This window comes from Pongo abelii, chromosome 3 (genome assembly GCF_028885655.2).
Source record: "Pongo abelii isolate AG06213 chromosome 3, NHGRI_mPonAbe1-v2.0_pri, whole genome shotgun sequence".
Lineage (NCBI taxonomy): Eukaryota > Metazoa > Chordata > Mammalia > Primates > Hominidae > Pongo > Pongo abelii.
This window is the reverse complement of record NC_071988.2, coordinates 29,876,336-30,377,500: the sequence shown is the minus strand read 5'-3', so window position 1 is coordinate 30,377,500 and position 501,165 is coordinate 29,876,336. Positions and strand designations below refer to the sequence as shown.

The following is a 501,165-nucleotide window of genomic DNA, read 5'->3' as shown; positions in this document are numbered from 1 at the left end:
GAAAAAACTAGGCTCTAATTCAGAGCACCAGCAGTAACGTAGAAGTTTTCTTCCTTGGTCATATTGGAGTACTGCAGCACACTTAACAAGTTGTGGTTTAATTTTATTACTTTCATATACTTCATTAGCTTAGACAAATTTAAGAGGAAATAATCTGTGCATATATTATATCAAAAAGATTCCAATCTCTTGAGCTGAAAATCTATTCATAAGATTTTACTACCCCTATATTTAACAAAGAAGGAATGAAATTCTTTTATTTTCTGAGGGGATAATTTTTAGTTGATGTGTTTAGATATCTAATTAAAATGCTTATGTACCTTGCCTAATTAAAAATAGACACATTCAAAATAAAAGGACATCTAATGTGTGTATGTATAAATAACTCAGCTAAAATGCCTGGAAACAAGGAAAAGCATGGTAACTGAACTCTGTTCGTGCATTAACCTTCGAATCCCTCCACCCACTGCATATTCACAAGAAAACCTTGTGTAAAACAAGTCCTGTCCTCATTAGCCTTTAGAAAAATCTCCAATGGTGGCACAGCATAAAGCAAAAACATCTAAAGCTAAGAATTTGATTTTTTTTTTTTTTTTTTTTTTGCCCCTAGTGTTGTAACCACAACCCAGAATAAATTAGTCATGCTAGGATTACAAGATGACTTTTTCTCAACGGGCTTGAAGGGGTTCATGAATGCAAAATGGACCCAAAGAGCCCGTTTAGTCTCTAGTTGCTGACATGTCTTCAATCATAGAAAAGAGCCTCTATCTTAGAAGACAAAAACTATTTGTGTAAAAACCCCAAACAAACCTTGGATGAGGATCTGGGACATGCGGTAACATTTTTAAATAGTTGAATGAATGGGATAGGAAAGAGAATGTTGACTGGAATATGGAATAACTCGAACTTGCTTTTGAGACTCTTAACCAGAATTTTCTTAGAGCCTAGATCCAAATTTAATTAGGTGGAATCTATTGTATTCATTGTCTTAGAACCTTTAAATATGATTCATATTTATCTCTGTTTTATAATAGTAGAAGTTAAATTTTCACAATCAAAAAAGACAGAAAGCTTGTGTTTAACTAAAATAGTTTTATACATTGTCCCTATGGAAATTTTAGATGCATACAGATGCTTGTGACAAAGTGCTTTTTTATACAATATAACAGGTGAAAGTTTAGAATGAAGAAGTAATTTTGGGAATAAATCCTTTCTAAAACAGGCTGAAATTTCTGAACATATTCACAATAAAATTGGGGGGCCATTCATTTAGAGGATAATTACATTATAGAACCGACAGTTAAGAACACATTTTCAATGATGCTTTCTCTAAATTAGTTAAAAGGCTATCTTCCTTCCTGCCTTCTTCTCTTCTTTCTTTCATGTTTCACATCATACTGGGCTTCAACTATGTGTCATAAACTGGGTTAGTTTATTGTGATATAATATTGAATAATGTAGACAGGTTGTCTTAAGTCCTCTTGGAACTCAGATCTAGCTGGAAAGCCTGTCTATTTGTTGATCCTACAATATAAAGGCCATCAGAATTCATACTTAGGATTACAAAAATAAAAATTATACCTTCCCTCGTCAAATTAGTGAGTATTCAGTTACTAGATTAATATTATCCACAATCAAGTTCAACTTCAACTTGACCATATGACACACATTTCTAGGACTTGAATACTCATATTGACTGACTTGAGTTTGTTTTTTTTGCAAACCTGGTATCTTGAATTTTTATCAATCACAGCTTTAAAGTTTGCAACATATCGATTATAAACAAACAGACATAGAAGCTATAATTCACAGAAACACAGTGGTATTAAATAGGCCACAAAACTGTTCTCACAGAATCTCCAGAATTATTTAAGACTCCTTGCAAAGATGCAGTTCCACAAAGCTCTGTACCCTATTCACCTGGGACCACTCCTGAAGTCAGCTTCTCCCCAGCCTCTGAAGCGGCAGTAGATTATGCAAGATAATGAAATGTGTTTGTTTTACGGAAAATATTTTTTGAAAGATACATTCACTCAGAGATTTAGAAAGTCTGTCTTTAGCTTCTGAGAGGTTGTGTGTAAACAATCCCCTACCCTTATACATCTGAAGAGCTGGAGCAAATGAGACTTCACTTTTATTAGTAAATGAAGGGTAAATCATAGTGGCAAGGGGCACAGACTCTGGAGGCCAAAATCTTGGGTTTGAATTTGCAATCCACTGTTGGTGACCTTGAACAATTTGCTGAACTTTTCTGTGTCTCAGTTTACTCACTTTAAAAGTAAGATGATAAGATTCATTCTCATAAGATTGTTTCGAAGGTTAAATAAGTTAATAAACGTAAAACTCTTAGAATAGTTCCATACATATAGAAAATCATATACATGTATATACATGTGTGTGTTTATAAATATATATACTAAATTAATTTATTTTAATGTGAAAATTAACTGTAATTTAATTGCACAGAGTGATCCAAGAGTAATCAAATAATCGCATGTTTAAACTTTACCTTTCTTTTACTGTAGACATACATACATGTTGAATGAATTAAAACATGAAGAGAAGAAAAAAGGATCTGAAGAAGAAAGTCTAGTGTTAAAATTAAATATCCAGAACAACAGAGAAGGCATAGGGGAATTAGAGTAGAAATGCCATTTAAAACTTTCTCTTGTAGATCATTTATTGTGCTGGCTGTAAAAGACAGTGCTGACTGTACATCATTCCTTGAAAGAGTATCCTGAAAGTCATGATTGCTTCTGTTGCATTAGTAGAGTTCTGTTTTTGCCAAATGCAAATCAGAGACCTTATTCTCTTAGTTAGCCTACTTAAGTCTAGATGGAAGAAGTTTTGACATATATGATACCCTTGCTGACTAATTTTACAACACAGGAGTGGCTAAGCAAAATTCACACAAAATTTCAAGAAGGAGCTCAACAGTCTTTTTTTTTTCCCTTTGGCAGAATAAAACAGCCACCTCTTCTCTCCCAGCTTAGAGATGTAAGTGGAATTACTTCTTTATATAAATTCAATAAAAGATGTAAGATAAGATAAGTAATGATTCTAAAGACATTTAAAACAAATACAATTTTGGCATATATTAATTTATATTATTCTCAAAGAAACACTATGGGTATTAATTCTTAAGTATTACAGATTCTGAAACACATATTCAAAGCTATGTCAAATGATATCATAAAGAGTGAAACAGTCTCAAAAAAGAGTATTATGATCTATTTTTTTTTGACTCTTGGCATTACTATAAATCATAGTACCTTTTTGTGAGTAGTGAATAAAAACACCTATTAATCTGCAACCAGTCACTCAACATTAGTGCATTAGTGAATACTGAAATTGTTGAAATACTGAATGATTTAGCAGAAAGTGTGTTCAATTAGTTCCAAGAATTATTCTATAACTACATGTAGTGTCACTCTAGAAATCCTTTAGTTCTGGAACATAGTTTCTCTTAAGATGGAGACCTCAAAAACAAAGACAAGATATTATGGTAAGGATTTTATCAATCAGAGTCTTGGGTGCCAATATTTTCTCATTAGCATTTGCATAATAAGAGATATGGAAAAGATACTGAGAAACCTTTTAATTTTCTGTCTACAAGTTCTATAGGATGGGACATAAACGCAAGAAGCAAATATTTCACTAAGGAAGGTGAAAGATCGAATTATTCCACTGTGGTCAATACTTTTGATTTTTGTCATTGTTTTTGTTGTATTTTTTTGTTTTGTTGTTTTTATTTAATACTTTTGATTTTAAAAGGTGTGGATTCAACAAATAAAATGGGCTAATGTCTGTTTCTCATCCATAAATTAAGTCATTCTGCTGTGAGGGGGAGTGGAATATGAGGCAGGAAACTAAGAGTGTTTTGTAAAACTCTCTCTCACATAGGAAAGGATAAATGAAAAAATGATATTCCTCTCCTCAATCAGAGTTTCGAGGAATAGAGAGATGATTTTTGAGTTGAAACAATCAAAGTAGGTACTAGGGAATCTGAGATTGATATAAGCCTTGTACCATGGGCAGGATTTGAGTAGGTTTTCAGGAAGCACATGTTTTGTGATGAGGGAATAATGTGAAAAAATGGCTTAGTGAAATATAAAAGGCAAGTTCAGAAACAACAAACATGAGTAACTAGAGCAGAGTAGCCATGGGAAAAATTGGGGCAGATACAACTGGAGAGGTCATATGATACAAAAATATGAAAAGAATGCTAGGAATATGCATTTGTTTTCTGCATTTTCATGCTTTTGATCCTATAGTCAATACCATTAAGCAAGTATTGCAAGTTTAGGATTAAAATGCTCACTGAAAGGCAGATGCTAGGTGAACTCTTTCAGGGCTCCTTGGAAACAGCTCTGGGACTCAAGGCTGCTGAGATAAGGAATAATGGTTAGAGCTTCACAATTAGAATCAATCAGCTCAAACAATTTTCTGCCTCTGGGTTCTCCTCCAAATTAGAGAGAGGATCAAATTGGCCCAACTTGAATTCCCTACCCAATATGTGACCAGGGGAAAATAGAGATACTTAACCATAGACAGCTGGCAAAGAAAAACCGAGGTGATTTTGCCAAAAGATGGCAGAAGAAAGGCTTGGTTGATGAAATGAACAAATATCCACCATTAGTGATGTGTCGAAACAGTAGGGAAGGGAGTTTTAATCATATACAACGCGGATGTGAAAAATGGGGCTAAGAAGCAGAGCACTTACAAAACTGCTGTATTATAGGATGACAGGGACCCTGCCCCTCTTGTCATTGTGCTCTAGGAATTCTGAATACGTGCAGGCACTACCTCTGATTTTTCTGTTTACATATCTTTAACCTTTAGCATTACTGTTCCCTGTGCTTGAGATACTTATCTTCCACTTATTGGTTTTCTTACCTCCTCTTAATCTTTCCATGCTGACTTTTAAAGAACCTTCTTTATCAGCTTCCCCAGCTGCTTCAGACAGACCAGCCACTATGATTTTATTTATAACCGTATCTTTCTATGTCACTTTTACTAGATATAATGCCTGTCATCTCTTTCTATGGCCGAAAGCAGCAGATTTAAGAATTTACTGTGGTTGTATCATCATACTTTGTTTCACCTTATCCTGGACCCAACCGATGGCAGCAGGATGACCTGAAAGCAGCCAGTAGGATGACCAGCAGTCTATGTGCTCAATCATTCTGTCTACTGTCAGAACATAATAAGCCTGTCCAATGGAACAAATGCTGGAGAAGGTTAATTGAATTAAATTCAGATTTAAATAGCTACATGTGGCTAGTGGGTACCCTGTTGGAGGAAGCATGTCTAAAAAGAACAACTAAGGCCACGATAGGAATTATGGAAGCAGAGACAAAGATGAGCCAAGTCACAGCTGTGGCCAAGAAGACATCAAGGAATCCATGGCGTAAGGGGATTATTAAGGACTAAATGTCTGTGTGCCTCCCTCCAAATTCATATGTTAAAATCCCAATCCCCAATATGAAGGTATTAAGGATTGGGAGGTAATTAGGTCATGAAAGTAGAGCCACCATAAATGGGATTAATGCCCTTATAAAAGAAACCCCAGAGAGTTCTCTCATTTTCCTTCAGTTATCTGAGAATACAATAAAACAAAAGAAATGCAACCTAGAAGAAAGCTCTCGCCAGAACCTGACCATGCTGGTACCCTGGTCTCAGACTTCCAACTTTTAGAACTGTGAGGAATGCATTTATGTTGTCTATAAGTCTCTCAGTCTATGACACCTTGCGATAGTAGCCTGAACAGACTAAGCTAGTTTGTTAGTCAGGGTTCTCTAGAGGGCGAGAACTAATAGACCATATATATATGTGTGTGTGTGTATGTATATGTGTATATATATGTATACGTATATATGTGTATATATGTATATGTGTATATATGTATATATGTATAAGTGTATATGTATATATGTATACGTATATATGTATATATACATATACGTATATATGTGTGTGTGTATATATATATGAGTTTATTAAGTAATATTAACTCACACGATCACAAGGGTCCCACAATAGGCCATCTGCAAGCTAAGAAGCAAGGAAGTCCATCTGAGTCTCAAAGCTGAAGAATGTAGAGTCTGATGTTCAAAGGCAGGAAGCATCCAGCACAGGAGAAAGATGTAGGCTGGGAGGCTAAGACCATCTAGACTTTTCACGTTTTTCTGCCTGCTTTATATTCTGGCCACGCTGACAGCTGATTAGATGGTGCCCACCCAGATTAAGGGTGAGTCTGCATTTCCCAAGCCACTGATTCAAATGTTAATCTCCTTTGGCAACACCCTTACAGACACACCCAGGATCAATACTTTGCATTCCTCAATCCAATCAAGTTGACACTCAGTATTAACCATCACAGCTACGAATGAATAGAAGTGTTAAACCTGGATGGTATAATGAATAACCACTCAGTTCCCTGAGGGAAGGCTTTTCAGCTGCTGAGATAGACCCTGAACTTTCATACTTCTCACAACTATAGAGACAACCTTAGAATGTCTCAATTCTTTGAGAGGGCACCAAATAATGCAATTCTATAATCATTAAATACTCAGATTTTTTTCCAGGAAGAGAGACAGAGAGCAACCACTTGGGGGTTCATCTTCTTACCACTATCCCTGATACATTTAATTTCCTACACCCTCATCCTTCGTTCCCCAAACTCCTCCTTCATGTTCATTCCTTCTCTATCATTTCCCCATCAAAAACCACTTTCAATTCTTCACTTCTTCATATTCTCTCAGATCATCCAGCCTACGTATGCTGCTATCTTTGCCTGAAAATCTCTTCATCCTTCTACTCCCAACTGTGCATTATCATTCCTGATCGTGGATGCCTTTCTCTCAGTGGCTATTCTTGCTGCAGAAATTCAAGATAGATGTCCCACACATTAGTCCAAAGAACCTTTATTTTCTTTGAACATACCAAGTACCAAGTGTTATGTGGTTCTTGTTAATTTTGATAATTTTTCCTCTGGATTACCTCCCACCTAGATTATAACTCTTTAAGAGAAGGAGCAAGCCATATCTTGCTCACCACTGTACCCAAACATCCAACATTGTATATATATCATTTATTTTTGTTAAGCTAATAGATTGCATCCACATTTCATGGAAGAAATACACAAAGTCAAAAAAAATTCAGGAAAAAGATATGAGCAACTTTTCTGCAAGGTTATGATACATTTTTAGAAAGTGTTTTCTTAATTACATTATTCTTATGTATTTGATCATGAGGATAAACATCTTTAAAAGCTAGAATGACGGTGACCATTTTCCTAGATGACTTTTCCAATTGGTCGTCAGAGAAGACTGAGAGATAGTATCACACCTGGAGAAGATTAAGAGATGGTATCACATCCTTGAGAAGATGTTGCTTATTGCAATATGCTTTCTGATTTGAATCTTAGCCTAGAAATTTTTCTCTGCCTCACACAGTTATAAGCAGGACTTCATATTGGTTAAAACAGAATCAAATTACAGATAAAAATACATTTTGAGTTAATAGGAACATCTAGACTTTCTTAGGTAGATGTTGTCCAAGGTACGAGTGAAATATATCTGTTCCACCTAATTCCTCCATGCTGGAGATTGTAAATCTGTGTGAGAAGAATGATACCTCCAGGAATTCTTTCCCATCATGGTGTGCATGAACAAGTATGCCAGAGAACAAGTCCTTTTTTTTTTTTTTTGTAATGAGTCCAGTGAAAACAAGCAATGCAAATGCTGATTCCAAATTAACTTCCGGTAATTCAGCTTTGATTCACTATCCTGAATAATCAGGATTTTATATTTGCAACTCAGGTTGAAATTAACCCTGAAGATATTCTTCTGTATACATTTCTTCTTGCCCTTCTTGAAGAGTTAACGTATAAATTGGTACCTTCATCTTAATTGAAACACCAAAGCAATATATGATTCTTTGTCAGTGTTGGACTTGATTACAATAGAATGAAGATTATTTTTCCACCTGTGATACTGTCATTATAATCATCTGACTTATATTTATAGTCAAGTGGGAGTGATTCTCTGATGACTTAGAGCCTTTAAAGCTGAGGATAACAAAATGCTGGCTGAGAAGCACATATAAATCCCAAGCAGAGAGAAAAATCAAACCACCTCTTACACTATTTGTTTTCATCTAATAAAATATAGAGAAAAATAGAAATAATGAGTTTGGAGTATTCTAGGCAATTTAAGGAAAGAAGTCAACGGGCAGTATACTAAACATCTCTCTCTGAGCCCCAGTAATTGACATAGCAGGGGCATACAAAAAAAGATTGTTTGAGTATTACAAAAAAAGATGGTTCACTGGAGGCTGACTTTCTCTAGATAAGAGCTGGATTGCTCATCCATTTCATCCTCTTTTTGCCAATAACATCTGTAGCCTTGAAGCAAATTTTCCAACATGGTAGCATTATTCTCAATTGCCATTTTTCATTTCTTAATCATCTATGGACTGACAGTATCTCAGTACCTGTCCCATTCAACTGATAATTTATCCTTTTTGCCTTCAACTATATTTCCAGATTATTTTAGTCAATGAAAATATTGTTTCTTAGACTAGATATAGATTTATATAGTAGTTTTTTCAACAGCTTCACTTTTGGAGGTTCAACAAAATCAACTCACCCCATTACAACAAAGTTGAAATCTATAATAATTCCCAGATTGAGACTTTAGAGATAGTCAGACTGGTGAATCCAAATAGAAATTTCCAGGGAATATGCTGAAGCACCTATTCATAGTTTCTATGTTGATCACCTAATTAATAGGTTTGTGGTAGTAGTTGATTTTTTTTTGGTATGTTGTGTGCTATATAATACTTCCCTCAAAACATAAGCTTCACATTTAGTTTACCAAGTTAAAAGTGTTCACATTTAACCTTCATATGAATATTATTTCCTTTGCATTAGTTTAAAAACAATCTCTGAAATTATTTAGCATATCATTCACTTTGCTGGGATAGAAAATAGCTAATGTGAAATGTCACAAGAGAATGATAATTTAACATTTTTGAAATACAGTTTTCTTTGGGGGCATGATCAGATAAAGAATGTCCAATGCTTTAACATTAAGTGGTGTCTTTTACTATTTTTAAGTTTATTCACTGAACTACCCATAATTTTAAAATATTATCAAAATGCCCACTTTTTCATATTGTTAATATAAAATATATTCATTGTGTACAATTTGGAAAACACAAACAATAGTTATAAATAAGCTCCAAGAATGCGGTTATGTTCATCACAGTATTTCTTCTTTTCATTTTGTGCATATCATGCTCTAAATATGAAACTTTGTACCATTTTCTTATTTAACACGATATAATGAGAACTTATCCACGACATTTAAATACAAGTATGTTAAAGTTTTTGGTCCAATAGAAAATAACAAATCTCCCACCTCTCATCCCAAGTGGGCACTTCTAGAATAAGACACTCTTTTTTTGTTTTTTTAACTTTTTAAGTGGAGGATGATTACCGCATTAAGATATGAGCTTTTCTTCCAGTGGCCTGAGGACTTTGTGCACATTGACCTGCTTCTCTTACAGAGTCAAACTTTTGTGATCTAGGGGTGAGATTTTTTTACATAACTAGTCAATGGGAAGCTGGTCAATGAGAAGGAAAGACTCTGATAACTAGGGTGACCTCATAATTTAACTTTTAAGCATGAATAATAATGAACGTGTTGGAAAAGCCATAAACCAGCACTGTTCTAGGCAAACAGGAAGATATTTACAGAAGGCATAAAAAAGGAAATTTTAGTAATAAATTCTAAAATTTATATCAGTTGAAATCATTTTGGGTATACCATGGTCAGTAAACTAAAACCCATTGGCCAAATCCAGCCCCACTGCCTATTTTGTATGTCTTCTCAATGAAGAATGGTATTTATGCATCTAAGTGATTGAAAAAAAAATCTTAAGATGTGATTCTTTCCTGTCATATAATACCTACACAATATCCTTCATTTTGCATCTTGAATTACAAAGCCTAAAATATTTATAATCTGGCCCTTTATAGAAAAAGTTTGTCACTCTCTGTATATGCTAATATATTCTACTTTAATCATTCATATTGTTTAATACTTTGCTACTTATCCATTTCTCTGATTTGGTGGTTCTCACAACTGAGTAAAATATGGACTCTTGTAAAGAAAAAAAAATCTTTTCAAACTCCAGAGAATACAGTTTTTCACACAGTAGATGAGTAAATATTGAGTTACAAAGCAAACTTTCAGTCTATGAAACTCAGTTTCAGCTGGGCACAGTGGCTCATGCCTGTAATCTCAGCACTTTGGGAGGTCAAGGTGGGTGGATCACGAGGTCAGGAGATCGAGATCATCCTGGCCAACATGGTGAAACCCCATCTCTACTAAAAATACAAAAATTAGCTGGGTGTGGTGGCGCGCACCCGTAGTCCTGGCTACTCGGGAGGCTGAGGCAGAAGAATCACTTGAACCTGGGAGGTGGAGGTTGCAGTGAGCCAAGATCGCACCACTGCACTCCAGCCTGGTGACAGAGTGAGACTCTGTCTCAAAAAAAAAAAAAATGCTGAAATATTACTTTGATTATTATATTAATAAAACTAAAAAAATTCTTATAGAATACCTAGACACCTAAAAATCTGTCTTCTCTCAGGGGACCTCAAATGCCAGTTTAAGAAATAGCTATTCTAGCATATTCCAGCTGTATTGTAGGGTCTGGAAAAGCATTCAAATAATTATTTTCCTTCTAAAAGCCAGGTGATAAAACTATAAATAAATAATCTATGCAATTACTTACTTTATTTCTTTCTACTCTTTTGCTCTCACTTCCTCTACATAAATGTATTATAAAATGGTTTAAATATGCAGTCAAGTTTTTATAACTATCCATAAAATTGCAATAAATATATTTTGTGTAATATTATATAAAGCACACAGAAAAAAATGACATGATCCTATTAAGTTACAACAATTTTACTAAGTCTGGGATATGGTAATGCACTTTTAGTTAAATTGACAAAATTTAAAAATCTTGTTTTTATTTTTTTTTTTAAGTTATCAAGTGTTTCTTTAACAATGCACTTTAAAAAAAAAGTAGGCACACTCATTAACACTTTTGTCTTTCAAAACTCATTCTACTCTTTAAGATGATATCTGAAATTACTTTGTCGATCTCATGCATCTTTCTCATGACCTTTTTGGTAGTGGATCATTTGAATCATGATAACGTAATGGAAAAAACAAAACTGAACATCATGAATAAACTATAAATCTTTTGGCATCATCTGGTAGTGTTGGGGACAATTTTACATTTATAAACTATTAAGCATCTTCCCACAGGAGGTTCAATAAATAAACAAAATTATTTCTGTGTGGGTCACACATATTAAAATCAACGAACGAATAAAATTTACATTTAAACAGAAACACAACAGGAAAAAATAAAATTTGGGTTAAAGGAAAGCATAAATAGCTTTCCACATTTTACATTCATACCCATTCTTCACTCCCTGCAGCTTAGAAAATTTATATTATCTTGGCTAATCACCTTCCTTCATGCAGTTTATAAACAAGTATTAGAGTAAAGGATAAAGATAAGAGAAAATAAACAAACGTAAGTTCAGTCCCTATTCACTCTGTTTCCTAAGAGCTCAAGTTAGCTGATATTGTAAATTTCCATTAAAATAAAGCTGCTCGGGTTGCAAATCCTCTAGACCTTGGTTAGCTATTTAACATCCCCTTGTCTGCTGGGAAAGTGAGGTTTGCTTTTGAAAGGGTAAAGGCACAGAGTGAATAACTTCTCAAAGTGTGGCAAAGGCTTTGGAATGAAGACACAAAAAGGTTAAAAATACAAAAAGAAAATAAAAAAGACAAAAGCTCAATAGACAATTTCTCTGTGAAATCAGCCGAATGAAAACTAAAGTCAATTTGGGAATTCTACAATCATCTGATCAATTTTGATAATGCTGACTGTTGGTCACGATCATTTGAGTTCCTAAAGCTAGACTGACTTTTTATCAAGCCAAGGTCCAGCAAAATCTCATTGCCTGATAGACTAGGTCAGGGGTATTAAGTAGGATGAAATGTGGCTATGGGGTTTTCAAGATTTACAATTTGCTGTCTGAAATACTATACAAGTTACAATTACTGCCAGAGTATGCTGTGCAAAGTCAAGTGAAGATAATTAGATGTCTATGTGCATAATTAGTGTCCTCCTCCTGAAATTCCCACTTTAACAAATCATTATTTTATTCAGGTAAATGTGGAAAGTTTTTTCTTTTTTTTTCTTGTCACCATGGTAAATCATGTAAAATGTTTGGATTGGTACATAAGCCAGAAGAGGGAAAAATGTTAATATTGGTAGAACTTTGTGTTCAAATTTTTATTAACCTGAGAATTATTAAAAGTAAAATCTGCCAGACACAGTGGCTGTAATCCCAGCAACAGAGAAGGCTGAGGCAGGAGGATCACTCGAGGCAAGGAGTTCAAGACCAGCCTGAGCAACATAGCAAGACCCTGCCTCTCCAAAAAAAAAAAAAAAAAAAATTACCTGGGCAGGGTGGTGGCACGCATCTGTAGTCCTAGCTACTTGGGAGAGAGGCTGAGGTGGGAGGATCCTTTGAGCCCAGGAGTTCCAGGTGATGGTGAACTATGAACGAACAACTGCACCCCAGCCTGGAGATGGAATAAAGCCCTGTCTCTAAAAATTAATTAATTAAAATAAATTAAAAATAAGTAAAAATAAATAAAAGTAAAATCATCCTTGATAAATGGCTTATCTAACTACAGCTTACATTGCAGATATGAGACTTTTGAGATAAATCTTATAGTAAATGTAAAGTATTGCTGTAAACAGGTAGAGTCAAGCTTCTGAGTTATGAGATGAAATTCTTCCACTGAATCGGAGATGGTAGAATAATCAAGTCTACGCCTTGGAAGCAGTTCCATGCAGGTTTTTTTAGCCACGTTTTCTCCCCTCTCTTATGTGAAAATTTAAAGTCTACTTCATAGTGATCTTATTTTATGTACTGTTCCATTAAAATATGTACTCATGTTTAGCTCTCACCACTAGAAAAGCAGAAAGCCAAAATGAATGGACATATCATTTCTTCACCCCGTTCCAATTTGAAGTAGACTTTCTCACCATAATTCACCCTAATTCCTTCTTTAAAGAAGAAAGGCTGCCAGTCAAACTCAATTTACAGAGATATCTTTGATTCAAGAAAGGATACGTCATCTAATATGAATAAAATATATTACATTTTCACATAAGAGAGGGGAAGAAACTGGTAGAGAAGCCTCAGGTAAAGATCTTCAGAATATTTTTTTACATTGGTAGATTTTAGCATTGCTATTGTGAGATGGGACAGAAATTCCAAGCAATCTGTTAGTATATGTAGAAAGTATTTTCCTTCTCTTTTAAGTCTCTGAGTGGGAAAAAAGGCCATAATTGAGAGACTGGAGAAGAGAAGGTGCTTACTCGAGTAGATACCAATTTAATAAATAAAGAAGATAACTATAATAGTTAGGGACATAATTTTATAACAAATAGTAAGTGGAATGATTAAAAATAGATAATAAAATATTGAAAAAATGTAAAAAGTAGAGAAAGTCCATTAAAGAAAAAGTAAGTTATCAAAGTAAAAATTATATTTTTCCTTTATTTTCTCTACACTTTGCATGATTTTTTAAAGCCTATAACCTTTTTGTATTTGTTGTTAAGTTAGATTAAAAACAAATATTTCCAAAACAAAGATACATTTTGACTTGGGATTACTTTTACCTTAAATGTGAAATTCCTGTAGATGCCTCTGAAAATAAATCAGTCTTCATATTAATGATGGTAAGTTCCTTTTTCTGCCATACACTTTAAGATAATAAGCTAGCTAGGTAAATGTCTCAGGAATTATTTTGATGAAACTTAAGGATCCGAGTTCTATTCCATTATGAGGCAAAGTAACGTGACAGTTATGAATGGTCCCTCCTAAATCAACAATTGCTGCCACATTAGCCTCCTTGTTGTGTCTCAAGTTACAAGGAATCAAACCATCTTAAATCAAACTGGTACATGCAGCCATTCACTTTTCGTCCAATCAAAACTGAATTACCTGTCAACAGAGAAGTACACTTACAAGTGTGAAACCATTTGACCATGTTATATTTTAATTTGCAGAGACAAAAATGACAAGCAATTTATTTACATAAAACTGTACAAAAGCAAATTAAATTATGTAAAGTATTTCATAAATAGTTGGACGAGTGTTTAATACATTTCGCCATGTTAAGCATAGTTGCGTGCATAGTGACTCATAATAAACGATGATAAATTGTTCTCTGCTTCACTATCAACATCCAAGTAGCAGAACAATAGTCAATGATTAACATTACAAACAGATCGTACCACACTGAATGCAAGTGCTTTAAAATGTAGGAAAAGTCTGAAAGTAAACCCTAGGTAGCTGAGCAAATGATGCTTCCTCCAGATGTTATCATTATACCTTCACCTAGGTCACAACTAACAAGCTTTACTATATTCATGATCATCCTCACTTTTTATTATTTATTTATTTTTGCTTAAGGACACATTTTCTTATTTATCACTGAGAGCATATACCTAAGATTATTTAGGTCTTCAGATTTCTCATGACTGTTTTTGGATGGCTGTTTGGTTCTTGACAATTTCTTCTGGTCTGTGTGTTTTATTCTATTTTCCTACAAGACAGCTTCCTAGGGTAATGTTTCAGTCAGACATCCTCAGTACCATCTTAGTTCCTCCTCCCATAAAAATAATGCCTCCCTTGTTTTCTGAAACTCAGGCAGCAGGCCAGTCAGAAACCATACAGAAATGATATCTGGAGATTCAGAAAGAGCAGTAGATTTTAGATTGAAGCTACAGACGTTTTAATACACACAAATTTATATAGTTACTCATTAATTTATAAATGTGTCCTAATGTATAATGCATGCAAAATTCACTTGAGAGTCTTGTGTACAGAAAACAAATGTGGTTTATATACTGTACAACCAAAATGAAACCATAGCTGAAAGAAACACAACAAAAAAGAAATAAAGAATAAAACTCTAAATCAGTATTTTACCTTGCCAAATGGACTGATTTCACTCCTGATAGTATCTCTGTGTTACATTTACAATAAACGCTTTCATCTTCTAGTCAGATTTAAGCAGCCCATATTAATGCCTTAACTTTGCTTTACGACATAACAATATTTAAGACTGGTCCATTATCTGAGTTTGTCAGAAGGCAAATTTTTAATATATTATTTATTATTTTCAGAAAATAAACATAGACAAATATACAGGATCAAAAAAGTTGGGAATAGCCCATTTTCCCTCATTGTCCAAACCCAACAACCGTTTTTTTTTTTTTTTTTTTTTACCATAACAACAGGTATAAAAGGCACAGTTGCTTATTTTGCATTCACTCATTTATTTATTTTTTTTGTTTCTTTTTATTGATTTTTTTTTCAAAAGCACTCTATATATGGAGTGGCACCAGATTTAACCTATTTAAAATAAAAGTCATACAAACACAAAATATATTTCTGTGTCATGCCAGCTCATTATATAATAAACATGTTATGATAGCTAATTCTACTAGAATTACTGTGAATACTTACAGTACACTGAATTTTATTTTTTCACACCCATTTTAGTTCTAAAGAGAGGTTCATGAGTTAAATGACAATGGCATGGCTATCTTGAATGGGGTGCAAACATCATTGGGGAATGTGGATCCAATTAATCCGAAGGTCCAGTGTGACCCGTATTAGTTTTATAGACAAGAGAAGGGTTTAAGATAGAGTGAAATGAGCTATCAGTGGTTTCAATGTCTCATGAAAGAAAGAAATGCATTTAAAAAAAAAGTTTGTCAAACATCTGTGTTATGCAATTGAGTATTTTCTTTGTAACGTGCAAGAAAAAATATGTATACATTTCATAAGTATCTTTAGAAGTATTTTGTCTTAATAGGTACTTACAGATTATACAAGGCAGAACTGCTTTAATGCAGTTTCCTAACAAAGTACTAGAATTGCATCTTTCCATAGTGTAAATAATAATCAAACATAAACATGTTCAATTACTGATATTTTAGTCCAATGTTTTTTGTTTCAATTACATATCTTTTTGCATCCTACCTATTATACATAAACTAACATCAAAATGAAAACTCCATTTAAGAAAGAGCATAAGGAAATGACCCCCAAATTGTACCCCACCAAACAGAGAAGTGGTTTTCAAAGATAAGTATTTTGAGGACCTATAGTGAATTATCAACCTATATTCCAGGCTGTGTCACTTTATACTCTAAGAAATTCTGCAAAGCATGAAACTACCCAAAGCTACATTGTTTCTACAGTTTGCTAGAGAGCCATCAAGGCTATGCCTTAACCAGCTTACAAACATTCAGTGATGAGTTTGTTCTCTTCACACCTGTTATTCCCTATTCTGTCCATGGATTGTCACTTTCGTCTGAATGTCCCAGCTCAATTTTCAGCCGTGTTAGGTTATCCTCTATAGAGCGAGTAGCTCAAAATCTGCATATTCTGTTTCTTTTTATTGCACTGGAAAAACTCTGCTTTCACCTTTGAGATATACATCCTGTGAAAAATGTCACTGCCCAAAACTCCTTTCTTTCATTTCAGTCTAGATTTGTTTAAATAATGTTCAAATCACATTAGTGATAAAGTCAACTAGGGTGTCACCTTGTTTCAATGTTGTGAGTCTCAAAATATTTCTATATTGCACACGATTCAAAATTAATGCACTTGTGGTGCATCAAAGTGTGCACTGAACAAGTAAAAAAATGCAATTATAATTTAAAATGTGGATAAAAAGAGCAGCAAGCATAGCCTGGATTCTAAAATGATAATCGTGGACTTAACTAACAGGACTATATGCCAATGCATCTTTCTTAACCTACCCATGATCCATAAATACTATTTTAAAACATGGAATCTTCCCTGATATTACCTGAAACTAAACTTGAACCTCAACCAATTGCCTATTATAATACCAAAAATATATCTCACTAGTTTTCATTCTCTGAGCTTTCAAATAAAATCCATTTTAAAAGAAAGAACATTTTCCTGGGCACTATAAAATGAACTAGTGTTTGATTGTTTCTGTGTGTACATGGGTTCAGTTGCTTTTGTTGCTTAATGGTTTTCCACATCAAGACCAAATCAACTTCAAGATTTCCCTGATCTGCCATATGATCTTTGGCCTTTGGATGATACAATTGTTCAAGTTAGTTAATAATAGTGGTCTTGTTCTGAAAAAATATATATAATTTTTAGAAGTCATAATTAGCGAAATTGATACATGTAATCAAGACTGTGTGTATACTGAGAATATTTGGTAAATGTATGGAATTGAAGTTGATGCTCTTGACCTGAAAATAACAACATATGCAAAATTTAGGACTGCAATCATCCACTGAGTATTGTTTTGCTCTTAGTCTTTGTTGGAATATTAAAGCTTTGATCTTCCCAAAATGCTTTTTAATACAGTCCCTCTTTCTAAGGACTGTACCTTTAGAGGGACTCTATCACTTTCAAAGGATTGCCTTTGATGGTGATAAACCATATTCTGATGGTATGTCTGAAATACATTTTATCTGTCCTGCTTATTTTTGACCAGCCGGATGACACTCGAACAAAATCAAAGTGACTAAAATCATGCTTCAGCTTAGGGATAATGAGAGTGTGTTGTGTTCTGCTAATCAGGCTTCGTACAGTTACTGTGAAAGAAACTTGCAACTATCCCCCTATTTTTTTCTTTTTTTCTTTTTTTTTTTTTTTTTTGAGAGGGGTGGGGAAGAGAAAGTGAGTGTTGGGAATCAGTGAAGGGGTTAGACATGCAAGTAACAAGGATGGTTTCTACATTGTACAGTAGAATCAGGCTAACAGTATCACTAAAGGCCTGATCTGGAGGCAGAAGTGGCAGGCAAAGCTTTGTCTCTTTGGTAGCCCCCTCTTTGTGATTAAACGTTTTGCTTTGTAAGGTTTTTTTTGCCCCTTATTCTCCTTTTCATACATGTAAAGAACTTTGCTGTTGCTCCTTTATAGCCTACAGGTAAACTTCTCTTCTAGTGAGAGTATTGACAGGAGATGGCTTATATTCCCCTGTTTTTGTAAGGGGAATATCCTCAGGGTTGGCTTCCTCATTTTTGCTGAAACTAGCTGCACTGAAGGTCTCATAGGATGAGGTCAACTTTTTGTTCAGGAGGTTTCTGTTGCGGTCACCCATGATGGCGGCCTCCCCATTGGCCAGCTTTTCCTGGCTTCCTCGTTCATCAACAGGCATGAAAGTGGAGAGTTTAGGCTGGCTCTTCTTCCTCTCCGGAGAAGTGCGGACCGGCATCCAGCAGGAGTCTGAGTGGCCATACTCATCACACTCACGAGTGCACTTCCCAGTCAGGGCTACATCTGGAAGAGGCCTTGAATCTGAAATCCAAGGAGAATAAGCCATTAGTATTTGACACTCTTCAACAGGCTCCCCTGATCTATATGAAATTGGAGGAAATATATAAATATATTCCTTACCATCTTATTTCTCATTTCCCAACACCCTCTAGCTCATCATTCCATGGGACAGTTTTTAATCCCATGTGCATCAAAGATAAGGTTTTGCAAAGACATCCAATATTATAGAACAGGAAAGTAGACAAAATGATACATTTAAGTGTGTAGTTGAAACAGATATGTGTTTGTTACATGACAGGGACATGAGGATAGTCTCAGTTAGAAGCTCTAAATACATAGGTAAATTTGTATAGGTGCTAATATTTTCCACATCCATAAGAAAAATTATTAAATCCAAATAGACAATTTTCTGGATTTATAAATTATCCCAGAAGTGGTGTGCTTTTGCCAATTGGATTTCTTCCTGCTTATACATTATTCATAGAATGCAAATATGCAAAACCTTATATTTAAAATACATTCTAAGACATGGGGTGACTCATAAGTAGAACCTAAATTGACAGCACATTATGTGGTAAAAAGTAAAAAGCAAGGAACCAGTAGTTATAGGTATAAGCATACTAGCAATATCACGCACCTGCCCACCCTAGCCCACATCCCCTCACCCCCCTTACCATGCCAAATGACCTAATATGTGCTGATGTGTTCACATCAAAATACATAGGCCATCTTATCTGAAATGTAATGTACTGGGTGAATATGGGTAAGTTACTAAACTTTGGATGAACTAGCATGTACTCTAATTAATGGTGCTGGCCAATGGAATGGGAAATGACTTTCACTTCTAAAAGGCTAAATCATGTACAAAGAATTCTTAGGAAACAAGATTAAAGATGACAGTTAATAATTACCTATATGTATAATTGAAAGCATGTGTCTGTCTTTGGAGAATGGTTATGTATTTTCTAAATATTAAAAATGTTTTTATAGACTTTGTTTGAGAAAGAGAGAATGGGAGAGAGAAAAACCTGCTCTACTTCCACAGATTCTGAGGCAATAACCTGAAGGGTTTTATTTAAAATGTTTTATTGTTTTTTATTGCCAAACAGAAGAACATAATATGACTGCATTCCAGTTGTTATCACGTGTTATCATTTTATTACAAAGCTTGGGACTTAAAGACTGACAAATTTGACCTCTGAAAATGTATTTGCAACCAGTGGAATCAGTGAGATGTGCATGTGCACAATCCTAGTACATTTGTTTAAAATAGAAGAGGAAGTTATTTAAATTATTCCCAAGATATGTACACTTTCTGCTTTTGCTTCCACACACCATCCCCTGTAGTTTAACATTTGTATAGGATATTTTAGACGTTTTACTCAGCTAAATCTCCTAAATGAAGGCTCTCCACTAATGTTTGTCATTTTTTCCTTCAATGATGGGTAACTGAAGTATTGACATTTGTCGGCCCATCGATTATTGAAACAGTGTCCTGGGATTTTTATGCCCTTGACTAAGCGTTCACAAGGAAATTCTAGTGTTCTACACTGGAAATCTAGAATTATCTGACCCTTTCTTGTAGGTAAAATGTAAGGTTAATTATTTATTACAGTTGCCCATGCTGTCATTTGACTTACAAGTGAGCAGATTCTCTTTTTTCGTCAAAAGAAAAAAGTACTTTCCCACTCATTTTTTTACCCTAAATTGTCTGTTTCTCAAATATGTATTTTAGATGCATTATAATAATCAAATTCTTGACAAATTTTATTAATGGTTTTTGTAATCTAGTTGGTTTAAATGAACAAACTGCAAGTTCTTTGAGAATATTTCCTATTTTGGGATCCTTTTTTCTTTTTTTTTTTTTTAACCTGACATAAATGCTTTGAACAGGGGGAAAAAAGGATAGAAATGCAAAGTGTAAGATCAGGTCTGCATTTTACTCAAAATATTTCCTTTTTTTTTTCACTGCTTCAACAAATTCAAATTGTTCCTCTTTTCTTATGATAGTGAATAGCAAGGACATGGGAAAATAATCAGGAATTTAGTTTCTAAAATATAAAAAAACTTTATGAATGTGGTTGTTATTCCCTGCAGAAATGACCCAGAATTGTCTCCAATCATCTCTCCACATTTATGTCTCACACAATATGTCAGCTCACTTACATAATGACTTATACAGGTGGCTACTTTTCAGGAATTAATTTGTGCTTTTAGTTTGAAATTCATTGCACTTGTTTTCCTATTGTTTGAGATGCATTTATAAACAGCTTGTAATTCTATATTCATGCTCAAACGAGTCTTCTTATTTTTAACTTGTGTACCTAAACTACCTACAGCTCATAAGAGATTATACTCATTTATTAAATAGATTGACTGAATCTCCCATCAGCTATAAGTGAGATGCTCCAGTTCTTTCCTTCAGTCTTTTCTTCACAGTCTGGAGTATTTTCTGCCAAAATTGATTTCCTCTATTGCTTTTAACGAAAGGCAGCTTGTCTTCTGTGCCATCATATACATGCAAGCTGCCACATCTCTATCCAAGAAGCATGACTTTTAATAAGGATCTCCTGTCATTTCCAAAGTAAAACACTTGATTGGGGACCACAGTGGAAGTTGACAAGCCTAATTGGCTGAGACATGTTGCAATGTTTGTCATCAGATTTAGAAAAATAATCAAGAAGGGCTATAAGAGATTCTTCACAAGCAATCAAAACTTCCAATTTGGTTGACTAAAGTGAATCTTCAAAAGAAATACCAATGATTAGCAAATGCAATCTGTATTACGATGCAACTTATTAAAGAAGGGCATGAGTGGAAAAGTATTTTTCTTTGTTTACATATTTTCTTATTTTAATTATGCATGCATATATTATGAATTTTTTCAACATAAAATTTATGCAGGATCTTAGAGAAACATCACATGCAATTATTTCTTCTTTCCATAAAAGACATACTTTTAAACTGTCCTATTTTTTTGTGGCATTATAGAGGAAAACCTTTCACAATTAGTAACTCTTCTTAGTCTTTCGTTGAAGGATGTGTTTTCTAACATCTAAGAATATTATTTTATGCTTTAGTACTGTTCTTTTAAATTTTGATCTCAGTGAAGATGGAAGACACCTGATCACAAATCTTAGCTGGCATTGAGTAAATCAATACAAATGAACAACAGGAAAATAAAATAGTATTCTCTGTAAGCATTTTCCACAATAAAGCCAGTTCCTTAGATTTTTTTGTTGTTGTTGTTTCTGTGTTTCTCAACGCCCCCATACCCCATCAATCATATCAAACCTTGAGAAGACTGGAAGTAAAAAAATGGTATCCATCAAATCCTGTTCTTGCTTAGCATTACTTGTAGAGGTTTCCATTTTAACCAAGTTATGCTATTTACTAGAATCATTGCATCTTATTAGAAAGTTAAGATCCTTTCCTAGACATAAGGTTAATATCTCTCTTGAAAGTAGACAGTTTTTTTTTTCTTTTCTTTTTCTTTTTTTTTTGAGACAGGATCTCACTCTGTTGCCCAGACTGGAGTGCAGTGGCACAATCTTGCCTCACCGCAACCTCTGCCTCTCAGGCTCAAGCGATTCTCCTGCCTCAGCCTCCTGAGTAGCTACAGTTACAGGCGCGCACCACTACCACCTGGCTAATTTTTGTATTGTTTCAAAATACAATGGGGTTTCGCCATGTTGGCCACGCTGGTCTTGAACTTCTGACCTCAAATGATCCACCTGCCTTGGCCTCCCAAAGTGCTGGGAGAAAGTAGACAGTTTTTAAGCCATCAAACTAGCAAACAATCTTAGAACAATTCATAACACATGAAGTACTTCCCACATGAAGTTCATCTCTTTAATTTAGCACTTCAATCATATAGCAAGGAGGATGGAACAGCGAAGGGGTCCAAGCTACGGGAGAGCTGAAGCCGAAGAATAAGTGTTTTGACTTTCAATTTACTGTTTTCCCACTACAACACATTGCTTCTTCTTAAAATATAACAGCTGAGTTATTTAGAGGTCAATGACTGCTACTCATAACCATCTGAACAAGCTACAGTCTGCAGAGAAAGAGAAAAAAAATCTGAGTAGCACAGGAAATAGATGTCACAGAGTCACAAATTTTACTACTTAGTGAAAAGAATGACACAGCCTCCCTAAAACTATACATTTTGGAAAGTGGGGAAAATTATATGTTTTCTTAAGAAGTCAGATTACCTCTCAAAAACATAGTATTTTTGTTTTTACTAGGCAGGGTAGATGGATGGGTGGTGGGCAGATGCTGCTAGATGCTGTTACAATGACCTCAACAAGAAGTGACAGATAGATAATAGATAGAATTATTAGAAATAACAAGGAAAGCCCAGGTTTAGAGAGGAATTTCATGTTTCCAGAAGCTGCCTTACATAATTCAGAACCCATTAGAGACAAAATTATTATAGGAGAGCACAGTAGACTCATTAAGACTTGAAGACAGTTCTGCACCAGGACGGATTTTAAGTATGCTGAGTTTTGCATTCTGTCAGAATCCCAGACACTCACTCTACTCCAGGTCCTCGGCTTGAGGCTAGAGATACATGAATCTTTGTATTTACTGAGAGAAGGTATGAAAATGTTATATTTAGTTTTAAAATATTTCCAATGAGTTTTCTTAAAGATCAGATATGTAAAACTGTATGTATCATTTATTTGTTTAACTCACACATTATTTGATTTGCTAGCCATGTGAGATAAATGGATTGTTAAGTCAACGTACGGACTTCCCAGATGTCCACATCATTCCTCCAATTTGTTCATTAACATCAAACTCTAGCATATGACTAACATTACTTGACAAAATCTGCAAAAAAATAAGAAGCATTTTCTTCTTTTTATTTATTTTGTTTTATTTTATTTTATTTTTCGAGAAGGGTCTCGCTCTGTCATCCAGGCTGGAGTGCAGTGGCACGATCTCGGCTCATTGCAACCTCTGCCTCCTGGGTTCAAGCGATTCTCATGCCTCAGCCTCCTGAGTAGCTGACACTACAGGCGTGCACCACCAAACCAGGCTAATTTTTGTATTTTTAGTAGAGATGAGGTTTGGCCATGTTGGCCAGGCTGGTCTCGAACTCCTGATCTCAAGGGATCTGCCCTCCTCAGCCTGCCAAAGTGCTAGGATTACAGGCATGAGCCTCTGCTCCCGGCCTGGTATTTCTTTCCTTTAGAGACAAAATAACAAAACAACACAAAACAAAACCACATGCAGGAATTTTTTCGTTTTTCCTTTTTAAAGTGTATGGTTTTCTTTCTATGTTTCTTGACTTCCCTCTACACAAAGACTTATTTTTTCTAGAAGCACACTTAAATGCTAGTGAAATTTGGTGGACTTACAAAAGGTTTTACAAAAGGGTAAACAAGAAAAACAAAAGATCAGTGAAAAATGTTTTACTATAAATGTTTTAACATTCCCTTCACTGTCATTAGTCTAAATGAAAATATCTCTTTTACTCAAATGATTAAATAAATGCTTTATTTTAAAATAGCTGTTAGAAAATTGTTTACTTTCATTTTATATGACAGGGCTGAGAAAAAAATAATTAAATAAATGTTGGTTAACCAAAACTTTTTTTTGGATAATTATTATCATAGTTAATAAAGATTGGAGGTGAGGAGACAAGATCCAAAAGATGCACAAGTGAGTTGGACTTGGCTTTTTCATATAAATAACTAAAATATCCCTGCCTTTTGCCTGTTTGGGGAATTTAGGAAGACTAGACAGGCAAACACATCACAGTTCACGGTCAGGGTGGGAATCACTGACTCAGACCAGCAGTTTGTGATCCTCTAAATGTAGGAACACTTTCTGGAAGAGGAGAAATTTATAGTTATGTAAGTAAGTGTCACTCTGGCCACAAAAAGGCCATTAAGATTTCCAAAGAGTGATTTAATTTATTACAGAATCACTTGATTTAACCAAAATAGAAGAGTATAGGAAGACTGGCTAATCAATCAATCCTTGCTGTGGCATCATCTGTACCATTTCTGGGCCCTTCCTGCAAAGAGCAATGAACTTTTAAAAAGAGCAGGAGATTTAGAGTCCCAGTAGTGCTCAATGTGATTCCAGGCTCAACCACGTAGAAGCTGTGTGACTTCTGACATAATTTTTCTGAGCTTCAATTTCCTTATATGTGAGATAATAATACCTACTCCCACATTTATTGTGGGATAAAAGAGTTAATGTCTATACAGCTCGTAATATGGTCCTGGCTGCCGTGTAGGTGTTCAGTAAATAGTAGGTCATAGCCCCTGGAGAGATTTAAGGAGGTAGAGATTTTTTCCTCTATGAAGTCTTCCAGGAATAAAAAGGATATTGTTTAAGAGAACAGGCTCAGTAGCCAGGTGATCTAGATTAACATTCTAACTTTGTCACTTCACAGCTGTATGAATGTGGACAAGTTCCTTGATTTTAGTTTCCTCATCTTTGTAATAAATGTTTAAGAATGTATTAATTTCTTAGAATTACTGTGAGAATTGAATGTGTTAATATATGTAAAGTACCTATAATAATTTTTGACACGCTGTAAGCCCTCAATAAATATTACTTGCTTCAGGTGCACAATCCCTAATCCAAATTCAGTCTTCAAAAAATCTTAGGAAAACAAAAGGATCTTTTTCCCCCTTCATAAGTTTACAACAAACCTGATATGAATTAATGCAAGGCTAGTTTCATCTTTTTTGTCTCACATAGTGTGAATATTCATATGTTTTACTATATAAATAATGTGTTTAATTAAAAGCATGGCCTTAGACTCTTTTAGATTTTTAAAATAATATATGACACATGCATAACATATAACATCTTATAACATATGAAGGATTCCAAATTTTGAAATGTATCTGGCCCCAAGGGTTTCAGATAATTCATTATGGAATAAATACCAATTGTCAAGCAAATGGGTACCTATTTTCAGTTACTTTTCTAGTAGTGCTAATGGATTTATGCTGATAGAGTCTGTGATCCACAGAGCTACTATCTATCTAGAGAAATACGCTGGCCACTGGATCCTGGTTACTCCACATTAGGCATCCTCCTACTACTTTTCTATTAGGAGCTTGCCAAAGAAGGTTTATTCAGCACGTGTCGTGGTTGCTCAAAATTCAAGGGCAAATGATGTATTATTTGGAGTTATCTTTACAACCTCACAGATCAACCTCACGATCAATCATTTCACTTGAAACTTGCCCCTAAGATACTAGGTTGCCAACGTGCTGTCTTGCTTTGCTTGCATGGGTAGTACAAGGAGCAGCTCCATTAAAAGTTGGGTCAAAATCAGCAATACATTATTTTAAGAATGAGAAATTGAAAATCAGGACAAGACAACCTAAACACAGGGTAAATACCTAAAATGCACCATATATCAAAAATCAAAACAAAACAGCCATTCAGCATGAGCTATGAAGATTTCATGATGTATGGACATGAAATTCTTCCAGTCTCCCTACACATACCCACTTTGGAATGTGACATTACTACTCTTACTGTCGATTTTGCACCCCTTGAAACTGGACTAGTGTTGACAACCAGAATGTGGCAGAAGTGATACTGTGCTATTTTCAGCCCAGCTATTAAGAGGTCACAACTTTGCATTCACCTTTAGAACTCTGGGATCACCGTCCTGAGAGAAAGCATGGTCTAGCCTCTTTGCAGATGGAACCCCACTTAAGAGAGAGACCCAGCTGACCCAGCAAAGTCTATCCTAGTCAGTTCACCAGGTGAATGCAGTCATATGAGTGAGCCAGGCAGAACATGAAAAACCACGTAGTCAATCCACAGAAATGTGAGAAGTAATTGATCTTTGTTGTCTGAAGCCACTAAGTTATGTTTGTGTGTTTGTTTGTTTGTTTCGAGGAAATAGTTCATTGACAAAGCAATAGGCCCCTGAAATAATTATCATAGATATATTATGCTATGTGCAATAAATTAACTGTTCCAGCAATAACCCAGGATCTGACAACAATACATTCTACTTCTTTTTTGTTTGTTTTTTTGTTTTTTGAGATGGAGTCTAGCTCTGTCACCAGGCTGGAGTGCAGTGGCACAATCTCGGCTCACTGCAACCTCCGCCTCCCGGGTACTAGCAGTTCTCCTGCCTCAGCCTCCGGAGTAGCTGGGATTACAGGGATGCACCCCCAAGCCCAGCTAATTTCTGTGTTTTTAGTAGAGATGGGGTTTCATCATGTTGGCCAAGATGGTCTCGATCTCCTGACTTCATGATCTCCCCACCTCGGCCTTCCAAAGTGCTGGGATTACAGGCGTGAGCCACCATGCCTGGCCCATTCTACTTCTTTTATATCTCCTTATCATAGATAATAGACTGACCAATATCACTGCAAGTACAATGCTTATAACAGAACATTTTCAGAGACATAAGCACATTTAATTAAGAAGTTCAAGTAGAGGGCTACTATCTAAACCTTTAGAAATTCTGGTCCTTTAATTACAGGATTTCACTGTGTTATACCTAGGAGTGCTCTAGTTCAAGCTGACATGCCAAGACAATATTAAAATGTTTAAACATGTTTGAAAGCATCAGCAACTTTTCTCTGTACCTTAGGCTAAACTCAAATAGCAATTGAATGTATCTCAAGAAGCATTTACTGCCTTTAGGCTTAGACCACTGTCATTCTGAATGTGGCATTATTATATAGAGTGGAGATTCTGTACGCCACATCTCAAGCAGTCTTGCTGAATCAACTCAAACATGAATCTGCTGGTTGGCATATGAAAACTGCACTACAGCAGAAAAATGTGTGAGGACTGCTTAGGAGCAATCAATTTATGCACATCAGAGATGTGGTTTCACTTTGGTTCTCCTCTTTACCCATGCCGAGTTAGAAACAGCAGAGGTTCTCATGTGAAGGAGCAACGTGGAAAGAGAGGAAATAACTGCTGCAAATGAGAAGATTCTCTGATATAGATAAAGAGAATTTATAAAACCCAGGAACAGACAGGGGCATATATTCCACAATAACCAATTGATTATCCCACTAAGAATAGACCCAATTCTTGGTCATTCATGTTTATTTTTTCACTGAAATAATCATAGCTTTCATAATTTTCCCTCTAGTCTCTTGGATTTTCTTATATTCAAAATTACTTGCTCAGGAATTATATACTTTAATAATTTGTCAAAAACTAAAAGTACTCTCTCCTCACATAAATGCAAATATGTATCCACAAAATTTTGCATGCAGTTTCTGTGGGGTTCAAGATACCTGAATTAGAGTCTCAGAATAGTTCCAACATCCAGGTGAATGGGAAAAAGACAGTGTATTTTTACACCTAGACCTTTTTTTCCCTATTGAGTTAGAATCAAAGTAAAAAATGTTTAAAAATTCAGCACCTATCCTCAAGAAGCAGAAATTACATGTGGTAAATAAACTGCCATTCAGTGACACAAAGATTTAAAACAAACAAATTATAAAACTCATATTTAGAAGAAAAGAAAACAGGTATGATTATGTTAATATTTTAGGTGAGTTATTTGGAGGCCCAAATCCAAAAATCCTAATAATTTGCAAGATTCTGTTTAAATAGAAAATTGATTCTTGGGAATGGATTTAACTGATTGCTGATCACCAACCTGAAAAAACTTGTCTTCTTTCCTGAAATCCATGTTCAACATTTGCTTCAAACCAGTGTCTTGAATTGCTAGCAACTGAATCTTTATTTGACATAAGAAGGAAAATCAGTTCTTGTTATCATAGAAGTCCAAATAAGAACAATAATGATGCAAATGGGGCGCTTTTTATAAGTTAATAGAATTTGTTAGCTACTTTACAGTGATTTTACTAGAAAGTGTATTGGTGTGGTACTAAAACAGTTGTAAGTATCAATTTAGGGCCACTTCATTTTAATGGTCTCAAATTGTCAAAATTTACATCATAACTAGGTAATTATCATATAGCAGTATGATCTTTTTACTCATTAGTTCTGTAACTGGATTATTAACTAAATATTTATTATTGATGATAAAGTTGTAGAATGTATATTCTATGATAAATATTAATATTGCCTTCAGGAATGGATGTTTACTTTAAAAAAAGTACATAAAGTCTCCATTAACTGTAAGAATATCACCTTTGGGTTGTAATGTTGAAGGAAGCGCTCATTTTATCTTTGCTATCCCCCATGACATATACTTTTACACAAATAAAAAGATGGGGGAAATATGAGAATTGAAAAAATGTAATAGATATTTTCTTAAACTCTCTTTTCTTCCATATAAACCATGATAAAGCATTTCTAAAAGTAAATGAAAAGAAATAGCCTCTGCAATAAGCAATTCTTATTAAAATACTTAATGAGTACAAATATGTTAAATCAAATTAGTTCAGTAGTAGGGGATGTCCTAAGAAAGAAAGTATCACTACAGTAGACATCATGTGATATGAGGTATTTCTATGTGTTATTTTCTATTTATTATTTTATGTGAAAATCTAAAAAGAACCACATTGAAGCTCAAATCGTATTTGCAGTAGAATTGAAAGGTGATTACTTTTTGCATGGGGGCAAATCACAGCAATTTAGATTTACTGAAGTAATCCTAATTTTTTTAATGTAACAAATATGACACCCATGCATTTTTCTTTCCTGTAGTCATCATGAGAAACTATACAGTTATTCTAATAACATGGCTATTTTCAAACCATATTCAAATATAACATATTCAAATCATATTCTCAAACTCTTTGCTTGGGATTGCCTATTGAAACATTTCAGAAATCACACAGAAAAGCTTGTTGGATTGGAACTACTCTTTTAATAACAAGCTGTGTTGTAATGGAATTTCATTAGTGATTGTGATTTGAGAGAAAGACAAAAATTTCAACCTCTGAGGAAGGTTTCAAGCAAACATTGAGTTCTGAAATACTGTTAAGAGATGAAGCTCTGAGAGCTTTTGGTAGGAGCTGAAAAACCATTCATGGGAAGACTTGTAAACATTTGAAATGCTGGCTCTTTACTCTGATCAATAAGCTGATCAGTTGAAAGTAAAATTGGCAATCACAATTAGGAGCAAAAGAGTGTTGAAGAGCTCAGGAGTGCAGAGCAGGTAAATAAAAGGAAGAGGAAGAAAATGATCTCTGGCGACCAGCAAACAAAACTCAATGATCAGATAAAAAGGGGAGAAATCAATGAAGCAACACTGGATCAGTTTGCTTCATTGATTTTCCCAGCTCATTGAAATGTTTTCCTTTATTTACTCCCTATTACTTTGGAGAGTGGCAAAATCTCACTGTTAAACCTCCCTGGGAGCCTGTGATGCATGGAGAAGCAAGCTCTGGAGATCCCCTCATGCCAACATTATGCCTTCTCAGGCTGCATGGATTCAGAGGCAGTCTCAGTGCTCCCTGTGATGGGGCAGGAGCTGCTCTGCACATTCACTCTTACAACCTCTCTTGGTAGGCAGAATAATGGTCCCCTCCAAAAATGTATGCATCCTAATCTGTGGAACAGTGCATATGTTAGGTAACATGGTAAAGGGGAATGAAAGTTTCAGGTGACATTGCTATCTGAAAGCTTCATTCCCCTTTGCCATGGTTGCTAATAAACTAAACTTAACATAGGGAGATTATACTGGATGACCCGACTCAGCCATTTTGTAATCACAGGGCTTCTTAGAAGTGGAAGTGGGAGGCAGAAGAAAAGTCCATGTAAGAATAAAGTGATGTGACAAAGACTGCACTTGTCATTGCCAGCTTTGAAGGTGGAAGAGGAATGTAGGCATGCTCCAGAAACTGGAAGAGGCAAGGAAGCCGATTCTCCCCTTGAGCCTCTAGAAAGGGAATGCAGCCTTGCTGAGATTTTTATTTTAGCTCTGGCAGATTTATGTCAGACTTCTGGCCTATAGGATTTAAATAAATTTTCATTGTCTTAAGACTTCAAGTTTGTAGTTATTGTTTACAGCTACAATGGGAACCTTAAACACATTCCCGCTTCTCTGGTTGCAGTAGGGTTAGTATAGACCTGCTGCATTTGGTCCTTTGTACCCATATTTCATCCATTAAAGGATATGGAGTGGAAAAACTGATTTTTATTTCCCATTGAGTCATGTGTACCTAATTTTTTAGAATACACTAAAGAATTTTCATTTTGCACTTTTGAAAATTCTACTTCACTCTAGTATCCAACTGTACATGTTATTTGTATATGATCAATCAACACAGCTCAAATTATTTTTGTTCAGTAAAGTACAAACAGCTTACCTTTCTGGGTGATCATGTTTTCCTTTCTCTATCCCTTAGTGATAGCTGCCTCTGGCATTATAATCAAAGGAATCACTTTAAGTCATTCTAAATTTGGGTAATGTACTTTCCAAGAAGAGAAGAGAATTTGACGTAACATCTAAGAAGCAGTGTCAGGTACCAGGGCACAACTTTAATGAATACTTTACAGGATTTATGGCATTTTTGTGACTTCTGATGTTTATTATTTGTTCATCACTTATTTTTTTTGTTGTCGTTTTCTTTAACCTGTTTCCCTCCTTGTGATTAGCAGAAAACTGTACCTACTAAAAAAAAATTATGGCCTGTTATGGTGGCTCGTGACTGTAATCCCAGAACTTTGGGAGGCCGAGGTGGGTGGATCACCTGAGGTCAGGAGGTTGAGACCAGCCTGGCCAACATAGTGAAACCCCGTCTCTACTAAAAATACAAAATTTATCTGGGCGTGGTGGCATCCGTAATCCCAGCTACTCAGGAGACTGAGGCAGGAGAATCACTTGAACCCAGGAAGTGGAGATTGCAGTGAGCCACAATTGCACCATTACACTCCAATCCAGCCTGGGAGACAGAGCCAGACTCCTTCTTCAGAGTAATAATAATAATAATAATTATAATAATAAAATTTTAAAAAGTTTCATGATTATTTTAGGAATTGTAAGTAGAATAACAAGTCTGTTCCTAGTTTAAAACTCTCCTCCATAAACTTCAGTATAAATCACAAACCCCTTATTTTAGCACAGAAGAGCCTTCTGGATCTGAACTCTTACCTCTTCCCATTCTCACATGTTCCCATTTGCCACTTCCATAGACCTAAGGTAGGTATAATTTCTGGAAAGCCTCATGTTGTTCAATGTATTCATGATATTAATGTGTTTCTTCTGCTCTTCCTTGACTTGTTATCTATCTCTCATGAGTCCTTCAAAACAGAGTTCCAAGACATGTCCTTCAAGATTTCTTCTGGATAGCCTGTGGAATTTTGATTCCTCATTGCCTCTTTGGTCTTCATCCTATGCCTACCTCTTCTTAGCACTTGATGTCTGGCATTGAAGTCTGCTACCTAGTCATATGACCTTTTCTGTAAAGTATAACTCTCTATGGGCAGGGTAAGGATAAGCTGTTCAAGTACGTACTTTGAATCCTAGGACCATTCCAGTCCCATGCTCACTAAGGGCCTGTTGAATGGTTGAATGAAGGATATAGCAGGGAGACAGATTACCTGTCACCCCTGAGGATTATATCTACCTTCACAATGGCCACAGGTAGAATTATTAGCAAGACATTTGTTAATCCTAAATGCAATGTCACTGGCCAAGCTGAGAAAGCAATGTGGCTTTGCTTTTTTGTTTGGTATTTGCTGATCTGAATCTTCACCACTCACTCTCCTCATCCCCTTTTAGGACCTGTCCTATAACCTTTTTAGTTGAGATCTTCTTTCTAACAGAACAATGTAGTCAATTGGAATAATCCATGGAAGTGTTTTATAACACAAAATGCAGTCCTCAAACCCAGCCTAGGGAGCAGGATGCTGTCAGTAGAGTCAGTAGAGGCTGCTAAGAAAAAGTCCAGTGGGAAAATTCTATACTTAGTGGTCACAAGGAAATACACATGAACTAATCTGTTAAGCTTCTTTGCTTATGGATAATAGCTATTTTATAGTTATTTTAGTGTCGTCACGACTTCTAGTTGGCAGTTATACATGTCTTTTAAGAATAAACTTGGGAGATAATATTTATTATTGTCTCAGGCATAGCTCATTCCATAGATGAAAATTTTCAAAACACAGAGGAAATGTTTCTGATAGAAGAGATGAACAGCAGAAGGCTCTCTTCTCCCATCCTTGTAACTGAGGGCATTGTGATAAGAACTACTGTAGGCAATATACCAACCTAATACAGTTTGACAAATTTTATTTGCCTCATGGTAGTAACCTGATGAATACATTTAAAATGCGTATAATCATGGACAGTTTAGATCAGTGCTTTTCAACTGAGCGCCATGACCCATGAGATGGTGACTGAATCCATTTAAGGAGCTCTAACCAGCTTTACATGAAGTTCAGGTTGCTTAAAGAAGATTTTGTTTTAGACTTTTATATGTGTGTCCGTGTGTGTGTGTGTGTGTGTGTATATGTATATATGTATATGTGCATACATATATGTGTATATATATACACACATATATACATATATATGCATATGTGCATACATATATATGTATATATATACACACACACGGACACACATATATATGCACACACATATAGGTACTTGATCCCTGTGAAAAATGAATTTCTTATTTTGAGTCACACTAAAAAAGCTTGAAAGCCTCTACAATTTAAACCACATTATATGGAAATTGGTATATTTTGGCTATTTCTGTGTAAACTGTATGTTATCCTATGACATTTAATATAGCATAATATAATTTTAATATGCACACAATGTCATCTGAATTTTAAATTTTACTTTTAGCTGTCATTTCAAATTACTTCAGAGACCAAAGTTTTATTCTTATTAAAAATAATTCAGATAACTCAAAGAATAAGAGTTAGTTACATCCTCAATAACCACTTCAGGAAATCTAATGTAAATATAGTTTCTTACCTTGAGATATTCTGAATTTAACTTAATTCCCTAGATTTCAATTTTCTAGAATTAGGAGTAATTGTGATGAACCTACTCATAATTCACTTAAATCCTCTGGTAGACTTTCATTTATTTCAATCAACAAAATGGCAACAGACCCTTTAAAAAAGGAGGATTTAATGTGACTTCTTAAAGTCATATAGACATTAAGATGTAGGACACATTTAAGCTATCTAATTGTACTGCTGGTCTAATGCCTAAGTATTAATCTGTCACAATGTCAAATTACATACATTTAGGCTTTTTCTTTAGTTAAACGTGTCTGCGCTTAACAAACTCATAGTGTAAAAAAATCAGGAGTGCAATTAGAATGTCATCTTTCCCATAGATGACTTAAGAAAAGCATGAATCAGAGCTTAACAGTCAATATAGTTTCATAGATAATCATGGCAAAATTATGGTACTGCAACAATTTGAAGGGAGTACAGTGAGTGAGACTAGCAGACAGTGATGATCAACTATTCATCTCCACCATCTGTCACACATGCTCTTTATTTAAGTCTCTCTTTTTTGTTTTTGTTTTTGCCAATATTTTTGGGTTTGATTTTGCCAGCAGCGGGTATCACATAGGAGAGCAGGTTTCACGGTGTAAACAGATTTTCCCATGTGAGCAATGAATTCACTTCACGGCTATTCTGCAGTTCTTAGGCAAAGAAGACTGGCTGCAGGGAATTAATGTCTGCAAGTCTTTGTATATTGGCCAGTGTCTTGTACAATTCAAATAAATCAATCCTATCAGAAACAAATAGATAAAACTACAGGCATTGTTAGCAATAGAAATCATCACTAAAGAGAGTCTTCCTTTAAATGACACTCTTAAAATTTATGTGAACTATATTAACCATTTGGTGGTACTTTGTGAATACTAAAGTGAATCATCAGATGGACAAAACTGGCAATCTCTGCTTTCTCATTTGTCATCTTTCCCTGTTCTGCAAATAAGCCAAGGACTAGTGGAATTGAGATTTGCTACGGCAGGACATAAAATCTCGGGGGAAATTCCAAGATGAAGAAGAAATAAGAAGAAATGGACTTAACTGCACAAAACTGGCATGAAGTTTCCAGGCTTAAGGAAGATGGGTCCCACTATTGTAGTACTATAACCTCCAAAACTATATTTATTCATACATTCAATAAATTGCCTGCGTGAGGTGGCTCAGGCCTGTAATCCCAGCACCTTGAGAGGCTGAGGTGAGCAGATTGCTTGAGGCCAGGAGTTCGAGACCAGCCTGGCCAACATGGCAAACCCCCTATCTACTAAAAAATAAATTAAAAAAATATCTGGGTATAATGGTGTGCACCTGTAATCCTAGCTACACAGGAGGCTGAGGCATGAGAATCTCTTGAACCCAGGTGGCAGAGGCATGAGAATCTCTTGAACCCAGTGAGCCAAGATCACACCACTGCACTCCAGCCTGGATGGCAGAGATTCTTTATCAAAAAAAAAAAAAAGAAAGGATATGTCAAGCATTGTTCTAAGAAATAGACTAGCTGTATATTACCCCACTTTACAGATGAGGAAGCTATGGCACAAAGAAGTTAAGTGAGTTACCCAAGAGCTTGCATCTGCTGAGTGGCAGAATTAGGTTACACACTCAAGTAGTCTGATGTCAGACCTGTGCTCTTAACCGTGATATTATACAACATCTTGATCTACAAGACATAAATGTACAGATAATTCTTGACTTACAATGAGGTTATGGCTCAATAAATCCACTGTAAATTGAAAATATCACTAAGTTAAAAATGTATGTAATACTAGTAACCTACTGAATATCATTGCTTAGCCAGCCTAGGCTGAAGGTGCTCAGAACATTAGCCTGCAGTTGAGCAAACTCATCTGACAACACAGTGCACTGTGAGTATCAGTTGTTCACCCTTGAGATCCTCTGGATGACCAGGAAGTTTGGCTCACTGCCACTTCCTAGCATCATGAGAGATTATTGTACTGAATGTCATTAGCCTGGGAAAAGATAAAACATAAAAATTCAAAAATTGAACTGTGTTTTCTACAGAATGCATATCACTTGCACACTATCATAAAGTCCAAAAATCATATGCCAAACCATTATATGCCAGGGGCAGTCTGTACTATAAACTCAGAAAGAAGAAAATCTTCTTTATCTAAGCTGAATCAAAGCAGAAAAATACTCCTCTATATGTAGAAGAAGAAAGCTGTGAAAAGTAGCATCTCTGGATGTCAGATATAGTGGTAACTACAAAAGTCTTAGCTTTAAATAAGAGGGACATTTTTAGCTTGGACAGATAGAAAGGTGAAAACTTGAGAGTGTGTGTTGGGAAGATTCCAGGGCCAAACCACACTCAGATGTGACTGTTGGTGTTCAACCTGTTTTTCCTGGAGGTTTTCTCCCACAGCTGTCCCTCAGTTGGTCCTTAAATGAGATGGAAAATTTTGTATCCAAGTCAAAATAAAGAGACAAAATTACTGTGTTAGTAAAAAGCCTCAAACTTCCACTATCATTAAAGCCATATTCAGCTAAAAAAAAAGGTTTATTATCTTCACGGGATAGGTCTATTTTAAATTCTACATGGCAAGAAGACCACTCATTTATGAGGTTTTGGATTATTGTCATTTCACAGAAAGAAAAGCCATGTTTGGAAACCACAGCATGCTGGGCCGAACTAAGAATGGGAGATGCTGAACCACTCCTTGGTGAATTAGATGTGAGAAGCAGAAATAAATGCTTAACAACAGAAAAAAGGAGTATGATTTGGACAGTTATTTCTGGCAAACAAAGCATCAAAGACATTATGTGGGACATATTAATCACAATTGGGTTGCTTCTATTGGAAAAGAACGTACAGATTTCTTAAGAGAAAATGAACACAAAGCACTGTTTCAGCTGTGCTTCACCAACTTGACTTACTACATTAATCAAGTAATCGGATAATATCTGAAATTTTAGTTTATTTTGGTTGTATGGTCACAATCCATGAATCTAATAAATAATCTGTAGGAATGGGGAAAAGCTATGTATATGAAAAGACAGTGAGGTAAGAAGGTAGTAGAGCACTCAAGTACATTCCTATACCTAGTAATTTCAATAATTGTATCTTGGAGCACAAAGACCAAGGAACCATGCATGATGTAATCTTTTACTTTCACTTGTGATTTAGAGAAATCAATGAATCGGGGTGGTTAACACTCAGGTATCTGAACAAAAGAAGTCTGCTTTGAGTCCACATTCTGCCACTTATCAACTATGTTCTTTAGCAAGTTATTTAAATCTGAGTCTATCTCACTGGGTTGCTCTGAGAATTAAATGAGAAAATGCACATTGAGTGCTCAGCATTATGGTGTACACGTAGAAGCACCTAACATATTTTCTGCTGTTATCACTACTGATATAGACAGGAGGCAGGCAAATACTGCGTAAAAGAGTGCAAGGTCCCTGGTGAAGGCTCCACTCTCGAGGCTGGACTCACAGCCCTAATGAGAACCTGTATTCCTATTCTCCCACTCGAATGTTGCCTTTTCCAAAACCACCCTGGCCCGTCACACCGCCTCACTCTGTACCCATAAAAACCCCAAGCTCCACTGGCAGAAAAGCAGAGTGGCATGGCAGAGAAGGAAAGAAGAGAAGAAGCATCCAGACATTGAGAGGAGAAGAGGCAGCTGGACATTGGAGACTAAGGTTGGAGAGAAGTTCTGGGGATGGATGAAGAGGAGTTTGGCTGGGGATGGTTGGAGAGGAGTTTGGCCTCCTCTCCGAACTCTTCTCCCTCCATCCTCTTTCCAGCTCCCCATCCCACTGAGAACCACTTCCATTGCTCCATCAAATCCTCTGCATACACCACCCTTCAATCTGTTCATGGGACCTGATTCTTCCTGGACGCTGGACAAGAATTATGGGTGCACTGGGTGTGGGAACCCATAAAGGCTGTCACACTGATTCTTCACTGAGCTGTTTAACACTTAAGCCATCCGTGAACAGCAAAGCTAAAAGAGCATTGTTTGTAACACACAACCTCTGGGGCTCCAGAGGTCACGGGCAACCTCTAGATGCTGCCATGGGCCAGTATGGGGTTCATTCCTGTTGGCGCCCAAAGGCACCTGCCCTGGCTCCTGCACCCAGTTACCTGCATGCTTTTCCTCCTGCAAGGGGTTTGAGCACAGTGGCAGCTGAGTAAACAAGCCACCCCTTTCAGAAGTCCCACAAGAGGGTCAAGGGAACTCTCCCGTCTCACTACTATTGCTTTAACTACTATTCTATGTATTCTTTCCCCCACACATATTTGATAGATAGAATATTGATTCTTAATTATTGAATATTGTTTCTTAATTATATATTTTTACTTAATACCCTCTTTCCTGGCATAAATTAAAGGTGTCAAAATCTTAAATTTGTTATGTTTACCAATAAGAAAATGAAAGATTACAGATTCATTTTTTTGTTATAAATTTATAGTACGAAATACATTTCTTTTAAATAAACCCCCAGAAAAGTAGCTTAAAAAGATACCTTTTAGTGTTGCTTATTTTAAAAGTATTAAAATTAACAAATATTAAAATGCACATCGTAAGAAGCTTAGAAAAAGAATTATAAAATAATTTAATTTCAAAGATTAGGTGAACAAAAGTTAATGATTTTCTGACAGTTGGCATTGTATTTTATAATTACCAGCTGTTCAAAGTTAACTGAAACTTAATCTTTTGTGACTTGTAGATATATAATAATAAAGGTTATAAATAATAATTAGTACTCTGTCATCTACTTAATTAGGTATAATCTCTCATTTCCCCCAAAGAAACAATTTTTATATAATTACTATTTTATATATTTTAGAATCACATTTTTTACTGCTTAAATCCCAATTTACTTAAAAAAAATGGACATGAAAAGAAGGTAAAATTGAGAAAATTAAAGAGAATGTGTGTCTTCAACACACTATCATCTCTACCCTACACTTAGATGGACTTTACAAGTATATCAGCATTTGAAAAAAAATAATCTAAAGAATCTTTAAACAGATTAGAAAGTATAAAAGGTACAGGATTTCAGTGAATGTGCATTAAATAACCTTCAAAAAGAGGGGGAAAAGTTAGAAAACAGCTTCCTGCTCTGCATGTTAAGTAGGCTAAACAATGCACAGCTTAAGTGCAAAAGGAAGAGAATTAAAAGGGAAAACAAATATCTTGAGAAGACTTGTCTTTTAAAGTAACTGCCAAGGAAAACTTGCTTCTCTGAAAAAAAAGCTAGCAATGACTTATGGGATCTATTTATCCTTTAGGCTGGATTAAGTAGTGTCATTTAACTATTAAAAATGTCCAGTCAAAGTGAGCACTAATTATCAGCCCATGATGTACCCATATGGCTTCTAAAGAGCATGTGGGGATTTGGTGAGATTAAATATATTTAGAATTGCAGTCAGATTCAGAATTCAGAATAAGATGATCTAAGAAGTATCTGATGAGTTATATATTATTCATGAAATTTGGAAAACAGTACAATATGCTGCTTACGGTGTGTCCAGATAGTTATGACTAAATATTCCAAAATAGTCATCATCAGACTTGCTTTTGCTTCTTTTGGAAAAAAAAAAAAGAAAAACTCAGAAAACTTCTGGCTACATTGTGATTCAGATGTAATAATGATTCTGTTGAATACTTAACCCCAGCTCTACTAACCAACAAGGAGAAGAACCATGAAGTTTTTCCTCCTGAGCAAGATATAATAAAATCTGCTACCTTATAGATAACTAAAGAGATCCACATTTTTTTTTCTTCCTACAAAATGGAACTCCTTACAGATGAATCACCAAGTTACTACCATTATGCTAAATTAGGTTATTTTGAACTAAGTTGGAGTAACTTAAAACAAATAAATTTTTATGAGAGACGTGTTTTCTTCTACCACTGAGTTGTTTTTAAATGTTCAAAGTTGTTCTTATTTGGACATTGGGAGTGCTTATCTATACATACGGAAAGCTAACAACAACTACAAATTCTCAACTAGTAATCATATTTTCCTGACTGTATATAAAAAGAGACAGGAACATAAAAAGTCCACAAAGATAAAATGTCTCTGATGTCCAAGCATCCACAGATTATTATACTGCTGCTTGCAGCAAGGCACAGGATATCAGACTTAAATAAATAAGTTATTCTTAAATTAATTATTCTTAAATTTATAAGCAAACATTTACAGATGAAACTCCTCTAATTTGTATCTCTACAGTTAAGGAAGCAAATTATAGCCACTGATATTTTTCTTACACTTCCTTCCTTCCTAATGATGTTCTGTTATTAAAAAGATAGATAATTTAGATATGCTGCCTCCTCTCCTCAAAATTTGTCTTAAATGAATATTGTATTCAACCTAAATTGAGTTTGGTTAAAAATGACTTTTTTCCTCTTGCAGCACCGGGACATAAAAATGAAGACAATGTGCAAAGTACATACCAGCCCCAAAACATCTCTTTATCTTTACAGACCTGTGAATAATGAACATGTACTGATTACATCCAGCACACCAGCATTAATTAAGATAAATGGCTAAGTTATCATTATGAGTGGCATGCATTTATCCACATAAAGGTAAGGATAGCTTTGGACACACAAAAGGCTATGTAAGTATAAGCTATCATCATTACCATAATCATCATCATGGGAATTGATTATTCCACACCTGGCACAACTGAGGGCATCTTCTTTATTGAATGAAGAAGAGAAACAGGCAAGTGTTGTATTCATTTCCCAGAGGGTTAAAAATAAGAAACAGATACCAAAAGATTTGTTCAACTAGCTAATCTAGACAGTGAAAGAGATAAAAAGGATTTGGCTAAACTAGGGCCCCCGGAATAACCACACCTGCTTTCTAATCCTGACATTCACCTATGGGTTTATGCAAGTTAATTACCCTTGCTTAGCCACTGCGTCTTTATTTGCTTGGATGGACATTGCAGAGAACAAATGAGATTCTGCACCTCAAATTTCTAGATATATTTACGTAAGTGGTTTTCAATAAGTATGAATTTAAGAAAGGGAAGAAGGAGGAAATAAAATAAGGAAAGCTGGATCCTGATTTTATCATCTTTTCTTTCCATTATACCTACTTTTCAGTGAACATACAGGAGATGTAACATACAGATTGACCAAAAAAAAAAAAAAAAAGAAAAACAATGAAAGACAAGACTGAAAGGAAAAAAAATGGAGGACGCTTGGGGAAGAAAATAAAAAGAGGAAAGGAATGGAAAAAAGAATTTTAAAAAACCAAGAAGGAAGGGAGGAAAAAATATAAGAAATAGAGATGAACAGGAAAGGAAGAAAGAATGGAAAGATGTATAAGGGAAGTAAGAAGAGGGAAATGGGAGAAAAAACAGGAAGGAAAAAATAAAATAGAGAAAGGTAATGAGTTTCTTAATTCTATATGTGACTTGTAGAATAATTTATATTTGCCACTGACTTTGTTACAGCGGGTAGCTAGTCAGACACGAACAGGGCAGGAGACAGCCCTCACACCCCACCAGGAAAGTCAGGTGACCATCAGGTGATGGTCAGGTAGTTGTCACACTGTCTCTCTAAAATAATAATTGGTCGCAGCCAGCACCAGGAAAAGGCAGTTTACCTATAGATAGAAAAAAACCCTGAAACTGGTGACCAGTAGCTTTCTGATAAGATCTGTGGACTTAGGCGAGTGGGCTCACACACGCGCACTAAGAGGGAAAATGGCAGAATTTAACTGGCATAAGACCTTCTGGCACAGTCCACCGGAAAAGGGAAGAATGCCTCAGGTTCTTCTGGAGCATGTGTATAACTCCAGTACACACACTGCACAAGCTCGCCTCCCAAGCACTAGCAAACCATTGCACATGTGGATAACCCACGCCGAAAGAATCCAGGGGTAAGGGACACAAGACCCCATAAGAATGCCGACATATAAAACTTCATGTCAAAAGGTCGAACTCCAGCACTTGTCCTTCAAGTCGCCTGCTTGGGCCTCTTTCAAGTATACTTTTTTTCCTTTCGTTCCTGCTCTAAAGCTTTTTAATAAAGTTTCACTCCTGCTCTAAAACTTGTCTTAGTCTCTTCTTCTGCCTTATGCCCCTCAGTCAAATTCTTTCTTCTGAGGAAGCAAGAATTGAGGTTGCTGCAGACCCATATGGATTTGCAGTTGGTAAAAACTTTATATAGATTTTCAGCTCTGCCTTAAGGTAAAGGGTGTGGATTAATTATAACCCTTGACTCTCAATGGTTACGGACCTATGACAGATTGATCTGGGCTCAATTAATTAAATGCTGTGTTAGAGCTAGGAGTCTTCTTTTTTACAGGTATGGGCAGGTTGTAATGTAAGACCAAAACATAATTTAAAAAATGACTCTATAGGATATTACTCCATTGGCATGAAAAATAACAGAGAATGTGTGAGTTGATCAGTCATTTCCCATCATGAAGAAAGAAAATATATAAAAGCCTTATGAAATGAATCTAAAACTAGGACATGGTAGGCAAGTTAATGAAAAACTATGTAACTAGGACATGGTAGGCAAGTTAATGAAAAACTATGGTCTTAGCAAGAAACAAAAACTGCATTAGGAAAAAAAAAAAGGTAGTTTGATGACACCGAAGACTTGCACATTTTATATTATCTACCTTTAATCTCAAAAAGTTTTTAGTAGCACCCTAGAGGTTAAAAAAGAGGAGTGAGCCAACAGGAGCTGTTACATATATATTGAGGTTTACGATGTTCTCTTTTTTCCTTTCTTTTCCTTTTTAAAATTTTGATCCTTGGGGATCCAAATCTAACCATCAAGTTTTCTGGATGTTTTAACTAGTCTTTTCATTGTGTTAAAGAACATATACTTTAAGCTCTTTCTATGTTAGTGTTTTAGGTATCTTAAATAAGTATCACTATTGGTTAGAAGGTCTTCATCTGTTCCTTCTTACTTTATCCTTAGCTCTTGTTCATTTGTACCGTCAGTACCAAAATTATGGCTTTAAATTGAGGTCAGACTATCCCAAAACAGATTTGAAATTAGATACTACTCAGGTTGACATCCTGTTTTTCTTTTTGTTCTTCTTTTTTTTCTTTTTTAGGAGTTACTGACACTAAACATGTTTTCAGCTAAAATGTTTCTTAAACTGGAAAGATGATGGATCAGCTTTGCAGGACGGAAAGACCTCCAAATGACTTGGTTAGGCAGAGGCATATATTTTAGAACAACATTAAAAAAAATGTTAGTTGGGAAATGTTTAATATTCCACAAGAAGAACAACTAATGACCTAAAATTAGTAGATAATTTACAGTTCCCAGTCGCTGATATCAATTTCCTTTCAAAGTAAATCTGAGTGCTATAAGGACAGCAGAGCTTTCATCATAATTTACCCAAGCTTAGCTACTTTCTTACAATGCTGGACATGGATTTTTAAAAGAATCATGGGTTTTTATAAGTCACTGAGGGAACATCTTACTTAAATGCAGAATTTTGCACTCAGATATTTATTCAACAAATAGTTACTGTGTATCTCCTTCCCAGAGATTGTGGAGGAAACACAATTTAAATGTGAATCCTATCTTCAAGGTGGGAGAATCTAGGAAAGGCAATAAGTATAGAAGTAACTTTAATCCATGTTAAAAAGCACTGACTTTCATAAGAGAATTGCAATAAATTATGTGAAATGTTCCAGGAGTAATAAAAACAAATAAAACGTAACTTTTCTGATTGAGCCTGTCAGTAGAAATGAAATGTTGGTCCCTAACACTTCTGACCCACCTTCACGACAGAATTCCTTAACAACCCCTCTACCCATCCTTTCTATTACAGACTGACCTCTACATCACAGTCCTACCATGTGTCATTACTTAGTATTGGATGACAGATAAAAATATTTTTCATCCCTAAATATGGAAAATGGTTTTTTCCTTGTAAATTTCAATTATCTCCATCATTATATTCTATCAAGGAACAAATATAGTCTTATTCAAACTGGAAAATTCATGGTTTTAGCAATAGCAATATTATAATTTTGCTAACATCCCAGGAGGAAAAAACATACTGGATTGATAAAATATTTTGCCTAGAAAACTGCTTGGCACATTTTGTAATACATGATAAAAAATTGGGGGATAAATGAATTAATGAATTCTAAAATATTAACTATGTCTCTGAATTCTAATATTTATTATTCTGTCAAATGCTTCAAATATATGTGGGAGTCTTGAACGTGTTACTCAATGTAAAGCTCAGTGCCCTCAATGGAACTAGAGAAAATAAAAAAGCTCTAGGGTACAGCACCCATTTGCTGAATTGACTTGGAATCAGGTGAGAGTTTAGCCCAGGTAATTAGGTTTACTGACATTTTGCTCAAGACAGATTCCAGAGCAAACTTTAACTTCCCTAGTTGCTAAAAATTTTAAAACACAATCTGGCATATATTACATAAAACCTAGGCTGGGAGCGGTGGCTCATGCCTGTAATGCCAGCACTTTGGGAGGTCGGGGCAGGTGGATCACTTGAGGTCAGGAGTTCAGCCTGACCAACATGGTAAAACCCTGTCTCTACTAAAATACAAAATTAGCTGGACAAAATACAAAATACTAAAAATACAAAATTAGCCAGATGTGGTGGCACACGCCTGTAATCCCAGCTACTCGGGAGTCTGAGGCAGGAGAATCACTTGAACCCAGGAGGCAGAGGTTGCAGTGAGCCGAGATCGCGCCATTGCTCTCCAGCCTGGGCAAGAAGAGCGAAACTCCGTCTCCAAAAAAAAAAAACAAAAACAACAACAAAAAAACCCACAAATATTCAGTCTGAATGTTAGATAATATACAATATGTTATTTATGGTATAGTGCTACATACACACTTACTGTTGACACTCATACTCACCTTGGTTTGTGTATTTTACAGTTGTATTAATTCTTTCTTTTCCTTTTTATTTTATCCTACTCAACTTCTGTATTCAACTTGCATTTGAGACCATATTGAGAGAAAAGCCTGAGTTAAGATTTTTTTCCAAGGATAACAAAGTCACTATGAGCTGCATAGGGTTTTTCAAGCAGCCCCATCAACTACTTCTGCAAACAATGGTGCCAATGCCACCGAAAATGCCACCTCAGTGGTCAAGACAAAGTTTGTCTACTTCAGTTCCCTCACAGGAAAAGTGATATCAATAGAGTGCCACTAAAGCTTTGATGTGTTGGTAGGCTTTCATAGTGTTATGTTACACGTTTCTATGAAACACATGCTCATTTTGGTTACTGCCTATAACAACCAGAAAAGTATGGAAACAGTGTTTATGGACCCTTTTTATAACCAAATCCACTTTTGGTAAACTAAAGATGCCTCATGCTTTTCCAGAGAATTACAGCTGTAAGGGTGCTCAGGTGTCATGATGCGTGCAGGAACTCAACAAAGACTGAGAGATGCTTCAAGGTATTTTGAGCATAAAACAGACTCTTGTAGTGTCAGAGGCACTTATTTTAGAGGGCTTGGATTTTTTAGGATCATTTCTCTCCCCTCCATTGACCAGGCGGAGTCTTGTAGAAATCTAATTAACCTGCATATAGAGAGGGATTTTAATATATTCCATAGCTCCCAGGAATAAGACAATGAAGAGTTATTACATCATTACATTTTTCTAAATTCTTTGCAAATAATATTATTTTGGTGGGCTGGAGGAAGAAGAATTAAGCCAAACTTAAGGCCTCTGGATACAATGGAGGTTTTTCTTATCCGTTTTGCAAGAAAAAGAATAAATGTGAATTCAGTAGTGATAATGGACTGAATTTTCTGAGCTGGCAAAATGTATATTTTAAACTGATTTTCTGTTGTGTGGGATCCAATTACTTCTGTTAAACTATTTTAAAATTCAATATAGCTTCCTCCTATCCATGACTATTAGAAAGAGGGAAAGCACAGAATACATATTTTTTAAGAATTCTTTTCCTAGTTATGTGAATCATAATAAAGAATTCATCACATTACATTGATAATTATTACTGATAGTAAAATTTAAGAGAAAACAAGAATCTTACTGTTTTCCATACTGGTGAATACAGCTTATACAATATATACATGAGAAACTTGAAAAATAAATTACATGATCATACTATCCACAGAAAAATAAAGAATAAGCTGAAAATAAAGAATTCTTATTAAATAGCTACACATATTTCAAAACAAATATGTAAAGATGCCATGTCAATTATTTAAGAAAACTACTTTTTCTTTCTCAGTTGAATATCTTAGAGGGAATAAGAATTATCCATAATATAATAATATAATAAAAAGTCAGAGGATTGATAATATCAGTTAACACACTTTTAAAAATCATTTTATACAGAAAAATCTTCCGAATATACTGCTTGTTCTTAAGCCTCTTTGCAATTATCATTCAATACATGCATTTCTATTAAATTCAAGCTAAACATGACAACTTAATTTGTATGTGCTGTTTATTTTGTACTGTATTATACTGTGTATGTTTTTCCTTCTATTTGTAGATTTTCAGTAAGTGAAAGTGGAGGAGGGAGGGAAACGGGTCAGAAGTGACAGCAAAACTGAATCAGTGCGTCCCATGCCAATGAAGTAATGAAAACCCGCACTGTTCTTACAGCGGCAATAATGAATATAAATAGACAAAGGGCGTTGAATAGCTACTGGGAGAAAAAGAATGAAGCATCCATTTCAAGAAAGAACCCTTTTCTGCCATCACAGATAGCTTTGTGGACTGGCTAAATTAGAATGCCATATAACAATTTCATGCTTTAAGAGAAGTCTTTGAAAGATAGCTCTCATATGTTTTTATTTAAGGAGTCTGATTAAATAATAGGAATTTTGCTTGTTGTATTAGCTGTATATGCTCACCTCTCTCTCCCTTTCTCTCTCCTCTATCCCTGCCACTTTCCTTTGCTTCCTCTCTCTTCCTCCTCCCTCCCCATCTCCCCGTGTGAGTGTGTGTGTGTGTGTGTGTTTGTATGTGTGTGTGTGTGTATGGTGAGTGACTTTGGAATAAACACTGATAAAATAGATCCAATAAACTTCATTTTTAATGATGCAATTTCATGGAGGGCCTAAAAACAAGCCCAATTTTGTATTACCAAAAGAGTATTTTGAATGCAGATCTGGGGTAATTTATAGGTCAATATCTGAATTGTGATCATTTTACATAGGAAACAGTATTTATACCTCATAACCATATGTCAGTTTATTTCAAGGTAATATACTAGGTTACCATAGTGTCAAAATACTTGCATTATAATGGATTCTGGATATTTTAAAGAATACCAATATGCTGATTTATTATTTACCCAAAGATGCCATGCAGATATGTAATTACTCATCAACTAGTTGTCTAAAGCAGTGTATGTGTAATTACATTAGGCAATTTCTACTGATTAGAAAATTTTTTAATTGAAAAATGAGGATAGAATAATACAAAACATTTTGATGATAGATTAAAAATGCTTAAATTTTAGGCCGGCTGCAGTGGCTCACGCGTGTAATTCTAGCAAACTGGGAGGACAAGGCGGGTGGATCACCTGAGGTCAGGATTTCAAGACCAGCCTGGCCAACATGGTGAAACCCAGTCTCTACTAAAAATATTAAAAATTAGCCAAGCCCGGTGTTGGGTGCCTATAATCCCAGCTACCAGGGAGACTGCAGCAAGAGAGTGGCTTGAACCTGGGAGGTGGAGGTTGCAGTGAGCTGAGATTGTGCCACTGTACTCCAGCCAGGCGACAGAGTGACTCTCCATCTCAAAAAAAAAAAAAAAAAAAGAAAGGTTAACTTTTCAATTTCTAAAACTATAACTAAATTAAATGTTAACATTAAAAGTATGGCAGATGGTACCTAAGAGTTATTTTGTGATACTGCAAAAATTTTTTGTGCCTATCTGCTCAAAACTCAATAGGTAAAATGTCTTGTTCTATTTCTGAAAATGTATAAAGATAATTCTTGAAACTACACAAATTAAAATAAAGTATTTTATTTAAGTGAGCTTTGGATTTGTTTATGCAGCGTGAGACTATACATGGATAATTTATAGGACAAGCCATATAAAATACCTCAGTTTTAGCTCCTGTATGTCACAGAAATTAAAAATGATAATATATTTATATGGAAAAGGAGGAAATATTACCAACATGTCCTACATGAGGATCTTTTATATTCTGGTTAAGTATAGCTTTTAAGATGTAATACTTAAGTATCACCACAATTAAAATACAGCAAAATATGCTTAACTTTAATAATGCAATTATTCTATGGTTTTCTTTTGATAAGCAAAGTCAAATGTAAAATTCTTTCAGCTTACCACTTGACCTTGTTGATGTTGGTGGGTGCTAAACAGTCTAAAAAATGGAATTTATGGAGTTCATTTATTTGTAAATATTATGGGCAATGACAGGTATGCTAATGAAACATTGGAATAAAAGGCAGTTATCATTTGAACAAAATTTTGATCTATGACAACTCAAAAATTTTCCAATAAGCAATCTCCAAATACAGACAAAAGAAGGTCAATTTTAGTATTAAATAGTATTTTTGCTTGCAATGGTTAGACCTGCTTGCTTAAAAAAAAAAATACCAATAAGAATAAAAAGGGAGCACAAAGAAGACCTGAAAAAAATCAATCAGCTTTCATCTAAACAGGATCTGAGCAATTATACTGAAATTCATGTAGTGTTCAGAATAGCAGTCCTAGACAGTAAATCTGACTATTATCCCAAATAACATAATTACCTCCTCTCTACTAAATACTCTATGCTCTTTTCAAAAGGATAGGCAGAGGGAATAATTCTCTGTGGTTATGCAAATCCCGCCTAGAAAGAACACTATCAGTAATAACTATAGGTCAGTTTATTTCAAGATAATATACCAGGTGCCCACATTGTAAAAATACCTGCATTATAATTCTATTCCAGTTGCTGTTTTTAATTATGAGCTTCTTCTCAATAGGAAACAATCCCACAGAGAACTGAAACAATTTATTTTAAATACTGTAAACAACAGAGAGGCTTTGCTTCTTGGATTTGAGATTCCTGTTCATCCTGAGAGCTCACAGCATGTTACGCCAACTGAACATACAGTATTGATAGATTCTTATTTCAAAATGTTTTGCCTCATGAAAGATGTTAAGTAGAGATTAAAATAGCTTTGGTGTTTAGTAGTAATTATTAAATATTAGAAATTTGCTGTCCTAATAGTAGATTTTATGGAAATGTAAATCATTACATAAATTAAATATGCCAGTCCTACCTCCCTTGAACATGAATTGCAAGGAAAACATTTTAAGACACAGCTCTGGACATATTCATTCAAAACTATGGATAACTATAAGAATAAAATGTCTGCAAGATTTCTGCACCACATATTAATACCTGAATCTTGTTTGCTTAAGGAAAGACAGAAAGTTAGCAAAACTAATCAGTAATCAACTGAAAGAAGTTTCTATCACTAGAAACTAAGTGGCAAGTTAGTATATAAAAAGGGAGTCAAATGGGATTGAAAGAAATTTCAAGAAAAATAAATATCTCCACTAACAAGCATCTGTGCCCATACTTAACTTCTAGATTTTACAATAACACATTTATAGAATGCTTATTATTTGCCAATCATGGTTTAAATGCTGACTCATTAATTCATTCAATTTTTTGATTCCCATTTTAGAGATGGATCACAAAATCGTTAAGTAGCTTGCTCAAATCATTATGCTTTTAAATGCTCCAGGCTGGATTTGAACTCTTGTCTATCTTCAGAGACTATGACATACTAATAGAAAAGTAAAGCTGATGCCAATAGTTACAGCATAAGAGAAAAGAATGTAAAAACTATAATTCTTTGCAGGAATGATTTGGCACTGCAGAGGTTTCGAGTTAGTTACATGTTAGGGTTGAGAAGTGCCTTTTCTTCTAACTACTTGTTCTTAGAGTGTCTACAACATGGTATTGCTTATTGTTCTTAGAACATACCCTGTTTCACACTTCTGTACCTCTAAGTGTTGTTGTTATATTTGTTTGTTTTATCATGATGGAGATTATATCCACACATGAAAATTTGTGGGAGGCCGAGATGGGCGGATCACCTGAAGTCAGGAATTTGAGACCAGCCTGGCCAACACAGCAAAACCCCGTCTCTACTAAAAATACAAAAAATCATCTGGTCGTGGTTGCGGGCGCTTGTAATCCCTGCTACTTGGGAGGCTGAGGCAGGGAGAATCGCTCGAACCTGGGAGGCTGAGGTTGCACTGAGCCGAGGTGGCACCATTGCACTCCAGCCCGAGCAACAGAGCGAGACTCCGTCTCAGAAAAAAAAAAAAAAATTGTAACAAATATCTATAGTTTTTAAGATAGTAAATTACTGAAAAGGTTTGAGTTTCTTTTTAAATCTTATTTTTAACTGCCAATTACAAAATACGCTTTGGGCTACATACAGGGTACATCAAGGATATTTGTTTGCAGTTTGTAATAATAATTTAATTACCTAGAATAAATATGAACCATATATTATACATTATGAATTCACAAATATACTAATAATTACCCTCAATCACAGTATTCTTCATGGTGACACTATGATAGCTGTAATTCCTGTCAGTCAATATGGAATTCTGTTAAATTTAATAATAACTTGCAACATGTCCTAGCAAAATGTCCTACATTAATATAAACTTGACTTTTACATGATGTAAGTTAGCGTTTGGTGTTCAATGTTTCTTTTTTTTTTAGACGTAGTCTCGCTCTGTCATCCAGACGGGAGTGCAGTGACATAATCTCGGCTCACTGCAAGCTCCGCCTCCAGGGTTCACGCCATTCTCCTGCCTCAACCTCCCAAGTAGCTGGGACTACAGGTGCCTGCCACCACGCCCGGCTAATTTTTTGTATTTTTAGTAGAGATGGAGTTTCACCGTGTTAGCCAGGATGGTCTCAATCTCCTGACCTCATGATCCACCCGACTCGGCCTCCTAAAGTGCTGGGATTACAGGCGTGAGCCACCGCGCCCGGCCTGGTGTTCAATGTTTTAAGATTTGTTCTCTGATATCCAAAGCCATGAACTGCTTGGTCAAAATAATGAGTTTCCTTAAACAAAATATGTTTTTGTATATATAGAGATGAACAACTAGTTTTAAAGTTTTCAGTTTTATTAGTAAAATTCCTTATTTTATATCTAATGGAACTTCACAACCCCTAGTTTCCATAAGTGAACAAATAAAATCTTTGCATTGTTTTTAGGAAAAGATTACTAAAAATGAAGGTTGGTAGCAAATCACGAACACAATTTAAAACTTGTACGAAGTTATGAGATATTTTATTAGCTATTTCTTCTCTTTCCACTAAGCAGCTTTGCTGAAAATAAAAACTGTGGGTTTTAAGGGTGTCACTTTGGAATTAGAGTGTCTGTGTTTGAATGATAGATTCACTAATAAGACACATGGCCTTAAATATGCTCCAAGAATACTCTTCAATTTCCTCAGCGGAAAACTGGGCTAAAAATAGTATTTACCATTCATGGTTGGTGTAAGAATTAAGTGAAATAAACAATTCAGAGAAAGTACTCAGAACAAGGCTAGGTAGCCATAAATGCTTTGAATTTTTAGTAAATGCTATTCTTATGGTGTTCTAGGTATACTTTCCATTGCTGATTAATAATATTGAGCCTTCATGAACAACAAACCTTCTTGCACACCAGTTTATGCTGAAATTAAAAAATTTAGGAGGGCCTCCAATGAAGTCAAGGTTAGATTGTAATGGCGTCTGCCTATTTATAGAGATATGGAAGCCAATTTATCAATCCATTGCTTAGATTATCAGCATCAGGTGAAGTACTGAATGTACCAATGGCATTGTCTGTGGGACATGGCAGAGTACTCATATTTGGTATTTAGGAATACATATTTTGGAAAGCAAACCTTGTCTTCAATAGTTTCAACTAAAGGAATATTGATTTGGTGAAGGCTGCCAGAGATAAACCCATGAAATGGTTATACTTGTGAGAAGTACATGACAACGAGCATATATTAGTCTGATTCTCTGTATATTATAAAATAAATAAGCACATTCAAACCTAGAGGTAGCAGTCATGAACACCTAGCTAAAGACTATTCATTACAGTAATTTTACCTTTGAATAAATAAATCTCTATCATGTAACATTCTAACAACAAACTTGACTTTATCCTCTTACAATCTTATAATTTGACTATTTCATGGCTTGATTTTTTTGCACTGTTTTGTTTTATATGGGAAAAGGTTGAAGCTAACAACCTTACTTTAATAAATATGCTTAAAGATATTTCAAAAGCAGCCTTGTGAATTATTCTTTTAGCACAGTCATCATGGTAGATTGCTAAAATGGTCATAATTCTCCATCCTTTCCCATATCAATGCATATTTTGCAAAGTGATTTTGCAGTTTTTCCCCTCACATGGTAGAGTCTGTTTTCCTGCCTTTTAAACTAGGCCTAGCCTTGAGACTTGCTTTGATTAATGGAATGGGGTGGGATCAACATTGTTACACTCCCAGCCTTTGCATGTTCCTACGCTTGTGTCATTTCTGTCATGGCATGGGAATAAGCCTGAGCCAGCCTGATGGGGCAAAGGTGGGCTGTTGTCCCAGGAGAGGACAAATGGAAGAGTTCAGCCAACATTAGCAAAGCAACCCAACAAAACCCCTAGTGGACCACACAAGCAGAATGTGTCCCACCAAGAACAGCTCACTATGGCTCAGGTGAGAAGAAATACCCAACTGGTAATAAATGTTTATTGTCTTAAGCCAGTGAGTCTTCAGGTCTTCAGGTAGTTTGTTGCACAGCAATGGCTGATAGTATTCTCTGCACAGTTTATCCTTTCTTCTTATATGACTAATGCATATAATGCTCAATGTGTAATTGAGAAAAAAAAGAATTGATATTTGCTAATACATTATACATCTACAATGTATTGCACGGTTGCTTTCCACCAGCCATCTTCTAAACATTTTGCACTTACAATTAATTTTCTCCCCCATAAAAATAGCAGCTGTGAGCCTTACTTTTCCAGCTGTGAGATAGGTGCCTATGCAATCACAAAAACAAGGTTTGTCTTTTCTGAAATTTTTGCTGAGGATAGTAGAAAACCATGTGGCACAAACACTGATTCATTGAATTAGCAGTTAACTTAGTTAAAAAGATTATTCAATCTTTTGACACTCGTTTCCCCCGTCTCTTTTTCCTGTGTAATTAGAAAGTGATTTTTTTTTTTTTTTTTTTTTTTTTACTGTTTGCTGTATGTTACAGTCTACTATAGTCATTGCTCTATTTTTAGAATACATCAGTACACACTGGCTGAATTCCACATTTTCTCATTAGTAACTTTTTCAGTGGTCTTTATTACACTACATTTTATTTTTGAAAAGAGAAACTCACCTTTTACTAGGGTAGGACAGAGGAATAGGATGAATATTTACTGATTTCATACCAAAAACATGAGCATGGTCTATTTTGGCCTTGGAAATTAAGATAATTTTAATTAAGTTTTGCCTTTGGCTAGCATCGGTGACATAGAAATGTCCTTTTCTGTAGTTTTTTTTCGGAAATACAACAAACTAAAAAATGCAGAAGTACGATACTTTGTATGTTAAGGCATTACCTTAAGTGTTGGTTCATTTTGTTACTATAAAAAAGGTTGATATTTTTGATTGCCCCTTAAGTAAATTTAATAACGACTACTAATAAAAATATTTGCAAAAGTATTTTACATATACCTAATCATAAATATCCACAAAATTCTGGTGAGAAAGGTAATTTCATACTCATTTTAAGGAAGATAAATTACTTATTCACGTTAACATAGAAAAAATGAAAGTCTAGTCTGACTGACTTCAAAGACTATATTTTTCCCACTAGATTATAAACTACATTTATTTCTCCCAACTAAGAACTGTGGACATTTTTTAGATATATATTGATATGAAATCTATTACCCCAAAGCCCAAAGTGAAACTGAAGCAAAGAAAAAGATTAGAAACTCTCATCCCAGATGACTAACTCAGTGGTACCTGACTCAGAGGAATATTATACTGACATCTCTTATCATTTTGACTGATGTCCTGTTTCTGTCTCGAAAGAAAAGAACATTTTCCTTCCTCTGTCATCTGTGCGAGCTAAGCAAGCAGGAGATTGCTTTTGACTCATTCTAATTATCAAAACTGCTTTCTCACTCTCATTACATGTCTTTGGTCTCTCTGCTGAACCACATTGCTTCAGCGATTTTGTATGCCAGTTAATGGGCCTTCTAGCACATATATTTGTATCATCCTTCTTTGCTTTATTGTGAGATAGAAAGAAAAAAGAATCGAAATGCAAAATGCATTTCTATCACCATTTAGCCTTCAATTTGCATTATTTCACCCATGTATTCCTGTCATTACTTGTATATTATAGTACTTAGTTATAAAAAAATTTCGTGGGTAATTTTATCAGATATATACCCTGCTTTGAGTGCCTATGAAGATTGTAGAAAGGTTAAACTGTTGAACAAGAACTATTATTAAAAAACAGTTGGAAAACTAAAAAAAGGGAAAGGTAGAAAATAAATAACGATATTAGATTCCTCTACTGTGAGTAGCTACCTTAAGTAAATAATCATTCAAGAAGTAAAAGTTATTAGTATGAGTAGGATAGAGAAGTTAAGAGTGTAATGCTTAGAAAACCATAATGGATTATTAGGAAAGGATAAGATGCTCATCTTTTATTAAACATCCAAATCTATGGACTAATGTCAAAGATAAAATGTGTGTATTTTCATCAATCACACCACATGCTACTTCCAGAAATAGAATACTATCCTAAATAGACCACACTTCAGAACCAGTATGATATGTCTAAATAAGATTCCTTCAACATAAGTGTGGCCAAGTCACCCAGTATTGTTTTCCTGTTATGAATAACTTCATGATAACTGATGTGAAATAAACAGTCAAACTCTGGCCTTCTGGGGCCAGGAAGTATGGTTAATAATGTTAAATAGGAAGTAACATGACATTCATACTTCTGCCTAAAGGCAGATCCACTTTTAGCCCAGAACCCAATCAGGAAGTGGCTCTTCCATCCAAAGGAGCAGAGTATAAAACCTCTTTTCCATCAACAAAGAACACAGGGAAACCTCACTTCATCGCACTCAGAAAGCCATGCAAATAGCAAGAACAGCTATATTCTATAGTTAACACTTACCTGGTGACCAGCGTACCACAGAAACTAAAGAAAGAAAAGTAGATCCTCCCTAGCAGCACATCTAAAAATTTTGTATTGTCAGGAAATTTTTGCACAATTGCTTATATAAAGGCTGACCATTTCTGCAATTAATATTAAGGTTTCACCTCAAGAAAGCCTCTTCCTAGCACAGACGCAAGATCAATAAGAAAGTGGGACAAGAAAGTCAATGGCAGAGCTTTGAAAAGGAATCAGAACTGGACTGGAAGAGGGATGACTGCCTTAAACATAGTTGGAATTTTTGTTTTGTCTTGTTTTATTTCTGTTTCAAAACCATAAAATTAATACAATACTCCCGTTACATACCATACTTTGAAGTTTAAAAAAAATATATATATATATATATATTTTTTTTTTTTTTTTTGAGAAATAATCTTGCTCTGTCACCTAGGCTGGAGTGCAGTGGCATGATCATGGCTCACCGCAAGCTCCGCCTCCCGGGTTCACGCCATTCTCCTGCCTCAGCCTCCCGAGCAGCTGGGACTACAGGCGCCCGCCACCATGCCCAGCTAATTTTTGGTATTTTTAGTAAAGACGGGGTTTCACCATATTAGCCAGGATGGTCTCGATCTCCTGACCTCATGATCCGCCCACTTTGGCCTCCTAAAGTGCTGGGATTACAGGTGTGAGCCACTGCGCCCAGCCAAAAATACTTATTCTGTGCTGTGCTTACATTCATAGAATGAGCTCCATTATTTTCTAACAATACTTATTATAGCTCCAGGTTTAACACACACACAAACACACACACACCTACACTAGTGTCATGAAAAGAATTCTGGACTTGAGAACATTGCTTCTTCATTTCAGTGATATTGCTGATCCCCAGAGTGAGCAAAGTGACTCTTTAGAGCAAGCACCTCCAGAGTATAGAGTCCTAATAATGGTATCCCATTCAGGGAGTTTCTCAATCTTCCACCCAACCGTTCTTATACATATGTACGTGGTTTCTAGAAGGTACTCCTGATATTTCCCTGACTGATACCCTGGCAGAATTTAGCATCAAAAAACGTTGATTTTTGTGATTCATTCAAACACATTATATTAAAAAGAATATCGCTATTCTCATCATTCATATAAGTTAGATTTAGGATATAAATTTATTGTCACAAAACTCATAATGTTATTTTATATAATTGACTTAATAGCTTTATATATTTAAAGTGTCCTTTACTTTTACACAAATAAGTAAATGAAGTATGACAATTATTCAGTGAGAATGAACGCATCAGTTCAAAGCTAGGTTTAGGATTGAATATTTTCAACAATGAACTTTAGTCCCCTTTCTACTTTATATATGAAGGTAGGCGCCATCCTTTGGGTCAAAATGAAACCGTTTTCCATTTTATTAAGTTCAAATGAAGCCTTTGAAATATCACATACCAATTGTCATGTGTTCCTTAAGGTACACTGGTGCTTTCATATTAAATAGCTTGTCCAATCCTTTTACCACCTATACCAGCCAAATTTTACCAACGCAGCTTTGCATACAAATCTGACTTCCCTTTCAGTTGGCATACTTCTTGTTTGAGCTGGCACTAATTGATCAATACGCTCATACTTCAGCTGTTCAAGCAGCAGCTAACCAGGCAGCCACAACAAACACAATTCTGGCAGCTCCTAATGTGTGTCTCTGCCTGTAATTCAGATGCTGTTTGTAAAGAGTTTACATGTAGACCACGTCGCTCTTAGAAAGCTCAGTGTTAGGATTTTAAACAGAAAGCTTATTAGGCACACAGTCCTGCAAATTAAATCATTTTAAGTAGTTGCTGAAAATAGTTTGGGAAGACAGAGTGCATGGTAATGTATTTTTATACACAAAAACTAACATTTTCTTGGACAAGTGTACTGCTATAGAAAATGATAACATTCTGGCAAGAAGCACTAAGCATTGATTCAATTAAGTACTATATCATTTACCTAAAAGAACAAACTGATTTCTTCCCAATGTAAATCATAGAGATTGTGGAGAGAAGGGGTGTGTATGAGAAAACTAGATTTTTTTTCCACTTGCTTTAAGTATATTTGGCAGGAAATATAATTTAGTACAATTAGGGATGAATGCATTTACTCAAAACCTCACACAGTTCATTTCACTGAACACTCTGAGCAGATTCAATGTTAGTCACCACTCTGGGTGCTATGGTGGTAGAAAAATAAACAGAACTAAGTGCTTGCACTACAAGAGCTCACAGTATACTGAAAAAGGCAAATATTGAGAAACTCTAACCGCAGTGCACTTTCTGTAGCATTGTGCTATAGGAGCCCTTGTTTAGGTGAAGAATTCTCCCTTAGGAGTGCATTTAATCTGGATATTGAAATGGTTGGCTTTTGACCACCAAGAAAATGGAGTGGGGGTAGAGCAAGCATTCCAATCAAGGGAACAGCATAAGTAATTGCATGGAGGCATGAAACCATATCATGTATTTGGGGTCTTAAACTGATCCAGAATGAATAGACCAGATTATATGGGGGAAATAAGGTTAAAAAAGAAAAGAAAGCAGTTGGTGGTGTTCAGTGCTATGCTTAGAAATCTCAGACCCTTTAAGTGAAATGGTAGACAATTAATGTTTCTAAATAGGTATGTGGGTATATGAGATCCATTATTGGAGGAACCTGTCATATTCATAGAGGGGAATGGAATAGATAAAAGGATACTCTAGTAATCCAGGGAAGACAGTGGTGACGGTCAGCTAGAGAGAATCAGGAAGATCAGAGTGACATTTTTAAAGACAGAAATTGGGAGGCTCATGTTTGTAATCCCAGCACTTTGGGAGCTAAGGCAGGTGAATCACTTGAGGTCAGGAGGTTGAGATCAGCCTGGCCAACATGGTGAAACCCCGTCTCTAATAAAAATACAAAAAATTGGCTAGACTTGGTGGCATGCACCTGTAATCCCAGCTACTTGGGAGGCTGAGGCACGAGAATTGAACCGGGAGGAGGAGGTTGCAGTGAGCCGAGATCACGCCTCTGCACAGCAGCCTTGGTGACAGAGCAAGACACTGTCTCAAAAACAAAAACAAAAAAAGAAAAGAAAAGAAATTGGGAAAGTTTTCCAACAAATTATATGCATTGTAAATAAATAAATAAATAAAATATCCCTACAACTCTAAACTTTCTAATTATAGAAACACTGCAAGGAAGCATAAGAAAACAAATGTATAAAATTATTTGACGTTTCTCAAGCAATATAGTTACTAAAATGTGAAAGACACTGATCTGGCAGTTAGTCATACGTCTTGTAAGGAGACCTGTATTATAGCTAATATTAAATATTTGACCAGAAAATGGTTATTACAAATATTATATTTTTTCTATATGCCACATGTAAATACTAATGTAAACATCAGTTAAAAAACAAAACTTATCTGCAAACATGAAAAATTATTCAGTGATTATACATTGTTCAAATTAAATTATATATTTATCATAGAGTTCTATGACACATAATGAACAAAAGTTATGTATTACTGAATGTGAATAATTTAGATCTCACAATGAATCTAAATTACATCTCTAAAAGGTAGGTTGTTATTATTACGTCTCATAGACAGTCCAAAGATGGCACAGGAAATAAAAATTCCACGTTCAAATTATGTGTACAGATACAGATACGTGTATTTTGTACATGATATTTGACTATAATCCTGATACACCTTTCTACACCTTTCATAAGCCTTTCTTTTTTTTTTTGAGATGGAGTTTTGCCCTTGTCACCCAGGCTGGAATGCAGTGGCGTGATCTTGGCTCACTTCAGCCTTCATCTCTCCGGTTCAAGCGATTCTCCAGCCTCAGCCTCCCGACTAGCTGGGATTACAGGCTTCCACCACCACACCGGCTAATTTTTGTGTTTTAGTAGAGACAGAGTTTCGCCATGTTGGCCAGGCTGGTCTCGAACTCCTGACTTCAAGTGAAATGCCCACCTCGGCCTCCCAAAGTGCTGGAATTACAGGCATGAGCCACCATGCCCAGCCCATAAGACTTTTTATTTACAAATGCTTTTCCTCATTTCATTTTCACGTTAAATCTACAATATTATAAACACCCATGCTTTTATGAATACTGCCTCTTCCTGTTCATATCACCAGCCCCAGAGTGGCTAGCAAAATGAAGTATTTCAATTTCCAATGTTTGTACTTGACTTGGTTTAGATAGATACCAGGTGACATTATTACTTTGGATTTAGGCTATCATTTGGGGTACACAACAGTAAAAAAAAAAAGGATCATAATATTGTTTTGAAAGTGGCTACATTTGGGGGAACTACCAGATACACCAGTTTTCATTTACAGTAACAATTCTAAGAATGATGCCTATTGCTGGAATTCTGCATATCTTATTCCATTTTAAATTACTCTCTGTTACTGGAAGATATGAAAACATTAATAAGGCTTGAGAAATACTCCACATGGGTAATATTTAAGTCATTAGGGTCAGAGCCATGTGAAATTTTTCATGCATAAAAAGATGAGTTTGTTAAGGCAAAATATTCCTACCATGTCCTTTCATTTGTAATATAGAATTATGCTTGGTTCATCCATATTTTACCACGAGAGTGTACAGATGCAACAAGCACACATGGGGACCATCTCATATATCTCGGAATCACTCAATATGCTTTGCAGTGCCTTGCATTTATAAAAACTATATTCAATGCATTTATATAATATGCTTGGTTTTGAAACATTTCAGTTGAAAGGAAAATCTAAAGGTCAATGCTTACTCTGTTAAGATAAGACTTTTCATATTTAGAAATAACAGCCTAATATGCAGGAATTCAACAGTCACATATTGTTAAGAATCTAAGTGACAACAGAGAGTAGTAGGTTTTCCACAACACCTGAATATATAAGGTTTAAGGCACTTGCACGCAGATAGATATGGCAATTGTTCGTTGCTTTTTCCCTAAGTATGCTTACTGCAAAGAGGAAAGAAAACTATTCCATTGTGTCACATGCATACACATGTCCTCCAAATTGTCTCACTAAAATGTATTACTATCTGAATTATACTTACAGGTATAATTTAAAGTGATGCCTACAATAAGTTCACTGAAAAAAATCTTTTTTTATAAAAATACCACTTTAGATACAGAAGTTCAAAACCCAGCACATAATTAAATACTTATGATGGATTTTACTGAGTGCTTAATGCATGTAAAATTTCCTTTGACAATTCAAATTTAAACTCACTTTAGTTCTTATAAATCTTGCAAGAGTATAATTGACTTAACATTTTTTCAACCAAATGGCTAATACATTACTTTCATTTCTATCTGGATTTTTATACAAATGAGAATAAGAAATGAAAAAAAAATGCTACCTGGTAATAATCAACAGAGAAGCAGCTTGGGAAAACCAAATACATTTTTTTCTCCTCTCCTGTGCAGTCTTTTGTGTAAGTTTTTGGTGATTTTGAATATGATTCATTACAACCAACACAGCAAATAGGGTAAAATTAATTTTAGAGTTGCAAATATTCTGATAGGAATCAGCGGAGAGAATGATCTAGGCAGAAATTAACAATTTTTCTCCAGAGATTATGAAACCAATTTTCCACATGCCAAAGATAAATGCATGTGCAGAATGATCTAGATAAAACAGTATTTTTCTATAACTTCAAGTACAAACAGTTTATATCAGGCCACAGTTCTCTTTAACTGACTCATCCACTTATGACTTCTCCAGAAAGTTGAACTCGAAAGGAAAATATCCTAAAGAGGGAGCCAGGAGATCTGGGATCCAGTGTTGTTGCCAATCCATACATTTGGATTACTTCTGTTAATTTCTGTACAAGTTAGTTTTCTCTAGAATTGAGAGGTAAAACCAGCTTTTTCCTAAGATACTGGGAACTCTAAAATTCTGCTTCTGGTTTCTGATGCTTACCACGCAAGAAAAGCTGAGTGCCTCACCTAATAACTTCCTGTGTTTTATCAGGATTTTCCTCATCCTTAAACTTTAGAAACGATGGGACTTATCATATCCCAAGTAATATGAATCTGTATTTCCACTAGGATTGATTATCTCATCTGTATCTTACTAAAAGTTCTTTGCAAACAGAAATATGTAGTCATTCTTTTACATTTTTGTTTGATGCTGACTTAAATAATCTCTGACTGTTTTTCTCCAAACCTGGTTCAGCCATGCTGATCCCCCGATATCTCCATTAAACTGCTCTTCTTTAACAAATCTACCTATCGAGCTTTACTTCTTTTTTATCCTTCAACTACAGCTTTTTATCTGCTTTTTGAGACCTTTCTCCAGCTAAAGAAATTGGAGCTATCACTTTCTTTAGGTTAGAGTTACATTTTGCATGTATTTAGCTGTGGAGGTTTTTATGTAACACATCCATGGCAAAGTAGAAAGAGTGAGAGCCATACTCAGCCAAGTTTCCTCCCTCCCTCCCTTCCTCCTTCTTTCCTTCTGTTCAGCATTTATTGAGCCTCATAATGTTATAGGCACAAAGTTAAACACTTTTAATGTAAAGATCGCATTACCCTCCTACGAGAAGGGGCAGGTATATGCAAATATAACCACAATACATTCCTACAAAGGCCAATGAAGACACGTGTCAAATCTTTTACATATATATATATATGTGTGTGTATATATATATGTGTGTATATATATATATATATATGTATATTTCCGGTTGTCAGCTGGTTTGAGGAAAGAGCTCAGGTTTAGGAATGAAAGAAGCCTATCCACTCCACTTACTAAACTGGTTTGCCTTGAAAAAGTTCCTTAGCTTCTCAGGGGCTCAATTTCACCGTATGTGAAATAGGGAAAATAGTATTCTCCTTCTCAACTTTTAGTAAGAATCAAACAGATAATGTATCACAGTGCCTGACACAGTTAGCAATAAATAAATTACATATGCCATATTTTTGTAGATATCTGCAAGCATATGTATACATTTGTGTGTGTTGAAGGCAAAGCCTGTTATTCCACATCACTTTCCCTAACATGAATCTTGCATGCAGTATTTAATAAGTATTTCTAAATTTACTGCTTCTGATAAATGTATCTGTCCAGGTTTTCCTGGGATTTTCCTGAATATATGATCTGCCTATAGCTAGAGCAAACACCTTTAGGCAGATCCCCCTGCAGCCTGTATATGCTGCTTGTATAAAGGTAACCCACTTTACTCAGAGAGCAGATTGAGTAAACCTCAAGACCTACAACACAGGGCACAGTGGCTTTCTTTTGCCCCTTTTCAGGCTGTATAACTAAGGCACCAGTTGCACCTTTTAGCTGTGTGCACCAGTGTTAGCCAGATTGTATTCATGGCAAATGAAATGTTCTCTCCCTCAATTCCCAATTTGAGGTGAATTGTGTCACCTCAAAATTCCTATGTTGAAGCCTTCACCACCAACATGACTGTATTGGAGATAAGGCCTTTAAGGAGGTGATTAAGGTAAAATGGGATCTTAAGGGTGGGGCTCTAATCCAATAAGACTGGTGTCCTTGTGAGAGAGGAGTGTGCACAGAATAAAGACCACCTGAGGAAACAGCAAAAAAGTGACCATCGGCAAGCCAAGAAGAGAGGCCTTGCATGAAACCAAACCTGCTCAACCTTAACCTTTGACTTTCAGCCTCCAGAACTGTCAGACAACAGATTTCTGTTTAAGTCTCCCAGTCTGTGGTATTGTGTTACGGCAGCCCTAGTAAATTAATATACTCCATATTAAAATGCTGGCCATGTACTGTACATATCTAGTTAATCTATTCCATGTCAGAAGCAGAAGGGATTCTTGGTAATAAGGCTCACTTTCTTGAAAACTACCATTTATATTGTGTGTTTATAATACAATCAGACACTTACATAACTTTGCAATAATCATAAAGTTGTAGTGACCAGACAGATGTGAACCCAAGTAGTCTGGTACCAGAGTCCACGCTATAATCATAAGATTGTTCTCCCCACCATTTGTAGCAACGATCAACTTTTGGCTTTGCAAAAATTGGTCCACATCTTGAAATTCTTGCAAATCGAGCATAAGAACATTACATGGCAGGGTGGTTAGGAATATTAGAAATAATGTGTATAAACTAATTGATATACAATAGGTGCTTACTATATAATCCTTTTTATTATTATGTGATGTTTTCTAAACACTGACTCCAATTGTGCTAGAAATACATTTCACAAAAATAGCTTATGACTTTTTCCACTCGTCAGTCATGAGACCAGAAGCAAAAATACCCCCGAAGATGATAATATGCTTTAACAATGGGAACATTTTAACTAGTGGCCCTGGCCTGCCCATGTGGGCAGTGACATCCCTGGGTGGGGGAAGCAGTAGCTACTGGAACATATATCCAAGATTCTGATTCCATTTGTCTTTTCTCTGAGTGAAGAAACAAGCAACGTGTTTCCTAAACGGAAGTATATGAAGGACTTTGGGTTATGGTGCTGCACCCAAATACTTTCCATTAGGATAATCCATGGCCTGAAAAATCTTTCCTAAAAAATCATTCATTTAGATTAAGAATCACCTTATCTTGATGCATGTAAATTTCCTTAGAAAGGATACAATAACAGTGACCTACATCTTTAGTATGTAAGGTCTTATTTAACTGCCTTATTTTAAAAGAGTCTCATAATTAAGATACAAGCAGATCCTAATTAATGTCTGAAAAAAGAAAAACACACATATAAAAAGGCAGAGCTAGCCTGACTTTCAAATAAGCTAGCTGTTTTTTAAATTATACTTTATCCATACTTGCTTATCAGGTAGACAACAACTTAACATAAAATTAATAAGCCTCATAAAGGAAATTATAGAAAAAGGATTGATTATATGCATATATATTTGAAGGAAAAACAGCCACATTCACATAGTTTCTTTTCTTTCTTTCTTTCTTTCTTTCTTTCTTTCTTTCTTTCTTTCTTTCTTTCTTTCTTTCTTTCTTTCTTTCTTTCTTTCTTTCTTTCTCTCTCTCTCTCTGTCTCTCTCTCTCTGTCTCTCTCTCTCTCTCTCTCTCAGACAAAGTCTTACTCTGCAACGCAGGCAGGAGTGGAGTGGCGTGATCTCAGCTCACTGCAACCTCCGCCTCCCGGGTTCAAGAGATTCTCCTGCCTCATCCTCCCAAGTAGCTGGGACTACAGGTGTGCGCCACGCCTGGCTAATTTTTGTATTTTTACTACAGACAGGGTTTCACCATGTTGGCCAGGCTGGTCTCGAACTCCTGACCTCAGGTGATTCACCCATTTCGGCCCCACAAAGTGCTGGGATTACAGGTCTGAGCAACTGCGCCTGGACACTTAAAGATAGAAGTATGTCATGGTCTAAAAAATGGCAAGCAGGCACATATTTTCTATTTGTCATTGTTTAATGGATGTCAGGATGCCACAACTAGGGGCAAATTACCTTTATCTAAAACAAAATTACATAATAGTGATATAAAAGTCTCTCTTTTTCTCTCTGTGTATAGACATACACCCAGATGAACAACCTCATGAAAAGCACATACACAAATGCACACACACTGACAGAAAATCTTATTCACACACACGCACACAAACAAGGAATTTATTAATATTTTCACAATGATCAATTATGAACTTTTACAGAAAGTATAATCTTTCTTTTTTTGGCTTGTTTTTCTGTCCAAGAGCACAATGAACTCAATAATAAATGTTATTAACCAACCGAAAGCAAGGATCCCAGAATCTGCCCATCTGGATTGTCTAAGGTTGGAAGCACACAAGGTGTTCCCAGTTATGTTGTATTTTGGGAACAGATTTCCCTTGTCCATATGTCAATTTATTCTTGAAAGCATGAGATGTGATTATTTCTATAACATCATCAAAACTCTTATAGGCACAAAATTATTTATTTGTTTTTAAACTCTAGACATAGATTTAACTCAACCTTCTGAGGCTGTGGCTCCCACAGGTTGATTACATGCTACAAAAAGAAACTCTAAATTTGCTACCCTTTAATTTAATTGAGAGTGTCTACTCTACTTTTACCCTGAATTTTGGGACAAGGTGAAAAGAAGGTTCTTCTTTAGATCCTTTTTATATCCTTTAATTGCTTCCTAATTATTTTCCCCTCCAGAGCCAGTGACCCAACTTTCTATTTTCATGCATATTTGACCACATCCTTTTCTATATTAAAGAGGTGACTCAAAACTTGGTAAAAGGTAAACATAAATAGGTTTTATTGAATATCTAAGCTGAATCTATTCTAAAGACCAGAAATCGTTCCGTCTAACTTCCCCCAAATTTCTCATAACAGGAGAACAACTTTATATAATGCAAATCATTGGCAATAACTTGGGGCCTACAGGGCATCTTTTGCACATATGATATGCCTGTGTTGCATGATGAGCTACATCTTATCAGTGAAATTAGGTTATTGTAACACTTAAACACTTACCAGGGGTCTGAAATGTTAATACAGCAGCTATTTGCCTAGATTACCAACACCAAGAGAGATGCAGTGTCTGATGATTGTGAGCATCAAGGCAAGAATATTTCAGGTTTACATAGGTAACAATTTATAATATCCTGCTTAAACTTTTTGTAAGACCTTATTTGTATAACAAAGCAACAATATAATGATAAACAGTCAAGTATGAAACAACAATTCTGTAATAATTATGAGAAGAAACACTATAGAGAGAAAGCCCATAAATTAACAGAAAGTGTCCTAAACACCATAGTAGTGAATAGAACTTAATTTTTTCACTGTTTTAAAGGGATGTTATTTCCCTTGCTGACAATCTCAGTTAAATACTCCACTCCCAGGCCTCATCCATCCAGTCCTTGGCCCTCTGACAGGACCTAGCTCTTATTCACCAGGAGAAGAGTCTTCTTTTAAATTTTTGAATAAATATCTATACTGAAATTATTTTTTTAAATAAAAATGAATTTTTTATACTGCTCTGTCACAAAAAAGAGACCCAGACAAACGACCCTGACAGAAGTTATTTTGAAAGACAGAACAAGTACAGATGTCTGATAAGAAACTAGGTTTCCTCTAAGGGCCTGAAGAGAACAGTTCTGGGGTCAGTAAGTCGATTCTCAGTAGGAATAGAAAAGCTATAAAAACCCTTGCAGGTACCCCTATTGAGCTACTCCCATTCGTTTTGGTTCCTACCCTTAATCAGACTCAGATTCAGTACTCCAGGGTTAAAAGTGAGGGTGGCAGGGAGGGACTCACTAGACCAAAGAAATATAATTTAAGCTAGTTACAAAATCTACCATAGAACCAATTCCTATAACCACCATTAACAACCTAAAATAAAAGGAAATAAAATGGTGCCAGAGATATTTAAAGCTAAGGTTTTAGCCATTAAAAAAAAAAAAAAAATACCCTGTCTGGTAGATCTATAATTCAGTTCTCTGATGTATCTTTGGCTTTCATACAGGTAAAGGGCTTTTTGTTTCTGAAAATATAAACCCGAGTACTCTATTTGATTTTTTCACCTTATAGCTACACCTTTACTAAAAAGATTACATGTTGGGCCATCAATATTTAAACCTGAGAACCTTGTCTTTTCAAATAGCAGAAGAATTATACGGTAAATTGGTATTTGATGCTAGCTTCCAAACTCTAGGTAACATATCCCTAAGGCATCCTGTTGTTGGTAATATGAATCATGAAACTTAACTGGAATGTTTTGAAGGATTTAAAAGGAAATGCGCATTGGCTGCAGGAAATGTATGGGAAGAGCAGCCTTCAGCTAAACTGTACAATTTTTTTTGTTTGTTTATGTGTTTCCTATCAGTGGTATCTGGACGAAGGGCAGGATTTTTGCTAATGCTCTCCCCAGTTCCATTTGCCTCTAACAGATGCTATGAAACTGCTCCCAGTCCCACTGCTGGATGTGCCTTGCTGATTTGCTTCTGTTGATCACAAATGCTTTCTGTTATCTCAGTGTGACCGTCTGTGACTCTGCAGTATAAACTAAAACATTCCTTACTATGAAAACAACACATTTCTCCTTACAATCCATTGTGAAGTTTTTTTTTTTTAGTCTTTAAGATATGCTTTGTCCATTTGCAGCCTTTCACAGATTTGTTATAAGATGTCCTTATGTAATAGCCAGTAAGTAATAGTCATAGAGCAATCTGTCATTTTAATGCAAAATCTAAATGGATGCAGGGTTCAGCTTTCTACTAGGATGTCTGGAATGTTTCTGTTCTAGAGATTGTTGCAGAGATCCGCACAAATACAAATATTTGGTCCTGCAGATGTTATTGGTTTTCACAACTTCATTTACTGAGAGATTTCAAGAGGGTGGAGTCATCACCATGTTTTCTCTTGAGTAATGGTAATTTACAAATGGTTTTCACGTATGTTATTTCACTCAATTATTCTTAGGATATCAAAGAGGCAAGTATTATGATCAGTATTTTGCGGATGTGGAAATTGTACAGATGGAAGTTATAGCAGGTCCCCAAAGACAGTGATAGAGCCTTGAATGCATGTCTTCCAAAAACATGTCCACCATAAAGTTGAGTAAAATGGAAGGTAAAGATCGCTTAAAAATTCCAGTTATTAAGTGATGAAACACTCACACTACACTAATAAAAATTTATAATCAACTTCTATATTATATTGTGATCTTTTATTTTATTTACAATAGGCCTTCCCATATTTAATTTCACTTAATCCTCAAAAAAAGATAGAGGAAAGAAGTGACTCTTTGGGTCATGTGGTTGCCTTTAAACGTATAACTTCTCCAAGATCCATGAATTATTAAATTGATTATAGGAGAAACCAAAGATGACTTGCAATATAGTGGATATACTTGCACTGATGCTTTCAAGAAAAGCTTATGTTTAAGTTTTAAGTTAACAAATGTCTTTTTCAAGTAATGTGTGTGTGTGTGTGTGTGTGGAAAATTCACTACACCTTGCATTTTATTTCTATAAATTCAAAATAAGGCTGTAGAAAACAAATATGGGCCTTATGTTGTTCAAGAAAATCCTAGCTCTATACGGTATTCTACTGCCTCAAGAAATGGACTCAGAGATGTATATTTTTAAAGAGCACACAAAAGTAGAAAGAAGCCTGTAAGTCATTTTCTCCCTACCAAATTTCATTATGCTTCTTTTTAAACAGGAGTAATGCAAACAATAGAATTTACCTTTTGACTACTGCTTACAGCAAGAGGGAAGCAAACAGTGCTGTTATTGATACCCCTTAAACTATAATAAAATAAATGTAATGAAAATGGATGTTCTTGCTATTTTTTAGTTGTCATACTGCTCTTATTTTAGGAGATTCAAAATAATCCCTTGTAGTTTACAATAAACACCATTCTACCTTGTTTAAAAATCAGGCAATATCTGAGGGAAATAAGGATACATCATCCATGTGCCCGTCACTGGACCACAGATTCCCTACTGCACATTATCTGTGCACATTATTCATTGGTAGATAGATGCAGACGCACACTCTTAATACAGAAGTGGGACAGCCTGGTTCAAACAAAGCTTTAAAATGGTCATTCACACATACAAGACAAATGACAGAACGCAATATTTTTGTCTATATAAAGACAAAATTCTGTACTAGAACTGGACCAATATCTGGTAGAAAGTGGAAATTGCTCCCACACATTTCCATCCAGTCATAGAAATGAGAACAAACTAAGCATAAAGTGGCGATTGCTTTGAAACATTATCAGTGCAAATGGCCAAACAACTTGGAGAGATAGGAAAGGTCAATGTAATTAGATTTAGAGAGGCTGTTCTCTCTCTAGGTCTCTAGTTTATTTAACCCATTTATAAAATGAACTTTGAATAATTAGAGGCTCTTAAATTGCATCTATAGGTTGCCTGTATTAAACTGGAATTCCTGGAAATGTATGCAGAATTGTGTGCAAAATCGTGATTCTGGGCAAATGTGTAATTTTCCAGCAAAAAGATCTTTAACCCCCATCATATTCACAAAGCATCTCATAACCTCACATCAGTTAAGAACCATTGGTCTAGATGATCTCTAGGAGCCCTTTCAATGGTAATATTCTGAGATTTTAATACAACAAATAGTTTCAGAGAAATGTAACCCATTCTCCCTGGAGAATAAAAATGTTATCACTGCTGATAGGTTAGAATCTGATCTTATGTTTGTAGCTTTTTCTAATTCCTCAGTTTTTCCTTCCCCAATGTCTATCCCTAGCAGGTTCTTTGAATTTCATTTATTATTTCAACTTCATAGCTAACAAAGATAAAGATTTTGACATTTACCTTTTATATTTATACGGAAGAGAGTAATCTCATTTCTTAGAGATAGAAATACATACATTTTAGACTATGTATACATAGAAAATATTTGTTGATTACTTTTCTTATTCATAAGAAAATCTTATTGCACATCAACATTGTACCAGGCACTTCTTCAAACAGGAAATTAGGCAATTTCTGAAAATGTAAAATACATGGAAAATCTAAACACGTGCGTGGGGGAAGAATAGCTACTCCATCAGACAAGAAATTACTCAGACAACCACCGGAATGGAAATCATCGTACTTCAGATTGAGCTTGATTATGATTTCACAATTCAACTATTAAAAAGACTCCTAATTTTTCATTTTCTTTAATCATGCAAGCATTTAGCTCTACTCTTTAATTATATACATCCAGAATCTCACTCCCTATGTTTCTAAGTTGTAAAATTCTTGAGTTAAGTGGAAACTTTACTCACAAATGTCGAAGTGGAGTGAGAATTATATATTTTTATGTATAATTACATATTATGCTTTGGTTCAGTAAATGTTCCTCACAATAACTGACAGAAGATTAATGGGAATTAAACTAGGATATAAAATTCTTTTTCATCAAATTCATTTTTATGCTATCCTTTTCATCTTAGCAATACATAATAGTATGGTTCATTCAAAATATAGACCTTAAACCAATTATTGATTAATAAAAGTTTGAAAAAGCACTGTAAATCCAGGTGATATTTAGGATAACTTAAGTAATTAAATTTTCCACATTAATCTGTTTTCATTTTATTAATATTACAGCAAGGAATTCAAGTTCCTTTTCAAATTAAAAAGTATATTTTCTCATTTTTTATGTTTAAATATATTTCTATAAAAGTTCACAAACAAATCAAATCAATAAGCATATATACATATATATGTCATGTAGCTATTTTAATATCTTTTACAGGTAAGAAGTATATGAATGCTAAAAATGCGCACTTTAAAGCTACTTTAAGTTATGCATTTGATATCTTCCATTGATATTCTTAATATGTTTGGATGCATCTACCAGTCAGTGAAGGCATTTCGTTATTTCCCATGATGGGTCATAACCCCTCAGCAAGCTCTGAAACTTACCTTTGGGTTTTGGTGACAGGATATAACAAAGACATGTCCAGAAAAGTTTTTGGAGAAGGAAAGTCTAAAAAATGGACTGGGCTAGAAATGAATGTTGAAAATGACTAATTATTATTTCACTCAAAATACTCATTATATTAATAGATAAATTATTAATGTATTTCATCAAGTGTATTTCATAAAGTTGTTTTTAACTACAACAGTTTTGTATCTTTAAAAAGTGTGGATACATCATGAGCTTTGAGGAGGCATAAAAATGCATCTAAATAACACTTTTCATAGGTGTTCTGTAATGGAGACATGGAGTTAAACTATTGACTTAAGCATTAGTCAATACATTTTAGAACAGAAAAAAAAGTCAAGAAATATCTTTAAAAAATACTATGCTTCTCATCAATTTGTGAACTTCAAAGATTACAAAACAATGATCAAAATATATGAAAGTTGATGTTGAGTTATAGAGGAAGAAAAATATTTTTGGCATCCTTAGATTATATATCCAAATTAGTGAAACTGCAAATATTCTTAGTGATTGAATTACCTTTTTACAAATATTTGTTTACATGTATATTAAAGACAGCTTACAAGGTTTTTGTGGAGAAAGAATTCCTTTTTCGATGGTTAGAAAGAATGAGTGAGGCCTAGTATTTGCTAGCACAACAGGGTGACTACAGTCAAACATAATTTAATTGAACATTTTAAAATAACTAAGAGCATAATTGGATTGTTTGTAACACAAAGGATAAATGCTGTAGGTGATGAATAATCCATTTACCCAGATGTGAGTATTATGCACTGCATGCCTGTATCAAAATATCTCACGTACCTCATAAATGTATACATCTACTATGTACCCACAAAAATTAAAAATAAACATTTTCTAAAGAAAGAATTCCTTTTTTTTCATAAAGTCTTTCAGAACCATGTATACATTTAATGCTTGCACACATCCAAGGATCCTCTCTCATTAGGCCTACTTGGCATAGGTACAATGACCTGAATAAGCTATGAACTGGCAGGTTATTCCTGAAAGCCAGTTCTCATAGCCTGCTGACTTGGCATTTGGCCACCGAAATCAAAGGAGAGAAAGGGGTGATGACTCGCGGTTTGCCTATGTACACGACATCTGAGTCAGGTGTTCCTTAATCACATCTTTAAGGGTAATTATTAGGTCAAATTACATCTGACAAGCCACTCTAAAAATCTTACTAAGTTATCTGGGGCCTGTAAAAGAAAATTAGCAAATATACTCGACGGAAATGTTTGAAAGCTAAAATGCTGAGCTCATTAACATAGCTGATTTTACGGATTTTTCCTTGTCGTAATACTTCGAGAGTTAGTTGACGGTTCTCTGAATATAATGTTACTTCTCCATTACCTAAAGTTACTATTCAAAGAGCATCATTAAGTAAAATTATGAGGAAAAAATGAAAATTGTTACAGGGAGCTTTTATAAATGGCTTTAGAAATTCTCAAGTAAGAAAACATATCTAAATATGTCACTATTCTGAATTTAGCCTTAATATTTCAATACTGGGAATTTAATATTAAAACACGGTTGTGATTTAAACTCTTTCTGATGTTTTATACACAGCATCTAATATAGCACTTTTCAGTACAGAGATTAATTTACAATCTTACCCAGCTTCACACAAAAGTAATGCCAAGAAAAATTAAAAAAATAAGAAAAAAATTTTCTTGGCATTTTATATTTTGGTAAAGTATCCAAAAATCCTTAAACTGTTAAAATAGCAGGGTGGCCTTTAAAAGGCATATGTGTTTTTTCTGTATTTATTACAAATTCTTTTTCTATTCCTAAAATATATTATATTATGTTCATTGTAAACTGTAACATTTTTATGGTTTATAATATAAACATAATGTTTTGAAGACATAGTCCAATTATACCTACTGGTATATAACTTGGCCAACTTTTGCCAATAACACAATGTCCCTGCAGTGTGGTCATTTTCAGTATGAGAGGTGATGAATGACCAGAAACTCACTTATCTAAAGCAAACAAGTGCTGCTCTTAGCTATTTTCTGACTGAGTCAGAATTAGAAGATAGCATGCCTGAAACAGTCAAAAAATGTACTGCAAACATACCATATTAGGAAGTAAAGATAGAATACCTAAAGTGTAAGATATTTTTAGGTGTTACGCATGATATACTGCAACACGTAATTAAAATAATTGAAGCATAAAAACATATTTTAACATTATCATTGAAAACACTTAAGATTCTTGGAGCTTTTATCACACTCTACTACGTAGGTGAAAAGAATTATGGTTACTTATTTTTAAAAGATGACTCATAATTTGATTACATTAAAAAATGGCAGAAATAGATACAGAAATTCTAAGAGAGCAGATGCACTTGTTTGACATTTTTAAAAAAACAAATACACTCTTAAAAGACTCAGCAATAAAGTTTTTAGGCAAAATCACAATATGAGATGTTCTCTTCATTGCTAATTTTGGTAATTATTACTGATATGTTTGACTTATGTATGTTTTACCAGTGGTAGTTGAAATTATAAAGGCCGTTAAATAATAACTGTTGCCTTCAGGAGGCCTAGGAGAGAGAAGGTATATACAAATACAACACAAAGCAAAATTTATGACATGTATGAGATATAAAGAAAGGCTCAGGGAAAGCCAAGGGAAAGTGACTCAACTTTCTCTAAGTAGTTGTTTTATAAATTCAAGTTCACCCAAATAACTATGCTGCTCTTCACGTAGCTTGTAATCTGTTGATAGAAGTATTAACAGGACACCTAAAGTTATATACATCTCCCAAAATTAACAGAAAATTAACAGAAGCAAACAGAAGCAATTCTATTATCCTCTAAATAGATAATAACAATGTTCCCAATGGATGCTCTGTGTAAACATGTGAGACAAATAATCTCATTATGAATGTCTACTATGGGCCTAAAAACACACATTCAAAGGGTACCATGGCTCTTTGAATAAACAATATAGCAAAGTAGATAGAACCAGAATCTGGAGAAAGGGTTCCGATTTCAAATCAATTTACTAACTGAGTGATCTTTGGCATTATACCTAAAATATCTGCCTTAGTTTCCTTACAAAAACAATTAGAGATCCTAATTGCATCTACTCCTTAGAATTGTTATAAGAATTAAGTGAGTTAATAAATACAAAGCATTTAAAGGAGTGCTTTTATTGTATGATCATCATACTTCTTCCCTTAACTACTTATTGAGCACCTACTACATGTTAATAATCATTATATCCCACTATTAATATGTGACGCTCCAGAAAACTGAACAGAAGTATAGAACTTTCCAGAGTAAAAATAAAATGTTTTAATGTAATTCGTCTGAATGCAAAAACTATGACAAGATGAAATTCTGAATTAATCGACATTTTAGTTCCTTTCATATTGGTTTCCATCTTTTCTCAATGTGTGCAATTAAAGGAATCGAGGTCCTTTCATTAACAGCTGTGTATTCACTATTATTTCTCCTACTGTGTCATTGTTCCTGTCCACCATGCTATGTCTCTTCTCATTAACACAGATTCTTTCCATGTCAACAACTATCTATCTCTAGATACCAGACTGGTTCCCTAAAAAAGATGCAGGTCCATTCTAGTAAAGGTATTATTTTAATGTACAGAAAAACATGGTTTTTCTGAGAATACCAGATCCAAATATAAATGCATAGCATTGTATTTGAGTTCTTCCTTAAGAATAGTATCATTCATCAACCTTTTCATATAAATCTTCCTACTGAATATCACAGAGCCATCATTCTATTATCTTTATAAAACATAATGAATGACAGGGAACACAATGAATTCCAAGTGTGAAAAAAAGGTGCAGACACCACACTGAGTAAAAAGATTTTGATCTACCCATAGCTAGCAGTTGACATACTGATGTAGAAATTATTCGAACGGGGTGACTACCTGCTGTATGTTTATTTACTACCACCGCCGTGAACCACGCTATGTAATTAATCACAGTCCACACCAGCAGTAAGAGAATTTGCTCCCCACAATGCAGAGAACAGTTATTTGCCTCTCTGTCACTTCACCTTTCTGCAACTCCATTGTGATTTTGTTTCCAGAAAGACTTCTGTCCCTGCTGTTTGGGGAAATGTATCTGTAATGTCTTGATCCAAGAATTTCATATTCAACAGATGGTATTCTTGGCTATGTATTCACTGTGGTTTCTCTGAGCAGAGCTGAGTGCTTAATATTGCTTGTTCTCTGCCAATCATCTCTTAGTCTACAAGTGAATTTTGATCAAATATGTATTATTCCTTGTGCTTTCGCTCTGACCCTTTGGAATTCTGATTTTTATATGGCATAAGCTGTTAATATGCCAGGTATGTTATTGTGTGGTCCTGTTTTAAGATAGATGCCAAGAATACATATTTATATTCACAGATAAATAAGAAATGTATCTATACCTACAGAGACAGAAACATAAACATATAAATATCCCCACAGAAGTTGATTCTTTCTGAAAGTGGAATTTTCTCTATATTACTTTTCTCTATACATACCATATAATATACCTCTGTCCTCAAATCTTCTATAAGGCAAAACAAAATACTTATTATGTATGATAATACATTTAAGGTCAAGGATTTTTTAGCCTACAAATCTCTGGGTGTATAGATAATACATCTGTATATATAATGAGATGAGGTAATGGTGTGCATGTGTGCAGATATGCACACACAGACACACAGCATGCAAAAACAGACTTAAAATAACTGGGACATCATCGACTGAAAAGTTTTCTGAAATGCTGTAGGTCAAGAATTAGGCTTTTTGCAGCTATTTTAATTTCTTTATTTAAAACAAATAAAAGGAACTCTGCTCTTTTTCTAAACAGGTCTGGATGTTAAAAAACAGGAGAAAGTGGTGAGACAGTATAGGCTTCGCATAAAGGAAGAACTCAAATCTTATTTGTTTTTCTTCCTCACCTAACAAGCCTTTACAAAGATTTAATGAAAAGATTCTATTTTTCCAAACAAAGCAAAACCAGGAATAAAATGGATAACTGATTCAAGCCCTCAGTTTCCTGATCCTTTCCTAGAAGCTGACAAAATCCAGAATTTTGCTTTTTCAACTTATTTTGTTACTTCCTGGCATTCTTTAAAGAGTATCTTCCTGTTAGGCACTAAATCTGTCATCAACAGATTTGACATGGTCATTTGTAAATGAAAGCCTGAGATTTCCTGGTGAAGAGGAAGAGATGAAAAAAAAAAAAGAGAGAGAGAGAAAAGAGTCTGATGTGTAGGATGTCACAATATATTTTTGACTTTATAATGAATTTTAGCAGTTGCTAAGTCAAGATGCTAGTTTAACACTTGTTAATCAATTGCCATATTAGGAAAGTTGATGAAAACACCCTACATGAGATGGTTTAGATATTTGTCCCCTCCAAATCTCATGTTGAGATGTAATATCTAGTGTTGGAAGTGAAACTGCCTTTGGAAAATTATGACTGAGACAGTGAAAGAGAACTAACTTAACTGACTCCATCTTGCTTCTAACCTCCAAGCTGTCCTTGTTCATTCCTGGGAGTAGGCTGAAGTAACTTTGGGAGAAACTTAGTTTGTAATTTATAGTTTAAACAAAGACAGTAACAGCCCTTTCCCAAAGCAGACCTCCTTCTTGCCTGGGGACTAGATTGCCTTTGTAAGACTAACATTAGCCACAAGATGAGGTATTATGGTTTAGGAGTCATATAGCTGTAGGCTACAAGATTCTGACTCTCCCTAAACTCCTCCTAGGATCAGTGCTTGAGATATTTTGCAGACCCTGCAACTTGATGGATCAGCTGGCCCCACCCAAATCAATAAACTTGCCATCTGATCTTGTGGCCCCACCCAGAAACTGACTGAGCACAAAAAGACAGCTCCGACTCCCTATGATTTCATCTCTGACCAATCAGCACTCCTGGCTCACTGGCTTTCCCCTACCCACCAAGTTATCCTTAAAAATTCTGCTCCCCAAATGCTCAGGGAGACTGATTTGAGTTATAATAAAACTCCAGTCTCCGGCACAGCTGGCTCTGCGTGAATTACTCTCTCTATTGGAATTCCCCTGTCTTGATGAATCAGCTCTGTCTAGGCAGCGGGCAAGGTGAACTCCTTGGGCGGCTACAGAGGTAGGGCCTGGTGTAAGGTGTTTGGACCACGGGGGCAGATCCTTCATGAACGGCTTAGTGACATCCCCTTGGTGATGAGTGAGTTCTTGCTTTGAGTTCATGCAAGATCTGGTTGTTTAAAAGTATGTGGTGCCTCTCCTCCAGTCTCCTCCCCTCCCCCTCCACCCCTCCCCTCTCTTTCCCTCCCCTCTCCCCTCCCGTCCCCTCCCCTCCCCGCTTCTCCCCCATACCCTCCCCTCCCCGCTTCTCCCCTCCCCTCCTCCCTTTTCCCCTCCCCTCCCCCTTTCTCTCTCTCTCTCTCTCTCTTTCTTGCTCCTGCTCTCCTTATGTGACACTGCCTCTCTTTGCCTGCCACCATGAGCTATAGTTCCCTATAAGCTCCCTGAGCCCCTCACTAGAAGCAGATGCGGGAACCGTGCTTCCGGTATAGCCTGCAGCACCATGAGCCAATTAAACCTCTTTTGAATACAAATTGCCCAGTCCAGATACTCCTTTATAGGAATGTAAGAACAGACTAACGCACTACACTCGTATTCAACTACAATTTTAACTTTTCTATAATAAAGCTCAATAGCCATACTTTTAACTAATTTCAAATTTCACATCTTAGTCTATAATGCAGAAAAATTAAATTCCTGTCCCTACAAATGAACCTATAATATATTTTCCAACCTTTACATATTTCTCTGCAATCTGTCTGTATATTCATTACTGGCAATCAAATGCAGCCTTCCTTTTCAGTTAGTATTTTATATGTCCATAAAATAGTCAGCTCAGATTTATTCTAAATATAGTCAGCTCAGATTTATTCTAAATATAGTTACATCTGAAAGAGTAGTGGTACTTTTTAATAATCTGCATCAAATTTATAAGTTTAATTACTGAATAATAGGTATTCTTTGCATATAATAAACATAACAAATAGGCTAAATGGCAAAAGTATTGACCCAGAACACATGATATTTAATAAATGATTATGAATTTCTCACATTTACTATTACTTAATTTCTACTTAAAAGTTTTAAAGAAAATTTACTTATGATATTAAGCATTTCCTATTTATTTACACATGATATTTAATAAATGATTATGGATTTCTCACATTTACTATTACTTAATTTCTACTTAAAAGTTTTAAAGAAAATTTACTTATGATATTAAGCATTTCCTATTTATTATTCCAGCATCACTGAATGGACTGGGGAGGAATGTGGTACAAGTAAAATATGCTGCAGTAATTCCCTCTACATTACTTAATACATTGAGGGTAGTCACACTTTGACACATCGGACTTCTTTGATGAGGTCAAGGGCTCAGATATTCTGTCCCACTCCGCCCCATCATTTTTGAGAAACGAGCATATTGAAGACAGGCTAGAGAGCTCTTAGAGACACTGCAGTCTCTCTTCTTAATCCTGCTGGAACATTTACAAAATCCTGGGATGTCTCCTTTGAATGTCAAGATTAAGAACGTAATCCTTTAAAATTTGGCTCAGACGCAAAGAAAAATGAGCTTAGTTTTTTTTACTTTTTAAGAGTATGGCAAAAAAGATGCTCTCTATTACCTGTAAGTCTCAAGGAAGACATGATTTTGAAAACAAAATAATTTAAGTTGTCTGTGATAAAGACAGAAAGAGCATGATGTTAAATAAAAATCTCTTTCTTAAAATTGGTAATAATTATAGTTCATACCTATATTTTGAAAAAGATATCACAAGAGTAATAATAATTTCTCAATATCTATAATTTATTCTTATTATGATGTTTTATTGAAAACTAAAGTAAAACCAATTTTTTTCTTTAAAAAATTTTTATTTCAATAGCTTTTGGGGTACAAGTGGTTTTGTGATGTGGATGAATTAAATAGCGGTGAATTTTCAGATTTTAGTGCACCTGCCCCCTGAGTAGTGTATATTGCACTTAATGTGTAGTTTTTTTTTTTTTTTTTGAGATGGAGTCTTGCTCTGTCGCCCAGGCTGGAGTGCAGTGGCGCGATCTCTGCTCACTGCAAGCTCCACCTTCTAGGTTCACGCCATTCTCCTGCCTCAACCTTCCGAGTAGCTGGGACTACAGGCGCCCGCCACCACGCCCGGCTAAGTTTTTGTATTTTTAGTAGAGACGGGGTTTCACCGTGTTAGTCAGGATGGTCTCGATCTCCTGACCTCGTGATCCGCCGGCCTCGGCCTCCCAAAGTTCTGGGATTACAGGCCTGAGCCACCGGGCCCGGCCCTTAATGTGCAGTTTTTTATCCTTAGCCCCTCCCACCCTCCCTCTTCTGAGTTTCTGAAGTCCATTATATCACTCTGTATGCCTTTGCGAACTCATAGCTTAGTTCCTACTTTTAAGTGAGAACATACAGGTTTTGGTTTTTCACTTTTGTGTTACTTCACTTAGAATAATGGCCTCCAGCTCCATCCAAGTTGCTGCAAAAGATATTATTTCATTCTTGTAAAATCACCTTCTGATAATGTCATGATTTGTTGTGACTTTCTTGCTTTTTAAAGGCTCTTTCTCACCAGTATTTCCAACTGTCCTGACATCCAAACTTCTGGCTCATTTTAATTGCGTCTAAAATTTGATAAGTACCTGAATTATATTAAATATAGTTGGCCAAAACTTTATTTTACCATATTTCACTATATATCTCAGAATAAAATTCACATTTTATGTTGGGGAAAAAACAATGTAATCTACAGACTTTTTATATGCATGTTGAGTATATGGTTCTCACCTTACACTAGTCTTAAGGTTGTTGTATCCCAGTGAATTTTGGCTGTATTGATTTGTTAGAACAGGAAATAGCTGTAAGACTGGACACTGTCTAGAAAGCATGTGGATTCACTTAGCACTTGTATCTATAGTCTAGGCTTTACAAAGGCAGTCCAGTACATTTTACCTAATACTTGGTGCCTGTTTTCCCAGCTTCCATAAGTGTACTTTCAGTTAGAAATTTTTTAAAAAGGCCAGGCGTGGTGACTCACGCCTGTAATCCCAGCACTTTGGGAGGCCAAGGTGAGCAGATCATGAGGTCAGGAGTTCGAGACCAGCCAGTTCAAGACCAGCTAGGCCAACATGGTGAAATCCTGTCTCTACTAAAATTACAAAAATTAGCCGGCCGTGGTGATGCATGCCTGTAATCCCAGCTATTCAGTAGGCTGAGGCAGCAGAATTGCTTGAACCCAGGAGGCAGAGGTTGCAGTGAGCCAAGATAGTGCCACTCCACTCCAGCATGGGTGACAGAGTGAGACTCCATCTCAGAAAAAAAAAAAGAAATTAAAAGATTCTCCTTAAAGAGGTTCGTATTATATCTAAGAGTTTTCTTATTAGGCTATCTGGCTTTAGACTTTCTTAAAAAATAAGCTGGGGAATGCAAAAAAATGGACCTTGGTAACTTTCTTGAGATAAGCTCACATAATCTCAGCTATCTTGGCCAAAACTCATGTAAAAGGAACCAAAACTAATAATGTTGCAATATTGAAAGAGACAGAAATATGAATCATTGTAGAGGCATCTCATTGGGACTTTTGGCAAAGTTGTAAGCAAATAAATTTAACGGCCGTATTAAGAAGATATTATGTAATGTTACTAAATCTATCACATTTCCATTTATAAAATGTCATATAAGAATGATCAAAATGTGCATATAATATATGGTTATTCATAATTAATTGAATAGAAAAACTAAGAAGTATAAAATATGGTCCTCTTTAGAAATAAATGCTTAACAGTTTCACTGATATGTTATTTCCTTATTCAAAAGGTTAAATGTTAGAAAGCCTGCTTACTATTTAGAAAACATAACCAAATAAAATTTGAAAGCAACTCTTTTCTCTAAAAAACTATAAACTATGAATGGATGTTTTAAATACCAGAAATTCCATTTAGAGTTTTTCTTCTTTATTCCAAAATACTGCATGTTTTTCATACATTATATATTAGTCTGTTCTCACACTGCTAATAAAGACACACCCAGGACTGGGTAGGTTATAAAGAAAAAGAGGTTTAAAGGACTCACATTTCCACAGGCTGGGGAGGACTCATGATCCATGGCAGAAAGTGAAAGGCATATCTTACATGGTGGCAGACGAGAGAATGAAAGCCAAGCGAAAGGGGAAACCCCTTATAAAATCATCATATCTCATGAGACTTATTCACTACCTCAAGAACAGTATGGGGAAAACTGCCCCCATGATTCCATTATCTCTCATTGGCCCCTCCCACAACACATGGGAATTATGGGAGCTACTATTCAAGATGAGATTTGGCTTGGGACACAGCCAAACCATATCACATATAATATTTAGCTTGGTACTAGTGCTGAGACTTGTGGCAAGTTTACTCTTCATTTTATAGCTTTCTCTGGCTTCACCTCTACAAACAAACTGTGCTATAGATGTTTCCATAGGGCATGAATAAATGCAATATGAAAAGAATTACACTTTTTTTCTAAAGAATGATCTTATTGTAATTAATAATAGGTAATCATTTATTTTATAGTAAGTCTCAGTAGTTCCTAAAACATCAAATGATTAAATGTTAGAGGTTTTAATAATACCTTGTCAACTCACTAATGACTTTTTACACTGATTTTTTTTTTGTTCTGTAATCACAGGTACAAATACAATGGCTGTTATCATTTTTTAGGTAATCAAGAAATTCTGATATTTTTATCATATGAATTATACATGCTATTATTTTTAAAAATCAATTTGATTAATCAAGGTTGATCCAAGGAATAGATATGCTAGTTAAAAAAAAACTTTCTAAACAAGATAAAGAATATCTACAGATTTGTGGGGGGAAAGAAGCAAAATCAGGTGACATTTTACAACTCAAACATTTTATTCGCATTTTAAAAAGTGGTAGAAGAGACTTATCTAGTTATATTTAAATATTTCCAACTAATTTTAAGATTTAAAGAAGGCATTAGAAAGGATTTAATAGCTAAGTTAAATATGTTGAAGGACCCTGCTTTTATCTTATTGCAAGAAGGTATTAGGTGGTAACAGGCAGTCAGAAGGTTAATTATGTGAAGTAGAAGTGAGGTTGCGGTACTTCTTACTGAGTGTTTACTCTTATCACTGCTGCTTTATTTGTATTATATTCTTTCTCTCATCATTTTGTGTTCCTTTTTTATTCCTTTTTCTTCCACTGGGTTCCTTATTATCCTCTATTTCTAGTTTGCTCATTTTGACTTATCTGCAGAATTCTACATTGTATGGATCCACCCAAATGTGTTGATCTAGACTTCTGGTAATGGACATTTGGGCTGTTTCTAAAGCTGCAGTTAACACTGTTGAACATGTTTCAATGTGCTCATGCATGAGAGCTTTCCTAAGGTCTATATAAGAGAAGAATTAATGTGTTATGGGATGTGATTATCTAGAACTTTACCAGCTATTGCAAAATTTCTTCCTAATGCAATTCTATAAACCTGTACTCTCAAAAAAAATAAAACAGTATATGAAAATTTCTCCCTCTCCACATCTTAAACATATACTTGGTATTACTTGCTGTTGGACTTCTTTGGAATCTGGTGGTTGTCAAATAGTATTTAAATGCAGCTCCAATCAACCTTTCTTGGTTACTAGAGATATTGAGCAACTTTTCATGTGTTTACCAGCCACTTGGATAACTTTTCACATCCGCTGCTATTCTGTCTATTTTGAAAATGTGGTATATATGTATCTCCCAGTATTGTAAATATCTTTTACACACTGTGGCATTTTTTTTTCACATGGTTTATGGAGTCTTCTGTTGCATTGATGTTTCTAATGTTAACGAGGTCAAATTTAATAAATATATATTCTTTGTAATTTTCACTTTTAGTGTCTTGTTTGGCAAAAGAAAACATCCTCATTCTTGAGGTGATAATGTTTTCCTATGTGGTCTTCTAAATGTTTTACATTTCTATCTTTAAATGTTAAATGTTTAATACCCCTGGAATTTATTTTGTGCATTTTGTGAAGTAAATTTCCACTCTTCCTACACCCAATTATCACAGGTTCATTTATTGACTGGAGTCAACAGACCACTGTTTTCCACAGATACAGCATCTATAAATTAATTATCCATACATATGTGGACCTATTTTGTAACTTCTTATTCTGTTGCATTTGTTTGTTTTGTCTAACATTGTGCAATCTGCAATATCATCTTCTTAACCACTCTGGCTTTAAAATAAATTTTGACATCAGGTATGGAAAGCTCTTCCTATCACCAAATCTGTTCTTAAGATTTATATTGCCAACTTTTGGACTTGCAATATTCCAAACAAATTTTGGGATTGACTTACTAAATTACTTGAAAATTACATTTAGGATGTTTGATTGCAAAAAAAAAAAAAAAAAAAAAATATTGGGCATGGTTCATGGTTCTATGGTTTTTGCCTATGATCCCAGCCCTTTGGGAGCCAAAGCAGGAGAATTGCTTGACAGCTTGAGGCTCAGAGTTCAAGACCAGCCTGGGCAGCATATCAAGACCTAGTCTCTGGAAACCAAAAAAAAAAAAAAAAAAAAGAAAAGAAAGAAAGGAAGAAAAAAAAATTAGCCGAGCATATTGACATGTGCATATAGCCCTGGCTACTTGGGAGGCTGAAGTGGGAAGATCACTGGAGCCCAGGAGTTTGAGGTTATGATGAGCTATTATTGAACCACTGCACTCCAGCCTGGCTGCAGAGCGACACCCTGTCTCTACAAAGAGAGAGAGAGAGAGAGAGAATTGGTTTTTTGTACTTTGAGTCTGGCAGATGTTTAAAGCTGACTCGATTCTGGGATCTTTTGAAAGTTCCACACAAGCTTCCTTGCTGAGTCCCTCCCAATGCATCCACCATGATATGGATGTTACATTAATTCCTTCCACTTTCTGAAGATGGGCTTAGTCTCTAATTGTTCAGTGTGGCATAGATTCTTACTGTTAGATCACACCAATTGACCCTTGTTAGATAGGAGTAAAAACAGCTATAAGCCAGCTTTTTTCTCCACATGACTCACATCGAATCCTTAGAAAGTATTCCTGTTTCCTTTAACCTAGTAAATTCTGGGATCAGAATTCTGATCCTAAATCAGCCACCTCATTTTAATTCCTCCTTCAAAACAGCTTGTTATATCTCCTCTTTGATTCTCTAGATTTGTATTTAAGAGTCAGTCAGTGGACCTCGTGCCTTCTAAATTTCAGAGTCATATATCAAATTCTCCAAGTAGCAATACTTGAAAGTATTGCTGAAGGTCTTCTTTTAAGTCATCTTGTCATATAAAATGTGCTTTCCTTATCAATTCCATTGTAGAAGGTGGGTAAAATGCACCTATCCTATCAGCTCTCACCAAAGCAAGCTCTTAGCAAGTATCTACCTCCCATAATTCCCTTTCCATCCTATCTCATAAACATGAAGTGGGGAGACATATTAAGAAATAGGAGCTAAACATTTAAAACATTTCCTTTGAAAATTTTCAATTGATTTGTCTACTACTGTCTTCAGTATCTGATATCCGTCATCTCCATTAACTCATCCTGTTTCTAATTTAATGTCCTTTTGGAAAAGACTTGCATATTTTTATTCATTTCTTTCTTTTTCTTTTTCTTTTTTTTTTTTGAGATGGAGTTTCACTCTTGTTGCCCAGGCTGGAGTGCAATGGCACGATCTCAGCTCACCGCAACCTCTGCCTCCTGGGCTCAAGTGATTCTCTTGCCTCAGCCTCTTGAGTAGCTGGGATTACAGGCATGTACCACATGCCCAGCTAGTTTTGTATTTTTAGTAGAAATGGGGTTTCTCCATGTTGGTCAGGCTGGTCTCGAACTCCTGACCTCAGGTGATCTGCTCGCCTTGGCCTCCCAAAGTGCTGGGGTTACCGGCGTGAACCACTGCGCCCAGCCCGATTTTTTTATATCCATAATACCATCAGATTTATGTGTGTATGTATATACATACCTGTATATATAATAACATTTCCAATCATTACAATTTTTCTTTTTTTTTCTTTTTGCCTTTTTGTATTGAAGATCTCATAGGATATACCAAAGCAGTGATAATGAGCATTCCTGCCCAGTCTCAAATTTTAAAGTCTTCCAGTGTTTCATCACTAAATATAAGATTGCATGAGGATTACAAAATCCCCTTTTATTCTAAGTGTGCAAAGATTTTGTTTGACGTGAATAAGAATTGTTTCATCATCTGTTGATGTGATCATTATTTTTCCCTTCTTTAATCTGTTAATGTGGTGTATTACACCAATAGATAATCTGTGTAATAATGTTGCATGCCAGATCTCCCTGTATGTTTTAGATCTTCATAAAATAATTGCTATAATAATACTAGCTATGTTGAGATGCTGAAAAAGTGCAATTTGGCTGTTTCATTTGGCATATGGGGAGTTCGAGAAATAAGAATAAAATGTAGCTTTCTTAGAATTGGTTTGTTTGAATAAACTGTATGGAAACTTTGTAAGTATAAAGATATATACACCAAATTAGATGAGAAAGCTTCAACACCAGTGGTATATTTTAAATAGTACTACTGCTTTACACTAATGTCTTATTTATGTTTTAGGAAAGGAGAAAAAGGAAGTTTCCTTCTAGATTTTCTCTTGGAATATTTCTGTATGAAACAAATGCATTTTTAAATGTGTTTCTTTTTTTATACTGACAGGCCACAAAAGGAATTTAAATAAAGCATGAATTAAAATAATCTCTTTGGATAAAGGATGGTATCACAAAAGGTTAACATGTTATATCCTGGATGCAGAATTAGTTAGCACAATCTAATACATATTAAGAGCACTGGCAGCATAAACTTGATGAGTATGCAAGAGCTGATCCTTCAGACATTACTATGTCAGAACAGACATAATTCATTCCTCTGCACTCTAAGAGCTTCAAAAACAGCCTGGCTTTCAAACTTCAGACTACATAGGGACAAGGAAAATAACTGTCTCACTAGAATGAAATATATATGCCACATAATATTTGCATATCACTTAACCCCAAGGATATTTTAGAGATACAAATATTTCCATGAGGTCATAACCTACACTGGGAAATTTAAAACTAGTCTTATACCTACATGAACACTGCCAGGGCTTGCTGGAGTACTTTACATCCTTTCTGGTTTAAAGTCATTTGAATTTTGCTTCTGGGATATATGGAGATACATTGAAGAAATTTTCCATGGAAAAGGTGACATAGTGAAGTTGATTCAAAAAATAATAAAAGGAAGGAAGGAATAAGTTCTGGATTGAAAAAGCTATTGACAAATCACATTCCTCGTTGAATTTAAGGTGGTTATAGATGTCATCCCCCATGAGATACAATAGGGCCCATATCAGATAGTCAGACACTGACTTTGCGTGCTGTGATGACAGAGTTAGCATCATCAGAGGAGTAATAAAGCTAGGCCCATGTCTTGAGGGTCCCAAGTCATAATCCACACCTTTGTTTCTCACTCCTAGTGCATATCTAAATTACTTGTGCACCTTTTAACAAGTATACATATCTCAGACATAGAGAATCAGATTCTTCATGTACATTATACATTATTTCTTTAATTTGTGAGAGAAGATACTACAGAGGTAGAAATTAAGGCTCTAGGAGACTAAGAGACATATCCATTGGCCAAGGTCTAAGCTGATCAGGTAGCAAAACCAGCTCCGTGATCTCAGTTATTTTTTCTTTTTATTTACTCTTAATCTCTGGTTGTTTCTCCCATGGTACATTGCTAATCTCTAAACAGCACTATGTCATCCCCAAAATTAGTATTGTACCATGCAAAAGAACCACTTTCAGGCAAATGCAAAGGTCATATTCATGATTATAGAACAGAGATAAGTAAATCAAAATAAGGCAACAAGAACAAACAAAGAGGCTTTCTGAAGGCAACATGTTACAAAGGGGTGCACATAATAAATATAATTCCATCACTTTTATCTACATCTGTCTCTGTTTGTAAAAAAAGGGTGAGGTCCAGACAATCATGTAATGTCTTTTTTGCAGGCTCCCTTTCAAAGTCTTTTTCAGCAGAGCCTTAATAAGTACTTTGTAGATGAGAAGGACATGGTTGATTATATACTAGAGTAGGAGGAGAAGAAGAAAGGACACTAACATTTCCTCCTAATTCCTGTTAATTTTCCTGATACAAATGATGAGCAATGTATCAGTGGGCATGAATCTCATATGCAGGATGGTAGGGCTAGGTCTGTCAAATAAATAGAGCTTTTTTTTTTTTTTTTTGAGATGGAATCTCCCTCTGTAGCCCAGGCTGGAGTGCAGTGGTGTGATCTTGGCTCCCTGCAACCTCCACCTCCCCGGGTTCAAGCAATTCTCTTGCCTCAGCCTCCTGAGTAGCTGGGAATACAGGCATGTGCCATCATGCCTGGCTATTTTTTGTATTTTTAGTAGAGACAGGGTTTCACCATGTTAGCCAAGTTGGTCTGGAACTCCTGACCTCAGGTTATCCACCCTCCTTGGCCTCTGAGAGTGCTGGGAGTGAGCCACTGCGTCTGGCCAATAAATGAAACTTTTAACCAAACAAATGTCTTTGCATAATGTAGAGGGGACTAAGACACATTTATCTTTCCAGTCACACCCAAATATAGTTTGTACTCATTGTTATTAGCATCGTTTTTAAAGCCATGATCTAAGTATATAATAATGCTGTATCTTCATCTATTCAACTAAACACCTACTGCCCTAGGTCTTCAGAAAACAGTAATGTGCTAAATGAACAAATTGTTCTCCTATTTTGCAATCTAGTATGTTTATGTAGTGGGAATGTGAGATAGAAGGAGATAGAATAAACATATAAGTAAGAAGATAAATGGGATGATTTCAGATAAGAGGAGTGATATGGTTGAATGTGACAGGGGTTTTGGGGTTGCAGAGTACAGCTAATTTAGAACAGATAGTGTGGTGACACTGGGCAAGGATCTGAAAGGCAAAACAACCATGTGAATCTTAGGGAAGACGAGCATGGATAGTAGGAAGAGCAAGTGCAAAAGTCCTGGGGTGTTGATCTTGCTGTGTTTGAAAAATAGCTAGAAAAGCAGTTTGGCTGGAATGTACAAAGCCCAGGAAAGAATAATAGGTGACAAAGTTAGGAGTATGCACTGTTGAGATACTGGAAATATTTGTAAGGCATGGCAAGAAATTTAGGTTTCATCCTCAGAGAGATGGATTGGAGGATTTTAAGTGAAGGATTTAATGCATATCTTGAAAATGTTTATGATTTACATATTTAACTAAAATAAATACTAAGTTTGGTGTTATAAAATTGTGTAAGCAAACAGTGAAATAATCCCACCATATAATGATTATACATCATTGATTAGTATTCAGTCTTGATCCGTGGTGGGGCAGAGGCCAGAGGAACTACTATTATATATGACATATATGCTTCTTTTGATATTATCATATTCAGTGGACTTAGGTAGATGCCATAGCCTTGTTCAGAAGTCTTTCATTTAGTCACTAAACGTCACATAACCTGCTATGAGTTATTATCCCTTTAATTTCTCTGTTTTCCTTAAAATTAAGAGGTTTATATTAGACTAAGTAATGATGAGTCAGTTGAGCTAATAGTATAGCAGATGGATTCTTCTGTTCTTTGTAATGATTGACATATTATAATCTCTACTTGGTCTAAGATATCATCATAACTTAGAAGATATTAGATATCAGTGGGTTGAGTATACAGCAATCTATTTTGTTTATTTATGTGTGCTACAAATCAATGGTTCTAACATTCAAATAAGATCTTTTTGCTTCTCTGCTCAGATACTTTCAATGATGTAATGCTACGTAGCAAATCTAATCCCCTAAGCACAGTACTCAAGGCCTTCTACCCCGAAAAACTATGCCCTTTTATACCTGTTTGCACTTACAAATACTTATTTCACTTGCTTTGACTGTTCATCTCACACTCTCCATCTACTATAATATTTAGATACTCTTCACGATCTAGGCCACATTCAGCTTCTCTGTTAATTTTTTCCTGATTCTCTCAAGTAGATTTAACGGGGACATGTGTTTTACTTCCATGATATTCTGTGAAAGCTCCAACTTAAGAATTTATTATATTGCCTTGTGATTATCTGTTTTTCCTTCCATACTCCGCACTAAAGAATGACCCCTACACAGCTGCTATATTTTATTCATTTCTGAATGTTTTGCTAGTGTTACACTCACCCATTGATTTCATTGAGTTCTTACAACCCATTGCAGGAACTCCATGAACTCAATGAATGAGTGAATTAATGGGTGAATGTGTCAGCCATCACTCCATTCTTATATTTGACACATTCCAATAATGCGATGTGAGTAATGTGATTGAGATAACACAACTCTGTGAAATGTTCTCGGACTTCTGCCTTCACATCTTCTTACATGGTGTTCCCCACTCTTAAAGTTGCCCCCTTCCCCCAGCAACTCTACACGATCTTACACATCTTCCAATTTCTAAAATGGTCACTCCTCCAAGAAGCTTTTATTGGCACCTAGTTCAAGAGCCTCCTTCTTTCCTCTGTATTTATGCTCACATTGTCAATGCCTCCTTTTTTTTAAAAAAAATTATCTCTTTCTACATTGTGTTTGCTTATATTAAAGCACAATTATTCATGCATGAGTCTTTACACATCTATACAATTACAGGCTCTTTAAGTGAGACGTATATGATCTTCTTTGTACCACTCTCCTCTAGATATATGCATGGCTGCATATCTCAAGGTGATGCAACTGCAGTGCTCAATAGAATGACTGATATAATTTTTTTCCTGTATGCATTTAAAAAAGATTTAACATATTATTTCTGCCAAATATGATGAAACCCAGAAAAGCCCTTCATTGAATTGGGCATTTTTATTTGCCAAAATGATTGCCTTAGGGTTTCAATCAGTTCTATTTTTTTCTTAGAGGTGTGCTAGTGTGCATCCATGTAAGTGTTGTAGATCACTCCAACACTGTCTTCCAAAGAAAATTAACTTCATTACTTGTCCAAGCTTAGAAAAGCAAAGACAGTAAACATGACTCATAGCTCTGATACTGGTTTAGTATAAGAGTAGTTATTTATATGAGCTAATGTAAAAGTAATAGCAACTAAATAGTGTTCTCACCCTCTTCAGAATAACCAGAAAAGCGTATATCCTGTATTTGTATCTACCATTAATTAGAGAATTTCCTTAACACTGCAGGAAAAGCTTTCTCAATGCTGTATTCCTGAGTCTTTTTTGAAAAGAACAAAAGGAATAAACCTAAATGAAATGTGAGGGATCTCTGCCTGGGAGGATGATGGGAATATGATCTAACATAATCAGAGCAACCACTCTGCAGATGAACTATGGTGGGTGGGATAAATGCAATGAATTGAGCTCTCTCTGCTGACTTACCCCATTATTTTATCACTAATGAATTGATTTGTCAAACATCAAAAGCAAAGAGAATAGAACTAAAATTTGCCTGCATTTACTAAAACCTTCAACTCTTTTCTGTAATTCCAAAGCATCATTATGATAGGGTGAGCTTGTCAAATATATGTTCAACGTTATTCAGTTTATGAAAGGCTGCCCTCTCTCCTGCAAAAAAAGCACACCACGTCTCAACCAAAGATTTTTTCTTAATTAAACACTGATTTTCTTTCATATGGATACAAAATAAATAAGCTTGTTTGTAAATAACAGACACACATGTACACAGTAAACATGATAGAATGACAAAAATATAGCTGTACAGAGACTATGGGTTTTTGGGTTTTGGGAGAATAACAGCCTCATAGTGAGTTAATACTAGGCATTCTCTCTATATATTTTTTCTCCACCAGAGAGTTTTAAAAAAGAATCTATTAAAGACTATTCTACCTGTGAATGAGCTTTGAATTACCTTTGCTTCTGTCAAAGACCATTTATCAACTTGACAGTGTGAGTCTCTAAAAGCAAATAAGGGCAAGAAGGGGCCCTGCACTCTTGCCTTGGCAGAATTAAGCTTTTTTCCACAAGGGAAAGGCATCCTAGAGACAGCTGTAGTATTTTATACAAACTCAGCTAAACACTGCATAATGTCTTTTTTGGATGGCCCTGTATAAATTGTGTTTGATATAATTCTGAATGCCACTACTTTGCAGCACTGCATTAACAAATACCTATATTTGTTCATCTTCATGAATCTAACATAGTAAGTTGTAGAATATAAAAGTCTGGGACAAAAACTAATAAAACTTCCTCTATTTTCTACAAAGTGACTTCTGATAATGTATTCTTTTGATTGTTTTTATGAATGTTGTTATAGTCTTTGCAGAGTAACCTAAATATATAAAACAATTCTATATTTGGGAAGAAATATTTCTATAGGCTACAGTAATTTAAAAAATCTGATTAGGTCTAAGCAAGTCTAAGTTTAATACAGTAATCATTTTGTTAACACAACTTATATATTTAGAGAATGGTTTGCTTGAGCAAATGTCTGCATATAAACATTCAGCATCTAGACACAAATGCCTGTGTTTTATTAGCCAATGTCCTTGAGAACATATCTATGTAACTTGAGCAACTCCCTTTAACTAATGGAGTACAACATTCTAGAGGGAATTCTATTAAACAAAAAGTCAGTCGTATTATTGGATCTTGCTGGATCAGTGATGCTAAAAACATTACCCAGCCAAGTCTGAAAAGTATTCATTGTCAGATGTCCGTCAAATAATTATGCCCATTTTGTGTCAGTGAAATAACTCAAAAATTACACTGTTGAATAAGCCTGTGTATTGGTCAATCGATAAATCCTACTACAGGTAAAGTGAACATTTGAGAATATCTAAGGTGGAAATATGAAGGATTTATTCTCATACATACATGCATATTTCATATTTTTCTAGAGTTCACTTTGTATCAATTCAGCATTCAATGGAAAGGAAAATTCACTTTAGGCACAGAATACCTTTACTGTTTAAAATTAAGTGTGAGTAGATCAGTCATTCACAGATTGAATACAAGACCAGTTATCTTCTCAGTTAATCTAAAGATCTCAATAATGCACTCAAAGTATTTGGGCTGTGAAAGATTGTTGCACAATATTTCAGCTTTTTAAAGGGTCAAACTTCAGGAATTCAACTTAGAGCTGATCTGTTGAGAGAACCATCAAATGAATCAAGTGGAGAAAATTTGAGATTAATTTATATATAAAATATATATTAGAAAATAGCCAAGAAGTAGCTAATACTATCTTATGGATTAACACTTAAAATTAACATAAGTACAACCATGACAAAAGTGTTAAGGAAAAAATATGCCAGATGAACAGGTGGTCTAGTAAGAAAAATTTCATATTTCATTCATAGATAGGTTTCAACTTTTAAGGAAAATCTGGTATAATTCCATCAAACTTTTATCATCATTTAATCCATAAACATGCAAAAACTAAATATTTTTCTAAAACAATTCTAGGCATTAAAATATCATTTTGGAGGAATGTATTGCAATATTATTTTTACTTTCTTTAAGCATTTTTCATGATGTGTAAAATGATGCCCATTACTTCTCTCCGGGCTTTCTCTGCTAATTTTTTGGTTTAAAAAAATCCTTCAAATTGTCACTGAGAAAGCCCCAAATTCTGTGAGAAGAACAGGTGTTTTCAAGAAGGAATTTGAGGCATGAGGCACCAGGGAGACTTGGCTTATTTCAGCAAACCAAATGAAGTGGATGAGTTTTTGAACCCTGGTTTCACCAGAATAAAGCAAGTTTCTCCATGCATTAGTGTTTCTGAGTCAGAAGGGCCTTTTCTGCAACAGTTGGCATAGGGCTGCTTTATGGTTGCAGTAAACTCCCTTTTTAAAAACCTTCATTTATCCCTAAAAATAAAGGCACAGAAAAGGAAACTATAATGTGTTTTAAAGGTATTTTTAGTCTATCAGTTTAGCATTTAGCTCGAACATAACAGCTATTTCAATGGGTAAATACACACACACACAGATATTAAGAAGTTATAGGTACTTAACAAAGTCATCTTTTCTGTTACCCTCAACATTTCTAGGACAAAGCCAAAAAAGTATCTGGAGTCATATTTTAAAACAAATGTTATTCTCTGAATTACAGGCCTGAAGTCTGTTCTGGAAATAGTCTCATGGCCAGTGTAATTATGGCTTATATGAGTAACGGGGCCTACTCTAGGCACTGTTCGTCCTATTTATAATCTATCCCTGGAACAAAAATTCAGAAGCTAAGGAAACAATGATAAAGAACAATGTCAGGTGGAGTTCAACAGACACAGCCTCCTTTCTTATAACTCAATCTCAAGGATCCCAGCAGACAGGTTAGGGAGATGTCTTGCTTCCTTGGAATCCCTTGACAGTTATGAGGGGACATTCGGGTAGGACATTTGGGTAGGTCACTGCTTCATTTGAGGTGTGACCTTTCTGGGTTATTACAGAGAATTGGATCCTACTGAAAAATTTGGCCATAGCAATTTACTCTGCAGCAGAATAATGCACTTCACCAGAGAAGTGTCAGATTATTGAATTCTTCGTGCTGAAATGTGCTTTGTACAAGGGTGTATATATTGGAGTCTACAAGCCTAATACAGTTCCTACACATTCTGCCTGCCTTCAGTTTACAAGTCATCTTGCTGTGCGGGAATTTTTGTACAGCAACAATGTGTTAGCTGAATGCGATGGATTTTTTTTTCTATTTTCTCTCTTTTTTATTAAAGACTTTTTTTTTTAGAGCAGTTTTAGGTTCACCACAAAATTGAGAGGAAGGTACAGAGATTTCCCATCTACTCCATGCCTTCACACATTATCTACTCCTGTATTATCTACTTTCTCTTCAGTTAGCAGAATCAAAAGAAATAAAGATCAAGATGATGAGAATTATTGCTTTAAAGGTTGCAAAAAAATTTAGGTCCAACTTGCCCGTAAGAAAAAGCTAGAAATATGTTTGGAATGTCGTGTCTGCATTGTGTCTCTTTCTATAATTATGTATGGACTGCTTTAAACTATAAGCTCATGGAGAGATGGAACTATGCATATTAAAACTGTTGTGCACAATTAGGTCCTTAAATAGGAGATAGCAAGTATTAAAAAGTATCTTTTGGTATGAGTGAAATGTGAAGCTTAAGATATTCTTTCAGAATGCAAGGTATTGCGCTGCTCTCATTGTTTCACTGTATATATTATTTATCTCTAGCAACTTCACAGCACTTGCCATTGACAATTTTCTATGATATCTTAGAATGAACTTCTCAAAATTCCCCACAGATCTAAAAGGAAGAAGCTTGTTTGTTCTGCTGAATTTTTTAGAAAAGGGGCTATGCGCTCATAAATGAATGAACTAAGCTGGTAGTATAATGGAAGCATAGCAAACATTATTTTACTCCTTACTCATTTCATATATTTATATTCTTCCTGGTCCCTTGATAACACTTCATTTTGTGAACTGGCTGCTCTTTCTCTCTTTCTCCTTGTGTTCCTCCTGCTAATACCTACTGACACTATGCTAAGTACGATCACCTATTCAACAGCCCACGGAAATACCACTGGCACGATCCACATTTTTCAGAGAAAGAAACTGAATCTCAAAAGTGTAAAGTCTTGCAGATCCCAGACTAAAATACTGGTTCTTCTAATTCCAATTAGGCATTTTTTTTTTTTTAATCTCAGTGATGAAATTCCCCCGATGTAGACATTGAGCGTCATATCCATTCCGAACTGAAATAAAAATCCTAGACATCCTTGGAACAGTGGTTCCCAAAACTTGTTGTAGGTCCCATTCGCTATGGAGTTAGTAAAAAACACAGATTCGTGGGCACTGGCCCTAAGTTCAAATTCTTCCAAACTTAGATGGACCTAAGGTATCTGTATTTTTAACACGCTTCACAGCTGAATCTGATGCGTAGTACATTTGGAAAGCATGGATCTCCCCCAAGCCTTTTATTTTCTAGATGAAACAACTAAAACTTGTGCTTGTGACCATGAAAGGAATAAAGCCCAGGTCTCCTACTCCTCATGTCAGTCCTTGTTCTACTCTATTATGATCAGCAATTGGTTCTCAGGTACATCCACTATCCCCGGGGATGGCTTAATCATTATTTCCTTTATCTTGCATTGTCTTTAGACAATTTTCGTTAGGAAATTGTGAATTAAATTAATGGATTTATGGGAGAGATGTTTAAAAATGTTCATGCACCCCTTCTTTGTCTACTGTTTAGAGGTGGTGGGTTAAAGGAAATGGAGTAATTGAAACTTTATGAAATAATATTTAATACCACAGATGGTACTCTCCATATGTGAAAGCATATTTGGGATGTTAAGTATTGTGTCAATGGCATGATCAAAATATATTAAACCCTATTTAAAATCAAACATTATATCAAAGCACCTCAAAAGAGTAATACCAGAGTGAAATTCCAAAGGGGGAGGTGCAGAGAACAGATTAATAGAGCTCATTAGAAGGCGTCTGAGAGACGGGTAAGTTTGCGAATGTGGCTTTGGTCAGTGAGGTTGGCTAATTATAACACCCGAACTAAATTCCCACCTGAATTCTCATTTTGTTTGCATTAAGTGTGAAGAGAAAAATTAGAATTCTATGAATTTTCTGAAAGCTTCTTAGTGTTTGGGCAGAAAAAAGATAGATCTAAGTCTTTTTTTGAAGGAGGGGTGACTTAATATATTTATCCTTATTATGTCATTATTATTGCATTATAAGATTCCTCATATTAGACAATATCAAGCTGGATTAGCTCTATGTTCTTCATTTAACATGGAAGAAACAGAGCCTCCTTTCCTTATAATATATGCATATATTATCTCTTAAATTAGAGAATGAATCTTAAGAGTATAATAGCCTTGTCTCACATCGCATTGCCAATGCCACAGAGTCTCAAGTGGATCCTTAGTTGAACTAGATGTCCAGTGAATGTTTACTAAGTGAATGAGGAGGCTGATGTGAAACAGGATGGTGATCATTGGTTAGTGTGATAGAAGGAACACTTATATATGAGATGCTAGCTTTCAGGGAACATGTAAGGAAAACTGTGACACTATTAACTAGGTCTAACACTCAATTACCCAATATCATGCATCTCCCGATTTCACCTCCATTACCAATAGAACTCCATTTTTCGCAGTGAAATTATATTGCACAATTAAAATAATCCTGACATAAAGTAATTTTTTTTCCTGGTTCCAAAAGATTCCAGAGACACAAGAGATTTCTGTTAATATTATAGTGAAGCTAGTGGGTAATATCCCTGTCACTTCTACCTTGAGAGTAGTACATTTTAATTTCCTAAGAGTTAAAAAGCAGAATAAACTAAAGCACAAAAACATAAAGTGAATTGCTTACAGTCTCAGAGACAAGACGTTTAAGACTTACTACTCGGTACATGCTGATTGACTTAATACTCATTTGTTAGATGTCTATTATATGCACGATTTTCTCTCTAATGCCACTTATTTTTTTAAAGTTCTAACCAACAGACTGCATGTTACATTTCCTTTCCGTTGCTGACTACATGCTTTGTAATTGGAGAAGCATTAATTTTACCTTGAATGTGATCTCTTAGCAACAGGTAAGTGGAGGGAAAAGAAAGTTGAAAATTGCATCCCTGACTTCAAACTACAAAGTGAAGACAATTTTCAGTAAAGTCCATTTAATTTGAAATCTCTTTTCTGCCTCTCAGACAGCCTTACCGCTAAGCACTGCTATTAAAGTGCTGCTCATTCCACCTCACTGAAGAATTGCTCTTCTGGATGTTACGATGACTCAGAGCTAAGTACACTAGACTGAAGCTGCCACACAGATCTTATATTTATTGCCAATATGCAGGTGAAAGGATGGGAATAAGTCAAATTTCTGGTGTTCTTGCATTGCCAGAGGAAAATAATAACATGCCAGGTTTACACAGCATCCCTCAGAGCGGTGTCTTAGTTCCTCACAAAAGCACCATTGGGGTGATAAAATATATTCACATTTTTGAAAAGCAAAATTCTAAATTAAAACTCTTTAACTTCTTTATTGAAAATCTAAGCAAGTTAACTTGAGAACTTTAATCATTATTAATCTTAATTAGTGACCATGGAAGTTATTTACAATATGTTAGATGAAATAAGCTATGAAATAATATATGAACTAAAATTCTAGTTTTGCACAAGTAGAGTGTGTCTGTCTGTGTGTGTGTGTGTTATGAATTGAATTGACTTGTGTCCCCAAAAAGATAAGATAAAGTTCCAATTCCAAGTATCTCATAATTTGATGTTATTCAGAAATAGGGACTTTGCTGAGGTAATTAGCTAAATTAAGATGAGGTCATACTGGAGGATGGTGGGTCCAGTATGACTATTGCACTTACAAAACAGAAGACAGAAACACAGGGTGAACATCATGTGAGGACAGAAACAGAGATTGGAGCAATATAGCTTCAAGCCAGGAAGACCAAGGGTTGCTGCCACCCTCAGAAGCTGGGAAGAGGCAAGGAAGATTCTACTTTAGAGGCTCTGAAGGGATCATGGCCTTGCCAGCATCTTGGTTTTGGGCTTCTAACATCCAAAACTGTGAAAGAATAAATTTCTGTTGTTTTAAGCCACCTTATTCATGGTACTTTATTACAAAAGCCTTAGGACATTTTGTTGCCACATACAAAGACACACACACCCTACAAACACAGAGAGAACTTACTCCATGTATACACATAGAACACAATGACAACACATGGACATGGGCCAACATTTTAAAGGTTCCTATATCTGGATGATAGGAGTAAAGGTGACTTTTTTCTCCTGCATGTTGTTTCCAAATTTTTTATATTAAACATATAACTCTGTTGCAATGAAATAATAGAAAACAATAAGTAAAACTTCATCTGATTTTCTTCTGTTGGCAATCTAAATTTTTAAAAATAGCGTTCTAGCTTTCTGTTTTGAAAACAGTACTGATACTTATTATGCGGCTCAAAATATAATGTTGGGTCTTTTTACCTGCTTTTTCATTTTTGATGTACTGTAAACGTTTAAATCTTCTTGACTTTCAACACTTTATACAACTTTGTGCCAGTCCACTATCAAGCTTAAAAGTCATATAGTTTTCAGATCGAACTGGGTTGACTGTCTTCTCCAGTTACTACCCGCTATTTATTTTGAGCAAGTTTCTAAGCCTGTCTCAGTTTCTCCATCTATAAAATGGGTACATTTATAAAAACTGACCCTCATTGAGATGCCATAATACATACAAGAGATAACATCTAGAAATTGCTCATGTCAATATCTAACACCTGTTCATTCAATATTAGAGACCATTATACTCTATAGAATGAGGCAGACAATTTAAATACTGAATACATTAATTTGAATATCCATTCCCTTATTATAAAGAAGCTAAGACCATTATTTAAAATCAATTATCCCTTGCTTTGACTGACAGCATTGCTACTTAATAAGTGCAATCTCTTTTACAGGTTACTTAACTTGGGGGATGAGTTTTCTCAAATGTGAAATGGAGGAAAATAACACATTTCTCATTTGGATTGTTTTAGAATGATAATAATAATAATAATTACCATTATTTATTAAATCCTAATGATCTGTCAGGCCCTGGATTAAAAAAGCATGTATGATAGCATGCTCAACCCTTGCAAAATTTTTTGTAAAATATTTTGTGGATTCAGTCCCTAAGAATTAAATATAGGAGAACCACATAAATCTCATAGAAAAATTTGCTGGCATTAGAAACAAGATGTATTATATACCTGCATGTATTAAAGTTATGTTATCTTCTGACTATCTGAATAAGCTTTTTGAAGGAAAGGGCATTCACATATTTTCTCTGCCATTATAGTAATCCTCACGGTACATACACATAAATGAGTGAGTTAACTGATTAAATAATAATAGATCTATCTGGAGGTATCTCAACTTTCAGTTATGCTTGAGGTTCAGAGGCTTGACAAAGACTTTCTTGTTAAAACATCATTTTACACTTCATTCTCTCAAAGTCTTCTCAGATACCCAATAAAGATTAATTTAGCACATATACTATATTATACATGTATGTAATAAACACACATATTCTCTCTTTCTGTAGATATACTAGCTATACTGCATGTAATACATTATATACATTACACACAGCCTCAAAATTTATGCTAAAACAGCAGCAACAGCAACAAAACTTGGTGGTTCCTTCAATATTTTCAAGATTAAAAACACAAAGTTTTTGATTTTACTTAAAACCTCAAAGTTACGCTTTATACCAATCAAAAGTGTTCATGAAAAATCAAGTTTCATGGGACACACACACAGAAACACAAAATTACATTTTGTATGGCCCTGTGGCATTTTGACAAAATGACCCTGAAAAGAATATGAAGAAAGAGTGTGAGGAGAGGATCATGAATGCAGAAGGAAATTGTTTTTATTGATTTTTATTGGCAGTAGAGTTCATAACACGAAGACTAAGTTTATGAAATCAGTTGTTGATTTGGCAGTGAGAGGCAGGCACCTCTACAACTCAGAAGGGTTTGGCTCTCATATCCTTCTGATTATTAATTTCTGCATTTCAGGCCTGTTTTTGATGTCTAAATGATAAGAAGTATGCCAAAATAAAGGAAATTAGATATTTTAAATGAACAAGAAAACTATTATTTTTAGAAATATCCTGCACCCAAATCTTAGCATCTATATTGGTTCTTTTATGCATTACTTGATTTCTTTTCTACGCGTTATCCAGTTGCAACAATAAAAATTTGACTTGGAAACAGAGATAGAATGCAATATCCTTTGTGCATTCCGATTTATCCAAATGTTCTAGGATGTACTCCTAGAATATTCTTAGAGGTTGGAAATTATACAGTTGCAATAGATGGTTATCATATTGCCAATGGCTTTTGGTTTTCTGATAACTTCACAAAAGCCATATTTTAGATACCATCTTTAATATGACAAACCAATGTAACATACAAACTACATGAGTATCTGAAAGGATTCTTGGATGTTAAACAGTTGCAGAATCCACTGTTACTCTCCCTTGTGTATGGTTCTATTTCCATGTTCTTTCTGACACATTATTAAATGCAATCATAAAGTAGAGTGTTTCCTAGAGCAGAAGAGAAGCAGAGGAAAATTATGTTACTCAGAATATCCTAAATTCAATAAACAAAGTCTCTGTGTATATGCACAACCAATTTAACCATGTTGACTCAATTGGTCAATCAATTCTGATTTAAAGCAAAGGTCAGCTCAGTCAAACCAGCAATCATTTCAAAGAAAATCAGTAAAAATTTCACTTTCAATCTCCATACTTTGAATATTACAGGAGTTGCAGTTATTCCAGAAAAGAAGAAAATAAAATCTCTAATTCTGTTACACTGAATTTAAGATTACTGACTTTTAAGTCTCTTTTTTAAAAAATATTCTTTTAACTCTTTCTTGCCTCAGAATATATATTTTGTTTTGTTACTGCAAAAGACAGAAATCAATTTAAGTGGATGGAGACTCTTTTTTTTTTCTCCGAGTCCAGATAAGTTTTATAATGAAGGAAAATAAGTGTAATTTTATATTTTCTGATAGTAATAGTCTTAGGGACAAAACAAGGTAGGATCTGTTAAGAAACAAAGATTAACTCTCTAGAAGAAAATTAAAACTATAATCTTTAGATTTTGCCTCATCATATTATTGTCTAAACACCCTATGCATTATACAATTTAAAAGATAAAAAAGACTTCATGAGCCAAACACTGTTGGGAGACAAACCTAATACAACAATTATCACTAGACAGCTTCTGCTAAAATAGATTTTAAAATAAAATCACAAATATTCAATCCAGGGAACAGCGCAAATGATACAAACCACAGACTTGTAAGTAAAACACTGACAGTGTAATTTAAAACTTTCTTGTAAACTACACATGTTCTAGAATTTCATATCCCATAGAAATCAACATGACAACAAATGAAGTCAGTAAACAGGGAACAGGCATGCACTTTCTAAGAGAAGTTTGTATTGTGAAATTATTAAAACCTGTATTCCAAGAGATCTTGACAGAAACCAAGAGTCTCTCCTTATAACTGGCATAAATTTGAGCAAGTTACTTAACAACCCATCTTGTTTTACTGAGAATAATGAAAACTTTCCCTAAATTTGCAGTGAAACTTAATGAAAAAATAAATGCATGTTATGTGCTCACTACAGAGAATGTTGAAAAACATGAATATAATACTTATCATTATTGATGTATTATCTAAGTTAACTAAATCAACATTTTCATCCACATGGCTGACAGTCTGTGCTTCAAAGAAAAACATAATGAAAAATCACTAACTTGTAAGAATTATAAGCAGATTAGAAGAAGAAATTACACACTAACCTTCATATATGTTGAAATTGAATATGTTTAGGTTTTGGAGATGGTAAGAAATGATTGCTCTTGGGGAGTATTTAAAACTTAAGGCATATGGACAGTATTAAAAATATACATAGAAGTAACCTAAGTTGATGGCAAAAACTTGGTGAATTAAGCTTTGGCAGATGTTCAATAACAAATCATGAAAACTGTCCCCTCAAGGGACTTAAATTAAATATTTGGCCACCAAGGGGCATCAAACATTACGGCAATGAAGAAGACAAAAGCATTTAAGAACCTAGCTGGATACAGGGAGCTCTTCAGAAATGTAAGAAATAAAGTTTTCTTTATAAATGAATGATAGCAAAAGTATAATTAAGTGACCCCAAATGAATAAACAGTCAGTGAGTAGGGTCTTAGTCATTTAAATGCTAAGGGAAGTAATTTATTATCATAGAATTTATATCTACTTTCATAACCAAGATTGGGGACAATGTGTTCAGAAAATATCCGTCTCTTACCAGCTTACAAGAGCAAAGGAAAAATGAGCTTGCAACCAGATGCCACTGACGTATACTTTATGGGATTTAGCCACATTTGTATAAATTTCTACGTAAAGATAAAGGCTCCTCTTAATGGAAATCAGCACACTCTTTACATTTCTTTGGTCTTGTATCTCTGACTAACCAAAGAAAAGCTGGCATCAGAATGATTCTAGCCCTCATTATGCTTCAATAATTGTGTAATTTTATGAGTCATTTTGCCTTGATGTTGCTCAATCTCTTCAACTTGTAGAAGGAACATAGATTAGATGATCTCTAAGGTTACTTTCAGCCTAATATTTTATACAGGTAATGAAAGAATATTTTATATAGTAAATATGCATAATGCTTCAATTATACATATATATAAATCAATGGAGATAAGATTACATATAATTGTTGAAAAAATATTCTCTTGATTGTAATTTATTTGGGTTATTAGAAACACAGAATAGAATTCAGAGATATCTGACTCAACTGTCCTGCACGAAATATAAATTTTCGTTTTCCCAGATAATTGAACAAATGGAAATGTACATCTGTCTAGCTCAAGTTGAAAATCATATTCTTTTACTATGTGTTCAAACAGTTTAACTTGTTATCATTTTGAGGGCAAATAAAACAACACTGAAATGACATGGAGCTTATTAATCTTTAGAAGAAAATATTTACATATACTCTGGAGATTATGAATAAATATGACTGAGTAATCTGAATTGATACAGTTCTACTGTCACGCTTTCAATGAATGTTGAATAGGCCTGGATAACTATACCTAAATTAATTTTAAAAAATAATAATCATACATTGTTGCTAGAAATGTTATTAGGAACAAAAGAGTTTTGATTTCTATTATTTTAAGAACACAATTTTTAAGAAGTTATGCAAGTCATACAGATGCTAACTGTCATCAAGCATTCATAGAACATTTCTCCTCAGAATAAAGATTTGCTTCAAAATTGGTTGTCATTTCAAGTTAATTCAAATATAAATAACTATACACTTCAAAAACCATATGAAAGACAGCAAATACAAAAATGATCTTAAGACCTAATAGTATGAAGTCAAGACAAATATCACAATTTTAAGAAGTAAATTCTAAAGGAAAAAACTTGAAATGTTTTTTAAGCATCAGGTTTCTCCATATAAGGGAAAAGATTGCTTCAATTTCTGTTAGGTATTGAACTAGAGCCTATGACTTTTACCCAATAAAAATGGAACAATAGGTTTTAGATCTGCAGTCAGTTACATGTGGCAGTGAGTGTCAGCCTGTAAATAGCTTCACAATTCTGTGTATCATGGCTTTTGTTAATTCTTCTATTTGGCTCTATTCATTCTATTGTCCTCCTTTCGAATGACTGTCTCTGGAATCCCCCACTCAAAAACTCCATCATTATCTAAAGCGCATTTGTCTACATGAGAGAGTATTTATTAGGTTTGTCACTAGATTGCCAACACAGTTGGTGTGAATGGCTGCCAGGCAATTAACTTTCATTCATTAATTTCCAAAAATATTACCTACATTATAAGAAGGTCTTTTACCTCCATAATTAAATCAATGGTCAAATTATATTTATTGTCCTCAGGAAGCTCAATAAATAAAGTAATAAAAAATTAGAAAACCATCTTTGGAACAAAATGTCATATATATCATTTACTTCTTAAGTAAATACACTCTGCCTAACTAAAATGATCTTAAGGATCATACTCTTCGTCTGTTAAATTTATAAATTTTGGGATAAATTTTGCTTCAGTAGACTGGCATATATCAACAAGTCTTTAACAAATAAATTAATATTGCTTACCCAGGCATCAACATTATTTAAGATGAATTTCACAGAACCTCACCATTGTGAATACTCTATTAAACAGAATGGATTAAGACAAAGAATACAGTAAAAACTCTTTAAGTGAAAATGGGCATCACCCAATTCCTTGCACAGAATTAATTGATGAAATTTGTTCATTGGTATTTTTGTGTGTGTGTGTGTTGTTTGTTGAGGGATTTATTTTATTTCCCTTTAATTTTAATTTTTTGGTTGTGTCAGAGAAGCCAAATTTTTCTCTACTGCTTCTAAATAAAACTATTTCAAAGCTGCAAACTCTTATTTTATAGCAGATATTTCATTGGAATCTTATTGCTTTCAGTTGTCAAAGGTCATTTCAACTTAATTGGATATTTAAATCCTAAGACTCTCCTGTGAGCATCCACTAGAAGATTTATCTTTTCTTTGAACTCCTAATCATGCTTTCTATGATTCTAAAGGCAGTTAGAAAGAATATGTACATATTCCAGGTACATGTTTTGTCTCCGCTTTAAGAGAGTAACTATCTTACAAGGATATTTCATTGGTTTTGCATTCTGATTGTGCTATATGTATTTAGTAGGTGCTAAGTAAGCCTCTTCTAAAGAAATGGTTAGATGAGGAACTAGCTGGTTGTAGTGATGGAGATGTATAGTAATGAGTAATAAATTTTTCTAAACCAAGTAAGATTTTTAAACAATGTATTTAAATAATCACACTACTGTTGATTCCTAAAGGGATATACCTAAGCTTGATTTTCTTGTTCATTCTTACAGAATACATGGTGTTACTTTGGTAGTTGAATTCAGTGACAGAATCGGATTCCTATAGCTAACTGGCATGTGACCTTAATCATCAGGTGTATTATCACACACGGCCCAGTTCTCACAGACATATAGGAAAGTTTTAATCTCTTCTCTAATCTCCAGTACAGAAAAGTTCATATATGTTTATGCCAGGAGACTCATGCTGTGATCCACCTCTGCATCACTACTGTTGAAAGTGACAATGCTTGTTCTATTTCAGAGATTGTGCTTTAGGACCATGCCATCATTGTCCTATTTTTTATGATGACTTTATTTTGAAGAAAAATGGAGGAGAGATTACTATTTAAATGGAGTCAGAAAAATAAAGTCAATTTCTGCTAGGTGTAGAAAAAGACAGGAAAATATAATATGACTAAGCTTTTCTACTTATGAAAGTAAAACTATTTTTGAAAGTTGGCAAAAGAATAAGAAAAAAGGTCTCACAGGTTTAGAAATATTTCTAATAAAGTACATTTATGAATGTACTATTTATAAATGAATAGACTTAACCAAAGGCCAAACTTATTTAATAACGCATTTTTTCCTAAACACTGAAATTTTCTAAAAATAAATAAATCCTTAATATGTAACATAAATGAATTAAGATATTCATTGACAAACATACATATTTAAAGTTTGTCCCATTTGGGTATTTGACTAATGGATGACTAAGAAAATGTCTGCAGGGCGCGGTGGCTCATGCCTGTAATCCCAGCACTTTGGGAGACCTAAGCGGGCGGATCACCTGAAGTCAGGAGTTCAAGACCAGCCTGGCCAACATGGTGAAATCCCATCAGTGGGCTCTCTTTCTTTTCTTTGCTTTTGTTTCTCTTTCTTTTCCTTCCTTTTTCTCTTTCTCTCTTGCTCTCTCTCTCTCTCCTCTCTTTCTCTTTCTCTCTCTCCTCTCTCTCCCCTCTCCTCTCTCTTTCTTTCTCTCCTCTCTCTCTCTCCTCTCCTCTCTCTTTCTCTCTCTCTTTCACCCTCTCTCTCTGCTTTCCTTCCTTCCTCCCTTCCCTTCCTGTCTCTCTCTCCCTCCTTCCTTCCTTCCTTCCTCCCTCCCTCCCTCCCCCCCACCTCTTTCTTTCTTTCTTTCTTTCTTCTTTATTTCTTTCTTTCTTTCCTGTCAGGGTCTCTCTCTGTCACGTACGCTGGAGTGCAGTGTCACTATTACGGCTTACTACAGCTTCGACCTCCTCGGCTCAAATGATCCTACAACCTCAGCATCCCAAGTAGCTGGGGCCACAGGCATATGCCACCATACCAGGCTAATTTTTGTACTTTTTGTAAAGATGGGGTTTCCCCACATTGCCCAGGCTGGTCTAGAGCTCCTGGGCTTAAACGATCCTTCTGCCTCAGACTCCCAAAGTATTGAGATTGCATGCATGAGCCACCACGCCCGGCTCTCATTATTTTCTAAGTCCACTTCTGGGATACATTCTTAGTCTTAAAGGGAAAACATTACTAACTACAACTGATTTACTCAGTTCTAGAATTTGAGACCTACATTACAATGCCTGGGCAATAATTTATTTAGTATTTCCTCTTTGACAAAGATGAGGAAGAGTCTTCTGTGAGAATACTTAAAGAAGATTATGAAGCCTTTATATGGCTGGGTGCATGTGCCTTTATATGGCCTGTAATCCTAGCACTTTGGGAGGCCGAGGTGGGTGGATCATCTGAGGTCAGGAGTTCAAGGCCAGCTTGGCTAATATGGCAAAACCCCACCTCTACTAAAAATACAAAAATTAGCTGGGCGTGGTGGTGGGCACCTGTAGTCCCAGATACTCAGGAGGCTGAGGCAGGAGAATCACTTGAACCCGTGAGGTGGAGGTTGTAGTGAGCTGAGATCGTGCCCTTGCACTCCAGCGTGGGCAACAGAATGAGACTCTGTCAAAAAAAAAAAAAAAAGCCTTTATATTATAAGGCTCAACTCTAGGACCTAGTATATTGCTAGATGTTTACTAAGGTGAATGTCATTTGGAGTTTTAAAAAATCTACTACTGCCCAAAACCATTATGATACACAAGATTTTTTAAAAACCTATTATTGCCAAAGCTTTTGTACATGCCAAAATGCACAGCTACTATACTACTACCTAAGGGAATAGAAATTAGTTTTTTAAAAATTTTAACTCATCATGGCAATTAAAATACACTAACATTTTCTAAAAATCAATATTTTTAACAGAAAATGCTCTAAAAAACTGAAAATATAGTTTTTTTTTTAAACAAATCTAACATGTTTTTCTGTGCAGGGGGAAGTTATATAAATACATTTCACTTGAAGATGGATGACATAAATAAATAAAAAAAATCAGTTAAGGAGAAAAGGAGCAAAGCATTTGTGAAGCTAAAACTAGTGAGCTTCAATGTCAAATCCTTATTTGCTACGATGAAATATAAATGCTTTGTTATTCGTAAGTTACTAAAAACACCTAGGAGCAAAACCCTTAGAGGTAATGCTATAAAAAAGAAGAAGAAAGCAAGCCAACATAAGATCATGACAGCAGTTAGTAAATAACATGAAATGGGATGAAACTAAAATTATGGCAGGTTGATAGATTTCATAAACTCAACAATAAGAAATGTTCTTAAATAAAAGATGCTACGTGAAGAAAATATTCAATGAATTAAGTTCTAAAAATAAACCTGCAGTCAACTTAACCTGAACGATACCAACAAAAAAGAACTGAGGTCATACTAGACCAGATATTAATACACCTGTTTGGCATCTTTAATCACTCTGCCTTTATCATATAATGGCACCAAGGATAGAAATCTTTAGTTGATTTCATGGTATTCAGATTACTTCCTTGAATTTGATCAAGATAAATGTTTCAGTTACTTTCTCATCTTCTTACACAGGATGGAGGTACTAAAATAATTTTCCAATGTGTTAGAAAGCACCAGATCTAGATGTTCAAAAAGCAACATCTCTTCTGTGAAAGTTGATGTGGCTGAAACTAGTGGTATCTTCCACACTTTGATGTTCTTGCTCACTGTAAGAGGTTAGTTTGTATCTTTTTGCTTGTTGTGCAACTCCAGCTGCAAAATTAATAATCATCAACACTTTGGGGACGTATTAACTTGGACATGTTAATAATTTTCAGGCCTGGTGGTATATGTTAAATTTGTTGTGGCTGCTTAGATTTCACGTTATTCCCAAGAAGCTGATTGGATTGTGGCATCAAAAGTTGTTCTAAGGGCCGGACGTGGTGGCTTAAACCAGTAAGCCCAGCACTCTGGGATGCTGAGGCAGGTGGATTGCTTGAGCTCAGAAGTTTGAGACCAGCCTGGGCAACATGGTGAGACCCCCGTCTCTACAAAAACACAAAAATTGGCTGGGCATGGTGGTATGTGCCTGTAGTCCCAGCTACTGGAGAGGCTGAGGTGGGAGGATTGCTTGAGCTTAGGAGGTAGAGGTTGCAGTGAGCTCTGATTGTGACTTTGGCACAGTACTCCAGTCTGGATGACAGAGCAAGACCATGTCTCAAAAAACAACAAAAAAAGTTGTTCCAGGGTCCAGGTGTATGTATTATCATTGCTGCTGAAAATAATTTCAAATAACCAGAAAATTTTAGTTTAGTAACCTATTTTTTATATATAATATATTTTTATATATTATTTTATATACTTTGTTAAATGGTATGGGAAAATCAAAAGAATCATAATATGTAACTACCAACTCCAAGAAAGTAAAACTTAGCTTAGGGACAGAGCATGAATACATAAAAGGATGTGGGACAATAATATACGTGATGAACAGTGAGTGAGTGTACCATGCAGAGGATCATGAAGTCACAGTATAAAGGGAATACAGTGACCTCAGAGGAGCAGAGATGACTCAGCAGAAGATAAAGAAATCAAACTGAGTTTTTATTTTTTATTTTCATTTTTCGTAGGGACAGGATCTCACTGTGTTGGCCAGGCTGATTTCCCACTCCTAGCCTTAAGGGATCCTCCCAACTTGGCTTCCCAAAGTAGTGGGATTACAGGTGTGAGCCAGGACACCTTATTGAAACTGAGTTTTGATGGATGTAAAGAATCAAAGTTAGTGGCCTCGACAGAAGGATGATGTATCATAAGTTGAGGAAACAGCAGAAGCAAATGCATGGAAACAAGAAAAATAACTCAGTTATGTTTGGGGGACAGGATGTAAAGTTTAGAAAGATAGGTTGGGATAGTCTAAATGACTAGGGGTGAAGAAAGACTTTGGGTAGGGGGTAGTGTTTTGAAAATGATGTTTTCACAGGACTAGCCTGGTGATGGGTATGCAGAACTCTGGAAGTGAGGTGAGGTAGAGGCAAGAAGACAAGCTGGGGTGCTCTGAAAGAGCACGTGCGAACATTGATGGGTGTGAAAATAAAACGGAGTACGTGGCTTCCCATTTTGCTTTTATACATCATATTTAAGTTTTAGCATTTGCAAAGAAAAATCACAAATTTCCAACAAAAAAGGTATCCTAACTACTGCAAAGAGAGGAATCTGGCAACTGATTTCTCAAAAAAAGTCATTAAAGAAAGCTCTGGTAAAAAAAGTAATTTGACTCGTGACGAATAGATAGCAGTCACACCATAGCATTAAAATACTTAAAAGGGGGTAAAGAAAAGTTGAAGAGAAAAAGGAGAAAAAATTGTTACATAAATCAAAATACTTTATGAAAATCTCTATTCTGAAGGGACAAGGTTTGATTATATTATTTTCATTTACTCTTCTCCTTAGAATAGTTTGAAATTCAATCTCATACAAGTGATTCCTATGAACAGACAAACCAAATAGTCAGATGCTGGCATCAGCAGCAGCTCATCATATTAAACAAAGTTTGCTGTGTGTCAGAAACAAGGCTCCTTTTATAGTTGCATATGCAGATAGATTTTTCAGGATCACTTGTGCTTGGTATGATTTTTCTGACTTCCAGTCACTTACTATATTTTTATTTCTTAAAGAGCCATTTTTATTTGGGACAGTGGCTTGAGGGTAAAGACTAGGTAAATAGGACTTTATGTCCTTAAAGAAAAATACATATTTTAAATCTTTTCATTACAGAATGATCTTTGGATTGAATTCATTGCATTATTTAATGTACCACCTCTCAATAAAACTTTGAAAAAGCCTCAACTGAATTGTAAGCTCCAAGTCAAGAGTCTGGAAGTTCTTGTTCAATAGTATGGTGATAAATTCCTTTGTGTAGTTTCAAAATGTTCAGTGGTGTGGATGATATTACTACTTAAAATTTGATGTTGCTCAGACTAGACAGAATTCTGTATCAGTTTAGCAAGGACTCAAAACACTGGCACTAGGATTATTGTGTATAGAAGACACTTTAAACCAAAGTTGATAAGGAACAGGCATGATAAAACATTTCCTCCAACATCACTTCAAGTCAACACTTCTCTAATGCCTTAAACAAAATAAAACAGACAACAGAAAAGGGACATTATATATAGTAACAAACCACAGAGCACCATTAGCCTTTATTATTATATAAAGCTGTAATCTTAACACTTAGTTCAGATATTTGCAAAATTACCAATCAACTCTTTCAATGAAACCACAGAAAAATAGTTCATCAGAATACCACTGATAAGCAAATGAATGTCATAATATTCAAGGATAAATATCACAAAATTAGAGGACATCTATTATTTGCTGAAGCTATACTAAATAAATGAAATATGAGCAATTCCCCTACCCCCAAAGACACACACACACACACACACACACACACACACAACAATGCTTTGGTTTTGAGAAGATCAAGTCTGTTCCTACTTAAGACAATGTGTAATATTTTTCTACAGAAGATTGCATACCTGATGTGTTAGCAACTCAAGACTGCTATTTTTATGCCTTAAAGGTTTAAGGTCTGCTGCTACCCATTATAAACATGTGATTTACTGCTGTTTTATTTTACTTGTTAAGAATTAAATTTAAAACAAAGGGAATTATTTAAGGGTTTTAATATCTGAATAAAGAAATAGAATCAAGCTGTAATATAATTGTAGAATGGCAACTTCTAACTATGAGGAAACAATTTTTAAAAACGTACATATAAAATCCAGGAATTATTATTCTATGGCTGGAAGCTAGATTACTTATCTGTAGCTTCACTATGCCTCAGTAAGTCACTGTATCCTATAGTTCTGCTACTCTGTTTTTGGTGTGTATGATTCATTCATTAGTTAATCAAACACTGATTGGTTAACCTTCAGGTGCCACACTCCTGGAGCTCTAGTAACAAAAGATAAACAGATGCAGGGGATGTGGTCTCTGTCTTCAAGAAACTCACAGTTCAGTTGGAGAAACAGTCATGTAAACACATCATTATAATAGAGTGAGACATGCTAACAGATGCTTGTACAGTGGGGCTGTGATGATAGACAAGGCATATTTGCTTGGGGATTCAAGGAAGACCTTAAACAAAGAGTGTCTTATAGGCAATATTTTGAAGAAAGAATTGGAATTACCAAGGCAGGTCCAATAAAAATCAAATAAATAGTGAAATAGATTAGTCAGTTAAATAGATAAATAATTATGTGAACTAAGTGACTAAGATTCAGGTGCTATTCACAAATAACACCCTTTTTGAAATACACAAGCATAGCAGAGGAGAGACAATGTGAAACAGATAACCTAGCTATAAATGTGAAGCAGTGAAGTGACCCCTGGAAATATATTCAGTCCTATTATCAATCTTTAAAATACAGAATCAATATATGAATTCACAGGATTTTTGAGGAAAGTATTTGAACCTGTTCTGTAAATTCTAAAGTATCCTACAAATGTTATTTACTTAATTATACCAATTTTTGTCCAGTGAGTGTAGAAGGAGAGGTAACTTAATTATAAGGATGTGCTTCTTAGAAATGGCAAGACAAATTTTCACATCCCTCTTTAGTATAAACATCATTTCAGTAAATTATGAGAGGCTTACCATAAAATCTTTTTACATCACATTATTGTCATTAATGTCCACAGGCCTAATCAATACTTGAACAAGGGCATCCACAATAAAGTATGGATCATATTTAGAAGACATCTTTTACAACCAAAAAGTCTCTGAACAGAGGACTGTCCTTGCACTCTGAGTAGATATAATTTTATTTTCCCCCATTATTCTATTTTATTTCTGAGCTAATGTAACTATCAGTACAATTATTGTGTCATGTAAAATTTATTTTCCAGACTTGCCCCCACCTGCATATTGTCAGTATAACAAATAATAATATTGTAGTCTACTTAGCAGAGTATAATGGTAATAGAATCAACATCCAATTCCAAAATCAGGATATTTTTATAAGTTGTTTCTCGAAATTGATGTGCAACGAATCTGACACAAATCCAGTGTTTGGCAAAAGCCTGCCTGAGGGTACTCTTCTCTGTCTACCTCTTGCTGAAGCATATTCTTGAAGCCAAAGTATAGACTGAACACAGGGAACTTCAAAAGGAACTGCTGAGTCCTGCACCTCGCGTCACAGCCAGAGAGATATGCCCATATCTCTCTGTAATTATTGATTTATTGACCAATAAAGTAGACATTTGTGTTTTTGCTGCTCAGAATCCACTTCCCCTATTTTTAGTGTAAATACACTATTTTGCTTCAGAAAACTACCCCTTCCAGCTTTTAGGTTATGATGTGTCTGCAGAGATAATCCCATCCCTAAGCTGGGGGTAGACATTTGATTTGGGCCTAAGCCAATCAGAATATATCATCTTTCATCAAAATGATTGGTTCAGGTATGTCCATGTGATCTCACTGGAGACCATGTGACTATGCTGGAATGGCTATCAGGTCCAAATTTTAATCACAGAAAGATACGGTGTCTGAGGATGGAAAGAGAGACGGAGAGATGAAGAGAGTCAAACAGGGCCCTGATGACTGCATCTGACCCTGTAACCAGCCATGCCAGATCAAATTCCAAACTTTTCAGACACCTAATCTGATGAACTTCTCTTTACCTAAACCTAATTTGGGTCAAGTTTTCTGTCACTGACAGTGCAATTAACAGATACAATGAATATTAACAATTTAAGCCCTATCCCTGTTACTAGCAAGAGAAAGAAATGTAGCTTATTTCTTGCCTGTTGCTTCCCAGGCTGCCCCACATTGTCTGTGTCACTCTTGCATATCCATGCCTGGTTCCTCCTAACTAGGGCCTATACCTCCTATCACTGAACTGCTAAATCACACCCTAATAATGACTTGGAAGAAATGGGTTATACTTACCTATAACACTCACAGTTACTCTATTCTCACTTTTGCTTGCCTGCCTTGAAGCCCCTTTCAAGTAGCAATATAACCCAAACACCACATGTTCTCACTCATAGGTGGGAATTGAACAATGAGAAAACATGGACACAGGAAGGGGAACATCACACACCGGGGCCTGTTGTGGGGTAGGGGGAGGGGGAAGGGATAGCATTAGGAGATACACCTAACGTTAAATGACGAGTTAATGGGTGCAGCACACCAACATGGTACATGTATACATATGTAACAAACCTGCACGTTGTGCACATGTACCCTAAAACTTAAAGTATAATTTAAAAAATTACTTTTAAATGATATCCACAGCCTGTTTTTCTGTTTCTGGTTTACAGTTGAATTATACATATCATCATAGTTGTCTTTATCCTGACTATACTTTTATTCTCAAAGGGTAATTTGTCCTTTTACATTGTGGAGCTCTGCTAGGACAACATTTTGATACAATGTTCTTTCTAGATTGTTTGGAAGAAGAGCTTACACTGCAGTGGGTTAAGTGCGATTTCCTTTGTTGAGTGGCAATAGCAACATTACTTACAGAATTAAGCTTTGCCTTTTTTTTTCTCTCTCTCTCTTTTCAACAGTACTAGTGGGATGCTTTCTCCTGAAAAGCTGAGTATCTGGCATATGGAAAAATCAACTATTTGTAGTAAAAGCTTGAGGCTTCCAAGGACTTTTGTAGGCATCCCATATAAATTCAGTGAGTTGGAATTAACAGGTCTGTCCTTGCATAAATGAATAGAAAGCCTGCAAAGTAATTCTTTGCTAATCACAGCAAATTAGTCTTGAATTCTACTGACATGGAAAGATTCTAACTGGCATCAAATCTGAAGACTAAAAATAATTATATTGCCATGGATTAGAAAGTGTCAATATTTACATACCTTAGTGGGATGTAATGTTTATTGAAAACAGAATGACTAAATTTTACCCAAAATTGTGATACTATGATTGTTAACATATTTTTGGACTTGATAGATTTATACCTTCTTGTTTGAGGACTAAGTATAGCCATAAAGAAATCCAGAAACATCCCTCATTAATATTCTACCTTTCAAGACTCCTGAGATATTCTTTTTCTTGTCATTTAACAGCATTTACTAATTAATAATTTTATTTTACATATTTTCTGAAAAATATTTACTGTACCAATCTTTAACTAGATAGTAGAGATACAATTATATGAAAGGAGAAGAAAAAGTCCCTTTCTTTATGGAACTAATATTCTAACAAATACTCATATAGATAATTGCCTAATTAAAGTTTTGAGGAGTATAATTACTACGCAACCACAAGGTAAAATTTATTATGATTAAAAATGTATAAATAACCCAAAAGTCATCTATGCATGTGGACATTTAAACATGTTAATTTAAGAAGTCACTACAGACTAAACCAAACAGATTTCCTATCAAATGGGAACTTACCACTTTTTAAATCTTGTCTCTCAAGTCATTTATGACTGCAGAAATAAATAGCAGCCTCAAGGAAGAAAATGATCAAGATGAATAAAATATAGGTAAAGGCAGCAGCTATATTTATCTTCACAATTATGAGAGCGGTCTAATTAAATATGACAAACTTGACAAAGCAACATCAATTTCTAAATGTAAATATAAGAAACTCATAAAGAAAGCTCTGAAATCAGTCAGTCAACCAATCAATCAAAAAACTGAATAGTCTCTCTCTTTGCCCCTACTGTATTTCTCTTATGACACAAATGAGTGCATTTTGAGAAGCAAATTTTGAGAAGAGAGAAATGACAATTGTGTGACTCCTATGGAGTAAATAGAAGTTAGATAATCAGGGAAAGGCAGGGATGGTGGCTCCTATGAGAGTGAGCATTTGTCCAAAAGATGCAGCTGTACATGACCCAATGTTTATGATTCCTGAATTAAAAAAAAAAAAAGATGAAATGATAACCAAGTTTTGAGACCACTGGTTTGCACTTAGGAGCTTACAAATTGGCAATCATGCTATACGGTAGTGTACACATGCGGGGGAAATTTGTATTTGAACATTTGCCCACAACAGCAGCTGAGGAGAAATCCACATGGAGTTATTCATGAATTTAATCTTAGAGAAGATTTTGAGTCCATGTAATCTGATTTTAAAACTGCTGTTACGTGATATTTGTGTAATCAGAGAAAAAGGAAAGTTTCAACTACTTGGAAATTGAGTCTATTTAAAAAAAACAAACAAAAAATTTGTGTTTTAGTGAACTTGAGAACATTAAAACTTAACTACTCAAATCTATCAAAATTATATACAATTAAACACTATTATGTACAGAATGGTATAGTAGCAACTGTGTCCTTTCATTCTCATTTATCCCTTTATAACAATTATTAAATAAACTATCCCTCTTTGCACTTATAAATGCTTATGTTGGATTTATAATGTATATACAGCTATTTCTGTGCAAACTGAAAATTAGAACTAATTGATTTTTCCTTTCAAGTGGTATTTGCAAAAAATCTCCAAACCTTTAATATGATGGATGTAAGTAACATTTCCACAAAAATAATTTATTTCAAAATGTTTAATTTGTTATGCTTTGGAATATTTAACTCAATAGATTCGGCCTCTTTGAATAATTAAATCTAAGTCACTTAGAACAGAATTTCTGTAAAACTATAACTTGCATTTGTGTGTATACTTTTGGAAATGCTTTAAAAAACTGAGATTTTTAAACTTTATGTCTGAGAAATAAAAAGCACCCTTTACATTTTGAAAAAAATTAAACATTTTCAATCAGAGTTCAACTAAATTTCACAAACTGTAAGCCTAATTATTTGAGTCATGGCAAATGCAATAGAGAACTTTCAAAGTATATTATATTAGGGAGATTAGCTTAGTATTGTACATATATAACTCATATAATCTTCTTAATAACCCAAGAAGAGAAGTCATTGGTCCATATCACATAGTCTAACTGATGGAGCTGGTATTTTAAACCCAAGAAATCTGACTCCAGAGCCAAGCGTGGCATGCGTATAAATATGGTGAAAAGTAAGATAACTTACATAAAATATATTTTAATAAGAAAAGGGAAAAATTAATGTTAAGTGGGGGTGTTGTGAAAGATCCTTATTAAACAGGCCTAGACTGGACTATTTAGCCTAGGTGGATCAATCTACAAAATGCTACTGATATAAAACTTGTATACAGATATGCAAGTCAACCCATGGTCTGCAACAATGGACAGGGGAAGTTGCTGTAGATAGCAGGGTTGTGGATGATGCAAAGAATGCATGATTGCATTTCAGATAAAAATAGATTAAAATAACTCTTCAAGTATTGCATGGCATCTTAATAAAAGAATACAAATTATACAGTATATAAAACAGGTGACAGTGCCCTCTTGAGGATGCTACTGAAATTTGGCACCAGCTACCTATTCAAGAATGCTGCAGGTAAAATTGACATTCTTTCATGTATCAGAATCAGTGTGCTTCGAAAAATACAAGTGCAATGAAAGAACTGTTCACACTGGTTCTTCAAACTTGTCCTCAAAAGGCAGGCTTTGTAGTACTACCAGATTAATGCAAGGATACAGATGGGGTAGTATTGGTTTTTATAACTACAGGAGAGATAGTTTGCAGTGATCGAATTTATGAAGAGAGTTATCAATTGGTTACTAAGAATTTCAACCAAAAATATTCTATTAATATGTAGCCATCCCAAACTGTAGCAAATCAGGAATTGCATTTGACCAAAGATTTTAAATATGCTACCATCATTTGTATTAGCTACTGTTCTGCTTATCATGTTCTGACAGCAGGAACGGAATGCCCAGTGTAAGTGTTTTATGAATCTCTTAATTTAGTATTTGGTCTAGAACCTTTATGTTCACTACGGAAATGGCTCTCTGGCTCTTCATATTGTCCCTTTGACACACATACACAGACACAGAGAGAGATACTGTGTACAATTACTTCCTGAAACCTGATATCAAAGAAGGTTTGCAATTGAAATACAAATCCCTAGGGAAAAAAAAGTGCAAAAAGAAAAAAGAGAGAGAAGACACATCAGAAAGATCACAGCATCAGAGATTTCACTTCAGATAAAGTACCAGAAGTTAAGAAAGCAAGAAAACAGACTCTAAAGCTCAAATTAATTTTATTTTCTAAAGTCACAGTAATTTCTCTGTCATCACCGTGCTAGAATAAATTAATAAACTACCTTGAAATTACAAATCATTCATTAATATGCTGGCTTACTTCCTAAAAAATCTAACTGGTTATTCATACATCTGCTAGGCCATAATAGAAATATAAATAAAATGAATAAAAATAAAATACTTAGGGGACTCTCCAAAACTTGATAGCTTGAGATTAAACCTGAGGCAGACATGTCAGGGTCCAAAAGTCACTGCAGGTCCTATGTCACTTGTGTTTCAACTTGGGAAAATCAATAAAGACATAAAAGTAACTAACTTTATCTCCCTCCTCCTGAAAAGAAAAGACAGCTACAGTGAATCAAGATTCACTGTATTTATTTTCCCAAGAAATGACTCCAAACTTATAAAAATAACCAATTAATTAATTTAGAGATTCTTGTTATTGTTTGTTAAAACATCAAATTATATTACTAACAACACTCACATTTTTGTCTGTTTCACTGCTTAGTACTTTAGAATAACTCTAGTGCACAAACGTTGCAGTAATGTATTATCCCACATATATTAAATCATTATTGTATTTTAAAAATCTAGATAAAATACATAAAATTGAAAGTTGTTAGCCTCCTAGCGTAAGAAAGCACAGAAATGTCAATCAATGAAAAATGAAATCAATATTCTGTGTCTGTTGAATGCATTCTTCCTGCTGATAATTACATTTAAAAAAATGAAAAGGGAGAAAGCCATAATACCTTGTTGTCATAGGATATTTATGCTTAAAGAAATATGGGATATAAAATTTACAATATATAAATGCAAAAAAGCCACAGTTATAGTATTAAAATGTGTGCCCACAGACATGTGTATACCTTTTGACTTTTCTCTGCACAGCTTTGTATAAAAATCCCAGAGTCCACTTTGTTAATCCTGAGAATGCCTGGCTTTCTGCATAACCTACTAATTTCTTTCCAGCCCCCTTAAATGTGGCATCTGTTATACTGAATGAACCCTCTTCTCGTTGTGTCTTAATGGTAGGCACCACTATTATTTACTTACTTACTTACCTATTTATGTATTTAAATAAACAGAAGTTGTCCGTAAGAAATTGCCACTTTCAGGCATAAGTTACACCAGAAGCTGCCATCTTCTCTCCTTTCTCTCATCATTAGATATCCTTAGAGAAAGGTAAACTACATCCAGCCAGCTCCATTTTCTCAGCTCCCATTTAATTTTAAGTTCCTTACACTTTAGCCTATGCCTTTACCAGGACAAAGCAGTTGTCTTGAAGGCTTACAGTGATCTCCTTTGTAAACTTAGTAACTGCTCAGCCTCATCCTCTTTTAACCTCCTGAAAATATTAACTAAAGAACTTCTACACAGCAAAAGAAACTATTATCAGAGTGAAGAAACTATTATCAGAGTGAACAAATAACCTACGGAATGGGAGAAATTTTTGCAATCTATCCATCTGACAAATGTCTAACGTCCAGCATCTACAAGGTACTTAAACAAATTTACAAGAAACAAGCAAACAAACAACCCCATTAAAAAGTGAGCAAAGGGCAACATGAACAGAAGGTTCTCAAAAGAAGACATTCATGCAGCCAACAAACATATTTTAAAAAGCTCAACATCACTAATCATTAGAGAATACAAATCAAAAGCACAGTCAGATAGCATCTCACACCAGTCAGAAAGGCTATTACTAAAAAGTCAAAAAACAACAGATGCTGGTGAGGTTGTGGAGAAAAAGGAACGCTTTTCCACTGTTGGTGGGAGTGTAAATTAGTTCAACCATTGTGGAAGACAGTGTGGCAATTCCTCAAAGACCTAGAGGCAGAAATATCATCTGACCCAGCAATACTATTTCTAGGTATATACCCAAAGGAATATAAATCATTCCATTATAAAGATACAGGCACGCATATGTTCATTGAAGCACATTATTTTATGCCAGATGCTATGGTTTGAATAGTTGTCCCCTCCAGAACTCATGTTGAAACTTAATCCCTAGTGTAACAGTATTATGAGATGAGGTCTTTAAGAGGTGATTGGGTTATAAAAGCTCTGCTCCCATGAAAAAATCCGTTCACGGATTCATGAATTAATGGATTAATGCATTATCAAGAGAGTGAGTTGGTTATCAAAGGAATGGGCCATTATATAGGCTAGTTTGGCTGTCTCCTGTGAGCCCCTCAGAATGTGATACCCTGTGCTGCCTTGGGACTCTGCACCAGCAAGAAGGCCCCTCACCAGATGCAGCCCCTCAACCTCTGACTTCCCAGCCCCTAGAACGATAATAAATATGTTTCTTTTCTTTATAAATTACCCAGTCTCAAGTATTCTGTTAAAGGGACAAAAAATTGAACAAGACACCAACCTTTACAGTAATTTCTTTATGCACATTATTTTGCTGAAAACAATCTCTTTTTTATGTTATCCACCACTGATTATCTGCATTTTTCATATGGTAGTTTTTACACTTTACTATACATCACATTTATTTTTGTGCAATTGTCTCTCCCTAAAGAGTAAAATTTTTGAGTTTGACTTCGATATCTAATCCTTCCCCAATGCTTCGCACAGGACCCCAAAGAAACTAAGTTAGGAGTTAACTTACAAGACTCCCTTTTCTTGAAACGATCTGCATAAACGATTCATAAATATGAAACACACACACACACTTATACTCACATAGACACACACGTATGATAGTTTTGATAAATTATTGCAACACTGTTCATCAAAAAAATCAAATATTCTCTACATCAATGTAATTAACAGTCATTAATACAGCATGCAAAGATCAAAAAGATTGGAGAATTCTACTGGGAAAAAATATATGGTTGTTCTTTATAACAAGAGTATCTGACTCACTGCTGTTACTCTAATTTGATGACTAGAAGGAAAAGCATTGCTTGACTTTGCTATCCTCCTATCTTATTTAGAAAACAGGGATGAGAGAAAACGACAATCAATCAAACAAACATATGAATAAAAATCAAACCTTGAAACATGCTCATTCAAATGATACGAATGAGTGCTCTGCATTTCTACATTACTGAGGCTGCACACTCAGCCAATGAAAACCTCAGTGCCCTAACTCACTGCATACTTTGTCAATCAGAAACACTAGTATCTTGCTGCAGGGGGAATGCTGCCTGGATTCACATGATTACCTTTTTGATTAACTTTCCTACTCCCATTGCTACAATTTGTCCCCTGTTGCACACAACTCTCTTGAAGGAAAAAATATTTCATTTCTATGAACAGAAAACTTTTAAAAATTCTTGGTTTATTTTATGCTCCTTGGATGACATTTATTCATTAGAAATAGTAAAAGTTGCTTTTATAAAGCAGCATTATTTTTTTAAAAAAATAGCACAAGCCAGTTGGTGGCATTTCTACATCTTCATCATAAAGAAGCATACTGATTGGATGAAAACGCTACATAAACAAATTGCAACAGCCTGTTTGAGGGGAAATCGCCCTGCCCTAATGAAAATGTAAATAACTACCAAAGCAATGCCAGCTGAAACAATGGTTTAGTTGGGGACAATTCTTTTCTTTGTAGGACTGCTCAATGCAAGGGGGTGGGGGGCAACTTTAACTGGCCTTCTGTGTCGTGCTCCTTCAGGATTTTGCTTAGAATTCCATGGCTTCCAGCACTTAGGAGTCTGTGGTTTGATTTTCACTTGTGAAGTTGAAAATCACAGCCATGATAATTAGCAGTGACTGCATTTCACCATGCTAAGCAAGGAGCATGCTTTTTAAAGTACACCAAGTAGAAGAAAGCAAGGTGAATAAAAATAAAATACCAGTATTTGAAAATTAAGCCAATGTATTACTAAAATATTTTCATCACTCAAAAAATATCCCCAGAATAATAACCAAGCAAACAATTCTAAAAGCAGTTAGACAGTACCATACACTAGGTAACTCCCATGAGAAGAGACACTTCAGAAGAAAATGGATATTGCACCTTCTTTCAGGAAGACGTACTGGTAGAATTTCATCCTGAGACTCACATAAATGGATGAGCAGGCATAAAACTAAATCCCGTATAGAGGTGATGTTCCAAATTTGTGTAGTATTACAGAATTTTAATGATGGAGATTATAATGCAAGCCCCAGTAAACAGAAGTCAGCACTGTCAAAAAGCAATTGTACTTTTCCTTTCTCAGAAAGTGGACAAACATTTTTCAATGTTTTTTCACAACTCTGTATCCCCATGTGCTTTTCTGGTCTGTTTTTTTTTTTTTTTCTCAACACACACATCATTTGAACGGTGGCAGGCAGGAAAACACTTTTAGTAACTAACTGGCAGATGATTTAGCTTTTCTTAATTTGACTTTTAGTTCCTAAACCAACAAAATATGCCAGAGGGGATTTATCTGGGCAAATTGGGTCTTAAAAAAGAGGGGTTTTTTTTAACTCAAATTGTTCATATTTTTAGGACATCACTAAATTTTGAGGATGGTTTAACATGTGATGAGTAAAGGCCTACCTAATGAACTGCTGAATGAGTAAATTTTTGCTTCATTTTTACTTGGCCAACCTGGCCTAAACTCAAGAAATGTTTTTAGTTTCTGATTAATGGTGAATATGCCCTATATACTGAAGTGAAATCAATTATCCTTTATTTCAACTGATTCAACATATCGCTTTGAACTAAGGTTATTTAAATCATTGTACATGTACAAATTTTAAGTGAATATAATTTTATAGCAAAAATCAATTTAAAAACATCCTTTCCCTTTATGAGCACCATGCACATTTAGTTGAGCAAAAGGAGCCAGATAAAGTTTACATCAGCATGCTTCCATTTATATGAAGTTCAAGAAATGTCAATACTAAAAGATGGTAATAAACATCAGAGCAGTGATTCCCAGACGAGTCAGGAAGAGTGGGGAAGAATGGAAGAGAGGATTCAAAGGAGGCACAAAGAAATTTCCTAAAGTGATAGAAATATTCTATATCCTGATTGGAGTGGTGGTTACATGGGTATATAGAGTTGTCAAAACACACTGCAGTATACATCGAAAAACATACTGTGCATTTAATTGAATGTAAATTATGCACATTATTTCAATAAAGTTGATTTTATTAAACAAAGTAAAACAAATATTCAGCTCTGGGCATCTGCACTATTGATAAAGAAGGCAGCACTATATCATCTTAGAACCCCTTTCTGAAGCCCCCCGTTTGTATCTAAGCCCATAACCTTTAAACTGAGTGCAGATTCTACATGAGGGGAGAATAATCTTAGTTTGCAATGTCTAGAAGTTCTGTCTATTGGCTTGATATTAATTAAATTTACCTATTTTGTTTTGAAGATATAATCATCAGATTATTGCTTATAATTTACTCCGTGATCTTAAGAGGAAATGTGGCTGAGTTTTCATTCCGTTTTGAACGTTTTTAACTGTGCCTATACATACATACACCAGCAAAAACAGTTGGAAAAAACATAAGCCTTCCGGTTGCTCTTCTAGAAAAGTTAGAATGTGTAGAGTCAAGGAGTTCTCTTATATTGTTCCAGAGATCAGAATGGGGTGAATCAGCAGTGGCTATTGGGAGCTATGATTGGGCACTGTAGAGAAGAGGCAGCAAGACTATAAACTGTGGCTGGGCAAAGTCCCATTGTGTGCCTGTAGTCCCAGCTACTTGGGAGGCTGAGGAAGGAGGATAGTGTGAGCTCAGGAATTCAAGGCCGTAGAGCACCACAATCACGCCTGTGAACAGCCACTGCATTCCAGCCTGGGAAACATAGCAAGACGCCATCTCTAAAACAAAACAAAACAAAACAACAACACTATAAACTGTACCCAACAGACTATTTTACTTCAAGACATGTTCCTTCTTCTTAATGAGGAAGAACCTTCAATTGGCTTTCAGCCTTTAGAGAGGCTCTAATATTTGCATCTGATGGTAGAAGGAGTTGAGATGGACATTCAAATATCCTAACACTGTCAGAAAAGTATAGTGAACTCTAAAATACTAAAGGAGAATGCCAAATTGAATCTTTGATTTTGGTGCTTTAAACCACACTGAGCAGAAATGTGAGCTTTTTTTTTTTGATATTTAGAATTGATAATTCTTACAGAAATTATTTCATTGCTTTTGAGTAATACTATTAATAATAGATAATATTTGCTTTGCACTTATGGGCAGGTGTTGTATTAAGCACTTGGTATATGCTAACTTACTCTTTGAAGACACTATCTGGTAAGTTGCTGCCGTCATTCCTATGACACACACAAGGAGTCTTCGACTTAGAGTAACTTATCTCAGGTTTAATAGCAGATTTATGTGGACTGGAACTTTTAAATACAAAGATCATAGAATGCTGCAAGAAAGTGCAGGTAAGAGCATTGATAAATATAGCAAAGAACCAGAAAGGATTCTAATGTCCATCAACAGAAGAATTGATAAGTAAATTATCACAATGTTTTCCAATAACATACAACATAAATTGAAAATCAGGGAACTATAGCTACTCACATCAGCATGGACTAATCCCACAAACAGAATTTCTGATGAAGAAATCAAGTCACAGAATATATACAGTATAATTACATGTATATACAATTCACAAATGAAAATTATAAAATAATATCTTTTGAAGATATACAATTCATTAAAATTATAATGAAAAATAAGATAGCAGTAAACTCTATTTATTTTCTGCTTTATAATTTCTTATTCCATCTCAAATAGCCCTCTGGCTACCTTTGTATTTATTTTGCTTATATTTAAGTTTACCCTTCTAAGGAAGAAATATTTGATTTCATTACTTTAAGATTCTAATAGTGCATTTCAATAAATGTTTTGATTTATCATGGGTAATATAAATAATAATTATAATACAATTTTAACATAAACTGCAGGAACTAAGCATATAGAACAATATTTAAGAAAAACAAAGCATGTGCCACCTTCCTTTGGTACTGATAAATCTTAAAAACTGATCTAGAATACAAGATATCAAAAAATCTCCTCGGAACTCTTCCCCAGAACCAAGTAGTTTGGCTAAACCCTTGAGAATACCTGTCTTTTCCATATTGTGCAATTTATTTTCGACAACAAGATCTCTGCCTTAGCCATAATTCTAGAATTGCAGGTCAGGATTGCTCTCCAGAGTCTTGGTCTGGGCCCTGACCATCTGCTGCCAAACCTTATTGAATCCATCTACTTGCCTACCTGAATTCCAAGTATTGCTTGTTGCTGTCTTTCTGTGTCAGTGAACTCTGATCATCAGCCAGAAAACACCCATCATCTATCTGTCACTTGTCACATAGACCTGTCTACTTGAACTGCTGCCTCCTTCTTTCACCATACTATTATGATATTATAGTTCCTGTAGGTTTCCAGTATTTAAAGCAAAGTCCACACCACAAATGCTGGCCTCACAGCAGAGAAGGAGTGGGAGAAGTGAGAACTGGCTAAATATCTCTAGAGTGCACTCACTAGCATTTCTTTTAGAAAAGAGAGCAATGGATATGAAAGAATGATTGCTTTCAGCAGGAGAAGGTAAAATATTCCCAACTACTATCAGCCATGTGTCTATATTCTAGAGCATTTCTTCCAACACTTGAGACTTTTGAATACTTTAATCATTGAAGATACAGGAAGAAATAACACATGGCCCATATTCTCAAGGCACTCATCAATTATTAGGTTCACAGTAACATAGAACGTGGCTAGATTTGCAAATAGAAGTATGAACACAGTGTAGTGGGACCAGGGAGATCCCCTTCCAGGAGAGCTCATGATATCTAAGCTGAACTCTGAATATCAATAATGGAAATATTAGCAAGTAATCTCTGCTTAACTAGTATATGCTAATAATTAAGCAAAATGTTTCATGGATTTATTTAATTTAATTCACAATTTTTAGGTTACATCGTTATTCCCAATACACAGATGAACAAACTGAATTTCAGGGAGATCAGGCAAGAGTTTTCAAGGATAGAGAACAGGGCAGAGATGGGGTTAGAAAAATGCAGAAAATGACATGAGACAAATAACATTAACTCAAAATGCAGGAGATGATGTTGCAGAGGTAAAGATGGTAGTAAGGTATTGCCATGGTTTGGCTATGTCCCCACACAAATCTCATCTTGAATTGTAGCTCACACAATTCCCATGTGTTATGGGAGGGACACGGTGGGAGGTAACTGAATCAGGGGGATGGGTCTTTCCCACAGTATTCTTGTGATAGTGAATAAGTCTCATGAGATGTGATGGTTTTATAAAGGGGAGTTTCCCTGCACAAGTTCTCTTCTCTGGTCTGCCACCCTGTGAGACGTGCCTTTCACTTTTCACCATAATTGTGAGGCCTCCCCAGACATGTGGAACTGTGAATCCATTAAACCTCTTTCTTTAGTAAATTGCCCAGTCTCCGGTATGTCTTTATCAGCAACGTGAAAATGAACTAACACAGGTATGGAATTTTCAAAGTCGTACTGACTTTAGAGTTACAAGCACAACAGAGTATGCTATTAGTGCAGTATAGTGTTTTGCACACAATAAATAATCAAACATTTTTGATGAAAGAATGAACATTATATAGTTCACTCTCTAATTCAATTTTCTCTTTGTGATTTACCAAGTTGACCTCACATGTATGTAAAAATGTTAGTTTCAGAGTCTTTTGGAGATGGGATCTACCATTATCTTTATACTTCAAGAACTACAGGCTGGACACAGTGGCTTGCACCTATAATCCCAGCACTTTGGGAGGCCGAGTTTTGGGCAGAAAACTTGAGGTCAGGAGTTTGAGACCAGCCTGGCCAACATGGTGAAACTCTGTCTCTACTAAAAATACAGAAATTAGCCGGGTGTGGTGGTACACACCTGTAATCCCGGCTACTGAGGAGGCTGAGGCAGGAAAATAGCTTGAACCTAGGAAGCTGAGGTTGCAGTGAGCTGAGGTTGCAGTGAGCTGAGGTTGCACCACTGCACTCCAACCTGGGCGACAGAGTGAAACTCCATCTCAAAAATAAAAAAAAGAACTACAATTTCTCAGTTTCTATGTTCAGTGAAAAAGACCAAATGAGACTTAGCACAGTACAGATTAAGCTATTATAACAATAAACCCTTCACATTTTGTGTAAAACACATTTATAATACCTTATAAAGTTTCTATCTTAGCACTTCCTAAGATTTTGTTCAAGTTTAAGGAACAAAAAGCATATTAACCCAGACAACATGTGCTCTGGTAGGGAAAAATCAAAGGTGAAAGTCCACTTACAGGTCTTAGGAACATTTAATGACGTCAGCCAAGGAAACCCTTATCACTATCATAAATATATTTCTGAAACCTGCCAAAAAAAAATTACACACAAACGTTTTGAAATCATTTGAATGCCAAGAAAATTCTTCCATATCCTCAAGGAACTTTAAAGAAAACATGCTTTAAAATAATGAACTGCCTCCCATTTTCCTCTATTAAATGATTATCTGATGTCAGATACTTGTCATCAGTTGTAGCTTAATTACATGGTGGCACTACCATTTGGGGAATTATATTCTAATGTCATGCTCGCCTAAAAGTAATTTGCATGCAACCTGCTCTTTGGTTCTGAGGATGACATCAGCCACTACAGAAGCAGAGAGCAAAAGTGTTATTAAGAAACATAGATGTGGCTGACGCTGTGGCTCAAGCCTGTAATCCCAGCACTTTGGGAGGCTGAGGCGAGTGAATCACTTGAGGTCAGGAATTTGAGGCCAGCCTGGCCAACATGGTGAAACCTCGTCTCTACTAAAAATACAAAAATTAACTGGGCGTAGTGGCACACGCCTGTAATCCTGGCTACTCGGGAGGCTGAGGCACGAGAATCGCTTGAACCCGGGAGGCAGAGGTTGCAGTGAGCTGAGGTTGTGCCACTGCACTCCAGCCTGGGCAACAGAGTGAGACTCTGTCTCAAAAAAAAAAAAAAAAAAGGAAAAAAAACATACATGTTTGCTGAGGTCATATCGAATTGATGCTCCTGCATAAGCTAAGGACAAGTACATATCTTACTGGAAGAGATGCCATCACCATGTTTCTCCCATGAGAGCACAGATTCCTAAAGAACTTCATGGATCATTCAATGAAAAGTGACCTGAATTCTAATTTTCTTCTGCAAAACTCTTCTTTGAAATATTAGAAAAGCTGTTGATTCTCTATTCCCTAGTCTCCCCGTCTCAGAGCTGAGGATACAATCTCCCACATCACAAGGGTGCAATTAATTAAGGTGCAAGAATTTTCCAACCTGTGGATGCAGGTAATAGGTGTAAATTACCATTTGAAAGAGTGATTCATGTCACCAAGACTAACTGCTGACTAGGGAGACTTAAATCAATCCTATTTGAAGTTCTATTATTTTTTAAATGCTGACAGAGAATCCACACTTACATACAGCATTTCACAGATAAGATATGCTCCCTGCCCTCTGGGTCTGCCATGTCAGTGAAACAGATGGCGAGATTATAGGATAAATGTGGAAGCAATGGGCAGGGAAATGATGAAATGACGATAATTTTTACAATCCTAAAAAAATTCTGGAGTAGCATTACCAGTAGGTAAAATGAGACTTAGATAATATTAAAGTAGCAATTTCTAAATTCTGATGTTTATCTGAAATTTTGTAAAAAGTACTGAGCAGCTAGGCTTTAGTTGTCCTCATTGTAAAAGTGTGTTTTCAGAATAGGTAACATCTCCCCTGCTATATTTACAATGAAATTTGAAGATCAAAAACCATAATATTTAATGCACACAATTTCTGTTTATATCATAATTATTGTTAAAGTGTATTACTAATAATGAACAATCATTTCCTTTCAAAATTAGGTAACTTGGCTTAGATTTTTGAGGTGGTGTATGAGGGAAGGTAATTTTCTATAAAGAGAAGCATTTAATATGCCTCTGAAGCCAAGGTCCAACTTGATGTAGAGAATTAAAGTAAGGGATAGAAGATGAAGGGAAGATGATGGAGGCAGGAGGAATCTATTAGGGAGGACTATTGTGGCAAGATAGGATAAGTTGAGTTTTTGCTGAATGGGATAAATCTGGATAGTTTTTTTTTTTTTTTTTTGAGACAGAGTCTCACTCTGTCACCCAGGCTGGAGTGCAGTAGTGTGATTTCCACGCACTGCAACCTCTGCCTCCTGGACTCAAGCAATTCTCCTGCTTCAGCCTCCCGAGTAGCTGGGATTACAGGGGCGCACCACCACACCTGGCTAATTTTTGTATTTTTAGTAGAGATGGGGTTTCACCATGTTGGCTAGGCTGGTCTCGAACTCCTGATCTCAGGTGATCTGCCCACCTCAGCCTCTCAAAGTGCTAGGATTACAGGCTTGAGCCACCACACCTGGCCTAGATAGTTTCTAATACAAAAGAAAAAGAGCTACAGAAAAGTAGCAACTGAGTGTAAAAGTGAGTATGAAAGTGGAGGTGAGAAATTTAGGAAGCACTGGGAGTTAAAGGATTGGATGGAGAAATGATTTTAAAAGGGGGATGTCGGGTAATGCCTGTAATGATTAAACTGTTTATGCAAGTAAGGGGCCACGTTGAATAAAAAGCATTGCCAAAAGTTTGTTTTTATATCGTGAAGTGAGTTTTTGAATTGAAGTTTTGAAGCTCTGATGTAGATTCCAGTTGTATAACATGATGCAATTGGAGTTTGAAGCAAATTCTGCAGCAAAAATAGTCCTCTCGATATTTCTCTCCATCCTCTTACTCCATTTTGTTATATTTCTATTATTAATACAATGCATTGAAATTCTATCTTCTGTTATCTGAATAAAGATTCTCTAATTTTACTATTTTTTCCTGATGAAGCTTAAAAAGACATGTTATCATTTCAATCAATGTTTTACAATTTGTTAGCCTGCTGCACATAGTTTGATAGACCTATTGATGGAGCATGCTGTTAGCATGTTGCTGTAAGATACCATCCATGAGGTCCACTTTTAAGGACCTAACAAAAGTACATTTCTATTGGCCTTACATGAAGCTTTAACATTATTTTTATTTTGCATTTCATATTTTGTACTTTTGGGAAACTGCCTTATAAAAAAATCAGATAATATTACTTTAAAATTACTCATTCCATAAGTATTTTCTGAATGCTTACCAACACACTATGATTCCTGTTCAAAAGTAAACTTTAATAAAGGAGAGTCAAGAAGAATTACAAAAAAAAAGTCATAAACACTATTATGGGAATAATTACCAAAAAAGGCAGAGACTTGACGAAAGGAACAGTTACTGCACAAAATCTATTTCTTATTTCTTAACTGTTCATTAATAGATTCTAAGATAAAACATCATTTCATGACAAAATTCTTATCTTCTAATTTCATATAAAAATGCATTGTTTCAAGATTTGAATTTTGATTTTCAGATAACTCATTCTGATTATTTGTAAAAATCAAGTGCTCACAATGACATGTGTTCTTTCTCTCCCTGCCTCCCTCCCTCCCTTCCTTCCTCTCTCTCTGTCTCTTTCTTTCTCTCTTTTTTTTTGACAGAGTCTGACTCTATCACCCAGGCTGGAGTGCAGTGGCACATTCTCGGCTCACTGAAACCTCCACCTCCTGGATTCAAACAATTCTTGTGCCTCAGACTCCTGGGTAGCTGGGATTACAGTCATGCGCTACCATGCCAAGCTAATTTTTGTATTTTTAGTAGAGACGAGGTCTCGCCATGTTGGCCAGTTTGGTATCCAACATCTGGCTTCAAGTGATCCACCCGCCTTGGCCTCTCAAAGTGCTGGGATTACAGGCGTGAGCCACCTGGTCCAGCCATGTATTATTTCTTAAATGCAATAATCTTATACATTTTTAAAAGTTATTTTGGCATTGATAAAGAATATGAGCCACATGAGGATTCTCTAGATGTATGATCTTGCATATAATTTATATAAATATAATCCTATAATTAGAGGCCAAACTTTTTAAGAAGGGCGTATCATCTGATAAAAAGTTTCTCTGATCTTAAGAAGTTGTTTATCATAGCCTGACACATACAGATAATTATAAACAAATAATTTTACTAAGGCAGATATACTAAAGCTTTTTAACAAGTTAATTGAAAATAAAATAAGTAGCTCTATATTTTATGTTGCTGCTTTCGGAGATTGAGCAATAAAATGAGTTAGCCCCATACAGATATTACATACTACTTATGTGTAATTAAAATAATCATGAAATGCCTTGAAAATAATTAAATATTTAATGGAGGAAAGTCATGAAAGGCTTAAGTTAGAAGAATCCCAGCACTTATCTAAGGAAGTGATCTCTTATTCTTTGTAAGTAAATTTGAAGGAAACTGGCAGATAATAGGAATATTCTTCTAAAGAGTTAGTTGTATATATTTCCAAAGGCCCTTTTAATTCTTTACACTGAGATGAAAAGACATTTTTAAAAAGAACAAAATCTATTGAATATTTGAAATAACATTGAATAATAAAATTTTTTTCTTTTAATTTGCATTATATCCAGTGAAATATTTTATTAGTTGGTATTGGGAAGGCCAACAAATAAGAAAATACAATTCTTTAATCTGACATCAACATCTGTCCACATCCGTCCATAAACTATCCTTCCAGCCTTCACTTACCTTATGCTCTTTCACATAATCTATACCTCAGGCAAACTGGACCACACAGAATTTCCCAAAGGACACAAGCCTTGCTTTTGTGAATATTCTTCCTTCTACTTGAAATGATTCTTATTCCAGGATTGACAGTATTGACAATTTTGGTTGGACCATTCTTTGTTGCTGTACTGTGGATGGCAGGATGTCTAGTGGCATCCTTGACTTCTACTTACTAAATGCCAGTTGCATCCCCGTTGTTGTGACAAACAAAAATGTCTCCAGACATTGCCAATGTCCCTTGGGGGGTCAGGGAGGTGTCAAAAATTCTCCTGAGAATCACTGTTTAATCACTTTATATGTGCTTGATAAAATCTTAACCGTCTTTCCTCTTCCAGGCCTACATCAAATATGATCTTTCCATCCTCCTCATACTACCACCACTTGTAACTCTTCTTCAAATAACCAAATAACCCCATTTGTCTATTACATGTACTTTTGTGCAGATCTTACCTACATCACTAGAAAGGAAACTGGTTGAAATCTAGGATGATGCATTTTCTTCCTCAGTATCTTCAAGAGAGCTTTCTTGGGAAAACGCCCTACACCTCTTATTTGCTCAGAAACCATCAAATATTCATTCTGCAATAGTCAAAATTATGACCATCAACATGTTCTTTGCCCCTATACAACTGTCTTTTAGTTTTTTTAAAAAGTAAAACATGATTAATGTTCACCAATCTGAAGAATGGTATAGACAAGTTCTATTGTCTTTTTTGCTTGAAACTGGAGAGTAAGTCATTGCTGTTGAATTCAGTAGTGGTCTTGTCTTTTCTTTCTGCAGATAAAGTTCATTACTAAACAAATTAGCTTTTCAATTACTGCTGCTAAGTAATTGAAATTCACTAAAACTTTCAGTCTTTTTTTCTATTTGTTCTTTTCTAAACACCAATAATTTAAAATAAGATGAAATTATGCTGTTCATGATTAAAATTATATGTAAATAAAAGTGTAACTTGGCTCTTATCCTGAAGACACAATTTGGAGAACAAACTTCAACTTCTTTTTCTTTTTCTTTCTCTCTTTGTCTATAGCTAACCCTGGCTAGTCTTTGGATAGGATTCCTAAATGCAAAAGTTTGGGTTATTATTGGTAAGCAAATAACTACGTGTCTTTCTCCATTATTTGTGAGGAAGAATAACATCCTAGAACTAAATAGCTGGCCCTAAAGAAGACAAAGCAATTTGAGGATACAAGGAAGGATTGCTGAGATGATGTAGCAGGGGTAGGTCTTATAGGACAAGTGAATACAACTGGCAGTCTTGCTGCTGAACACCACTCCCATACACACATACACACACACATGCACACACACACACACATGCACACACACACACACACACGCAACCCACACGAGGGCTGTCTTCTCAGTCATAGTTAGAAGTACTAATGACTGCAGAGCTACAAATTCACAACTTGTAGCCGTGCATTGGGTCTTTTGAGTAGCTAATTCATTCATGACTAGGAAACTGAGCTTTTCTTCAAGACTTGTTAGAACCCAGCCTAGTCTAGTGGGTTTGTTTTGTTTTCTAAACTACTTCTACATTAGTCTTTCTTTCTCTGTCTTTATGCTCAGAACCCACAGAGTTGCCAAGGTCCATTCTAAGACTGAGGCCTAGACTAGTGTATGATCCTTAGGAACTTTATTATGCCTGAACCCCAGCCCAGAGCTAAGGGCTTCATATCAGATCTACAGTATCAGGCCTATCTGCCTACCTGGAGTTTCCAAATGTTGCCCGGATTCTTCATCTGGTATTCTACACACTTGTTAGAATTCTGGACCACTCCATCTAGGATATAATATGAATGGAGTGTGGCAGATTTAATGTGCAAACCCAAGTATATCTGACTTCAAAGTCCTGTATAAACTTCCTTGCTAGAGCTATGAGCCAAGACTTGTCAGTGCTAAACCATTATAATAGCACCGCTATTTCCCAGGAAAATGCTGGAGTAATGTGCCCTCAAAGCCTTCAGCTGTGCCGGCAAATATCTGGTTTTCATGCTCCACTCAGAACCCACTCTAATCCAAGACTTTGTTCTAGACTCCATTGACTCCCATCTGCTGAGCCCCCCTCTAGATGTCTGGGCACCTAGGACATTTCTGACTCTGTTTTGATGTTTGAGACCCACCATCTTCAGAAGCAAGCTACTATTTTTAGTTCATGGTTAGTTAAAAGTACATTAGGTGAAATAGGCACAGAATCTCCAACACCAAAAAAACGGACTTATCGGCCTTTAATTTGGTTACAGTTGCTTGTGATGCATTAATGTGCTATAGCTGTTTTATGCTGCTCAGAGAGCACAAATGATTAGCAGTAAAAAGAATTAACAAGGCATTTCAAAATCAAAGAAATGATTAACAAGGCCTTTCAAAATCGAAGAAATATTTAATATTTGCTACATTTCAGGTGGTAGAGATAAAATTTTGTAATTGTTTACGAAATTTCTTGCCATTTTGCCAAAACTACACTTCTTCTGCCCTGCTGAATCAGCTGTTCTGGGCATAGTCAATCATCAAAATATATCAAAGTCACACAACCAGTTTGGGGTTGCTCCTCATTACTGGGATAATCGCTTTTGTGACACAATAATTTGTTTTTCTATTTTTTTCACAAATATATTATCTCCCAAAGCCTCAAATTATTCTAGAATGAGCTTCTTTTTGGAAGATTAGCATGTTTTTCGATGTTTTTCATCTCATGTGTTATCCATCATGAAGAACTGTAGCTCATGTAAGGTTAAATTTAAAACATGTTACTTCAATACCTTTAATAGTAATCCTAAAGTTTGGATAATTTTTTTTTTTGAAGCAGGGTCTTGCTCTGGTGCTTAGGCTGGAGTGAATAGTGCGATAAGACCTCGCCGTAACTCCTGGTCTCAAGCGATCCTCTTACTTCAACCTGCCTCAACCTCTGGAGTAGCTAGGATTACAGGTGTACCACCATGACTGGCAAATTTTTTAATTTAATTTTATTTTTAGAGAAGGGTCTCACTATATTGCCCAGGCTGGTCTCAAACTTCTGTCCTTAAGAGGTCCTCCTACCTCGGCGGCCCAAAGTACTACAGTTTGGGTAATTTCGAAATAAAACACTTAACTTCTTCTATTCTGTTTTAAGGAGGATTTTCACATTTAAATAATTAAGCTTGAGTGTGGTGTACTGCATGAACTTCGAAACAAAAAACCCCAGGGATTTTAAATAAAAGAACATTCTTAAATCCTCTTATTCTAGGAATATTCCTGTGTATAACACTGCATATCATATAATTTTTTATATATCCTAATATCACTATAGCTATGTCAGTGGACATTATTTAAGGCTACTCAAAGTCAGTACCATACAAAATAAACAATTTGGCTTACCTAAGAATACTTTCTAGAGTATTTCTCTTGTATTAAAAAAATAAATTAAAAATAAAAGTTATAAAAGGTACAAAATGACCGTGGTCATTAATAAGTCATCTAAATACAAAAAGTTGCAGCAGCTAAAATTCAATTGGCTAATTTAATTTCCACAGGAAACTGAAGCATTTCTACAGTTAAATTAAATCAAGTTGATAAAATACCAATAAAGGATAAGCAGGATTGATACAAAGCAGGTTAGTTCACATGGAAATGTTACATACAGTAATTTCAAGGGAACCAACAATCAGAGAAATAATCAGTTTTAATAATCCATTTTAATGTCAAATATACTTGTATATAGGAAAGCATATATAAATATTATGCATATATAAATGAACGTACAGGCTGGGTGCAGTGGCTCACGCCTGTAATCCCAGCACTTTAGGAGGCCAAGGTGGGTGGAACACGAGGTCAGGAGATCGAAGCCATCCTGGCCAACATGGTGAAACCCCATCTCTACTAAAAATACAAAAATTAGCTGAGCATGGTGGCACATGCCTATAATCCCAGCTACTCAGGAGGCTGAGGCAGGAGAATTGCTTGAACCTGGGAGGCGGAGGTTGCAGTGAGCTGAGATTGCATCACTGCACCCCAGCCTGGTGACAGAGCTAGACTCCGTCTCAAATAAAACAAAATAAAATAAAATAAAATAAAATAAAATAAAATAATAAAATAAAATAAAATAAAATAAGAACATACATACACATACATAACATATAAATGTGAATATAGGAGTTTTAAACTGAATAATGTAGAATATTATAAAGAATAGTGAAGGGTTCTGTATCAAGCAAACAACTAAGGTGTTTGATCAAATGCAGAGCGAAATTTTTCTTACAAAGAACATAATGCCTATTTGTGACAAGGTTCCAAGAAAGCTTAGCTGGCAATTTAAAGAGTCCTTGGGGGGATTAATTTAGCTACTCCACCAAGACTTAGCAGAATGGCAGAAAGAGTTGGGTCTGGTAAAGATAAATTTATCTTACTAGTCAGCAAAGCTGGGGCTGGGTTTCCTTATGGCAAATCATGAACGAAAGTTTGTGGGACTTCAGCAGAGGATTCTAGTGTTATAATTGCATTAGATTAGTTTTTTAAAAAGTTAGAAATAGATGTTAGCATCTTACTCCCATTTTTACTTAAAATGCAATAATTTGAAGGCTTTGCGAGAATGCTACCAATAAGCTGACTTTTATTAATGAACCAAATTATAGATCAACTGAGGCAATCAGCTTTGTGACATCACGGAACGCATTTCTTTTAATGTGGTAGTCATGCACCATTAGGCTATGCTCTTAGAACTTGAGTCCACAGGTGTGTATGTGTGTCTATGAGTGTGTGCATGTTTTTCTTCCCCCCAAAGGAAAGCCAAATAGTGCAACATATTTTTATGGCAAAAATAAGAGGTGTTACAAATATCAGTAATGTGTAGAAACTTTTAATTATTTGGGAAGCCAAGGTGGCAGAATGTTGTGTCCCAAAGAAAGAAAACGAGGCAGGCAGGAAAGCATGTATGCTAATACATATTTGCTCGCAGACACATACACTTTCAGCTTTAAAGCGAATACATAAAAATTATGCTGCAGACAATATCTTTATACAAATTTATCATAGCATCTGTCAGCTCCATAATATGTTCATAAAACTACTAACACGTGTTGTAACAGTATGCTCATTTCGGTATGCCCACTGTTGTTATCGCAACTTCCCTTGCTGCTAGCCTGGCTGTTGCCGATCAGACATATCCTCGGGAATCCTTGCTACTTTCACATCAAAATGCAGAGTTTAAATTTAAATACATCAAAGGTACAACTTGTGGCACAAAAAATACAGGCAAATGACACTGTACTTAGAAAGATAATTCCAATAAAATGTCTAGAATTGGAAGGAACTCAGGAAAAATGTCATAGATTAGTGGGCATAAAGGGAGAAAATGTAAGAAGGTTAATGAGTTACTGATAAAAGTCTAATGCTGGCAAATATTTTGGTTGTACCAAAGTCAATGTGACCTCAATGTTATTTGGAACTTCTCAGTAATGGCAGTGTAAGACATGGCATATAACAGTGCGTGGTAAATTGTTTGACACATACTAGTAATTATAGCTATGTGAAATTCAAAAAACATGTATACCCACAAGTGGTTGTCTAAAAACGTTTGAGTCTTGTATGTTAAGCATTGTTACTTTTTTAGTCTATATGTCCTGGAAACTTCCAGCATTTTCCACAAAGATTTTAGTAGAGAAAGGGTTTTTGTTATATTCATACTTTCAGTGGGTGCCATAAAATATATTCTGTAAGTTTTACATTTACAAAGACTGGACTTGCAAAATGCAATCTTAATTAAAAATCACTAGGCTTGGAATCTCTGAAATAATGGAGAAACTGGTTCTTGATATATTTGTGAAAGAACAAGAAACACTTAAAATGCGTGATTGAGGATGAATGTTATAGTGTGAAAAGATAGGTTTCAGATTAATTTTCTAGTAAATAATAGGCAAATGGAAACATTTCTTTCTTCATGCATCTGTTAACTACCTATGATAATTAGAAAATAAATCATCTACTTCAAAACAATCTCATATATCTCCTTGGTACTTAAAGAACAACGCAAGACTGAATCCTTGTTGAGTGGGATCAAAACATTTCAGCTGAACAACAAGAAAAGAAAAAACGAGAATCCTCCAAATACTTCCACTCTGCCAGAGCTGGGATTTCTTCCAATTATTAGAAGAACTACATTAAGAAACTAGTCATTCTCCTAATGCTGTTTGTATATTAACAGCCATTTCATTTAGCTTTTCATAGCTGAAAAGGAAAGGGCAGATGCTATGCAAGATGTTAAATTCAACATGTCCTATATGTGAGACAATTTGTCTGAAAATACTGAAAAAATGTATGTTAACCTTTCCTTTTCTTTGATATCTCTTGAGAGAAAATGACACAGAATTGTGAATTTCATTACACCAGCTAAAAAAACAACAAATATTACCAGCACCATAAACAGGATCACGATTTCTCGATAAGGTTATTCATTGTATAACTTTTAAACATTTAAAAAGTCACACAGGCCGGGCGCAGTGGCTCATGCCTGAAACACCAGCACTTTGGGAGGCCGAGGCGGGTGGGTCACCTGAGGTCAGGAGTTCAAGACCACCCTAACCAACATGGTGAAACCCTGTCTCTACTAAAAATACAAAAATTAGTCGGGCACGGTGGTGCTCATCTGTAATCCCAGATACTCCAGAGGCTGAGGTAGGAGAATTGCTTAGAACTCAGGAGACAGAGGTTGCAGTGAGCGGAGACTGTATCACCATACTCCAGCCTAGGCAACAGAGTGAGACTCTGTCTCAAAAAATAAAAATAAAAAGTCACAGAAAGCCCAGGTTCCTATGAGAATTTCTTTAGTAATTATAAGTAAAATCACACATTGTTTCTCTGAATAATATTGCTATAGTATGTAGATTCAAAGAAAAAATGCTTTGAGAAAGTCTGGGAAGTGAAAAATAAATGTGATAAATTGGAAAGAATATATCCATCTTCAGTATTATACACAAACAGGTTTAAATTATGGTACTGATTCTAATATTTATTTATGTCATAATCTAGAATTATAAAATTTTCTTGAGCTTCAAGTTCTGTATTTCGTAAATAGAAATGACAAGAATAATTATAATAGCTACCATTTTTAAGGAGAGCCTAATATATTTCTGGCACTGAACCAGGTACATTGAATAGTAACCTGTAATTTTTTCAATTCTCCTATTAAACAGATATTAATATCTCAGTTTTTAACAGGAATAAAAACTGAACTGAGAAAAGGAAAGTAAAATATGAATTATATCTACCCTGAAGGTTTTTTCAAGTATTAAAGGAAATTATGTTTCATTCAATGATTAGTTGAGTGCTCTGAAAAAAGCGCATATTTTTCAAATATTATTCTCCACAGTTCTCTATCCCACTCCACTTTTCTGGAGTATATCTTTCTTCAAACACAGAACTCTCTTCAAACAAATCACTACCCATCCACATCACAGAAACTAGCATTTCAAAGTTTTAATGCTCTTCTTACTGACAAGCATCAATCCCTGATTCCACCCAAATGGACATCAAGGTCTCCAAAGCCTCTGACAGTGCTTCTTTTATGCTGTGCCTCATTACATTCCCTGACCTTGAGTTCTACTACTTTGTCCTTGCTGGGTTTAGAACGCTTTCTCTTTTACATGTCTCTGAACATTCCTTCTGTATTCAACTCCTCCTAAAACCTGAGTATGATTTCTAGGAGCTTTGTTTTGTATTCAGTCTTTCTTTGCTATAATAGAATGTAAGGTAGAGAAAGCCTGTAGCCTAGCTTTTATGTACAGTCATTCTTCTGTAATTCTAAAATAAAATTTTTAAAAAGGAAGGAGGACTAGAAAAAAGGAGGGAAAAATTGACCCTTACGTGAAAGTAGGTGAGCAACGAAATGAATAGTCATGCCAGATCATTATTGTACTTAGGTTGTTTTAGGTTCTTACCTGCACACACATATTATTTTGCTTACTCCTAACAATAGTTCTGCAAATGAGGAATTCTCCTCAGTTTTATTTCAGGTAATTTTAGGTTTAAAAAAAGAAATGTTGAAATTATACCGCTAAATTAGAGATAGAGCAGGAATTTGATTCAGGTCTGTCTGACAATAAAATTGTTGTTCTTCCCAGCAATTCTTTTAGAAGGGGAAGCTTTAGATGCCAGGAAAAGAATAGGGATAGTGAAATATAAAATACATGCAGGAGCCTCATCTGAGTGCCATAGTCTATTTTTACAACCTCCAGACCACTTTAAACCATAGCCAGCTTCCATGCAAACTGTGATTCTGGTGTTGCCAATAATCAGGTCTGAATGGGAGAGTCAAAGACTGTACTTTTTCATTCCACATATGTTTTGCCAATTAAATGCTCTGCTTTTAAACCTTGACCTCACTGCCTAGCCCACTATCTCCTTAAATTCAGAAGTGCCGTACTAACATGTCTTAAGCTTTGTTTCAATGTCCATTGCAAACATTTGACGGTTTCTCTCTCATTTCCTTTACCTATGAATGTAATCCCCTAGTTCTGAGAAAAGATAGTTGGCATAATTTACCTGATTATGTTATTTCCATTTCCTGTTTCTCCTTTGTCTTTCCCGTGCTTTTCCTTCATCTTAACTGTTGGTCTATTTTATTTTCATTTTCCTTATCACACTCAGCGTATTCTACCTTGCACAGCAGCTTATGACACTCAGTCATAATTTCTACCCCTATGTGTAAGCTTTTTGAAAGACAAGGGCCAAGTTTGACTCAACTCTGTATTTTTCTAACCAGGTAGCCTACGTATAATAGTTTTCAATCAACAGTTACCAAAATACAGACAAATTTGGTATTCATACTTTTTTCTATGGAAAAACTGAAAGTAGGAATGGAGGGAGGTTTAAATATTCTCCTCACCTCTCCTGATGATAAATATGATTTACACTTGCAATACCTGGGTTAAAATCTCTTTTTGACATTTATGTGCTCTATCTCTGATCCAAGAGTACGTTTCAATTAAATAAACATATAAGAAATGTACGAAATATTCAGTCATGCATTATTCTTAACGTATTTCTTTTACTTTCCCACCAAGCTTCAGAAAATGTTTTGCCTCATTACCTAAATAGATTTAATGATACAGTAAGCAAAATTATGTACAATAAAACTAAGCACTAGGAATTTTCAAGCTTATAGTGTGAATTTTTAAAGTCATTACTTACTCTACCATTAGAAATAATCATCCTCAACTGTGAAAAATCACAAAACCTCCATGGTGCTAAGAATACCTTTATCAGTAAACCTAGGAGTTGTTTTCCATGATAAACACATGAGATTTTAAAAAATTATTATTAATCCCCAAAGGGCACTCTCATACAATCTGTTGCAAACAGAGTCAACTGCTACAGAAAATCAACACTCACTACTATTAACTATTAAGAAGCCTTTGCAGTTTAAACACTGACTTCCTTAAAAGGTAATTCAAAGGAAGTGTTCTGTATTTCACATATTTAAATGACAATAATTATCCCTAGAACATCAATTAAGCAAAATAACCTGCGTTAAGTTTCCTAACCTAACCAAAGGTACATTCACCTTATAATTTCAAAACTAAAGATACATTTCACAAAGATGAACATTGCTGTTTTGTTTTTATCTTGTATCTCTTTATTACCAAAAGAAAATAACTTCCTCAGTGAATTTTCTTCTGTCATAGCAACTCACTAGATACTCATCTAACCATGTTTTTCCCCTTCCACGTCTCTAGATTAGACCATATTTACTCACCTTCCTTGAAATTAGAGATACTCATGTCTCTGGACCTGGAGAAGTGTGCCACTCCCAAGACTGACCCATTAAAAAAAGTATTGGTGCTGCACTTCCTTTTCCTTATCTCCTTGAGGAACAGAAAAGACTCCAAAGTCTTGAGAGAGGCTGGAATTACAAGAGGTAAGGAATCTGGGTCTTTGAGTCCCACAGAAAGCCACCCCCAGGACACCCACACTGAATTATATAAGCAAACAGTCAATGTATGTTGGGTTAAAGCACTAGAATTCTGGGGCTGTTGATTACAACAGTTAGCATATTTCTGACCATACAAAAGGTCAGAACTGCCTTTTTCAAAGAAATACAGTCCTTTCATTTGATTAGTTTCTTTCTAGCCCATGTTGGTCGAGGCAATTCCTCCATAGAAGGTCTGAAAGAGAAATAAGGAAATGAAGAATTTTTGTTTGTGTGGTGATGAATCTAGTTTCTGGTAGTTATAACCTGCATTTCCCTAGGGGCTATGTGAGACCACTTGAGATAACAACTGAAAGTGTCTTAATGAATTAGAGGTAATGGCATCTAATTCTCTGGGCCTAGTGCCATTGGAGACCCTTATCCCATGACTTAATCAACAAAACTGTCAAATGTAATCAAGACTTAAGTTTTCTTTTCCCATGCACAGTTTTATCTTATAAACTGATTAAACATGTATGAAACATTCGTTGGTCCATATATTTCTCAGAATAGTTTCATAATGTGTTATTTTTATTTTCGAATGTAAACATAGAAAATATTTTCTTCCAATACACACAAATATCTTCTTGAGTTCTGCCATTCAGAAGGCAAAATAAAGAAAAGGGAGGAGGAGAAAAAAAAATCAATTTGGATGGGAATCTTTACACACAATCAGTGGGTAGAAATCAATGTGAATCCTAATCAAACATGGATTTCACAGTGGGAATATACACAGCCCTGCATTACTCAAACAAATGGCTAGTGTTCTGTGAACAGTAGTAATTAGGCCTGGATTGCATTTGAATTAAAGCAGAGAGAATCCTACTGTTAATTTACTAAACTAAGATTGCTGGGGTGTTATGGCTTGTGCCACTTTATAGAAGACAAAGTGTTTAGTTTCTGAATCCACACCCTTCTGCAGACAGGTCCTGAAGTACTTTTTTTTTCTTGCTTTTTAATTGTTTTCTTTGTTCTGGAAGCCAGCACTGGATATCAAGGAAGAGCTTAAGAGGGCTTAACAACCACAGTGACTCCGAAGTTTACAGTGCAATTGTGAATTAGAACTTGATTCGCCTACACTTTAGAAGCTGTTTTAATATCCAGTGTCTCTTAAGTACTCATATCAGACACACACACACATACACACACATAGCAAGAGTGAAGGTGCATGCACACACGCGTGCGAGAGAGAGAGAGAGAGGAGAGAATCTCACACACCTTGAAATAAAATCCAAATAATAAAGGGAAAATGCTTTTTATTTCTAAAGAATTTATAGTCACTTCATGATAGAATTCTCACTAAGAGATTCCATTCATTCTGACCTGTGTTGGGATTTTCTGAGGAATGCCACTGTTTATGTTGATCCTCAGCTTTTACAACATTGAAATGGAAGCACAGATTAAAAATTAGGTTAGTTTTTGTTCGTTTCTATGGGGTGCCCAGGATCAATGGGACTAGGGGTCTGTATAGTTTTCACACATGGATATATTTACTTTTCTATTTTTTCCTTAATACCAGGCCACAGTTATTTCTGTTTCAATAAGAAGCCACTTACTTCATTTTGTTTGCAAAATTGTTTTCAAAATGAAACATTTTACTTCTGCTTGTAAAGACCTCTACCTTCTTTGTTTCTCTCATCAAAACAATATCCCCAGATCCCCACTCCTAGCATACCAGGTACTATTCTTCCAGGCAGCTAACAGAATTCTCCTCTTATGTTATTACATGCGTACCTGTGGATGTGTGTGCATGTGCGTGTCTGTGCATGTGTGTATATGTGTCTTTAATGAATGGTTCCTCTCCTGTAGTTAACTGTGGGCTCCACAAAGGCAGAAATCCTATTTCTTTTCTTTTTTTTTTTTTTTGACGGAGTCTCGCTCTGTCCCCAGGCTGGAGTTTAATGGCACAATCTGGGCTCACCGTAACCTCCACCTCCTGGGTTAAAGCCTGCCTCAGCCTCCCGAGTAGCTGGGATTACAGGCATCCACCACCACACCTGGATAATTTTTTGTATTTTTAGTAGAGACGGGTTTTTACCACGTTGGTCACAAACTCTTGACTTCAGATGACCCACCCTCCTTGGCCTCCCAAAGTGCTGAGATTATAGGCACGAGCCACTGTGCCCGGCCAGGAATCCTATTTCTGTAGGCTTATTATTTTCTCCCCTGGCCCAGACATGTGGCCTCACGCAAGGTAAAATTTAGTCAACATTTTTACTAAATAAATGAAATATGATCATGCTTTTTAATTTTTGAAAACCTCTTATGTTAATAAATACAACTCTAGCAAATCATTTTAAGACTATATATTTAATTTTATAAATATATCATAATTTGTTTAACTATGCCCATATATATAGACATTTATCTTTTTTTTTCTTTGCAGTTACCTACAATGGTGTAATGGACATTTATGTACATACATTTTGAGTACTAATTCCCTTCTTAGGATCAATCCTCAACATGGAATGTTGAGTCAATAGTTATATACAGTTTACCTGTGATACATATTTCTGAACTACTCCATTAAAAGTTGTGCAGATATATACACTCTCACCAAGTATAAATCAAAGTGCCTATTTATCTTAAGCTTTAATGACACTGTATACCATACCTATATTTTCACTTTTGCTAGTTATGTGGTGAAAAAACAAGGCTAGAGATATTTCGTTTCCCTATATCTCTTGGCCATTTTCTGATTTTTTAATATATAAGGATTTTATTTTCAAAAGTATATTCTGGTATTTTTATGAACTTGCTAGGAAATAGAAAATCATGGTTGGAGAAACAATTTGTAAAAACAAATACATAAGCAAACAGCTGCCTCAATTTCTGTCAGGTATTACAAATGAGATGATGCAAATTATCAGTGGATTTAGAGTGCCAGGTAGTTGCAGATTTTGGCTCAATTTCCTTATTCTACCAAAATATACATGACTTAGAAAAACTTTATCTCAAATCTTACAGGAATGCAGAATAAAATGGGAATAGCCTCAAGGCTTTGCTTTTATTTTGGGATTGAAAATGATCAAACCAAGGAAAGAGAAGGCTAGATATCATATATAGGTCCTGAATTGAAAGATGTTGATACAGAGACAGGTACATGCCAGGTAAGTTAAAGTTTAAGGATACTGGTAGTAAGTGAGGAAAAGGTTTAAAGGAATCAAGAATGTTGTCTTAGATAGATGTAGTTCACTTCTACTTAAAATTTGACTAGGTTCAAAGATCATGGTTTTCTGATCAGAATCTTTCTCCCCAAGTTACATTGGTGAATATTTCCTTTTAGTGATTCAGCCGAACTAAAAATAAAAATGAGATAAGTAGTGATATAGGGAGAAACTCAAGTCAGACTAAATATATCAGAATTTTGCAGAAGAAAATTTTCATTATCCTGTCAATCACCACATGCTGATAATCTTCTTTTTCAGCCTTTTCACCAAGTTAATTAAGGTTTCCAAATATTCATAAGATTGAAAAATGCCAAAGGTTTGAAAAATAAAGTTTCACACTTTGATGTTACAAATCTGGGGATTATTGAAACTGTCTAATTTATAATTAAAACAAGACTGAAATTGTCTTTGAGTTACTCAGGTAAGTGGAAAGTTTTATTGCTTTAACATTATTGAGTACACATATCATTATATTCATTTTCAGAAAAAAAAGGAGTCCTGTATTAGTAATGCCACTAGCATGCTGCCATGATTACAAGCCTCTTATCTTTTGGTCATCATTGTATCTATATTCAAAGATGAAATCAATGTACCCTCAACTCTAAAAAGAGTTCTTTATTTATCCCTGCCTTGAGTTAAGTATTAATTTAATTTTATTTTTTTCCTCTCTATATTGTTTTCACTACAACAGCCAATCAAATAGACGACACTGCTTTCATTATACAATCATTATTGTTGCTTTTGGGTGGTAGTGGTGGTGATAGTGTGTATGTAGGTGTGTGTGCATATGCATATATATACGCGTGTGTGTCAAATGAATCTTCGTATCAGAAACTTTATTAAATAAAGGATTGTTCTACTTAATTTCTTCTACTCTGGATATCTTCATTCAGTCAATAAGTGATTCTGAAAGTCTGTTAGGCATTATGTGCAGGGCACTGTTTAGATCCTCCTATCTCTATGGGACCAGTGTATATATGAACAAAAACAGCTAACAAAGTCCTTGTTGTATTGAGCTTACAGTATAGCCCTTATCACAATGCTGTGCATCAAATGGGTCTAAATTATTTTTTTAAAAAATAAGAATAACTATTACTTAATTCAATTTTGGATTAGTCCCACAAATTATGTCTTATGTTAACTCCAATCCAAAAGATAGAGTTAAAAGCAGACATTTGGAAGATAGTAAGATTCAGACTATGCCTAGAAGGTAAAGGTGCATAATAACTGCTTCTTTGGCAGCTTTTACAGTTGACTAACTGGGTGTGCTTCTCTGACGCCACTGGCAACATTGCTAACGCTTCTCTTAAATGGTTTTTCACATAAATTAAATAAATCTTCCTGTCACACATAGTCCAGAAGAGCTCAATGCTGTAAACAAGAAGAATACCCAACTCTCTCTCTCTCACACACACACAAACACATACACACACCCAGCATACATACACACACCCAGCACACACACACACACTCAGTGCACACACACACCCAGCACACACACATATGCACACACACCCAGCACACCAACACACACACACGCACACACATACACCCAGCACACACACACACACACACCCCACACACAATAGCCCTTATACTCAATTATTTGCTTTGAGACTCTGTATTGAGACAGCTCATGTAAGAGTCTTTTCAATGAAGTTATCCTACAAATGGATTCCAGGGTTATTTTGTTCATTTAATTTTATACAAACAGACCACGAAAGTATTATTTCCTTAACAAATACAACCCATCTTACTATAATATTGCTTGTGATAACCTCCTACTTCCTACTGATACCACTGCATTCCAGGGATCCAAGAGCACCAATCCCATTGTAGCCTTTGTAAGTGGTGCCCCCTGGAGTTGCTCAATGCACAATCTGTGGCTGAATCATTGGTTTAGATGATGGCCTTTCCCCCTCTCCTGTCTAATAAAAGCAATAGTGATGTTCTGCCAAAAAAAAAAAAAAATCTGTCTTTTTCAGTTACTTGTTTAGCAAGCTCATGTAGTAAATCATTTGCTTCTAAAATTATCAGGAGCCAAATTTTCTGAAGAAATTATTCAAAAACACCTAGAAGAATGTTCAAAACCTGTTTCTTAGTCAAAACAGTCCACCCAGAAAGTGGTTATGAAGATCCATATGGTCCTCGTAATCTAATAATTGTGAATGAAAAAGTAGAAAGAACCTGAACATTGGTCATTAATAGCTGTTACTTTAATGTCCTTGGACATTGAGAAACCACTTAATTACATTTTTGTAATAGTTGGTTGAATTTGGCAGGTGGAATGTTGGCCTGGAGTGATTTAGTTGCATAAAATAAAATGAATTATATTAAACTCATCCACCATTCCAGGCCCATCTTTTCTGTCACCAGAAGCTACGTATCTTGGTAACCATACCATAAAATTCATCTGTGAAACTGAAAGATGAAACACCTGAACATAACTAATATATTCAATTTCAAAATAAATTTAAATTAGATATTGATATTTTATGTGTTAACTAAAGTCTGTACTTACACAAGTGATCTATAATTAATATTTCTAAAGATTCGCCTATGAATAAGGCATTATGCTGGGTAGTTTGGAAAGTGCAAAGAAAACAAATATTGTCACTACCTTTAGAGACTTTATGATATAAAGTTAATAGTTTTACTCTTCTAGAAAAGAATGTGTTAAATGATATAATGCAGACATGGGTAAAGGCTTATGAGGGAGTTCAGAGACAGATTCTGGGTAGTGTGAGATTTTAGAAGAATTAATAAAGGAGTCAGAATTTCTACTGGGTCTTAATGGAGGTGCAAGGATTTGACGTGTCACACTTGTAAAATATGATTTTTATATATGTATTTTCATGACAATTCTTGATTGATAGGGACAAAGTGTTCCATGATTTGTGTTATATGTTTCCATTTGACAGACATATCTTACTTATTATGTCAATAAATCCTATAAAACACACTGGGAATCATCACGTGAGATTTCACAGTACACCTCTGTAAGGATGTATTATACAACTGTCATGGACTTGGCATTTCATCATAAAGTGCGATGTGGATTGGATTTATTTGCACAGTAAAGCAACTGTAGTTTGCTGAGTTTATGCATTCTGATTTTCTGGCAGAAAAAGACAAGGGCATGAAGTAGCACTGTTTCCATTATGAGAAAGAACAAGAATGAAACTTAAAGGAACTTTCTCATCGCCAAGTCTGGAGGGTCAGCCATTGACATATATTCAGGTCAACTTATGGTGACAAGGTATCATCATTGGTGATATGGAAAAACACAGTTTCATTGAAAAGGAACTTCATCACATTAAAATATATTTATTTATCCATTCTTCTAATAAATATTTATTGCCTTTGATGTGCATATAAGAGAATTTCTCTTCTCACATTAGCTTATATTCTAGAACTGAGACACATATAAGAAACAAACACATAAATAAACAAGTATTTGCCAGGTAGGGGTAAATCCTGTGCAGGAACTTAAAATCAAGTGAGAGAAAGTGAATGAGTGGGCTGGAGAGGCTTCTGTAAAGGGACATTTATCAGAAAACTAAATGATACTCCAATTCTAAGAGATCATTTTCCTGTGATATCATTTAAGAAAAGTACATTATTAATTTTATAGAATACATTATATATCTCAAGTTTTATAGCTTTCTCTACATCGTGGGTAAGTGACAGAAAAAAATGTATTCTCATTTAATATTTTAAACGTAACATTTTTTGTTAAGATAAAAATCGATGTGGAATTGCAAAATAAATATTTTGTGATTATCTAACTGGCTTACATGTAGTCGTGCTTTCCCTTCCCTTGCCTTCTGCTCAGTTCGGTCCTGTCCTGTCCCATCCTCCTCTCCACTTCTCTTCTTCTGTCATCTTGTACATTCCTGTCTTTCTTTCCTATCTAAAATCTCAATCGGTATCACGCAAACTGCTTATAATATAATAGCTATAGAAACAATTTCAAAATACATGGGTATAAGCCTTTTCAGGTGACTTTTTCAATAAGTCAAGTATATTTCATCATTAAATGTCTCATTTTTTATGATTATCACGTTAAATATATATAATTCATTCTTTAATGGCAGCATTCCAAGCATTTTTATAATTATGCTATTTCTTTTCTGTTTCCCTGACCCCTCTGGGTAGATTTTTGCTGTATAATTTAAATAGGCCACTTCCTTTTTTTCTATAGCAATGCAAACTTCTGTGTAAATCAGGTTTTTAAATGAGTTTACTCTACATTAGAACTTTAGTACTGAAAATAAATTTACTATCCCCCAAATCATAATTATTTGTCTATTTTATTCTAAAGTCTTCATAAAGTTTTCATTGCTGTATGATTTCTTTACAAATATTAGCTAAAATCCCTGAGACAATTAGCTGCAAATCATAGCCTAAGCTGGAAATCCCCAGGAAGAAAAAAAATATGTTCCACTTACAGGAAGCTATAAATAACATGAACGCCAATGTAACAGAATGGAATTCTATGTGACAGGAACATTTTTTAAATCTCATTTATTCTATATGTAAATTACAGAATGCTAGAATTATTCCATCCTTGTCTCCAGGATGGGTCCCTCCCTTGTCTTATATTATAGACAACTGTAAAATATACAATAAACATATAACATTTATGTGAAAAATAAGTCAAAAAAGCTCTTTATGTACATTCATTATAGTCTCCTCTCCCAGAGAAACAGTATGTGCAGATATGTGTGTGTGTGTGTGTGTGTGTGTGTGTATATATATATAAAAAATATATATATATAAAAAATATATATACTCTTTCTCTGGGAAAGGAGACTATAATGAAAGAGTATGTCTACATATATATGTATATATACATACATAAACACACACACATATTATATATCTGCACATATTTATTATATATGCACATATATAATATATGAAGATATATGATATGTGTGTATATATATAATACATGTATATAATATGTGTGTATGTCTATATATATATAGGCATACCCTTTCTCTGCAAAAATAATACATACATATGCAGATATATAGTATGTGTGTATGTGTGTGTGTATACATATATAGTCTTAGATATATATACACATAGTCTTCATTAAATACACAGAAATAGTTCCATGTGTGCATCCATAGTTGTTATTTCCTTTAATTTAATGTTTCCACTCTTTTTCTTTAGAGAACAGGGTCTCCCTCTGTTGCCCAGGCTGGAGCACAGTGGTGCGATCATATCATAGCTCACTGCAGCCTCAAACTCCTGAACTCAAAGTATCCTCCTGCCTCAGCCTCTAGAGTATTTGGGACTACAGCCATGTGCCACTGTGCCTGGCTAATTTATTTCATTTTATGTTTTGTAGAGACCATCTCTCACTTTGTTGCCCAGGCTGGAGCACAGTGGTACGATCATATCACAGCTCACCACAGCCTCAAACTCCTGAACTCAAAGGATCCTCCTGCCTCAGTCTCTAGAGTATCTGGGACTACAGCCATGTGCCACTATGCCTGGCTAATTTATTTCATTTTATTTTTTGTGGAGACCATCTCTCGCTTTGTTACCCAAGCTGGTCTTGAACTCCTGGCCTCAAGCAATTCTCCTGCCTAGGCTTCCTAAAGTGCTGGGATTACAGGTGTGAGCCTGGACATCTGCTTTAAATTGAATAAAAAAGTTGGAAAGAAATCTCTGTTTTCTAGTAAGATAATTTCTTATTTTTACTATTTTAGTAGAAATATCTTTTCTGGCAAGATTAATGCAAGCGTTAGTTTTTTTCTTCTATAGAGAGATCTTATCTGAAGTTATATATCAAATACATTTACCAAATAAAACGTAGATTTTTATGCCTCATTGGTACAAAATGTATTGAGTAAATTGTACCCAATGCCTAGTAAATAACAAGACTCTCTAAAAGCATCAAACCTTAAGTTTAGACACATATTCGTGAGTGCTGCTGGTTTGCTTTTCTAGAAGGGGGCAGTTTGTAATGAAAATTGAGACATCTTCTATATTTAGTAGCCAGAGGATAAATTTGGCAATAATAAACCAACATGACAAATAAATTAGAAAAATAAAATGAATATTACTTATATAACCTTGAAAGGGGGTTTGTCTTTTTGTTTTGTTGTTTGTTGGTTTGTTTCGGTGTACTGAGTGATGTTTATTTCTTTTGTATTTTCTACATGGCCAAAAGGAAATCAAACCTGAGAGATGGATGTAGCTTTTTTCTTGCAAAAGACTATGTTTGCCAGCTTTAAATCCACTTATTGTCAAAACTTTCAAAAGAAATTATTAAGGTTTTCAAACTATACTGTTTCTAATAAGAAGATTTGGTGCTGACTAAAAGTTTCTTACTTCATTTGATGCCTGAATAAAATACAGGGTATGTAATTTTTTAGCAAATGCTTATATAATTAAAATATTTAACTAAAAGGCAAGAATGTTACACTAAAAATAATCATTTGTTTTTGTTGATTTAAGTGACAGTATTATTAGAAAAGTAGACCTTAAAAAATAATTATGGTATAGGAATGCTGTATTAAAAAAAGAAAATATATTACAGTTTTTCCATATGTAATTTGTCAATTTCCTTTAGTATAGTCTCAAACATTAATTTTAAATAAACAAATGTGTTTACAGTTTTGAACTATGGTAGTGATTTGATAGGTAATTACCTTAAAGTTGAGAGCTGATGAAATTTTACTTTATTATTTATTAAAAACTATTCAGACAATTCATGTATACCCCAGCCTTTTCTGTTATTTTCATTCTATGGGTCCCACCTCAGCATGTTGTAAAGTTCCTCATTTTAAATGTATGCAAACATTAGAACATGTCTTATCTGCAAAGAAGAGAGAAGAATAGAAGAAGGACGGAAAGAAATGGTTCTAAAACCTAGAAATCTATTAAAAGTATCCATTATTAGCTTGTAATTCAAGATACGTCACTAGACACATGCCTGGAAAGGAGCCAAATATCAGGAATAAAAGATCCATGTTGAATTTTACAAAGAGAACAAGTTCCAAGAATAGTGACCGTATTTCAGCTTACATACTGAATAAAAAAAGCAATTTGATGTACTTTCTTACAGCAGCACAGTACTTTAATATCTTCTTATAAAATAGCTTAATGTATCTGTTATCTTCCAATTTAATTTCTTTTATGAATGATCTATCTATATATTCCACACCTGCTACAAAACTGTAACCTTGTGGTTGCCCTTGTCAATAGAACCTACTGTCTGCTATTTACCTTGACTTATTTTGATCACAATGGTTAATTGAGGGATATTATACATATTATAAAAACCCACAGAAAAATGATGGGCTTGATTTTTCATGTAGGTCCAAGAAAGAAGTCTGCTATTTTGCTACAGGGGAAAAAATATTTCAACAGATTTATCGGGGGAAAGAAGGAGACTGGCATTTATTTTCTATCCAGTACCTATAATATGTTGTTTACAAAATTGCTGTAAAGGCTGCAATTATCATGCTCATCTTTTTATTTTTTAAAATATGACTGAGAAAAAATGAGGCTTAAAATCATCGTATTATTTTTGCCACCTTTTTTCTTCTTATTCTTATTATTTCCTGTAGGTGGAGGTCTGGTTAAACATGCTCCTACCTGCCTTGTTTTTGAAACTATTACACCTATTTAAAGCATGTGACAAGAGTTGAAAATTAGACAAGTTATTAGATGGTCAAATTATCTTCCAAAGTGCTTAAGAATATTGCTTTAGTGTTAGGTGAAATGCAAATACATTTTTAATATACAAGCAGGAGCTCTGAGGTAGAGTACTTCTACAAATGTAATTTTGACTTCTACCTCATGGCATCAACTCAGTAGAGATATTCAAATCAAGTTAAAGTTGATTCTTATTGATATATCTCATATAATCTTACCTTTTCCAATTTTTTTAGACCCGTTACAATCCTTAAGTAAAATATTGCCTTAATTTACCTATTTTCTCTAAAACTAAGGAGGGAAAGGCAAAGATTTACAGAAAGCAAAAAACAAGCAAGTAAATTAATAACTGCCTCAGGCCTAGATAAATGAGGGTTTATTTAAAATATGTTACTTACATTTAAACCTTTGATTTTCATTAAGTTTCTAGCTCTTAATAAAGTTCCATAATAGAGTGGTTGGTTTGAGAAGCCAGGAAAAAATGCTTATATGGTGCTCATCCAGGCATGAATTGCAAAACCCTCCCAGCTTTATAAATGTGAATGTGGACTGCTTTTGCTCTCAATACATTTTTCTCAACACAATAAGAAGGACAGTATTCCAAGTTTGAGGTTTATACCCACAAGGCATTTTTGAATTTTGCAGGCATAAAAAACTGTTGAAATCTTATGATGCAGTAGGGAACACGTTTCCTCCCTCTTCCTTTCTAGCATATAATTCAAAAATGGCAAAGCCAGTTTTATCTAAGCTCCCCAGAATATTCACCTTTGGCCCTATGTCAATAAAAAGTTTTACCTCCTAAGAATTGCTTTCTGTAGTTTTACTAGAAAATTCATCTTTACCTCAGCAGTCAATGAATATCAACTATTGAGCTCCATCTTTATCACCCTCAACAGTATGCTTTGGGCCCAACTAAAGGTGGGGTTTGTTTTAGTAGAGAGAATATCTATGGCTAGTTATTGGGAGAAGTCAGCCCAAAATAAATTTCCTGAAAATATCCCATACATTCTTGCTGTGTAGACCAAGGATAGAGATGATGAATATATATAGATATATAAAAAATATATCTTGATAATAAAAAAAAGTTGCAAATTAATGACATATATCTAAGTCACATAATATATTCAATTTTAGTGACTGGAATTTTGCCCCATTAGAAGTCATCAGAACTTGCTACCACAGTGTTGGTGGTCTCTGCTATGACTCTTGGCAGGTACTGTGTAGATTTTGTGTTTTCTTTCACAAAAATATATAATGCGTCTCTGTGTGTATGTGAATGTATGCACACCTTCAATCTTAATATAAATGTTACTGCACTTGCCTTCAGTAAAAATAAAACACTCTACTGACATTCTAAACAGCTGTTTCCCTATTTCCACTAATACTAGTGAGATTTTTCCAATGCCAAAAAGTGGAAGCAAGTGGAAACAACCTAAAAGAAATACTGTCCTGCTAATCTCATATGTTTGACAATTTATCACATGAGTGAAGCTGATGTGCCATTTTACATATACAATAAATAAAACATTACAAAATATTTCCGTGTTAATATTATTTTATATTTTAATTACGCAGAACTAGTGTTACAGAAAATTGGATTCATTCTCAATGCTTTTCACTTATGTGTCAATAATTTTCCAATTTCTCTTTATCCTGATTATGAAAGCACCCTGAACTGGCTGAACTGTTTCACAAGAACAAAGTGACTTTGTATATTATGTGATGGGACATACAGTGTGGCAGTAGTAGGTAACAGCCAGGGGATTTATCTAAAATTACATAACTCTGCAAATTTGAGAACACAGTGGAAAAAAAGAACTGAAGTTGAAAATAGAAGAAATAAGAACTATGTTAGCTAAAGGGAAACTTTCTCCTTTAAATCACTTTTTGAAGGGATTTCTTTTAATACAAACTTTACTAAACTGTAGAAAATAAAGAGAAGAATGGACAAAAAAACATGGCAGGCAATCTGTGGGTACAGGAGTTAGAATAATACAATGCTGTCCATTTGGTTTTAGAAAATAGGACAAAGAGGTTGAATTAGATCTTCAAAGGATATTTTACAGCTGCTATTTGTTTTAAGAGGAAACCCTGTAAATTAACAAGAGAAATATAGGAAAAGAAAGAAACACTAATATTAATTTAAAATTTTTGTATTACTTATATTTTCACCATATTGCCCAGAAAATCTAACTTAACAAAGTAATAACATTCATCCTGAGGATTAATTCATGAATTGAAAAACAAACATTTTGGATATGATCTGTGAGAATGACTTTTAAAAGTAAGTTATTCAAGTTAACCAAGTTAAAATAAGTCTATTTTTACGAACCACCATATCATTCTTAAGTTAATCATTTGAACAGTATATTATTCCCCAAAAGCTATAATCCAAATTGTTTTTGACCAAGTAATAAACTGACCAAAAGTGCAACTAATGAATATATCTCAGAAAGTGAAAATACCCAATAGCATGAAGGAAATGTTGGCACCTCTCTGGAACTTGATTTCATTTTCTTTTCATAATTCATTTGACTAATGCACCTTTTCTCCTCTCCAGCTGCTGTGCAGAGTGTCTGCCTTCTGTCTTAATATCTCATCATCTGCCATCTCCCAGAAGTAATTTTCTGACTGTTTCTGTTTATTGTCAACTTTTCATGACACTCTCCCCTCCCTTCTTGCAACTCCTACCCCATGTCATGCTGCAGTGATTAAGTGGTGTGCAATAGTTGTAACAGGAAGGTTTATTTTACAATGAGATTTCAGGGTAAAGCATGCTCAGGCAGTGAAAGAAAAGAAAGCTGATTCTGTAATTCACTTTTCAATGAAGCTTCAAGGGTAATCACAACATGGTTGTCTTTGAATCCTGAGGTCATATACTAAAGCTACTACAAATGATTTAATAAATACATATTTAATTATTGAATCATTTTAAATGCACTATCTAATTTTCTTACCACATATGGCACACAATTACTAGATTTACTCAGGTTTCTCCAAGTAATTTCTATTAGCATATATTCTTGCTCCTTCTTTTCCAGAATTTGGAAAACTATTTAGATAATTGCCTTAGAGAGCATTCACATATTTAAAAAAAAAAACAGTAGAACCCCATAAAACCATATCTTCTAGAAACTATGTGAAAATATTGCATAGCACTTTCAGAAAAATTCAACAATTAAAACTGGACATAAGTTATTTTATGCTAAAATTGTATAATGTATTATTTTATGCTAGGACAGTCTTTGCAATGCAAACAATTGACAAGGTACTTTGACACTAAATTCACAGGAGGAAAACAGAGGAAGAAAGGAACTAGAAGAATTCTCCAAAGTCACAGTCAGCCACTTCAATACTCTTGTCTAATATTGATTACAGTATGTATTGCATACCCTAAGAATCAGGCACTATACTTTAAAAACACTAACTAAGTTATTCTTCTCAAATGCAAGTGAGTATTTACGATTATTATCTCCATGTTGCAGATGAGAAATTGAGGCAGAGAGAGATTAAATAATTCTCCAAGCCAGACAGCTTGTGATATAGGAGGGACATTTTGTCCAAACCATCAGACTCCATTTTCTGTGCTTGTAGCCACCAAGTTATACCAGTGCCTCACTCCAAGCAAGTATTTCAGGCTTCCCTAAACTTATTCCTGGTAATTTTTCCCTGGATGGTTAGCAGGGCCTGCTTTTTAATATATAAGCAATAGTAGGCTGTTAAAATAGCTATATGTAATAGATCGTTTTCTGCCAATTCTATAAGATATTGTTTCTTTTTCTTTTTTTTCTTTTCTTTTTTTTTTTTTTTGAGGCAAAGTTTCAGTCTTGTTGCCCAGGCTGGAGTACAGTAGCGTGATCTCAGCTCGCTGCAGTCTCTGCTTCCCAGGTTCAGGCTATTCTCCTGCCTCAGCTGCCCAAGTAGCTGGGATTACAGGCATGCACCACCACACCTGGCTAATTTTGTATTTTTAGTAGAGACAGGGTTTTTCCATGTTGGTCAGGCTGGTCTTGAACTCCTGACCTCAGGTAATCCGCCCACCTCAGCCTCCAAAACAGGCATGAGCCACCACACCCGGCCTAGTTCCTGTTTCTTATGAAGCATGAGTTAAACTCACATTATACATGACTGCAACCGTGAAACTTCCTACATCCATTTGAATCGCATCTAAATTAAACCATAAAATAAAATTAAGATTATGCCTAAATATATGTCTCCCTTTGGCCATAACTACTAGGCCTGTCAGCTAGATTTGTTATTGTGCAATTGAAATAGCATCCTTTAACTATGGTTTTCCATATGATCTCATTCTCATCCTTCATTTTTGCCTTATCTGCTTAAAATTAGGTTAATCATTTTCAATTCTGTGCATTTGTGCTTTAAAAAATGTTTAAGAGCCTAAAATCTCCTTTGAAAATGGAAAACATACATCTGAATATATGGAAGTGAAAATGTGTTACAATTAAACATTACAGGGGCCTACTATCATGTTGATTTTAATCCCAAAATGTACAATTGATCCTCTTATAACCAATCAATGACATTTGATTTAATGGCTCTAAAAACTTGACTAGTCCCTAACAACCGTAGCCAAAATTTATTTAGCCCTTTATTTGTATTGACCTAAGTACTTTACATATATTATTTCATTCTTCTGACTGCTGTATGAAATAGATATTATTATCATCTCCATTTTGCAGATGAAATAATCAGGCTCGAGATGAACTTGTCCAAGGTCACAGTGCTAGTAAGTGATGAAGTTGGGCTGCAACCCAGGAATTTATCTAACTTGACCTGTTAACCACTACTCTATATCAGTACCATCCAAATGAGCTTTCTGCGGTGATAGAAGTGTGCTATAAAACGGAACTGAATTTTTAATTTAAATTGACTTTAATTAGTTCATATGTAAATAGCTGTACATGGCTAATAGTGACCACACTGGACCTATACTGCCTCATGTTGCTATGTTTCACGTATTTTACAAAAACATATAAACTCAACCTGTTTCCACTTCTACTTGCAAAATGGTCAAAATCTTTCATCCGATTCTCAACAAAATAGTGTTAACAAGCACAGGGAGAAAAAGTGTTATACGGTTTTGAAATCATATCATGCCGATAAACCTAACAGAACAGAGGGAACACATTGGCAAATCATTACTTCCCAATTTTATCTTTTTTTTTCACACGTGAAACCTATTTCCAACCTGGTTTCTCCCTTTCCAGCTGATCTGTTGATCCCTTTTTGAAGAAGGGTTGATGACACAATAGTGAAGCAAGATTCCTTATGTGTTTATCGGCAGACAGCTACCACTGCCCCTGTGGCACCTCCACTCATGCCCATTTCCTTCCTTCCACATCACTTACAGTGTTAAACTCTGTGACAGGGGGAAGGCTCACAGCAAAAAAAAAAAAAAAAAGGATGAGAATGAGATCATATGGAAAACCATAGTTAAAGGATGCTATTTCAATTGCACAATAACAAATCTAGCTGACAGGCCTAGTAGTTATGGCCAAAGGGAGACATACATTTAGGCATAATCTTAATTTTATTTTATTGTTTAATTTAGATGCGATTCAAATGGATGTAGGAAGTTTCACGGTTGCAGTCATGTATAATGTGAGTTTAACTCATGCTTCATAAGAAACAGGAACTAGGCCAGGTGTGGTGGCTCATGCCTGTTTTGGAGGCTGAGGTGGGCGGATTACCTGAGGTCAGGAGTTCAAGACCAGCCTGACCAACATGGAAAAACCCTGTCTCTACTAAAAATACTCTACTAAAGCTGGAGTGTTGCTTCCAGCTTCCCAACCTTCCCATTATAAATAGCCCAAGCAACACTCAGTTCCTCATAACCTCAACAACAGATAAAACAACTAACATCTGCCGAGCAGTTTGTTTTCGTCCAGCACTTTTACAAGATAAACCATTTGAAATTCAAGAAATCCTGCAATCTGGAGGCCAAATACACTTAGCTTCACTTTATGAAAAGGAAGTTAAACTCGGAAATTTCACTTGCTCAATTTTACAGAAGTACTATTTCACATAGTAAATTCACCAATAAAGATTTGAGGGATTTTGGTTTTATTTTGTTTTGTTTTGTTTTTATGTGTTTCATTTTGACAGCTACTTATACTAAATTATCCTGTGTGCTCAGAGGTCAGACTGCTTGGGTTTGATTGTTGTTGTAGCTATTTAGCTGTGTGATCTAGGGCATATTAATTAATCACTCTGTGCTTCTGTTTTCTCATCTTTAAAAAGGAAATAATATTGTTCCTCCTTTTAGGATTGCTAAAAAAAAGACTACTTCAAACAGTATCTGGCATGGTAGCAAATGTTCAATAAATATTGGCTGTTATTACTGTCGTCATTCTTTTTGAGATGAGAGTCTCGCTCTGTTGCCCAGGCTGGAGTGCAGTGGTGGGATCCCGGCTCACTGCAACCTCCACTTCCCGGGTTCAAGCGATTCTTGTGCCTCAGCCTCCTGAGTAGCTGGGATTACAGGTATGCACCACCATGACCAGCTAATTTTTGTATTTTTTGTAGAGATGGGGTTTCACCATGTCGGCCAGGCTGGTCTTGAACTCCTGACCTGAAGTGATCTGCCAGCTTCGGCCTCCCAAAGTGCTGGGATTACAGGTGTAAGCCACCACACCCGGCCTTATGTTATTCTTATTGATCAGTCTCACTCCATATTTTAGTACTGCCTGTACTTCCTAGGTTAGTAAATAAAGCATATTGTGCCCTGCATTGTAAATGAGCTATCACGTGTGTACGGCTCCTTCCTGTGACTTTTCTTTAGGCCGGGGCTCGGCTTCGTATTTCTCTCTGTCTGTCTCTCGTCTGACCTACAAAACTTAGCAGAACGTGGCACGTGGGATATAACTATCGATTACATACAAACCAAAGTTAAATGTGTCTCTCCAATGTAACAGTTTTTTATCAATGGGAAAGACTTTCCTTAGCCACTGGATAACAGGAAATGTGGTCACAATAGTTGTGAAGTAAAACCTCTAAGGACCCCAAAGAAGCTCTTCTCCTTGGAGACTTTAGCAGGATTTGCACATTCACTCATCTGGGCCTCAAAAGATATGGGGAGAATGACATTCTTTTTCATAGACAACCCAAAATGCTGCTGCCAGGTCTGTACAAAAGAAAAGAAAACCTACTTCATTTTAGTGTTAGTTAAAATGAAGAAACTGGTACAGGTTGAGTTCCTAATCAGAAAATTTGAAATTCGAAATCCTCCAAAATCGGAACCTTTTTTTTTTCTCGGGTTCATGCCGTTCTCCTGCCTCAGCCTCCCGAATAGCTGGGACTACAGGCGCCCGCCACCACGCTTGGCTAATTTTTTTGTATTTTTAGTAGAGACACGGTGGTTTCACCGTGTTAGCCAAGATGGTCTGGATCTCCTGACCTCGTAATCCATACGCCTCTGCCTCCCAAAGTGCTGGGATTACAGGTGTGAGCCACTGCGCCTGGTCCCTAATCAGAACCTTTTTGAGCGCCTACATAGTGGTCAAATAAAATGCTCTTTGGAGCATTTCCGATTTGGGGTTTTCAGATAAGGGATACTGAGCTGGTAATCACAATGCAAATATTCCAAAATCCACAACAAAATCCCAAATCCGAAACATTTCTGGTTCCAGGAACTTCGGATAAGGAATAAGGGATTGAAAAAAACGAGGACTAGAAGGAGTACAGGGCAGTAGCAATTGGTAAAGAAGAAAAAAAAAGTAGTATTTTTGTGGTGAAATGCTTACAATGTGGAAGCTTCTTTTAGGTGTCACTGTCTCTCTAGACAGAAAATTTCTTGGTAAGATGCTACTACTTAAGATTCACTTTGTACATATTCATTGTCAAGATAAGAAAAATCTTTCAGTTGGAAAGTCTGCAAAGAAGAAAGAATCCAAAAGTTACATATTTAAATGAAAGCATGCTTCTGGGAGGGAAGTTACAGAGGTGATCAAGAGGCTTAAAACAAATAAGCATGCTAAGTATTTTTAAAGAAATTTTAAATAAGCATGATTTTATTTCTTCTAGACTAACTGTGCCTTTTCAGAATTCTGCTCATGAATGAATAATGTGAAAATAGTTATTACGTTTCAAAGGATGCATTTATCCATGAAAGTGTTAAGATAATGTCATCTACTCAGAGCTAAAGTTTAGGCTAATTAAAACATATAAATTACTTGTCTTCTGACCTAAAGGAGAGAGGCTCAGGCTGGTATCAGCACAAGCCATGATCTCAGCAGGGGAATTATGATTATAAATGGAATGGAGCCTCAGATATTACAGGAATGCACATGTCAAAATATTTGGGGCTATAACTATAGACAGAATCAATATAACAGACACATGCATCATTTTTCCCCTTAATTTTTCTATTAAGTTGAACTTAGAATACCTCAAGCAATAATTATTTCATGCCAAAATTACAGTAAAATTTGCATTAATTGCTAAAGCATAGTTTTATTTAAAGAAATATTCTACTTTACTGAAATTTTGTTATTTGTTCGCATAATGCATTTTCTAGTTTTCTGGGATTATATCTCCATTCCTATTCAAGTAATGCACCAGAAACTAATTTTGTTAGCATCATTGCAAAAAATCTTTCCCTCCATACTCAAAAGCAATCTAAGTAGAGCCTATAACTCTACCAAGCTTATTTATGCCAATTTAATTTAAAAACTGGTCTACATTAAATATACTGGAGCCTTGTGAATGGTGCAGTGAAACTGCTGGGTTATTAAATGCTATTAAATTGTGCACATTGCTGCAAATAGGAACAATGAGTCTGATGTAAAACTGTGTGAACACGCACTGCTGGTGAAACCATGGTCCCTGGTGCTTATCATTTTATCCCTTTGAAAGGCTAATATAACTCCAGAATTACATTTTTACTCAAATCAATATAAGGATCACTCGACATTTTTAGCTAATATTTTCCAAGTGTGTGCATTTATAAGCATGTTGAGGATTCTCAATTAGGTGAAAAAAGTCAGGTTGACAGAGTTTGTAGGGATGGGGGAGCAATTGTTGTCTATGGTTGTTTAAAATAGCAAAGCAGCTTGGTTTAAATATTAAAAGAAGCTATATTCTATCACATTGGCTCAGCGTATTTGATCATTATTACAAGGAGTTTATAATTAGTTTAAATAGTACAGTCCAAAAAACGCTTTTGTTGTTTTGTTCTTGTTTGCAGTTGGTTAATAGGACTTCAATATTATACCTGTTAAGAAAATAATTACAGTGTTGAACACAGAAGTAGGGGTAAATAATTTTGTTCCCAACAACAAATACGAACATATTGAACTTTTCCTTTAATTTATGTAAATATTCTCAACAATAAACATAACATCAAAAGGAACTGTTCCAAATAGCTTCTACATAATCAGAGTTTTGTTCATTCTTTCTTCACCACATGATTTAATGACTAGGTTAAAAAACTAGGTGTGTTTTTTAACTTCTTTTTAAGATATAAATCAATGCTTATAAATGAGTGTGTCAACTGTGTTTGAGTGAATACAAGTTAATGATCCCTTACATATTTGAATGTATGTATGTGTGTGTGTGGGTATGATGGTCATCAAACACATTAGATGTGTAGCTGTATATAGAAACACAAACATTTACTTTAAAAAAATTTTCACTCTGATTTAGTGAAAGCACTCCTCAGATACATGAGTGCAATTTTATGTTGATATGTGCTCTTGTTAATCTTATTTATGTATATATAAGCATGTGTTTAATGTTTTATTATGAAAAATTTTAACTAATATTTATTTAACCAGGTTTAAAATATATTCTGAAGATAACTTGCAGCACTCATACCTACAAAATGCACAAAATCTGTCTTATTATTTTATGTATTGGGAATCAAAATATACTACATGGCTTTACCTAATAATTTTTAATTAGAGTACATGAGTCAAGCCATGGACTATTTTATGAACTTTTCTTTGTCCACAGGTTTTTGTTACAAATGATTGCATATGTAGCCAAAATGTCCTTACTGTAATCATTGAAAAGAAGAGCTTATATTGGATTTAAATACATATTAGACATACATTTGTATTATCAACATTCTTTTGCCCACACTGCCACCGCTTATATTCCTAGTTTCCCCGTTTAATTAACATACTTTTGATGCTTCACCATCTATATAACAGTGTGTATTTGTGTGTACACATAGACTCTAAACTATATAAAATACGCCATCACAGCATAAAGAATAGTTCACATTAAAAACAATAGTAATAGCTCCTCCATTTTGTCACCATTTTATTAGCTTTAAGAACCACCATTTAGGTTATTTTCTGGTTTCAAACTCTGTTTTACTATGTTTTACATAGATGGAACTTGTGTTGTTTCTTTTTCTGTCCTTTTCTTCTCTTTTCTTTGTGTCACACGTTTTGTAGGAGAGAAGGAAAGAAGAGAGGCAAGGAGAATTGAGGAACAGAGGGAAAAAATAAGAGAGAAGATAATAAAGAAAGTGATGAATGAGTCCTACCATTTAATTGACCTCATACTTATTTTAACCTTTTTCTCTTTTCCCCATAAACAACAAATTTCCTAATTCTTACATAATGCTAGCTAAATGTTAAGGTCATAGAAAATAATTTTCCAGGATAGCAGATCTTTTAAACTGCCTATGTTGGTGAAATGTATCAATCTATTCAAAACTCAACTTATTTGTTGTGTTTAAGATACACCTTGTAATTGAAGGCCAATACATTCAGATATAAACTAGATGTCTGTGTGTGTATTTCAGACTTTCCTATAGTGAGAGTCACTTTGTTCTATATAGAAACTCTTTTTGAATATGAAAAAAATTCTTCTAGCTTTGACACCTACTGACCTTATTTTCTAAACGTTAAAATTGACAGCAAAACCCTACTACTGATTTCCATAATCCTGTAAAATATTTGCCCTCTTCAGCCTTCTCAATTGCAAAGCTATTCCAGATGGGACCATGAAATTTTTGCAGCAAGTTCTACAGCACATAATTTTGTTCAATATAGCTATTATGCCACACACAGCTGTATACTGCCACATAAATGAGCACATGTGCAATAGAATTCTTGCATTATAAGTTTTATAAAACTAAAATTGAGATTAAACAGCCATACACAATAATTTATTTGAAACATCAACATGTTTGTTGCTCTAGGGTTATACAAATGTTGCCATTCCTTATCCAAGATAAAACGTTTGTCATTTAATATTCAGTATTAACACAAATGTTTTCCTCAGAATTATAATCTAAATTAGGTGCTTTAAAATACATCAATATATCATTAACTTCTTACTTTAACACATTAGATCTATAGAAGAATCAATTCTCCCTAACAATGGTGAGAGAACCTAATCACTCTCTAAATTTACTTTTAATTAGCATCATCTGCATTAATTGGTGTAGCTGATAGCAAATCATTACAGTGCATTGCTATTTTAAATTTAAAATGTAATGTATCGTTTGGTCCCGTGTCTTTACAAAAGACCCTTGCTCGTTTTTCCGCAATCCCTTAGTAACTATTTTTAGATGTATTGCTGAATAATCTTCTCCAGGAAACTATATGAGGCTACATTAAGGACGCTCTATTCAAATTAATTTTCAAGTGACAATTTGGTCTTTATTTCCTCTGCATATTTGTGAATGTCCTGAGAAATATTTTTCTCTCTCCTTCATCCTCTTCTCCATCAAATTTTTGGATAAATCAAAGGAAATTTTGTGTAATCAACAAATAGCCAAGAAGGATGAGCCTACCATCTATTAAGTGTTTCCTGTTGACTATGCTATGTTTTCACGCACTTATTATTTTCTCACAATAATTATGTTCACAGGCAACATTTCCATTGTCCTGATAAGGAGGGGAAACAAAAAACAAAAGACTAACAAAACACCTGGGTCTCTAAGTAGTTAACTAGATCTCAAGAAGTGATTTTCCAAAGGTAACACAATTGGTATTCATAGCCAGGTAGGGTTATAGATGTTACAGGTCACAGCCAGAGTTCAGGTCCTCTGATCCCCAAGTCCAAGGCTCTTTCTGCTGCATCACATATTCTAATGGTGTCCCACCCTCTATCCAGGTACCTTCACTGTAAAGGAAAGCTACAAACACATTAATAACAGACTCTCCAGGGCAATGAAGACCAACAATTGGTTTAAGCAAGACCAATTCCTGACATTTAATTCTAGACTTATTATTTTGTTTCCAATGACAGCTTCCTTTCCAATTGCATATTTTCAAAAGTACCCTTTTGGCCTAACCTAACTCTTCTTTCATATGTCTTATCTCATTTAATGACATCCTTCTCCACTTTCTACAATAGAAATTCTAGCTGTTCCTGATTATTCTACCTTCCTTATCCCCAAATTCCATCAATTCTTCAATTCTGAGGGTTCTGCTCTGAGAATACATCTCTAAGACAATTGTCTTCAAATATTAGTATGCCTCAGATTCACCTGAGGACTTGTTAAAACATGGTTGCTGGACCACACCCTCAAAGTTTCTGATTCAATTGTTCTGGGATAGGCCCCAGATAACTGGCATTTTTGGCCAGGTGATGTCAATTCTTCCGATCTGAGAACCAGATTTTGAGAAAAACCATTCCAGGAGATCCTACCACTTTTTGCTCACAGGTACTGCATTATATTCTCATCCATATCTCAGTCAGACAACTAAAAAAAAACACCACCTGGGTATTTCAGTCACTACCCTTCCTCCCTCCATTCCTCAACTTATCCTGTACCATTTTAATAAGTACAAACAGAAATCTGAGAAAGTTATCGAATAACTCATGAATCTCTTCAATGGCATTCCACTGTCCAGAGATCAAGATGATCACCTTAACATTCTGGTTTTCATCTACCATGATCTGCTGTTGGTTCTGGCTGTTTCTCTTGCACAAAATTTCACCTTAATCTTAGTCTGGCCAACTCTTCTGTCTTATTTAATAAATGAGCAAATGGGCAATAGAATTCTTGTAATATAAGTTTTATAAAACTAAAAGTCTATTTCAAAAGTCATATTCTTTGTGAAATATGCCCAAGCTTCCCCTGGCAGAGTTTGTAACTTCTTACTTTGATTCCCTCTTTTGCTTAGTAATAGCTCAATTGAACTGCTCATTATATTTAATTCAATTATCACTTGGTTCCTTTAGAGGCTTATTTTTATTTGCCGAAGCCTCCACACACACAAACACACATACAAAATCAACAACTTTATATATAGGGTACTTTATGATTATTTCCTTCTCCCATTCCCCAATAAAAATAGAGAAAAAAAGATAATTTGTTTGGCCTGATGACTTCCCTTTATTAAGCGTTCTTTTAAAATGTCTTGATTACAAATATATCATTCAGCATATATTATCACCTCCAACACGCTATGCTAATGCCAAACTGTACTAAAGAAAGAGTTCAACATTATCTGCATGATTTTAGGAAAAAAAATTGTGTAGGCATGTGTCTCTGAGACACAAATGTCTAAATCAACACACATTTATTTCTGTGTCATTTAAATCACCATCTTTAAATATATACAGAAATTGCCTTGATCAACACCTCATGATATGGTCTGTCCTCATCCTCAGTTTTAAGGATTTTACTTGCTGCATGAAAATTCAAAATTTACTACCATCCACATTTATATTTTCTAAAGTATATAGTCATAGGGTAAATTCTAAAGCTATTAAAACACATCTTCAATCCTAAAAGCATTTTAAATTCTAACAAAAATATCATCCAACTAGGTTGAAATTACCATGGACTAATTTTTATAGCCTTTTCCTTTCCTGCCATATCACGTTATTATTAATATTTCTTCTATACTTTCTAAAATAACCATTTATAGAATTTAAAAGAATGTCATAAATTACAGAATTATAAATAAATTTATTTTGTTTTCCTCAACCACTTTATTATATCGCTCTGTAGCTGGTAAATTTTCCCATAAAAATCACCTGTGTGGAAATAATGCAAAGCTTTCAGAAATAGTACACTGATGTAAAACAAAAAAAAAAGAAAAGAAGGAAAACATTCAGCTTGTGTTTAAATCACCATGTTCAGGGTTCACTGATTTTACAGTTATACCTCTTGGCAATTAGTATCCAATTTAGCTTTGTCCAATAAATAAATAGGCAGTTTTCCTAAGTCTAGTTAAATCATTGTTATTACTGAAAGCAAGAAAACAATTTAATCATTGCAATGCAGAGTATAATATGTTAAAAGATGTATTTTACACCATGGATTATTACCTTTGAAAAAGTATTTGAGTCTTTTTTGTGTAAAAGAAAAAACCCAATGGCCAAATTCGGACTCCTAAGCACTGTTCTCATCAATTGTCTTATAATTAAATCTAGTTATTCCTCAGTATTATAAAAACAATGGTGAAATCTGTCTAATCAACTGTACTATAAAAATAAAACTAAGTTTTCCCAGTGTCTGACAGGGTAAAAAGATGTTAGCGAACGTCTGTCACATTTCTACAGTTTCTGAAGGAACCCACTTTTCAACTAACAGTAGAATGTCCCAAGATCATCTCGAAAGGTCTGAGCAGGTGTGCTAAACCAACAAAGTCTCTCGGAGGGGAAGAAAAGTCGTTTTCCTCTTTCCTTTATTTGGCTTTGTCTCAAAGCCCTTTATTCTTCATGAAAGGCGTACTGATTCTATCCATGCTGGAAAATGTGCTCGCCCACTGGAATCGCTATCCTTTCTTTATGGTATAGCCGCTGTGACAGTTATTAGTCTACCTAAGGAACATTGCAAACAATTCCAAACTCTGAGGGGTTTTGACCTAGTTAGAATGACCACATTAAAATGGATAACTTCATTTTTTCATTCAGCATGTGTTGGCCTTTGGCTATGACTATTTGGGTGAGATAGTCAGCATGTGTTAGACAATAAGGAAAACTAGTACCAAAAGGGAAACAAAGGAAAAAGTCTAAAGAAAGGTACTAAGGTTTTGTGAAAGGGTGAAGACAAGACAGAGAGACAGAAAGAAGATACATGGATTTTTATATATTTAATTCGATGTGAATATAAATATATGTATGAACATTGAAGAGGCACAATAATGGCCACCAAAGATGTACATGTCCTGACCCCAGGAACCTGTGAATACATTAGGTTACATGGCAAGGGGTGGAGGATCAAAGTGGTTGATCATCTGACTTTCAAATGGGGAGATTCTCCTGGATAATCCTGGTGGACTCAGTGTAATCAAAGGATCCTTGCACAAGACGATGGAGGCAGGGAGGGAGCCCTGGAGAGATTCAGTGTTAGAAGTATAAGGCTCAATACGGCTTTGAAGACAGAAAAATGGGGCCACTAGCAAAGGAATGTGGGAGGGCAGCCTTCAGAAGCTGAAAAAGGCAAGAAAAGGGATTCTCCACTAGAGTCTCCAAAAGGAATGCAGGCTTAAGGTATTTTAGTCCAGTGAGATACACTTTGGACTTCTCTACTCCAGAACTGTAAGATAATAAATGTGCTGTTTTAAGCCACTAAGTTTGTGGTAATGTGTACAGTGGAAATAGGAAATAAACACACCCTTCCTCGTTCATCTTTTTTTTTTTTCCCTTTGGGAGGGAGTCTCGCTCTGTCACCCAGGCTGGAGGGCAGTGGCGCAATCTCGACTCACTGCAAGCTCCACCCCCCGGGTTCACACCATTCTCCTGCCTCAGTCTTCCGAGTAGCTGGGACTACAGGCACCCGCCACCACGTCCGGCTAATTTTTTGTATTTTTAGTACAGACGGGATTTCACCGTGTTAGCCAGGATGGATCTCCTGACCTCATGATCCTCCCGCCTCTGCCTCCCAAAGTGCTGGGATTATAGGCGTGAGCCACTGTGCCCGGCTATCATTCATCTTTAAATTGCCGTTTTCCTTATGCGTATAAACTGTCTGCATCAGTGTCAACCAATAGAAGAAATATAATGTAAATCCCACATAAGAACCACAAACATAATTTAAAATGCCCTTTAAGCCATGTTTAAAAAATTTTAAATGATATTAATTCTAATAATGTCTTTTGTTCAACCTAATATATCCAAATATTTTGTCAATATGTGATCAATAAAAAATTATAAATGAGATATTTAATATTCCTTTTATTTCTACTAAATCTTCTAAATCTGGTGTGTTTGTAATACTGACCGCACATCTCAACTTTGACCAGCCACATTTCAACTGCTTAATTATCATGATTGGCTAACAATTGCTACATTAAACAGCCCAGATTTTCTATAGAGATATTTTAGCTATCACCCAAAAGCCAATTTGGGTATAGTTTTGAATATATCTATATTAGGAAACTATAATTTTAATATTGTATCTTTTTTAATAAAGGATAGTGATTTTTTACACATTTTCAAAGTTTATATATATGCTTTGACTTTTACCAAAACATTGAATAGTCTAAACCTGAACACATAAATTTAAATGTTAATAGGACCATCTCAACATATGAAGTAATTTCAAATGACTAAGTAGAAGTTTGAAGTATTTACATATCGACCATGCCTTCAGGAAGGCATATTAGAAAGCTGATTTTCAAATTCTATACAAACTTGGTTTTTATCACCTATCTTTTCAAATTTGAGTTTCTGCTTACTCTATTTGGACTCCAATTTTTGTGGTACAGAACGAAGATAAAATGAATTTGCTTTTTTTCATCTACTTCTGAATGGCTGCTTATTTTGATCAAAGCTCAGGTACAACAAAGCTGTCATGGGTCATCGTGTCAGTTCAGAGACACTGAACAGAAATAGCCAGAGTATTGGGGTGAGAACACAGGTATTTCAGGGCATCCTTTCCAATGGCTGGCTAAATTCTACAGCTTTCCATTTCTTATACTTTGAGATAATTTACATAAAGGTAAAAATGCATAACTTATTCTTAATGAAATTTTATAAAGACATTTAACAAAGATAAAATACATAATTGTAGATTATAAGAATCAATAATATTTCTGAAGATTTTTATTCCAGCCTAAGCAGTTAGTAGGATGCCCCCCACACCACCATTATACTTATTTTTCTAAACAAAATAACTGTATTGATATTTTAAAATGTTTACTGATAATACAATATTTTTCACTGCCTATGTTAATATTCTATTCAACTAGTTACTAACAGCATTTTTTTTCCCTTTCTGGTCTCCAGACTTACACATTTTGGGGATGCTATGAACTGTGAATTTATACCCACACAGACACAGTCTCTCTTCTAAACATTTAGTGGGCATTGCAGGTTTTAAATAAACTTTATTACGATCTTCATATAATTTACAGTTGAATAAATGCTCCAACTCAGACTTTTTTTTAGGATTATCACTATTTGGCCAGAAAAAAAAAAAATCTAAATTGAACATGGCCTTCAAATCTCTTAAAGTATTTTTTCCCATAAAAATAATAAAAAATAAAACTTCTACATTTTTTTTCTCATGTACTGGCTTTAGTTGACTTTTTCTTGTACAGCAGTATCAAAACCTAAAATGACAGTGTATCTAATGTCCTGATATGACAATGCTGTTTTTTGACAGTTACCTAATACTTACTTTAGGAACGGGTTTTCCCTACAATTAACGAAGTTTCACACTTTATGAACCATGTTATTTATCATTATTATCATTTTCATAGCATCTTGCTCCTTTGAACATTCCTTCTGTTTATGTTTTAACTCAGTCTCAATTATGGTTTCATTAGACGTATGGAGCACGGTGACACCTTGGAAAGGTAAAGTATCATGACCAGACTTGAATGTATCTTAACACCTTATTTCTTCAATTTACTTCAAAAAATTGTCAAGCACAGTATCTACCCATGTAGGATCACATACATGGGAAATGCAGAAACTAGCTTTGGAAGAGCCATAGGTAGGCATATACCTTGGCTCCCCCAACTTTACACACAGCACATGTGAGATGAAGGAAACATCTATAGAAGTTCTGAGTGGCAGTTTGATCTCTGAGGGTTGTCTATCAAAAATGAATGGGACAGGCCAGGCACGGTGGCTCACACCTGTAATCCTAGCACTTTGGGAGGCCGAGAAGGGCAGATTACCTGAGGTGAGGAGTTCAAGACGAGCCTGACCAACGATGAAACCCCATCTCTACTAAAAATACAAAAATTAGCCAGGCGTGGTGGCAGGCACCTGTAATCCCAGCTACTCAGGAGGCTGAGGCAGGAGAATCACTTGAACCCAGGAGGCGGAGGCTGCAGTGAGCCAAGATCATGCCATTGTACTCCAGCCTTGGCGACAGAGCAAGACTCCATCAAAAAAAAAAAAAAAAAGAAAAAAGAATGGGACAGTAGTCCTCCTTGGGCATTGACATTAGCAACAGTAGTTGGGAGCAAGGAGTGAAGAGCTTGTTATATGTATTTTATGTATTTTAGCATTCATCTTTTTATTTTTTCTATCTCTTCTGGTAACATCAGCTCCTTCTCCTATGGCTAACTCTTGTGATTTATAAGATGATTTACGAGGTCTATTCCCTAAATGTGGCTACAGCAAAGAAATTAGCCCCATCTGAAAGGCAATGGGGACATGGCTTGACAATAGCAAAAGTAAAAACTGGAAGCTCAAGGGGAAGCATCATTACATTACATTTATTTCTTCTTCCTTGGGACAATTCTTCAAACACTTGAAAATACTATCATTTCCCCCTAACGGTATAAGGTTGTTGTTATACTGAGGCACCCTGTAAGATCATCTCATATCTTTGTGTGGCCAGTGGAGGAAGAAGTGCTGAAACCCAGTGGCACTGTTGGTATTCAGCTGGATTGGGAATTATCCGTTGTGAGCCACCATAAAGAACAAAAGTTTCCTTAGAGGACATGTTGCATCATATGACCGTTAGGCAACATTAAAAATAAGACTGGCTGACATGCTGATATTTACTTAACAAACACTATGAGCCAAGCACAATGCTCCCTGCTTTATATTACTAGTTCATTTATCTTCAACACAATTCTACCATGTACAAAGCATTACGATCCCTGTTTTTTGATAAGGAAACTGAGGCCTCAGAAGACTTCGTTATTTGCCCAAAGTCATTCACCTAGTCACAGAACTAGGACCTGATCATTCATCTGTCTGATTTCAAAGACATGGCTCTACTCACCACACAAAATAAGTTTTAAGGGCTGTTCCATGCCAAATAATTGCATGAAGTCTTTTCAAATATTTAGTAAAATTCCTCTAATAAAGAAAAATTGTGTGTATATGTGTGTTTATATATATGTAAATACTGTCTTATATACATTTAATATATAAATATATATATTTTATATAAATCTTAATTTTAAGCAATATTTTAATTACTTTCTGTGAAGGAGGAGGCTAAAACCACAGGAAGCCAAGAGAAATAATCTAGAATTACCAAAAGAAACACTGACTCTCCAAAAGAACGATGGCCAGTTTTATTCTTTGGTGTCAATTTCAAATACTAAATTAAAAACATTTAACCTTTGCCTTTTAAAGTTAAATGAGAACCCGAGGAGCTAAATCTGCACTGTCCCATATGATAACTACTAGCCAAATGTGGCTATTTAAATGTAAATTAAGATTAAATAAAATATTTAAAAATCAGTTCCTCAGTCTCGAGAGTGCTGATCTAAATGAAACTAAGGGCTAAGTGCTGATTTTATCAGGGATATCCCTCCTTAACTCTTTTCTTCTTGTCTAGTCTCTGTCCTCTTTCCTCCCTCTCACAACAGTGTACTTTGGAGGAAGATGAACTGTTTGTCATTTTCACATTATCTTTCATAGGATCCAGAGGGAATGTTGTCCATTTAGGTAAAAACGATGGCTGGCAAAATACAAACTGACCTTCTGACTAGGGGGTGAGGAGTGAGGTTCAGCCAATGGCATAATTTAGCAGACATCATTTCAAAACTCACAAAATTTCCGTGGTGACTTGAGTCTTGAGTGCTTCCAGATTATATCGGAAGAGAACGAGTTTTAAAAATAGATGGCTTTTTGAAAAGCATAACATCTAGATGGAAAGAACCTGGTGTATCGTGAAAAACAGATGAAGAAATGAACAAAGCAGTAAGCATTTACATCTATAGAATCTCCTTTTCTAAAGTGAAGAAAACGGAATACCTCTCTTCCTTGCTATACCTGACCTCAATTTTCTTTCATTATATATGTAAAGAATTATAGAAAATTTTATATCTACTATAAAAAAGAGGATGGATTATTATTCTTAACAATATGCACAAATAACTTATAAAAAAGTTTGCATTTTAAAAATGGGAAGTTGAGCAAGATGGCAATTTGGATTGTGAGGCCATTGGCAGAAGTGGGATCATATAATGCTGTGCCCACTTTTAGCTCTTGAAAATGGTTTCAATGATGAAGGCTAATATCATTGACATCAATATTTTTAATAGCATTAATGATTTTCATAACCACAATAGTATTCCCTAACTCTAGCAAGTCTGTGGGATTATAGGAGTGGTTTGCCAAAGCCTATTTAGTAGCTACTTAATAAGTGTTTACCCAAGGTAGACTGATTTATATTCTTAAACATTGTACCGAATATAAAAGAAAACATCTGTAAACCAAAGTGACTATTTTGAAAAAGAAAACAAAAGCACTGGATAGAAAGGGTAAGAATTCTTTCTTTTTCTATCACACATGGAATTTACAGGTATTAATGCAAAATCATAGTAAGTAGCATTCTGGAAGAGAATTCTCTATCACTCAAGTTGCTATCATGCTGAAAACATTTCTATAGTGTATATATTCTATACATATTGTGTATATATAGTGTGTGTCTACATAGTCTGTGTACATACATATATAGATAGATACATAGACAGATATATGTACGTTGCTCAACTTCTTTGAGGCTATCATTGCATGTTTTTTTTCCTCTTTAGGCACAAAATTTTTTAATTTTATAAAGAAAAATGTAGAATAATGCTGAATGCTTGCTCTTATTTGACTACATTATATAAAAATTATACTATAATCATAAAGAGAATCTGCCAAATAGAACTCAATATTTATTAGTGTAATAAATTTTGTATATGGTCCTTCAGTCTATTAGTCTGTATTTGTCAACATTCCAATCTGATTAACTTTTGTATTCTATTTCCAGGTACCACATATATTATCAGGAACCCTTTGAAAAGTCAATAGCATGTGAATAAATTCTAATACATTTTTCTAGACATAGTTTGAGGCAAAACTTTTGACAATTTGATATATAAAGTAATGATTAATTGATATTTCTCAATCTCTCTCCCTCTCTCTTTTCACTGAAATTTATACATTTTTTGGTGGGGAAGGGTGTCAGATAATCAGTGATACGTTGGAAGTATACAACATAACCCCTATTCAATCATTAGCTACTCCTCTGTTTCACTTCCTTAGCTTGGTTATGAATCTCTAACTCATTGAGTGTTAGAGCGCAGCGACCTCCAAAACATTGCCTAAAGGTAGGCAAAAGGAGGGGTTAGAGCTCACAAGGGTTCTGTGCCTCTACTTTGTAAGTACTGCCCATTTTTTAGTACCTGCAGTTCCTTGGAATGGTGCGGCACCTGTAAAAGGTTAATGAGCATAGAGACTTTCAGGCATAATGCAAATTACAAACACTACACAGACATTTCATCAAGAAACAGACAAGCAACATGCACGCTGCAGGCATACTAGAGGTGGCCGATATTACTGCAGCTCCATCACTGGGATATCTTACAGATTATACATCTATATATATTAGTGAGATGTATATATTTGGAGAGATACCATTCATAAGTACTATTTAAAAAGAGAGAGAGAAAAAATTGTTTTTCAACAGGTTTTAGGAGTACCTATTTTAGCTTGTTTTGCAGTCAGATATTTACACCATTCTTGTGACAGATCATGAGAAATCTCTTCATCTTTATCAAATAAATCAAATAATCTAAGAAACAAGTTTCTGGAAAAAAAAAAACTGTGATTCACTTCTGTCCAAAAAGTTTCGCATTCACAATTCAGGCACCTTGTCTTCACATAAAACATTTTTAATGCTAAAAATAAATTGTGGTCTAAATCATCTACAAGAAATATTTTAAGTAGATTTGAGGTCTCTGACCTGTTAAAAGGTAAGGTGAGGACTTTTTGATGAACTTTCAATTAAAAAAGAGAAATCAAGCTGTCAGTTTTTCTAAAAATCTTGAATGATTCGCCTTCAAAATCACATTCATTGTTCTATGAGAATCATCAGGCATTAATGTACATGCATTAATACTACCATCATTGCAGAGGGCCTGCAGAGAAAGAGTTCTTCCATTCCCAGTTTCATTTAAAAAAAATCTCTTGTTATTTTTGTAACACTAAACACTAATACAAAAGTAATCAAGTTAGCATTAGCAGTTCATGTTGCAAACTTCAATTTATATTGCTACAACATCAAAGTAAAAATATTTGCATATCAAAAGTAAAAGAGGTGGGATTTAAATTGATTTAGTGTCTTATACAAAACTAACTAGGCCTTGTTGATAACTTAAATGATAAATAGTTCACAAATATAGAAATTTAATACAGTTATATTTCTTTTTCAACAATCCCAAGGCCTGTGTACTAAATGCTAATGAAATATGAATATTAGAAAAAAATGGAATATGACAGTGCATATGGAAAATGTTGGGCTTCTCATAAACTGAGAATTCTGTTTAATTCAGACTATAGTGTTTACAACTGTTTATAACTAACAGTATGTAGGTGACAATTCTGTCTACCCATCTATCTAACTAACATATTACAGTATTCTCAGTCTAATTATTCTCAGTAATTCATCATATAGAAAAATGTAATGGAGTTGATACACTTGTGGGCAGAAACATGTCAAAATAATGTGTTTTCTGCAGTATGCATCCCTCATTTTTTATCACATGGTACTATCATGTAGTTTCTATCTGCTTACCATGATGTCTAATGTTTTCATATTTCTTTCTCACGTGGTGATTCAGATGGCCAAACTGAATAAAACACACAATTTTTATAAATGAATATTTTTATGCAACTCATGTCTGTGTGCTTTCTAGGGAATAGCATGTTTTCGCAGATGCAAATCTGGCCTTTAAAATACTTTATATTCTTGCTTTAGCTCAGTCTCATCTTGACAGTGACCTGGTGAGTGACCGCCATTTGCAGTACAATACCCTCCCTAGAAATTAAATATCCCCTAATATACTTCTAGGGTTCTTTCCTCCTTGGCACACACTCCTAAATTGCCCTAATAAGAAAAGTATTTCTTAGGTTTCATTAGTATGACTATGCACCAATATTTTATTTTGTTGTTTCATATTCCAACTAATATTTAAAAATAAAAATATTCTTATGGTACTATTATGTCTCAAAATATTTCCAAAAATATATAAGAAATAAATGTATTCACATTTATTTTAATTCTATATATAGGTACCTAGAAAAAAGAAAACTGATTTTTTTTGGAGATAAGTTCTCACTATGTTCCCCAGGCTGGACTAGAACTTCTGGATTCAAGTGTTCCTCCTGCCTCAGCCACCTGAGCAGCTGAGAATACAGGGGAGAAAAATACTATTATACAAGTCATTTTCATGATTTAAAATTATGTAAAATAATTCAAGAATTACTAGTGGCAAAACTTCCCAGAGATACCATGAATAATATCCACCTCATTTTATAGCTATTAAATGAGGTTCATGGAGCCAACTTGATGTCTGTACTTAGAAGCTTTTGAGGCAGTAGCTGGGTGTCCTTACAAAAAAGACATACCAGTAATAGGTAAATAAGAAAAAAAAAAAAAAGATTTTCAAGTAAAAACCTGGTATAAAATAGATATGGATCATTACTTTTTCCTAACTTTCTTACTTAGGTGATCTGTAAATTAATTATATGATACACTTGGATTAAGTTTTGTTTTTGTTGTCGTTTGTTTGATTTTAAGAAGATTTTGGAGTACTGTAGAAGAATAATATGTATTAGCTTTCTCATCATAAAATCATAAAGGAATGGACTAGAAAAAGGACCAATTTCTCTAATTTATGATCTATGAATACTGTGATTTCCATGTAGGTGTAAAATGTCACAGTGTATTGTAGAATGTTATGTGCAAAGATAAAGATAGTATCTTTCTTTCCTTTTTTTTTTGAGACGGAATCTCACTCTGTCGTCAGGCTGGAGTGCAGTGGCGTGATCTCGGCTTACTGCAACCTTCGCCTCCCAGGTTCAAGCTATTCTCCTGCCTCAGCCTCCCGAGTAGCTGGGACTACAGGCGCCCACCACCACACTCAGCTAATTTTTGTACTTTTAGTAGAGACGGGATGTCACCATGTTGAACAGGTTCGTCTCAGTCTCTTGACTTCATGATCCGCCCACCTCGGCCTCCCAAAGTGCTGGGATTACAGGCATGAGCCACTGTGACTGGCCGATAAAGACATTTTCAAATGGATTCTGATTATATGAGAACAGTTTTAAATTTCAGATAAGAAAAATCAAATTGTGCAAAGATCATCTTTGTCATTGTTCAACCATTTCTTCATAATGATATTATAAGGTCATTAGACTTTTCTTGGTGGGAGGAGGTGAAACCAGGATTATCTACAAGTCTCTGACTGGTTTGGCTTTTCAGATTTGCTAAAATATCTATATAATAGTGAATCATTTTATGCTTATATAGAAATAGGTGGGTTTTTTCCTTGTTTGTTTGTTTTTTGCTTTTCTGTGTGCTTTTAAGAAAGGCACTTACAGCTACAAACCATCTTCATGGGAAATAATAATTCTATTCTCAGGAGAAAATAGGCTAATTTTTTAAAAAGACTAAAAATGACCTCTTGGGAAGAAAGGACAGACCTGAATATTAATGTAATCAGTAGTTGTCATTTAGCAGGCAAGGAGAATCAATTGCAGGCCAAAAGAAACTGTAAGTTAGATGTCTCAGACTCCATACTAGAAGGAAAATTTCAACTTTTAAAGAAGAATTCCATATGCGGATTAATTTTTCTTGGTTTTAGAAAGAATTGAAAATACACATCTCAAGTCTTTTAACTATTTCAGGTAAAAATTATCCTGCTTTTCAAGGTGATTCTTACAAAGACTAAGCTTTGAATTTAAAAAGTCACAATAATTATGATAGTCTTGGGATATAACATGTCGTAGTTGTTACAGGGTCAGAGGATGGTAGTGCATTTATTTTGTTGTTATTGTTCTTTTAAATCTAAATAAACCAAAAGATAAAATTTGATGAAAAGACCATGGAATATTTAAAATTATCTAGCTCAAACCCTTCTTTTTGCAGATTAACACTGCAGCCCCAAAAGACAATGGTTTACTCAGGGCCATACATCTTTGTGCAAAGCAAGGATTAAATCATAGGTTTAAAAGTTCAAAAATTGGAAAATGTGCTTATTTCAAAGGTAAGATGAGTTAGCTGAAAGTAGATCAACTATGTATTGACGGGCATCTACTTTATGATAAGTACTATACTACATGCTTTATACAAATTTTTTCATTTCACTCTGTCACAGTTCAGGAGGTAAGAAATTTTGCTGATTTTTCAAACTAGAAAATGTCAAAAAGGTTAAATAAATTGTCCAAGGTCACAAAATTAGTAAGCTGACTGCATAGTCACCACTAAAACCCAAGTCATTCTCTTTCTTAAGCCATCTTCTTTCCATTTTACTAGATGTTAAAATATCTGAACTCAAGGCCTGTTCTATAACCAACCTAGCCTGGAATAATATTTGTTGAAAAAAAATGAAGGTAATAATCTATAATGCTTCCCAAAAAGGAACCAAAATATAAATCTAATAAATAATTAGTAGATCTTCTGACTCAAAACAAAGACAAATGAAGTTTCTAAGCATGATGAAATACAAGGGCCGAGCATGGTGGCTCATGCCTGTAATCCCAGCACTTTGGGAGACCAAAGTGGGCAGATCACTTGAGGTCACAAGTTCGAGACCAGCCTGGCCAACATGGTGAAACTCCATCTCTACTAAAAATACAAAAATTAACTGTGTGTGGTGGCAGGCACCTGTAATCCCAGCTACTGGGCAGGAGAATCGTTTGAACCCGGGAGGCGGAGGTTGCAGTGAGCGGAGGTCACGTCACTGCACTCCAGTCTGGGCGACAGAGCAAGACTCTGTCCAAAACAACAATAACGACAACAAAAAGATGAAATATAAAACAGTGCACAAATGTCCCCTTCTTTTTTTTTAATGGTATTACTAATCTAGCCTTTTGCCCCAGAAAACAAATGTATCTAAAATTTCAGGGACATTTCTCTTTACACATATTTATGCTCATCTGTGGCTGGCTTTCTTTCTCTAAGATAAACATTTTATTTAACCTTCCTTTGCCACATTCTACTGGAATTATCTTTATTGCCCATGGTGGTCTCTTCTATATTTAACCTGGAAATTTCATTGTCATAGAAGTAGCAAACTGGCCACCTTTAGAGGTGACTCACAAGGACACACAATTTTTGGAATTACATATTGGCAGGCAATTTGCTCCTGCATACAATTCTAAACCTTAAGTTTTACCCTTTCTTTGGGGCACCAGTCATCTTACAGTAACGATCACAGAATCACAGTCTTTAGAGTTAATTGAAAAGAACTATACTATCAGTGAGTCCAACTTCCTTATGTTTATGTGTGAAGAAACTAAAGACCTGAGAAGTAAAATTGGCTGGGAGAAAACGTTCCCAAGGAACAGAAGATTCAAGACCAAATATAGGTTTCCTAATCCATTGCTCTTTCCATATGTTCTCACAATAAGCGTCGAACAAACACTCTGCTGACAAAGATTCCCAAATATTTAAGGATGAGAAATGAAGGCCAGGCCTTTATCCAAGAATATCACTTTGAAGTCTTTTCTGTTTCAGCAGTCTCTAGCTATGAGGCAAGATTTTATATAAAAACTAACCCTTGCATTTGAACCCCTCACTTTTACCTCCCTCAAAGAATAGCAAGGCAATTTTTTCTGTTTTACGTATTTTTATTAATTAGTATGTTTGAATTTGGAATGTGTTTTACTAATTTCCTTAATCCTGCAACTCTGTGAACATGAACACAGTTGTTTCTTGAAATCAGTCAATCTTAGTACTAGGGATACTAATGTCAGTAAAAAGGTCTCAGGATTTACTACAGAGAAGTATGGAATGCTTTTTGTGAAATTCACACAAAGCCTTTCTTCTACTCAGTGGTGTGGAGCACTATGACAGTACCCAGCGAGTATCAACAGACAAATGGAAATATACTGTTAACAATGCTATTATTAGTATTTATAACAGCTCTAGTGCTCTTGATAAATGAAGCCACATTAATTAGTTTCAGGATCTTATTCTGACTTTGGCATATCCACTAGCACTTCTGAACATGCAATTAAAATATTTCAAAATGTCACTTATGTTTCCATTCTGTAAGAAATGCATACTGATTATGGCCACTTGATTTGTACTAAGCAACATAGTTTTAGAAACAAAAATATGTTAACATTTTAGGGGTTAAGTAATCCCTCCAACAGTATTTGAAATAAAGTGTGATGAAAAATAAAGCTATGAATGATCATGCAAATGTATAAGTATGCTCTTTTTCTGAATTTGAAATAGCTTTTTCTTTGAAATTCCGTAAGTTAAAGTTAGCTTTTTATTAAACAAATGGCATAGTTGATTTGAAAGTTAGATGCTGACCCATGCAGTGACTTTAAAACAAACTAGTCCTCCACTCAAGTTTTTAGAGACTGATTTTCATCTTTGTCCAAATAATATCAGGAATCCTTTGGCTCATAGTAATTACAGTTTAAAACAAAATTGCTACTTTTTTCCCATTAAAAAGAAAACTAAATTTTTGATTAGATAGATGAAGATAAAAATACACTTACAGATGTAGACACAGATTTATATCTACTCGTAAATGTGTATGTATGATTACTTAGATAATATTCTTTTCAAATGATTTGGCCAATGTAACTCCAACATGGTCTTAGATGGAAGCAGTCAGAGACCAAAATTAAGCTATGAAAGATGCCCCCTGCAGCTACCTACTCCCTTGATCCTAACAAGAGGCAAGTGATGTCCAGATAAGAGTAGAGACATGTTATCAATTACTTACCTATATGACAAACTTGATTTTGCAGAAAGATTATATATCTGTCAGATCCCAACTGCAGTTAAGGTTTAATGCTTAAAACAATGAAATATTTTTCTTTAAATTTTTAATTCTCTCTAAAATCAATGTCACAGAAAATGTCTACATTCCTCCCCAGCTCTGCAGTACTCTCTCTAGGTACTATCAGAAGTAGACTCAAGTGTTCTTCCTGTTCTGGATATGTGAGGCACAGCAGAAGAGATCATACGATGGAAAGAGTGGATGCAGTTACTGTTAAATGTGGTGAGGTCAGTAAAGTAACTGGAAAAAAAATCAGTAAAAGTCTGACATCCTTCATAATAGCATTTTATATATAATGCAGCAGGTCATATGTATTACACAATGGGTTAAGAGTTGTTTTGTTAATTATTTTGAAAAGGAGGAAATATAAAAAAGGATTCTCAAATTAGGAGTCTGAGGGGAGATGAGAGCCCTGTTCGGAAGATCAAGCCAAACCTTGGTAACATGCTTGGATGGTACCACAATTCTACCTCCTATGAGAGAGAAGGTGGTGAAGGTTTTCTTGAGAGAATAAAAATAGGGCATAAATATACGAGCCAGGAAAAGTGGGATGAGGAAGAGAAGTAAGCAGAAACTGGGAGAGAAGTTGAAAGTGAGAACTGGCTGAAAATGCTTGTGAAGACTCCTCAAGGAGAAATTCACATGAAAAAGACAACAGGGCTGGAGAATGCCTCCTCCTAATTTCTCTTTTTCTCTTCACACTCCCCTTTGCACACTGCTCCTGTGTGACTCTCTCCTTTTTAAAATTAATTGAAATTTTAAATCCACAAAAATTATATATTTTTCATGTGCATGATGCTTTGAAATACGTACATATAGTAGAATGGTTCAATTAAGCTAACTAACATATACATTATCCCACATAATTACCGTTTTTTGTGTGGTAAGAACACTTTAAATCTACTTTCTTAGTGATTTTCAAGAACACAATACATTGTTATTAACTACAGTCATATCTATGGTACAACAGAACTCTTGAACTTATTCCTCCTATCTGTTTACTTGCAATTCTGTTCTAACAGAGTTCATGTACCAATAGAAATAGAACATAGGCTGCCAACAATGGTGAATGGCATTCTACAGTGTGAAATGTATGAACTCTGACTATCATTTTAGAGGGCAAAAATAAATGAGAGTAGCACTTTTTTAAAAAGAAAAATTCAGTGATATACAACACAAAGCATTTTCATATCAGATCGACACTGGCATGAGAAGACTTCACATTAAGGAGGAAGGTTAAGGAGAGTGAAAACTGAATCCTTTATTATTCTTGGAAGCTGTATTATAATACCTAAACTGATATATTCTATTAATTTAAAAAGGATTCTTTGAAGAGCTTGTATTTTATTCGCTGATAGAATATGAGCTTTTTATTGTCTAAAATTGATTTGATTTCTAATAAAATATTTGCTTCAACCTTGGGCTGCAAGATACCGGATAGTTCAATGTGAGACGGTAATATTATGAAAAATCATGATATTTTTTCATGCCGCTCAAAGTTTCATGTGCTACCCATCAAATCCATTTCCTTTGTAACTAAATCTGTCATAAATCTCGGCATCCAAATATGAAATATGGTTCCCAATAATAATCTACTGTCAATAAACTTAATAAAGCCTTCAAGTGATACAACACTTTCTGCTGGCTTTAAAATGCTTCACGCATAGATTACTGAGCTTCGTAGTTGATGATGGCATTAATAATAATATAAAAATAACAAGGAAACAGAGGAATGGGGGGAGTGTTAATTACTCCCAACCACTGGGGCTCTATTTTTCTTTTAAACGTTCATGATTAAAAATAAATAAATAGGCCAGGCGCGGTGCCTCACACCTGTAATCCCAGCACTTTGGGAGGCAAAGGCGGGTGGATCACAAGGTCAGGAGTTCGAGACCAGCCTGGCCAACATGGTGAAACTCCCATCTCTACTAAAAATACAAAAATTAGCTGAGCGTGGTGGCACATGTCTGTAGTCCCAGCTACTGGGGAGGCTGAGGCAGAAGAGTCACTTGAACCAAGGAGGCAGAGGTTGCAGTGGCTGAGGTCGCACCACTCTATTCCAGCCTGGGTGACAGAGCGAGATTCTGTCTCAAAAAAATAAAAAATACTAAATAAATAACTAAAGAGATTCATAGGTAAATTCAAATTGTGATAGAAATTTCTATTTAGTCCATAGAAATTAACAAAAATTGATTCCACTTTTAAAAATTTAACAATTGTTTAAAAATTGGATAATTTTTGGAAAGAAATTGTTTCAAATGTAGATATTAGAGGGCTTTGATTTTTTTTCTCACTCAACAATGAACGAATCATACATATTTAAGTGAGTATGATACTTGATGCTTCCTTGCAAGCCTTGTGTTTTCTTCTCTTGAGGATCAATTGGAGAAAACACAATATGAACACTGGAGTTAGAAATAATTCTTAATGCTCATGTTCAGCTTCATTTTATGTCTGTCAGTATCCATTGCCTAGATTAAATTTTGTTAATCAGGGAAGGAAATTCCATGTTTTTCCCCAATAGCTAAATATGTGCTTCACAAAAACAAAACCAAAAAAAACCCCCCAAAAACCAAGAAACAGACACACAAGAAAAACAATTTATATTAGTTGTACCATCTTAGTTTTGATAATGATGTAGCATGTTTCAGATTATTATGACTTTAAATTTAGTCTTATATTTAGAAAAATGTGTTTTGTTACCAGAAAGCTCCAGTGTAGTCATGTTGAATACTTTTATGCCTAATTGTTTTATGATGAGATTTGTAATATGTAAAGTAAATATTGACACTCTATCTTAAAGCAAGAAGCATCTTAATCTTATATATAAAGCAACAAAGAAATCAGAAGGCTCCTTATTCCCTAAAACTGTTAACGTTGCTAGTCTAACAGTATAACAAAGGGAAAGCACCTAGGGTACAGTTGTTGAAACTGTTAAAATCGCTGTGACAAAAATTCTTTTTTATTGCTATGTCCCACCATAGTGTCAGGGTGGGGAATGGGATGCCATATTAGTGAATAGGACAATAAACAATATCAGATAGCTGTGGACCAAAACTTGCTAGTTGGTAATATTAAGCAGTGTGTGGAATGTGCATTTACTATTGAAAAATTGGGCTCAATAAGAAATTAAGAATACAATTCATTTTACGCAGGCTTGTGACCAGGTGGGAGAGATACAAAACAGTAATGACAGAGTCCCTGACTTCAAGGCCTTTGAATTTAATTGGAAATCAAAAAACATCTAAGTGAAACAATAACTAACACTATCAAACAGTGAGAATAAAATAAAGACCGGCATTCAAGATCATACGATAGTGCATGTCATATTATGCATGTCAGTAGAGTGATGTTTGAGAGTGCAAAAATTTCTGGTATGACATGGAAGAAAATACATTTTCTATTATCAGATTATATTGCAAAAGTCAAACCACTTTTGGTCTATGGCTGAGATAGTCTATCAGAATTGATATTTGTAATATTGATCATCTCATTGTCTATTCTCATCTTTAATATTTCCTTATTTGGCAAAAGGATTAAACAAATTATCAATCAAAGCTTCAGCTTCAATTTCAGGTAGTGTCAAAATTTTTTTTTTTCTTTTTTCTTTTTTTTTTGAGACAGAGTCTTGCTCTCTCGCCCAGGCTGGAGTGCAGTGGCACCATCTCGGCTCACTGCAAGCTCCGCCTCCCGGGTTCACGCCATTCTCCTGCCTCAGCCTCCCAAGTAGCTGGGACTATGGGCGCCCGCCACCACGCCCGGATGATTTTTTATATTTTTCGTAGAGACAGGGTTTCACTGTGTTATCCAGGATGGTCTCGATCTCCTGACCTCGTGATCTGCCCACCTTGGCCCCCCAATTTTTTTTTAAAGATCACTCCTTCAGCCATCTGATGCCTCACTAATCTTTTCTCACCAATGAAAATTGTTATTAACTTGAAGAGTTCTAAATATTACACATGGTTTCTTTGTGGTTTTGTTTAAGAATAAAACTGTTTTTATTAATATCCAGAAATAATAATTAATTTATCTCGCCCTCTTCAAGATGGAATTTTCGTTATCATCCCCTTATTTTACATCAGTGAAAATTGTGTCTTTGTTATTTACCAAAGAGGAAAAATAAATATCTTGAATTTTCAACAGTCACTTACATGTAGTACATTAATTAATAATTGATGTATTTTATTACAGATATTACTAAAACAAAGGAAGCATATTGTATTAGGAAGAGAAAAACACTTACTGAATGCCAAATATTGCCACATAACGGTGTAGGTGTTTTAAAAGTCACAACAACTTTTAAAATACTATCATTCCAATATTTTTTCTTGCAAATTATAAAATCAAAGCTCAGAAAGTTTAAAACTTGCCTGAGATCACATAGCTAAGAAAAAAATTTAAACATATGCACATTTGAACCAAACCTAAACTTTCTCACCAAATCACAGCACTTCTCAATATAAAAATATTATCATAAAAAAAGCAGGTTTACTTTCTTCTGATACCAAGGCTGTATGGGCTATTAAACAGGATGCTAAGATTCTCCTGTTTGAGGGTTTAAATAATTCTTAAAGTGGAATTTCAGTGTGGAAATAGTATTTAGAAAATAATTAGTGACTGACATAATCATGATTTTTCAAATGAGGAAATTAAGGATCAGAAAGGGAAGATTTGTTCTCCAAGGTCACGCCCAGCATTCTGGAGGCAGAGGCAGGACTGAAAAATCATTTATCCTGGATATTAATCAGTACTGATTTGTTCATAAGATGTTTTCTTATGTAATCTTAGGATAAGGGAGTCAGGGTTCTATGAACTCAGATTTTTAACAGAATGTCTCCCTATTAATTGGGACATACATATAATATTTAGTTCACTGCAACATTTAAATGAACTTTTGAGTGAGACTCATGAAATATGGCCAAACATCAAAGAAAATTCAGAGTATGGAAGAAAAATAACCAGCTGAAAAGTTTTAGATTTATATGAAGCCAAGGAGAATGCATCTCTACGTCACTATATGCGCAACGCTCTCCACCATGTTATTTTAATACCAAATGATTTTCATTTCAAAATGGTCAACATGGGAAAATGCAATTGTTCAGAATTCTTGAAACAGCAAAATAACTTGATCAGATGACACTCCGGAGATCCTCAGAGGACTAGGGAAGGGGAAAAGTTGGGGTCTTAGGCTGCGTGATAAAGAGCCACAAGCCTACACAAAAACCTCCATGACTCGCACTATGAAGAGGAAATGACAAAATGAATAATATGAGCGCCAAAGTGAAATTCAAGTAGACAATTTCTGAGAACAGTCTAGTGCATGAAAATGTGCACTTGGTGAAAATTTTTAATGTACCACCATATTCCAAATTTGGCTGAAATACAAGTCATATTTCCTCCTAGAGATGGGAGGCAAGGAAGAAAAACAAAAGGAGAAAAGGGGAAGAAGGAAGAAGAAAAATCTTATTTTGCCTCCAGAAGAAACTCTTCCATTGATGACTGAGGCTGGTCCTGTTCTGACATCAAAAAGCCTGCTAATCAGTACCGATTCATTTAGAAGATGTTTTCTGGAGCACTCCACAGATAGCAATGGGACAAATTATCTGGGGGAATAGGTCAGGAAAAAGAAGAAACCAGGGATAAAGGCTTCTAAGTATAATTTTTATTAAAATGATAATTGTAATGGAGTGGCAAGACTCCACTCTATTGTAAAAGTGGCCCAGAGAATAGAACCTAGGGCTACCTATAGAGATACTAGTTCTAATTCTTGCAAATAAGAAAATTCAGCTAAGTATCATTTCTCATATCTATTGTATATAGAAGGCTTTTAAAGAACGATATGATAAATGCCTACTTATTTATCAATCTTTTTATAATGTGGATTAAAGTCTTCAAAATTAAAATACACCCATGTATTAAAATAACCATATATTTTCAATGGAAACAACTATTTTCAAACAAACACAGCATAGATTTAAATGACTTGCTATTACTTATGAGACTCAACTGGGTAAATGTTTAATAATTACCCAGTTTCCTGATAAGATGCTGATTATTTTTAATGAAATAAAACAATTTTTACTTATTAACCTGAAAAATCAGGTGGCATAATTGTTTACTCTTGTTTAACCATGAATTTTGTTCTAAATCCTGTCAAGAATGAGATAAAAATAGTCAACAAGACTTTGTCAATGGCAACCAAACATGTTTCCCATATTCCTGTGTATTTACTGGCTTTTCTTTAAGAATTTTATGGGCCGGGCGCAGTGGCTCACCCCTGTAATCCTAGCACTTTGGGAGGCTGAGGTGGGTGGATCACGAGGTCAGGAATTTGAGACCAGCCTGGTCAACATGGTGAAACCCCATCTCTACTAAAAATACAAAAATTAGCTGGGCTTGGTGGCAGGCACCTGTAATCCCAGCTACTTGGGAGGCTGAGGCAGGAGAATCATTTAAACCCGGGAGGTGGGGGTTTCAATGAGCCAAGATCAAGCCATTGCACTCCAGCCTGGGCCACAGGGCGAGATTCCGTCTCAAAAAAAAAAAAAATTATATATATATATATATATATATTTTATGGCCAGGCATGGTGGCTCACGCCTGTAATTCCCACACTTTGGGAGGCTGAGGTGGGCGGATCACCAGAGGCTGGGAGTCCAAGACCAGCCTGACCAACATGGAGAAACCCCATCTCTACTAAAAATACAAAATTAGCCAGGTGTGGTGGGTGGAGTTTGTGATGAGCCAAGATCGCGCCATTGCACTCCAGCCCCTGGGCAACAAGAGCGAAACTCTGTCTCAAATAAAAATAAAAATAAAAGAATTTTAAATTGAAAGTAGATATAAAACATCCTGGAGTTATTACAAACCAAGCCTGTATCAGATACTAAAGTCCACTGATGTTTTGATTTGCATTTTGTAACCAGGGAAATCCTCATTGTGAAGTGATGGCATTTATGAACAACCACATTGTGAGGGCTGCAGATTCTTTCAAAGTAAGACAAATGCTCACCTCAGCAGGCAGGGATTTACTAGAGCTGAAAGATATTGAAGGACATAATGGAAATGTTGTTAAGGGTTGTGGTTAGAGACCAAAGGCTGCTTAGGGAAGTTTGACATTCTTATTTGGTTTAATACACTCAAAGGGATATGGGAGTGAGACCAGGCCAGCTTTAAACATTGACAGAGAGTAAGCACTGATACATTTTAAAATAATTGAACTTTCAGGACCAAGGGCATTTTTTTTTACTATGCTTGTAATATACAAAGTAAACCAATTGAAGCTGCTGTCGGAGTATAGAATATGGTCAAGGGCTAAAAACGAAAGAATAGAAAAGTAAATACATGTAACAAGTAAAATTGGAAACACTAACATGTTGCTTTACAAAATAGAAGTACCTTAAAAACATAAAACAGGTGGGCCAGATAATATTATCTCTGGAATGTGTCTGCTGAAAATTGAAAATTTGGTAGTCTTTCTAGGATATAGAAAACACAGAGCATGTATGAGTAAAAGTATTCTTGTACAATAATGATTTTGCTGGTGTGAAAGAAGGGCCTGTATTATATTAGTCATGAAGGAGAAACATGATTCTGATGATTTTTGAGATACACTATTACTCATATTTAGAACTTTCCAGAGTGATGGGTCCTCTCTGAAAATATTTTTGATGGCTTTTCATAAAACAAACTATAGGTGGTTGGAGACAATTAACGTTCATTGAAACTTAAACCTTCCTGGGTTTAAGTTTTTGGTAGGAGATTCACCACAAATACACACACACACACACACACACACACACACACACACACAATGAAAGGGAAGGACTGGATGGATTTGATGGGTTTGTAACATATTGCTTTGTCAGTCTCCTCCTCAGGGGGACTGTCTCCTCCTGAAATCTCTGCTGGCAGCTCCACAGTCGGAAATAGTCACAAGCCGGAGAACTACAGTACAGTTTTCTCCTTGCTCTGATGGTTCTTTCCAGAGAGATGTAACCCTAGGTGCCTAGCTTAGGCTAAAAAGAGTGAGAAAGTCTATGAGAGAAATACAAGCCAACTAAATAAAAGGCCTTTCTCTTTTGTAGTTGTCATTAATTTCTCCTAGCTTGCCTTTAGTCTTATTCCCCTGCCTCCATCGCCCACCCTATGTCCTTTAAGACAGCCCTCTCAAAACCTCATTGAAAGGGTGAAACTTCAGCACTTTTGAATGCTTATTTAAAACTGCTGAATTGGGCCAGGTGATAGAGAATAGTGGGAAGGGATATCCTTTCCAAAGGAGGTTATAAAATACTACCTTACGTGCTTAATTCGTCTTGGCACTCCTGGATATTTTGGTTAATTATCAGAAATTAGCTTGAGGGGAAGATTAATCTTTTTACTTAGCCAACACACAACTGGTAGTTTCTAGTTAGTCAAGTCCATGACAGCTTCCACTATTTCTTATCATTATCTAGAAAAATGAGAGGCTTGTGTGGTGGAAGAAAGTCTCTATTATCCAATTTAGTTCATTAAATATCTGGCATTTGATTATGAAATGAAGCACACCTAAATTTAAAAAGAGAGAGAAAAAAAACCTTTCATGTTTAGTGGAAAGTATTGTCTTTGTGAGGAAGTTCTGCTTTGTTTTCCTCCCCAGGTCATGAGAAGAATTACATTTAGTAATCAAAGATAGAAATTTATGAAACAAAGAAAGAAGGAAGGAAAGAAAGAAAGAAAGAAAGAAAGAGAAAGAAAGAAAGAAAGAAAGAAAGAAAGAAAGAAAGAAAGAAAAAGAAAGATGGAAAGAAAGAAAGAAAGGAAGAAAGGGAGAGAGAAAGAAAGAGGGAGGGAGAGAAAGAGAGAGAGAAAGAAAAAGAAAGAGAAAGAAACAAAAAGAAAGAAGGAAAGGAAACTGCAACACTAAGATTTCATCTACTGACAACTGAATTCATAACTGGTATGAGAAATAAGAAAACATCTAGGAGGGTGTGTGTGTTTTTTTCCTAGAGAAGATCTGAGCTAGGAGACAAGAGTATCTGCCATGAATTTATACACTTCCCACCCTCGAGCATACTCCTTCTTGCTATTGCTGTTTTACTAGTGATTTTTTAAAGTTTGGTTTTTCTAAAAGAGAGAAAGTAAATTCACATAAATTCAAGCAGCACCATCTTCCACCAAATTTCAGGTTGTGTTTTTTTTTTTCTTTTTTGAAAGAAAGTAACTCAATCCATTTGGGTAATTTTTCTCAAGGCGAAATGGAGATAGGTTACAATAGAAACTAATACAATTTTCACTCTCAAGCACATATTGGATACAGTGGAATCTGAACTAATGTAAGAATAAAAAAAAATTGGAGACTGTGACATGTACTGCTCAGCACTCCAGGAATATTTGTCCCCAATGGAGTTTTATTCTGTATTTACCTCATTCCAGCCACTTCCCTGCTGCTATTACCATCATAATCCTCCCTGCTTTTAATGGATTCAGTAAACTTGATGCTTGGCTTTTGTCCCCTTCCTCACATCTCAATGATTACTTTTCTTCTTCCTCGAATGTTACTAAAACAATCTGCCTAAAATTCTAATATGGTAGTCTTTTATTCCAAAAATGCACCAATCACTCATCACACTCAGTTAAACATCTTGTATGTCAATCAAAGGGTGCTATGATTTGATTCTAAAACATCTATGTAAACTCATCTCCCCAGGTAATACTCTCTCCACTCTCACACCAATATCCCCTGTCTTCCCTAAACATGCAACAGCATTTCTCAATCTCTGCTCATTCTGTCTTCACTCTGTCTTGTAGTACCTTTCATTCTCCCTTTCATCCATCTAAAATCTGTTCAATCTAGAGGTCTTTTCATAATCTATCTCTATATCAGAAATCCTTTGTAAATGTGATTTTTGTCTCTATTACACACTTGGCCATTTAAAGGCAAACTTATTAAGAATTTAATCCTATTTCCACATTTTTTGGGGAATTTGTGACTGTATGTCTTATTTCCTCATCATGTTACCTTTTGAAAGGTTGGAAAAGGTATTTATCATTTCTTCACGCCTCTTAGTAACATGGAATATTTATTCCTCATCTAGGAAGTGTTCAAGAAACAGTCATAAGAATGGAACTGTTTAAACTAGAAAGAATCAAACACAATGGCAAGAAAGGTGGTGAGGGCTAAAGTTTTAAAATAGTTTATTTGCAAATGTGTGTGAGTTTATGCTGTCCAGTGAGTCTGACACTCTATGTGGTAGAGTGGGGTGGGGTACAGTTGAGATGAACTAGGCGTGATTGTGTCTAAATTATTATATGTCATGCTAGATGATATGAAGCTTAGGGTGTGGGCGATGTGGGTGAGGCCAATGTTTTATGAGCAAAATAAGATCTGTGAAGTGTAACTGAGTTTTAGAGATAATTTGTTTGTGTTGTAGTGGATAATTACATTAATATAGGTTGGCATTATAATGATCTTGATTACCTCACTCTTTGTAAGAGGCTTATGCTCACTGGAAGACCATTTAGTGTACCTGGACCAGAAATTGACTCTGAATTTTAGGGCTGGCTCACGTCATTCGACTATTTTTCGTAGATGACAGTGGCCCCTTCTAGATGACAGTGGTTCACCATTTATAATCTTTGTCTTAACTGTAGGGCAGACTTAGAATTGGAAAATCCTTTAGAGGAAATAAAAAAATCATGCACACAAAAACACAAAAATCAAAGTTTTAAAATAAATGTTAGAAGCCAGCTGAATGACTCATATAAAAAAAACACTATGTTAAATTTTTGTAACAGTCCACACATTTTAGCAATGGCAAATGAAATACTGGTGTTCAGATTAAGAAAAATTGGAGCACTCATCATTTCCATAATAATAATTCTGACAATTAAAGAGGGAATTATTTTAGTTATTAAAAAAATTCCTTTTCATCTTGAAGAAGTGATATGACTGCCATATAATATCACACAGCCTGAGGCTTCTTAGATGTTCCCTAAATGTTAAGTAAATTATAAATAAAGCCATCTCAATATTTTACTGCTCAGATGACCTTTGCAGTTCATCTTTTTAATCATGACTTTTTTTTTTTTTGAGACAGTCTCATTCTGTCGCCCAGGCTGGAGTGCAGTGATGTAATCACTGCTCATGCAGCCTCGACCTCCTGGGCTCAGGTGATCCTCACATCTCAGCCTTCTGAGTTGTTGCCCCCACAGGCATGTGCCACCATGCATGGCTAATTTTTGTATATTTTGTTGAGACTGTGTTTTGCCATGTTGCTCAGGCTGTTCTTGAACTCCTGGACTAGAATGATTTTTTAATGGTGTGTTCATGGTTGGTGTAGCTACTTCTAGTCCATCCTCAAAAGGAGACAATTTATCTACAATGTACCACTTACTGTGCATCCTTGTCAAAATGTTCTAAAACAACTGACAAGAATACTTGTTTAAACAGGGAGAGAGAGATTAATTCTGATTCAAAAGTTTTTGCAGCCCAGGGATCTGCAATTTTAATAGAGTGATTCTGATGCAGATGGCTTGAGGACTACATTTTAAAAAACACAGATCAAATTTATGCTAGTTATCAATAAAGCCAGAATTATTGAGCCACCATTACCTGGGACAGTTTAGCGAAATAATCCTTCCTAAACTTAATTTACATAAACACACAGCAGGTGTTTGGGTTTATTTTCCTACTGCTTTGCTGCCAGAATTCGCAGAGTAATTGGAGCCTTGGTTTCAGTCTACATGGAGATATTGTTTTGTTTTATTTTCCCCCTAGATTAAGAAATGTGAATATAACCTGTGCTAGTTCTTAAGATACTGCTTATTATATATGCATTTCGTTCATACAAGTTAGTTAAGAAACTCAGGGTAGTACAATTTCTTTAAGAGCTAGTGTTGTTCACCTTTCAACTTAACACAGTTGTAACTTCTAAGTGACCTCTGGCAAGGAAATTCTTTTGAATAGTTCTAGTGATGTGGATCTAATAACTTAAAAAAGTAGATGATTCTGTATTTGGCTAACCCGAATTATCCTACTGAGCTGCATGTAATATTCCTTCCTAAGACTTTACTTGCTAAACTGCAAAATCATTGAGCTGAGAGCTGAAAGTGTCATTTGTGTATGAACTCACTGTACACTTCGCACATGAGGAACATAAAACTTAGACAGATGAAGCAACTTTCACTACTTCACAGAACTGCATCTGAAAACCTGGACTCCTGACACTTTACACTACAATGATACATTTTATATATGCTCTGTAGCTACAGAAAATATACAAAATCCTTCATCTGCCTGATGAATCTAATTAACAATTAGTGACGTATTCTGTAAAAGAGTGTTGATTGCTTAGAAGTAGTAAAAAAAAAAAAAACAAAAAAACTTTTCCTTTTGGTTTTTCAAAAGTGTTAAGAGAAAAGAAAAAAGTGTCTGATACTTAACAGGTATCATTTGGCCGGGCGCGGTGGCTTATGCCTGTAATCCCAGCACTTTGGGAGGCCGAGGAGGGGGGATCACTAGGTCAGGAGATCGAGACCATCCTGGCTAACACGGCGAAACCCCTGTCTCTACTAAAAATACAAAAAATTAGCCAGGCGTGGTGGCGGGTGCCTGTAGTCCCAGCTACTGGGGAGGCTGAGGCAGGAGAATGGCGTGAACCCGGGAGACGGAGCTTGCAGTAAGCCAAGATTGCTCCACAGCACTGCAGCCTGGGCGACTGAGCGAGACTCCGTCTCAGGAAAAAAAAAAAAAAAGGTATCATTCAACACATGAAGTACTATTTGTGCCAGGAAGAAAGCAAAACTATCACTTTGTCACACTTTGTTGTGTAACTTACAATAAAATTCCTAGAGCGCAATAGGTCTATTTCAGAACTGTTATTAATAAAAACCCATTTATAATGCACACGAAGCAGCAGTATATACAGTACTTCGGGTTCAGGCTCTGTGTTCTGACCACCAGGATAACACATTGGGTGAGGCAAAATGAGTAACTCTAAGCCTCAGTTTCTCATGTGTAATCAGATTGTTGTGTGGTGATTACATTAATTAACACATAATTCAAGCAGCAATGTCTGGCACACAGGAAGTGGTAGACAAATGATACTTACCTCTTTAATTTAGGTAAAATCTATCTATGGAAAGAGAGGCTTAGTAAGATAATTTAAGGGCCTAATATCTCAGCTTCTAGATGCTGTAGATGAGCTCTGACTCCAGCATCTATAATTTTAACTACTATCATTATTTAAAACCAGAAAATAAAAACTGAATTTGATTCCATTTCCATAGATACAAGATACTTTAAAATTATATATTTAGATCAAATTTTAATGCATGCATTCTTTCTCTCTCTCTCTCTATCATTCTCTCTTACTCTCTCTCTCTTTTCCCAACTCTTTTCCAAGCATTCTTAGATCTCTGGGACTTAGAAGTTACATATACATTTAGAGATGAGGCGGAAGAGATGGCTTCTATATTTGGACAACCTCTTTCATTAATCCTTGTTTCATATTGCTAGTCTTCTCTGAATAGTTATAGGAAACAAACATTGCTTCATTTGGTTTAGCAATTTCCTATATTGCTTTCCCAGTGTGTCCTTTAGTTCCTAAAAGATTCACAAAACAGGAACTGACATTCCCCTGGAAAGCTTTGAGAAAAAAAAAAGAGACAAAATCAAGCTTCTTTCTTATCAAGAAATTTGCCACACAGGTGCAGCAGTGCAGCTTCAAGGACAGAAACAGGAATGGCATGTCTGAAAATGTCCAGGGACTCTTTATGCATTGTATAGGGGTGACATTCAAAATCTTTAACTAACTGGTACGGCAAGGGCATGGAACATTCAGGATGGACGTTGGCTGCAAATAACCAGTAAGTCTAGGCTCTGCATTCCGGCCTAAAACAGCCCTGTCTCTAGAGCTGAAATGGCTCTTTGTTCCTGGTGCAGTGCTTTAAACAAAACAGGCTCTCAGTAAATATTCTCTGACCGAGAGTACATACAAAATGTTATAAAGGGAAGAAAAGATTACAATTTTATGCAGGATCTTGAAGCTGTTACATAAGTTCATAGAAAGTGATAATGTTTGTGGAGGTTAATGCGAGAATGAGTTGTGCAGAAAGAGAAGACAGAAAAATTGTAACAGGGTAAAGAAACAAGATGTATACAGGCACATGTATGGTTCAGAACCTGGAGTTAACCTATGCCACTATAGAGCATCCTATGCCAGTTTCTGTTTTTCAATATTTAATGAGACTTGTGTTAACTTAGGTGACATTTTTGTTCACACAGAGACATGAAAACTACAAATTGTTAGGCAATTCTTTATTAAAGCTGGATTCAAAATAACTGGCAAGTGAACTGAATTAATCTTTCAAAATTCAATGATTAAAATATTAAAATGTTATTTGTGCAAAAGGGAAAGTATGCACAATAATGTGTTTAGAAGGTTAAGGGATGAGAAGCATGGAGTTTAGGGATGATTTTAGGAGATTAAAAAGAAGATTCTGATCATGTGCTCTGCTCAAGAAGTCTCCAACCTTGGTGTGAAGGCTGAGCTGTCTTGTCTTTTGTTTTTTAATTCTGCCATAATATCCTTTATATATATCTATAGTCATTTTTTTCTTTGATCAATTTTTATGTTCTTCTTCTCACTGCATCTTGAATTTGTGTAGGGCAAGGACTCCCTATGTTTAATTTTGTTTTTATTACTGGAAGCTAAACAGTACTTGGAACAGTGTCCACTCAATAAACATTTGCAAAATAAAGTCAAGGAGGAACAGTGGAGACGACATAGTGTCCTTGTGTTTATGACCTGGCTTTTAGGGACACATTTTTAATGAAATCAAGGAACTACATCTATTCTTTAAATATATATTGAGACACTTTTCAATAGATGACACTGAGTTGGGAATACTGGTTCCTCTACTCACAAGGCTTAGTCTCTTGGAAGAGTGAGGCACACAAACCAATTTTTGTCTGAGTTATGACATCAGCTATGCTAGAAGTATGCATGAAATACACCTCAGCCAGTTCCCATTACTCAATTCCAGGGCAAAAGTTGGCAATGATTTGTCTTAATCGGGGGGTGTACTATAGATTGGGTACTAAATGTTCAGACACAGAGACTATGGATACCTCATTTCTTAAATTCTTTGATTCCTGTATGAGGTTTGGAAAATGCTACTCAAAACATTTGGCTCAGAAGGCTTACATAGGTTAACATGCTCAGTTTGAATGTAACATAAATATGGGAGCGAGAGAAGAAAATGTAAGAATATTTCTAGGATCCCAAGAGCTTCTATAGGACCCAGTGCTTTTCCTAATAAGATCCAGTGATTTCTACTGTTGAAAGTGCACTTCAGTTTATACAATTGTCTATGTTTGCCACCAATCAGAGTCTATGTAGTTTTCATGCAAAAGTATAAACTATAATTTTAAATAAAGAGAGACAGCAGAGTAGGAAAGACATCGTATGCAGACTATCCATTGAAAAAGATAATATCAACCACGAGAATTCCTTGATTCTAAATGTGTAGGAAATTCTATTTGGCCCAATTTTAGAAGCTATCTATTGCTAGCTGTTAGGCTTTTTTATGATTAGTCTTGAAAATACAGTCTGGAATTACAATTCATACAAACCAAATAACTAAGAGGATAAAAATCAGTTGTGTTTATGACTGATTTTTTTTTTTCTTTTTGCAATGTCAATCATTGCTTTCCCTTCTTGCAATTCAACATTCTTCTTAGCCACAATTCTTATATGGATTTAAAACAACTTTTTAAGTTATAATTTTTGTGGTAAATTATTTTCACTTTAAATATCCACATTTTATTTACATTGGCTAATTTTAAATATCCAGCACACAGAAAGAAAACAAATTTAAAACTAGCTAAGATGTTAAAAGTCTTTAGCACAATTCCACAATTTTGCAATAAGGAAACTGAGGCATAGAGAAGTTGATGCATTGCTTAATTTATTTCCTAAGAAGAAATTAAAATGGAGACTCTCAGTTTCCATTTTGATGCTGTTCTTACTAAATTATGTTCTCTCACAAGAATAATAGGATTTTGTCCTTTAAAACAATTTTGATAACTTAGATTTTCATTTCAGCTTTAACAGTAATTTGATGCATGGTCTGAGGAGAGTTTTGTTCTCTATTTGCAACAAGGCCAAGTCTCAACAGAGAGTGCCTCCTGTTTTGTTTCAACAACTGACAATATAGAACCTTTGGGCTAAAGTTGGTGATTTCTTCTTTCCAGTTTTTCTTGAAACTAAACACATCCCTGCTTACTCAATTCATATCCCACTCCCCTCAAAAAAACAAATGACAGTCAAAACCCCAAAATAAAAATGTGTTTCTCTTCCTTTACTTTCATACCCAAAGGCCCCCACATTTTTCCTGCAATTTAAGTACTATTACTCTGTAATTTGGGGTTAACATATTAAAACTGACATGGAACACTTTATGGATAGTAAATCTTGTCACAAAACAATGACACCTATCCCTAATGAATAATTAGAAAAATCAAAAGAATATATTTTTGTCCTGAACACCATTATGGATAGGAAAAGAATGTAACATGCTTTTAATCCAGTTGAGACATTTAAGCATGTGTGACTCAAAGTTGAAATGACTGAGTTATAACTTAAATAGAAATTCTGACAGTGTCGTTCTTGCTTGCAATAATATATGCTGATTGGAGAACAGGGCTTTACAATTACTTGGAGAGTAACTTCCAAGCTCTGACATCTAACCAGCAGCAGTCAAAAATCCGCAATGAAAATCCTTTGATTTAAGCAGCTCTTGCTTTGGAAATCTGATGAGTTATAATGTTGATGGTCAGAAACAGCATAGCATGTTTAAAAAGGCCAGGTTATCTACCTAAATCATCTTATGTGCACTGAAGATTAATTATCCTGAAAATTCCAAGAGAAAAATGCATTTTCACTCTGCAGAAATACTTTCAGACGAAAATGGCCATCCTGTCCGGATATTGCTTGAAGATTATCCATAAGAACTTGGCTGGGGCTGCTTCTGCACATAGGAAAATACTACCTTTCTAAAAACATAATATTTTAAACCTTTTCTGCTTGAAATACTATAAAACCTCAGGTATTATTTTGTTTTTGATGGAAAGATACAGATGCAAGAACAGAGAAGGAAAAAATATTTAACATGACCATTTCCAGTTGACAAGTTTTGTACTCTTTTTTATTTATTTAAATGCTGGCATAGAATGAGAAAGAAACCTAATTTGCACTGGAAGATTCAACAGCATGAGATAACATCTCTCATGAGAGATAAATGCTTAGAATTGTTAAAATCTTTTGCTTTGCTTGATTGGTGTAAGGTGATTTGATATCTTATCATGTGATCTATAGAGGAAAAGCTTGAAGAAAAAATGGAGGCTTGATAAATACTCTAGTCAAACAAATTTAACATAAAATTGCTTTGATAACAGGTATTCATTGTACTTTATAAAAGGCTGGAAAAAATAAATTTCATGTTCTCTAAAATTAGCCATCAATTTTTAAAATGTCATCTTATGTAACTAGAATTATAAAACTACAGATTTTTTAACCAATTCATACGTCTGCATGCTTTGCTTGATCCAAATTGCTTTATCTCCCAGTTGTGAGTCAGGATGTAAACATAAATTTACATTGCAGAAAACATTTATCATATTTTATTATTCTATATAAATTAATGTATAATTAAAATATAAATTACTATACCTTAAAGACCATGTACTAAATATGCCACACTAGAATTGCAAATCGTATTAGAATATAAACCAACGGAAATAAAGAGTTGCTGAATGTAAAATAACTGAATGCAAGCTAATTAACATATATTCATTTCTTATGGATTCTAGAGCATGCCATAAGTGCTTTGTGTGAAAAAGCATGGCATAAAATATGAATTAAAACGTAAGCACTCAAGCAAAACTTACAGCAATAACTCTGAATATTGCTTACTTTCTCTAAAAGAAAATCTTAGTCAATGGAATAGAAAGCACCTCTCTATTCACCAAAATTAAGAACAGCATACCAAAAAAAAAAAAACCTCAGTAGTTCATCTGTAAAATGTGGAAAAGGGAAAGGACTTTTTAGTTTGTACATGAATTGCCTGAATGAGTGGAAATGGATGTAGAACAACTGCATTTCCATCTATTATGTGCCGGTACTTCTAGTACTTCTACTTCTGTTATCCAAAGCTCTGAAACTGCACATCTGCTGCTGCTATTTCTGCCCTCAGGGCGGTAAAAAAAAAAAAAAAAAAAAAAAAGTCCATTTGTGCTCCTCATATGCAAAGATATGAAAAATAAAATTCAGTAAGTCCCCAAATAAATAAAACTACTGGGCTGGGTGCGGTGGCTCAGGCCTGTAATCCCAGCACTTTGGGAGGCCGAGGCAGGCGAATCATGAGATCAGGAGATCGAGACCATCCTGGCTAACACGGTGAAACCCTGTCTATACTAAAAATACAAAAAATTAGCGGGACGAGGTGGCAGACGCCTGTAGTCCCAGCTACTTGGGAGGCTGAGGCAGGAGAATGTCGTGAACCCAAGAGACGGAGCTTGCAGTGAGCTGAAATCGGGCCACTGCACTCCAGCCTGGGTGACAGAGCCAGACTCCATCTCAAAAATAAATAAATAAATAAAACTACTACTGCTGAGGAAGCTTAATATACCCTGTCACTTCCCCTATGGTAAACTAAAGCTATGAATAAGACATTTCCCAAAGAAAATGAACTCTGAAGCACCGAGTAGTTTCTGCTGTATGCCATTATTGGAATAAGATAATGTAAAGACAATTCAATGCCAATAGAAAATGCAATATTTTTTACAAAGCCAAATTATATGTATTTACTGAAGATACATCAAAGGAGCAAGATAAGACATATGTTTGAAATAGAAAGATAATATGTTTGTGCTTAATATATTGTAGAAATTGTCCCAGAATGGTTCATCCATGTAAAAATATGGCCCCTCTGAGACTGCCAAGAGCCATCAGACTCAGAGTGATCTTCTGAATTCAGTCTTGTTCTTAGAGTTGAGGAAGGCTTTAACTCATGTCAAAATTTCCCTCGGCTTGAAAAGTTATTTTGGAAATGAGAAAAAGGGGTAGTTCACTTGGTTGTGCTGTTTCCTCTTTTACTCCCTTCTGGCATTCCACTCAGATTTGGCAGATATCATACATTCTAAAATGCACAGCCTATACCATCTTACTCTCTATTAGCTATGAAAAATTCAGGGATATGTAGCCACACCATTTGCATTGTAACAAGAAAAAAAAAAGAAAAAAATAACTAGCAGGTTAAGTTCTATAAATTCAATCTAACATTTAGCACAGGGTCAGGCACAAAGGAGGTATTCTGTAGTATTGAATATTCATTGTTAGATGAAATTAATTACCACTATTTTTATAAAAGTATACAATATTATAATGATGCAAATATATACTTTGTCTTAAATAATCATGGAGAGCTTGGAAAATTTCATAATTTAGGGCTCTCCAATAGCGAGAGGAAGCATGTATACAGACACTGACAAGATAGTATAATTCAGGAAGACAACTTACCAAAGGTAGAAAGAACTATAAAATCTCCAATGACTTTTAAGCCTCAAAACATATGCTTAGTCAACATATGGCATGTTATTTTATACTTAGAAGGCTTCTTTTTGATTGATTAGATTTAGGCCAAAAGCCAGAGGAATCTGTGAGTCAGCCCTTATCACATCTTCCTGATTACAGTTACCATTAGCCAAGGTTTGAGTTTCATATGATGGCTTCAATTGTCTACCAATGGCATACCTCTTCTGTGTTTCTCACTCTAACAGCAACTGTAATGAACTTTACCTCCCACACTTCCTGTGATTGGCAAATAACACTGATGACAGTGTGACTTAGTCCTCAGGCTTGTTACCTTCCTGGTGAAAGCCCAGTTGAGATGTTGCCACTTCAGCAGAAATAAAGAACAACAGGGACAGTTATCAAGATAAGTACTAATATGAAGTTAAGGCTCTTACTGTAGTCTCAAGTGTATCAACACTTCACTTATATAGAATTACCACTTTTTTTTTTTTAAGACTGAGTCTCATTCTGACCCCCAGGCTGCAGTGGTGTGATCATGGCTCACTGCAGCCTCAACCTCCCAGGCTCAAGTGATCTTCCTGCCTCAGCCTCCAGGATAGCTGCCACTACAGAGCACCACCATAGTTTGCTATTTTTAATTTTTTGTAGAGATGGTGTCTCCTTATGCTGCCCAGGATGGTCTTGAACTCCTGGGATCAAGTAATCCTCCCACTTCGGTTTTCCAAAATGCTGGGATTATAAGCACAAGCCACCGCGCCCATCCTAGAATTACGCTTTTAACTAACCATCTTTCCACTTCAATTGGAAACATACATACATACTTTAGTGCATGCATACACAGTACACATAGGCTTTAAATAATTTAAAGGTTAGAAATTTAGGAAAAGTATTACATAGGCTGTCCAACTTGAACAAGTCTAGCTGATACATCTTGGCATGTGCTTTGTAATAACTCCCCATTTACAATGGCAGGAGTTTTGCCATCATTTTGTCCTATTTCCTGAACTTCTATCAATTCGAGAGTCATTTGCTTACTAAGCATTTATTTAACTGCAGAAATCTACGTTTTAGGACCTTAATGGTCCTTCATAGATAAGAAAGAATTCAATTCAAACAGTGTGTTTCCTCCAAGAGCAATTCAAGTCATTCATAAATAAATGCACTTTTGTTCAACTGGAGTCTGTTGCTCTTGTTATTAAGCTCCAAATAGGTGCATTAAATAAATTTAAGTGTTGACTAAGGAAAGGGAAAGGTAGATTACCAACAATAAAAAAAAATTACTTTGTAATTAAGAAATGAGTGGGAGAGATTAGCATTAGTAAAATTAAATGCTTAGAAGTTACTGAGACAAAATTTCAAATACCACCCTATGGGCATATTCTGTTTGACCCAAACAACAGCAGACAATTTATCCATATTTGCTACAACAGGTGAGATGAATTGACTCTGTTTGCAGCTTGAAGATGGCAGTAAAAACGATGAGGTGGTACCAGTTCAGTAGACCCACAGAAAAGTTTTATGCAAATAAAGTCTGTATTAATTGGCAATAATCATATGTAGAAAGCAACCATCAACATTGCATTTTTAAATAATAAAAACAAGAAGTCAGGGAAAAGAGGGCTATACTTTTGATACATTTAGATATGTTTGGATTATATCAAACTATGACTAGGTGCCAAGGTTTTTTTTTTTTTTTTTTTTTTTTTTTTTTTTTTTGAGACAGAGTCTCACTCTGTCACACAGGCTGGAGTGCAGTGGCATGATCTCGGCTCACTGCAACCTCCACCTCCCAGGTTCATGCCATTCTCCTGCCTTAGCCTCCCCAGTAGCTGGGACTACAGGCACCCGCTACCACACCCAGCTAATTTTCTTTTTTTTGTATTTTTAGTAGAGACAGGATTTCACCGTGTTAGCCAGGATGGTCTTGATCTCCTCACTTCATGATCCGCCCACCTTGGCCTCCCAAAGTGCTGGGATTACAGGCGTGAGCCACCGTGCCCAGCGTGCCAAGGTTTTATAATATATTTTTATAAGCTACTTTAAATAAATTTTTGTAAGATATAATATGAATGAAACTCATTAATTTTAAAAATTATTATTAAGAATATAATAAGCACTTTATACACGTTCCTATAAAAGAAATAATAAGTGACTGTATTCATTTGGCAAGAGAAGATCTGTTGAGAGAGAAAATAGTCTCTTAAAGATCTATAAATCCACATATCTTCATTTTGAGGTCAAATAACAACAACGTCTTTTCTTCATAATTCACATATTTCAGTCACCTAGACTCTTTAATGAAATCAACTCCAATGTTTTACATTCTATATTCAGAGAGAGAGCTAACAAAGTTTACTCAGATTAAAACACAAAACATCTTAAAATTAAATTTTATTTCACATTTCCTCAACCCAGTAGATTTATTTTTGGTCTCTTTTATAGTCCTAGTGTTATTTTCTCATCTCATATTGCATAAAATCAGGTGAATGAAACTGAGGTTCTCATGAGAAATGGAAAAGGCCTTCTTAACAGCTAGAATTGATTTGCATCTGTAATATTCAGGAAAAGCCTGAAACAAAAAATGAGACTCAAAAGAAGGTAAATAATATTTTGGTTAACTAATATTTTAGAATAGCTCTCACTTAATTTTTAATCTGATGTTTACACTGTGATTGTTCCTCTAACAGTTAGCATAAAATATATCCTATAATTTCTTCCCCAGATCGTTTCCATGATTATTGTGACTATTGTGTAAGAGTTCTCTAGATGATTATTCTAAAAACATGGCTATGCCAAAGGAGTTCCACCCTCAATAAGCAGTAGGAAGTGATAAAACAGGGTAGCATTTTGCTCATTCATAAACTACCTGGTTTACTGGGATGTTTGCATAGCACTGTTTCCTTACATGACCTAGCCACAGCCAATTCTCATTTTCGAATTCATTCCCAAAAGCATTTCTCGAAGAGACGATCCTATTTTAATAGCAAAATATTCTATTGCACCCATTATCCATGTTCCCTACTTGGATGAAGCATCTCCAAATTGCATTGGGGGACTGATCCTTTTATAAATCAGTAGGAAATCTTTCTTCCTCCCTCCCTCCCTCCCTCCCTCCCTCCTTTCCTTCCTTCCTACCTCCCCTCCTTTTCTAACTATCTGTATGATTTCTGCATGAACCATTGGGAACCTAATGTAGGTTACTATATTATAATTTCACAGGTGAGAAAATAGAATACAGAGTGGTTAGACTATTAAAATTTAACAAATGGCAATCCAGTGTAAGTGCTTGGCTCTCCCAGATGCTTACTCATTGATTAAGTATATATCCTCTTTCATTTAGGGCTTGTGCTAAATAAAATGGAAGCTCTCAATTATTATTCAAAGTGGAAGAGACAAATAAATAACAACTACCTACCAAAATAGATGAAGGCACACATTTATAGTATTGTAAACTAAGACAAAAGGCAATTTCATTTGCAGTTTAAGTATCTAAGTTTTATTACTTTATTTTATAAACTAAATCCTTAGATGTCATGGTCATAGGGCCTAACACGGCACTTTAAAATTGATTTAATGCCATCAGACTTCTGGAAGAAAAAGTAGCCTACACATTTTACTTATAAGTGTTATATTCATGCAACTGCAGGAAACATACTTCTGTACAAACTATAGTCATGTCAAAGTAAAATCTATAATATGTAATAATAATAGTTCATCTTTTACTTTTGCCAAAATGCTCAGTGATAAGAGGTTATACTTTTTAATTGTACTTTATTTCTAAAAAGATATAATTCATCCAACAAGACAAGATAATATGTATCTCTGGTATTTGGACTTTATGAGAGCCCAGAAAATAGTTCATAACTTTAATTGCTAATGGTACTGTGTAAATCACATATTTCCTTTGAGCAAACTACTCTGAAATTTTGCACTTATTGACAATGAATCTTTGGCTTAAAAAAAAAAAAAGACTTTCCAATTGCTAAAATGTTCCTTTTTGCACCCCTCAATTTATAAGCAAATTTCAAAAACAGTCATTCTCATTAGTGAATCTCATAAATACAATTGCAGGTAAAAGCAAACATATATTAAAGCATCACTGGAACGCTTGAATTGTAACATCTTTGGAAAATCTAGTGATTTCTATACCAAGTTGTAGATGATTCAATACTTTCTTAAACTTTCAGAACCATCTAATTTTGCTAATCTGGTGCTTTGAGCCTCACACTATTGAAAAGACAAGCTGGCTCCCTCCACCCCTACCAAAGGGCTAGCAAATATAGCTATGCTTAAAAAATATGTTATTGTCTACTAAGTAAAATGCTTTTATGCTTTATTTGTTCATAATAGTTTTTATTTTCTTAAAAACTTAATCTTAAATTTATAATAAGAGAATTTGATTTTGTTTTTCCTGGTCGCTATTTCAATAATAGCAATAGTTTATTTATGAAATGACTGGTTTGCTTTTTCTTGGTTAATTTAGATAAATATCAAAATTCTTAAAAAGAAACAAAATGCTACACTATGTCCCATAATCATTTATTTCAGTTGCAAACTACTTCAATTTCCAGATTAAATTAATTTTGTTAAAATGTTATTAAAACTTTAAAATGTTTTGCCAAAAATACATGAAGATTTTTTTCTTATGATATTGGTATTCTAAAAACTAAAAGTTGACTGTTAAGAGTTTTATTAGGTGAAACATATTTTATTTTCTAAAGTTATTATTTGAATCACCATAAGTTATTAATCATCATTTAAATATACATGGGTGTATTTCTTTTGCTATTATAGTATACTTATAACACCATTAAGGCAACATCAATGATGAGAATAGATTATGTTTTCTTTGATAAGTATTTGATATAATGCTATGATTACATGCCACTCATATATCCACGAAATATATTCTGGAAATGTAAAGAAGAGCTTATCTGCCCAGTTAACTATATGAGACATTACAGATGGGCCCTTGGTGTCTTTCCACCTTCAGTACACTTAATTACCTGTGTTTCCATTCCACCAGAAAACTATCTTGCTAATTAACTAAAAGTTAAGAGTATTTTTTAAAAAACTGTAACCTCCTTCCTCACTGATTCTTTCCATGTATATATAGTTTGTTCTGCCTAGTTTTGATCTATCTTTTCCACTCTTTCGTCTCTTCTATAAATACCCTCTATCTATCACAGTTTAGCAGATATTTTCGGTCTCTGAAGCATAATGACAATTTTCTTAAGTTCAAGTGTCATAAAACATATTCAAATGATTTGAATGGTGCCTCTTGTCTCACTCATACTGAGGCCAAAAATATTTGGAAATTATCCACTAACTTAATATGACCTAGCAGAGTTAGCAGTAAAGCAAATTAATGCGTTAGCCGAAAGTAACTTTTCCACTGATTTCCATGATAAAATCAGAACTTCAGTTCCCTGGAAGAAAATTTCTTATAGATATATACTAAAAGACTCTTACAATGTAAAGCCTATTTAATATATTTAAAGACATATGATATGCAGTGTCCTTTTGAGAACTAGTTCAGAAATAAGAAGAGAAGTCATTGATAGTATGGTGCCCTATTGGGGAACAAATCTTTAAAATAAATGATCCAAAATACCTTTTAAAACAATCACCCCACCCAATGTCAATTTTTGTTCCTATTATAAATATAGAGAGAGATCAGTAAAACTTTTGCATTTCGGCCAAGCTTATCCTCACAAAAGTGTCACAATTTCAAAATTAGATCCACATTTCCTGGTTGTTTTTAAAATATTTTCCTGCATCTTCTTCATTATTTGAACACGCTGGCTTATGTTGCTATTATACTCAGCTAAGACCACAAAGAATTAAAATCCTGAGCAATATGTCCTGCTGGTGTCTGAAGACATTTTTCCCCTGTCAAATAACGAATATTCCATTACAATCAGCTAAAGTGTTTATAATTCTTTTTATTTAATTGATGTCTGTTATCCTGATTAGAGTGGACAGGCAAGCTTAAATAATGATGGTTAAGTCTGGTTAACGTTTATGATTGGATGTCTTCGGTAATTTGCTCTGTTTCATTTGTTGTAAACTCTAGTGGTGTTAAACTCTCGTGACCAGAGCCATGAGACGGTGGGATAAGCTCATATTACGCAGCTCCTGATTTTAAGTTGGAATATATATTTGTTTTTACTGTTTTTACTTCTGGCAAGAGTTGTTAGTAGATTACAACGAATATTTGTAATGTCAAGCTTTACAAAGGGATGCCGACCTCCACGTTCCTCCAGGAACACAGCAGGCTACGCTACCTAGTGTTTTTCTGTTTCTTCTATACAAAATTTTTTGTTTGCTTTCCTATTTCATCCGGCTGATTCAAGACAAGTAGTGCATCCAAGGACGCAAAAGAAAGCCTCAACTCACCAAGATCTGTACTTTTCAGCAAGCTACTAGAGTAAATTTGGTTACTCTGAATTGAGATTCAGAAAATCTGGATCACAAGTGTCTCACTAACTAAGTGACCTTGAAAAAGTTAACGAGATTTCAAAAGGAAATTTTCATAATCCCTTCCAGGTAAAATACTTTATGATTCTATGTGAATGCTTTCTGTTCTATATCTTATTAAGTTGAAAATAATTAAATTACTTTTGCAAATGATCTTTATTTTAACTTTTATTACAGTCAGTTATACTTCAATAAAGAAGTAACATTCAAAATGAAGATACAAAGTGTAGTCCATAGATAATAGAAAAAGTGAATTCCACAAATGAGAATTAGTAACTTTTCCTTCAAAAAGGCAGCTTTGATAATATAAAGCACTTTACTAGAACACTACAGCATTGGCTAACAAGTAGATGGCTTATGTTAAAATTCTAAATCATCAATTCCGATAAAATCTTTGATAATTATTTCACCAAAACCAAGTACAAAGTTATTGGTATTATTATGTCTGATAGTTATTATGGAACGACAGACCATTAGCATTGGAATTCTTTTTTTTTTTTTTTTTTTTTGAGATGGAGTCTCACTCTGTTGCCCAGGCTGGAGTGCAGTGGCATGATCTCAGCTCACTGCAAGCTCCGCCTCCTGGGTTCATGCCATTCTCCTGCCTCAGCCTCCCGAATAGCTGGGACTACAGGCTTGCGCCACCTTGCCTGGCTAATTGTTTTTTTTTGTTTTTGTATTTTTAGTAGAGACGGGGTTTCATCGTGTTAGCCAGGATGGTCTCGATCTCCTGACCTTATGATCCACCTGCCTCAGCCTCCCAAAGTGCTGGGATTACAGGCGTGAGCCACTGCGCCCAGCCTGGAATTCATTTTATCTAACTCGCTATCTTATGAGGTCCTTTAACAATGGCCTTGGCCGAGCATGGTGGCTTATGCCTGTAATCCCAGGACTTTGAGAGGCCGGGGCAGGACGATCACTTGAGATCAGGAGTTTGAGACCAGCCTGGTCAACATGGTGAAACCCCACCTCCACTAAAAATAAAAAAATTAGCCAGGTGTGGTGGTAAATGCCTGTAATCCCAGCTACTGGAGAGGCTGAGGCAGGAGAATCCCTTGAACCCAGCAGGCGGAGGTTGCAGTGAGCCGAGATTGCGCCACTGCTCACTGCACTCCAGCCTGGGAGACAGAGACTGAGACTCTGTCTCAAAAAATAAAATAAAATAAAATAAAATAAATAAAAATAGTGGCCTTGAGAAATTGTCAAGCAATCTAAATTTTAACATCTTTAATGATGCAGATTTCACAACACAGACTATTCTATGTATCAACTTTTACTGAGCATTTTCTATAGTAATACATTTTATGCTTATGCGAGTCAGGTTTTTCCCCACGTTATCCAATTGGCTTTCAATCTGCTGCTAAGAATCACAAAGAATGAGTTGAATCCCTCATCTCTCTTCTGAGTTAAAGTATTCTAAGTATCTAAAGTGGCTGTCCTCTTCTCAACCTGTCTTCCTTAAGAGCACCAAACAATTTCCTGGATTCACACATTTTTAAGCACAAGAATCATCTGTGTATACCTCAAACAAGAAAAAAACATAGAAATTTAAAAATTATAATAATCTTTCAAAATTTTTCTTTTTGAATGAGAAGCATTCTCAGAATTTATGATGCAAGTTTGTGACACAGAGGTAATGGAACACATGATCACAGCACTTCATGCCACTCAGTCAAAGCAAGCTCTCAGAATCCTCAAGAGACAGCTTCAGAAAGAAAAATAAGTCAACACATGTTATCCTAAAGATTACATCCGTGATTTAGCTCAGTCTCCTTATTTTGCAGCTGAGGAAACCATGCTCCAGGGAGGTTAAATATAGTTTCCTGGCAAACCTAGAACAAAATCTCAATTTATAAAATTCCTAGTCTTCCATATTCTGTAGAAAGTTGGAATTCACTTTAAAAATGAACTAGTCCAAATCCCCCATTTTAATGGCATTGATGAGGTCTTGAGAGGTTAAGTGATTAATCCCTGTGTCCTGCTTTTCACTCATCTTTCTATGACACTAAAAGACAGAGTAAAAGGTATCAAATTGGTCATGTTGCACATGGCATATCCCTTCAACAGCAGTGATAGCAAAGCAGATACAGGTTCCCTGTTGTTTTAAGAATATGGCCTAAGAATCTTATAGATAATCTAATACCTAAAGGCTATTGCTTTGGTAACTGAATGTCAAAAAGCAGAGGGAGGTGCATATATTCATACAATGTACAAAGAAATGTTCAGTACCATAGAGAAAAAATTTATGTCACCACTGGAGCTCTTGAGAATACTGTACAAAATCAAACAATATAATTACCATATGGAAGACATTCATTAAGATTATATAGGTTCATAATATATGAAGCACATTTGAAAATGGAAGTCTTGGGTAGGGTCAGCAAAAAGGGATGTGGCATAAAAAGTGTTCTCTGCCAGAAAGTTAATTAAATTTCCTAGTTCTGGAAAAGGCCATATATTCTGCATAGACACTCACTGAAAATCAGATGTGCAGGGCCTTGTAGAGTGTGCCATAATCTACTCATAAATACACTGCACCAAGGGATATTGACAGCAATTTGGCATTTGTAACAGTTCCCATAAATGAAGAATTTACTTTGCAATAAATTATGTTAGGGAAAGTGCAGATCTGACAGCTCTTGCTTTACACATCTTTTAATCTTATTTTGCCCTCCATGTAACAATATAATATATTGTTATATACGAGACCATATTATCAGTCAATCAAGTCAATTACTTGCAATGAAAAAATAATTTTTGTTTTGTTTTGTTTTGCTTGTCTTTTACTTCCACCGATGTTATTATCCACTTAAGGACATTGTATTTTGTAGTGTGAAATTTGTTAGAATGATGAATGGACTTCTTAGGCAAAGATTCACCTCAGGCACCCAACCCAAACTAAAATATGTATTAAATTACAAAGTAAAAAGTAAAGACTGAAAATCTTTCTTCAAATGCTATTTTTAAAACTAATTGTTTTACACATACTCGTGTTTATTTTATTTATATACTGCATCCTATACAAACCACACCTTTAACAAATTAATGTCAAAGCCATATGCAGCTTTAAACTGTACCTCTTTTTTTTTTTTCCTTGAAGGTGTTCAAATGAAATTGCTAGTTTCTTCAAGCTGACTAAATATAAGAACATAAACTATGGAAGCCCATGCTGAATTGCTTGTTTTAGGCAAGACCATTTTTCACCAAATGAGAAAATGAAAATAACCAGAATACTAAAAAGATTTGCAATCAAGTAACATAGAAAAATTAGAAAGACTGGGGCTATAAACCAAAAAAGAAAATAGAGAGACATTAGATATCTAGACATTATGACATAGTGTCTGTCTGAATTTAAGCCTAGAAATACTTTCATTTAAAAAAAATAGAAATTATTTTGTGCTTCCAAAAGGGAAAACTGGGATAATTGGATTCAAGTTACAGGAAGCTAGAAAAAGCTGGAAAGTTAAAGACATCCCAAAATAGGAGCAACCTCTAGACTTTGTGTCCCTGGAATTATTCAAATGGAGATAAGCAAGTCTTACAAATGGTGTTAACGGATGCATGCACAATCTAAGACGGGATTTGTTGACCATTAATCTCTATCCACTCTTAAAATTTCATGACTAATTCAGCAAACATTTATTCTACGCTTCAGGCACTCTACATAAAGAAAAACAGATATAAGGTGATACTTTTATGTGTAAAACTAACAGATTAATGTTATGAGTATCTTGGTAGAGAATGTGGTGGAGAGGGATATTTGGACTTGAATCCTAATTTCCCAGCAAGCCCTGTCTCAACTGTATTCTCTAGGCACAACTATTTTAGTTCTAAATGCATAGCTCCAAATTAATGCTTAAGCCCGTATCTTGCTCTCAAAAAAACTGTTGTCACAGAAAAAGTCCTAAAAACATACAGTGTACACAAATCAATGCATCTTAACTTACCCTTTTTCTTTCCAGTCATTTTACCTCAAAGGCTTTTCTAAGAATAAGGAAACACAAACTCATAAATAAACTTCTTTTTCTCTACCTGCATTGATTTTTTCCCTCCCAATTTTATTTCATATTCTTTTAACGTCCTTTCAGTGTCTGTGGTTTTTAATGACATGTTTCCTTCATTTTGTTACTCCTATTTAATTCACTTTTCCAAAATTGTTTTGCTTCTTTTTTCTCAAAGATTTTTTTTTTCTCCTTAATTTGGCCTCTTTCCTATCTGCCTTTTTACTTATCCACTGTTTTCCTTTAGTGGTAAACTCATACAACTGTTTTCCTATTCAAGCATAGCCTCTTTATCTTCCTATAATCCCACATATAATTTTCATAATTTCCTTTCCTCAAATCTTTAAAAAAATTTGGTTAAATTTTCTTCTTTCTGTGTGAGTTATAAGTGTTTTTGTGCTTCCTTTCCTGCCATTAGATTTGATAAATGTTACAGGATTTGAATTATCAATTTCTTTTTCTGGGGATGAAATTATTTTATATTGATTCAGTTTGTAGTTACAGGTCCTAAATCTGCTGAAAAGTAATGAATTATTTCTTATAGAAAACATATTGAGTAATCTACGAAGCTAATAATGGCCAAGAGCAACAAGCTAAGTAGGGAATAAAAACAGAATAGAGAGAAGTATGGGTGAGGGGAAGGGCCCATGTTCAGGAGAAGAAGACAAAAGGCTGTTTTGTAAACATTCATTCATTTAATCAACATTTAGTGAGTAACAAATACTGTGGACATTGAAGAGCTCATAAAACATAAGGTGGAATCATTGCCCTCTAGTAACTCAAGAGGTGAGCATGAACGAAAGTACTGCTTTCCTGGGGAGAAATGAGGAGAAGCTGTATAAGGCATGTCCCACTTGAGTCAATCCTGAGTGATCTTGTCCCCCTCGACTTCGCCACCTCTCAGTTTCCTTACCTATTACATAAAATGAATAATAATTTCTAACTTATTGTTTCTTTGTGTGGATGAATCAAGAAAATGGAAGTGAAATTCATTAACATTGTGCCCATACACAATAAATCCTCAGTTCATGGTTGCTGTTATTATTTTTTGTATGTGAATTTTCCAAACAGCCACAAGTAAAGTGCCTTCCAGATGGAGAGGCCTAACCGTGAGAAGACCTGTGGACAGGAAAGATTGCACCCTCTGGGAAAGATGCAGAGCACAGAGTGCAGTGTGCGCTTGAGGTTAAAACATAATATAAAGGCAAGGAATATGGGTAGAAGTGAGATCATTAAAGATACTCAATGATCAGAGCTTTATCTAATAGAAAGCCATACATTTCTAAAAGAAGATTAATGGTCCAGACTAACATCCATTCCCTTTTCAATTTCTCCGGTATTCCAATGCATTCAAATACAGTAGAAAAATGGAATATGATCTTTTAATGTTCGGTGAAAATGCATGTAAATTGAAATGGTTTGCTTTGTTTATGTACACAGACAAGTCTTAATTCTGCTACCGTTTTAAAGAATACTACAAATAATGCTGCTGTACACATACACACCCATAGACACACTGTTTTTCTAAGTCATCTGCCAAGAATGTTCCTAGCCCAAAGGTAGCATTTTAGTCATGTGTCTCAAAGAACCTGAGAGAGTCACAAGACTATAAGCAAAGCCTGATACATCAAAACAAGCCCCTGCAGGAGCTGGGAGGACTCGTTTCACTAGTGAAAAAAGAAGTCAAGAAGGCAGGCACTTCCTGGTGATGACTGAGTGTTCATGTTTTATAGGTTATGACTCTGCTGGAGTTTGAGCCCTGAGGGCCTAGCTCCTTTCAAAATATAGCACCCTGAATGAAGGATATCTTGGACTGAACAAACAGTCCCCTCTGTCTCCCTCAAATGCCACCAGCTGAGTTGACAAAAGAAAGTTGCAGAAAGTAATTAGCACGCATTCAGCTTTCACATCTGAATGGCATAGCTTTGTAGGGTATTTAGATTTATTTGAACTAGCTTATACCTAATTTTCTATAACCAGATGAGTATTATAATTATGTGCATAAAATTTTGTGCAATGCTTTTGAAGATGCAAATGCTATTAAATTTTGAAATAAAATTCACAGAAATATTCCTGTTTTATACTTTCAAAGATATGTTATGTAACAATTGTTTGTAGAACGTTGAAAGTGGCATATTCATACATACAAGTTCCATTTCTTTTATACATATTTTGTTGAGGAAACTGCATAGCCACTTTCCCTGAGAATAATATCATTAATTCTTCTAAACTCTATACATTTAGAAAAATCTACCACTGTGTAGGGATTTAGGTAATGCATAACACGGTGACATATATAAACTCAAGTTGAACAATTCTTCCATATGGAAGGCTCTGTGTAGTGAATGAATGCATCTTGTAAATGTAAGAGACAGACTATTAATGGAGAATGCAGAAGAGGGGCAGCTACACTGTTTCATGAGAACCACCATACCTGTTGATTAATGGAGAGGCCTTAACAGCACTCTTCTTCCATGCGTCTTGCCATGAGGAAAGGGGAGGAAGGGAAAGGTAGTGATGGCAGCAACACCTGGGGAAGGGAGATGGGGAAATATGTAAAGGGAAAATCAGCAGCCCCTACACAATGGTGTCCATCCACAGACCTCGCCAATAAAACAATTTCCAAAAACCCTGAGTTTGTTTGCTTTCTTTAAAAAAAGAATCTGTGTAAATTTAAAAGACAATCTAAACAAATTAGTATTTTGAAATGTGTTAATTTGAACAGTCCTTCAACTATGATTCTCCAAATCCAGGGACCCAGTTGGCTGCTACAAAACGAGCCACCATTTTATCCTCATTTTTTAACTAGGCAGGACCTTCACATATGAGCATAACTTTTTTTTACAACAGAAAAAAACTATAAGATGACCCTAATACCAAATAGATATGTATCTTCTTTCTAACATACAGTAGGATTGTCATCTCATTGTCTCTACCTAGCTGTTATATAACTGTCTCACAATGCACCTTCCTTTTCATGTCCTCCTAAGGATGTGTAATTTTGACATGAGAACAACTTCAACTTATTAACTTAATAAAAAAATTAATTTAACAGAATCCCTATATACAGGAGGAGGTCAAACTAATAAAAGTTTTTAAAATGTTCATGTTTTAATTATATTTTTATGGACATGGTTTAATCTGGACTATGTATACTTTCAAAGAGCATAAATACACAGAATTTTATAAAAATAAATTAAAATGTATACCAAACAGTTGATGGCCATAAATTATTTGAATTTTAATAAAGATTAGTTGTTTTAATAACCTATGCAATAATACCACTGCAAAACAAACACTGGTACAATTTTTTTCTCTTAGAATTTATTTTAAAAGAAATATTTAACTTTGTATGTTTATATTTAAATGCAAATCATATACAAAAATGTTTCTCTTAAACTGTTTATTTAGAAAAGCTTTTATACACAGTGAAGATAAACTTGCAAAAATAGATGTGTATTTTATGAAGAAAAGTAATGTAAAAAAATGAAATATAGGAGAGAATTAATTTTCCTGTGTGTGACTTCATACACAAATATGTTTCTTAGTGTAATAGATACAGAAGGGCTAGGACACTGATGAATATTTCTCTAAAGACAGGGCTATTCATGAATACATGTTTGCATTCTTGTTTCTAAAAGTGAATCTAACCTTTAATCCCAATGTTTGGGAAAGCAGCTATCACAAGGATCATTGGGGTTTGGAAAACAATAATTCTTTTCGTTTAGCCTTAATCCTGTTTAGACAGGGTGTCTCCAAATTTCCCAGTTTTCAACTCCTCTGGTCTGACACACTGCATATGATTAGCCATCGTATCTAGTTAAAATAACATGACCCACCTAATGCTTAGGCAATAGTATTATTCAGCCCTTCAGTTGAGAAATTTGGAAACTAATTGGTTGTCATAAGAGATTAATATCAAAGAATTCTGAAGGCATATGTAGCATCTAGGCCCTCTGATGTAAAAGAAACAACTCAAAGCAGCAAACTTAATTTTAAACTGATATTATTGAGCATATACTTTTTGCACCATTGCTTGGGATTCTATAAATTTCTATAATTTTGTATTTAACTTAAAACATTAATTGGTATTACACGTACTATTTTAAAGTTTGAATCCCCCTTCAAAGTTAAAACCTCTGTATTTCAGTAAAATAAAATTAAAAAATTAAACCTAATTTGTTGTACATTTAGATATTCCTCAGTGATTATTTTGGGATCAGAATTTTGTCTTTGGAAGAAGCAAATGTGAGAATCTTATAAGCCAAAAACCAAAAAGGAGGAGAATCCACATGCTCTCAATTTGTGGCCAGATCTTGCATCTAGCATGAAATTCAGCATTTTTTTTTTTTTTTTTTTGCGTATGAGTTGCTAATATACTAAGACTTTATGTATAGAAAATTCTTCCTTTGGCTTTAAGAAGGAAAGATTATTATGGGATAATAAATTAGCTCTGCACTGGGAGAGATTAAAAGTAATGAAAAGTATACTTATGAGAAACTATAAAAAGTAAATATATACGCAGAAAACAGAAAAACACTGATAATTTATTAAGATGTAATAAGCAATATAAAATGATTTTATAAATAGCAGAGTTTATAAATAACCAAAACAACATAGAAGGATAACTCAAAAAAATAAAGCTGGAATCCTAAAGCGTCAAATAAACCAGGAATAGAAAGTTAAACACCGCATGTTCTCACTAACATGTAGAAGCTAAAAAAAGTTGGTATCATGGAAGTAAAAAGTAGAACAGAGGATACTAGAGGTTGGGAAGGGTAAGCAGAGGAGGGGATAGGAAAAAATTTGTTAAGGGATGCAAAATTATAGTTAGATAGGAGGAAAGAAATAGGTTCTAGTGTTCTCTACCACTGCAGAATGACTACAGATAGCACTATTATATTATATAGTTTCACATAGCTACCAGAAAGACACTGAATGTTCCCAACACAAAGAAATGATTAATGTTTGAGATGATGGACATATGCTAATTACTCTGATGTGATTACTGTATACTATATGCATTGAATCTTCGCTAGGTACACTATAAATTATTGTATGACAATTAAGAAATGAAATAAAAGACAAGAATTGATGGAGTAGAGAATTGCAATTTCTGGGTGAAGGAAATATAAATTTTATGTATTTGAAAGTTAGAAACCAGGATAATAAAAGCATCCCTCATCCCCATGAGGCATTTGGTAGGAATTTGGTATGGGCAACGATATGAGTTAGATTTTCACCTGGTAACAATAACAAAGGGAAAATGATCCCTATGATTTATAAAAATAGGTAGATAGAGAGACAGTTTGTGATTATTATTAAGTGCATTGACAATAAAAAGTTTGTAATAAGTTTGTTTTCCCAAAATGACAGGAATTATCTGTCACAACAATGAAACAATATGAATCGCATGGAAAACACTATCAGTCTGACCACTCTAGAGTCTGCTTCTTCTAGTTTCCATTCTTGGAAAAATGTATAATCATGGTAGAAGTACAGATATTAAGAGACTGATAACACAAGGCTGTGGGACTTAGTAAAATAAGCCCAGAGAGCATGTGCAACTGTAAGCAGAGAAGGCATTGGTTCATGTCCTCAAGGAATGAGTTCTTTAGCTGGGATAAAAGAATAAGGGGTAAGGCTGGGCGCAGTGGCTCACGCCTGTAATCCCAGCACTTTGGGAGGCCGAGGTGGGCAGATCACCTGAGGTCAGGAGTTCGAGAACAGTCTGGCTAACATGGCGAAACCCCGTCTCTACTAAAAGCACAAAAAATTATCCAAGCATGGTGGTGGGCGCCTGTAATCCCAGCTACTTGGGAGACTGAGGCAGGAGAGAAACGCTTGAACACAGGAGGTGGAGGCTGCAGTGAGCAAAGATCGCACCACTGCACTCCAGCCTGGGTAACAGAGCGGGACTCTGTCTCTCTCTCTCACACACACACACACACACACACACACACAAAGAGATAAGGCGCTCAATACTGATGTAGTTGGGGATTAAAATCAAAGATATAAGAGGAGTAAATGTTATTCACAAGAGAGAGACTGCTTTTCACAGACTGGATAGGATGTGTATAAAAGAATGGCAGCAAAAAAGAGTTGCTGCAGAAAAGAAAAAAAAAAAAGTTTATGGAAAGGGAAGTCAAAACATCCTAAGGCAGTGTGGTGGGAGGGAGGTGGGTGAGAGCTGGAGAGTCAGCGAAGTTTGTCCAAACAGGGTGGATCTTGTGGTGGAAAAAACAATAGATGTTGAGAAAAACAACAGAACACATCCTTGATAGGTAGGAGAGACTATTAAACATTAATATATAATATGTTAATATATTACAGGGAGTTTAGTTAGGCAGTGGGACCCCTGTTCTCTGCTTACGTCATTAAACATTTTTCAAAACCTGGTGTGTCTGGTGTAAGGATATATGAGAAGAGATTATTCTCCTGCTGCATAAATATTCCTGATAACACTATTGTTTTCCTTATCCTATCAGTAAGGTCTGTCCTAAAAGTAAATTCTCTCTTACAATTGGAAAAATCAGAGATTTTCATTCTGGGTCTGACTCTCAAACTTTCCCACAGTCTGTCATGGTTATACTCAGGGCTTCTGCGACCATAGATAGTCTAGCATATTCCTCAGGGGAGGCCATGCTTTAGGCGGAGACATTTCAGATTTTCTTGCTAGTAGTGGCTGAATAATCATCAAAAAGGGCATTTCAATAATCATAATGTCCATAATGTTATAGGCAGGGCTGGAGTGTGGAGAGGTCAGCTTGATTGTTTGCACTAACTTTGGCCCCATGGAATTAAGATCAGCCTTGGGTGGCGGCAGGATTGGCAACACGGAGAGAAGGAATCTGGAAACCTTTGCAAAGGAGGAATGTCACATGTTTTTACAGGAATCAGGAAACTGCAGATATGCTAGTGCCTGATCTCCTTTTAAAGTGAAGAACAAACAGCAGTTTCAAATTACAAAGTACATAATCATATAAACCCTGGGTGAGCTTATCAGTCAGGACATAAATGAGACCACATTAAAAAAAATAGAGAATATTCCTTTAAAAAAAAGTCATTGTGTAGGCATGACCTGAAGCATTTTTTGAAAATCAGTAAGAATTATAAATGAGTTAAAAGAATAGTTAATTATGAATTCTATATACAACTTATTTATTAGGCATTAATAGTGTTTCTAGTATTCCTGAGATTTAAATGAATAAGTTGCATAGCTTAACGGCAATAAAAATCAGCTGAGTAAAATTTTAAATTTTAAAAGTGTTTAAAATTACCAGCTTTAATAAGCAATGGTACAATGAAGAAATTCGTGAATAATATTTAAAAATTAGGTGTAAATCTAAGCTACTGAATTATATTATAATTGGATTTGAGATAATATACATGCATACACATATATGAAAAGTTGAAGTATGATGTATTAATAGTAGCATATAATGTTTAAAATGTCTTAAATCTAGAGTAAATACATAAAATATTATTTTATTTTTCCTTCTAACTGAAGATGCTCATTAATCTTATTTAATATTACATGCTTCTTTTTAAAAGTTAATTTTCATGACAATTAGAATGTTGCTTTCTATAACTGGAGCTGAGATACATTTTTCTTAGGTGACAACTTCATTAAAATTTCAAGATTTAGTAGCATTAAAAACATTGTAAAACACTATTGGCAAATATATAATATTTTGCTTAATAGATTTCAAATTTCTATATTTCACAAGCCTGCTCCTTAAAAATCTCACAATGTATAACCACAATAGCATGACCCACTATGTCCTTTATAAAAGCTAATAACTTACCTGGATACCTAGTTAACTGTTGACTATTGTATTGAGTAATATTTGCTTACAATTTAATTTTAATTAATACATGATTTTACACAATGGAAATAATGAATATCCTAAGTTTCCTTTTATTCTAACTAATATATGTGCAATATGAGTTTTGCTCATTGTCTTCCTGACTTATAGTTGTTTGTTAGAATAAGTTTGTAAAATAACAGAAAACCTAAGTCCTCACTAGAACATTTATAGTCTCCTCCACTGGATTGGTTTATTAGTTTGATTATTCAGTTTTGTCAATCAAATATTTAATGGGTGCCAGAGGTTAGTTCAGTCAGTGGTCCTATGTGTTTGGTTTTCAAGTCTCCTTTACACTTTAAAAATTATAGAGGACCCTAAAGAGCTATTGCTTATGTGGGGTATATCTGTTGATATTCATCATATTCAACATTAAAATAAAAACACTTTTAAAATAATTAGTTATATATATGTTTGAAATTCATTATATGCTGACAAAAATAATATATTTTAATAGAAATTACCATATTAAAAAAAGTGAGAAGAATGACATTATTTGACACTTTTGCACATCTCTTGAATGATTATCTTACCAGAGGATATCTGGATTATCCTATCTGCTCTGAATTCAATCTGTTGCACTGACACAGAGCATGTAGCCTCACAAAAATTCTATTGTGCACTTATGAGAATGAGAGTTGAAAGAGTAAATGATATCCTAATATTATCAGGAAATGATTTTGAGTCCTGGAGTTTTGAGATTGCTTGGCTTTGAGAACTGCCAGCTTAAGCTCCTTCAATATTGAGTGGAATAAAAAAAATAATAATCCTGCCCTCACAGAGGCCACACTGGAGCAAGAGGAGTGATACATAAATTTTTAAGACCCTAATATGACATATGCTAGTACCAAGATGTGTTATGCAGAGCTATGGAAGAGGTGGTGAGCAACAGTTCCACAAAAGAGACCAAACTTGTAGTAAAGTTTAAAGCAGAGGTGTCCAATCTTTTGGCTTCCCTGGGCCACACTGGAAGAAAAATTGTCTTGGACCACACATAAAATACACTAACAGTAACGATAGCTGATGAGCTAAAAAAAAAAAAAAAAAAAAAACGCAAAAAAAAATCTCATTATGTTTTAAGAAAGTTTACAAATGTGTTTTGGACCACATTCAAAGTCATCCTGGGCCACGAGTTGGACAAGTTTGGTTTAAAGGAAGAGTTGGCCAGCAGTGAAGAGATGCAGGCGAAAGAGGTTAAGACCGCTCTGATGAAAGAAAGGCATGGCTAGATATAGCATGATGTAATGGGAAGAACATGGTTTTGTTTTGTTTTGACAGATTTTGTTCAAACTGCATTTCAGCCACTCACTGGCTGCATGACTTTAAGCAAGTCACTTAAATTCTGTAATCCTTAGTTTGCTCACTGGTGAAATAATAAAACCTACATAATAAAAATACAGTGAGAATTAAGTGAGATGAAATATGCAAAGTATTTTCACATGTGACAGTTAATTAGCACACCAGTAATATATTGATTTTGTTGCATATTTAAAGAGAGTGAATTGGTTATCATGCTGAAAGCTTAGGGTGCAGTGAGGTGGTGAAGAGAGGACTGAAGTTTATAACTGAAGCTATAAACAAGGGTGAAAAGGGCAGCAATGAAGCAGAATTGATATGGAGGTTCAAGATGAATGAAAGTGATTTAAAAATAGAAATATGATAATATCCAATAAACTACCGTGGAAACTCAGAGAATTATTTCTTATGTAGGTTTTTGCAAACCCATAGCAAATCTTGATTTCCACCCAGTGTCACCCTATGTTCTCTCAGGGAAAAAGGAAAAACAAACTGTAATTTTCAAAAAGTATTCCAGGATATTCATAAAAATAGAATGAAATGTGTAAAGAGTAGCATAGCTAGGAAAAAAAAAAAAAAAACACTTACTCAAGACAGACATTTAACCTACCTCTTCCATTGCTTAGATAGGTTGTCTATACCTGAATCTTACAGCTGTCTTTGAAATTAATTTCAACAATATTTTAGTAATAAGTAAATTAATGAATGAATATGTAAATAAATACATACTTCAACATGTATCACCAATGTAGTAAGAATTCAAATTTGCAATTGTGATGTTCTTAACCTAGGTTACTCATAAAGTTTACTAATCAATACCAACTTATCTAGAAAATAATTTTTTTAAGGGCAAAGTACACAGAGAATGTTAGGACTTTTCTCCATGCTAGGAATGCACCATCATCATGCCATCTTTGATCTTCAAGTCCTTGAGGTCCTCAGATCCCTGAGGGATAGAACATTTAGAAAAACGATTTCTCAACTACAAAATAAAGATTTGCCATTGATATACCTTAGTTCTGCCAATTAGGACACTGAAGGTAAAAATTTATACCTCGTAGAGAAGCATGATTTTGAAATATAAAGCACACTTCATCAAGGCTCTATAAAGAATTTAGGATTTGCACACTGAATTTCTTTTTTATACAGTATGTTTTATACTAATCAATAATTTTGACTAATTTCTTTACTAACACAATTCAACGTAGATTAAGTTATAAGAAGAGCAAGCAAAAAAATAAATAAAATATTAAAGCATGGGTAATAATGGAAATTATAAGTAGATCCTTGATTCAAATATTCATTTATTCATTAATTAATTCAAAAATTTATTGAGACTCTACTATATGCAAGACCCTGTCCTAGTTTAGCTGGATATATTACAGTAAACAAGAAAACATGGTCTCCAAACTCATGTCATCAAGTAGCATAAAGTCTAGTAAGGTAGGATATTAAATAAATAAATAAATACAGGCCTCCACCTCACCCAATGTGTTATAAATAATTCTATAAATTATTTTCAAAAGAATTTTGTTTTAAAAATTACATATCTTAAAACTTCAACCAAGCTCTTCATTTTATAACTTCTCACATCCTGACCTCGTAAATACTGAGAGTAAGGGTTCTATCCACCTAGACAGGTTTCTAACTCCACCTAGCACACATATCTAGAATTTACAAAGGACTGTCTGAATAGCTAAACTTAATACTAGATAGTAAATTTTACCTCATTTTTTGGTCTCATGTATATTTCCAGGTATGGGAGGGCAGGCTGTGGAGTAATCAACACAGAGTGAGAATTTCTATATTTCCACTTTAAACAGTGGAATAAAATAAAATACCCTTATTCAACCATTCACTACTAAAGCACAATTTGCTTATAGGTTCTTCTTTGAAATTTCTTGTTTTTACAACTTGTTACCTCCCTCCTCTTACTATCAACTACCATATTCTAACTTTGCCAAGTCAAACAACAGTTGTCAATTCTGAGTCAATTTAGCCACATAAATGTAATAATCTACTCAAAATTGGGAAACATTCTTTTGTCAAAAATGCTTCAGTCTTGAATAAGATTAGCGGAAGCTGTACAAAGCCATTTTGAGTTTACCCAAATGAAAATGAAAACAAAATGGATGATTTCCCTCGTAAAGTAGAAATAACACCATTTTGCACTGTTATGTATAATCCTAAACTTCAAGGAATGGTTATTCACAGACATGTAGAATGGAAGAAAAGTAAAACAGTCTGTTCACCCTATCTACTTGAAATACTTTGCACACTGTTCATAGTTAATGTATTTTAATTTATTTTTAAAATACAAGTTGTTCTTTGACAATAAAGCATCCCAGACACTTACTAAAATTTTTTTAAAATTATTTTCTGCTCACCAAATTCATGTACAACTAAAAAGATAAGCAGTATGCTCTAAGTTGGAATTCAGTTTATACATGAGAATACCCTTCCAAATACAATCACTTAAATCATATGAACTATCTGTTAACTTTAGGCAGTGCTATTCCCTCAACGCATATATCTCATTTCATTATGTACGTATATATTCCCAATGTTTTATTTCAAGCTGGAAAAAAATATGGTATACTCTTGAGAAATCTGACAGATGATAAAACTGCAGGAGTGAGGTACATGTGCACATGTTTTCACACTTCTGCAAAATTGCTGATTCCTTCTTATTTCAATCAGCTGCCTGAATTGGTTGACTATCATCAGACTTAATAAACAGCATAAGAGCCTGCTAATATATGTGAAGGACCTGTTCCTTCTCTCCCCCACCATCTATGCTCTTTTATGTCCCAGTTAAGTAATACATTTTCTGGTTGAAGGGAGGGTAAACTTGAGAATAAGCCATATGCCACAAGAATTTCATTGTAAAAACGATAGCTAAGTTTATTTTAAGAATACTGTATAAGAATAAACTAAATCTTTGTCTTAGTGTACTCTATACATAATGCACAAAGAATATTTTTGTACTATGCTAGTGTATTATTTTGGTTTGCAAAAATATAATTATATAAATATTAAGTGGCTATAACGTTGGGATTTTTCAAATATCAATGAACATATATCAATCAATGGAAGTTCATTATAAAAAGAATTCTAAAATTACCATTTTATAAAATTTAAATTTTACTGACCAAATACACTGAATTTGTCAATAGAATTTCAATCAAAATCAGTTCAGAAAGTGTGATAATTTTTTTTAAATTCAAGACAAAAAAAGCAATCTACTCTTTAAAATGGGACCAATGCTTTTTAAAACCTGATTCTTGGAAGACAAAGAAAGAGGCTAAACATATTTCAATATGTTAATGTATTTTCAGGCTATTGGTATAAAACGGAGGTTTTTTTTTTTTTTTTTTTTGGCTTACCACATCATTACTGTTCAATCTGGGGTAATCATTGAGCTCAGATTCAAGGCACGTGCTCATCAACTTTGACCTGTTTTTCCTCTAATGTGAATCCAGTTAAACTTCCTACCCTTAACTGACTCTTCCATTTCTTGCCAATGAAAGAAACAGGTAAAGAAATACATCAAAAACAGGCCCTGTACATGGAATGCTATCCTCTGTGGGAGGGCAGGTACTTCTATAATAAATGCTTATTTTAAGTTTTCCTACATCAAATTTAGACTTGTAAAGCCAGGCCATGCATGATTAGAAATGTCAAAGGCATAATTCTAGAGTGATTCCTGCTTTTGAGATCTCATAGCATAACAGCATTCAATTTTACTAGGCATTACAGGAATATTCTCCAATGTGTGTATTAAATTCCTTTATAGAGACAGTTGTGTTGGTACAAGCCATAAATTTGACAAACCATCAGATATATAACTTTCATTCTCACATTTACATTACTAAGTATTTTATGGAGCAATTTTCTTAGTCACGGCAGTGAGACTGTTCAATGATATAAATAAATAAATAAATACTATTTCAACGTAAAACCCTTAGCTCTAAAGGAAAGTAACTATGCTGGAGTCTCACAACAATACAATTCACTGTTAAAGAGAATTCAGTTATCAGTAGGGTCTATCTTGGATTGCATCCATGAAAGTTTATTACCAGTAGTATCAGAAGGACTTTATTATAGCAAGCAATACAGAAGCCAAGGACAGAATTATGGCTGGGTTCCAGTGCTGAGAGAAAGTGCAAGAAAAGCCTAATATACCACAATACTGAAATGGTTATTATAAATAACAGGCACATTTACATTGGATTATCATAAGTTTTCAACAGAAACTTAAAATACCAACTGTCAGCACCAGTCCCAGGGCATGGGGTTTCTTGTTGAGACCTGTTGTGCATTGGCAGTGGCAGGCCTAAGTGCTCCCAGGGATTTTCAGGCTTGCTTTAAAAAACAATATCCCTTATACGGAAAATTAAAGCTTTAGGTATAAAGGACATTTCGAAATGATGAAGTACTTGAGCAGTCCACTGAAATAGCCTTAAAGGAGTATTTTGAAATACTCCAAAATATATTTGTATATTTTTACCTCAGTATTACAAAAATATAAGGACACACTTCACTCTGGAGGGGAAAAAGGCAATTAGGCAATTAGGAAACTAAAATCTTAAGTTCACTTTACAGGGTTTCTCTGTCAGTATTTTACTTAAAAGATTATATTAAATTTCAAGTTGGCACGTTTAAGTAATAAAAGAAAATAACCCAAATTTTAAGGCACATATGTTACAAATTTTATACTGGCCATTTATTAAAGCTTACTGTATTATAAAAATATTACTTGATTTTACAATATAAAAATATCTCAATATACTAAGAGACTGTCAAGTTTGCAATGTATTAAACAATTGATTTTAATTTAATAGAACATTTCCAAAATAAAATCTTTCGGAAAGGATAATTTATTACTCAAATTATTTCCAAGAGGTGCCTCAAACCTGCTTGGCCTAGCCTATCAAGGCTGATGTGTGTGTGTGTGTGTGTGTGTGTGTTTTTCCCCAGTGAGCAGTGCCAGTTCTTCCTAAAGTTTGCTCATAAATTTCAGAATGAGTATCTAAAATATACAGTAACTGGGAAGTCAAATTCTCTACATGTTGATCCAGGAAATATTTGTCCTAAAATTTGTTTAGGAATGCATATCACGTACAAGTAGATAGTTCATGAAGTCCAATCAATAAGGAGACTAGCTAAATGAAGTGCAAAAACATTAAAATGAATCCTTTAGCTCTTGGGAATCAACGGCAGTAAACTTCGTTTAGAAAGAATGTGTGTCTGAGCAATAACGTGGAGCAATATTTCTCAAGCTGCTAAAATGAAAAGAGCTCAGAGGCATACATCTCTCCATGTAGCTATATTACATTTTTTGTTCTTTTTTTCCCCTATTGCTACAAGAGAATTGTCCTAACCACTTCAGAAATGACCTACCTTATTCCTAGGAAGGAAATGAAAGCCTTACCACTGATTGTAAAATGTATATGATAATTACAGAGGAGCAGAATTGGCAGATGAGGGCTGAAAGTTGCTTAATGACGAGGTCAATTATTAGCAAACTACACATGCCATCTTCTCAGTGGAAACAGATATTTTTACTTAATTCTACTTTGAAATATGCATCTTTTCTGCATGTGTGTTCCTACATAGATGACATGATTCCATATGTCAAATAAAAAATCCCATAATATCCTTATATTAGAATAGGAAATTTACAATATTTTAAATGCTAGCTCCAGTTGAGTCATTGATCCACTTTTGTAAGGCATATCCTCTCTTGACCATAAAAAGATTTAATGAGATATGCTTGAGAGCAAGGAAACTTGAAAATGTGTTAGTGTGCATAATATATATTCCCTTTTATTTCTGTCATGCTGGTAATTTCAAAATTATTTTCCATTTTATTTTAATTCGTTACTCTATCCAAGGAAGCTTCTAATTCTTAAGCAAGTTTGAGCAAGTTCAATAATTTAGATCAATTGGCAGGCATAATTAAAATAAATATTCCCTAGGGAGGCAGGAGGAAAGGTTGTGACTTGTGTTGCAGTTAAAAATATTTGTGACCAAGACTCAAAATAGCTAAGATATTTTCTAATTGAATCACATATTATAAAAATCTTATTATTTAAAATGGATTATCTAGCCGTTTTAAAAGCAGTGATATGGATGTGGAAATATTTTCCTATATTCAGCAGAGAGAAAAATTTGAAAGAAAAATCTGAGTTTACACATTTAGCTAAAGTTTTTTGCTTATTTTGAAATTTCCAACATTACTGAGAATATTAGAAGTATTAAATAAATTATTTAATATATTTTACTGCTTACTTTACTGAATGGTTTACATAATTAAAAAAGTTAACTACTTTGTTTCCACAATCTTTGGGAGTCATGGGACCAACTCCAGAATAAGGCTCTTAATGCAATATTTTCTTATGCCTCCTCCCATTGAGTTAAGCATCTTCCATATCTTGGTAGAAGGATACAATGCAGTTGTGTGTGTGTCTGTGTGTGTGTGTGTTCTGAATGAACTGCCAATGAATTACAGTCAAAAGCGATATAACTATCAAGTTTAACCATAAATAAAGCATCTGGTATTGATTCTTCTTACCTTATTTTGGGTATATTTCTTTAATTGGCTCATGATACTGAGTTATTATTGTATTATTCTGAAACAAACAAGCAAATAAAAACACCTCCCACCAAAATCTATTAGTCTCTTCCTAATTTTTGTGAAGTGAATATTTGACCACCTGAGTTATAATCCCAGGTACCAACATCAAAGCTACAATTTACAGTGGTTCTTGATGATAACATAAATATTGCTTTATGCAAAAAACAAAAAAAAATGCATTGTGGTTTATAATACACAGATAGAAAGAGAAATTACCTGAAAGACAGGCAGAGCAAAGTTTATTGCCTGCCTTAGACAATGAGACAACAAAAGGCTAAGGGATTTGCTTAAAACTACGCAATAAATCAGTGCTTCTATTAAGTGTAAAATAAAAACTAAATGTTTTTCTACTTAAATTAGTTTTTAAAATATAAATAATTATAATGGCTACAACAGGTTTTCATAAGCTTTGAATGCAATAACTCAAATATAGCCCTTTGGAGTTAATAGCGGCAAATAATAAATAATAAAAGCTACCATGTATTAAACACTAAGAGTTTTCAGGTATTGACTACAGCTTTCCATACCTTCTTCTCACTTTCAGCATCTGTAAAATGTCGACATTACCTTGCTTTGAGTGACACTGTAAAGCAAATGATTACGTAGAACCCTCGGGTAGACACCAATATACTATAAAATAATTAATTTACTAATTCAATTATTCCTGGCTCTATTTATCTTTTCTTTTTGTATGTTTAATAAGGATACTATTTCATCATTCTAGTAAATATTTTTGATGGATAGGTTATCCACTTTATGTTGTTCTTTTTTAATGCTTCTTTCATTTTATGTGTATTTACAAGAGGGAGTGAATGCCAATACAATTATAATTTATTTACCTCTGACACTGGGATGACGTGGTGCCTTTAGATTACTTCATGAAGCCTTTTGTGCTCAAATTGTATTGTAATTGGGGTGTTTTGCACTGTGCTCAGAAAATTATCTCAAATATCCCACAAAAGTTGATTTCTACATTTATAAATTTATTTGGCATAATTAGCAGTTTAAATGGAGATGTGAATAAGGGCTATGAATTGGTGCCTAATTGGCAGATTCTATCCACACTCTGTGATCAGTGATAATCTTTACAAGGTTTTGCTCACTGCTCTGAATATTTGACGGTTGTCTGTAATCTCAGCCTTTTTGGAGCTATTCTGCCACTGCTCACTGAATGATCTTTAGTAATTACTTGATGAATATCTCTGCAAGTTACTGGTTTCTGTCATTTATTATTCCTTAACAATAAATCCAGGAAAATATATGCAGGTTTCTTAAAGACAGAGCCATTTAGCCTGTAGAAAATAGATGTGATACTATTAATGTTTTCTTTTTCTATAGTTTCATGGAATTATATTTGTTATAAATACTGGAACTTGCTCGTGATAGTTAGAGACCCATGTACTCTTAGTCTAGAGTATTGGAAACCAATGGTGAATTCAAAAGGGGCCAAGAAACGACTTACCTTTACAGCTAAATATAAGTGAGGACAGTAAACATTTCTGGAGGTAAGAAAGTAATCATGCATTTAATAAATATTATGAACATTGCAAGTCTGATTTAATGTGGAAAAAGACTGTTGTAGAACTAGTTATCAGCAATTTTAAGGTATCTATAAATAACTAAATATAGTAAAGTAATACTTCAGCATTCAATACTTCTATAAATAACTAAATATAGTAAAGTAATACTTCACTAAATATGGTAAAGTAATACTTCATCATTCAATACTTCTATAAATAACTAAATATAGTAAAGTAATACTTCACTAAATATGGTAAAGTAATACTTCAGCAATACTTCAGTAATAATGTATCCATAAATAACTGAATATAGTAAAGTAATACTTCAGTAATACTTTAGCATACTTTTATTAATGCTAACTTCCAAAAATATATATGTCCAACTGCACATAACCCTTTGAGGAAGATAGGGCAGTTATTATCATAATTATTATTCCCATTGTGTAAGTGAAGGAGATATTACATGAATTGACCCAGGTTCTCTTTCTGGAAATGTGATGGAGCTTGAACTAGAACCCAAGATATCTGGCTCCAGTTCTTTGCAAATGTACATGTTATATGACACATTACAACACAGCAGAATTGTTATATTTAAGAAGGACTTTTTAAAACTGAAAATATTAAATAGACTCTTCCAGAAGGTATCCCAAAGGAAAAGAGAAACTTGATAGTCAAAAATGACTCAAATATAATGACTTTTGGTAGAGAAACTGAATTATTTAATCTCCAAAAGGTCACAGATAAGGTGTTATAAAGAAGAAATTGTGCATGAGATGGTGAGTTTAGGAAAGGCAAAGGAATAGATTATTAGAATGGAGAAATAAAGAAAATATGAAGCCCGAGAGTCAATTTGTGGAAGAGTCCTGTAATTCTCCTTCAAAAATGAAATGACAGAGGAACTGAGAATTTTCATTAAGGTAAAGAAGAGTAATAATGTATTTTCTCTGCTATTTTCAAAAAACTTCAGAAAAAGTTTAAGAAGCTAAATAATCAAGTCAGAAGTCCTGTACTTTGTGTTCTAAAATGAAATGTGGTTACTTAAAAAACACACACACAGGGATCTCTAAACCCATGAGCAATTGATAGAACTAATTTAATAGCTACTTGATCCTGGGGACATAGATAATACTCAGACGTGGGCAGCGAAAGAAAAAGCATACTGGCTTGATTTCACAAAAGAGGATGAAAACAGTTTGGGGCTGAAATAGCCAAGAATTAGATTTTAGATCTTCATTATTCTGGGAGAAAGAGATGGACCAATGTTGTCCAGGAAACTAGAAATGCCTCTCAAAATTGAATTCTCAAAGAGCTAGTGAAGGCTGAATACAATTGATCACACTGAATAAAGGGCAGTAAGCTTACGGGGAAAAACATAAAATATGGTTCCGTGTGAACACGTTGCTTGCAGTTACCTATTGAAAGATGATGTATGGTTAGATTGCTTTACCCACAGTGAAGGGAAATCATAAGGACCGGGCCCTAAAACTCCATTTCCTCAAGTATTCATATAATTAAAGATTGAGCTTGTTTTAGGTGAGATTTACCTGAGAATTATGAGCATTTAATTAATGATTTTTGAAATTACACATAAATCTGGAATTGTTTCTTATGCACACAGTTGTGAGTGTCAGATACCACCTACACAAGAGTAATAGCAGGTAACTGCCAAGTAAACAACTAAAAAACTGATAGTTGGTGAATGTTTAGAGAGTGCAGACACCTTATAGAATGCACCAGAACCAAGGAGAGAAATGAAGTGTGGTTACATAAGCAGGCCTAAAGCTATTATTGAAAAAAATCCTTTATATATTTTAAGAAAGAATATGCAAAATCCTTAATAGATGACCCTAAAGACAAGAGAAAACAAGCAAACAATAACAACAAGCATAAGTTAGAAACACAAGATTGTGATTAGTAACTGGTACTGAAAGAAGCACTCAATCTGGGGAGCAAAAGCAATATGTTTTTCAGATGACCTCAACGATAGATTTGTTTCTGCAAGCCTCATCAGGCCTCAGTGTGTGGATTAAGAAACTCCTGGCCAGGCGCAGTGGCTCACACCTGTAATCCCAGCACTTTGGGAGGCCAAGGTGGGCAGATCACGAGGTCAGGGGATCGAGACCATCCTGGCTAACATGGTGAAACCCTGTCTCTACTAAAAATACAAAAATTAGATGGGCGTGGTAGCACGCACCTGTAGTCCCAGCTACTTGGGAGCCTGAGGCAGGAGAATTGCTTGAACCCGGAAGGCGGAGTTTGCGGTGAGCCGAGATCACGCCACTGCGCTCCAGCCTGGCGACAGAGCAAGAGTCTGTCTCAAAAAAAAAAAAAAGAAAGAAACTCCTCCTCTGATTCCATACTCCTCTTTAGGCAACATTTTAAGAGCTACGCTGATTTTCCTTGGATCTCCTTAAAGAAAGGGTATTGCTTTGAAGAGGAGGCAGAGACTTTCTTATCTACTGAATGGGATATTCTCCTGTTCTAAGTTCAATAAACCGATGTTCCAGTTTGACATTAGGATCTTGTAATATTGTTGAGAATTGGTTATCATGCTTGGCTCTGTACAATTCTGAGGCCGTGATAAAATTGTGTTTTATGGATCTAGAAAGCAATTTACAGATACCACCCAGAGGCCACTCTGTAATCAGCCAGGTAGCCTTCTCTTGTCACATACCACATTAACATACATTCTATTTAATGTTCCAGGACAATGGGGAGTGCATACACATGTCAAAAAATGGACATTAGTAGAGATTTTCCATGAAACAAATATACATACGAGTGTTTAAATGGGAGCTGCATTTTTTACTTGGAAATTATTTTGTAGCAATTGTTTAGATTATCTTGAACTGGAAGACTTTTTATCGATATAGTACTTATGCATAACTCCTATAAAGCAAAAATGAACACAAAGAAATAATAAATTTATGTGACATTGGTGGTTTCATTTCTTTAGGTTAAAAACAACATTAAAAGTGATACCTTCCTGACAAATTGTTATTAGTATGACTTTGCACACAACATATTTGGAAGCATTTCTTTCCTTGGATGGTGTACTAGCTGTGGTAGGCATCAGTGACGTGACGTTTCTGTGGTATTATGCAAACATAAAATGGACTGGAATTAGTCCTTTTCCTATACAATTTGAATTTATTTCTCATTCAGATTCTATTTCCATGATCTATGTTTTGAAGCACACCTACTTGTATAGTATTGCTGACAACTGATAGTACTGTTACAATCTCAAGAATCTTAAAATCAGAAAATAATTTTGTATGATGACCAGGAAATGTTATAAATTATTAGATCTCACCATAAATGTAGTTAGTCACATATTCTTTTAATTTTAAGTGAGTAAAATGGTCAAATAATTGCATAGTATAAAATAAAATATAAAAGTCATACTAGAGGACAAAACTAATTTAATGAATCAGTATTATATCACCCAAGAAAAGACAGCAAAAGCTACTATACAGAAATCTCACACTCTACGGTACTTTCTGAAAATTTTGTAAAAAAAAAAAAAATGTCCTATAAAATAGAAGCATAAGACAATTAGAAATTCATTAAGATTGATATCAAGAGATGCCACTATGCCCTGGCCTCTGATAATGATGTCACAATGGACTTGGTGACTTGAGAAACAAATTCTCAAGTGTGTTCTTAATTCCATTTTGTGGTCTCCAGTTTTCCGAGTTGTCTCAATTCTGTTAAATCTGTATCAGCAACGTTGGGCCCCTATTCAGTACATATAATTTTTTTTTTTTTTTTGAGATGGAATTTCGATCTTGTTGCCCAGGCTGGAGTGCAATGGTGCAATCTTGGCTCACTGCAACCTCTGCCTCCCGGGTTCAAGTGATTCTCCTGTCTCAGCCTCTCGAGTAGCTGGGATTACAGGTATGTGCCACCACGACTAGCTAATTTTGTATTTTTAGTACAAACAGGGTTTCTCCATGTTAGTCAGGCTGGTCTCAAACTCCTGACCTCAGGTGATCCACTCGCCTCAGCCTCCCAAAGTGCTGGGATTACAGGTGGGAGCCACCGTGCCCGACCAGTACATATAACTTCAATTCAACTTCTTTTTTTCTTTTGGACATGTATATGGAAGGATAACTCCAGAAATATCATGTAATGGTAGCCAAGGCACAAGTCCTGTCTTTAAGCAGTTTATGGTATAGTGGGGAAGAGGGGTGGTAAAAACACAAAATACCTCCCATGCAAATGTCCTAACTCTCTTAATTAATCAATATCTACATGATCTCACGCGTCTACTTCTTCATCTTCATCTCTGCAGGACTAGATATTTGATAGTTACTACTTTCCCAATGCTAACTTCTTCATTTATCCTATCACATTTTGTTCGTTTCAGTTTTTACTTTTTTGTTTATTTGTGTTCTGTTTTTTTTAGAGACAGGATCTCAGTCTGTCACTCAGGCTGGAGCGCACTGGCACATAAAAAGCTCACTGCAGCCTGGGACTTCTGGGCACAAGCCCTCCTCATGCATCAACCTCCAAAGTGGCTAGGACTACAGGCATGTGCCACCACATCTGGCAAATTTTTAAACTTTCTTTTTAGAGACAGGGTCTCGCTATGTTGCCCAGGTGAGTATGAAACTCCGGGGCACAAGCAATCCACCCACCTCATCCTCCCAAAGTGCTGCAATTACAGGCATTAGCCACCTTGCTCGGCCGGATTTTGTTTTTAATATGTTTCACAGTCACATTCACTGAAACTTACTTCTCCCTTATTCTCTCATATTTCAGTACTTTTCAACATTCTGTTTGGATAACATCACTTATCCGGTGCCAAATACTTAAATTGTAGTCTGATCTATTCCCAGGAATTCAGCATTACCAGTGTTCTGACTCCTAAAGCTACATTCTTCTGCTTATCTATACTCACAAATTTCCGATCTATATCCTGTTAAATATCACTTGCATTTTTCAAAGATACCTTAAATACAGCGTATCTTAACCAGAATCATTCCAATGAAAATGTGCTGCTCTTTCCACTTTTTCCAAGCTGGCAAATGGCACCACTTTTTCCTCACCCTCTCGGGTAGGTATCCTTGGTATCTCCCACTGTTCTCCATAGCCTTATCCACATTTCTGCTTAGCAAATCCCTACTTTTCCACCCTTCAAAGCATGGCCATGAGTTTTTATAACCCCCACTCATGTCCTCCTCTACTTCTTGTAGCATATAATCAATCTCTCCATATAGTGCCTCTCATGCCTTTAATTTTAAACATCCAATCTGTACACGCCTTTCTCTCCGACAATATTTAAATGCTTAGCAAACAGAGCCTGTGTCATTCACCTTTGAGTCCTTCATAAAAATTTGCATAAAATAAATACTCAACAAATGGTCATTGAATTTTACTCAATGGATTCTTATAACACTCCACATTCTCTGTTCACTGTAAAAATTTCAGCTATAGCTGCTATGACCTTTGGCTACAAATGCTGCCTTGGTGGAATGTGGCCTCATAAGGAACTGAAACAATGGGCACAATTCAGCATTGGGCACTGGGGTTCCGAGGAACGAAACCTCAGAAATGCATACCACTCTCAGATCATATAGGGCTTCCTAACTACTTCATTAATGTAGACGCTAAGCATTGCGGAGCAGAAATAAAACCATGGGAGATATATTTTCAAGCAGAAATGAAAAAGAAGATTTTTAAATAGCTGGATACTATCCTATTGTCTGTTTACTCCCAAAACATACAACTAATCACAGATTTTATTTATATATATAGTATCAAAAATTAATTTCCTTTAAGATTATCATATGTTAGTAGTTGAAACTCTGTTCTAGAGGAGGCATTTAAATTTGCATGCATTTTAGATATTTTCTCATTCTTACAATGAACTTACAATTATATTTTCTGGACAATAATGAGAAGACATACATGATAATGAGACTTAATGCCAAAAAATCTACCTGCATATATTAAGTAAAATTTATCAGAGACAAGATTTAAAAACAAAGCAACCTATTGTCTATATTTAAGTATAAAGGGATTGTAGTATAAATACCTGTATGCTTAACTTGAATCTTGAAATAACAATTACAAAAACAATTTGCAACTGCCACAAAAGAAATGAGTTTTTTTTTAGATAAATATAATGTAATCCAATCTACTGTACTCTAATGTAATTTAATCATCTATTTAATTTGAGTAATACAACTGGTCTTCTGAAAATAACAATGACTTCAAAAGATTATTTACGGGTTATTATTGAGTTTGAAAGGCCTTGTTTACAGCACACACATTTTTAGTAATTATCCATGTTTATAAGCAGAGAGAAAAGAAAGACACCAAATTAATCTATTTTATAGTTTAGATCTGGATTTAGTTTCTGCTGCCAATTTCATCAAAGATAAATTTTAGAGTTTTTGAACTAATTGTGTTTAGCATTAAAAAAATGAAAAAAGGAAAAAAGAAGACATAAAAAGGTAACAATAACTCAATTAGAAAAATAAAACAAAAAATCTGAATTTATTTGGCTTCAGATGAAGCCTCCAGGCCAGTATAATAATTGTTTTTAAATATATCAAAGATGAGCAGATAGAGAGAGAGGATGTGCAGCCAAAAAACATTTCATGGCCTTCTTCGTGTCCGACATTTGATTTATAAAATACAAATTTTCAAAACTTTCGTTTATAATTGTTTCTTCCATATAATTTTCCTTTCCCACCTCTGTACCTCACACCACTCTGAACTTCTCTAATGAGCTTACTACTTTTTTCATTATAATTAATTTACTGTGATCAAGGTTGTATCTCCTGAGCATAAAAACTTCCATGTTAAAGGCTGAGATTCTTTCTCCTTTACTTAAATTTCCTCAGAAAGCCTTGGTCATATTTTATTTTCAGTATTGGTTTGTTGAATCAAAATGAATAAACACAGATTTGACACTATATAATTGCCCCATGAAACGAGACACCTATTGTTCTGCTTTGCTTTATTTGCAAAGCAAAAAATACTTTACTTATTAAAAATCTGCAAGAGAAGAGGTAACAATGGGAAGTGTTTTACCTTAGAAGAGGAATATTGAGATAAAATGGTTTCTCAATAGGTGGTCTAACCTCTGAGGTTAAGAGTACTAACTTGCTGGGCAGGGCGGCTCATGTCTATAATCCTAGCACTTTGTGGGGCCAAGATGGAAGGATCCCCTGATTCCAGGAGTTTGAGAACAGCCTTGAACAGCATGGTGGTGCATGCCTGTAATCCCAGTTACTTAGTAGGATAAGGTGAGAGAATCGCTTGAGCCCAGGAGGTCGAGGCTACAGTGAGCCAAGAATGTGCCACCGCACTCTGGCCAGGGCTACAGAGCAAGACCTTCCATTAAAAAAAAAAAAAAGACTACTATACTTAAATATACTTAGACAGTCAAGATCCACAGTTCCTTTACCAAATAGAAGATGCTTAAGAGTGTTGTATTTTAGCAGCACAAGGTTTTTTATACATAAATCTGGCAATAACATCAGAGGAAGAATAGAATTATTTGTAATCTATAAGCAAAAAGAATTCACAGGAAAGACTGAGATAATACCTTAACTAAATAAGGAACTAAAACAATCAAATGTATTATCAACAAGTGCTGAAATTCACACAAGCAAACGCTTTGGGAGTCTGGAGGTAACAAACCACTAACTGACCTCCAAAGTCACTTTGAGATTTGATGAGCGCTCCTTCCCTCCTCAAATGTCGTAAGGGTTCAGCAAAGTGATCTAGTTTAAAAGGACCAAATTAGAATAAAAGGGTAATACGGCCACACATTTTATCAGAGTTAATTATTAATATTGAGATTAGAAAAGAAAGGACTGAGAATCTGGTAAGCATACTAATTGGACATTATTTTCAGCTAATTTTCCCTGTTAATGTGAATAATTTGCAGCAGTTTAAAGGGAGGTGTACACCTCAAAAATAATGCATTCAACTAGAACACTTAAAAAAAGAGAAAAGAATGCAGAAAGATCATAATGACATCTCCCTACCTTGAATGACAAAGAACACAAAGAATGGGTTGATTTGATGCCAAGAGATAGAAGACTTCCTTCCCCTCGTTTTAGGTCCTTGGCTATATTTATAAGTCACTACTCATGAGTACTACCCTATGGTACTCCAAACAAAAGACAAAAAACTAACTGGAAAATATTTAAGGTGAGAATATAATTTATACTAGTAATTTAAAAATGCTAAATTTGTGAGGCTGAGCATTTTATGAAGTCCTCATGATTAAGCCATTGTATTATATCAAATTTACCTAAAGTTGGCTGGGTGTGGTGGCTCACGCCTGTAATCCCAGCACTTTAGGAGGCTGAGGCAGGCAGATCACGAGGTCAGGAGTTGGAGACCATCCTGGCTAACATGGTGAAACCGTGTCTCTACTAAAAATACAAAAAATTAGCCGGGTGTGGTGGCGGGCGCCTATAGTCCCAGCTACTCTGGAGGCTGAGGCAGCAGAATGGTTTGAACCCAGGGGGCGGAACTTGCAGTGAGCCAAGATTGTGCCACTGCACTCCAGGCTGGGTGGCAGAGTGAGACTCCATCTCAAAAAAAGAAAAAAAAAAATCAACCTAAAGTTAATAATAATCCCAACTATTTATCATTGTTATTTGAATAATAATGGTAAAACATTTTATCAATTAATACAGTGAAAATACAACTTATTACTTATTTATAAATTATTACATATTATTGTCTCATTTAGTTCCTTCTGCAATCCTATGATTTGCAACTGAACAAACTGAAGCTAAGAGGGGTTAGAAAATAATACTCCTTGTAGGAGGTAAAGCCAGGATTCAAACTGAGGTCATCAGATTTCAAAGCTTGTTTTGTAAACCAGTATATTCTACTCACAGCACTGCCAGTTCTTCTCTAGGACAGTACCTTCTTTAGACTCTTTTAGATTGTGCTGCTCATTTTACTAGACAGCTGAGAAGCCACTATAGCACTCATTTTAATTAGTTGAGATCTGGCTTAGAGATAGTCTCTATAATCCATCTCTCTATATATTACTATGAAGAAATTCAAAGTGAATAGCACCCTCCCAAAGTGGTGGCATACAGACTTTTGGGGGATACTTGGGAGGTGTAGAGCCATGTCACAACTGACAGGAAAAGTGAAAAACATGCAGCCTCAGTGAGACACTGGCAACTGGGGTGACATAGAGAAATGCAAAACTGTGAAAATGAATCCTTAGCAAGGCATGCTAGTCTCTTCCTGCAGAAGAAGAAAAAAGGTATGACAGGTATTTGGTATGTTAGGTATTGTGCTTATGCCATTAAAAAGTATATGAGGATCTTTGGAAAGATGGAAGAGGCAGCCTTGCTAGAGAAGTTTGCTCAGTCTACATGAAATCGGCACAAACCAATAACTAGACAACTTTGCCTGACAGATGCCTGCTTGAAAATTGGGTAGACAGGAGAAAAGGAGAGAGAAAGAGGAGGTCCTTTATCTCATGCAAAGATATGCCTTTAGTCTCTATGCTCATTACACTTGGCCATTTAAAATTAGTGGCTTATTCTCAATGATATTTCAAATAGACTGTCTAAAAGCAATATGAAAAGTCCATGGTTTACTGCAGCATGTTTAAATAATCAAGGACAAGGTATAACGCATGTAGAATGAAGAGATGAAGGAAACGGAATGAATCAAACAGTTGAGCTTAGCTTATATAAGTGTGACAAAGTAAGGAAGTTTGGAAAGGGAAAGTTCAAAAATATTCATGTATAAAAGTCAAAAGTATTATTTAAAGATCTGAGAAAATCAAGAGGCATAAAATGAATTAGGGATTTAGAGTGGCCAAATTTCTAACCTCATTTAACTTGTTATAAACCTGTTTTATGGATCATCTGCTGTTTTTTTTAAAAATTTATTTTTATGATGTGATATTTAAGAAAGTCTACCTACAGAAAAATATGTATTATTTCCTAACTTTTTTTTTTCATTTGTACTCTGACCAAAGTTCACATTGTTAAGTAAGAAAACACATGTGCTTATTCTATTGTGAAATGTCTTCATCATAATTCATGTATTTCAAGGGCATTGCACCCAGGGCTTGATCAGATCTACAGATGGTTCTTGCATAGTGGGATCTGAAGGAGGCTCCACAGCTGTCTCCCACACTGGCCTACTGTGGTGCCAACATTTCCACCCACCTGGCCAGAAATCACACCATTTGATTCAGTCCACTACTTTGATTTATGTAATAAATGCATTTTCTACTATTAAAATGCACTTGCTGTGTGGGTTGAGAGAAAGGCCCTAGAATCACTACTGGCCTGCCCACATTAACACACATTGTCAAATTCACTCACTATTTCACTATGAGACAAATGTCTCCATTCTATAGCATAAAAGATACAAGAAAAATCGAATGTAAGAGAATCACAGATTATTGGACCTGGAACCGAGTAAGATTTCAGGGTTGATTTATTAATTTCCTTAGACAGTAGCCTACCCAAGGCTGATGGCGAAATTGAGATGAGAAGCCAAGCGAGGTGTTTTCTATATCTGAGCTTATTAAACACTAATTATCATAAAGACTTACGTAGCAAAGGCAAACTGGCTTTGCAAAGATAATTTAGAAGGGGCTTTGGAAAGATCAAGTAGGTCATGGCATGAAGGTAGGGACCAGGATAAATACAATAGACATAAAGAAACTGTTGTATCCCACTCCAAGAGAAAGTCTGAAGACTACTGCATAATTAAAATAAGAGCAAACTCTTGCATAGTCAATGCTTGCCTTGAATGAGATGGTGCTTTTAAGCCTAATGTTTGGTTTTTAACTTGAATTACCAATTCATTGCAATATGCATCAATTATTCTAACATTTTCATTATCAAATGTTTTTATTACCTATTTCCCACCATAAACGCTATATGAATTATTACTTTATTGCTAAATGTATTTTAATGAAACAAATAACCAATTTCCTCAATCTTTGATTAGATTGATATTAAAGGATTAGCATGAAATTATCATAATGTTGATGATAATTAAAGGCAAAGAAATATATATTAGTAATCTTTGTCACAAATAAATGTATAACTAATAAGGTTTTCTTAAAATAATTTTTAAATGGGGTAATTTCTAGTATTACTTTCCAGGGACCTGAGGCATTCTACAGATTTGGAACTTTAAAATGGTGGATCTTATTCTACATTATTAGATTCCGGTGGTAAGAAATTATATTTATTCTTATGGTACATTCTTTTTCCTTAGCTAATAAGAGAATAAAACCTCATTCTACATTTGGCAGTAATGTGTTTTAGAACATAGCGTAAAGCTTGTTAAACAGGGAATTAACACACAGGCCCTTTGAATGAAATTGTATTCATCATACTACAGTACAGAAGGAAGATAACGCTTTTGTAAAATGTAAGTACATTTCACTTAAATTTTCTTGTTTCAGTTCCTTCTTTGCATTTGTGAAAATGTATTTTTACCATTAGCTATCCTAACTTATTCCTGGTTTGTTAGCATGACATTGGAATTTTACTTGTTATTGCACTAGAAATTATCTTCTAAACTTTACAATGAAAGTTAATCCCAAACACTTGCTGATAACTGCATTGTTTCACACAGGTTAAAATTCAAGAAAAATATTTGAGGTAATAATAATTAGGAACTAGCACAGCATCCAAAATGGTATTTTAATGGAAAATCCAAATGAAAATCCAATACAAATCCTGATTAAAACCTAGCCAAGCAAAAAACTACAGATTACCTGGATTCCAGTTAAATGTGACAAATGAATACTTGACGGGTTTCAATTCCAATTCTATTTATGTCAGAATGATCCATTAATATTGAAGATGAAATTACCAGAATTTAAGCAATACAATTGCACTTTATGGCTAGATGAGTAGTCTGAAAACATGGACCCAACAAAATTGTTACTCAAAGGTCAACTGCTACATTTAGATCACCCATAGTGCATCGCATCTCATTTTGTCATTACCTATAGATCGAGGCTAATATGAATCACAGCCAGTAGATGACAAATGGTCATATAAACTCTGAATTTCAAGTGTTGGTCACATACAAAATCAGAAAAGATCCATTACATTATCATGGCCCTTGCTTTTGACAGGCCTTAAAAACTTGGTTCTAAAAAAAGAATTAAAAGTCATTTTTTGGAACTCTTTCTCAGTATACTTTCTATTTTATTAATAAGCTCACCTGTTAAGTTTTCCATGAAATGTATGTTTCCTAAAAGGTAACCGATATGTGTTTGTCATATATAATTATCTTTTAGTTATTCATCATTTCTTTCTTATTTTAAAGGTGATGAATCCCCATAAACTCAGAAAACAGAAACTAACATTAAAAAATGATTGTAATGCCAGTGGTGCAAAGTCCTTTTTTAATAAAGCTGACATCCAAAAAAATAAAGATTTAATTGTACATTCTGTTCTTTACAGTAAGAATAAGCACTTTTTAAAACACAAACAAAATTATATGTTCTCATGAAAAGGTAATCTCAGATGTAGTAATACCCCTACATTAAATTAATCCTGCCTTCCTAGGTATGCTCTATTTATCATCTAGCTATATTAAAAATGCTGTAATTACATATATATGTAATTATATGTACTATACATGTATTATATATTACATATATCACACATATGTAATTACACATGTTACACAAATGTAACATAATACACTATAGTACATGTGACTACATGCATGCAATTACATGTGACTACATACATGTAATTACATAATTATCTTTTAATTATTCACCACTTATTTCTTATTTTAAAGGTGATGAATCCCCATAAACTCATAAAACAAAAACTAACATCGAAAATGGTTATAATGCCGGGGGCACGAAGTCCTTTTTTAATAAAGCTGACATCCAAATTACATATGTAATTACATGGTATGTATGTAATTACAGTATTTTTAGTTTAATTTCTTTTTCCAAATAATTTTAAACATATCTGTCTTAAATATATATTCATCAGCATTGCAATTCATACCAAAATTATATGCCCATTAAAAAAATTACTAAAAAAATGGTAACCTTAGAAACCACACCAGACTCCCATCCACATAAGCACACACCACCATACACACAGATAAGCATGCCTTTATAGCCATAAGGCAAAATGCCATTTTAACTCTGCAAAATTAATCAAGAGGGATGTCAATCATCTGACCCTGATATCATATCTTCTTACCCAAGAACAATGTGGATAAATAATTATTTGGCATAATATAATTTAGCAATACTTTCATTTGGGGTCATTTATGATATATTATATTCTAATGTTGGATTTTAATATTCATAGGTAAACTTACAGAAGAAAATCAGTCTTTCTCCTGCGTTAATATGCTCTACTTGCATATATATCAGCACTAAAGAAACGGGTATATAACAAAAAGTTAGAGCGTCTTATGTCACCCGGGGGTTGAGATGACAAAAGACATAAATCCATTGCAAGTTTTACTAGGGATAAAATGTGTGTGATTCCTCTTCCTTTCTCTCTGTATAACCATATCTCTCTTCATATTTGAAAGAATAATGAAGTTAGGATGAATTTTACCATTCCATTATATGACACAAACGTATTCCTCAGGCATTTACTTATGACTCAAAATCCAGAAAATAAATCACCAAATTATCTCTGGGAATATAAACAAATGTGGAAAGTTTTATAAGTGCTATTTGCAATCTAAATGTATAACTTAAAGGAAAATGTATACAAGGCCAATTGTGGTAATTATGAGAATCACCTCAAAACAGTATAAAAATATGGAGTATTATGATTTATTTTCCTTCCTTTCTCTCACATAAAAATAAAAAAAAACCCTTATATTTAAATAAGAGGGAAATTCTAATAGCATTTATTGTATACTATGGAGAACAAAGTAGTACTGTTCTCTTTTGACTCTATTCAGTGATCACTGGAAAGGAGAGGTTTGAAAATGCTTTTCTAAACATCTAGGACAAGAAAAGGTAGAGCAAGGTATGTTTCTTTCATTTCCTTTCACTAAGACTGGACAGTTGCAATTGAAGAAATAGTTGCATGACAAAAATGGATAGAAGAAAGCAATTAGACAAGACCTTTCTTGGTGACTATTGTTTAGGAATTCTGCACTTATTTAGCTTCCTTCATAGTGGGCCCTGTTCTGATTTATTTATAAGTGCGTTTATTTCTGACAGGATGTTTTAAAATGATGGTGCAATTTGGGTGAATTTTATCTACAGAGTTATGTTCCTTTATTTGGCATTTCTGTATTTTAGCAAATATTTATCACTTAAAATAAAATGGTTTTAATGTCAGCTATTTTATTTTGGTTTTAGACTGACCTTCGCGAGTCTACTTATTACGGCTCACTAGCGTGATTATGTGTGTGGATGTTGTGTTTGCCCCTACCATTTTCCATATGCTCTGCCTCACCAACACTGCCATCCGGCGTGGTCCTTTCATAGTTGTCCTCTGGGAGTGGAAGGGCACCCAGTCTTGGCCCTGATGAACTCTTACTGCTTGGTGTTTCTGACTCCTCCAGCCCGCTGTCATAGCAACTCTGCAGTGACCCCTGATGTGGGTCCTGAGGCTGACTCACAACAGAAAACGTCACTCTACGAAATGGCTGCAAAAGAAAAGATTCTGAATGTCACTACGATGTAAGACTGTAAATGATCTTATTTTTAAAAATACATAAATTACATACATTAAGGTCTACTGGCAACTAATTCAACACAAAATGAATAGATATGTTGAAATTGCATTAGTTAACTATGTATTATCTAAGGCAATGTCTAGAGCTTAGATTTTATTATGGAAAAACTGGAAATTCCCTTTCAGTAACAGAGATTAAAAAAACAGTAATTTCACTAAAACATACATTTAAATCTGATATGTTAGTTCCACATATTCAACCTTTTTCTATTCTATAGTATTCACTTCAGATATGCTTTCCAGAAATGGACTCTAAAAAAACAAGGTTAGTGATTTGTGAAGGCAGTAAATATTGAACTAATCCATTGTAAGAAGACTCAGTTTTTAAACACTTTGTCCATATGATACAAAGCTATAAAATCAAATGGGTTGGCAGTTGACTTAAACTATTCAAAGTACAGCTGACAAATAGGAATTTAGATGCAGTGCTAGGAAACAGAAATATGTTTATTACATCATTCCTATAAAAATATTGCCTACTGACCTTGAAATTGTAAGAGTCATATTGAAATAATAGATAAAAGTATCCCTAAATAGTGAGTAGGAAATAAACTATAAAGTTTAATTGTATGTTCTTAATATTACTGTTTGTGATTTGTTCAATAAAGTAAAATCATGTACAGCCTTTAATTTGTTTTTTAAAAATTTTATGAAACTTTATCCAATTGAACCCCACAATTTACTATGTTACTGACAATGGCTGGACTGAAGATTTATTATGGAAGGTATTTGCAGATTATCTTAGTTAACCACAAAATAAAATAAAATGAAATAAAATAAAATAAAATAAATTAGGCTCATTGAAGGAACAAACCAATGCCATGTATTGACAGTGCTACATAAGAATAATAATTTGGAAAAACATATAAAAATGTTCTGTAATGTCAGTCTGAGATTATTCTTGGCAATAGTTGCATCCATAAAGCTGCTGCATGAATTTGAAAATGTCAGAATTGTACATATTTTTAAACTTATAACTCAGACTGTTTCTTTTTACTACAAAGTATAAAATTAATGTTGCTAGAAAACAGTGAAAGGTTACACAACCTTTTTTGCACCTTTATAACTTGAATGTTGTGATAGAAATTACTAATCACGACCTGGACCAGTAGAATTTTAGAAATATTAAGGATTATATGCACATGGTAGGTTATTAATGGGAAAGCTAAGAAGAGTTATAACATCTTCCCCTAATTTATAAATTGGCTTTGCTAAAGACAAACACATGCTTCCATAAAATTTCCCTTTATTTTGTCATAGCTGGAAGACTAGCTGAAAACACTGTGAATTATTGGTATTTTTAACCCAGTAGCTCGCAATTCACGTACTTATTTGAAGTGTACAATCTTTACAAAGTTTCCTTTTTATTCTAATTCAAAGTCAAAATCAGAATAGCTGAATCTTAATACAAAAGGAAAACATTTAGTTCATGTTCTCTTCTTTATAATGTTTCATTGAATTGGAACTGCAGTATTTATAAACAATTACAAATATTTTCAGTATACATAGTATGTATGTTATGGATTTAAATTTACTGACAATAAACTTTCTAGAAACATTATTCTTATTTCACTAATGATTCTCATATTTCTTTATGGTAATATAGTTGTGATATTTTACCCTGTATTTAAAAAAAAATAAAGAAATGTAAATACCTTGTATTTAAAAAAATAAAGAAATCAATTTGTACTCTCATTTTTACCTGTGTGTGAGTATTTTCTTTTCTCCCACCCCTTGTCCACCTACCCACCCCACCCACCCCACTTCTCACACCTGTGACTGTTCAATGTTTTTGGTCTCACTTTGGAAATGAGGCCGCTGACAGTCTCCTAAAACCACATTGTTCTACACACACAAAATAATCAGTAAATACTTCTGGGCAATGAAATTTTAATGACAATGTTGAATTTAGCTAAGAATGCCAAGGGTCATGAAGACATATTATCATTTAAAGACATAGCAATGGGTTTAAAAACAAACACATACATAAAAAGAGAAAGGAGGGTCAACTGCTGTTCCTACTTCTATTTTAATGACTTTCAAATCTTTTAGAATATCTTCATTAACACAAAAAGAAAGCTCAAAATGAATACAGAAATACATAAGATATACCAATAAACTTAGAAACAGAAAATAAGAAATGATTAGAAATGGTGTTTCATTTTGATATAAAAATAGAAAAAAAGGGACATTTGGGTGAAGTTTGGAATAATTTTGGAAAAATTTTGGAATCTGTGCTTAAATGTTTATTCCACAAAAAGTGGATAGGCTAGCAGAGAAACCGGTGATAGCTATGTTTATAATGAAAAATGTTAACAATAAAATAATGATTTTTCTGTAATGTACTATATAATGACTGCTATGAATCTACTCATTTTGTTTTCTTGATTTCCTACCCTATTTTGACTGTGCATATTTTAATCTCTATAAATTATTTTAGAAGTAAAAATGGCATAATTTTAAAATATTTATATCTATTTATATATTAGAAAATACTTAGATCCATCAATTCTTCCTTTCTTGTATAAAATGCTTTTTGCATTTAAAATAATATCTGAATTTATAAAAACATAACTCACAATAAATATTCAAAATAAAATGTATCATACAATGGATTATAATATATCACACCTATCATTTTTATTCACATTTTAAAATATTTTAATTGGAATGCTATAGTATGGTATCAGCATTATATCACTAGCTCTTCAAACTCATTTTGATAATTTTGAATAATAAATTTTTTGTGGCCAAGTATTTAAGTTGACACTGTGAACCAAATTAATACAGAAGTGAAAATTCTGAAAGAACTCCCATTGATGCAAGAGTTAAGATTTAATTTAAATAGTGTATCAGACATACAGAGTTAGATTAAATGAGAGAGAGACAGAGAGAGAAACAGCAAGAGAGAGAGGCAGACAATTGAGTCTTGAAAAGATAGTTCAGTTTTACAGCAAAGGTTATGACACCATATTCATATTATTTATATATTCCAGAAAGATTGACTAAAGCAGAAATGTAAAGCAGAGTGTCAACTCCTGACAGAGAGAATGAATTTGCATTATATATGTAACTGTCACTTTGTTAATTACTGATACTCTGAAGTAGAATAGCTTACGTGATAATTCTTCAACCTAGATGTGCCTTAGTATCACCCAGAGAACGTGTGAAAAAAACAAATGCCCATATCTGGTCCCAACTTAAACCCAATGAATCAGCATTCAGGGCGGGACTCAGAGATCGGAAGTTTTTAAAAATCCCCAGCTGATGAAGAGGCACAGAAAGGAATGAGAAACTTTATTGTCAGGAAGAACACAGGTAGAGGTTCAAAAAGCAATGTGCTCCAGGCAGTTAGCTGGTTCTTTAAGGGTATAAAATAGTTTCCAGGAAGAGTCAGTAGACTCCTGGTTCCATCTTGAGACTTAAAAGTATGGTCATAAAGACATTTAGTAAATTGCAGTGTCTGAACTTTGCATTTTTCTGTCTGGGGTGATAAACGATTTTGTGTCTTGTAAATGTAAATTGGTCTGTCTAATAGAAGAGAAAGCAAAAGAAAGCAAAAGAGCTTGAGGAAGAGTGACAGTCTGCCAGCTCTTTGAAATTATGAAGACAAGCTACAGACTTGAATAAGTATTGCAAGATGGAGATCTTAAAGAAAATTATTCCAAAAACTGTGGATGAGATGTGTGAATGAATTAAAACAAGAGAGTGAAAATCAAAGAATTTCTTTAGGTAAGTGAATTATCTAAATAAAAGGCCAATAATGAAGACATTTTCTGACAGTTCCTTACGAAAGAGGAGGAAGAAGAAATGTTGAAGGCAGAAGATTATGCTAGGAGGTAAAGTATAATGAAATATTTACCTAGTGAGAGGTAAGGCTGAGAGAAGGTAGTGGCAGTGACAATGGACAGCAAGGCCATTATGAAGAAAGCCCATGTAGCTGATTGGATTGAGTCATTAATTCACTAGACCTCCATTTATTTTTATGCCCATTATGTTCCAGGGTTTCGAGGGTGCTCCAACAATGATACTACACATTTAAGAAACTCAAACCCTTATCAGTATATAAAAGCACAAAAATATAATGTGATCAAGTTTCCAGCAAAATGGAGGCATAAACAACATGCTGTAACACTCAGGAATTTAGGGCAGGCACTGCAAAGGCAGTGGTTTGTTGGTTGAGATCTCTAAAACAAATTGGATAGATAATACATATTTGGGAGTTGACTATGGATTCCATACTCCATATTGCTAGAAGCAAACAATTTTAAAAAAAGGGTGAGGGCCAGGCTTAGTGGCTCACACCTGTAATCCCAGCACTTTTGGGAGGCTGAAGTGGGCGGATCATGAGGTCAAGAGATTGAGACCATCCTGGCCAACATGGTGAAACCCCGTCTCTACCAAAACTACAAAAATTAACTGGACGTGGTGGTACGTGTCTATAATCCCAGCTACTTGGGAGGCTGAGGCAGGAGAATCGCTTGAACCCGGGAGGCAGAGGTTGCAGTGAGCCGAGATCGCGCCACCGCACTCTAGCCTGGTGACAGAGCGAGACTCCATCTCAAAAACAACAACAACAACAACAACAACAGAGGTGAGAATGAAAAGCAGGTCACTTTCAAAACTCAGAAGTCAAGGAAGCATAACATTTCCAGAAAGGCAATCCTATGTGATCAAAAGCATCAGAGACATCAAGAAGGATGCTGACTACAACATGCCCATTGGATTTATCCTTTAGAAGGCCACTGTGGCTATAGTATCTCTAAACTCTGGGGAACAACTGTAGGTTAGACCAAAAGAAGTAGAAGATTGGCTTGTCAATAAATGGAGAAATACAGAAAGTGGGAATGTACTACTACTCTTAAAAATATGAAAAAAGAGAGAAATAGGGTAGAAGTTAAAACAAAGATTTCTGTAAAATGTTTGATTTATTGATCTACATTTGTGTGTTTCTTCATTGGCACTGAAGAAGGTTTGCTTTAAAATAAATATTTGGAGATATAAGCAAAAAGGGGTGCTCAACAAGATAAGGTGGGAGCAGAATGAAAGAGAGCAAAGAAGACAAGCTAGCTAGAATTAAGAGAGAAATAAAATCAAAATAATTACAAAAACAGTAAAATATTTTGAGGAATTTTATTAATGGGGTATGTGTGTGTATGTGTGTTTAATGGGAAATAAACAGTACACAAAAAATAACAGAACAAGAAAAGAATTTTATTCCAAGAAACCTTATGTGACCTTGAGGACAAGTTAGCTTGATTTTTGGTTGTTCTGACTTAGGCTCAGGGTATGTACAATGGAGACAATAGTAACTGCCCCTTGCTAACTTAAATTCTCTCAAAATTAATGAGATAGTTTATAAAAAGAGCCTTAAGCTCCCTCAAAGACATATACTATAAAAGGTAGTATACCTCAGGCCACAGCTATATAACTAGAGTTATCGCCCATTGTTTTGATGCTTTTTTAAGAAGAAAATATAGAGCTGGCCAAGTAAAGCTTCTAAATAGAATTTCTAAAATCCACACAAAATTTCAAACCTAATTATCCTATTAAAGTGTTAAAATTTTATTTTTCTAAATGCAAATTATTTGTAATGCAAATATGTACATACAATAATACTCAACATTTTTAAAAGCTATTTGAATCTAATCATTCATTAAGCATGAATATTTCTCTATTCAGTTATTTTGGAATGGTATTTATCAACTATTTTTGTTTCCATTATGACATACTAGAGACTAGAGACTTTCACTTAAGGACATACCCTCCTATAGGTACCACTCAGGCATTTTACAGTTTGTTACAAATATATTCAAAGGTAAAATCCAGATAATGTACAATTCCTGGAGCATTGTACGTACCATTATTCTCCCTCTAAGCCTCCAGCTGATGAAAATGCATTAGAGCTGACACTGTTTTAAACTACCATATACTTATAACCAACATTGTTCACTCCTTATTTAATTTTATTCACTTTATTTTCTGGAAATCTAGAGGCCACACGAGTAGGCAAAAGTGTTAAGGGAGAGGTCCTCTATCTGCCATGCTTGCTCTTCTGCTGTCGGGAGGCCTGAACATGGTGGCCTTTTCATATTCTCCCCTCTGCCCTAAAATGTGGGTGAGACTGGAGGAAGGGGTGTGCGATTACAGTGATCATTTCTGAATGAAACTAATCTCAGAGACTTAAAAGGACAAACATAGCAAATTAGGATTTATTAAATTGACTGCTGTGGGGTGTACTATGTCACATATCCAGTAAATGCATTTGTATTGGATAGTTTTGTTTTCTGAAAAATATAAACAGATGCTAAAATGGGCATATTGAAACTGGGATCAAGAGAAAGACTGCCTGCTTAGATAAAGAGAAGAATTAGAATCCATCGAGATTACAGAAAGAAGGCTTCTGTTCTAATGACATCATTGCAAAGGATAAGGCACTCATGAAGGGAAAATGAGGTGAGCATTTGATTCTTTATTCTCTTTCGTAAAATTGCATCTCTATGATTGATAACATAAAGCACCTAACAGTCACCCTAAATGTAGGCAATTGACAGATTTAGAGATGACGTGAAAAGCTCTCAAAAACTGTAACTTTTTTTCAAAAAATAAACTAGCAGCCAAATTCTATCCCACTCTCCACACAGAGAGTTCAAGGAAAGTTCAGTCCACACATTTCAAATTCACTAGAAGACTGAAACAATTTTCAAAAAAGTCCATATTTTTAAATCTCTAGAAAGTAGAAGTCAAAATTGTACTATAATAACTTCTTTATTTTTTATTTTGTTTTGTGACTTCATTTTTATTATTTTTTTTAATTTTAGAGAACCATATAACCACCCTCCCTTTTTGAAAGTACTGATGTGAATCATTAAAAAGTCAGGAAACAACAGGTGCTGGAGAGGATGTGGAGAAATAGGAACACTTTTACACTGTTGGTGGGACTGTAAACTAGTTCAACCATTGTGGAAGTCAGTGTGGCAATTCCTCAGGGATCTAGAACTAGAAATACTATTTGACCCAGCGATCCCATTACTGGGTATATACCCAAAGGACTATAAATCATGCTGCTATAAAGACACATGCACATGGATGTTTATTGCGGCATTATTCACAATAGCAAAGACTTGGAACCAACCTAAATGTCCAACAATGATAGACTGGATTAAGAAAATGTGGCACATATACACCATGGAATACTATGCAGCCATAAAAAATGATGAGTTCATGTCCTTTGTAGGGACATGGATGAAATTGGAAATCATCATTCTCAGTAAACTATCGCAAGAACAAAAAACCAAACACTGCATATTCTCACTCATAGGTGGGAATTGAGCAATGAGAACACGTGGACACAGGAAGGGGAACATCACACTCTGGGGATTGTTGTGGGGTGGAGGGAGGGGGGAGGGATAGCATTGGGAGATATTCCTAAGGCTAGATGACGAGTTAGTGGGTGCAGCCCACCAGCATGGCACATGTATACATATGTAACTAACCTGCACATTGTGCACATGTACCCTAAAACCTAAAGTATAATAATAATAATAAATAAATAAATAAACAAATAAATAAAAAAGAAAGTACTGATGTGATGTAGTAACATTTACTACTTATAATCTGCACATTTGAGGAAGTTAATTTTGAAATTCACACTATTATTAATTTTATTAATATTATATTATTAATGTATTCTGCTTTCAGAATACAATGATTGCAAAATATGTGTAACATTCACAGGTGTTACCTATTTGGAAAAATATTTGTCCAAAAGTTCATGTATAGTTGCCAAGAACAGCAATAGAGACCAGAAGAATATTAACAAATATATATATAATAATAATATTAAAAACTTTATTTTTATCCATCCTGGTTAGATTAATTAGAAAGTAACCATCACATCATAAAAGCAAATATTATGTCCTACAATCAGACATATTAAAAATATGTGCCTTTCATCTACTAAGCAAGATTTTCTAAGTTACAACCTGTACACAGTAGTTAAAATAAAACAGAAAATACAGCACAAGGCTAAGAGTGCAGATGCTCTCCCCTTGGAGTCCATTTTTTATAACCTAGTGACCCTACCTTTATGGGGATTTTATTGGCAAAAGGATAGGACCCTAAGGATGCCATCTATTGGAAAGAACCTCAGGTTAAATCTCTTTCCTTATTGAATACTGCTCTTTGTCTTACAGACAACTTTATTGGGAACTTTAAATCTGCACCTTCCTTTTTAGCTTCAGTAGTTTCTCCATAAATCGTCTCCTTATCTGGAACTCACATACAGCTGTCTCAGTCACATCAATTATTTCTGAATGGGCTGAAAAGGCTTTTTTATTTTTTCCAATTCACTTAGTTATGTCCATCAAACAGACTTCTAATGACTCTCTTTGTCAGTCATAAAGCACTGAAACAGTCATGGAGCAGAACATTGCAGTATTATAAGGAGTGCTGCATTTCATTTTTAAAGAAGGGCTAAGGCTGTGAGATGTTTCCTTGCAAATGAACAGGCACTGATTAATCTGCAAACAGTCTCAACCAGTGTCAGTGGCTACTGAACAAACATATTTAGGATTCCATAGTGCATTAGTTGGACTATATCTGGCAGAATTCTGAAACAAACTTTAATCAGGCCTTTAAACTTTTTAGGGGTGTTTTGCTGACATTTCAAGATGCCTCCATACTTCAAACTGCCTTTCTTTCTTTCAATTCAATAGCAGATGAAAGAATATTAACAAGAAACATGTTGAGACATTTGGATTAGTTAATTAAAACTCTCATTTGGGGCAGAAGTTAAATAACTATATTTCCTTTGACTTGCATGCAATTACATATTTGACATTATTGTTTATATTTGTACTTTAGAAATTATGAGTGTAGGCGCTTATTATAATTCTTAGTCTAGTAGATTACAAACTATTTAATTATTGCAACAAAACGATGATGTTAATATTTAAAAAAAAAAAAAGCAGCTACTCTGTGCCAAGAAAATGCTATTCATTTCATTCATGTTGTCACTTTTCATGCCATCCCTATGTGGATCAGATTAATATTCTGATTTTGCAAATGAGAAGAAAATAATGAATTTCAATATTCAGACTAATGCAAGAACTACTCTAGCCTAAAAGTGCAAGTCGGCTTCTCGGGTTTTTTCTACCACTAATGAAAAATGTCAGGAAACAGAAGAGCCAAAGCCTAAAACTCTTAGTTAATGTAGGCAATTGTTTTTCTAAAAACTTCTAAAAATGATATTATATTCTAAAACACAAATTGTGGGTCCTCTATATTGTTGACACAATCATTCAGTTTCGGTTTTGCTCTTTATTGCTGGGTTATTTTAAACCTAGTCAAGGTTCTGGCAAACTTTTTCTGTAATATGCCACAAAGTAAATATTTTAGGCTTTGTGGGCCATAGGTCTCTGCTACAGCTACTCAACTCTGCCAACGGAGTGTAAAAACAGCCACAGAACATCTGTAAATAAATGGACATGGCTATGTTCTAGTAGTTCTTTTTTTTTGGGGGGGGGATTTTTTTTTTTTTTAATATACCTTAAGTTCTGGGATACATGTGTAGAATGTGCAGGTTTGTTACATAGGTATACAGATGCCCTGGTGGTTCGCTGCACCCATCAACCCATCATCTACATTAGGTATTTCTCCTAATGCTATCCCTCCTCTTGCCCCCCCAACCTCCAAAAGGCCCCGGTAGGTGACGTTCCCCTCCCTGTGCCCATGTGTTTTCATTGTTCAGCTCCCACTTATGAGTGAGAACATGTGGTGTTTCGCTTTCTGTTCCTGTGTTAGTTTGCTGACAAGGATGGTTTCCAACTTCTTCCATGTCCATGCAAACAACGTGAACTCATTCTTTTTTATGGCTGCATAGTATTCCATGGTGTATATGTGCCACATTTTCTTTCTCCAGTCTAATATTGATGGGCATTTGGGTTGGTTCCAAGTCTTCGCTGTTGTGAATAGTGTTGCAATAAACATACGTGTGCATGTGTCTTTATTGTAGCATGATTTATAATCCTTGGGTATATACCCAGTCATGAGATTGCTGGGTCAAATGGTATTTCTAGTTCTAGATCCTTGAGGAATCACCACCTGTCTTCCAGAATGGTTGAACTAATTTATCGTCCCCAAAACAGTGTAAAGGCGTTCCCATTTCTCCACATCCTCTCCAGCATCTGTTGTTTCCTGACTTTTTAATGATCACCATTCTAACTGGTATGAGAGGGTATCTCATTGTGGTTTTGATTTGAATTTCTCAGATGACCAGTGATGACGGGCTTTTTTTCATATGTTTGTTGGATGCTTAAAAATGTCTTCTTTTGGCTGTCCATATCCTTTGCCCACTTTTTGACGGGGTTGCATTTTCTTGTAAATTTGTTAAGTTTCTTCTCCCATTCTGTAGGTTGCCTGTTCACTCTGATGGTAGTTTCTGGATATTAGCCCTCTGTCAGATGGATAGAATGCAAAAATTTTCTCCCATTCTGTAGTTTGCCTGTTCACTCTGATAGATTCTTTTGCTGTGCAGAAGCTCTTTAATTAGATTCCATTTGTCAATTTTGGCTTTTGTTGCAATTGCTTTTGGTGTTTTAGTCATGAAGTCTTTGCCCATGCCTATGTCCTGAATGGTATTGCCTAGGTTTTCTTCTAGGGTTTTTATGGTTTTAGGTCTTTCATATAAATCTTTAATCCATCTTGAGTTAATTTTTGTATAAGATGTAAGGAAGGGGTCCAGTTTCAGTTTTCTGCATATGGCTAGCCAGTTTTCCCAACACCATTTATTAAACAGGGAATCCTTTCCCCATTGCTTGTTTTTGTCAGGCTTGCCAAAGATCAGATGGTTGTAGACGTGTGGTGTTATTTCTGAGTCCTCCATTCTGTTCCATTGGTCTACATATTTGTTTTGGTACCAGTATCACGAGGTTTTGGTTACTGTAGCCTTGTACTATAGTTTGAAGTCAAGTAGCGCGATGCCTCCATCTTTGTTCTTTTGGCTTAGGATTTTCTTGGCTATATGGGCTCTTTTTTGGTTCCGAATGAAATTTAAAGTATTTTTTTCTAATTCTGTGAAGAAAGTCAATGGTAGCTTGATGGGAATAGCATTGAATCTACAAATTACTTTGGTCAGTATGGCCATGTTCACGATATTGATTCATCCTGCCCATGAGCATGGAATGTTTTCCATCTGTTTGTGTCCTCTCTTATTTCCTTGAGCAGTGGTTTGTAGTTCTCCTTGAAGAGGTCCTTCACATCCTTTGTAAGTTGTATTCCTAAGTATTTTATTCTCTTTGTAGCAATTGTGAATGGGAGTTTGCTCATGATTTGGCTGTTTGTCTATTACTGGTGTAAAGGAATGCTTGTGATTTTTGCACATTGATTTTGTATCCTGAGACTTTGCTGAAGTTGCTTAATAGCTTAAAGAGTTTTTGGGCTGAGAAGATGGGTTTTCTAAATATACAATCATGTCATCTGCAAACAGAGATAATTTGACTTCCTCTCTTTCTATTTGAATACGATTTATTTCTTTCTCTTGCCTGATTGCCCTGGCCAGAACTTCAGATGCTAAGTTGAATAGGAATGGTGAGAGAGGGCATCCTTGTCTTGTGCCGTTTTTCAAATGGAATGCTTCCAGCTTTGGCCCATTCAGTATGATATTGGCTGTAGTTTTGTCATACATAGTTCTTTTTATTTTGAGATATGTTCCATCAATAGCTAGTTTATTGAGTGTTTTTAGCATGAAGGGGTGTTGAATTTTATCTAAGGTCTTTTTTGCATCTATTGAGATAATCATGTCGTTTTTGTCATTGGTTCTGTTTATTTGATGGACTATGTTTATTGATTTGCATATGTTGAACCAGCCTTGCATCCCAGGGATGAAGCTGACTTGATTGTGGTAGATAAGCTTTTTGATATGCTACTGGATTTGCTTTGCCAGTATTTTATCGAGGATTTTGACACGGATGTTCATCAGGGATATTGGCCTGAAATTTTCTTTTTTCTATGTCTCTGCCAGCTTTTGGTATCAGGATGATGCTGGCCTCATAAAATGAGTTAGGGAGGAGGCCCTCTTTTTCTATTGTTTGGAATAGTTTCAGAAGAAATGGTACCAGCTCCTCTTTGTACCTCTGGTAGAATTTGGCTGTGAATCCTTCTGGTCCTGGGCATTTTTTGGTTGGTAGGCTATTAATTACAGCCTCAATTACGGAACTTGTTATTGGTCTATTCAGGGATTCAACTTCTTCCTGGTTTAGTCTTGGGAGGGCGTATATGTCCAGAAATTTACCTGTTTCTTCTAGATTTTCTAGTTGATTTAATCTTTGTTGTGTGACATTCTGAGAGACAAAAATACTGTAAACTCCTCATTCCCACATTTTTCCACCTTATGGCCAATTATACTAAAGGATGTTATCCTAATTTCTTATCTCTGTACAGTCTCTAATTAATCTATATTGCCTTAGCATTGGGCATTTGTGCTTTCACTTTTTTCTTCATTGCAATTTTTAATCAATGTACTCCATAGGGGACTCTTTAATTAGGAAGCTCATTTCTTTTTTCTCTTTTCTTCTTTTTTTTTTTTTTAATTATACTTTAAGTTCTAGGGTACATGTGCACAATGTGCAGGTTTGTTATATAGGCACACATGTGCCATGCTGGTTTGCTGCACCCATCAACTCGTAATTTAGGTATTTCTCCTAATGCTATCCCTCCCCTAGCCCCTCACCCCGCAACCGGCCCTGGTATGTGGTGTTCCCTGCCCTGTGTCCATGTGTTCTAATTGTTTAACTCCCACCTACAAGTGAGAACATGCGGTGTTTGGTTTTCTGTCCTCGTAATAGTTTGCTTAGAATGATGGTTTCCAGCTTCATCCATGTCCCTGCAAAGGACATGAACTCATTCTTTTTATGGCTGCATAGTATTCCATGGTGTATATGTGCCACATTTTCTTAATCTAGTTTATCATTGCTGGACATTTGGATTGGTTTCAAGTCTTTGCTATTGTGAGTAGTGCCACAATAAACATACGTGTGCATGTGTCTTTATAGTAGCATGATTTATAGTGCTTTGGGTATATGCCCAGTAATGGGATTGCTGGGTCAAATGGTAATTCTAGTTCTAGATCCTTGAGGAATCGCCACACTGTCTTCCACAGTGGTTGAACTAATTTACACCCCCACCAACAGTGTAAAAGCATTCCTATTTCTCTACATCCTCTCCAGCATCTGTTGTTTCCTGACTTTTTAATGATCACCATTCTAACAGGTGTGAGATGGTATCTCATTGTGGTTTTAATTTGCATTTCTCTGATGACCAGTGATGATAAGCATTTTTGCATATGACATTGGCTGAGTAAATGTCTTCTTTTGAGAAGTGTCTGTTCATATTCTTTGCCCACTTTTTGATGGGGTTTTTTTTTCTTGTAAATTTGTTTAAGTTCTTTGTAGAATCTGGATATTAGCCCTTTGTCGATGGGCAGATTGCAAAAATTTTCTCCCATTCTGTAGGTTGCCTGTTCACTCTGATGGTAGTTTCTTTTACTCTGCAGAAGCTCTTTAGTTAATCAGATCCCATTTGTCTATTTTAGCTTTTGTTGCCAAGGAACCCCATTTCTTTAACTCCCCTGCTGGAGGTCTCCATAGCCCAGTGTTCTTCATTTTCATACACAGTTGCTGAGAAGTCCATAGACAGGTCATCAGCTTGAATCTCGGTTTAATAGTATTTTTCCTTGCATCTGGATCTTCAACAATGCACATTTTAAAAATTATTGCTGGGACCATAATCTGCTTTATTTTATTTTATTTTTGAGACTGAGTCTCACTCTGTCACCCAGGCTAGAATGCAGTGGCATGATCTTGGGTCACTGCAACCTCCACCTCCTAGGTTCAAAGGATTCTCCTGCCTCAGCCTCCCAAGTAGCTGGGATTACAGGCACCTGCCACCATGCCCAGCTAATTTTTGTATTTTTAGTAGGTACAGGGTTTCACCATGTTGGCCAACCTGGTCTCAAATTCCTGACCTCAGGTGATCCTCCTGCCTCGGCCTCCCTAACTGCTGGGATTACAGGTGTGAGCCACGGTGCCCAGTCCATAATCTACTTATTTTTAATTCCTTGAAATGCAATATTCAAGATGCTATGTAACAGCACTTTTCTAATATATCAAATTACTGGAAAGTGTAGCTGCTATTGAACCAAATATATCTCATTGTTTCAACATTTATAGTTCTTCAGTTGTATTAAAATCTTTACACATTATTGTGGACTTTTCAACTATACTGTATAGCCTTTATAGACAGCATTTATCCATTATAGCTGTGTTTCAATGACAGTATCTTAAAAATTGTTTTTACCAATTGCTACATATTAACATGTTTTGATATGTCTTGTTCTTTTTGGAAATAACTGAATTAGGGGTTTGGGGGACTTGGATTCAAATAGTGGTTTTGATATTGTGTGAAATATGAGACAATACCTAATCCTTCAGCATTAATACCTTCAACTTTAAAATGAGGGAATTTTAATAGGTGATATTTACTATTCTTTCCAGTTGCTTAATTCTCTTAAACCATATGACTTTGAAACTGTAAGAGTATATGGGTTGGATCAGTGACTAAATGATTGAAATCAATGATTTCAGAGTAGACTTTGTTCACTTATTGAGAAATTCCTTAGTATACTGCCTGGCTTTGAAAATGTTAATGTATCTTGGAATATCACAAAATATGCATAATAATCAAACATCTTAACTAATTAACTTAACGGAAAGCTACAGAAATGGCAAGGTTTCCTTAAGCTTAACATCTTTGTGGAAAAGCAAAGACATTTCCAAAGATCAGTTCCTTGGAATATGTTTGTCGAAATCTTCCCTACCTCTGAAACCACCTCTTCTGTGATTTCTTCTTAGCCTCAGCCTCAAAAAATATTGCATTCCTACTGTGTGTAAAAGGCTGCGAGATCTCATTTATCTAAAATGTATAATTCTAATAGCAGAGGATAGCAAGGCTGGTGTAAAATAGAACAGAGAAAGCATGCTGGACTACAGCTGGATTTCACCTTCCAATTTATTTGAGTCAAGCCCTTGTAAGTCTCTATGATTACGCCCGCAGAAAGACAGAAAGACAGAGGGAGTCCTAGTCAGGAAAAGAGATATTGACAAGCAACTAATGTGAAAAATACTGTCTTCACAATGACATGCAATCCAACAGAGACTTATTAAGCACTTGCTTCGTGCCTACCACTGTGCTGAAAAATCTGCATGCCGCAAATTCAGGCATTAAACCCAGTTGGGCAAAGTGTGGATTAATCGTACAAAAGCATTCACAGAATACAAGCAAAGGTTTCTTTTATTTTTATGGTTTTTATTTTTTTCATTTTCTCATTGTGATAATCATCAAAAGCTCAGTTCACATGCTGCTCTGTTGCTTTGCATGACTACCCTATAGACCCATGGAGTTCCAGACACAGCTGAATGAGGTCGATAAACCTACATGGTAAATTACACAGTTGGAGTTAGTCTGCAGCAGTTCAAAGGAGCAATGCTGAAGAGCCAAGTGGAACTCCAGTAGTATGTAAAACACTAAAAATGAACAAATAAACGAAGACAAAAAACCAACTTTAAAAAGCTACTTCCTAAAATACACAGAAGCACAGATAAGGGCGTGCATCATGAGCATTGGAATCAATTGTCCCAAAATGAAATGAATGAAAATGAAACGTGCATGTTAAGACCCACTCAAACAGATGCTCCATTTTCTTTTTCTTTTTTTATTTTTTCTATCTTAGACATTTCACATAAACTGCACCTGGTGAAATCTGTTTAGGAAACTACATACATTTAAAATCCTTGGGTTTTCATATTCTGTGGAATGAAGGTTTGTGTCCTTAAATAGCTTTCCCTGGTCTAGATGAATTAAAATGTCTCACAGGAATCAAGACAGACAAATGCAGTCAGTTTCTGAAGTGTTAGTTAAGCATTAAATTATTAAGCTGAACTGAAACCTAACTTTGGCACCCAAACCTTTTACTACATAGGTGAACTTATTTCCTCTGCCACTCCCATCACTCACTTGTTTTAACTTCCTTATCTGCACTTTGTTAGAAAGAAAAGCTACCAGTGACCATAAGGAAAAATACATTCAACAATGAGCATATGTTAATTTTTATTCCTTAGTACAAGTCAGATGACTGCAGGAAAATAATTGAAGGTGGGTGTGCTAAGTAGAAAAATAGACTCCCAACAAGGTCCAAGTCCTAATGAATGGAAGCGGAGACACGTTTCACATGCAAAGGGGAATTAAGGTTGCAGGCGAAATTCAGCTTGTTAATCAACTGACCTTAAAACGGGTAAATTGTCTATTGATTCATCTGGGTGGGTCCATTATCATCACAAAGTTTCTTAAAAGGAGATGGGGGAGACAGAAAAGAAGATCGGGGATGCACTGTGAGGATTCTATTCACCTTGGGTAGTTTTGAAGAGGGAGGGAGCGGGCTGCATGCCAAGAACTGTGAAAGGCAAGAGAGCCTCCATAACAAACATTGATTTGCCAGCCCCTTGATTTTAGTCTAGTGAGGCCGATTTTGCATTTCTGACATCAAGAAATATAAGGTAACAAATGTGCATTGTTTTAAGCCATATGCTCCTGGTAGTTTCTTACAAAGCAATAGAAAACTTATATAGTAGATTGTAGAGCCTGGTTATGGTGGGGAGTAGATGAAAGTGACAGAGTTGGGCTTGGGTTTCATACTTATGAAAGAGGCTATAGTCATCATTCAAATTTAAATGGGTGTTCCCTGTTGGGTTCATCTGTAGGGCACTGCAAATCACATGTCATTCTAACAATTACACTTATTTTATAAAACACTCAATATATTGTGTTGTATATTTTGTGTTTAAAAATGTTAGCTTAGTAAGTGTAAAATCATCAAAATAGTCTTTATAGTCTTACTTTTACCTGTAGTATCCTTTTAATACAATAAAAACACCAAAAACAAAAACAAAAAGTGAAGTAGGCTAGGTCTCTGGAATCCCCTTGTAAGGCATAAACACTGGAAATTTACATTTTGGTTCTCTCTTTTCAGATAACTAATACTGCATTTAGGGAAATTCATGGAGTTTCAAGTCAGGAATCCAGAACTTCTTCTGTGACATCAACTATAAATTTAGCAATCTTTGGCCACTCACTTAATTTCTGAGCCATAATTCATCTTTTGAAAATATAAAGGATAATCTTTCAATTTTAAAGATGCAATGAAGATCTGATGAGATCTTTATAAGTTAAACAGATTTACACTGTAGAGTGCTCTATAAATGACTGAATTAAGCCCAGAATTGTGTCCACAGGCTGAAGATTTTAGGGCGCTGTTATATACACTAAGAAGAAAAACAAATCCAGGAACTTGAAAGAAATGAGTTTTTTTCCACACTTGTAAGAATAAAAAATAACTGATAATAAATGTCTTTATTTTCGGGATTGGCCTAATTTTCACTGGAGAGAGTTATTGAATCCTGATTGGAGCCTAATTGGAGTTACCATCTCTATAGCTATTGGCTTTTGCTTCCTTCCTTCTTTCTTGTTTCTGTTTTATACTTGAGTTAAAAAAAAATTAAGAGGATGAGTTATTTATATAAAAACTTAAGCTTTTCAGAAGAAATGAGAAAAATAAATTCACTAAATAATATTAAGTTATGATATTTTCATGATTCTTTAGGAAAACGAGAATATTCACAACCTGGCCATAACCCAGGGTCACAGAAGTCATTCTTATTCAGAAGGGCAAAGTTGTCAGATGCACTGTTGGCCATCCACAGTTTAATTTTAAAGCACAATTTGATAATATAACCTAAATTTTCCAGTGTTCTCCATGTATTATCCAATAGTAAATGCCACAAGAGCAACTTATTTCATTTATCCTTGTCTTGAGAAAAATGGTTTGAATTCTTAAGCTTATAGAAAAGGGATATTTTTAAACAGGTGGGCAAAACAAACCTATGAGGCAATAGTAGAACAATCATATTTTATTACTGCTACTACTTGGCCTTCTAAGCCTGTTTACATTTCATATTTGAAGACTTGGTGAGCCATATCTAAAATAAAACGGTTTTATTCCTTATTTTTTAAAGCTTTTTTCCTTATGACTTTTTCAAGTCTCCTTGTTTTCCACAAAAGTTTATAGATATGGGCATTCTCTACACATTACTTCACTAATATCTTAATTTTCACTTCAGAAGCACTAAAATGATAACACTTTGGCACCCATAATCTGTTAAATTTATTATAGCCTATTAAAACGTTTGATTCACCAGTGTTTCTGCACCTTGGATCTCATTATATGCATCCCACGTATTAAGAAATAGCATTAATAATAAAGCATGTAATTAAGCTAACTCATTCTGGGGGAAGGAACAAGAGAGTGTCGGCATTTTTAAAAATGTTTAGCTTCAGTTTTTTTTAAATGACAACTGCTTACGTTGGCAGATCATGAATTAACTAGGGATGACATTTATTACCTGCACTCAGTTTGACAAAGAAGCCTGAAGTAAAAAACACAGAGATACAGGGCTGGACCACAGACTTACATACTGCAACAACTGACCAATAGAAAGATCATCCTTTCCAGTGGATAATGATTAACTGGTAGCAGACATTTCCCAGAACACAATGAAAGAAGAAAGGCAAAGCCTTCTTGGTAATTGAGTTGATAAAGTGTTTGTACTTAAAATGCATAGTGACATTCCCTAATACTCATCGTTTGTCACAATAGTACTATGGGTAATTACTCGTGTTATTCTGCATTTTATAGAGAAGAAAACCAATGCCCACGGAGGAAACTTGCCCACAATTACATAGTTGCTAACTGATCCACAGGTCGGTTCTTATTCATCAGGCAATGTCATGGTGTTGACTGAACCTAAAGAAGTTGATAAACAGGCACTGAGACTTCTGAATATATTGATAAGAGCACTGATATAACTAAACCACATTCCAGCACAGCCCAGCTTATTTAAAAGTAGAGGTCGGTAGAACAGTCCTCAGGAGAACGAAGTCAATTATTCTAGCCACATCTGTCTGATAAGAGTTTTTCATGAGTTCCTTGGGCTGAAAAATCAGACATCTAATTTGAACTCCACCAGACATTATCTGCAGTTGGTTACATTTAAGCCAATTGTAAGGGAAAAGGTATGTAGTTCACCTTCCATCATGTGGGTTGGAGTCATTTTCTTACAGCCCAGTAAATTCCGTGCCTTGTTTTACACAAGTCAGCTGTTCTCCACTCTGGCTGCACATTTGAATTACCTGGGAAACTTAAAAAAATATTGATGTCTGAACCACATCCTAACATTATTTTTGGACACAGCTCAGTATCTATGTCAGCAAGGTTGAAAAATCTACTCTGGCCCTAAAATAAAATGGGAAATCATCCTAATTTTAATCTGCCTTGGCTGCTAGGGATGTCAGGACTCCATCACCATATGATTTATAAACTAAGTAGGATTGGTATATATACTTATTCCTCTCTCTGTGTAGTTTTTCTGTTTTACTTTACTATTTCTATGTTAATAGTCTTAATTATAAATGTGACTTATTGTAAAATACCTCAAATCTTTTCGGAAGCTGGTAGCCTTCATTTTGAAAATGATTATAGAAAAACTTAAATTAGTATTTCTTCTCATTCACTTTATTTACTCTGTGAAATGGCTGGGTGTTGTTTTTTAAAGCTATCGTACATTCTAGTAAAAGTAATTTGTAATTGGAGTCAATCATATTTGGGAGTTTGTTCAGAAACAGGATGAGTAATAGAGTTTTATTTATTAGATACTATATAAACAATGAAGATGACATCAAAAACCAGAAAATTCATCTTCATAGAGTTATCTAACACTTGTCATAAGACATGAAACACATATGTCGCCCCTCAATTAGCAATTAGTCTTGTAAGACTGGTGCTAGCCCTATTTTTTATCATCATATTGCAAATGTAGAGTGCCATTCCTGACTTTATTTCCATGTGATCAAATGCTAGTTCCTTCTTTAAGCCCAGGAACTCCCCATATATAATGCCATCACTAGACAGCACTATGAAGCATTTCTATATCTATGTCTTTACCATCTCTTCTGCATTTTAGCATTTTTTATGTCTATGTTTTACTCAAGTCATTCTACTGACATACTGCATCAGAACCATCTAGGACAAATTACCCTTTCTCTGTCCTGGGACTTCCATGCACTGATTTGTAAATACCCATGGTGATGATAACAAGAGTATTGATGTATTACCTTTTAGATGATGTGTTGCTCCTGTGCCTTAGCCCAACTAAAATCCCTGGTGCTTTAAGAAAATCTTTCATAAGTAGTATACATTTCAATAATATAAATTTTATCTCAAAGTTGAGAGATATTTGAGGAAGACTGAGGGAGGAGATTGAACTCCTTAAATCACAAGAACTCTACCTATTCTTCCTTCAACTGGAAATAGCACCAGATTTGGAGCTGATAATTGAACTTTCCCATTTCAACAGCAATTTAAAAAAATGTATTGGTTCTATTCTTTGCTCACACCATATGTTTTTGTGTTCTAGCTTTACCATTCATTTGCTCTATGATATAAGACAACCCCTCTAAACGTCAGTTTCCTAATCTCTAATATGGGGGGAAAATGGGAATACTTACATCACAGTATAGCAAAAAGATTTAAGTTAGACAACCCAGTAAATCCCAATCTTTGTGTGTCTGGTGATCACTTGGGAAACTGTTCAATACTCAGAAGTCCTGTAGCCCCACATCAGACGATATGGTTTTAGGAAAACAAACAGATGATCGTGATGCACACCAAGTTTTGAGAATCACCGATATAAACTATATAAAATATGGACCACATTATTTGTTTTATTATTATTATTGTTATTATCAACATCATCATTTTTATGACTGCTATTGAGATGTTGCTTATAGCAGGTGATTAAGTGGGAGTCAGGTACACCCCTTATCAGGAAGTTTAGTTATGGCAAGACCCAATGCATAGGATTGCAGCCATTCCCAGCCCACCTCACCCCCACCCCACAAACACACATACGTGGTTAAGAATTGATAAAAGATGAAAAAAAAGTAGTGTCATAGTCAAGTGGTTCCTATTCTATAAGGATAGTGAGGAAAATTAAGAAGACTGATTTCAAAAGATGGAGTCAACAGTAAACGGAAACCCAAAAGCATCTCTTCGAGATTATCAGATGACTCAGCCTAGTTCTGGCAGATAGGCTACTGCTTCCTATTGGCTGACAGGCTTAAATGAAACCAGCAGCAGATGATATAGTATATTTCACCTCGTATAGGGCAGGCTCAGATAAGATTAGCCTTACAGGAGGGAGCTACAGGTAGTAGCACAGCTTTAAGGAGCTGGGACCTATAGATAGGAAATTAGACAAGTGATGATTATTAAACAAGAATATAACAAAAATTTCCAGATACACAAAACATTCATGTCAGGGAAGTCAAATAAGGGCAATTTTATCCTTCAAAACCTGGAATACAGCAATACCTTAAGAGCCTCTCATTCATAAAGTGAACTTTGGTATATTCAATGTGAGTGGGATAGGAATATTTTAGAATTTGCATTGTTCTGGACAGTCATTCTCAAAATCTGTAGTGTAAAAAAACCCTGCGGCAGTGACTTTCAATTTTTTTTAATCACAACCAACAGTAAGAAATCAATTTTGCATTCCTATCCTGTAAACACACACATGAAAGGAAAACTTCATGAAACAACATTTTCCATTACGTCATAAAGTTCAGTTACTTTTTTTTTCCATATTCCATATTCCATTCCTTTCCATTCCATTCTTGTCTTTAATTTTAAAATGCTGGTTAAGATCCACTAAATTGACTTTATGACCCATTACTAGGTCTCAATCACAGTATGAAAAAAAAAAAAGGCATTTGCTTAAAAATAGGGATTTCAGGCTGGGCGCGGTGGCTCACGCCTGTAATCCCAGCACTTTGGGAGGCTGAGGCGGGCGGATCACGAGTTTAGGAGATCGAGACCATCCTGGCTAACACGGTGAAACCCCATCTCTACTAAAAATACAAAAAAATTAGCCGGGCGTGGTGGCGGGCGCCTGTAGTCCCAGCTACTCGGGAGGCTCATGCAGGAGACTGGTGTGAACCCAGGAGGCAGAACTTTCAGTGAGCTTAGATGGCTCCACTGCACTCTAGCCTGGGCGACAGAGCAAGACTCCGTCTCAAAAAAATTGGGATTTCAGCTCCATCTACACCTCAAGATGTGCATTTAGTAATTCTAGGGGAGGAATCAGGAATGTGCCTTTTACAAGCAATCTAGATTATTCTGATCGCTAGACATAATGTGATCTGTGGAGTTAAAAATTACATTCGGATGGAGCTGCTTTCACCTCCTCTTGATGTCTTTCACATTCCTGTTCTTGTATCCTCCTCAACTATCTACCAGAAGTGGAGCCAACCTTAGATAAGATTCAATCTGATGCCTGCGGCAATTTAACAGAAGAATAAACTAAGGCGCTGAGAGGGTGAGCGCCAGCCCTACACTTAAATTCCTTTGGGTTTTAAAATTCCTTTAGGTTTTATACAGATGGCAGAGTTCAAGTCAACAACAACCAAAAATAAAAAAAAAAAAGGCCCCTCAAATGCAATCTGTGGTTTTATTAGTTCATGCAGTTTTTCCCCCTGAGGCTACTTTTATGGATAGAAAATAGAAACATGTTAAACCAATTTGACTGAACTCTACTTTTTAATGTATAATTTATCTTACTGCAAATTGGAAAACTTAACTTCTCAATTTTCTTATCGGGGTTCAACTACAAATGTACCTTTGGGGGGAAAGAAAAACATTTCTAGTGAACTCTGGAGTTGGATCAGTAAAGCAGACCATTACAGGGCTGAGAGCTGATTATACCAAGCTGTACAGATATTTTCCATTATTGCCAAAGAATCATATATATTGTACTAGTTAGCCAAAATTTGAAATGATTTCTCAAATAAAACTAGAAGCAATTTTGCTTGCATTCCCAGGATATCACTACAAAAAAGTACAACCTATTTCATTGGTTTACGATATTAACCTGTATAATTTATTTCAAAGAGATAAACAGCTATGTGTGCCTTAATTAGTTCGGCTAACCTGATTACATTTACTCTCTACCATCAATAATAGAATTATTCATTCACATAACTTCTGTTAAGAAATTTAGGAATTATAGAAATCTATTCCTCTTCGAAAAGTCTGTAATCAATAAAATATAAGCAACTAATATCTAAATCAAATACCTTTACCTTATTTTAATTAAAACATAGGTATTAATCCATTATTTTATGTTAATAATTAAAGGCAATTGTCATGTAGCTTAAGAAATATTTTATACTGGGAATTTCTTTAGGAAAACCTTAAAGAAAACTTCCACAAACAGTTTGGCATGAATATGGAAAATATTTCAAGTTAGTGAGACACTTATTTACGATTTAGTAAACTATAGCATTTACTAAACATGGTTAAATGAGCGACGTAACAAATGAGAGAATGATGTTTAAACCTCTTATCTTCGAAGCACTTTAAATATTTGTATAGTCTCTGACAAAGGAGTTTGTGAAGCAATTTAGTGCTGTAAATGAACTGGGAGGCCGGGCGCGGTGTCTCACGCCTGTAATCCCAGCACTTTGGGAGGCCGAGGCGGGAGGATCACGAGGTCAGGAGATCGAGAACATCCTGGTTAACGCGGTGAAACCCCGTCTCTACTAAAAATAAAAAAAATTAGCTAAGCGTGGTGGTGGGCACCTGTAGTCCCAGCTACACGGGAGGCTGAGGCAGGAGAATGGCATGAACCCGGGAGGCGGAGCTTGCAGTGAGGCGAGATCGCGCCACTGCACTCCAGCCTGGGCGACAGAGCAAGACTCCGTCTCAAAAAATAAAAAATAAAAATAAAAAAGCAAAGAACTGTGAGGGAGCACAAGACAAGTGGAAAGGGTTTAGCTATCAATTCAAAAGCAGGCTGGTGTCCATGTATGTGCAAAGATATGTGCAAATTGCAAATAATTCATGTGTTTTTGCTTTAAAAAGTAATATAGGAAGTCAGTATAATGACACAATTATTAGTACAAGATATAGTAAATATTTTGAAGGAATAAAATTGTGTTTAAAAATTCTTTATCAGATTTTCCACTTCTTCCTTAAAATTTTCCATACAATTAGTCTGAATTAGTGTGGTTTTATTGTACCTAATTAGTTAAATTACTGTTTAAATCACTCATCAGATGTAAGACTAAAAAAGAAAAAAGTTTACAAATCATTTCTTGTTCTAGTAATGAGGTTTGTACTGTATATTCAAAGTACAAGATACTTTATAACATTTATAAAAATGCAATTTTTTTTGGTTATCGTTCATGGTGGATTAGAGCCCAAGGTGGGGGTAGAAACACATTTGCATAAACAGACCATTGAGAGCCAGTTCAGCATTGAAATAGCTACCCAAATCTAGAAAAGCAATTAAGCTGTTTTAGAAGAAATATAAAATTTCAACAAACAACATTTTATATTTTGCTTAGTTTTCAACTTCACAGCAAGAATTTAGTGCCTGTTCAAATCTACATAATTAAATTATAAATTATATGCTCTCTAGACACACCAAATTTATGGTCCAAAATGGAAATACAACTGGATTTAGCCAGAAGTTGTTCATTAGAAAGTGAAAGGAAAATAAAAATGCCATTAGAATATGTAGTTATGTCATGGAGTTCAGAAAGAAACAATAACCCCTGCACCTCCTCAGGGTTTATGTAGTCAAAATTATTCTTGCTTATAAGATTGGATGGAACTCTCCAAATACCTTTGACATTGAACCAGAGTTCCACGTATGGTGCATTAGATGAAGCGGAAGAAGTAAAGCATCAATAGAGTTCTGAATTATTGATATGTTCATTGGAGAAAGCAGATATCTTCATTTCTCACATTCCCTCCTGTGCTTAGCTTCACTTTGAATTGGTTTGCAGTTGTTTAGATTCACTTGTCTTATAAACACAATCTGAGTAAGGTAGCATGTAATGAAAATTTGCCAGAAGCACTGGGCCACGGCAAAGTCCATCCTGCTAGCAACTGGCATCAGTGTTCCTGTATTTGGAGGAGGGGTAAGAAGATTTTTTTCATATCCTGGGATTCTTTGCAAGGTAGCTGAAAAAAAATAATGTCCTGCTCTGACTTTTACCACTGGCCAGCTGACAGAAGAAGTGCTACTCTGCATCCACTGGTGGTGGGAAGAAATGAATGGGGGAAAATAACATTCATGATGGGAGAGCAGGTAGGGGCAATGGTGAGACAAACCCAATTATAAAATCCCGTTTTGTCCTACCGTACATTAGAAATGCATCATATGTTCCTGTAGCCACACTGCTCAGAAGCTTTCTGTTAAGTTGATATTTTGGAGATCACTTACATCTTCTGGTTATTTTACCTGAAGATACTTAAACTATTCCTATTTCCCTATTTAGCTGAGATCACATCATGAATGCTATAGACATGTAGTAAAATACTTAAACATACATGTGATTACATGTTGCATGTTTTCCTGATTAAATTGGAAGATTTTCAAGCACACTAGATTTTGTCCTCCTTTTCATTCTCCACTGCTATGGGAACAAAACTGGTACTCGTTTATTATTATTATTATTTTTTGCTGAAATTGTCATGCTCATAATGAAAATGGAATTGTTTAAATAAATAAAAAAAGATATTCATTTAAAATTTCATAAAGAAAGGATAGATGCCACCCTTGGTATAAGAAGATAAAACTAATGCATGACATAATATTATAACAAAAATAATACAATAACAATAAGTATAATTGATTTAGCACTTACAAATTTGCTGAATAACATGCTAGAGGTTTTGCATATGTTGCTTATTTCTCACAAGAACCATATGGCATCTGAATTATCATTTCAGTTTTATAGAGAATGAATCTGATTTTCAGATAGGTTGACTAACCTTCCAGCAATCAAGCAGAAGGGGCAGAGCCACAACGTAAAATCAGGTTCCTGATCTTGTTACTCCTGGAGTTCCTTATCCATCTCATGGTAGTCACATGGTCGTATAAAAACATCTGAATTTTCTCATCAAATATTACTCATGACCAATGCTTACATTTAAAAGATCATTTACCTGGACTAAACTATGAATTTATAAACTCAAAACATATATATATACTTTTTTTTTCTCCTGGATGAAACTGGTCTCCAGACCATGGCCTTGGCCTCATCAATACCACTCTCCAATCAATTGAGCTTATCTGGAAAGCTACAATTACAGGGAGGCTGATTAATATCATTCACTAGTGTACCCTTTGCCACAGACAGTGATACTATTTTCTTCTAACAACTCCCCGACTTAATAGGACTTTAAAAGTAGCAAAGCTGTTCTTTGGGATAAGTGTTTTCTCCTGGGTGCTATTGTCTGGTTTAATAGAATTCAAAGCCTACCTAAGCTGTCTGGAAAGCAAACTTCAAGCACTGGAGGTCCCACAGTTTCACTGGAGATAATCTTTCAGAATACAAGGTTCATATTCCTACAGAAATAATTTCTTAAGAACAAAATATAATAGCCCAGGCAATAATAATTTATTATCAGAAAATTTGGGGAAGTTTGCAAGATTCTACATTCAGTTCTCCAGTATCTGTCTGGTACCCTGCAGGTTCATCTAGAGAAGTATGAATGGCTTCAGCCATTGGTGGCCTCCCTGTACCATATTTAACAGACAAATCCTTTGTGAGGATGACCTAACATTCATTACTCCCTAGATATTTAATCTAGCAAATTTAGCCAAGATGATACATGCAGGCCTGTGTAAGCAGCAGAGTCAATTTTTCATATGGAAGGCATGTGGTCCTTCAATGAAAAATAGTATAATAAGGAACAATTAGTGAAGTAAATAATAGATTTTGTTGCAGGTAAAAGTCACTCCTGGTGTTATACACAAAGGGATTTACCTAGAAACCAGTTATAGGTATCTTTGCCACATACTAATATTTAACCAAATAAGCCATAACACTAGGAGATAAAATTTTTCAGACCTCACATGTAGCAATTCACTTTTCTGCAGAAGTATTAGCTCATATACCTGCAAACTTGAATATGTGCTAAACTTCTGACTTCATATTCAAAGTGGTAATAGCCATAAGTGAGTTTGAGAAATAATAAGACAGACATTGTTATCTTTATAGCAGTATATTGAATACTGATATTTGGTGATACTTTGAAATTTAATCATAATCAAGAAGAATTTCATCATATATATAGTTAACGCAACTTCTCTTCTCAGGAGAGAGGAATGTGAATTTGTTGGAAAGTAAAACTAAACCTACTTATTAAGTTACCACAAGCCCAGAAAAACAACAACAATGGTAGCTTGGAAAAGTTGATTACTGAAAATAGTATCTTATTTTAATGTTTAAAGAAAAATATTGTCTGCTTATATTGCCGTGGAAAATAGCTAATTTGTTTTTGATGCTTCCAATTTTGAGATAATATAGTATGTGACACAGAACATATAGAGTGTAACAGAATTTCTTATAAAGACCATATAAAATGTATTCAGAAAAATGACCCTACAATACTTCTATAACATTTTAAACAATGATAGTAACACTCCAATATGACAGTCAGACTTGATGCAGAGGCAGCTGTTGTATGGCTTGGAGTGAACAGCTGTGGAAAGAAATGTGGCCTATTTAACAGTGGTAAGAGGAAGTGGCCTAGGTAAACAGGAAGTGATAAGTTGATGGGAGGGCCAGTACACACTATTTAACTGACAACTGTTGAGTATCCCTAATCCATGAAAGCATTCATCAGATTTATTTTTCCTCCATTTTGGGAAAGAGAATACAATTATTAGATTCCTTCTTTGTTATTTCACTTCCTACAAGCATGACATTCAATACCCCAAAATAAGAAAATTCATATTAACATATTATTATGCCATCATTCATCTCACAAAAAAGATTCTTAATTTACTAATGATTCACTATTTAAATTCATCAAGGAAAAGGCACCTGATGTACTAAGCATATATCACTTTTCACAAACCTATGCAGCATAATTCATTGCATGAAAAAGGCTCCACTTTAGAATTCTGTTTAAGAGTAACTTTTTCTCCCTTAGCATTGTTTGATTCAGTTTCTATTTCACCATGAAATATGCCAATAAGTCTTAATGTCTTCTCAGTTAATTTAAGAATCACTGGATATAGAATAATTCTTCTGAACGTTCTTCCTTTTTTTCCTATGTAGTACACCAATATGCAGTTCAGAGAATCCATCTCTCCACGTGGTCTACTTTACTAACAATAGATTATAAATTCTAACAACTTTCTTCTTTATTTTTCTAATAATATATTTATAGAGAGGTGCTTCATACCAGCATTCTTTTGAAAATAAATCATAGTATTTCTACAGGCACCTTATATTTACCTAGTGTAATAAATTATATCAGTAATGTCTTAGTGAAATCCAAATGAAATAACTAACATTACTGAAAAAGGAAATGCATCCTTCTGATTTACTGCAGCAACCCAGTTAAGTGGGGGCCTTTCTGTTATTAAACATGATCAAACAACATAAACAGAAACTTCCTCAAGGTTAGAAATAGGCTTTTTATCTATATAAAAGGCGATTAACATATTTAACATTCATACTTTTTTGACAGGGTATCTCTATTTTTCCTATCTATACTATGTAAAATCCATGTCAGTTCACAAAAATTCTTGCGAACATGATCCCCTTACCAAATTAGTTGAAAGTCTGACATATCATGTAAGCACAAAAAGGCATCACCCCCATGTTTTCTGAAGTAACTTATACAGTGGACACCCTGGAGAGTACAGTTTAACTCTTTACAGATGAAAAAAAAAAAAACAACCCTCAGAGAATCAACCAGTTAGTTGCAACATGTAATTAACTAGCAGTTTTAAGTTAATCAATAAGTGATCTTTGGTCATTTCCCTGCCCTTCCCATGATGGATTTTGTTATTGCTGCCATTCTTTAATTTAGCTAAAAGAGAAAAATAGTGGGTTTGCATCACACACACTGATAAGTTCATTCACCAGGAGCAATCATTTCCCCATTAAGGGGAAGAGAAAGTCTTAAAGGATAACAAGATCCTAACCAACTATTCACTTGATCTAATGTAACCTGGTATCCTAATTATAGACATTATTCTACATATTTATATACAGTAAATGACACTCTGGGTTCAGTAAAACTCAGGCTTAATATTTCTACATAATGTATTAAAAAAAAACGCTGAAATTACAGCATCTCTATCCAGATCCTTCCAAAGAAAAGCAACACTTTCAGTCCATTTAATAAAGCTCTTACTCTCATTTGCTTAGTGATTGACAAGTTAATGCAGTTCCAAAATGTGACCAATGTATTCTCCTATTCCTGGTAAAATATACCTAATTGTTCACTATACCATTAAATTAGACTAACTTAGAAACCCAGTTAACTATTTTAATGACTAAAGAGGGGCTTGCTAGATGATCCAAAATGAGAGGGGCAATTAGAGGCCATTCCTTCATTTAAACCGAGCAAGAGAAGGTGATAGAAATTCAGATAGAGAATGTACAAACCATAAACTGGTATCACCATGAGAGTTTCATTTTTCAAGCATTTATGGAGCATCTAGTTTGAGCCTATTCCTAAACTTGAGAAAGTTTCTGTTCATGTTACTTGATCATGTTTAATAACACAAAGGCCCCCACTTAACTGGATTGCTACAATAACTTAAAAGGACACATTTCCTACTTTATTAATATTACTTTTTTCACCTGGATATCAAGAAATCATTACTGATATAATTTACTACACTAGGTAAATATAAGGTCTTAAATATACCCTTAGAAATAATAGGATTTATTTTCAAAAGAATGCTGATATGAAGCACATCTCCATAAATATCTTATGCATTCAATTTCCCAAGAAATCTATCAGATTATTGATTCTGTCTTCCCTCTGACCCTGAAAACTATAAAAAACAAACTAGTGATCTGAACTGTATTAATGTGCATCAAAATGAATTAACTCTTTGAAAATATTCTTAAATATGCACATAAACAAAGATGATCACATATTTGGGTTTAAATATTCAAAACATTTGATTTTCAGCAGTTGAGAATGACTGTACAAAGATCAAGAAAAATAAATGATGAAATCTAGTGCAATTCCATCTTTTAACAGACACATAAAACAAAGTGCATTAAAAATGATGTACTACTCTAAGGTATTTATGTTAAGCATGCAATTAAAATGAAAGTATATTAAGTGTGTAGGGTATTTTTTCTATCACCTCAACTTCAGAATCCTTCAAATTAAATGAGTATGAATTGCATTAAATGAAAATCAGACACACTTGGCATACAAATTACAGTTTGCTTTGACAGTGATTTCATTTTCTGCGTTTTAAAGGAGATACCTATAAATACTGGTCAATGGTAAATTTTACTCTACAGTTTATATTTCTGAAAGTCTACTAATAATATCTCCTTAAGTCACTGTAAATAAATGCTGTACATAGAACATGGTAGAAACCTCTAGCAATACTTTATTTGGCGTCTATACTGACACCTAAGCCGAACTGATCATGATCTCTGTGTGTTCACTACACAGCTCTAATATTGCACTTATCCTATTGTCTGGCAATTCCTTATTTATGTATTTGTCTGCCTACAAAGACATTTCATTCTAGCACATTAGGATCAATTTCTGTCTCTGCAATGCCCAGTATGATGCTGCTATGGTCTGAATGTTATGTCTGTGATCCTCCCAAATTTGTATATTGGAACCTAAACACTAATGTGATGGTATTAAGAGATGGAGCCATTGGGAGATGATTAGGTCGTGAGAATGGGTTTAGCATCCTTATAAAAGAGGCACCAGGGAGCCGCCTTGCTCCTTACATCATATGAGACCACAGTAAGAAAGCAAGATCTATGAAGAACAGGTCCTCAACAGACATGGCATCTGCCAGTGTCTTGATCTTGAATTTTCCAGCCTCCAGAACTCTGATGGGTTTATAAACCACCCAGTTTATAGTATTTTGCTATAGTACCTCAAACAGTCGAAGACAGATGCTGACCACATAGAAGATTTTGTATATATATTGTTTTGCTATAACCTTGTGAAATTTATTGCAATATTATTGTCTCATGCTACTGAGCATCACTATGAAAGTTCATTTGGTTTTTTACATTCTGAAAATGTTATAGTGTTGACAACAATCAATTTGCCATAGCTTATAATAATAAGGATAATAATAGTTATTATTATTATTTTTGTAACAAAACCAGTAGGAGAATATATTGCCATTATATATTCCAAACCATAATTAACTGCCTGCAGTTACTTTCAAACTACGTCATAAATGCTTAATTAAAGCGTTTCCGCTTTCTAATTTGTTAACTCTTGCTAATTTAAAGAAGAGCTCTAAAGTAAATATACAGTATTTTCTTTTGCTTTTCTTTCTTTTTTTGAGATATCTGCCCACCGCAACCTCTGCCTCCCAGGCTGAAGCAATCCACCCACCTCATCCTCTGGAGTGGCTGGGACTATAGGCATACACTGCCAAGCCTGGATAAGTTTTTAATTTGTGGTAGGGATGAGGTCTCACTGTATTGCCCAGGTTGGTCTTGAACTCCTGGACTCAAGCAATCTTCCTGCCTTGGCTTCCCAAATTGCTGGAATTACAGGCATGAGCCACCACACTTGGTCAAAAGTAAATATATATTATTAACAAGCTTGTTTTACTATGGATAATTTTAAACATATCCAAAATCCAATAAAATAGTGTAAGTACTCATGTACATTGGCCAGTTCCTACATCTATCATCCTAAGAACAAGTCTGTCAAACCACTCTCCAGTCCAATTTCTTCTCTTCCCAGTTACCTGGAAACAAATCTCAGACATCACTTCATTTAATCCATATTTTACTATGTACATCTATAAAAAATGAACTACATTAACCAAACCACAGCCCTATTATCAAAGTAAAATATTAACAATAATCCCTTAATACAATAAAATATCCAGTGTTCACATTTGTAATTGTTTCATACATAAAATAATTTGTTCTGTTTTTAGAGTCTATATAAGTTCCATACATGATAAAATATTTGATTGCTATATCTCTTCTAGTCTATAAATATTCTTTCTTTCTCAATCTATTTCTGCCTTGCAGCTTATTTGTTGAGGAATAAAACAAATGTTTTGCATAATCTCACGGTTTGGATATTGTTGATTACTTTCTTGTGGTCAAGTTCAACCTGCCCCTCTATTATGTGAATATATAGGCTTATCAGATTCTGTGTGTGTGTGTGTGTGTTTCATAAGACTACTTCATAGAAAGTGCCTAAAGTATGGTCATGCTTTGGATTTTACAATTGTGATCAATCCATTACACAAATCCACTTTAAAAAGAAATGGGCCGGCTGGGCACAGTGGCTCACACCTGTAATCCTAGAACTTTGGGAGGCCGAGGTGGGCAGATAATGAGGTCAGGGGTTCGAGACCAGCCTGACCAACATGATGAAACCCTGTCTCTACTAAAAATACGAAAATTAGCCGGGCTTGGTGGCTCATGCCTGTAGTCCCAGCTACTCGGGAGGCTGAGGCAGAAGAATTGCTTGCACCCGGGAGGTGGAGGTTGCAGTGAACAGAGATAGCACCACTGCACTCCAGCCTGGACAACAGAGCAAGACTCCATCTCCAAAAAAAAAAACCAACCAAACAAACAAACAAACAGATGGGCTATGACCATACTTGGCTCATTGTTTCTTCTCTTATGAAAATCCGATCAATGCCATGTGAATGCAAAACTCATAAACTTCATTGAGTCTAAGTTAGTTGTTCTACATGTTCTGAGGTATGAACCTTCACATGTAAAACTGAATTTGCATGCCTTTGTAGTTTACTTCATACCTAAACTAATAAATCAACAAGATTATTTTAGACCTAATTGTAATCACACTTATTTACTGTTTCATAGAGAAAAAAAGTTCTAAAAATTAGAAGGAATGTATTTTTTATGTATTTGATCAAGTATTATCTTCTCTACATGCTGAATGTGTGTCTACCTTTTGCTGTAGCCCTCCATTCCATTTGGCACTTGATAATGTGGTCCATTGTATTATAGACAGTACAATAACCATTTATTGAGTGCCTACTATGTTTGAGTCTGAACTCTTAGGATGTAAAGATGAACTTGAAAAGTAAGCAGTATAATACAGAATAGAAACATATACACACAAATGATATCTGCTTTGGTGCTACAAGTGTGCTTATAGCAATCCCAGCTTTAAGAATTCAAGTTGAAAGAAACAATGGTTATTTCAAAAAAATCTAATATCCTTACTATCAACAGGGGATTATTATTTAGTCATAGCTACCTTAGCATACTACTGCTATGTTTGCCAAGAATAAGATTGTCCCTATGCAGAGCTTTTAAACTGCACACATGTACACACCCCCCCGCCCCACACACACACAGAGACAGTATCTTGAGAAGAAATAAAAGTTATCTTGAAAGAGACTGAAGAAATAACTAACACTCGCATCTTGCTCATTAGGAACCATGTGCCAATATTAGTGTTTTGCCCTTATTAATTCATTTGATTCACCCAACACTTAACATATATCATATCAGAAATTACCACATAGGATAAAACAGTTTCAGAGACTCTTCTGATATTTCACACTAACAAATGACAGTGCCAGAAGTGGAACTGAGGCAACGTGGCTGTGGAGTCTGTGTTTTAATCACTATGGTACCCTGTCTCTTAATCAAAATGTAACAAAGGACAAACAGTTGATTGTGTGGAAAGCAACAGTGCTCTCATGAGTCCAATATCATTCTGAGGTGCTACAGTAATTAAAAATCTACTATCAGCCATCCCATATATTGGAACTGACCTTGTACAATGAATCTGAGGCAGATTCTCAGTTGACAAAGCCACTCTTAAAAGATTTTTCCCCTTCCATTTCATCTTACCCTTCATCATTACAGCTCTAGCAACTATTTACCTTTTATTCTTACATGAAACAGGATCTAATAACCCTTTAGGGGTTTCATCAGACCCCAACAAAAATCACTTTCTACTCCTACTCTACAACCAAAGATATTCTAGGTTTCATTTTTCTCCTCCTCCTTGTAATAACTCTAGTATTATTTTTGCCTGACCTCCTGAGCGACCCAGACAATTACACTTTAGCCAACCCCCTGAATACCCCACCCCACATTAAGCCAGGGTGAGACTTTTTGTTTGCATACGCAATCTTACGATTCATCCCTAACAAACTAGGAGGCGTACTGGCCGTTGTAGTCTCCATTCTCATTCTAGCAGTTATTCCCATACTTCACATGTCTAAACAACGAAGCGTAATATTCAGGCCATTAAGTCAACGCCTATTCTGAATCTTAGTGGCTGACCTGTTTACACTCACATAAATCAGAGGGCAGCCAGCCGAATGCCCTTTTATTACCATCGGACAGACAGCATCCATTATGTACTTCTCTACTATCCTCACCCTCATACCATGCACTACCCTAATTGAAAATAAACTACCTAAATGAAAATGCCCTTGTAGTATAATTCAATACTCTGGTCTTGTAAACCAGTCCCCTCCCTAGGACAACTCAGGGAAAAAGCGTTCCAGCTTCACCGTCAACACCCAAGCTGGAAATCACATTGCCTCAACTTGAATCCTGGGACCATGACCTTGTGCAAAATACTTCATGCTTTCTTCTGTTTATAAAATATCAGTGCCGAAAACGCCTACTACACATAGATGCTGTTAGGATTCACAAAAATGGTGTGTACAGTGTTTGGCGAGTAGTAAGGTGCTCAAAAATTTCAGCTATTAACTTTACCATTATGTGCCCAAATTACTGGTCATGGTATTTAGAATTTGTTCTGAATGAAGGAAGGCTCCTTATTTAATATGTAATATTAAAATAAATAGAAAATAGGGCAACCAGGAAAAAGTACTTTTCCTCTTGCCTCCCACAGGAATTAAAAGTTACAAAAGGAGAGGAAAATGTTAAAGGAACCAATTTGTCAATAAAAATGAAGGAATACTGGCCGCTGCCACAGTTACCTCAGTGTCCACTTCAACTCCACAAGAAGTGTTTTCCCACATCACAGTCAGAAAAACTGAGTCATGTGGATCATTCAAATTTGCACAGTCAGGAAATGGCAAAACCAAGAGGACTTGATACCTCCCTGACACGATAGCTCTTACTTTTCCATTACATCAGTGTTCAACATATTATAGGTTACAAAATTTAGCAAGTCATGAAATCATTTTAGTGGATTTTAACCTAGCCTTTGCAAAAATTAAAAAAGGAGAAGAGAGGAGAAAATATCAGTGCACATCACGTGAAGTAAAAGCAAATACTATTGGATGAAAGTGTTACAGTCATATGTGCATGTGGGTATCCATGGGTCTTTGGGGTTGCCATGGAAATTGTATTTCTTAATGTCTGTAGCAGCAAAAATGTTAGAAACAAAGTAAGTACCACGTTACATTCATCATGCTGGTGTGATAGTCAAACAAATACATATTGATTCGCTGAACCACTGAGGTCATGATTTCTTGGATCTACACATATTTCAAGGAAAACAAAAAAAGTTATACATGTAAGTGAGGCAGTGTGCAGCTTTCTATTCTTTATCACATTCTCAGAAAGTACTGGGAGAATTTGGCTTGGTAATAGTTATACCATCACTAACAAGCTGAATGGGTTGACATATCAATTAAATTTTATGTTCCTGGGTTTTTTCCTCTATAAAAGAGAAGATAACAATTCCTTCTCTCTAATTACCTCTGTGGGATTCTGAGCCATTTAGGCAAAAGTCAGTGGAGTGATTTAGAGAAATAGTCCAGGGAAAGGATAAGTGGGTGTGTGTGCCCGTGCACATGTGTGCACATGTGGGCACACCTGACAGAATCCAATGCCAACAAAAGATATGGCACAGTGTCAGAGAAGAAGGCAAAATATATATCACACTGAAAGGGAAATTGCCGCTCTTCGCGACCATGGGATATCCTTTATTATGTGGCTGGGTCAATGAGAGTCTCAAGTGATAAAATGGAAATTATGAAGAGCTTGAAAATGGAGTAAGGTTAACACAGATATATGAAGATATTTGGATATATGAAGATATTTGGAAGTATAAGAAGCATATACTACTAACTTTTGGCATGAGGTCATTCTCAAGTAATTGCAACTATTGCTAAGGCAGTGACTTCCATAAGCAAAAGTATGACTTTGTTTTTATGTTCTTTCAGCTCTTCAAAGAGTAAGGCATGCAACGAAAGATTTATTTCCCCACATGACTAACACATAGAGACGGTAGAAACACCAAGTGCATATTGTATTTATTTTACCAACTTATACAAAGAAAATAACCTTGTATTTAACACCCTCTGAAACACTAGAAAAGCATTCTCAGTCCAGGTGCAGTAGCTCACACTTGTAATCCTAGCACTTTGGGAGGCTGAGATAGGCTTGAAACCAGGAGCTGGAGACCTGCCTGGGCAACTCAATGAGATCCTGTCTCTACAAAGAACAAAACATATTAGCCAGGCATGGTTGTGCGCCTGTCATCCCAGCTACTTGGGAGGCTGGGGTAGAACTGCTTTAGCCCTGGAGTTTGAGGCAGCAGTGACCTATGACTGCCCCATTGCACTCCAGCCTGAACTACAGAACAAGACCCTTTCTCCAAGAAGAAGATGAAGATGAAGATGAAGACAAAGATGAAGAAGAGGAGGACGAGGAGTTAAAAGGAGGAGGAGGAGGAAGGGGAGGAGAAACAGGAAGGGGAAGAGAGGGAGGAAGGAGAGGAAAAGGAGGGGGAGGAAGAGGGAGTGGAATGAGAGGAGGAGGAGGGGGAGGAGGGGGAGGAAGCAGGGGAGGAGGAGGGTGAGGGGCAGGAAGAGGAGGAGGAAGAGAAAGGACTTCTCAGAATTACTAGCTCCAAACTGTGACATCTACAATAAGACTCATGTTTCACACTTGGTAGCCTTTAAGGGTGCCCCTCTGCTTTTTGGCCAGTTGTTATCTGTTACTTTATAAATAATCCACATTTATATCTCAGCTTTGTTAAAATAAATAATTAAATTGAAAAAAAATACTTCAGATTAAGGAATAGGCACGGAACTCCAAACCCATCAATTCAAGGACTATTTCTGAAGGGTTCGTTTCGAACACTGCTAAAAATGTGAAGGCGGAACCTGCAAGTCACATAAAGGAAGATTCCATTTTAGCCACTTTTAACTTAATATGAGAGCAGCAGATGGTGTCTTATTGAAAGCACTTTTCAATTTTCTGGGCAAAGTAATTTCTTAAATGAAAAGGCTCCTTTAGGCACGCAAAAACTGCATTCCAAAGCTGTTAAGAGACCTAACTGCAGTCAAAAAGCTAGAAACGGTGGTAAAAGACAACTGGAACTCAGCAAAATTGCCTCCTAATTTGTGCTAGAGAAGACACGAATTCCTCAATGATCTCTGGTTGCTGTAAATGTGCATTTTTGTTTTGTGCATGTGTCTTTAGATGTGAGCAGTTGTTCTTGACTTTGACCAGCATCCTCCCTTCTTGTAGTAAGGAAACTTGTAGTTTGTTTTGTGTTTTGTTTTGTTTTGTTTGTTTTGTTTTGTTTTGAGATGGGAGTCTCGCTCTATCACCCAGGCTGGAGTACAGTGGTGCGATCTTGGCTCACTGTAGCCTCCCAGGTTCAAGCAGTTTGAAACTTACAGTTTTTAAGTGAAATACTCCTGTCTTACTCCTTGTTTCTGTGGTGACCTGCTGATGGCACCAAAAGCTCCAGGGCTGGTAACAGGATCAATTTTGTTTCCCCACTTACCTTGCCAGAGTGATTGGTCAAGACTGAGGAGATGTTCTATAAGTCCATCTCTTATACTGTTCAACAAATTTGATTCAGGAAATGTATGTGAACTGATTTGATTTAATGAAAGCTAATCTGATGGTCTTGGAGTTGAGAAAGTGAAAATCTGACTTTAGGGAGTCCACTGGAGAAGACGAACAGTGAATGTAACACAGAGGAAAGCAAGGAAAACAAAAGAAGCTACCCAGTCTTGATGTCATTGTTTGAGTCTCCAGCTCCAGCCATACTCCTGACAAGACTGTACCTCTTGGCTTTCATTTAAGTATGCCAATCAATTCAATTTTATACCCTCTGTGTTTGCTTTACCATAATTCACTTCTCCTTGTTCTTATCTGTGTTACTCTATATTACTTTTTGTTACTCAAAAAGGAAACTATTTGCTTGCATTTTTGCCAAAAAGGAGAGGTTGGCCTTTTTGAGTTTTGATGGAGCTTAAAGAAATAAATAGGACAGTAAGAGATAAAAATGGAAATAAATAGGCAAGAAGATAGAACTCCTGTTTTTATGTTTATTTTGTTTTGTTTGCTTCAATTTGTATGACAGAAAGTAGATGATACCTCAGTGCATAAAGAACTTTATTAGAAAGTCAGCACAGAGGTGTTTATATTGAGCTGTGCTAATACTGATTTCATTGTTTTTCACTGAATCACAACTATGATACCTCTGTGTCCCACAAAAGTTACACATATTCTACATACTGCTTTAACTATGCAATGCAGATTTGGTTATGGAGAATATTTTAATTAAGCTGTTTATATGAGGAGTCCTTTGTAATATGAACTTTCTATAGAAAAGCTGAGGAGGTTTTTTTTTTTCTTCTGTAGCTTTGCTTTTCAGTACTATGGATAATGACCACTTACACCTTAAAGACCCTTAGAGGAAGCAACATATATTGCCTTTTGTCATTGACTATTTTACCATAGTTAGTTAAACCTTTTGGCTGTCTTCAACTGTTCCTAGGTATTGCATTTTTCCAAGAAGTTAAAATTCATCCTAAGCTATGAAATACCTAGAGGACATTCCATTAAATATTCCATGAGTCAATCTGGTATATTGACTAAGAGTGGGGGGTTCCAAACATTGGGTTATGAAGTGGAAACTATGAGTGGGGTTTAGGGTATCTGTTAGAAACTGTAGTATGCAAAATATTTTAGAAACATGTATCAGGGTAATTTTTTCCCCAAGAAAAGGCTTCTATCTTTTATCAAATTATCAAAGAGGTCTATAATCAAATAAATGTTATTAACCAGTAGCAACTAGAAGAAATTTGATCTTTAAAGAGAAAATCAAGAAACAAGGGATGCTACTGTGTTTTTCAGAATTTCCATTTTCTATTTATCTAATCAAAAACCAGCTTCAGTATGATGTCAGTATCTGCAGGTGGCAGGGTTATGAATATGTAAAATTAAGCATAATATAATCTGCTCAATATTGCATATCATCATGGCGATAATTGCTTTATTGTTCAGTGGTCAGGGTCCCTGTGAAGAAGCATAATCCAAATGAGAATTAGATGCAAGAAACATATCTCTATGATATGACAATTAGGTTCAGTACATATAGGCTTGAACGTAAAAGGCCAATTTATAAATTTTCAAGGATACTGTCACATAAACGGTAAGAATTTGGGGCTTAAGAGAGAAATTTTGCAAAAAAAAAAAAAATACCCTAATATGACTTGTGTGATCACAGTTCTAAAATTTAAAATCATCTGATCTAAAGAATTTCCTCTTAATGCACAGTTTTGTTAATCCTGGAAAATAATCACTTTTGTTTTTTTTGTCTAGAAATAAGAATCAGATAATTATTTCAACTTGTTTATTGGAGGAAAAAAGGAAAGAACCAAGAAAGTAGAGAAGAAAGGAAAGAGAGAAGGAAAGAAGAAAAGAGAGAAGGAGGGAAGATGGAGGAAGCGGGAGAAGGAGGAATAGAGGAAGGGAGGGAGGGAGGAAAAAAGGAAGAAAGAATTGGATTTTTTGTATTAACTGAATGTTTCCAGAGAAACCTCCATCTCCCTCTAAGTTCAGTGGCTTTACCTTTGCTTCACTTCCTAATGATCTTATAATATTTCACATATATCTTTTAATAAATACTATTAGAGGATATACTTGGATATTTTTTCCCCTTAGTTAGGTGACTGGTAGCTAGGTTGCTGCATTGAAGACTCCAAACAACAACAAAAAGAAAACACATAAAAATAGTGGCTTGAAATAATGGAAAGGTATTTCCTCTTTTTTTTTTCTTTTTTTTTCTTTGTTTTGAGACAGAGTTTCACGCTTGTCTCCCAGGCTGGAGTGCAATGGCACAATCTCAGCTCACTGCAACCTCCACCTCCCAGGTTCAAGCAATTTTCCTGCCTCAGCCTCCAGAGTAGCTGGGATTACAGGCGCCCACCATCACACCCGGACAATTTTTGTATTTTTAGTAGAGACGGGGGGTTTGCCATGTTGACCAGGCTGGTCTTGAACTCCTGACCTCAGGTGATCTGCCTATCTTGGCTTCCCAAATATTTCTTTTATATCATAGACTGGGGGTGAGTGATCCAAGCTAGCAGCACAGTTCTGCCTTAGATGACCATCTGGATGCCCAGCTTCCTCTCCTTTTGCACCATGTTATTCAAAACCCCAGTTTCGGAAAGGTCCATTGGCTGTCCTCAATGTTCATTCTACCATTCTCCCTCCCAGTACAAGAACTCCATGGAAGCTCAGAAAGACACTTCCTAACCTTCCTTCCACCTAGGTAAACCCATTTGACTACAATTTCTGGGCAGTAGCATGTGCACAGAAGTAATGTGTGAAAATCGGATCATGTCTCTAACAGTCCAGAATCAGACTCCCTTGCCCTATACTCTCCACTGACTGAAATCCGGACCTCACAACTCTTTAAGGGTGGTGAAGCATTCAGACAGAAGGAGGCCTCACCTAAAATCATAGAGTCAACCCATTGCACCAGCATGATGCCCTATTAATGTGTGAGAGAAATAACATTCCACCTTTGTTTAAGCCAGTGTTATGTTGGGTCTAAGTCACACAACTGAATCCACATCTTAATTACCGTATCAATCCAGTATTTGCTGCTCTTCCTCACACACTTTTCTTTTGATATAAGCCTATCTATAAATAAACTCTTCTACCTCATTTTTCTCATAGTGAGTTATTTTTGCTATAAACAAAATAAAATAAGGCACCATAGCAATTTAGAGTTCCCATTAAGAAAAATAACGAATAACTATCCTCAAAACTTTTACTTATCTAACCAACTAGATTTCCATATCCAGATAAGAATTGGCACTGGAATATTTCCATCTCCATCTGTTGATTCCAATGTAAATTACCTAAGAACAGAAAATTCTGCCTAAAGCTATATGTATGAAATTTTCCACTGAATACCATGTACTTACCAGCATAAAAATAAGAATGAAATCTTAGGAAAACTAAATTATGGAAAAAAGAATAGGATACAGTTGAAAGTCATATTCCTGAGCACTGATATTAGAAATGGAAATTGCCTGCATGGTGAAGAGAGAGCCAGTCGGAAGGAGACAGAGGGATAGGTGATCTGCCTAGATCATGGGCCTGCTGCCTCCTTTCCTTCAGTTCAAACCGTATTTTATTTTATTTTTATTACACACAAGCACTGTTGCCTTAGGCATGTCTTTCTTTGATAGCTACAACTTCCTCTTCTTACCGCCCATCTCTCACTAATCAATACACTACGAGGTGCCAAAGTAATTTCCTTTTTATAAGACTCTTACCACTTCCTGACACTTTTCACATTTCTGTTCTAATTATTTTCGGATTTTGACACCAGAGAGAGAGTTCTTGTCCTCCCTAATAGGCATTTACCTTCCACACATTGGTCCAACTTTTGCTTAGCCCTGGCCTGTCTAGCTTTTGTTTTCTTTTTTTGTTATTCTCTCCACACTTCCCAAACCATCAACCCTAGTTTAACTTTGTCCTTACATCCTAGGAAGTATTTTTTTCTTCTAATATTCACTAATATTTTAACAAAATACTTTCATAATGCTTCTCAATCACTACTAAGAAGACTTTAGTCTGGAGGAAAAAAATTGAAAACAAGAAAGCATTAATACCTATCAGGGACTGTGCAGGAGATATTATAAATTATTCATCATAACAATGAGAACACATGGACACAGGGAGGGGAACATCACACACCGGGGCCTGTCTGGGAGTGGGGGGAAAGGGGACTGAGAGCATTAGGACAAATACCTAATGCATGCAGGGCTTAAAACCTAGATGACAGATTGACAGGTGCAGCAAACCACCATGGCACATGTATACCTATGTAGCATTCTGCACATGTATTCCAGAACTTAAAGTAAAAAATAATAATAATGATAATAATAATAAAACAAATTATTCGTTATAGGTAAATGACTCACATCTCCACCTTATGTACCTTTGCTTCACTTCCTAATGATCTTATAATATTTCACATATTAAATACCCGTTCCCTGAGGTCTAAAGTATTTTTAAACTAAAAGTCTTAATAAACACACCATAAAACTTGCATGTGATATTATAATACAAATGTACAGTATTATAACAAAGTATCCTTCCAAACGAATTACGTATAATGAATGCATCTATACTATTATCACCTACACAAGTGTTTTTATTATTTTTTACTACCAATATTAATTTATTTAAAAATTTTTACAGCATTTTTACTTGAAAACATTTCTTGCTCTTAAATATAAAAATGTAATATAATAAGAACAGTTGTTTTAATTTCTCACATTTTATGTATGTTAAGCCCCAAATAAATACACATTTAATATCACTTACTTCATATATGTTTACTAAAACTTTGCCTATATATAATTTCCATTCTGATGTGTTTTGCTATTCACTAGATGATAACAGGTAAGAATATTAACACTATAGGTTGATCTTAATGCATATTGCAGCCTATTACTTTCTCTAGCTGATAAACATGTGAGTGGCCAGGAATTAGGGTGGAGGAAAAATGCTGATTCAGATTTTATATGACTAATGCTTTACTGATATTACAGAACACCATCAGTACTTAGAAATATTACAGATCTACTTGGTTACAGTTAACAAATACTCCTTGGAGACCAATATGACCTCAGAAACCACTTACATAACTTTTTAACAGATACTACTTAAAAGCAGTGAATTTAATTTTCACCCTATCTCACATGACAGAAGAAAATGTTCACAGATCCTGTTGAAATTAATAGCCTAATGTCTAGCCAACATCAGGACTTCTTAAATCTTTGCTAAGTGAATAAACGGTAACTATGTGCAGAAGATTCATAGAAAATTGGATTAATAACGTTCACTTATTTAACTAAGAACCTTAAGCTAAGACCCAACAAAGCAAATACGGAATCAGATGACCTTAAATCACTACCACATGAATTCTAACATGACCCAAGTGAGTCCAGGGCTGAGAAGCTTTCAGTCTATTTAGGTAGAATGCATTGATGCATTAATCTAGAGAGAGGGAGGTAACTAAATACTCTGGAAAGTGTTAGAAAAATTTAGGATTCTTGTTTTGATTCTGACACAAACGGACTATGTAAACTTGGACTATTCTCTTAGGATCTCTCATTTCTAAGCTCTAACATTAAAGAGATGGGTTTCAAGTCAGTCTCTGTTATGGATTGAATTGTGTCTCCCTAAAATCCATATGTGAAAGTCTTAACCCCTACTACCTCAGAATGTGATCTTATTTGGAGATAGGGTCTTTTCAGAGGTAATCAATGTAAAGTGAGCTAGTTCATTAGGCCAGGCCCTAATTCAATATTACTAGAGTCCTTAAGAAGGGGGGAATTTGGACACAGAGATGTGCATACAAGGGAGAACAAGATGTGAACATGACGATGGCCAAACAAACCAAGAAGAGAGGTTCGGAACAGCTCCTTTCTGAAGGAATCAACTCTGCAACCACCTTGATTTTGGATTTCTAGCCTCCAGACTGTGCGAAAATAAATTTATGTTGTTTAGGTGTGTAGTATTTTGTTAGAGCAGTGCTAGCAAACTAATACAGTCTCTAAGGTCTTAGCCAACTTGAAAATACGATGATGTGAGGAAATAAGGACTGTAAAAAAAAAAATGGGTGAAGGTGGGAGAATTTGTAAGACACACCAAATCTGAGAGTTAGCATAAGCACCAGTATATATTCAGGAGCCACGGTAAAAATAAGAATAATAAATAATAATAATGAAAGCTCCAACAAGTATTGCTGAAGAGTAAATATTAAATACTTTAATGAGACTGAGGTGGTTAAGTAATGGTCTCTGGTATGGTAGAAAAGGAGGAGAAGATAGTTTAAAATTCACAACATCTCTAAATAAAATGGATAATAATGCTATCTTTTTTTTTTTCAATTTCACTATTGAAAAATTAACATAGCCCAACTGAAACAACTAGGAACTTTCTGAGCCATTACATTGTAAAGAGCTTTCAAATACTGTTAGGGTTATTTAGACTTTTGATCCTTAAATTAAATTCAGACTTTTAGTCCTTAAATTATAAATAAATAAATAAATAAATAAAAATAAATAAAAGCCTCCAAATATAATTAAGCAACAAACCCACAAAACTGCATTTCTATGGATTTGAATTTACCCAAACTAGTGTCAGGTGGTATTTGCATTACGAACATGGGGCATATTGCATGCCATATTCAACATAGAGAAGTAAAAATACCTAGCAAAATACTCAATTTTGACCTGAATTTCATGACCCCATGAATTTCAAACTGCAAAACCATCGAATCATATTCCTGGAAAACGACCTACACTCCCTCTTAATTTAAGAAAAGTGAGAAACTAGCTAGATGATCATTGTAATTCTCTGCAAAATTTCTCATTATTAGAAATATATATAGATCTCAAATTAAATTTGTATTAAATTTTAACATAACATTGGGTAGCCAAGAGGTTTTTCTCTGCCATATCTCCATAAAAAGTTCTCAATTATACATGATTAAATTGTATTCACTTTTATATATTTGTCTAATGACATCAGAATCCCCAGATATAATATGTAAATATTTTATACCAAAGTTAGCTCTAAAGCATAATTGTATTCATTGAATCAATTTTCCTTTAAATTCTTATTGTAACATGGGTGGGACTTCACATATAGTGTGGCCAGAGGACTTAGTGGTTGCCATCACAGTTTTATGCCATTGTTCTCCCCAGTTGAGAAGAAATAGTATACATAATAAAAGAGAAACTGTTCTTTCATCTTAATCAAACTGAGAAATCACAAAAAGAATACTCAGGCCTGAATAATCATGATGTATTCATTTAATTCACTCTTTGACATAAATTCAGCAAAAATAAAATTCAGTAATTCCTTTTGCTGAGTAATAAGGGAAGCCAATTATAACAATAATGGTCAATGTGACTAGCTATCATTTACTGAGTGCTTACACAGTGCCAGGCACTGGTCTGATTCTTGACATGTATTAACTTACTGAATCCTCATAAGCAAGCTGAAAGGTAGGCACTATTGTTATGTCTATTTAAATGATGAGAAAAAATGAAGCACAGTGATATTAAGGAACATGCCCAAGATCAAACATCAGAAAGAGACACTGTTCTCGTCTAATTTGTTACACTGCCTCTGCAAAGGAAGTGCTATGTAAAAAACTACATATGAATGCCTACAATGAGCTAGGCGTTGTGGGGATGATTTATGTGAACTGTCCTCATTTATTGATGAGGGATTGAAACTTACAGAGGTTAAGCCATTCAAGATCACAGCTACCCAATGATGGTCAGAATTTCAATTTACGTGTGCCTGAATCCAATCCCAAGGTTCATTTCGCAACATTCACATCCAGGTTATAATGGAACATAGTCTAGCACAGGGTTGCAAATACCACAGCCCACAGGTCAAATTCAATAAAATGTACGAAATTCAATAAAATAAAACTTTTATTGGAACAGAGCCATGCTCACTCATTGACTACTGTCTATGACTGCTTTCATGCTGTAATGGCACAGTTGAGAAACTGTGACAGAGACTATGGCCCACAAAGTCAAAATTATCTCTCTGGATCCTTACAGAAAAAAGTTTTCTGATCCCTGGTCTAAGTTGTCCCTGAATAACATCTTGGTAGAAACTAAAAGAATTCTGATATGATTATAGTTGCTTTGTTTTATATTTAATCTATTAATAAGCAGTAATTGGTAAAGAACTTAAAAAACTAAACAGAGGAACCCAATTTATCTGTTATGGGCTAAATTGTTTCCTTCTCCCAAAAGATATGTTGAAGTCTTAACCCCTGATAACTATAAATGTGACCTCATTTGAAAAAATATGCAGATGTAATAAAGGCCAGATGAGATTTACTGATGTAGACTCTAATCCAATATGACTAGTGTCCTAAGAAAATGAAAGCACCATGTAAGGACAAAAACGCAAAGAGAGAATGATGCCATAAGATGATGGAGGCAGGGTTTGGAGCGATGCAGCTGCAAACCAATGAATGCCAAGGATTCATGTGTCACCACCATCAGCAAGGATGGGGTGACGAAGGATGCTACCAGAGTCTCAGAGTGACCATGGCTCTGCTGACACCTTGATTTCAGACTTCTGACTTCAGAACTGTGAAATCCTACATTTCTACTATTTTGTGCCACCCGTTTTGTGTCACTTTTTTATGACAGGCTTAAGAAAGAAATACAATGAATTCAGGGTATTTAGAGGCAGAGATTAGCACTAAGTTACTCATTTTGAACAGTTAGCAGAGGTTACCAGCTGATCATCAACACTTTGTTTTTATTTTGTTTTTGTTTTTGGTAGACTTGTATTTGGGAAGTGGCTACCCTGTCAGAGGCTACATTTCCCTGCCCACATTGACTTAGTCAGACTCAAGTGACTTGTGCTCACCAACAGAATATTATTGGAAGCAAAATGGGCAAAGTGACTGAGAAAGCAGTGTGCCTTCTTCAGGCTGGATGCACAGGATCTAGCAGATGGTTCAGAGGTCCTACAGGTCGTGGAGCCACAAGATGAAAAAAGTCTGAACACTGAACGGATACATGGAGCAAAACCCTATGTTCCCTACCCATCCTCTGCTAACTGGTATCTATGCAAGAGAAAAGTAAACTCTGGGGGTAAGTCCTTGGAATGATTTTATATTATGTCAGCTACAATTACATTAACCACAGTAACTAATAAACACAAAATCAAATTTCTCATCATCTCTAGAACTTGAACTCCCTGTAGGTGTCATATTATGATTTCTCTATGAAGATTTTTAGAAACAAATGAAGAAGGGCATCACCAATATAAAGTTCACAAGCACCTTAACCCAAACTCAAACAACATTTGCCATCAGCGCAAACCTCACAGAAGAGCCAAATAAAATAAATGACAAGAGAACATCCAAACAACTGCTAAGTATTGAGCAAAAAAGGGAGTAAACCTCAGAATTTGGGGCATAGAAGATGTTTACAGGTGCCACAATGTGCAAAATCCAGTGGTAATAACTAGATGTAGACCTCTAAGGAAAAAAAAAAAGGAGCTCGAAGATCAATCTGAGGCACAGCCAAGACTGTGCTTGAAGCAAAGCATTAGACAAGAGGTGAGAATAAATGAGTCACTGACAGCTTTGCCTTCTGCAAACAATGGCTTCCAAGTGACGCCAAAATGTGATCTTTCTGTGGGTGCAACAGGGAAACCAATTGGTGCTATTTTCGCACTTCCTGGAGGCAATAACACATCTAGAGAGCAGTCTTTGTCAAAGATAGTCTTTAAAGCTGCAACTCCATAGAAGCTTTCTATGGTTAGAAGAAACATTTACCTGTCTTGAATAAAATAAGATGAGATAACAAATACAAAAATTTCCAAATGAGACATTCTACTTTTAAACTTCTTTTTAAAAATTCCTTTCTTCTTTTTTTATTTTTAAAGTAAATCTAAAGACTTACGTAAGACCTAAAACCATAAAATCCCTAGAGAAAAACCTAGGCAATACCATTCAGGACATAGGCATGGCCAAAAACTTCATGACAAAAACACCAAAAGCAATGCCAACAAAACCCAAAATTGACAAATGGGATCTAATTATACTAAAGAGTTTCTGCACAGCAAAAGAAACTATCATCAGAGTGAATGGGCAACCTACAGAATGGGAGAAAATTTTTGCATTCTATCCATCTGACAGAGGGCTAATATACAGAATCTACAACAAACTTAAACAAAGTTACAAGAAAAAAACAAACAATCCCTTCAAAAAGTGGGCAAAGGATATGAATAGACACTTCTCAAAATAAGACATTTATGCCTGCCACAGACATATGAAAAAAAGCTCATCACCACTGGTCATTAGAGAAATGCAAATCACAACCACAATGAGATACCATCTCACGCCACTTAGAATGGCGATCATTAAAAAATCAGAAAACAACATATGCTGGAGAGGATGTGGAGAAATAGGAACACTTTCATACCGTTGGTGGGAGTGTAAATTAGTTCAACCATTGTGGAATACAGTATGGCAATTCCTGAAGGATCTAGAACCAGAACCACAATTTGACCCAGCAATCCCATTACTGGGTATATACCCAAAGGATTATAAATCATTCTACTATAAAGACATGGGGACACGTATGTTTATTACAGCACTGTTCCCAATAGCAAAGACTTGAAACCAACCCAAATGCCCATCAATGAGAGACTGGATAAAGAAACTGTGGCACATATACACCATGGAATACTATGCAGCCATAAAAAAGGATGCATTCATGTCCTTTGCAGGGACATGGATGAAGCTGGAAACCATCCTTCTCAGCAAACTAACACAAGAACAGAAAACCTAACACCACATGTTCTTATTCATAAGTGGGAGTTGAACAATGAGAACACATGGACACAGGGAGGTGAACATCGCACAGTGGGGCCTATTGTTGGGTGGGGTTTAGGGGAGGGATAGCATTAGGAGAAATACCTAATGTAGATGGCGGGTTGATGGGTGCAGCAAACCATCATGGCACGTGTATACCTATGTAACAAACCTGCAAGTGCTGCACATGTATCCCAGAACTTAAAGTACAATAAAAAAAAAAGTAAATCAACATAATTATTTTCTGAATTTACACAGGCTAAACTACAATATCTTAATTAATTTTTGATAGGTTTTCCTTGTTCTTGTTAACAAAATTCTTTTTTACATGAAGTCCTAATGAGACTGTAGATTTATCTTTCTGGGGTGGCATGCGGCTACGCGATCAGTGGATTAGCTGCCACCCTGGAACTAGCACACTACCTTGTGGTATTTCTGTGCTATCTGACAGAAGGAATCCAAGACTATCATGTTGTTCTCCATCACCAGCTGAAAAAAAAAATGCTTGACAACATTTTTGGTTTGCTTTTGACATAGTATATTTTTAGTTCACCCCTTTTCATTTTACTAATTCTTTTTCATATGTTTGAACTACTTTGCAGATGAAACTTCAACAAGTAAAGACAAAAATCTTTGCATGGAAGTCACACTGTACATCAGAAAGCTAGAGTTACATACAGAAACATCTGTCAGCATATGGCTATACAGATGCATCACAACACTTTAGGGTCTGACAGCTTTACTTTGGATGGGCTCTTCAGTAAAAGAACAAATTGCTTTTGTTTTGTTGGATTCTAAAACAACAGGCCTATTCCAGGGGTCAAGAATTCTTGATATTAGATCCTGGCTTCCATCAGTCACACTTACATAAACATAGATTTTTTTTTTCCATCAGAGAGTTTATCATTTAATCATATTGTTTAAATCATACAAAGCAGAAAAAAAAGAAAAAAATTAAGCACAAGGAATTGCCATTACAAACAGAAGTCTTTGAATAAACATCATAAAATGGAAGGCACTGAACATTCCTTGTCAGAGAAGCTAAATCAGAACATACACAACGCCTGCTCGTAAGTGCTCAGGAAAAGGCAGAGACAATTCAGCAAGGAACTTAAGTCAGCAGCGTAATGTTTAAAATTGGGGTTTTGCAATCTGACATACCACTTGAATTTCAGCTGTACCATTTTGTATGATGCTAGCATGCAAATGAACCTAAATCACCATTTCTTCATCTTTAAAATAGCACTATAATAGGGATTAAACGAGGTGATGTATGTAAAACACTTAGCACCATGCCTGGCATATAGGAATTTCGCCAGAAAGGGTAGCTTTAAAAAGTGAATATTCATAACAGTTGGTATCATTAACTGAAGTCCCAGTTAGTAGTGCATGAATTTTTATTTCTGTCAGAATACATTTCTGACAGGACTACTGAAAAGTAGTGAAAATGATGGATTTTATAAGACATGTAATGATGGATAATAACTATTAATAATAACTAATGTGGCTTCAAATTTGAGCCTCTTTTAGGGAAAGGTTTTATGACATCCTCTTAGAGAAAAACCAGCATGATTGACAGACCTACATTTTAATGTATATTAAAAATATCATGCAATTTTTAAACTGCATCCTAATCCAGAACTATATCCTCAAAATGAGGATATCACCTCTGATAAAATGCAAGTAGCTATTTTGAATAGCCCTACCATCAGAATGAAAAATGGATGCTATTTTCCCCTCAGGTGATCCATATGAGTGACAGGGACAAATAGACATATTCCACATCACACTGCATGCCTGATTTCCCCTTTCTTGCAAGGAAGAGGCAGCACCAATGAATCACCAAACCTTCTGTGGGCTCCTACCCAGAGAAAGGCTGTGTGCCAGGCTCTCAGTTGAATCCGCCGATGCCTAAATCCTTGTCCTTCCTTTCCCCCAAGGAGCCTACAGCTTAGGTGATGAGATTCAGGAGAAAAATGATGGGTAGGAATGCAAAAGTTAGTGAGTACATCATGTACCGTCTTAAAAGAGGCTTTCATTCTTCCTTGCTAAACAATGATTTGAGTATTAGGTGCCCTGAAGTATAGGACAAATGTTATAAATAATTACAAAGCACATCACAAAACATATACTTTCTTACTGATTTGAGTATATTCTTTAAAACTCCAACAATTTCTGTGAGGGGGGCCTGTGGGAAATACTAAGACGGACTCTCACCTCAATTCTTACCTTTTTCTCCCTTAGCATACAGAGGCTAATTCTACACAGAATAAACAAATCAAATCAGAACTAAAAGTTCAAACCAGCAATAATTCTCCATCTGTGGTTTATGTTTCTGGGAAGTCACAGAGAGCTCTGATCCATGGACCTGTACAGACAGCCTGAGTTGACATACCAATTGAATCTCATCACCCTGGGCAAACAATCTCTAATTCCATCTAGACAGTAGCAAGCAAAGGTGTAGAAAATAATTTTCCCATTTCTACACCATGAACCTTAGATCTACCTCACATTTAAGAATAAGTTTTCATTTCCTTTTTGTTACCCCAACCAAAGTCCAACTCTGTGTTCTGGGGGGAAACCAAAAAGAAAGGAAAAGAAAAAGGAAAACAAAACGGCAGGTTTACTGCTTTATCAAAATGAGGGCTACATGCAGAAACTTCTTTACTGGCTGCAGAAGGGTTTCATCTTTCCTTTGCAAGTCCTGTTTCTCTGTGAACGATTGTCTTATCCCAGTTTGCCATGTAAGGATTGCAGAGAAAGGAGTAAAAACACATCAAAAGGAACAATACTTTTTTTTTGCCCGAGATTCTATTTGTGGAAAGAATTTTCCTTTTATGGCCATGGCCAGAAAGCAACTGATTGCTGAGCAAAGCTGTGTAAGCAAAATATCCATTCACTTCATTTCACAGAAATGTAACCTGGAAAATTGAATAGAAAAGTTAGAAGCTGGAGTATATTCGCTCTAACGTTACGGCAATCAGCCCAAAAATGCCTCTATTAAAAAGATCTAAGTCAAATAAGGAAAGCTGTTGTGTATAATGGAAAGAGCATGAACTTGGGGTCAAACAGATCTCATTTTGCCTCTGTTTAAGTCTTTGCTACACAAGCTGACTAAGCATCTGTTTCCTTAAATTTACAATATTAATGGCAATACTTCTTTCTGGAGGAAGTTTAGAGAAGTTAATGAAATAATGTAGATATGTTAGGTAATTAGTAACCTGTTAAGTAACAAGCCAGGTTAAACTTCTCAAATCTCCCCTCATTACCAACATGTAAATAAAGTTAAGCTTCTTGATATAGAACCGGCTTTTAAAAAATTTTGCCAAGTAAAGAAATGAGGGCAATGGAAGGAAGCAGAAGGAGCCATGAGGTAATGAGCAGATATAACTCCAGACTATCAGGTAATAAGACAGCTTTAAAAAGACAGGATTGGAGTCATTTCATGTTCATTTAACATACAGGAATTCAACTAGGTTCAGGCAAAAAACACAGAAGGAGCTTAACTTGTGTATACCATTTTATCCAATTTTCCACTCCATGGAAGTATGCCCCTAAATTCGAGTGAGAGGATAAGAATGTATCTGCTTTTCTCTCAGGTATCTTACTTCCATCTTTTCCTTCCAGCATTTGAGGATTTCCATGCCAAGTGTGATTCAAGGGTCAAAAAACACATGGTTTTCACACAACATACTCTATAAGAATGCCAACTACTTCCACTGGTTCTTAAGAGTCAACTGCTCATCATCAACTGTGAAAAGACTGGCTATGTTAGAGAGATAGAAGGTATGTATATTTCTATCAGTTCCTTCCTATGAGGTTTTCCAGGGTAATTTTCCCTAAAATATGACAACATTGTAAATTATTAAGAATATTTACAAACTATTATGGACCTTCAACTGTCATTTCAGGGCCTAAATGTCATGCACTGCTAGAGCTCTACAAGCTTACGAGGTGGTATTTAATATGGTTGGAACAATGTTGCTCACATGTCCAAATTCCCTACATGAGATTCAGTGAACAGCCTTCCAGACTATAGTCTAGCTTCTCCTGAAGAACCCTTGGGGATGAGAACTCACTACTTCCAGGATTTCCACTTCATTTTTGGATCTGCCCCACTGAAATGTTCTAATACTTATTAAAAGACCCCCTTCCTGTAAATATCAATCAATCTCCTGAATACTACAATGTAACTCCTCTTAAGCATGACAAATATTCAAACATTTCAAATTTTTAACATCAAACCTTATGAACATCCCAAGTCCTATGTTCTCCAAGTCAAACATTATTGAAATCTTCAGCCTTTTCTTATATGGCTTTTTCATCATCCTGACTTCCTTCCTCTTCAAAATTATTTTAGTTTTTGACTGTGTTATGTCACTTGTTACCTGAGATGCCCAAAAATAAGCACTAAGCAACTAGTAGGGTATGACCAGTGTTAGACCGTTTATCAGCTCCTACTTCTCATATGCTTCATCTTAATCAAGTGTTCTAAAATCACATGAGCTCATTTTGTTGTGAAAGCCGCATTCAGTGCTAATTTATGTTGTAACTTATATAAAACTCCTGAAGGTTGTTGTCATTGATGTTGCTCTTGAAGTTTATCTCCCTCATTTTTTTATCTGAATTTTGCCTTAAATTTTTTTTCCTATTATCCTTATTAAACTGTGCTTTGTAAAACTCCACCCCTAATCCAGCCTGTGAGAACCTTTTGCACTGAATTACTTTGAGATGTTTACACATTGGACCAAGCCATAGTGTCTTAGTAACCAGAAATATCTAACAGAATCAGAGGTTTCCTCAGCTGAACTTTGAAAATGCAAATTTTTTCTTTCACAATATAGGACCACTGAAGAGAATACCAAAGCATCTAATTTGTATGGACTGACTTTATTGTGCAATAAACAATTCTGTCATCCATGTAAATGTAGTATATCATCTATATCCTACCATTTTAGGAACAACAACAAAATTAAACTTCACTATTTTCACTGGTAGATTAAGCTGGCTCCCTTGGCAACAAAAAAATGTGTGTGTGTGTATGTGTGTGTGTTTGTGTGTTCTTCAATAATTTTTCTTTCTAAGATAAAAATTAAAGGACTTAAGGACTTTCTCATAATAACTGTTTATTAAATTTGAGTCTAAAACTTCCCTATTTTTTCAAGGAAGGAACACAATTAATATTGCTATTATGGGTTTGTCTACATGTCTGTCTCATATTCGGGATGTACTGAGAGGTCAGGAGACATGTTGTTGTGCTGTTTTTTGTTTCTAGTGTAATTGATATGCTCCTAGTGTAATTAACACATTCTACTGAATGAATAAACATATAAATGAATGAAAAGGTCATACAATTGAAAAATCAATACAAAAACAAAGAGATGGTCTTGGAATAATTAACCAACTTCCTCTATGGTTGCAGAATTCCTCTGCCAGTCTTTTGTGCACCGTGTTGAGCTGATCACAGATTAAAGTAATTACAGTGAATCCTTGATTACTGTCATGCGCTCTAGCTATTTCGTGAATAACCTATCACAACTAATTCCAAACTTATCTGCTGCCACCCAGCATATGTCTGAGTTACAGTCAGCCTCACTGATAGCAGATGTATGCTTCAGGAAAGCGCATTTATGTTGATATTTCTGCACAGAATACACAATTATGAAATTTATTCTCTTGGGGGTTGGAAAAAACCCACAAGCATTCTGAAATAAAATGCAGAATTTTTTGTGTGGATGAAATTTTCGTGTGTGCCAAACTTCAATACAAAAGTTTAAATAATGATTTCCAACCTCACCAATGTGTATATGGAGAAGTATAAGAAGTTAACAATCCTAGTCAGACACATTTAAGAGTCTTTCCTCTTTCCATATTTATGGAACAGCTTTTATGCTGTAAGATATGTCAGGAGGCAGAAGGCTAATTCTTGCCCTGGAAAAACCTTACAAGCCAGAGGTTAGACATACGTAAAGCAATAAACATTAAATCAGGATTTCTCAGCCTCAACACTATTGACATTTGTGCTTGACAATCATTTGTTGTAGGGGCCTAGCGTCTGTGTTGTAGAATGCTTAGCAGAATCCATACCCTCCACCCACTAGATGCCACCCTCCATGTGACAACCAAAAACATCTCCAGACATCACCAAATGTTTCCCTGGAGGCAAAATCACCACTGGTTGAGAACAACTATATTACAGCCACATACGGTGGTTTGAGATTACAGAAGAAAGAATAGCTAACTGCATAATCAGGAAATGAGGCATCATTTTCCGGGCAGGAAACCAATACAATATCTTCTTCATTCCATAATGTTTTCAAGCAAAGGGAAGTTATTCCATAACCACTAGGCAAAAGTCCAATTTCCCTTAGTGTTACTCTGATCCCAGAACACATATGAATTTGGAGTGCTTTGAAATTGCAAAGGGGACACATTTATTGGTAATGCCAAAGCTGTCCAGACATAAAACTCCTTTCATAAAAATGAGAGAATTTACTTTAGTACTTGTCTGTTGTATACAATTGGAAAATCCTTTTTTTTTAATTCCTTTAACTCACTTTTGGCAATATATTCTCATAATCAGAAGTATGTTTCTATAATCATGTGGTTCAGGGCAACACTAAATCAGTCTCATGGTACTATAGTAACCCTTTAATAATGTAGTGCTGCAGACTTCAGAATGTCAAGAGAACAAATATTTTCATTTCAAGTAAGAAAGACTAAATCAAGTGATGCTCCACCTGGTCTCACTTATGACCCTTTTGTTGTTGAACTGAGAGAAGCTACTAAGAAAAGAAAGCAAAAAGCAAAATTCTTCTGTGCATTTATTTAAAATCTGCAGCAATGGAAGATTCAGCATAGGCGACAAACCCTAAAAGGATATTTGCAATTGGCATAAGATATTATCTTGGTAAAAACACTGGATAGAATATGTTATCACTTCTTAAATATAATTCTGTAATATCTCACTATATATACACTTCAAATTTAGAAACAAATTTCTACATTTCACAATAGCCAAGCCATTGGAACACAAATCTCTGCATATATGAATAGGGATTCCCCAAGTTCTCAGCATGATGTTCTACATTGTGGATATAGACGGCTAATGGCAAGAGAGTTTTCTGTGGAGAGAATAATGTGATTCTGACAATTCTGGTTCCTATAAAGGAAATATGTTAGCTACAGAGAATTTCACACTGTTGGCATCCCTCTCTGAAATTCCTGGAGAGCACCAAACAATTTTTGGTTTTCATCACCACTGTGAATTTTTCCACTTGGTTTGTATTCTAATCATCATCAACACCTTATTATTGTTTATATTCCAGTTTAAGGAAATATATCATGGGTAAGCTGGAAGACCAAGAACCAGAATTCAGAGGATTTGGGAAGCTAGTGATACAACCTTGATCTTGACGTCAGTTTCTTCAACCATAAAGTGAGGACTTAAAGTATATCATTTCTGTAGTCCCTTTCAGCTTTACTAATAGATAAGCCAGACTTCTTAACATGCCCTAAGTAGGATTGTATTTTCCCATGTATAGAATTTATACCTAGCTTATAATTTGAAACTAATGAGGGCCAAAATGAACCAGAAATTTAACCTGGGGGGAACAAAGTCAAATAAAAGGCTAATAAGGTGCTCTACTTCTAAGTAGCTTATATATAACCTCTGTCTGACCAAAATATGATTTTATACCATGGAATATATACCAACTACAAATAATTTGTTGAATGTTACTTTGATATGTACCTGTATATGAAGGTAAAAGCATTGGGTTTATAGTCTCAAAAAGAGCAAACAAAAGCAAAGCTTCCTAAGAAAACATTCAGTAATATAGTACTACACTAGAAATTTGCGTGTGGAAATTAATCCCATTACTTTAACTATATTGAATTTAGTAATCATAAATTTTAGAACTTCAGAACAGTTAAAAATTATCTACCCTAAATCCCTCAATTCACAAGTGTTGAAATAAGGGATACACAGCAGAAAATAATGAATACAATTAAGGAGGTCATTTCTTTGTCATTGTGTTGCTTTTTCAACTACATTGTGCATATAGCTATTTCACTCATGTGGTTACTATAACATGCAGACAAGCATACATGCATTTAGTTGCTCAGATCCACTGTTAAGAAAATACAAATATCACCCTGGTTAATCATGTTATACCTGCATGCAGTATGTCACTAGGAATCAGAAGCAAGAGAGTGGGGGTGAATCAGAGAAAGTAATTACCTCTACTGGAAAAACAACTCAAGATCCTGTAATGCTGATGTTGAATCGTTGGCGGCATCATCCTCACATACAAAGAACAGTACTTCTAGTGTATAAGGTAGGGCTGTCATGTAATACAACTGATTCAGCAAACAACCCAAGAACATTTCTCTCTTGCGCACATGCTCCCTTCTGCAATCACCTTTTCTTAATTACCAGGTAGCTAAGATCTTCCTGCATAAACTGCAAACTCTTTTTAATGTATTATATTATGCAAACTCTTTTTAATGTATTATAAAATATATAGATCCAAAAATAGTTTTAAAAATGATTTTGGTATGGAAAAGTGTCCTATGTAAACAGCAGTTAAAAAATTCAATTCAAAAGCAGATGACAGTATACTGGGTACTAGAGATTCAAAGATAACTGTAAGATGTTTTCCTTCCTCCTTGAGCCTTAAATCTAATTATCAAAACTGAAATAAGCCTGCCTACTCTTTAGAAGAGTCACATGTTAAATTTGGAAAGATTAACAAAAATACAATCCTAGTACCTTCACATTAACTTTTACATAAAAATTTTAATACAGATTATATCACCTCAAAATTTGAATATTATAAAAGGCAGATGATGCTGTTTTTGGTCTTGGGGCAAGATTTGCAAGAGGGTAATCAAGTGGGAAGAGAAGATCCTGGGCAGATAAGTAGAACCTCAGAAAGGTATGTCCTTGTTCACATAGACTCCCAAAATATGTAAGACATGATGCACAAGTTGAAAAGTAAAATGGATAGACAATCCATAATTAAGAAATCCTAAAGCTTTCCAACTTGAAAATATGGCTGATACTAAAACAAAGAAACAAACAAACAAAAAAGTAATTATTCATTTACACTTGCCAATGTCCTCTCTGCTCTACTTCCTCAGAGCAGTACAAAGTGACTTTTTCCAATTGAATGGTGTCTTTTTTGACAATCAGAGAGTTCACTGAATTCTTTTATCCCCTTGGGAAACTCTTCTTTTTAGACCCTCCCTGGAGAGAGAGAGGTCATGATTTTGAAGGCAGACAGAGACCTAGTGCTCCATTACTTAGTAAACACACTGCAAAGTATTTAACTTCTTTGTACCTTAAATTTTCCCATCTGTAGAATGGGAATAATGAGAGCCACCTTTCAGAGGTTTGAGAATTCAATGCCTTACTGATGTTTGTGTTTGAAAATAATCTAACACATGGTAGGTGCTCCAACAAAGACTGGTTCTCATTTTTTCACTACTTTTGGAATTTCCCCTCCACTGAAACCTGAAAGATTCCTAGCCTCAGTCACATTTTCATGAAAAGTTTACTTTTATTGATTTTTCTTCTGAACTTCTGTTCAACGTACCAAGTCATTGAGAGACTTCTTTCCTTTACTTCCTAATGTGCTTCACTCAGTCTTTACACTTTCCTGTATCTACTAGAAGCAAAGTCCTGTTGGCTTTTAGTTTCCTTCCAATCAGCTAAATTCTTACCTTTCTCAACTAAGACAATTTTGCCTTCTAAAGAATCAGAGCTGGCCCGGCATGGTGGCTCACGTCTGTAATCCCAGCATTTTGGGGGGTCGAGGCTGGTGGATCACTTGAGGTCAGGAGTTCAAGACCAGCCTGGCCAACATGGTGAAACCCCTTCTCTACTAAAAATACAAAAATTAGCTGGGCATTGTGGTGGGCGCCTGTAATCCCAGCTACTCGGGAGGCTGAGGCATGAGAATCACTTAAATCTTGGAGGTGGAGGTTGCAGTGAGTCGAGATTGTACCACTGCATTCCAGCCTGGGCAACAGAGTAAAACTGTGTCTCAAAAAAAAAAAAAAGAATTAGAGCTTTCTCTGATGCACATACACGGGAACGAAATTAATAGCTATTGTTTTCAAAATATCACACACTCAGAGGGCAGTATACAAGTATTAGGACAGATTTATTGACCTAATCTGATGTCAGTGTGCTCTCCTAATTATATCTAAAAATTGATAAACTATTTAAAATGCTGTGTGGTTATCATATATTGACCCTTAATGTCCTTTTCACCTAGGAAAAAGCCCAGGATGAAAACCACAGTTTTAGATAGGCACATTGTCCTAAAAATGAGTATGCACTACAATATAACAAAAACAAAATGAACAACTTCACTACAACGATAAGAGTAGCCATAGTTAAGAACAAAGAGAGAAGGGAGAAAAAAGGGAAGGCTGTTTGCAGGATACTATAGCTATAAGCTGTAGTGCTCAGGACAAAAGCTAGAGAAGAGTAACACTATTGGCCAAACATATGTGTGGCCACCATCAGTCAGACAGTGCAGAATTCCTGCAGGTAACTGATTGTTGTTTCCACTACCAAATGATAAAATAGTATGTGGCATGTTAGAAGAATTCAAAACAGAAACTCAATATATTCATCTCAGAATCTACTCTCACATAGGACACACTTAAGTTTAAAAAAAAAAAGACTTCATGTGGAATCTCAGCATGATAACAAGATGAAGAACTAAATGCTCAAGGGATGCTAACCCAATGGTAGGAAATCAGTAAACAGTTCATTAACCTGGTTATGTATACACAGGCTTTTGCTACTCATGCCTACTGAGAGACCGTCTCTTTGCTACAAAGATGTATTAGCAATATAACTTATATGTGCAGAAAGGTATTTCTAAAATAACTGTGGTATTTTATCCTATTAATGTGCCTAGCTATAGGCCTACCTCTGAATATAATTTCAGTGATAAATTTACTTAATTACTTGCACCGGTTAGAATAATAAGTTTATCCTCACTACAAAGAAAAACTTATGCTAGCAAAACAAAACAAAAACAACAAAAAAGATATAGCCAGTTGGAAATGAAACAGAAAATTATTTGTAAAATGTCACAGTGAATATCCAAATAGATAAAGAGATTTTACAAATCCGTAAGGATGGAAAGAAGAAACAACATAGTTGTCCCAACATAAATGAGAACAAAAGACACAAAAAGGTAATTTAAAGGCTTCTAGCTGAGTTAGTGATAAAGAAAAAAAAAGAGATTTTTCAATGAATATCAGAATGGGAAGAATATAAAAAGACTGGCAAAAGTCTGTATTAGCTTTGATAGAAGGAATGGCAACTTTAAGCATTACTGGTGATGTATGGCTGTATGAATCAATGTAGGCAAAAGTTCATATGTGTATCAATAAACAATTTTTGCACAGAGATATACTTGGATATAAATTTGCCAAAATATTAACTATGAGTTTAAGTGGTTGGTATAGTTTCTGCTTATTTTTATTCTTTACTTAATTCTGTGTTATTTTAAATTTGTTCGCAAAGCATGTATCATTTTTACAAAAGCAATATTACTACTTTTCCAATGAACTGCATTGTTTATGTGAAGAGTTCTGTTAAAATGAATTGTAGCACCAGGCAGAAGACTGGGATCTGCACTTTGATTCAACATAAACAAAGGAGAAATGATCCAGAACAAAAAAGGCTAACATAAATTACCTGTTTTCAGGGTCTCAAAATACAGTTTTAACCAAGATAGAACTGGTGCAAAAGGTCAGTACGAGGTAGAGGAAAACACACTTAATGAACTGTCAGGATACTCATAATAGACCTTGTTGTATTGATGCTCCTTGGCAGGACAACCTGAGTTTCAATTCTCTCATCCCTAAAATGAGGAGTCTGGGCTCCAATTCTAACATGCCAAGAACCAAGATCCTCAGAACACACCTATGCACAACCCAGACAAGCTTTACTTATACAAAAAGGTTTTTTAAGATTTGCAGGAAGTTCTGCAGACAGACATAAATTGAAATTATAATGGAAAACAGCTCCACATTAAAAGTTACCTTGCTGAAACCACATCCTTTATAAAGGTTAAAGGGCTGTGGTCTTTAACAAATAAGATGCTCCGAGTGAGGGGAGTTAACTTCTCTATGTCACCCTCAATAACAATGTTAATGACTTGATGAGAACAGCATCCAGACCGTCTAAAATGGTTAGGTTTCTACAGCATTGCTGATGTGATGCAGACAGAGAAATTAGGTTTCTAAAATATGCCTATTAAATGAAAGGCATTCAGAAAACACACCCCAGAAGAGAAGTCACTGTAAAAGGTAGCAAGGTTGCCACGAGATTCAAACAAGAGTGGAAAAGAAGTTGTGTTTTGACAGTGGGTTTGAAAAGGTTTCATTCAAATATCATCGTTAACCTTGTTTTCTAATTTCAGAATGTATTTAATTACATATCTATTTCAACCTCCAAGTTGAGTCACCACCACTACCACTGTTCTTTCATAACTGAAATGCCTGACAAAGTAGAGTCATTTGAAGATTAAAAAAAAAGAAAAAAGCTTCCAAAATTATTTGAAGGGTTCGGTGTACAATTTCACAATCAGGTTTCAGAAAGTAAATCTATATTTCTTTTTGACAGTAAAAATGTGAATTTTGAAAGTCAATAAATTCATATTTTTAGTTGGCTGCATATATGTACACCTCTGTTTGCAATCTTATTTGAATAAGTTTTAGTTCTGGCTTACACTAATCTAAAGCATGTATATATATATATATATTTCTTTTTTCTGATATCAGTAGAGTAAGTACTTACAAGATTACCTACAATTCACTTCACAGTTATATTTTCCTAAGCATGAATAGAGTACCTATACACGTATGTATCAAATTGTGATTTTATATTTTATAAATAGAAAAATTTGTGATCAAGCTTATACTGGTATACAACAACTGCAGAATACAGATTCCATTTTTAATATCTGACTTCTAAGCTTTTGTAACATCCTATAATCTTGAATTATTTAAGAAGCTCAAAGTTTAATCTGTATTTCTTCTTTTACCTACTAAATTCTCAGTCTAAAAGGGAAAAAGAACATATTCTATTATGAAAAGTTAGTTCCAGCAATATCAAGGATTAATACGACTCCAGTACATACATGGTGGGAGAAGAATTTGTCTCTCTGTTCAGAAGCAAAATGTAAATACTCCAAAGCATTACTATAAAAATAGTGACTTAGCACAAGATAAAAAAAGAAAGTGCTTTAAATTTTGTAAAATTACTTTTTTTTGGTAATCTGTTAATTCATCTTGGCATAACCTCTCAGATGAACTAAATTTAGGTGTAAGGGTGAGAAACATTTTGTTTAAAACTGACATAGAACTCACTGTATTTTCTAAAAATGTCCTTATTCCATCAAAAGTAAGAAAATGGGTTCAAGGGAAAAAAATCAAGAGGGTTAAGTTCTAACTTGGTACTTCAATAAAATTACTTGTCACTGCATTCAGTTGATGATTACCCAGATGGTGCCCCTTACATTAACAATGCCGACAGATCCGACATTTTACTGATGGCAATGGCCATCCGGCAGATTAAAGCACAATGTAGATTTAATCTCTCCAATGACTTGATAGCCTCAAATGAAGGATTCTCAAATTTCATGGTTCTGACCTATTCAGGGTGAATAAGTGTATAATAAATTACCTGTCCCCTAGCTTTGTAACAGGAAAAAGAACAGAATTGCCCTATTCCTGTGCTAACTCCATTATATTACTATGTATTACTAAGTTTACCAACATAATCTCCATGCTACAGAGCAAAAGATCATCCTCTTTAACAGATTTCAAGAAATTAACTTGCATTGATATATGACCCTGTTTGATGCCAATAGAGTAATGTGGCAGCAGCAGGTTACAGAGAAGTCAGATTTCAAGAGAGGCTTATTTGACTGGTGATTAAGGATAACTTCCAATAAAAGTGATTTCTCATCAGGAAGAAAGGATGAGTTTTCCGCAAACAGCAACAGTGCCCACTGGCCAGCTATTGTTAATCACAATCATACCAAGTGTACACGTCACAATCACATCAGATGATCTGGGGAAAGGGGCAATGAGCAACTGATGTCTTAGAAAAGGACCAGGATGAACAAACACAATAAAGGAAGAAGCATCAGGTCTACCTGGATATTCTGTTCTGATCATGACAAATCAAGCATCTTTACAAAGTTTTCATTTGTATTGTGCTTTCCCTAACTCAGGCTGATTAAATTAGAATCTCCATTATCCAGCAATAGTGCTGCCAATGCATAGATGCTTCACCAATGTTTGGCTTCTCAAACATTGTCAGCAGCCCCAGAAATACCACAGCAGCAGATTTTGTGAACACTGAAAATTAGAAATGAGGCTTCTGGCTTCAGAAGGCAAATGCTTTCCTCCACTTTCGAAGCAGAAGAAAAGAAGCTTGAGCCAAGATAATTGCTAGATCATAATTTTAGGTGAGTCACTTAACTCAGAACTATACAGCTCCTGATCAGTAAGGTATAAATAATAATACCTGTTTTACCTGAAAAGTTTTTCGTTTCAAAAAAATTATACAAATTACATAGAACGTAAATTTTACTTCTTGAACACTCCTAGGAAATGTATTGTTGCCATCATCCCACTACCCACAACCCTCCTCTTCCACTTTTCCAAGTCCTTCAAACTAATATCCGTGGTAACCAACAACTGTAAAAATTCCGACTCTTGGATGACACTTATAAAAAATATGCATGGCTCTGGTAGTTTTGCTTTTGCTGCAAACAATTTTAAACCATGTTTTCATATCATACTTCTTTCTGCTTATCCCCCAAAGACCATCCCTCGAGGACTTTCTGTCTCTGAAATAGTGTTTTTTCCCTTTAAAAAAGTAATAAGGAAGATCCAACCAGATCATTTTAGAGCTTAATAAAACTACTATAAATCCTCATATATTTAAGTTGAAATATGATACAGGAGGAATAAGAAACCACAAAAAAAAGAAAAAACCCACACAGTTAGGGACTGGTAAGCCTAGTGAGTAGTAACCCAGTTCCCTAAATTCTTCAATCAGTATTATATGGAGACATTTTTGATTTTCATAGCTGTCAATGATGAAAGAAGGTGAGTTACTACTGGCATCTAGTATGTATGGCCAGTGATGCAGTTAAACATCCCACAATGCACAAGAAAGCCCCTAAGAATTAGATAGTCCAAAACGTCCATAGTGCCAAGGTTGAGAGGCTGTGATGTAGCCTATGAGGTGGGGGAAACTGTGATTTTTTAATAGAAGATTTTATTTTTAATGGAAGTTCTAATCAAGTTTGAATTACATCTTGAAACGTCAAAGTTAGTGTGTTAATAATGGTTTTCCTTTCAAATTTCCATTCTCTGCCCAAATATACCATGAAACAGAATGTTTCCAGTTCTGCATAGAACTGGTATCTACTATCATCACATTTCATTTTACCTTGAAATGTTAATTGCCATACAGCAGGGCTGCACGGTTGATTTAAATTTACATTTGCTTTTAAATTTGATTAAGCTAGTCTCTTAGGAGCTCATTCTTCCATATCTACTCGGAGGGAGAATAGACTTTGGAGTACACAACGGCTTAAAAAAAATCCTGGCTGATGCGGTAGTTACATTTTTACATCCAAAGTGACTTTTAACTTTAAGCAGAAAAAAAAGGGATGCTAATAGAAGAGTAAAATATATCATCATTTACACTTGACTTCTGCCCTGAAAATCTTAGGCATGCTGTGATAGAGCAATAAATACAAGAGAACAAACAGCTTCAAATGACTTTCCATATTCCAGAAAATATGCCACCTCTTAGTGATACTCTAACATGTTTGATTAAAAATAAAAATAAATATATAAAACTTGAATGAATCCTCCTAGGATCTAATAGGCTTCCTACATTAAAACATTGACTATGTCTAGCTTCTGGCTCAACGTACAACCCTGTGTTCCCAAATTATCCTGGAGGGCATTGCTGAATATAGGCCAGAGGCCCATCGTAGGAAGAGTCTTGTGGCTACACCTAGAAGACTTGATAAATGGTAAATGGAAGAGAAATAGCATTTCCTAAATATCTAATACTCACTGCACACTCTCCTAGACATTTGATTCCTCATATCTTGGAAATAGACTGGGAGATTGGTAGGACATTTTAGAGAATAAATTAACACTAGGTAAAGTTAGTTTCCCACAAGGTCACACACTTAAGAGGGATGGATCAGGATTCAAATTTATGTCTCTCTGACTCCAGAGGCCTAGTTTTTTCTTTTAGAAATTCTTCTACATTTCTCACTTTCTAAGCCAGAAATGGCAAATACTGGCAAGCACCCATCCCCCTCACATTCCAAAGCAGGTGTCTCTAATCAATTATGTCACTTTCTCAATAACATGGATCTACCATAAAGCCCTTCTCAAGGTAGCACTCCAGAAAGCCATTACCAATCAACCTTTATGAAGCAGCAGGTAGAATGAAAACCATTTGCCATCTCCGATAAACACTGGGAGCACAGACAAGGAATTCTCTGCTGTTCAGTGAAGCCGAATCAAATTCTCAAACAGAGCCTTCTTTTTTTCCTTTTTTTTTTTTTTTTTCCTGTGCTTGATAGACCTGAGTTTGAGTTCTGGTTCTGACAGCTCCACATCAATTTCTACCAGTTGCTTAATCTTAACCCCCATCTCATCCGAGGCCAATAATGCTGGAATTCTGTCAGGAAAGTATTGAAATTTGGAGGGCACAATATTATTAAATAAGAGTCTCATGTGCAAAGTTTTAAAGTCCTTCTACCTTCAGGGATTTTTCAGAAGGACCATTATGATTCAATAATGAACGTCAAGTAGGGCCATTTGATTTCATCACCAAGAGATTTTCTACTCTGCCACCATTTTGGTTAACATATTAATAACTCAAGACTACTTCAAGTAGTCTCAAGAGATAGTTTAGGATTCTGGCTGATTAGATGAAACAGTATTGCTGAAGGACACATTATCCTCTGACATATCTGAAGCCATTAATTGCCTGGGATACTATCTTAGATCTAGAATAATTGTTTCCCTATCCTCTAATCCCCCACTGCCTTTTGTTTTTTTGACTTAGGCACATTGCTAAATCCTACACTACATGAATCTGTATATATCTACATATAAACAAAGGGCCTTCATTGAATCCAATGTGTTTCTGTAGCTTGGTAACTAGCGCTTCAGCATGATATTCTATATTTTGTCATAGTCTCTTAAATATAAAACATTAAAATGGTACAAAAACACTCAGATTGCTAGACATAAATAGAAATGCTTATATTACAATCCTTCTTACATAAGAAAACACTGTTTTTTTAGGTGTTTTGTTGAAGTTAATAACATAAAATAGCACATAACATTAAATGGTACCTTCCACATATTTTATCTATTGCTTTCCATTGAAAAATCTATTTTCCTAAGTTATAACTAGCGTTATCTTTGAAAAAAGCCACTGAGTTTCATTACTTCTATGTAGCCATGATATGTGAGTTGATTTTGTGTGTATATATGCATTAGGTTTTAGGAGTAAATGAATGTAAATTATCATTTCTAGGTAAATATATCCCAGTACTGATGTATGTATCACTTTCCATCGAGTTTACCATCTTGACAATATATTTTCAAGAAAAATTAATGATAACCATTACTTAAAGAAGTAATGGTTACTTCTTCTTTACTACACTCAGTAATGGTTACTACACTTAGTTTCTTAGGATGAAGAGAAGGTAAAATAAGAGGTCTATTAATGCCATTTCCAAAAGGTATCTTTCACATACATGATTTAATTTTGGTCATACAGTTACAAATGAAGCAACTGAAGCTCTGAGACGTTAAACAGTTTGTCCAACCATTTAGTCTTCATTCATTTACCTTCAAGTAAGATGAAGCCCATTTGCCTTTCCTGCTTGACACTAAAGTCAGAATACCATAAACACTCTTTTCTTCAGTGATATTAAATGAATATTCTTGACCAGAGAATGTCTTATGTCACGTTTTCTGAAAAATATAGATTTGGGAGCCTGGTAAACCTTGGTTGGAATTCTGACTCTAGCACTTAACTTATAATTTTTCCCAAGATCACATATTTAATAACTGGAGAAACTAGATTCAAAAGTAGGTAAGTGTAATTTCCAGGCCCAAATGTATCTCATTATACCAAAACTGAAATGCATCCCTCTAATGACATGTGTTTTCAGCATTTGTGTGATACCTCAACACAAATGCATGTGTACACACACACACACACACACACACACACACACATACATTTACTTTCTGAGCCTCTCAGCTTCAGGGTCTAAAGGAAAGCTGCAAGGTTATGAAGAACATGTCACTCACCTTAAACAAGACACATTTCCAAAAGTAGTCCTATAAAATTTTACAAAGAATTTCCAGAGAACAATCTCTTGGCTTCCTTTAATATCTCCAGCAGTCAGCACAAGGAAGGAAAAAAAAATAGATACCAGGAATACATAATGTTTCTCTCGGGCAAACCACTGAGGAAAATGCAAGGAGCCAAGGAGGAGCAGCCTGGTATCCGAAGAACAGTGGCAGTTGATACTGGGAGAAAATCAAGAAGGCCTCATGGAGCCCACATAGTGTTATCAGGTGGATAGCTAACCAAAAAGGCAAGGTCTGGGGACTAGGAACAAGCAGGCAGTGGGCAACAGGCTAGACTGGTGTCTGGTAGTGAGTGTCCAGCCGTGGAATAGGGCCCTGACACAGAAGACTACAAAGAAAAGGGTCATGCCTCAAATATGGACACCAAATGTATCAACTTAGTTAAACAACTTTTATGAAGCATGGGCACATACCTGGAATGGATGCAGAACTAGAAATATTAGCAACAAAACCAACTCCCCCACCTAATAAGAAAGAAAAACTCTGGTTTATAGACTTTAAATGGATTCAGGGTAAGTCACTTAGGTTCTCTGGAGGTCGGTTTTTTTCATGTATAATATGAGATGAAACCAAATTATCCCTAAAGCTATTTCTAGCACAGTCTATGGCTTGGTCAGAGGAATGAAGAGAAGAGCAGTTATTAAAATTGAAGGTAGAGGGAGGGGAAAATCAATATGAAAGTGAACTCAGTGCTTAGCCATCAAGTTGCAGCTTAAAAGCCCATTCTCCTTTATTCCATGAAGACTGAGCACAGTCATTGAGATACACTAAAACCTTGCCCCTCAACCACAAATAATATGTACATACATCAAGAATACAGTCTCAGTTGAACTCTTCACAAAAAGTGTAATTCAATTGTACTTGTAATAAAACATGAATATATAAGAGACTGTAGCTGGTCTCTGTGGAGAGAGACAGTTTTGAGCTATATGAAGACAGAGGCAAGAAAAGTGATTAAGGATCTGGAAGAAAAGGTTAGCCAAAGGAAACAGAACAGACTGGTTCTTTTGCAGAATAAAGAAAATTACGCTATAGGCAAAGTAATGTTATAAACAAAGATTGGGGTCCTGACAGAATTTCAGCTTTCAAGAGAAGAATTTTGACCCAAAGCTAGAAAGTATAGACCTAAGTTCCAGACTAACACAGATATGTCTCTACTCACAGAGAATGGGAGAACCTATTCTGCCTTGGATTCCAGGAATAGAAATTAAAGAAATACCAGATAAGAAAGGAGACCTCAAGGAATTCGAAGCTTGAGAGGGAAGAGGACAATGTGAGGGTCTTAGTGGAAGAAAATGATCAATGCTTTAAATTTAGTGAATAGATCTCTCCGAAAAAGCAGCAGGTTTATATTTTACACACAAAGACAATGAGACCCAAAAAGGTAAAATAAACTAACAAAATTATATAGCTCATTACTTTGGAATAAGCAGAAGCTACACATTCATAATAACCTAACTCACAGACACACCCAGGCACGCACACATGCATATTGTCATCCGTGTTTTTCATATTTAACATCGCTGAAGATCTGTCCTGTGATACAGTGGTAAATCGGAGGGAAGAAGACTGAAAGTAACATGAAATGGGCAAAGGCCCTGAAAGGTCAGTCTGCCTAGTCTGAGAATCAGTAAACACATGTTGTGATCTTACTGGTAGTTTGCTGTTGTCTGTGGAAGCTGTCTCAACTTTAAGGTAGTTGAGCTAACATGTTTTCTCATTATGAGTCTATGATTTCCCCAAGAGTGGTTTTTGGAGGGGAGAGGGGGGTCAGTCTTCTCTTATACACAAGCCCATGACTACCAAAAGGCCAAGTTTCATCCAACAGTATGCTCTCTTGGATGGCAGTTTTCCACACTGACATTTAAATCATAAAAATAGACAACCCTATGCTATTTTTCTCCACTGACAAACCACAAATAAGTGAATGTGTTTAGTTAGAGTGGAATGTTAAAGGCCATAAGTGTTATTAACAAGGAAAAAATATTGAAGCATCTTCATGTTTAAATCTATAAAGAAATGAGCATGATTTCTCTAAAGGGTTCAACCTCAATAGTGTGCTTTTCCATTTTATAATTAGTAATAAGAATAGGTCTTGAGGAAAGAAAATAGTATTTCCAAAGCCCCACCGTCAGGGTCAGTTTATCACCTAGCTAGGATAGTACAATTTTAATTGCATACTTAGGTCATTGGCTGTAAGTGCTGATAAGCTGTTACCATGAAACATCCTAAAATCAATAAAGAAAATGTTAGAAGGAGAGGAGAGTTGTAAATGGAAATGTTAAGAGATTCTTAACTATGCTGTCTTAAATGCTACTGTTGGAATACAAACTGAACTTTAAGCATGGTTTAGCAGGACTATGAAAAGAAAGACCTCTGAACCACAGCACTTATTTTCAATTGTACTGAAAGCTAGCAGTCTTGTGTTTATGCCAGACTAATTTAGTCAAGAGTAAAAGTATTCATTTAGGCACACAGCCCTCATTGCATCTGTCCTCATCTGATAAATAAAAGCTAAATGAAAAAGGAAGGAATGTTCTTTGCTATAGAAAATTTTTTAAGTACTCAAAATCACCATTTAGTATGCCATGCTGTATGCCAGCACTGTGGTAAATACATATTAAAATTATAATTTTGCAGAGAATCACCTGATGACATATTACCTCAACTATTTTTGTTTTCCTACTGAATTACCTAGTTGTATACACAGAGTACTTTAAATTTTAAAATATATTTTTGTTTGCTACCTAGTCAAAGTTAGCTACATGCAAAGTTTTAGGCTCTAGCAAAGATTTCAGATTGCCGATGCTATCTTCATTAAAACTATTTCAGAAAGAAGTTAGTCCAGAGAGGGGAATGTGATTGCACAACTGCATAAACTTGTGCTTATAGTGTATACAAATAATCTATTTATACGGATAATCCATTTATGTAAATAATCCAATCCATCTTCATATACATTAAAGACAGAGAAGGCAATTCATTAAATATATATTAATAGCTGCAAAATGAAAAAGTTTAGACATTTCTCTTGAAAATTGTTTTATAGTAATATTCTACTTTTATTCGTGTCAACTCTAAACCCTAGGTTCACACTGATATATTACTAGGTTTAGAGATTCAACAGTAGTACCAATATGAACAAAGTAATACAGGAAGAGTGCTAGTGAGGAAAGAGCAAGGAAATAAGATAAAATTGAAAAGCTTGTGGTAAAATATATATTCCCTAAAGTGAAATAAAAATCATACTGCAATTTGTTTATAACACTCTACATTATTAAAATCCACTATAAAATTAACTTAAAATTATGATTTCAGCAAAAGTCAACTAAAAATTTCTATTATTCTCTTTTTTAAAAAAAGTTTCACTAAACTATCTATCTTATGTATGAAAAAATACCATGTTCACTTGGTTGGCTGAAGAAGTAATAATTTAACTGTATACTATTCACATTGCATTGTGCCTTTGTCTATGTGAAGGCAAACAAACATTTTGGCAAGTCAGACATTAATGCATGTGGATGTGGGCAACAGTTCCTTCACAGGACAGCTGGGTGAGTCCTGCAAAGACGTTTCAGCCAAATGTTTATTCTAAAGCCTTCTGGTGTGAAGCACAAAGGGAGGCCTACAGCACAACTAGTTTGAATCAGCGTCTAATGCAGAAAGCTAACGCTACTCATAGTGGATTCTCACTCACACATTCCTTGAGCTACAGGGTGTAAATCTGCATCTGTCTTCTGTCAATCCACCACATAAAAAAGAGGTAAAAGCACAAAATCTGATAGTAGCATTATAAATTATGAATAAAGTTAAAACCCTTTTTAAAAAATGCATTTTTTTTTTACTTATTTATTTATTTATTGACAAGATCTCACTCTGTTGCCCAGGCTGGAGTAGAGTGGTATGATCATAGCTCACTGCATCCTCGACCTCCTGGGCTCAAGTGCTCCTCCCACCTCAGCCTCCCAAGCAGCTGGAACTCCTTGAACATGCCACCATGCCCAGCTAATTTTTAATTTCTTGTAGAAATGAGGTCTTGCCATGTTGCCCAGGCTGGTCTCAAACTTCTGGCCTCAAGCAATCCTTCTGTCTCTGCCTTCCAAAATGCTGAGATTACAGTCATGAGCCACTGCCCCTGGCTGCATCCTGTCTGCTAAAAGCCTGATTTCTACACATAGAACTGGAGGCTAAATATACCTGCACATATGCATAGCATATATTTTGAACAACAATAAAATGTAACTGCGTATTTACCTTAGAAACAATAGTTCTCAACAGGCAATTCTTTTTAGGTGATATTTGACAATGTCTGGAAATACTTTTGATCCTCACAACTTGGGTGGCACTATTGGAATCTAATAAGTAGACACCAAGGATGCTGTAAACACTTTATCCTGCACAGGACAGCTACCCACAAGTAATAACTGTCTTAGTCCATTTTGTGTTACTATAACATAATACCACAGACAGGGCAGTTTATTAAAAAAAAAAAAAAAATCTCACAGTTCTGGAGTCTGGGAAGTGTAACATCAAGGTGCCAGCGTCTGGTGAGGGCCTTCTTGCTGTGTCTTCCCACGAAAGGAAGAAGAAGGGTAAGAGAGTACAAGAGAGGGGGAGCAAGTAGGCCAAATTCATCCTTTTATCAGAAATCCACTATTCTAATAACGAATCCACTGCCTCCTGTGATAGCAACATGAATCCATTCATGAGGGCAATGCCCTCATGACCTAATCACCTCTTAAATGTCTCAACTATCAACACTGTTGCATTGCACTTTGGGGACACATTCAAACCGTAGCAAGAATTGTCTGATCCAAAATGTCAATAGTGCCAACATAGGGAAACCCTGGTATAGATATATTCAGACCGTGTTTTAGTTATAGCTATCACTATAAGTAAAATTTTAATGTATGGATAAATAGTATAGCTGCTCATTAGACTACCATTTAAAAAATAATTCCAAGATGAAAATTCAATTTCAAAAATTCAACATTTCTTAAGCACTTTTTACATAGTATTGAGTTAATCAATTTCTAGTTTCACAGCATTCAAATAAGAATACAGAGGCCAAGTGTGGTGGTTTACACCTGTAATCCCAACACTTTGGGAGGCGGCTGCAGGAGGATCACTTGAGGTCAGGAGTTCAAGACCAGCCTGGGCAATGTAATGTTACTCTGTCTCTAAAAGTTTTTACAATTAACCTGGTTGCACACACTTGTAGTCTCAGCTACTTGGGAGGTTAAGGAGTGAGGATGGCTTGAGTCCAGGAGTTTGAGTTTGTAGTGAGCTGTGACTGCACCACTGCATACTCCAGTCTGGATGACAGAAGTAGACCTTGTCTTTAAAAAGACAGAGAGAGAGAATAGATAGTAAACCATCCTATTTCCTATTGCGTTGTAACTTTACACCAAATTTACACCAACTTAAAAACATGTGTTTTTAAGTTTCAAGCACACCACAATGTAAGTGGTATAATTCTGTAAAAAATCACATAATATTTAGATGTATTATAAGCTTGGGTTGGTTTTACTAGAACTGAAACTTCACCTCCACAAGTTACAATATATAAATGCATACTAAGCAAATTTCCTACAAATTTTCCAAGTTATGCTTCCATATCAAAATAAACATCTCACACTAACATTAGAAATAAATGTAAGAGACAATATTTCCATCAAATACGACATCTGAAAAGGCTAAAACCTCCTGTTAAAAATACCAATGTCCTTTTAATGTGTTTCACCTTTTGAAACCACTGTGTAATAAGACCCTCAAATTAAGTAGATTGCATTTTAGCTTAGATAAACTAATAGCACAATTAGAGCACCACATAATTCACCATTACTGCTCCAAAGGAAATCACTTAAGTATTTAAGCTCTTTAGAATAACTTCACTGATAAAGGAATGACAAAACTTCCCTGAAGATTAGTGGTTTTGGTGTCAGTGGAAGGGGAAAGAAGGAAAAGAAAACCAAAACCAAAACAAAACTCCCTTCTTATTCAAATATGCACTTTTGATGGACAAAATCATATACAGATTTTCAAAGACATCTGGTGTATTGCTCACCTCCGTCCCCCTCAAAATGTAGAAAAGAGATGGCATGGCTAGCCCACCTGATTTTAACCATGTGGAATGTAATTAGAAGGGTTAAACCTTAGTGATCACATACACTAATTTGCTCTCTTTCCAATAAGGTCTACCACCACCCCTCAAGTTTATTTCATTAATATGCAGATTGCAGTATGCTCAAATTCTTTTTGAAACAAAGATGGCTATATCTACACAACACATATACACATTCGTAAATAATGTGGTTTGTGTGAATAACTGATTTGGAGGAGGAGATTTACGATTACTTCTTTCCATAAATTTTTTCTAACCACCTTAACTCTGTACCTACCTTAGAAATGACTATAGAAGCTGTTCCTTCAAAAAGCTAGAAAAGCTCCAAGTATGAAAAAGAAAGCAGGCAACAGAAGTATGTGGAAGTTGATACTAACTTGAAATCCACAGAGTTCATAGAGGATTGACTTAAAAAGCAAATATTTGAAAAGCTAATTGTTCTGGTAATTATAGCTAAGTATACAAGAAAAAAATTTAAATTGCTGATTATACTATTTGTTATTTCCACAGTGACAATTTTGCAATGATAAGATGAGTTTTCATTTGTTTGTTTAGTAACATTACATGACACAGGAAAACTCTTAGTTTGGGATCGTATTGTTGATGCTTACTTCCTATGTATTTATTTAATAGGAGTTAACAGAAACATCTGCATGCTACATACAAGAACATAGTGTCTGCGAAGCATCCACAGGTAGCAGGTAGCAATAACCTCAAAATAAGCCATTTATGTAAATAATCTGACATTCTCAACTTTTCAGCTAAGAAACTCCCTGGATGCTGAAAACAAGAGAACCATACAGTGCAAGTAATTTGTAATAGGAAACAGAATTTGATTGTCAAGATCATGACATTTGCTCGTAGTTACTATGACTTTTTTTTTTTTTTTTTTTTTTTTACCAGTGACACCCACAGAGAAATCATCACTGTGGATGTACTCCTGAGGTTTTGAAATAATTTTAAATGCCTAGGCACAGTGAAGTCGTTTCTGTCTGTAGGAGAAAGTGCAGTCTATGTAAACTTAAATAGATTTTTGTACTGGTAAGAAGAGGCCACCCAAATCTTGATGAAAAGGTAAATTGCAATCTCAGCCCAAATGTACCACAAAAAAAAAATATAGGTAGTGCAAGAGCAAGTTTGTTATTTAAACGTGTTAAAAATTAGTTCAGATAGATGTTTGGTTTTTTGTTTGCTTTATGTCTAATAGCACACACACTGACAAAGTAAAGACAGAAATCAGAAAATGTGACAGTCTTTGCAAATAATCGCTACATCCTCAACTGGAAACATTATGTCTATTTTATTTAAAGTTCTATATTCCAGGCCAGGCAGAGTGGCTCACGCCTGTAATCCCAGCATTTTGGGAGGCCAAGGTTGGCAGATTACTTGAGGCCAAGAGTTCAAGACCAGCCTGGCCAACATGGCGAAACCCTGTCTCTACTAATAACTAAAAAATTAGCGGGGCGCACAACTGTAGTGCCAGCTACTCCAGAGGCCAAGGCAGGAGAATCGCTTGAGCCCGGGAGGTGGAGATTACAGTGAGCCGAGATTGCACCACTGCACTCCACCCTAGGCAACAGAGTGAGACTCTGCCTGTAAATAAATAAATAAATAATAAAGTTCTATATTCGAAACATGGAACGTGAAGAAGTGTCCAAAAAAAAGATTAGTAGAAATAAGATATAATATATAGCTCAACTGACTCTTATAAACTGTTCCCTAACTATGCTCAAATTCTAAAAAAAAAAAAAAAAAGTCATTTGTTTATTCAATAACATTGAGGCCCTACCATATGCCGGTAGTAATTGCTAGGGTTGCAGCATTGCATAAGACAGACACTGTGTCTTCTCTTATAGAATGATAAGCAGGGGTTGATGGAAAACAATGGAATAAATAGGCAAATATCAGAGAGTAGTAAGCACTACTATGAGCAAAATAAAACAGAGTGCTATAAAAATTACTGCTGGTACTCTATCCAACGTGCCCCCTGCTGCTGTCCCTGTCATGGTTCCTCCTCCATATAACCTTCACAGTGGTCTGTTAAACCGTAAATCTTATCTTGTGGCTTCCCTGCTAAAGTTCTTTCAATGCTTCCTACAGAATATAAGCTAATACCTATGGTGTTCCAGATCCTTCATAACCTGCCTTCCCCACCTGTTCACATTCCAACCTCATCTTCCGCACTAAGTGTAATCATATCACATCGTGTATAACTTTCATCATTAATTCACACATCCATCCAATCCATCCACTCACTGAATACAGTATTTATTGAGATACCTATATGTGCTGGGGATATAATAATGCATATAAATATTTTTGGTCCCTTCCACTATAAGCACTTAAAATGTGGTGTAGAAGACAGATACTAATCCAGTTCCATGAAGAGACTGCCAATTTCAAATGTGAAAAGTGCTTCAAAAGAGAACATGATATCAATAAAATTCATAAAAAGATATGAACCCAGAGAAAATGATGACTGGGCATTTATTCAAATTTATCTTACTATGTTCCATTTATGTATTTCTATGCATTCAATTAATTTGTGTGCTCCTTAATAAGTTATTTCTGGGTGCTCAACCCCATATACGGAGCACCATATAAAATATTACAAGTAATAAAGAAATTATTTCCAATAAATTTACACCTCTTCCTCCCACATTGTAGATAGCTGAAATTGTTACTAAAAGCAGAGGCAAAAGACTTGAGCCCAGATTTTATTAATGTCAAGTGTGTTTTCCACATCAGATTCTCCTCTCATCCTCATACCCAACTCATGGGACCAATGCCCTTTGTCTTTCTTCCTTCCACTTTCTCTGAAATTATGTTCTCAGACTCTACATTCCTAAAAAAACATATAATATTAACCTGCTGACACCTCTTCTAGCGGTAAGGGTCTTAAATGTATAGACCAGAGGATTATCTGTCTCAATGGACAACTCAGGAGAATATTAAATTTGATTTTCAGTTTTTAGGGTGGTAACATCCCCTTTGTAACTACACTATCCCCAGATATTAGCCAAGATGCACTGGAAATTATAAGAAGACAAAGATAAGTCAGGGTTAGATAACCCTGACCTTGCCCAGCATAGTGCTTGTTTATATCCTTATATTCTAGGGTATATGTGTTATTTTACATTTTCACATATACAGGGGGGTAACTCCAAACCCACATTTATGGGCAAATATTCAAGCTACCACCTATTTCCATCTATTTGTGCTTAATGCTTAAGGCTGAAAATGTTTCAAAGAGATCACAAAATCACATCACATCAGAAAAACAAGTTTCTTAGAATGTCTGGAGGGTAATGCTTTAGATAGATTAAACTAAAACATCATATCAAGGAAGTTGCTGGACTGCAAAACATAATGTTCTTTTTAACTGAAAAGATAGAGCACAGAACTACAGAACAAGAATGGCAGAGATATTTAATTTTTTAATGTCTAAACAATTTAGTTCCTTGAACTCATTATATCAAGATGAAATTTGAGAAATCATTTCCCCCATAAAAACCTCTGGAAAAATATATTACTAGGAAGCAAATTGTGAAGTCTTAAGGTAAAATATGTGACTTTTTTTCATTGTCTTTCTTTGTGACTGTCTTAATCTAAGATTATTATCTTGAAAAGAACCAAATTATACTGAAAAATGAAGGTTTCTCTCTTCAATTTAATTATGTTTCTTTTACAGAGTATATTAGAACTATGAAAAAGCATTTTTAGGCAGGTGCAGTGCTTCGAGGTATATATATCAAGATCAGTTGCATTTATTTAAATTCCATAGTCTTACATTTTAAGTGTATTTTTTAGTTGTCATTTAAAATGCTTTTGCAAAAGAATCTGAATTCTCAAAAACTGGGTCCTTACGCATGGCAGTGTTTCCCTGAATATGAGAAAGCAAACTCTTGGTTTTGCAGAAAAAAAAAAAAAGGGCCAAAGAAATTATATGAGAGCAACTGTATGTCCTTTTACAGCTAGAAGTTGGCTTTACACATTCCACGACTCATAAATAAACAGAAGAGTTCTGTGAACTATATGCAGATGGCTGGGTCTACACTGGGAGGCTTTTGTAATGACTTTGGTTTGCTTCCCTGTTTTGCCATCTCTTAAAATATCTGCAAAAAAAATTTTGTTCTGCTCCTCAGAAATAGGACAAGTAGAATCCTGTAACTTGAGAATTTGCCCTCTGCGTAGTTGGGGCTTTATAAAGCTTGGAGAAATCCATTTTTTTTTCTCATTATTGTTTCTACAAAAATACCTACCCCCACAACTGGCATAAAAATGCTTTATGTTTTAAATATTTATTGTCTTATTTTTAAAGGACAATACAATAACGGAAGTATGAGACAGATGAAGCTGCAAGGTGGTCAAGCGAGGTAATAAGGCAAAGAGGGGAAAAATCCCGCAAACCACATAAAGGAAGCGATGAGATCAGCCACTTAAGTCAGCGAGATTAAGGTTACCACACTGGCACTGAGCTAAGGCATTCCTGCCAAGTCCAGATGAGGAAAGAAGTGGAAAGAATAAGGACATCCAACAGAGCAAGGCAGGGAGACAAGGCACCAAAGTCAAGTGGAAATGCTAAGACAGCAGTTTTGTGTCTTTTTTTTTTTTTTTTCTACCTGATTACGGAACAGAAATCCTAGCAAGCAGATGAGGACATTAGATTAAAAAAAAAAAAAAGAACTGAAAAGAAATGCATACCAATATTTATTATCATTTCAGTGGTGCAAATATTTTGTTCTACTACCCCTACTCCTCCAAACAGTTACAAAACCACACACACACACACACACACGCACACTCATCATCACTGCTACTGTAGCACTAATCATTTGCTTAGCTAATCATAAAGCCTCTTTCTCAACAGCAAAAGCCTAAGGGCTTTGGCAATGTAAAAAGTATTGGCATTTCTCTGATGTATATTCAAAAACCCATATTACAATTCTTAATTTAGCATGCATGAGTCAGCAATAGATATACTGTATCTTTAAAAAGACATGAGGGTTTCCAGTCAAGCCTTTTAAAGCTTTACAAATAACATTTCAAGAGGGTTGAGAATGTAGACTAAGATAGCAGATGGCTTTTAGTACAATACTGCTCCAGGATCCTTTGATTTTATTACTTTTGCTTTTGATGGTGCTCTTTTCTGGTTTGTTTTGATGACTTTGTGGCCTAATGGACTGAAATCAGACAGTGAAGCTGAAAACCCTTAAGTCCTAATGACATAGAGTGATTTATTGGGTGACCCGGGGTAAGTGTTACATTTCTCTCATCACAGGTTCTATGGCAAAAAATAAAAATTACCGTGACCCCCATAGGGATGGGCTTAGGATGCCAGTAATTATTATTCAACTTGCATAATACGAAATCATACTTGCTGCCACTTGTTATTTCCATGAGCCAGACACTATTCCAGGTATTTAGCATATTTTGCAGCTTACACACAATAACTATATAAAAACTGTCGTTACTTCTGTTTTACACATGAAGAAATTAGGCTCAAGAAATTTGAGGACTGAACTTAAGTCAGTTTGACTACAAGTCCCCTTCTCATTCCTTTTGGCTATATTATCTCTACTAATGAATAATGATAATTCAGGTCCAAAATACTTAGTAATTATTAATTGGTTATGTACATATATATAGAGAGAGTATACTACATAATACATAGCAATTATTATATATAGCAATTGTAATTATTATATATACTACATATAACATAGATATATACTGTATATTTAATAATTATTAATTGGAGAAACAATATTATAAATTCAGGATGGCCTTTCATACTAGTGTTCTATTGTTACTTGATTTTGCTCAGTCTCTGTCTACTAATGTAATACTTGAAAGTAAATACCTTAAAAAAAGAAGGATGGAAGGAAGGAAGGTAGGAAGAAAGTAGGGAGATGCTTTTCTCCCTATAGTCCATAAATTAGTTAGATTTTTTCAACGTGTGGATGAGTTGATTTCTAAGAAATGTTGGCCCCTGATCTGAGGGTATAGTCTTGGATGCTAGACTTTCTGCATTTAGTGGTTCTCAGTTGAACTATTTTCCCTGTAAATCACTGTTCTGCCACAGAAAATAAGATCCACAGTTCTTTCCACTTCCAGGATGCACATAGAGAGAACCAATCTGAATCTTCACTAAAGAAAAAAAATACAAAGACAGAAAAAAAAGAAAAAGAATTCTTGGGCTGCCTGAGCTGCTCTAGCAAAGCCAGGGACTGGCCTGTTAAATGAGTGCTGTTTTTCTAGATAAGCTTTCTGATAGATCACTTCCACATGGCTTAATGCATTGTCTATGTTTATTTTAAAAGGGGGAAAAAAAACCCTTTAAAATGTGTTTGAGAAACATTGATAAGTTAAGAACGAGGCAAGGGATTTGACTGGAATGATTACAGCCAGTTTTGAATGCTAAGGTGTCAAGAAAAGGCCTGACTGAAGTACATCTCCCAAGAGTTCATTCCAGAAAAGGAAGGATCTAGTTATTGAGTTAAAATAAAAAAAATGTATATCAAATTCCTAATTCCAGTGCCTGGGGAGAACCACATGCTTATGGTTTCTTTAAAAAATATGTTTCATTTTTCATTTCATTTTGCCTGCCATTCATTCAGCAAGGGCCTCAAAGCACATTAGAACATTAATTTATAATACTTATGCATATGTAGCACAATTCCCTAAGATTTTAAGGACGAACTTGCCAATGGAAAATAGGCCATATGGAGCACCCAGGCATTCTGTACACAACTGAAGTTGATTATCTCTCCTAGCCCCCAGCCCCAGCATGATGAAGAAGATATTTGGCTACAATATTTTGGAACTTAACATGCTCTTGTGGATTGCTAATGCCAAATTGGAACAGAATTGGTCTCATATAAGACATTAATGGATTCAAACACAATAATGTTATATATATATATAAATGTACATAATAAATACATATATTTTTAAATAATTGATTATAGATAAAATCAATTATTTTTAGAAATGTACTCTCTTTAGTGTCTTATATTAGAGTTTCATTTATAGAGACATTAATAATAGAGCGAGAGTTAATTTGTAAAATAAAAGTTTTCAGCTGGCAAGTCTGTTGCCTTCAACTTATGAAACATGGACTTTTCAGAGAATTCGTGAAACTTTGTCAGTATGTAAAGGAAAAATTTATCAAACCTTTGCGTTTATTAACTCAAAAACAAATGAAACAGACAATGCCCATCCTCCCTCAACGACCCTACATACTCCCCTCTATTCTCGTTTTTTTTCTCTATTTTCTATTTTGTTTTTAATTTCCTTCCTTATTTGTAACATAACCAACCTCTTAGGTGTCACAGTATGCCATTTTTTTTTTTTTTTTAATGACACAACACGCTCCTAGATAAAGTGGTAGGCAATTATCTCTGGAATGCTGCAGAAAAGAATTCCTTAAGCCTCTGGCTAGTTACAGAAGGGCTTACATTAATCATTCTCTCTCTGCATGCCTGTCTCCTCTTAGTAGTGTCCAATGTCAAATCAGACAGTCCATGCAGGGCCCTGGATAGAACATTAAAAGGGCATTACCACACACTGCAGGTGGCCAACAGGAACAAAGCCCTTAGCCCGGAGTAATTTTAATAATTTCTGCACAGGTCTAATCCAGTGCTTTGGTGCATATTTGCTCTGGAAATCTTTGTTACACTACTTATCATACAATCATTGATTCAATGTAAAAAAAAAATTAAAAAGACACAAGATGCAGTTCTTACACTCTTAACCACTCCTAGACTTTGTGTATCTGTCATGTGGTACTCTCTTTTCATTTTTTTTTTTTTTTTTTTTTTTTTTTTGGTACTCTCTTTTCAAAAATACTGACAACCAAAAGCTGGTTTCTCAACGTTCCATGCTTTATATGTGTCTCAAGGAGGAGCCTCAACTGTCCTACTGTGCTGGCCAGTATGGTTTAAAGTGAGTCAGTGATAATGAACTCTAAGGCACTCAGCTTGGCTGTTGAAATAAAACAACGAGTTACTCTGACAGTCATTCAGGGTCACAAGAATGTAAATGGGTGTATTTGTGGTGGGATTTTCATCTCTGGTGTTGAAAATCTGCAGATATTATAATACTATTTTGAAATGATCTGAACCAGCTAGATCGAGATTTTTTTTTTCATTATGATAACCTCCAGGCTACAGGTTTTTATCACAACATTATTTTACTCCTAGATCTCCTGGTCATGTTTTCAAAACTATTCCTCTTTGCAATAAAACTTTCAGGAGAGAAATTTAAATTTTCATAAGCCACAGTAAATGTTGCTATGAAAAAATTTGCCAACATATACAATCTCCTGGGCAGCATTGGTTATTCTTTATAAAGCAACTTAGGGGATTTCCATAAAATGATAATACCTTCTCCTACACTTTCTATTTATTCCACACTGCTTTATTTTAAACTGTGTTTTTTCTTGCCAAAGACAACATTCAGATTGTTAGTTATATGGTTTCTATTTCATATGCTTACTTCCTCCTGTGGATCCTTGCAGCTATTCTCTTACAGCACTTAATACATTTGGTCTTGTATGCAAACATTTTATTCCTATTGTCACTAGTAAACTGTGCACTCTGTAAGGGTATAGACTACATCTTATTTATCTTGTTTATCTCTGCGTCACTCGTAATGCCTTATAAATAATAAATGCTCAATAAAGTAATGAAACGAATCAAATAAGTCAGTACTTCCAACATCTTCATGTTTTGCCCTCTCTATTAACTATCCAAGTCAACCAAATATGGATTACATAACATAGTAAATTAAAGCTGAAAATAAATTAGCACTGCTAACATCTTCAATCTCTTTGTTTTGGTCCAATAAGTATCTGAATCACCAGATATGAATTATCTAAGGTAAGGTAGTAAAATAGGTATTAAAATAATATAGCAGTGTTTCATGCTAAATAAGGCTTCTTTTTCATATGTTGTGATTTTATTGCCTATGTCTTATTTGGAACAATACTTAGTGCAAGAAAAACACCTTAATTTAATGCCTCCCTCCTCCTCCTCCAGTTTTAAAAAATGTTCAGCATGCATTCATATTTATGGATCCATTTAGTAGTTACATCATCTCTGGAAGTAGGTAGAAGGGATATTATTAGCCCCACTTTACAGATGGTGAAATATACAGAATGGCTGTGAGCGGCCCAAAGTTACACGTTTTCAATTGACAGAATCATCATTAAAATGTCCAAGCCCTGGGCTTGTGCTCTTACTATGCCCTCTCTTCCAGTCTTTGCCATACAGTCTCTCTGATGAGACCTCCGTATGACTGGATCTCTCAGCTCAGCAGTCCCCAGCCTTTTTGGCATCAGGGACCCGGTTTCCTGGAAGATAATTTTTCCACGAACGAAGGCTGGTGGGTGGGAGATGGTTTTGGAATGAAGCTCTTTTACCTCGGATCATCAGGCATTAGTTAGATTCGCAGAAGGACCGTGCCACCTAGATCCTTCGCATGAGCAGTTCACAATAGGTTTCACACTCCTGTGAAAATCTAATGCCACCGCCCACCTGGCAGGAGGCAGAGCTCAGGCAGTAATGCTCGCTTGCCCTTGCTCACCTCCTGCTGTGTGGCCCAGTTCCTAACAGGCCATGAACCTGGACCAGTTCGTGGCCCGGGGGTTGGGATCCCTGTCTCAATCTACTGACTCTGCGCTCCCGGGAATGACTTTATTATTCTTACTAATACAATTATTACGAATCTTCCCTCGTACTGACTAGTATATGGCACATAGCAAACCCCAGAAGATGTGTATTAAAGTTATTTAAGGTGTAACAACAAACAAATTCAGCTACCTCTCCCATCCTTCTGGTTTATTATTATAAATGGCTCTCCTGTTCTCACTTTATTGAATATATGTGTATTTATATTTATAGCAATTTTATTGATGAATATATATATATATATAACACCAACGTTTAAAAAGTTCAAATTTCTTCAAGATAAATTAGGACGGTGGAGAAATATTGCTTTGTGTCATTTTATCAGATCTCTCCAGAAAGTTTTGCTGTATAAACCTAATAAATAATAAATAACATACCTTGAACAAGGGAACATCCTCAGACATATGATTACGCAAAGGGAAAAAGCTGATTTTTGCTTGTTTAAACAAATGTCTTGGAAGAGATTCAGGATTTTTTTTTTTTTTTTTTTACTTTCATCTCTATTAGTTGAAAACTGAAATGAACATTTTTACCAAAGACCATCAAACATAATTCTGTTCAACAAGCACTTAGTGAAAGCTAACCATGTACCAGACAGTGTGTCATAGTTGTGGAACAGACACATTTAAGAAGACATTATCTCAAATAAGCAGGAGAGTGAAGTGGTTCAAAGCACCTCAGTTTAAATTCCTGGCTCTCTAATGCAACAGCCGTGTGACGTTGGCAAGTTAGCCCTTCTATGCCTCAATTTCCTCTTCTACAAAATGTTGATAATAATTGTATCTGACGTATTGCTTTATCGTGATGAGCAGGAGCAATGATACAATTTATGAGGCCTCGTGCAAAAGGAAAAAGCAGGGCCCTTTGTTCAAAAATTATTAAGAATTTCAAGATGGTAACAGCAAACCATTAAACCAAGTGGGGACCTTTCTCAGTGCAAGGTCCTGTGTGACTTTCTAGGCCAATGCCCTAGAAGTGGGCTCTGGTGCTAAGTAAATGATTACTACATGTGAAGCAGTTGGAAAAATGCCTGGCACATGGTGTTATATGCTTTAGCTTTTGTTATTAAAGAGTTTATGACTTCACTGAACACGTAAAATATAAAGGAAAATGACACATTTTTAAAGATTCTGGGTAGATCTAAATTTCTAATGGCCTCTGAAGTTTGCAACAGTGTTCTTATCTACACTGGATTTGGGATCCTATCAGCAAAATGCACCACCTCTTACTTATTTGACAGACAACTCTTTTGTCCTTCCTTCATACAAAGTGTTCAGAATGTTCCTTCCATCATCTTTATACAACATTTATATGACATTTTCCATTTGATTATCTGCATAATTTCTGTCTCATCATGGCACATAGTGTATGTAATAACGCAGTTTCTTAAGCGATTCAAGTTCTGATCTCTCTCGTGTTCAGATGTAAAGTACTTTCCTTGTATTGTTAATTTTCTACATTTTCTCCCTGATATACAATCCTTAGCTGCACCTTTGTGCAGAATAAAGACTCTCCTCCCAAAGATGCCCACATCCTTACCCATGTACCCTATGAATATACTACGTTATGTGGTGGCAGGGGGTGGGGGTGGGACTAAGACGGCAGCTGGAATTAAGGATGCTAACCAGATGATTTTAAAATAGAAGATTATCTTGAATTATCTAAGCGGGCCAATGTAATCACAAGGGCACCTATATGTGGAAGCATAAGGCGGAAGAGTCAGTGTCAGAGTGATAAGAATTTGAGACCCCCATGACCAGCCACTGCTGACTTTGAAGATGGAAGGGGACTATGAGCCAAGGAATACAGCCAGTCTCTAGAAGCTGAAAGAGGCAAGAAAACAGATCCTCCCCTAGAGCCTCCAGGAATCCTGCTGATGCCTGGATTTTAGCCCACTGAGACTCATTTCCAACTTCTGGCCTCCAAAATTGTAAGATAAATTTGAGATGTTTTAAGACATTCAATTTGTTAGAACAGCAATAGGATGCTACTATAATGTCTACAGACATAGCATGTGTACCCACATGCATGCACACACACAAAAACACATTCCAAATAAGCCCTCCAGCATTGAATATTCCCATCCTTAATGTCCAGTAAATACTGTCACAAAGCAGGCTCTTATTGCTTGAAGCCAGTAGAGTCTATACTTTAACACTGGATGCCAAACAGGCTTCCACCTTTCTGCTACAGAGATATTGTAGTAGAAAGTGCAATTAGCCTGCCTTCTGTGACCTACACTGAGTATTTTGACCTGCCACATTTGTTCTGCTGCACCCAATCTACTACTCCATTATTGCGTTGATCACATTAGTTAATGGATAATATATTTATCCATCTTACTCACTAGACAGGGACTGCCTGGAGGAGAGGAACTGTGTCCTCATTCATATCTGCATATCTAGTATCTAGACAGTGTATGGCTCATGACAGGACCATCAAAGTTTCTTGACTTAAATTAATGGATGAATGGCTAGAAAATTCTTTAAGTACATGCATATGCAGGAGCACAAGTGCATGCACACACACACACACACATACACACACACAGGGGATAAATTTTTACTTCTATTTTTTTCCTAACAACAATGTTACAAGGTAGGCACTACATTAGTGATGATAGAAACGGATTTAAGCTCTGGTTCATGCTTATAACCACTAATCCTTAGAGCCTCTGATCACTGAATATTTATCAATGAAAGAACAACAGGCTTCACTGCTATCAGTTAATATAACATTACATTATTCAAAAATCTGTCAATGCTTACAAGATATTTAGTTTCAGAATATACCAAATGTATCCAACAGTGAGAAAGCAGGAAAGCAAGTAAGCAAGAAAGAAAAAGAGACAAAGAAATTCTTCAGGAGCCTAAAAATTAGGCACCATTCCTGCTGCATTTGAATGGATAAGTGAGACAAAATTCTTCGACAGTGGAGTCACGGAATCTGTTTCTGTGTCATTATACATTGCATCCTTTCTAGCCGAAACCAGGTTTCATTCCCCCATAGCAAGAGAAAGCTCGCAAGTCTCCCTCAACCTGTGATGCTGAGCTCACTTCTAGGTGTGAACTGTGTTTCTTTCAAAAGAAACTGAACAAATCTCATTGAGTCATGTATGAGTTACTGTGCTTTTCTAAAGTGTTACTTTTTGAGAATCGTTTAAGTACTGATTCATATATGGCTAGATCTCAATGAGTGGTGGCCATACATTAAAAATGCAAAATTATGAAAATTATGAAATATCTTAAATACAAATCATTCATGCTACTTTAATTTTAGACACAGAACTCATTATAGGAAAAAACACTTGACTAGCAGAGCATGACAAAGACGTTTATTGACAACTGAATATTCATCAATAATAACTCTGTGAAAAGGGGTTTTATGCCCATTTTACAGATGAGATTTTGTTTCAGTAGCTAGTATGAAAATATATATGAAATATATATATGAAAATATATATCATCCTACCATTAGCTAGGTAAACTATAGCTAAATTTGACTCTAATGCATTTCTTCCTGGCTCAGAGTTAGCTTGATGAGAGAGGGTGTATACAATGAGTAGAGGTCCTTCTTTCTTTTTTGTTTGTTTTATTTTGTATTAATCAGCTAAGAATAATTTTGTGGTGTATTTACATAATGAAAACAAGCAATGCTTGTGAAATCTGTTGAATACCCATGTTCAAGACTCTATCTGAGAATTTGTGCCTAAGACTTTATAAATGTTATCTAATACAGTTTAAAACTGATATTAACCTATGTATAGTTGTTATACTCATTTTACTGATGGAATTTTTGTCCGATAGCTAGTAAAGGCCAGGACTATGAATTGAACCCAATTCTTTGAGTTAATCAAGTCCATACCCCAGACTCCTTTTCTGGAGTGGTTCTCAAGATGGTGGCATAAAACAGAAATATACTTCATCTGAACCAATTCTAGTTATGATGCTTCTTAATTGTCCAGGCATAAGTAGACAAAGCATGTGAGGGACAAATTCTGTCCAGTTGGAGAGGATGTGGAAGCATCATAACCCCCACAGAAAACAAGATGGAGATGCTGCAGAGATAGCAGTGTCTGGGAGGGTAAAGAAAAGCCTAAGAACGAATTAAAATACACCTGTGGGAAACCGTTAACTAGTGGGATGTCGGCACACCCATACTTTCAGAAAATTATTTTTGGTGAAATGCTTTCACTCTGTTAAAAGTGACCAGACTTATATCAAATAGAGAGAAGTCCAACATTTAGTGAAGAGAAAGATGGAGAGAGTGGAATGAGTTGAAGTAGAAGAAAGTGTTAAAACATTGGCAGTATTATGAGGAAATGAGAATTGGAGTAGTAATCTTTTAGCTAAAGTGTTTAACATTATGATACATAAAACTTTTGGAATAATGAGATCAAATACAACTTGAAACATGCAAGAAATCTGTGGGCATGTTGAGAAAAGCATAAATGATTTTCTTTCTGAAATGGCTAGCAAGCTAACTAAAAGCAGAGAAGTAACCGCAATGACCTCCCAAATCCCAAGATCTAGACCCAAGATTTCTGTTATTATTATTAGTGTTAGCACTGCAAAGCAGGAAAGAGAGTCAAGATAACTGAAGAAAAACAAGTCCTATCTAAACTGGGGAAATGAGAGCCAGACACGGAAGGAAAGCAAAAGAAGCGTGAAGGATGATTAAAAAAGGAACTAAAATAACAAAACATGTTATTTTTTTAATCTTTTTTTAGTCTAAAATAATAAAATAGAAAATGTGCAAAATGTGAAATCTAAATCCATCATCAGCAGGATGTACAAAAATTATAATGTCCTTATTACATCACCATATGTAGTACTTTTGATTGCTAATTACACTATCAGATGTATAGATGTATGTGATGTGAATAATTTATTTTACTTTTTTTAAACTAACTTTGGTTCTTGCATACATTAACAAGATTCAACTCTACAACATACATAATGTGAAAATGCAGTTTTAAGCAATTGTGATATAAGTATACACTTTTCAAAGCATTCATATTTAATTTAAATAATATGCATTTAGGTATCATAGTTGAATTGGATTTGACACGTAGTGCATTTTAAAATGTCTCAAGATGAGAGTCTATTAAAGAAAAGATTGCTATTAAACAAAGAGCAATAAAAAATAAAATGAAAAGAAACAGAATAAATAAGTTTTAAAAATTAACGTGCACAAAACCAGAGCAGATTCTGATTAGCTAGATGTGCAATCATGATTTACTAGCCTATTTGCTCTGCTTTTCAATAAATAACATGGTATCAATGGGGCAACTGTCATATTATAATGAATGTGGGCTATAAAGTGGTCCACATAACAATATATCATCAACTCCTCTCCATCTCCCTTCTATTTTAGAGCAAACTGTGTGCAATAAGATGATAAAGCTTCCTACATTTTATTAGCCATATTTCTAAAAACTGTGGATCATGCAAATTGTCTGGTTCTTCCCCACCTCCCAGTTTACTAGGATTAGTGACATTGTCATAGTCTTATCTGTTTAAAATAATGACATGTGGTAAGATTTCAACTTAGATACCTGATAGTGGATATCAATTAGCTACCATTGACAATTGCTTCATGAAATAGGGCTGCATCTGTGGGTTCAGGCTGTTGCTTCTAAATACTGGTATACTGATACCTTCCCTACCAACACTTTGCTTCTAAGGAGCAAAATCTGATTCATTAACAGAGATTTTTCCTCCAGCCTTGGAGGGTAAAATTTTTAAAACTGCCCCTCAACTTCTTCTCTGCTGAATGATATCGTTTAATTTTACATCACATTTGTATAAATCTGAATTCTACCTGTTTGATAACTAGGAAATTAAAAAGACAATTTTCTACATTCATATATTTATATGTATTTAATTTACATTAGGTATTTAATTAATGCTTGTGGAATGAAGTATTCAATTATACATCTAGAACCATTTCATTCTTTCTGCCTACAATGTGGTTCCCTGGGTAGAGTCCTCTCTCTCTCTCAGCACACGCAAATCCCAGGATCAGTTTCTCAAACGCTCTTCCCTTCCAAAACCAAACACAAAAGAATGACAGCTACAGTTCAAAAAGATGAAGCGACGAAATAAAGTGCAGGTACATGTGTATCTGCACATGTATATGGGTTAGATCTGAATTAAACTCAGGCATAAACCTTCATGTTAGTTTACTTTAAGGAAAACACGTCCTAACAGCCACATTCAAAAAGAACTCACAAGGCTTACAGACCATTAAAGCTTTTATAAAACACAGTCAAATGACAATTGCAAATGAGTTAAGAAATGTATTGATTAACCGTCACTATTAAAATCATGGGTTTAACAAAAAAACAAACAAACAAACAAACAAACAAAAAAACCTCAGGGCCAAGGTAAAGGCAAACTGTGTAGACAGTCTTATAAATGATAAACTAGAAAATACCTTCAGCAGCCATAGTTGCACATGCATGATAGTCAATGTGTATATTGTGAGTAGAGAAAAGTGAGCAATTCTTGAAAGAGTCAACGTAACCAGAGAACCATGCTCTCGGAACCATAGTAACCAGCCTTATGTTTTTTTGCACACAAGAGGCAATTCAGAAAAACATGCATGTTTATAAACCACATTTTTTCATTACCTTTTTTTTTCGTATCACTCTAATTAGATTTCATGATGAACACATGCATTCTCACAGGGGAAACTGCCCACTTAACTGAAGAGAAGACTATTAATGAGGTAACTGACACTGTTTTAAGCCACAAAAATGTGAATAGCTGGGTATATTTCATATGTTGACATTGGAAGTTGAGAAGCTCATTGTGCCACATTCCACTTGAGAATTTCTCTTTATTAATCACCAGAACCAAACCCGTGGTAGTCACTTCAGCAAGCATATATTATGTATTTATTCTTGTTTTTATAGCTTATGCATGTGACGTTTCCTCTGCTTTCAATATCTTTTTTTTTTCCTTTACTAAGGGTAATTTTTGTTGAGATAGTCATTGCTTTAAATACTTTTTATACATCAACTCCTTTTATCCTCTCAAAACTGGCAATAATAGTACCACCTACTTCTTTGTCATATTCAATGGCTTATTTGTACAGTGCTTATGATACTGCACAGCACAAAGACTGTGCTTTGTAAGTGTTTGTCCAACAACCATATGAAGTAGGTTATATTTGCTATCCTCATTTTATAGATGAGGAAACAGAAGTAGAGGTAGATTAAGGACCTCCCCAGGGATCACAAGCTAATAAATGATCCTGCCGGACTTTATACATATCAGCAGTGTAACTACAAAGCCTAAATTCTTAATTATTCTTAACTGCTAGGCTCTGCCTCTTATAAGGATTGCATGGATTGCTCCTTCAACAACTTGATCCTAAACCTGTCTTCCAAGAAGTTTTCCAGAATTGACATCAATGCACATACTAGATTGTATGTTTCTTGAGAATACGAATCATGTTCTGTCACACAGTAATCTCCTACAGGCTACTCTCTTCACTAATCTGTACTCAGCAGATATGTACTGCATGCACAAGTGGCTATGTAGATTGATGGCCTTGTAGGCATAATATAAGAGATAACATTTTAACTTTAAAAACTTAGCAGATATGCATTGAATATTTCATGCTTGATGACACAAATATACATTCACTTTAATTGTCCTTTTATTTTTTATTTCTGAGTAGATGATACCTAGGTAACTGTTCAAAGACCACTCTTTCTGTACCTACCCTTACCAAAAAGATTTCTAAAAACATGCACTGAAAGTCATGTTTGCATATTTTGGTATTTTTTGAAAAATGAATACTAGTCTTTACAGACAGAGATTTGGGTTTGTGTCCCAGCCCTTCCGCTATGTATAGTACTAGTTGTAAGTTCTGGAAAAAAAAATTCCTTAAACTTTATGAACCTCAGTTGCCTTAGCTTTCAAATGGAAATTGCATATCTATTTAATAAAGTTGTGAGGAGAATTAAATAAAACAAAAGAATAGTTGGCCCAAAGTAAGCACTACATAGTAAGTCTGTAAATGGCTTTACAGGCTTTTTACAAGGAAGTGACATATAAGTTAAAAACCCACAAACATAAAAATGAAGTTAAGTGTAACTTTATATGGGTTAAATATGTGGACTTTCTTTGCATTTGTATCTTTCCAATACTAAGGTGAAAATGTATCCTCATTGTTTATATACATATTGACTGCAAAAGGCAGGAAACATAAGAGAAAAATCTAGAGTAGCACTGGGAAGACTCAAGTTAAAAATAAGAATTCCTAGCTTGGGCAGCATGGCAAAACCCCGTCTCTATAAAAAAAAAAAAAAAATTAGCTGGGCATGGTGGTGTGAGCCTGTAGTCCCAACTATCTGGGGGGCTGAGGCAGGAGGATCGCTTGATCCCGGGTTGTCTAGGCCGCAGTGATCAGAGATGGTGCTGCTACACTCCAGCCTGGGTGACAAAGTGAGACCCTGTCTCAAAAATAAAATCAGATAAAAATTTCCTGAGAGTAATCAATAGTCAGATTACAGGACCCCTAGGACTCCTCAGATGACACCCTCTTGTAAGCGTCATGGTCTACAACTTTCGGTAGTTTGAAAATCTCTAGACTTTCTTGATGAGGCAGATCCACTTCTGGGTGAATCCCCCAAAGAAGAAACTTCCTGCCTCTTATTTCCACAGTGATGGCATAGGTCAATTATTGCCTAAAGTGGAGCATGCTGGCAATAAGTTCTGGAATAGCTTCTAATATACTAGATATGCTGGAGGCTCAGTTGGACCGAGGGTGGATTATTGACAAACTGTATTACCGTGATGCATTTTTTAAAAGCATATGTTTACTCCCATAAGGCACTGTTCCAAGGCTGTCTGAATGTTCAGTGCATTTGTTTTATTTATGTATATAATCCATGTCCCAGAGAATCCTAACCACAATATGGCAAAATACACTGACTTTCTATCAGTCCTGCTTCCCTTTCATGACATTTGTAATGAATATTTATGATTCTAAACTCAATATAGGTCCTTGAAATAAATAAACAGTAGTGCTGCCATGGCTTTAATGAGGTTATCACATGGAATAGAACTTACGGTCTGCCATTGTGTTTTAAAGAAGGATCATCCTTAAGAGTGAAGCCTTCTTTGGGGCACAAAGAGTGAGAAAGAGGCAGCAATGATGCTTGAAAGAAAGGAAGAAGAAATGGCAGAGAAAAAGGGAGGAAACAAGAAAGGACAGAAGAGGGAAGGCAAGAACAGCTTCTATATCCATCTACAAGCCAGAAGCCAAATTTAAAGAATATGCTACATTTATCCAAGTCATGTTCACTATTCTTTTAAGATACTGCCAGCCACCCCATCTTATTAAACATTAATTTTAAAAGCCTGTCAATGCTTGGCCTAGTCTGACCTGCCATTTTAGAATTTTAAAACAATAAAAAAGTAGCCATACAAAAGCACATTAATACCTTTTGATATGTTAGAAATGATCCAAGAACTTAAGCACTTAAACCACTGTGGTCACTTCTCAAAAGTCCCCAATGAAATTTTGACCCATTCCTTGTCATTGCTGCATGCATTCTTTGCGCTTTTATGGAAAGGAAACTACTCAGGGCCACCATCACAGTAATGCAGCAGTTAAGCAAGAAGCACCAATAACAGCAATACAGATTTCTGACATGTTTTCTTTTCTCTGGCTTGCTGACAATCCTCAGGAAATGAAGCATGTGGTTTTGATGAAGTAGTTCCTTAAATTTTAATGTGGCATTGATCCATCTTAGGATTCCTAAAGGTTCATGGGCAATACACTAAGGGAGGAGAAATAACAACAAAAAAAGATAAAACATACTGAAAGTTTAGTTCTATCAAAACATTCTGTAAAGTGTAAGTTAGAAATGGTACTACATTACACCAAAACATAATATTCATAATCTTATGGTTCATATCACAGATTTTCAAAGTTAACACTGAAAAGTGGATCACATAAATAATATGCCTTGTCCACGAGCTGAGACATGACTCAACAATGTTGAAGTACTAAAGCGAGGAAGGAAAGCAATGGTGATATTACCTAGTGTCTAACGTGCTACTCTTTGTGTCAGATATTGGAAACACCTTCTACTCCATTGTCTAAAACAGGAACCTTAAAATAAATTGTATGGGTTGTCCTCATGAATACAACACATCCACATCTATTCACCAAGCACTATCCATTCAACTTTATATATGCCTTGTACATCTCACCTCATCCTTCTTTCACCCTTTGATTTGTCAGGGTATTCATCCTCTGTCTCCTAAGCCCCACTCCAGCCTCTGTGTCACTGAATTTTGTCTTCCCAAACCGTCTACTGCCAGAATTATTTTCCTACAACACAGATCTCAAATAATTACTATTTATAAGCTGTTGATAGCTTCCATTTCCTACAAAGTTGAAGCACGTTTCTACAGTATTCAGAAAACCCCAAGTACCTGTCAGCTCAAATATTCTGCCCTATGCTCTGCTTCCTCAGCCACAACAGAATCCTGAACAATCCAAAATCCCTTTCATGTTGCTAAAACTGGGCCTGTATTGTTTCCTCCTACTCTGCCTGATAAAACTGTACTCTTGATCATAGTCAAAGACCTTCTCCCCTAGAGTAGCCACTGCGCCAAGGTAAGGCAATATCACTCCTTTGTCCTTCAGTAATTCTTGGGATATATCTCTATCAACTAGTTATGATTGGTTTGGGGGCTTCATTTTTGAATGGCAAAGTTAAGGTATACTATCCGTCCAAAAAGGATGTTTAATACTTGAGTGTATTCATTTTTAAAGGAAAATAATGTCTTCGAGTTGCCTGTGATACCTCTCAGTGAAATATTACAACTACAAATCTGAAGTTTCCCAGGAGAACATTAAATCAGATTTCAGAGCTTCTGTTTAAATTTTTGAATGGAGGGAGAACACACACAGGCTACACTTGGTGGGCAATGACTAGAGAAAATATGAGGTTGGCTTTATGAAGAAGAGCTAAAAGAAAAAGATTTCCCAGTAGATGGAAGGAGAATCACATATATGAGGGAAGCAAAAAAAAAGAAGAAAGAAGGAAAGAAAGAAAGAAAGAAAGAAAGAAAAAAGAAAAGAAACCCCGCTTTAATTATAGACTATCAGACAGCCAACCATCAAGAGTGGCTCTGCCTTTGCTATGACTGATATTTCTGTGAAATCCTTGGAACTTACTGGCTTCTCCAGATTCTGGGTTCTTTATTCCAAATTTGATGAAGAATAAAAGGAAACTGCTTTTGCTGAGCTAAACAAGAAAAGCACTTTTGGAGTGAAATGTAAATGATAACCCTAAAATTAGAGAAATTGGAAATTCTCATTTTTGGTTGGGTGCTATTTGTTCTGCAGAGGCAGCATTTTCGGACCTATGCTGAGTTAGCCCTATCCTATTCTAGGAAAATTTAAGAGCATTAGACTTTCTACTAATCTAACCCCCAAGAACCTAGCTCTTGATATTATCAATCTAATAGTAACCAGGTGTTTCCATAATATGATTTCAAGGAGCCTCCCATATTCTGATCTCTGGAAGGCATTTCTTCAAATGGTTCTCGCTATCAAAGACCCCTGTATGCCGAGGTAGCATCATATTTGAATTTGCAGGGACTTTATTGTAATCTCAGCAGTATCTGGCTGTCAGCACGGAGGTGGCATAATGGACTATAATCATTTTGCACAGAGTAAGGACAGGTGTAGCAGAAAATGTTTAATTCTAGGTGATAGCTCTTGCAGAGTCAGTAAAGGGCACGTACTAATAAGGAACTGCAAAAAGTACCGGTGACGACATGCTTGCCTTGAAGAGCAAGCTCAGCAGATTTGCCACAGCTAATAGAACCATTACCGCTGCATGTCAAGCTATGAGAAATACCAAAGGACATAGGCATCAGAGTGAAAGAGATAAGAAGAAAGCAACAACAACAAAAGGAGATAAATCAGAAGACCCACATCATGCCTCCATGTTTTTACCAGCTGAAAGTTAAGTCAACCATGTTATCAATCAACCCTGTGAAACAAAAGGGTGCCAAAAAGCCTGCACAGGACAATCTCCATGTTTTAATGTGTTATAAATACCACATACAGTAACCGAACTGTTCACTAGATGAATATGTGTGCAAAGCTCATTTCTGGTGATGCCTGTATTGTCATCTGCCTCTGCATCTGGGCTCTAAGGTTTTTATCTTTGTTATTTAATGCTTACTTTTTTTCCCCTTCTTACTCATATATAAAATGCAAAACCCTGCAAATGAAGAAAAGGAAAATGCATGAAAAGGATCCTGTTGCTTTCAAAAGAGAATTAATTCTACACACTATTTCTAAAGGTTTCTGTTACCACTAGTAGACTAAGAGTCAAATGGGTTCTTTAGAAAGCAGAGGGGTAGTCCAGGAATAATATCCAGGTTTTAAGATCTTGTGTAGATTATCCTCTGAGCACTCCCCACAGTTGCATTCTGTAATAAAGGCAATCTTTCTTGTGCAATGACCACAAGAAGCACCAGTGTTTAAAAGCCCAGTATTTGAAACGTCTAACTAAAAAAAATATATAAATTTTTAATATAAAGAGGTGGAAGCACAAAATAAGTAAACCATGATGGATTCATCAAAATGCACACAATATCCCCACAGGAATGTAAAGTAGCTATTTCAGGCTTACAGTACCATTTAACAGGCAGAAAAATAATAACACAAACCAAAGATGAAAATGCAACACCTGACCTTTTACACAGCTCACTGTTACTCTGTGCCAGGCTGTCGCTGTTTAATGCAACACAACAATGAGAAAAGGTCTCTGGATGTGGCGTGTGGCATTCCAAACCAAGCGGTCGCTGGCCCGCACTCTAAAACATTTATAGCATCCAGTCCCCCATCAGGCAAAGCTTCAAATCTTTACTCATTATTTTGAGTAAATGAAATTAAATAATAGAAGTTGCTTGCAAATAAATGTGAAAGTAGGTGCTCTTTGAAAATGAATTTGCTTAGGATGGGAGGGCACTCTCATGACCTCACTATCAAGGAGTTTAATTAGTCATGCCTGGGAGAGAGAGGAAATGCTCGGATTACAGACCTGCCCTTTAAGGACTTACTATGTCTGTGCCATCACCCAATATCTAAGATACAGATCCTTTGTGGTCACCAGTTACTATGTTGCTATGAGACGGGGCTTAACTCAATTTATCTCACTCTTAATTTAACTGTTAATAAAAACTGAGCATCGAGGAACATAGCTCAGAAGGTTCTGAATAGTGCCTCTGGGATACACATTTTATCCTTCCTACTGTTTCTATTCTTGTTACATCAGTATGCAGAAGCCATTTCAACTGAATATTCCTAGAAACAATAAAATTGTATGCAGAAGGATGGGTTTGAGTTTAAATAAAAAGTTTTGAATTCTGGCAATTCAGCTTTCATGCATGCAGCAGCAGTGTCCTAAAAACCCTGGGTTCCCATGAACACAGACCATTTATCATTGAAGATTATGAAGGAAATCTGTGAAGAAGCAAGGGTATCTCTTATTTAAGACTAAGAAGACAAGTGCATTTGTAGCAAGAGAAACACTGCCTTATACCGATTTCAGGCCAGCCTAAGGGGTGGGAAATCTTAAGCGCACAGGGCTATGCCCAGCATCTGAACGAGACCTTGAGAAAGCCACCATCCTTAGCTGTATATCAGAACCAGTCTAGCCTCATTTTTATTTTCTGGACATTGTGCCAAGCTACAGGCACACCAAATGCCATGAGTCAACTGTGCAATTGCACATCTTTCCTCCCACATCTAAATGGGGCTGACCCCTTTCCTCTGCATGATGTTGGTTCTTCTGGAAGCCTCTAAGTTCAAGAAAGTGGATAAAACTTATTTGACCCATCGCTTGGCTGACAATGTGGAGAACAACACTTTAGGTGATTTTCCAGAATCTGCAAAGGGGAGGTAGAGTAGTAAAGACTTGATCTTTAGAATCAGACATACCTGAGAGTGAACACAGTGAGATCATTCACCAGTTACAAGGAGGCAGAGAGTGACTTAACCTCCCAAAGCCTCAGTTCCTCATCTGTGAAATGGGTCAAATAACAGTACCTATCTCACGCAGTCATTGTGACAATTCATAAGTCCTTAGCACAAGCAACTGACATTAAGTGCTCAAGAGGTGTTGTACATTGTGATAATGTTCCAGTATCAATATTTCAGCCATTAGTGTCACTTTTTTAAAATGAGGCACAGAAAAATAATTCAGTTATAAGAACAGTGCAGGTGAGAACCTGTACTTAAAATGCCATGCAAAATGCAATAACAACCCCTCAAATTTTCTTTACTGTAGTTTATGAACATTGCATTTTCCTCATGTGTCATCGCTAATAAATTCCTGTGGCCTGTGGTGTTTTTGCAAATGTACTAAATAGATCAATTACATATTAAAATATTCATATTCACATGAAAACATGTCCCCCTCCCCATTTTCTCCTAGATTAGCTGTATTTTTAAAGTCTGATCATCATTTATATATGATGTGATGGTTGTGACCTACATATTCTCAAAACTTCTTTATTCCTTAAAAAAAAAAAAAAGCGAGTGTTGTTTACTTAAGTTTTCTCTTTGCCACAGTAATATGCTCAGTTTCTCATCAGAATAATACATTACTATTTTTAAATCCATTTGAATATGATTTATCATCTTTCACTGCTTGCTGCCCATGTGGTTCTTCATACACAAGAAGTAGTCAAATACGCAACTCCTTGTCCAATCAGACTCTTCACAGTGGTCAAACTTAAGTATGAAGAATCATTCAGTTTAATGTGTCACTTCCTACATATTCCTAGAGAGTTGCAAAAAGAACTATTTTCATTTTTTAAAAAAAGACTTGAGTCAAAAGTATGAAAACTAAGAAAACTAAGATAAACTAGCCCCCTCCTGGGGCTTTTTAGACAAGGACATTCTCTCACACACAAAAAGTATCTATTTTATTTTACTATTTATTTTGCAACTTTGGGCCTCTTTTGAAAGCATTTCCATTATTTTCTCTCTCTTTTCCTGTATGCTGTGTTGCTGTTTTCTTTAATAGCAAATGAATTTTCCTATTATTGAGTTACATAAAAATGCTAATTGAAAGTCCAAGAGTATTATTTTGGATGTTGAATCTTGACCCATTAGCATTTTTACTCTCTTAATTGTTCTGGTCAATGACTTTATGAGAATTCAAGACTCTATTAACATATTTAGAGCACCCTTACAAGGCAGGACATGTTTCCTATCTGCTCTACATGCTTTGAACTAGGATTTATTCAGAACTTGTTTATGGCAAGACTACCGCTCTTGAAGATAGGAGAGGCACCATTACACATATTTGCCCCCATCCTCTCCCAAAGACCTTTAGAATAATTTGCTATAGGATTTACTTTTCAAAAAAAGAGTGAGCTCTTCGTCAGGCCCAATTACAGAAATTTGTTCACCATACCTTATTAGAGAAAAGTTCTACATATTGAAAATGATCTGAGCAAAATCCACTAAACAAATAATTTCATAACCAACTTTAACTTAGTTATTCAAGAGACTATCATATCATAACACCCCCATCAAATTAATGGCAGGGATAGACAATCTGAAGATGAATCATTTAATTTGTCCTTAGCAAAATGGCAATGAAGTCTATTTTTACTTTATCTATTCAATTTCCCCCTAATAATGTTAAACTCTTGTACAAGCACAAAACCATCTGCACTTAATTAATCACACGATCCACCCAAACATTATCAGATCCCAAGAGAATGAAAAAGTGTATATATAGTTAAATAGAGTCTTCATGTAACACATTTAAAACAGAGTCTATCTAAATGATCTAGAAAAAGCAGCATGGCTCTACCCAACCAGTGAAATCTCTAATTTCAATGCAGCAGCACAGAGAGCCAGACCTAGGTTCCCTATCACAACCTTTTATCCTCATGACACTTATTTTTCTTCCCTAAAAGACACTGTTTACACTGAAGGTCTTCATACATATGATGGGAAATTTCTAGAAGACTTTATCCACTATGAGGCGTGGCTCCTGTACCCTCACAGAGAACAAGAAACACATCACCTTAAAAAAGCACTCATCAATGTTCTGTGCTCTGTGGACCACAGGTCAGCCACCTCTGTCTCATCCTGTGACAACAGGAATGATGCACTGTGAAAGGTGTCTTTCCCTTTCCAGTTAGAATATGGAAACTCAAAATGGTTAGGAATAGAAACAATTACAGCAAAAATCAATCAGATGAAATTTTAGAACCATAAGTGTAGGGAAAGGAAAAGAGATTGAAAACCTCTCTTTTGAGCCCTGTTTTGTAATCTTCCCTGCCAGTAGTCCATCGGATTTCAGGTATTGTCATGAATATTTTTGTAATCTTCCCTGCCAGTAGTCCATTGGATTTCAGGTATTGTCATGCTTATTTATGGGTCATATCATCCCTTCAGGGCTGGTTTCCTGGGATCATTAAGCCGCATATATTGGAAAAACAGTGCCTTGGGAAATTGGTGTTCCAGATTCTAATGCAAATCCTCCTAGTCAGTCCTGATTTTCCAGTTCCATGGAGCAAATCTGAGGGTTACCATGTTTATATGGTTACATATACATATATAGAGAATTAATTATGATCATTGGAATTGTTGGGTTCTCTTCAAAGGGAAAGCTGCTCTCTCATTACAGGGAGAAATCATCTGGTGTTTAGAAGTGAAAAACAACTAGTCCCATATTATGGGGAGAAGACTCATTTTCTTGACCGTAAAGCTTCCTTTTGGCATATGACAACTAGAAATATGGAAGCTGAGAAACAGCAAATAATTTTCCTATTCCACTCCATAGACATTCCTAACCTCTTGCAACTTAGATTCTAATGGGTGAGAAAGAAGTAAGCCAAATAAATAGGTAAATATCACACATACATACACTATACATATATATCCCAAGCTGGGTTAAGGGGAAGGGAAGAAGAATAGGGTTTGGGGTATAGAAGGAAGGTGCAATTTCAAATAGAGTGATCTGAAGGAGCTCACTGCTAAGACGACCTCAAGGAGGAAACATATTGAGCTCTGAGGAAATTTGGAAGAAATGGCTCAAAAGGCTAAGCAGGTACAGATCCCAGGCAGAGACTAGACCTGGCCTTGTTGCAAGAACAAGGAGGAGGCCACTGTGGCTGAAGCTGAGTGAGAAGAATGTGGCAGGAGTGAACTTGAGAAACCAGGTCCTGTAGGACCTCGAAGCTTTTGGCTTTAACTTGGACGAGATGAAAAAAATCACTGGAGGCATCTAAGCAGAGGAGTAATTTGAATTGTGTTTTAAAAGAAGTGTTCTGGCTATGGTTTTAAAAATAGACTGCTGTAGGGGCCAGGGTTGGAAGCAGGGAGACCAATTTGGAGTCTTTTAGATACTCTTTGCCAGGCAGACAAGATAGCAGAAAATGAAACAGAACAACACAATAACACACATGCCCTGATCTGAAACCACAACAAAAGCCCTCTAAAACAAGATCCACCATATCCTGAAAAATGCTGACAGGTCAATTTTCCCAGAGTTTGAATAATCGTCTCAGAAGGATGAGGATTAAAAACTGCATGTTCTTCAACAAATTACATAAGTCTCTAATGTTGCATTTACTTTATCTCATTCTTATGTATATATTTCATACCTACTTATTTATTGACATTTTTAGAACAGATATATGCAGACAAAAGGAAAAATTAAGAAACAAATGTTTAATGCATAACACAGCCTCTTATCTTAGGATCAATTAATAATTAAACTAGGATCTAAAAACCAAATTTCAAAATATTAAAATAACAACTCAGCATACCGAAACATAGAGAATGAATCTAAAATGCTTGAGCACTATAACTAAAAGCCTCAGATACTGTATATCCTTGAGCCCTCACAACATCCTATGAGATAGATGGAAAAGAAAAATCTAAGCTACAAAAAGTGAGATGACCTGCCTAAGGTCCCATAGCAAGTAAATATCTTGCTCTATTTAAATCAGGTTTCTAAGTCCAGGTGCCATTTTCTTCTCCTATATCACAACTGTCATGGTCTTATTTGAGAATTTCTTTATTTAAATTCCTCAAAACAGAGATTGCATAGCCAAATAATCGAATACCTAAGGATGTTCGGTATTGTTAATAACTTCTCTTGATATGACCAATCTGTACTCTCTATGTCCTCACTGAATTTTTGGCAAAGTGATGCAAAAATAGATACTATGCTAACTCATAATGAAGCCAGCTGATGAAGTTCTTTCTTCTACATTGGAATGCAAGCAAAAGACCTTTAATAACAAGACCAAAGAGTAAATCCAAAAAATGCTCCTTTTCCCTATTCTTTCTGATAAATATCCCATGGATCAGCTTATTATTATTATTATTATTTTCCTTCTAACTCTTCATTGTGCAATTCTGGCTCAAATTCACTATAGAAAACATCTTGAAAAATGAATATACATTTTTGTATCATATATAATTGCTGTTTGGATAAAAAGTGTTGTGACTTCTATTGCCTAAATGAAGAGAGGAAAAAATGTTTCAAAAAGTTATTGATTTCTCATTGTAAACATATGAAACTCTACTCCCCAAATTTAAGAGAAGTTAAAAAAAAAACTCATTCCAAAATATCACCTTATTTTATAAAGTATTACAGCACAGATTTAATTTAAAAGATGCAACATAATTAAAGGGGAAAGTCCATGCTTGCATATTTTAAAAGGTCAGTGTCAAAAGTTGTCACAAGAAAATGTGTTTCAAATTGCACCTTTTGAATTTAAATTCCTTCTTAAATGTTTCCCTACAAAGTCAATCACTGCAGGAGAGAAGTACTTCAGAGATTTTAGAACTGAAAATTCATTTTAAAGCAAAATATGCCACTAGCAGCATTATACAAAAACTCGAGAGAGAACATGGCATCATTTGAATTTCTTTAAATATGTACAGTACAATATATTTTAAAGCATATTTGAAGCTCATTTCACCTAATTTAACTAGATATATTATCTACATTTACTATTAAAAAAATCAAGAAGATATTTTAAAAGGATGAACGAAACCAATAATGTATCTATAAAATAATGCAAATTAATAATTAATCAGCAGTCTCACTGGAAGAGTGATCCTGTGTAATTTAGAGGTCCATTCGTTAATTTATTGAATGAGTTCACTTGTATTGTTTCAAACACCTTTTCTCAAAGTTCTAGCAGTAGTGAGATACTCTTAGAGTCGGTAGCTAGGCAGACATTAGCAGGGCAGGACAGGGCCCTCCCCTGAGGAATGTCAGGCGACCATCAGGTGATGATCAGGCAGTTGTTAAACTGTCTCTCTAAAATAATAATTGGTCACAGCTGGCACCAGCTGAAACGCAGGTTCCCAATAGATAGAAAAACTTGAAGCTAGTGATCAGCAACTTCCCAATAAGATCTCATGAGTTGAATAAGTGGGCTCCCACATGTGCACTAAGAGGCAAAATGGCAGAGTTTACCTGGTGTATGATCTTCCTTTAGGAACGCTCAACTGGTAAGGGATAAACGCCTCAAATGAGCATGTGCGCAACGTCAGTATACACACCGCGCATGCGTCCTCTCCCCAAAGCTGGCAGTCCACAGGCATGTGGACAGCCCGCTCCAAGGGAAGAATCAGGAGAAAAGAAATACAAATGAAAACCCTGGAAACATGTCATTGTATAAAACCCCAAGTCAAGGGCTGGGTCGGATGGAGCACTTGGATCTAAAGATGCCTGCTTGGTCCTCTTCCAAGTGTAGTTTACTTCCTTTTGTTCCTGCCCTAAAACTTTTTAATAAACGCTCACTCTTGCTCTAAAACTCATTTCAGTCTCCCTCTGCCTTAAATCTATTTCTGCCCCTCGGCCTAATTATTTCCTCTGAAGAGGCAAGAATCCAGTTGTTGCAGACCCAAATATTTATAATATTCATTGTATAACTTACAATTGAGCTGTATTCTCTTTTTTATTAATATAGTGCTATTTATTTTGTGCTTGTTAATCTGTCTCAAAGCTGTACTCTTTGAGCCCATCTAGTACAGGGAAAGAGCCTTACACTGTTTTTTACATTCCCATCACGTCAAACATAATATAGGAAGGCAGATGCTTAATTCATGAGTCTTAATGAACACATTTGCTTTAATAAAAATTATGGGGAAAAAATGACTCTAATTCACTCTTACATTCTTACATTAGAAATTAAATGTGAGGAGCTAGTAACTTTTCCCAAAACCTAAAGAATATCTTTAATTAATACATCATATAAAGTTTATACCAATATTTTAAGCCTTAGAAATCTTTCCCAAGACGAAAGTTTGATTTGTTTCCATATCTTTGTAGCAATTATTAAGTGAGAGAGTAATGAATGGTGAATAAAAGTCAACAGAGATTGCCAACAAAAAAGCGCTTCCTCATATAAAGAGAAAATTCAAATAGGTAAAAAAAAAAATTTCTTAGGCCAGAAAAAGGTAAAAATATATTACCAACAACAATGTTCAGAGAAGAAAAAGTAAATAAAAGAGGCAATACTGCATTTAATATGGTTTTAAAACAATTCACTGAAGAGTAAAATAAACTAAAGGAGCTCACAGCTAAATGAGCTAGTAATAGAAATTCATATGACGAATGACATTTTTACTGTGAATTTGATATGAAATTAAAGCTGCAGAAAAAATTGCAAGGCATGATGAAAATAATTTTCAAAATGTGATTAATGGTATTTGCTTTCTTCAGTATATATTCAATATAGGCACATTACTTATAATATATTTATATATACACATATATATATACACACACACATACACACAAACACACCTTTATTGGCTATATGTAAATCTAGCTATTTACATATTTATGTAAAAATTAACTATATGTAAAATAAATAAATGTTACCTATCTGTAAATATACATAAATATAGGTAATAAATTATGATATTATAATGCATTTGCTTATCAAAATATAACAAATAATAGTACAAAGATGGGATAAAAATTTCATAGCTTCAGTCACAGATAAAACTAGGCATATTATTTCAAATAATTAACCCAATTCCTTAAAAAATAAAGTAAGCCGATTGGGCGCGGTAGCTCACGCCTGTAATCCCAGCACTTTGGGAGGCCGAGGCTGGAAGATCACGAGGTCAGGAGTTCGAGACCAGCCTGGCCAACATGGTCAAACCCCATCTCTACTAAAAATGCAAAAATTAGCCAGGCATGGTGGCAGGCGCCTGTAATCTCAGCTACTCAGGATGCTGAGGCAAGAGAATCACTTGAAACCGGAAGGCGGAGGTTGCCGTGAGCAGAGACCGCACCACTGCACTCTGGCCTGGGCAAAAAGAGTGAAACTCCATCTCAAAAAATAAATTAAAATAAAGTAAGCTTCTGTGGACCCAGTGACATTGACTTGAAGCAACCTTCACTGACATCCTAAGCATGAGTTTAGTGTCTTTCCTCTACACTATATGATGCACTAGTATTAGTCATATCATACTGTATTTCCATTTTTCTACCAGAGTGTACATTTCTTGAGGGTAGAGCCTGTGCCTTATACAGTCCTACAGTCTCTGACTTTAGCATAATGTTTTGCCAAACCAACATTTTCTTAAGTGAATAAATAACATTTATTTTGGAGGATCCGGAGATTGATAAAAGTCTTGCGAAATCACTCAGTGAGTAACACACCAAAAGGAACAGTTCACTTTTTACTAATGCCTTTGTCTGCCACCCCTGAATGAATTTCAGAGTTGCAAACAAATATGAAGCAAATGGGGAAAAAATGTGTTTTAAAAGCTAATAGATCTATCTCCGTATTTGGTAAACATAGATTGCAATATCCAAGAATCCAACTGCTTTCTTATATGAGAGGCTGGTATCCCTTAGTTCTGAAGATTCCCAATATGATGCACCATACACAGGCACAGGCTTTTATTTCCAGCAGCTCTTCTATAGGCTAAGATTGATCTGCAAAAGTTCTAGTCAGGATAGAGCTAGACACTGGAATTCTGATTGAGTTGCCTCATCTCCCTAGATGTGTTAACAACCAGAAGCCCAATATATCTTCATAATGCTTAAAATTATGTTGCCTTCATTTTTTAATTAAAGGCCTGATTATATTTATGACAGTTAGAGAATTTAATATGTGCATGTTTACTTAGTTGAAAAATTAAATTCATCAGCTCACCTACTATTCACTACAGCTTTTATAATAACAAGAAAAATGTAAGTAGCCTTAATGTTATTCACTCAAAATAAATTAGATGAATAATGTTTTCCCATCATTATACGAAGGGGAAAAGTAGAAGATAATACTGAGAACAGGGTTTAGAAAATACCAAGAGAACCTACCCTTTTAGAATTTGATTAAAGCGGAAATGGAACTAACACAATGGCATATACTAGATTTAAGATTTGATTTATGCTCTTGTATTTTGAAAATAGCTTAACAGAATTCATCAATATGAATTGTATTACTATTCACTGTTGAACTTGGATTTGGAGTTTATTCTAGAAAAAGAAAGTTTGTTTATGAGTAAACACTTTCATACAATATACTTAAGAATTAATGTCCTGACTAGAGTATTCAACTAGTCCTGAGTTAATTTCTGAGGGTCAAAATGTTACATTATTTTTCATGTAAATTTGAAATGATATATTTCTAGGTATTACTTTCAAAATACGTAAGGATAACAATAAAACAAATATTGGTAAATATATAATCACTTGTAAGTGAAGATTTCAGGACTTGAGGATGATCTCAAAACTATGCTGTCTCCTACCCTACTCTCAAATACATTACACAGACTAGAACATCAAGAGTTATACAATGGTAAACTTTTAAACAGTTTTGTTTATTTAAATAGTCTAGTTGTAAAGCTTTAATTCTCAGAGACCTTTAAGATTCAGGAGCAGTTGCCTCATTTGCCATTCTTGGAATAGGCGTATTTCTTCAATAATGTAACTTTTCATTCACATACTTTTGCTTCTATCCACTGACCTGATAAATCTTTTCACTTGAGGACCGTGTCTTGTGCATCTCTGAATTAACTCATCCTATACTTTCACAAGTCTGGATCTTGGCTTTGGTTAACCTTTCTGGCTAAAAAACCCTCCTATTCTCCACCTGGTGAAATATTATTATCACTTGAAGGCCCAGCTCCAGTGATCTGAATCTTTTCCACCATCTCTGACTTCTACCTTCTCCCAGTCAGGACCACATTATGACTTTTATGGCCCCTGGGCTCTTTTGCCTTGATGGGACACTTTCATCACTAAAAACAGTACAGATTATATTTTATGACTATATTGGTATAAAGATATTACATACTAAAACATTTCATTTTTCCTAAAAGGTCCTTGTTTCTCTTCTGACTTTAAAAGAAATTAAAATGTCACAGGACCCTGAAAGTATCATGTGACCAAAGCTCTGAACTTACTGTACCCTGAAAAGGGAGTCCTGCCCAATTGCTTCCCTCCAACATCAGAGTCAAATAGATTCTACATGACTTTTTTCCATAGCACTTCATTAGCACCCAGCACAGTGTTAGGCAAAGAAGGCAAAGAACAGCTCTTAATAATTGTTTGTTGAATGTTACCAATTAAACTGTCATCCTTTCTTTATAGGTAATTGATTATGTTTGGCCTCCCTAAACTTACTGTGAGTTCCTCCACAAAAGGGCCAAGGCCTTATTTACTTTCATATATCTAGAGAATTATAAACTAATTGGTATATAATAAATGTCTGTTGAATCACACTGAATACAATTAAACCTATCTTTGCCAACTCCTATGAGGTGCCACTGACTGCCACCCCAGAGGAAATATTCTTCCAGTAGAAAGTACACTCTCCTTCCACACGAAAGGAATGTTGGAAGCTTCAGGCTGTCATTCAGGTTATGCAGTTGTCTGAGCCTCAGTTTTGACATGAAATGGACAAATAGCAATATTTTGTCATGGTAAACCATGACGCATAGTCACAATTAGCTTTTATAAGTTGTGGCCTTATGTTGCCATAGCACCTCCGCTGTAACTATTAAGGTTTAAGTATAAACCACAAGATGAAAATACTTCATATGGTCCAGAAAAGGAATTAGAAAATGAGAAGTTGGCCATACGTGGTGGCTCACACTTGTAATCCCAGCTTGCTGGGAGGCCAAGGTGGGCAGATCACTTGAGGTCAGGAGTTCGAGACCACCCTGGCCAACATGGTGAAACTCCGTCTCTACTAAAATACAAAAATTAGCCTGGTGTGGTGGTGGGTTCCTGTAATCCCAGCTACTCGGGAGACTGAGGTGGGAGAATAGCTTGAACAGGGAGGTGGAGGTTGCAGTGAGCCAAGATTGGACCGGGGCACTCCAGCCTGGGTGACAGAGTGAGACTCCCTCTCAAAAAAAAAAGAAAATGAGAAGTTGTTTTTTAAAAAATCATAATCTACAAGAGTTTTCATCATTTAATTATTTATTATAATTTTATTTACTTTATTATGATGAAGAAATTTATTTTACCATTTATTTCCAATGAGTAGAAAAGCAAAAAAAAAAAACCAAAAAAAGAAATATATTATATTAAGTGCAGATCTAATTAGCTATTAGCTATTTCATATTGCTATATGTCTACTTATTAAACTAAAATGAACTACAGGTGTAACATATTCACCCATCCATTTATTCAACTGACATGTAATGAATGTTTATTATGGATATTGTAGCAGACATAAGGAACTATATGTTACAAGATATCTCAGTCTAGTGAGACAAATAGTCTATTATATTATACTCAGATAATTATTATGAGAAGTGAACATCTGTGCTAATGGAACATATGAGAGAGAATTCTAATCCTGATTCAGGTTTCAAATTAGGTACATTAGATTTTTGTTAATAAAATCTTCAAATGGTATTTTTAATTATAAAAGCCAAGAAAGAACTACAAAGTGAAATATAAAAAAGAAAACTTTAAAACTACCTGTAATCCTGCCACACTGAGTTAGCTGTACATTGAGGAACAAGAAAAACTTAGCCAGAGAAAAAAGAGATTTTGCACTCCAGGCATGTCCAAAAGCAAGTAAGAGTGACATGGCATCATAAAATCAGAAAAGGTGCTATAGCACTGGGGACAGGGACACGGTATGTGTTACACCAGACCAACCCATTCTGCCAACCCTGAGAGGTTTACTAGGGCGTCGAAAGTAAAAAGGAAATGGAAAAATCTGTGTGTCCCTTATAAAGAATACCCACGCAGCAGTAGATGAAGGTTACTGAATATTCACAAGCCTCCAAAGGGCCAAGGTTCAGAATGACGTAAGGCTGAACCTTACGTCTACAGTTGTTTTTCCTCAGAAATTAAATATTTTATTATTTAGGTGGACAATCATTGTTGTCCTATTTCAGAAACCAGCATGATCACAACTACCTCTGAGTTCTGGATGGGGCTTACTTTTACAAAATATTTTCAAATTCTTCATTTCTTTAATTATTCATGACAGCACTTATTATAGACCAGCAGAAAAAAATTCTTGCATTTGACCACCATAGAAACTGACTCTCAGAGACATACAGTTTTCTCAAGGTCAGAGTTTCAAAATAACAAGGTCAGGAATGTCACTTCCCTTTCCCTCTTTTCAAGGGAGAGACCTAGGTATTCAAGACCTATTAATTCTACAGTGGGCAACACAGAGAGTTGGGGAGGAAAGAGGAAAGACGATTTGATAACCCTATCCAGGTAATTAATTATGAATGTTGCTTTTTTTGCCTTGATTTATTCAGATTATTGCTCTAATTTTCCATTTTGTTAAATATATGTAGCTACATAGCTATGTTGCTCATCTAGTTTGATTTTTTAAAAGGTTGTAGACTTAATAGAGAACACGAAGAGGAAAGATAAACTCTATTTTGCCAGCTACATTTGTATCTTTTCAAGAGCGACACAAATACAAATATTTCATAATTGCATATTTTCTTTTTTGAGGACAAATTGCCATTTTAGCATAGAAATTGTTAATAGAATTACCAGATGGGTGCTTTATTTGCTTTTAAAGTGGGTTACAAATAGTAGCAATTAGTCACTGATGAAGACCTCTAAGTTGAGAGGTTTTTCAGGATTCGGCACCATAATAATTTTTGGTATCATTTGCAAAACAATAAATACAAAAACGTTTGTAAAAGCAACATATGTCTTGACAATTTTCTAATTATCTGTGTGTAAACTACTCAATTCTTCTGCACAAATAGAACTTTTCACACGACACATTTGTACTCTAGAGCATACAAAATATTACCAGAAATTAGTGAGCCTGTATTTCTACAATTTGTTTTTATCTGATTCAATCAACTCAGAGCCCAGTTATATGTATTTTTTCCCACAAAAAAAAAGTAATTGCTTATACGAAAAACAGAGGGGAGGATGAGTGCTGAGCTGAAGGCTGAATTTACTTAGAAATATCATTAAAAAGGAGACTCCACTCTTTGTAGTGAAAATAAGAAGGAAAGGATGCCAGATGGAAATTAGCCAAATGGTGTTCTTTTAAGAATTGTGCCTAAGTTATCTTGAAGAAAACAGGAGAGAAAGAGAGGGAGATTTAAGCAGAATGCCCTGAAAAAGTTTTATTTATTTATTTTTTGGTTTTACTTGCCAATAAAGAAGCTAGAAAATAGTTGTTATTCAAACATCTTCTTAACAAATCCATTAAGAAAATTACTGAATATTTTAGGCTAGGAAAGTCAATTTATAGCAGCTCTTTGGTCATACTTGAAATTTATCGACTGTGCTCTCCAAAATCAATTATTAATCTTTGAATTTAAGCTGTTTTCAGTCTGTTTGTTCATTTAGTCAGTACTAGCATCTCTGCATCTCTTCTATCCATCTGACAACCTTAGTACATGTTTGGATCTCAGTCAGCTTCTGCACACCAACACAGAGATGTGCCTACAAGCCCTCCCCTGCCTCCTACACCAGCTAAGAAAAGAAGATGCCCATGTCACTGCAGACTCTTCAGAGAGCCCGCTGTGACTGCATATACTTTTTGCTCCTTCATGAAAAACAAAACCTGGGTGGACACCTCTCATGTATCAGAGAGTCTCCATAAATTTAAGCTCTAATTAAGCATCTCAGTTTAGAATTTATAAAATAATTAAGATCAGAGCCTCTCTCTGAGCCCTCTCTATCAATGAGAATTTTGAAAGTGTGCCTATATCACCAAATTTCCTTTTTTTTTTCACAAATAGATGTTGACTATGATAGTATGTGCTGGGTTAGCCCTTTGCTCCATCACATCTTTAAAAACGCAACCACAACTCAAAAATGGAATATTTGTTGTTTCATGTTACGCATTAAAAGCCTAATTTTACCTTGAAATTTTAAGTGATTATAAAGAGTTGAGACTGCAAACATAACATTATTTTTACATTTGCTGAGTAAGAGTCTTTCTATTTTTGCAGAGGAAAGCTCATGATTGCAGTTCTTTAAAGCCCAATATCCTCATCCGTACTGCTGTTACCATAAAACAGTAATCCATGAACATGCTTCTGTGGTCAATGTCCTGGTCCGTAACAAATAGAGTCCCAGAGAAATATGTATCATTGCTTCAAAAATAATGAGAAATATGTTTCGCATTGCTGTGCTCTAAAGCAAAGTGAATATAAGGAAGACAACGTCTTTTTTTTGTATTTTATTGTTTATGCTTTTGGAAACTAATGATAAAAACAAATAGAATCTTCTGATATATTAACCTTATTAATAAAATAATTTGTGATTCAAGGGATGTATTTCCAGGCTTAAGCACAATGTTCAGGTTATTTTAGTAATTCTTTCAGAGCTCTTAAATATGTCAAAAGGATTTTTGCTCAATTTTCCAAAAACATGTAGTTCTTCATGAGAAATCCAGATCCAAAACAACTACTATTTTATGCATGTCAGCGTTTGCAAATATGAAAAGGATGGCTGGAGATGCTTACCATTCCAAAATTCCTAGTGCATTAGCAGATACCAGTGTACTGTCTAATGGTGAAATACAAGGCCAAGTATATACAAAAATAAAATTTAAGAAATTGGATGATGAAAATGTAGATAATCAGGTAAAACAAGTGATACTCTACAATAGATTCTTTTATTTTTTTCAGATTTAGGTGTGTGATCGACATGGGCAAATTAAGGTTGGGGCAGGGACTGTAGATTGAAGACCTTAGTAAATGCTACAGAAAATAGAAAATAGAGTATTTTGATGGAAAGTAGTCAGAGAAGCCTCTGTCAGGACATGGAATTTGAAATAAAATTTAAATGAAAAGGAGGCAGATATGAAGATCTGAGGGCAAAAAAAAATGTTCCAAGCAGAAGAATAACCAGTGCAAAGGCTTTCAGAATGGGAAATCTTGGCCAGGAGCAGTGGCTCACGCCTGTAATTCCAGCACTTTGGGAAGCCGAGGCAGGTGGATCATGAGGTCAGGAGTTCGAGACCAGCCTGACCAACATGGTGAAACCACTTCTTTACTAAAAAAAGTACAAAATTTAGCCAGGCATGGTGGCATGCACCTGTAGTCCCAGCTACTCGGGAGGCTGAGACAGGAGAACTGCTTGAACCCAGGAGGCAGAGGTTGCAGTGAGCCAAGATTATGCCACTGCACTCCAGTCTGGGTGACAGAGAGAGACTGTCTGAAAAAAAAAAAAGGAAATCTTTAGGCATGTTTGAGTGATAGAAAAGGGGTCAGAGTGGATTTTAGTGAATAGCTCTGAGAAAAGAGCTGACTTTCCAGAGTCAGGCTAGTACTCAATAAAGACATGCTTGTACCAGTTTGGGAGACTGGATTTTATTCTCAATGTGATCGACAGCCACTGAAGGATTTTAAATAATGAAAGGACATACAGGTTGAGCATCCCAAATCCAAAAATCTGAAATCTGAAAAGCTCTAAAACCTTTGAGCACCAACTTGGCACTCAAAGAAAATGTTTGCTGGAGCATTTTGGATTTCAAATTTTGGATGCTCACCTAGTAAGTACAATGTAATATTCTAAAATCTGAAAAAATTGGAAATCCAAAACACTTCTGGTCCCAAGCATTTCAGATAAGGGATATTCAACCTGAATGTGCATTTATACTTTAGAGAGGTCACTCCATGGAGAATGTATTGTAAGAAGCATAGAAGTATCAGAGAAACAGAGCAAATGTTGGTGGCCTGTACTATGGTTTAGAGAAGGAGATGATGAACAGTGGTCAGATTTGGTATAAAATTTTGAAGTGAAAATAACAGTAATGATTGATAGGTTGGAAGAGCATAAAGAGGGAAAAGAACAAAAAATGATCTCTGGATTTTTACCCTAAACCAACTGGTTGGATGTCAGTAGTCTTCACTCATGAGAAAGGTTTCTGAAGAGAATAAACTAGAATATTTGAGAGGGAAAATAATCAATGATTTTACTTTTGCTCTATTATGTTTGTAATACAATTAATAATGAGCAGTTATTGAGCATTTAATATGTGCCAAGAACATTTCTACTTTTATATGTATTTACTTATTTATATCTTTTACTTTCTTAATCCTCCCCAAAACCCCATGAAGTAGTTCTTAGTATTATCCTCATTTTATGGATGAGAAAACTAAAGTACAGACATTAAGAAACTTGCCTTAGTCAGCCAGCTAATAGGTTACAAGAGCCAAAGAGAATCTGGCACCAAAACCTACCATGTGCCTTCACCTTTAGAAAAGACAGGTGAGTACTTGTACTGAGCACTTGTACTGAGCCCAAGGGAGAAGTCTGGGATGGTGATACATGAAAACAAAATCCTGGGGGCACTACAAGACTTAGACATCTATTAGAACCAGAGTAGCAGACTGACAAGATGTAGCCAGCAATTAAGGAGGAAAACCAAGTAAATAGAGTGATACAAAGTGCTCCAGGAAAGGGAGTGAACAACTATTCAAATGACAAGATTTAGAAGAAGAGACAGAATTGACAACTAGATTCAGCAAAAGAGACCTGGTGCCCTTAATAAGAGCCATGTCAGTGGAGTAGAAAAGACAAAACGAGCCCCTTAGGACTCAATTAAGGAGACCTTAAGATGTGACTAATGGAGAATGACTATATAGACAACACTTTGACAAGTTTTGGTGAAGGAGATCAGAAATAAGGGGGTATTACTGGAAGTGGTAGCTAAGTCAGAGACCTTATTTTAGTTAGATATTTTATGTTTGTCTTAGTCTGTTTCTGGTGATATAATAATCTTTAAGTGGGTAGTTTATAAAAAGCAGAAATTTATTTCTCACAGTTCTAGGGGCTGGGAAGTCCAAGAGCAAGGCACCAGCAGATTCAATGTCTAGTGAGGACTGCTCTCTGCTTCCAAGATGGTGCATTGTTTCTGCGTCCTCGCATGGCAGAATAAAACTTAAACTCATTTCAAAATATACCTACGCCTGAAATCTTTTTTTTTTTTTTTTTTTTTTTTTTTAGACAGTCTTGCTCTGTTGCCAGGTTGGAATGCAGTGGCACAATCTCTGCTCACTGCAACCTCTGCCTCCCAGGACCAAGTGATCCCCTGCCTCAGCCTCTTGAGTAGCTAGGACTACAGACACACACCATCATGCCTCGCTAATTTTTGGTATTTTACTAGAGACGGGGTTTCACCATATTGGCCAGGCTGGTCTCAATCTCCTGACTTCATGATCCACCCGCCTTGGCCTCCCAAAGTGCTGGGATTACAGGCATGAGCCACCATGCCTGGCCTGCATGAAATCTTAATATGCATTTAGCCTACAGTATGTTCAAGTGGGTAAATGTCTTCCTCTCTACTAAGTAGAAGTAGAGACCTCTCTACTAAGTAGAAGTAGAGACCTCTCTACTACTAGGTCATGCCAATTTACATTTAAACATATGATGATATAACCTATTTTAAACACTGCTATGGTTTAAATGTTTGTGTCATGTCCAAAATTCATGTTGAAACTTAAACCCAATGTAACAGTATTAAAAGGTGAGATCTTTAGGAGGCGATTAGGCCATGAGGGTTCTGTCCTGATGAAGAGGATCAGAACCCTTATAAAAGGGCTTGAGAAAACCGGTTAGTTTAAGTTTTATTCACATAGATTTCACTATGTGCTAGAATACTGCTAAAAATAGTAATTTTTTGTCCCTCTTGGAAGTGGGACATTCTCTTGGATTTCCCCTTTCAATTCCGGGACACTGTTCCACTGCTTTAGTTCAGTAAGTCTTATATTTAAAAGGTCCAAACAATCAAACCTTTTAGCTGTCTTCTAAATCTAGTCATCCACAGTACTACATCAGTGTATTTGCATATGCTGTGCACAGTGGCTTATGCCTGTAATCCCAGCACTTTGGGACACCAAGGCAGGAGGATGGTTTGAAGTCAAGAGTTCAAGGCCGGCCTGGGTAACATAGCAAGACCCTGCCTCTACAAAAAATAAAAAAAAAAAATTACTTGGGCATAGGGATATGCACCTGTAGTCCCAGCAGTGAGGAAGGCTGAAGCAGGAGGATCTCTTGAGCACAGGAGTTCGAGGCTGTAGTGAGCCATAATGATGCGACTGCACCCCTGCTTAGGTGACAGAGCAAGACCCTGTCTCTAAGAAAAAAAAATGCACTTGAATAACTTGGCAGCTGGTGTTTTATTGTTGCTTTTGTTGTTCCTATTGTTTTATCTTCTATAAATCATCACCATTCTCGATTACTTGGATGACATATTCCCCTATTTAGGTTTGAAATTCTTTTGCCTTATATTTCAGTGACAGTCACTTCTACTCAGCTTTGGCAATCACACTCACAGATACAAAATGGGCGGTTTTGAAACAAAAAAATGCTCTACTGTAATATCTAAAATTGCGAAATTTTCCTCTCTCATCACCTATCCCACTCACTCATGCTCACAAAACCTCCTCTTAAGCTTCAAAGGCTAATAACCTCCATGGCTTCACTCTTCCCTGAATTGGCAGTGTCTAATCCTTCCTGGCTTGACTTCCTTCTTTCCCTAATTTTGATCCCCCTGATAAACCATTTTCAACACACTTTCATGGGTGCAATTGATTTCTTCCCTTCTTTAACCTTCTCTCGCAGCTGCCTTGCCAATCCCATTACCAAATCAGTCCTACCATCTGTTTGCTCTCCTCCTCCTCCTGGGCTGCCAAGAGTTCCTGAGAAAATTGAATAACCATGCTGATTGACTCTGCTACAAATGTATGATTTCCGATGTCAGCTGAACCTTCAGAGCTGCTCAGCAGCCCTATTACTCATTCCTACTTGGCTGGTCTTCCCATTCCACACAGCAGCTGTTCCCACCACACCCTCCTCAGATCCCCACCCTTATCCTCATTCCCCTCAACCTCAACACATGATTTCCCCCCTTACTGCTGAAAATATTGAGCCTATCAGTTGTGAACCCCTTCCGCTTCCCTCCTCTATATCTCCAAATTTATCTGCATCTTTATTCATCTGGATCTCATTTTGCATCTCAAAAGAATCCTTATTCTTTGGTCCATCTGACTTTTTGATTCCACTCCTTCCTGCCTCTGACAGGATCTTGTTTCATCCATGTACTTTCTCCTTCCTGTTCAACCTCTAACTGTTTTTCAACCCACAAACCTACCTAAATTTTCCTATTTTGTAAAAGAGATCATCTCTCCTCTCTTCCACTGCCGAACTGCTCTTTCCTTTTCTTTCCTGCAGAAATTCTTGGCAAAGAATTTACTTAAAATTGGCTCCATAAAACTTGATGTATTAATAATTTTCTTGCCTGGCTACCATACTGATGAAACTATTAGAAATGCTATATAAAACAGCCTTTTCTCACTTCAGTTTTCTTGATCTGAATGATGGAGTTTGGCTTTGATATGAATTCATTCACTTAACTAACCTGCGTGAATTTGAGCAAGTTAATTACCCTAAGATTTGGCACCCTCACATTTAAGTTGAAGATCCATGAGTCACTTTTACACAATACAATTTTAACATACTCTTGTATTCTACTTTCTTTTGATAAGGACACCCTGCTTTCCCTTGAGCAAATTACTTTTCACTCACGGAATTTAGCCTGGTAGGACTGTTAGTCAAAAAATGTTACCCTTCCCTAACCAAAAGGTTGACTAGTTTCTCTAACAGGACATTTCAGCAGCATTCTCTCTCTGGAATCTAAATAGTGAGCATAGGAATTAAATAAATTAACATAATTGGATTTAAGTCATTCCAGCAGTAGAGTTTGAAAGAGACAGTTTACCAGTTCGTATTAACTTCTCAATTTACTTCTACCCTCTGGAGCTGGAACACACCTTTTTCTTTCCTGCACATGTTTCTTCATCCTCCAGTATGACCTTGTGAGCTCTACTTCATGATTCATGAAGCTTTCTTTGGTTTAAAATATTAAGTAATAAACTTGAGTTCTATTTCTTTAAAACAAAGTATGCTATTAGGATTAAATAAGATAATTTGTGTAATATCTTTAGTTTAAAGCCTAGTGGGCTAGCAGGGATTGAATTGATTTTTATTATTATTGTTGCTTTTGATATTATTATTAGCATGTTGACTCCATGTATACTGAAACACTCCTTCTTTCCTTTCTATCACAACTGTCCCCTGATTCTAAGTTTACTTCATTGGCTTTTTTTTTATGCTCTCTTTCCATGGCTCATCAAGATTAGCATTCTGCCTTCTGTTTTTACTCTCTATACGCATATATTCACTGGGTATTTCATTTACTCGCATGGAGTCACCTATCACCAAATGTAAATAAATTGTTTAATTCTTTCCTCCTAATGTTTATCTCCCACATTTCCAATCCCACTTTCTTATTAAAATGTTCAAAACTAAAATCTGAAGAAAATATCTTATCCATTATCATTTTCTCTTTTCCCCAACATCTAATCTTTTCCCAACATCTAACCACCTACCAAATAGTTCATATCCTTCTGTCCATATGCTTCTTGATCTGTCTCCAAGGTCAGTGTCCAAGGGCATGGCATCAAAATCACATAAGCAGACTTCATCAGACTGTACTAGTCCCCTGACAAGCATCCCTCCTTCCAGAGCTTTCACCATAAACTGCCCTCCACTCTATCAGCAGAGCCAACTTCCCAAAACAGGTATTTTGTTATCTCTTGCATGAAAACTTTCAATGACTTCCAAATGTTTATAGGATAAATACAAACTCCAGGCATAAAATTCAAAGCCCATCTCCGGCTAAGTCCAGTTTCTCTTTCCAGTTCCCATCTAGTCACTCATCCCATGCTCCCTGTACTCTAACCACACTGGATGATGTACCTTTTGTCTAATAAATGGTGCACTTTGATACCTCCTGACTTTGTTCCTGATTTCTCATCCAGTTGAAATGCTTTTTTCTTCTGTCCTAGTTTGAGGAAACTTAATTTATTACAAGGTTCAACTCAAAAGGTTCTTGTATCATTAAACCTTTCCCAAATATCCTCACTTTTCCTGTCTATCTCGGTCTTGCTATAGCATTTACAACATATCTAACTCTCATGGTAGTGAGGTCTTTGAGAGCACAGATATTTTATTTCCCATATTCAAATTCAAAACCTCAAGCACAGTGTCTGGGCTAAAGTAGCTACTCAGCAATTATTGTTGAGTAATTATAGCCCTCTAGTGATATTTCAAATTGAAAAAATACATTTTCAAATAAATATATATATATATGAAACATATATATGAAGAAAAATCCATATTGCAAAAATATATACAAATGCACGTGTATGTGTTTGTGTGTGTATATCCAAAATAATCTAGTATTTTTATACTCCTACACTCCATTGGTTAATGCTTCAATCTAGTCAGCTCATGACCCCACACTGATATACTTTACTTATGATATCAACAGAAGTTATATTCATAGGCCGGGCACGGTGGCTCACGCCTGTAATCCCAGCACTTTGGGAGGCCAAGGTGGGCAGATCATGAGGTCAGGAGTTCGAGACCAGTCTGCCCAACATAGTGAAACCCCTTCTCTACTAAAAATAAAAAATAAAAAGATAGTCGGGTGTGGTGGTGTGTGCCTGTAGTCCCAGCTACTCAGGAGGCTGAGGTGGGAGAATTGTGTGGACCTGGCAGGGGGAGGTTGCAGTGAGCCAAAATTGCACCATTGCACTCCAGCCTGGGTGACAGAGTGAGACTCTGTCTCCAAAAAAAAAAGTTATATTCATAAATAACAAATTAAGAATTGAGAAAATCTTGAATTACATGCAATAATTCCAAAAATATATTACAGATTATATTTTTTCATAGTAATAAGTCTAGTAAGGAAACCTTGATTTCTAAGTGAATTTTAAAAAGAAAACTTTTAACTCTTTCAATTAGAAGAATAAATTTTGATTTGTCACATCATGACACACATTGCTGCAATGTTAAAGACCATATTCCCACTGAAACTTATGAAAACTAATAAAAAATTCAGATAAATACACAATTACTTGTAAGAAAGTACATGATAAAGTATATTGAATGTGATTGATATGGGATTTTGTATGAATTTTATGATATAGCATAATCCAGGCATTTTGAAAATTATATGCATGTGAATATTTATCTAGAGAACCATGGGTTAAATACTTTGCATAGATATGTTATGTGCAACTTCTGCTTTATACAGAATATTCAGAATGGCTTCAACAATATAGAAAACTTTACAGGGTGTCTTTCTTGGAAAATTTAACATTATAAGTACTGTACATTAATCATTATTCATAGGACAGGGATTCTGAATTTTTGAAATGCTAGATAGCCCCTAGTATGCCATAGGCCCTTTCAGCTCTAACAGATTGAAGGTGAATGTCCTTGATTGCAAGTCAAAGATCAGACAGAAAACATCCAGGCAGAAGCATCTAGTCTAGTAAAGTATCTTTTAATTAGAATTAAAGGTGAAAAAAAGAAAGGAGAAAAAAAGTAACTCTACAGACTATGTCTCCGATATTGATGATCCTTAAAATTTCACTGTCACAGAACTGCCAGAACTGTCTTACTACAAATGAAATCATATGAATTGTTTTACATTTTTTCAAAAGAAAACAGTGAGTCCTATAAACTACAGAACTGTGTAATTCATATTCGTACTATCTGCAGCATAAATTCTTTTTTTAAACCAGGAAGCACAAAAGCAAACAAATAATTTTAAAAATTAGTAATATGCTGCAAAGTATAAAACAAATACAGCCTGAAATACGAATCAGTTTATAGCTTAAACGGTTAGTTCAGAGAAGGATAGAGGTAGAAATGAGAGGCCACGGATTCGTTAGTGATGGTTCTTTAGCCTTCAACATCAAGATAGCCTCCTAGGCATGACTTCATTGAGAACCTAGCTTAACACCAAGGAAAGTCTCTTTTAACTTTCAGTATTCAACAAAGTAATTTTAAAAAATTATATTGAAGTTATGCCATGCCATCACACATAGTTTAACTGAACTCTGTTCACAGAATGACTTTGTGCCTATGAATTTTTGAAACCATGCATTAATATGTTTCTCTTTTGTTGTTAATTATATTTATTCCTCAACTTAAAGAAGTAAGTCTCATGTACCAAACATCATATTGGTGCTTAGAAATGACCAAATGCAATTGTCTCTACTACATCCTATCTTACATAAATCTTGGCTATGAATGTCACAAGGGTTCTAAGTCTAATGGAAATATGTCTCAAGTAAGCACACAACCCAGATATATTTAGGGTTACTTGCTTCTTTCTATAGTGCTTCCTCTGTGCCGTCATGAAAGTTATTGTTCTAACAAATCAAGGCATCCACTCCCCGGTCTGTAAAGAACTATGCTGTCTGACTCCCATTTCTCCCAAGTTCAAGTTGAATCTCCTTTAACTTAAATACAACGTCTTAGGTATGTTGATCCATTTTCCAGCCTCTTTTTATATGATGCTGCCTGGACACCAACTTGTCCTCCACTACAGCCTGGACTCTTGGCACTGTATATTTATCACATATGGGTAACACACTTATCTTGGTAACAACTGAATTCCAGCAATATAGTAGATCCTGAGTAACACAAAAGAACGCGAAGCTCTAACGAAGTTCACATGATTTGTTATAGATTCATGAGATTCATGACATATATGTATATAAACATGTGTATATTACCTCAACTGTAAGACCCAGCATTTACTATTTTCTTAAGAATGTGATAAACACAACATCTAGTATATTGTAAGAGCTCTATAAATATTTATTGCATGCCCCAGAAAACACGTAATTTTCCAATTATAGCATCAAATGAATTCAACCATTGTTTAGTAAGCAATCTTGTAATCTACTATAAGCAAGGCACTCTGCAAAGAACTGGAAAAGAAGGATAGGTAAATATGAATTACACCAGGATCTTCCCAGTGAAGACATTATGGTGTGATAAAGAAATACACATACATAAACACTAGCATGCACACAGTATTCCATTATTAAAAGTAAGAAGTGGGCCGGGCACTGTGGCTCAAACCTGCAATCCCAGCACTTTGGGAGGCCGAGGTGGGTGGATCACGAGGTCAGGAAATCGAGACCATCCTGGCTAACACGGTGAAACCCTGTCTCTACTAAAAATACAAAAAACTAGCCAGGCGTGCTAGCCAGGCGTGGTGGTGGGCGCCTGTAGTCCCAGCTGCTCGGGAGGCTGAGGCAGGAGAATGGCATGAACCTGGGAGGCGGAGCTTGCAGTGAGCCGAGATGGCGCCACTGCACTCCAGCCTCGGCGACAGAGCAAGACTCCGTCTCAAAAAAAAAAAAAAAAAATTAGCCAGGCGTGGTGGCGGGCGCCTGTAGTCCCAGCTACTCGGAAGGCTGAGGCAGCAGAATGGCGTGAACCCGGGAGGCTGAACTTGCAGTGAGCCAAGATGGCGCCACTGTACTCCAGCCTGGGCGACAGAGCAAGACTCCGTCTCAAAAAAACAAAACAAAACAAAAAGTAGGAAGTGGCCGGGCCTGGTGGCTAATGCCTGTAATCCCAGCACTTTGGGAGGCAGAGGCGGGCAGATCACCTGAGCTCAGGCATTTGCGACCACCTTGGGCAACATGGTGAAACCTCATCTCTACCGAAAATATAAAAATTAGCCGGGCGTGGTGGCGTGCACCTGTAGTCCCAGCTACTCAGGAGGCTGAGGCAAGAGAATTGCTTGAGTCCGAGAGGCGGAGGTTGCAGTGAGCGGAGATCGCACCACTGCACCTCCAGCTTGGGCTACTGAGTGAGACTCCATCTAAAAAAAGAAGCACTAACAACTTAATAATTAGAAAAAGCTCAGTAAAAGAAAACGGCAGGTAGGATTTACTCATGTAAAATTAGAAAGAGAATTGCAGAAGAGGTAACAGTAAGGATTAGGATAAGCTGGCAGGGAAGTGTAAAGCAGGTGAAGACCTTCGAAAGTTATGAGATTTAGTTGGAGAATAGAGTTCTAGAAGAAGAAGAACAGAAAATAAGGTGGGAGAGGGAGTTTAGAACCAGAGGAATGTGATTCTAAATCAAGAAATTTAAAATTTACATATTAAAAGCAAACTGGCACTGGATATATCTGAGCACACTCAAACAAGAAGTAAATTGTTCTGTCCTTGCAAGAATCTGAGGCAGCAGTGTATGGAATATTTTAGCCTTCTATGTAATATCGGAATCCAGTATATGCAATTTGTCCACAATCTGTAATATCAGATCAACTAAGCTCTTCAGGCCTAACCATGATCTGTTGTATTTCATAGTTTTGATCCGTTATCACAGCAGTACATAGAAACAGAGAACTCTTGTTTTTTTTAAAGAACACCTATTTCCATGATACAATATTACTAGATGGCACAATAAGTGGAATGGCTGCTAATAACAGTCATCAGGGCTTATCAATTTCAAATTCAGACTAAACAGTAAATAACGGTGACTACTGGGGAAGTCCGTTAGGGCCCCTACTGAGAAGTAGTCAATCTAAAGATCCAACTGTAATATATCTTTGAAAAACCAGTTAATAAGAAAAACTGCAGTAAAATATTTGAAGAAAACTGAAGTAAAGCATTCCTAAACTTCACAGTTAAACAAAACTGAATGGCAAGAAAAATGATGTAGCAACAGCTGAGAAGAGAATGTCAAGATTTTAAAGGGATTTCTCATAGACACAACAGCCTGACACCTTTTATCAATATAATTCCAAATACTCAAAAAAAAATGGAGGTGAGAATATGAACTTACCTAATTACTCTGCTGAAGTCTACTAGAAAATAAATAAACTTGTTACATATTTTTTCAATGTTTGTTTTAATAAATAGTTTCTATATTAAAAGACAATATAGAAACTCTTATTCTCATAATTACAACTCAATGTGTGCATTGATCCTTAATCATTTTTATTATGTTCCCATTTACAAATATTACCATGTTTTATGGGCACGTTTATATATTCTAAACAATTTGAAAACATACCTTTTCAAAGTCTTGGTAAACAGCAAGTGTATTTATCAAGGTTGTGAAATCTATACCAACAAATATTTCTAATAACAAGTTTAGATGCCTGCAAACATTTAAGGAAATTAGGGTTTAAAGTCAGACACACTTGCAATTCTCATCCCAGCCTGGTTACTGACTGGTGTGAGACCTTTGGAAAATATGTGTTTGTTTTTAATAGAAGATTGCACCTAGATGCACTTACTGTATGCCAGGCAATGTTCTCTTTGCATTGAGACGACTTCTAGAATCTTAGCTCAACCAATAAGTGAGTAGCTTTGTGACTTGTGTCACATTTCCAAGCCTTCTTTAACAACAGCTATTACAGTTTCTTACTTTATGCCAGGCAGTGCTGTAAGTGTTATATATTATTTATGTCATATGTAAAATGTTCACTTACCCACATTTCCAAATAATGGCATCAGAGTGTGCTATTATTTTCATTTAAACACATGAGAGAGCTGGGTAAGGTGGGATTTGACTGTAATTTCAGCTACTCCGGAGGCTGAGGCAGGAATATTGCATGAGCCCAGGAGTTCGAGTCCAGCCTGGGCAACACAGTGAGATCTCCATCTCAAAATATATACAAATAAATAAATAAACACAGGATAGATTAAGTAATTTCCCCAAAGTCTCAAAGACTGATCCATATTGGTGCTCTAAATAATTCGCCTTTTAATTTATAAATTATATATAGGTTTAAATTATGTATTTTCATAGAAAATCCAAGAGGGAGGAAAAATAGTAATTTAAATACTCAATAAATGTATTCAAATTGAAAGGTCACTCTCAGATCAAATCATTATCACTTAACTATCAGACCAAAAATAAAACTGCAACTTTCTGATTGTCTAATGATATTCATTCCATCAAACTACAAAGAAATGTAGGTATCACACATCTTTGTGTTTGTCTCAACAAAAATGTCTACTGGATAATTTTTTTATCACAAATTCAAATTTATTCTTATTTTACAAAATAGAACTTTCAATCGATTGTATTAAAAATTTAAAATGTATAAGTTTTAGATACTTTGTATGTCATTTGCCAAAATTCCCTACTAAACAAAAAGTGAGCCATTTGAATTTATGCATTCAACAAAGAAAAGAGACAAGGAAAAAAAATTAAACTTAAATGTCTCTCTTCTTATAAGGTTTTGCATAACAATGAAATCAGATTTCCATAAATACACAGTTCTGTGTGCAATAAATTATCTGTGAATTATGTAACAATTCTAGAGAAAATCCAAATTATATCTGTAGATTAACTGCCAAAAGAGGCTATGGAACAATTTTTAAGAGGGGAAATAAGAGTCCTCTGTGGACCTACTGTATTATACAAATTCAAAGGAAACTAATAGTTTAATTATACAGTCCTAAAACAGGAGGCCAACAGCTTCCAGTGATTAACAAAGCAAGCTTGACAGAATCTTTGGATATTAGATCTTTAAAAGGTTTTATTTTTTGCATGTTTTGAATAGTAAGCAGCATAAAATGAAGAGAAAAACACCTTCAGGAGGTTTGCATGTTTTATAGTCCAATATTCACACTGTTGTGGCCATTTTTTATGCTGTTGCAAAATGGCAGAACCAATCTTCTGGCAGATGACTGTCTTTGGCTCTGCAGAAACTTCTATCTCACATAATAAAGACAAGCACACACAATCTGAATATGTTCTCACTGGGGAGGGGAGGAGAGGAGAGATGAGAGAACTCTTTTATGTCCTGCAAGCAACAAACGACTTCTAAGGTGCATATTTCTTTTCCTCAGGTCTGTCCAAAGGCAGAGTTCCATTGTGACTCTCCAGAATGCTGTCCTTTGTAAGTAATTTCAATGGCCTTAATAGACTCCTATGAATCACATTATTATTCAAAAACATGATTACCTTTATACATATCTTTTATGTTTGTTCCCAAAATAGTGAAAGGTACTTCTTTATCTAAGTGAATCCTTTGGGCATTGATTTCTGGTCATTTGGAATTAAAAATGTAGTTCCTTTAACGCTATTGCACACATAGTTATTTCATATGCTTCGAGTTTGTGGAAGTCTTTCATACCATCAAAATGCCTTTTAAAAAAATCTGTTCTGAATTCAGGAACAAAGTATATGTGTATTCTCATGTTTTAAAGTCAAGAATTATATTTAATTCTGCTGGTATGTGACACAGCCATCAACAATTCTGCAGCTTTTCCTTTTTTTTTTTTTTTTTAATTGTCTTCACTAAACCCATTGGGAATACAATGGTTTAGGTCACAACATGAAACATCATGCTAATTCAAGTGCTAATTAACTGGTATAAGAAATAAATTGCATGAAATAGACTGTTGTATTACTTTGTTTTAACTTTTGTGTCATTTCAGCTTGGTAACTACTAATTTAGAATCTTTTAATCATGCTCTTTAATCCAAATGTTAATCTCAAATGACAAGAGCACACAGTTACTAAGCAATAGTGCAAGATACATATTGCATTTCTTCCTGGTATTAAAGAGGGCTATTGAAAGATAAAAAGATTCTGTGTTTGCCTTCTCGTTGGTGTTAATTTGAATACAATCACTCTTAAAGTAGGACTAATTGGAAGTAAGCCTCATAAACATTTTCACAAACTTCTCAATCTAAATAGCAAGGCATTTATGTGACTGTTCATCAAAGCATTTTTATTTAAAAGGCCCACGTGATAAATTTATTTCCTTAATATTACCAGTGTCTTTCTTAACATGTAATTTTTATCAATTACATAACTTTAACAATCAGGTTTCAATTTGGGGTTGAAAAAATGGCATACTTTTTTATGTAATAAGTATGCAGGGTTTTTTAAAAGTCAACCAGCAGAATGTTAGAATACTGTACCCACTCGAAATGTATTATCGGGAGGCAGCCAGTTTCTGATCTTTCTGGAATGCACATACCAAATGTCTGCTTCTTTCATAAGTCTGACACATAGGGGAGAAAAAACTCATGCTGACCCACCTTTAACAGCTAGACACACAGAAAAGAAAGATTAGAGACCTGGATCCCCCTCAGCTCCTACTGAGATAGAATTTTCACTGACACAATTGAGCAGTAGCAATTAGAAAACAGACTGAGCTGTACCTGATCTCAGAGCTCCAATCTCTTAAAATTGGAAATGTTAATTTTTCCCCTAACATTGAACCATATAGGCTAAGACATTCATTTTGAATCACCCTAATTTTAACTCTTCATTAGAACTTCAAAAAAAAGCAGCATAAGATAGGTTATTATGGTGGTATTAACATCCATAAAAATAGAGTAGCCAGCCCTTTCATAAAATCTGTAAAAATTATTGAGATTTGTCATCTAATGAAAATCTGAAATTGGCTTTGTTTCTTTTCGATGCTCAGTTGCTAAACTATGATATGAGGTTAAAATACAACTTTCTCATATCTTCACACATGATACTATGTACCCCAAGACCAGAGGGCCATTTCTGAGAGCAACATTTTCCAGTCACAATTATTAATTAATATATTTCTTTCAAAAAGTAGTTTCAAGCAAGCAAAACTGAACATTCTCAATGGTTGCTCATTTTATCTTCTCCAAAATACTCTTAGTTAACTATTTCCAATGAAAGCCACTGACTTTTCAGATATTAAATGTTGTCCAGTTCAATTCAGCAAGCATTTTTGTTTCTGTTCATACACTGAAATCTTATCACTTAATAACCACAGCACATTTGCTATTTAATGAAAAACTTTTGAAATAAAATCCTCATCAAATATAATAGACACATTAAATATTTGCAAAGAATAACAACTATTTGTGAAATGGTTATCATAATCAGTATTATCTTTTTATGATAATATGACAATTTATAATTCTTAGGTTTCATGATTCTTATGCTACTAGTAGTCGGAGGAATTTGTATATACCCTTATGACTGTGGATAAAGTGATTTTCAAAAATTATTCTTCAACCTTTTTGGAAACTTTCATCATTGGTTTGTGACAGAGATTTGATTTTGGCTTTTACAGTTTCCTTTCACTTGTCTATGCCTGAAAAAATTACAGCTCACAGAGCTATAAGATTTGAATTATATTTGAATTATAGCAGACCAGAAACTGGAGAACTTGTATCTGCTGAATTTTGCTGAGTTTCACACAATAGCATATAGAGAATATTGAAGGATCAGGATTATCTTTTCCATAGGCATTTCACCTTTTGACAATGACATTGGGCTTATTTTGGCCCATGAACATCTAAGTCAGCAACTACTATAGAAACAACAATAAGAAAATTAATAATTGCTGGCATTTATTGAATTCTTCTCATGCCGGCCACACATAGCCTGGATTAATCTAATCAACAGTCATAAATAATTTATAAGGTAAATAGTAAATATTGTTAATAACTTCATCTAAAATATGAAGAAATGGAGGCAGTAAGATGTAATTTGTCCAAAGTTCACTCAACTTGTAAATGTATGAACCACATTTCAAACCCAAGCAGGCTGAATTCCAGACACTGCACTCTTAATCACTATGATATTCTGCCATTTAGCACATGACATTGTAACAACTAGCCTGCATGGATGGCTGTGTCCCCATTAGGCTGTGGACTTTCCCTGTTCAAAGAATGCAGTTGTCATTTTCCTCATTCCATTTAGGTTCCAGTGGCAAGATACACATTTTCAAAATGTTTTTTGACACAAATTATACATATATACAGGAACATATGTTAAGCCCATAAAGCAGGTAAATTGGAAAAAAAATCTCTTTTTTTCTGTCTACAGCATTTATTTATTTATTGTTTTTGTTTGTTTGTTTGTTTTTTGAGACAAGGTCTCTCTCTATCATTCTTGCTGGAGTGCAGTGCTGTGAACACGGGTCACTGCAGCCTTGACCTCCCAGGCTCAAGCAATCCTCCCACCTCAGCCTCCTGAGAGCTGGGACTATAGGCACCTGCCACCACGCCCGGCTAATTTTGTTTTTTACTTTTTGTATAGATGAGGTCTCACTATGTTACCCAGGCTGGTCTTGAACTCTTAACCTGAATAGATCCTCTCACCTTGGCCTCCCAAAGTCTGAGATGACATGCATAAGCCACCATGGCCAGCCCTGTCTATAATATTTGAAGCAGATCTTCTATATCAGATTTCATCTTCATCCAATATTTCTGTGTGCTAGAACTTTTGAGTACCTTTCCCATCTAAGTCATGCAAGTTGAATCCATCAAGCCACTGGATATGTGATTTAAGGAACCACAAAATTCCTCTCTGCATCCCTAGATAGTTCCCGATTTATTAATTACTATTTGGCATCAAAGCTCTGAGGCCCTCCTATTGATGTGACCTCTGGACTCAAAGTCCAGTTCCACTACCTGCTAGTTCTGTAGCTTTACAAGTTACTGAAATTCTGTGTCTCATTTTCCTCATCTGCAAGATGGGTATCATGAACATAATAGTATCTGCTTCAGGAAGTTAATAAGAATATTAAGAGAGCAATGAATATATCGCCTCTACAGAGTTCACTCAGTAACTTAAGTTTAAAAAGTCATCAAAGAAATATTAGAATCAGTTCAACTAAACTATATTTACCAAAACAGGGAAGTGAAACAATAGCATTCAAAAAAAATAACAAGAACTAAAACCAAAAACAAGGTTTTGATCCTTAATAGCATATTTTAGATTTTGTTTTATATTTTAGTGACATTTTTATTCATGTGAGTCCAAATCTAAGGATGGATTCTGCACATAAGTTTTCAATTGGTGATTCTCATTCACAGCTGTTCTTCTGCTGTAGATAGCCATTTTCCTTGAGCCAAGTTTAGTCTTCCTTTTCTTTTCCCCCAAAATAGAGGCAAGAGGAAAGGGTAGAAGGTTTATTTAGAAACAGGGGGACATAAGAGAGATTTGGTAGGTGGAAGTCTGCAACTCTCTCATCTAATCTTCTAAGGAAAATAAAGAATTAATGGGACAAAATTAAATTTCATTATCTCAGTTTCATCAATGGCCAGAAATTCACCTAAATAAAAAATTCAGTGTGAACAGTCCTCTAAATAAGGCTTCCTGAAGATTATCCACCACACCTTTGGGATTCTGAAAGTGACACTATTTTGCAAGTCAGCCTGCTGCAGAGAAGGAAAAAAAAAACCCTCTATACATGCTTTCATTTTGCTTCCTACTGGTTCCCTGACCTTTCACAGTTGGAATAGTAGCAGGAAACTAAAATAAAAGCACTATTTTCTGTGTGAGGCACTTTGCAAGTAAACATTAATCGTGAAATTATAAGTCACAAGACTTTGCCTGTTGCTTCTTCTAAAGCAGAGAATTACTATTAGATGAAAGAGCCTACAGCAATAAACATCAGGGGCTAGTGTTTCCTTCTCTTCTGAACTCAATCAGGCTGATCCAAGTCCAGAAATGCCTTTGAAGTCAAGGAGACCTTCATGAGCTGATCAATCCTTGCAGGGGTAAAGAGCAAGAAAAACTGGTTCTTGCACTTTAATATTCTGCCAGGCAATGCATTCAACTCGATGCAGAACAAAAAGGTTTCCCCTGTTACAAATCGAGTAATTTTGTACTTGGGTACTGCTTGCTTCAATTAACTTGGGGCGGGTGGGGACCTATTGATCCCAGAACATGATAACTTTTACCTCAGTACATATTTGCATTAGGTTAAACTAATGGTGAGGTAGCAACAACTGTCAATTCATACTGTCCCTTGGTCTTGTGCTTGAGGTCAATTTAAGTGGAAACCAGCATGTGATTCTCTTAATATGAATGATCAATATTGATTATTAAGGTGACGAATATTAAGTATCTGTTTGAAACATTTCTAAGTTACCAAAACCTTTGAAGTTAAGACTTAAAATTATCTTAAAAATGATAGTGTATTCCAAAACCCAGTTGAAAAGCCTGAGTACCCGTGAACTCAAAAAATGTATCCCTCATGTCTGGCTGTTTAGTGGCACAGCAAAATTTGACATCTAGACTTCTAACTTGTTCAGAGTGTTTCTCTCCACACACTCTTATAATTAACTCAGTCAAATCTTTTTATCTTAAGTGTCTAAGATAAACTCTTTTCTCTCCATTTGTAAAGCTGTAGAGAGTGTATTCTAAAAGCCAGCAATATGAACTTATTTTATGTCCCATTATCTTTTAAGAGACTGTTAAAATAGGAAATATAGGCATTTTATAAAGTAGTTTTTTTATTATTTTGGTCACAAAAAATATTCAATACAATAGAATTATACAGTTTGTTGGCTTATAATTTATTATAGTAGCATAAATAAGGACAAAAATCCCTGTAATATTATAGATAGGGTACTAACTGCAGTTGTTTGTCACATAGAAAGAAGAGGTAAAAATTTTAACTATAAAGTCAATCGGCAACATAAAAAGAAACTAGTACAAATAGCAGAGAATAACAGTTTCAAAATTATTATGGCACATGGTGACTACACAAAAATATGTCAATCTGCTTTAAATATTCACTACCTTATTCATGTTGATATATCATTACTTGTTATATAATTTAGGTTGAAGAAAAGTGGGGGAAAGCACATGTAACTTATTGGTAGAATTAAAAAGTTATAGTTAGAACACAGATATTTCCCTATTCTTTTCTATAATAGCACCCATGATTCACATCCTGCCGCTATGTGAAACAGCCTGAAGGAGGACACTATGAGTTTCCAAGTGTCTGCAGACTAATTTCACATGAGCCTACTCTCATTATTTTCAGGCATTGGTATCGTCTTAATTTAAATGGCTCAATTGCCTTAAATATTATATTTAATTGGCAAATCGTTGAAGTGGCCATTCTATTTTAAAATTGCTTCCTTTGTGAATAATAATCTTTAATAATGATAACAGAATGGCTTAAGACAGTTTACTCTACCTCTTTACGTTCTAGGTAACAAACCAAAGTGCAAATGCTAATCGTTAAATTTTACCTCCTTCCACTTGTACACACACACATAATTGCATATATATACCCTCACACCCATACAAAAATTAGACTTTATATTTATACAGTATCTTCAATTGAGCAAGTAACTGTAATGCAAAGAGGTACTTCCAGCATGCAACTCATCCTCAATAAATTTAAAAAGGCCCTCCTCTGCGTATATAAATGCGTAGGATCACAAATTTAAAAGGACAGTTTCCTATTGATATAATGGCCATACATTCCTTGAACACTTACATAGTTAACCCTAAATTCAGTTGGAAACTGTGTAAAATGTCTGTGAGGTGATCTATCTTCTGCTTTTACACCATCATAAATTATGTTTCAACAAGTGTAATAATTGCCTAAATTTTATTTCCTCTCACGTTCACTAGATTCTCACTTTCCCTGATTGGCAATAGTATTCCTTCTTAATGCCTTATTAAATAGCATTGAATTGTCTAATTTTCTCGGATTTCAATCCTGAGGTATACATTTCCATTTTCTTTGTTGATCTAGCACAGGCTCAGGTGATTTCTATATAATGCATCCAATTAGTTCAAACAAGGCAAATGAAATCACATATATACTAATCTCCACATTATTAACTATAAACAGTAACAAGATACATATTCACACTCTTTGCTTGAGTCCATTCAAGTGCAAACTGAAGAAAAAGAATTTCCCGTTCTTCTTTTCATACTCCTGAGTATGGCGTTATCTGATTCTGTTTTTCCACAGTAATTGATAAGATTGCAAAACCTCTCTCACATCCCTCCTCTATTCCATATTGAGAGCTTGATTTTTTTCACTTGTTTACAAAGCACAGTTTGATTCCTTTTTGCAGAGATCTTATTTTAAAGCCTTTTTTGTTTTCTTCAAAATCAAAGCTTCATTTTAATCAGTTAGTGATCCTGCCCCTTGGGAATCGATTTCTTTTTACACAAGACAAATCCAGGTCTATTAGGATCCAACATATTGAGTTGGAACACTGCATGTATTTCACTTACGAGCACATACATTCATTTTACACGATTCCTCAATGTGGCCAGAGGGGTTCGTGGTCTGCACTGTATCCACCTATAAAAAATACAAAAATATATGTCTGCTTTACAGGGATGTGAGTAGGGTTTTGCCAGCCTAGTTCCAAAGCTTGGACTGCACATCTTGGCTGATAGTATTCTTTCCTTCTTTAAGATGTATTTGCAGTAGCCATAACCTCTTTCAGAAGCCATAGAGACATAACAGTCCTCACTACAATTAACAACCCCGAGGCATCTAAATCAATACAGCTGGCTAATCTCAAGGATGCTATCTCTGACAAGAGATGTTTGCATGGTATAAGAAACATTGCATTTAGTGTGTTTCAGAGTTCAAGCTTTTCAAGGCTATGAAATGTCAAAAGAAGAGGGGCTGGGGGAGTGTTGTTTGCTTTGTTTATATTACAAATACAAATAAGAATGAAACGGTAACTTTGCTGTCACTGCTTTTACAACTTGCACATCCCTAAGATCTCAGAGATGTGAGCTTGATCTGAATGTTCACACCCTTCCAAGTAGCTCTAGTCTCTTAATGCAATCATTAGATAGCTCACTTTCTCTATAGAAATCGGGGCAAGTTATATGCTATCAACAAATGGCCTGCAAATCTCTGGTCAAGGATGAATTACGCCCCTCTCCAAAGTCATGACTGTAAAAGCACAATGTTTCCCAACTTTGTTTCTAGTTTGGAAAAATAAAAGTTATGATAAAAACTCCTTCAAAATATTTTGGTGCTAATGTCAGTTTTAAATAGTGTTAAATATTTCTCTGAACTTGAGCCTGACCAACAGGCCAATTTGTACTTTCGGTGCCAGAAAGTACACAAAGTGTCTTTTTCCAATTCCATGGTGGTGCAATTGATATTAGTAAAATCTTAGTAAGTCTGAATATTGCCAAAAAATAATAATAAATCACTTTCATAGAGTAAACATGGTACATTTCATTGCCCAAAGTACTTATTTTTAAGAATTAGGATCAGAAGAGAAATATTCCACTTAATTTCCAATGTAACAATGCATCAGCACACTAGAGTCAAAGTTAGAAAAGAAATTAATGACTTATTTCACTGAATGTTGGACCAACTTATTTGTGAAAGTAAATGGTGTAATAAAACAAGTAATGACTAACTTTAAAATTAATCATTTAAAGAACAGAAAATGCATTAAAATGCTCTGACAGTATATTATCAATATTAGCTGTATAAAGTTAAGCAGCATTAAAATATGTCTTAATTTTAAAATTTAAATGATGTCCTCTTCTAGAAATAAAAACAATATCTTTCTGTTTCTCTAGCAATAGCTTTAAAAATTAATATATATGGGGATATTCAGGCTAATTACATAAAGCAAAACACATTTACCAAGGCACCTATGATAAGTGAATCTTTATGATTTAAATTGTAAATTTCAGATAGTTCATGCTATTTTACACAAACCATATCCCCGCACATTTAATTTTAAAATTCCTTATACAGAGATGAAAGCTAAATATTTCAAAGTTTCTGATATTGTGCATTATTTACTAACCAACTAAAACTACATTAAAGTAATGTATACCAGGACCACATTAGATTTTCCTATTATGCACTTTTCTTATATATGATATGATTCCATAGCGGTTATCAACTATTTAACTATTTTTGTGAAGTTATTCATTTAATTATCACATTCTATACAAGGCTACCATGTGGTCTATGAAGGCAAATACCGTGTACTTTCTGTTTCTTTTCAGTGTTGGTACATGGTTGGTTGCCCTGAAAATTGGATTAATGAATACATGCATATTTGGAAATAACCAATTAGGGAAATCATATGACTTGTTATATCATAGTATCACATATGTAATTTTAATATTTTGAAATCACATGATTATCTTTGACTTTTTATTGTTCGTCATATTTTAGATTATGGAATACACCTCTTTCAAACTATAGTAAATGCTCTTTACTTTACTAGCATCCCCATTTTGCCCCTTTTTTTTCCCATCTCTCTCTTAAATTTAGTCTAACAACCTACAATTTCATTAAGCTTCTCTTGTTAATTCTTCTCCTATAATAGTATTTCTCTTCTTTTCTTAAGTGAAAGATACTATGTAAAATTTTCTGCAAGGTTTTTAATAAATGAATGGATAAGTAAAACAATTTTTTTAAAAAATAGGAAATTATAGGTGTCAAATGTTTTAATTTTTATTTTCAGGACCTGATTTACACTTTTAACTTAAAAGCATCCCCAGGAATATAATGCATTTAAATGTTATATTAATCATATTGCTATGCAGCATAATCAAGTCCACGTATTAAAATGTTATCAAGGAACAGAAACTCTCTCATTTCATATGTTAACTACATAAGAGCAGGCTTCTATTTTTGTAGTTTAAGCTGTGATGTGCTGAACAAATGCAGTGATGTACTAATACCTGTCACTAAAGCCAAAAGAAATAGGTACTTTTCTCACCATTAAAGATTAAATGTTTAGAAACAAAAAGTGCCTATCTTGAATCACTTATTGAGTTTATACACAACTACTTAGGAATCACCATTCTGAAAATTGTCTTTGGTAAGGGTCAGAGTAGAACTGGATGTTACCAGCATGTGTTGGTTTTGATTTGAATCAGCTAATTAAAATGGCCCTGGAAGCAATTTTCAGATCACAGACACTGAGGAGATATGCTCTAGTAAATCAGACCAAACCAATCTTTCAGTCAAGTCCAATTCAGCTGAAGTTGTATAGACACGGCCTTTGTCTTTGCATTTCACCCTTTCTCCTGGATTTGTTCTATCACTCAGGCAACAAGTCTCACACACACACACACACACACACACACAAACAAATGGAGATGAAGCCACATCATTCCTTGAGCACCTTCTACCAGGTTATCTCTGTGTCTCACTCAGCTTCCATTTTCTACCCCAGAGGCTAAATTAAGCTGAGAACTTTACTTAAAAAAAATCAGTAAAATGTTCACTTATATAAAAGCTATATTATTTACCTTCTCTAGACCTCCCTGGCCAACAATAGGTAACTAGTGCTAGGAGAAGAAAACTGAATTATGCAGAGAATTGGAAAAGAACTCAGACCTTGGTACAAGAACACACTGCACACCCACACATAGGAATAAACCTGTCCTTTATCTATGATCCTGAAAAACTTCAAAACCACAGACAGGGAAATATATATATTTTTAAAGAAACAGATGTCTGTTTTTCTTCTTATTTTTATTAGATATGCTTCTATACTAAATCATGCACTATGTAATTGGTGTAGATTAAGTACAAGTATCTGTTGAATGTGTTTGCATATAATTGGCAATATGTAAAATGATTCCATGAATATTCATTATCTTTTTCCTTGTCTAATGCTCAAATCTAGGGAAAAATAAAAAGTATGATATAAAACAGAGTATGGTCCACGACCCACAAAATCAAATTGATGTTAAGTTTCCACAGTCTAGCAACAGGAAGTTGATGTTAATTTTTAGAGCATAAATGCATAATAGAGGAGGTGAACCATTGGTTAAGAATAACCAATGTTATTATTAACATTGAAAAGTATATATATATTTTTTTAATACTAGAAAACCATTTGAAATGAAAGACAGGACATAGAGTGAACATGGGATTTAGGAAAGTGGAGGACTATGAGAAAGACAATTTTGGATGGTATTTTGGTATTTCACATTCTTCTCATTTATACTAATGATGTATCAAAAACCATAAATGTTAATAATTATTAATTACTGTGACACTTGTATAGACGTTGATGGGGCTCAAGAAACACCACCCCAAAATATGGTACCTTGGCATTTGAGAAAACAGCAGGAGCAGGAAAGCCAACTCTCACCTTCCCCTTGCCCTTCTCCCTTGAAGCAGGTGATAAGACCCTCATTCGAGAGGTGCCCTCCATATACTTGAAGGAAAGGAACATCCTTACCTTTGAAGACACAATACCACAAAGAAGAATCTGAACAAATAGGCCTTGCTAAGTTCCCCTCAGTTTATAGACATTAAATCACACCTCTTTTGTCCAATCATACTTTTCTGTGACTACCCACGTCGTCATCAAACCCAAGCATAAAAACATATGTTTACTTATTTCTTTGGGTCTTCATTTTTTAATGAGGGCTCCCATGTCATGGAAAACTTATATTAAATAAATTTGAATGCTTTGCTGTTATTATTCTATCTTTTGTTATAGGTGCCTCAGCTATGAATCTAGCAATGGTTAAGAAAAAGAAATCTTTTCTCTCCGACAATGTTTATTACAAGATTGCATTTAACTATCTAATTTAACCTCAAAAAGTCCTTGTAAAGTAGGAATCATATTTTTCTCATTTTACACTTGAAACAGAAGCTCAGAGTGTTTAATCTTCTTATGTAAAATCACACAGGTAAGTGGTGGAATTAGGGCTCAAATCAAATAGGTTCCCCTTACATTATGTTTCCTCACATTTATTTTTTTAAATCCAAGTTCAAATCTTTTAAAAATAGACAGCAAAGTTATCATTGTAGATATCTCCATTTTTGGCATGGTTTAAAAAAAAATAAGCAAACTTATACAAGTTTCCTAAACTAATATTAAAAAAAAGTGTTAAGAAGCTCAGTTCTAGAAACTTCCATATATATCATACTCTATCATGATTATTTAAATTCACAAATATATATTCTATCATAATTATTCAAATAGATGCATACATATGAAGCAACTTCTACATACCTGAAAGTTGTCTAAATTGCAATAAGAAAAAGAATTAATTAAAAGATTCATTCTATCCAATCAAAGAAAGGGAAGTCTATACCCATTTACACATGTTAGAGTATACACACAGACAAAGGCCAATAGCGCTGTTTGAACTATACTCTTAAAAATAAGTATTTTAGTCTGCGAGTCAACCACTGATGAGCTACATAAGAAAAGGAGATAGAGGCCAGGCATGGTGGCCCATGCTTGTAATCCCAGCACTTTGGGAGGATGAGGTGGGCAGATCACCTGAGGTCGGGAGTTCAAGACAAGCCTGCCCAACATGGAGAAACCCCGTTTCTACTGAAAATACAAAATTAGCTGGGCATGGTGGCGCATGCCTGTAATCCCAGCTACTTGGGAGGCTGAGGCAGGAGAATCACTTGAACCCGGGAGGTGGAGGTTGCAGTCAGCCAAGATCGCACCATTGCACTCCAGCCTGGGCAACAAGAGCGAAACTTCATCTCAAAAAAAAACAGAGAGAGAGATAGAAAATATTATACGAATTCCTCATCATAGATACTTGGCCCTGACTTCAGAGTTTAAATGATTTGGGAACTTACAAAAGAATGCCTTGGGGCCGGGTGCAGTGGCTCATGCCTGTAATCCCAGCACTTTGGGAGGCCGAGGCGGGCGGATCACGAGGTCAGGAGATCGAGACCATCCTGGCTAACACGGTGAAATTCTGTCTGTACTGAAAATAAAAAAAATTAGCTGGGCGTGGTGGCGGGCACCTGTAGTCCCAGCTACACGGAAGGCTGAAGCAGAAGAATGGCCTGAACCCAGGAGATGGAGCTTGCAGGGAGCCGAGATCGCACCACTACAGCCTGGGCGACAGAGTGAGACTCCGTCTCAAAAAAAAAAAAAAAAAAGAAGAAGAACGCCTTGGGTTGGATAGCCAAGCAATCAATGTTGCCTGACTGACTGGCTGTTAAAATCATGGAATCCCAGGATTCATTAGAAAGAATACCATATGTTATGTATAAGTCCAGTCATGTAAGAGGCATGGAAGGAAATACAAAGCACCAGAAAACACAGTCCTGGTTCTGAGGAAACTTTTATTTATCTTTTGAAATGGTAAAACTATTTCTTATAGTTTTACTTACTTGGCTCTTACATTTTTCTCTCCAAGGTTACAATCTGCTTATATGTACAAAGTTGACAGGAAGATACAAGGTGAGGTCAGAAAACAGTGAGAGGATTTAGTTTCTCTGCCTAAACCAGAGATTTTCTTAATTCCACTCAGCTCCATCATGAGCTGTTTTTCCTATTTTCTCTGCTTAGCTGAAGCCTACATATAATAGAATCGAGTATACTAAGAAAAAACAAACATAACAGGCTGTCCTGAACATCCTCAATTAGATGTACACAGACAAATTAATTCAATAACTATCAAAAGACAGAGTATTCAAATAAAACAACTATTTGTCAAGAGAATGCTAACGTAATTAATTATGTAAAGATTGGTGCTCTAGAAGAGCCTGTTCTTCAATGTTAAATCATCTTTCTCTTGGTCTATACTTTTATTTTATTGTTTTTGTAAAAACAACTATTTTATTTGTTTCTTGCTTTTTTTTTTTTTTTTTTTCCCGACAGCCCTGTCACCCAGGCTGGAGTGCAGTGGTGCAATCTCAGCTAACTGCAACTTCTGTCTCATGGGTTCAAGCGACTCTCCTGCCTCAGTCTCCTGAGTAGTTGGGATTATAGGCATGTGCCACCACGCCGAGCTAATTTTTGTATTTTTGGTAGAGACGGGGGTTTTGCCATGTTGGCCAGGCTGGTCTCGAACTCCTGACCTCAGATGATCCACCTGCCTCGACCTCCCAAAGTGCTAGAATTACAGGCATCAGCCACCCCACCTGGCCAGAAAACAACTATTTTAAAGAAACACCCTTTCTAAATCAGGGAAGGATGGAGATTACTACAAATAGACCATACCACTATGCACTATGTAAGTAAAACATTAGAATGGATCCCAGTTATAGAGTTCTAATTACATTTGGCCAAAGTTATGAGTTAATGCATTTCCATTCTGAAGGCGCATAATAAAAATGTAAAATGATACAAACTTAAACTATCATCATTATCCTCTTCAGGCCATAATACTGGCCACCTTTGGAAACAAAAGCAGTATTGGCTGGTATTCATGTGCCAAGGCTGCCTGAGAGAAACAGAGACTAGAAGCTAATGAGAAGATGAAGTGAATAGCAAGTTTGGCTGTCCTTAAATGACACTAAAATTGCAATCATGTGCCTGAAAAATTGAGAGCTACTTGGGGAGCCTTGAACACCCACAGAGAAGAGTAGAAAAATACAAAGTATTTCCAGGTGATGGATAAACCCACTAACAGTTTGATCTACTAAAAAGCAAATTAATTAAATGTCCAAGGAATTAATTGAGACTTGAATTTGTAAATGTGAGATAGGACAAAATTAGAAATTACAAACAGTTTCCTCTTTATGAAAAATATGTTAAAAATCTAAGAATTGGCACAGTGATTATATATGATCCCTTTGGTTGATAATAGGTGAATTTCTAAGTTGAATATAACTATCTTTTAATATGATTTGTGGTTTACCAGCTGCAAAAATCTATGCTTTCTGACCATTAGAAAGTTCTAGAAATGTTTTCGGAAATACTTTTTGTAAACACTAAGACATTGATTTAAGGATTGATATGAACATATTTAAATATTGATTTTGGTACAAGAAAGACATTACATTACTATCAAATGTAGAAATATAATTTCAGAAATGAGGAGACCAGGGGCTGGGCCTGGTGGCTCATGCCTGTAATCCCAGCACTTTAGGAGGTAGAGGCGGGCAGATTGCCTGAGTGCAGAAGTTTGAGACCAGCCTGGGCAACATGGCAAAACCCCGTCTCTACTAAAAACACAAAAATACAGCCGGGTATGGTGGTGAGCACCTGTAATAATCCCAGCTACTCAGGAGGCTGAGGCAGGAGAATTGCTTCAACCCAGGAGGCAAAGGTTGCAGTGAGCTGAGATTGCACCACTGCACTCCAGCCTGAACAACACAGAGTGAGACTCCGTCTCCATTAAAAAAAAGAAAAAAAAAACGGAGTAAGGAGGCCATTTGGAATCATTCTTTACCAGATTATTTACTTTACTAGTGATAATGCTGAAACCTAGAGAGGTGACAGGACATGTTCAATATAACATTGCAGACCTTAGATTAAAAGCAAATGTATTCACTCTCAATTCAGCTCTTTATTTCCACTTAAATTATGAGAATTATATCACAAAGACGTTGAAGATTTGGGGATGATTTATTTAAACAAAGACTAAGTATCTCTAATTCCAGTACAACCCAGTTGTGAAATGCAGGAAAGATAAATAAGTAACACCGGTATCCTTTTAATTTATAGTAAATTTTGCATTAATAATATCAGCTGGTTCATCAGACAGAATAAACAGCAATGCAAAAATCCCAGCAAAATGTGTTAAATACCAAAAAAAAATTCTTTGTAGTAAAGTTTCTGTGTGATGTGAGATGAATTTGCAGAATATCCTTTTATTTTTGAAGAGTTTGAAAAAATCATAAAATATGATAAAAGTTACTTTAAGTCAAGCTTTGTCATAGTTTCATTTTAAATTTTGGGGGGATGGTTCCAATCAATATAACATATACTTTTAATATGCATATTGTATGAAAAGGACTGAAAATCTTACACTTCAAAATAGGTCATAAGTCTTAAAATGCTTAATTACAAAGCAGTATGGTTTTCTCAACAGAACAAAAAAAATTATTTGCTTCTCTTTTGCTCTTTTGTCTTATAAGTGCACCGTGATATATTAGTTTAATTAAAGTCTACCATATCATGATAAGGATTTTATGTGCTACAAATAATTGGCTTTTTGTTCTCTGCTCACTTTTTGTTAATGGAAGCAGAATATTTTTTTAGTGATACTTAGTATAAGATACTAGAACACTACAGGGAAGAAAGGCAAATGAAGTGTCTAATGAAGTGACCTTTGGCATCTTGGACTGAAAATAAAATGAAGCCTGCACTAATGCAATGAAAAAGTCAATGTTTCCAAAGGGTTAAAAGGATAGATCATATTATGGCTCAAAGCCAAACTACACCAAGAATCCTACCATATATAAAAATGACAATCCTATTAATATGAAAAGCTGATAGCTCTAAAATTAAGTAAAATGTACAAGCAGATAAGATTTTTTAAAGGTATACTAAAATGAATCAGTCGTTTCATGTGAAAGATTTAGGTTGTAATTCAGATAGAGTTATACAACCAGTACATACCTCTTTAATAACAGGCAAATATAGCACACAAGTGAACATAGAATTAATAAATGTAACATAGTAAATGAAAGTTGTTTCACGAAGTAACAGTACTAACATAACCACTCTTACTAAAGGTGAGTGGGGACAAATTATAATTAAAATATACAAGCATTTGCATGGCACTGCTATTTCTAACAGTAATATAATAAAAACTGAGAATAACCTCTGAACTTGAAATCAGCCCACTGATTATAGAATCTGAAAGTCAGAAACTACCAGTGACTCCCATATAGTGTGATTCTAAAGCACTTTAGATAATATTCATAGGACATAAATGATAATCAGCAATGCTTCTTTTGTTAAAATTATGTGATCACCACTCATTTACTACTACCTTGAAAGAAGCATAATGTATGTATTACAGGATTCCTGAAATGTTTGAGCTTTTAATTCATCCTCTGAATTACTTTTTAAAAATTCTCTGCTGTTATTCTTGGCATCAAAACATGTTAAGAGTTTCAATTAGTAATACTAACATTCTACTGAAAGTTTAAAAGGTTTCAAGCTGACGTGCCAGGTCACTAGGAAGTAGATACTATCCAGTGACCACATTTCACAAAGAAGGAACTCAGGAACTGAGAAATTAACTTTCCCCAAATCACAGATCTAAATCAGCAGTATTGGAATTTTAAGCACAGGAAGTCTCACCCTAGTGTTTGTTCTCTTAAGTAGACTACACTCCACTGCCTCTCCAATTAGTGATTACATTGTTCTTAAAAGCAAGTTTTGTCAAACTTGCTATACCTTTTCGAATGTACCTCAACAACACTTTTCAGGTAGGGAATATTACTGAGATTTTTAATATATCCATAAAAATTGGTATCTAGCTGACCTTCAGTTCTTAACTGAAACTGTCTCTCCTACTTACACACACACACACACACACATACACACACACCACATATCAAAATAATAATCACGTTTCTGAAGAACAACCAATATGTGTACCTAATGATATACTCAAATGGTGTTAAGCCTGTAGGTTTTCCTCATTTCTTAAAGGCACCACTTTGTTCTTGTGAAATCTTATGACCTCAAAAGCCAAACTAAAAATTGAGCCAAGAAAGTGATAGTCTCCCCAACTCGTGATACATTTTTTTCAATGATAATTCTCTCATTGGTTGTCTCTGAAGAAACAGTCTCAGGAAGGAATGTTCCTCAGTGAGTGCACATGCATACTTTGAACAGATATACTTGATTTACTTCATTTGTTTCAAGCCAAAGAGTGAAAGGGAATCTTTGACAAAACTGTCATCTTTAAAACATGGTGATATTTCATTTTCCCCTTCTGCACTATTTAGATTGCTTCAAACTGAAATGCTTCCAGCAGCTCCTATGTCCAATTTTTCAAAGTTGTCACTTCCTAGCAAATCTGCTTAAGCAAAATACTTATGTTGTTAGAAAACAGAACAAACATACATTATAGAATACATTCCATTCTTCTTTGCAGGTCAGAGTCTTATTCAAGAATGGGAACTTGGAAGAACATGTGGAAATAAATTAGAAGATGACTATGATGGATTGGTTTAAGTCAATGAATGTGGTACACCTCTGATTAGTTTCCAAAGATACACTTGGACTTAGTTCAGTACAGTTTTCCACACAATAATCATATAATCAAAATGTTATTTTCAATGCATTCACCAAAGGTCATAAAATTTAAAAGAACAAATCCAGAGGAAAATGGGACAATGAAAGACGACCATGGTTACTCTTCCTTAGTTCATGTCTATAGCAGCTATTATAATGTACTTGTCAACATTTTATGTCTTAGAGGGAAATGAGAAATCGCCAAGCATTACACTTGTAGACCTCTGGCCTTTCTGAAATGTGGGCATCATAACTCATATCTTTTTTTTTTTTTTTTTTGCGATGGAGTTTCGCTCTGTCACCCAGGCTGCAGTGCAGTGGTGCAATCTTGACTCACTGCAACCTCCGCCTCCCGGGTTCAAGCGATTCACCTGCCTCAGCCTCCCGAGTAGCTGGGATTAAAGATACGTGTCACCATGCCTGGCTAATTTTTGTATTTGTAGTAGAGATGGGGTTTCACCACGTTGGCCTCAAACTCCTGACCTCGTGATCTGCCTGCCTCGGCCTCCCAAAGTGCTGGAATTACAAGCGTAAGCCACCGTGCCCATCCTATAACTCGTGTCTTATAATAGCTGAATGAGAAAGCACAACAGAAGCAAAATTCAAAATAATGATTACAAGAATCAATTGTATGAAAGGAAACAAAACTTGTCATTCCTAAGCAACTTCCAAATGTAAGAATAAATATGTTTGAAACGTTCAGTGATGCTGTCTTGAAATATTACTCAATACCCTTAGTATAGAGTACACTTTCTGAATATACACACACACACTCACACACACACTCCAAGTTGTATATATTTAGATATACAATATTTATCATAGGTGGAACTTATTCCCCTCTATGCATGATTACATAATGCTTGCTGAAATTAGTCTTTTCAAAATTATACACTAAAAATTACCTAAGACTTACAATTCCTTCCATTACTTTAAAAAGCTAGTCATGTCTCAGCAAAAGCCAAGACTGCTTATGGTGTACAATCTGAAACCCAATTCTCTCTCGGCACTTTAACAGTAGATCTGTCACCCTTTAACACCACAAAATCAATACCCTGGAATGTCATGGTTCTCTGATGGCCCACAAAGTCAAGGCGTGATCAATTTCAACTTCCTTACTAGACAGAAATAGACTTAGACAAATAAAAGATTCCATTCAAGTTAAATTCAATAAAACAAAAGAATAAAGAAGGCGTCAAAGTTGTTAGAATTCAGTCCAACAAATTTACACTTAAAGCTAAATCAATTTTTTAAGCCAACTAAATTGCACACCTAGTCATAAGGTATGTATTATAACTTGTAAAAAGCATATGAATTACTCCAATCCATAGATTAAGAAATACTATCAATTAGGTATGTCTTCCTTACATTTGGTAATAAACAACAGGAGAAGGATGGCCTCTGAGTTCTATACTATGTATCCCTAGAACATAAGAGCAGAAATCTTCTGTTTCTTGTCATAAACTGTATATCGTACATAGAACAGTCCCTGATGCAGAGTAAGCCCTTAATAAATATCTGATTACTCTATGAAAAGTATTGCATACTTTAAATATATCTGGCACATAAACTCTGTGAGGGCCAAGGCTGACTCTTTGTTGTTCACTGCAATGCCCCTGGCTTCTGTTGTGCCTAGCACACTAGCAGGCACTCAATGAACATCTGCTGATTTGAATAAACAGAGGATTCTGCGGAATTTAAATGATAGACTTAAATAATTTTTTCTGTAATAAACACTTTATACACCAGTGGTTTTATTTTGCTCCAAAATTTTGACATACATAAACACAAAAACTTATTATTTAATAATACTTTAAAAAGCTAGGCCTAAGAGTTAAGAGGCATGGAGTGTGGTTTTGGTTCACTAACTTGCTGTGTAACTTTGCCTCTCCATGTCTCTCCAGTTTCATCTATAAAATGCAAAGGAAGCGCACAAGTATCCTCTCGGGAATATGTAGGTATATACACCCTCCTGGGTATCAGTAGAGACAGGGATTCAGAAGAAATCAATGAAAGGGACTCTAGAGGTCAGAGAAAAGTTGGAAAGCAATCCTATTAAGAGACTTAAAAGAAATTGAAATCACTCAATTGAGCAAAGAAAATGCTGAAAAAGCGTAAGTGAAGCAAAACTACATGGGAGAACTTAGAAGCATGTGGTACTGAGATCTCAGGTCCTACTTCCAGTCCCACTAAATGGAGGATGGGGTGGCCCATTCCTTTATCTTCCAATGTCATAAAAATTAAAAAGAAAAACATTCACACTCCCATCTAGCTTGTCCCTAGGGGAAGTTGTGTAACATAATTCTGACCAATAAGATACACAGAAAAATCTTTGGGAAGGGAATCCCTCCCAGAATAGAAAGGAAATGGGATGAAGTGAAGTTTTCCCTCAACTTTCTCCCCACCTGAAATAGGAACTTAGTGGCTGGAGAGACAGCAACCCTCTGGGGAATACGGTAATGAAAATAAAATATTTATGATGGTGGGCAAGAGGAAAGCAGCACCATGAATCTTCAGTGGAAGTTGCGGATGACTTCTAGAGTCTTGTATAAGGAAAACATAAACCCCTCATTCCACTATGGTGAATCTATTTCTTGCAGCTGAGTGCATTCCTAAGCAATACATTCCCAAAAAAGAAAAAGAAAAAAAAAAAAACAGATAGAAGGATTATCCAAAAAAAGAGAAGAAAAACACAATGTATGATTATGAGGGGTCCATGATGCTACTAACAGACACTAAATACAGGGCTGTAGGTGTTTTTGTCTGATCAACTACCATGTTTCACATACTTTTATATTGCTGACACCTTGCAGAAAGAAGACCACTTTCAAGTGTAAAATCTCTGAACCAGGAATCAGAAGACATGGGTTTCCCTTCTGGCTCTTTCACTTAAAAACACACTCAACTTTTAGCAAGAAATTCTTCAATATAAAATGGAAAGTAGGCTGGGTGTGGTAGCTCATGACTCTAATCCCAACATCTTGGGAGGCCAAGGTGGGTGGCTTGCTTGAAGTCAGGAGGTTGAGACCAGGCTGGCCAACATGGTAAAACCCCGTCTCTACAAACATTCAAAAATTAGCTGGGTGTGTGGTGGCACACGCCTGTAGTCCCAGCTACTTGGGAGGTTGAGGCGTGAGAATCACTTGAACCTGGGAGGCAGAGGTTGCAGTGAGCCCAGATTGTGGTACTGTACTACAGCCTGGGTGACAGAGTGAGACTTCATCTCACAAAAAAAAGGGATTAGATAAATAAATAAAATAGAAAGTATAGCATTTATTTGATAAAGGAATTGTTAGGATTAACAAGATAATGCATGTAAAAACACTTTCTAAAAACTTACAGCACTTTACTAATAGCTGTGTATATGGGATGACATAAGTAAAATACTGAGCACAATTTTGGGCACACAGTAAGTGTTTATTTATCATTACCACTGTTATTATACAAAGATACCTGTCCATAGCTCCTTGAGAAAATCCCTGCCTGCTAGAGACACAGTCCTTCAGAAGGCATATTCCTGCCTCATGACTCTTCTCTTCTAGGCATGGCAGATGGAATGAAGAGTCAAGTCTTAACCAAGCTGAGCCAGAGTTTCTCTCCCTGGCATTTGAAATAGCCACCCAAACATAGTAGCAGTTTTGTAGGTAAACAGGCATATAACAGGCTAATTCAGGAACTATGAAGTTGTCAGCCATGCTTTACCTCTAGAAAAGAAAAAGATAACAAAGAAAGAGATAGAGAAAGAGAGGGAGGGAGACAGAATACACATGATGGCCTTGAATTTCCAATCCATTTCTGAAGATTAGGTCCCATGTATTCCCAACTTTAGCATAAAATGTCTTTCGCTGATTTCTCATACTGGAAACCAAAGAGTTTTAACTAAATACATTCATTTTAGTGTTGGCATTGAAACATGTTTCAAGTTGGTTATACAAAATCTGAACCTATGGAAGTGTACAAGAAAAGGTGACCCATAGCTGAGTGCAGTGGCTCACGCCTGTAATCCCAGCACTTTTGGAGTCTTAGGCAGGTGGATCACCTGAGGTCAGGAGTTTGAGACCACCCTGGCCAACATGGTGAGACCCCGTCTCTCTAAAAACACAAAAATTACCCGGCGTGGTGGCAGGCATCTGTGATTGTAGCTACTCTGGAGGCTGAGGCACGAGAATCGCTTGAACCCTGGAGGTGAAGGTTGCAGTGAGCCGAGATCACACTAATGCACTCCAGCCTGGGCGACAGAGCAAAACTCCATCTCAAAGAAAAAAAAGAAAGAAAGAAAAGGCTATCTATATTCCTATAATCTCTTCTTCTTCTATCATTTTATGTTACCTTTATGATTTTATGATAAAATTTATATAGCATTTTATGAAATAAAAAGGCATTTACAGTTAATAACAGAGGATAATTTCATATTTATTTATGATTCCCGGTGTCTGCAATCATTAAAGAAAATTTCAGATTTGTTAAAATCTTAAAGTTACAAAATATTTTCTGGAATGTTTAATCTGAGAGTCTTCTTGCAAAACAAAATAAGAAAATCACATTTATGTATAAAATTGTGTACTTTTCTTTTCTGTGAGCAGCAAAGAGCTCCAGGAAGAGAATAGATTTTAGGTGCCAAGGAAACAGAACTGACCAACTTCTAACCCCCAGCCCTCCATGAGTGCCTATTGAATGCTAAGATCCTCTGACTGCATTATGGTACCCAGATCCTAGAATCAAATTATGGCTTTTCTGAAGGTGGGCACAGCCAAATTGCTGAATGCTTTTGGATAGAGTCCCAGAATGCAAGGGCTTATGTTTACAGTCTTATTTTGTTTTGTTGACAATGAAGTACAACTTCTGAGTTTCCCTATAATCCTAATTTAACAACAGTCATTTGTCAGATCTAGAACTGGTTCAAATATGATCATCTTTATGTAGCTAGGGCAAAATTATGAATTCGTTCAAAATAAGAAACACAAAAATAAGAAATGTGGAGGAATATTTCCATCTGGTGACAATAAATAGATTAAATAGCACTTATTTCCTGTTTAGAACACTCAGGTAACTTATTTTATCAAGGAAATGTTAGCTCCCAATAGAAATAAGTTTTAGGATGTGACCTTCCCAGAACTAAGAAGACCTAATCTAGTGTTCACATTTTAAATTGTCACAGCTCAGATATAAACTGTCTGCTTACTGGTGGTGTTCTGTGGTGGGAGAAAAATAGTTATAGAAAGTAAGGTTGCTTATATTTTGCAAAATTTCTTTCATGATAAATCATATAGTGTATATGATTTTTTTTAAAAAAGACAAATGAGAGACAATCTTGTTTTCCCCTTCAAAATGTGGTTCTTGTGTAACTTCAGCTATAACAACTGGAACATGGTGAAAATTATTTAATGACTTTTTTGTTCAATTTTCCAGTTTTTTAATGGGGAAGTTGCATTTCATTCCTATGTACTTAATAGGAATTTTGGCAGGCTTCCAGCTTATAATCATCTGGAAGCACATATTATAACTTTAATTATAACTTCTAAGCTAGAAGAGTAGTTAGCATGATGTAGGCATTCAATTACTGTTACTGCAGTGAATGAATCTATAAGGCAGAAACGTACAAGCTATCATCCAGCGAGCCCTCGATTCTCACCTGAGTTTCATATTTCTCTTTCCATTTACTTCACCCCAAACAGTTTCCATAACAAACACATTGGGTAATAGGACCAAGACACTCAAGCTATTTCTTATTGTTTAGAAGCAGGAAGTCATAAACCATTTCAAACCACATTCCCATAACTAAGGAAATCTGCCAAAATACATGAAAGCAATAATTATTTATTCCTTGAAGGAAAAGAAAACCTGATGGACTATTTCATGTGAGGACAACTGGAACTTGGTACATCAGTAGCACTGGTGGAATCCACTTTTAGAACAGATATTACTTGTTTGAAAACAGAGCATGAAATGATGTTAATCTGCAAGTAGAGGAAGCTTTTCGTGGCCCTCTAATCAGAGCATGGTGTACTTGAGTCATCCGCCCTTTCATTTTTCAACTCAGGATACCCACCGAGCCTGTTCCAGTGGCCATTATGAGTACACCACTCTTAATAAATTCAGTGGGTGTTTTGCAAGTACAAAGCCTGTGGGATTGGCCACTTCAGGCTAAATTTTAGCTGCATAATCAAGAATATAGCTGAAAACGCCAATTAATGGTGCAAAGCACAAAGGATCAAGCTTTAGCTATAGAAAAACCATTTATGGACTAAAAGTATCACACCTTGTAATCTATCCCTGACTTTGCAGGATGGCACACCTGAATATTAACAATAAAGCTATCTGAATAAATTCCTTCTAAAAAGTAAAAACTGATGAACAGCGTAAACTCTTAGCTTAAGAGTATTATGTAAGATAAACATAAAGTGAAAAAAGTCCTTATATACTGAAGTAATCTCATTTTCTCTTATTTACACCATAAAGCAAACAAAACTCACAAGAGGGTGGATCTTAATGCATTAAGATCCTCAAAATAGTATAGACAACATATAAACGGACGCTAACATGCATGATAGAGTGTATCTTAAAACAGAAACATCTCAAATTTAAGAATTAACTACAAGCACAATTAAAAGGAAGATACATACATGGAGAAATTTCATCTTTAGTCTCAACCTGGGAAGGCAAGTCTTAAAGCCAAATTGAGGCTTATCAGATAAATATATGCATGCCAGGCAAGCAGTGAAAAAAGCTAGGAAAGAATACCAACACAGATGGGAACGAGATAGCTGACTTGCAGGAAACCATGCGGAGTGACAGCTCTGCAGTGTCTCCACACCTGATCTGGCAGCAGGGCCTAAGGAGGCTGCGGTGCAGCCAAGTCAGCAGGAGCTGGAGGCAGATGTGGCTCTACACTAGCTGCGTGCAGGAAGTCCTGGTGCCTACAATCCTGCAACTCTGCAAGTGGTTTCTCAAAATCATAAAAACTCACGACTCAACTCATCTACACTTAACTAGATCCAAACTCTACTTCTTTGTTGGAGAAACTTATCAGAAAGGAAACGTCTGCCAATAATTGCTATGAAAACATTTATTTGACCATGATCCGTGCTCCTCACTAGATTCCATTATTTTAAATAGTGTATGGAAGTGGAAACACAGTCATTGCTAATCTATATTAGATTGATTCAGCTGTAAAAATTATACAGTTTTAAAGCCACCTGAAACTATCATCTCCTAGACTTGATTTCATCCTCAATAACTCCATGTAAGAAATTTAGCTTAAAATTATGCTTTATTTCAAATTGTTTTCACTACAAATAGCATCATCTGTTGGTCGTTATTTTTTGTGTAGCTTAACACAATTCTAAGAAAAGTTTCCAGCTGATTTTAAAGATACATAGGAAATAGCAAGATAATAATTGAAATTTTAAAACCGAGTCATGGATAAGACAGAAAATGTACATGTACATCGGCATCTGGCTAAATAAGTTCACCGGTGATAAAAACAGCAAGATATTGTCTTAAAAGTATCTTCTCTTACTTGAAAATCTCCTGCTCTAAAACTTTCACTAAGTTACAATATTTATTAAGTCCAATTTCCTGCTTTAGCAGGACTGAATTACAGGGGGTTAATCTCAGATTCAGGCCAACTGAGGTCTTCCTGTTCATATCTCCTTTGCAAATGGAGCTTACTAGGGAAGCTGAAAAGGAACCAAATGCTTCACAGCTGAGGCTATCCACTCGACCTTCTTTCTACTGGTGACATAATTTCAGCCACTCTTAAAAGTTCTGACATTTCCAGTAATAAGCAAGTGAAAGCATACTACTTGGAAGATGTATGCATACTACTTGGATTAGCCAATAAGCTTAGTAAATGTACATTTGATTGTTGAGTTAAACAATAAATTAAGAGATCAAATAAGATACAACTGCTAGATCTTTAAAGGCTCATCAATTGATTGATGCATGACATTAAATTTATCGTAATGGCAGCTATACATTTACACAGAGTAAGAACATTTTATCTAAGAAAAGTAAATTTTTAAAATTAATCTGTTGAATTTTTCTGATTCTGAGTATCACATTTTTAAGGTAAAATGACTATTAAATTATTAAACAATGTTTTCAGACAAAGGAGACATAAATATCATGTTCAACTGATAAAATTGTAATAATGAAGGATAGGAGGTAAGTTACACACATTGCAAATTGCAATCTTGCCAGCTCCTTTAATGGTTTTAATGGAACAGGGCTTGAATTTTCCTTTCTATTGATGTTTGTTTCAGAAGATAAGCAGTACAAATAATTTTTTTTTTTCTGAAAAGTTTAATTCTCTCAAATTTCTAATTCAGTGTTCTAAATTGCAAGGTAGGCACTACATTCTGCCTTACTAGTAAGATCTGATTTTGCTATTTTACTTAAATTCTAAAACGCTTTTCCACTCAGTACCTCTGGGAGACTAAGAGTTTCCTGACTGTTGGCAGAGCTACTAAAGATTCCTAGCCCAAATGAAAGGAAGATTTTCATCAGAGTCCAGGTTTTTATGAACAAACCGTCACAGTTCTTGTTACCATCTCTGTCCTGTCTTAAACATGTACCTTGAACTTCTGCTAGCAAAACTCAGACTGGTTGAAATATCCAACAGACATACCCGGGCTGTGAAGTTGCCCCTTCATTAATTTTTCAGAGGCAAGTTTAACACTTGATGAATCGTTAGCATCACTTCCTGTGGCACTGAAATTTTCCCTAGGGGTCCCTACTAACTAAGGACTAATCACCCGTGTTCTTATTTAGCTCTTGAGTTCCAATTAGATCATAGATTAAAGTGGATGACTGTAGACTGCGAGTTCTTACCTGACAACATACTGAACAAAGACTCCATATTCAGGAAATACATTTTATATTTCCTTTTCACAAATCCATACCCCGCTATTGAATCATTAAATGTGCAACCACGCTGAGTTTAGCTATTCAGAGAAAAGATACTAAGACTTCAGTGGCCACAGGTTATTACTATGGGAATTTTTAATGGCTGTTATTTACAGCCCACTAGTGATTTAAGAACTTGATGTGACATTAAGAAAAAAAAAGTATCAGATATAGGTTTATACCGACGGGTCAAATTCATTCAACAAATATTTGAGATGAGTAATAATTTTGATACTATACATATCTTTCACAACTGTAAGCCCATCTTTTAAAACTTTTTTGATGGATAGTACATTTTATGAATCTGTTTGCAACTTGAAAAAATACAGTGATTAATTCTAAAATATTGCAATTTGAAGAGACTGTGATAAAAATGACAGTAACTATAATACAAATAAATCAGATGTAACATTTAAGAAAATCCTTTTTGGTAATTTTCTATCAAAATAATGTCTAGAGTATAGAAAATACTTTGCTCTAGCTTTTTAAAAATATAAATGGGACACTGTCTTACTGACACATATACACACTATAAACATACATATATATATGTTTGAGATTTGATATAATAGAGTACTTCTACAAAGAACACATTATTATATGATGCCTATAAATACACCAGTATCTCAGTTGAATGGATTTAAAAATCCGTGTTTCCTTCTACCCCCTAATGCAGTTATCTTAAGATTAAATTCCAGATTATGTGTCATTGTCATTTAGCACACCACAAGTCTTGTTAGATCAAGTCACTTTTCAAGTGAATTCTTACAAAAGAAAAAATAATAGTAATAGAAATTTGAATTTTGGTTGTATGTTTTATTCAAAGAAAAATTTTTTTAGATGGAGTCTTCCTGTGTTGCCCAGGTTGGTCTCAAACTCCTGGGCTCAAGGGATCCCCCTGCCTCAGCCTTCCAAATAGATGGATTTCTGGCATGCACCACCCTTCTTGGATGGGTTGCATATCTTAAAACATTCTCTTAAATTTAGAATCTTCATAATACTAGATCTCACTTATAACACAGTGACATTTTGCAATTAGAGGGGGCTTTTCATCAGAATCAGTTTTTTTTTCCCCCCCTACATATAATGGGAGAGATCTGTCTGGCACAGTGTCCCCAGCCACTTTTCCTGTGACGTCTTCTCTAAGCCCACTAGTGTCTCTTACCAGGCGTCATTTGGTTCCCTTCTCTGTCTTAAGGGAATTTGGCTCTTCCCTGCTCCCTCCCAATTATAAATATGCAGGTTAGATAATTGACCCACCCTTTGACTGATGCATTGCCTAAACAGAACCGACTGCCTTCTAGTAAACCTCTAATGACAGGTGGGGGAGGAAGTACCAATTAATCAACCTGAATATCCAAAGTCATTATTGCCTCAAATCCTTTGGTGCCTTCTTCAACTCTCTCAACTATTAAAACAGCTCTCCCTTCTTCCCACCTGCACAGCTCACACTCTTATCAGAGAACACAGTAAATACAGAGGCACATGTGCATACTTAAAACTTGCATTTCTTTTTACATCACAGGATTTACAATTAGACACTCAAATATAAGCCTAGAAAATTCCATTTTGAAAATAAATCTTAAAAAGAACTTATTCCCTTGGCCCATAGAGTATCTGTCTACTCCAATGTCTCTGCTAAAAGAAATACAGTTAGAAGAACCCGATGAAACTGCAAAATCATTCAGAGCAGACCTTTGCACAGGAGGTTCTAATGCTACTAAAGGTACCAGGGCCTAAACAAACAAACAACACACCAAAATACTAAAACAGGCATTCCAGAATGTTAAAGAAAAATCCTTGTGAGGACAATTTATAGCCTCTATTCCAGGCGGCAAGGCCATGAACATTATGCATAAAGTCACCAGATGCCATTGATGTCTTTTTTGCTCTTGGATTTTAGGTGGCAAAGTGGAATTTGAGGGCTTTTTCAAGTTAGTTATCTTATATCATAACTTAATCTTTCAAGGTCGTTTTCAGGAACAATGTGCAGGAAATGAAACACCCTAACTCATAAGTGCTACTTTCCTTTCCTTCTTACTTGGATACAGGTACCTGAATCCATGAAAAGTATCTAAAGTCCTATCTCTCTTTCCCTTAAGTAACCTCGTTAATTGCAAAGGACATTTCCCAAGCAGATAATATGTGTAAGAATACAGATAAAACAAAAAAGACCGGGCCGGGCGTGGTGGCTCACGTCGGTAATCCCAGCACTTTGGGAGGCCAAGGTGGGCAGATCACGAGGTCAGGAGACAGAGACCATCCTGACCAACGTGGTGAAACCTCGTCTCTAGTAAAAATACAAAAATTAGCTGGGTGTGGTGGTGCGTGCCTATAATCCAAGCTACTCAGGAGGCTGAGGTAGGAGAATAGCTTGAACCAGGGAGTCGGAGGTTGCAGTGAGCTGAGATCGCGCCACTGTGCTCCAGCCTGGCGACAGAGCAAGGCTCTGTCAAAACAAACAAACAAACACCAAACATATAATCAGGTCAATTGTGTGCATTAGGTAGAATTAGACTTAAGTCTTCATCTCATATACCAATAAAGATCTAGTGAAACCTAAGGCTGGTATTTCAAAGTTAACACAGTGCATTTACAAACTTCGTTTCTTTCAATGTCATATAAAGATTTAACAGTAACATTTATTTTCACATCTTTGGGCAATCTTCAGTCAAGAATTGACTAGGCACTGTTGCATAAATAAACATCTTGGGATAAATGATAAATGATAAACAGTTTATAAAACTGTATTCCTGAACCACTACTTAAAGTTAGATACAAGGATGGCTCATTGATGCTCATGGAAATTAAAACTATATGGTAAAGTACCCATTAAGCATACGTTTAACCATTTGTATGGTTAAATGCATTGCACCTTGAACTGAATTCTTGCAGAATACATGAAGACTCATTATCATTACAAATACTACATATGCTGGGTCAGCGCCATCTGATGTCAATGAAGTGTGTGTCACTTTATGAATCCAGATAAGGATTCTCTCCTGGACACATATTTTCCTTACATTTGGGTATCATTTACTACTGATATCGAAATATGTATGTCTTACTAATGCCTGAAAGATTAGGATCTTTCAAATCCTAATTGGCTGCTTTAACAAAGTTAAGAGTAGGAAAGTAAGTATATTTAGTACAGTCATAGAGTAAATGAAAAGAAACAAGCTCCGAGTGAGGATTTAGACATCAGTGAATTATGTGAGATTTCCTACATACATTTGGTAGCACCTCTTTCAGTTGCTCAGTGCTCTTTTTAGCTTGTTTCTCAGTTTCATTTTCATTCCAAATAGTAAAGGTTACACAGTGAATTAATGTTCAAAATGTGTAAATATATCAAAATGCAAGTAAGTATTTATAGTAAAGTAAGAAGAAACGGAAGACGATACACAAACGACTAGGATGTGAACAGTGTAATCTTCCTTTTTCTCTTTCCAAATGGTAGCTTAAGATATTGAGACCCTATTTCATCATTAATGAAAAGGGATTTGAGAAATACTGAGATCAAAAACAAAACTGATCCTGAAATCCCAGGCTAACAGAGCACTGTGGGATTATATTTCCTACTTCTGACTAGACAGCTATACCCATGAGGTAACAGCTGAAGCTAGTGAAACACTGATTTACTGACTTCTAATGAATGTACCTCAATGTTGAGAAGTTTCTAAGCCTCCGTGTTTATCTTATATATAGGTAGATGATTTTATATGGCTAATTTAAGAGAGCTGTTGATATTCAAAATAATTTCCCCTGCATTGTTTAGATAATGATCACTGTGGTGAATCATCTATGAAAAATTGTAACTGTAGTTAGACTTTATAGCAATATGTTTCCAAGAAATCTTACTCATTGACTAATCAATATACATTCAGAATTAGAAAATAAAGATTTAAAAATAATACCGCCATTTTAGGCTAAATATATTTATTTATGTTTTTATTTTTTTGAGACAGAGTTTCACTCTTGTCCCCAGGCCGGAGTACAATGTGCAATGGCGGCTCACTGCAACCTCTGCCTCCCAGGTTCAAGCGATTCTCCTGCCTCAGCCTCCTGAGTAGCTGGGATTACAGGCGTGTGCCACCATGCCCAGCTAATTTTGTATTTTTAGTAGAGAGGGGGTTTCACCATGTTGGCCAGGCTGGTCTTGAACTCCTGACCTCAGGTGATCTGCCTGCCTAGGCCTCCCAAAGTGCTGGTATTGCAGGCATGAGCCACCATGCCTGGCCTAGGCTAAATATATTTATATTTAAATTGCTGTTTGCCATCTACCTCTGCCCATCTCATTGGAGTGAGTAAACAAGTTTGGGACGTTCTGATTGTATGTCCATTCTAATGACAGATGAATAAGCATCCAGTAAGCTTATAATTATTGGGAGAAATACCATGTTTGTTTGATTTTGTGTTTGCTTTAATTCCACATTTTACAACTGGCTTTACAGTTATAAAGCACTTGCTGCCTTACTCTGAAGATCTAATGCAATCCAGTCCAAGACAGTAATAATAGAAGACTAATGCTTTCCATTTAAACTAATATTTTCTTTGGTCTTTGAAAATCCTCAAGGGGTAAACTATTTTAATTTAATAGCTTCAATTGATCTTCAAATATTCAGCAATATTAAAAGCAAAGGGAATCCTTTTTTTTAATCAGCCAAGTTAGAACTAAAATAAATGAAGATGTTCATATCATGAGTTCAGGAAGCAAGGGAAAACAAGAGTAAATAATTTCCAACAAATAACCTTCTTTGAACGAATGATAATATGTTAAGAGTCTTGCCCTTGAAAAACTGAAGCTCTTATAGTTTTATTGCATATTGGATCAGTTTAGTTATTTATCTAATCATTCATATATTTAAAACAATGAATAATCATCGTTAAATGATCTTTTATATTATTTGTTTTAATGTTTCCTATTGCCTCGGGGAAAAAAATGCGAATTTTAAGAAATAAAAAATTGCTAAGAAAAAAACTACTGGTGTAAAGTTTCAGCATTTTAATAACACACAGCTTTTGTAGCCAATTCTCCCAAGCATTCCATTCCAAGGGTGCTTATTTCAGTTCAAGGAAGACAAGTGGCATACAGGATTAATATATAAATGCAGTCACATTATCTCTGAATTCTATTTTATTATATATTTATATCAAACATGGCCTTGATCATGTATAAGACTTTAACATTGGAAAAAAGCCTGAATTTCACTCAATTGTACAAGAAACAAGCATAGTGTTGAAGAGGGTACTCAAGGGTGGTTGGCAGGTATGCTCTGAGGTCACATCAAACTAATTTTGTCTCTCACTTCTCTGTGAATTTGGGCAAATCGACATCTAAAGCGAGAATTTTTTTCTCTACCAAATAGATCAAATAGCATATCTAATTCATATTACTGTTGTAAGAATTTTATATTATTCATTTTAAGAACTTAGCACATGACAACACAAAATAAAGCATATTCTTATTTAGACAGTCAGGTGATTGAATTTGGACCTTTCCACATTGCAGGTTTATTTACTGGATTTGAATGTAATTATCCCAAGTTGTGCTGTCTCATATGGCAGTCCCTAGCTCTATATGATTATTGAGTACTTACAATAAGGTTAGTATGAATTGATATGAGGTACTGTAATTATAAAATGTATACCAGATTTTGAAGATTAAATTTTTTAAAGGATATAAAATATCTCATTAATAATTTTATATTGATTAAATATTGAATGATAGTATACTGGACATATGAGGTTAAATGATATGCATAATTAAAATTAATTTCATCTTTTTAAAATAATTATAAATATGGCAACTAGAAAATTAAAAATTACGTATGTGGCTTGCATTATATTTTTATTGGACACTGCTACTCTAGAGTAGTTTCATAAGAAGAACCCAGTGTACTTTGTAAAAGTGCAAGCTCCTGGCCCATGACTGAGATAAGCAGAGGAGAGCTGCGCTTCCTAAAAGCTCCGTTAGTGAATCTTTTGCAGGTAAGAATTTAAAAACTATTTCCCTAAGGCTGCAAACATTAGGTACTGCCAAGAACCCATCCTCATCTGGATGTTCCAGCTAAAAGTCCTGAGAGATTTGGCTATTCCTCTTAGTGCCTAATGAGACTAGAATACAATATAAGAAAGGGGTGCCTATTAAACAGAGAGCAGTTCCTTTAGGCAAGCACTCAACCAAATGGTGAACATTAAGGTTAAGGGGAATTTACAGACGTCTCATTTTTCAAATTGAATTGAAGCTTGTGGGTCTTTCTTAATGTAGGGTGTAAATAGAACTCCAAAGAGAATGATTGGGAAGAAGACACCCCACTCTGTAAGACCCTTTCTGATTCACTCTTGGAGATGTGTCTGTGTAAGGCACACAGCTGAGCTGTCAAAGGAGGGGAGAAAAGTCAAAACTCAAGAAATTCTCACTGTATAGCCATGCTCAGATGCCCTTGGTTGGGAGACCTTATCAGTGTCTTGGTGCCCTTTAGGAAATGACATGGCATAATGAAATATTTGGTTTCCTTGAGCAGTGGTTTGTAGTTCCCCTTGAAGAGTTCCTTCACTTCCCTAGTTAGCTGTATTCCTAAGTATTTTATTCTCTTTGTGGCAATTGTGAATGGGAGCTCACTCATGATTTGGGTTTCTGCTTGTCTGTTGTTGGTGTATAGGAATGCATGTGATTTCTGCACATTGATTTTGTATCTTGAGACTTTGCTAAAGTTGCTTATCAGCTTAAGAAGCTTTGGAGCTGAAATCGTGGGGTTTGCTAGATATAGGATCATGTCATCAGTAAACAAAGACAATTTGGCTTCCTCTCTTCCTATTTGAATACCTTTATTTCTTTCTCTTGCCTAAGTGCCCTGTGCCGGAAGAGTGACCTCTTGAAGGGCTAGGGATAGTGGGTAGGAAGTGGACCTTGATAAGCGTTTTGAGCAGCACAAGACTGCCTTCCCCTGTTCCTCTCTACTTCTTCCTCCTTAATGTTCCATTCCTTCAGCAAGAGCTGTGACAAGGTATTGTAGGAGAAATTTTTGTGATAGAAGGCTGAGAAACATGTAGAAACGCTGGGGGATACTAACCTTGAGAAGCAGAGGAACAACGGCACTTGAAGCTTAACTACCATACTTCTTAAGTCTTTTTTTTTTTTCTTGTCAATAGCTTTCATATGTGTTTATGTTTCATGCCCGACTATTTCCAATGTAGAGAGGAGGTGCCACTATTTTGAAAGGAGGGTTGCATGAAAAGATTGTCCTGGGTTTCATTATGAGGGAATTGGGGAGTAGAGCCCAAACCAAGAGAAATATCACCCTAGGCTTTTGAGCCATATGAGTTATGATCAAAAAGCAATATGTAAGATGTATCTAATCTTACAAAACAGATTCATGTATTAAAAATACAATGGTGGCACTTTCTTAAACAATCTAGCACTTAACCACTGTTAATTCATTTAATAAAGATTTCATTTATATGAATCTTTCATTTAATGAAAGATTTTGTTATATATATGTGTATATATATGCTATATTTTATACATTTCAATATATTTATTTATAATGTAATGAAATTGTGGCTAAGATGAAGAAAAATTCTAAATAGATTTTTTTCTTTTCACACAAAGATAAACCCCTGACATCCAATAACTTAATATTCAACTTCTATCTTTTCACTCTTCCTAGAAAATAAGAACTTTATCTTTCTCTCGAGAGCACAGATTGGAATAAAGTTGACTGCTTAATTGAGTTTCTTTGTCTTTCAAAGATCCTTTACTCCCAGAATTTCCTGAAAGCTGATTCACCAAATTCTAAGAAACTCATTCTGTTTCACCAGAAAAGTGTAGAGCTCAAAGTAACTATGAAATTGCAACAAGAAATTAGGACAGAGGATAAACAGAATGATTTCTGTTCCTATCCATAAAGAAGAATGCTGACATCTTTGACATGACCACTTAAAAAGCTTCCCCAAAGAGGCCAGGCACAGTGGCTCACACCTGTAATCCCAGCACTTTGGGAGGCCAGGGCAGGCGGATCACCTGAGGTCAGGAGTTCAAGACCAGCCTGGCCAACATGGTGAAACCCCATCTTTACTAAAAGGACAAAAATTAGCTGGGCATCATGGCGGGCACCCGTAATCCCAACTACTCGGGAGGCTGAGACAGAAGAATCACTTGAACCTGGGAGGCGGAGGTTGCAGTGAGCCGCAATCGTGTCACTGCACTCCAGCCTGTGTGACAGAGTGAGACTGTCTCACAAAAAAAAAAAAAAGCTTCTTCAAATAAATAAAAAAGTAAAAACAGATAAGCCACATATCAACAAAAAAATTATCTATCCGAATGTGCTAGAGTTTCTAAGAAATCCATCTACTCAATTAGAATACCTGCATCAATAATTTATTATATGAAATACTCTCTTCCTTCCAAATTAAGCAGTATATAAAAAAGCAATGAGCAATCCACAGTTATGTAGTTAACTTAGTGCAATACTTACATTCCCAGCCATGCTTTTCTCCTGTCCACTGATGCAGGCAGGGTCATTTGTCCTATCTGCCCTTCAGTGCTCACACAACTGTCATGCTATTGCAGAAGGAGATGTGGTTTTTATCTTTGTGAATATTGGCTGTCCTCAAATATATATGTATGGCAAAATGAACCACAATATCAAGAGCCTTCGATGCTCTTTTGAAAGCTATTGTTACAAACTTATGGGCAGTAACTGCTCATACTGGAACTGTAAGATAAATGTTTTAAATTCTATGAAGTATTCCACTTGTCTGCCACTCTTCCAGTGGCTTCTCATGACATTCAGGGTAAAACCCTGCACAACATAACCTCTTCTCTGAACTTTCTTCCTAACACTTCCCTTCTAATACTCCCGTTCTCCCCAACTCCTCTCCCACCATGCTGGTCTCCAGGACCAGGCTTCAAGTATCCCATACAGGTTTCTACCTGGATCTTCCTGTTCTCTGTGTGTTGAGATGCTCAGTATTCACATGGTTTCCTCCCTCCTACGGTTTAGGTCTTTCTCAAATATCACCTTCTTATCAAGGCCTTTCTTGATAGCTAATTGCAGTCCTCACAGTCCTCAGAACTCCTTACATTGTCTCTGCATTTTTTTGTATAACATTTGCCACCATCTAAGTGTACACTTTGCTTATCAATGTCTTATTAATTATGCACATTTCTCTACTAGAATGTAAGCTCCCCGTGATAGCAGTGATTTTTAGCAAGGCTGTTCTTTCCCCTGTCCTAACACCTTGAGCACTGCCTGGCACAGAGCATGTACATATGCATTATATGAATGTTTATTGCTTACAGTCACTAATCTGATCACTCCAATCATTCTACAAGCTTTTACTGAGAGCCTACTATGTATGCAACATTGAGTATTCTGTGATAAATTAGACAGTCCTTTTTCTTGAAAAGGTCACACCATTGCTGGAATAGGCATATAAAAATTTAATTGGAATGCAAAGTGATTAGTGTATGTCGAATGAAGACTAAAGGAAGGAGAACAACTCATTTGGTGTGGGAGGCAGGGAAAGCATTGCATAGGAAGTGACATTTGAGCTGAGTCATGAAATATCAGTGTGTTTCTGAGAAATGGAGAAGGATCAAAGGATGTTTCATACAGGGAAAAAGGAATGTACAAAGGCACAGAGCTGATACAGAGGAAATCCTGTTGGGCAAATAGTAAATAGGATAGGTATGGCTAGCATACCTGAGCAGGGCTAGGCAGAGTGCCTGGGAGGAAAGTCAGAAAATGGAGATTGATAATCACTTGCTAAGGGCCTTTCTGCCCTGCTCACAGTGTTCGCTTTATCCTATTGATGCTACTGAAGGCTTTTACACACAGGAGCAACTTGGGCAATCCAGAAAGCAAGATCTATTTTTTTGGAATAACTCTTAGGGCATCATGAAAGGTAGAAAATTTGAGGATGAAGGCTAGAAAAAGGAGCAGAAGGGGTGTGCAGCTACAGGGAGATGGTGAGTTCGACTTTGCACACATTACACATTGAGTCTTGTGCACAAATACAGAAACCAACTGTCATTTGAAAATAGAAGCTCTTTTGATAGGTGGTGACTGCTATAATAAGGATTGTAACTCAATGGAAGCTTTGGGAATGTGACATTGAAAGGATGAAAAAGATGTAGAACTTTTTGGAAGTAGAAGTATCCCCTGGATATAGTGACAGCTGTTACCGTAAGCTCTGGGAGCAGAGCTTCCTACAAACAGTGGCATAGTAAGGCTGAAAGATCCAAGCCTCTCAATCAGAGGAGACTTAGCAAGAACAGTTGGAGAAGGAGGTTAAGGCATAAGCCAAAGAGTAGTGAGCTCACAGCCAAAAGGGAGATGAAGAAATGAATACATACAATGGAAGACTCCATTTTATGGTGGGAGAGCTGTGGAGAAGTCGGTACATGTTTAAGATGTTGGAGATCTAAGCATATTTAGAAGTGGAGGAAAAGAACTAATGGGGAGAGAGACTGAACAAAAGACAGGAAGAGAATGAGTAGTGAAACAATGTTTTAGGAGAAATATAGGTAGTGGCGTAACATACAGGGATAACAAACCTAGCCTGAGTATGTTTTTAAATTGACACAAGCAAAATTTTCTTAACATGCACAGAAACATGAAAGATAAGAAGAGGTTGTACTGTATTCGGGGTGTCAGCATAATGTAACGGTTGAGACCAAGGTCTCTAGCATCAGACATTAAAGATTCAAGTTCCATTATTACCATTTACTAAGTATATGACCTGAAGTTACTGAACTTGTATTTGTCTCAGTTTCCTCATCTTCCGGGTGGGTGCTATCATTTGGACATAGTCGGTTTGTCCCCACCAAATCTCATGTTGAAATTTGATCCCCCGTGTGGTGCTGTTGAGAGGTAAGGACTACTGGGAGGTGTCTGGGTCATGAGCAAAGATTCCCTCATGAATGGCAGGGTGCCATTCTTGAGGTAGTGGGTTCTTACACTCCCAAAACCAGATTGGTTCCCAAGGGAATGAATTAATTCCGTCTAGAGTGGGTTGTTATAAACTCTCTTAGGTTTAGTCCCTCCTCACAGGTGCATGCTTCCACTTTGACCTTCTCCGCCATATATTTTATTGTTTGTTGGTTGGTTGGTTGGTTGGTTTTTGAGACTGAGTCTCGCTCTGTCACCAGGCTGGAGTGCAGTGGTGCGATATCGGCTCACTGCAACCTCCACCTCCTGGGTTCAAGTGATTCTCCTGCCTCAGCCTCCTGAGTAGATGGGACTACAGGTGCATGCCACCACACCCAGCTAATTTTTGTATTGGTAGTAGAAACGGGGTTTCACCATGTTGTCCAGGATGGTCTCGATTTCTTGACCTCATGATCATCTTGCCTCAGCCTCCCAAAGTGCTGGGATTACAGTCGTGAGCCACCACGCCTGGCCTCCACCATGTTTTAATGCAGTACAAAAGCCCTCATGAGAAGCCAAGGAGGTAACAGTGCCATGCTTCCTGTACAGACTGTGGAACTGTGAGCCAAATACACCTCTTTTCTTCATCAATTACCCAGCCTCAGGTCTTCCTGAGCAACAAAAAAACAGACTAAGACAGTGGGGGATGGTAACCATTTTTTCTGCACAGGCTTGTTATGATAACTACAGGAGTCAATCTCCCCCTTGTAAAGCTCTCAGGACAGTGTCTGGGACTACTTTGTGGCTATAGAAGTATTTGCTGAGAAAATAGGAAGACAAAAGTGTCTTGTGGACTCAGGCCTCAAGGCTAGAGGCCTCTCTTTTTTTTTCTGTCAAGAGCAGATAGGAAGGACTACAAGGAGTTGAAATCTATGCAACTTTCAGGATCCAAAAAGAAGCTTGTTTATAACAGGCTTTTCCCTGTAAATTTCTCTCAATAAAAGCAATTATAAGGCAAGTCAAAATTGTGAGGAAGAAAGGGAGAGCACCATACTTATTCATAAACAGAGAAACATCTGTAATTTTTCAAACACTTGAGTTGTTTAAATTTCTAAGATCAAGCACATGTAAGTTTTATGCCCCTATTAATATTATAGGATGGCACGCATATGATGAGATACTCGGTGAGGTCTGTGACTAATCTTAAATGGAAATAAGAAGCTCTTATCAGCTAGCCCCAGGTTCCAACTCAGCTCTACATCTTAGCCACTGTATCATCTTTGAAAAGTCGTTAAACCCCAAACCTCAGTTTCTTCATCTGTGAATACAATCATAAAAATATTATCCATCAGCAGCATAGGGATGAAATGGCATAATCAGCCTACACACACCTTGCCTGGAGTCTGGCATATAATAGATTCTCCATCAGTGTGGACTTCCTTAAGCTCTATTATAAATAAAATTGTTTAAGCCATCTGAATATTGCCAAACAATTAGGTACACCCATCAAAAATCCTCACTGCCCATCTACTTGTTAAGCTATGTAATTAGATAATGTCAAAAAAAAGTACATATAAGTTTCTAAAGGATTGACTTAAAATATTTAAATACCAAACTGAATTGAAGATAAAATATTGAAATCCTTTAAAAGGGTATCTGTGTGTCATATAGAAAATAATGAATCTCTTTGAATGTCTTACATGTTTCCCTGAATAGTATTATCGTGTGACCTTCATTTTTTTTTACAGCAATAAAAGTACCTTGAGCCTGACAAGATTTATGGTTTCCAACTAATATTTCCTGTATTGGGTGTGAATTTAATTCACATTAAGAACTTACAATTTAGGACCTTTAATTCATAACTTTTGTAAGCATAGAAAACCTTGGACCCTAAACAATCTAAAATAAATTAATATATCATGCTTTCTGTAGAAGGGAAAATAATAAAGTGATACACTTCTGCTCACATCCCTGGGGCTGCTTGATTATGACAGCCTCCTTTCTTTTTCACTTACAGATGACTTGGGAATGAGCTGTATGTTGTCTGATACAGAGCTAAACTTTTTTCAGGACATTTTCTAATGAGCCATGGTGGAGGCTAATAGTAACCTCTTCTACTACTTCCTCCTCCCTCCAGAAAACACACACACACACACACACACACCCCTAGTGTTTGCAGCAAATCTTGACAGTTTTGAATAGATAAGAAGAAGCTACCTGCTGCATAAAAATTTAGTTATCACATACCGCCCAACCTGACTACAATTGGACAAGCGTGTGTATAGGGTTTCAATGTAACTTATAAAAATAAATTTCAAAAGTATACAGTGCTGTTATGTCTAGTAGTTTCTATGATCAGTAACACTTTTGTATAAAATCAAGGTTTTGTTGGTAAATTTCATAATATTGAAATCTAATTCAGGCTTTATTTGAAGTTACAAATGTAATGCTTTTCTCTTCCAATATCATTCCATATTTATATGTGCAATGAAATCAGAAAGCACTGGTAATTACTTTTCTGGGAGGAATTCTTAAAAAAAGGCTCCATCACAATTCTTAAAATGCACTGCATATGTAATAAATGTTTATGTCTTCTTCATTCAAAATTAGAAGGTAAGCTTCACAAGAATAAGAACAGAGCTAAAAACAGTCAAGGGGTTTAATAAATATTTACTGAATGACAAGCGGAGCCAAAAACATGTCTTTGCCATGGAAGCTTAGCTCAAATCCACCTTGAGCCTTGTGTCAAAAATCCAAAGGGCGTATAGCCCCTGAAATGCTACCTTATATGGCGTGCTACTGCTAGCCTTTGCACATACTAAGTGCCTGCCTAAGAAATGACTCATTTTTGCCTATAATGCACCTTCATACATCAACTAAGCAAAATGTGCAAGTTATGTGAAAATACACTTCTATGTTTCTTGCTAATTTAACCATATTGTCACTCAAGAAAATATGCTGTTCCCAGCTTACCATGACCATGTATATAAACTGAGGCATTTTCATTCTGGTTCCTTATCAAGAACAGAGAAAGTAGTAAAGGTTATCTCTCTTTTTACAGTTAGAGATACTTGAAGGGAAATGAGATATGTCCCAGAAATAAAAAGACTCTGTATGGAGAAGTTAAGAGAAATGCTCTGACCTTGTCTTTTATAGGCCCATTATTGTTTATAACGACTTAAAGGGTCTCCCAGGCATGATGCTGACATTTATGGTATTTTATCTCTCATACCAGCCAGCTGAGAACTCTTCCACTTTCATTAATATATTTTAATCAAAGATTCCTGGAATCTCAACACTTCTTATTCCTTTCAGAACTTCCCAAAATCCATGACACCAAGTTCAAATGCTTCCGTTTTGAAGTCCAATATTTTTAATTGGGTTACAGTAATATGCCATTTACTTATTCCTTGCAGAATGAATTACCACTTATTTAAATATCTACAGTATATGTGGGGCTGACCTTTAGTTATAAAATCTGTCCCATTTTCCAGGGTTCTTTTTTTCTTTTTTTTTTTTTTTTTTTTTTGCCCCTACAGGTAAGAGGAAGATAGGACTGGATATGTGAGTATCTGGGTTAAATTTCTGTCACAAACTTCTTTAGTCACCATTAATCACTGAGATTCTGACCTTCAGCAATGAAAGAAAACAATTTATAAAGTTTGCAAAAAAAAAAAAAAGTAAGAGTCCATATCTTCTAATATGTACTTGCACTGTTAACATTCCTCACATTTAGATCAAAAGATAGCTTTGAAATTTTATTATTTTGAGAAGTAGAAATATTAAGGCTAAACTACTGAATTATAATAAAATTCTTTCAAGTTTCAGGTTCAGGGATAAAAAGAGGAGACACCAGGTAGCTCTCACTACTTCCTCACTCCTGGTATCACCTACTTGGGTGTGAGATGTGTTGGAAGAATCATCCATGAACCTGCCGCATCATGCCGAAGAAGCCAAGAAGGACCAGCCTGACCAACATGGTGAAACCCCGTCTTTACTAAAAATACGAAAAATTAGCTGGGCGTGGTGGTGGGCGCCTGTAATCCCAGCTACTCAGGAGGCTGAGGCAGGAGAATCGCTTGAACCCAGCAGGCAGAAGTTGCAGTGAGCCGAGATCATGCCACTGCACTCCAGCCTGGGTGCGACAGAGTGAGACTCCATCTTGAAAGAAAAAAAAAGGAAAGAAAGAAAAAAAGTAATAAAGAAAAGCAAAGTAAAGAAGAGTGGAAGAGTGGAAAGGTAGGAACTACCTAGACATATTCTTTTTCAATGACAATCATGCTCTTTTACTTTTATGTCTAAGATTAGAGAAAAAATCTTATTCTACCCTCAAAACCATCATGGCAACAAGTTTACTATTTCGAAACAGGAGAAAATTCCATTTTAAAAATGTCAGTGACTAGGAAGGACATTCCATGATGAAAATATTTTCCTTACTATCATTCTCAAAATATTTGTTAGGACTAAGGGGAAATATACATGTAAATATTACTTGAAAAAATGTATAGCCCTATAAAAAGATATTTATTAAGTTGAAATTCCTTCAAAATAAAATTGTCTAGCCAAAGGTGAAGTCTACAATATCAATTCCAAAGCATTATTAAGCACCTACAAAGTATAGTACCTAGCTCTGTGGAGGATACAAAGCTTAATAAACTTTTTAGAGACCATGCAAAATATATATACATACTCATATTTTAATAGTGTCAAATTTAGGAACATCCACATAATATAATATTTGAATCCAATTATATAGCCTACAAACTTTCCTTAAATCTATTCCCCAACTATGACTGTTTCACAATTTTCTAAAAGATGATGATATAAGAAATATTTTCCAATGTGTGTTACGATTTAAGGAATGCTTATACTTGGGAAACAGAAGAAGGACTCTTTTGCTCAAAATATTTCTGAGATCTCTGATCCTATATCACTCCAATCAAAATAGCCTAGCAAAGGATATGTATTAAGTGTAATCACTTTTAAACATCAAAATGCCTCAGTAAAATTTTCACTGAGTTAAGCTCACTCAAATAAATATGTATGGCATTAATTTTACCATGTTACTTTGAAAGATTTTAATTTAAAGACAAAATTCCAAATGGCTCATATCATACAAGGTTATAGAAGTTGGAAGTAGTTTTTAATTAAATGAGTTTGCACAGGTACAAAATCACCTGTGCAAGATTCTCCAGCACTTTGAGGTAACAGTTTCAATATCTTAACATGGCCACAAAAAGTCTTTGAAATAAAAACCCTAACTCATTTTATGGTCTCATCATCCACTGCTTCTGCGCCATAACACAGGACAATTTTTAGTCTTGTGTTTTTTTCCTTCCCTGCACCAAAAAATACCTGCCCTTCCTTAACAACCCTGTAAATATCACCTATTTTGCAAGAACTTTCTACATCCTGGAAAAAAATAGTATTTCCATTCTCTATCATAGTACTTTATATATAAATGCTCCAAGTGTTACAATAGTTTGTTCATATGACTGTCTTTCATATTACACTTAAAGCTGCTTCGGGGTGGGCACCATTCATATCCATTTTTTTTGTATTCTCAGTACATGGGCCAGTATCTGGAATGCAGCATGTTCTCAGTAACTTGGTAAGTTAATGAATGCACATAATGGATAAGGGCATACAGTAGAAAGTGGCAAAAACAAATGCACTGTTTTAATATGGTGAGTAAACACAAAATATCTCTAGGGACTAATTTTCCTCCTCTCCAAATTTGCACCCAGGGTTAACTTTTCCCTCTGCATATAGATGAACCTAGCCACAGACATCATTTCCTCACAGATTCACAGAGTTGAATGTTAGTTTGAGAGAGGGATTAATGGTTGAGTCTAGGTATCTAGACTCACATACACCTATTCTGTCCACTCTCACTCTCATTTATCGTGATCATGTTCTATGCCCAGGAGGTTGACCAATATGAACTGCAGTCGCAAGGTCCCTTGCCCTCTGGCTTACAGCAAGGTTAAGCCAATGGGAAATTGCTAGTCCATACTAAAAAGAGAGAAAAGAAACAGGATTTCCAGCCTTCAGGGCCACTTTGGACAGCCCTCTCCAAATTTCTCGGTTTTCGTAATCTATTAACTTCTCCCTGTCTCTGGTGCTTTAGCCTAAAGGTGGAAGAGAGTGGGTACTACTCATTATAGATCAGAAAGTCCCTAACATGGCATTATTTACATTTTATGCGGAATAAATCTATGCTGCAAGGAGCTGCCCAGTGCCTTATAGGAGGTTTAGCAGCATCCCTGTCATCTACCTACTAGATATAAATACCTTTTGTATAGAAACTTGCAGATTACTTTCAGTTATTTAATCTCATTTAAGCTCCAGAACTGTGTAAATAAATGTTATTATAATCATTTTTACAGATTAGAAAATGAAACTTACAGTTACAGCACCTAATAATCCCGCACCTAAAAATTCTACAAAGAAATGGTACATATGGAATTTCTAAAACCCAAATCATAATCTAATTTTCATTGTACTAAACTGGCCCTATAAACATTTATTAAACTAAACTTCCTTTTATTACTATTTTCCTAAATGCCCGTGTTTTATCATCAGGATTCACTGGTTTCAGATAAAATACAAAAGTCATAGTGGAGTTCTCTGGGCATAACATTAAATGTAAGTGATATAGTCAATCATCTATTATCTCTTTTTCTTCCCCTTAGAAGAGCAGTGTTGCAGGCATGTTGTATTGACAATTGGAATCCTTTTCAAAGATAATGTATTCTGAACCTCTTCTACAGCAAAAAGACCACCAGGCAATAGAAAAAAATAGAATAACTCCAGGCATACTCATGTATTTGATGATTTCATGTTAAATCAAGAAGGATGCTTAATGCATTTCAGAGTCCCAGAGACTGTTCTATCTTTCCTTCCCTCTTCTCACTACGATGACGAAGAAAAAAACTTGCACCAACTGAAATTTTCTCATTCAGACAAGACACAAACTGTTATCAGACTTTAAGAAATGATGTCAGCCATGTGTGCCGTGAAAAAAGTTATGAATTCAAAGCAGTAACAGGTAATATTTCCATTAGTATCTGAGGGGGCATTAATTGATGAGAGTGGTGAAACCATACCTTTTCTTCATAGTCAATATTTCTCTTTTACGTTTTCTTTCTTTTGTTTTAGAAGGAGACATTATCTTGGATTCATTATCTCCAAAGAAAATGCATACAGGAATAAATCGAATGCATTTGAGGAAGCTATGACTGAATGGCCTTCTCCAATTCATAACATATCCCTTCCCCTGTTGATAAGTACTGGTATAATAATGATTAATATGGACTCTTGCAAGAAAAAAGATCATATGACATAGTTGTAAGAGGGGAAAGAATTACGACTAGTGCCAGATATAACTGCATCTTATTTCCTTTAAGATGTCCCAGAGAACACCCATCAGGCTGTCCCTTCAGTGGCATCATTGTCAGGCCACTCCTTAGAGAGTAAAGACATTATCTTCTGTTGAGTTCCTTACATCCCAAAATGTGTGCATCATTATCAGATTTAACCCTCACAACACCCCTGAATGGCCAATATCACATAGGATGTCAATTAATGATATTGCTATTCCCAGTATTCAGATGGTACTGCTATGGTTTGAATGTGTCCCCCCAAAATTCATATATCAAAAACTTAATTGCCATTGTAATAGTATTTTAGCCTTTTAGAAGTGATTAGGTGATAAGAATATTCATCTCACAAAGAGATTAATGCTGTGTTTCAAGTGGATTAGTTATCTCAGGAGTGAGACCCTGATAAAAAGAATGAGGCTGGCCCCATTTGTTCTCCGTCTCATGTGCTAACTCACGATGTGTTGCCTTCCAACATGAGATGACTCTAAACACCTGTATCATGCTCTTGGACTTCTTGGCCACCAGAACTATGAGCCAAATAAATCTTTTTTCTTTATAAATTGCCCAGTCTGTGGTATTCATTACAGCACAGAAAACAAACTAAGACGGATATTGAAGCGCAAAGAAATAGGGTGAGACCTACTGTATCTCAAGCCTGGCCTCACCACCCCTTCTCGGCCTCTGCTTGTAGCAGGTCCGTCAGATCACATCCAACAATCATAGTATTTGTGTGTAACAAGCACTTGATAAGTTGAATAAATAGTTGGTAACAGTTTCTCCAGTCTTGTGCTCCTTTTAAATTGTGAAACATTTTTTCACATTTCAAAATATTTGACAGCCTTGTATATGAGAATAAACCTTTCATTTTACAGAAAAATAACTGATCGCTTAAACATTTGCTATCTCTGAATTTGTTTAAAACACTAATAAATTATTCTGAGGGAAAAGCAAGATACAGTGCAAGTAATAATAAAGTATCTATCAGTAATAAAATGTTGAGATTGCACTGAAAAAAAGAAAGCCTGACTGGAGTCTACCCAAATAATATTTTGTGGCTTATAACAGGTGGTTATCAAATTTTGGGAATGTCTGCCAATCAGACCTGTAGTATGCAAAACAATCGATCCCTAAGATGTCCACATCCTAATCCAGGAAACTTGTGAATATGTTACCTTACATGGCAAAGGAGAATTAAGATTGCAAATGGAATTAAAGTTTCTAAACAAATAAAATGAAAATAAAATTTTCTTGGATTATCCAGATGGACCCAATGTAATCACAGTGTCCTTAAATGTGAGAGAGGCAGAAAAGAGTCAGAATGAAGAGATAGGAGAAATATTCTACCAGATGGAAGGGGATCAAGAGTCAAAGAATGCAGGCAGCCCTAGAAGCTAGAGAAGACAAGAAAACAGATTCTCCGCTTGACCCTACAGAAAGAAACACGACCTTGCCTCCACATTGATTTTAACCTAGTGAGACCCATTTCTGACTTTTGACCGTAAGAGCCATTTAAAATAAAAAAGTTTGTTGTTTTAGGACACTGCATTCATTACAATTTGTTACAGGGGCAATGGGAAGCTAATAAATGAATAAAGTTAAGATTTGGAAGGCACTTGGAAAATTATAATTAGATGAATTAGCCAACATCATGTAGGTCATGAATTAGAGGATCCTGGTTGTCTAGTACAAACATGCTTCTATTTTCTTACATCCAGTTCAGTATTAACTATATAAACCACATGAAAACATTTTAACAACATACAGGTTGTTTTAGCTAATGCTTTTAGAAAATCATAATATAAATTGCCATGATGGAAAAAATAATTCAAAAAAATGCATTGAAATACTTAAAGTATTAAGAGACTTCATATATCTTGTTCAAATGATTCATTATACTGCTGTATTCTGATTCACTAAAGAATTCACCACTATACCAGTGGTATAAATGAGCCAGAGATACAAATGACCTATATTTCGAAATCCTCACATGGGGATAGGCCAGTGCAAGGAAAACCTACTTATGGTTTTCTAGATTCTACACAATTAAACAGAAAGAAAGGAGAGGAATAAAAGAAGTGAAATGATTGAAAAGGAAAAAAAATCTTCTTTCCATCAAGCAGACTTAGTTAAAATAACCATTGTGAGAGGAAAGTTTTTTGGCATCAAGTCAATTTTCAATTTTGTCATTATTAATGTTAACATATTAGACCACTAATATTTACCAGTGGAAATATCCTCTCAATAGGCTATGCCAACCAATGCATTAGCTCAAACTATGGCCCTGAGAGAATTACACAGAGATTCTGCAAGGCTTTGTGGAAAGCAAATGGAGCAAATTTCAGGAATAGCCACCAAAAATAAAGACTCAAGAAACTGGAAAAGTTGGCAGCATAAAACACTAGGAAGATTAGATGCCAAAATATTAAGGCAAAGACTGTAACTAAGGCGAATTGCACTGTGGTGCCCATTCCAGAACGTCTACCCCCTGCTCTCCCTTCATGCTGCAGGGCCTTACAACCAAAGCTAATTCCCGGAAAATCAATCTGGTTCTTGCAAACACCAGATTGAATTAGGATTTTTGTTTACTATCTTTTACCCTGAGGGTGGGCCAGGACACTTTTTAAATGTTGTGGTCTTTCTGCCTGTTGCTTCTTTTTAATAATTTTCATAAAAGATAGAAAAATAATTTTAAAGTATTCAGACACTATTATTTCGTAGAGGTGAGAGTCTTTCAAACCTTGAATTGCTTCAGGATTTGTAAAAATAATATCTCCTTAGCCAGGCACAGTGGATCACACCTGTAATCCCAGCACTTTTGGAGGCTGAGGGAGGCGGATCACTTGAGGTCAGGAGTTCAAGACCAGCCTGGCCAACATGCTGAAACCCCGTCTACAAAAATTAGCCAGGCGTGGCGGTGCATGTCTGTAATCCCAGCTACTGGGGAGGCTGAGGCAGGAGAATCACTTGAACCTGGGATGCAGAGGTTGCAGTGAGCTGAGATCACGCCACTGCACTCCAGCCTGGGTGACAGAGTAAGAATCTGTATCAAAAAAAATTAATAGTAATAATAATAATATCTCTTTAGAAGAAAAATTATATGTGCATGCACACACACACACACACACACACACACACACATACAAATAAACTGAGTAATTTGATCCTGGATGATATCAGCACTAAATAAGGAGTACCTAATTTCCACCAAGACACAAAACCAAGGATCTGTTGTTAGTTACAGCTTTAAGAGACTTCATGCAGGGACCAAGAGTGACAGGAGAAAAGTCGACCAGGATTGTTTTGCCTCCATTGTTTTCCATACTGCATGATGCCCCACGTGAGTGCCTTTATTAGAAAGCCTCATGTCAAGGCTTTTTGTTCTTCTAGAATCCTCCATGAATAGAAATATAACTTGGAGAGGCAATATCTTAAAAGCTGTCATCAACCAGTCACTTAAGCAGGATTATCTGAAAGCCAGCTGATAACAAGTACCAGTGTTAATAGGACACATGATAAGTGCTCCAATGAAAAGGAGAGCAATAGATAAATGAAAAGCACCTAAAAATAATTAGAAACTGTAAAAAAAAAAAAGTCATTATAATTGTTCTCCAGATATCCCAGGGTTAGAACACCCTCTACAACCAATTCATTAAAAAAAAAAAAGAAAAAAAAAAAAGGTGTGAAAATATGAGATTACGTGACTGTTTTTAGGAAAATATAATTTATGACTCAGATGAATTGTACTCTTCAAAGAAGTTGCCATGGGAGGGTGTAAACATTCCAGAAATGTTTCCATGATTAAAAGTGTCTATATATCTTCTTTATATAAACTCCTTGTTTTTTTGGAAATCGCTTCACAGCATCTGTCCCTCTATTTTCAATCTCCTCGATGATGGCAAAAGTTCCCATCTGAAGGTGATTTGACATCTAAAAATAACTAAAAGTCATTTAGAGCCAAGAGTGAAGAATTCAGGGTGAACAGTTACAGTGAATAAGTTCAGTTTTGGTCAAAATCATAGAATGACTAAAATACAGTGAAGCTAATGGGAATTGCTCATTAACTGGTTCTAGGATTGACAATTAAAGAATTAATCCATTAGCAATCTATTAAAAGCAAAAACCTGTTGAAATGTAAAGGAGGAATGTGAAGAAAAATACATCCCAACTCAGCTCCAGTGAGAATAGTTGATGCCCTATGGCCAAGGTTGCAAGACTGTTGCAGGACTGATAAAGGAGAAAGAAATCAAAGCCATATTCTAACTCTTGTGAGGCAAGTGTCAAGTGTCATCCTTCCTAGGAATCAGTCAGTCCTTCCTCAGGGTACATATGGTTCCCATTATAACCCTTATCATACATTATAATTATTCCTGAATATGTCTGTCTCCCCTACAAGACTGTCAGCTCCTGCTTCATACTACTAGTGTAATGGAACATTAATAATTGGGAGTTAAATAAATGAATGAACAACACCCATTGGACATGTAAATCATGGTTACATTATTATTAGAGTCTTACTTATGGTCCCACCTTATTTGGAATCATATAGGTTAATGGAGACACAGCCTAAGGAAACTCTTGCTTTTACTGACCTTTAGTTATATAGATCAAGGAATGTTGGAAACTTGCTGATTTTTTAAAAAACGTACATTTGTTAGTCTGTTAGTCCTTTATGGTTTTTTCAATGCAGCTGGGACACTGAAGTTGAAAAAACATTCAGTGTTTAAAATCCTACCACTTGGCTGCTTGGTAGATACTGACTTCTGACTTCCTCTGAGACAGTGAGAAAACAGCTTGGCGGGAAAAATGAAGATAGAGTAAGTGCAAAAGCTTACAGGATGCCACTGGGGAAAGAAAAGAGCAACACCTCAGACTATCATAAACTAACTCTGTTGTAGAGCATTCTAAAGAATCAACGGAGATACAGATTGCCTACAGTCCCATGTCTTTCAGGAAGATTGCCAAGTACAGAATTTCTACTTTGCTCAAGTCATTATTCTAGTGAGTTTCCTCCACAACTTGAAATCTAGTGAGATAGTTAATAATACTTATTCTGAAAGCAGCTTTCAAAAATGCCAATATTCCCCCAAAGTTTCAATGCTCACCAAACTGATTTTTTTTTTTAGTTTGCAAAGATAAATTATGACTGATATAAAACATAAAGTAGTTTGAGCTTGTGGAGGTATGGGGGTGTGTGTGTGTGTGTGTGTGTGTGTGTGTGTGAGGGAGAGAGAGAGAGAGAGAGACAGAAAGATTGAGAAGAAGGATTGAAGGAGCAGAGAATGCTATGTTTTATTCTGTAGCATTTTCCTCAGAGGCTGATATTTTTTCAGGGTTTTTCAACTATAAGTTTAGGAGAAAATGTAGCCAATCATAAAAGTACAGAAAGATACAACTTCCTATCTATATTCCCTTAGTACATTTATTTCTTACTATCTTTTTCCTTTGATGAAAAGTCCCTCCCCCACCCAGTTTTTTTTTCAATTATTCAGTAAAAAGGCCCAGCAAGAAACCAGCTTAAGTGATAAAAAAGAAATAAGCCAAATATTTTTTAAACCCCTGAGCAAAATCCTTGATTTTTTTCCTTTTGTAAATTAAGACTTTCCTCTCTAGTTCTGAAGCATATTTTCTCTCCTTTCTTCAATAAGACATTTCAGCTTTTGCGCAGAGTGATAAAATAATATGTCTTCAATTCTCCTCCACAGATGAATGCTAGGAATAAAATGTGACAATGTAACTGTGCTATTTTTGGTTACAAGATATTCTTTTTGAAAAAACTATTTTTTTCCTTAGGAAAATACTTAGCTTCAGTTTTTGGCATCATTATTTTATTTTTGTTTATATTTCCCACCATCTTCCCCAAAGCTAGTTTATTTACAATAATATGTAATAGATATTATATTAATCAATATCCAAAGTGTCACTTGGATTTTTATAGTGTCTTACATTTCCCAGAGAGTATTAGATGAATTAATTAAAGAACAGAGATAAAGAGAAGTTGAGTGATTTGCTCAACATCAGAGATCAAGACTAAAATAAATCTTGTAAAATCTGTATCTGCCTCCTAGCCAGGATTGTAACCACTAATATGATCGCATATTGTATGGTAAGTTATGTGGCTTTTAGATGTGAGGATCTTTCTGCATTTCAATTTCTTTTGATATGAAGTAATATGTGATGAATATTCTTTTTCTTTCTCATATGAAGCTGAATTAAAACAAAATTCACAGCTCAAGTGGCAGCACTCTTTTAGTATACTAATGACAAAGATCAAAAAGGCATCACACCTGTCAACTCTGAACTCCAGGTAAGTTTCACAAATATGCATGATACAATAATTAGGACTAGAAATGTTTCTGAATTTCCTTTGTTTAGGCTTCACACAAATCACTCTCATTTTCTTTGCACAGCATCTCTGTAGCTTAACATGTAGGACCCAGCATTTCTAAAGAGAAATGCATATAGCCATATATACATGTAGGTTGTAAAAGTACTATATTATATGGATCAATTTGTTTTTTCTAAGCCATGTCTGTTCTTCCTTCACGATGTGCATATGCTATCCTATTAACGACAATACGACACAGTGGAGAATCAGACACTTCATATCCCTCCAGGGTGTGCCTTCATCTAATGATTAGCAAGCAATATTCTAGATAATATTTGAAATGGTAAGCATGAATTCTTCATTAAACTATTTGTCTGGCTAAGCAGTGCAGTTACATGATTATTTGCCATTAGGAAGCCCTGACTTGTGCTCTGACAATAACTGTTCTAATTTTACAAAAAAAAAAAAAATCAAAAATCAAAATTAACAGCCATGAATTCTCAAGAACTGATAAACATACAATTTTATTATTAACTGTGTAAGGTGAGTGTTTACACTATTTTTTACTGAGGACTGAAAACAACTGCCACTTGTCTGAGTGAATACAAAGACTCACAAGCGTATTCCTGGTGTATCCAGGAAACATCTTGCAAGAATGATAATAATAGACACAGAGCAAATCATAAATTTCATCAAGTTCTTACAATGAGATCATGCAAAACACGCTGCATCCTCAATCTTTTCTTCTTCTCTTGAACCCTCCTTGAAAGCATACCAATATTTTCATTGACATTTATAGATTTAAAATTAGTTGTCCACTTTCAGACACTAAATTTGAAACAGCTTTCCAAATCGAGCCAGATTGTTCCAGCCCCTAATTTGCTTATACTCTACTCATATAGTAATTGCAGATTATATTTGTGGTGCCCACAGTTAGTCAGCAAATAACAAACACTACTCAACTTCCAGAGTTATTTGCCTCTAAGTTGGTTGTTTCCAACTGGGAGTTAAACTTTCAAAAGAATGATAAGGAGGTAATCTGTTGGGCATTGGGACCTGCAGGGGATTGACTGGGTTCCTTACCATTTTAGTATACTTTATTTCCATTCATAGGAAAAAATGCAATGGTGGCAATGTTTTAATATCTATTGCTGGCCAGGTGAAGTGGCTCATGCCTGTAATACCAGCACTATGGGATGCCAAGGTGGGCAGATGGCTTAATATCAGGAGTTCCAGACCAACCTGGGTAACGTGGCGAAACCCTGTCTCTAATAATTTTTTTTTTTTAACTAGCCATATATGGTGGCACACACTTGTAGTCCCAGTTATTTGGGAGGCTGAGGTGGGAGAATCACCTGAGCCCAAGTGACACCCTATCTAAAAAAAAAAAAAAAAAAATCTACTGTTGAGTAAACAAAACTCTATAAATGCATAAGTGGACTAAGGAAACAGCCTCGCATAGTTAATTCACTAGTTTTTGAAGTCTAAAATTTTAAATCATTCTAATGATACTCACATCGACTCAGATCATATGTATTAAAAACATATTATATAACTGATCTCAAAGTTATATTACAAAGATCATATTTTGAGATATCTCAGTTGAAAAAAAATCCTACAATGAAAAGTGTCATCCACACGTTAAGAACACAATGTCACAGCAAAAAAATCACTGCACCATTGTTTTCATAAAGAATCAACTTCAGATGGGCTTTGGTATTGCTTATGTACATTTTAGCTGATTAAAAATGTGTTTCATATTCTTTGAAGAAAAAAGAAGAAAGCATGTATCATAAAAATTTATATAAATGCTTTTAATAAGAAGTAAAATGATATTTTAAAAAACTGTTAAATGACATAGGACATATTTTAATTGAATATTTAATAATGAACTGCTAATTTAGGTAAAACTAGAATCTTATATAAGTAATTCACTTTCACTTTATTTTCTTTCAAACATTGTGAAAGCTTAAAAAAAAAACCTCAAGAGAAAAACATGTATCTTTTTTTTGTAAAAGGTAAACAAAATGTACTTTTAAGAAAATCCTAGTCAAAATGTTATTCTCTATGAAAAGGCATTTTCCTATCCTGAATCAATTGGCAATCAACAAAAATAATGAAATTATTTTTTCCTACCTGTATTAATGATATCAATAACAAACTATATACATAATGAGTGAATTGAAGAATATTGAAATAAAATAATGAAAAAGAAAAATTATTTTATTTAGTGTTTCCCAAAAGCACAGGATAGAACTGGTCTAATATGCATCTTCCCAACTTTTCTTTTGCATAAGGTAAGGCTTAAGGTGAAACTATTTTTAAAAAAATTGGACTGAGTGACCTAATTTCAAGAACATAGTACAAGATCCTAAAATAGCAAGGTTGAAACATCACTGAAGGGAAGAGAAGCAAGGGAATCCAATTCCATTCTCACAGAACTAGTTGGCTGTAAAATAGATGTGTTCCCTCTACTTCATATATGCACAGTGGCAGAGAGAGTGACCTCTGCAGCCCAACTGTCCGTACCTAAACCTCAGTTCTATCACTTTACAAATTGTGTGACCATGAGCAAGTTACTTAACGCTGCTGCACATTGCTTTGACAACTAAAAATGAAGATAATTATAGGTGTTACTTTATCATTATTATCACTATTTAATGAGTTAATATATGTAAAATATGTTGACCAGTGCCTAAAATATAGTGTGCAATGTAAGTTTAGCTATTTATGTATTTACATATTATCATTTATATACTATTTACATATTATAACACTAAAACTGAAACTCCATGAAGGAAGAAACTTTTTTCTGTTTCATTTATTACTTTTTCTCCAGTGCCTAGAATAGACCTTAACCCTAATTGGCATGTAGTAGTGATTCACTATTTTCTTTCTGAAATGTCAACCGCATTACTTCTTTCTGTGTGTTTCATGTATGTATATGTGCATATGCATATGAATATGTCCACTACACATAAATACATACTCACATACATACATTTCTTATTGAAGGTAAAACATTAAAGAAAACATCAAGTTTTAGTAACAGAGTAAATTTTAGTATCCTTGACCTAACAGTATAAGCATTAGTTTGGGAAAAATCCAGACATTACCATCTATTGTTCCTAAATCCAACAGAAATGCCATCTCTGTATATGAAATTGATCCTTGTGTTCAACAGTTAAATACACTGAAAAACAGATTTAGATGCAATTTAAAAAATATATATTTGTTTATACCATCATTATTGCCATTTCCCTGAACAAGGGAACTGTTAAAGTTTATAATATTAGTTGTAGAGGGTCAAATGTAAAATTAGCTCTAGAAGCTTAGAAAGGTACTTCTTAGAAAAAGTCTACCCGCTGTTACATTTTGTTGCCTAGAAATGCTGACCAAAGAAAAAGAAGGAGGAATTTCCCCTTCTGGACTTTGATGAGTTTATCCTGTATTACCCTCACAAAGTCATCACTTCTACAGCACACTGGACACAGATATATATATATATATATATATACACATATATATGAGTATATATATATGTGTATATATATAGTTCCAGGTTACTCATTATTAATTTTATCATGGGAAATTTTTATTTTATTTTAAACATTGAAAAGCACAAAGGGAACAAAAGCATAATTTTTAATTTGTCCATGGATTGGTCTCATGATAAAACGTGTATTGCATGCATACATAATAATAGTGAAGAGTCACTCAGCGCGTGGTACTAGCCTCGGTTACACGCCTGGCAGTTTCCATATGCCATGAGAAATCAGACCCACTGGATCTATGTCAGACCAATTATGCCACTGTGTATGAAAATACACTGAGACTGTGCTTTCATAAGAAGAATATTAAGTCTACATTTCTATTTCAACTGACTCCCTCTCCACTTAACTCCTATTGCTTTTCATTTTAATGCTGAAAATGCACTAAAATTTTAAGACTAAATATGAATATTGCCGTTAAAAATAACTGTTAAATTTGTGAAACAGTTTTTAGACTGTTTCATGTAAATGTTGATTTTACATTAATTAATATACTCTCACGCACTTATTGATTAGCAGAATTTAAAAAAACTAAGACGTTATTTAATGTCAGAAATCTCCATGAAAGCTTAACATTGCAGACAGCAGTCAGTGATGTGCCTAATAAGTTAGATATAGTAAGCTAAACAATGTATTTTAAATTTGATGCCCATGCAAATGTAGTATATAGATTCATATATTTTTCACAAAAGCGATAGTAATTGTACCTTTTCTTTTTCAATTTAAGAACACATCTATAAGGTTGGTTTTTTGGAGCTCATCAAGGGAAGGAAAGTTTCCTTTAAAATGGGAAGTGTACTTTCCCAGGAATGGACAGGCTGTGTGTAATAAAGACAAGCTCATGAAGAAACGATGGTCCAGTCCAATGTGTTTTTGCTCAGAAAATAATAGATTCTATTATGGACTAAATTATGCCCTGTATTCTCCAATGTGACTGTACTTGGATATAGGGCCTTTATGGAGAAAATTAAGGTTAAATGGGGTCATAAAGTTAGGGCTCTAATCTGATAGGACTAGTGTTCTTATAAAAAGAGGAAGAGACACCAGAGCTTTCTCTCTCCACTCAGGCACAGAGGAAGGGTCACCTGAGGATGCAAAGAGAAGGCAGAGACCTACAGCCAGTAAGACAGACCTCATCAGAAACTGAATTTGCCAGCACCTTGCCCTGAGACTTCTAACCTCCCAAACCAAGAGAAAATTAACTTCTGTTGTTTAAGACACCCGGTCTGGGGTAGTTTGTTATAACATCCTGAGTAGACTCACATAGATTCTCTCTACTAACCTGGATTTTTTCAACTGTAAAAAAGAATGTTATCAAACTATTGTGAGTTTTTCATATACTACCTAGTTTATGACAATAAGCTTTACCTCTCCACCTTTACCAGGGACATGTCAAAGCACTGAAAGTCATTCTCACAATACCCAGTGCCTACTGGTATATGTGGAAGGCCACACTCAGTTGATGCACCTTGATCTGAAATTATTGTAACTTTGAAGACAGTGACTAGGATAAGAAGCTATCACAAGATCAAACAAGCGATAAGTGTAACAAATACATACACACACACACACACATATATGTATACATACGTATTTTTTGAGACAGGATCTCCCTCTGTCACCCAGGCTGGAGTGCAGCAGCGTGAACACAGGTGACTGTAGCCTCAACCTCCTGGGCTCAAGCGATCCTCCCACCTTTGCCTCTCAAAGTATTGAAATTACAGGTGTGAGTCACTGCACCCAGCCTATATTTTAAATATAATATATTGAAAATGCCCCCAAAAGTGTAAATGCAACTGAAAAAGAGGTTAGAAAAATTCATAGATAATTAGAAATATTCTCTTCAGTTGCTTTAGCGCTTCAAAAAGTTGCAAATGTTTTATATGACTCCCATAAACTCTGTCATGTAATCAGAGCAGGAGTTATAATCTAAAGTGACAGAAGAGGAGTTTCCAGAGACTTCAAGACTTGAACGGGACTCACAAGGTCACACCAGCCAATCAGTGACAGAGCTGGGGCTAGAAGGCAGATTTACATTCCCTCATTCAGCTTTAGTTTTCTATTTTTCCAGAGACCTTTGAGGAGTAAACCAGTAAGAAGGTGGTAAGAATTTCAAAAGCTATAACTCCAAATTTCACTAGCATAGCTTATACTTTGCAATCAGAATGGAGAAGAGGGGTTAGTGTTAAAAATTCACGTTTCTAGGCTATAGAACAGACTTCCTAGAACTGATTTTCTGAGAATGCGGCATGCAAAACCTGCATTTAAAATGACATTTGTGGCCGGGTGCGGTGGCTCACGCCTGTAATCCCAGCACTTTGGGAGGCCGAGGCGGGCGGATCACGAGGTCAAGATATCGAGACCATCCTGGCTAACACGGTGAAACCCCGTTTCTACTAAAAACACAAACAAATTAGCCGGGCGCAATGGCGGGCGCCTGTAGTACCAGCTACTCAGGAGGCTGAGGCAGGAGAATGGCGTAAACCCGGGAGGCGGAGCTTGCAGTGAGCCGAGTTCGCGCCACTACACTCCAGCCTGGGCGACAGAGCGAGACCCCGTCTCAAAAAATAAATAAATAAATGAATAAAATTTAAAAAATAAAATGACATTTGTGCCAGATAAAAATCACAGGCCTGTTACACTTGGTTAACACAGTCCCACACCACATTATGAGATCACCCCGATTTTTTTAATTAAAAATAGTTTTAATTCCATTTAATCTTTATCGTTTTGCTAAAAGATTACAGGTAAATAAATGAAATCTATTATCTCTCAAATTATTGAACTATTTAGTCCATCCAACCAGTATGGGGTAGGAGAGCTCTTTGCATTTGGTCTGCTCTAAATATTCCACAGATTTTTGTCATTTGTATTTTTTCAAGTTTCTTCCAACAGTGGAAAAACACGCTTTTGTTATCCTCTTTAAGTCTCAGCTTCCTCCAGTTAAGTTAGGGTAAGAAACCACTGTGTGGCAATTATGTGTCGAAAGTGGCAACTATTTTTACTATACTTGTCTAACGTAACAGTAGAGAGGAGTCAGGTATGGTGCCATGCAGTTTTTCTACTTTCTTTTTCCCCTTTTTCTTCTTTGTTCTCCTCTTTCTCCCATAAGTATGAGAACAGAAAATGAATGGAGATGAAGCAGTTAGACTGGATATTCTAGCCTGAAAACAAAACCCAAACCCAAACAAGCCACTTGGTCTAAACAGGAGGAAGTGAAGGTTTCCTACTTTTTCACACGCATCTTGCAATCATATAGCATGATGTTTACTGGCATCCTTATGGTCACCAGGGCCCTGGCCCAAAATTCCAGGCCACAAACATTTGCTTTTGTCAGGCTTGAACATCCTTCTCTGATATAATCTCACCCTACCTCCCCAACTCCTCACTAGAATTCAAGATACGTTAACACAAGTTTCAGTCTTCTAGGCTACTCAAGGTTACCCATCTTTCCTCAAGGCCCTAATCAAAATTCCCGTTTCTTAAGGACTATTGATCTTTGTGAGTTGCTGACCTAGTTATCCACTTAGAGCAGTTTACACCCTGGCGAGCTAAAGGCTGAACCAAACTGCTTCAGAGGTCACTTACGGTCAGTTACACTTTAAAAGAGGAGTCCTTCGAAAATTCTGGGCTGCTCAGAAGTGACTTTCAGTTGCAAGGCATTGCTCTGCTCTCAAATCACTGCCCATTGCTCTCAAGATATGGCATATTCGTCTTTGCTTAGTAAACCAAGATATGCCCCGCCACACCTTTAAACATGGCTGCTTGACATTTGACTGAATAAAGATGGAAGGTTTATCAGTGAGCATGGATTGGCACAACGAAAGAATAATACCTGCAGGAATATATCAGTTGACAAAAACAAAGATTTGTGCGTGTGTTTGTGTGCACATGCATCTACATCTTCTCCAGACAATGATATTCAGAAAAATGCTAAAAACCTGTACGTTTTTGTGGTTGTTCTTCATAATCCCTCAAAATGTCAAAGTATACTGCACGACCAGTGCATCTCTTACTTGCCTCAAACATTTGCTTTAGTTTAGCTTGTCTAAGGCTTCCGTGCTTACACCACCAAGGAGAAGAAGGGAAGTGGGGTGATCAGAGAATTGCCCATGTGCTACCGAAACAAGGGTCATGCAGCACACAAGGAAGGCAGGGACTCCGGCCAGCACAGCAGGCAGACTTTCATCTTGGAGACACCCACCCAGCAGGGGCAGAAAATAGCAACTATGAGATTCTCAGAGCCTAATATAAAATAGCCACCCCATATTCCAACAAGCCAATGTGGATGGATCTGCAGGCTACCTAGCAACAAAGCCTAGGCCCTTTGTTTATTTGTTCAACAAACATTTATGAGTGCCTCCTCTAAGCCCAGCACTCCACTGGGCACTGGAAATACTTTGATGGCAAAAAAAACTTGACGGCAGTCCCTCTGAGCTTCATGTCTCCCTTGCCTCATATATATTATTTATTCATTGTCTTACGTATGAAGACAGGGAACTCATTCTAGTTGTTGTTGTATCTTCACTCCAAAGCCTTGCAGTGTGTATTAAAGATATAGAAAATCATGGCCAGGCGCAGTGGCACATGCCTGTAATCCCAGCACTTTGGGAGGCCGAGGTGGGTGGATCTCTTGAGGTCAGGAGTTCAAGACCAGCCTGACTGAAATGGTGAAACTCCATTTCTACTAAAAATACAAAAAATTAGCCAGGCATGGTGGCAGGCACCTGTAATCCCAGCTACTTGGGAGGCTGAGGCAGAAGAATCCCTTGAACGTGGGAGGCGGAGGTTGCAGTGAGCCGAGACCGTGCTGCTGCACTCTAGCCTGGGTAACGGAGCCAGACTATGTCTCAAAAAAAAAAAAAAAAAGATAGAAAATTAATACATTTTCTAGAAAATGAATGGATTTTAAAAATCACGCACATCAAAGAAAAGTGTTTTGCAAAGTTGCAGATAGAAAATTATTCCCAGAGAGATATTTCCAACTGTGGAATTGCTCCCAAAAGACTTTGGTAGGTTTTTTTTTTTTTTTAAGATAACCTGAAAAAGTTAGGGTTATAAAGTGATTTGCCTAATTTTTGAGGGTTTTGTTTTTAAATCACATATGTGGCTGTAGTTTATAAGTCCAGTCGAATAATTGGATCTCCAAATTAATCCCACAAGCATGTTTTTTAGTATGAAATGCAGTTTGTGACTCAAAATGTTTGAAAAACTGGACCTGTTTTAAGGAATTCCTCTATATTCCAAAACATACATTTCAAAACTTCCCTCAAATGTTTTCAGTACTCTTGAATTATGACTGAATATATTTTTTCACAGACGTTATAAGGTTTTCAAGTTAGTTACATGAGAGTCGTGAAAAACCTGTTCATTATTTCAGTATCCTCACCTCGGTATACCAGTGCTCTTCCTCACAGTTTGTTCTGAGGTACAAATAAGCAAACATATATTCAATACTTTGAAGTTTAAGAAGCATGATACAAATGTAAACTATCATTTTTCTGCCCGATGTGGTGGTGGACAACTGTACTCCCAGCTACTCGGAGGCTGAGGCAGAAGGATCCCCTGAGGTCAGGGGTTCGAATCCAACCTGGGCAACATAATGAGACACTTGTCTCTCAAAAAAATAAAATAAAATTGTTAAATGAAATGAAGTATCATTTTTCTGCCCTGTTATCATCTTTATAATATATTAATTCCATGAGGGCAAAGACTCTATCTTATTATTCTTTTAGTACCAGGACCAGTACTGATAGATAAAGGAAAAAACTTTATCCAAAGGATGAACTACTCTAAAATAGACCAGTCTCTAGCATCTCATATTCCTTCTCAGATTTTGAAATGGAGAATTAATTATTGTCTTCTAGTTTAAAATAAAATATCCACATGCTAAAATATACAGGGTAATATGTGGTTTGTTCTGTCTAAACCTGTCCTCTGTCCACAGGCACCTCTGTAAATGGTAAGTTCCAGTAACTACAAAGGAGACTCACTGACCTAGAGACCTGAGTTTGATAGCAACAACTGGGTGAGGGGTAGCTGGGGAGGCGCTGGGCGTGGTAAGGGACTGGGGAAGGGGGACTGGGAGTCTGTATCTTGTCAATAAACCAATGGTACGTGTTCAAAGATTTTTTTTTTTTAATCACAAGAATAGTAGAGGAATGGTAACAGACTTCTCAAAAGCTTTTTGCTGTTGATAAATGTTGCTGTAATCAGCATGCTGTTGATCATTCTGATTCAGCTTAATAGTACACTAAAATCCTTGAGAGTGTTAGCATTTTTTTTTTCTTGCTTTGATTTACTATGTTTTTCCAGTCATAATAGTAAATAGCCATAACTTCCTACCCCAGTCTTAGAGTGCTGGTTCTCAAACCTTTTCGACTGCTTCCACAGTAAGATATATTTTTAACATAGCAACCGAGAACAGAAACACACACCTCCACGCAAACACAACTGAAAGAAAAATTGCACAAGACAATATTTACTCTTACTATGGGGTGATGTACTCTGAATTTTTCTGTTTTATTTTGTACTTTTCGAATTGTGGTAGAGACTCAATAAATTGATTCATACCTCAAGAGTGTGTTGCAACCTGTTTAGAAAATGCTAACTTACAATGTTCTTCTTTGTGAAGGTATTCGTAAATATCACTTCTATGTGATTGCACATTAAATTAACCCAAAATTCTAGACTGTGATTTTTCTGTAATTTGTTTTTGAGTTGATGTGACTTGTGACGGGATTTACATTTGAAGAATATCTAGTGACGTTTACTACTTGGAATGAGGAAAACAGCATTTTCAAGAAGCAGAGATTGGTAAGGTTCCTTTCACCAGTTTCTTACACTAGTCCTTGTGTTCAAAACAAAATGAGAGGTTGAGGATAATTAAGTTTTATACAGAAATCTTACTGTACTTGCAGTGATGTTTCTGAAAATTTCCCTTTTGCAAGATTAAATACACAGCTTATAAAATAAAAATCCTCACGTATACATTAGAGATTCACAGGGGTTACAGTGCACTTCCTATCACTTCCAATGTCCTTCCAATATTTATTTATTTATTTTTCTTAAATGGCTTTTATATTGAGAGTGATTCACCAAAAAATCTTGAGAATTTGGCATTCTTAGTTCCCAAATTTGTGGAAAATTTCAATAGGGCAGACACCCTGGTAAATGTATTACAAAATTATTAAACTTTACATATGGAACACTTATTTTCTAGGCTCATAAACACGACATAACAAATAAAGACATAAACATACAAACATAAAGAGATAGAGGGGCCATCCAGAGGACTCCCTGACCCACCTATAATATTGCTTATACAACTAAAATTCAGTCACTTACTCTCTCAGTAATATGTAACATGCTGAACTCTTTGAAGCTGCTTGAGTTTACGTTATCTGACATCAAATAGGATGTTAAATAAATATGGACTTCTGATAAACGTAGTCCATAAAGGACAGAAAGGCACATATTCCTTCCCGGTGTGACTACAGTGACTTTATCAAATGAAAGTGAAAAGTTCTAAATTTTCTTAAAGAATTAAAAAATAAATTCAAAAATGACATAAATATTGTGGTCACTATTTCAAGATTAAGAAAAAAATCAATCCATTACAGTGCCCATTATAAATATAAAAAATTAATTTCTCAAACTTGTTTTACACACAATATTTTTATAAATATTGCTCGAAGTTCTAGCATATATATATATGTGTGTGTGTGAAAACACACACAAACACACAAAACAGCATTTAAAAATACACACACAGAATGAGCAAAATATATTATCCTTCACTCTAACAAAACTATCTGACAGGCCTGTGATTACATGGCACGTAAAAATATTGATCAATTTAGATTTTTATTCAAAATCAGTATTTAATGTATTAAAGACAAAGACATAAGAGACTGAATTTCCCTTTGTTCACACAAAGTCTCAAACTTATTGTTGCAATATGCTTTTGGATTTTTTTAAAGACGTCACTGTTAAGTCTAAAAGGTGCTAACCGCCTCTTTAAGAATGGAATTCCTGGTGACTCAGACATCCATTAGTAGCACATTTCTGCATTAATACTGTTTCATACATTTATTTTATTTTCATACTATTTTTCCGTATATGAGAAAGAAAAAGACTCGAAAATAAAATGTACAACAAGTGGAACAAGCAGTGATTGGCTGACACCCCACGGCCAAGGGCAGGCTCCAGCAGGTTTCGGAGTAGAAAGGTCATCACAGTATGGTGCATAATGGAGCATCATATTAGAGTGGAATTCAGCCAAACACAGTAATGTATGGATGTAGACGCATCTGAAAGAAGGAAAATAAAGATTTATGCAGGTAAAAAAAAATCGATAAAGAAATTTTCCCCAGTGTCTTATGCCCAATTGGAAAGCTTTAGTAGAGATTTAGGAACGGAGAAAAATTTTAATGCCAATTTTGTGTTTGTAAATAATAAATACACTTGAGAGTGGGGGAAGTTAACTTGTCAGAGGAATCCTACTTGGGAGCTTTAATAGCTTTTTGTTTGTACACAGCATTAGAGTTCAATACAAACATCACTACATTCCTGAAAATAAACCTTGATTCTGCCTTTAAAACATTAATTCACCAGAAGTGATAATTAAGATTAGTTTTAGTGGTTTCAGCTCAATTCTTCTTAGAATGTGATTTTTCCCACAAGACTAATGCTAAATAAAGCACTGTGTAATGTACCGCAAAAGAGTCACTGCTTTAGAAAAGATTCTATGGTTTTTTAAAAAAAACTAAGAAAAGCAAAGCTTACTCTAGATACACGGGAACAGCTCTTACTATTTCTATAGAGTCATAGTAAATAAATGAATGGGAAACCTTGCCATAGTCTAGAAATCGATTATACACTCTTTATACATGACTATTGTAAACAAAATTGGTTATATATATATTTAAAATACTGTATATAATTATACTAAATCTCCTACATAACCTCCACCACCACATCCTCCCAGGAAAGAAAAGATGTTAACATGTTTAATAGAGTAGATTGCTGTGTTGAAGTAATGGCTTTGTCACATGATATTTAGTTTTTAAAATAGTTCAGATTTTATTTTTAAAATTAATAGATTCAATAATTTATATTTTATCACTCTGCAAATTTAGAATCTAGTACAGTAGATTGGCTAACTGCCCAACAAGGAAGCAATCCATTTGAAAATTAACAAAATGTCATATTCTTCTAAAAACTTGCTAGAAAATAAATTAAGAGAAAACATTCGTGCATGACTGTGTGTTAAGGATGCTACTAAAATAAAATGTATGTGCAAAGTTGATAAAATGCAAACAAGCCCAGAAGTCAAAAGTAATTATCAATATTGATGGAAAAGATAAAAGATTATCACAATTAGAATGCATAAAATGTTTCATACATAATGTGTAGAATGTTTTAATTCTTTTCTATTTAAATGAATTTGTATTGAAATATTCTAAATGCTAGGAAGGAACTTATGTCTGTTATCATTGTTCTGCTAATATTAAAAATTCTGTCAACAGAATATATGTTCTTAACCATGTTAAGATGCTTTACTCTATGTTATCAATTACAATCCTACATGAGGGATAAGAATTATTAACTTCTTTAAAATTCTGTAAATTTTGAATTATATTTTCCCAGATAATTTTACACAGAAGAACTGGAGCCTAAAGCAGAATTATAGTCTATTGTAAAGATGTCAATCTTCATAGCCAAATATATAGTCATAAATAAGTAAGTAAATTTCAACAGATTTCTACTGCAATTAAAATACATACAGAGAAAGTTACAGAAATTCAGTTTTTTTCCCCCAAAAGTAGTATGATCAGATAAATAAGAATACTGGACACTACATTCCATGACTTGGACTCTAGTCCACATTATATCCCTGACAATTTTGTAATCCCAGTCAAGTCACTGTTTCATGCTGGGCCTCAGTCTCCTCTTCTATTAAAATGAGGGGACTGTTTGACACCTTGTAATTCTAAAATGTGATGATGCTAGTGATTTCATGTACAGTCATTAAGCTGTTGATTATAGTATATTTTATTTCAACACGGCGTATGTTTAAGTTCAGATATTTTTCACATGTTAATCTATAAACATCATGACTAAATAAAAGACTAATACAGCTATAAATGGTATACACGAATATGTGTGTATATGTCTCTGTGTGTACAGAGTTTGTGATATAAACCATGTTCACACTTTTTCACATGCGACATATGTAATTACTCAAAGAAAGATAAGAAAAAATGATTTTGCCATATTTATTGTACTAGATGGTGTATTAAAATATTTAAACTGACTTTGTGGTCTTACATCTAAGTCATTAATTGGTTTAGGATAAGTTTTGGATAAGATTCAAATAATCATGTGGACTTCTATATAAATTTGCAAATTCATTGCGGATCAAAGCAATGGATGACCTTTTCCTTATTTCGTAGACATCCGGAGATCCAGATAATGTTGCTTTACTAGATGACTAAAGACACAGCCTAACTTCCATCAGCTATTAGTCTTTTGCCTACGGTATCAGGCCAAATGTAACACAAATTTCACCATATGCAGATTCATTATGCCTTATGAAAACATCCTTGGTTATAGACAGGAGAAACACATTGTAAAAATTATGCTTACAGAATGAGCGCTGGAAGCTATGGTTGGCATCACTTTGTAGATGCATTTCCACTGAAGAATATATATATGCTCTCTCTCTCTCTGTCTCTCTCTCTCTCTCTCTATATATATATATATATGTATACACAAACACACACACACAAATGAATTGACATTTAGTTTTCTTATTGCTTAATAGATGACAGCAAGTCAATCATTTGCTTCCAAAATTGAAGCAATTAAAAAAATAACTTCTCCCATATTTTTTCACTAAGTGTACAATGAATATATTGAACATAATTCGATCATTAAAGAGAACATTATGAAGACAAACTGTGAAACTGTCACTGAAGTTAATGTAAATTTTTTGTAATTCAGGATCAGCTGCAAACGGATTTTAAAATGGATGTTTATTCAAACTAAGTTCTTGCCAAAAATAAATTACCTTACTTTCCATTGACTAAATACAATAAAATTTTTACTTGTAAGTGCATTATCTAAATAACAGCATATCAAGGATAAGCTCAATAGAATTCGAGAATAATAAGCAAAATAGTAACTGTACTTTTCATACTATCACTCTTTGGGGGGATTACATTATTTTCAAAGAAAATTGAAAAGTGCTTAGCACATAGTAAAATACCGGAGACTTAAAAATAAACAGAAAAATAGAATGCATATACCTTTATGTTGTGAATGAAAAACACAGTTGTACTTCTAGTTCACAAAAGTTTAACAACTACCAAGACCAGGTTTACCAAGGAAGAATGAAACAGAAAGGTGGATACTTAATCTCAGTAATGCTCTCAATCATCCACATTTTGCTCAGCTAAACACATTATTTAGCTGAGGGCAAAGGCTTTTGTTTGAAATGCAAAGGTATGAACTATGAAAATTTGGGCTGCATCATCAGTGAGTTTTTCTAAATTGTTAATTTCGGAAATAATTCCAGCAACTCTACCACACCCATTTCCTAGAGTCTGCCAAAGAGTAACTATAGAAGCTTGATTTGAATGGCTCTCAAGTCTATGTAAACAAAACAAAAAGTAAGAGGTTAAGGGAGAGTATTATTTACAAACTTTCATTTCTACAAAACTGTTTAACCTATTATAATGAAAACAACAGGACTTAGGTACAACACTTTAAAATGTCTAATTTTCATGAAGATAAGAACACTTTTAAGAAACATCACTTTAATTTTTTCACAAATAAAGAACTGCAATAAGGCAATTCAGGAAAACTATAAATAAAATGAAGGCTTTATGTAAAATGAAATCTCAATTTTTAAATTAGACCCTGCTGTATGGAATTGAAAGAATACAACGGTCTAGTTTTACCTTAGATAAATCCATTTATCAAAAGAAGGAAATTCCCGCGAAACCCTGAATTCTTTTTTTTCTTTTAGAACATCAGGTTTAATCAAAGAAAATATATGTTGGCAGTTCTGTAAAAATTAAAGGTCATATATTTTAAAAATAAAAATAGGAAGTTGTCTACTCATGGCACAAACAAAAAGCAGAACAAAAAGGATCCCATTTATGTCAGATGTCAAAACAGAATGTAACTTTGTAAATGGATCCCTTGTCCTCTGACAGCAATATTGAGGAGATGAAACATATCAATTACTATTACCAATTACATTAAGGGGAATGTGTTTCATCTGCCTTTATTTCATTTTAGGTCAGCTATTTACTTGTGGTTAAAAGTGTATACTTCTTTTGAATACGTAATGACAGAAAAGTTTCCCAGAGTCACTTTTGGCAAACTGTGTGATTCATTCCAGTTGCTTTGAGGGTTTTCTCTTTTGGAATGTGGACTTCTTTACTCAGTTAAGAGGCTAACACCATATATTAGTTTATTTATAAGCATATCACTTTGCCTTTTAAACAGGATGCCAACAGTCTTGATATTAGCTGTTTTAAATATTCAAGAATATAGAGCTAACCTCATCTGATGAGCCAAATGAAGCTTAAGTAACAGCACAGAACATATGAAGTGTTTGCATAAAATATCCATAAAAGTGTCACTTGATATGTCCATTCAAAAGCATAAGATTACACAATTTAGAATGCAAATGCTATCCAGACACAGGACAGAAGTACCATTAGGATAAGAACCGAGATGTAAATATTCTGCAGACAGATCTCTTCACATTCCTTTGCATTAGGTGTTACTATTTTCTAGAGAAATGTCTACAAATCTCAATTTATTTTTGAGTGTTTAATCTGTAAAAAGTGCTACCATTTTAGCTAGAATCTTCCTTGTTTACAAAACTGATAAAAGCACCAAAACAACACAAAAATCAGCTTCTCACTTCCATGTGACACAATAATACAACAGATATAAACATTCCACTATGTCAAATGTTGGTTTAAAATAAATAAATAATTCAAATTCACATACACCAAAGGACATATTTTCAAAAACCATTTAATGCAAATGCAGTTTGAGCTGGTGTTTTCTTGGATTGCATTTGTTATTAGATATAAAAGTATATTCAGACTGTTTCTCCTTATCCAAATAGCTACTGTAAAGTACTATATACAGAAAATATTTATTTAAAATACCAATTTCAATAATCATGAAGGCAATTAAGAATTAATATCTCTTTCTATAACATCTTCAATGAGGCTATAAAATAACTTTTTCCTTTGCCTCAATTCTTCTCGGATTCCACATTCCACATGCAAAGCATATTTAATAGAAATTAGATTGACAGTCATAACTGTGTTTCTTGAGATGGGTTCTGACAGTAAGAAATACGTAATGTTTTATTAGCTGAGGTTGCTGTACCATGAGGCACAGTCCTTTCCAAAAGGTCTTGTTTGCTGTGTGGCAAACTTTGGTGGATATACAAATTAAACTTTCTGAGGATTCTATATTACACAAGGAAAACTTTCAAAAATAAATTTCAGTTTTGCTTAAGTTCCGCCTCAGAATATATGCATTTTTTACTGTTTCTACATTTCACTGAGAAACTATTATGTCAAATATTCCACATAATCTTTATATTCTCAATATATCATAATGCATGCCAAAATAGTCTTGCACACAGTACATCAATTGTGAATACTTTCATTACTTGGCTTAAATAATAAATAGCTCATGCAATGTATTTTTGTTTGCAAACTTTTAATACCAAACAGGAAGAATGCAAATGGTAATTGCATATCATTATAGAACACTAATTGTTATAGGTATCGATTATTATAGATATAAAAGATTGAAAGTGGAGTTTTGCATGACATTTGCATATCAGTAAATATTTTTAAACCAGCATTTTCATCAAAATAGTCAGTACTTCAATATCTCAGACTTAGTACTACATCTGCATGAATCAGCATCTATTTATCTGTAAAATCCTGCATTGTAAATAACATAGCTAAAACTTTTATGGTATCCAATTTGCACAGACACCAGTAGTAACTTTAGAAACTTTTTCTCTGGATGTAATTATCCACTTAGTTGCCACAGAAGAAAATAATTTCAGGTGAAAACTAACCGTCTAAGTAATACACACATATTAATTCTGGAAACAAAAAAATGTAGTATGAATTAGGGATGTCAAGTGCAAAGAGAACTGCAAAACACTGCCTACTCTGAATACTTCTTTCAGTAGTTTAGTGAAACTTAATTCTAATTTGCAAAATACAGTGGTATACCTTTTGTAGATGGCCTTTGCTAAATTAATGGTGCAAAAATTAACATTAAATTCCTACTGTTAAAATTTTAATAATTTTAAAAACGAGAGGACAAAACTTTACAGAAGATAATCTGTCTCAGAGTTATTAGCCCTCCCTGGGATATTTAAATATATTTGGGATACATCTTACCTGTTTGCTGTACTTGTTATTGGTTTGACAGCTGTACTCAGAGCAGTGATCTGATCCAATTGAAATGTTGTCTCCTGCTCCCACAAATGTGTTGGCTGGTGGTAGATCTTGTACGGCCTGGTGTTTTTTTCCTGCAGTTGGTGACTGGGGATGAAGCTGAACAGTAGGCAATGGGGAACTAGATTTGTAATGCCTTGCCAGGTCAGGACTGCCCGGCCCACCATTAACGGATCTGTATCGCCCCATGCTTGGGCTGTCTGACAGCTTCTCATTGACACTATCATACCTCTGTCCATTTGGCTTAGAAGCCTCCACAGTGACAATGCTGCTGTAGAGAGGCTGCTTAGATTTTTTGTTTTTCTTGTCCTTTTTAGGCTTTTTAGATTTGTCATGCTGTTGGGGTGTAAAAAAGTCTTCGTGATCTTTTTTGCCGGCTTCATAGCCATTTTTATTTTTGGACCTGCAGTACCTTGCCATCACTACAATTAAGATGATTAGAATCACCGTCATAATGCCAGCAACCACGCCAATGACAATACTGAGTCTCTGTTTGCTAATTTCATAGCTTGGGTCACCAGCTATATCCTGGGTGAGTGGGGTCTGCAAACTTCTAGCTATCTGGGAGTCAATCACAGTTGCATTAGAAACACTTTCATTGACAAACACATGCACCAGAGTCGTGGTGGACTGGGAAGGCTGCCCACTGTCATTCACTTGCACCACCAACCTGTGCAAACCATAATGCTTTTGGGTGAGTTTTCCCACTAAGGAAACCACACCACTAGTGGGATCAATTTCAAACAGCTTGAAGGGATTTCCTCCCACAATGCTGTAGTTCAGGTCTGCATTGATGCCATCGTCACTGTCTGTTGCCAACACTGTAGCTACTACTGTCCTGACATTACTCGAAGGTGGCAGTAAAGTGTAGGAAATGTTTCTGGGAAGGGTAACTGTGGGAGCATTGTCATTTTCATCCATCACAAAAAGCGAGACTGTAGCTGTGGCAGATCTGGGAGGATCTCCCCCATCCACAGCCTTGACTCTGAAAGTGTACGTGGTCTGATGTTCCCGGTCAAAAGACATTGTGGAGTAAATGGTCCCCGTGTCATTTTCAATAGAAAAAATGTTATTGTTCTCCTCTATGTACAGGCTCATCTCTGCATTCCGCCCCTTGTCAGCATCCATCACGGTGACCATCCCCACAGGGCTGTTGGGCTGCAAGTTTTCTTTCACATAAAAGGTGAAGACGTCCTGCATAAACTTAGGGTCATTGTCATTCTTATCAGCCACCTGCACAATCACCGTAGTGCTGCCCTGCAGCACGGGGATGCCTTTGTCTTTGGCGTTAACTTTAAACTCATACCTGTCAGTCTGCTCGCGGTCCAGCACGGTATTGACCAGGATGTCCCCAGAATCGGGATCGATGGCAAAGATCCCCATCACAGAGGAGTCCAGCGAGTAGGCGATCTCGGCGTTCTTTCCGCTGTCTGCGTCTGTCGCCAGCACTGTGGCCACCCTCTCGCCTGGGATGTTGTTCTCAGGGAAGTAAACCTCCACCACCGACTGGCCGAACACGGGCGGGTTGTCGTTGGTGTCTCCCACCTTGACAATCAGGGAGTTGTTGCTCGAGAGGCTGGGGCTGCCTGAGTCCACCGCCACGATGACCACGTTGAACTCCCGGGTGGCCTCATAGTCCAGAGGGGTCGAGGTGTGCAAGAAGTACTTTTTCTTGTTCTGGTCGCCCTCGGTGTCGCTGGCTGGCTTGAGCTGGAAGGGCACGTCGCCCACCACGGTGCAGGTGACCACCCCGTTCTCGCCTTGGTCTCGGTCGGACACCTGCACCAGAGCGATGGGGGTGTCGACCAGAACGTCCTCCGCCACATTAGCCACCCCGTCCTTGAGGGGGATGCGCCCAATCTTGCGGATTTCAATGGACGGCACGTTGTCGTTCTCGTCTTTGATGTTAAGGACCACGGTGGCCTTGTCGGTCTTGGGGGGCTGCCCGCGGTCGCGGGCCATGACCGTGAAGCGCAGCTGGTTCACCTCCTCGCGGTCGATCCGGTGCAGGACGCTGAGCCAGCCGGACGTCTCGTCAAGGCGCAGCAGCCGCCTCACCGACTCGGTGGCCGCCCCGAACACGTACTCGATCTGCCCGTTGACCCCCACGTCCAAGTCGGCTGCGCGCAGTTGCAGGATGGGGGTCCCCGGGGCGCTGTTCTCAGCCAAGTCGGCCTCGTACACGCTCTTCTCGAAGCGGGGGCTGTTGTCGTTCACGTCGGTGATGAGGACCCGTAGGATGGCCTGCGAGGAGCGAGGCGGGTCGCCGCCGTCGCGCACCCGCAGAGTCAGCTCGTAGGAGTCGCGCTGCTCGCGGTCCAGCGCCCCCTTCACGATCAGCTGCGGCTGCTTCTCGCCGTCCGGGGTGTCCGCCACCTGCAGCTCGAACACGCTGCTGCGGCCGCCGGGGTTGGTGCCGCCGCCGCCCTCTGGTGCGTCCAGCCGCCGCTTGGAGCCTCCCGAGCCGCCGCCGCTCGCGCCGTTCCCGCCGCCCCCGGGGTAGGGGGCGCTGTCGGCCGCCCCGGCGCGCCGGCTCTCGCCGCCGCTGCCGCCGCCTCCGGGCTCCTGGAGCAGCTCGTAGCGCTCGATGCCGTTGCGGCCGAAGTCGCGGTCGGTGGCTGTGGGCAGCAGGTAAAGTGTGCCCACCGGCCGATTCTCCTCCACGGTGAGCGTGAGCACGGGCGACGGGAAGGTGGGCGTGTTGTCGTTGATGTCAAGCACGATGACCCGACCCTCAAACAGGTCCACCCAGCTCTGCGAGGGCCCGATCACCGACACCTCGAAGTCCAGGAAGCACTCGTTCTCGTCGAAGATCATCTGACACTGGGGCAGCTTCTCGCGGTCGATGCGCCGCTCGCTCGTGCTCAGCTCGCCCGTGAGGTTGTCGATCTTCAGGTACTCGGAGCCGGACTCCAGGCTGAAAGTCACCTCACCCGATCCAGTCACGATGCCCAGGTCTGAAGCCACGTTGCCGATGCGGACGTCGGCGGGGCCCTCCTCGGCCAGCCGGTACCGGAGGAGTTGCTTGGCGGCCGCCAGGCTGAGCGAGAGCGGCAGGAGGAGGCAGCAGCCCAAGCACCAGCCGCGCGCCCATCCCGCGGTCCGCATCCTCAGCATCTTCTCCTGCTGCTGCTGCTACTGCTCCTTCTAACCACAGCCCCCTCGGCGCCCCCCTCCTCCGGGGCCGGCCGCCTGCCCTCCCCCCAGTCCTCTGCCCTCTCCCGGAAAGGAAGGAGCGAGAGGGAGGGGAGGGAGGGGGCAAAAGCGGCGCGGAGAGTTGGCCGGGAATGGGGGTGGGAGGGCAGCGATAGATGCTTCTTTTTTTCCTCCTGCTTCTTCCGAAAGTTATTGTTTCATAATTCATGCAATGGGTGCTAATCGCCCGCTCGCCTGCCGCCGTTCAGTCGCAGTACTCACAGTTCACGGGACACTGCGCGCCGCGGGTTCGGCGGCCCCCCCACCCAGAGTCATTCCCGCAGCGGGCGGAGAATCCCCGGCTCTCGTCCCCGCTCTGTCGGAAGGGGCCAGAACCGCTCCGGCAGACGGGCAGTGGGGCTGGGAAGAGGTGGGGAATGAGCCTGCAGCCTCCCCCGCCTGCCCGCTGGTCTTTGCTGCTACTCGAGTTGAGTCCAATTCACGTTCCAGGCACTCACTCCAAACCCAGGCTCTGCTCCGGCTCCGGCCGCCCAGACAAACGTGAGTCGCTTCCTGCACCAGGCGCTGGGGCCAGCAACAAGCCAGTCTCAACTCCGACTCTGCTCATGCAGCGAGGGAGGCAGTCAACAGATCGAGAATGAAAAATCCCCCGGCACGTCGCTTCGGGCACGGTGCAGTGGAGACTACTCGCGTCACAGAGCGGTCAGTGTCCGGGTCACCCCGGCGCGCCAAAGAGAAGCCCGAGCCATCTTCAGAGACGCCCAGAGTCAGTCCCTTCTCACCCTGGAGAGCGCGGGTTTCTCTTTTTTCTTAACAACTCTGCGCAAGGTCATTAGTCACGAAGCAGCCGCCTGAAACCGCAGCAGCCTTTCGCCCACGGGGGCGAAGGCTGAGCCGTGCGCACCGTGTGGTGCCCAAGTTTGGGTTCGCAGCCGCAGAGTCCGTGCCTTTTCTCACCTGCATTCGGCCCGCATGTCGGAGCAGTGGGATCTGCAGCGCTGTGCGCGATTCAGGGAGGAGATTGCAGCCTCTCTCTCTCTCTCCCCGCTCTCTCTCGATCCCTTCCCTCCCTCCCTCCCTTTCTCTCTCCTCCCTCCTCTCTCTCCTCCCTCCTCTCCTTTCCCCTTTCCCCCTCTCCCACTCGCTCTCTTGCACGCTCTCTCTCTTTCCTCTTAGTCCCAATGCAGGGAACTCAAGCTGAACTTGATCCCTTTGCAGTTCAAAGGTGAGCAAACCAGGCTCGGAGCACAGGCGACGTTAGCCGGCGAAAGCGCACGGCCGGGCGTCCCCAACGGCAATTAACAAAGATGCCCAATTCTGTCTGGATTTCCGAAGAAAAGCCAAAGGCTTTCGGGCGGGGGTGGAGGGGGAGGTGGAGTCAGAGACAGCTGCCAAGTAGCTTAAAAAAAAAAAAATCCAGTTTGCCAAGGGGAGAAAAAGTGTCAGTCGGTTGTGGCCTCGGAAGTGCCCTGGCACGGCTGGTGAATTCCGCAGTTGTCTAGTCCCTTTTCGCGTCTGGGAGAGTCTGGTGCGGGCGCTCCCGCCGCCCCTCGGGCTGCAGCGGCTCGGAGACACTGAACCGCTAGTGGGAAGCTCCTGTTCTCTATCCGCGAGCAGGAAACCCGCAAGTTGCCCAAAGTGGTGGTTGCTGCTGGGTGCTCGCTCGCTCACGGATCAGGCTTGTCCCTGACGCTGCTGCTGCAGCGGCGGCGGCAGTAGCAGCCGAGCCGCCGAAACTACACACTAGGAGAGAGTGAGGAAGGAGGGCCCGGGGTAAGGAGGCGGGAGGGAGCGTCAGCCAGCCGCCGCGCTCGGGAAAGCCCAGCCTCAGCTCCAGGGACCGCTCAAAGTGTGCCCAATCCCAGCCAGTCGTCTTTAAGCCAAAGCCCAGTCCCCCTCCCCAGCGAGTGCCTCCGTCTTCTCTGGGGGACTTGTTTTCCCTCCCTCGGGCTGGTAAATTTCCTCCTCCCTTGACTAATGCCCAGTTCACGCGTGAGAGCTTTCGGAGCTGGTGTCAGGATAGGTTTCTCCTTCTCCCTCCCTCTCAGACGACGTCCTCCTCCCCCCGGAAAGTGTCTCCGGTTCGCGATTTAGCATCTTGGTTAGGACATGGTTATCGGGGTCCTGGGGAACCTACGAGCGCCCAGAAAGCCACTCTGTTCTGAAAAACCATGACGGGCTGCAGTAGTGAAGACAGAACATCAAACTCCAGAGAGCGGGAGAAAGATCCTTTTTCGGGAGCTCAGACTTTGGATGGTTGCGGGGGGCAGGGGGGCGGTGGGTGGAGGGGGAAGGATGCCTGTCTTCGTTTAAATGCTTGACATTCCTGTCGTCGTGCTTGCTTACGGGGGTAGACCGTGTGTGCGCGCCTGGGGAATAAACACATGTTGGAAACCTCGATATTATTTTCTGAGCAGAAACCCGCAGCCTTTAGCAACTGGCAAAGTGTAGCGTCACCTATCTGGATAAAAGGGAAATAAACTTTAATGGCAACTTTGTGTACCAAAGTGTCCCCAGCTTTCCTATCTCTCCTTTTGACTTTGTGCCACTTGATTGTCCCTATTTCCCGAAGCAAGGCTTCTCCAGTTTTCATTCACGACCACCGCAGCCGGCCTCAACAGATCTCAGGTCTGGTTGTGTTTTCTGAACTGAGCCATTTACTCATTTATTTCAGTGGCTGTAAACGAAGAGGCCCGGCTAGGATTAAGAGGACTGAGACGGACTGGAGGTATTTGAGAATTTTTACCATCTCAAAAGAGAGAAAGGGCTGCTACTGGGATTTGGTTAGTCTTCAGTTCGCCTGACGTATCCATATACGTCTAAGGGCCTCCCCTTAAAGAAAAATTTAAAGCCGAAAAAATAAAATCTGTTCAGTGTGGGTATTCTTTACGAGACCTGGGTGACGAGGCAGAATGATTTAAACAAGACAAACACCAATAAAGTCAACAAGCAGATGTAGCGCGCGGTTGTTTGGGCGGGCGCAGGAACAGGAATGAGGAGGGAGAGGCGGCAGAGATTTCCACGCTCTCCCTACAGGGAGACCGTAGATGCGCGTTGGATGGAAGTGTGTGTAAGTGTGTGTCAGGGAGCTGGCGAGTATTTTCCAGTCTGTGAAAGCAGCATCACTCCGGGGGTGGTAGCTCCTCCTCCGAGGCCAGGGCAGGGAACCCGGCCTTCCCGCTAACCCTCCCGCTGCTGGCACCCGAACCTCTCAGCTCTGTATCTGCAGCATCAGCGAGAAAAGCCCTGCGCGCAGTCTCAGTGCGCACCGCCGCAGTCTCGAGCCGGGGGCGGGGGTGGGCTCCGCAGCGCCTTCGCGGCTGGCTAAGTGGCAGTAAAGCCAAATCCCTCTTACATTTGGCAAGAACTCGGGTTTATCGGAACGCCTGCCTCCCTCCAAACCTCCGACCCTGGTTCCCCTTTTTCCCAGGTTGGAGGCAAATGGGAGAAGCCGTCTCCACTCCGCGGCCTTGCGCCGTGCATTCCGATGCGCGGCAATATGGTGCAGTGCACTCACTCCCCTCATCGCCTTACTAAGATTTTGCAAACTTCAGGCAGCCGCGTGGGCAGAAACGTTGTGCACTCCCTCTTCCCTCTCCAGACCATAAACTTGGATAAGCCTCTCCGCATCTTCAAAGCATTTGCCCGAGGCTCTGGCGCGCACTCTCCAGGCGCACACTTGATGGGGGCGCGAAGGAGTGGGCGGCTTTTCCTCAGCGCGCTGCACATTTCTTCCCGGATGACTAGGGAGTTGCAGCGCGTCCTTCACAGTGGAGTGGTTTCCTCTTTGCGAGCGGGAGGAAGTCTCCAGCCCGCCCTCCTCACTCTCATTTCTACCAACTTCGCGGCGGAGCCAAGCCAGCGTGGGAAATGGGTCCGACGTGTGCTGCATGGAGAACAGCGAGGACAGACTGCGGGGGCCAAGCCTGCTGGCTTTGCTCCCACCCCCATCAGTCCCAGGCTCCGACCTTTCTGCCAGAGCAGCAAAGAAGTGGCGGCGGCTTTGCCCTGCAGCGCCGTTCTGGGCAAGCAAAGGAAATGGGCGGGGTAGGGGTACGGGGGAGGTGAGAGGAGCCCTCGGGGCGCCCTTGCGGCCGCTGGAGCTCCCCGTCCTCTTCCGCCCCCTGTCTAGGGGCTGACACTCTCTCCTCTCGCCGGCGCAGAGGATGAATGGAAGAGAGAAGCAGTTTCCCCCACCCCCGCCCCATTTCCGCAGTCTTAGAGCCAGTGTCACAAGTGCTCAGCAATTTCATTAAATGGAACCGGGAGACTTAATCCCTCCCGGTACCAGACCTCACCGAGGGAATGTGATATCCGGCTTCGCTCCCACCCACCAACCCCGCCCGGCTTCTCAGACCCGAGGCTGCATTTATCTACTCAACCTGAGAGGAAAGGGTTCAGAAGGAAATGGGATCGAAAGTGTAACCGGCTGCAATAAATTAAAGAGCCGGCTGCTGCTGCTGCTGGTGCTGCTGGTGCTGCTGCTTTGGCGGCCAGAACTGGAGACAGAAAATGAGATCAGTGTCCTAAAGCTTGCATTGATCAGAGTGATTAGACGTCATCGCATGTAGGAAGCAAAATGTTTGAGGGAATGTTGAAATGGACATTTCTGTTTTTTCTTTAGTGGCTTTTTCAAAAAGAACAATAAAAGGAAATATCCCTTTGAAACCAAGATGTAAAAAATGAAATTGATTAAAATATAAATATCATCCCGTTCTAATGTGCATTTAATAAAACCTTGACAAACGATTCATTTTCTGTGCCAGATATCTTACCCTAAACTTAAAATATTCAGTAGATTTTTTTTTAAAATTTACCTACTAACCTCGCTTGTTTAAACCTGTTTTGCCGTTAAGAAATTTCACTGGCTGAACTGAAAAATAGCATTCAGGGTCCCTGATGTAGTTCAAACCTCAAGAAAAGACAGTAAGAGAAGTAACTACAACAAAAGTTTATGGTTAAGAATACAAAGTAGATGCTGGAGATGTGATCTCAGGGGGGCTTTCATTTATAATAGACGCTGTATTCACAATAATATGAGAAAAAGGTTAAATACAGTAAACATGATAGCCAGTTCTGGAAAGATAAAAACAGTTTGACAGAAAAGGAGAAAGTAACTCAAGAACTCCACCAAGGGACAAACAGAGGAAATGACACTCGGATATCTCTAAATCCATTGACCTTTCATCTTTTTAAAAAGGGTCTTCTATCTGTAGACGTGTTTTCTAGGCCTTTGTGATCAACCATTTCTCTAACCCCTTTCACTAAATTTGATACTTCAGTCTTCCTTTTCTAAATAATTACTGCAAACGATTGTCCTTTAAACATATATTACTTGAAAGAGTAAACATATCTATGCATAACTATTCCAAGTATGATTCTGATCCTTGAGACTACGAGAAACTTTAGATATATTTTACAGCCTTAAATCCATGCTTGTACTATTAAAATGTTTAGTAGACTGAAATGACTAAATTATTCATTGCAATAACAGCCTTTTTGATAGACATTAAAACTCAGCAGTTTAAATAAGGAAACCACAGATTTCCTTTTAAGCAGGTAATAACTGCTTGCATCAGTGGTTATTTAATTGGTTTCTAGCCAAGACATAGACTAAGTTGTGCTGTTTAAATCAAGAAATCATATGCAAAGCTATATTTTACAGTGTATCTATAAAAGAAGCACACAGAAACGAAACTCAGTTGATTCATACTACCTACTGGAAAACTATAAACATTTCCACAAGGCCGGTATGAAAATCTCATTTACAAAAAAAGAAAAAAAAAAAAAAGCAGCAGCTTTCAAAAATAAAATTTAAGTGTTTATTAGCTCACGTGCTGTCTGGTTTTCAGATTTCAATAGAGTGTTTTAGGTTTTAAAATAACACAGAATAAATGATTTTTACTTTAAGTTTAGCACATATTGACAGTTGATTTTTTATTCATTTTCTAAAGGTTTACATGCCAAAATATGTGCAATATAGCAGAGATTTACAAGTCATGACACACATAAAAAGATCCAGTCAGTGACTATAACTGGCATTTGTCTTTTACTTACAAGATCATTAGTTTATGAATTTTTTCAACTTTACATTAATTTTCATACAGTTACAAAAATTTAAGTTGGGGGCACACAGTATTTTATAAAATCTGGATTAGTTCTGGGAAAAAGACCCTTGATAGGTTAAAAGCTGTACATCTTATTATTTAGGGTCATCTGAAGCTATCTCCTTTCACTATTGATGGTAAAATTAGACCTACCAATGCCCTTTGCAGTATGAACTTGGGAGATTTGCATATTTTTACTATCGTGGCAGGATATATCAAATACTGCTGTGGATAATGACCTCTAAGCTAGATAATATGTTAAGGATTTGGGGGAGAAATTTCATTATAATTGCTTGGACAAATTTAATACCCAAATAAATGACCTTGCTTATAACAAGAATGGTTGAAAATTATGTATTAGCTTTAGAAGTTTTAGCACCTGGCTATGTCGACCTAGCTAGGTCACTTCTTATGTTCATTCTGAATAACAGGTGGTAGAAAACTTTATTCAAACAAATTTGATTGATTGTAATTAGGAAATACATAATGTGGGATGTTTCTAGAATGAGAAATATAAGAAATTTGACTATTTCAGCAGCAATGAATTTTCTAACGACAGATGCTGATACTTATAGGGCAGTCATTGAGAACTTTCCCCAAGTATTTCTGACTGTGGCTTCTGGGCCTAACATGGAATTGTACCTCTTGGCCCCCTTGTGGCTAGATGAGGCCATTAACTAGTTCTGGGCAGCCCTAAGTGGAAGGGGAATTTCACTTCCCTGGGAAATATGGGTGGCTGATATGTAGTCATTGTTCAACTCTGTATAAGTCAGACAGGTTGTGAATCTGACTTAGGACCAATACTTGAAGAATTCAGTAAACTTCAGGCTGACATTGATTTGGGAAAGTGGTAGTACATTTTCGATACCCATTTCAGCTCTTTTAAAATAAATCATCCATGTAAAGCTGAATTAAGAAGCATATCAAAGTAGATAATATGGGTTCAACAATACATCCCTATAAATCTCTGTGACTTGTGTGCTATCCAGTCACAGAGAGAAATACAATTCCATTGACAAGACAAGTTCTTCATAAAGCTACACACATTTGTATCTGGTGATTTTTAACACTATCAAACTGTTTAGTTAATATTTTTTCTAGTAACTGGTACAGAATTTGACACTTTGAACAGGACTCTATGAAGTATTGTTGACTCAAAGTGGGATGGAAAGATAAGCATGATTCTTTGTATGTATTTTTTTTTTCTTACAGTTCTTTTTATTTCTTGGTTTGGCTGCATAACTGATTCTCAATATTGTCTGCAAATGATTGGATAAAAAATTGCAGAAATGTAAATACAAACTTGGAATTTGAGTAACATAGGTATAAAATAGTAAGTGTTTTGATACGTTATTAAACTAACAGCACTGATTAGTAACAGTATATGTTATCCAGATCTTTCTGTTCCTTAGTGATTCTTTGTCTCTCTTTCCAGATGTTAGATCATGTCTGCCTGATCATGTCTGCCAATTTGGAAGGAAGGAATAGTCTTCACCCCTGCCTTTTCAGTGATATCTAATATAAAGCTTCTCTTTTTCATCTAATAGCTAGGCAGCATTGTGCTTTTTTTTTTTTTTTTTTTTTAAGATGGAGTCTTGTTCTGTTGCCCTAGCTGGAGTACAGTGGCGCCATCTCGGCTCACTGCAACCTCTGCCTCCTGGGTTCAAGCGATTCTCCTGCCTCAGCCTTCTGAGTAGCTGGGACTACAGGGCTGCACCACCACACCCAGCTAATTTTTGTATTTTTAGTAGAGATGGGGTTTCACCATGTTGGCCAGGATGGTCTTGAGCTCTTGAACTCATGATCCACCTGCATCAGCCTCCCAAAGCACTGGGATTACAGGCGTGAGCCACCACCGCACCTGGCCACATTTTTTAAAAATAAAATATATTTAAAATATAAGAGAGAGGTTAAGAGCAAAACATGCTGAACAGAAAAAGGTATCACTGAAACTAAAGCCATGCCCTTGTTTCTATTTTATTTTCTCCTATGAAACAGTATTTTCTAAAGGTCTATAAATGAAAATTGCTTTGAACTACCGAAAGTTCTCTGTAGGCATCCTGGCAATTGTTTCCCAATTCCAGAATTACCCTCCTGGCCAGACTGACTGTGATGCCAAAGAGGCTCGAGCTTTCAGGGTCTCTTACTTGTACCAGCTTCTTCCAAGACCTTGAAGTTGTGGGCAGTGAGGGAGTGTTTGCACAGTTATGAGTCTGATATTTGCAAGAGTAAGAATTTTAACCATGATAGGTTAAGAGCACATCTTTATCTCATTCCAGTTTCCTCTTTGCCACACTACTTGTTTAAATTGTGTTAGAGAGATCACAGGCATTTTGAGGATCCAGCTAAGGGAAAGTTGAGATGGGGATACATTTAATTTGGATGTGTTAAAATGTATTTTTATGAATTCACACTCCCGTTCTCTCACAGTTCAGTTGTTGCTAGCCATCATAGTGTAGAATGGCTTCCAAGATTTTTCCCAAAATCCACTTTGCCAGCTCATCAGTACGGTTGTGCAAAGGTGCAGCGTCACAAGTTGTGATGTGATAGGTTCCCAGGCCTATGTGGGTGATAGAGTGCAATCAAGGCTTAAATGTGTGGAGCCAGAAACTAGTCTGTAGAAAGCTCTTTCAATTATTAGACATGAAATTCCAAGCTAAGAAGGTGCTTTCTTATTGATGTTGAAGAGTCCAGAATATGCCACAGTGGCATAAAGGACTATTTTGAGTTGAAGACATTTGAGAATCAACAGCTGCAGAAAGAGGCTTTTTCTAAACTCTGTCTTTTTAAAAGCAATGCCTCCTGCAAATAATCCCATTGTTATAAATCCCTTCCCTGTGAGTTTCACAACCACAGAGGAGCAAATCTTAGCATCGACGTGAAGAAGTCAGCACAAGGTAGTGCCTGGAAAGAGAAACAGATATTGGCATAAAACTATTATATCTATCATTTATTCTCCTAAGGGTCCATTGATCTTCTCTAAAAGTCATTTGTTTTTCCAGAAGTGCCCTCTGCCCTCCCCTGTACTCCATTAAGATTATATATAAGCGCTCAATTCTAACTACCTCCTTGAATCACATTTCTTTGTCAACGCCCATGTATACATACATAATTAAATGTTTTTCTCTTTTAATAATCTGTCTTTTGCCAGTTTAATGTGCATATCTCTCAAGAACATAACCTAAACTGGTAGAGAAAAAGCTTTTCCTCTCTGACAATGTCTAATCAAAGCAAAAATCCTCTTTTGTCAGGAATTGCTCAATAAGAGCAGATATACTAAAAACACACTATTCTTTTAAGTGTGTATGTCTTTTAAACACAAATACAAAATTTATTGGAATCCATGTTTGATGGTACAATTATGTAGTAGCAGTATTGCAAACAGCATTTGCAGGTGTGGGCATAGGTCATCAAGATGGCTTACTAGAGGCACTCAGCACATCATGTTCCCTCCACACACACACGCACACAAAAAGAACAAAAACGGTGAGTAGATAACCACATGTCAAAATAGAGCATCTAAGGGAGAACACTAGATTTTAACAAGGAAGTAACAGGGACCCTCTGAGGCAGGGAAATTCAAGATGGCAGCACAAACAGAGAAGCGAAGCAGCTGACTGAAATCCATTGCAGGAAAAAGGTAAGTGAAAGATCCCCAACAATCCACATTCCCTCTATAGACACCTGCAATCCCAGCTACAGAAGACCTTCTCAGGACCCAGAGTCCCTGAGCATAGTATAGGGAACTGCCTGGAATAAACACAACTACATTGCTTTAGAGAGGGAAATTATGCCAGGTCCCACCCATGCCCTGAGACCCAAGCTGTTGCAGCATGCCACTATTGTGAGAATGGGGCTGATCTCAGGCTACATCCTGTCTAATAACCTATGCGTTTTTATATTCCTGATGCACTTCCAACATCCCTCCATATTCACTCAGAATGCTGCAGTGTTGTCACACCATCTGGACCCAGCAATGCAGCCATAACCCTGGCACACAAACCCATGAAGTGCCCTACACCCTGGGCAACAAAAGGTCCAGCACATCAGGGGGACTGCCTCCAGGATACAGAGAGGCAAAACGTGCATTCCCCAAAGCCTGAGAACTGCATGCCCAGGGCAACTGCCACTGACAGCAACCCCACACATACCATCTAGGGGCTTGAAGATGGGCTTGTCCAGCTGACTGTTATCACTGCTAGTACCTGCACATACCACAAAAAGCCTGAGAATCAGCCCATGCAGAGCCCCAGTCCCCAGTGAAGCCTCACCACAGTCTCCACAAATAACCACAGCCCAATCCACTGAAGAACTCACAGGCAACTCTGTTATTGATTACAGCTGAAGAAATCAAATGAAGAGTATACCAGACAACCCACCCAGAACAAAAGCCAAAGTACCCTACCAAAGTAATACTATAGACAGATCTATAGAAAAATGTCTTTCCCTTCAAAAGCTACTCCACAAAGTTGAAAGAAGTGATTTTTACACTAAATGCGCAGATATCAGCATGAGGACACAAGAGACTAAAAAAGCAAGGAAGCACTACACCACCGAAGGAATGCATTAATTCTACAGCAAAAGACCCCATAAAAATCTATGAAGTGTCTTGACAAGGAATTCAAAATAATGATCTAAAGGAAATTCAGTGTGATAAGAGATAACACAAATAGACAATACAAAGAAATCAAGAAAACAATTATCTGAATGAGAAATTCAGCAAAGAAAGATAGATATTGTAAAAAAAAAAAAAAGAGCCAAATAGAAATACTAGAACTGAAGAATATAATTAATGAAATAAAAATACAATCAAGAGCTTCCACAACAGACTATATCAAGCAGGAAAAAGAATTTCTGAACTTGAAGACAAGTCTTTTCAAATAACTCAGTCATGTAAAGAGAGAGAGAGTGAAAAAAACAGTATAAAGATGAAAAGAAAGTCTACATGACATATGGGACACTAAAAACAAATAAATATTTAAATTTTGGGAATTCCAGAAGGAGAAGAGATTTAAAAAGGCATAGAAAACCTATTCCATGAAATACATTGAATAGATTTTCCTTCCAATACGTGGAAAGCTGAAAAGTTCCCATGTATTGGGAGATATGTAGACAAACAGATACAAGGAGCTCAAACATTCCTAAATAGATTCAACTTAAAAAGTCCTCACCTAGACACATTATAGTCAAACTGTCAAAAGTAAAAGACAAAATGAGCATTTTTAAAAGAGCAAAAGAGGAGCATCTAATTACATATAAGGGAATCTAACATATAAGTGAAGACTAATAGAAGACTTTTTTTTTTTTTGAGATGAAGTCTTGCTCTGTAGCCCAGGCTGGAATGCAGTGGCACCATCTCGGCTCACCGCAACCTTTACCTCCTGGGTTCAAGCAGTTCTCCTGCCTCAGGCTCCTGAGTAGCTGGGATTACAGGCACACACCACTGTACCTGGCTAATTTTTTTTGTGTTCTTAGTACAGATGGGGTTTCACCTTGTTGGCCAGGCTGGTCTTAAACTCCTGACCTCAGGTAATCCACCCACCTTGACCTCCCAAAGTGCTAGGATTACAGGCATGAACCACCGCTCCCAGTGGAGATTTTTAACAGAAACCTTACTTTCTGGGAGAGAATTGGCAGATATAGTCATAACGCTGAAAGAAAAAGAAAATTGCAAGCCAAGAATACTATACCCATTAATACTATCCTTCACAAATAATGGAGAAAGAATTTCTTTCCTAGAGAAGGAAAAACAGAATTCATCACCACTAGACCAGTTCTACAATAAATGCATAAGGAAGTTCTACATCTGAAAGTAAAAGGATAATAAGAACCATCATGAAAATACATGAAAGCATAAAACTCACTGATAGAACAGATACATAAATGAGAAAGAGATCAGATGTCATCACTACAAATAAAACACAACAAAAAAACCCCACTGAAACAGAGAGATAAACAATAAGAAAGGAAGACAGAAACAAAGGATATATAAAGTAATCAGGAACCAACTAATCAGGAACAAAATGATGGGAGTCATTTTTCACCCATTAATGACAACTTTTAATGTAAATAGTTTAAATTCTATAATTAAGAAAAATAGACTGGCTAATTAGATTTAAAAAAAGACCCAACTATATAGTTACAAATGAAATCACAGAAATACAAAGGATCATTAGAGACTGTTATTAACATTATAGGCCAAAAAACTAGGAAACTTGGTGGAAATGATAAATTCCTGTACACATATAACCTACCAAGATTGAATGAATGAGAAAAAAAAAAATAAAAAATCTGAATAGACCAATAACAAATGAAATTGAATTAGTAATAAAAAGCCTCCAAGAAAGGAAATCTCAGAACAGGTTGTATTTACTGCTAATTCTACCAAAATTTAAGGAAAAGCCATCATAGTTTTTTAAACTATTTCAAATAATTAGAGAGGAGGAATTTCTTCCATACTCATTCTATAAGGCCCACATTACCCTGATATCAAAGCAGACAAGGATACAACAAGAAAAGAAAACTATAGGCCTGGTAAATATAGATGTAAAAATTCTCAACAAAATATTAGCAAACCAAATCCAACAACATATCAAAAAGACAACACATTATGGTCAAGTGGAATTTGTCCCAGGAATTTAAAGATTGTTTAATATATGCAAATCAATAAATGTGACACATTACCTAAACAAAATGAAGGGCAAAATCCATATAATCATCCTAATAGATGTAGAAAAAGCATTCAGTGAAATTCGTTATCTTTTTATGACAAAAACTCTCAATAAATTAGGTGTAAAAGGTTTGTACCTCGACACAATAAAGGCAACATATGACAAATCAATAGCTAACACCATACTGAATGAGGAAAAGTTGAAAGCCTTTCCTCTAAAAACTCGAAAAAGACAGGGATGCTCACTTTTACCACCTTTAATCAACATAGCCCTGGAATTCCTAGCCAGAGCAATTAAGCAAGAGAAAGAAATAAAGGACACCTAAACTGAAAAAAAAGGAAGTCAAATTATTGCTCTTTGCAGGGAACATGATTATATTCATGGAAAAACCTAAAAACTCCACCAAAAAACTCTCAGAACTGATAAATAGATTCAGTGAAGTTGTAGGATACAAAATCAGCAGTAAAAAAAAGTATGGTTTCTATATACGAATAATAAACTAGCTGAAAAAGAAATCAAGAAAACAATCCTACTTAAAATAGCTATAAAAAAACCTCAGAATAAATTAAACCAATAAGATGAAAGATTTCTGCAATAAAAATTACAAACCACTGATGAAAAAAACTGAAGACGACTCCCCCAAAATGGAAAGATATCCCATGCTCATGTATTGAATAAATTAATATTGTTTAAAGTGACCACACTACCCAAAGCAATCTACAGATTCAAAGCAATCCCTATCAAAGCATCAGTGATATTCTTCACAGAAATAGAAACAATTCCAAATTCATATGGAACCACAAAAGACTGCAAATAGCCAAAGCAACACTGAGCAAAAAGAACAAACTGGAGACATCACGTTACCAGACTTTAAAATATGCTACAAAACTACTGTAACCCAAACAGCCTGATCTTTATACAAAAATAGACACATAGACCAATAGAGAATAGAGAACTTGAATAGGAACAGAATAAAGAAACCAGAAATAAATCCATTCATTTACAACAGTTGACTTTGGACAAAGGTGCCAACAACAAAACTCTTCAATAAATGCTGCTGGGAAAACTATATGTCCATATGCAGAGAAATGAAACTAGATCCCTCTCACAATATATAAAAATAAACAAAAAATGGATTAAAGATTTAAACACAAGCCCCAAAGCTACATAATTACTGGATAAAAACATAGGTAAAATACATCAGGACATTGGTCTAGGCAAGGATTTTATAGGCAAAACTTCAAACCACAAGCAACAAGAAACAAAAATAGACAAATGAGACTATATCAAACTAAAAAGCTCTGCACAGCAAAAGAAACAACAAATGGGAGAGACAATATGTGGAATAGGAGAAAATATTTGCAAACTATTCATCTGAAAATGGGCTAGTATCCAGAATATAAAAGGAATTCAAATAAGCCAACAGCAAAACAAACAAACACACAAACAAAAAAACCGCAAATAATCCATTTAAAAGTGGGCAAAGGATCTGAATAGACATTTCTCCAAACATGACATACAAATGGCCAAGAAATATATGAAAGAATGCTTAACATCATGAATCACCAGGGAAATGCAAATCAAAAATCAATGAGCTATCTTCTTATCCCAATTAGAATGGCTATTATCAAAAAGACAAAAAACCACAATACCAGCAAGGATGCAGAGACAAAGGAACTCTTATACAACGTCGGTGGGAATGTAAGCTAGTACAGCTATTATGGATAATAGTATGGAGGTTTCTCAAAAAACTAAAAATAGAAAATCCATGCAGTCTCAGCAATCCCACTGGTAGGTATTTATTCAAAGGAAAGTAAATCAGTATATTGAAGAGATAACAGCATCTTCATGTTTATTACTGCTTTATTTATGATATCCAAGATTTGGAATCAAGCTAAGTGTTATCAAACCTGATGCAACTTTTCCTGAAAAGTCTGGTACTTTGAGATGAAATGACACCCCCTGTGTTAGGCTATTCTTGTGTTACTATAAAAAATACCTGAGGCTGGGTAATATATAAATAAAAGATGTTTAATTGGCTCACAGTTTGGCAGGTTATACAGAAAGCATGGTGATGGTATCTGCTTGGCTTCCAGACCTCAAAACGTTACCATCATGATGGAAGGTGAGGGAGGAGCACGTGTCTCACATAGTGAGAGAAGGAGCAAGAGAGAGAGAGAGAGATAGGGAGAGAGACAGAGAGTATGTGAGTGGGAGATGCTATGGTGTTACATGCTTTTAAACAACCAGACATCACTCATCACAAAGGGGACAGGGCTAAGCCATTCATGAGGGATATGCCCGCATGATCCAATGACCTCCCACCAGGCTCCATCTCTAACACTGGGGATTTTAACATGAGATTTGGCAGGGACACAGGTCCAAACTATTATCACAACCAACATCCAACAATGCAATAAAGATAGCCCAAAGGAACAAATGTTTCAGGGACAAAACTTTCACAACTATTAATCAATAAGTTAAGTATGTTTTATCTATACAATTATGAATCTCAACATGGTGCAATGACATTTTAAAAATCTTTTTCAATTGTACCTCTTTGTGTCTTAATTTCAGATTAATTCTCTCTCTCTATTTTTTATTTTGGAAGTGTTGATCAGACCAAAATTCAAAAAGAGAAGTATTATAGAAGTCTGTCAGTCCTTTAATTAACCGATTAATTTAAAATAGTATAGAATATAGACAATGATTATAAGCAAAGTGTGGACATAAACATTTCCTCAAAACCACAAATTCAATTCTGAAAACTAAAATGTTTATGCTTTACATAACCTAATTTATAAGTAAATATGGCATAATGATATTTTCCTAAAAACAATAATCATATTGATATAACAAATAATTATTGGACCAGATTGTTGGTGTTAGGTGTTGCTTTGGTGAGGAAAATTTGGAATAAAAGACACTGGCTTTGAATTCCAGGACTTCCACTGTGTTCCTCTGGGGTGCTGATTAATCTTCCTGAGTCTTGGTTTTTACCATTTAATTCAATTCATCCACCATGTATTTAAATTCTATATTGTATCAGGTCATATGTTAAATTTTGGGTATGAATAAAACTAAAATCCTTGCTGTCATAAAGCTCATATTTTAATTCTACCTAATAACATGGAAATAATAAGCCGCCTTGTAGGTTGTTGTAAGCAGTAAATAAGATAATTCTATAAAAACACTTAACAATGCCTTGAAAAGTTAAGCTCTTTATAAAAGTTATTTTTCTCCTACTCATTCTAATGCTCTTCTAAGGATTTGGGGTCAAATGTTATAGATTTTGCAGGGATTTTCATTTCTTTTTTAATTTATTTTCAGAGTTTAGAATTGGAGTCATTTACATGTGTATTGCTCTTAATTTGTTCAAAGATAGGCAAATTACAGCCTTCAGGCCAAATCTGGTTCTTGGCTTGTTTTGTATGGCCCCTTAGCCAGGAATGTTTTTCTACACTTTAAAAGGGTTGTAAAAAACAAACAAAAAAGAATATGGTCCAGAGATGGTATGTGGCCCCAAAGCCTAAAATATTTGCTATCTGGCTCTTAACAGGAAGTTTTCTGATATCTTGTTGGAATATTGACTTGGTGAATATGGTGATAATACTGAAAAATATACTATTTCAAGGTACATGATACAGGAATTTCTGCAACAAGTAAACATATAGATGGAACATATATTGATGAGGTCCATATGTAAATCTCCATATCCATAAAGCTGTGCCTCAAGTATATCCCATGTCACATTACATAATCCTCATACATAGTGATATGTTGCTTTCATTATAACAAAGAGTACCTATAGTATTTCTGTGATGTATTAAAAATGATCATTTCTCCCACTGAGAGGCTGATTCTCTGTCCCCTCCCCTTGAAACAGGAAAGACTCTGTGATTGATTGGTTTTACCGGTAGAACACAGTGGATGTAACACTGTACCAGTTTCTGTACCTTAGAGCACTCTTTCTGGAAGCCCTGAACTGACACACAGGGAATCCAATTACCTGGTGATTGCTATGCTGGAGAGGCCTCATGTTATGTAGGATCTGCGAGTGAGAGTCTCAGCTGAACCCTGCCTTTCAGTCATTCCTTCCAAGGCACCAGATGCAGGAATTGAGCCATTTTGGACCCTCTAGATCAGTCCATCTGATAACTGAATATCACTGAGTTATCTCAGTTGACACCATATGAAGCCAATGAATCACCACCCGATCCCTGCCCAAATTCTTGACCCACAAAATATGGGTGAGAATATATTCATTATTATAGGCACTACGTACTACATTTCAGAGTGGTTTGTTACCTAGCAATAAATAGCTGGAACATGGGTATTCTGATTGGTAACTTAATGGATGCTGAATGTCAGTACTAGATTTAATAATGATAATGGTTACCATATTGTGGCTCATTTATGTGCCAGACACCATTCTCAACACCATTCATTTGGAAGATTATCATTTAATATAATAACCCTATGAAGTTATTAGGTTATGAAGATTATTTTCTACATAGTACAGATAAGGACACTGAGATTTAAGGAGGTTAAGCAATAAAGAGGTGTCACAGCTACTAAGTGACTAGGGCTAGGGGATATAACTCAGTTTTTTCATATTGGAATACCTTGCTCTGACCTATTAGAAATACCGCCTCACATTATAATGGGAAACTGATCTAATTAGTGTATGAAGCTTCACCCATAAGTAGGTAGATACACTAAACATCTTTCTTGTTTATACTACTTTATTTAATTAATCTTATGTGGTTTTTCCTTGTAAAAATCTGTCTTCAGTGCAGCTCTTTTTAACTGACGGTCTGTGTTCGGAATTACCTGGACTAAAACAGAGTAGAGCTATATTTAAATGTACCTATCTCCTTTATGTCAGATAAAAGCAAGCATGCCATTTGTTTCTAACTTTTAAGGGCCCTACATATAATTCAAAATGTTTTGAAGGACACATTCAATTAAAGGAGCTTTATTTCCAAAGGTGACACACAGTCAGTATTTATGAAAAAATCCCATTCATTGATATTTCATTTTAGCTTCATTATGTTTCATCTTTGTGATCTATGCCATAGCTATAGTGTTACAATGAGTTCTCTCGGTATTTTCAGAAAAAGACTCTTTTTAAGAGGGTCATTGATTCTAATTTTTGTCTATAGAGCACCATTTTGTAATAACAATAATAGCAATTGCACATAAAATATAATGATAATAATAAATAATAAGGTTAATAGCAATTGCAATTCCAATAGCAAATATTTTTATTAGGCACTTATAAACATCAGGAGCAATTCTAAACTCTTCACATATATTAAATTATTCAATAAAGAGTCCTGTGAATTAATATTCATAAGATCTCAGATTGGTATATACCTTTGTACTTTTTGGCATCCTTTTGATCCTACATCATCCACTATGGCTTTGACCTATATTACTTGCCTAAGAGATAAACAAGTAATATGACAAGAACTACCCTCTACTGGAAACTAGGAGTATCTGACTCATAAGAGCCCTGAATTTCTGTGTAACTCAATATTCATTATTCACTAAAGTGCACTGACTATAGTCAAGCACAGGAAGAAATGTACTTCCATGACATGTAGAAGTCAGGGTGGCCATATGAATTGCTCAGGCCAAAGACATATGAGCAGAAATGATGCAAGTCTCTTCCTAGTGGAGGCATTTAAGGGCCAGCACATAATTTGCCATCTTTTCTTCCTAATATCTGTATTAGTTAGGGTTCTGCAGAGAAACTGAACCAACGTAATTTATATTTATCATAGACAAATAGATATAATATACATTTAATATATATTTATAGTATATACAAATATATATACATTTATGTATATATACATATATATACAAAACACATATATAGAGACAAAGAGAGAGAGTGAGAGAGTTTATAAAGAATTGGCTCATGTGCTCATGGAGGTTAAGAAGTCCCAAAGTCTGCAGTTGGCAAGCTGGATACCTTGGAGGACCAATGCATAGTACCAGCCCAACTCTAAAGGCTTGAGGCTTGAGAACCAGGAGCTGATAGTATAAGTTCCAGTTCAAAAGTTTTTGGGCTCGAGACTCAAGAAAAGTTGAGGTTTTAGTCTGAATCTGAAGGCCAGGCAAAACCAATGTTTCAGCTCAAGCAGTTAGGTTGGAGGAGTTCCCATTCCCATTTATAAAAAGATTCCCTTTTGTTCTCTTCAGACCTTCAACTAAGTGTTTGAGGGCCACCCACATTAGGGAGGACAATCTGCTTGACTCAGTTTACTGATTTAAAATGTTAATCTCATGCCCAAACACCCTCAGGACACACTCAGAATAATGTTGGACCAAATATCAGGCATCCTGTGGCTCAGTCATTTTGACACAAAAAATTAACCATTATGACATGTTAACATATGTATCATAAAATGGAAACAGCCTGGAGTGTTTAGCTTAGATATAGACTACCAGAAAGTTCACTGATGGTCCTTGGCAAGATCTATTTTATGTCATATTACAGCACTTGCATTGTATATCTTTCAGGCATGTAGTAAATGTTCAATTCAATAATTGATCATGGGGATTAGGAGTGAAAAGGCTGAAGAAACACATACGTAAGTCTCTATTTGGTAGTACCAAATTAGTTGGAGCCCTATTACATTATTTAATATATGTGCCCTGTAAAATGTGGGATTTTAATTAGATGTCTTTCAGGTCCCTTAGAGAACACACGTTCAGTAATTTTAGGTTTCCCAGTTTCAGGTAGGGAAACTAGTTCACGTGAAAGCAAATCAACTGTACTCAAGGCCACTCAGCCCATTAGATGAAATGATGGGACTGGAGTTGTGGTTTTCTATCTACGTCGTAATCTGTTTCATTGCACTGGTTCATGCTCTTCTAAACTCAGTAATAGTTCAAAAGAAGCATTAAAAATATATAACTAATTTGGAAGTGGTTTTATTTTGATCTAAATTTATTGTTATGGCAATTTTTAGTGTGTGTCATTTGAAAATATCAGAGTAGCTCATCAGCCAGTTTCATGCATAAAATTCAGTTTAAACTCATATTATTTACCTACTTAATACCTAGAAATTAACAAGGAACTATGGGAAATACAGAAGTATATAAAGTGTCCTAAGTAATTCCATTAATTTTATCTTAACCAGCATAGGATATAATCACATATAAACCACACATTTATTTAATATAAAAGTGTTCATGCCTTGTCTTCTCATGGAGAAACACACTTCTCTAAGGTAGGGCTTACTGTGGTGCAAAATTATTAAAGACTTATTTTTGAAAGCTAGAAAATCAGAGTGCACCATGTAATGAGTACAACTACCTCCAAATCTGTCATCTTTAAAAGCTGTGTAATTATTTCTACGGCACTGCTATTGCTCTGAACTTTCTTGGATTTCCATTTCAGAGTACTTGCAGAATTTTTGTGACAATTCCTTTCATCTCTTGAATGTACTATTGATTACTTGAAATGGCCAATTAGTATTCAGAGACTGTTTATGAGAATTAAATATGTGATAAAGATAGAGAGTATTGCATTTATTCAAATAGTAAGTTGATATATTTTATTTTGAGGCTTTTGTAGTTGGTAAAAGTGACTTCCACTGCAGTTATAAAAACGGTGGCCCACAGCCATTTCAAAATATATCAGAATCATTGGAATTAGCTCATAGCTCCAGAACAGACTATAGTATAATGAGGCCCTTCACCCAATGTTTGATTTAATTGTGTGTATGCATATGAGTGAATATATTATATATGTTGTGTGCATATATGTGTGTATATGAGAGAGTTTCATTCATTGTTTTATAATTTGTGAAAAGTTATGAAACATGTTATTTCCATTTTGGAAGCATTTTGATTTAACTTGAGCCAAGACATAAATATATAGAAAGCAACATAGAGGTGAGCCTGAGACACTGAGCTACACTCACTGAACCAATGTACATGTTAAACAAGAAGATTTCTTTCTCTGGAAATTAGAAAGAAAAGATAGAAGGATATTTACAGGTTTTTTGTTTTGTTTGTTTGTTTGTTTGTTTGTTTTACTATAGTATTGCCACTAGGTACAAAAATGGACAAGATTAGTAAGAGGTCTTTTATGCATCTCTAAAGTTTTCTGAATGGGGCAAAATGAAAAACACTATTACAGGCTTGCCTTGGAGGGCAAGTGAAGGGAAAAACAGAACTGCTCTCTGATCATTCGCTATACTCTTTCCTTAGGAGTCGGTATGGTACAGAAAGAATAGTGGGGCTACCTGCCAAGAAAGTGATTGTGAGGATTTAATGAACTCATGTATATGAAGTGCCCAACACAGAGACAAACATATGACTTATGCTGCATAAATTTTAATCTTCTTCCCTCTGGCTATTTCATGCTCTTGGTGTTATTTGCATATGTATGGATATAAGATAAGAATGAATAATTTAACATTGATGTGCAGTACGAGGAAGAAGAAAATGGAGAAGAAATATGATCTAATCAAAATGAGTTAGTCATAATCCCCAGTCTTTGAAAAATACTAATAGAATTAAGTCATATTTATATCAAGATCTTAACTTTTCATACCTATGATTTTTCCTTTATGCTTTCAGTAGCCCCAAGATTTGGTTAGGCAGGTTATTATGATGTACTTAATGAGAAAACTAGTGGCTGTGACTTGCTCAATCATATAACTATTTTGTACCAGAGTGTAAATCAAAATAGAGGTCCCATGATTGGTCAGACTCTACGATGGACCTCAGTGATTCTCACCTCTTGTGTAACCTCCTCCTCTTATGTGGGCTGGACCTAGTGACTCACCTCTAATAAACAGATTATGGTAAAAATGATAAGTGTTACTTCCAACATTAGGTTAAAAGAGACTGTGGCTTCCATCTTGGTATCCCTTCTTGCTCTCTCATTTCCTCTGTCTAAAGAAGCCAGCTATCATGTTGGGAGTAGCCCTATGTGCCCCAGTGGCAAACTGTTATCTCTGCTCAGCATCCAAAAAAGACCCTAAGCCTGTCAACAGTAACATGAATGAGCTTGAATCTTCTAAGGCCTGCCAACAGCCACGTGAGGGAGCTTATGAGAGGATTTTCTTCCAACTGAACCTTTAATAAAGACCACAGACCAAGCAGACACCTGGATTGCAAGGTTGTGATAAATTCTGAGTCAGAGCATCCCTCTAAACCAGGGGTCCCCAACTGCCTCACCATGGACCAGTACCAGTTTGTGGCCTGTTAGGAACCAGGCCATACAGCAAGAGGTGAGCAGTGGGTGAGCAAGCATTATCACCTGAGCTCCACCTCTTGCCAGATCAGCATTAGCATCAGATTCTCACAGAAGTGTGAACCCTATTGTGAACTGTGCATGCGAAGGATCTAGGTTGTGCACTCCTTATGAGAATCTAATGAGGTGAACGGTTTCATCCAGAAACCATATCCCCATCGTGGAAAAATTGTCTTCCATGAAACTGGTTTCTTGTGCAAAAAAGGTTGGGGACCGCAGAGCTAAACCATTCCAACATTCTTGACTCAGAGGTAATAAATTTTGTTGTTTTAAGCCACAAAACATATTGGAGTATCATATTATGCAAAAATAGATAACTAATACACATGATGCCCAATTTTCTACAGTTGAAGCATCTAGTCTATACAGTATAGCTTACTTACTAATTGATTGTTGAAGCTTCCAATTTGGAGTTTTCTGATCCTTAATAATTCTGCAACTTTTGGCTATTTGCTCAACCTCTCTGTGACTCAGATTTATTTATATGACATAGAAATAAAAGAAATAGAAACTATGGGGAGAAAGAAAAGGAAAATCCATAGAAAGTGCTTAGAATTGTGCTGGCCCATATATAGTGGTCAATGCATGTTATTATTATCATTTCTTCCTTGAGGTAGGAAGCACAAGTGATATCACAAATAAATGGAGATATAAAACTTAAGTATTCAAAATTGTGATTGTAAATATGAATCTTTGACATTAACAAGATATACAAACATGAGAATAAAGGTACAAGATAATGTGGCAAGCAAAACGGCCAATCATAAACGAGAAGTTACAAGGCAGGGAGATTCTGGCATATTTCAGTGTGTGTTGCTTTCTCTTTGAGAGAATGGTATTTTTTCTATTTAATTGTATTATTTGCCAGCTATCTAAATTTAGAAGCTTCTTTGCGTGGCAGTTTACAGTACTTTGATGCCATCTAATTATATAAATGTTAACATTTTTGTGAAGGTTTTGTTCAATGTTATTCTTATATATTCATATACATTTATTTATCAATATATTTAAGTATAAATGAAAAAGTTTCCAAAAATCAAACATGATATATTTAGAGAAAAATATGTTTAGAATTATTGGTTATTTATTCTTTCCTAAACAAGGAATAAAGTGACAACAGTCAATATGTACTTGGACATCATCTGAAAAATGCCACCACGAGCAGAAATAACCCTTAGTTATAACACCAAAATGCCAAGAAGAACAAATAGAGAATGCTGGGAGTAGGAGATTGAGAGACAAGATAGGACTTAAAATATATAAGGATGATTGGATTTAGACTCTACATAACATTTAAAAAAATGTAGTGGAACACTAAACTGCAACATTGCTGTTTTTACTTTTCAGGGCATTTTTTAAGGTGAATAGAAGTAATAAAGACTTTGTACAAATATGTAAAGTAAAACAGTGAAGAACCGTAACACAATAAACAAATAGCATTTGCTGAAATTGTTTTTCAGTCTTTCCTAGTCTGCATCAGATCTTTTATTCTAACACAATGTGATAAATATAAAGATCTTCAATAAGAACAACATGGATTTTGAAAAATTATTAAGCGACAAATTTCTAGGAAGATTTTTTGGAAAAGCTAAATACGTAAATTACTTCTATCAAATGTATTAATTAATGTGGTATGTTAACATGTGTAAGGGATGGTATTTGTATTTATAGTAAATAAAATGTATTTTTTCCTGTGTATATTATCTAAAATCACTTTCTTGATAAGACTCTTTTACATCTAAACATTATAATAACACAGCATGGTTAATACCTGAGATGGCTTGGATCTGTGTCCCCATCCAAATCTCGTGTTAAATTGTACTCCTAATGTTAGATATGGAGCCTGGTGGGAGGTAACTACATCATGGGGGCGGATCCTTCGTGAACGATTTAGTGCCATCCCCTCAGTGGGGTTTTTGTGATGGTGAGCGAATTCTCTTGAGAGGTGTGCAGCACCTCTGCCCCTCTCTCTCTTCCCCCTGTTCTGGCCATGTAAGATGTGCATGCTTCTCTTTCACCTTCCACCAGGATTGTAAGCTCCCTGAGGCCTCCCTAGAAGCAGATGCTGCCATGCTTTCTGTACAGCCTGTGGAACCATAAGCCAATTAAACCTCTTTTCTTTATAAATTATTTAGTCTCAGGTATTTCTTTATAGCAGTCGAGAACAGACTAATACAATACACAACAACACAACATCTACAAGAGTATATTTTATAGTTTGTTTCTTCTATGCTGTGTGTGTGTTGCTGTGTAGTTTATCCTTTGATAAATCATACGCCAATTGGTAGAGAAGGGATGCATCACACACAATGAATACATACTCGGCCTACTTCTCATTTTGTTTTTGTTTTTTTTTTAACCTCCATTGTCTTCTTCTTCTTCTTTTTTTTTTTTTTGTAGAGACATGGTTTCACTGTGTTGCCCAGGCTGGTCTCCAACTCCTGGGCTCAAGCCCCTCTTGCCTCTGCCTCCTGAAAAGCTGGGATTACAGTCATTTTTAAGTCCAGAAGATAGAATGATCTTTCATGTTTATTAAATACCATCTAGAATGAACATGTCTAATGGGATGGAGATTTATGACCATCTACCAAACTTGCTTCCATGATGGTTTACTCTGGTGGCAACCTATTGACCAGTTTTTAAACCAAATGCTCACGTATTTAATTTTCGAGAGTAAGCTTGACTGGAATTTGATGTCTCTGACACTGTTAATGCCTTTCTTCCAGGGCAGTGAAAATGCAGAGTCATACTTGTCACAAGAAAAGTGAATACTATTTGGCACGTAAAAGCAGAATAGAAATGAAAGATTACAGACATGGTAAAGTGTCCACAGTTGCGGAAGCATCCTTCCCAAAGGAGACAAGCAATACTGCTGGGTGTTCCTTTTCCTTTATCTGACAAACCTAATGACTCACAGAGAAGACATGTTCTAGTGCTGAATTCTTCTGACTTCATTTCTATTCTCTTTAGAAAATACCCAGGGGTATTTCTCCTACCTTCCTCCATTACTGTTCTATTTGTCCTTTGTCCTTACCATTTTTTTCTCCTCTTTATCTTCTTTAATAAAAAAATTAGAATTTTAAAATGTCTGCTTCTTATACCAAGTCAAACAATACAGATGTATAAAATGAAAAAGTAAATAGTGTTCCCTTCACTTTCCAGTGTTATTTCTTGAATTAATTACAAATACTAACACATTGATGATGTAATTTTCCTTATTTCACTTGTATAAATGCATGGTTTTATTTTTGTCCCTTAACAAAAAAAGATATTAGTATAGTACCAAACACTTTGCTCTATAACCTTCTTGTTCACTTACTAATAAACTTTCTCCAGGTCAACATGAGTAGAATAACTTATGCTTTTTCATAGCTGTGTAATATAATACAGTCTGAAAATATTACATTTTATTCACTTAATTTCCCACATGAACAGAATTCAACTTTTGGTAAGATTTCACTGCAATCCATGTGGATGTTTTGACTTCTATAGGATAGATTCCTAAAGTAGGACTGTCTAAAATATATTCTCAATTTAAATTTTAATAGATATGCCAGATTAGTTTTCTTTTTTTCTTTTAGACGAAATTTTGCTCTTGTTGCCCAGGCTGGAGTGCAATGGCATGATCTCGGCTCACTGCAACATCCACCTCCCAGGTTCAAGAGATTCTCCTGCCTCAGCCTCCCAAGTAGCTGGGACTACAGGTGCATGTCACCATGCCCAGCTAATTTTTTGGCATTTTTAGTAGAGGCTGGGTTTCACCATGTTGGTCAGGCTGGTCTTGAACTCCTGACCTCAGGTGATCCACCCATTTCGGCCTCCCAAAGTGCTGGGTTTACAGGCATGACCCACTGTGCCAGGTCCAGGTTAGTTTTCAAAAAGAATTTAAAAATGTATACTTAGTTCCACAGGAGTCTGAGTCTCCATTTTCATACATTTATTGGATATTATTGATATCTTCAATTGTTTGATGGTCAAATATATGAATATTATTTTTCATTTTTAAAACCAGTGTATTTTCTTATTTACAAAATTATTGAATTTTCCTTTCTATAAATTTCCTGCTTATATTTTTCTCCAGTTTTCATTTTGTATTGTTTGTATTTTGTTATTGATTTTATGATTTCTTTTATGTTAGGTGTAAACTACTAATTTTTACAGAGTGAGGAAATGTGCTAAAAGCCATATTTTTCCCAGAAATTCTTTGTCTTTTAATTTTATTTATATTACTTATGATCCTAGATTAATATATATCTGATTAAATCTTGATGTATTTGCCAATGGGTTGTGAATTTTTTATCTTGATTATATCTTTTTTTAAATTTGAAGTGAATTTAAGTAAATTAGAATTACTTAACCAGGAAAAGAGACAATTTCAAAGACATTGATCGTTATCAAGCTATGATATACAAGTTACCTTGATAATTTATATATCTTACATATATTATTTCATGTGCTTTTTATAAGAATTTTAAAAAGGAAGATGAGGGAGCTACAGCTCAGAGGGATGAAATCGTAAGTAGAGGGACTGGTATGGGCACTCAAGTCCATGTGATTCTAAAGCTCATGCATTTCAGCTCCTGTTTTTCCCAAGGGCATTGAATTATCAGATATTTAGGTTCTCACCTAAAGGTTTAGGGCAAGAGAAAAAGCAGGAACTACTTTAAAAATTAGCATAAGAGTAGGTACCAACTTTTTTTTCTTTTTCTTTTAATTTTTTTTTTTTTTTTTTTTTGAGATGGGGTCTGCCTCTGTTGCCCAGGCTGGAATACAGTGGTGCGATTTCCGCTCACTGCAACCTCCCCCTCCCGGGTTCAAGCAATTCTTCTGCCTCAGCCTCCTGAGTAGCTGGGATTACAGGTGCCTGCCACCACGCCCAGCTAATTTTGTTTTGTATTTTTATTAGAGACTGGGTTTCGCCATGTTGGCCAGGCTGATCTCAAACTCCTGACCTCAGGTGATCCACCTGCCTCAGCCTCCCAAAGTGCAGGGATTATAGGCGTGAGACACTGTGCCCAGGCCAACTTCAAAGTCTGATAAAGAATTACCTCCTAGGGCCTGTCCCTTACTAGGTGTCCAACACTGGACAAGTAACTAAACCTCTATAGAACAGAATGTTAAAATGAAAGCCATCAAAATATCATATGCCAAAATGAAGTTTCAGACCAGGGTGCACATTTTCAAAGGAGGTACTCAATGAAGAAGGTTGTAGAGTGATAAAAAGATTAATCCATTAAGACAATGTAACACTTAAAAACAGGTATGCAACTAACAGGGCCCAAAGGACTTGAAGCAAAAATGGCAGAACTAAAGAAAGAAATAGACAACTCATAATAGTTCACTATGGAGAAGATCAACAAGCAAATAGAAGACTTGAACAGGACTATAAACTAACTATACTAAACAAACATCTGCAGAACACTATACCCTCAAATAGCAAAATGTACTTCTTAAGGGCACATGGAACATTCTTCAGGGTAGATCCACATGTTAGGCCATTAAGAAAAGCCTTAATAAGTGTAAAAAGATTGAAACTATATCAAGTATGTTACAAATTGATAAGAGAAGAAAAGATGGGAGAATTACAAATATGTGTAAATTGCATAACATTGTGCTAAATAACCAATGCAGCAAAAAAGACATCACTAGAGAAATCAGAAAATACTGAGATGAATGAAAATACAAATGCAATATAACAAAACTTGAGATGTGGTGAAAGTACTGCTCAGAGAAAAATTTATAGCTGTAAATATCTATATTAAAAAGATAAATATCTTAAATCATAACCTATACTTCCACCATATGGCACTGAAAAAAGGAGAACAAATAAATCTAAAGTGGGAAGAAGAAAGTAATACAAATTAGAATAGAAATTAATAAAATAGAGAATAAAGAAACAACAGAGAAAATCAATAAGAGCAATAGTTGTTTCTTTGAAAAGATCAACACAATTGACAAACTTTTAGATAGACTGATCGAGAAAAGACAGAAGACTCAAAATACTAAAATCATACATGAAAGAAGAACATTACCACCAGGTTTATAAAAATAAAAAGCATTATTAACACATAAAAAAACTGCATGCCAACCCATGAGGTAATTTAATGGACAAATTTCTATAAAGACATTAACTACCAAAACCAACTCATGAGGAAATAGGAAATGTGAATAGATCTATACCAAGAAAAAAAGATTGAATTAGTAATTTAAACAAAAATTTTAATTAAAAAAATCCCAGGTCCAGATGGCTTTACTAGAGAATTCTACCAAACCTTTAAAGAACAGTTAATATGAATCCTTAAAAAGAAGAAGGAGGAGGAGGAGGAGGAGGAGGAGGATGAGGAGGAGGAGGAGGAGGCGGGAACACTTTCTATGAGATCAGTATTACCCTGATACAAACCTGCAAAAAGGTAATAAAAAAGAAAACCTCCAAGCAATATTCTTATGAATATACATGCCAGAATAATGAACAAAATACAAGCTAACTGAATCCAAAAACATATAAAAATAATGATACCCCATAATGAAGTGGGACTTATCCCAGGAATGCAAGGTTACTTAACATTTGAAAATCAATTAATGTAATTCCATATTAACAGAATAAAGAAAAAGAAACATGATTATTTCTATAGAAACAGAAAAAGCATTTGAAAAAATCCAACATCTTTTTATAATTAAAACACTCAGCAAACTTGGAATAAAAGGGGACTTTCTCAATCAAAGAAAAGACATCTATTACAAACCCACAGCTAACATATTACTGATAAAAGTTTGTATGCTTTCTCCCTAAGATCAGGAACAAAGCAAGGAAGTATGTTCTCACCACTTCTATTCAATATTGTGCTGAAGGTTCTAGTTCTAGTCAGGGCAATTAGGCAAAAACTAACTAACTAGCTAACTACATAACTAACTAACTAAATAAATAAATAAAAATTAAAATTAAATGCATACAGATGGGAAAAAAAGAAGGAAAACTCTATTTGCCAGTGGCATGATCCTGAATATAGAAAATTCTTAAGAATGCCCCAAACCTATTAGAAATATAAAAGAGTTCTGAAAGTTTGAAGAATGTAAGATCAATACACAAAGATCATTTGTATTTCTGTACACTAGAAATGAAAAACTAGAATACGAAATTAAGAAAACAATTCCCAGGCCGAGCATGGTGGCTCACGCTTGTAATCCCAGCACTTTGGGAGGCTGAGGCAGGCAGTTCATGTGAGGTCAGGAGTTTGAAATCAGCCTGGCCAAAATGGTGAAACTCAGTCTCTACTAAAAATACAAAAATTAGCTGGCTATGGTGGCGCATCCCTATTATCCCAGCTACTTCAGTAGGCTGAGGCATGAGAATCGCTTGAACCCAGGAGGTGGAGGTTGCAGAGTGAGCTGAGGTCATGCCACTACACTCCAGCCTGGGCAACAGAATGAGACTTCGTCTCAAAAAAATAAAACAAAACAAAACACACACATACACAAATTCCCTACACAATAGCATTGAACAATTAAAATACTAAGGAATAAATTTAATCCCAAAAGCACAAAATTTGTACCCTGAAAACTACAAAATATTGCTGACAGGAGTAAGAGAAGACCTAAATAAATGGAAAAACATTCCATATTCCTGGATCAGAAGACTTAACATTATTAACATGGCAATATTCCCCAAATTGATCTACATACAGATTCAATGTATTCCTATCATAATTCCACCTTTTCTTCTTGCAGAAATTGGCAAGCCATTCCTAAAATTCATGTGGAAATGAATAGCCAAAACAATCTTTTAAAAAGAACAAAGTTGGAAGACTCATACTTCCTGATTTGAAAACTTACCACAGAGTTATAGCAATCAAGACAGTGTGATATTGGCATGAATACAAACTTATAGATCAATGAAACAGAACTGAGGGGCCAAAAATAGTCTCTTTTATTTATAGTCAAATGTCCTACCTCGGTACCACAACAATTCAGTATAGTAAAGAATGATCTTTTCAACAAATGGTAGCAGAACAACTAGATATCCATAAGCAAAAGAATGAAGTTGGACCTTTACCTTAGATCATGCACAAAAGTACTTCAAGGTGAATCATAGACCTAACTATAAGCTAAAAGCATAAAACTCTTACAAGTTTTATTATAAGTAAACTTGGATTGTTAGCGGACTTGGGGTAAAAAAAAACCTTACAGATGATACCAAAGCACAAATGACAGAAGAAAAAAAATACGTATATTGGACTTTAGCAAAATTAAAAACTTTAGTGCTGTAAACATTCAATCAAAAATATAATGGAACATATATTTGAATAAAATACTTGCAAATTATCTATCTGATAATAGTTTTTTTCTTTATCTTTTCTTTCTTTTTCTTTTCTTTTTTTTTTTTTTGAGACAGTGTCTCACTTTATTACCCAGGCTGGAGTGCAGTGGTGTGATCATGGCTCGCTGCAGCCTCAACCTCCCAGGCTCAAACTATCCTCCTGCTTCAGCTTCTTGAGTAGCAGGGACCACAGGCATGTGCCACCAGCTAATTTTTTGTAGAGACAGGGTCTCCCTATATTGACCAGGCTGTTCTCAAATTCCTGATCTTAAGCAATCCTCCTGCCTCAGCCTTCTAAAAATGCTGGGATTACAGGTGTGAGTGAACATGTGGGGCCTGATAATAGGTTTTTATTAAAAATATTGAAGAAACTCTACAAGGAACTGATAGGAAGATAACCAAATTTTTAAAAAGGCAAAGGATCTGACAAGATAATTCTTCAGTGAAGACACACAATTGTTCAAAAAGCAAACAAAAAGGTGCTCAATATCATTAGCCAATAGGGAAATTCAAATCAAAACCACCATGGGATACCACTTCATACCTACTAGTACTAGGGTAAATATTTTATTATAGCCCTTTTTATTAAAGGCAGATAGTAACAAGTGTTGACAAGAACAAAGAGAAATTGAAATCTTTATGCATGGCTGTTTGGGATAGAAAATGAAATCTTCTTTTTTAGAAAATACTTTGGCAGCTCTTCAGAACATTAAACACAGAGTTACCATAAGACCCAGTAATTCTACTTCTATGTATTTTCTCAGAGAAGTGTAACATAATTCACACAGATGGGGCATGGTGGCTCACACCTGTAATCCCAGCACTTTGGGAGGCCGAGGCGGGAGGATCACAATGTCAGAAGCTCGAGACCAGCCTGACCAACATGGTGAAACCGCGTCTCTACTAAAAATACAAAAATTAGCTGGACATGGTGGTGCGCGCCTGTAATCCCAGCTATTCAGAAGGCTGAGGCAGGAGAATCACTTGAACCTAGGAGGCAGAGGGTGAACTGAGATTGCGCCATTGCACCAGCCTGGCGAGAGAGCGAGACTCCATCTCAAATAAATAAATAAATAAATAGTTGACACAAACACTTCTACATGAATGTTCATAGTGGCATTATTATAGACAAAAAGTGGAAACAACCCAATGTCCATTAACTGATGAATAGGTAGATAACTGTGGCATATCCAAACAATGAAATATTGTTTGACAATAAAAGGAATGAAGTAATAAAATCTAAATAAGATTATGTAATACAATGTAATACGACAAAATGGATGAACCTTGAAAATATTATACTAAGTGAAAGAATCCAGTTACGTAAGATTACATATTGTAAGATTCCATTTATGGGAAATATTTAGAATAAGCAAATAGACAGAGGCAGATATAGATTAGTTGTTGCCTAGGACTGGGGCTATTAGGAGGAGTTGGGAGAGGTTGCTAACATATAGGATTTCTTCTGGGGTGAAGACCTATTTTAAAATTGAGTATAGTGATGGTTGCACAACTCTGTGTATTTACTAAAACCTATTGAAGTATGTACTTAAAAAAGAGGAGGTACTAAAAACACTTTATTGCGTGGCATATCCACGTGTATAAAAAGTTTCAGAGTTGGAGGTTGGGGAATTATCTTTGCAGAGAATTAGACTGTGAGTACCAGCCTGCTCAGTTACAAGACAGTAGCTTTAAGGTGACCATTCCGAGGCCTTACTAATATTTATCTCCTGAATTTTGGGAGATGCAGTGGGCTGGTACATGCAACAAGTCTGATTAATTTAAAGGATGAATGACTAACTGGCTATCCACTCCAATGGTGGAAACAGGAATCTAAATTTTTAGAGTTTGTTCATGGCAAAGGATGTAGGAGTGTTTCCCATGGATCGGAGGTTAATCATGAAGATCCAGTATAGTATAATCACTGATCTGTCCTAGTGTCTGTTTGTCCAGGGGGGCAAACAGACCTCAGCTGGTAAAACAGAACCGTAGTCAAATTATTAGGACTGAAAGTGAAAGTAGTCACATCTCAACTCCTCATCCAATGGAATAGACATGTATTGGACCTTGGCAAAGGAAATGCAGGGACATCCTCAGCGATGGGAAATCACTGGAGAACCTACAGAAATGCCCATCGAACTGTTAGTTTAAAACCAGCTGTTGTATTCAAGCTGATGGAGGATGAAAGAAATATTAATACTACTCAGAGATAAAGGGAAGAAGGCAACCAAACCTCCTTTATTCCATGATGCCTTCCTGCCAGCCACAGGCAGAGCTGCAGGGAGAAGCCTCAACTTTAAATCAGCTTCAGAGCTTTGATATTACATGAGGCCAGACATTTTCATTATTGAACTGATATTGTGTTTGATGACTTAAAATTATTGTAGGACTTTATTAAAATGATCACAAAACCAGACTGCCTAAGTTTTCACATAAGTGTAACGAACACCACTAACCCCGCCAAGTGTATTTAAAAGATAATGGGAAACAATTTAGATTGTTTATAATTATATCCCACTAGACGTACCACTGCAGATTCTAAAACGAGAATAATAATGGCATCCAATCCACAGAATTGCTGTGAGAAATCTCTTCACTGCCTAGCAAATAATAAATATTTTTAATTAATGATATTACTATCACTTTGCTTTTACTATTTGTTGACATATAATCTAGATCACTGAATGTTCTCTAGACAGGAATGTTCCCTGCATTGTCCAATAAGTAGCCACTGGCCACATGTGTCCATTGAGGACCAAGAAAGTGGCTAGTGCCACTGAGGCATTGAATTTTTCATTTCATTTCATTTTAATTAATTTAAATATAAATATAAATAGCTACACATGGCTAGTGCCTACCACAATGAATTGTTCAGATATAGGCTTTGTATAACAAGGAAAAACAATATGGAATGGAAAAGTTGATGGTAAGTTGAAGTTCAAGTTCAGCCAACAAGGAATACTTTTACAGACCAAATTATTGCTTCATTAGTGTAACTGGTGATGCCAGAAGAACCTAAGAATGAATCAGAAACAAGCAAAGGTTAAGGTAGGGAAGTAGAATTGTAATTTGCATGCAAATTTCAATGTGAATAGCAATATATTCACAAAGAAATTTGCCCATACTGAAATATATTCACACTAACTTTTTGACATCCAGTATGGTTCATTAGCATTGATAATAAATTGCCTATGGGATTTAAACTAGCTGTGTCCTAATGATGCAGATTATTAAACATAGACAGTATCTTAATAAGAGAAGCTGCATCATCTTATTCTCTATGAATCTTATAAAAAAAGAGATTTGTGTCCATCTGATTGGAACCTGTTAGTACAAACCTCTGAAACATTCAGAGCAGTTCCACTCTAATAGTAGAGGGGTTTAAAACATGATGAAGAAAAGGTCACCTTGCCTTTGGTAAACCTCCTGACCTACTCTTTTCTACAGCCCAAAAGAAAGTTTACTTTAGTGAGGAGGGTAAAAATAAAGCCATAAGGAGTAAGAAGGCAGAGTCAGCAGGCCTCTAAATTGAAGTCTGCAGACTGGAAGGAAAAACTAGAGTGCGTTTAACATTGTGCTCAAGCTATGTCAGATGTCAGGGGAAATTTTTACTTAAAGTTAGGCAATTCTGGCCTTGTCCTAACTCAACATAGTGCCAAACAGTTGTGTAAAGTAATATTTACTATTGCTCTCACATTAAAGATTTATATCCAACTGTGTCATCTTCCATATAATGGATCTAAGAGCTTTGAATTTGTTTTTTATGAGAAATGTTTGAAATAGCTCTTGCTCTTTTCCTTCTATCTAAGCCTGCCCCCCTGCCCCAACTCCAGTCTCTGGTACACAGCTGACAGTGAAACCTCTACTTGGAAATAGGGCAGCTGTAGAGAACTTATACTATTCTAGATTCTAGATACATTCTAAAATGGAGACTGTCTATCATATCTAGCCTGAACTTAGCTGGATACTGTGGCAGCAGATCTTAGAATCAGCAGTTTTCTAAAAACAACGTGAGATTAGAACTGCGTAAGAAGGTAAATGACTGTTAACAAATATATATTTGTGCAGCTCATGTAGCATTTTTAAAGTGCTTACTACAATTGTGGCACTTTATATGAATTGTTTCTTATATATAGCTTTATGAGATAAATGATGTTTTAACCCCAATATACAAATAAATAAACCAATGTTTTGGAAAAGACTAAGTGATAGCTTGCTCAACGGAACATAATTCATTATTTGGTAGAGGTCCTGAGCCATTTGTTAAGCACAATGCAATGTGGCCTTTCTGATACAGAATAGAATTCTCCCTATCAATCAAGATGAAAGGTGGTGCCTTCATCTTTCTGGGATTATGGAGACCTACTGACATATGAAAACAGTGTGCATTGCAGTTCACTATAAATGTAGCTTGTATCTAAGCTAAATGCTCTTCACATTCCCTCTTTTTTAAAATTATTTTTACAGTGAATATAAAGGCAGCTGGAGGAGAAGGGATAAGTTTCCTAATGTTGCAACTTTATGAGGCCCTAACTGGAACTTGACCAAGGGAGCAAGAGTCAGCATCCAGGGACATTTGAATCCATTTTCTGATTTCCGTGCCACTGGGCAACTGGACCCCAGAAGGGGACATTCTAAATTGAGCTAGCTGAGACATGATTCTTGCCCTGCCTTGTGTCTGGGCAAAGCCGAGAGCAGAGAACCTACAGGGAACAACAAAAAAAACACACTGAACTCAAGTCAGAGAAACTGGATTTTAGTCTGTGCTTTGTATTTTATCAGTGGTATTGCCTCTGGCTAAGTCATTTTTCACCTCTTTGAGTTGCAAGTTGTTTTTTTTTTAATCCATAAAACAAGGATGTAAGAACTAGGATGATTATTTAAGTCTTTTAAAACTCTTTCTATGAGTTTAAAATCTTAAGATAAAATGCACCCTCAACACATCCTTAGAAGTAAAATTTTCACGAAACCAGCATCCTTCTTCAATATACCACTACTTCAAAAGCTAGTTCAATAGCACTTCTTTTATGAGGATGTGTTTGGGTGTCAGTCAGGGCCCTTTGTTGTAAACAGCAAAACCTATGCTGGCTAGATCAAGCAGACAAGTATATTAGACTAAAGCAGACAAGCATATCAGGTTAGAATTTCCTGAAGGACTAGAGCCAGACCAGGAAGTTACTCCACCATACCTGGTGGCAAATCACAGAAGAGAGGCTTGGCGGAAGTAGGTAGGAATGGGGTGGGTCTTGGGGGGATGTGGCGAGGACTTCTTTAGGAAAAATATCTCCAGCTGTTGCTGCTGGGCACTTAAAATGTGAGGTCAGGTGGGACACTGGCACCTCCACCCTGCCACTGCCTTCTTTATGTGGCACCTTCCTCATGTTGCTCACTTCAAAATCTGTGTCTCCATGAGTGCTTCTAACTGTCAGAAGATAGGTCCCCTGTCTGCACCCAGCTGCAGAGGAGACAGAAAATGTGAGCTCTTTGAATTGTACCCTGCAACGTCACAGATTCTTAATACGAAGGTAAAATGTGCTAAAAGTGAGCAGGCTATAAGAGATGCTGTTCAGCCACAGTTGAGGACTGACCTTCATGGCTGCAAATAAAATGTTGCCCCTGAGTTTATCTTCCAGACTAAAGTTATTTTTATGAAGTGTCATTGATATAGGAGTTTAAAAAGAAATTACTTAGGCAGATAGTGAGGGAACAGAAGTCCTCGATAAGGTTTTTCTTCTAACGAAAAGCAACCCCAAATCATTTTCCTTTCTAACAAAAATCAGCTTGTAAAATCGAGCTGTAGACATAGGTGCCAGCAATTGTGCCAATCATGTTCAAAATGGCGGCTTCACCCTCACTTTTCTTTGTCAGCTACGGTGTACAGTAGGGAGCAGACAAGATGGCCCTGGCCAAGGGGAACGCCCATTTGCATAATAAGATTGGGGTGGGGTGGCCAGCCTTCTCCACACCTATGTAAATGTCACATCACACCTGATCCAGCCATTCTGTGGGCCCTATGTAAATCAGACATCACCTCTCAAACCTACCTATAAAATCTGGCAAACTCCACTGCTGGCCAGCCTTCTTCTCTTGGAAGCCCCTCTCTCTCTAACTAGAGAGAAGGTGAGCTATTCTCCTTTTTCCTTTTGTGCCTATTAAAACTCCACTCCTAAACTCCTTGTGTGTGTGTCCATGTCCTAGATTTTCTTGATGCGAGAAACAAACCCTGGGTATTTACCCCAGACAATGAAGCCATTTCATCATTATTAAGTATACAGTAATAAACGGAAATCTTTCAAAGACACATTATATAAACCTTTGCCTTTTAAAAAGAAGATGGGATAAACAGTAAACTTTTTTTGATGACATCAATTTTTTTTTTTTTTTTGAGACAGAGTCTTGCTCTGTTGCCCAGGCTGAAGTGCAGTGGCGCTATCTTGGCTCACTACAACCTCCGCCTCCTGGGTTCAAGTGATTCTCCTGTCTCAGCCTCCCAAGTAGCTGAGATTATAGGCACCTGGCACCATGCCTGGCTAATTTTTGTATTTTTAGTAGAGACAGGGTTTCACTATATTGGCCAGGCTGGTCTCAAACTCCTGACCTCAGGTGACCTGCCTACCTCGGCCTCCCAAAGTGCTGGGATTACAGGCCTGAGCCACTGTGCCCGGCCAATGACATAGATTTTTAATACAAACATACAATACCATGAACATATTACATGGCATAAAGGAACTGATTGCTTGTTGTCTGAATCCTTGAAGTGACCAGTCATAAAAGAACTTACCACTAATGAAACTGATTTTATTTAATAGGCATTCTTCCATTTCCAATTATCACATGAGTTACAATATATCCTGGAATCAGTCTTACCTAGGTTTAAATCCTAGCAGAGGAAACTTGGGGGATTTGGTAATCTTTCTTTCTTCTTTCTTTTTTGAGACAGGGCTGGAGTGCATTGGTGCAATCATGGCTTACTGCAGAATCAACCTCTAGGGCTCACAGGATCCTCCTACCTCAGTCTCTAGAGTAGCTGGGTGTATTAGTTCGTTCTCACACTGCTATAAAGAGCTACCTGAGACTGGGTAATTTATGAACAAAAGAGGTTTAATTGATTAACAATTCTGGAGGCTGTACAGGAAGCACGGCAGGGAGGCCTCAGGAAACTTACAATCATGGTGGGGGGCAAAGGGGAAGCATGCACTTTCATATGGTGGAAGGAGAGAGAGAGAGAGAGTGAAGGGAGAAGTACTATATGCTTTTAAATAACCAGATCTTGTGAGAATTTTGTCATGAGACAGCACTAGGGGGATGGTGCCTAGCCATTAAAAACTCCCTCATAATCCAATCACCTCCCACCAGACCACACCTCCAACACTCAGGATCACGATTCAACATGAAATTTGGGTGGGGACACAGAGCTAAACTGTTGTGGGAAACCAGGGACCCTGAACAGAGGGACTGGCTGGAGCTGCGGCACAGGAACATAAATTGTGATTTCATGGACATTTATCACTTCCCAAATAATACTCTTATAATTTCTTACACCTGTCTTACTTTAATCTCTTAATCCTGTTATCTTCCTAAGTTGAGGATGTATGTCACCTCAGGACCCTGTGATAAATGTGTTAACTGTACAAATTGATTGTAAAACATGTGTGTTTGAACAATATGAAATCAGTGCACCTTGAAAAAGAACAGAATAATGCAATTTTAGGGAACAAGGGAAGACAACCATAAGGTCTGACTGCCTGTGGGGTCGGGCAAAAAGAGCCATATTTTTCTTCTTGCAGAGAGCCTATAAACAGATGTGCAAGTAGGGAAGATATTGCTAAATTCTTTTCCTAGCAAGGAATATTGATATTAATACTCTGGGAAAAGAATTGCATTCCTGGGGGCAGGTCTATAAAAGGCCGCTCTGGGAATGTCTGTCCTATCTAGTTGAGATAAGGATTGAGATATGCCCTGGTCTCCTGCAGTACCCTCAGGCTTACTAGGATTGGGAAACTCCAGCCTGGTAAATTTTTGTTCAGACCAGTTCTCTGCTCTTGAACCCTGTTTTCTGTTAAGATGTTTATCAAGACAATATGTGCACTGCTGAACATAGATCCTTATAAGTAATTCTGCTTTTGCCCTTTGCCTTGTGATCTTTGCTTTTGCCCTTTGCCTTGTGATCTTTGTTCTCGTTTTTGCCCTTTGAAGCATGTGATCTTTATGACCTACTCCCTGTTCTGACACTCCCTCCCCTTTTGAAATCCTTAACAAAAACTTGCTGGTTTTGCAGCTCAGGTAGGCATCACAGTCCTACGTGATGTCCTATGTGATGTCCCCCTGGGAGGCCCAGCTGTAAAATTCCTCTCTTTGTACTCTTTCTCTTTATTTCTCAGCCAGCCAACACTTATGGAAAATAGAAAGAACCTACGTTGAAATATTGGGGGTGGGTTCTCCCGATACCAAACCATATCACTGGGACTACAGGCAAGCGCCACCATGCTGGACAAAATTTTTGTATTATTTTGGTAGAGATGGGATTTCACTTTGTTGCCCAGGTAGATCTCAAACTCCTAGGCTCAAGTGATCCACATGCCTCCAAAGGTGCTGGGATTACAGGTGTGAGCCACAGTGCCCAGCCTGATTTGATAATATTTCTGATGGTTATATGAGATGATGAATGTTCACAGTTTCTGATGTGCTGTAAGTACTTATAAGTACTCACTAAATGAGAGTTGGTGTTGTTATGTCTGCTTTTGTTTCCCTGACTTTTCTCTTGTTGTAAACCTGCTTAATGTTACTTTTTCTGATTACACCTGCCCCTCATTTGGTTAGATAGAGCTGCTTTATTCTGCTGCTTCTACCCCACTTCGAGATTTATTTGTTAAGAACATTAGGTTAATAGCCCTTTAGCTTATTGAATACTCAGTTTCAGGTTCTGCATCAGTCCTGTGCGCCTGTTGCCATAAAGGACCCACCCCACCCCACCACAACCCTGCCCAGTCAGCCTTTACTTTTCTTGACTTTGTGATTTCAAACCTTCAATTTCTCATCTCTTCTGTTTGGTGTTTCCTGAAAGACTGGCCTGTCTTGCAATACTTTGGAGGTAGATTCTAATGCTTAATCAAATGTCTTCTTGGGCAAAGATTAGAAAGAGAAGAACAACAACAACAAACTTTTTTTCTCTCTCATTAGCATGTACAAAGGGATTTGAAGCCAGAATAATCTTTGATTCTTAGCCAACTCATTGATTATTGAAGAGTCTTTAGGCAAGATGGTTAACGTCTCTGAAAGATTTTCTTGATCTGTGAAATGGGAGTTTATTTCCTGCCTTGCAGGGTTGCCATGGGGATTGCAGATGCCCCACTTTCCTATGGTAGTGCCTAGCATGTAGTTGGTGCTTCATAAATGCAGGCTGTCCTAGTTACTGCAGTTGAGAGCAAGATAGTGGATAGCAGTAGACTCCTGAGGAACAGATGCTGAGTAGAAAGAGGTGAGAAAAAAATGCCCCAGAGAAAATACAGTCTACTTCTGTTCAAGGTCAACCCTATCAGCCTGCCAGGAGGCAAAGACCTTTAATTTCATGGTGTCATTTTCTCTCCTTAAAAGTACAGCCTGACATATATTTGCTTTTTAAATTGAAGTGAACTAAAATTAATCTCATTATGGGAATCTGATGGTCCTTAAGGTACTTGGAGACTCCTGAGTGTCACAAAACTAGGATCAAAAACCCTGGCAAAATGCCAGCAGGAAAAGCAAAAGCAGTTAAGTGGACGCCTGTGGGGCTGGGGGTTAGGGGGCAGGGGATGCTTATGTATAATTTGACTCCTTTTGACATTTTGTCAAAGTATTGTTGCTCAAACAGACATTTGAAGGCTGATTATTTTTTGAGAAATTAAAGACCTGCCTTGCTGTTTCTTAGCTGATGGTTTACATTTTTGAAAGCCATTTAACTATTCTGTAGAGGGTTGTTAATAAGCATTAATTTGGGCAATTATGGATTTCATAGCTGTTACTGGAGCTTGATGTGTACCTGAGCTACATTAGAGGACAAGAGAAAGAATACAGCCCAACCTAGAGTTGCTGTGTTCTCTACATGGGAAAGTTTGCACTTTTCCATAAAAGGAGGAGTTGAGGAGTAGCCCCTGAGGAGGGCTGGTGAATCATAGTCATCCTTATTTTTTCTGTGTTTCTCCAGTCCTAATGTGATGGTTCCCCTTGGTCTGACTTTCTGCCTTCCTTCCTGGATCTTTGATTTTAACTTGATAGTCTGTCTTCCACTTTTAAATCTTCAATCTCTCTATTAAATCTGTGAATGTAGGGCATTTTCTTTCTCACATCTTGAGGGTTCTGGAGCTTCCTGGACAGAAAGCCTTAAGATTGACACTAGTCAGATACTTTAAAATATTTATAAAATAATTTTGCATTTAAATCTCCTTTGGCTTTGCTCTTTAAGCCTCTGACTTATGTTTTGTCATTTCCATTTTCTTGATTTTGAGAGCCATTATGCTGTCTTAATCCTACATATAGCTCTCTCCAAAGACAGAAACTAAGTCTCTCTTTTCTATGTTGAACCTAAAAGTTCCCTGTGGGTCTTTTCTGTCTTGCCCTTGATGTATAGTGCTACAAAATTTCCCCAGATGTCATTTACTCATATGAAATAGCACAATTCACTATATTTTCCATCCTTTATTTTATATGAAGGCAGAGTAGCATAATCATAAAGAGCACATGTCTCCTGGGTTCAGAATACCTAGGCTTGCCCACTTTGTGGTCTTTGAAGAGTCACTTTGAGCTTCAATTTCCCCATCTGTAAAATTAGTATATTAACAAGTCCTACCCTAGAAATTGAGATAATGAAAGCGGGTAAACAACATGAAGCAATTTCAATAAAGGGGAAACTTCATTTGGCCAGAGTAGATGGAGAATGAGGTGGGAGAATCAGAAGATAATCTGTGCTAAGTCTTTCTAGTTTGGGAATTTGCTTCCCTAACAGTGATTACTTAGAGAGTGCTTGAGATACACCAGGTATATAAGGAAGAGTGCTTTGGAGTTAAGAGTTGCACCTCTGTCTGTCTGATATCACAGATGCTCAACCTCTTTGCTAATTACCTATGCATAGGGGAGATATCTAGATAGAGACTTAGAAATAGATATATGAATACATATCTACTCTACTGTCGGTTGCCTGGGAGACTTTCCCTTCTCTGCCACTGTCTCCTAGAACTCCATAATTATAATGGTGCTGGCCAATTGCCAGAGGGCTTTCTTTGATCTGAAACTGTTCTGCTTGTCGAGGGCAAGTTGGAAGTGCTGAGAAATCAATAAGCCAGCCATCATCCCTAGGAGCCCCCAGTCCATGGCTGGCTAGGTTGGTATATAAATACTCTAGCTCTCTTGCTCCTTGTGTGGAATAACTCTGCAACACATTAACCTCATGTTCTCTCAGAATTATTCATTGGGATTAAACTGCAGTTACCCATCATGGTAACTAAACTGATAACAAATACTTTCTTCCCTATATTTCCTGGCCTATCTGAACTAGTCCACTTTCACCCTGCTGATAAAGACATACCTGAGACTGAGCAATTTATGAATGAAAGAGATTTAATGGACTTACAGTTTTGCATGGCTGGGGACATCTCACAATGGTGGATGGTAAGGAGGAGCAAGTCACGTCTTGCATGGATGGCAGCACACAAAGAGAGAGCTTGTGGTGGGAAACTCCCCTTTATAATAACCATCAGATCTTGTGAGATGTATTCACTGTCATGAGAACAGGATGGGAAAGACCTGTCCCCATGATTTGATTACCTCCCACTGAGTCCCTCCCAGAACACTTGGGAATTCAAGATGAGATTTGAGTGAAGACGCAGCCAAGCCATTTCATTCCACCTCAGCCCCTCTAAAATCTCATGTCATCACATTTCAAAACAAATCATGCCTTCCCAGCAGTCTCCCAAAGTCTTAACTCATTTCAGCATTAAGTAAAAAGTCCACAGTCCAATGTCTTATCCAAGACAAGGCAAGTCCCTTCCACCTATGAGCCTGTAAAATCAAAAGCAAGTTAGTTACTTCCTAGGTGCAATGAGGATACAGGCATTGGGTAAATACTGCTGTTCTAAATGAGAGAAACTGGCCAAAACAAAGGGGCCACAGGCCTCATGCAAGTCTGAAATCCAGTGGGGCAGTCAAATCTTAAAGCTCCAAAATGATCTCCTTTGACTCCATGTCTCACATCCAGATCATCCTGATGCAAGAGGTGGGTTCCCATGGTATTGGGCAGTTCTGGCCCTGTGGCTTTGCAGGGTGCAGCCTCCTTCCCAGCTGCTTTCATGGGCTGGTGTTGAGTGTCTATAGCTTTTCCAGGTGCACAGTGAAAACTGTAAGTGGATCTACCTTTCTGGGGTCTGGAGGATGGTGGCCCTCTTCTCACCACTCCACTAGGCAGTGCCCCAGTAGGGACTCTGCATGGGGCCTCTGACTCCACTTTCCCCTTCCACACCTTCTTAGTGGAGTTTTGCATGAGGGCCCTTCCCCTATAGCAAGCTTCTCCCTGGGTATCCAGGCATTTCCATACATTTTCTGAAATCTAGCTGGAGGTTTCTAAATCTCAGTTCTTGACTTCCGTGCACTCGCAGGCTCAACACCATGTGGAAGCTGCCAAGGCTTGGGGCTTGCACCTTCTGAAGCCACAGGCCAAGTTCTACGTTGGCCCCTTTCAACCATAGCTGGAGTGGCTGGGATGCAAGGCACTAATTCCCTAGAATGCACACAGCAGAGGGAGCCTGGGCCCAGCCCATGAAACCATTTTTTCCTCCTAAACCTCTAGGCCTGTAACGGGAGGGGTTGCCGTGAAGACCTCTGATATGCTGTAGAGACACTTTTCTCATTGTTTTCGGGATAAACATTTGGCTCCTCCTTACCTATGCAAATTTCTGTAGCTGGCCTGAATTTCTTCTCAGAAAATGGGATTTTCTTTTCTGTAGCATTGTCAGGCTGCAAATTTTCTGAACTTATGTTCTGCTTCCTTTATAAAACTGAATGCCTTTAACAGCACCCAAGTCACCTCTTGAATGCTTTGCTGCTTAGAGATTTCTTCCATCAGATACCCTAAATCATCTCTCTCAAGTTCAAAGTTCCACAAACTCCTGGGGCAGGGGCAAAATGATGCCAGTCTCTTTGTGAAAACATAACAAAAATCACCTTTGCTCCAGTTCCCAACAAGTTCCTCATTTCCTTCTGAGACCACCTCAGCCTAGATTTCATTGTCCACATAATTATCAGCATTTTGGTCAAAGTCATTCAACAAGTCTCTAGGGAGTTCTAAACTTTCCCACATTCTCCTGTCTTCTGAGCCCTCCAAACTGTTCCAGCCTCTGCCTGTTACCCAGTTCTAAAGTAGCTTTCACATTTTCGGGTATCTTTTCAGTAGCACCCCACTCTACTGGTACCAATTTACTGTATTAGTCCATTTTCATGCTGCTGATAAAGACATACCTGAGACAGGACAATTTACCAAAGAAAGAGTTTGAAAGACTTACAGTTTCACATGGCTGGGAAGGTCTCACGATCATGGTGGAATGCAAGGAGCAGCAAGTCACAGGTTACATGGATGGCAGCAGGCAATGGGAGAGAGCTTGTGCAGGGAAACTCCCCCTTATAGAATCATCAGATCTTGTGAGATGTATTCACTGTCACAAGAACAGCATGGGAAAGACCTGCTTCCATGATTCGATTACTTCCCACCAGGTCCCTCCCACAGCATGTTGGAATTCAAGATGAGATTGGGGTGGAGACACAGCCAAACCATATCACTATGTCACTAACCCATCCTCCTATTGGTCATTTCTGGGACAATGTTTCAAATAAATTACTTTCATTCAAATCTTTTGTTCCAGGGTCTGTTTCTGGGGCATGCTGAACTAGGGTTGAATCTATGAGACTATGACTTCTTGTGAAAAGCTGGTAGAGTTTCAGGTCCTGACATCTTGCAAATATGTGTACATTTCTTTCTTCTTCCATTCATTGATTCATTTTTTTTAAGTAAATGTTCAGTGTATTTCTTCAAGGTCCACACAGTCTTTCAAACAACAGCCCTCCATGTTTAGTGAGAGAAGCAGAATGCTGAGAACTCCAATTGCCTATCAGTGTAAAATTTTCTTGTGACCTCACTAGCTCTGGCCACCCACTGGCTCAGAATCAGGAAGTGCAAAAGTTTTTATGAAAAAGTTTTCCTTATAAAGATCTTTCTTCTCTCAGCATTTGCTGCTTCCTTCTCCACACCCTACTGTTAGTGGCCTTATGAAGTGGTTCTTAACTAGAAATAATTTTATTCCCCAGAGGACATTTTGCAATGTCTGGAGATATTTTTCTCTATCACAACTGGGAGGGGATGCTACTGACATCTGGTGAGTAGTGGCCAGGGATGCTGCAGTTTTAGTCTATTCAGGTTGCAATAACAAACCACCATATGTGAAGCAGGTTTGTTAATTACCAATGCCAAGAGAAGACTCCCATTGTGTGGAGAAAAGCAAAGTGCATCACTGTGCCAACCACCAGAAACAGAAGTCCATATACCTATGGCCACTGCATCCTGGGCTAATGTTTTGGTTCACCATACACTGGTTACATATTTGTCTGAGCCTGGTGAGATATAATAAATTACGCAAAGCAGGTTTATTACTTACAGATAGGCAGCAAGAGACAGAAGTCTTCAATCCTTTGGGAGCCTGTCTCCCAAGGTGCAAGAAAGCTGCCCAGGAAGGATGGAATCTTGTCTGTGCTTGCTCCACTTTGCACCACAACTAAGGGACTCTGAATGGCAGCCTGCCCTAGGTTATATATTTCAGGGACCATGTAACTCACTCGGTGAAGCTTTGAAGAAGCACATCCTATTTCTAAGAGAGAGAAGATCAAAGCCAGGGAGGCCCCACGCAGTTCCTCCCTAATTCTAGATGTTGCATTTCCTAAGAAGGACAGTAACAAGTCCTGCTCTTTTCTAGGCATCCCTCCCTATGTCAGGATATTGCAGTCTCAGCACATTCCACAGTTATTCTTGAGAAGTACAAGCAAGAAAATGGAGGAGGAGTTAGTTTGGTCCAAAGGCACCTGAAAAAATACCCTAAACCATAGACTTGGTAGCTTGTAAACAACACAAATTTATTTCTCACAATACCATAGACTGGGATGTTCAAGATCTAAAGGCCTGCAGATTCAGAGTCAATGAGAGCCTCTTCCTCATAGATGGCCTTCTTCTCACTGTAATCTCACTAGAAGGAAGGGTGAGGAACCATTCTGGGCTTTCTTTTATGGAGGAATTAATCCCATTCATGAGATTTCCACTCTCAGGACCTAATCACCTCATCACCTCCCAAATGTCCTGCCTAATACCATCACATCAGCATTTGAATACATGACTGAACACATGATTTTGGAGGGTGGGGGACATAAACATTCAGTCCATTGCAGCTGCTAAATACTCTCCAATGCACAGGACAGCCCTTCATAAAGATGAATTATTCAGCCCCCCCGAATATCAGTAGTGCTGATGTCAAGAAGCCTTGAGTAGGGAAAGATGATATATCAACCTGAACTGACCTCTTGAAGAAAGGTGATAAGTTATTTATTTTTGATACAAGCTTTAGTCCTTCACATAAGAATAATAATTTTTGATAAAGCAGTTTGGTCTATTGCAGCTCTCCCATAGCACTTTCTGCAAAGTTGGCAGTCTTTATTTGCCCTGTCCAATATGGTAGCCACAAGGCCCATGTGGCTAGTAAGCATTTGACATGCGATTAGTGGGACTGAAGAACCAAATTCTAAAGTTGATTGATTTTACTAGTTTAAATTTAGATAGCTATATGTTGCTAATGACTACCATATTTCACAGTGCACTTCTAGTGGTTAGATTTCAGAGGCTGGAATCAGAGCGACCTGAATTCAGATCCTTACTATGTTTTTTACTTGTTCACTATATGACCTTGTGCTTTTTAGATTTTTTTTGACAGAGCTTGCTTTGTCACCCAGGCCGGAGTGCAGTGGTGTGACCACAGCTTACTGCAGCATTGATCTCCTGGACTCAAACGATCCTTCTTCCTCAACCCCCCAAGTAGCTGGAACTACAGGCACATGCCACCCTGCCTGACTAATTTTTGTATTTTTTTGTAGAGACAAGGATTTGTCATGTTGTTCAGGCTGATCTTGAACTCCTGGGCTCAAGTGATCCTCCCAAAGTACTGGGATTACAGGCGTGAACCACTGCACCTGGCCATGTATGTTTTTAAAACTCCCTAAGCTTCTGTTTCATCATCTATAAAATGATAAACATTTTATGTTCATCACAACACTACTGTAAGGATCAAAGACAAACTATATAGTATAGCACTTGCATATATCTATGTTCAATGAATTATTATTAGTAGTATGTGAACTGTTATTCATTTAGTGAGACTTTTTTTACACACCTCAGCCAGCCTTAGAAACAGGAAGTGGAAACCAGATAAAATAGCACACTCCCTTCCTGGAGTCCTGAACTCTCGACTCTTATTTATATTTATGTCTCCAGGTTTAATTATGAATCTATCTATCTATCTATCATCTATCTATCTATCTATTATCTATCTATCTATCTATCTATCTATCTATCTATCTTTCTATCTATCTATCTATTGAATCTATTTGCCATCCATCTATCATTTTTAACTCTGTACTGTCTATTTCTAACCTATCCACATATAGTTCTCCTTTATTTGGACTTTATGGTTGAATCACATTGCCAGGGTTGTTTACATTCCACCTAATTGTGATTCTGCACCCTTATGCAACTGTCATGTGCTTTGAATCCTTGGCATAAATCCTTCCCTTTTCCTCCTCTTGGCACCTGCTTCCCATGGAACAAAGCCATTGTAAATTTTTTTACCCAAACTGACCACAACATTTATGGCTAGGACTCTAGAAAGGCTGTTGGAGAGTTTCATTTAGAGAGATAAATTAAAATGAAACTTTGTTGAGAGTTTCTCAAAAATACTTAATGTTACTTGAGTAAAAAAGGGTCACCATTATAGTTAATTTGAAATATACCTACTTCATATGGGTTTTATGTAGCTCATATAGTGCTCCCATTACTCAGAAAGCAAAGGGAACAAATGATCATTCGGAAGGCATCATAAAAAAGTATTTAAAAATGTGAAATGGTTTAGCTTTATGTGCGCATTTATTAGTTTGTCTGTGAGTTAGTATACGAAAGAGAAAAAAATAAGAGATGGAGAGTCTTTTTGCTTTTCTCTTTGTTTCTTTTGTGGGAAAGTATGAACCAAAGTCTTGAGTAACAGTACGTCAATTGATTTAATTCGACAAACATCAATAACATCAGGCCTTCTGCAGAATAAGGAATCTTGCAAGAATGATGCCCTTAATACTTGAGTTATAATAAAATAGCATGTTTCCATGATACACACTCATGCACAGACACACACAGATGTGCACACACTCATACACACAAACAGACATACCAAAGTGTACACATACATGTATTTGAGTAGATAGCACAAGAGAAGAAGGAATATAAGAGTGAAAAAGACACAGGCATTTTTAAAAGTCAGCACTGGACAAATTTCCATCAAATTTTCACCATCTTGCAAATTTCCACTAGGGTTAATATTTTAGTTTTAATATTTAAGATAAGTTATATGTTGCTTTTTAAGGAGAGAACATTTAGAATTATGTCCTTCTTAGTAAAAGTCAACTCAGGGGATGCCTGGCCATGCTGGGACATTGTGGGTGTCACCATGCTTAATAGCTGCTATAGGAAAAGGAAAATGTTTAGCATGTAATGCACACAATCAAAGCTATTCAGTAAAAGACACCATTTGGTATTCTTTAGGAAAATTGGCAACATCAAAAATACTTACTGTGCATAATTAAAACCAAGGAAATATGTTATTGGTTCCATTAAATTTGTTCCAGGACCAAAAAAAAAAAAAAAAAAAAAACAGAAAAAAAGCATAGAATTAACTGCATTTTTAAACACTTTATTTCATAATGAATACTGCAATTTTAAAAGACAGCCCTTTAGCCAATTTTTACTTTTGAATCATTGCCATTATTAATCAATTACCCAAATTGAAATCAAAACAAGACATTTTTACTGAACTTCTATAATGATGTGGGCATGCTACTGGATATATTCTTTAAGTTTGAAGTTTTTAATAGTCAAAAATTTAAAAAAATTTTTTAATTAAAAAATTTAATTGTGGCAAAATGCACGTAACATAAATGTTACCATCTTAACAATTTTTAAATAGATGTTATTTTTAGAGCAATTTTGGGTTCACAGCACTATTGAGCAAAAGGTAGAGATTTCCTGATACTCCCTACCCCTAGGAGGAGTAGGGAGCACAGCCTCCACAACTGTCAACATCCCTCACCACAGTGGTACATTTGTCACAATTGATGAATCTATATTGACACATTATCATCCAAGATCCACAGCTGACATTAGGGCTCACTCGTAGTATTATACATTCCATAGCTTTGGACAAGTATACAATGAGATATATATCTACTATTACAGTACCATACAAAGTTATTTCACTGCCGTAAATATCCTCTGTGCTCCTCTTGTTCATACCTTCTCCCCACTAACCCTTAGCGACAAGTTCTCTCTTTACCGTTTCCAGTTTTGCTTTTCCCAGAATGTCATATGGTTGGAATTATTCAATATGTAGAATTTTCAGACTGGCTTAGTAAGATGCATTTAATCCTCCTCCATGTCTTTTCATGGCTTGATAACACATTTGTTTTTAGCATTGAATAATATGTCTGGATTTGACATAATTTATCTATTCATTCACTGAAGGACATCTTGGTTGCTTCCAAGTTTAGCAATTATGAATAGGGCTACTATTAACATCTGTGTGCCATCTTTTGTGCAAATATTAGTCTTCAACTCCTTTGAGTAAATCCAGCATGCTTGCTGGATTATATGGTTAGAGTATGTTTAGTTTTGTAGAAACCACTAAATTGTCTTCCAAAGTGGCTGCACCATTTCACCTTTCCACCTGAAATGAACAAGAGTTCCTGTTCCACATCCTCACCAGCATTTGGCGTTGTTAGTGTTCTGGATTTCTAATAGGTGTGTAGTGATCTCTCATTGTTTACATTTTCATTTCTCTGATAACATATGATGTGGAGCATATATTAATATGCTTATTTACCATATATATCTCTTCTTTGATGAGGTGCCTGTTAAGGTCTTTGTCTCATTTTAAGTTTAATTCTTTCTTTATTGCTGAGTTTTAAGTGTTCTTTGTACATTCTGAAGAAAAATCCTTTATCATATGTTTTTTGCAAATATTTTCCCAGTCTGTGATTCTTCTTTTATTCTCTTAAGAGTAAGTTTTGCAGAGTGGAAATTTTTAATTTTTATAAAATTCAGTATATGAACTCTTTCCTTCATGATTCATGCTTTAGACATTGTAAATAGAGTTTAGATATATTATTTCTATTTTCCTTCTTCTCTTTCCTCATGGTAATCTTTTAATAACAAATATTTATTAGGTATTTATGGTCTACCACTACTGTGCTAGACATTAGTTAGTAATGTTTTGAAAAAATGTAAAAAATACATATATACTAAGTGTATATGTTTGTGTCAAATAGGTTTGAGAGAGTTGAACATATTTTTACTCAAATACCATACATGTTATCTACCATATAGTTTCTTTGGGGACTATTCATACATTTCATGTATTTCTATTTACATGTTCTTGCCTGATGAATCCCACCATATAACCAACCTTATTTTTATCACAGTGAAATTTCAAAACTATAAATAGTTTCTGAAATAGGAAGGGGGCATAAACAAATAAATAAATAAATAACACAAAAATCTATACTATTTAAAAACAAATCAAAATATGACTTCAGCTAAAATTCTATTTAGTATAGTAACTAGGAACAAGGACAGTGAAATTTAAATATTAATTAAATATTTATTTTAAGAGTTTTATAAATTGTTAAAAAACCTTTTAAAGTAATATCAAAATTTTTAGTAGAATTTCTGCTGATGGCATTATATTTTGGTTAAGTGACATAATTGGGGAATAGGGCATTTTAATTAAATTTTCATGAGAACTGAGTATTTTTATATGTATGTAGTGAAACTGTCCAGACCAAGGGTGTAGGTGTGAGTTAACTGTTAAGCCATGTGTCTCTGAATTCTCTTATATATGTGGATGTATTCCAGAATTTTAGCATTATAAACACATCATTAGCTGCAATATGAACTGTCTTTAAATAAGCATCATAAACTTCAACTTCTGGCCATAGTGGTCTAACTTAACTCCTTGTTGTTAAAAACTAGAAAATAGGAAAAAATACCTAAAACTACTATTTTCAGACATTGGACAATAGATAAGGCAGGTCTATACTTGAGAAAATGGTATAAATAAAGTGTGTTCTATTGTCACCTTGACTTTTTGCTTTGTGGCATTTTGAAAATGCAGAATGAAGGAGAGGAATCTCAAACAAAGTTCAGTGGATTCCGGGTTTTGAGTAGACTGGGATCAGAGCCCAGGGAGGCTGAGGCTACTGCAAGTTGCAAGGCAGAGTTTTGGAAAGTAGGGAGCTGTACAGAAAAATGATCCAGATATATGCATGTTCGTCCCTCTAGTATTTACTAAGAACTAGGCCATATATTCATGAAGTGAATCTCCACAAAGTTGAGCAAAGAAAGACCAGGGAATCGTAGGCTGAACAATTCCCAGCACTCATAAAGGACAAGGAGATATTCAAACTTCCGCAAGTTAGAGTGTAGAGTCTTCAGTAATCACCTACATACAATATTCAGTGGACACCCCAAATGGATTATGCCTTAGTAATAGGAATCAGCTATTCTTAGAGTGAACGCTGCATATTCCATAACAAAAATTATAAAGAGGCCTTGACGGTATCAAATTGATTGACAGGTACTTGAATCCCTGTCAAAACAAAGCCAAACCAACATCCCATAAAGGAAACACCAAAATCAGGACACTCAACAGTATAATGTACAAAATGTCCAGAAACTAATAAAAAGGGTATTAGATATGTCAAAAAGGAGAAAAATGAGGCCCATGACTAAAAAAAGGCATTCAATAAAAACAGATGTAAAAGAAATAAGGGACTAGTACACAAAAATATTAAGATAATTACAACAACTATATTCAAATCTTCAAAGGTACATATAAATGTAGTGATGAGGGAAATGAAATATACAAATATGGAACTTCTTAGCGAGTAAAACCACAATATTGGGAATAAGAATTTTGCTGAATGAGATTAAAAGCAGTAAGTGCAGAATATCAGTCATTTGGGATGAGGACCCACCTCAATCTATTTTAACCCTATTTTAACTTGATTACCTATGTATCATTTCATCTCTAAATAATGTCACATCCTGAGCTAGTGGGGGTCAGGACCTTGACCCATGAATTGTGGGGGAACACAATTCAATCCATAATAGTATGTAAAATAATGTCTCTGGTTCATAGTAATATCTTTCCTAAATTAATGACTAAATTATGTCTGTTCTTCATGTCTCTATATAGTTTTTATGATTATTATTTTAATCGGTATGTGATATACTTCTAGGAAGAGTAAAACAATGTTTATAAATGTTTACTGTTATAGTAAACCATGATCAATATGTTCCTCTTAATTTTTCCAGTTGATATTTTGTCATAGGCTAAATTCCCTGCAAAGGATTCAAGTTTATTTTAAAAATAATATGTTTATTTTATAACAAAATGTTTATGCTAAGATTAATATTTTAATATACAATACCAGAATACTTTATGAAAAAAGGATTTGCTCATTAATAATGTCACTGGCATTGAATAAGCCTATAATTTTGGCCAAAAATTTATTGCCATCTTCTTTCTGTATTTATAAAATAGTATCCCAAATTTGCTTTAAAATCAATTTTATTACTATTGTAGATGACATTTTCCTATGTATTTGTTCACTCTTCAATTAATACTTAACTCCTTTAGCATGTTATGAAAGTGGGAAATTTGGACGCAAACACACATAAAGAGAAGATGTGAAAAAACAAAAGGATAAGATGGCCATCTACAAGCCACGGAGAGAGACATGGGACAGATCTTTATCTCACAGCCCTCAGAAAGAACCAACCTTAATAACATCTTGATTTTAGACTTTTATCCTCCAGAACTGTGAGACAATACATTTCTGTTCTTTAAACTACCCAGTCTGTAGTACTTGGATATAGCAGTCCTAGTAAACTAGTACACAGTAGCCAGTTGGGACTACTATAACAAATTGCCATAGACTGGGTGGCTTAAGCTACAAACATTTATTTCTTACAGTGCTGGAGGCTGGGAAGTTCAACATCACAGTGCTGGCAGATCCAGTATCTGATGAAATCTCATGCCTGATTTGCAGATGGCCACCTTCTCATTGTATACTCACATGGAAAAGAGTACAGAGAGGAGAAAAAAGTTTACTCAGGTCTCTTCTTAGAAGGGCCCTGATTCTATCATGAGGGCTCCATCCTCATAACCTAATTACCTCCCAAAGACCCCATCTCCAAATACTATCCTGTAGGGGGTTATGGTTTCAACATAGGCATTTTGAAGGGACACAAACATGCAGTTCATATCACACTTAAAGAGACTGATTGTGGTTGCTGTCTGTCACTAAAGCTGTTCACCAAATATTCAAAACTCTCACCTCTGGCATTTGATAGGCTTGGTCTTCCTTTCCTCTTGAGGGTAGATATGGTCACTTGCTTTTTTTGCAATGAACAGTGAGCAGACCTGACATATGTCACTACAGGGAGATGCTTCATGAGCTATTGTGTATTTCATGGTCTCTCCTTTTCTCTGCCATGGCAGCTGACATTAGAGATAATGACAACTTTGTCAGTGAAAAGAGCGATGAATAGAGCCTTAAGCAGCCCCATGACACACATGTAGTGCGAAGATGAAATAAACCTGTGCTGTTTTAAATAACTGATATTTGGGAGTCGTTTGCTAATTGCAGCCAAACCTAACTCATCTTAAGAAAAACAACTAGTAGGGAGGGGCACAGGCTTTGCTCAAAAGGACTTCAAAGTATAGGTGGGAACTATAGAAATAATCAAACAATGACAGTTGGATAAGAAAAATGCTCTGTTAAAAAAATACAAGAAAAATTCTATGGGTGCACAAAAGAGAAGCACTTAACCCAGACGAGGAAAATTTCCTGAAGGGAGGTGACACATTAGATTACGCTTGAAAGGCAAATAGGAGTCAGTCACCTGAAGAAAATGAAGTCAGAGGGGCGGCATGTGCCCAAAGGTGGGAATTACCAATTTATCATTATGCTGCAATGTAATAGGTAATGCATGAGGGTCAAATAAGCAGAAGTGATGTTTGGGGAGGATACGTTGATGGCACACAGGCTTGGAAAGGTGTTTATCCCATGCTTTGAAGGTTGTATATTACTTTCTTCAGTGCCTTCCATAGGCAATGAAAAGATGATAGGGGAGTGAAATAATCAATTATAATATAGTTTTAAATTTGGAAAAAAGAAAATGTTATACCCATTCTGATTGGAATTATGTATAATGTAAGCATGGAGCATTGCAAAGTGATTTGTAAAAACAGTTATGTGAGGACACTGTAAAAGATTGGTAAATAGTGTGGCCTACTTAAAATGTTACTACATAGTTGGTTCAATTAAAGGAAAATTTAATATAATGGTCTGGCTAGCTAAGCAAAATAAACTAATTTTTCCCTGAGTCTTAAAAACCTATGGGAAATGAAAATATATGTTTACAAAATGCAGTTAAAGAATTGATGGGAAAGGACTTATTAAGATAAGCAGCACAAATGGAGACAAAATAAGTTGTGTTTCGCTCTCTTTCTAGGGTAATTAACTTATACCAAAGACAGAATAAATATTTTAAAAGGTTGTATTTACAGATTGGAAAGACAGAGTAGAAAATAAAAAAGAATGAAAAAGAAAGCTTTGTAGAGAGAATTCTATAGATGCACCTCTAATTTTCGTGTCCTCTGGTTAATCAGACATGAATCTGGCTACTGCTGTGAAGGTTCTTTGTAGATGGAATTAAGATTACTAATCAGCTGACTTTAAAATAGGGAGATTATTGTAGAATTTGCAATCCTCAAGCCCTTAAAAGTAGAAGAGGCAGATAGGAGAGAGAGATGGAGGAGTGTTGTGACAAACCCCCATTAACCTCAGTAGGGAAGGCACCAGGTTCAAGAGGCCAAAGAAGAGACCAGAGCCAGCACGCAAGACATGGGGTTTTATTAAGGAGGCATAAATGGGGGAGAGAGTCCAGTGGTGGTTGGCTGAACAACATAACTGCAGGGCCTAGTGGTGGCGGGCTGGGCAGAAAAACTGCAACTGCTTGCAAACAGTTTATATGTCATTCTCACTTAACACCCTCCCCTTAATGACCTCTACTTGGCAACTCTCCTCTAAACCAAAACTCAGGGCCTCAGTCTCCTGTATGGCCTGTGTTGCACGGGACAAGCCAGGGGCTCAGATGTTCTTCATAGACAAGGAAGGAATCTCCAGGTCGGCCACTCCTGGATTCCCCAGCTTGGAACACACATTCTAGTGTGTCTGCCATACAGGGCCCTTCTAAGTGTAGCTTAAATTGCTGTTACAAGGTGCATTTACCCTACAAGAGAAAGAAGGAAGCCTAAAAGCAAGCCAAAAATGGGAATCAGGGAAATCGGAAGCATGAGAAGGACTCAATCATTTATTTTTGGCTTTGTAGATGGAAGAGCTATGAAATCAAGGCATGTTGGAAGCTTCTACAAGCTAAGAACAACTGCTGGCTGAAAGCCTGCAAGAAAAAGGGAACCTCAGTCCTACAATTGCATGGAACTGAATTTTTCTAACAACCTGAAGGGCTGTAGTAGATGAGGCTGTGTAAGACTGTAGCCCTGTCAACATTTAAATGTCAGCCTTCTAAGATAGGAAGATAATCCAGCTGAGTCCAACAGGCTTCTGTGCTACACAGCTGTGAGATAATACATTTGTGTTGTTTCAAGTCACTAAGTCGTGGCAATTTGTTACAGTAGCAATACAAAGCTAACCACTTGTAAAAGAAAACATGAAATAAGAGAGTAAGAATATAGTGAAACACATGTTCCAGTCTTTCATCAATGAGTAGTAATATATTGTAGTGATCAAAGCTGTGGAATCGAGCCAGACTACCTCAGATCAAATTCCAGCTCCCTCACCTGCCACTTGTGAGGTCTTGGACAAGTTTCTGTCCCTCACTTTCCACATCAGTGGAGTGGGGATAATAGTAGCTCATTATAGAACATTATAGGGTTTTTTGGATTATTACATGAATCATTGTATGTACGGTTCTTAGAACAGTGTCTAGCGTGAAGAAACTGCTGTAAATATTAATTACAATCATTTAATTTAAATGAGTTAAACTTTAACTCACAGTCTTTTAGGTATGGGTGAAGAGCTAAGAATGATTTTTGTAGAAAAAGTTTTCAGATCCATGGGTTAAGTTCACCTACTGAAAAGCAGACTTTCAGATTAGATAAATGAAAACAAAAATGTAATTGTTTACCCAAAACACATCTAAAACAAAGTGATACAGGAATGTTGGAAATAAAGGGTAAGAAAAGAATTACCAGACATATGTTAAAGAAAAGAAAGCAAGAGAGTAATTGAAGCAATGATGCTAAAAATGAAATATTATTTTATGATAACACTACAAATGCCTACAGAAGAATTTAAAATATAATATCAAGTCATACCAATTCAACTAGCAAGGTAATAATAAATCAAAATACCTTTTGATCAATGGATTTGAAGACAGTCCAGGTACAAATCTGTGGACATGTCAGGATTTACTTTTATTTTAAAAGCAGAAAAGGTGAAAGAGTGGGTTAATCACAGTTGGAAAACATTTTGAGAAAAGAAACCATATTTTACAATGCAGAAAAATAAATATTAGACCAAATAAAAACTTAAACACAGAAACAAATGATAAACATGTTAGATGGTGTTTAAAGAAGACTATGTTTAAAATTTTGTGGTAAAATTCATACATATTACAAAAGAAAAGTCTGATAAAGTAAGGAATGCTGGTTTGCTAAGTAGGCTGTCATATTTATATATGTATTTAATTTGAAATAGTTAATTTCAAAGTTTTATTTCTTATTATAAAAGCAATACATAATTATTGAATAAATATTAGAAAATACAAAAAAAAACAGTAACTCAAACATAAAAACAGATAAGATAGCACTACCCAGAGTTAACCACAGTTAAAACCTCATTTTGTATTCTTTTAAAAATTTATTCTTTGTCATTTTCTTTGCATGTATACATTCATATACAAGGTTTATTCCAGTGGATTCAAGTGTGAATAAGAAACATTAAGTACAACAGTGTTTTAAAAATATAAAGTATATCTCTGCAACATTTGAGTATTATAAGTTTTATTTTGTTCATATTACAAATTTGTTAAATGAGGCTCAGGTATATAAAACTGAATGACTTCAAATCACGCAAATGGCAAAAATATGAAATACATCTCGTTTCACTAGACATAACGGGAGTTACAAAAAGACATCACAGCATAAGAAAAAAATATTCTAACAAGAAGCCTATCCAGCAATGAAATGTGGTACTTATGGGATTGTGTAACTACAGTTCTTGACCAATTTTGGTTGTTTCAGATTGAAATTTTCATTTGAGTAAAAATTGGAGGTGTTGTGCTTTTTTTTTTTTTTTTTTTTTTTTTTTACTATAAAGGGATGCAATATGGTATACTGAAAGGATTATTATTATTGCAACTGTGCATTTTTAGATTTAAATTTGATTTCTAACGTTTGTCTATATGCTCTTGGTCAAATTACTTCAACTCTAGTTACCTCAGTTTACCTTTCAGTAACGTGGGCATAATAACTTTTCAAGAAGTTTGTGCTGGAGTTGAACAAGAATGTAAGCAAAAGCATCAGTCACATTACAGAAGTCTATTATTTTCCTGTAAAGGAAGGAATCATAAGCTTGATGTTTACGCCAAGCATATTTGTCCCTAGGTTACTAGCGTACTGGAAAAAGCAGTCCTTTTCTTTCTCAGATTACCAAATTTTAAGATTAAAACAAAAAAGAGAAGACTGTCAGTACTGCTGCACATACACTCAGGAAATACACAGGTATCGAATGGGTGAGTGTACTGCTCAAAATGCTTATTAATTTTATAATAGCCTATGTGTATGCACTCAATATGCAAGTTCTTTCTCTGAACATTTATGCCATGTTCTAGCTTGCCCAGCTTTTCAGTCAGGTGGGGCTGTAACTATTTCGGGCCAATGGACTATAGGAAGTGGTATTATCACTTCTCAGTGGAAACATTTAAAATCCAACAGCCCTCCCTCTTTTCCCACTGTAAGGTTTAAGGAGGCCATTTGTTTTAGATGGTGCAAAAACAACACCACAGTGCCTCTTTCAGCAGCGGTTCCTGAGTGACTGTGAGGACTTATCCTTTGCTGTCTCACAAAATGTTTACTCCGAGTGAAAAATCAACTTTCTTGTGTGAAGGCAAAGAGATTTTGGAGTAAATCTGTTACCACAAAACACCTAGGTTATCCTGACTAATAATAAATTCAAGAGCATAAATAAGGGGTAAAAAAATAATTTCAAGTCAGCTAATTATTTCAGGTTAACTCCCATCATTTGAAAACCTAGATCGCTTCTTGGGAAGGATTTTTAGGCTCAGCAACAAAGATCAAAATAACCTAATTCTGAGGTCTTCCATTGGTGTAGGAATAGGAAATGTTTGCATGTCTTGAAGCATTTCCCTTATATGATGTTGAGAGAAGAGAGACAGACCCTCTCATGTTGTTTTATATTGTTTTATGCTCAGAAAAAGAAAAAGAAAAAGAAGCGAAACTAAAGCAGGAACCAGACTCAAAACCAAGGAACCAGACCCAAAACCAGGCCTGGGCCTGCCTGACCTAAGCCTGGTAGTTAAAGATCTACCCCTGACCTAACCAAGGTTATGTTATCTATAGATTCCAGACATTGTATAGAAAGGCATTGTAAAAATCCCTCCTATTCTGCTTCGCTCTGATTACCAGTGCATGCAGCCCCGAGTCACATACCCCCTGCTTGCTCTATCGATCATGATCCTCTCATGCAGACCCCCTTACAGTTGTGAGCCCTTAAAAGGGACAGGAATTGCTCACTTGGGGAGCTCGGCTCTTGAGACAGGAGTCTTGCCGATGCTCCCAGCTGAATAAACTGCTTCCTTCTTTAACTTGGTGTCTGAGGAGTTTTGTCTGTGGCTCATCCTGCTACAATGTAAAGCTTTACTTACTTCTCTGAACAGATTTTTAAAGAAAAAAAATACTTGGGATTAAAAAGTAATATAAGTTCTTTGGGACAAAAAAAATAAAATAATTCCAAACAGGAAAAAGCAACTGCAATTCCATAATCTGGAGATAATCATGGATGTGTCAATGAAAGAGTCAAACTCTGTAAGATATTTGAAGAGATTTATTCTGAGCCAAATATGAGTGACCATAGCCCATGACACAGCCCTCAGGAAGTCCTGAGAACATGTGCCCAGTGAGGTCAGGGAGCAACTTGGTTTTATACATTTTAGGGGGACATGAGACCGCAATCAATTGCATTTAAGAAATACATTGATTTGGTTTAGAAAGGCGGGACAACTCAAAATCAGGGAGGTGCCTCCAGGCTACAGGTAAATTTAACATTTTCTGATTGACAATTGGTTGACTTTCTCTAAAGACCTGGGATCAATAGAAAGGAAATGTTCAGGTTAAGATAAAAGACTGTGAAGACAAAGGTTCTTTTCAAGTCTTATAGTGGCTGCCCTTAGAGACAATAGATGACAAATATTTCCTATTCAGACCTTTCAAAAGGTGCTAGACTCTTACTTAATCTCTTCAGGATTGGGAGGGCCTAGAAGAAAAAAATCTAGCTATGTTAATATAGATTCTTTTATTTTTTATTATTTATTTTTTTGAGATGGAGTCTCACTCTATCACCCAGGCTGGAGTGCAGTGCTGCAATCTCTGCTCACTGCAACCTTTGCCTCCTGGGTTCAAGCGATTCTCTTGCCTCAGACTCACAAGTAGCTGGGATTACAGACACGCACCACCATGCCTGGCTAATTTTTATATTTTTAGTAGAGACGGGGTTTCGCCATGTTGTTTGGCCAGGATGGGCTCGAACTCCTGACCTCAGGTGATCTGCCCACCTAGGCCTCCCAAAGTGCTGGGATTACAGGCATGAGCCACCATGCCCAGCCCCGAGATTCCTTACAGATATACGTTTTCCCCCACAAAGGACACCTTTGCAAAAGGGCCATTTCAAGATATGGCAAAGAAACATGTTTTGGGGTAAAATTTTGATTTTTTGGGGGGGTACAATTTTGATTTTTTTTCCTTGTCTCATATGTTATCCTACAGTCGGGTTGGAAAGAAAGTCACACTATATAGGGTTAAATAAAACCCATCTGATGAGAACTTATGGTTTGTAGGGCATGACTCCCCAGACCCCTTAGATTGGAATTTGGGCAAAATAAAAAAATAATCAAAGCTTAGTCCTCAGGTAAATGAGCTATTAGTGGATACTAATGGAGTATCACCTTCCAGATGTATTTTCTAAATGTTATATAGTCACACACATACAAATATATATACACATATAAACACATATTCACTATATAACACATATTTTACATATTGCTTATCTTGTTTTCATAATTATTTTATAGTATAACTTTTTAAACTTAAAAATTCATTGGTAACCTTTCCCAGGGTCATTAAGAATTCTTATAAAACATGATTCCCAGTGCTTGCAGAATACTCGACTTCATGGGTATGTGGCCATTTATTTACTGGCAGACTTTTTATACATTGAATTTGTTTCAGTTTTGAGTATATCGTACAATTCTCTAGTAACCATCCTCGTGTATACACTTCATGTATTTATTTCATTTTATTTGGTCTTGAACTGCATTTTCAATAGACTATGTTTCTAGTAGTAGCATCTTTGGATCAAAATATAATATAATATAAATATTATTTTTCAAGGCCTCTGATATGTATTAGAAACTCACCATTACTGGCCCTAGATCATTTGATTATGTCTAAAAGGGTGCCAAATCTAACAGAAAGTGATGATATCACAATTGTGATTTTTATTTTGTCCATTTGCTGCTGGTAAAATTGTACATTTTCACAACTATTACCATTTATATCACATTTCAGTTATTCATCTATTTTGTTTTGGAATATATTCCTTTCAAGTTATTTGCTTTTTATTATTGATATTATTATTGATTTGTGAGAACTTACTTTATAGTAAAAACATTAGCTCTCTTCCCAAATAGTTGCAAATATTTTTTCCTGGATCATAATTTGTCTTCTTTATTTTGTTTCTGGTAGTGTTTGATCTAGAGTATTCTACATTCCTTATGTGCTAAAAATCCATTGATCTTTTAAACTATAGCTTCTTTCTTTGCTTCTTAGTTTAGGCATGACTTCCTTTTCCTCTAAGCAAAATAAAGTCTGTTCTTTCAGTGATTTAATGATTTTACATTTTAGCATTTCACACTTCATACAAAGGGTGATATTTTTGCTTTTCAATAGTTACCAGTTATCTCAGCACCTTTTGTATGTGAAAATTTCTTCTATTTCTACTGACTTCAAAATTCCTTATCCATCTTTTTCCAAACAAAACACTGAATCTTTAAATACGTTCTTGAATGAAACAAATACTTTATATAAAACAATTTTTATTTAAAAGGCATAGATTGAAAAGGCCTAGATTGAGATTTCTGAATCTCTACAAAATGTTATGCAAAATATCTGACTTTTAAGTAACAAACAGCTCCTCTGCCATTTTTTTGAAGTTGAATGGAACTTTGCGTACTGAAAAATTTTGCAACTGGTCATAAAAATCTCACATTTTGAGTTGTATTTTACATCTTAACTCCTGTCCTTAAATAAATTTTTGTGGTCTTAAGACAAGTGTACATTCTCCTCAGTTTCTAAATTTACTTTTTATTAAGAGCAAACTACGTAAAGTTTATGTGCAAGGTCAAGATAATTTGTTTTGTTTCCTACAGCAAAATATACTTTTTTGTTCTCAAAAAAAGACAAAATTTAAGTTTTAACTCGTCAAAAATATCTCTTTAATTTGTGCAGCATAAAAAAATTTCAATTAAAATACCACAAAATTATATATATAGCAAATATTGCAATTCGAAGGACAATGGCTTTTTTAGTTAAAGCAAAGATAACTCATCATTTAAAATCAAGTTTTATAGATTAAAATAGATATAAACTTATGATCCACTTTCCAACAGAAAACAAGCAAATTTTCCTCTTATAATTTACCCTCATCATCCCAAAGTAATATATCTGGACTTGATACATTGATTGGTTCATTGAAATTGAGCTCTTCAGTAGATGATGTTTAAATATCAATCACCTTATGAATATTTAAATTCAAGAAATGTCAATTAAAGTTTTGCTCATCTTGTTTACTTTTAAGAGTTCTTCAGAAATATCAAATAAAATGAGCTCATACTTGGTGGTAGTTTAAAACTCTTAAAAGGCTGATCTTTGCATAGTAATACTCCAAAATATTCAGGCAGGAAATATTCAAATATAATGTAACCTTTGGGATTATTAAAAGGAAGCCTTTTAGATCGCAGTAAAACTTTTACTATTTAACTTCAACATTTTCCAATTAACTCTTTATTTAACATAGTGAGCTGAATTCTAAATTAATGCATTTAAATGAAAAATAAATTGTATTAGGCAATTTTATTCTGTGATTAAAATAAGTTTCAATATAGTGGTTAGTTTATTACTTCCTATTTCTCACTGATTACATTTAACATTTTGATGAACCCCAAAGTTGCTTTTATTATTTTCTTTCACTTCTTTTTTAGACAACTATTTATTATTTTAAGTATAATTTTGAACAATCTTAAGTCTGCAAACTATATACAGGTAATACCTATGTATATACAATTTAGATATATGGATAAAATTTTGTTCCATGATTATATATTCTCCTTAAGAAAGGATTCAATAGAGTTCCTGGAAAAGCAATTTGAAAGATTCACCAACATGTTATACACGTGCTGTAAGTTACTAGTTTACAAAGTTTATCCATGAATAAGAACATCAATATTCACCAAATAGTGTACACCCAACTTTTCTGAGCACAGATTAAGAGGATGTGTACAACTAAAAGAACAAAAAACAACGGGCCATGAAAGAAATTGTTTAAAATCCTATTAGTCACTTGTTCTTTGTAGATAAGTATGCTTATTTGGAAATAGCCAGATGCAGTCTGACCAAATTCAGACAAATATACAGTGTCATAATGTTTTCCAGAGGTGTTTTGTGAAGTGGGGTAGAGGGTGATCTCATTCAGGGTCCTGTAAGCGGACTAGGAGAACTCATCTGTCCAATATTGGTATCTGCTATATCTCCTATGTCTTCTCTGCCTGTTACCCTTTTTCCTCCACCCACACCTTCTGGAATTACTTTCAGCTTTGACTTTGTTTATCTATTGGACTAGACCTTTAGTTTCTAAAGCTACATCTCATCTCCCTGACACACAGATAATTTGACTAATTTCAATCCCAGACTTCATAAAGGATATGCACATCACCTGTCTTGGTTTCTGTTTACCCCCTACTTTCACAAATCACAACGATGCCTCAACCTGCCCCAGGCATTGGATTCTCACCATATCTATGATTAGCTTCTACAGATTTCTAACAATGAAAAGATAGTCATAAGTAAGTCTTTGCTGAAGAAGAATATTTTTTGTCTTTACATAATCTTCTAAGAAGTCATCAGATTTAAATTTCTTGAAAGTCTCTTCTAAAGAACTAGTTGGTTTTGTTTTTCCATTTTTCTTTTAAATAAAGTATAAAGCATGCTGCAAGATGCCTATGTGTCATTTTCCCAAAATTAACATGTTAGAATATTGCTAGTCTAAATTTCTAAAAAAGAAATAAACCATATTATATGAAGTTGAAATCCACTATGAAACTCACCCCAGGTCCCTTCCATTCTCTCCTGGATACATTTTCTATACTCAGTGTCCCCTATTCAGGTCCTTCTGTTCTTTTCAAAAACTACTCTGATCAGGCTTTTGTGCCTGTCACTACACGTAATTGTTCTTTTCAACGTCACAATAACTTCTAAATTGCTAAGTCAGTGGACAAATCTCAGTCTCTTCTTGAATAGTCTAGCAGCATCATTTGATACAGTTGATCACACCTACCTCCTTAAACACAATAATTACCTAGCTTTCACCATAGCACACACTA

The 501,165-nt window shown here is 35.8% G+C and overlaps 1 protein-coding gene and 1 long non-coding RNA gene across 12 annotated transcripts; one reads left to right on the top strand and one right to left on the bottom strand.

The window, feature by feature from the left end:
- Window positions 1-14,147: 14,147 nt before the first annotated feature.
- PCDH7 (protocadherin 7) lies at window positions 14,148-437,387 on the bottom strand. 11 transcript variants are annotated; one of them, XM_063723361.1, is made up of 5 exons: window positions 434,214-437,387; window positions 372,038-372,097; window positions 240,251-240,467; window positions 210,956-211,051; window positions 18,357-18,475 (listed from the first exon to the last, which is right to left on the bottom strand). In XM_063723361.1, the coding sequence occupies exons 1-4, from the start codon at window positions 437,385-437,387 to the stop codon at window positions 210,963-210,965; spliced, it is 3,540 nt and encodes a 1,179-aa protein (XP_063579431.1). In that variant the 3' UTR covers window positions 18,357-18,475; window positions 210,956-210,962. The 11 variants fall into 11 exon arrangements, with proteins under 11 accessions (XP_054409786.2, XP_063579428.1, XP_024102015.1 ...); XM_063723363.1 differs by having other exon boundaries at window positions 240,275-240,467; XM_063723360.1 differs by lacking the exon at window positions 18,357-18,475 and adding an exon at window positions 205,165-209,434.
- On the top strand, window positions 229,484-240,548 carry LOC129058936 (uncharacterized). The gene is made up of 3 exons (XR_008524416.1): window positions 229,484-229,742; window positions 236,969-237,039; window positions 240,178-240,548. It is a non-coding gene; the product is annotated as an uncharacterized LOC129058936 (long non-coding RNA).
- Window positions 437,388-501,165: the final 63,778 nt, after the last annotated feature.

Excerpts from the sequence above, each read along its gene's own strand:
- PCDH7 (XM_054553811.2), bottom strand. The coding sequence starts at position 437,387 with ATGCTGAGGATGCGGACCGCGGGATGGGCGCGCGGCTGGTGCTTGGGC. Across the intron at positions 372,098-434,213 it reads ATAACAAGTACAGCAAACAG|GTGGATACAGTGCAGACCAC; the intron begins GTAAGATGTATC and ends TATTTTTTATAG. Across the intron at positions 240,468-372,037 it reads AGGAATCGTGTAAAATGAAT|CCATTTCGTAGAGTGACGTT; the intron begins GTATGTGCTCGT and ends TTTCTTTTGCAG.